The sequence below is a fragment of the Lissotriton vulgaris genome, chromosome 6, assembly GCF_964263255.1.
Source record: "Lissotriton vulgaris chromosome 6, aLisVul1.2, whole genome shotgun sequence".
Lineage (NCBI taxonomy): Eukaryota > Metazoa > Chordata > Amphibia > Caudata > Salamandridae > Lissotriton > Lissotriton vulgaris.
The window spans coordinates 1,720,884,747-1,721,461,462 of NC_141694.1; positions in this window are offsets into that span (position 1 = coordinate 1,720,884,747).

The window sequence follows — 576,716 nt, forward strand, 5'->3', positions numbered from 1 at the left end:
CAGGATAGTGTACAGGTAAAAATTACTATTCCAAGTCCTTGTAAGTGCAGCAGTAGGGAAAGTGCTGAATAATCCACAGGTGTAAATTACTATTCTAACTCCCTGTAAGTGCTGCAGTAGAGAAAGTGCAGGATAGTTTACAAGTGTGAATTACTATTCAAACTCCAGGTAAGTGCTGTAATGGAGAAAGTGCAGGATAGTGTACAGGTAAAAATTACTATTCCAACTCCCGGTAAATGCTGTAATGGAGAAAGTGCAGGATAGTATACAGGTGATAATTACTATTCCAAGTCCTTGTAAGTGCAGCAGTAGGGAAAGTGCTGGATAATACACAGGTGTAAATTACTATTCTAACTCCCTGTTAGTCCAACAGTAGGAAAAGTGCAGGATAGTTTACAAGTGTGAATTACTATTCAAACTCCAGGTAAGTGGTGCAATGGAGAAAGTGCAGGATAATCTAGAATTTTTATTTAGTTTTCCAACTCAATGTAAGTACAGCAGTAAGGAAAGTGCAGGATAATATAGAGTTAAACAATAATAATACTGTAGCAATATAAAAATTACATACAAATCTTAATGATAAATTTTAATATTCCAATACTTAATATTTTTTTTCTTTCTTTTCAGAAAATGTCTACACATCCAACTGCAAAATATATCGCTTCCAGGAATGGAAAACAATTACTTAATCACGCAGGTTACATTTATTGTAAGGATAGGTTAAGTAATCCACGGATTCATTGGAGATGCGTGCAATACCATACAACTCGTTGCAGCGGCAGAGCGGTTACGGTCAATGATATTATTGTAAGAACAACTGACCATAACCACTCTGCCTCTGCAATGGAAGTTGATGTTAGAGAAACTGTTAATGAAATGAAAGCTATTGCAAGCACCTCCAATGAATCCACAGGATCTATTTTGAGACAGGTTGCACAACATGTCCCTACTCATGTTGCTAGTAATATTCCAAATATTCATAATTTGCGTAGAATTATACAACGTCAAAAGCAGGCAAGTAATACTCAAGTAAACACACCACATACTTTTTCTGATATCAATATTCCTCAAGAACTTACTATTTCTTTTTCTAATGAACCTTTCCTCCTGCATGATAACGAAAACCCTCTAAAGCGTATATTAATTTTTAGTACTCCACGTAACCTTGTAAAGCTTGAAACTAGTGAAATTTGGATGATGGATGGGACGTTTAAAAGCACGCCCCATCCATTCACTCAAATTTATACTATTCACGCAAAAATTAATAACAGTGTAATACCCCTAGTGTATAGTTTGCTGCCTGATAAGACTTCTGCAACTTACACAGAATTTTTAACTGTGATTAAATCAAAAACTAACCAAAGTCCTAGGAAAATAATAATGGATTTTGAATTGAGCATGATCAATGTGATCACCAAAATGTACACGGATACCCAAATTCAAGGGTGTTTTTTCCACTTTTCCCAGGCATTCTGGCGTAAATTACAAAAAACACCCTTAGTTACAGAATACTCAACAGACAGCAAACTTCAAGTAGAATTAAAAAAATTAACATCTCTTTGTTTTGTCCCTCCCGAAAGTGTAGACGAGTACTACACTGCTATTACAGAATCTGATTATTATTTAACTAACGAAGATAAATTGGCACCAATTTTAAATTTTATGGAAGACACATGGATTGGACACCTAGGCAGATCGGGTCGCAGGAGGAAGCCACGTTTCCATGTGGAGTGGTGGAACTGTTATTCGAGTTGCCTACAGGGAGAGGCAAAAACAAATAATGCCATTGAGGGATGGCATAACTCCTTCAATGATTTAATTGGAAAACCCCACCCTAATTTCTATTCATTTCTTGAAACTTTGAAGAAGGAGCAAAGCTTTCAAGAAATGAGACTATCACAAACTCTCACAGGTAGTCTAAACTCACGGATTACTCAAAGAACTAAGGAAATGTCAGAACGACTATTGGCACTATTACAACAATTTTCGTTTTGTGTGGCTCTAGATTACCTTGAGAATCTTGCTAACATCCTATCTTTTTAAACTATTATTGACATTACTTTCCTGCTTTTACCCAAATTTACTATTTTTCTAATTTAAATAGGCAAAAAACATTTTTACTAAAACAAAAATTCTAAATTTAATGTTGGGTCACCTTTTTTTCCATTTTATTAATTTTTTACCAGACATTTTTGAATTAAACCCTTACATGATTATAATTTTTTTTAGTATTTTTTTAAAGTAAACATTTTGAGAAATAACAGAATAACTATTTCCTACATTCATTTTTTGACAGGATTATTGATTAATAGGAAATGACTTGTCAAATGAAAAAAATGCATTTTTATTAACTTTCAAAACTCTTCTTTCAAAACTACAACATAAAATTGTTGAATAAAATATATATGTAAAAAAATAGAGATATTTCCATGTTCCTAAATTAAGTTCAAAATCCTCAAACATTAGACATGAAAATAAATCATTCATATATGATTTTCTTTTGTTTTCTTCAAAAACCGAAAAAGAATCTGACCTTGTCATTATTAAAATCCAATCTAACCTCATTTTCAAAATCCAAATAAATAAACTCCAGCAAAAACTATAAATATACACTTCACCTTATTTGAAGAATAACCGTAAAAATTAATTCTGCCTTTAAGTATTTTAAAGCAAACAAAATGTACTCTCCGAATCTTTTGCTTTAATTATTTCAATTAAAAGACAAAGCAGAATGTGAAACCAAATTATAAAAATAAAAATGAATTGCAACCAATGTAACCAATCATAAGATCACTTATTCGCAAATAATCCAAACAATAGAATCTCCAACAAAGACATTTTTTTTCAAAAAAGCACGAAGAAAACATTGGAAATATCACTATTAACAATCGTATAATATTATATCAACAATTACATGCAACTAACTTTCTCAAACTCCATATTTCCAAACTTTATTTTCTCTCAAAAATGCATTTTATTTCATTGCATACATAAATATATGTTTTTGTATATTAAATACAATATAAAACAGTTTTCATTCATTGAATCGAACAAATTAATTCTTAAATCTAATTACCGATCTTCCCCACGCCCTCCGACCCAACATAGGCATATTCTAATAATACGAGTAGCGACATGTTGTTTTAATAACATTTTTTTAAATTCGAGCAACCTCTACTTAACTTATCCTTACAATAAATGTTAATCTTTTTATGATTTACATTATTATTTAATATTTAAATGGTTTTCCTACCTGATCGTAGATTAGCGTCCTGCTGCTTCCTGCTGCTTCCTGCTCCGGTTCTCCACAAAATGGCCGATGACGCTCGTGTATACGTAAAGACGTCAGGATATGCTGCAACAATAAACAAAGGACTACTGTACATTTATATTTAAGACATTTTTACAATAAAGTTATTTTTTATATATTATTACATGTATATGAAAAATGTACAAAAATATACATTAAATTTAAAAAAAACTGAAGTTTATTTTAATATATTTCTTGAATAAAAAAATAAAATTATTACTTTATAATTCACTGTTTTTTCGTTTTTATTTAATTAATACATTGTATATAATCATTACTAATTTCATCTAAAAATTGTACTTTCTTGTCTTACCTGTATTCTTCTTTCTTTTCCGTTATTTTCCATGTCTTTCCTTTGCTTTACTTTGCTTTAATTCCGGACCGCTATACATATCTCAAGGTATCATGAAAATAAATGAAGGACAAATGTATCCATTGAAATCAATGTAAAACCGTGGGAACAATAACATTATAATAAGTTTTTCACAAATGTAAACATTTACTTTTTTTTAAAATATAATCTTAATTAATATTAAAGTCTTTCTTTCATACCCAATATTTTTTTATTTAAATAAAAACTCATATCTTTTTAATTAAATAATATTATTAATATTAAACTCTATAATACCAAACGTAATACTTAAATGAAATATACATAAATCATATAAAATATCACACATACATAAAATAAATAAACATATTTTAAATGTATTAATAATACATACAATATATTAATTAAATAAATTTCAATTTTTTTTGATAATTATATAATACACAACTTAATACTCAAATTAATTATTTTGAAGCTTAATTAAATAAAACTCCACTAAATAAATTATTATTAATTATTAAAATAATTTTTCATATTTCACATAACTATAATAAATCTCAATTAACAATTATCATATTAATTAATAATAACAATAAATTTAAATTATAAATACATTAACATACTTATTTTATTTTATTTTAATTTATTTTTACTTTTTTAAATTAATTAATTAATTCTTCAAAACCCAAATTAATACTTTTATACCCAAATTAATACTCATAATACTTATAAAAACATTAAATTGTAGAAATATATTTTACCTATTTCTAATACTTCTATAATACCCAAATTAATAATCAAATATAAATATTAATATATAATAATATAATTATACATTTAAAATATAAATATAAATACTCAAATTAATATTTTTTTAAAAAATAAAACTTTAAAATCTATATTACTTTAATACATTAATATACAAATTACTGTATTATTTACTAATAAATAATTTTTAACAATAAATAGACATATATATTACTAAACCACATACTCAATATTAATTACTAAAAACAAACATAATTTTAAATAATAAATTTTATTATATTTTAAAATAATAATAAAAAAATAATAATATAAAGATATATATATATATATATATATATATGCGTTGTAAAAGTACCTGCGTTGTAACAGTACCTGCGTTGTAACAGTATAAGTTGTAAATGTATGCGTTGTAATAGTACCTGCGTTGTAAAAGATGCGTTGTAACAGTACTGCGTTGTAAAAAATGCGTTGTAACAGGTGCATACCAGTTCGCTCGTGACCCATCACATCTTGTTATGCAGATCTAGAAATTCTTTTGCAAAGAACAGTTGCTACCTTGGAATTGTTTGAAGGACATTTACAATACAGAGAAGTATTTCTGAAAGTTGAGTTTTATTTTTGAAGCAAACTTTGAACTGTTTGAACGTTTCATATGAACTCTCCTAAAAACTGTAGGATTGTTGTTGCACTTGAGGTTTGTCCTGTGATGGAAGAAGAAGTACTATGTTCCCACACTATAAGTACGTCAAGCGTATTAGAGTTCTGTCATGTTGACCTGAGATCTAAGATGGGAATCGCTGAATTAATGTTTGCTAATTACCTAGCATTGACACTATAGATAAGTAGGTGAACATATCTTAACGAAGATTGCGGTCAGTGTACAGTCAAGGAGAGATTTTTTGGTAAATATACATTTAATATAGTCATTTTGTGCATGTTTCGTGTACTTAAAGCATCATCTAGAAGGAATGCTTCTATGTTCCACTATGTCAAAGGCCATAGAGGTTCATGCCGTGTCTAGGACTGAAGCTAAACTGGAGCAGTGAGAGGCCCTGATGTGTGTCTAGAGAATTTTGCAGTTGGTCAGTGGCAACCGCCTCTATTAGTTTAGCAAATATTAAAAAACTGGTAATAGGTTAGTAATTCTGAGAAGGCTGATATATAAGTTTTTCTTTTCTTCATTAATGGTACTACCAAACATTCCTTCCAGAAGGTTAGGATCAAACAAACTGAGTTAAGGGATGGGTAATAAATTGATAGTCCGAGAGGTATCTTTACAAATAGAAATAGAAGAGAAGTTCTCAGAAGGCATTGTGGGCCAAGGATTAGCTGTAACTAAAATTTGACTAATAAGAAAGCCTTTTGAGGTTTGTAAAGCGACTCCATTTATTTTCAGGATTCATAAAATGTATTGACATATGAATGTATTATTAAAACAATCGTTGGTTTGTATACATATTGAAAACGCCGTCAGGGCAGAATTTCTATTGACAAAATAGGTTTTTGCACTGTTCAACATTCCTTTTTTTAAGTTCAGAAAGAGTTTATTGAACAATAAGAGGTGTCAAATCAATGTACATAGGTAATATAGAAAAGAAACAAAAACATTCTAAAAAAGCATTGCATCAATAACAAGAATTAGACTGGCTGTTAAGAAATAAATGAGGCTATACAATAAAAGAATGAAAAGGCAACAGTAATAAAATCTATTAAAAGGTAAAGTATTTAGGAACAATAAGGTCAATCAGGGAGGTTTTGAGACTTCTTGCTGAATGGGTGCTAAATGAAATGACTGTTTAGCACAAGCATCGAGGTGTAATGTTATAGGAAGCCATAAATTGGTGTGTTTCATTGCCATATGAAGAGGAAAAACAAAGGCAGTATCTAGCCTATGGTTATGACAAACATTATACCACCATGCTTTGAAAGAGATATTTGTAAAATTCTTCCAATTAACAGTAATTTGTTGGAATGCAACCGCTATCACTAAATCAATGATTCGCACATCAAAAGTAACATGATCCCAACAAGGAGAAAGACTGCCTAAAAAAATGTGGGTAAAAGATAAAGGAATGTGAGTGTGAAAGAATGAAACAGCTGTGCTCTCGCTACTACATTTGAGGTGTCATATTCAGTGTGAGTGTGAAAGATATCATTGACTTGGGACCAAATTTGTGTCCAGAAATCATGAATGACATTGCAAGAAAAGAGCATATGGAATAGAGTTGCATTGGGTGAAGAACAGGATCAACAGAGATCAGGGACAGAAGAGAATTTCTTGCTAAGCAAATGTGGTGCAAAAAGAAGCCTATTGTAGATGAAAAATAGTGTCTGTGTTACAGTGGCGGATCTAGAGGATTTGCGAATCTTGGTCCACAACTTGTCCCATAAAGGAATGGGCCAAGAGGTGGCAAAGTCGCATTCCCATTGTTCTTCAACCTTAGACTTTGGACGAGGAGAAGGTATGGCACGAAGGAATGTGTAAATGAAAGAGGCTTTGGAAGGGGCAGTTAATAAGGAGTGTAGTTGTGAGACGAGGTTAGGAGATGTAGACCGATTGTGAGAATGCTGGATCTGGGACTAAGTAGACATAACCGCTTCTTTAAGTGTGAGATATTTACGGGCAAAGGAAGCGGGAAGATTAAAATATTGGCGTAGTGTTGAAAAAAGTAAGAAAGTGGAGTGAGAAAAGAGTTGAGAGACCCAAATTAAACCCTTCTGCCTCCAAGATTACCAATAAAAAGTTTTGTTATTGATAAGGAGACTCTTATTATGTCAAATGGTAGTGGATAGAAAATCATCAACGGAGGAGAGAGGGGCAGGAGAGGAGGCTAAGAATAGCTTGACAGTAAATTTATGTATGGGGATGGATGGTAACTGTGGTTTACGAGAAAAAGAAAAAGATAGAAATTCAGCAAAAGTAAAGGGGGAGAGAGAGAGACGTTCTACCATAACCCATAAAGGGCAAGGCTCATCAGGGTCTCATAGCCAAAAGAAGGCCTGGCGCAAAAAGAAAGCCCTGTGATAGGTAGGGAAGTCAGGGAAGTTGACACCACCCTCTGATTTAGGACGTGTTAATCTAAGGAGAGACATACGGGATTTTTTGCCCAACCAAAGAAAAGAAAAAAGAATGGTGTTAATCTTCTTAAAGAACTTCATGGAAATGGGAACCGGAATATTAGAAATAGTATACAGGACAATAAGGGATAACATAATTTTAATGGTATCGAGGTGCCCCCACCATGAAAGATAGAGTGGGTGCCATCTGGTGGTGAGATCAGAGAGTTTCTGGGTGCATTTGTTGAGACAAAGTGAGACCGTGTCTGCAATGGAGGGAGTGACATGTAAGCCCAGGTATTTGATATGGGAGGGACTCCAGGTGAAATTACAGGCAGCGAAATCAGGTTTGAAGGTATATTTGGTGAGAGGTAGAATTTCATATTTATCATTGTTCAGCTTGTAGCCAGAAATCTGCGAGTACTCACGTACTTAAGTAAGGAAAGCGGGAATAGAGTCAGTAGGGTTGGAGATAAAGAGTAAAATGTCGCCTGCATAAGCAGCAAGTTTGATGTGAGAATGTGATGTTTGAAAGGCCTGTATGTTAGGATTTTGTCTAAGTTTGGACCGAAAGGGTTCCAAAGCTAAATTAAAGAGAAACGGTAATAGAGGACATCCTTGCCTTACACCTCTACCCAAATCAAAAAAAGAGGAAACCAAACCATTTGCACAAACCGCTGCTCCGGGATTGGAATAAAGAAAGGAAATGAAGGATATAAACTTAGGGCCAAAACCAAACCATTTAAGGGCAGAAAAAAGATAGGTCCATTCTACCCTATCAAACACTTTCTCTGCGTCCAAGGCAATAGCCGCCAGAGAATTTTGAAAGCGTGGGGATTTAGATAAAACATTGAAAAGAAGCCTAGTGTTGTCAGTAATAAAGCGTCCCTTAACAAATCCAGATTGCTCAGGGCCGAGTAAATCAGGTAAAAAGGGGTCTAATGGAGTTGCAAGTGATTTAGCATAGATCTTATAATCAATATTGACAAGGGAGATTGGTCTGTAAATTTTACAATATCGAGTATCTTTCCCTTCCTTAGGGATAATACAAATGTGAGCATCAGAAAAGGTACCCGAAGAGCTACCAAGGGTAACAAATGAATCTATGAGGGAATGTAATTTAGGCATTAACAATTTGGAAAACTGAAGATAAAATTCAACAGTGAACCCATCAGGTCCGGGAGCTTTATTTTTTTGAGAGATTGGAGAGCGGAAAGTAATTCTTGGTGGGAAATGTCTAATTTCAAAGAGGCTAAGTCAACAGGGAAACGGTCTGATTGGTGAATAGAAGAGAAAAAATTAGAAAGAGATTGGGGAGTGGGATGAGTCTCAGAGGAATAAAGGGTAGAGTAGAAACGGGAGAATTCATCTAGAATATCATTGTCTTTATGTTTAAGAACTGCAAAAAACACAGTTGATGGACAGAATGCAGAACAATGTCTTACATTCACCCAGTACAAAGATCTGGGCCTAACTCCATCATTTTTTTGCAGTCCACACCACCCTAGGTCAGACAATGGCTATATGCAAATCAGCCTTGACCCAGTGCCTCATGGGAACAGTCCAGCCCGAACTACCAAGCCATGCCTTTCCTAGACCGGATTCAAGCATCCAAGGACTGGTTTCTGGCTATCAGCCTTATTCAGCCTGGATAGCTTGACTCCAGTGATGTGGAGAGCCTGGGACTCACGTCTGAGCATACCCAGCCCACTCGGGGTGAAAATTGCAAAAAACTCAGTTGATGGACAGAATGCAGAACAATGTCCCTTGCTCACTTTGCCACTGGATTCAAGCAAGCCGGGCTGAAGACGGCTGGAATTCCAGAAACCGGTCCGCAGAAGCTGGTTTCCGGTCCAGGGAAGACATGACTTGGCAGTTCGGGCTGGACTGTTCCCATGAGGCACAGGGTCAGACTGATTTGCATATAGCCATGTCTGAACTGGGGTGGCAGAGTGGGCTAAAGAACGGTGATGGATTAAATCCAGATATTTTGACTGGGTGTGAGTGTTTGATTGATTCAGATGCTATGTCCATCACCACCCCCTTTTGTACTGCTTTTGGCCGCCATACGTGTGGCAGGGTATGCTCTGACGTGAGTCCCTTGCTCACTTTGCCACTGGATTCAAGCAAGCCGGGCTGAAGACGGCTGGAATGCCAGAAACCGGTCCTCGGAAGCTTGTTTCCGGTACAGGGAAGACATGGCTTGGCAGTTCGGGCTGGACTGTTCCCATGAGGCACAGGGTCAGACTGATTTTCATATAGCCATGTCTGAACTGGGGTGGCAGAGTGGGCTAAAGAACGGTGATGGATTAAACCCCGATATTTTGACTGGGTGTGAGTGTTTGATTGATTCAGATGCTCCGTCCATCACCACCCCCTTTTGTACCGCTTTTGGCCGCCATAAGTGTGGCAGGGTATGCTCAGACGTGAGTCCCTTGCTCACTTTGCCACTGGATTCAAGCAAGCCGGGCTGAAGACGGCTGGAATGCCAGTAACCGGTCCTCAGAAGCTTGTTTCCGGTCCAGGGAAGACATGGCTTGGCAGTTCGGGCTGGACTGTTCCCATGAGGCACAGGGTCAGACTGATTTGCATATAGCCATGTTTGAACTGGGGTGGCAGAGTGGGCTAAAGAACGGTGATGGATTAAACCCAGATCTTTTGACTGGGTATGAGTGTTTGATTGATTCAGATGCTCCGTCAATCACCACCCCCTTTTGTACCGCTTTTGGCCACCATAAGTGTGGCAGGGTATGCTCAGACGTGAGTCCCTTGCTCACTTTGCCACTGGATTCAAGCAAGCCAGGCTGAGGACGACTAGAATGCCAGAAACTGGTCCTTGGAAGCTTGTTTCCGGTCCAGGGAAGACATGGCTTGGCAGTTCGGGCTGGACTGTTCCCATGAGGCACAGGGTCAGACTGATTTGCATATAACCGTGTCTGAACTGGGGTGGCAGAGTGGGCTAAAGAACGATGATGGATTAAACCCAGATATTTTGACTGGGTGTGAGTGTTTGATTGATTCAGATGCTCCATCCATCACCACCCCCTTTTGTACCGTTTATGTTTAAGAACAGCATTATCATCAAATACAGATTCAATGTTCAACTTATTGTATTTGATTTTCAAGTAATTAGCCAGAATTTTCCCCGCTTTATTTTTCCCACCATAAAATTTTGAACTAGATTTCAATAGGTAGAGAGAAGTGTCCTCTGTGGATTCTTTGTTAAATTTCAACTTGGCGTCAATAGGTGCTGTCAAGATTTCCTTTGAGTGAGAGGTATAGTAGGAGTGCTCCAGACCCTTAATTTTTTGGAGAAGATCGCTAGTATACTTACGAGCGGTCTTCCGTTTCTTAGCCACATAATTAATGATGAAATCCCTAGCTGTGGCCTTGAATGCATCCCAAATAGTGTGGGTAGGAATAGTGGGGGTATCATTAATGGCAAAATATTCGTTGAAAAAATCAGTGATGGAGGCGGTAAATTTAGGATCCAAAAGCAAAGAGTTGTTGAAACGCCACCTCTTGGGCCCAATGACCTTGGGTAAGATATCAATATTAATAGAGACTGGGGCATGATCAGACAATTGGATAGGGCCAATTTCCGCACGGGTGAGAGATTGGGAAAGATGATGGGAAACAAAAATGTAATCAATACGTGATTGGGAATGGTGAGAAGGGGAATAAAAGGTAAACTCTTTGGTCGTCGGATTACATAAACGCCAAGCATCAATGAGTTTATGCTGCAAGATTGCTTGTGTAAAAAGTTTATGGGGCTTGTTCGGAATGAAGGAAGCTTTAGAATGTCGGTCCAAAAAAGGATCAAGAGGCTGATTACAGTCTCCTGCCATAATGAAATTATCATCAATGAGATTGGTGATGCGAGTAGCCAAAAAACCGGGTCACCGCCCGTGTGAGCGTAAACATTTAGAAGAGAGAGTGGAACACCCCTCAAGGAAAGCTTGACATTTAACCATCTACCATCAATATCAGATTCATTAGCCAGCAGGGAAGAAGAAAGAGATTTACGAATTAGAATAACAACACCATTGCGTTGACCATCTCCAGGAGCTAAACACACCTCTCCCACCAAACCTCTCTTAAGCTTACCAAATTCTGCTTCAGACAAATGAGTTTCTTGTATGAAAGCAAAATCCACATTCAATTTGGCACGGTGAGAAAGAATTCTTTGTCTCTTAATTGGAGAGTTACGACCTTTAACGTTCCATGAAACGATACGTACTGACATTCAAAACAATAAGATGAAGGATAGCAAATACAATAAGAAAAAACCTCGGGACAGAAGAAAACAAGAAGAGATGAAAAGAGGAAAGGTAGAAACAGGAAGTTAGATAAAATATATGTACTAACATACATCATGTAACAGACAGAATATAGAAGTCAAGAGAAAAGAAAAGTCTAGATTTGGTTAGGAGAAAAACGGAGAAGTGACGAGCCATGTCTGCAATACGAGATAAAGCAATGAAGTAAGGAGAACAATGAGAGTAAGATGAAAGGAGAAGAAAGAATGACACCTGACTGAGAAATACTGAAAAACGAGGAGGAAAGGGGAAAGCCTAAGCAAAACCAAGCAGAGGATGGTAGGTATAACAATGGAGAAGAAGACATACTTACAGTTAAGGGAGGACGGGGGGACACGACCAGGAATAATACCAGGAGACTAGGAAGGAGGGAGGGGTGGAGCCACATCGGGCAAGGCAAGACTTCAGGGCAGCACGTGGACAACCGGGAGAGCACCACGGAATACAGGATAAAATCTACGGATGATAAGGAAGGAAGGACATTAGAAAAAATAGAAGGTATGTAACAAATGCGAAACAATGAGTAACAATGAATAATACAACAAGTGTAAGATAGGAAATGCATTAAACATAAACAATAAACATAGGAAATGCATCAGTGATCAAAAACAGGGAAAGGAAAAAGAACAAGGCCATTCAGAACAATGAAATCAAACAAATATTTGAAGGCCGCAATATTCAAGTAGGTAATGAAGATGAAGATCCAGAAAGATCCATATCAGAGGAACCGCATGAGTTCAGGAAGCTTCGAAGGCAAAGAGGATTCTCATAGGTCGTGGTCTTGTTGTTATGAGTGACCCTAAAAAGGCATGGATGAAAGAGGCCATATTGGGCCCCAATGGAGCGGAGCTCAGGTCGCATGTCCAGGAAAGCTTTGCGTCGGCTAGCAGTAGCCTTGGCGTAGTCCTGCGCGAAAAATAGGGAAGAACCAGACCATGTGACACGAGGAGAGGCCCTAGCTGCCGACAAGACCTTTAGAAGGTCTGTATATTCCAGGAAGTAGATGATGACTCCTCTCGGCCTAGGTGAGGGTGAGGCGGAGGAGGAAGGTCGGCCGAGTCTGTGAGCGCGTTGAATATTTAGCACTGTGCCCTCTGGAAGTTGCAGAAGCTTGGGGAGGAATGACTTGAAGAAGGCAATGGGGTCAGTCCCCTCTCTTCCTTCCCCCAGGCCGTAGATACGCAAATCGTTGCGTCGATTGCAGTTTTCAAGGTCCTCGACTTGCCGCTGAAGGGAGGAAACTTGTGACGACAGGTAGGAAACCTTGGCAGATGATTCTTGAAGAGTAGAGACACTTTGCTACACTGAGGTGACTCTGGTATCCATGCTCGACCAATTATCTGTTAAAACTTGAAGTTTGGCATTGGTCTCCTGCAGAAAAGGACGAAGAGCCCTGATTTCCTCCAATAATAACTCCACAGAAACCGGAGATAAGGGCTTGGGTGGGGAAGGAGGCTCTTTTTTTTAGCCTCTTGGCGTTGAGTTTTCCTGTATTCACGCTAGACTGCTCCATCGCCGACATCGAGTCTTGAGCAGTAGAGAGGTGTGAAGCTTCAAGTTTAGCTTCGAGTTTTTAAGCAGAGCGTGTGAGGAGGTTGCCGAGCTAGAAGACAGCCTATTCCTGCCCATGAAGCAGAAATAATATACAGCAGAGGCAAGGAGCGTGGATGGAAAGAGGAAGCACTAATATGCGAACTTGTCCAAGAAAGAGGCCAAAATATGTAAAAGGAGCATTAAAAGAAAAGTGGACCTATGAGGAGAAGTAGATCGAAACTCCAATGCTTAAAATGGCCGCCACTGCTGAGGCGAAGGAAGTCTCTGTGAACGTCATGAAGGTAAAAAAGGGCAACAGTGCTACAGAAAAGTAAAACAATGGACCAAGGTGCGAGAGATAGTCATTATTTGGCCTTTAAAAATTATGAAAGGAGATAGGATAGTCCGTGGGCAAAGAGGAGAGCAAAATCATCATGCTGACGCGAGGAGGAGAAGAGAACAAAATGGCGGCCGCGGCCGTTAGAAAGCTGCGACCGGCCTTACACCACCAAATTCGGAGTCTAGTCTGCTTCAAAAGTCGATGAAATTCTCCTCAGTGCATTCCTGACACCTTCCGACTGCATATCATGTCATCCGTGATGAAAAACGATGACAAAAACTAGGTCTCACTGCCGTCCTCGGAGCGCTCACCCTTCAGCCGCCATCCCCGTCTGGCGCCAAGCCACGCCCCCTAATAAGAAAGCCTAATGGTTGAAGAAAGAGCTGAATCTGTCAAAAAAAGGTTGAGAGATGAGATATTGTATAGAAGGAGAGTTTGGTTTAATAGGATATTGGACTAATTTAAAAAGAGCTAAAAACTCTATGATGCTTTCTATGTATGATTGCTGAATAGTCTAAGAAGAGCAAATGTACTCATGATATGCAACAATAAGACCACATGGAATTGGAAACATGGGCAAATGATAGAGCTATGCATTGCACTAAACAAATGTCTGCAAAGCTACCAATAGTTTGAGGCACCAGAAGCCAGTGGCGTAGGAAGGGGTTGCAGTGGGTTCGGGCAGTCCCCGGTGTCATCACTGAAGGGGGTGACAAAATAGCAATGAGGGGGGTGACAAAATGGCAAAAATATGTGTCACCATCTTTTCTTTTCCCTTATTTTAAAAATGTCAATGTGGGCGACAAGAACTTTTCTGCACCGGGTACCACCTGACCTTGCTACGCCACTGCAAGAAGCTGATATGAGAGTGATGATAAATAAGGGAGCATGGAGAGATATTCCAAGTAAGGATGAGGGATGCTGTGAACTACAGAATTCAGAAATCACAGATATTTTCCTAAATCATTAATCATTAATTTTATTAGATGTGGATCCTGAATATTGATTATAGAATTTCATTATCCGATAATATAGTAGTGAAAATATGGAGGACCAAGCTATTGTCAGTCAAGTATATACAGATTTTCAATACCTAACTCCATTTATATACTGATACTTTGGTCCTCCATCTTGTGGTTACGATATTCCAGACTGAAAACTATTTAATATAATAAACATTCAATCCCAATGTATTCATGTATAGAACCCAATAAGCTGAAAATCTGCCTCAACATCCTGAAGCAGTGCCTTTTCCATGGGATGGCTTGGTGATAGAGACTACGCTGAACTATGAAGCCCAACATGCTTAGCCAGTGTTGTTTACTTAACATTAACCAACTCTGTCTGGGGCCTACTTTGTATCCTGACACTGTGTCGTGGAATTTGGGTTTAGTGGCTTTATGTTTAAAGTTTTTATTTATTGGTTTATGTTTTATATTATTTTTTTCTGTTTGGGTCCTAGAAGCTTAATAAAATCTTTATATATAAACTTTCCTCTTTAATATCATCCTACTTATATAGCTTTATATATCTAAGCCTATTGAGATTAAATAGTGTGCAAGATTCATTGCCCTACCTGTTTGACACCCCTGCATCATCAGTATGATACATTTCAGGCTGCTGTTAGTTATAAGAATTAAAATGTCACTCTCCGTTGCATTAACCACTTGATTCCTGAGGACATGCTGGAGCCCTACTCCCCACTGGTACTCGGGTGCTAAGGACGGCTCCAGCACATTCTAGCATCCACCCACTGGGGAGCGTTAAATGCCTCCTCCGCTGCCAGACAAACCCCTACCACAGTGATATGATGATATCAGCATGCACACATCATGCCGACATCAACAGGTGCTAATCACGCATTGGAAGCCATTTGCTTCCACGAAGGAGGACACTTTCAGGGCAGTCCGCAATCTCTGGAATGATCAGGAAGACAAAGAGACACCGGGGGAAAGGAAAGAGTTTTTCCTTTCCTCTGGTGTCACTCTAAAGTACATTCCTGATGTGGGATCACAGGTGGGACCACGATCATGCAGCAGGAATGTACCCACTAGAAACCAGGGAAGCATTTTTGGTGCAGAGGTGCCCCCCCCATATTTGGAACAAATGGTGTTGTCTGTTTTCCACCTCCGGGGGCAGATCTGCCATTTTTAGACCAGTCTGATCCCAGGTAGATTATGAATGTATGTTGGGGAGGGTCCCCTTAGGCAAGGGTTGCTCCCATGGAAAATGGTATCTCCTTTTTATTGGACATCCCTGAGGCAGATGGGGAATTTTTTAGGCGGATCAGCCCCTGCAGGGGCAGAATATCACTAGGCGGCAGGGATTATTATTGATATATTTTAAGAGAATAAACCCTTAGGCAAGGGTCCCACCAAATTAATTTCAAACTGGGCTTGTCCTTTTTGTTATGCTCCCCCCCTCACCAGGCCAGTCTCCCATTTTCAGGCTGAGCCTTCGACAGAGCTTACGCTCTGTGAAAGACCTGTTGTATCCTATCCTATGGCCTGTGGTACACCCAGCAATTCCTATTGGCTTTTATCTGTGTCAATCAGAAATTCAGCTTTGGTATTGCTGCATTTCTGTAACTCTTCCTCCTGTGTGTGCTTAGCTCTGCTTCTGGCGATTTAACTCAAAGAGCACTTTGGTTGGCCATCACACTGTATAGCATGTGTTGGCCCGTCCTCCCTCTTCAGAGGAATGGACAAAAACAGTGATTGCAATTTAATAGGGTCTTATTCCAAGTAGAGTAGGATAGACATAGCAGGGCTATACACCGGCTTCAGGATAATTACCACAGTTGACACTTTAGAAATCATTCTACTGGATGCAGAAACAAGCATTTGCAAAGCAATAGGTCTCGTATTTGCAGGAGCTTGAGCTACTGGCCTTGTAAATGCCATGCCTTTTAATGATGTGTTGGTTTCGAAAAAAGATAAATAAAAGTCATTGTCAGTTACAATGCCAATAGCTTAAGCCTTGCAAATGTGAGACCTATTGCACTGTAAATGCTTGTTTAGGCATGTGAGTTCCTCATGGGGGAGGGGGTAAAAATACTGTAGCAACAGGGAATGTGTATTTATATATATTGGGGGTGTGCCTCCTTGGCGGGTGATATGTGTGGACTGGCATCTGGGCTAGTGGTGTGTGCGGCTGGAGTTTGGCCTGCTGTGTGTGTGTGGACTGGCATCAGGCTGGCAGCATGTTATGGACTGGCATCTGGCTGGCGGTATGTATATAATTGTGTCTGGCTGGTGGTGTGTGAGGAATGGTGTCTGAGTGGCAGTGTGTGTTAACTTGGATTTAGCTGAAGGTATGTGTGAACTGTTGGCTGACTGATGGTGTGTGGTTTAGCAGCTGGCTAGGGGTATGTGTATATATACATGGTGACCTGCTGCTGGTCACTGCACACACAATGCCAACCAAATGTCAGTCCACAGGCCAGGGATCTTTTATTTATATATGTCTAGAGGTGTGTGTGTGAACTCGTGGTTCACTGGTGGTGTGAATAGTGGCAGCTGGCTTTCAGTGTGTGTATGTATGTAGTGACTTGCTGCTGGTCACTACACAACACTGCAAGCCAAATGTCAGTCTACACACACTGCCAGCCAAACATCAGTCCAAACACTCTGTCAGACACCAGGTGGTATGATTGGTATGTCAGTCCTGTGGGTGTATGAAAGTAATGGCCCCTTGAATGGCGCCATTTGTTGATGTGAGTGTTGTAATGTTTTGGGCCAGCGGCTGGTGGTGTGAATGGTTTTGTGTGTGTGTGTGAGATGCTTGAAAGACGAGTGAATGCCCTGTAAAGCTGTTGGTGCCTTGTCATGGTTATACAGCTCATGAGCAGTGAGCCACTAGTTCAGTATTCTGAAATTTCAATTATCTTAATTACAGTGATTTTTACATTTTCACTTTGTGCAATATCTTGTTAATAAAATTTATATTTTGAACTTTTCAGCCATCCTTGTGTCAAATCCAACCAGTAATGTCTGAGTACTTGAGTAGTTGATGGTTATGCAGCAATATTTGTTTATTCTGAATTTTACTGCCATGGTGTACATTATATAAACCTACCAACTCCAGATATCTTTGGAAATTAGACACTACTAAACTTCTGGATGGTGTGTCTCATGTGGTTCACACAAGAGTGTTTTACCCACAAGCCATTGCAAACGTCAAGCATTGTCTAAAAACACACATTTGCTTCTAATTATGTGAGTGGAAGAACTGGAATCTGTGGGGAGCCACACATTTTCTACCACCCAGTGTTCCCACATGTCTCATGCAAAAATAATGTCCTCACCTGTATGGGTGGGCCTAGCATCTGCAACAGTATGAGATCCAGGATGCAATGTGGCATCATCATCAGCAGAAAAAGTAGCTGTGTTTTATGGGTACGGGCTCGGCGACCAGCCAGGAAACCCCACTAAACCCTGACATTTCTGAAAACTAGACACCAGGGGAGTCCAGGGTGATGTGACTTTTCTTGCCCACATTGCCCTGCTATCATTTAATTTTGCCTAAAATGATACATTTTCCTTATTTTTCTGTGGCGTAAACTTCTGGAATCAGCAGTAATCCTCAAACTTCCTATGGTACAGCATTTCCCTACTTGTCTTTATAAAAAATGTTGTCCTACTTGTGTGGCTGGGCCTTTTGCCCGTGACAGGAATGGCTCAAACCAGAGTCTATGGAGGTCCACTCTGCTGTTCTCCCATTGACCCTGGTTTGAGCTGTTCCTGTTGCAGGCACTAGACCTAACCGCACAAGTGAGATGCTGTTTTTATTCGGAGACTTGGAGGATATCTGTAGTAGGATATCTGTGGCTCCCCATAGATTCCAGACGTTTTCCTCTCAGAAATGTAATGAAGATTTGTGTTTTTAGTCAAAGTTTGAGGTTTGCAAATACTTCTGGTTTAAGAAACCATATATAGAGTCATGCATGTCACTCCACCCTGGATATCTTCAGGTGTCTAGTGTTCACAAACGTCTTGTTATGGCAGTTTTTCCTCTGTGGCCTCTCAGCTAGGGCCCAAAATCCATAGCTACCAATGTTGTAAAAAAGCAGGGATTTTGCTGGTGCAATATGATGTCTTCAGATCGCGTTTGAGGTGTATTGTATCTCAGGTGCTAGGCCCAGCCAAATGGAAAGGGGCGACCACTCGGTCCCCCCGAACGTATGGTGGAGTACCCCGATCCCCCAGGGAAGCCATTTTGGGTGGGAGGCGAGACTCGGCTGGTATGCCCGAAGCGGCGTAGCTGGGGCGCGCCTTTTCCCGCCCAAGAGAGGGTTGTCCTAGACACCGACACCGCTAGCCACGCCCCGGAGGCGAATTGGAGGTGGGTCCACGCCCGCCCGAAGAAGGATAAAAGGAGCGACAAGCCAAGGAAGCATCCTCTTGTTCCTGTGCTCTGAAGCTGCACCTCCCCGTTGCACGTGAGCTCGAGACGGAACAAAGAGCCAATTTTGACCCACCCACCAGCCCCTGATGACAGCGATTTGTTTGAATAAAGTCGAGTGACGTGATATTGTTTCTCTTACAGGTTGTCTGAATAAAAGTTGGTAATTGGGTATGTAATAAAGTTGATAATTTTTTCTTTTTCAGCATGTTTTATTCAGCAAAATAGTTGCAACAGAATTGAACAGTGATGCTCAGTAGAGATTATACTTTGAATTGCTTAAGTATAATTGTCTTTTCTCCTTTTTAGCTTAGATTGTCGTATTTATTTTGGTCGGGCGGTAAGGTCATGATCGGTGAGCAGTAATTGGAAGATCCCTAGAGGTGGGGGCGTCACCCATTATGGATGGGAGCGCCCGGGGGGAGGCGGCCATTGGCCCCTCAAACGGGGAGGCGGTCCCCTCTAAGGATGGGGACGCCGAAAGGGAAGGCGGCCATAGGCCCCTCCCTGGGGAGGAGGGGCTACGGGCCCCTCCTGGGAATTTCCCAGGGCCAGGACATCTGCGACGGCAGATGTGGTAAGTTGTGTGGGGTGGGAGGGGGGTCTACGCTACCTTCTAGACACCTCACACGAGTCCTCGGACGACCACTAAGATGGCGTCGAGTTAACAGGGGGCCCCCGCTGAGACAAGGGAAATTGGAAGTAGGCACAGAGGTACAGTCCTCTGTGCGACCGCCCCTCACACGTGAGGGGGGAGTTCTGGTATGGGGGATCTGACACCGGTTACGACCTTGCCGTTGGCCCGTAATGTTAGGATGTACAATTTCAATTTTGAGAAATGCATTTGCAGGATGTTTAGTATCGGCTAGGAGAACCTTTGTATTAGAGATGTGTTAAGGTCAGCCAAGAACATCGTAATGTGTAAATGAAATTGTACATGATATGAAACTGTTATTTTAATGTTTTAATTTTGTTTCATATTTTAATAAATACGGCCGGGAGGGTAACTCCCTCCCGCCTTCCAAAAGTTCAGAACCGTTTCCGTCTTCCCATCCTTGGGGATTGTGTTGAGAGGGGGTGGCGGGTATCTCAGCCATACAAGTGAAGTACCATTTTTATATGGAGATGTGTGGGAACATAGCATAGTAGAACATTTGTGATTAATGTAAGCAAGTATGCTAGAATGAAGACATGTTGCAAAATGCCCTCTGAACCACATCCCAGTATGGGTACCCATACGTTTAGAAATTAACACTGCTCCTAAACTCAGCATCTGCTGTACATTTCAGAAATACATAGGTTTCCTTCATACCCATTCTCACTCTTTTTATTTTACCTGATGAATTGCTCTATACTCGGTACACAATGAGAAACCATTACAAGGTGCAGATCAGTTGTCGGCTCTCTAAAACCTGAGTTCTTTAAAAACCTGCAAACCCTATATATCCTCACAACCAGAAGAGTAAAACTGACATAATTGTATATTGCTTTGAAAATGTGATACTATGTTGGTTTTTGTTTTGTGGAGTTTTATATAGCGTGAACTAGACACTAAGGTATAAGAGTGCTTTACATGAGCGCCAGTTCCATTACAGATGGAAACATTGATGTTTTGTTAGGCACAGGGATATTAAGTGATCTGCCCAGAATCACCGGATGATGAGTGTCCATTCCGAGACTCGAACCCGCTTCCCCAGCTTTGAGGTCGGCCACCCTACACATCCATTCCCCTGAACAATATGTGCAATAGCACAGTTGTACATAGGGTAAAAAAGTTTTTGTAAGTCAACATTTGTGTGTGCCCTGTGATATAGTGGTATTTAGTAACTTGTGTGTGCAGAAGCGAGAGTGTGTGGACAGAAAATCTGATGTTTGATGTTTTTTTAGGCAGCAACTCTTCAGAGCCAAAAAACATCAGGGGCTTATTTATGAGCCTGTGCGTCACTTTTGCGCTGCTGGTGCATTACTTTGTAAACCCCTGCGCCACATTATAACTGCGCCAGGTATAATGTATGCAGGGTGGGCGTTCTGACGCAAGTAAGCCTCGTAGAAGTGACGCAGTGAAATCTATGAGATTTCACTGAATCACTTCTGGGACGCAAATGTGTCAATATCTTACGCCTGCCTCACAGCAGGCATAAGACTGACGCAGGCACATTTGAAATGGAACTTGCCCTTTTGAAATGACCCATTGATGGAGTTGCATCACTTTTGTGACGCGCTGACGCGCTCCAGCAATGCTTCATTTTTGCGCCTACAGATATGTCAGAATTACTGACGTAACTGTAACTCCTTGCAACATGATGCGTCATACTGTAAATATGACGCATCCAGCATGTGACAAGGAGGGCGCAATGAAAAGTTACGCATCGCTGTTTTCACGTAGCGATGCGTCACTTTTCATAAATGAGGTCCATCAGTTTTTAAGGTGTAGTGAATAAATATTCAATGACAATAAGGTGATCAAAATGCATTCACAAAATAAACAGGCACAAGCATTAACCAAAATGTTCTTTCAGAGGGTCAGAGAGCACAGTGATGCAAGGTCCCTCAGATATTACTGTCTGCCAGTGTATTCCTTTGTTTGCCTTTTACTAGTATTGCTGTCTACAGCTCCCATTCTTCACTCTTCCATTTGTAATGCTCCTTCGTCCTGGCAGAGCCAGATGTCAGCACTAAGTACATAGCAACACTACAATTTGTATTACTGCATCTCTCCAGAAGTGCGGAATGTCAACGACTATGTAAATGTAAAAATGTAAATTGATACTTGTATAGCGCACTACTCACCCACAAGGATCTCAAGGCGCTTGTACGAATACCGCTGTGGAACCCATCCTGGCTTTCCCTGTGAGGCATCCACTCCTGGGCACCCCGAAGGTGGAGGCCAGGCATCCTTAGCGTTTTGGGGGCCGTTGTGGAGATTAAGCAAGCTATTGCCCAGAGTTGCAGAGTGAGGCTCCATGATTGGAATAGGCACTGAGGCGAGAATTATCAGGTCCGTGGAATTTTGAGCCCAAGACCTGCCGAAGTGGGGAATTGAACCCTGGTCCCGGGCTAGACCGCTGCATCAGGGTCTGCCGCTCTAATCATTGAGCCACACTTCTCCACTATGAGGCAGCACCTCAGATTATCGGCCAGCTACAACATGCGGAGCATCACACCACCTACACCGATGTAGGCCTTACAGTCACCAGGAGGGTCCAAAGTCTTGGAGGCCTGCTTGGACTGCATGGGGGTTTCTAGGCACAAAGACATCTTTTTGATCCACAGCATGGGCGAACATGTAAACACTTAGCATGAAAAAAACTCCCTGATAAGGAAGTGGAAGGGGATGAATATATCATGGCTATTAAGATGTTGATGCCAGATTTAATTCTTGCAAGAATGTTGTCTTAGAGAGACCTACGTTTTTTCCTGAAGATTCAAATGCCTGGTGAACCCGTGGAGAGTTATATTGCAACACTTCCTACTATGGTAGGGTGAAATGATGAGGAATCAATTCGTTGCAAAGCAAACAGTAAAAGAGACAAGCAAACATTGTTATCTACACAAAACCCAATACAAAGCAAATATTACCTGCAAAAAGCCATTAAAAAGTGAATAATCTGATCACTTTCTCATTCTATTTGGGATTAAACATTCACAAACTAATTTACGTAGATGATTTAGACAAATCACTCCTGGTGTACCTGCACTTTCCATCTCCAAATCAATGACCATCTGCCCAAGGTAAACAACGTTTACCACGAATCTTTCTCCCCATAGGGAATCACAACTAGGTTGTTACAACGACCGCGTTGTGATTTCGCATACCATTACTCCGCAAGTCGGAACAACGACTTGCGGAGGGTGGGGAAGGTGTTATATTTAAATTCCAACACCTTCCCTATTGTCCGCACAGACTGGAGGTGGAATGGTAAATTATACTATTCCAACATCCAGCCCCGCCCCTCTGCAAGTCGTTGTTCTGACTTGCGGAGTAATGGTATGCGGAATCACAACACGGTCGTTGTAACGACCGCCTTGTGATTCCTTGCAGGGAGAAATACAGCGGGATAGCATCACACATTCTCTGCCCAGAGATCTGACACCAACTCATCAGCTCAGCATTAGATTAAATCTACTGAACCAGTGGCCAATACAAAAGCTCCTTTTGAAACAAGAACAAATCTCGAAAGAATTCTGATTCATGGCTCTTGAAGGACACAAGTTCCAAAAGCAAATATCCTAGCAAACTCAAAAGGGTACGGAAGCAACAAGTTACCTAAGACATTAAAGACATTTAAAAGGAGTTACCAAAAATATATATATATTAGAAGACATTTTTGCAAATGCACTTCATCTTCTGGAAAAGATTCCTACATCTCTAAGCAATCCACCAGGGCTCTTCCCAATTGTCAAACCACATGAGCACCTATGCAATGCAAGTAAAAAGTATGAAGTATTAAGCCTGATAATACAGATTTTTTCTATTAGAAAATTTATTGAAACGTGACGTTTCTTTCCCCACCATATTTAAACTCATAGACAAATTTCTAACAATTTTACAAATAATAGCCCTGTAACTGAAACTCACATTCTACTTTGATGATCCCATACTAGCCAGAAAATAGACAAACCCTTGCAAAAACACAGTCTGGCTTCAGCTGTCAAAGCATTCAAACAGTTCTACACAAATGCACTGTTGGTGATAATAGTGGAGGCGGTAATGGTGAAAGCATTGGTGCTCATAGAAATATTGCTAGTAATGTTTTTGGTGGTTAATGTGGTGGTAAGTGTAGTTGTAATATTTAGGCCTTGGTGAAATTTTATTTTCACTAGTGTAATTAGCGTAATTTTAGGAATTGTTTAGGTATGCAAAATTACTGAAATTACGCTATTATGCAACCATGTGTGACCACGCACTATTCACAACAAAATGTACTGTGAATGGTGTCAGTTGAGGTAAAAGTGTATTGAGAACATTAGAACGTGAGCAGCTGCTGTTCACGATGCTCTGTTTACATGCGTCCTTGCATCAAAAATTGATGCATGAGCATGTTTGACCCTTCAATTTAGAACGAAGAGACAGATTTGCAAGATGCACAATTACCCATAGTTTCACAGAATGTTGCCAACATTTCACATAATTAATCAAGAGCAAGTTATGCATATTTTGCACATAGCTAGTGATAATGCAGGTGGTGGAAGTGCTGCATGGTCGTACTGCTAGTGATGGTGTTGCTAATGCCTCGCACTTGCAGAAAAAAATGTATGAAGTACTTATTTTTTAAGTATTCAAAGCATGTATGTGATAAAGCATTGAATATGTAATAACAGTGCATTTCTCTGAACTGCAATCGTCCCTCATATATTGAATGCACGCACTCCATGGGAGGGGGAATAATGCACCACATAGTCATTAGCATGTTTGTAACACTTCTTTGGACAGCTGGGAATCCAACTCCATGCATGTTATGAAGAATTGGTAACAATCGAGCATGCAGACAGCTGTGATATCAAGCTAAACCAAGCACTATTTTCAGCTGTCCTGCTAAATATGGTGCTATATAATTAGATACTAGTGCAGGAAGATAGCTTCCCCTACACAGTTAAAATAGGTCAAAGCAAACTTTATTTTACATTTAAAAAATGCAGGAGCCTTTCAGCACCCGCATCCAACTGCAGACCAGTAACTAATACCTGCTTATTTAGTAAAGTTATCAAAAACGTGTGTTCGATCAATGAAAATAAGCTTTCTGTGCAGAAGGGTCTTTTCGAGGATTGGTACTGACCTAGGGTAGGCCTTATATTTGTCAGGTGCCATTCATGGTGTAGCTCTGCAGTGCTTACTGAACACCTGCGGTGCTTGCACTGTATTTCACAACAGAGGGGCAATCTGCACAATAGTAATGTTCCATTTGTATCTATGGGGGCCAGCAAGGAATCAATCTAGGGGTAAACAAGCACCTGAAGTGTGGATTTAAAGTCCTTAACCGCACATCTACACACTGTATCCTACTTTTACAATTGTCATATTTCCTTGGCTCAGTTCACAATCAGATTCAATGTCTCTGTCTCCTCTACAGTGCAAAGTTAATTACGTATCTCTCCAGCAGGAGGAGCAAAGGCCTACCCATACAATAAACCTATTAACAATGCTTGGCCCACTTTCTTAAATGAAACTGGTGGAGACGACATTTGCATCTGTTAATTAGCTTCTCACACTGCTCCTTTGATGGGATAGCCCAGGCCCACAGAAACAAAGAAGAAGGGCCAGACTTCTGGGGCCAAACACTGCAGAAGCTCTCCTTTGAAGTTTTAGTGGGAAGGATTAGGCAACTAGGAGCAGACCTGAGGCTCTCAGGGATGCTCTTTCCACAGACAAATCGAGGTCTCCATAGTGGAATGCCTTGAAATTATGTGCTCGAGGTTTGGAAAAGGAGTGAAATGATGATGGAGCACCCTGGTATTGTCCAGGGGTACTTGGTTGCTAGAACGTTCCACATCCACTTAAAACACCAGACCAGACAAATGAGGTGAAACAGGACTTGGAAGTGACAATGGTGCAATAATGCCCAGCTGGAAGGTGAACCCACCTGGTACCCATCTAGGTATGAACTTTGAGAATTTGACTGCAGCTGACCCTCAGGACTAGGACGGGTCCCAGTAAAAAAGTAAACTGCAGACTTATTACTTGTGAAGGACTCAGATCCTTTGCAACTAATAACCCAACTTCTTAAACATTAAGTCACTGTGTGCTATTGCTGTGTGTTCCTCAGTTCAGAATTTCTAGCCCAAAACATCTCCCTGAGTCAGCATTGGACTATGAGTTCTGCCTCATTACACTGAGAGTCCGGTTGTACATTGTTTGCAAATGCAGTAGGTAGTGGGTTTATGCTGTGAATTTCTGGCAAATGCAAGAGGAATGGGTGAACTCTGTGGCAACTCAGAACACAAAAATGCCCCGTAGCGAACTCCTTGGGGAGGGCTATACATTGTTTAACACTAAGAAACCTTCTGCCTCAGATCTTAAGCTCAAGTAGTGCGAGAAATATATTATTGTCATTGCTTAGATTTGCGGTTTTATGTTTTGTATTTAGTTGTAGGTGAATGTAACTGCTTTTTCTGTTTAGAAACACTAGAAATTGATTAATGTGCACTTTATGGAGTGTTTTAATGTTTATTAACTCTTTTATTTGATTTAACTCATTTATTTGGCTTTACCTTGTAACTACATTTATTGATACTCACTTTGAGCTAAAACAAAATGATAGTAAATTAGATTTTTCCTTAATCCTAGGGAATGTCTTTTTCAGTCTCATGTTGCATGACCAATACATTTTGAAGTTGAATGCTGATAAAACAGAGTTGCTGGTTCTGCTGAATCATCCTTAGACCTGGATCTCTGTTTGGCGGTCATGGGCCTCTGGCTCATCTCCTACCTCTGCTACTTTGACCTAAAATGTTGGTGTTACTTTCAATGCTAATCTTACCTTCTGCCAGTATGTCAGTAAGATCTCTGGTATATGTTATTCTCTTTTGAAGAGCTTAAAGAAAATTCTTCACGTTCAAGGAAGTTGGCTGGTGATCTGGCAGCTATCTCATTTCATTTGGATTAAGCTCAGCTTAATTAAATTTTACAGCTGTCACCTTCAGATTGTGCAAAAGATTGCTGTGATGTCTGTTACTAAATTTCAAGTCAAGTCAAGAGATACTTTATTTCGGCCTCACAAGACCATAAAAGCACAGATAAAACATTTGAAAATTCAATATGATTTATCAATATAGAAAAAAAATTATACACATTAAAATATGAGAATAATAAAATGCTAAAAAAATATATAATGTCCTGATAGGCTCTGAGTATTTCAAACATATTATACCAAGTCATACAATTTAAAAAACAGATTAAAATACGGAGTCCCGAGTCATTGTAAATGCATAGAGTGGGGGATTTAGACTTAATCTTTCTTTAAAACTACCTGGCGTGTGCACCATATTGCGCCATCTAAAAACTTGGTCTGATAGAGGGCGGGCATACACCTAGAGACAGGGATGCACTTCTAAAGCTAAGTGGGGGCCCTTCAAGAAAAAGTGAGACTAAAAAACGATTATAGATGCCATACTTATTTTAATGTAACTGGCAGCCATATGGTGATTAAAATCAGAGGTCGGTGTGTTGGGGATTCTATTGTCCCCCCCACCGTGATATAGAAGATCAACATGTTTCTGCATGCTGGCCAGAGGGGTCTGTGGCATTCATCAGGACCTATGCTGAAAAATGGGCTCCGCCCTTACCGTGCTATGCTGGTGAGGTTTGCACTGGGTGGGGTGAACACTTTCACACTCCACCGGGTGTATACAGTTAAAGTTAACGCCCTAACTGATGGGACCTACTAGCCCCTTAGGAGAGTAAGGAGGACCCCTTTGGTCGAGCATGTAATAAAGGAGTGCTTCCGCCTCTACACCTACATCCGATCTCCTTGCCTCCTCGCTGGTCCACTGTATACACACGGTGGAGTGTGAAAGTGTTCACCCCACCCAGTGGAACCCTTACCCTTTTACTTAGCACTTAGGTCATCGCACTAGGAGCAGCTCTTTTTGTGCTAAACAGTATACGTTGGAGGCTGCCTACTCCTAGCACCCTGTACCTTTAATTCCCCCCCTCGGGTATCCCCCGAGGTTTTGTGGTTAATCAAAGTGTATTGTGGGCCATGGAGTGGAGTGACACAGGGCGAGACAGGCAGGCTTCGGAGAGCAACGACCGGCAGGATTGCTGCTGAGTGGGATGCTGCTGTGCTGCGTACTATGTGGGAAGCCTCTGTGAGTCAGGGGAGCGGAGCTGCTAGGGTTGTGAATTAGGGCCCCCCATATTGTGAAGCTGGTGGAAGGTGGGTGACCATCTGGCCAGTCGGGTGCTTCCCTTCCAAGTGGCTGATTGGGGTGGCGGAGGCGCATCTGGACTGGAAGGCGGACATTAAGGGGCGATATCTGCTCCTCTATGGGGCCCTGAATGGCATGGAGGTGTGCCTCCTGAATGTGTATGCCCCAAAAACAGATGACGGAGGGTTATTTACCTAGTTGGAACAGACCTTATCCCATATCTAGGGGTCCCAATAGTGTGGGCAGGGGACTTTATTGTGTCCTGGATGGACAGATGGACAGACACCCCCACAGATTGCATACAAAACCCAACATGACCTTTGGAGAGAGGATGTAGCCTTACGGCTAGAGGCGTCAACCTCGGACCTGGGGAACCGGGTTCGACTCTCGGTAACGACGCTCAACATCCTGTGATTCTGGGCAAATCACTTAATCGCCCCGTGCCTAACAAAAAATGTATGTGTTCATCTGCATCGAAACTGGTGCTCGTGTAAAGCGCTCTGATACCCGAAGTCTCTGGTCTATTTTGCGCTATAAAAAACTCCGCCAAAAAACAGTATCACATTTTTAAACCAATATACCATTATGTCAGTTACAATCTTCTGGTTGTGAGGATATATAGGGTTTGTAGTTTTTTAAAGAACTCAGGATACAGAGAGCCGAAAACTGATCTGCACCTTGCAATGGTTTCTCATTGTGTACCGAGTATAGAGAAATTCATACGGTTAAATAAAAAGAGTGAAAATGGGTATGAAGGAAACCTATGTATTTCTGAAATGTACAGCAGATGCTGTGTTTAGTAGCAGTGATAATTTCTGAACTTATGGGTGCCCATACTGGCATGTGGTTCAGATGGCATTTTGAAAACAGTGTAGGAGATCATAGCACGGGTGAATTGCAAGTACATCTGGCACTAGACACCTCACACTGACAGGGAATGTACCTGTTACTTCCCGACCAACGATGATTATAGCTGCGTAGACAGATTCCTGGTCACCTGAGACTTGACTGCCAATGTGTTAGATGTGCGGCTATTGGGGAGGTTCCTCTCTCACAGTGAAGTAGTGTGGCTCACTGGTTAGAGGCGGCAGACCCGAGAGCAGAGGACGGCCCGGGACCAGAGTTCGATTCCCGGCACGGCAGGTTTCTGGACCAGGGTCAGAGGACTCGATAATTCTCTCGCCTCGGTGCCCACTCTGATCAGCGATCACACTCGGCAACTCTGGGCATTAGCTTGCCTCATCTTCACTAACGGCCCCACCAGACCGCCGGGGATGCCTGGTCTCACCCTGGAGATACCCATTAAGGGACCATCTCTCAGGGAAGCCAGGAAGGGTTTTGCAGCGGTCGAAGCGCCTTGGGACCCTACGGGTAAGTAGTGCGCTATATAAATGCCAATACATTTACATTTACATTTACATTTACACCGTGCACCATTGCTGTTGGTTTGTGGCATAGGTAGGGACAGACTGAGAGCACCCCTGTGGCACCTCTGTCCAGCGGCACTGGGGAAAGCCCAGTTCTCGCAGGAACTATGGGAGGTATTAGTTGGTTACTTTGCTGCAAATTGGAAGTTGACGGCCCACAGTGGGACAGAATGAAATGCGCTGAAAGTAGTAATGCGGGGTCCGTGCCTTTTCAAAGTCATTGGCATGAGGGGGTGCCTGGAGGTAGAACTGGCAGAGGGGGGAGGGAGCTGACCAGACTCCAACCTAATGCACACACAGATGTGGTGGGGAGGACCACATCGCTGATGGCACAGAGGAGGGTAGGGGGGTTATGGGACAGACTGCACTGTCATGTCAAGGAGTACAGACAACATCTCCAAAGGGGTGGAAATAAGGCAGGTGACACTTACTGAAAAGGAAGAACCCTCCTCCACTGATCCTGTCACTAAGTCAGCAGTACGGGTCTATGGAGGGCATGCAGAAGTGTAGAAATTTCTTGCTGGGATGGCATCTACAGGTGGTGTATGATGAGTCACAGCATGAGATGCATCAGATGCGTGGGGTCCCTGCGAAATTTATACACATGACCTGGGAGTGCAGTGAGTTACAGAAGTACCACTTGGGCTGCTCAGTAAGTACTGTCTAGTTGAAGTGCTTCCTCCCCCTAAGCGAGGAACCAAAATGCAACATAGATTTGCACTCTTGAGGCTGGTACTAGCAAAAAGACACTTTGCTGTACACTAGATGTGACCTCGGCCACCAAGGGTAAATAAATGGTTGGGCAACATGAGGGAATGGGGAGTGGCGAAGGGACCTCGGCCCCCAAGGGTAAATAAATGATTGGGCAATGTGAGGGAATGGGAAGTGACGAAGGTACGGTGTTTGAAGTTGAACGGCAGGAATAAGTATACAGAGCGATACCTGGAATTATGGGGGCAAATGTTGGAGCAGTTTGGGATGTTGACCTACTGGGCATTGATTCTCAAACTACTACCATGGGCTGTCACTTAGGGAATACGCATACCTCAGCTTGATATACCCCCAATAATGGGGGTATGGGTTTCTGTGAAGACAGGAGAGGCAGAGCTGCAGCCCAACTAATCTGAGCCATGACCACTGGAGTGGGTTTCTTCCCTGGTGGAGTTAACGGGAGTGTGAATGTTTTAAGGGGGTGATCCTCTGGCCGCACTCCCTTGAGGGGGCTGCCTGTGGGCATCATGGTCATATACAGACGCAAGTGATTGACCAAAACAAACCAACAAACAAACATCAAAAGCTGCTTAGTTATCCAGGGTGGATTTTCTTCTATTTTATAGTATGGGCAATTTCGGCCTCAATGCGTTTTTTAAGGGACATTGGAGGTGCAGTGCAGTGGGCATATGGCCATGAGCTGTGAGATGATCTGTCCTCCCGCTTCGGGGAGATAATTTGTGCTTATAATATGGGTGAACTGTGTCCTTTGACTCCCTTGTGTGATTAATGTGCTGTTCTTTCCACCACTATAACAATTTGGAAAATCACAATAAAGAAATATATAAACAAACAGGAAAGAATCTCCATAATAGATGTTGACCAGCATTCAACCAAAGAGATTACAGCATTTCAACTAGGAGTGTGAAAAATTCACGTAATTTACTTTCATATAATTACATGAAATTACAGCAAAATTGAGCAAAATTACACTTTACTATGTGAAATGCAAATCTTTCATTTTGCACTGTATTTTATCCAATTTTTGGTGTGAGGCTATATCTAAACAAATGCACTGTAAAAGCAGCTGCTCAAATTCTGTTCCATTCTTTTGCTATAAATGTGTATTGAAAAATGTTAGAAATGGGGGTCTCTAGTTGGCAGAGGTAGGTACATCTGTTCAAGTGGGGACCCTTCTTCCTAGTCAGGGTAAGGGGGATACACTTCTAAAATAACCCCTGCTCACCACCTTGGTAGCTTGGCACGAGCAGACAGTCTTGTCTCAGAGGCAGTATGTAAAGCATTTCTGAACACATTCAGTAATACAGTGAAAACACTACAAATGGACACCACACCAGTTTATAAAAATAAGTAATCTTTATCTGACCCAAACAAGACCAAAATGACAAAAATCCGCAATCCAGTAATCAAAATGTAATCCTTAGAAGGTAAAAACAGTTCTGTCCATAGCAAACTATGGATGCAACACTTTCAACACTAAGTACCTTGGATGCATCACAGTCACAAACAAAGACAGCCACATGGAAGGCGCTGCATCAGTTCCTTACGCCCAGGGAAGTTGATGCGTTGGTCCCTTACTCCCACGCAGGGGAGATGATGTGTTGGTTCCTTACTGAAGGGGAGTTGATGAGTCGGTTTCTTACTGCAGCCCCGGTGTTCTTGCAGGCGTGGCTCCCAGATGCAATGCCTGAGGATCGGTGATGCGCCGGTTTCTCCAGCCACGGTTCCACAAAGAGTTGGTTCTTGCAGCTGCACAGCCCGGCCTGTGTCAGATTTGGTGCCGTGATCTCGGACTTCGTAGATCAGTGCACTTGATGCTACGTGTGGTGATTTCTCGAGCCGCAGAAAAGCGCTGCATCGGTTTCTTCAGCGATGCGTTGGAAACAGGTGCCGTTGCGTCGCTCTTCTCTTGGTTGCATTGCTTTTCCAGCTCCCAACAGCAGGAACAACCTCCGAAGGCCCAGAACAGCAGCAGCCACCTCTTGGCAGGTCAGATCTCCCAGCAAGGAAGTTCAGGGGAGCTGAGGTGAAGTCTTTGTATCCCTTAGATTTCAAAAACAAGAGGCAAGCTCTACTTCAAGCCCTTGGAGATTCTTCTCAAGCAGAGGACACAGCACACAGCAATGTCCTTGTCCTTTCTTTGGCAGAAAAAGCCACTGCAGGCCAACCCCAGACAGCACAAATCAAAGGGGCAGTACTTCTCCGCAGTTTCTGCAGCTTTTCTTCTTGGCAAAGGTCACTCTTGAATCCCAGAATATTATTTGCAGTATTTTCTATCCCTAAGACTTCCAACAGGAGACAAGCTCTACTTCAAGCTCTTGAAGAAAACTCTAACAGCAGGATGATGAAAGCACAGTCCAGTTGTTTCCCTGCCCAAGACAGAAGCAAGCACTGCAGGCCAACCACAACAGTACACAGCATAGGGGCAGTATTCCTCCTTGAGCTTTCCTAGTTCTTCTTCCTGGAAGGTTCCTTAGTTTGGCCGTAATCTTAAGTTCAGGGGACTGTGCCCGCTCTTTTTTGCATAAATTCCTTTGTTTTCTGGTGGCAGAGAAGCTCTTTGCCCAGCCAAAGCCAGTTCTATCCTCTCTGGTGCAGCTGACCGGCAGGAGGCGGAGACACCATTGTCCCAGGCAGACAAGGCCTACTCTTAATACAGCCCAGTTCTATTCAGCTCAGCTCTGACTCATCCAGGAAAGGCAGAACACAACACATATCACCCCCCCCCCCCTCTTGGTGGTTGTCTGAGAGAATGTACATCCCCAGCCCCTGTCATTTAAAAATCAGGCAGTCAATCCACACACCAGCAGATCCACACAGGATGGCTAAGCAAGAAAATGCCCACTTTCTAAAAGTGGTATTTGCAAACATATTACTGCCAATTACCTGATGCTCGGCGCCCCACACAGCCTTCAGCGAACATCGCACTGCTCCTGTCCGCACCACAACAAAGGACGTCACCATCTCCCAAGTGACGGTAGCACCTCAGGCCCGCCCACTGCTGTCAGCCATGTCAATAGAGGCGAAAGTGGCTAGAGCGGCAGCATTTCCATGGTGTTTGTAGACGACATGCAGTTGCTGAGATTAACGAGTGGGAAACGGCAGCTGCAAGAGTCTGGCACGGTGCTCGGCGAGAAGTCGCAAGTATCCTGCCAGCATAGAAAGTGAAAGCATGCGTGGCCGGCTGCCTAAAAGAAAATAGTGCACAGCGAAGAGCTGCTGCTTCCGGTCTTAACCGGAAGTGAGTATCGCATCAATAGCCAATTAAAAACCCGCTAACAAGAGCAATGACTAAGTTCAACTAATGGCAAGCATCAACAGAAATGACAGGCAATAGGCGGAGCTTCACCCTAAAAAACGAATTACTTGATGCCTCGTAGAGGCTGCACATGCACTGCCTATGCGAGACCTAAAAATGATCTTTACTAAAAGATGCATTTTTATATTCTGAGTTTAAGCATAATAAACTCCATCTTTCTATGTTGTCCCAAGGGAAAGTTATATTTATATGATGTTATAAATAAACTCTCATTCTATTTTATAGGACAGATAGCCTTTCAATAGTGAAAATCAAAATTGCCAGTATTTCACTATCAGGACACGCCACACACAGCAGGGCATGTCCTGCCTTTCACATACACTGCACCCTGCCCACAGGGGTACCTTGGGCCTACCTTAGGGATTACTCACATGTAAGAAAAGGGAAGATTAGGGCCTGGCAAGTGGGTGCACTTGCCAGGTCAACATGGCAGTATCAAACTGCGCACAGACACTGCGGTGGCAGGTCTGAGTTATATTTACAAGCTGCTCATGTGGGTGGCACAATCGGTGCTGCAGACAACTAGCAGAATTTAATTTACAGGCCCTAGGCACACACACTGCACTGTACTTGAGACTTACCAGTAAATCAAATATGCAAATCATTGAATCACCAATCCATCGTAACAATTTACAGGGAGATCATATGCACTTTAGCACTGCTCAGCAGTGATAAAGTGTCCAGAGTTATAAAACCAACAAAACAGGTCAGACACATAAAGCCAAAAAGCAAAAAGTCTGGTGGATAAACTCGCTGGACGAGCCAGGTCTAACAAAAATGATGTATTATTACCCGAAGTGGCATAACTTCAGGAACTTCGCGCACAAGCATAATGTTAAAGTATTGAAATTACGTAAATTACACCAGCGTAATTTAAATTTCATTGGGGTCTAATTTCAACATTGCACTGCTGCCTAATTTATAATGAGTGTTATCTAACACAGCAAGAAAAATAAGGTGATGGGCAGAGCACTGAAACTATTCAGACACTCACCCCAGTCACTATTAGATCTGGGTTGAATCCATCATTGTTCTTTTGCTCACTTTGCCACCCCAGTTAAGACCTAGCCATATGCAAATCAGTCTTGACCCTGTTCCCCATGGAAACAGTACAGCCTGAGCTGCCAAGCCAGGTCTTCCTTGGACCGGAAACAAGCATCCTGGGACACAAACATCAATTCTTCATGATGCATTTCATAGGCAATGTAATACAGTAGTGAAAAAACATCGAGGATATCACTCAACCAATTAATATTAAGCTAGTGCCAAAAACTCATATTTGATCTAAAACTGTTTTAAAATAATAGTGGCATTTATACTGTATTAATGAAAAGTATAACAGAAAATTAAAAGTATTCCGTGGGTTTTTGATCGTTATTTGGAGAGACACTGCGTCACCACGTTCAGAAAAAAAAGCGAGTCTATCACCCTCACATTCACTCTTAATTTCCCATGTGTATAGAATTAGTATATTGCATCCCCTATAATAGTAGAACCACAAAGGCAATTATAATTTGGCATAGAACTATTTATTAAAATTAATCGATCTTTTATAAAAAAGCAAATGTATATGCTTGAACGGTATGATCATAGACGTTCCACTTTTTAATACAGTGCCTAGTGCTCGTCAATTTCAAATCACAAATGCACACGATTTTTAATGCAATTAAAAAATAAACAACATATAACAATAATACAAAAATATTTTTTATTTATTTTTTTTAAAAACCCTTGTTTGGGTTGTCGACGCGTTTCGGTGGATAAGGCACTGGGCCCCACCTTCTTCAGGACAATTTACATAACATGGATCTGGACACAATCTCGACTGTATCCTTTAGTGACTTTGGATACGTTGTTATTCAAAGGTCTTGTTCAAACTGTCTTCTTGTGATCGGTTTAAATCAATTGCGACCTGGACTTTGTTATGACAGTATCCTCTTGTTTAATACGGATACGGTGTTCATCAAGCCTCTTATTAAGGTGATTTTCTGCTGGTCGATTTACTCAATTACGACCTGCAATTCCTTATGATTAAATATAGACCGGTGTGCTCCTGGTGCCTTCTTTTCTATTGGAGAGCAATTGCTCGTGTTCTTTTTAAAAAATCACGAGTGTTGGTTCCTTCTTTATCTCTTTTTTTCTCTCTGTCCAAGCAGGCACATGTATTCAATTACTGTGTTTCCTCTAAGGATGTAAATCAGATCTCGAATTGTTATCCGGTTCGACTTCTGGGTGGGACTTTTTTGTTTCCCCTCACCTTGTCACCTCCAGGTGTTCTCGTATTGTGCTGCCACCGGCCTCAGTGCTGTTAAGGAAAAGTATCCCACTACCATAAAATGCAACCTTATGTCTATGGTCCTTCTCTATGTCCCTTAGTACATAATTTTGATAATTTGAACCCCAAAACAATATATGGAAATACAGACACAAGCTTTCATCAATTTGAAATATTAAATAAATATCATTTTTTATTTCAATGGGAAGGTTGGGGTATTTTCTTAATTCAATTATGGCATTCATATTATATTCTGTTTGATGCACCTGCACTGCACCCCAGCCATGGCCTGTCCATACGGGCAGAGGGGCTACATCCCCCCCCCTTTTTTCCCCCACAAGAACTGTGTATGTTAGGCTGAGCAAAGGTTAGCCTGACAGACACTCTTCTTGTTCATATCAGGCAGCCTAGAGCTGTACATGTTCTATATGCACAGGCGCCTGACTTCTTGAGCTGAACTGTGCCAGGCTGAGGATTTCACAGCACTCAGGATGTGACTTCCCCAGACTTGTAAAAGTGTCTTGAGGCCCTCCCACTCGTGATGAGGGGGAGTGTCACTCATTGCCTCAAACATGGGCACTTCAGTTTTAAGCCCAGAAGTGCTCAGGGCCGAGTATCAGTCAGTGACACCTTTCAAAGAGGGAGGGATCAGCAACTCTCACTGCCTCACCCCACTCTATGACGATTAACTTACTGCTGCTCCCTCTCATTGGCTGACCTATGGTCAGCCAATGAGAGGAGGCAGCAGTCCCACCGTCCTGGGACCTCCATGGCTTCCCATCCCTAGCTGCAGTGCAGGTAAGTTGTATGTTTTTAAATGTTTGGTGCACACGTGTATATATAAATGGATGAATTTGTGGGTGAGTGTTATGGAATGGGTGTGTGCAAATGCATGTGTAAACGCAAGGGTGGGAGTGAGTGTGTATGTGTGCATGTGTGGCCCACCTTCCTCCCTCCCTGATAAAATTACCTGCCACCACTGTTGCTCCCATAAACCAATCTGAGGATATCAACTTAATTTTTCCCCTCCAATTTCAAACGCCTTCACATGAATAGAAATATTTAAAAAAAATCTTTTACATTTTGCTTTATTTAAATAAATGTTATTAATCTGTTAGTATTTAATTTTCTAAGCTGTCGTGGACCCCATGAGTATGCATTGCGGAGGTCCAGGAGCTCCGAGACCACAGGTTAAGAATCACTGGTCTAGGACTCTTAGGGGTAGATTTATGGATTGTTTTGCAGTGCAGCAAGTCACTTTGATGCACTGCACTGTGTGTCAGGGAAAGGACGGGAATGCACCATATTTGAGGCAATATGGCACGTTCCTGCCCTTTCCCCTGCGCTGGCGCTCTTTTGACAGCCTAGTGCCAATGCTGGCACCCCTGCACTATGTTGCAAGTGTGCGTGAGTTGCATGCAGGATTGTTTTTTATGCAAGAAAGGGCACTTATCTGCACAAAAGCAATCCTGAGAGGCATTTCCATGCGGCACACATAGAAAGAGGAAGTGGCAAGGAGAAATAAAGATATGGCTCTTCGGTGCACCTCTCCTAGGAAGGTTTATCTTTTGGGTGCATTATCCAGATTGACCAGTTCAGATAAATCTGGGAATGCGCCAAAAACCATGGGAGTTGCATGCACGCAACACCAATGGAACACCTCCCATGTGCAGAATAAGACAATGAATAGATTTGCGCTGCGTTGCTTTATTCTAGATTTATGGAGCCACTCACTGCTGCACAAAGTGGCATTGCATTGCTTCATAAATCACTTTTATGGTCTGAGTTGCATATGTACCACATTTAATTTTAATGATGGTGAGTTTTTAACCTGCAATAGTTTGATGTTTTGGGAAGACACTGCTGGCTGGGAACCCTCAAGTGCCTCTCCTACACTGCAAAGAATACATGGGGATGTAGTATAGCCCTAGATATGGGTGTGTTAATAATGAATTCAAATATCTTTAATGACTGTAGTTCTGACCTGTTCTCCATATTAGGGTCTACACTTAAGGAATAGTGGATTTCTGCTCTAGTGCAGGGTACTCCAAAGTCGGGCTTAGAGCGCTGATAATTGCATTTATCTAAATGGGGATATGCTAAAAATCTATTCAGCCCTCCAGGACCAACTTTGAAGAACCCTGCTCTAGTTTCTAGGGCCCATATATTTATTGAGTGAAGGTTCCAGCCCTCTACTCATGTCAGACCCTTCTATTTTAAAGAGACAGGGGCATATTACCCAGAAATAGCGATATTTATCGCTAAGCAGGGTTAGCGGGAATAATTTTATCGCCGCGCTACGACGATTTTTATCGCTGAGATACCTTGCTATCATCAAGGTTTATCTCAGAAACGATAAAAATCATTCGAAATACGTGAATATTGCTGGAAATACAGCGATATTCATACATTATCCTGACAATGCTCTCAGCCATGTTATCCACCTCCCATTGGATAACAAGGCTAAGAACTGCTCTGGGCAGGTGTTAGATTTGGAGAGATTCGCGCTTAGCGTGAATATTTCCAAAACGATGCCTTTATAGGTGATAGGAGATAGCGAGATTAGCGACTGTTTTCAGTCGCTAACATCTTGGCACGCCCACTTTGCATGTCATTAGCGATAAATATCGTTGACATGCAAAGCGGGCCCCAAGATCCTCGCTATCGCCTATTAGGTGTCGCTAACTGGTGTTAGCGACAGCTTGGTAATAGGGCGATCAAATTATCGCCGCTTTAGCGGGCAAAAGTCCCGCTAAAGCGGCGATAAGGGCCCTTGTTAATATGCCCCACTATTCATTAATGATGTCACAATAGTTCACCAAAATCCAGGCAGCTATCCAAGCAGCTACCATCAAAAAAGGAACATTCTGAAATGCCTATTGTTGGTGATTGTTAGAGACGTAGAACGAGGTAAAGGGAACTGTTTATTTTCTCAGCACTGGATTCCCCCTTTTTAGGGCGCTCAGTTTTATTTTTTATTTTTATTTTTTACAATTTGTATTGGTATAACAATAAAGTACCAAAGTTAACAGAAAAAAATCAGATGGAACAGTAGAGTGATAACACGTATGTCATCAAAAGATATTATAGCGTGGAACAATCTGATACCGATATCATGAGAAAAAGGGGTCAAGAAACCATCTTATGAATGAGGAAATGAGGTAGAATAGGGCGCTCAGTTTAATGCCAAATGTGATTCTGATGTGCTGCATGTATATGGTTTCCCAAAACTCCGTGACTGCAAGTGTATGCTTTCGAAGTCTGAATAGGGATGATATGTTTTTGAAAGAAAAATACAATAAACAATGGAAAATACGTATTTTCTGACTGTATTGAAAAGTATAATGTCCCAGCTGAAGAGGAGTATAGATACAATCACGGCAGCGCCATTTTGCACACAATGTTTCCAGTATCATTTTTGAAGAGAATAATATAAGTCAGATTGTGCTCATTTCACTTTCTGAGGAGGTCTAGGAGAACCCTAGAGTAATTACAGAGGTCATAGCTGAAAACAGTCATGGCGGTGCTAAAACTCAATTTATAGTCATGTGTGCACGTGCAGCACAGGTGCTGGAAGTGAGTTGTGAACTGTGACATTCCCATTATGATTTCTGAGCCTTCACGTATTTGCCTTCCCTGGAGGTAAGTACTTTTGACTCCAAATTATTGCGCATCCTGCATAAATCATGTATGCAGGACTCGGCATTATTGCAATCCTCCTGGCAATCATAACGCTGATTTATGGCTAGATGATGGGAAATATTAAGAAAAGATGTGTTCATCCTATAACACATTTTTCGACGTGGAATGATATGCAACTCATATGCTAACTATTATTAGTGATTTTTTGTTTGCAGTATACATTCATAGAATATTTGATCAAACTAATGGGTAGAGTAGTCTGCTAAAGAACAGCTATTGTGAAATCTACCGGAGAAGTGGCTGAATTTTAAATATTGTGTTGTTGAAGTGTGACCCTAGCGATCCAACATTGTTCATATTGTTGCTTTAGACACGTCACTGGTTTGTGCTCATCTAACCATGAGCCAAATGCAGGAACTCATTTAGCTTTGGCAAAGCCTTTGGTTTGCTAAATCACAGGGTTTGGGACCTTTAAATGGCTTATACAAATATACGAAACCCATTTAGCGATTCGGTAATGTTTAAATTGGTTTAGGAAATCATAAGGAAAAGTTATTTGGAAGGGGCATGTTTAGGGTGTTTCTTCCAAACAACAATTTCACACTTTATGTATTAATGTTTTACACCTGATTTCCAACAGAAAACAGTAATTCTTTACTTCCTCCCCAAAGAAGTCATTCGCAAACGGGACCCCTACGTCTTTGAGAATGTAAAAAAAAAGTAAGAGTAGTAAGTAGTTCCACTTACCACTGTATTCTCTCTCCCAAAAAAATTAAGGGGTCTATTAGGAAGCCCCTTGCGTTGCTGGTGTGTCATTGTTAATATGGGAAAAAGTGACATACCGGTGGCCCCAGGGGCTTGCAAAGAAGCTTCCAAATTAATTTTTTTAAACACATCCCAATAAGGAAAACATGCTCTATTAAAAAACAGCTTAAAAAACCTGTTGCTTTATGTCAAAGCAGTCATGGACATAGTGATTAATAGTCATGAGATAGGAATCAGTTTGAAAAGAAAATTTTCATACATCAAAGCGCTTACCAAAATGCAATTCAGAAAAAACCCTGTTTGGAAACCGCTATTCTAAATGTATATTCATCTGGCACCATAAGTCTTATTCAAAACTTGAATGTCAGCTGTTACTTCACAAGTCATTTCATCAGAAGTGAATGCCTTTACATCTCATGTTATTACCCCAATATAGATAGTTTAAATGGTGTTAATTCTTTTCATAATTATAATAAATATTCTATTCCTGAATTCATATTTCAACCTACATTATTGGAATTTAAATAAATTAATATATTAAACTACGATTCCCTTAAGCCTGATAACTCCTTAATGCCCATACACGTTGCCAATCCTTGAGCCCTAAAACCTCCTTACTATGCCTATTCCCTAACCATCCATGAGTCCTAAAAACTCCAAAAGCTCCTCACTACCCTATACACTACCTCATGCCTGGTCATTAAAAACCCACTATAACCACTACCTAAACTTAAAAAATAATTTGATTTTAAGTAATTTTCATATTTCTTAAAATCATGTACTTATGTAATATTTCATTTGCATTTAATTACTTAAAATTGATTATTTAAATATATACATATGCATATTTGTAGTTATGTCTGTGTTTTTCCATAGGATTTTTTTTGGGGGTATGCTTATAACTTTGGTACCATTTGAGGAATCAGACGAAGTTTTGAAATGATTCATGAAGTTGGCGATACAGCCAAAACTGCTGAACCAACAAACAACTAATTTGGCAGAAAGCAAGATCTCGTTCCTGAAAGTGTGCTTTTTGTGATTTGGTGTAAATCAGTTGAGCAATTTTTGATAAATTAGGGCTAAACAACGTTGCCCATCTCATTTCACTGAGAATCCGCTGAGCAAACGGACCTTACAATAAGATCTGATTGGCTGCCACCATATCAACACAGCTGTGATGGCAGCCATTTTAGGACTCAGGGACAACATCCCCTGTCCTCAATAAATATTTCATAAAATCAATTAGGGGGTGCATTGGGATACCCTGCCCCCTAGGCATGGTAGGGGGGTCCCAAAGGGACGCTCCATAGGGCCCAAAAAGATTTTTTTAAACAAACAAAATTACAGCAAATTTACAATTAATCTGTGAATTCATGGTGGATCTGCAAATCTACAGTAGCATTTATTTTAAAAAGCACAGACTCCCATGCTTTAAAAACCAACCACCTGCTGGAGTGGATTGGGCCCGGGGAGGTCACACAATCAATTTTATAGGGAGGGAGGCATACAGCTCCCCTCCCTGAGCCTTCCTGAGGGCCCAGCGACCCCACCTCCCAGGGCCGAAATGTAAATAAAGGGAATTACCTCACCTATAGGTACTGAAGAACCCATGCTCTGGTGACAAAATTCAAATTAAAGGGAAGGGGCGTGCAGCCACCCTCCCTGAGCGTCGAAAGGCCCAGTGGACCCCATTCATCAGGTCCAGCTCAATGGTTGTGCTCTATGGAGTTCACCCCCAAGTCATAATTTCCCTGCCAGTGAGAGCATGGGCAGGAAAGCCTTGTTATGCTCCCATCTGGTGGGAGCTGCAGAAATGCTCCTGCCAAGTGGGAGCACATATTTACTTTCATGCCAATGCTCTTGTCGGCAGGGAAACAGAGACAGCCAGCGGGGTCAGCAATGAGTCGGGGAGGGTGTCGGAACACTAGCAACCCCGGAATGGTTTCACCTTTGCTTACTGTGTCACTGGAATTAAGCCATACCCAGCTGATGAGCCTATAACTAGGGCAAAATTGGTCCTCGATTGCTTATGTTCCATTTCAGAGAGGAACTGGCCTGGCAGTTTGGGCTGGACTGTTCCCATGAGGAGCAAGATCAAGACTGATTTGCATATGGCCGGGTCGAAACTGAGGTGGCATGGTGAGCAAAAGAACAATGCAGTGGGAAGCTACCCCAAGTGATTGTCAGTGGTTAGATACATTGTTAGTGTTCCTCCCATCACCTTTTGTGTGTTTCATGTACCTCCCTAAGTGGCATGGATATGCCCAAACCTGGGTTCCATGCTCACTGGGCCACTGGAACCAAGCTATATCCAACTGATGAGCCCATAAATAAGGCAAAACCTGTCCTGGGTTACTTGTGTTCCGTTTCTGAGAGAACATGGCCTGGTAGTATGGGTTAGACTGTTCCCATGAGCAGCAAGGTCAAGACTGATTTGCATATGGCTGGGCCAAACCTGAGATGGCATGGTGAGCAAAAGAACGATGGGTTGGGAAGTTCCCCCTGCAATTGTCAGTGGTTTGAAAAATTGCAAGTAATCCTCCCATCACCTTTTGTGTGTTTCAATCACTTTTATTAATAATTGCAATGTCTGAATTTATGAAATGTACATTTGATTAAAGTATTTAGTAATTTTTGACAAAGCCAGTATGTTTCCCATGGTTAAAAGGACATTGTTTATATTGTTACACAATCAGCTGGGTGTGGGCCTGTGCAGAGTTAGCAGCCAGCGACAGGGGGTTGGGTGATGAACATTAAAAAAAATAGAAATTGACATTGTGTATATTGTTACACAATCAGCTATGTGTGCCAGCGGGGGACTGGGTGTGGGCCTGTGCAGAGTGGGCAGCCAGCGACAAGGGGTTGGGTGATGTATATTAAAAAAAATTGAAATTCACAAAAAAAACAACGGTTAAAGTGACGTCATAGTTAGGTATGGTCATAATATCTTACTTTGCATTAAAAAACCCTTAAAAACTCATTGAAAAATCAAAGGTTAAGGAATCAATATAGTTATATGAACATGTCACTTACAACATACTGTTTTAAATTAACAAACCTCTGAAATTCACCAGTTATAGTTATTGTAAGTAGCTATAATTTGTGCCCTACACTAACTATAACTTGTGCCCTCGCCATACATTGCATATGAATTCCCATATTACATCACTAATGATATGTTCTATGATATGATTGATAACATGATTGCAACATCTTAAATGAAGTAATTGATGACAACACTGTGCATGGTGGGGGCTTTGCTACTGGATAGTTATAGTTAGGACCACGTTTCGATTGGGCAATCATTTTTTGATTTACTTATAACTTTGGCATCGTTTGTTGAATCTTCAAGAAACGTTCTCCAAAAAATCACATCTACCTCAGCTCCTTCTTGGAAAATTTTGGAGTGATCTGTCAAGAGGGGGCGTGAAAAGTGACGGATTACAAAACATGTTTTCCCAATTCAATTTTCAATAGGAAACGTGAACAGCAATGCTACAAATGAAACCACATTTGTCAGAAAGCAAGATCTAGCTCCAGAATTTAGTGTTTTTTAGGTCTCGCCTACGCAGCACACATGCGCAGCTTTGGCAAAAAGACCTTTAGCAATGGCTTTGGCCTATTTATCCAAAAACGTGCACGCTTTCCATTGCCTTCAATGGCAACGCGTGCACGTGTGGGGATTCACTTGCAGGAGAGTGTGGCACCATAAGGTAGCAATTATCACTCATGGCGCGCTCGCTCTCACAAGTGAAACGCTTTCCCTTTTGCTGACACTTTTTTATCCAGCACTCGCCCCCTCCTCTCGCCCCTCCCCCTGCTGCCTCCTTTAAGCACGAGGAACGAGCTTGTTATCGCGCCCCCTTTGCATTCAACTCTCCCATCTTCTCTTCTTTCAGAACTCAGCTCCACTCCCTTCTGTCACCTGTTTGGAGTGATCAGCAGCTTCAGGGCGTAGAAGCCCTGAATAATCAAGTGCTTAGGGACCTCGTTTTAGGTCCTGCTCCTCGTTTAATTCAGTATTAGCTCTTCTCCTGTTTCCTGGAGGTCTTCTCCTGTCTCTTATATATAGTTCACTTAAATTCTACCTCATCTCAGTTTTCATTCCCCTCCTATCTTCCGAGGTCTCACACTGGTGCCTCCTCGCTATCATTCCTCCCTTCTACTTTCGCTGTGTTCTCGCGCTGTTGTCTGCACCCCATGTCTCTTCTTATCCAATCACAGGAGCAGAGGATCAGACACGGCCACAGTCTCTGATCCATTTGACGGCCTCTTTCCTCAGCCATTATTTTGAGAGGGAGGAGGCGTTTAACACTGCGAATCCCGCTAATAGTTCCGGGTGACACCAGGCAGGGGCGATCCTGCCTTAAGGAAAACCGCTGTTCTGCCTCCTCGTAAGGAACAAACATAGAAAAGTTCTTGTTTTGAAAAACAAGTTTTAGTGCAGAAACGTGACCGAGATACCAGAGTCCTTTAATATTGATTATTGAGGCTGATTCATTGGAATGGGGCTGTCCAAGGCAAGTAAGTGCCTCTTTCTACCCAGCTGCTCCTCCTAAAAACTTTGACTGTTTCAGAGCCACAATGATGAAAAAACACTGCAATAAAACATGCAGCAGAAGCTACATCGCTAAGGCTGAGGCGCGTCCCCAATTGCTGGGTGAGCAGTTAAACAAGCATTGGCATAGCCAATAGGTCTCGCCTTTGGGACATTATAAGTGTTTAGCCATGCAACAGTTGATGTTTCACCAAGAACCATGTGCTGCATATTTAAATACTTAAGGTCCCAAAGGCGAGACCTATTGGCTATGGCAATGCTTATTATGATTTGGTGTAACTCTGTTCAGTAGGTTTTGAGAACTGAAGGATCAATATATATGTATATATCACGCAGCAGAGGATATGTGGATCTAACCGATTCAAAGATAAGATCTGATTGACTCCCACCACATCAATAAAGTTGTGCTGAAAGCCATTTTAAAATTCAGTGACTCAGTCCCCTGCCCTTGAAAAAGAGTAAACCAACATATGGGGTTGCAGAATACTCTGATTCACCTAGCCTAGTAAGAGAGTCGCAGAAGGACACTCCTGGGGCTAAAACCCTGGTTTTTTTCAACAGGATTGTAGATCTGAGGCCATTAGGCTCTGGAGTGATGGGATCCTGGGGCTACAGGATGCCATGCCGCATCTCCCCCAAAACTGAGTTATATATATAGTGCACTCCGATGTAGACAAAAGATTTATTTTCAGGCAGGAGGTATATATATATTGGGTTATGCCATATTCAAGGTTGAGGAAAGGACTGAAACCCTTTGGGTATGGTATGAGGTACTCCCATGTAGACAAAAGATTTATTTTCAGGCAGGAGGTATATATATTGGGTTATCCCGTGATCAAGGTCGAGGCAAGGACTGAAACGCATTGGGCATGGTAATGGACTTTTTGCAAAAATAAAGAACGCAACAGCAAATCCTAAGTGAGTGCGCTTTCTTCTTGCTTCATGCAATATTTGAACAATTAAGTACCGGCTTGGCCCTGCTAGAGGAACGTGCACCACCCCAACTAAGAGTGCCAACATCCAACCAAGGGTTCAGAACGGTGTGCATAAATGAATATATATATATATATATATATATACATATATATATATATATATATATATATATATATATATATATATATATATATATATATATATATATATATATATATATATATATATATATATATATATCCACACGGGTTCTCACCAAACAGCGCCGAAGTATCGTATCACACCAACGCCATCAGAAAACAGCAGACCCAAAGTTTTCCGTGAGTAAGTTTAGTTTATTCTGCAACACACGGACAGCATAACGTTTCGGCCTCCCAGAGGCCTTGGTCACATGGTATTATCACATGAATGATGTCATCAGTGATGTGATCAGTAATGTCAAATGAGATGTCATCAGTGATTTCATCAGTGATGTCATTTGAGATGTCATCAGTGATGTCATCAGTGATGTCATTTGAGATGTCATCAGTGATGTCATCAGTGATGTCATTTGATATGTCATCAGTGATGTCATCAGTGATGTCACTGACCATGTCATGAATGATGTAATATGTGACATGATCAGCAGTGGATTGCGGGTGCGCTATATGTAGTTAGTGCAACTAACTATATATGCGAATTTCAATGGTTTTGTGTGAGTAAAATAAGGTTTTGTAAATGCTAATTCCTAACTATATATGGTCTATAACCTATGGTTTTTTCAGTGAATTTTCAAGGTTTTGTAAATGCTAATTCCTAACTATATATGGTCTATAACCTATGGTTTTTTCAGTGAATTTCAATGGTTTTTTAATAGCAAATATCAAAAGCTGTAAAATGTATTCTTTTAAAGGAAAAATATATTTTATATGTATTTAATATAATTTTTTTATGTATATAAATTTTTTGAGGGAACGAATTTATCAACTATCATGCTGAAGAAGAGTGTGGGGAAAAAAAACAAAGAGGAGGACTGAGAGGAAAGAACAATCAGTTCAAAAATACAATTGCTTTAAAGCATGAAGTGCTTTTCCACACATTTACATTTAAATAACCCATATTAGAACATACAACATATCTACAGAGGAGACGGTGTACATTGAATTTTAGACTCTTCATTGGTACCTACATGTTGGTACTTACATCACCCACACAACACAACAGCTCTATTCAGAACTACCCTACCTCAAAGCACTCTAAAATATTATTTTACTATTTCCCTTGGTTTTTCCCTTGTTACGCTTTACGGAACGCTACCCGTTTTTTTTTACATATATGGGCCTCCTCAGCCACCCTCAGAAAACCTAGGGGGTCAGGATATGTCTCCCGTGCCCCCTTATACCCATTCCCAACATTGTTTATCCTCCATCTTGTGACTAAATTCGTCCGAAACACAAGATGGCGGACTCCCGTTACGCTACCGGTGAGCTACCCGGTTCGCGTACCGGGTAGCGCTTCCACCGCGAAAAATCGGAAAAAAAATGGTTTTATTTTTTTGCCCTGCGGGGCCCTTTAATCGCCCCCACATCAATCCTAGGGGGTCAGGAGGGGTCTACCTTGCCCCTTTCATTCATTTCCCCCTTCGTTTATTTCCAGCTCTTGTCTCTCGATCCTACCGAGAGACAAGATGGTGGCCGCTCCGGACCGTTTAGAATGTTGAGAGTCACCGGAGAACCAATCCGCTTCTCCTCGAGAAGTTCCGTTACGCGTCTGGTACGCGAACCTGGGCGCTAACCGGGACACTGTCACAGATATATATATTTTTTTGAACGTTAATTTCTCAAAATCCACTGGAGCACATATCTTGAGACCTAGCAAAGGCACATCGGGCAAACAGTCTCTACAATTTTGCCAAGTTTCATAGAAATCCATTCAGCCGTTCGAGCTAAAAGTGAGTCCAACCGCCCTATGGAAAACTCAATGTTAAAAACACGTTTGGGGACCCCCCTTTTTTTGGCCCCCGCTTGACGAAACCCCCCCAAACTTTCAGGGGACGCTCAGAAACAAAATGTGCCATTTTCCTGAAAATTTCAGCCAATTCCGTCCATCAACGCCAAAGTTATTCAACATAGAATTTTTAGAAATCCCTATTCAAAAAAATCCTAACTATATATACCTACTGGCGACCGCCAGTAGGTAATATATAACATTTCTATGGCAAAATGAAACCCCTCATTTTGTTCCTTTGCAAATTAAATGTTTTAAGTGTTAACACTTTATTCCAATCAAGATGACTTCAGGTGTGCCATACTTTTGTCATAAGTAAGACTGTTAGCGCTCTAGTTGTTCTTTAGAACACTCTGGGACATTCTGTCACTGGGCTATAGTTGGGGTACATCTGGCTGATATTTGGGCTACATTTGGTTTTTTGTCTCTGGTGGCCATCTTTGGGCTACATTGGGCTACATTGGGCTACATTTGGGCTCTAACATATATAGCCCAATGTAGCCCAATATATATTTTTCAAAGTTAATTTTCGTAAAAACCACTGGAGCATATATCTTGAGACATATCAAAGGCACATCGGGCTACCAGTCCCTACAATTTTGCCAAGTTTTGTGGAAATCCATTCAGCTGTTCGAGCTAAAAGTGAGTCCAACCGCCCTATGGAAAACTCAATGTTAAAAACACGTTTTGGGACCCCCCTTTTTTCTCGCCCCCCGCTTGACGAAAACCCCCCCAAAATTTTAGGGAACGCTCAGAAACAAAATGTGCCATTTTCCTCAAAATTTCAGCCAATTCTGTCCATCAACGCCAAAGTTATTCAACATAGAATTTTCAGAAATCCCTATTCAAAAAAATCCTAACTATATATACCTACTGGCGACCGCCAGTAGGTAATATATATATATATATATATATATATATATATATATATATATATATATATATATATATATATATATATATATATATATATATATATATATATGGCAGTAAACTCCTCCCAAAGAAAGAAGTAGCGACCCATGTGGAGAATCCAAAGAAGCACTTTATTGAGGAAAAGTCTCTCAGCGAATGCATTTCGGCGTGTCGGCCTTCGTCAGCGCTCCTCTCCAAATGCTTCATGTGCTGTGGCGTAGGCAACCCTGCCTTGGTGGAGATTTAAACACCTTGCTCCGCCCCCTGATCTGATAGGGCTCTCCTGTGTAGTCCTGTGGATACGGACTGCATGTCCCATAATGCCGCCATGTGGTGCATCCCGGGGAAGGAGGAGCTGCGTGGGGTGACACTGACGGAGTGGTCGTCAAAACAGGCACAGCGTCAAAGTAAGTTGGGAGGTGAGGCAATTCAACAGTCCAGTGCCCCCTCGAATCCCCCGCATATACCGCTGCACCCTTTCGCCTGGAGCCTTTCACGGGGGTTGGCGCAGGAAACCCGGTCACCCAAAGTGGAAGTAAATTTACCTCCTCACCGCTGTGTCCCCCAGGCGTCGTGGTGGGTTCAGGACGAGATTGCTATCACAATCCAAATGTAAGAAATGCTCAGACGAGCCTGCCAAGACGTCCTGACCTCTTGTGCTGCGTGGGTTCACTTGAATGCGACTTGGCTGTTCGCATGAGTATATGGCAGTAAACTCCTCCCAAAGAAAGAAGTAGCGACCCATGTGGAGAATCCAAAGAAGCACTTTATTGAGGAAAAGTCTCTCAGCGAATGCATTTCGGCGTGTCGGCCTTCGTCAGCGCTCCTCTCCAAATGCTTCATGTGCTGTGGCGTAGGCAACCCTGCCTTGGTGGAGATTTAAACACCTTGCTCCGCCCCCTGATCTGATAGGGCTCTCCTGTGTAGTTCTGTGGATACGGACTGCATGTCCCATAATGCCGCCATGTGGTGCATCCCGGGGAAGGAGAAGCTGCGTGGGGTGACACTGACGGAGTGGTCGTCAAAACAGGCACAGCGTCAAAGTAAGTTGGGAGGTGAGGCAATTCAACAGTCCAGTGCCCCCTCGAATCCCCCGCATATACCGCTGCACCCTTTCGCCTGGAGCCTTTCACGGGGGTTGGCGCAGGAAACCCGGTCACCCAAAGTGGAAGTAAATTTACCTCCTCACCGCTGTGTCCCCCAGGCGTCGTGGTGGGTTCAGGACGAGATTGCTATCACAATCCAAATGTAAGAAATGCTCAGACGAGCCTGCCAAGACGTCCTGACCTCTTGTGCTGCGTGGGTTCACTTGAATGCGACTTGGCTGTTCGCATGAGTATATGGCAGTAAACTCCTCCCAAAGAAAGAAGTAGCGACCCATGTGGAGAATCCAAAGAAGCACTTTATTGAGGAAAAGTCTCTCAGCGAATGCATTTCGGCGTGTCGGCCTTCGTCAGCGCTCCTCTCCAAATGCTTCATGTGCTGTGGCATAGGCAACCCTGCCTTGGTGGAGATTTAAACACCTTGCTCCGCCCCCTGATCTGATAGGGCTCTCCTGTGTAGTCCTGTGGATACGGACTGCATGTCCCATAATGCCGCCATGTGGTGCATCCCGGGGAAGGAGAAGCTGCGTGGGGTGACACTGACGGAGTGGTCGTCAAAACAGGCACAGCGTCAAAGTAAGTTGGGAGGTGAGGCAATTCAACAGTCCAGTGCCCCCTCGAATCCCCCGCATATACCGCTGCACCCTTTCGCCTGGAGCCTTTCACGGGGGTTGGCGCAGGAAACCCGGTCACCCAAAGTGGAAGTAAATTTACCTCCTCACCGCTGTGTCCCCCAGGCGTCGTGGTGGGTTCAGGACGAGATTGCTATCACAATCCAAATGTAAGAAATGCTCAGACGAGCCTGCCAAGACATCCTGACCTCTTGTGCTGCGTGGGTTCACTTGAATGCGACTTGGCTGTTCGCATGAGTATATGGCAGTAAACTCCTCCCAAAGAAAGAAGTAGCGACCCATGTGGAGAATCCAAAGAAGCACTTTATTGAGGAAAAGTCTCTCAGCGAATGCATTTCGGCGTGTCGGCCTTCGTCAGCGCTCCTCTCCAAATGCTTCATGTGCTGTGGCGTAGGCAACCCTGCCTTGGTGGAGATTTAAACACCTTGCTCCGCCCCCTGATCTGATAGGGCTCTCCTGTGTAGTCCTGTGGATACGGACTGCATGTCCCATAATGCCGCCATGTGGTGCATCCCGGGGAAGGAGAAGCTGCGTGGGGTGACACTGACGGAGTGGTCGTCAAAACAGGCACAGCGTCAAAGTAAGTTGGGAGGTGAGGCAATTCAACAGTCCAGTGCCCCCTCGAATCCCCCGCATATACCGCTGCACCCTTTCGCCTGGAGCCTTTCACGGGGGTTGGCGCAGGAAACCCGGTCACCCAAAGTGAAAGTAAATTTACCTCCTCACCGCTGTGTCCCCCAGGCGTCGTGGTGGGTTCAGGACGAGATTGCTATCACAATCCAAATGTAAGAAATGCTCAGACGAGCCTGCCAAGACGTCCTGACCTCTTGTGCTGCGTGGGTTCACTTGAATGCGACTTGGCTGTTCGCATGAGTATATGGCAGTAAACTCCTCCCAAAGAAAGAAGTAGCGACCCATGTGGAGAATCCAAAGAAGCACTTTATTGAGGAAAAGTCTCTCAGCGAATGCATTTCGGCGTGTCGGCCTTCGTCAGCGCTCCTCTCCAAATGCTTCATGTGCTGTGGCGTAGGCAACCCTGCCTTGGTGGAGATTTAAACACCTTGCTCCGCCCCCTGATCTGATAGGGCTCTCCTGTGTAGTCCTGTGGATACGGACTGCATGTCCCATAATGCCGCCATGTGGTGCATCCTGGGGAAGGAGAAGCTGCGTGGGGTGACACTGACGGAGTGGTCGTCAAAACAGGCACAGCGTCAAAGTAAGTTGGGAGGTGAGGCAATTCAACAGTCCAGTGCCCCCTCGAATCCCCCGCATATACCGCTGCACCCTTTCGCCTGGAGCCTTTCACGGGGGTTGGCGCAGGAAACCCGGTCACCCAAAGTGGAAGTAAATTTACCTCCTCACCGCTGTGTCCCCCAGGCGTCGTGGTGGGTTCAGGACGAGATTGCTATCACAATCCAAATGTAAGAAATGCTCAGACGAGCCTGCCAAGACGTCCTGACCTCTTGTGCTGCGTGGGTTCACTTGAATGCGACTTGGCTGTTCGCATGAGTATATGGCAGTAAACTCCTCCCAAAGAAAGAAGTAGCGACCCATGTGGAGAATCCAAAGAAGCACTTTATTGAGGAAAAGTCTCTCAGCGAATGCATTTCGGCGTGTCGGCCTTCGTCAGCGCTCCTCTCCAAATGCTTCATGTGCTGTGGCGTAGGCAACCCTGCCTTGGTGGAGATTTAAACACCTTGCTCCGCCCCCTGATCTGATAGGGCTCTCCTGTGTAGTCCTGTGGATACGGACTGCATGTCCCATAATGCCGCCATGTGGTGCATCCCGGGGAAGGAGAAGCTGCGTGGGGTGACACTGACGGAGTGGTCATCAAAACAGGCACAGCGTCAAAGTAAGTTGGGAGGTGAGGCAATTCAACAGTCCAGTGCCCCCTCGAATCCCCCGCATATACCGCTGCACCCTTTCGCCTGGAGCCTTTCACGGGGGTTGGCGCAGGAAACCCGGTCACCCAAAGTGGAAGTAAATTTACCTCCTCACCGCTGTGTCCCCCAGGCGTCGTGGTGGGTTCAGGACGAGATTGCTATCACAATCCAAATGTAAGAAATGCTCAGACGAGCCTGCCAAGACGTCCTGACCTCTTGTGCTGCGTGGGTTCACTTGAATGCGACTTGGCTGTTCGCATGAGTATATGGCAGTAAACTCCTCCCAAAGAAAGAAGTAGCGACCCATGTGGAGAATCCAAAGAAGCACTTTATTGAGGAAAAGTCTCTCAGCGAATGCATTTCGGCGTGTCGGCCTTCGTCAGCGCTCCTCTCCAAATGCTTCATGTGCTGTGGCGTAGGCAACCCTGCCTTGGTGGAGATTTAAACACCTTGCTCCGCCCCCTGATCTGATAGGGCTCTCCTGTGTAGTCCTGTGGATACGGACTGCATGTCCCATAATGCCGCCATGTGTATATATATATATTCAAGATGAGATTCCAGTTTCACTAGTCTTTCACTGAAAACATCCAGGCACTCACGAGCAGAGTTTCAAAAGCTTATTTATTAAGCAATACCATCAACGCGTTTCGGGAGTCAAGCTCCCTTGATCACAATGTTTTTGCGTTTGTCTGAGCCTTCCTTTTCAAACATGAGCAAGGTGATAAAAACAGTAAAAGGACTCACAATGAAACACACTGTTGATGTAAATACAGCGGCCATTTTAACACTTTCCCAATGTATTTAACATAGATATTAAGATGAATACCACATTGCAAATCCCCGCTTATCAAAGCATTTATAAGGGAATGTTTAAAACTGTTCTGAATATAAGAGATACTTACAGCATTATCTCTTAAATGAACAGTTTACAATTTTTAAAGTGCAAGTGCATTTTTCATTTTAAAGAAACATATTAGCTCAAATGTACAACAGTACGCAATTAAACTAAGGCAAGTGCCTATTTCATCGGAGCCGAACCCTATCTATGAGGCGGGAAAATTCATCTTTAACCACTCATGTTGTCAAAACATCTCGGTGTATTTAACTTGGCACAGTTCAGTTTCATGTGAATTTGTCCTGGCTCTAACCATCAAGTTATGCCACTCGAACTTATGGGAATTTTGCTAATGATAATGCTGTCAATCAGTTCAACCTTATTAAAATCATAAAGTGCAAGTGCTTTAGTCAACAGGCAATTATATACTGTAAACAATTTGACTGGATATTGCACTAAGAGAATAGAAAGTGCTAGTGCTTGAGCAGTGCTTATTGTTTCAAATAAAGTGCTAATATTTCTATGTTTTTCACAGTACTTTGTAACTGTACACAATCCCCATATAATATATTTCTATAAATCAATTGGGGAATGTCTTAGTCTCAGTAAAAAGTGAAAGTGCTTTAACTCCAAATACAGTACTTCATAGATGTAAACATTTCACTCAAATTGCACCTCCGCAAATATTATTCCAAAGTGTCAGTGCATATCACAAAACAAAAACAGCATTTCTTCATTGCAATAAAACTGTCCATAAGCCAACGTCTTTAGAAGACAGAAACCACCTCTATACACGAAATTGTAAAAAGAAGGAGCTCAGATTTAGACCATTAAAATCAAAAAGAAATTTTCATCGAAAAGAAATCAATGATGAAAAAATCTTAAAATGCAGTTCAGGAATTATATATATATATATATTCACTAAAAAAAACATAGGTTTCACATCAGTTATAGTTAGCTGGAAATTTTACTGTCATATTTTTCAATATGTTTTTCATGGGTTACATTACAGTGAAAGGAGGTCTGTCACTCTGTCACAAGGATGATGTCATCAGTGATGTCATGAGTGATGTCACTGACCATGTCATGAGTGATGTAATATGTGACGTCATCAGCAGTGCATTACACGCGCAAGTTATAGTGAGTCCAACTAACTATAACGTGGAATTTCAATGGTTTTATGACAGTAAAATTTCCAGCTAACTATAACTGATTTGAATTTAATAGGTTTTTTAAATGCTAATTCCTAACTATAACTGGTGTGAAACCTATGGTTTTTTCAGTGAATTTCATAGGTTTTTTAAATTTTTCCTAAATTTAACTGGTGTGAAACCTATGGTTTTTTCACTGAATTTTATAGGTTTTTTTAATACTAATTCCTAACTATAAGTCTCACTTTATAAGTAAGACTGTTAGCGCTCTAGTTGTTTAGAACACTCTGGTACATTCTGTCATTGGGCTACAGTTTGGCTACATCTGGCTGATATTTGGGATATATTTTTTTTTTGTCTCTGGTGGCCATCTTTGGGCTACATTGGGCTACATTGGGCTACATTTGGGCTACATTTTGGCTCTAACATATATTAAGCCCAATGTAGCACAATACATATTTTTCAAAAGTTAATTTTTTTAAAAACCACTTCAGAATAGGGCTACCTGTCCCTACAATTATCCCATTTTTTAATTTTTTTTTATTTTTTGGAGCGCTCCCGGTGCGCGCCCCGGGGAGCGCCCGGGAAAGCGTTCTTCTATAAAGCGCCCCGGGGCGCGCTCCGGGGAGCGTCCCGTGAGCGCCAATATCGCAAACGAAAACATGATTGTGACGTATCGCGTAGCCGCGTCTGCGTGATACGCACGGCGTAAGCGCACACGGAAGTACTCGAGCGAATACGATCGCGCAACGTAAACATCCGACGCGCTCACGCTACGCGACCCGGGGCACGTAGCGTAAGCGCGTCGGGTCATGTGACCTGTAAATAACACTTTTCATTGGTTCATAACAGTTTTTGTTTCATAATGATGAAGCCCCTGGTCTAGTGACCTGAAAATAACACTTCTCATTGGTTCAGGACAGTTTTTTTTCCAAATGATGAAAGACCCCACCTTTTTTCCTTATTCTGACTTTGTCCTTTGACTGAGGAAGACCTGTTTGAACATCTCTGTACCTTTTTGATCTTAATAATGGCTTCAGTAGCAGCAGCAGCTGGTGCATCTGCCCCACCACCACCACCACCAACAGGACCAGCTCCAGATTATATTGGTGGTCAAGAAGAGGAGGAGAAGGAAGAGGAAGAGGAGGAGGGGAGGAGAAGATGGCTGCCTGAAGAAAATACCCCATACAAGCCCAAGCCACACATTGTATGGGAGTTTTTTTCACTCCCAGAGGGCAAGAAAAAAGTGAATGCGGCCAAGGTAACTTGCCTAATCTGCAATGAAGAACTCTCAAGGGGCAACCCAAACAAAAAATATTCATTTGGTAACTATACCATGATTCGTCATATGACCAGAAAGCACCCTAACAACTATTCTCGTGCAGAGCTCAGGGAACTGGCCAGTAACCTTCCCCATTCTTCAAGGACCACCTCCCAAAGAAACGAACCCTCTTCATCGGGACCAGAAACATCAGAGATGATGCCTTGTATTCAGCCAAGATTTTCTGATTTTAAAATCACTTGTACTGCATGTGGCAAGCTTATCGCTTATGGTGAACATAGCATAAAGCTAATCGTCCTTGCAGGTGACAATCACGAGTGCCCCAAAAAGAACTAATTTTTTGGGTTTTTTGTTTTTTTGCTCCAGTTGAGCCAGTTTCAATTCCCTTTTTTTTGTTTCTCCCCCTAAAAAAATAAAAAAAAATATAAAACTGTTTTGAAAAGCCAAAAAAAGTACAAAATGTTCAAAAAACACAAAAAAAATATAAAACAACAAAAAGAAGAAAAAAAAAAGTTCTTTTTAGAACTACCTCCAATTTCTAAAAAAAGGCTTCCTTTTTTAAAAACTCTGTCATTCTTTTTTCCTCATAGTACGCTCCCCGGTACGCGCACCGGGGAGCGCACCGAGCGCTCCCTCCGGGCAAAACGAAAAAAAATATATATTTTAAATGCCCCGCTGGTCCCTTTTATTGCCCCCACATCAAACCTAGGGGGTCAGAGGGGGTCTATCCCTGACGCCTTATGGTCATTTCCCCCTTTGTTTTAGCCACCTCTTGTGTCTCGATTTTACCGAGACACAAGATGGCAGCCGCTCCGGACTGTTTCGAATGTTTACAGACACCCGAGAACCAATCAGCTTTCCATGCGCACCTCACGTGGCGCGCCCGGAGCGCTCCCCGGGGCGCGTACCGGGGCGCTGCTATAGATATATATATTTTTTTGAACCTAAATTACTCAAAATCTACAGGAGCACATATCTTGAGACATAGCAAAGGCACATCGGGCTACCAGTCCCTACAATTTTGCCAAATTTGGTGGAAATCCATTCAGCCGTTCGGGCTAAAAGTGAAATCGACCGCCCTATGGAAATGAACATGGAGAAAACGCGTTTTGGGACCCCCCTTTTATCTCGGCCCCCGCTTGACGAATCCCCCCAAACTTTCAGGGAAGGACCGGGGCGCTGCGAGACCATTTTCAGGAAATTTTCAGGCAGATTCATCAACTGAAGCCAAAGTTATTCCAAATAGAATTTTGAGATTTAACATTGAAAAAAATCCTAACTATAACTACCTACTGGCGACCGCCAGTAGGTAATATATATATATATATATATATATATACGGGTCGCACTCCCAAGGTCGTTTTTTGCAATTTTTCTTTTATTTTTCTTACATTCTCTTTGATTGTGGTAAAGGGCAGATGTTAACGATCTACGCGTTTCGGTATATCCAGATACCTTGCTCACGATCAACTGACCGCTTGGCTCCCCCTACTTTATGTAGTCAGTTTCACATACCCTCACTTCCTGTTTGGGAACACAAGCGCCTCAATGCTTTTTGGGAGATGTCATTTTTTAAATATGTTGTTTTAAATATATATAGTTACAATAAAACTTTATTGCTCATTGTTATGCCTTTTCCTGCTTCTTTCGTAAGTCTAAATATGACATATATATTTAAGCAAGACAAATTAATATGCATATATGACCATATGACCAACAACAATTCAGTGGTCGGGCAGCATTCTTGGTGCTGCTCGACATGTCGGCCGCGTTCGACACGGTCAGCCATCCCACCCTGATTTCTAGGCTGGAGGAATGCGGGGTCAGGGACAAGGCCAGGGATTGGTTAATCTCCTACTTGGACTGCCGTCAGCAACGGGTTTCATTACCCCCCTTCAGTTCGGAGGAACGGAGAGTGGGACAAGGAGTACCTCAGGGCTCGGCCATCAGCCCCATACTCTTCAATGTCTACCTCCGCCCCCTGGTCCAGCTCATTAAAACCTTCGGTATCTCTGCATTTAATTATGCAGATGATACCCAGCTGGTCTTCTCTCTGGAGGGACAGGACGCAGTCACACTGGAGACTTTTCATCGGTGCATGCAGGCGACAGCGGAATGGCTCCGGCTGAACTCGTTACAGTTCAACGGAACTAAGACGGAGGTTTTACATTGCTCCACTGATCGAATTCCTCGCGACCTCCCAGTGGACTTCTGGCCTCCGTCCTTCTCAGAGACGGTGTCTGCGGCACAATCAGCGCGCAATTTAGGCGTCACTTTTGGGCCTAACCTGCAGTTGGATCTACATGTGAATAAGATCTCGTCAACATGTATGATGCTGATTCGTATGCTGCGCAAGGTCCTTCCTCTCCTCCCTGTGCAAGCCAGACCAGAAGTAGTGCGTTGTACCATCCTAAGTCGACTTGACTATTGTAACGCACTACTTCTGGAGGCCCCGGTAACACTCTTGGGCAAGTTGCAAAGGGTGCAAAACATCGCTGCTAAACTCGCCCTTTCTCGCCCTTACCATAGTTCTTCTACGGCAGCACTGCGAGAACTTCATTGGCTGCCAGTTCATCTTCGGGTGCGCTACAAAGCAGCATGTATTGTGTTCAGGGCTATTCACGATCTGGGCCCCATTCCTTTGCGGCGAATGTTTGCCTGGTACTGTCCATCGAGAGCCTTACGCTCTTCGTCATCCAGGCTATTGGTAGTCCCACGATTCCAGAGAGTGAGGATGGGGGGCCGCTCTTTCAGAGTAGCGGCAGCCAAACTCTGGAACTCTCTGCCTATATCCTTGAGAAGCCTTGGAGATCTCCTATCCTTTAGAAAGGCTTTAAAGACTCATCTTTTTCCTAGGATAGGCTGAGCTACTGTTTTCATTGAGTACGGGTCAAAGCGCCAGGATGCCCTTGGTGGTGACAGGTTGCGCTATATAAGTATGCCACAATACACAATACAATTCCCTCCAGTGGGACATCGCTGCTTTCTCACACATTATTTCAACAGTGGTCATTATGATTTCCTCTTTTCGTACCCTCTTGTGGGTCATTAAAGTGGCAAGCATAATATTTAGAGCAATTGTCATTTTTCAAAAGAGAAGTTTTTACAAATGTATATATAAATCTTCTGACTGGTTTAACCCATGCGGGGTTAAGGTTCTTAGGTTCAGGATCTGATGGGATTCTTTCTGTCTAAGAAGTCTCTCTCTGTCTCCCCCTCGTTCTTTTTTGGGGACGCTTTCAATTCCAAAGAATTTTAGTTGATTCCAGTCACTTTGATGGTGTTGTTCCATGTGCTTAGCTACCGCGTTTGTTCTATCCTGATGAATGGTAGCTCGAACGTGCTATAGTATTCGCTTTTTTAATTCACACACAGTACTGCCCACATACCTCAATGGGCACGGGCATTCCACAACATATACCACATATTGTGTTTTACAAGTGATTAGTTCTCTGATTTCCCATGTTTTTTTATTGGCCATTTCCACTTTCTTTATGGGTTTGGCGATTTGGCACGCTTTACATGCATAGCATTTCACGAATACCGTTGTTGTCAACCATATGTCTTTTTTTGCTGTTTTCTTGAAGTGGCTATGGATTAAATGGTCTTTTAAATTTTTAGCCCTTCTGTACGAGATTGTTGGATGATGTCCCATAATGTTCTTGACTGTTCCATCCAACTGTAAGATCTTCCAGTTTCGTTTCAAATGTTTGCAATTTCTTTGCTTTCATTTGAATAATCCATTATCAGTTGCACTGGTTCTGATTCACTTGTGGATTCCTTCTGTTTTTTTACCAAGCACTCTTCTCTGGTTTTCTGATTTGTTTGATCCCAGCACTTTTTTATGCCAGTGTTATTTTTTCTCCGCTTGAACCTGTCTGAGGTTGCAGCACTGTATTTAAGCCATTCCTCTTTTTCACTGCAGATTCAGCGAATTCTCAAAAATTCCCCGTAGGGGATGCTGGAAATGAGGGACTGTTGATGGAAGCTTGTGGCTTCTAGGGTGGCATTAGTAGCAGTACATTTTCGATGTAAGGTGGTGTGGATTTGATTTTCCCTTATATAAATTTCCGTGTCTAGAAATACTATCCGTTCATTGCTGATTTCACAGCTGAATTTTAGATTTGGAATACTGTTGTCCATAATTTCAAAGTATTCTAGAAATTCGTCTTTGCTGCCATCCCAGATAATTAGTAAGTCATCAATATATCTTGTCCAATTAATGACTTTGTTCAATGCTTCTTCATTGCTGTTGTTTCACGCCACCTCTTTCTCCCACCATCCCATCGCTAAACAGGCGTAGCTGGGACTGTAGGAAAATCCCATTGTGGTTCCATTATTCTGACAATATGAAAAGAGGAAATCATAATTATCACTGGTGAGGGTATGTGAAACTGACTACATAAAGTAGGGGGAGCCAAGTGGTCATTTGATCGTGAGCAAGGTATCTGGATATACCGAATCGCTTAGATCGTTAACATCTGCCCTTTGCCACAATCAAAGAGAATGTAAGAAAAATAAAAGAAAATTTGCAAAAAACGACCTTGGGAGTGCGACCCGTTTGTTTCTCCGTCTGGAGGGATTGTGTGGAAATTGGTAGCAGCGTGGTTCAGCTGCAGGGTGCCGCACCCGGATTGAGCGCTGCAGAAACGGCGATTGGAACCAGTTTGGAGCATATATATATATATATATATATATATATATATATATATATATATATATATATATATATATATATATATATATATATATCCAAAACTTTCAGGAAGCACACAATTAAAGAAAGGCCAAAGGAGCATGGTGAAAAGTTCATTTATTTATTGATCGACACCTTGCCAGCAGTCAACTTCTTCGAAAAAGGCACAGCATACATGAAGCCAAACGTGTTTCAGGAATAAAACCTCCCTTCGTCAGTGGCAATGCGGGAATGAGAATTGGCGCTGGAAACTGAGAGTCTAAATAACACACACCTGCCCATGTGGGCACGGCCCTCCCACTGCCTTCTGGTATGTGTAGTCAGTTTCCATAACACCCCAGTGGGTGTGCTGTTTATCTTTCCAAAGTCACGCAAAAATCGAACCCCAGTGGATGATGCACAAAGTTCGTCGTCGTGACTGCCCTGCTTTATAGGTGCCGTGAATAACTTGGACAAGTTCCAATCCTGATTTGTGACTTGCCCTTTGCTCCTTCCGATAATTTCGGCTCTGCAATGAGACCAAAGACGGATCCGCCACAAGCGGTGGGCTTTCCTCGATGACTGTGCCCAGCCGTCATAAATCCAAAACTTTCAGGAAGCACACAATTAAAGAAAGGCCACAGGAGCATGGTGAAAAGTTCATTTATTCATTGATTGACACCTTGCCAGCAGTCAACTTCTTCGAAAAAGGCACAGCATACATGAAGCCAAACGCGTTTCAGGAATAAAACCTCCCTTCGTCAGTGGAAATGCGGGAATGAGAATTGGCACTGGAAACTGAGAGTCTAAATAACACACACCTGCCCATGTGGGCGCGGCCCTCCCACTGCCTTCTGGTATGTGTAGTCAGTTTCCATAACACCCCAGTGGGTGTGCTGTTTCTCTTTCGAAAGTCACGCAAAAATCGAACCCCAGTGGGTGATGCACAAAGTTCGTCGTCGTGACTGCCCTGCTTTATAGCTGCCGTGAAGAACTTGGACAAGTTCCAATCCTGATTTGTGACTTGCCCTTTGCTCCTTCCGATAATTTCGGCTCTGCAATGAGACCAAAGACGGATCCGCCACAAGCGGTGGGCTTTCCTCGACGACTGTGCCCAGCCTTCATAAATCCAAAACTTTCAGGAAGCACACAATTAAGGAAAGGCCACAGGAGCATGGTGCTGTGCCTTTTTCGAAGAAGTTGACTGCTGGCAAGGTGTCGATCAATGAATAAATGAACTTTTCACCATGCTCCTGTGGCCTTTTTTTAATTGTGTGCTTCCTGAAAGTTTTGGGCAAGTCACAAATCAGGATTGGAACTTGTCCAAGTTCTTCACGGCACCTATAAAGCAGGGCAGTCACGACGACGAACTTTGTGCATCACCCACTGAGGTTCGATTTTTGCGTGACTTTGGAAAGAGAAACAGCACACCCACTGGGGTGTTATGGAAACTGACTACACATACCAGAAGGCAGTGGGAGGGCCGCGCCCACATGGGCAGGTGTGTGTTATTTAGACTCTCAGTTTCCAGAGCCAATTCTCATTCCCGCATTGCCACTGACGAAGGGAGGTTTTATTCCTGAAACGCGTTTGGCTTCATGTATGCTGTGCCTTTTTCGAAGAAGTTGACTGCTGGCAAGGTGTCGATCAATGAATAAATGAACTTTTCACCATGCTCCTGTGGCCTTTCTTTAATTGTGTGCTTCCTGAAAGTTTTGGATATATATATATATATATATATATATATATATATATATATATATATATATATATATATATATATATATATATATATATATATATTACCTACTGGCGGTCGCCAGTAGGTAGTTATAGTTAGGATTTTTTTCAATGTTAAATCTCAAAATTCTATTTGGAATAACTTTGGCGCCGGTTGACGAATCTGCCTGAAAATTTCCTCAAAATGGCCTCGTCGAGCTCCGGTCCTTCCCTGAAAGTTTGGGGGGGATACAATAAGCGGGGGCCGAGATAAAAGGGGGGTCCCAAAACGCGTTTTCCCCATGTTAATTTCCATAGGGCGGTCGATTTCACTTTTAGCCCGAACGGCTGAATGGATTTACACCAAACTTGGCAAAATTGTAGGGACTGGTAGCCCGATGTGCCTTTGCTATGTCTCAAGATATGTGCTCCAGTGGATTTTGAGTAATTTAGGTTCCAAAAAATATATATATCTATAGCAGCGCACCGGTGCGCGCACCAGGGAGCGCTCCGGGCGCGTGACGCGAGGTGCGCATGGAAAGCTGATTGGCTCTCGGGTGTCTGTAAACATTCGAAACAGTCCAGAGCGGTCGCCATCTTGTGTCTCGGTAAAATCGAGACATAAGAGGTGGCTAAAACAAAGTGGGAACTGACCATAAGGCGTCAGGGATAGACCCCTTTGACCCCCGAGGTTTGATGTGGGGGCTATAAAAGGGCCCCGCGGGGCATTTAAAATATTTTTTTTTTTTCGTTTTGCACGGGGGAAGCGCACGGTGCGCGCACCGGGGAGCGGCCCTGGGAGCGCACTATGATGAAAAAAGGTGACAGAGTGTTTAAAAAATGAAGTTTTGATTTAGAAATTGGAGGTAGTTCTAAAAAGAACTTTTTTTTTTCTTCTTTTTGTTGTTTTATATTTTTTTTGTGTTTTTTGAACTTTTTGAACTTTTTTTGGCTTTTCAAAACAGTTTTATATATTTTTTTGTATTTTTTTGGGGGGAGAAACAAAAAAAGGGAATTGAAACTGGCTCAACTGGAGCAAAAAAACAAAAAACCCAAAAAATTACTTCTTTTTGGGGCACTTGTGATTATCACCTGCAAGGACGATGAGTTTCACACTTTGTTCCCCATAGGAGATAAGCTTGCCACAAGCAGTGCAAGTAATTTTAAAATCAGCAAATCTCGGCTGAATGCAAGGCATCACCTCGGATGTTTCTGGTTCCGAGGAAGTGGGTTGGTTTCTTTGGGAGGGGGTCCTTGATGAATGGGGGAGGTTACTGGCCAGTTCCCGGAACTCTGCACGAGAGTAGTTGTTTGGATGCTTTCTTGTCATGTGCCGAATCATGGTATAGTTACCAAAAGAATATTTCTTATTTGGGTTGCCCCGTGAAAGTTCATCATTGCAGATGAGGCAAGTGACTTTGGGCGCATTCACCTTTTTTTTCCCCTCTGGAATTGAAAAAAACTGCCAAATAAAGTGTGGTTTGGGTTTGTAAGGTGTATTTTCTTCTGGCAGCCATCTTCTTCTCCCCTCCTCCTCTTCCTCTTCCTCTTCCTCCTCCTGTTCTTGACCACCAATATAATTTGGAGCTGGTCCTCTTGGTTGTTGTGGTGGTGGTGGTGGGGCAGATGCACCAGCTGATGCTACTAATGAAGCCATTATTTAGAGCAAAAAAGTAGACAGAGCAACAAACAGGTCTTCCTCAGTCAAAGGACAAAGTCAGAATAAGGAAAAAAGGTGGGGTCTTTCATCATTTAGAAAAAAAAACTGTCCTGAACCAATGAGAAGTGTTATTTTCAGGTCACAAGACCAGGGGCTTCATCATTATGAAACCAAAACTGTTATGAACCAATGAAAAGTGTTATTTTCTGCTCACATGACCCGACGCGCTTACGCTACGCGCCCGGGGCGCGCCCGGGGGCGCGCCCCGGGTCGCGCAGCGTAAGCGCGTCGGAAGTTTACGTTGTGCGATCGTATTCGCTCGAGTACTTCCGGGTGCGCTTACGCCGTGCGTATCACGCGGTCGCGGCTACGCGATACGTCACGATCATGTTTTCGTTTGCGATATTGGCGCTCACGGGGCGCTCCCCGGAGCGCGCCCCGGGGCGCTTTGTATTCGGGGCGCTCCCCGGGGCGCGCTCCGGGAGCGCTCCCCAAAATAATTAAAAAAAAAAAAATTGGGATAATTGTAGGGACAGGTAGCCCTATTCTGAAGTGGTTTGTAAAAAACATTAACTTTAGAAAAATATGTATTGTGCTACATTGGGCTTAATATATGTTAGAGCCAAAATGTAGCCCAAATGTAGCCCAAAGTAGCCCAATGTAGCCCAAAGATGGCCACCAGAGATCAAAAATTGAAAATGTAGCCCAAAATTCAACTAGATGTAGCCCAACTGTAGCCCAATGAGAGAATGTACCAGAGTGTTAAAAAGAACAACTAGAGTGTTAACAGTCTTATTTATAAAGTGAAACTTATAGTTAGGAATTAGCATTAAAAAAACCTTTGAAATTCACTGAAAAAACCATAGGTTTCACACCAGTTATAGTTAGGAATTAGCATTTAAAAAACCTATTAAATTCACTGAAAAAACCATAGGTTTCACACCAGTTATAGTTAGCTGGAAATTTTACTGATATAAAACCATTGAAATTCCCACGTTATAGTTAGTCGGACTCACTATAACTTGCGCGTGCAATGCACTGCTGATGACATCACATATTACATCACTCATGACATGGTCAGTGACATCACTCATGACACCATCCTTGTGACATATTGACAGACCTCCTTTCACTATAATGTAACCCTTGAGACACATATTCAAAAATAGAAACTGAAATTTAAATAAAAAAAGGAGATACCTATATCAGTTACAACAAGCAATTCAGTAATTCCACTATCTATATACACATCCACTCATTCACCAACAGTTCTATATAGTCACTCATACATATACTCACTCATCATATGAAGTGATACACCTATACATCCTGTTACACACCGACATTCATCCAAAAGTTACTCACACACATATTCACACGTGCAAATAAACTATTGAACAACGATTTATTTGAATATAGAGTTATACACACACTTCCACCTTACTTCTATTGAAAATTACACATATTTATTCTCTTAAACAATCACTTATAGAAACACATACTTATTTAAACAGGAAATCTTACAATCTCTTACTCTCACATATACTCACTTATATACATCAATATTCATATATACTAGATTAAAACATATGTAGTTACTGATAAAGACACTAGTGAGACAGTCATTCACTCACTAACAAACACATATAGACACTCATCCACCCATACAGTCCTGTACATATGCTGTCTTCAAAACACATACAAACAAAGAGTCAGTCACTCATGCATCTATGTGCTAAGTAATACCTCCACCAAACTATATAGACACTCATACTGATACTAATAAAAATATCAAATAACCCATATACATACGCATGTAGCTACTTACCAACACATGTAGCCACTTATACACAAAGTGAAACACTAATAAATGTATTTAAATATTTAAACATAACTCACTAATATTTATTTTTCAGAAAGACACATATTCACTGGATGGTGTCATCAGTGATGTCATGAGTGATGTCACTGACCATGTCATGAGTGATGTAATATGTGATGTCATCAGCAGTGCATTGCACACGCAAGTTATAGTGAGTCCGACTAACTATAACGTGGGAATTTCAATGGTTTTATATCAGTAAAATTTCCAGCTAACTATAACTGGTGTGAAACCTATGGTTTTTTCAGTGAATTTAATAGGTTTTTTAAATGCTAATTCCTAACTATAACTGGTGTGAAACCTATGGTTTTTTCAGTGAATATATATATATATATATATATATATATATATATATATATATATATATATTCAACAATAGGATATCCACATTCGTAAAAAAGGAAATCATCCGGCACTCGAAGAAGGGTATTATTATTTCAGGCTTCTTTATTCAGAGTTACATCAATGCGTTTCGGGAGTCAAGCTCCCTTGATCACGATGTTTTTGCCGCCATTACAGACTGATTAAAATACAGAAAAGTGGTAGTAAACAGTTAGATGGACATTCAAATCATTGTCAAGCTGTCTCACAGTGCGGTGGCCATTTTAACACTTGTAAAAGAATACAACATTCAGCATTAAAAGGACGTTTCATATCTCAGTAAATGCCAATAATTATGTTTTACAACCTAATATCCCATCTTCAACTTTTCAGAACCAATGGATATAGAAACATTCAAAATAAAGTGCAAGTGCGCTTTAAAATCGATTCCATTTTCTAAAAATATGCGTGTGTTAGGGCAAGTGCCCGTATAACAAAAAAGTGGGAGGGCATTTACATGTTTTTCTAGAATTCCTTATCGCATGCTGACCAACAAACTTTTACAGATGAACGTAATTATTAACCCTGGGACAGCTAACAATGAATATCAGATTGTTACACGTGGCTTTGTTTATAGGGAAAACTTTGAATGAATGGAATGTGGGCTTTTTGGTAATACAACGGATCTAACACATCCTTATTATTTTCATAAAGGGCCAGTGCTTTTTTGTAAACAATAATACTCTCTTACTGTAAATAATTAATATTCATATTGCACATAAGTGCAAATAATGTGCAAGTGCTTTAATGTAAACAATAATACACTATACTTCTACTGTAAACAATCCACTATTATTGCACGTTAGAATAAAGTGTCAGTGCAAAAAGAGATTCCAATACCACTACATATGTCAGCAGTGATATATTTTTAATGTAAGCATTTTCCCATTCCATTCTTTTCGACCCAATGTCAATGTGATTTCTCACATTATACTACCACTAATGTATTAAAAGAAAAAAAGGGGGGAAGGTTTCTTAAAAACACTAACAATTCATAATTTTTCTGTGCAATTTTGATTTGCTCAAGGCTATTTTCTTATTTCTTCAATTATACTTATAACTGGGACAGACATGTATGGAGATCCTCATCTACATTAAAACCCTGCGGCTCTTTACAATTAAACTCTAAAATAAAATAAGTCTCCAACCTCCTTAGCTCTCCCTTTCTGTCACCTCCTCTCTTTTTCTTCGGGACCTCTGCTATGCAAGTATATTGTAAGCCTGCAGGGTTACTTTGGTGGTGTGACTCAAAATGCCGTGCAACGGGGTAAGATCTGTCCTGATTCACAATTGCACGCCTGTGCTGTAGGATTCGCTGGTGCACGGGTAGAGTAGTGCTCCCAATATATATCTTGGGGCATGGGCATTGTAATAAATATACCACATATTCACTTTTGCAGTTGATAGCACTCCTGATGGTAACTGTCTTATTAAAAGATGTTTTAAAATTGGTACGATTCATCCTATGTTGACATGCTTTGCATTTAAAACATCTTTTAAAACCATGTTTCTGTTTCAGCCAATCAGTGTTACTTTTCTTGCTCTCTATGAACTCACTTCTCACGACTAGGTCTATTAAAGATTTAGATTTTCTATAGGTAATTTCGGGATTCCTTTTCACTTTCATGCCTAACACTGGATAATTCCGTATAAGATACCAGTGTTTTCTCAGAATGGATCTAACTTCCTTCTGTTTATTGTTAAAAGTGGTGATGAATCTCGAACTGACCTGATCTTTCTGCTGTTTACTTAAATTTCTTTTCTTTAGCGCTGGGATGCTTCCGTGTTACTATGCGCTCTATAAAACCCACATTCATTCATTCTTTTGTTTCTGAGTTCTGGAGGGTTCGAATAATATATTCTGTCTCACCAATTTCTTTGCCTTACTGGATGCTCCCCTCAGAATACTATCCTTATACCCTCTTTAGATAAATCTCTGGGTCATCCCTATCTCAATTTTCTCATATTCCTCATCACTACTGCAGGTTCACCTCGCTCTATAGTATTCCCCAAATGGAATGCTTCTTATAAGGGCTGCTGGATGGGTGCTTTCTGCATGTAAAGTTGAGTTCCCTGCAGTTGTTTTCCGGAACACTATTGTTTCTAATCTACTATCAGGTGGGGTAATCCTAATGTCGAGGAAATCAATTGTTTTCTTACTTAAATGTCCTACAAATTCTAAATTGAGGGAATTCTGATTCAAATCCTCAATAAATAGACCGATTGATGTCTCCGTGCCCTGCCACAGCATGAAGACATCATCGATGTATCTAACCCATAGTAGAACATATTCCGTCCAATGGTCAAGGGGACCACCCATGAGCACCTGTTCCTCCCACCAGCCGAGATGTAAATTAGCATAACTGGGGGCAAAACAGGTGCCCATCGCGGTCCCCCGTTCCTGCAGGTAAAGGTCATTGCCAAAGAGAAAAATATTTTTGGTTAAACACCACTCCATGATTTCAAGATTCATAATATTCTGGGAAGCAAGGCGTGCTGGTCTCCTATTCAGGTAGTGCTCGCATGCTCTTAAACCATCCACATGTTTTATGCTAGTGTACAAGGTTAAGATATCTAGTGTTAGAAGAACCATAGTCTCAGTATCACAACATATTTCATAAATACATTTCAAAAAGTCTGTTGAATCTTTTATATATGAAGGAAGCGATCTAACTATTGGGTTTAAAAAATAATCTATGTAGCGTGAGGCATTCTCATAAAGACTATCACAGGATGAAATAATGGGTCTCCCTGGTGGACTAGTGGGGTTTTTGTGTATCTTCGGTAACATATAGAAGACTGGAACCATAGGATTCTCTTGTTTAATAAATTTGTGCTCATCCCAGCTAAGGAGCCCATTTTCTTTCCAATGGTCCAGTTTTCCATAGAATTCCACAATCACATTCTCATATTCTTTGGGACTTATTCTGCTATAGCAACTACAATCCCGCAGTTGACTCAGAGCCTCTTTTTTATATTGCTCTCTTCCCCAAAGAACCACGTTACCCCCTTTGTCCGAAGGTTTAATTAAGAGTCCATCATCAACCTGTAATTTTTTCACTGACTTATAATAAAGTGCTTTCTTGGGATTCATTTTATGTTTTCTTTGATTTTCTTGGAAATACAGGTTTTTCAAATCTCTAGTTATATTTTCCCCAAATAAATCCACCTTGTATTTTGTAGTCTGTGGGAGAAACTTCGAAGGTGCCCTAAAGGGTGTATGGCCATTTACGTTTAAGCTAGTATCTTGTTCAATAGTTTCATCTCTTTCCAGTTGGGAAGCACCGTCCATTAATGTTATCATGTCCGTCATAGCCGGTATATCATTGACACTCAAAAAGGCAGTAGGGGTATCCACCACAATCTCTACTTCAGACTCCTGAATGTTTTTCCGTCCTGCATGTAACTTGGCCAATTTTAATTTCCTGATGTAACTGTAAAGGTCCCTTCTACTGTTTAGATAATTAAAATCATTGGTGTCACAGTACGAAAGGCCTAACTTCAAGATTGTTTAATCATCTTTAGTTAACATCACGGAACTCAAATTAATAATAGTTGCATCCTTGTCACTTTCTTCCATTATTTCTTTGTATTCGAGCGCAAGGATCTTTTTGTTTGCCAGCCTTGTGCTCCTCCTGTACCCCTCGCCTCCTCTATATATATATATATATTTTTTTTTCACTGAAAAAATCAAAGCTTACAGGGACATTATAGTTAGGCTAAGATTTCACTCACACAAAACCAGTGGAATTTTGCAGTTATAGTTACGTGAGCTAACTATAACTTATGCCCCCTGCAATGCACTGCTTATGACCTCACAGATTACATCACTCATGACAAATGTCAGTGACATCACTGATGACATTTCAAAGTACACCACAGATGACATCATCAAGTGAGTGTAAGTGTTTTTTAAGAGTTTATGGGTGTTAAACTTATATACTAACCGTCGCACGACAACCCCATTACTGTCACCCTCCAATCCAAAATCCAGGTGATCACTGGACTAGGCAGAGAACAGGCCCTTCCGAAATCCCCCAGATCCCCGGCCACCCGCACTATCATACCCACGGCCCCCAGTGCGAAGAAACCTGAAACAGAGACAACCCCCAAGTGCATGCTCATAAACTGCAGATCATCCACCAAGCATGCCACAGAGCTACCGGAATCCATCCTCACTCACAACATAGACATAGCATTCATCACTAAGACCTATCTAAATGATTCCTCCCTACCTTTTCTTGATACTCCTGTCCCCCCAGGCTTTACAATCACCAATAAAGATAGAAAAGACGAAAGATGGGGAGGCATAGCAATCATCCACAAAAACACTATTTCCGTGATGGAAACAGACTCCTTCAACTACAACACCTTTGAATGCCTAATCGTCAACATTAACACTAGCAACAACAAAACACTTATCCCTCACCTAATCTACCACCCCCAGGCAACACCACCACATTCACTGAACACCTGTCTGACTTGATTGCCCACTGCTCTCTCCAAGATGCAAACAATCTAATTCTGGGTGACCTCAATCTACACTGGAATGAAGAAAAAAACTGCTAATCCAGAACCTGAACAAGCTGCTGCACAACAACAGCCTTACCCAACACTGCATAGAGGAAACTCACAACAAAGGAGCAATTCTAGATACCATTATCGCCAAACACGACATAATCACGATAAATCACACCCTGCCTATGGATTGGTCAGATCACCACTAAATTCTCTTCCACCACACTCAACTGATCACTCTCCACCTCCCCACCCAAGCCCCTCCCAAATGGACTGGAAACCTTACTCATATCAACGGGACTGACCTTGAAGAACGGGTTAACTCTATCCTCACCTCCTCCACGGATGATCTATCCGCCATTGCACTCACTGCCCATTACAACACAACCGTGACATCCATTCTAGATCAAGTAGCCCCACTGAAACTAAAAAAAAACAGGAACATCCCATCTATATCCTGATTTAACATGGACATCAATAACAAAAGGTGACAACTTAGAGCTACAGAGGAATATGAAGGACCAACCCCTCCGAAAGCCTACTCGAACAACTCGATGCAGCCCGAAGGAAGTAAAAAAACACATCAGCAGTGATAAAACCACCCTTTTCTGCTCTGCCCTGGACAATGCAAAAAATAGGCCCAATGAACTGTTTAAAATCATCAAGCAACAAACCTCAAAGCCCCTCGAATCCTCAATGCAGGCCTCCAAGGAATTGTGCGAAAACATCGCTGTCTTCTTCGAAGAAAAAATCACCAAGATTGAGCTCTCACTAGACATCAACGCCAACCCCGCTTGCAAATGCTTGCCCCCAGTGACAAAAGACAGCATGTGCATGCACCCCATGAAAACATGGAAGTCCTTCAACCCCATCCCGGAAGCCGAGATCCTCAAGATGATATCTCTCTCCAAACCAGCCTCCCACGTCCTTGACCCCATACCCACCCAACTGACCAAAAAAACTGAAACTATCCATAGCCCCTTTCTGGTGCAGAATCATAAACAGCTCCCTGGAAACCCGGCATCTTACCTGAATGCCTTAAAGTTGGCCAAGTCACAGCACTACTAAATGAGGCCTCGACTCCAAGGACCTGAATAACTTCAGACCCGTCTCCAATCTCCCCTTCCTATTCAAAATCCTTGAAAAATGCGTCCTCTTGCAACTGACTCAGCACATGGACAATATCAACCTTCTGGACTCCCACCAATCAGGGTTCAGAAAAGGTTATGGCACCGAGACCGTGATCCTCAGCATCACAGACGATATCCACAAATCCCTCGATACCGATCAATGCAGCCTACTCATTTTCTTGGACCTATCAGCAGCCTTTGAAACCGTGGATCACCAACTACTCATCAAGGCTCTACAAGAACGGGTAGGTGCTGATGACGTGGTCCTATGCTGGTTCTCTTCCTTCTTACACAGCGGCTCGCAAAAGGATAAAAATTAAAAACTTTACTTCCGACCTACACCCCATCAGTAGAGGTGTCCCACAACTGCTCAACATATACATGGAACCCCTCACCACCATTCTTAAGTGTCAACATCCCTTTCCACCTATATGCGGATGACGCCCAGATCAATCTAGAAATCTCCTCCTTAGAGGACATCCACAGACTAAATGACACTCTAAAAGAAATCCAACATTGGCTGTCGTTAAATCACTTAAAACTCAATCAAGACAAAACCAAGATCCACCTCATCTCCAACAAAGAAGAGAACTCTAAAATTGCAGAATGGCTAAAAGTGATGGATTCTCTCAACGGGAATCTCACTCTGGCAAACTTCGTAAAATCTCTAGGAATCACCCTAGACCTAAAACTCGACATGGCCATACACATCAAAAACTGCGCCAAGAGTGCCTTCCTCAATCTAAAGCTACTCAACAAAATAAAAACATTCATCCCTACCAAAGATCTCAAACAAGCCACCCAATCACTGGTACTTTCCAGACTTGACTATGGGAATGCAACCCTCACTGGTACTACAAAATCCCACCTAGCTCCCCTCAAAACAACACTGAACGTAGCAGCCAGAATGGTTACTGGAATTAAGAAATATGAGCACATCTCTCCAGCACTCAGAGAACTAAAATGGCTCCCAGTCGAACTGTGTGCCAGCTTCAGAACTGCCTGCCGCATGCACAAAGCCCTATACACAGGAAAGCCCGACTACCTGGCCGCCAAACTCAAGAGGGCTGGTTAGGCTACAAACCTCAGGAGATCAAATACCTTACTTCTCATCCCTATCAAAACATGCAAACAAAAAAACGCTGCACGATCCTTAGCTGGAAACGAGCCAAAAATCTGGAACTCAATACCAGACGATATCAGAACTGTCTCGCCCTCACAAAATTGAAAAAAACACTTAAAAGTCCTTTTCCTCAAAGGTTCCCTCCCGAAGAGATAGCCGCCGCCTCAGCGCTAATCCCTACTCGCAGTTGCTCCCTGATATTGTATCACTAAGACCTACCTCTTACCTGCTCTCTGACCACCTCCTGTGACTCCCCCCCGGGTTCATCCCAAGACTAAGTGCACTAATCAAGGTTATCTAAGGTCTCACGTACTACCTCAATACTGCACAACACACTTGGACTTCCCTATCTTATTATGTATAACACTGTTTTCTATCCTCCTCCGGGTCCCCACACTTAAAGGTTCCATCCAAGAGAAAGTGCACCAATCGAGGTTATCTTAAGTACTACCTCAATACTGCCCAGCACACTTGGACCTCCGAACCTATATGTATAACACTACTTTACTATACGACTCTTGTGAGAAATTGCTGTGGTTCAACCCAAGACATCGCGCACTCATTGAGGCGATCTCAGGACTCATGTACCTCCTCAATACTGCACAGTGCACTTGGACTTCCGAACCAATATGTATAGCAAGATAACAGGCTCTATTAAATGACTCTTGCATTAAAACTGCTGTAAAGACCCCTGGGTCGAGCCAGCACTATATAAAACTCCTTAAATAAATAAATAAAATAAACTTAAGTTAAATTAGTATATTAGTGCACGACTAATGAGTGATACTACTTCTAACTTATATTATATGATTGGCTGTTTGACTGTATATTTGTGTGTATGTTTGTGTAAGTGGCTGCATGGGTGTATAAGTATGTATTTGAGAATCTGTGTGGGTGAGTGAAATGTTGTGTGAGTGGCTGTATTAGTGAGTGAGTGGCTGTGTCCGTGCTGCATGGGTGAGTGAATGTTGGTGTGAGTGCCTCTGAGGGTGGCTAAGTGGGTGTGTAGTGACTATATGGGTGAGTGAGTGGGTGTCTAAATGGCTGAATGAGTGAATGTCTTGGTGTGTAAGTGGCTGTATGGGTGAGTGAGTGGCTGAGTGTTTGTTTAAGTGAGTTGGTGTGTGAGTAGCTGTATTGGAGAGTGAGTGTGTGAATGGGTGAATGAGCAGCAATGTGAGTGCATGTATGGATGTGTGAATGGGTATGTAAGTTGTTGTGTGGGTGTGTGAGTGTATGTGCGCTTGTATGGGTGAGTGAGTGGCTGTGTTCAGAGACTGTATAGGTGAGTGAGTGAATGGGTGTGTAAGTGACTGTGTAGGTAACTAAGTGGGTGTGTGAGTAGTATGTTGCTATGTGAGTACCTGTACTCGTGAGTGTCTGCTTGTATGAGTGGCTATATAGGTGAGTAAGTGGGTGTATAAATACCTCTATGGAGGAGTGAGTGGGTATGTGAGGATTTCATAGCGCACCATGCATCGCAAAATGCGATGTAGCGCACGCTACGAAATTTGTTTTATTTTTTAAATTGTTTACTTACCTGCAATTATCCATATTCCATAGTTTACCACTGTCCACCTTGCCCCTCCCCCACCCCGCCTCCCTGCCCCACCGAACTCCCTCCACGGGCCGCAGCTGCACCCAAACCATCAAGGAAATCATTGACATCATTGACCTCATCCGTCGTTCACCTCCAGGATCAGGGCAGCCCAGCTAAATCGACCACGCCCACTACCCAAAGCACCCAGCAGGAGGCACCCACAGCCCCAGCACTCCCCCAGAACCCCAGGAACAATACATGGCCTTCCAACGCTGTATGCTGGAGTACCAGAAGGAGACCGCAGAGCAGGTGCAGTTGGGCTTCGCATCATGGCAACCATCCTTGGGTGTGTAGGCCCAATCCATGGTCTCTGACGAACCCTGACTGACATTGCTGGAGTCATGATGTAGAGAGAAGAACACCTGTCCACTCAGCGTGGCTCCAGTGAAACCAGCCCTGAGCTGGCACACATGCGGAGGCTCATGGAGGACATGTCGCGGATGGAGGCGGAAAGGATGGCGGCCATCGCTGCACCTCAGCGGAATGTAGCTGGGATCTACCATGGCCTGCATATCCTCATCATGGCATTGCTGCCGCAAAACCTTGGCGATGATGAAGGCTGCTTCCCCCACACCATCCACATCCCTGCCCCCTTGTGTGTCTCTGCCTCCCAGTGCGGCAGGCCTAACCACTCCGGCACCTGATGTATCAGTGGCACACAGTGCGGTCGACAATCCACCTCCGGCCCCCGATGTGTCAGTGGCACACAGTGCTGCAGCTGGTACAGCAACACTCACAGGTGGGGTAAAGCAAACATCTGGGGACGAGGACGTGGATGTGCCTGTGATCAGAAGGACTCAGTAGCCTTCATTTCCGCCACCTGACCTGTTTCTGCTTGCTCCCGCACATGGCCTAATGACCTTTTACTGACCCCTGATTCACACAGATGCACTCACCTCGAATAGCGACATGGACTACCACATCCTGTTTTATGACCAATGGCATGGCGACCAGACTGCGGACTGCACCCTTCCTCTTCCGCATGACTTGTTATGCCCGGATGGACTCTGGCTGGCCCTCCACGGGCCCATAGTGTGTAGTGTCCTCAGCATTGCCCTGTACCGCTTCAGCTGCAGAGCTGCACTGGATGTGCAATAAACATCCAGTGACGCACTGCTGTGTCATGTCTATCATCATACATGTATGTGTGTGTGAATGAATGGAGGGACAGTGATTTCCCTTGCATCAATGATACTCATCCTATGAAATGGCAGTCAGAGGGTGCTACATAGCAATTTGTGTAACGGGTCCCGTGGACACCACAACAGGGCACACACATCAGCCACTTCCTTGTCCGGACATTGACTGAACCGAGCCCAGTGCCCACAAGTCATTTCTGCAAGACCTGTGCTGTTCTGGCGTACAGCAGGCAAGACCACTCTGCTAATGCTCTGAGGGGGGGCCCTCATTGCTACCTGTCACAGGCGTACTCGCTGGTGGTGTGCAGGTCACTGATCTAGTTGTCAGCATGTCATAGCCACTCCCTGAGGGCAGGCTTGCACGCACACCACACCCATCCGGCACAGGAGTAACAGGAAATGTGATCCCGCAAATACAATGGGCCGGTGACATCACATACGCCTCTGCCGGTGGGGACTGGATGACGAACCTGAGGCCTTGAGGCCGGCATGGGCCTACCACCACGTGACACTGACTGGGGTTGAAAGGGGTTTGTGGGACACACTGCATTGTGGCCGGCACAGGCACCCCGCCACGGGACACTGACTGGGGTTAAAGAGGGTTTGTGGCGCACGCTGCATTGCGGCCGGCACAGGCACCCAGCCACGGGACGCTGACTGGGGTTGAACAGGGTTTATGGCACAGCTGCATTGCGGACGGCACAGGCACCCCATCACAGGACAGTGACTTTGGGTGCTGTCATGGATTGGCAGCAGCGCAGGCTCACACACGCCACTAACCTTAGCTCAGGGTGTCCGGCAGAAACGACTTCGGATGCTAAGCTCTCCTTCCCCCACCAGACACGGAACCCACAGTGGAAGCGAAACACACTGTGCGCACACGTACCTAGCCGGGAAAGGGGAAGTGGATAAAATAATAAATGGGTAGCGATGATTCCTTGGGATCCCCCGGGAGTCTGGTCAACAAGATGCGTAGGACAGCAGGAGAGGACCCACCTGATTAGGGAAAAGTAAGGAACACAGTCAACACTACACTTCAGGTTTCTCGGACAGTATCTTAAGCAATTCGTAGGCACACCACTCACCGGAATCATACAAAACCCTGGCAGTGAATAAAGGACACCACAGCAAGCCTGCAAGGACTATGACTCGTTCTGAAATGAGTTCAGAACTGTGGCATGAGGTAGTCAAAAAAGGATATAGAAAAATAGCGGTTGTTTAAAATGGCACAAACCGCTCTCAGAGTCAGCCACAAGTTTGCTTCAGGGAACCCACAAGAAACGTCCGTGGAATAATGTCTCTGTCTCTGTGTGGCAAGAACTGTCCGTGAACAAAACAAACAAAACAAAAACAGTTCTGAGACTACGTCTCCCAGAAACCCTCTCTGGAGAGAAAGTACAAGGAATATTAGCGCAGCGCGTCTTCAGGCAGAACGCTGCCTAATATGAGTTGCAAGAACAAGCAATACGTCCCAAGAGTGCCCTAATCTAACTAGCTAGGGACTTTTAAACAACAAAGCTGAAAACGAAAACGAGCCCGTTTTTCCGTTTTTTGAGTACTTATCAGAAAAGCGCTGAAAGTTCCAAACGCTGGGTTAATCACGGCTTCTCAAATCCAGGAATCTTCTAGCTTCTCGCTGGAATCCGGCGGGGAACACCTTCCGCCACTCCGATCCTCTCAACAAACAAAAATTGACAAGCACCGTCCGTGAGGAGGGGAGGGGCTAATATGCCTTAGGTCTCATGGCTCTTCCTGCTTGCCCCTTGGAATGCTGGTCACTGTAGTTCACTCTGCCTCTTCTACAAACGTCCCCACACGCATACCATCTTCGGGATCTTGATAGTAGTACCATCCCTCTACCCCCGGGCACCACAATCGCTACAGAACCCCCTCTCGAGGACTGCCGACTCGGCGGTCGACCAGGCTTGCCCGGATGCAGGGCATGGAACCGGTCAACTAGTTCCGAACAGTGCAGATTCCCTAGGGGTTCCCAAGAGTGATCTTCCGGGCCGTAACCCTTCCACTCCACCAAGTACTGGATCCTGCCCCTCACCATACGGGAATCTAGGATGGACTGCACCTCAAATTCCTCCTGACCATCCACATCAATAGGAAGTGGAGCTACTGGGAGCCTCATACTGGGAGGGCAGGGAACCAGGAGGGAGACATGGAACACAGGATGAATCTTCCAACCCACCGGGAGCAGGAGTTTCACAGCAACAGGGTTGATCACTTCAACTATACTATAGGGGCCCACGTATTTGGGTGTCAGTTTGGTATGCCCTTTAATGTGGAGATTCTTGGTGGAGAGCCACACCTTGTCTCCTACCCCATATGTCGGTTCGACCCTCCTTTTCCTGTCAGCGAAGCGTTTCTGCGCGGACTGGGCATCGGCCAGGTTGTTTCGTGCATCCAACAACACCGCTCTCAGATGGGCGTGGTGTTCGTGGATGCTAGGAACAGGGGAATGGACAGGCCACTCAAAGGGAAGGATGTTTGGATGGTACCCATGGAGGCAAAAAAAAGGCGAACAACCCAGTGTTGAGTGCACGGCATTGTTGTATGCGAATTCGGCCATCCAAAGTAGCACAGTCCAGTCCATATCATTCCTCAGAGAGAAACAACGAAGATATTGCTCCAGGGTCTGGTTCAGGCGCTCCGTCTTTCCATCCGTCTGAGGGTGGTAGCTGGAGGATAGACGGGCATCAATGTTCAAGGTGGTACATAACGCCTTCCAGAATCGAGAAGTGAACTGAGAACCCCTGTCGGTGATCAATACACAAGGAAGACCATGGGCCCGGACTATATGTTGAAGAAACACTTTTGCTAATTCAGTAGATGTGGGGACATCCTCCAGAGGTATGAAATGGCCCATCTTCGTCAAGTGATCGACGACAACTAATATCACTGTCATTCCATCACAAGGGGGCATCTCAACAATAAAATCCATTGAGAGAGTGTGCCAAGGCCGGGGAGGTATGGGCAAGGGTCTCAGTAGTCCCACCGGTCGAGCATGCACAGCTTTTCCTTGCGTACAGATGGCACAATTCCTCACATAAGACCGGACTTCCTCTCTTAGCTGGGGCCACCAGAAGGAACGCTCCACGATAGCAATAGTTTTGTACATTCCCATGTGACCCCCCAGAACCGAATCATGAGACCAAGCCAATACTCGTTGTCTTAGGGCATCGATGGGGATAAACAGCGCAGCATCCTGGTAGGCGAGATCATCCTTTTCCGTGCGATGCTCTGGATCCTCTTGTATCCATTCAAGTACGTTCATATCTGCAAGGGCTATTTTCACGTCCTCAAGAAAGTTGTTTGACGACAGGAGAGCTACAGATCCCACGCTTGCAGTTGTTTCCTGAAGGATCAAAGGTGTTTCTATGTCTTCGGTCTTTCTCAGTTCTCCATCCTCCAGACGTGACAGCGCATCTGCTTTCCCATTTTGGGGTCCGGGTTTGTATTTGATAATGAAGTTATAGTCAGAGAAAAACAGAGACCACCGTAACTGTCGGGGAGTGAGGGCCTTAGCTGTTTTCAAAAATAACAAATTCCGGTGATCAGTATAGATCTCAACTGTATGTACTGCGCCTAGTAGATAATGACGCCATTCCTCACATGCCCTTTTTATAGCTAAAAGTTCTTTGTCTGTTATGGCATAGTTCACCTCACATGGCGTGAGCTTTTTAGAGAAGAAGGCAACAGGGTGTACTTGGCCCGTACTAGGGTGTCTTTGGGAAAGCACTCCCCCCACAGCATATTGAGATGCGTCGGTCTCCAGTATAAATGGTAGTTGAGAGTCAGGGTGACGAAGAATAGGAGCTTGAGTAAACTGCTTCTTCAGGTATTGAAAAGACGCGTCCGCATCTTTACTCCACACAAAAGGCATATTCTTCCTTAACAAACAAGAAATCGGATGTATGATCTTGGAGAAGTCCTTGATGAATCTACGATAGTAGTTTGCGAAACCGAGAAAGCTTTGTACAGCTTTCACGGTTTTGGGTGTAGTCCAATTGAGTATCGCCTCCACTTTACTCAAGTCCATTTGAAAACCTTTCTCGTTGATGATGTACCCAAGGAAGGACACTTCCTGGACGTGGAACAAGCATTTCTCCAACTTGGCGTAGAGAGAGTTACGTTGTAACCGGTCTAGCACAGACTTCACATGCATGACATGTTCTGAAAGAGTGGAGGAATACACCAGGATGTCATCGATGTAGACTATGCAATAGGTTTCTAGACAACCCCGCAGAACCTCGTCCATGAAAAACTGAAATGCGGCGGGGGCATTGCACAGCCCAAAGGGCATTACCCTATATTCAAACAGGCCCAGCTTCGTTCGAAATGCTGTCTTCCACTCATCCCCTTTTTTGACACGCACCAGATGATAGGCTCCACGCAGATCGAGTTTGGTAAAGTATCTGGCTCCTTTGAGTTGGTCCATGAGCACAGGTATCAAGGGGAGAGGGTACCGGTTTTTGATGGTCACACGGTTAATGGCTCGGTAGTCTATACAGGGCCTTAATTCTGCGCAATCCTTCTTGGGAATAAAAAACATAGGGGATGAGGCAGGCGATGATGAGTGCCTGATGAATCCCGATGCTAAATTCTCTTCAATGTATGTTTTCAGATATTCTGTCTCCTTCTCGGTCATGGCATAGACCCTGCTACATGGAATATCAGCTCCTGGTACGAGATCGATTCTGCAGTCGTATACCCTGTGTGGCGGCAAATGGGTAGCCTGTTGTTTGTCAAACACAGGGGAGAACGACTGATACTCCAAGGGAAGTATCGTGGCACAACAGTATCGCTCAAGAGGACATGCAGCCGCCAGACAAAGAGAAGACGAGAGTTCGGTAGTGCAGGGAACCGAAGAAACCTGAGTACAATGTTCCTGACAGTAATCGGATGACAAGGTGATAGTGCGTGCTGCCCAACAGACCTTTGGATCATGTAGAGTTAACCAGGGCATTCCCAGGATGAGCCGAAACTGGGGGGCATCAATGAGATCAAACTGGATGTATTCCTGATGATTGTTTCCAATGTGCATCAGCATGGGACAGGTGTGGTAGGCCACTGGACCCGATGATAAAACAGTTCCATCCACGGCTTTCACCAACTCCGGTTTTTCTTTTTTCTCACATGCAATTCCGATCTTCATGGCAAATTCCTGATCAATATAGTTCCCGGTGGCTCCTGAATCTACTAAGGCATCTATATTCAATGATTTCTGTGGGGTGACCCAGAGGATGATTTGAAGGTTCATATGCGCCACTGCAGGATGCAATGTGTTTGCAAGACATGGGGAGATCATTTGCGGCAAACAACCCAAGACAGAGACCTCTTCCTGGTTTGGGTTCTTCAGTTTTCCGTCGGTTGATCGGACTGTACTAGAGCTTGTATCCTTGGGACGGGGTTTCTGGCTGGAACGGTGTTCCGGGCTCTACAGTCCTTGATGAAGTGACCCCCTTTTCCGCAATAGAGACATTGCTTCAAACGACGTCTTTTCTCTTTTTCCTCCTGTGTCAGCGGTCCACGGATACCACCGATTTGCATGGGTTCAGGACCTTCGGAGGGTTTGGAACGTTCTTCTATCGGACCTCTAAAGCGAGGGTAGAAAGGGCGATTGTCTCCTCGTGATCTATCCCCTCTTCTCTCTAGGAGCCTGTGGTCCAACTGGACAGTCAAATCAATGAATTCTTCACAGGTGTCGGGTAACTGTACCACTTGTGCAAGGACGTCTTTTAATTCACCACGAAGGCCTTGATAAAATAACGAGATGCGTTTTGCAGGGGGCCAATCGGTCTCTACCACCAACCTGTTGAATGAGGTGATATAAGTCAACAAGTCCTGCGAACCTTGACGTATGGTGAGTAGTTCCCTATCCAGGGTCAACATGTGAGATTTGCGATCAAAAAGTTTGCGCAACTCAACACAAAAAGCAGAAAAAGCGTGCAGCACTGGGTCGTTCTTCTCCAGCAAAGGGATGTTCCAGCTAGCAGCATTACCCCCCATATAAGACATCATAAAAGCTGTCTTAGCAGAATCGTCCTGAAATACCCCGGGCTTACATAAAAAATGTAACCTACATTGATTCAGGAATGTTTCAAACTTACGGGGGTCTCCGTAAAAGCGTTCAGGGGAAGCTAAAGGAACGCCTACGGTCTGCACCACATGAACGGTATGAGCGGCTTCAGCCGAGGAGGCACTAGAGGTGGCTAATTGAGGGGGAACAGAGAACCCACCCCCTTCCACTTCTATAGGTTTTTTTGCACCAGGGGGAGGTAAGGTAGCAGGTTTAATATAAGGACTCCCTCCTGTTCCTTTCTGGACTAGTCCTGCGACTTCCCTTCTTAGGGTGCCCACTTCTTTATACAGGGTTTGATTTTCAGCTCTGGAAGTGGCTACTTCCTGTTGTAAGGCGGCCATGCCTTCCACCAGGGAGGCCAAGACTGCCTCAACATTCATCGTTCGGGCCGGTGTGTCAACTTGGGCTTGTCAATCTGTCATGGATTGGCAGCAGCGCAGGCTCACACACGCCACTAACCTTAGCTCAGGGTGTCCGGCAGAAACGACTTCGGATGCTAAGCTCTCCTTCCCCCACCAGACACGGAACCCACAGTGGAAGCGAAACACACTGTGCGCACACGTACCTAGCCGGGAAAGGGGAAGTGGATAAAATAATAAATGGGTAGCGATGATTCCTTGGGATCCCCCGGGAGTCTGGTCAACAAGATGCGTAGGACAGCAGGAGAGGACCCACCTGATTAGGGAAAAGTAAGGAACACAGTCAACACTACACTTCAGGTTTCTCGGACAGTATCTTAAGCAATTCGTAGGCACACCACTCACCGGAATCATACAAAACCCTGGCAGTGAATAAAGGACACCACAGCAAGCCTGCAAGGACTATGACTCGTTCTGAAATGAGTTCAGAACTGTGGCATGAGGTAGTCAAAAAAGGATATAGAAAAATAGCGGTTGTTTAAAATGGCACAAACCGCTCTCAGAGTCAGCCACAAGTTTGCTTCAGGGAACCCACAAGAAACGTCCGTGGAATAATGTCTCTGTCTCTGTGTGGCAAGAACTGTCCGTGAACAAAACAAACAAAACAAAAACAGTTCTGAGACTACGTCTCCCAGAAACCCTCTCTGGAGAGAAAGTACAAGGAATATTAGCGCAGCGCGTCTTCAGGCAGAACGCTGCCTAATATGAGTTGCAAGAACAAGCAATACGTCCCAAGAGTGCCCTAATCTAACTAGCTAGGGACTTTTAAACAACAAAGCTGAAAACGAAAACGAGCCCGTTTTTCCGTTTTTTGAGTACTTATCAGAAAAGCGCTGAAAGTTCCAAACGCTGGGTTAATCACGGCTTCTCAAATCCAGGAATCTTCTAGCTTCTCGCTGGAATCCGGCGGGGAACACCTTCCGCCACTCCGATCCTCTCAACAAACAAAAATTGACAAGCACCGTCCGTGAGGAGGGGAGGGGCTAATATGCCTTAGGTCTCATGGCTCTTCCTGCTTGCCCCTTGGAATGCTGGTCACTGTAGTTCACTCTGCCTCTTCTACAAACGTCCCCACACGCATACCATCTTCGGGATCTTGATAGTAGTACCATCCCTCTACCCCCGGGCACCACAATCGCTACAGGTGCACTGAGTCATTGGCACCTTAAGCTGCTGAGCGGGTGTGCAGCCTGCAATGATGCCCCGTCCCAGCGGTCTGGACCTCTTAGGATTTGTGTGCCTTGCTGGACTGTAGTCTAGGCTGAACCAGCGGGCTTCGCTGGCCTACCGCCATGTGGCCTCGCTTTCGGGTTCACATAGTTAGTGGCACCCATTGTGCTGAGCAGGTTTGCAGCCTGGGATGGTGCTGGGTGCCCTGGTGTGTCCTATGCCATGGAGTAATCAAGACCCAGCACCAGACGTGAGACCTGGTGACCTGGGCGGCGTATCTGCATGGTGTGGAGGGAGCCATGTCAGCGGGCACCGGGCTTGTGGCTTGCAGCGGCAGGTGGTGGGACATCCTGTCTACACACCGGAGACGGAAGGTGAGCAGTGAGGCCCAGTTGTGCATGGGCGGGCATGCTCCAATATCCAGTGGGAGGGGCTGGGGTGCTTCTGCCTGGGTGTGCATGTGTGGGCGAAGTTGTCTTGTGCAAGTGTGTGTACTGTGCCAGTCATGTATCTGGATTCTCTTTCAGATGATGGCTCTGAGTCTGATGTGTGACCTGGTGTACAGCTATGCATGCCTGCAAGTGGTAGGAGACACACCAGTGGCAGCAATTGAGCAGTGTGACCTGGATGTGCAGGGGAGCACTCTCTGTCTCTCTACTTCTCTCTTCTCTCTCTCTCTCTCTCTCTCTCTCCCTCTCTTCTCTCTCTCTCTCTCTCTCTCCCTCTCTCTTCTTCTCTCTCTCACTCCCCCTCTCTTCTCTCTCTCTCTCTCTCTCTCTCTCTCTCTCTCTCTCCCTCTCTCTCCCCCTCTCTTCTTTTCTCTCTCTCCTTCGCTCTCTCTCTGCCCTTTGATGTGTGCAGGACACACCTTCTCATCATGTTCTTTGTCTTGCAGGCTGTGACCTACAGATTGTGTTGAGGGGAGCCAACACGTGTCTTCCTTTCATTTCTGTGTTAATTTCAATAAATTTTAATTGTTTGCTTCAAAAGTGAATGTGTGATGCTCATTTCTGTGACGACACATGCATGTCACCAGTTGTGATTGTGCGACATCAGGCGATTATTTCATACATGTTTAGGTGTAGCTGATGTGACATGTCTTTGGTCGGGGGGTTGTGCCAGGGAGGGGTGGTCCTGGGGGTGGTGTTGGTGGGTGTTGTGGCCCTCTCGGGTGTTCGTGCTGCATGTTCAGTTGCTCCATGGCATCTGTTTGTCTCCAGGTGTGGCTGTGGTCTGGGCTCCCTTTTGTGATACAGGCTGTGGTCCGACTTTACACCAGGTCAGAGCAGGTGTTAATTTGCTGCTGCTAATGCGCCTTATCGTGTGTTTTGTGTTCTTATCGCAGATCTGGCTGGTCATTGTGAATGTTGAGGTGTGGTGTTTTCGTGGTTTTTGGCACGGGAACGCCTACTCTGCGTATCATTAGCGATAGTTGTGGGGGTCCTCTGTAGCCATGTGTAAATCATCCATTCGGCAAGTGGGTTGGTGTATAAAAATTCAAATATAAATGTTTTTGCTTTACCTTAATTAGGCTGTGAGTGTCTCTCTCGACTCCCGAGTCGACTCGAGGCAGGGCCACAGCAGTACAGGTGGCAGGCCAGGCTCAGTGCATGCAAGCACAAACAGGCTGCTGGAGAGACTGACAGAGACTGACAGACAGTGAGGGACTGACTCGGAGTAAATTTGAAGTCCGGTCAGACTGTCTGCAACAAATTTGCATAGCCCAGCACAAGACTCCTCCACTCAAGAGAGCGCGCGCACTGGTGTGCGCGACAGACGGTGCGAGTCACTGCTGCAGCGCGGGGGCTGGCCAGAAATGATACCCACGGCCGTCATTGGTAGCGCTTTCACGCGCTACAGGATTGACGGCCCTGGCTGGGACCCACATACTGCCGGTGCTGCACCACCACCTTTTTTAGGTGGTGCAGCGTTTGTCTGCAAGCAGGTGTGCTTGCACTTACAGATGCACTGCCGCCTCCAAAATGGTGCCCCCTGGGGCGGACTGCCACCCCCCACCCACCTCTAGCTACGCCACTGCTAAAGCTGCCATACTTCCCTTCATATGTGAAACCATAGGGAGCTGATGATAGGTTAGTTCTGGGGAAGGGCAAATCATTGTCCCTGCAAATTCTTCATCGGACTAAAGCTCAAGAATAATCCGCTCATTTGATTTGTTGTTCCAAAAAAGTAATTTTATCTCTTTTTTAAAACTTTTCTTTACATTGGAGTTTTGCTTCTGAGAACATTAGCTTCATTGCTATCTGTAATATGCATTTTTGATGATATTTAGGTTGTGAAACTTGTCTGCTGATAAAATGTTTTCGTTTGCCTGCTAGTAAATATAACCCAGTTCAGTAGTACACATCTTAAGTGCAACGCCTCCACTTCCTCCCAGCCCCCGGCCCCTCCCCAGCCAGGGAGAGAGCCCTTGAAGTGGAAACCGGTGTACCCGTCTTTAAATGCTTTGGCCATTTATTTCACATATCAATCTGTTTCTCCTTAGATTTCTAAATGTAATGGCAGAGTGATGGATTCCATGCGGAATTTTAACTGTTGCACCTATCTGCCTCATTGAAACTGTAAAAAATGTTCCCATTTGCAGCACAAATCTTGAAAGTTTAACCATTACGCCTCGTGCCTATAAAACGCGTTGGTCATCTGGCTCCACTCACGGGCTATATTCACAGGTGGTAAATGTTGAACAGCTGCGGCCACGAGGCGACGAGGAATGCGGGGAACAGCCCACGGATCAGGACCAAGACGGAGAAAAGAGATAGATTGTGTAATCAAAGTTCAATTCATGTTGCAGATTGCACCGTTTTATGGAGGTTTTAGTTATCCTACAGAGGATTGTTAGTGAGAGTAGTAGCTCAGAAGAAACATTGGCGACCAAGGCATCAAAAGTGTTCCCCCCGTGCTGAAGCGGTCCCAGAATGCAGCTGCAGGATCGAATGTATCTGGTAGTAAATTAAATTCACAGAAATGAGAGAGTGTTCCAAGCCTGGACTCCAGCTTTTCAAAAATTAGTATTTATGTGCTACTAAATTGCAGAGTGACCTACCTGCCTCCTTTCTTTCTTAGGAATGGAATGCAGTGATAGTTATACAGGCCTGCTGTATAATAGACACAGTACACCTGTTCCTACAGAGCTCTACAACGTAATCATGCACACACAAGACCAGTAACATGTCAGAAGCTACAGCCTTCGGATTCCACGTTTCCATCAATGAAATCAAACGAGTTTGAGTCTAATTTTTACTTCCATCAAAATATCTTTATTATTCTATGATGTGAGACTGATATGGATGATCAACTCAGATTTGCATTGCCTTAACTTAAAAGCCTTTGTAATTGAAGGGCACTAATGGTGAATTTCACAAAAAGCAGTAGATCCTGTAACTGTGGCGCCAGTGGTTGAGCAACCCAATTTGGGGGCATATCTACAAGGCCCGCAATAATCATCACTAAGCACACTTAGTGCGATTAAAGTTATCACCAGCTATCGCGGGATATTATTGCGGAGATAGCGCGTTATCATCAACGGCTATCTCGAAAGCGATAAAATATCCAGCGAAATCAGCGAAATGCTGCAATATTGCTGGTAATCCAGCAATAAAATGTCAGCGATAGGGAATTTGTTGATGATAAGCCATGGTGGATTTAGCATGACAATCCACCCCCCATGAGGTAATATGGCTAAGTCAGAAATTAACCTGGCGTTAGGAACCAGCATTAATTGGTCTTTCATAGTCGCAACACGAGTATGGGGCATCCTTGCTGATAGTGCGAAGCCGCAATATCGAAGTTTTGCCATGTAGTGAATGTCAGGAACGCCTACCTTGCATCTCATTAGCGATGAGATGCAAGGCGTTAGTGAAATGTGCGATGACACAAGGTAACACACGCTAAAGCCTGTTAGCGTGTCCTTGTTAACACCGTGTTAGGATTGTCACCGCTTTCCGGCCGAAAATGGCCACTAAAGCGGCGATAATTGTCTTGATGATATGCCCCTTAGAGATCCATAAATGGTGAGCTACCTTATGGCAAAGACTTGTCCATTTCTACCACCGGTTTTCTTAAGGTGCAAATGTGATTCCACCATAGATGGCATGATTTAGCCACGCCATTTGCAGTGGGAGATTCACCACTGTGTTATAGCATTTAATACAGTGAAAGACCACCATGGAAAGGGCATTGATCTTTCACCACAAGGTTAACATTGTGTCCCTGAAATGCCTGGAAAAATATTAGGATCACATTATAAGTTGGCATTGACAATGTGCTCCCACCTCGAAGGAGAGCCCATTATGCGAAGAAGAGAGCCAATAGTTCTTTTCTTCACATAATGGGCTCTCTATCTGTTAAGGACATTTTTTCAAAATTGTAATTGTACTTCCAGATTTAGGTCATTCGCCACACTGGTGATCAATTCTTAATACTGAGTTTGCCTCCCTATTAGTATAAAGGAATTGACCACCAGTGTGGTGGAGGACCTAAATTTGGAAGTACAATTAAAATTTGGAAAGAATGTCTTGAACAGATCCCATCATAATTGTGATTTGTGATTTGGAAAAACTTTTCTGATTACCAAAATGGGGTCAGTACATGTGTGAAAGGGTTTTTGTGGTCAGAGACTCTATATTTTACTAAATCTAAATGTTTGCGACCGCAGACAACCTATGTATACCTGGTCCTAAATTCCTAAATGTTTCCCTCTTTGGTATGCAATGATAGGAGGTACAAATAGAATATTTCTTAAATCACTCATCAAACTCTACATAGATGGCTGAGGTTAACCGTGACACTTATGGTCACACTCAAAGTACTGTGCTCACCACTCACCGGATAAGCTGTCTTAACATCTCTTATGATACAAGTAATAACAAATGGAAAAGGCACTGTATCAGAGACTGTGATCTTATATAGGCATCTTAATGTGCTGATGTCAACTATAGATATTGTGCTCTGGTCATCTTATCTTCATGACATATACCTAAGTCCATCAACATGTACATCTCATCTTCATGACACACAATTAAGTCCATCAAGATTTTCTGTTTTCTTAAAAATTGTTCTTTATTGAGTTTTCAAAATATATTGAAACATACAGCGAACATGTTTTGCCCTGTATCAAGGAGCTACTTCAGGGCTTTATTTACATACAGAATGGTCCTATGGTCGCTTACATTGAATATCCCCATTCCTAAGGCAAGCAAGAGGGAATATGTATTCTTTCTGTTGTAGTTTTGACAAATAGAATAGCACAGTGGGAGTAAATAAAAACTTCCTCTTCGTTGCCATGCTGAATGACTGCACTATTTAGACCCATGCTTGGCTTCCACCAAGGGGAGTCCAGGATGGTGTGCCTAGAGTGGATCCCACAACATGTCTTACCCACAATGCCCTTCAAACCTCAAAGTTTGGCAGAAAACATGACTTTTCATCACGGTTCTAGAATGTGAAGGGATCCACAGATTCCCTTTGACCCAGTGTTCCCACTCTTCTCCAAATAAAAACCCAGCTCCACTTATGTAGCTCAGCTTAGTGCCCACAGCGCAAAGGCCATGTGCACTTTGTAATCATGCTTCAATCACCTCAAAAATTAAAGTCCGGTATCACAACAATATAGCAAGGATATGAAAAAGACTTAATGTTGTCTTTCTCTAAAGTACATTATAAAATGTATACACCCAAATGTTAAACAATGCTTACAGTGAACATACCCTCAGTAAAAAACAGATTTAAAAAGATTTTCTCAAGAATACAAAATGTGTGTGATCAAAATATGGCGCAACGCAATTCAATGAAATAGATTAAACACATATATGTAAACATAACATATACACAAAAACTGGGAGAAGACAAAACTAATACAATAGTGTAAATTGCAAAACTAATCAGTTCAATCTGGGGTACAAAATGGTTCATGTGGTGTCCGCATTGCCATCTGAGTCTTCAGCGCTTACAGATTCAGTATTATAGTTTACATCGAAGCATTTCAGTGAATTAGACGTATAGGTCCCACCTTCATCGGGACAGATAAAATAATTCTCCCAGAAATATATGGCACAAAACTGTAAGAAGAACAATACAAAAATCACAATTTTAATTTCAATTTTTCACACACAAAGTTACAATGTAATGAAACATGCATTTTTCATGATGTTGCCCCAACAAGAATAGTCTTAACCTCCCATACTGTAATGGTAACTGGATTCCAGCAATTATAACCCACTCATGTCTTTCATTCCTTACAGTGGGTGCACTGATCGGAAACTGCACACACAGGGTCACACCCCTTCCGTCTCCCATACAAATACTTCCACTGTCTGTGATTCGCATATACTTCCTCTCTTGTTACAAACTTCCGCTCTCACCTTCAATTAAAAAAAGCTCATAAGCTCGCCCAGGACCTGTATGTGGTGATCCAGAGCCTTCTTAACAACACTGCCAGTGGCTCTTCTGTGTCTCCTGTTTCATCCTGAAATCCTGGAACTTGTTCTTCTCAGTAACCTGCTCTGCAGGTATTTTTGTCATCTACAATGTAGTTTCAGATTCTGGTACTGAAAACGGGTGGACATTATGTTTCCGACAGGCATCCAAAAAGCTGTTCACTTGTATTTGTATGGCCATGGCAATAAAAGCAGTTCTTCCCAAAACATATAATCCCGTCTAGGCAGCTGGCTTCTTCCTATGATGTTGTCACCTCTGATATTTTGCGTTCCTCCCTTTAAAAATCATCACTGTATTCAAATTCATGCCTTCAAATGTGTCTTATGTCTCCAAACTCTTGTACTGACTACCAAGGACTTTCACATTCTTCTTTACTGTTTTTGCCTACCCCATTTGAGCTTGAGGATCAAGTTGTTTACTTTCAATGTCCATCCAGCAATGATATATTACTGAACTATTCTCATTCAGTCCTGTTCTTACAAACCTGAATATAAGAGATAAGACCAGCACCTAAACAGGATTGTACATCACAACATCGAGGTAAAAAATATCTGCATGCACATTTACCAAAATGTAATCAAGATACATAGGGAAGTGTAACTGTACTCCTCATCTAATTACCTCAAAAGAATGTTGGTAGTCGATATTGTGAGTGTAGTGGGAGGCAGCCCCAACCATGGATTCTAGCATGGCCAACACCACTGATCCGAAAGTGTTGTAGCAGAAACATTCTAGTTGCTTCAACAGTATCAAGTGGCCTCCCAGGAGGACTCAAGCTATAAACCAAGAAGTGCCACAGATAGGAGGAGGAAACCCAACTGTGATGGATTGACCAGCTGTAGGAGAGATGACTGAGGAGACAACACCACAGGTCTTCTGTGAGCCGGCTGAAGCCGTGGAGCCGGAGGAAGAAACTGAAGATGAGAGGGAGCTAACCCCACCCACTGTGACACAAGGAGAGGGTGGAGTGGATGCCCACGAGGAAGACTGCACTGACACTAAGTCGATCAAACCCAGTGGGCAAGGGGCACAGGAGAACACTGGGGTTCCCGACACCACAAGCCCAGATGGCTGTGGACTTAGGCATGTACCGATTTGGTGTTTTATGTCTCTACGGAGCTGTTGGTCAGGGGTGCAGCTACCGGTTTGGGGAAACACTGTATAGATGAAAAGGGGCTTGTGTTTAGGAGAGAGCACTATACTTATCACAAGCATGGTGGCGAGCACTTCAGGTGAAAAATACAATACTGCTTATGCTGTTGTGTGGTTTCTTCGAGGCCATCAACTCCACAACTGTCCCTTGAAGCCTTGGGAAGAGGAACCACTGACTACAGGGAGGAAAATGAAAAATTGGAGGCAAGTCGAGCACCGCGATGCCTCTGTGAAGACCCTGGGGAGGAGAAGACCAACAACAAGCAAGAGAGAGCTATCTGAGCAAATTATCAAATTAAATAACACGGCTGAAACCCATACCCTCGTAGGTTTATCTGGCTGGGGAGACCACAGTGAGGTTGATAGAAGTTTAGTTTTGTACTTAAACTTTAATACTGTTATAGGCCAACTTTGAACAACCGCTTTAAATTTGGCTTCTGGTAGAATTAGCCCGTATCACACTGCTAGCTAGCATGAAGATGGTCTATTTGGGTGAACTGCAGGATATATTCATGGTGGTGTGTTCAGGTGTGGCTGTGTTGTAGAGGCGCTGTCGGAGTTTGATGCATTATTGAGAGCTATTGAAGTGAAATATCTTTTCCATCTAATCAAAATTGACAAAGCATGAATAAATCTTCTAATATGTATCAATATTGTTTTGATTTACTTTACGTTGAGCTTTGGATTGTGCATCGGTATTCTGCTAACATATATTTGGTTTCTAAAGATAAGATGTGGTTCTATAGATTCTTTAAAGAATATCTGGTTTTCTGGTTTTAGGTATAGTAAAGCTTCTGGCCAGTGAAAGTGGGGTGAGACCTTCATTCAAAAAGGGAGCCCAGAATTCTTTGATATGAGGTCATGGGAATAGAATTGCCAAAACTAATGTTCAGTCCCTTGTTACTTCTATTGACTGTGTAAATGCACACATATAGTCACACATACCACCCTGAAAATGACGATTCTTCTCTTCAACAGACAGTGCAACAATTCTTCCTGTCTTTATAGAGTGACATTTTGCTGCCCCTTCCCTAGCAATGGCTCACTTTTTTCACTGGAACTCAAGTTAGCAATAGGCTGTAAAGTCATAGCCATATTCAAACAACTGCTTTGCAATGGATCCTGCACTCCATATGGACTCGGATGAGGTAGAAGAGGATTTAATCAAACACAGAAAATCAAAAGTCCAAATGTTTGCTGAAATGTGAATAAAACTCATCGGGTGAACTGAAAATCATCATTACTTTTTGTTTTGCAATTAAGTATCAAAAGGAAGTTACATTGTAATCTGCTCCATTAAACGTTAACATAGTGTGAAATTCAAAATACTTAAAAATAATCTGAACCGAGAGATACCTGTTTGGCACCTATTGTACAATAGTAGTGTGAACACTAATATTACAAGGAAATGTGGACATACAATTTTGTTGTGTGCATTTTAATTAAGAACCACATGATCTCAGATACAGGTGCCACTCAAGATGTATTAGGATTTTGTTTTTTTGTTTTGTTTTAATGTAGTTTTTCATTGCTATTTTAACCACCTCAACATAAAGAGGCTAGGTGATGGACCAGCACTATAGGAAGCCAGTAAGTGTATAATGCAAATATTTGATTCATTGATTATCACTGACAGTGGCAAAAATGAAACTACAAGTCTCAAAATGCTTAATACTTCAAAAGATTGCGACCTTTGACCCTGGCACGAGGTAGGTCGCTTCCCCATCTGCCACGCAGCCCCCTGTGGGTTGATCCGTTGTTGCCGTTTTTCCTCCTGTCTGCTCGCTCCCTCTTTCTTTTTGCACCCCTGCGCTTGGCATCCAGTGCCACCTTGTTGTATTTGCTTTCTCTGCCCCTGCTTTTGCCTTCTGTACCCCTGTGCTCTGTTGTTCCCCTCCCGCCGTCTTTTCCCGCCGTTTTCTCCGGTTCTTCGCCCGCCGCTGAGCCCCTGTGGCCCCGCCCCCTTCACCCCATTGGCCACCCCGCTCCCACCTCCCAGCTGCTCCTCCCTCCCTCTACCCTCCTATGGAGACCGCGAAGAAACCGCACACCGGACGCACGTAGCGGGGCTCGCCGCTGGCGCGCCAAAGGCAAGCCCGTCTGCGCCTGTCCACGCCGGGACCTCGCCCAGCGCCATGACCCCTGGCCCTCGAAGATGCCAACCCACCCGATGAACTTACAACGCCGCCACCCTCCATGCACTCAACAACGGCCGGAACCCCACCTGCTACCAAGACATCCCAAAACGCACCTGTGGACCCTTCACCTGCCAAGCCTGCAAATTCACCTGCCTCCGAAACTGCACCGCACCCGCCAAGCCAAGCACCAGCAACAATCACCTCAAGTGCATCCTGCTCAACACCCGCTCCTTCCACAGGCACGCCGTCGAACTATGGAACCTCCTCGACACAACATCACCGGATGTCGCCTTACTTACGGAAACCTGGATTACCGCCTCCTCAGCCCCCGACATTGCCATAGCCATCCCGGAGGGCTAAAAGTTCACCCGGAGGGACTGCATCAACCAAACCGGAGGAGGCATCGCCATCGTCCACAGAAACACCATCCGCATCACGACCAACTCCGAAGACACCCTCACCGCCGACGAGCACCTTCACTTCCAGATACACACCGACCCCAAGACCACCCTTAGAGGCACCCTCATCTACAGACCCCCGGGATCAGGCACACAATTCAGCAAAGCCATTGCAGACTTCGTCAGTCCACACGCCCTCACCTCCTCAGACTACATCCTCCTAGGGGACCTCAACTTCCACCTGGAGAACAACAATGACAGCAACACCGCCACCCTGGTGTACAATCTCGCCAACCTCGGACTCAAGCAACTGGTGAACACCCCCACTCACAACGCGGGCAACACATTTGACCCCGTCTTCTCATCCAGCAAGCACATTGCCTTCAGCCACTCCACCGGACTACATTGGACAGATCACAGCTGCGTCCACTTCAACTTCAGGAGATCCACGACTCACCACCACCCGCAACAGGTTCCCCGCAGAAGCTGGAGCAAGATCACAGCCGACCAGCTCACCACCGCCCTCAGCCAGAACCCCCGCCAACATGACGGACCCCAACGAAGAAGCCCGCAACCTCACACAGTGGCTTACCAACTGAGCCAACGACCTCGTGCCACTGAAGAACCCCCCCAGCAGACCCAGCAGCAAGAAAGCCGCGTGGTTCACCAACGACTTCAAAAACTCCAAGAAAAACTGCAGCACCCTCGAGAAAGCCTGGCGCCACGACCAGACATCAGAAAACATAACAGCCCTCAAAAACGCCACCCGCAAACACCACCAGCTGATCCGCAGCACCAAAAGGACAACATTTAGAGAACGACTGGACAACAACACCCACAACAGCCTGCAACAACGACATCACACCCTCGCAAGACCTCTGCAACTCACTCGCCTCATTCTTCCACCGCAAGATCGCCGACATACACAACAGCTTCAGCGCACAGACCACGCACCCAACCACCGAACCAACGCCCACCACAACCCTCCACACCTGGACCCTGGTCAGCACTGAAGACACCACCCGCATGATGAACACCATCCACACCGGCTCCCCAACCGACCCCTGTTCACACCACATCTTTAACAAAGCCGACTCCAGCATCACACCCCAACTCCGGGACAACATTAACAGATCTTTTGCATCCGCCACCTTCCTGGAGAGCTGGAAACATGCCGAGCTGAGCGCCCTCCTGAAGAAACCCACCGCAGACCCCACGGACCTCAAGAACTTCCAACCCATCTCGCTCCTCCCTTTTCCTGCCAAAGTAATCGAGAAGACCATCAACAAAGAACTCTCCGCCTTCCTCGAGACAAATGGATCCCTCGACCCTTCGCAGTCCGGTTTCCGAGCCAACCACAGCACCGAGACCGCACTCATCGCAGCTACCGACAACATCAGGTCCCTGCTCAACAACGGGGAAACAACCGCCTTCATCCTCCTGGACCTCTCAGCAGCCTTCCAAACTGTATGCCACCGCTCCCTGATACAGCACCTCAGCAACACCGGTATCCAAGGATCGGCCTTGGAGTGGATCATCTCATTCCTTGCCAGAAGAACCCAGAGAGTCCACCTCCCCCCATTCTGATCCGCAGCCACCGAAGTCATCTGCGGCGTCCCGCAAGGATCCTCGCTCAGCCCCACCCTCTTCAACTTCTACATGAGCCCCCTCGCAGCCATCTCACGCCAGCACTACCTTAACACCATCTCCTATGCAGACGACACTCAGCTGATCCTCTCCCTCACCAACGACCCCACCACCGCCAGAACCAGCCTTCAGGAAGGAATGAAAGACGTTGCAGAATGGATGACGCTCAGCCGTCTGAAACTGAACTCAGACAAGACGGAAGTCCTCATCCCGGGACCATCCCCCTCCCCCTGGGATGACTCCTGGTGGCCCCCGGCCCTGGGCACCGCCCCCAAGCCAACGGACCACGCACGGAACCTGGGCTTCATCCTGGACTCCTCCCTCACAATGACCAAGCAAGTCAATGCCGGCTCGTCATCGTGCTTCAACACCCTGCGCATGCTCCGAAAGATCTTCCGATGGATCTCCACCGAAACCAGGCAGACGGTCACCCAGGCCCTCGTCACCAGGTGTCTGGACTACGGAAACACCCTCTACGCTGGAACCACAGCCAAACTCCAGAAAAGACTCCAGCGCATACAGAACGCCTCGGCACGACTCATCCTGGACATCCCCGTCACAGCCACATCTCTGCCCATCTGAGAGACCTGCACTGGCTCCCCGTCAGCAAGAGGATCACGTTCAGACTCCTCACCCACGCACACAAGGCTCTCCATGACAGGGGCCCCAAATACCTCAACAACCGCCTCACATTCTACACACCCACCCGCCAGCTCCGCTCGGCCAGCCTCGCCCTCGCCTCCGTCCAACGAATTCGCAGAACCACGGCCGGAGGAAGATCCTTCTCCTACCTGGCGGCCAAGACATGGAACTCCCTCCCCACCCACCTAAGGCTGACCCAGGACCTTAGAATTGCACTGTTTCCCTCGAGATCAGTGTCCCTCCAGGGCACTCTAGGAAATCATTTGTTGGTTTGTTCAAAAAAGGTAGTAAGATTCTCTTATAAGGTTGATATCATTCTTTTATTTATTATTTTTGTTGTAAATTCATCACATTATTGTTTTCATAATGTTCAGGCAATTAGCCCGGTGGCCCAATGCATTTCGGGCTTAGCCTTTCCTCAGGGGCCGTGTAGTTTTCTGAAAGTGACCAAGTACAATATCAAGTCAAATGACGGGTGTGTCACACCCATCATTCATTCAGCCCCACCGTTTGACATGTATAATGGAAACACGCGTTATACCTGATGAATCACACTGGAATCTCCCCATCTCACCCTTATGCATGACAACAAAATGCTTTATACCTTGTTAACTTGTGTACCACATGTATTTTTAATGAACATTTGACTTGATATTGTACTTGGTCACTTTCAGAAAACTACACGGCCCCTGAGGAAGGGCTAAGCCCGAAATGCATTGGGGCACCGGGCCACTTGCCTGAACATTTTGAAAACAATAAAGTAATGAATTTAAAACAAAAATAATAAACAAAAGAATGATATCAACCTTATAAGAGAATCTTACTACCTTTTTTGAACAAACCAACAAATGATTTCCTAGAGTGCCCTGGAGGGACACTGATCTCGAGGGAAACAGTGCAATTCTAAGTATTGTTTCACCCCAAGTACAGGGGGAATTACTCCACGGGCACCACCCACCCACATAGACATTTACTATACTATATATTAAAAAGGTGTGCGTCTCCTACAAGCCGCTTTGGGACAAATATTTGACCCAGGACCTTCTCACCCTCAGGAAACAACTCAAGACCTGGCTGTTCGATCAGTAGAGACTGCCCCCCTCCCAGCGCCTTGAGACCCTGGCGGGTGAGTAGTGCGCTTTACACATTTGTATGACTGATTTATGATATTGGATGATGAATTCATACTTTGTCAATTTTGATTAGATGGAAAAAATATTTCACTTCGATCACTTTCACTCATGTGCCAAAATCTGACTGCACATCTACAACACAGTCACACCTGATAACCCCATCATGATCATATCCTGCAGTTTATCCAAATAGGCCAACTTTGTTAAAAGAAACTGACTAATTGAAATTTTCAAGTAATGAACTTAATAAATGTTTGGCCCTATTTATAAAGGTATAAGTTGTAAGCATATATATATGCATATGGTGAAAAAGAAATACATTTACACCTGTAGGAAATCCACAAAAGGAGTGCTGGCAGGCATAGATGGGTTTACTGCTGCACATTGTATTTCTCTGCCACAAGTACAGAGAAACCTGTAGTAATAAATACATTCAAGTGGATATTTCAGAACATGCTTTGCCTTGAAATATCGAGACAACCCCAAACATGTACAATTGAAGGAGGTGTAAAAGGGGAAGAGCTTTCAACACTTAGAAAACTCCTGTCCTTTCCCTGCTCCTTTCCAGAGACAAAGTAAAAAGTGTGCATTTGACATGGGGTTCTGTTCAGCCTGTTTGAAATTATATGCTATCTAGAATTTGCCATAGGTGGAAAACGACCCCACAGGAGACGTCACATAATATTCCCAGAATTATAATTCTTGTAAATAGACACATAAGAAAAAGTACGATGTAAGAGTTGTCTTAACTTGCATAATTTGCTGTAGCATAATTACACAAAATGACAGTACAATTGTGGGAGATGTTGTATTCTCTATACTTACATGATTTTGTCTGCAAATAAGTTCTCTCCCTGTAATGAAGAGCATATGCTTGTATTTTTTTTTTCTTTTGCTTCTTCCCTATGAAGGGGAGAGGATATGTTGTATTCTCTATACTTATGTTTTGCTGTATCCCTTTAAGTCTAACATTCCATTTCCCTGATGTCATTCTCTATCCTGTTCTGCCTTGTCAGTTAGCTCCCTGCTTTCTGATGGGATCACCAGTTATTCTCTGTGGTGCATAATAAATGCCTTATATTTGATTAATAGCCTCTTATCTTCATTTACATCAGGAGACTATGCAAAATTACCCTAAGAGCGCAACCCAGCATTTTGCGCTATTTTCTTAGTGCAAATTGCACCCTCTTGTTCAAAATGGATCCAAGAATGCATTTCGAGCTAAGAAATAGTGCTAAATGAATGCAACAGAACACAAACAGCAGCAGGCAGCAACCGCTCACACTTGCTAAATTTATTGTTCCTCTGCTCCTGTGCTGGGATTTTTGTGCCAAATTACTCATAATTACAAACGTGCTTGCTGAATTCTTGGTAATTTTGCATCAACAGACTAATGCAAAGTTACTAAAATTACTCTGATTACTCCAGCATAAGTAAACCTTGACCCAGGCATAACATGGGGAGATGGAAATGTGTGCCCGAACTTTAACATTGTTTTGTGAATAAGACCTGCTATTTTGACCTAAGCCAAAATGGAGGGGCCGAAAGAGACTGGTGTGAAGTCCTAAGGAAGTGTGTGTTTGGGCGGAGACGTATTTCATGTAAATAAGCAGAAATGCTTTGGAGATAAGTATATACGTCTGAGTTTATAATTAGACAATGTTCTCTATTTACTTCCTACAAAAAGCAATTGAAGGAAATGAAAGAAAATGTCAAGGACTCCCTCAAGCAGATGGTCTGTCAGTTATTCTTTTTCACAATCATAGTGTTTACGTCAATTAGGGAAAACATTCTAAGAAGAATGTGGCTTTGTATACCTCCTGAATGAGGTAAAGCTCCAGGGAGGGGTGGAGCGGAAGTGGGCGGTATAGGACGTCTTATCATGAGCTTTTATTATGAGCATTATGGCTGGTTAATTAATTCGAGCAGTAGTTCAGTGACGTCCCAGTCAGTTACACCGGAAAAAATTACTCTGGATTGCCAAGTTAAATAGACAATTATAGGAAGAACAAATCATGCATTCATTGCATTCCCTCTGGGCCAAGGGCCAACTTCATGTCAAGTACATAATAAACAGAGTTTCCTCACTAAAAACAACTCCGGTAAGCGTACGTCACAAGACTTTCAGAATCTGTGCCGAGGATACATTGAGCATCCTGGATTTCCTTTCACATAGACTCATAAATGCCCAGCTTCTTAAGATGAATGTCCCAAAATCTACTGCTAACCATGGCAGCCTGCGTGATGTTGAAAGCTGAAACCATTCTGTTACAGGAATGCAATACATGAGATTGACCACTATTGTGTGTGTGTCTTTTCTAGTGTGTGTGTTTGTGTGAGAGAGTTGCATACTGTATTTTTAGCAACCTTTAGAAGTATTTTGCGTGGGAAATTTTTGAATTGTGGTGTTTTTGTTTGGGGCATTTTAAGGTTTCTTTTAATCTTTTATGACTATTGCCATATTGCTGTGTAGTGGCTTTATTTTGTCTCCAAACAAAGAGAGTTTCCCAGGTAAACCAGAAAGGACCCGGTATTACAAAGTAATAATCAACATTTTTCCTTTCTGTGTTGTTGAATTATAGTGTGATTGATCACAGCAATATACAATAAACCATAGGAAACCTAGTTGTAAAAATACAAATGGCTCAACACGTAGGATCATATCCTTCTATTATTTTTATTTTAAAAACATGATTAGATTTGGATATAATCCAAAACATTTTAGTTGGTGCAGTTAAAAACATCAACATGTACATATCATTCCAAAAGTCAAAGTTTTACATGAAATTATTTCATTTGAGTGAAACACAACTAGTATCTTCTTTTCACAATCCATCAAATAATGTTCACTTCAAAAACTATTACAAAACATAATTATCAAATACAATCACAATAATATAAAAACTTGGTCCTTATGTCAGCGCGTTTCGGTGTCTTTTCCTTATGTACAAACACCTTCCTCAGGACAGAACATATAAAAACATTGAATCTTCATATAATGAATCTATACTTTCCAGGTTCTAGATATCTACTCTAATGGTTGTACCGGACTGTGAACTAATTATTGAAAACCGGTATGTAAAGGCAATACCTCAAATCAGGCAAACATGTTAAAAAATTATTTGAAAAATGACACCAACTCTCTGCTATGGTGTTCAACTACCTTCATTTAAATATTGTACAAGGTCCAGGCAGTACCTATATGTTATATTATTCCAATGGCCTTCTATTTTACCTAACCCAAAGTTATACATTCTTCTGGGTATATATATCCATCGCTTACCCTCTTTCATTGATTCATTGAGGATCAGAGTCTTTGCTATCGGACGGTATTTCAAACTTCCATCTATATGTGGATAAGTCAATCCCTTTCTGTTGAGGGATATCAGTATTAATGATCCATTGCCATTCTAATTATACATACTCACATTTGTTTAGCTGCCCACTAAGAATGGTTGCTATCTTCTCAATCAATTTTTTGTCTCTTTAGATCGACCACTTGGCTGATTCCGATATTAAGGGTTTACAGAGGCCAAGTATTAACCCACTAAATGCATGGCGTTGGTAAATCACCTACATGTTTCTAATACAACACGTACCCTTTAAGTGAGGGTACTGTTCAATCCTTTCAGCAGCTTTGTAGAAAAGGTTCTTATTAATTTGCCCTAGTGATCCTTCTGGCGCCACTCATAAATGCTGTGGGGCGAGATACGGACCTGTGAGATGAAAAATGGGTCTGAATGTGCGTATTTGAACATAAATGCTGTTGTCCTCATTTCTTTAAAGGTAAAACCTGAAACACAGCCCTTTATATTATTACTTATCGGTCTATTATACAAGATGTACTTAAAAATTGACCGACTATGTTGCACTGTGGTTCTCTTTAACATTACCAGTATACCAACAGTAACTTTTTGTTTAACAAATACCACGGCACGTTGAGTTGCTTGTGTTATAACTCAACACCCCAAAACACAACCTGCAATTCCTTATTGCTGGGACTATTCATACAGTCCTATCAGTACACACAGTACGAGCAGTACGAGTCCCATCTGTCTCTATATCAGGGTTAAAGTGACACTTGACGGTATCTCGTCATACTTTTCCCTCATTCTAAGAGTCGCAATCAGTTTCAAGCAGTATGGACCAAACGGGCGGCATAAGAATAACAAAAGCTGTCCCACACCCATAGAAGCAACAAGATTGCTCCAATAACGCCGCTAGTGCTAAGCCTCTCCTTACCTGCGTGTGCGGTCATCTACCGCCTCGGGGTTTCTCGATCAAAAAGGGATGCGGAAACACGTTTCCAGATCAACGTATTTATACTGTTTCCCCAATCCTAACTTGAATTATTGAGACCAATAAGGTCTAAATTGAAACTACTTCCGGCTGTGTCGCGATGTTAGTAGTTTTAATAACCCACCTATTCTTTTTTCGGGCAAAGAAAACGAGCAGAGTGGTATACAAAACTCTTGCGATATTTTGCTTGTTCCCGGAATTTGCGGCCGTTGCCATGGTGCGTATTTACGAACACACTCAACCGGCCGCCATACTTGTAGTCTTTCTAAATATCGCTCCATTGTCTTAATTCAGGAGTTTAAAATACCTCTATTTGCAGCTAATAAACACATTACTTATATCTGGTTAATATTATAGCGCCTGTTACTGTCGTACTAATTGATAATTTAGTCAGTATTGACGTCTCTGAAGTCCAATATAGTTCTTCTACTGTAAAGTAATACACATTGTATTGTCCAATTACACAATGGCTTTTTTTGTTATCTTTTGAGTCTCTAAATGTCGGGTTTTCCACTTACCCCTATATTTCTTCATTCTTATTTATCTACATCAAGTACAATAAACCGTTCTTACATGCATTATCCATCGTACTCTAAAAATAGATGTAACAATTGTGTTTCAACCTATTATTTTCATTCTCTGTGAGGCCCTACAGATCTTTTTGTATCTTTCTTGATTTTTTGTATGTTTTTGTTCCAGTTTTATCCAAGGTATGTAAAGGCCCACAGATGGGCCAATCAATGGGTATACATTGGTGTAATCCTTTCCCTTCAGTAGTGCAAGATTTTACTGGGGGAAAAATGGGCTCCAGCTAGGGTAGAGCTGCTATGTTCTCATTTTGTCCATGCCTACTTCTTTGAGGAGTCGGTGAGAGTGTTGTAGGCAGCTATTTTGTTTTGTTATCAATGCCTCCTTCTTTGCTTGCCATGTGTGTAACCACAATTTTGAGGCGCTATTGTATGCATGCTTTTCTCATAAGCAGATATTTTGTATTTTCTCACCATGACTCCTTCCTTTCTTACCCAGGGGCGGCCACAGTTATGTGTAGCCAGTGTGTGTTTGTTATAGGCAGTCACTATTTCTTTGTTTCCCATGCCTTCTTCTTTGCTTGTCATGTGGGTGAACACCATTTTGAAGAGCCAGGGCATACATTTGATTACTTCTAAGTAATCCTTTAATCCAGTTAGTACAATTGAGTAGAGAAGGTGGGAAATAGCTCCATATGTTCCTCTTCTCTGTGGCGATTGCACTCAATTTTGTCAGCTAGAGAAACCTACTATGCAATATACCCAACAATGTGGGTTCTCACAACACCTATGTGAAGATCCAGTCATGCAGCTGTACAAATAGTTGGATTGTGGCGTTGTGACATAAGAGTTTTAGTTTGTCATTAAAACTGTACAGAAGGAATTATAGAGACATTTTAATGGGGTTATCATTGTTAGTTTGATTTTATTTATCACTGATGGTTTTAAAAAATGTCCCCTGTCTTTATTTCACATATTTTATTTTCTTCTGGTTCCTTCAATCTTCTGGGTCTCTTGGGTCTTCTATGTTCCTCCTCTTTCTAGGCCAGCCAGGACACTTGCTCAGCTTCTTAAGAAAGAAACTAGTAAGTGTTAGCAAAGTAAGAACTTGCATAACTTTTTCCTTTTCTCCACAATTTATGAATGTTGAAGATGGTCTGACTCTCTTTTGTTCCATTCACATATAAATGTTCCCTTTTCCCTAATTCACATACCTCTGTTCAAAGGCTATTGTATAAACACTTCATTATTAATCTAAATTCCTTTCAAAATTTTACCACTTACGTGATTATAAACATTTCTCAGAAAATTCTCTGAGGTCTATTGTAAATGGGAAATCAACTGAGTCATTGTAAGTAACTGAATTATTAATTGGGGTGGATGGTAGCCGACCACAAGTAATAAGGTCAATATCTTGTTACAAATTTCAGCAATTCAATACTGAGCTTAACTCATGGTAGCTATGGCACAGAGTAGACACGATTAACTGAAGGAAATGTGTAAAGCATTTAGAAGAGCCAAAACAGTTAAAAAGTAAAAAAAACAACAAAATTAAAATACTATTTCTAATAATACTAAATGATTTACTGAACAAAATGACGAAAATCCAATAAAGGGCTCTGGAGATATGAATTTTAAAGTTGAAAATGAAAACAGCGCTTAGAGTCAATGCGGGTTAACTGGTTACAGTATAAAGGGACCTAAGTGAATGTGGGTCAGATACACTAACCAGGTATGGATGACCCAGCCACAGACTTGTCCATGGGACTTAGGGGCCGATTACGACTTTAGCTGTGAGGCCCTGGGTCTGCCCCATCAAAACCGTGGACAGATTAGGAGTTTCCTCCTTTTTGGTGGGCTGGTTTTTGGTGCTCCCACAGGAGTGCCTCTAAAAATGGGCACTACATCCATGACCTGAGTCAAAAACAGTTCCTGCATGGCATGAACTGAAAAGTCCATGCCGTGCAGGAACTGGGGTGCATGTGCACTGGGGGACACATCTTGTGCCCCCCTGTGTGCATCCACATGCAGGGGAGGGACAGAGGGCCCTGCCAGGCCCGCTTTGTTCCCGCTCTGCCACAGTGTAGATGGAGTAAGAACCTCCATGACACTGCCGACGGAGAGGAATCTCGTAATATGCTTGGTTGGACTGCAACAGTCCTGAGAAGAATATTGTGGCCTCCTAACCCTCGCAAAACCACCAGGGAATGGCAGTAACCTGGCGGATGTGGTGTTTGACCACCCAACTTCTAATAGGGCAGTCAGGAAACTGCCACTGAAGTGCCGCCATGAGTTTGGTGGTCTATGGACAGCCAGACAAAAATCTGTGCCCTCAGTGTGTTTTCTTACACTCAAAATCCATCAGTGGGGCAAGGCAGCAGGCTATATTGAGGAGATCTCTGTGATGCCAAATATGCATTGGACGAGGTCCCGGTGGAGCTGTTGGTTTTGGCCGGAAAAACTCCAATCAGGAAAATTTGGATTTTCATACCCAGGAAAGTCCTCTTGCTAGTTAGATTCTTTTGCTGCCATATCCTGGTAAAGAATTTTACATTCAGACTTTGGGCCTGATTTAGATCTTGGCGGACAGGCTACTCCGTCACAACAATGACGTTTATCCCATCCAGCGAAATATAAATACCCCTAGATATAATGGAATTGATATTTCGGAAGATGGGTTATCCGTCACCGTTGTGACGGAGTAAACCATCTGCCAAGATCTAATTCATGCCCATAATCTCTTTGTTGGAGGTCAGAATCCTCCAGGGGTTCATCTGAGAGGGCTCCATAAGGATAGATACCTTCATGGTTAGGTCCTGCTGAATCAGGCCTGCTGCTATGGAGAAGCTCCTTCAGGGGAAAACCTGTTTCTTCAGTCCAGCAGCAACGCACTTTGATAGTTTTGTCCTGGTCCTTCAAAGGCCCACAAGCCCTAAAAAAAGTTTCTAGGCCTCATGTTTTAAAGAATACTAGGAGAAGTCTGGTTGGATACAAACAAGAGTCTCAGGAACTCAGGAATAGGCCTGGGTGAATAACTTCACACAGTTCGCAGAGTATGTGAAGTTTGGCAACTCCGCGTTCCATGTAGAATGTGAAGTTATCGATTATCTCCGCAACAGAGCAGAGGTTTTTTTGTTAGCATGGTCGAAATGTGCTTGCGATTACCCACGAGATTTCAGAGCTATTTGGGTGTGTCACAAGATTTGCTAGTCAGCCGCAAGCCCCCTCGAGGTTTTGCGGTCACCAATGTGCCTTTCAGGCAGGGTCTACCGTGGCTGCAATCTGGGGAAGATTCTCTCCTCAAGAAGGAGCATGCTTCATCATCGGCTTCTTCCCGCCCTGCTCCGTAACGAGGCGTGCTGCGACCAACGGATACGTGGGAGCACTGATTGTCAATTCTATGAAGAGTTTGATGGTATAAGAATGGGAGTAGTTAAAAATACCTAGCTAGGTAGGAGCAAAAATACTTTTATTCTGACTTCCTGCTGGTATTGTTAATAGGATTTTTATTCAGAGACAAACGTTAATGCGTGTGTATCTCAAGGTCTACATGCTTGAAATCTATACCCCAAGGCTTTTCGCCAGGACCACATGGATGATCCCTGTAACCATTCCTAGGTCTGAGTGACTCAGAAAAATTGTAAATATGTAATATGATACACAATTGGTAATGTTAATTTCGTTAAATCTGGTAAGATATAAAAAAATGATTACACTGTCTAGTAATAATATGTACAAGTTGTAAATCAGATCAACATTGGTAGAAAAAACACATGATATATTTTTCTACTATGTTACTTGAAATGGGGTGTGTCTGTGATACCCATTATTATATCCATATAGATAAGACTAACAAGACAACAAACATGAAACATAAAGCACACTCAGTTGTCCAAATTCCCAATGCCAGCAAAACATTATGCAGAACTGCTAGACACCGCCATCCATATCAAGATGCAGGCGGGAGGTAGCCTTTCCGTGGCAGCGTTGCCGCCACGGAAAGGCATTGGGAATTTGAAGTTGGGAGCCCGTTGCGGCCCCCAGGAAGTTTGGGGGGTGGGGGTGCACATGGCACTGCGCAGTGCCTGCCACATTGTACATGCAAATGCGCAACATGCATTTTTGGCATTGCGGCCGGCGGTGGTTACAGCACCGCCCGCCGCAATGTTAAAAATGTGGGATGAACCAACCAGTGTGGCGGGCGGATCAAAATTGCACATGCGGGACCACCGCATGCATTGCGGGCGGTCCCATTTCCCGGGGCTATGCTAATCAGCCCCCTAAGTTTTTTGAGTCACTCAGAACTAGGAGGGGTTACAGGGATCCTCCTTGTGGTCCTGACAAAAAGCCTTGGGCTATAGGCTTGAAACATGTAGACCTTGAGATACACACACATTAGCGTTTGTCTTTCAATAATCCCCCTTTTAACCATACCAGCAGGAGGTCTGAATAAAAGTAGTTTTTTCTCCTGACTAGCCAGGTATTTTCAACTCTAACGTAGACCCTACCACTCTTATATCATCAATCTCTTCATAGAATTGAAAATCAGTGCTCCTGTGTCTCCGGTGGTCGCAGCACACACCATTCCACAGTGAGACGGGAAGAACCAGATAATGAAGCATGCCACCATGGGGATTCTTGGTGGGTGAGGGTTATTTTAGGAAAACTTTCAGTTAGACTGGAAAAGATAGTTTAAAACAGCACAGGTGGACTCTTTTTGGTTGTTTATAGCACATTCAACAGGAACAGCTCAAGGAAGTGTCTGAAATGTACGCAGATGCGGAGGAAAAAAAAGATGCATATGATTTGTATGTATGTATGTATTGTGCATTTGTATAGCGCTAACTGCCACCCAAAGGGTATCCTGGCGCTTCTGACTCCACTGAAAACCTTGTACCTTGTATTTGGAGAAGAGCTTAATACTTTGCTTATCTATTAATGCAAGGGTGCAAAGAGACATTAATTCATCCAAACATTACATCTGTTCCACAGTTCTTGATCCACAGTACAAACCATTACTGTCCACTTTTATACCTTTTTCAGACAGAGATGTTGTAAAAGACAAAACATGGATTGCTGAGCAAGCCAGTGAGCTAGAATAAGAATAGCTAGGAATTAGAGGCCCAATCTTCCAGGGCACAGGCTCTGCACTGCAGCTTCCAATTGAGGACCTGAGGAAAGTGCTGTTGGCGCACAGTAACCAACACCAACAAAAAGAGCACCAGCAACAACAGGACCTGGAGTGTCAGCCCCAAAATCTGCCTAAGATTGGGTTCTACTGCCAGGGCTTAAGTCCAGTACAAAGGCAAAGGCAAAGGAGGTTGACCAAAGTGGAGCACCAATGACTATTGAGCAGATGCTCCACGCCTATCTGACTGACCCTACGGAGGTATATCTTGAGCAAAACCTATTGGTGTATTGGTCTGGGAAGAGGCACCCTTGCTCAACAGGCTGGCAATAAATGATATGCCTTGCCCAGTAGCCAGTGTCTCCACTGAGCGTGTTTTTAGTGCTGCTGGTGCAGTTGTTACAGTGAGAAGGACCAGTCTTTTGCCCGTAAATGTAAAGAGATTAACCATGATCAAAATGAAACTGCGCTTTATACCACCAAATTACTCCATACCTGAGGTGCGACAGGGGGAAGATGAGGGTCATTGGTCAGACTCGGGTCATAGAAGTAGTGACCTACTTCTAGGTAAACCACCTTAGTTTGAGGACAAACTCTACTTCCCTGACTACTAGGCCTGGGCCACCAACCATAGAATGTTCTCTCTCTATCTCTGATCTGCTTTAATGCCCCAAAAAAAGTTATAGCTGGGAGAACATTATTTTATCTGTTTGTGTATGGCTGACAAATGCATCCCCACTCTCTTAGACACATTTTATTGCCGCATTGGAGTTGCCCCAGTGTGCTGTGGAGAAGCCCCGCTGAAACCAATTCCCTCAATGACATTGGTGATGCAAATTTGTGCCTGCTTCCATCCCGTGAATTTATCCTTTCCTAGTTTATTCCTCTAACTGAAATGCCCCACATTATTTGATTTACAACTTACTACTGGCCTATGTCAGTTTTGTGAACAATTGATTGGCAACGTACCACGCTGACCAAGCCTGAATTAGAAGAACAGGTAAATGGCATACATTGCATGCTGAGTGATTGTTGTTTTTGATTGTGTTGAGATGATAAATGTGGTGGCAGACGGTGATACTGGGTGTTTGTTTATCTGCAACTATTACGCTTGAATGTGTTTGTGATGATTTAGAATGTAGGTGGCCTAACGGCAGTTAATCGTTTGTTTCCCCTGAAGGTACATTTTTTCCTTCCCGTATGAGATTTAGCGAGATTTGTTCGCCAGGCCTACTCCGCACTGCTTCGTTTCCTGTTTCACAGTGCTGAAAGACCCGACCAGTCTCTTTTGGTAACACAAATACAAATCTAGCTTACACAAAAAAAATGACTCAATGTTTCTCTTGCTGTGCAGCAACAGTATTGTAATGCAGGTCATTCTCTTGTATTTGAGTCGGGACTTAGTCAGTATGGAGTTGGACACTTTACTCAGAGTCATGAGGGTGATGGAAGGACTCAGCGTGACCGTAACTACTTCAAGAACCGCCACCAGAAGAAGAAAGTTTACAACTTTGGTGATGACTTTAAAGATGCCTACTCAACTCTGTGGAGTGGTGGTGACAACAGTTTGTTGATTTTACTAGATTTGGAAAATGCAATGTTGCTGGGTGTGTGTTTTTAGTGCTGTCTGGCTCAAATTTGAAGCTTAATGGTGGCCGGGTGGGGGGGCCTGTTGTAGTAGGTGACTGAAGACAGACATGTGGTCATGCATGATCATCACATTATGCATGTGCTGTTAGGCTACATATTATTGTTATGATTTATGATAAGGAATTGAAGATCATGACAATTGCAAGTTTGATCAGCCTGATAACGATAGTTACATGCAGCCACTTTTATGTGATTGTTGTAAAATTGCTCTCACCTAATTATTCACAGATCATAAAATGAATGAGTGCAAAAAGGACTATTCTTCTCTTCTCTCTTGTGCTGCCTCTGAGTCTTCTTGGTGCACTCCTTAAGAAGTTTACGTTCTGTCCCTTTCCTTGATTCTACAAGATCATTTTTGTTTTACAAACCACAGGCCTTCTCTTATCCTGCACCAAAATGGAAAAGCACCATAACACTCACGCTTACATTCCCGGACGACATCAGCCAGGTATCCATTATTGACAGACAGTCGAAGAAGAATGCAGATGCAGCTCCCAATTTGGCAATGCCATATCAATTTTTCTTTTAATAATCATTAGAACTGTGTGTTTTGTTTGCTTGACTTCTACATAATTAGTAATATATTCACTATCTTTCAAAGCTAGGTAACAGAACATTTAGATAACATTTAACTTAGGTCTCTCCAGGGACAGATGAGCAGTTTGGTTTGCATTGCATTTAAGTTACCCATAGTCATTCCTTTGTTTCCTTCTCCTCCCATAACAGAGTTATGATGCTTGGGTGCTCATTGTCCGAATTAATGTTGTCCTTGTGTAGTGTTTGTCTATGGCAAGCCTTTCCCCAAATCCCACTTCCCATTAATTCATCAAACTCCTACCTCTTCTCCCGGGCTGTGTGATTTATTGAGGTGTGGCTTAATTTGCACCATCCATGGATCACAAACTTTGTGGGCCGGATGTGGTGAAAGCAACACCAACTCAGTGCAGGATCTTCAGTTGAACTCCTATTACTGAAACAATAGTCCACACTGACCCCATTTACCCACTTACACATAAAAGGGATTGATATTTTAGTTATAGAAGAAGATAATTTGTCAGTATCATCATTTAGGTATTGTGTGTTGAGTGTTGTGTGTTTAAACGCTTAACTTATAACCATGTCCACTCCAGACTTTAAGCACTCCTTTGAACGAATCACAATGCGAGACTGAATCCTTTTTGTTTCCTCAAAATACTAGCTCACCAACCATTGCTCTGACTAATTTAGTATTGTTTCTTGTTTGTTATTTTGATTTGATATTCTTTGCTGTGTGCTAGTCTGGTCTCAAATGTTTGTAAAGCTAATAATATATAGCACAATAACTCAGTTTTTAAAATTCACATGTAGTTGCCCGCAATGAATAATCTGTCTGATTAAAATCCTGCAGTTGGGATTCACCTAGGCGGGATTGGGGCCTGACTTGTGATTCCTACACTGTTGTTATTGCCCTAGCCTTCTACTACTACTACCACCACCATGGCACCTTGGGAAACCCTGCAGCCCTCTCTTCTTCTATTCAGTAAGAGAACTATAGTTTTTTGTTCTACTAAGTTGTTATAGGAAAGGCAGTGGCAAACCCCAGTCCAACTTTTGTTGTCGACATAGTTGCAGACTGCAGAGACTAGGAGAGTAGAAAGCTAAGAGTACCACATAGGCATAGCACATACCAAATTGTTGTTACACATAATCAGCAATTTTTTAAACTACGTTGCGCTAAAAGGTAGCTTTGAAAAGTAAAATACCCCCAAAGACCTTGATTAGAGGCATTAATAAAGAAACTTAAATATTTATTATTCTTTTCAAACCAAAAAGCCACCCCTCCCACCGACCTCCAAACAACAACTGGCTCAACCCTCTCAAAAAACAAATGAAATTTGCACAAGAATAACAAACAACAGAACAGGGTCCGGCTCAACCAATCCACATGTACAATCAGTAACAAAGTGGTGCAACACACTTCCTGCACCCATTGTCCAAAGGTGCGAATCACAGTAACAATTTTTCAAGCAAGGGTGAAAAAGTATAAAAGTGTATAAATCTCCAGGACCTAAGATAACCTAATGCTCAATGCAGTGACGCTGTACAGTATACCACATAGCAAGTGCTATTTCCATTGCTTTAAAAAAATTGATTGATAGCAAAGCCAAAATTATAATGAAGACAAAAATATAGGTGTATCTCACCTCTTGAATATTCGACCAATCGGCGTTGAAAAATAATATAGTTAAACATGTGACATCCTGAAGGGCACAATTCACCTGGAACAAAGTAGATGAGGATTTAAATAAAAGGGCATCCCTATGAAATGCTAGGAAGTAAGATAACTTCAAAGCTGAAATAACCCATTTCTCAAAGCATAGACGCTACACACTATGCCATGATAGGGAACAAAGCACTAACATAATCAGTACTATTACCGTTACTTTAAATTTAAAGACCAAGGCAAATTATAATCGAGGTGAATATTAAGATGTATCTCACCTCTTAAATATTCAGCCAATCAGAAATGATGAGCAATAACAGGACCAGTAGTGTCCTTAAGGGCACAGTTCACCTGGGTCAAAGTAAATTTGGAATCTAAAATGAGAGAAAACATGCCCATGGAATTCCAAGAAATAAAGTAACTTCGGATCTGGGACGAATTATTCAAAAGCTCATGGGACCACTCAAAATGAGAGCGAGGGTTATCATACTAGAGGAGATGAAAACCATAAACAGAGTGACCAATAACTCAAGACAAAAACATGGGAACTCAAGGAAAGACACGCAAGTTAAACCTAAGACACCAACACCCAACAAATGACTGGCATCCCTATAAAGTGAGAAATGGAAATCTAAAAATATTACGCATAAATCAACCTCACTTTATGGTGCATATAAAGACCAACACTGAAAAGGAAGAGATGGTAACTCCTAATTAGGAATCACCTTACGCCATTATGTTGGAAGAGTATCACTAGAAAGGTCCTTGAGGTAGTAGGTACAGGTGGCCATTTGTTAGTCAATAGATCCTGACTTGTACCGTGGTTAAGAAAAAGGAAGAGTACAGCTTTTATAAATAGCACAGCGTGTGACATCCTGTGAAAGGTAGATTGCGGCTTATATGAATAGCACATTGCTTGGCATCATGTAAAGTGTAAATCAAGAAGGTAACATGAGATTACCGCACTATTAAATGCATGCGTGTACCACTTTACTTAAAAAAATTAACCCATGACCCCAATGCAAGATAATACACCTTCCAATCAGGAGTACATAATAGCCTCACGCGCATTGATTATTTCCTAATCTCGGCAGGCAGCCTGGCGGGGGTGTCGATGTTGATATTCGCCCTAGGGGTATTTCAGACCATTCTCCGTTACTGCTGTCATACTCGAATCATCAGAATATGAGAAACCGAATTTACCCTATATACCCGGGTTACTTGCTCATACCTGCAGTGTTGAAGGAGGTTACTGAGGTAACACGCCATTATTTCCAAGAAACCCAGTATTTTATGGGAGGTCTATTAAACGGTTGTGCGTGGTCATGCTATAGCAACTACCACAGGGTATAAGCGGGAAAACAGGCAGAACTAGATAATATAGAATCTGAACTAGCTACAGCCACAGCTCGGCATGCAGAACATCCATTGCCCCAATCCTCCCAGACGGTGCGTCTCAAGCAACGTGAGTTTTTGACGTACCAGGAAGAGATGGTTAATGCACGACTTCAGGCCACTTGTCAAAATACGAATTGGGTGATAAGGCGGGTATATTACTAGCCTGGCTAGATAAAAAGAGAGAGCTGACAGAACGATTGCGCGATTGTGCACACCCGCTGACTCCCTGGTGACTGCCCCGCGGGACATAGCAGCTACGTTGGCCGACCATTTTGAACAAGTATACGCCTCGCGGTCAGCTTTTTCGTCCGAGGAGGCTCAAGATTATTTTAAAGATATAGCTATGCCGAAACTATTGTCAGAGGCGGCACTACTGTTAGAAGCCGACCTTTCGGTTAACGAGCGACAAACGGCTATTGGCTCCCTAACATCAGGTAAAGCGGTGGGGCCAAACGGAATCCCCATTGAACTTTACAAAAGAACCACTGATTTGATGGCCCCTTTTTTATTAAATATGTTTAATGAAAGTCTTGAGGCCGGGGAACTGCCGCGAGATCAGGGGCTGGCCACAAACATAACGACCCTTAAACCAGGCAAACCCCCCGAGGACTGCACCTCGTACCGCCCAATATCATTGCTTAATGCTGAAGCCAAGATACTTGCCAAGCTGTTAGTGATGCGCTTGACCCCTCACCTATCGTCCCTAATTCACCTAGGTCAATCCGGGTTCATATCACAGAGGAGCACAGCCCTTAACTTAAGGCGATTGCAAGCGGTATTGGCTCGGAGATCCTTCCTTCAAAAGACTGCAATCATTCTTTCCCTGTAAGCAAGCATGGCGTTTGATGTGATGGAGTGGCCTTAGCCATAGCAGAAACGCCGCCACTGCCGAGAGTCACTAACCTGCAGTGAAGGAGCCCTTTGCCACAGTCGCCGCCACCGCCAAGAGTCAGGAAGCCACTTGACTCCGCGCCGCCGCTCCGGGAACTACAGCACCCGGCAGGCCACGCGGCGGCGCGTTCAGGGTGACGCACACGCGCCACAGAGAGCGCCAACGAGGACGTTAAAGGGCGGAGAAGCCCGGCAGAGTGGGGAAGCCATAGCAGAAACGCCGCCACTGCCGAGAGTCACTAACCTGCAGTGAAGGAGCCCTTTGCCACAGTCGCCGCCACCGCCAAGAGTCAGGAAGCCACTTGACTCCGCGCCGCCGCTCCGGGAACTACAGCACCCGGCAGGCCACGCGGCGGCGCGTTCAGGGTGACGCACACGCGCCACAGAGAGCGCCAACGAGGACGTTAAAGGGCGGAGAAGCCCGGGGCTAAGCCCGGGCAAAGGGCGGGCTCTCTACGGCCCTCATCGGCAAAAGTCGGCTAGGCTAGGCCACCTTACTAACATTATTTCTTGTGCACCAGGAAACATTTGCGTGAGTGGTTACAGCAAGTAGTGGCGTTCCAGACGCTGGTTGACCGCCTTTTAAGCCCAAGCTATCCAGACGGGGGTCGGTAAGCAGGCCATATAGCTTCTATCGAATCGCCCAGTAGCCCGGGTTAAGAAGGGGGCCCACGTGGAAAGAATAGACAATCATACTGACGAACTCGGAAAGGAGCCAGCTGGATATCTGCACAAGTTTTGAAGTAAGACTTTTTGTTTTAACTTTGGGAGCGATACTTTGTTAACTAACCGAACAGTGAGTTTAAGACTTTCACACATCTCCATAAAATTATGCGCAAAAAAAATCAACATATGGCATCTGAAATACCAAAGAACACCATGGAAAACTACCTGGTACAAGTGGTTAGCAAAATCAACAGTGAACGCAGACAATCGTTAGGTCTGTCTCAATCACCTATTCTTCCTACCATGAGCCCTCCCTCCTCGTCGCAAATTAATGAGTCCCTGTTACTAGACTCTAACAACGATACTCATGCTCCAGTTTCCCCAGTAGCTGTCAACATTGATGTAAGTACAATGAATGTGGGGGACACTGAACAACACGTGGGTAATGACTCAGATGCACAGTTTGTCATTGAGGTTGAAGAAAACATTGACAAAGAAGATGTGGAGGAAGACCCACCGGCTAAACAGACCTCAAGGGCAGTTAGAGCCAGTCGCAGATTGCAGAGTAAACGTGGGGGGGCACGTTCTGGAAAAAACAAGGACACACCACCACCAAAGGAAAAAAATACCTGCCAGAACAAGGAGGTTAATAATTTAATGGACATACTGGATGAGGATTTAATGTCCAAAATAGCGGAGCTGTTAGAAATAAAAATACAGACAATTGTTAAGCCACTTATTAGCAAGATTGACAAACTTTCTGCAGAGATAAAGAAACTTGGAAGTACACAAAATGTCTTAGCAGATGCAATAGGTAATGTCTTATGTAATGTTAACAAAGGCAGCGATCCCCCAGAGAAAGATAATGAACCCAGGGTAACATCAGATGATAATCCACCAGGAGTAATTTCTGCAGAATGCCCGCAAACCTCTGGCCAAAATATTAACAACTTGCCATTAGAAACCCCATCTGTCCGATTAATTGATTCAACACATGCTACGGTGCCCTCTAGTTTTGAAGAAAACCAAACACAATTTGTAGTTGAAGCTGCACCGTTAGTGCTAGTGCTAGCCAATACACCAACCCTATCACCGGACCAAACTGAGTCAGCCTCATCACTCAAAAGTAAGGCATTATACTGGCTGTCAAATAATATGCGGATGGCACAGGGGGGTGAACAGCGGTTGGCTGATGAAATTAAAACTGCAAGGAGGGTTGGTTGGATAGGAAATAAGCAAAAAAAAATGGAAGGGCGACTGTGTGATACTAAACTTTTCGACTGCAGCTGCTCTTCCGGACATTTTGCCAAATATCCTTCCACCACAAAAAAGAAGTAGCTCTATAATCCCTCTTACATTAGAATTTTTCTATACTGATTCACAAAAGGCCAACAACCAAAAACTCCGGGAGTCAGTTTGGCCAACGAGAGACCATGGTTGGGGAGGGGGACCACCAGCTCCTGACATGAATTACGCTCCCCAAAATAGGGCAGGTCCATGGCTACCAAACTACCACAATATTTTTCAAAGCACTACTCCAGGGCAAAATTGGAATCAAATGGGCAGACGAGGGCCCGGTATAATAACCAACAATTGTGGGCCTACAGGAAATGTTAAATATAATGGAGGATGGCCAGGTATGCAGCAGAATGTACTGTATCCTAATACCCCAGCACCTATAGGTAATGCTGACTTTAATGGAGGATGGTTGGGCTCTCATCAGAACCCACCCTTTCCCATTACCCCTGCACCCAGATGGAATGCCCCCACAAATGGTTGGGGCTTCGGGGCCCCATCCCACAACTGGGGAGTTAGCACTTCAAATAGGTTCGAAGCCTTAGCTGGCCTAGCTGACTGCGACTGACTTGAGGGAAGGGCCCTGACAACGCCATGTAGTACAAACCACACACATCCTAGGTTGCATCTCGAAGTTGAATCAAAGCAGTTTGCACCTACCAAAATCTTGCAACAGCCATTACATCTTGTTGAAACAACAACACAACAATCGCATTCAGAGACATCTAGGGTAACTGCACCCTGTCAGGTAGTAGAAACAGGAGGGGATTTAGGAAGTATAAAATTATCTGCTGGAACATAGCGGGTCTGAAAAAAAACCTTTCAGATCCATCCTGGCACGATTACCTGACGAATGGGGAACTAATCATGTTTCAGGAGACATGGGGGCTTGAAAACTACTATAAGGTGGACTACAGATCTTTTTTCATACCCGCAGTAAACACAAACGGGGGGAGACCCTCTGGCGGATTAACAATCTGGGTGAAAATCACAGGAGGACTGTCCTTTAAGCAAATTGATATAAACAATCCCGACATTCTATTGCTCGAGCTAAAAAATACCAAGGGTTGTAGCACTTATGTGATCAATATCTACAATAGACCACATCGATCATGTAAAGAATCAACAGTTGTAACCCACTTGAGTAACCTTGTGTCGGGATTTGATCAAAATGCACAAATGATTATAGGCGGTGATTTTAATAGAGGTTTTGAACCCATAATAGGTCTAGAAGACATCTACAAGGATGAGGACAGTGCAAACAATATCCCCTTAGTAGATACAAATCACAAAGCACCTTGCTCAGTGAGCGCCTTACAATTACTGAACCTGACATTAGAATCAGGCTTACGTGCATGTAATGGGCGGTTGCCTTCAGACTGTCCCAGTAGACCAACGTTTACTAGAGGGGCACATTCCAGCCACTTAGATTATCTACTAGTTTCCCTGAACCTGTGGCCTATGACCATCGATCTAATAGTGGATGATCGCACGGAAAGCGACCATTATCCTCTGATTTTATCTGTCCAAACCCAGATTTTTAAAACCCTTGACAAAAGTGCTAATAGCACAACGTCCTTGCCACAAGATCCCTTAGTGGCAAATAATCGTAGATCCTTAAAATGGCCAACAGTATTAGACAACTCCAAAACCATTAGTCAAATCTATAATGTATTTGTGAGTCATATGTCCTCTCTCTTAGGTAATAGTACTGTTATCCAAAATCTTAGTTTGATAGTATCCCATGAACATTTAATTAACCTACTTGGCGGGATCCTGACCAGGGCAATAAAAAAATCACATAATGCCCAAAAGAGCAAACAAACAGGGATTACCTGGTATAACCAGGATTGTCGGAAAGCCAAGACAGATCTAATTATAGCGGTCAGGGGGGGTTCAATGGATATTGTGAGAACTAAGAGAGCACAGTACAAAAGAATCCTATTAAAGGCCAAGAAAGAGTGGGACAAAAGGGTTTGGTCTGATTTACTGGATGCATGTAAGTGCAAAGATCAGACCACTTTCTGGAGCCTCATTGCTAGAGGCACCAGGGGGGTGACAGAATGTAAAGATAAATTTTTAGAGGAAAGGACATGGGTCGACCACTTTACTATGCTATACTCTTGTACAAGTTCAGGTGAGAGTGGAGGTTGGAATAGTTTGCAGGCTCCCTTGGTAGCATATGATGTACCCCTTGTTTTCTCTCTAACAGAAACTATCTCCGCAATTAAGGCAGTTAAGTCAGGGAAAGCACCTGGCCCTGACAGAATACCTGGTGATCTTTGGAAACATGAAAACTATATCTGGGCTCCTTATATCAATTTATTATCCAATGAAATTGCTCAAGGAGCTCCTATTCCGGAAACCTGGAAGGGGGCAGAGATTGTGGCTCTGTTCAAGAAGGGTGATAGGTCATATCCTTCGCATTACCGACCTATCAGCCTCATTGACGTGTTACAAAAAATTTTTTCACGACAGGTCCTTGGTCGCCTTACCTCTTGGATTGAAGAGCACTCTATTTATACAAAATATCAGGCAGGTTTTAGATGTAAGATAAGCACTGTTGACCAGGTTTTTAGATTTTTATGTTTAGTCTGGAAATATACCATTATAAGGAGTTCCCATATATACGTGGCCTTTGTCGATTTGAAGGCAGCTTTTGATATGGTCCCTAGGGCAGCCTTATGGAAGACATTAAACAAAATGGGTGTCCCTGGAAATATTCTTCAAATTTTAATCAGACTCCATGAGAACAATTATGCACGTGTTAGATGGGGACCGAATGGAGAAGTCACTGAAAAAATAAAAATAGCAAAAGGGGTAAGGCAAGGGTGCGTAATGGCACCTACCTTATTTTCTTTATATGTCAATGACATCCCTGATACTCTTTTGGGCTGCGAGCATGACTCTCCCAAACTGAGTGGGCAAGCCGTTCCGGCACTTTTATTTGCAGACGACACAATTTTAATTTCCCAGACACCTAGGGGGCTTCAAAATCTTTTAAACAAGTTTAGTTTGTACTGTCATGACAAGGAATTAGAAATTAACTCCTCAAAAACAAAAGTTATGACAATCAACCCCCACAAAGGTTTTAACAAGGTTTTCAAAATAAACAACAAACCTATTGAAGAAGTCCCTAATTTTAAATACCTGGGTATCATTTTAGACAGTGATGTTACATGGAAAACACAATTGGAGAATTCAAAACTAAGGCTAACACAAAATCAGGTACCGATCTTAAAGAAGCATAAGAATAGTTATTTCAAAGCGGTCTCACCAGCTATCGAATTATTTAAATATAAAGTGCAATCTTCTTCACTTTATGGTGCGGACCTTTGGGCCTATGCTTCAAAGGATACCTTCCGAGTGAAGGAAAACTCCTTCATCAGGCAACTTCTAGGGATACCTGGGTCAACCCCACTGATACCCGTATTATGGGACCTTAATTTTAGGCGTACTGATGATTATGCTTCTCTCCGCCCGCTACTCTACTGGGTCCGCCTATGGTCCACTGAAGAGCTGGCCGATTATAGAGAAGCATTACAAGAGATATTGGCTATAAAGAATACTACGACCTTGCCATGGCTAGAGTACGTCAAAAAATGGTTCGAGAAATTAGGGTTAAGTGACTTTTGGTTTGACCCTGATTCTCTTACAAATAGTTCTAAAAACATCTTGAAGAAAAGGTACTGGGACTATATCAGAGACTCAGCGGTTGCAAATCCCAGAACAGGGACTCTAACTTCGAAATTTTTTGAAAGTAAAATGAATATGCAACTAGAGCCCCTCATGGACGAAATTCACCCTCCACTGGCTAAAAGCCTATATTTAAAGTTCCGGTATAGCATCTTGCTATTAAAAGATAGAACAACTAGCTGGAACTGTAATAAGGGGTTGACCGGGGTTGCTGGCTCCAATATATGCGAGCTTTGTGAAATGGGGATGAAAGAAGATGAGTCTCATGTTTTATTTATATGCCCAGCATACCTTAAAGCAAGGAAAAAATGGCTTAAGCCAATTTGTAATAGGTTAGGCCTCAGACAAATTAAGGTTGGACTCAGAATATTCAAAGGAGATACTGCACAACCGATTGTGTTTAGCCTAAGTCGTTTTCTCCTATGTGTTGCATTGATTAGGAGAAGGAAAAATCAGAAAACCTAAATGTAATGGGCTATTTTACCATGTTATTTACTGTGTGTTAGTCATAGTGCTGCCTGTCTTATTGTTATATTGTTATGGTGCATATCACTTTTTAAACAAAATAGATATCTAATGTATTATTTTATTATTGTGTATATTTACTCAGTGTTCTTTATGGAAGAGGGACCGACTAGGACCTAGCTAGCCCCTGTTAGATGATTTCTGTGTATTTTGCACAAATAATGATGTGATGATATATTTTCTTACCCACTGCTGCTATCTACTATGTATTTTAAAGATGTGTTATGATTTTAATGTATTGTATCTTACAAGGTTTTTTAAACCGAATAAAGATTAAATGAAATGAAAAGATGGAGTGGCCTTATTTATTTACAGCTCTGCGGCACCTGGGCTTTGGTACAAAGTTCTGTGCTTCGATTCGCCTGCTATACACTAACCCACTTGCGCATGTCGGGGTCAACCGTCATATATCAAGGGACTTCCCGCTTTCCCGTGGGACAAGACAGGGGAGTCCACTATCCCCATTATTATTTGCACTGGTTTTTGAACCGCTGGCGGAATGGATTAGATGGGAACCTCAAATCCACAGGCTTCTGTAGAACGAAACTTGGGAAGACCGCATATCATTGTATGCGGATGATGTGTTATTATACTTCGCATCCCCCAGAAAATCCATTGTAGTGCTCCTCAATGTTCACGAAATATTTGGTCGAGTGTCAGGGTACCCTATGAATTGGTCTAAGTTCGTTCTCTATGTTCTGAGGGGTTCACCACCAGTGCTGCCCCAGGATTGTCCGCTGCGGATCACTGATGAGGCCTTCAAGTATTTGGGCACTTATGCAACACCTGACTTTGCCGACTTCTACCGGAAAAATCTATAGCCCCAACTGGAGCGATTTAAGCGCGACACAGTGTTTTGGCGTAGTCTCCCCCTCACAATGTTGGGCAAGGCTGCGCTTTTCAAAATGATGACACTTCCCCGTTTTTTATATGTCTTAGAAAACTCCCCGCTTACGGTCCCACCGTCATATTTCAGGGCCATAGCGGCTGAAGTCTCCAGTTTATTATGGGGAAATAAGCCGGCACGGATTTCTCAAGACAAGCTTGTGCGTTGCTAGTACAATGGGGGATAGCCTTCCCAAACATACAACTATATTACTGGGCAGCACATCTCAAAATAATTAATCAATGGACCCAAGCCCCCCACGTTGAGCCGGCATTCCAGGCGGATAGGCAGTGGCTAGGAGAGGATGGAATGATGTCGGCTTTTTATAGCAAACGTAGGCCCCCCTCCCTGCTTGGCCCAACAGCACATACGGTTCACATATGGTATAGGGCGCAAGCTCGATTAAAGTGCTCTGGGGTTATTACACAAATAACACCACTCTGGGACTCACAGCGGCTTGGGCGACTTATGAATAGTAAGGGATTAAAAAACTGGGATAATATAGGTATATCCACCGTAGGTGATCTCTGGAAGAAGGGAGCAGTGGTCGATTTTACACACCTGGAGGCCAAATACGGACTGGCGCAGACGGAGAAGTTTAGGTATCTCCAAATTCGACATGCGCTCCAGTCGATTATAGCACCAGGTACTGGCACACCGGAGGCTACTCCTCTGGAGAACAGACTCCTGACGAAACACATGAATAAAAGGGCGACATCTTTCACGTATCGTAAGTTAGTTAATAATCTGCCAGATCCGACGTCCAAGTTATGACAAAAATGGTCCCGTGATTTGGGACACTTCGATGAGTCGGAGTGGCAGGAGGCATTATGGTCGACGAGTGAAACTGCCATACCCTCGCGGCTAAGACTGGTACAACTCAAGGTGCTACATCGCACATATTACACTAGAATGACACTCCATACAATAAGGAAAGCTCAACACCAGTGCTGTCTGGGGAATTGTGGGGTGGAGGGTAAATTTTTTCACACTCTTTGGGATTGTCCTCACATCGCAGCATATTGAGCTAAGGTAATGCGCACTATATCAAAGACTGAGGAAATCTCGATACTGCCAGAACCAAGACGTTGTCTCTTAAATGTGTGGGAGCCCAACGATCTCACCCATCAGGTGCAGGATTGGGCGGTGCTAGGAATGTCATTTGCCAAGCGCAATATTGCTATGTTGTGGGGGTCGGGAGAAACACCTACACTCCGGAAGTGGTGTAAGGACATGGACGAGGCAATGGTGGCCAAAAAGGCGGTCTTTATCCACTGTGGTTGTCCCAGAAAATGGGAGGTGTGGGGAGCTTGGAACAAGTTAAGAGGATATAACTGCGACCCGCCAGAACTTGAGGCAGATGATGTGTCCCGATAGTGCGATGGTGGGAGTGGGGCGGTTGGGGATGGGGGTCGCGTGTACTGTTCCTGCCAAATGGAAGTTGTTGGAATGTGTAGCGTTGCCTTACTTGAGAGCTTTGATTGCAGCCTTTTATGTGTATCTCAGACATAAGTCTCGTGCTCTCCACACAACTGGAATCAAGCTATCCTGGCTGAAGACGGCTGATAGCCAGAAACCGGTCCTAGGATGCTTGATTCCGGTCCAGGGAAGACATGGCTTGACAGTTCGGGCTGGACTGTTCCCATGAGGCGCAGGGTCAAGGCTGATTTTCATATGGCCATGTCTAAACTGGGGTAGTGTGGAGTGCAAAAAAACGATGGATTTAGGTCCAGATCTCTGTACTGGGGTGAATGTATGACATTGTTCTGCATTCTGCCATCCATTGTTGTTTTTGCCTTTGTCACCCCGAGTGGGACGGGTATGCTCAGACGTGAGTCCCGTGCTCTCCACACCACTGGAGTCAAGCTATCCTGGCTGAAGACGGCTGATAGCCAGAAACCGGTCCTAGGGTGCTTGATTCTGGTCCAGGGAAGACATGGCTTGGCAGTTCGGGCCGGTCTGTTCCCATGAGGCACAGGGTCAAGGCGGATTTGCATATGGCCATGTCTAAAATGGGGTGGTGTGGAGTGCAAAAAAACATGGATTTAGGCCCAGATCTCTGTACTGGCGTGAATGTATGACATTGTTCTGCATTCTGTCCATCAATTGTTGTTTTTGCATGTGATAGAAAACTAGTCATCATTATCCAATCAGTCGATCCATCCAGACATAGCTCCGGACAAACCTTTCACCAACATCCTTTAACCCTCTCATGCATCTTTGCTTTCACCCAATATATTCATGCATCCTGCATTGCCTTAATCCACCCAAGAATTCCTTTCAACCATCCTTCACCAAGCCATGCAGATTGATTCCTATCATCATCACTCACCTATATGCATCCTTTCACACACGTACACTTACACTTATATATTACATACATGTCATCCATCTATTCTCCTTCCATCCTGTTTTGTCTTTCCCATCAACCCATCATTCTCAAAGTTAATTTATGAACCTTTGTCTGCTGAGTTGCAGATAGAAGAGGACATTACTACTCAACTTCCACTGTATCTGCTAAAGCTGGGTGTTGTTCATGAGTCAGTCAACGCCCTTGCAGTGAGTATATTACTATCTGTCAATAAGTAAGCAATGTGACTTACAACTGCCCACCCTACTGGTTTTGGTTCTCCCCCCTCGCTGGTGACCGCAGGAGTTGCTTCCCCTCTGCTGGCGCAACTGTGTCCCCTCTACTGGTGGTCTGTGTGGCTAGAAAAAACTTTACACATTTGAAATTTGAGATTCCCAGTATGCCCCGCTCTGTTTTTTTAGGCAAAATACAACCATAAAGCAAAACCTCACTACAGTTTCGGTTACAGTATCTTACTCTTCTATCAAAATTCAAAACATCATATTGGGCATTTTGGTATTTAGCAATCCATGAATAGCCAGCTAGTCAAGCAAAACAAAAACTTTTTGAAATTATGGTGAGGTGAAGCTGTAATGAATCGGAGTTATTGAAGCGCAATGAAGTAGTTAAATAATTGGTCAATAAAGGACATATTGGCTTAGTTGGCAAATGCAATGGGGCTGTCCTCCTCATCATACATCCAGCCATGCTGCACGGTCATGAACTGCGGTATACCATGTTAATGATACATGCACAACACTGGAACATAGCCACTCTTTTGTTTTACATTACTGTTTAAGCATGGGCAAGAAAAATAAATCCTAATTAACAAACATGGGTAGAATACCTTAACTGCATGTGATCTTCACAGTAGAGTACCTGACCTAAAATGGGTTGTCTGAGACTTACTGTACCACCAGTCTATAAGGGGAAATGGAACGCTTCCAGATAGTTTTGAAGTCAAGTACAGAAATTTGAAATATATAGAAAGTAAGTAATTAATAGGATACTGTAGGGATAAGGAGGATTTGGGAAACAGATCAAAGTGGAGGTGGAAAGAAATTAAGAGACAGGCACAGTAAAAAGGAAAAAAATAGTTCTAAATGTGGAGCGGTAAAGGAAGAATCAAGATAGGGAAATAAATAACTCTAACAGGAGGACTTAATGAATCCAGCAGAGTCATCTGCACTTGTGGAGGCACCTCCAGCTCCCTCACCCGCCTGCGTTGCTTTGGTGGTACTCGCCATGTTCCTCTTGCTCCTGGATGCTGATGTAAGAAATAAACAGCATTAAAGTTAAAAAAAAATGAGTGGTACAGTTAATCTCCCCGAAATATTTTGACTGGGGAAGGCAAATGCAGTAACATTTGATTGAACGTTTAGGAATCATATCTCCTCTCCTATTTTTATTGTGAACGTTTTCCTTAATTTCCTAACCCCATTCCAAATTTCCTCAACTACATTGGAACTACTAATAAATTGCCACTATTGATCTTTGCTTCTCATCTCATTCTCGATCTCTCAACCTTTGATCTCAGTCTACATTTCTTTTCAATGCATACATGCTGATGCATGCATAGTTACTAGTTACTTACTACACATCACTGGGAAATTGCTTGGGGTTGGGTGTTGGGACTGTATGAGCTACAACAAATAAAGGCACAGAGAAGTGAGAGAACATGCTAGCTCTCTAATACCATTAACCAAAACTATCTCAGTGACAGGACAGAGGAGTTTCTGCTTGACTTCTTAAATAAACAGACCAAGCAAGCACCAACAACACAAGTAGGATTAGGTAGTGCTGCTGAGCACATGTCTACTCTAGGATGATCATCACATACAATTTTTAGCATAAACATAAATTACCTGGGTGTGAACCCCATGCTTACTATTTGGGAAAAAATATTAGCTTAGACAATAAATAATTATTACTTATCAAGCTCTGCAACCTCCACACCCAGCACATCTAACAGGTCCTGGTCCCGATCCACTATGTCTTCCGCCGGTGTGTCAGCTGTTGGGTGTGCCAGATCCCAGAACAGCAGTAAAAAGCTTGGCGCACCCTCTCCCAGTGTTGCTTCTGCTCCCGGAGGGGGTCGAGGGGGCATTGATCCATGTACAGTGTGCCTGCCACGTGTTGCAGGGATGAACACAATCTCCCATTTCTCTATGGGAGCTTGTGCTATGGCAGGTTTGGTCGCATTGTAATTGTGGTGCTGGGGCTGCTGACTGGAGGTCGGTCGGTCGGTCGGTCGGTCGGTCGGTCGGTCGGTCGGTCGGACCTGAGACAGCGATCGTGTTGGTCGGAGGCAACTCTGACTGACATAGTAATGAGGCCCTTAATCCCTGACAGTCTTATTACAAATTTGCTCAGGTTTTTGATGTGGAATTTCCTTTTGGGCATGTGTATCAGTTCAGTTTTCTTCCAGTTTATCAACTCTGTAGGCATGGACCCAAGTTGTCAGTTATTTCTAATAGTTTTGAGGGATCTGTATCCGACATTGTGAGGAACAACTGAGGAACAACAGAAAGGGCGTACCTGTTAGGAACAGCATTGATCCTGTGGGGCCTTACATTGTGCCTGGAGGTGTCCTATAAAAAAAAGGACAGCTAAACATTCCGAAAGAAACACTACAGCAGGAAAAAGGGGTTGGTGACATGACTTAAAGGGTGCAGAAACTAAAAATGGATTCATCTTCGCAGGAGGGCTGGGCATCAAATTGAAAATATTGAGAGAACAGCAAGGACAGAGAGGAAATGGAGACCAAAGTGGGGTGCACAAAGAACAGTGACTAAGAAGAGACCAAAGAATGACACAGAGAGGAGAGGGATGCAAAAGGAGCCAGAGCGGCTGAAAGGACAGCTACAATGTTTCCCAATCTGTCGCACCCAAAGAAAGTGGGAACCAAGGAAGGAGATAGAGCTGAACCGGAGGAAGACGCATCGTCAGAAGAGTGGTTTATTACACTGATGAGGGCCATTCATCCCACCATACTTTTTCTTTACCTTTTTATGTTTTGCACATTCTTAAAAGGGGTATTGCACTCGCTCTATACCCAATTGCATGGGATGACTTTGGAAACAATTGCATTGGGGAGAAGAGTTTATTTGTCTTGCCACTGCCTTCATACCACGTAGGACCCCCTAGAGAAGTGTATGCTTCACTCAAAGAACAAATTCATGAAACCTCGGGAAAGAAAGACCTTCCTCTTGCTCTCCAGGTGCCTTTTTCCAATGTTCACTTTTTGGTATCATTAGGGACCTAACCCCAGAAGTAGGAGAAGGAGTGATAACAAACAATTAAAAAAAAGGACAACCTGCTAGAAGTATAAAGAAGTAGAAATGCATTGTATACAAAATACTTACCTGGGTAATTTTCATTCTTCTGCAGGAAAAAAGTAGAAGGTTCACAAAGACAGAGAAGGAAGAAGTAGAAGACATCATTAACTCTATCCACAACTGTGGGACGAATGAGATCTCATTTGAAATAATTTATTTTTCTTAAGTCAGAAGAAAAGGCCTATCTTTTTATGTTACATAACCTGCATAAAATCAAACGTATGGAAAAGCACCGTACCTAAGACTCCAATAAATTATTTCGGCCCATCATTCCACTGACATTTTCAATATGCGACCACCAACACCCACCCGGAATGTGCAAAGAAACATAAAATGGTCAGAAACAAAAGTTATTACCACTGTATAATCTGGCTTTCTCACGCGGCAAGAAAGCAGTGGGGCAACGCTCTTCCATACAAGTGGAGGAGCCGCCCCTGCCGACTGGCTCCTTTCTGTATATCGTATCTTACCTACCCTGAAGTGATTTGCATTCTTGTGTGGTTGTACAGTTTATTTGCCCACTCGAACGTATTGACAAAGGCAACGGGTCTGATTCACAAAAGTAATCTGAGACAAAAATCCTAGTTTTCACTAAATATTTTTAGGAGTACTAAAGTGGAAGGTTCACAAATACAGAGAAGGAAGAAGTAAAATACATTATTAACTCTATCCAACAACTGTGGGACAAATGATATCTCATTTGAAATAATTTTGTTTCCTTAAGTCTGAACACAAGGCCTATTTTTTTTAGTTTACATAACCTGCATAAAATCAAACGTATGGAAAAGCACCATATCAAAGCCTCCAAAACATTATTTCTGCCCATCATTCCACAGACATTTTCAAGATAAATAGGATATCATCTGCTTATAGTAGCAAATGTGGCAGAGACAAGAGAATGTGGTTTGAAAATGTGGACTAATTACTACAAAATGGATGGGATGAAGGACGGGTTAATGAAGGGACATACTAATACAAAACACACACCACAAAAACTAATTCATAAAAATTAATTTAAAAAATCTACTACAGTAGCACTAATGACAGGCTCAAATATAATATCATTGGTATGGGTATTTCTAACTATTCATGATAACATTCTATTTAAGTAAGATTTTAAAAAATCTAAGTAAATGATAATATAGTTTTTCATTTTAAATCATAAACTAAATAATGAACAACTTGCATCAATGATTGTGACACATTTAACACAAATGAAAGTATGGGAGTAGGAAGGGAATAGTTGACATTTAAACATTTTTATTTATCTAAATATTATAAATTTAGAAAAAGTAAAAATCTAATAATTTGTTATGGTTTAGTTCCAGAGTGTAGTCCCTTGTTTCTGTTGTAGTACTAGGTATGAGAAATAAGTGTTTTTTACCAAGAAAATCCAAAATACCAAAATCTCAAATCCATTGTGATGCTCCAATCAGAAAAAAATTGAAAAGGTTGAATCAAAACAAAAAATAGATGAAACTGATAAAAATCATTAGAAAAAAACAACACATATTTCTTTTCAAAACCCCCAACTAGAAATAGCAAAAAACACAATTCCAAAAAAGGAAGGTTTTTGATAACCATAACACAAAAGTAATACATATTTAACATCCCAATCTAAAAAAGCTAAGGGGGTCATTATGATGGCAGAAGGACCGCCACCACCGGGCCGGCGGTTGCGGTCCTTCCGCCATCACCAAGCCTATTACCCACTGCCAAATTAGGATGGCGGTGGGGACGGCGGCGGATGCAAAGTCCGTCCGCTGCTTCACCGCCATCATCAATCACACCAATTGTCTGGCGGACGGTTCAGGGCAGCTAAAATGGTGGCGGTGTCGAGCAGGCACTGTCCACTAAATTAGGATGTGGGTTTAGAAAGGCCTTTCCATGGTGGCGATGTCATGGAGGTGTTGCTGCACCAAGTGCCAGGCACCGCATGGTGCTTGCCACATAGTGCAGGGAAATGCAGTGCAAGCACTTTTAATATTGCGTACAGCGCTGCAGCCAGCAGCCCCGTCCACAAACTTAAAAGCCCAGGATGCGCCCGTCAGCATCGCGGGTGCATTCTTATATGTATGGTGGGACCGCCGCCCGTCAGTCGTAATGAGCCTCTAAATAACTACAAGTTCTATAAATGTATTATCACTACATTGTTTGACCAGTTGCAAACGTAAAGTGTACTTTACCTACTGATCAACAACCCATGTATACACACTACAATAATAAGTGAAACACATTCAAACCTACTACTAATTAGGCATGGCTGAAATTTAAATTATGTCTGCATAATTTGCATAATTTTATGGATTTTTATTTATGTAGCTTACACAAAATTCTCAAAACTAAACCATTACACTACTAAAAGTAATTACATTCCGTTCACTGTGAAAATTTACAGTGAATGCAGAAACCAATTGGCTGTTTTTCATTGCACTTCTTTAGGATAAACTGTCTTTGTGTTAAAAATTGATGCAAGGATGCATTTCACAATTCAATTTTATGGGAAAGGTTGATTTGCATGTCACGTAAATCATCATAATTTTCATTTTTTCTCACAATTTTGCATAATTATGCACAAGCAAGTTATGGGAATTCGCACACCCCTACAACTAATGATGGTTAGGGAAAAATCATTACAACTTAACCTAAACAGTCCATATACTGCAAATAAACAGAAAATGAAAGGCTTCTTGCCTGATCTGACTAAGGGACTGATTCCGATTGGGCCGCCATGGCGGAGATGCGGTGGCGGTCGGAAACCGCCACACCAGTAGTCTGACTGCCGTATTACAAGTACGGTGGTCGGACATTTTTTGGGACCGCCACAACCCGCAAGGGAAGCACATTCCATGGCAATGGCACAGCAGTTTGGGGCAGCAATATGCTTGTACATGCTACCGCGGCACAGTCAAGCATATTCTGAGTTTCCCCATCGCCAGCCTTTTCATGACTGTGGACAGAATGCAGAACAATGTCATACATTCACCCCAACACAGAGATCTGGGCCTAAACTCTACAGTTTTTTTGCTCACCATGCCATTCCAGTGTGGAACCAGCCATATGCAAATCAGTCTTGACCCTGTGCCCAATGGGAGCCTGCCATGAAAAGGCTGGCAGTGGGGAAATGAAGGGGGCCCTACAAGGTCCCCTGTTGCCCCTGTACACTTGGATGCATGCGGGGGCACATGCCAAGCCCCACTGTGTGCATGCACACCCAGTTCCTGCACAGCATGGACTAAACAGTCCATGCCATGCAGAAACATGCTTTGGTATTCCCATTGTGATGCTTTTTTTAAAGTCACCACTGTGGGAACGCCAAAGAACTGCTCGCCAGACGGGAAGAAAACTCCTAATCGGGTGAGTGGAGAGGTGGCATGCCGTCCCGCTCCCTGACAGCTAAACTCGTAATCAGCCCCTAAATGAAAACCTGCTGCTGGGTTTCTTGACATGTGCTCACTAATAACTTAATGAAAATACTTTGCAAATGTTATTTAGAAAAATGGTATTCTGAAAATTAAAAACAGACTATGAAAAATTATCATCAGAAAAAAGTAAAAGATAAGAGAGAGAATTAAAAAGAAAATGAACTTTGTACAAGTAGTATTGACTACCCACAGTCAATTAAATATATCATTAAAATATCCCTATAATAAATTGTAAACATGTTTAAAAAAACAATATGCATACAACGTTGTAACAAAATAGGTACTTGAGATACCTCTAAATTTAAATATTTTACTGTCAGCAGGATATATATTTGTTCTATAGATATATTTAATTTTACTGCCACTAAAGGAAATATTTTTCACTTGTAAATGTATGCAATTGTGTGTCACTTCTTTTATTTTATTACCCCTAAAATTCTATAAATGAATTGTTTCTAATTTTATGTTTGTCTACCTGTTTATACCAAATATTGTAAAGGTATTATATTTAAAATTATCCATTGTTTATGTTTTTATTGTAAATTTACATGTAATGTTAATTTAATAATGCCTTTATTTTTGTAACAAATTATTATTTTTACGTGTAATAAAAATATGCTGTTTGTTTTAAAGCATTAGGAAAAATGCAAATATTTGAGGGATAAGGTCTAGTTTTCTAACTCTAGGACCACAACCATTGGGAAAGGTTAAGATGTGTTATAATTAATATTCTAACTTAATTCCCACAAACATTGGGGGAGTGAAAATTTCAGAAAAATGCATTTCTAATTCCAGTCCCAAAACCTTTGGGAAAAGTATCAAATGCAGGGGGTAAGTTTGGCTATTCCTACTTGTGTCCCTAAAATGTTGAAGAATATTATATAAATAAGAGAGAGAGTGATATACGATTCTAACTCCAGCCCCACAACCATGGGGAGAAGAGTGACAATTGGGAGGGCTTACATTTAGTATTCTAATAGAAGTCTAGCATACAGTTTGGAAAGTGCAAATATAAAGGGGGCATGATTTACTGCTACATCCCAAGCCCTAAGAACATCAGGATAAATATATAATTTGGCAGGGTAAGATGTTATATTCTATATCCAAACCCAAACTTTGTCAAACATGTTTAAATATAAAACGAATTCATTTAAAGAATGGGCAAAATCATTCAAAACAAAGGCATGCAAACTAAGTTGCAAGGATTTAACTAACAAGAAAATGCTATCCTCCCAAGCCCCCATGAATTTCTTAACCCATAATATAAGCATAAAATGAAATATTTCTAAATTAATAACACCATTTTTAAAATCTGTTTTTAAATCACTACCCACCCAAATAAACACCTTTAAATATAAAACCCATGCACTTTTAAACATAAAAACATGATCATGTGAATTTATGTGAACTAAATTTAGGCCCTGATTACAAGAACGGAAGTCTTGAGACCACCACCTCCTCGTCAGTCCGACTGCCCAGTTACAAGAAGGGTGGTTGGACCTCCACATGTCCGCCACAACCTCCTATAACTTGGATCCGGCTGCAGTGGTCAGGAAAGCATTGGACTATGGATGTGGTGCCGATTCCGGCACCACCGTGGCCATTACGACCTGCCATTTAGCGGACCTTTTCATGGAGGGATCCAAAACATGAAAAGGTCGGCGGGGGGCAGGGAAAGGGTCCCAAAGAGGGCCTGAGGGGATTGTAGCCCAGGGAGGGTGTACATAGGAGCACATGTTTTGCCCCCTCTTCTTGGACGACATGGTGCATAGTACACAGTCCACTGACATACAAGAGGCGGTGCATGCCGCTGCCATGGCACCGACACCGCAACACTACCAGCCCGGTGGTCAACTCATAATGCGGCAGTCAGGATGCGGCCAGCTTTGCGGCGTCCTCATGACTGCTGCAAGGTAAGTCCAATGGTCAGGCCGCCAAACTCGTATTCAGGCCTTTAATGTAACATTGAAACAGAACCTACCCTATCCCCTAATAAACCCCAAGCCAGAATATAGAAATTATTTTTGGCGCCTGCACCCTGATATAAAATGCCCCCGAAATCGCATTATTGTATCATCTATATTTAAAATGTATTAAAATATATATTAATATTTTTAAAAATGTTATTAAATAAAATATCACTTTCCATATCCCACAAATTACCCACCACTTACAAATATTACAGTGTAAGAACTACAAAAAATGTAACATACTTACATTATTGGTTCTCACCTTGAAATATTTAACTTAAGTCAAAATATATATTATTTAACATTTAAAATAAAACATTAAATTAATACTCACTATTATAAAGACCTTGGTATTATTTCAATATCATCTTCATCGACAAAGAGAAAAATATACTTACCTTTTATACAATATTCCATGATGTCTAAGTCTTTATGAAATTTTAACTTTGTATTGTTGTTAATGATGGTTTAATCTCGATATTTTTTTACCATAACAGATACATCGTTTGAAGGAACTTTTGACTAGTTGTTTCGGTACATTTATATTTCAGGGCTTTTATGTTGCCTTGTGCCTCTTCTAAAAGGTGTGCTTCTGCCTTTTTCGTGAGTCTCAATAAATAATCAGGCCTCACCCACAGCCATCTTCATTTCTGACACTATTTCTGATCAGATGTCTTCTTTGATATTAATATCAAAATACTGCTGGATTTTTTTTATCTATGGCTGGATAATTGTAGTGTAGGGTATTTAATTAGGTATGTTATCATCATTCTTTTAAAAACGCGTACAACCGCATTGAGTGACGTTTTTAGCATACATGATTGTTAACTTCATCGGAAATCTTACCCTTGTGGATCAGGAAGGTCATAGCTAACAAATCGGCCCACATGGTGTTTCTCTTTTCATGAGATGTTATTTTTAACTTCAGTGTACTTGAGCAAAATTACTACGCAGTAATGGAAAATTGCATGTGGATTTGACACTACCCGAGCATTGTGCAACTTGTAGTTAGGACCTTCGAATGAAATTAACATCTCAAGATGGTTTGAAGTAGGAGGAGGCGATGAACACTACTGCAATCAGAAACATCATTAGTTTCAATCGGTGTAAATGAATATCTGGAATACAGCATCAAAATGAAATACATTTGAAAGGGTGCCTTTTTAAACTAAATTATCATGGGTTGAAACTGAAATAATACATCACTATTTTACTGAGTGGTTCAGTTTCAATTTCCAGGCTCATGTTATTTAGAAGGGTTCAAATGACTATGAGTATCTGGAGATCATGGTTGGGTGGATGTATATATCCATACAGATACAGAGACTGAGGTTTGGATCTGTTTACCCTAACTAAGGCACGGAATAAATCAGGACAACTAAAAGTTGCAAGAGTGCCAGTGTCAGTGTGGAACTACTTGAGCATATGCTTACGAGCTATGATATATTAGAATGGTAATAGAATGAGCTTTTTGAGCAAATAGGACGCATTCTTGGAGGAATTGTTTATCGTGGCATTCAAATGTATGTTTGGGTACCTCCCGGAAGTGGAAACACTGACAGCCAATCTGGAGACAATATAAATGTTTAATATGTACCCTGGGAAGACAATTTACATGTTGTATATCCTCCTTGATGTCTAAGATGACAATTGAAAAGCATGCTGTTTGTGCTATGTGAGCTACTATTAGGTAAGTTAATTATAGACTGGGTTCATTGGTTTTCCCTACCTCACCTTTACAAAGTACGTAGCCTTTTAACAATGCAAACAAATTATTGAAGTTATTTTTCTCCCATAGACAAATTGTACCTATTTGTACAGGCTCTTCACTATATTCCTGCTCTAACCCAAACTCTTTCCATTCTACTGTTTTCCCATCTTTTCTCCCTTATAACTGGTTCAGGCAGACAACTATACTTGTTTAATCTGTCTTGGTCATTCGGTTGAATTGGTGAAGATCTAGAGAGAATAATGGCATGTTCCTTTTTGGAGCCAGGTCATCAAAAAAGTGACGAGGTGGTGGCGCAGGCTCCTTGAAAATATGCCCCCAGATTTAATAGTTTGTCACGCAGTGCAGTGCACCAGCTGCAAATGCTGTGCTGCACTGCATGAGAAGGAGAGAAAAGGAGGGTACCCTATTTACAGAAATATGACTCTTCTCTCTCCCTAATGCCAGTGCAGAAATGTGCGGCTGTGAGCCAGGGACACACCTTTACGCCATAGTGCAAGGGTGTCTCCATGAGTCTAGCATATGTTTTGTATTGGAAGGTTACCCTTCCTGTACAAAATACTATGCGTAAACTTACTTTGAACCTTTTCCCACTGTGTAAGTATGCTGTGTAATACAGCACACATGCAAAATGGGAAAAGAAAGGAGAAATAGAAGCATTGCTCCTTCATAGAGCCTATCTGAAATGGGTGCTATTTTTGAAGATAAACCTTGTTGACTTTTTCAAGTAAATAGGGCTTAGCATCCGAAACCTTGGGTGGTCCCATGGAATGTTCATGAACCACCTATGTTACACCTCCATGGCGCTAAGTAATGGAAAGCAGCACTTCCAAGTTCTTTTCCAGTGTAAAACAGATTTTACGCTGGAAAGTAAATAGGTGAAAAAATATTTTGTGTTACTTTTGTGATGCAGTAATAACAAAAATATGTTTCCTTTCTGTGTTATTCAATTATTATGTGGTTCATCACAGTAATATACAGTGAACCATAGGAGATCTAGTTATAAAGATATTTAGCAGCACGTGGAATCATATTCTTCATTTATTATTTTTAAAAATCACAGAATTAGATAATATTCTGTTTCAAAAGACTCAATTTGATGCAATTAAAAACATGAACATGTACATAGTACTACACAAATGAAAGGTTCCACATAGAGATATCTCATTTCAGTGAGACTAAAAGATTTTTTTCTCTCCAAATTGTATTCAATGTTGTCCCCTTCATATACTAGTGCATTACATATAAAAATTATAACATTTCAATTCGTGTAAAACAATGCAAAAAAAAAATACATAAAAACTTGATCCTCGTGTCGACGCGTTTCGGTGTATCTATTCCTTCCGAAAAACACCTTCCTCAGGACTGAATATTTAAAAACATTGGTTCTTCATAAAACCAATATACGGGATCCTTATCTTGCAGCCCGCTTGAAAATGGTTGCTGTCTTCTTATTAAGCCTTTCCCCCTTCAACTTGACAATAAGTTCATATTGTTTGGTCCCTTTTAATGAGGGTACTGTTCATTACAAACACTCCTTTGTTCAGAGGTCTTCTGCTGCGGTCTGGGTTTTTTTATATTAATTAACAATTAGTAATCCGTCAGCCACCAATTTATACACTTTATGGTAGAACTTGGGCCTATTTCGGCATGTAGCGTTTGCCGACTCGGGGTTTCTGAATTTGTGTTTTTTGTGATGCAAACATAGTGTAAAATCTTAGTAAATCGACCCCAACAAATCTTAGCATTGCTTGTTGTTAAACACAACTTAAAACGGAATCGTAACCTAATATGGCGTTACTACTCAAAAAGACGTCACTTAAATTTTCGATAGTATAGACCATAAAAATATTAACACATAGTAATTTCACTGTGATGAGTTCAGGTTGCCTCGCTAACTTAACTTTTGAATTTCCCACATTTTAGACATCTTAAGGAGTAAAGTAAAATTAACATTGGTGTTGACCTTAAATGTTGTTTAAATGAGTTATACGTTTATATGCCTCCCCCATCCATACATGCACTAGGAGTGTACATATTGAACTGCTCTTTTCGAAATGCCTGTGTAAGGATAAAGCTATGTAAGTTGAAACTATGAATACGTCAAACCTTTCCATGTGGATCGTTTATGGGCAATATATTTCAAATGTGCAACCTGTTTTTAAAGTTTTTTTAAATCAATATTTTAAATGGATGCCTTATACTTTAAAGTACCATCGACCTTTTTATAATTTTACATCATCCCTGTTTCTTTTGTCCTACTGATCAATTCGATGGACCCGTTTGTGGACACCAAACCTACTTTGAGTCGTAAGACACTTCCAAAGATAATATTTGTGAAGCACGAATGCGTTGGCTTTAAACCTTAAATACTGCTTCGTAAAATTGTGTTGAACAGCAGGAGAATACGTGGGAACACTGACATCTAGTGGCATTTCCCTGGAACCGTTTTCATGACTTTTTTATGGCTCCATTGTATTATTTAACACAGATTACATTTGATGGTAGACATGCCGCAGCTGTGAAGACATAATTCTCCCATGCAAGTCAAGTTATATGCTTTCCAGAACAGCTACATCAACTCCAGGAAAGCACAAGGTCAGGAGTTCTGTAAATTATTTAGAAATTGAACCAAAGTAACATGCTAACAATTTTTAAAAGCTATTAAAAGCTCTTAAGAAAGAAGCTAAACAGGAGCCTTGATAAACAGTAATAGCTCTTAATGTAGACACAGACATGTAACCTAGCACTTTGTAATGTGGCTATTAAAGAAAAAAAAGTCCACATATTCAACAACGTTCGCAAAGTTTTCCCTTTTTGCTCATATGTACACTGTTTCATGTCTTAATGTTTAGACTATAGGTGATTGATAAATAGACTGAGTTACAGCCTGACTCCTATTAGTAGAATTAATAGTCCCATACTCTGTTATTCATCTCTAGAAACATTCTCGCCAGAAAAACATAGGAACTGCATTACCGTAATTATTTCATTCTCATCAGTGTTATTCTGTCAAAATGTATAAAGAGACTGGCTCTAGCTGCAAATGATGTATAGAACCCATACTGCTGAAAATGTAAAGTTTTAAAGACGTTTCATACAGAATCCACACTGCCTGCATTGACTTCAGGAAATTTTTTTTTCCAGAAGCATTATTTACTCCTTCATTGTTCCACCCAGTCAAATAGTACAGTGGAATTAGTAATGTTTTAGAAATTTGAGCGGTCCTGAAAATCTATGACTATCGGGAACTTCCTGGAGTACATCTGTAATACACTGTGTAACCCCAAAAAGTTGAGGGCACCCTACAAACATTAGCGGAAACCAACTAGATATCCCATATAAATATTCACTGAAAAAAAACCAAAGGTTAAGGTGAAGTTATATGCAGGTCCTCAAATAATAAAGATCTATCATTTTAAATCAAACACTCAACGAAATTCAGCACTTAAACATAACTGACACAAGTATAACCAGGGGCGGATCCCCCATTTTTATTAATTGTTTTATTTGACATCCCTCCTCCTGAGCAGAGTGTCAGGACGGGGGCGGAGCTGATGATAAGAAACAGCAGCAGGGAAGAGGGTGGGCTGGTATTGCAGGTTTTAAAGTGTGCATGTTTTTTTGCCAGTCGTCCCATGCGCACTTTAAACATCTCTAACCCAGCTGTGTTAAGACAGCTGGGCTAGAGCAAGGCAAAGACTCCAGAGAGATGTGGAGCACTAAGTAAGGTCTATTAACTTATAGTGGCAAATGAATATATAGAACACTTTTCATACTGTATACTCAAATATTGTAAAATAGACAAATCCGCCAAAGATATAAAAAATATATAAAAAACAGTTTATTATAGTACCTCCCTTAAGGGTTACAATCTAAATTATTAAAATGCATTAAAATAAATTTTCCACATGATAAAAGATTTGTGATAAAAAAAACAGTCATAGGAAAGAGTCGACGCAGCGTTTCGGTGTTCGTTTACAATAGTCACACCTTCATCAGGACATTTTGACAATTGATTTGTAATCTGAATTTTTTGAAGCTTTTATTTAAATTTAAAAGACTTCTAGATCGACTGGAAGCTTGTATACATCTGTTTCTTATGATAGTGTAGTACCTGTGATAAGGCAACTACGTAATGTAGTTGAACACGGAGGAGCCACCTTAATTTACTCTCAGGTCAGTATCAAAAGGAGTTTGGATTCCTTCGTCAATTCGGAATCACGAGTTATATGGTCGTTTTTATGCGGCAAGTGTGATTGGTTGCTCGCTCGTCTGGTGCCTTGGATTTTTAAAGAAACGCTTCCTGTTTTTCATAAGCCTTCGTAGGTTGATTCGGCCTTCCTGCTCCTCCGTGTTCGAGTCCTCCCGGAAAACCGGAGGACTCGAACACGGATAAAAACGAACATATAACTCGTGATTCCGAATTGAAGAAGGAATCCGAGACTCCATTTGATACTTTCATAAGAAACAGATGTATACAAGTTTCTAGTCGATCTAGAAGTCTTTTAAATTTAAATAAAAGCTTCAAAAAATTCAGATTACAAATCAATTGTCAAAATGTCCTGATGAAGGTGTGACTATTGTAAACGAACACCGAAACGCCGCGTCGACTCTTTCCTTTGACTGTCTTTTTATCACAAATCTTTTATCATGTGGAAAATGTATTTTAATGCATTTTAATAATTTAGATTGTAACCCTTAAGGGAGGTACTATAATAAACTGTTTTTTATATATTCTTTATATCTTTGGTGGATTTGTCTATTTTACAATATTTGGGTATACAGTATGAAAGTGTTCTATATATTCATTTGCCACTATAAGTTAATTGACAAATTAGGACTCTCCTTAGACCAGCACCCCTTCACACGTTTCAGTCAGTATTTCTGACCCCATTTATTAATAACAAACCACATGGTCTCTTATTTGGTACTGTTCTCCCCCCTCCCTGTGAAAACAACCAGGGGAACCTTCCAATAAATTTGTTGAGCACTAAGTAAGGCCACTCCAACCAATCTTAAGGCTGCTTTCATGCTGCTGAGAACAGTGCCAAGATTGGCCAAGGGACTTCCAGCATCCGGTTCCTGTGTCGTCGAAAGAAGAGTTCCAGAGGAAGGACTTCACTGAGGCCCTCATTAGGATTGCGGTTTTTCCGCATCCTCCGGGCCGGCGGAAGTGTCCGCCGGTCTGGAGGATGCGGAAAAACCGCTGCTGAGACTTCAAAGACCCCCCGCCAGATTAGGATGGCTGGGGGGTCAGGAAGACCGTCCACCGCTTTTCCGCCGCGGTCGCCTTACGACCGCAGCGGAAAAGCTCTAATATGGAGGCTGTGTCTAACAGACACCGCAAGCCATATTAGGATGGGGGAACACTGATGCCTTTCCGCGGCGGCTTCTCAGCCGTGGAAAGGCATACGGAGATATGTTTGGGGGCCCGTTGCGGGCCCCCAGGGTGACGGGGGGGTTGGGGGGTGCACATGCATTTGCGTGCATGAAGCAGCAGGCACCGCGCGGTGCCTGCCGCTTTGTGCATGCAAATGCGATGCATGCATATTTAACCTTGCGGCGGGTGCTGCTTCAAGCAGCACCCGCCGCAATGTTAAATATTGAGGATGTGACCGCCAGGGTGGCCGTCACATCCTAATCTGCACGGAGAGACCGCCGCTGCCCATGCAGACGGTCCCTCCTACTCTGGGGTGGCGGACGGACGCAGGTCCGTCCGCCATCCTAATGAGCACCTGAGTTCGGTAAGTTTTATTTGATTTTTTAATATTATTTGACATGCACACGCACCCCCCTCCATAGGTGCTAGCCACCACTGAGTATAACTTCCACCACCGTAGATTTCAATTGTCATCAGTGAGGTAATACGTGAGGTCATAAGAAGTGCATTATAGCAGTGTTATACATAAGTCAGTTACATATAACTGGTGAATCACAGTGTTTTTTGTTTTAAAACAGTATTTATTTTATTTTTAAAAAACCGACATCACTCCACTTTAACCTTTGCTTTTTTCTGTACATTTGTACGTTTTTTGTAACATATCTTAAAATCTTACTACTTCACTTATCCATAACTCCCCTTTGCTCTTTGGTTTACAGCAAATGTCCATGTTTCTTTACTGTAAAGGAAGATCTTATTTCAATCATCTGCAGCCAAACCCCCATCATGCCTCATGCCAGGCCTTATGCCCATTTCTACCATGTGGTGTGAGGAATAGGCTTCAGGGTGTAGCCTGCAGGCTGGCCCTGATCCCTAATCCCACGGGTGGCCAGTCCCCTTCGCACATTGCCTTTAGCCATGCGTGGCATGTGGTTGGCCATAGGGCCTCACTGTGAATGGACAACCCCTCCCAAATGCTATTAAAAACAGTCCACTACCACAGGGCTGTCGTGAGTTCCCTTTAGGGCTCACCTAGTTCTCCCCTCCTGTATTCTGACTGCAAGTTGTAGGCTGCTTTGCACAAGTTACACACAGCACCTTGGTTTTGTCCCACAGCATTATTTTATAAATGAACTGCACCTGTTTTTATTATTTGGTTCTTTTCTCTTGGACTCCATCTGAATATTTCATACAAGGTAGAACAACACTGGGCCACTGTTTTTCAGTGATCGGTAAGCAACGTGGCTTTGCATTTAGACACAAGATAAATTCACATCTGCTGTTTTCCAGTGAGACACCTGTTATCATATGCACTGAGACTTGCCTTTTGCATACAGAGAGGAGAATGTTTGCAGAAGAAAAGGTCCTGAGGTGAATGCACCAGCTTTGTGCAACCTGAGATGCAGTTTACCTAATTTTAAATGCCAGGTATGGAGGCCAGTTCCAATCCCAGATATCTCTGATATATCACTGTTCCCATGTAGTGAGGATTGGCTGAAGTACATATATCATTCACCATAGTAGGGCTTCTCACTGTATATAGTTTAATTGTAATGCTAATTACTTTGCTAGCATGCATATGTTTACTAGTTGCAGCAAAGTTGTTTCATATTAGAGCACAATAGTTTCAATTAATATTGTAAACTTTCCTCATGTCTTTTGTTTGTTTATTATGGACATGTATGAGTGAGAAAATGAAAGGTGACGATCTGTTTCTACAGTTCTCCTTGGGAGCTAAAGAGTAGTGGTCTGAGGTGCTAATTTACCTGCTACTCTGGGATGGATAGGAGGACAGGTAAGGTACTATGACCTAGTCAGATTTGGACCCATTGATACTGATGTGGTATGGTGATTCTGTCCCTACATTCTGATTTCCTGTTGTCCTAGGCATAGTTCTTTTTCTAGAAAGAATCCCTACAACATGGCACCACCAACGCTTGGTCTGCTACTTATTGTACAGGTCTCCTTAGCAGTGCATGTGTGTGTGTCCATAATAGCTCTTAAGCCTACCACTGGAGACATCAGTAATGTTGGGGATTAATCCTCCACAGTGTTTAGGAAGCACCAAATTCTATATTTTTTTCAAGCTCCAAAGTTTAAAAGGATAACCCATTTAAGTGTTGCACTTTTTTCTGTTTCTGCTTTTCTTACGGCTGTGCTAGCACCTATTTGTGATACCAGTTAATTGCAGAACTGCAGTCCATGCAGTTGTAACACATCAAGGATTTACTAATGCAGGAGGTGATATTATATTTGTGGTATAATCTGATGATGCCTACTGCTTTGAAGTCTATTATTCTTAGGTCCATTTTTCCAGTTGTAGATGCTCAAACAAACACATTTCATGAATATCGAGTTGTTGCACCTCCAACACAATATAGACCATATGTGCTCATAGAAATACCATTATCCCACTAGGGACATAATACTTGGTTCCTAGGTGCCCTTCCACATGTACTTGCATCCAGTATACATAGGTCCCCTTAATAATGATGGGGAAACCTGGCCAGCATTAGTCAGATACACACCATGCCCTGACACTTCAAATCTTAATGCTCTGCAGCTAAGAGCTTTATATATTGATGTAGTTGCACTCTATAGACGCTTGACTCAATATGTTTTGCACACCGTATTGGCTCTGCCAGCATGGCCTGGCCTGCCAGGGCAAGCCCAGTTGCCTGCAGTGCCTACAATAAATTCTGTAATTGTTTATTCAGTTGTGGGCAAGTTGCCCACTAATCGTGAGGAAATTCAATTTTTTTGGTCGCCCAAAAAGACAACCAAATTGAAGCTGTTTGCCCTTACCGGACCACAAGACAAGCACAGACTATTGACTATGTGCTTACCCCATGGAATGGTTCCTGGAATTGGTGACGGTAACACATGGGGTACAGTCTTTGCCCTGAACTAGACCATCAGGCCTGGCACTCCGTCCACGTCAGTCTTGCTGGACATGTTAAAACAAATACAGAACAAGCATGGGGCAGCTGCTGCCCCAGATTTGGGGCTGAAACAAATGGGAAATTTTCATGTGGTGCCCGCAATGATTCTGTCTAACATTAAAGGCGAAGGGGCATCTCTGGCTATCTACCAGAGACACACAGCAATTGCACAAGCGAATGTAAGCTACCTATAGTTAGGTATACAGTAAAACTATTGAGTCAAAAATATAGAATTGCAGTATTATCGAATTAAAAATATAGAATGGACAAAATATCGAAAAGACGGAATATAGTCAACAAAAATATTGAATAAAATTGGAGTAATATCGAATTCAAAATATAGAATGGACAAAATATCGAATTGGACAGAATATAGTCAGCAAAAATATCGAATTTTTTTAAGGGTTTTTTATGTTAGTATATGTGTGAAAAGTGTATATATATTTTATAATTTATTTTAAGTAATTAATTTTATGGTATTTAATTTTTGCGTACTATAATTTTGTAGCGGGTTGTGGGTTGACAGGGGAATAGGGTGTGAAGTAATTTAATTATAATTAATTGAATATTTTAATTTATTTATTGGTATTTATTTTGAATTAATTGTTAATTAATTTTTAATTGGTAATTAATTAAAATATAATTGGTAATTATTATTTTTAATTGATTGATGATTATGTTAATTTTATTAATTTATTTTCTGTAGCGGGTTGAGTATTTATAGGGGAATAGGGTGGGAAGTAATTTAATTCTAATTAATGAAATGTTTTACTTTATTTATTGGTATTTATATTGAATTATTTGTTCATTAATTTTTAATTGGTAATTAATGTAATTATAATTGGTAAGTAATTTGTATTAATTGATTAATTGATAATTATGTTAATTTTATCAATTTATTTTCTGTAGCGGGTTGTGGGTTTATAGGGGAATAGGGTGGGAAGTAATTTAATTGTAATTAATTAAATGTATTAATGTATTTATTGGTATTTATTTTGAATGAATTTTAAATTATTTTTAATTGTTAATTAATTAATTGTTAATTGGTAATTAATTTGTATTAATAGGTAAATATTTTTAATAATTAATTTATATTTGTATTTTTAATTGATTAATTATTATATTATATTAAATTGGTAATTACTTTTAATTAATTTGTAATTGGTATTAATATTTAATTTATTTTTATTCATATATGAAGTATTTACTTTCCCTACTGTTGCACTCACTGGAGTGGGAATAGTAATTTTTACCCCTACGCTATCCAACGCTTTCCCTACTGTTGCTCTCTCTGGAGTGGGAATAGTATTTTTTATCCCTATGCTATCCAACACTTTCCCTACTGTTGCACTCACTGGAGTGGGAATAGTAATTTTTACTCCTATGCTATCCAAAGCGTTCCCTACTGTTGCACTCACTGAGTGGGAACAGTCATTTTTACTCCTACGCTATCCAACGCTTTGCCTACTGTTGCACTCACTGGAGTGGGAATTGTAATTTTTACCCCTACGCTATCCAACGCTTTCCCTACTGTTGCACTCACTGGAGTGGGAATAGTAATTTTTACCCCTCCGCTATCCAACGCTTTCCCTACTGTTGCACTCACTGGAGTGGGAATAGTAATTTGTACCCTTACGCTATCCAACGCTTTCCCTACTGTTGCACTCACTGGAGTGGGAATAGTAATTTTTACCCTTACGCTATCCAACGCTTTCCCTACTGTTGCACTCACTGGAGTGGGAATAGTAATTTTTATTCCTACGCCATCCAACGCTTTCCCTACTGTTGCACTCTCTGGAGTGGGAATAGTAATTTTTATCCTCCTGCTATCCAACGCTTTCCCTACTGTTGCACTCACTGGAGTGGGAATAGTAATTTTTACCCCTCCGCTATCCAACGCTTTCCCTACTGTTGCACTCACTGGAGTGAGAATAGTAATTTTTACCCCTACGCTATCCAACGCTTTCCCTACTGTTGCACTCGCTGGAGTGGGAATAGTAATTTGTACCCTTACGCTATCCAACGCTTTCCCTACTGTTGCACTCACTGGAGTGGGAATAGTAATTTTTACCCTTACGCTATCCAACGCTTTCCCTACTGTTGCACTCACTGGAGTGGGAATAGTAATTTTTATTCCTACGCCATCCAACGCTTTCCCTACTGTTGCACTCTCTGGAGTGGGAATAGTAATTTTTACCCTCCCGCTATCCAACGCTTTCCCTACTGTTGCACTCACTGGAGTGGAAATAGTAATTTTTACCCTTCCGCTATCCAACGCTTTCCCTACTGTTTCACTCTCTGGAGAGGGAATAGTAATTTCTACCCCAACGCTATCCAACGGTAAAAATATTGTATATTTTTTATTAATATTATGTTCATATATATATATGTATTGAAAAATTAAATTGTATTTTTTTTACTTACATTAATTATTTATTAATTTTAAGGTTATTTAAGTATTTTAAGCATGTTTAAGTTAATTATATTTATTATTTCATTAATTTTCAATTACTTTTAAGACTTAAAAAAATTCGATATTTTGACTAACTATGGTGCTCATTAGGATAGCGGACGGACCTGCATCCAACCGCCACCCCAGAGTAGGAGGGACCATCCGCAGGGGCAGCTGCGGTCCCTCTGTGCAGATAAGGATGTGACCACCACACTGGCGGTCACATCCTCAATATTTAACATTGCGGCGGGTGCTGCTTGAAGCAGCATCCGCGTAAGGTTAAATGTGCATGCATCGCATTTGCATGCACAAAGCGACAGGCACCGCGCAGTGCCTGCTGCTTCGTGCACGCAAATGCAGGGGGGTACCATAGGTACCTCCCATGTGTACCCCCCACTCCCCCGTCACCCTGGGGGCCCGTAACGGGCCCCCAAAGATATCTCTGTATGCCTTTCCACGGCGGAGAAGCCGCCGCGGAAAGGCATCAGTGTTCCCCCATGCTAATATGGCTGGCGGTGTCTGTTAGACACCGCCTCCATATTAGAGCTTTTCCGCCGCAGTCGTAAGGCGACCGCGGCGGAAAAAGCGGCGGACGGTCTTCCTGACCCCACAGCCATCCTAATCTGGCGGGGGGTCTTTGAAGTCTCCGCAGCGGTTCTTCCGCATCCTCCGGGCTGGCGGACACTTCCGCCGGCCTGGAGGCTGCGGAAAAAACAAAATCCTAATGAGGGCCTATATTTTTGACAATGATATTTTTGGTTCGATTTTTTTGTACTTACCTGTTCGGAGATATTTTTGAATTCTATAGTTTTTTCCTCAATATTTTGGTAAGTCTATATTTGTGTCATCGATATTATTTCAGTAATCCCTATAGTTATTGCTAATGTGTATTCATTTTTAGGACACAATAATTTGGGAACCAGACCTAATAAATCATCTCTTGGCAAACCTAGTACTGACAAGGAAGCCAAGCAGAACAATGAACTTGTTAAAAAACCATGAGATAAATCTAAACACACACAAAGAGTTAACCCTTGCAGGGATTCTCCACCCCTGGAGTCCTTTGAAAGATTCTACAACTCATCAGAAAAGCATTACGTGAGAGCAGGGCCATATGACAGCAGACAAGAAGAGTACGTAAAGCCAAAAAGAGTCTCACAGTGCTCATCTGATGTGAAGATAAAAAAGGAGGAATGATCTCCTCTATTTAAACCCAAATTTCAGAAAAAGAAAGTTGCAGCTATACCCTCTTAAATTGCCACAAAAACTGAGAATCCTCCTCCTGAATGGGAGTTGGGCAGTGACTCTTCTTGACAACATGGCAGAAGTCACCATAGTGTGCCGGAATCTTCAGAAGTTTCTGGCAGCGAGAGCAACTGCTAACTTTGTTACTGTTGAAACCCCAGTTGGGTGTGTAGCCCCTCTAGATCGGTTTTATGACTTGGAAATACAAAATGAGGGTGACATAAAGCATAACATTAAAGTAATCTTCTGGAAAAATTAACTTTGTCTTATGACATCCTTTCAGCGGAGGTAAAGTGCCCCCCGCTCTTTGTCCAAACTTCCCCACAGGTTGAGGATGTAATATTTCCTTCATTTTCTGCTCTTGTCTCTGATGAGTGCAAACAAGGTTATGCAGCAGAATGGGCTCTTACAAAAGTCCCGGCTTTATACCGCAATCATGTCAGATATGATATGGACTCTCCTCATCATATAATACCCATAAGGTCCAGCCCGCAAGTGAAACCACAATGCCTATTAAACCAGATGCTAAAGCACCTATTAGAGAAATACTCTCGGAATTGGAGCATCAGGGAATAATTGAACCTGATCTCTCAGATGACTAACCCTCTTTTTCCAGTTTTGAAACCAGATCATTCATATCATATTGTCTTAGACTACAGACATTTATACAGTTGTATATGCACATTTGCAATACAAAATACACACAGTTCGGCACTAATCAACAATATAGTCCGTGAAAAATTCAAAACAACCTTGGATATGTGCAATAGATTTTTCACACAGAATCTAGTGCCTGAAAGCGGAGATTGAACAACCTTTTTGGAACTTGGATTTCGGCGTCACTTCACAAAACTCCCAATGTGGTATAAGAACAGTTCAGGATTGTCTGCTGCCTGCATAGTGTCAATCAATTCTACATGCTATTGACCCTGTCTTATGTAGAGGACATCTACCTGACAGACGATGACTTAAACCCACACTTGGCCAGAATGGATCGCATCATTTTAGGATTTACTTCATATGGCTATAAGTTCAATTTTAGGAAATCTCATATTGTATTTCTAAGTGTCCGTTTTCTTAGGATATAAACTTACACATGAGGTTAAGAGTCTTGCCCCTCACTTTTTGGAGTGGTGTGCACAACTGGAAACTCCAAATACATTATAGAAACTGCAAACCTTATTAGGATTTCTTAATTTTGACAGTGCGTATATTCCTGTTGATGCCCAGGGCATTAAATCACAATGTGAATCAAAACTTCCCGACTTTTCCAATACACTTTGGTCATCAAAACACACAGGTACACTTGGATCTTTACAATCTGACTTGCTTGCCACACATCACTTACATACACATTTAAATATCACTAACTTAGTCATCCGTGTTTTACCAGGTGCAATTGGATTCCCATATATCACTTAAAATGAAGGTTAGACAGTGCCAATGACATATAAGTTTCCTTTATATTGCAGTGCGGAAATGCGTTTTGCCTCCATTGAAAATATTTGACTGGGTGTAGATGGCTATTCTTAGAGAGCAAGCAACACCAATTTATAACATTTACAAAGATTAAATATCTAAATTGTAATAAAAAACAGTGCAGTAAAAGAAAAAGAAAATGTAGAGAGACCCATATACATTAATATTTTCTGAGAAAATATGACAAATGTATTCCTTTTTATAAATATTAAAACAGATGAAACAATGACGCTCACTACAGTGTGCTGGTACAAAGACAATATGTCATCCAGACCAAACAGGTGGCAGACAAAAAATGCATGTCACATAGAGGGAACAACATAGAACAAAATAAAGTGTCCTTCATTAGTTTTATGGCCACAATGCATTGGCGGCGCTTCGACCTCTGTAGAATGACACGGTCATCATCAGGACTGAAATTCAATTGAGCGTCCAAGGATTCTATTAGGATTATCAATGCAACCCGTTGTTTACTTGCATAGGTTGACATACAAATCCAAAATTTCGTTAAAACATAGGTTGGGCAGGCGTGAAAATTATCCGTCCAAAGATATTAGGAAATTTCCAGAGGGCTGCATCCATCCATATAACTCAGTGGAACATGCCCGATCGAAGGTGACTCAATCACCAATATACCTCAGTGCCACATTGGGCAGAAATCGACCAGTTCATGCCAAGCAGCCCTCTGGAAATCTCCTGCTTGGTTCTCTCCCTAGGTTAGGGTGGACCCCGAAATCATCACCTCTCTCACTGCTTGGTATATTTTCATTTTCACTTTTGTGACATGACTATATGCATTTTAGCATTTAAAGATATAATTATTTATTGTTAACTAAAGGCACTGCATGCTATATGTTCATTTTTATTTTTGTGAGATGACTATATGGAGTATATTCTCAATGATTTATCATTGAGTTATCAGCAGTTTATTGCAGCCAAAGTCATGATAAATTTATCGCCCCATTCACAAGCTGGTGCTAACAGCCCATATCACCAGTTTAACTGTGATAGCAGCCACAAAAAACATCGCCACAGATGACCCCGGCAATTATTGCTAATGAGATGCAGAGTAGTTCCCGTGCAAAAAGCCGCGACAACACCACACCGCAACATTCTCAACACATTCTCAATGACCAGCCAGATCGGCAATAAGATCACAAAACTGGCAATAAGGCGCATTAGCAGCAGGAAATTAACACCTGCTCTGACCTGGTGTAAAGTCGGAGGATAGCAAGCTGGGCCGACGACGGCTGAAATGCCAGAAACCGGTCCCCGGAAGCTTGTCTCCTTCCCAGTATAAGAATTGGCTTGGTAGTTAGGTTTGCCCTGTTCCCATCATGCACTGGGACAGGAACAGACTAATTTGCATGTAGCCAGGTTCTGAGCTGGGATGGTGCAGTGAGTTAAAAAACGGTGATGGATCAAGCCCTGATCTCTTGACTGGGTAGGAGTATTCTGCATCATTCAGAAACTCTGTCCATCACCTTTTCCAAAATTGTAAAGTCGGAGGATAACCTGCACCAGAAAAGGGAGCCCAGCCCAGAGCCACACCTGAAGATCAACAGATGCAATGGAGCTACTGATCATGCAGCTCGGAGCCCCAACAGGGCCACAACACCCACCACCCCCCTGGACCACCACAGAGGCAACGCAGACAAAGACAGTGGACCTTCAGGAAATGCACCAGCCTCACAGAATTTCTTTTTTTTTTAATCTTTATTTTCAGTTATTTTCATACATCGCCTAAACAAAAATGATTTAAGGTGTACATTGTCAGGTATCCATTCACATAACAATCGTCTTATACATAAATTCTCATGTAATGAGGCTCAATCACATGGGCATCCTCAGCGTTCACAGTATAAAATTTGGACTATGTCGGACACTTCAGTCTCCCCCTGCCCGCCCTTTGAGCCAAGACAGCTGCCATCACCCATACCACGTCCAATAAGGGAAAAGGGAAAAAAAAGGAAAAAAAGTGATTAAAATGTGACAGTAAAGAGGGTCCAGAGATTAAGGGAGCGGTGTGGGACAAACCCAGACTGTGCAGGGGATATAATAAATTCCATCAATTGAGAGAGCCTGCTGGCTAGAACCTTAGCCAGTATTTTGTCATCTAGATTCAATAACGAGGGAGGTCTATAGGAGCTACATAGTGATGGGTTCTTGCCAGGCTTGGGAAGGAGAATAATAACTGCCTCCCGAAGAGTGGGGGCGAGTATTTGTCTCTCAAGTGCCTCTGCATATACTTTAATCAGCTGGGGTGCAAGGATATCTTTGTAGGCCTTGTAAAAGTCTCCAGTAAATCCATCCAACCCGGGGGCTGAGGACCTACGGAGTGCTTCTATCACACCCACTACATCTGCCTCCGATATGGGCTCAGTTAGAAAATCTAGCATGTATTTTTCAAGATATACCATTGCAATTTCAGATAGGTAGCTTTCTTGGTCTTTGAGATCATGTCCTATTTTGGAACTATATAACGTTTTAAAATAAGCTATAAAAAAGTTGCGGATTTCCAATGTGGAGGTCACCGGATGCTCTAGAGGAGTGTGAATCTTGGTTATATATGCCTTACTATAGGGGGGCAGAGCATTTTTGCCAGTACTTTTCCAGGTCTTTTGCCCTCTCCATACCTCCTAGCAGATTGATATTTCCCCAATTACAACAGTTCTCTGTCCACGGCTTCGCCAGAATCGACCAATAGTGCTAGATGCCGGGATTCAGCATCTGTTGTGGCATTTAGAAGTAATTCAAAGTCTAGTGCAGATATATATCGTTCGATTCAGGTCAGCCTCATAGACTTAGCATGAGAGAATATTATTGCCCACTACAGGCTCAAAAGGACAACCATCCTCCACATCCTGAACATAATTGCCCACAGGCTGACGGTACCAACACAGCGGACAACCAACATCCTACCTCAGATAAAGCTGCTGGCTGTGCTGCATCTGTTGGCCTCTGGTACCATCAAACCAACAACTGCCAGAGTCAGAGGAGTCTCACAGCCAGCCCTATCAAAGTTCCTCACACCTGTCCTGGATGACATCATCAGCTTGGTACCCCAGTACCTCTACTTCTCCCACACGGTCCAGGAACAGCTGGAGACCAAACAAAGCTTCTACACCATAGCTGGCTTCCTGCACGTGTTGGAGCAATTGACTGCACACATGTCCTGCTTGGGCCCCCTGCTGACATTGCACACAATTACCGCAACAGAAAGCACACGTATTCCATCAATGTGCAGGCATTAGTCGACCACCGGGGACTCTTCACCAATGTCGTCGCCAACTACCCAGGCAGTGTGCATGATTCCTACATCTTCCGACATTCCATCATCAACCAGCGGTCCAGGATGGCACCTACGGAAATGCACTGCTCATTGGTAAGCACCAAATGAACACACCACACACCTCAACCCTACAATCATGCAACTCACAACTCTGGGAATGCACACGTTACAAACTCACATACAACATGCCAAACAACATGCTTACCCAATAGACATAACAGCACAATTTACTGTGGGAACCTGGGCCAGCCATTGTACATAAGCCATCAAGGGCATGGCACCTCAGCCACACAATAGCAGCTTGTGGGGAGAGGTGGAAACCAGGCATGTGCAAAGGAGGCAAGTTACCCATGAACGAGAATGTACACAATCCCTAGTGTGGCATGATGTGCTGGCCAGACTGCAGTGTGCAGACCACACACATATCCATGTCGACACATACTGCTGGTGTTTGAAGTGTAGTGGACAGTGGAAGCAACCATGTCACCCCAGCCAGTGGGGAAGATCGCAGAAATGTAGCTTGTTATGTCCCCCCCCCTTTAAGCGTGAGCAGAGTGGGTTGGCCCGGTGTACGCCAGGCCAGCGTAGGTATGTGAATAAACAGCACATAGCTCTGGGTGTGGTTCTCTTCTGGAATGCCCAACATCTCTGCCAGGGTGGTGCCTCTCACCCCGCCACATGGCCGCGCCGTGGCCTTGAGCTGTGTTGCCTGAAACCCTGTGCATCTGCTGCACCCTGGTCTGCTGGTCCCCTGCTTGGTTCTCTCACTAGGTTAGTGAGGTCACCAAAATCATCACCTCTGTCACTGCTTGCTGTATTTTCATTTTCACTTTTGTAAGATGACTATATGCATATTTGCATGTAATGATAGAGTTACTTGTTGTTTTATCAAGGGTTTGTGAGGTTTCTGTTTTATTAATTGGGGTGAGATGTAACGGAGTTGCGGAGCGGAGTTCACTGAGTTTTTGATCAATTCCGTAGAATTCCACATGGTTGTACACCGCCAACTATGCCCACCGTTAATTTAAATATACCAAACACACTCAAGTAGAAAACACTTTGGGTTAAAGTGGCAGAACTCAAAGAAAGGTTGCTACAGGCTCATGTTATACAAAATTAGGGCATATTCTCAAGGAGCTGTTGCCGAGTTATTGGCACTTTATCGCAGCCAAAGTCACGATAATTTATCTCCCCATTCACAAGCTGGTGCTAACAGCCCATATCACCAGTTTACCGGCGATAGCAGCCGGAAAAAACATCACCACAGATGACCCCCGCAACTATCGCTAACGAGATGCAGACATTCCCATGCCAAAAGCCATGACAACACCACACTGCAACATCGGCGATAAGATCTAAAAAACACCCAATAATGTGCGTTAGCAGCAGGAAAGTAACACCTGCTCTGGCCTTGTGCAAAGTCGGACGACAGACTACACCACAAAAGGAAGCCCAGCCCAGAGCCACACCTGAAGGGCAACAGATGCCATGGAGCCACTGATCATGCAGGCCGAACACCCAAGAGGGCCACAACACCCACCGCCACCACACCGAGGACCACCCCCAACACCCAGAGCCCCACGGCCCCCCGGACCAACACTGAGGCAGCGCAGACAAAGACAGCGACCCTCAGAAAACGCACCTACCTCATAGACCCAACACCAAAGAATGCCATTGCCCACTACAGGCTCAAAGGGACAACCATCCTCCGCATCCTGACCACCATTGCCTCCAGGCTGATGGTACCAACACAGCGGACAGCCAACATCCCTCCGCAGACAAAGCTGCTTGCCGTGCAGCACGTGTTGGCCTCTGGTACCCTCCAACCAACAACCGCCTGAGTAGGAGGAGTCCCACAGCCGGCCCAATACAAGTTCCTCTCAACGGTCGGAGATGACATTATCAGCCTGGTTACCCCAAAATCTATACTTCCCACACACTGTGCAGGAACAGCGGGAGACCAAGCAAGGCGTCTACGCCATAGCTGGCTTCCCACACATGTCAGGGGCAATTGACTACACACATGTCCTACTTGTGCCCCCTGGAAACACAGCACACAATAACCACAACAGACAGCACAAGTATACCATCAATGTGCAGGCAATAGTGGACCACCCCGGAATGTCCACGAATGTTGAAGCCAACCACCCAGGCAGTGTGCAAGATCCCTACATCTTCCGACACTCCATCATCAACCAGCGCTACCAGGATGGCACCTACGGAAAAGCACTGCCCGTAGGCAAATGCCAAATGAACACATCACACACCTAAAATCCATTCACAACACTGTGAATGCACAGGGTACAAACTCACATACAAGATGCCAAACAACATGCCCACCCACCAGACACGACAGCACAACTTACTGTGGGAACCTGGGCCAGCCATGTACATAAGCCATCAACGGCATGACACCTCAGTCACACAATAGCAGACTGTGGGGGGAGGTGGGGGCCAGGCATGTGCGAAGGAAGCAAGTGACCCCTGAATGAGAATGCACACAATGCCAAGTGTGGCATGGATTTAATGGCCACACAGCAGTATGCAAACCACACACATATCCATGTCGAGACACACTGCTGGTGTTTGGAGTGTAGTGGACAGTGGACACAACCATGCCACCCCAGTCAGTGGGGATGGGGTGGCATGGTTGTGGAAATGTAGCTTGTACGTCCCCCCGTAAGCGTGAGCGCAGTGGGCTGGCCCAGAGTACGCCAGGCCAGCGTACAGGTGTGAATAAAAGGCACGTAACTCTGGGCGTGGTCCTCTTCCAGAATGCCCAACGTGTCTGCCAGGGCGGCACCTCTCACCCTGCCATGAGGTTGTCGTCGTGAGCGGTGTTGCCTGCGATCCTGTGCGCCTGCTGCACCCCGGGACCCTGGTCCCCGAACCAGTCTTGCCCACCCCTGCGCACCCAGGCCTCAATGCCTGCCTGCCAACACCAGCATGTGTTGAAGAGGGCTCACCATGTGCCGGTGCAAGCTCCAAGACAAAGGCCCGCTACCGTGGCAACCTGCTACGACCATCACTGCCTCCGTGAGCAAGGACTACAGTACTCCTTTCTCGTTGATGTACTCTACCGGCGGATACAGCGGACTAGTGGGTCACAACTTTAAACTGAATCTTGATTACACCATGGCAGAGAACATTATTTAAGGCAGATTTAATGTCACTATACTTCCTTCGATGTGGTGCCACCAAGACTGTGTATAGCATTGCAACCAAACACATGTCTGTGGACCCACATGGACAACTGCCCTCGGGCCACACTAAGTTTGAGTAGGTCACACATTTGGAACTGAGTCTTGATTATGCAATGGCCGAGTTTATTACATTGTACAGACATCATCACAGACTGTATCCCCTCTCAGCCCCGGTGCCACTAAGCCTGTTCCCTGACATTCATGGACACTCTCTGGTTGAATTTTGGTGGTGTCTGAGTCTATCGACTGGGGGTTGTCTTCATCCTCATGTAGCTGATACCGACATGCTGGTATTGATGAGGCTGTTGCATTCCACTACTCAATTTGCCGCTTTCGGATGGTGTCTGACCTCTGCATCATGCCCTGGAGGACACCTTCCACTGTCCCCCGCATCCCTCAGTCACATTTACCTCGGACATTGATGAGGACCCGCTCAGTCCGCTTGGCCCTACCTCAGTGTACCGCAAGTAACCGTCCCGTGGCAGTGTGCCTGTGCCAGCCTCAGTGCATCCTGGGCCACTTACTCTGTGCATCTCAAGTCATGGACCCTGTCTTCTGAGACATTGGATGGCTTCTGAGATGATGGCTTTGGGGTCATTGACGCCATATGTATGTGGCCCAGCATTGTCCGCTGCCTCCAGCCTCCACTGCGGCCCACACATAAAATCGAGACCTGACCGGCCCAGATGTTGCATCACCGCAGGAGGCACATGCCACCACGGCCAGGACCACCTCCAACCACCAACTGCCAGAGTAGAATCAGTCATACTGGCAGAATAACAGAGTTGCTCACACCGGTTGTGGATGCCATCATCTGCCTGATACCCTGCTCAGCACTCCAGGTGCCACTAACTCAGTGCACCACAAGTCATTGTCCATTTCTGTTTTGGTTATGTGCTGTGAAGAGCTCACGCAGCAGTGTCACCTCAGGCAGTGTGGGAGACCTGGGATGATGTGGAAGTTGATGCAGATGTGACACCCCCCATGGCAGAAGCATCAGGAATATCCCGAAGGGACCCAATCCTAGATATTTTCTTCACATGAGAGCGCTCAGCTCTAGTGGCCCAACCTCAGTACACTGCAACTCCCGGACACTTCTGTTTTCTCATTGGGTGATCTCTGTACTTGCTCCGTCTATCACCATGATGCCCCGCTGTTGTCTCTGTAATGCTGGTGTTTTCTGTTTCCGTTTCATTGGTGTTCACTGTTGTATTTGTTGCCAACACCAACAACTCCATGAGGGCCGGCTTACACTCACCCCACACACACCCAGCACAAGCATCACTGTACATGTGACCCTGCCAATGAAGGCGCCAGTCGCACGTGCCCGTAGCCAGTCTTACCAACTATATAAGTGTGTATCTGTACTCGTTATGTATGCATTAGGGGCCCGGGCCCTACGAAATTATTATGTGCTGTGTACAGCGGATGCAACCGTGTGTACAGCGGACGCAACCGTGCCCCCGCTGGCAGTGAGTATGACCTTGGACATGTAGCTTTGTCGTCTACCAATCAATACGTAAGAGGAGTGTACTACTCTGTCGTACAGAGGTCCAGCGAGGGTGTGTGAAGGGTAATTCCGGGGCTCTGGGTGTGGTTCAGTTTATGAAATGTGCATATGCATGGGTCTCTGTCGCAGTGTGGTTCTCCTTTGTGGGGTGTAGGGGGTCCTGATGGGACTTAGACACCCCATATGGGATGTAGTTCGGCTTTCATGAGGTCTGACCCAACCCAAACCTGTTCAGCCACCTGCTTTCGGCATTCTGACGCATGGCTCCTGAATACCATGTGTGCCTCGGTGAGGTGTTGGGAGCCAGCCGTGGTGCCGGGTGCTTCCTGCTGTCTGGTCAATGCAGGGGCTGGGGTCTCCTCTATGTGGCTTGCCTGCCCTGCTCCTGGTGGTGGGTTGCCTAAGATGTCCATGAGCTGTTGTAGTGTGTCAGTGTCGAACGTGTGGTGGTCGTCTCCTGCATCACTGATGAGTTGTTCTGGGGGTGTTGTTTGTCCCTTTGCAATGTGAATGGGAGATGCATGTTGTCATTGTGTTGACATGTATGTTGGCGCATTGTTCTTGTTGACATGCAAACTGTATTGCAATGTACATTGTGACTGGGAGCTGCTGGCAATTTGATGTGGGATGGTGGACATTTGGACTACGTGGCGGATGTGAGGTTGTACAGGTACATATGTGTCTCACAGTTTCCTGCTATGTTAGGTGTGGTGGCCCTGTTCCTGCGCATGAGCGGACCCAGCTGTGTGTCCTGTACTGCAGTGTTTGTGTTGCACTTTGTACCACAATGTAATGGGACGTGCTGTGATTGCTATGTGTGTGCTGCAGTTTGCCACGGGTGTCATGGACATGATCCCGGGTCATTGTGGGTGTGCATGTGTGTCATTGTGTCAATCTCCCCCCCCGTCCCCTGTCGTTACTCACCCTGTTGTGTCAGGTCCTATTGAGCTGTGTCTGTACTCCCACCTCCTTGAACTGTTTCCACACTGATGACCGTGGCCTCCATTTCCTCCAGCGCCACCAGTGGCGCAGGACTCCCACCTCATATCGCCATTGCTTCCTTCCTGTTGGCAGCGGTTTTGTGCTTGGTGTGGCTTTTCACATCATGCCAGCACCTCTTGTCGTCCTCGACATTTCGACTGCATTCACGTTAGTCTCATGGTGTGTCAGTTGATGGTAGTGTACTGCTATCTCCGTGACGCTGATCTAATGTTACTGTGGACTGCACCCCATCTTTCTCTTCCTCTTCCTCTTCTCCTTGGCCTTCCCCAAGCCCAAGGTTCCTTGCTGGAGGTCTGTGGGTTTGTGGGGTTCGCCTCGGTCTCTGCAGTTGGTTCGGGTGCATCCATGGTGCTATTAGTTTGAATTGTTTTTGGTGTATTCTTTTTGTTGCTTTTATAGTGCATTCTCCCACCAGACGTGTGGGATTTGCAGGCCTGCTGCTGCTTTTCACTGCTTATTGTTACGCGATTGGCCTCATCACACCTTTTTTATCGTTCGTGTTTCGCATTTTTGTGGCTTCGCGTTGGCTTTTTCGCATAAATTTGACGCGTTGTTGGGGGCCTATCACATGGTGCCTCCATGTCGTGAATACTTAGTTAACATGGCGTTATTTTCACGCGATAGACTGCGATATGAAGAGTTGCGTAAAGTTCAATTTGCGGTACTTATCACACATTCTTGAGAATATCCCCCATTGAGTCATCAGTGTGTGGGAGCACACATTACAGGGAGTACTTTGGCTGATGAAGCGGCCAAATCCACAGTTGCGACTGCCACTGTTGCTGCAATTACTCGCTCTAAGATAAGAATAGACTCTGATATTTCAGATGGCATTAATGTTAATAAAGACGGCACCCCCTTAGCTAAGGGATTTCCTTTTAAATATTCATACCACTTAACTGAACAAAACATTCCTTTTGTAACTATTCCAGGAGATGGTGATCAATTATTTTCCAGCCAAAGTCTCAGACTAGATTTGGTAATAGCTGCACATGAAGGTGTTACTTCTGCATATGCAGGTGTGGAGGCCACAATTTTGCTGCTACAGCAATGTTATTGGTGGCATGGCTTATATAAACAGGCCAAAAATATGTCTTTTGTTGTGACATTTGTCAACAAATTAAAGCAGCTACTGTGGCCCATCCATTGTAGACACATGTTAATGTCTAACAAACCTTTTGGCTGCATTTATTTGGACCACTATGGTCTTTTTTCAGTTACAGCACTTACATTTATCCTAATTGCAGTTGATTCTTGCTCCAGGTTGCTTTGGATTTGGCCAGAGTTCTGATGCTCACACTGTTATTAAAAACATGCAAGTCTTTATCGGGACACATGTATGCAGTACATTCCCCTCTGGCCAGGGCCTGGCATTTGCTTTTAAAGCGTACCAGGATACTATGCTATCCCTTGGTGTACAAGTGCATTATTCTTCTCCAAATAGGCCTGAGGACAATTCTGTTCTGGAGAGGATGAAACATGACTTAAAGCAGTGCTTAACAGCTAGAGTTTTAGGCCCAGGGTGTAGCTAGATCCACCACTTTATGGGGTTCAACGAGCACTTAATAATCTCCCCAAATGATCTCTGGGTGGCTGGACCACATACAAGGTCCTCCCTGGCATCAAAATGTTCGCTCCAGACCTTGATGGTCAAAATATTGAGGCGACAGCCATGCCCTTAGAAGTAAATAATCGTTGTGCTGTCTTATAAGACCTAGAAAAGTTCAGTGACACCTAATCCAATGTGCAGCTGAAGATGTTTACCTCTGCAAGAACCAAGGAGAAACCAGGACCTTCCGGCTGGATTCCACAAATTGGGGATCTCCTGCGAGAAACGGTGGCAGTAAAGAAGGAGTTTAGGCCATCATACCAAGCACCAGTGCCAGTCCTTTAAAGATACAAGAACTGTAATCTTGTCACTGCTTCCTGGTTCTAAAGGCATTAAATTTATCTCCATTGATAACATTAATTTACATCATGTGGCTGAATCTAAACAGTAGGCCACGAGGAGTCCTTAGTAGTTCCCTAACTCTTCTTGCTACCATGCAGGAAAATTCTTTTATAGCTATGGAGAACCAACAAAGCTGTTTCTCCCCAGTTGGGGGATTGGGGCCGAGAATGCACTTCAATCCATACCTGCATCCGATACAACTGACAGCAACTCGACTAAAGTGAGTACTGAACTTACTACTGCATCTTCTACAGCTGATGTCATTCATACAGATCCATCACTCTTGGATTTTACCAATTCTTTAAACGGACCTGAGGCACCAGTTTTTTTACTAACTGCTTCTGGGTATTACGTGGGTCAGGATGACTTTTCTTTGGACGCTTTTGATGATTCTTCCTTTTTAGACACTCTTCCTGCATGGATCTGTGTTTTCTTTTCATGGCTGAAACACACTTATCCGCTTCCACCTTGGACATATGTTTAGATAACACTTTCCTTGGTATTTCTATTCCTGTAGGTTGGGTTTGTGACAGTTTTTTTCTTGCTGATTAATGGTGACTAGCTTCCAGAACCCTCTGCTACAGAACTGGTCAACCATGTGCTGGCCCCCCACTCTTCTTCACATAACCTAAAAAGAGTCCTGTTCCTCATGAACATTTCAACTGCTCCAGTAACTGATGGAATTGTTTGGGATGAAGTTCCTTACAACCGAAATCCTGCAGATACAATATGTGTTTAGGGTTTCTATGTGGGATGTGATTATATCTGGGTTACATTCTGATGATTGGGATGTTGAAACTGTAGACTCCATGCTATCAGAGCTGGACTATTATACTGTTTTCAAATCAGTGGATTTCTACCTTAATTCTGCTAGCTATGGTGAAATGTTCCGTTATCACCAATATGGATATCACTAATTACATAGAGCAAGTGTTCAACGCACACTTTTTAATTATACACAATGGAAACTTTGTCCAAAGCACCCACAAGGGAGTTCCAAAACATTCAAAGATTAATTTACATATTTCTCAGTATGTGACACATTTGATGATTCAAAGTCCTTTTATTTTAGCACTGTCCCCACACCACTGAAAAAATATATGCTTACACAAACTAAGCTAATATACACAGACTCATTTGTCACACAATTAACTATGAAAGGCTACAATTATTGAAAAGATGAAATAGAAATGCAATCAATTTGGGGTACCAAATCCTGGCAATTCCAGGGTATGGATACATTATTATAAGCCTGCTTAATTCCAACTCAAATGATTTTTCTAAATTACGCCGTTCAGCAGACCACGTGTGTAGGATTAGCTAAAATTAAAGATAAGAATGCACCAAAGCTCCATCAATTGCCCGATTTGATAATTGGCAACATTTAACAAATGTTACTGCTGAACAACTCAATAGTATGTTACGGAATAGTACATTTAACACCACGCTTTCAGGTCCTCTTGGGTGGTTACTGTGGTTGCAGGACACAAATGGTGTCATGCACGTTTTTGGAATTTCATACCGGAGTCTAAAGCTAGTTGACCTGACTCTTGTTATTCAGAAACCCAGTACTCAGTGGGGAAATTGTGTGAACAATGGGAAGAATACTAAATAAAGCTGAGAAAACCAAATGTAAAAATATGGAAAGACGGTGGAGAAGGGCCTATGCGCCTGACGCCAAATCTGCTTATTTGCACGACAAAAGGGAGTATCACTCTCTCTGTAGGGGCGCACGTGCAAAATATGTTTCCTTAACTTTAACCGATGCTAAGAATTGTTCCAAAACATTATTTAAAATGGTAAAAGAATTATCAGGCACTGCAACTCAGCCCACTCCCCCCAATTTGAATGAGACGCAATGTGAGGATCTCGCTCAACTCTGTACTAACAAAGTAAAATATTCCACTTTGATTGGGAATATGTCACCATCCTCCACTTTATTACCTTCCATCCCCATCCAACTAACTCGGCCCCTCCCTATCTCCGTGCTGCTGCAGCTTGACCTGTAAGCACTTGCAATTATTATGGAACTTCTAAATACATCCTTAAAGGAGTCTCTCATCCCCTTGGAATGGAAGCATGCAATGATTGAAAAAGGCCAATGCTGACCCTACGGTGTCTTCGAATTATCAGCCAATCTCTTTGCTTCCTGTATTTTCTCAAATCTTGGAGAGGCACATCAATGGTCAACTGTCTCAGTTTATTGAAAATATTAGGCTTCTGCATCCTTTGCAATCGGGTTTTCCAACTGGTCACTCTACAGAGAGTGCTCTTCTTGGTGTAACCGAAATGTTGTGCCAGGATCTGGATGCAGGCAACACGGTTGCACTTGTCTTATTGGTTTAAGTGCAGCCTTTGACACGTGTCCCATGCTGTGTTGATAAATGCTTTACAATCCTTAGGGGTTACAGGTTATGCACTTAGCTGGTTAACCTCTGTTCTCACTGGCCGTACGTTTCAGGTCTTCTCTTCTGCAGCAAACTCAAAAATTAATTCATTCCCATATGGAGTCCCCTAGGGGTCCATCCTTAGTCCTTTGTTGTTTAATATTCATGTCAGACCCCTGGCAACGATCGTTGAAAAAGCTGGCCTGTCGTTATTTTCATACGCTAGCGACACGCAGAAACTTTTTTCCCTTTCTGTAATAAAAATCCTGAGCATTCTGCTCTCCAGGCTGGGCTTAGCAAAGAGGCATCATGGATGCATGCCAACTTTCTCAAGTTGAATGGTAAAAAAATGGAGGCCCTGGTACTGGGGAAAGATAAAGAGCTCTGGGGTCCACAACATTGGCCCACAGAAATGGGTACAGTCCCACAGCCTTCCCATCATGTTCGCAACCTCTGCTTTATTATTGACGATTCACTATCTATGCATCAACAAGCCATGAAGGTTGCTGCAACATGCTTCACCATTCCGAAATGGCTGAGAAAAATCATGTGGATGTTTCCTAGCCCCACTCAGAGAACCGTAGTCCAGGCTCTTGTTACATCTAGACTTGACTATGGTAACATGCTCTATCTTGGAGCTAATAAAGATGTGATACGAAAGCTACAGAGAGTACACAACTCCGCGGCCAGACTGCTTTGCTGAACTCCTAAAACAGCTTCTATTTCCGCTTCTTTGAGGGACCTTCATTGGTTACGAGTTAAAAATTGGATTAAGTTTAAAGCTCTGAACTATATGTTCAGAATTAAGCACGGCATGGCTCCCATGTATGTGCAAAATGTAGTCCATCTCTATTTGCCCTCGCGTACCCTCAGATCTACTACTAAATTTCAGGTGCCAAAGATTAGACTATCCCGTATGGGTGGCCGACGGCCGATCTTTCTCTTATTTGGACCCTGTTCTGTGGAATGCTCTTCCGATGTCTCTTCTCACACAGACGAATGTGACACTTTTTCACAAGTCAATTAAAACTTGGCTTTTTAATCGGTAAGTTCTATTCCCTTATTTTTTGTTGTTTCCGCCTGGCGCCGGGAATCCCTTCTGGGTAGCTGTTGCGCCTAGATATAAATTTAAATAACAATAACAATACTCCACACTATCTGCAGTGAAACTACATCTTTCTCTCCTATCAGAGGACATGGATCCGTGTACTAAAAGATTTATTTATGCTACATTTAATTACATTTGGAAATTGTCACAAATGGAAGCTGCAGCATCCTTAAGACAAATTGGTCAAGTTAATATGGATAAAGTGCTTGCTGTTGTTTACAATTGTGAGAAGTTGGCCTGGTATATAATGCTCACTAATTCTAGTGATCACTTTGTACCATGCCAAGCAACCCTTATGATGATGGTTGTAATTCAACCTTGTAGACCAGTTATCCTAGTGGTAACGTGGACAAAGCAGTCTTAGGCTAAACTCTGAAAGGCATGTGAAGCCAGCTGTTATACCATACACAACCCCCTTGAATACCAAATGAAAGGGACACCACACAGATATATATTGAATATATATATTGATTTATTAACTATAAAATCCCCTGGACTCTTTATGAGCACAGAAGCACAAGCGTTAAATCACAAGACAGTTTAAAATACACAAAAGTTGCACAATATGGATGAGCCCTAGGGGCCACCTAAACCATATACTAAGAAAGTGGTATAAGAGATACCAGGAGGAAAGTGAAGAGGCCTAGGGCCTTGGGAATCGCTGGAGCTATTCGAGACTAGCAGTAACTAAGTCGGGAGAGGCCCACGGGACTCGGGTGCAGTGTTCAAAGTGCACGCACTTTCCAATGCAAAGTCTATGGTGCGTAAAAAGTACAAAGTTAGAAAGTTAGGAACCTTCCGAGTGACCTACGGAGCTGAAAGTTAAAACACAGGCCCTTGGGATGTGTACCAGTGCAGGAGCACCGGCGGAGCTGAGTTACCTCACCCACAGGAAGCGGGTGCACAGGGTCGAAGTAGTGTCGGGTTTCGTCACGCTGGTCGATGGTGCTTGGAGCTGAAGATGCTGCAGGCGGCTCGATGAGAAGAGTTCCGCTGGATCCAAGGGTGGATCTGAAGATGTGAAGACCTGAAAGCAGAGGGGACAGTGTTCAAAGTCACTAGCCAGTGACTACCGTGGAACCAGATTGGAACCAGGCAAAGTCGGGTGCAAACAGGTGATCAGGGGTTGCTTCTCTCTGCAGCCACGTGGACACGAAGAGGTCAAGGACGTCCAGGAGTCGATCATAAGCTGTCCCTCAAAGGCTCTAGCTGATGGCGGTGTCGGCAACTCGATTAAAGCAAACAAGCCTTGGCTAATGCAAGCCACGGGGAAAATGAAAAAGGCTTATTACTCAGACCAGCAAGGTCAGAGCGGGTACTCCTTTCTACAGGAGCGAGGGCAGGTCTGGAGCAACCAGACCCACAGTGTAAATTGTAGGTTTCGTTGCCAAGATGGCCGCTGACCACGTGACAAGCGGCCGGGATGGCGAGTCGAGTGGCAAAAAGCAAAAGGGCCCCACGCAGATCGTGGAGATGCTGGAGGGCTGATCTTTAGTGCAAATGCTGCTCGGTTGTAGGGCTTCTCAAACCCCAAAGCACAGAGTCAAGGGTGCCTCGGGTGCTGAGCAGTCAGCGTCTCGGGGGTCTTTCAAGATGGCCACTCCCACGTCTCTCGGTGCCTCCACGGGTTCCTTCTTTGCAGGGACTGTGGATCGGGCTAGGAGAAGTCTGGAAAGCTGTGTCTTGTCAGGCTCTGCACTCGGGCTCCGGCGGGAGGCGGCGGCAAAGCAGACGTCGAGGTGCTGGGTGATGCCTGTGTTCACAGGGTGGCCACTCCTAGGCCACAAGGGAGATGCTCTTCAGTCTTCTGTGCAGCAGAATGTCAAAGTCCAGTCTTCTTCTTGTTTAAAGTTGATTTCAGGATGATCTGCTGTGCAATGGCACTGCTCCCACTCTTATTCCAATCTGAGGGGTGGATCTCCTGCTAGGTCCCTCCCCTATGGGTGGGACCAGGAAGGGGGGTGGTTACACCCCCTCTCCTTTGTCCAGCTCCTCGCCAGGACTGGGGCTGGAAAGCCCCAGAACCGGTTTGGGCTGGCTTATGCACAGGGACACCTTGTGTGCCCCAGGCATGTCTCAATCTATTCAGCCCTGTCCTACCCAATACACAAAACCCTGTCTGGGGTGGTGCTCGCACCTCCCCAGGCAGGAAACCCTTTGTCCAGGCCCTCCTCGCTGGAAGGACTCCCAGCAGCAGGAGGTCAGACATGTGTCTGTGGTGGCAGCATCCATTTTGTGATGCTGAGGCTCTGTTTAACTTTAACCGGGGTTAAGGCTACACACATGTCGTGTCCCTCTAGAAGGGTGGAATGCTATCCCCGTCGCCAGAATTGGCGAGGGGATAGTATTCCAATTCGTATGACACCTTACTCGACATGTTTTGATAAAGCCAAACCAAAGATAGCATTTAACCGCGAGGATTATAATGCACTTAAGAGTATATGGTATGGCAATATCCCGGAACAGCTTAGGGAGTTGTTCCCGACAGCTGCAGACAGGCTCAGCTCATGCTAGAGCACCATCTCACATATTTCCAAGCACTCTGCCTCCAGGATTGATGAGGCCTTCCATAGGAGTGGCTGATAGGAACATATGTGTCCAGTTTAGGGTTAGGCACAGACATACTGTACCTAAGTAAGAGGTGGTTACACCGACTTACCCCAGCTGAGTGATCAGCCAGTTGTGTCAAATATGGAGGCCAGGCCAGGGGTGGCACAATACATGCTGCAGCCCCTGGTAGGCCTTGGATACACCTATGCCCTGGGCACCTAGGGTGCACTAATACAGGGGCTCATAAGGTGAACCAGTTCCAATTGTGTTATGCACCTAAGGTACATGGAGTCCATTTTAAGGAGAGAGCAATCAGCCTGGGGCCCTGAATAGCAGGATCCCAGGCCAACTAAGTCAAAAACCAGCTAAACACCAGGCAAAAAGTTTGGGGGTAACCATAGTCAGATATCCACCTTCCTACATAACCCCCCCCCCCCAAACGAAAGGAGATAAGGCTATCCTTGACCAGGTAAGCCTATATTGCCTAAGTGGCCATATAAGGAAGTACCAGCTCTGGCTTGGTAACCCCCTGTCTCATGGTCCACTAAGCAATCCCTCACCCTAAGGGTATCTGAGGGTCTCCACCATAGGGAATCTCTACCTGTGGTGTGTCTTTGCAAAGTCAAAGGCTGGTGTTGAGATGGAGTACTGAAGTGAGTTTCCTCTGTAGGGCTCAGCTTCCTCCAATCACTCTCCACCATGTGTGCCTTTCTTTCTCTGACTGAGTTGCACTGTGCTCTCAGGGTCAACCTCTGGCTACCTAAAGCTGGAGGCTGGGTCCCTCTATTTGGCTTACTGGAGGGACAGGTCAGGTTTGGGGCCTTTTGGTCCCAGGTTTGGCTGTGCCCAACAATATCCATCTGGGGGAGGTCCCTAACTACTTTTAAGGGGGATCCCTCAGGAGTTTTTAAAGTTTGCACCGTACTAGGGCTACTAGTTTCGGTGCCCCTAATCTGTTGATGGGGGTGCTTTATTTGACAGGGGGCCCTTTGGGTCTCACTGTCCTTCTTGTCCTCTGCAGCCCTGGGCTGAGTAAGGCAAGGTAGAGGGGGGCAGGTTGCCTGCTCCAGACTGGGTCCCTCCTGAGAAGGGTCCACTACCATCAGAGGCTCTGTCAGGCCAGGCCTAACAACCTCTGGGACAGTTCCTTCATCAGGGGTAAGATCAGCTCCCTGAGGAGGCTGATCCTTTCCTAAAGTCTGGTGGGAGGGAGATTTCTCTTCCTCCTCAATGCTCTCTGTTTGGGTGGAGTGATCCATCATTTCAGGCTTCACTACCCATGTATCAGTTTGAGTTTGGGCTGTGGCCATCACAGCCCCACCAACCTTTTCAGGAGGAGACTCAGTTTGGGTATGGGCTGTTACTAGTACAGCCCTGCTACTCTTTTCAGGAGGGAGGTTATCTAAAGATGGGGCTGAGGTTTGCTCAGCCCTCCCAACCTTTTCAGGAAGGACATCTTGGATTGGGGCTGTGGCCATCACAGCCCCACTAACCTTTCCATGGAGATTTACCATTCTAGAATGGGTTTGCTGTTCAACCTCAGCCCAGGCTGAGATTTCCAAATCATTACCCAGTAGGCAATCGACAGGCAAGTTTGCTGACACTGCCACTCTCTTTGGGCCAGTGACACCTCCCCAGCTAAGATTGACTACTGCCATGGGATGATTGGTTTCTATGCCATCAATGTTTGTCACCTGATATCTGGCATCAGGTAAAAGTTGCCTTGAGGGGACTAGACATTCAGCCACCATGGTGATGCTAGCCCCTGTGTCTCTGAAGGCCTCAACTTTCAAGCCATTGATGAGGGGCTCCTGTCTATACTTGCTCAAAGTGTTTGGGCAAGCAGTGAAATTGGCAAACCCCATGCCAGTCTCATAGACAAGAGTATCTGAGTTAGGGGACCTGGATAGGCCAGAGTCCACCTGTCCTCCAAAAGTAAACCCACCCAAATTCTTGGGGGTGCTCCCACCACCTGGGGGACCACTGCTAACAGTGACAGGAGGTGTTGGAGCCTTACCTGGAGGTATATTCTCTTTATTGCCATTCTTGGGACAACAGCTATCTGTTTTGTAATGCCCAACCTGTTTACAGGTATGACAATAAGGCTTTTTCTGGGTTGTAGAAGTGTCTTGGGACCCACCCCCATTCTTGGAGTTTTGGGGCCCTGGGGAAGTCTTTTCCTTACTTTTATCCCCACCCTTCTCTTGAGGCTTGGTAGTCTCTTTCTTTTGGTCACCACCCTGGTTCTTAGGCCTGATCCTGGTTCTGACCCATTTGTCTGCCCTCCTACCCAATTCTTGTGGGGAGGTCAGATCAGAGTCAACCAGGTGCTGATGTAGAAGCTGATTTTGACAATTACTTTTTTGCTCTCTCATAATTAAATTATACAATCCTTCATAGTCTGTAACCTTGCTTCCCAGCAACCATCCCTCCAGAGCCTTAGTGGCACACTCAACAAATTCAGACCAGTCCTGAGTCTGTGTCTTCTGGGTATCTCTGAACATTAACCTGTACTGTTCAGTGGTTAAGCCTAACCCATCAATCAGAGCACTCTTCAGGACCAGGTAGTTTCTAGAATCCCCATCACTAACTGTGAGGAGTCTGTCTCGGCCTCTACCTTCAAAGGAGAGCCACAAGATTGCTGCCCACTGCTCCTGAGGGATCTGCTGTACTCTGCAGGCTCTCTCCATTGCAGTAATCCATTTATGGATATCATCCCCAGCTTTGTAGGGGGGCACAATCTTACTCAGGTTTCTGTTATCAAAAGACCTGTCTTTATCCTTGTGGATATTGCTGCCACCAGTGGATCCTAATCCACTCTCTCTAGGCTGTCTTGCTCTAGCACGTTTCTCTTGGGCCAGGGCAATTTCTAACTCTTGTCTCTGGACTCTCAATTCAGCCTCTCTAATTTGAGATTCTCTCAATTTGGTCTCATGTTCCCTTCTCTGAGGGCTAGTCATCCCCCTTCTGGAGTGACCATGAGAGCCTCTAGAGACATGGGAGGTATTGGATTCACCTGAGTGATTCCTCCTCCTCCTATGCCCCTGGTTAAGTCCATTTGGGTGGCTGGGCAAGGTCAGCCTTGCTTCAGTCCCAAACACACTTAAGTTAGCCTGGTTCAGTCTACTGACCAGCACCTGACTATTTCTGTCATCATCTGACTCACTGCTTTCCACCTCCTCCTCTTCCTCTTCCTCTTCCTCCTCATCTACCTGAGGAGCTCCAGTGGTGGAGGCTTCCTCATCTACCAGGATGATAGGGGCAGGGGTGTCTACAGTGTCATCCTCTGAAGGATGGCCTCCTTCAGCATTCCCTGTGGGGTTTGCTTTAGAGGGCTTTAGAGTCTCAGACTGGTCTAAGAGCTCTCTTAGGTGGTCTGTAGTAGGGGAAGGCCCTGTCTTCAGACCCCTTAAGACACAAAGCTGTCTTAATTCCTTAAAGGAAAAAATAGCAAATTTGGATGGTGCCCTTGGAGGGTCACTCTCAACAGGAGTAAGTCCACTGGACCCCTCTGCTCCAGACATTGCTCTAGTGTGGGTGGATGTGTTGCAATCTACCTACACTGGTGTTTACCTACTAAACCTATCTAGTAGTTGTAGCTAGGGTGTGCTACTCCCTTTGCTCTACAACAACTAAGTTCAGTAGAACTTATGTATACTAGTCTTGTTTTATATGTACCTAGCAGGTACCTGTATGATCTTTCAAATGATAATCTCAAAGATTGTAATAGTAAAACAACAGCAAGCTCAGATCCCAATCCGCTGCTCACCAATGTGAGAAGTTGGCCTGGTATATAATGCTCACTAATTCTAGTGATCACTTTGTACCATGCCAAGCAACCCTTATGATGATGGTTGTAATTCAACCTTGTAGACCAGTTATCCTAGTGGTAACGTGGACAAAGCAGTCTTAGGCTAAACTCTGAAAGGCATGTGAAGCCAGCTGTTATACCATACACAACCCCCTTGAATACCAAATGAAAGGGACACCACACAGATATATATTGAAAATATATATTGATTTATTAACTATAAAATCCCCTGGACTCTTTATGAGCACAGAAGCACAAGCGTTAAATCACAAGACAGTTTAAAATACACAAAAGTTGCACAATATGGATGAGCCCTAGGGGCCACCTAAACCATATACTAAGAAAGTGGTATAAGAGATACCAGGAGGAAAGTGAAGAGGCCTAGGGCCTTGGGAATCGCTGGAGCTATTCGAGACTAGCAGTAACTAAGTCGGGAGAGGCCCACGGGACTCGGGTGCAGTGTTCAAAGTGCACGCACTTTCCAATGCAAAGTCTATGGTGCGTAAAAAGTACAAAGTTAGAAAGTTAGGAACCTTCCGAGTGACCTACGGAGCTGAAACTTAAAACACAGGCCCTTGGGATGTGTACCAGTGCAGGAGCACCGGCGGAGCTGAGTTACCTCACCCACAGGAAGCGGGTGCACAGGGTCGAAGTAGTGTCGGGTTTCGTCACGCTGGTCGATGGTGCTTGGAGCTGAAGATGCTGCAGGCGGCTCGATGAGAAGAGTTCCGCTGGATCCAAGGGTGGATCTGAAGATGTGAAGACCTGAAAGCAGAGGGGACAGTGTTCAAAGTCACTAGCCAGTGACTACTGTGGAACCAGATTGGAACCAGGCAAAGTCGGGTGCAAACAGGTGAATAGGGGTTGCTTCTCTCTGCAGCCACGTGGACACGAAGAGGTCAAGGACGTCCAGGAGTCGATCACGAGCTGTCCCTCGAAGGCTCTAGCTGATGGCGGTGTCGACAACTCGATTGAAGCAAACAAGCCTTGGCTAATGCAAGCCACGGGGAAAGTGAAAAAGGCTTATTACTCAGACCAGCAAGGTCAGAGCGGGTACTCCTTTCTACAGAAGCGAGGGCAGGTCTGGAGCAACCAGACCCACAGTGTAAATTGTAGGTTTCGTCGCCAAGATGGCCGCTGACCACGTGACAAGCGGCCGGGATGGCGAGTCGAGTGGCAAAAAGCAAAAGGGCCCCACGCAGATCGTGGAGATGCTGGAGGGCTGATCTTTGGTGCAAATGCTGCTCAGTTGTGGGGCTTCTCAAAACCCAAAGCACAGAGTCAAGGGTGCCTCGGATGCTGAGCAGTCAGCGTCTCAGGGGTCTTTCAAGATGGCCGCTCCCACGTCTCTCGGTGCCTCCACGGGTTCCTTCTTTGCAGGGACTGTGGATCGGGCTAGGAGAAGTCTGGGAAGCTGTGTCTTGTCAGGCTCTGCACTCGGGCTCCGGCAGGAGGCGGCGGCAAAGCAGACGTCGAGGTGCTGGGTGATGCCTGTGTTCACAGGGTGGCCACTCCTAGGCCACAAGGGAGATGCTCTTCAGTCTTCTGTGCAGCAGAATGTCGAAGTCCAGTCTTCTTCTTGTTTAAAGTTGATTTCAGGATGATCTGCTGTGCAATGGCGCTGCTCCCACTCTTATTCCAATCTGAGGGGTGGATCTCCTGCTAGGTCCCTCCCCTATGGGTGGGACCAGGAAGGGGGGTGGTTACACCCCCTCTCCTTTGTCCAGCTCCTCGCCAGGACTGGGGCTGGAAAGCCCCAGAACCGGTTTGGGCTGGCTTATGCACAGGGACACCTTGTGTGCCCCAGGCATGTCTCAATCTATTCAGCCCTGTCCTACCCAATACACAAAACCCTGTCTGGGGTGGTGCTCGCACCTCCCCAGGCAGGAAACCCTTTGTCCAGGCCCTCCTCGCTGGAAGGACTCCCAGCAGCAGGAGGTCAGACATGTGTCTGTGGTGGCAGCATCCATTTTGTGATGCTGAGGCTCTGTTTAACTTTAACCGGGGTTAAGGCTACACACATGTCGTGTCCCGCTAGAAGGGTGGAATGCTATCCCCGTCGCCAGAATTGGCGAGGGGATAGTATTCCAATTCGTATGACACCTTACTCGACATGTTTTGATAAAGCCAAACCAAAGATAGCATTTAACCGCGAGGATTATAATGCACTTAAGAGTATATGGTATGGCAATATCCCGGAACAGCTTAGGGAGTTGTTCCCGACAGCTGCAGACAGGCTCAGCTCATGCTAGAGCACCATCTCACATATTTCCAAGCACTCTGCCTCCAGGATTGATGAGGCCTTCCATAGGAGTGGCTGATAGGAACATATGTGTCCAGTTTAGGGTTAGGCACAGACATACTGTACCTAAGTAAGAGGTGGTTACACCGACTTACCCCAGCTGAGTGATCAGCCAGTTGTGTCAAATATGGAGGCCAGGCCAGGGGTGGCACAATACATGCTGCAGCCCCTGGTAGGCCTTGGATACACCTATGCCCTGGGCACCTAGGGTGCACTAATACAGGGGCTCATAAGGTGAACCAGTTCCAATTGTGTTATGCACCTAAGGTACATGGAGTCCATTTTAAGGAGAGAGCAATCAGCCTGGGGCCCTGAATAGCAGGATCCCAGGCCAACTAAGTCAAAAACCAGCTAAACACCAGGCAAAAAGTTTGGGGGTAACCATAGTCAGATATCCACCTTCCTACAACAATATCATTAATATGTTGTCTTCTTGCATTTACAATCTGAATAACATTATGCCATCTATTATTGATATTATGGAAAGTGACTTGTCTTAATTATACCATTGGCAAAGTCAGATTAGCAAAACCATCACACAATTGGAGAAGGGCTAATCCTCCTGTGTTCAAAGGGCAGAGAGAAATTCTCCAGTGGCAGTACGTCCTCCGTAAGTAAACTTATAACCACAATAAGTACCCCACCACATACTGAGATAACAATTGATAGCCCTGGGAGAATGTTTGATAAAGTGACCTAGATGTTACCACTGGATTGTGGGAAAGGCAAAAGTGCCTTCTCATTTTAATTACCCTCACACACCCTAGTGGTGTCATGCTTCATAATCGGGGCACAATGTCCCCTAACAGTCAGGGTGGGCTCAACCGTTTCTCTGGGAGCACTTGTAAGATCCGGCCAGGGGGTCTAGTAGATTAAAAGTCCTCAGGCTGTTCTGGGTATCCCTTTATTCTTGTGACAGCTTGGGATATTAAAATTAAATAGCATATATAAAGGGTCAATTGAATATTTTATTGGTTCTAAGACCATAGTGCCAACATGTTTCAGCCTAATTAATGGCCTGTAGAAGGTCCTAGGCTTTCTTCAGGGCTATATGTGTGTAGATGTTCCCTCCCCGGTATAGGCAGAAGAAAATTATTACACTGCTCTGGTGATATACAAAGGGCAGATAGCTGCTCCTTTTTCATAAAAATAAGATACACTTATCTTTAGTATTAAGGATCTTGTTCCTTCTTCTCAATCTGCAAAAAGAAAGAAAACATGGAGAAACAAACCATAACGCAGCAACTCAATACTGTAGCCAATGTTGTCTCCCCTAGGTGATGTGCGTATGAATACACCCCTACTCTCTCATAATTCTGGGTGATTCCAGCCATCACACCTCAAAGTGTCCATTCATTACACCATCTTGTTATCTCATAATCATTTCACTATTGTGACTCAAAAAGTGCTATTCATTGTGTAGTGGTGATATTTTCGCATTCTATCCTTATTCACTACCAGTGTATTAATAAGTGCTTCAACAATGTGGATGTTCCTGTAACATCAAACCACGCTGATAATCAAACCTCAGCATCTGTCGTGCAGGCACACAAATCAAACATTCGTCTCGCCCTTACTCCAATCTGGAAGAGGTACTACTTCACGAGACTATAGCCAGAGGGGATGCCGTGTAGTCAAACACTGAATATAGTTTTAAGATTGTTGTTTGGAGAAATGGTTTCATTCCGGCATTGCAAATGAGGGAGAGAAACAAGGGGAGCTAATCATCATGCATGAGTAAGCTCGGTCTTTACACTCGATAATCTGTTCTTTTTTTCATACCCCTTATGCGTATTAAGATGGCCATCGACTCTGTGTATACTCATGTCCTCAAGGGTCATGCCCCGCTCCTACACCTATTCAGTACTATTCCCCGGGCTTGCACTGTTGTAAATCAATGGCGATTAGGTTAAGCATTAGCAGATGACATGCTGTGTTTAACCATTATTGTAACAAATGTGCCGACTCCATTTTGTATTTGCACCGGCCACATTGTATGCCATACATTGCCATGTGCTCATCGTGTACTTTGTCCTACCTCCTTGTTAACTGCGCCTGAAGTCTGCCTGGCAACAGGCTATATTTAGCATTCCCCGCTTCCAGCATGTCCAGACATGCGCCTAATGTCAATGACCATTACTAATTAGTTCCAGATAGGAATGTGTTTACTAGTTTCCGAAGACTGTTAACTCCGCCCATCTATCGATTGTGCCTTCCAATATGTCCTTGTATGGCCATGAAACTGCTCTTGTCTTCTGTACCGCCTTTTTTGAGCCCCCTCATTGTGAATAAAAGGGGCCATGTGCTTTAGTTTGGTGTGCTATTCGATACAATACTGAAGGGTGTTGTGTGGACTGTAGTACCACCTTTGAAGGTTTAATAAACTTATCTTTTGTATTTTCCAGTTTCATTGCCAACTTCTTCCTATGGTCTGAGGACTCCCTGTAGAGAAGGGCAAACCCCTTGCACTAAGTAGGCCTTGCTGAGGTTTGCTTACAACAGATTGGCGCCCGACACGTGGGGCTCCTTGGCGACTCGGATGCCCGAAGGAGTGGTCGTGACGAAGGATTGGAATCTCGCCGCCGACGTGATCACTGCCAGAAGAGTCCAGAGTCTTGGCATCCAAGGCGTTTTTTCCTTTCTTTCCGATCTGACCATCTAGGTGGTGCCGGTCCTCGACTGAGATCTCTTCTGTTGGCTTGCCGTGCAATGGTCGTTTGGTCAAATTTAGAACTTGGCAGTTGGAATATGGATGCCCTGTGATTGGTAAGAACCATTGTACGGTACTTGCTGTGGGTTTTGGAAGCCTGGGAGTGGCAAGGCAGTTTTAGGATACACTTGCTGTGGCAATTTTGGTTTGGAATGACTAGTCAATGATGTGTATGTGTATGTGTATGGGAAATGTATGTGTTGCAACATATATAGGCAGGTAATAAGGAGATTTTTCTCTACAAATACGATTTTTGATTTGAAAGGCACAACGTATTACAGATACCTTAAGTGCTACTTTGATTATAATACTGCATATTTTGCACTATTTATTGGAATGCCTTCTTTTAGCGCACTTCGTAGGTTGTTCTGCTTTTGTGGAAATAACCAGTTAAGTCTTGAGGAATCGCAGCCGGCTCCCCCAGAGGGGACGCCTCATAGAGAGATGTATATAAAATATGGTCTTTCTTCTATAATGTACAGCACATTGTGGAGGAAATACATGCAAAAGGATCCTGGGTTATGTTGGCCAAAGTATGGGTCATTTGATATGCAAAAAATTGAGTATGTGGAACTGTGTATGTTTAAGCGAAAATCTAGACAAGACATGTTTGAGAGTGTGCGAATGTGGGAGAAAGAAGTACGTGAGCGTGATAAACGTGAGCAAGCGCTGATTGAGAAAGAACTATGGAAGAATGTGTATGAAAAAACGCAAGAACTAAGAAAGAAGGAGGCAAAAGAATTGGAAGAGAGACAGGAGAAGGAGCGCCGATTACAGATATCTGGCCAATATGCTGTTCGACAACCTCTTTATCCTGTCCTTAATAAACCGCAAGATGATTTTTCTTTGTTAGATCGTCCTCCACCTCCGTATGTCGTTCCGTCCGCTCCATCTGACGGAGATGAGGATTCCGGGGCAGATACAGCGAAACGTGATACCCGCTCCATGATAACGACCAAGCGTGCGGCTGAACTTAGAAAGATTGCTCGACTGTCACTTCAGGATGCTGTTACTGTTTCTGATATTTTAGAGACTTTAAAGGGATGGCAAGATAGAGAGCAGATGTATTTTACTGAGCATTTTGCAGAAGAAGTTGTTGATATGTTCTGCAAAGTTTCTACAATTCTCGAACCTGATGATGTGGCAATCGATTGTAAGCAATTACGTAAAGGTCTTTTTACTCTCCCCCCGGTGACTGATACGATCAGGCGGCTGGTTAAACTTCGAACTGAGGCGATTCGTCTATGGGAGGAGAAACAGAAAGCTAAAACAGATGGACAGACGGGGTTGGTCGACGGGAAACAATCATCTATTTTTGAAACAGATAAGACCGCGATAGTGCATGCAAAACCTATGCGAGAGGCAGAACTTTATACGTTCCTCCTAAAGGAACAGGTACAACTGACAACACATATTCTGTTGATTCTAAAGGGTATTTTATTTATAATTGGGTATATACTCCCTGGAATAGAGCAGATGTTATGGCAATTAAAGTTGCATTGCCTGATCCGCGTAAGAATCCTGCTGCTTACCTGTAAATCTGCTCTGAAAAAATTCCTCAAACAAAAAAAAACTACTATGAGAGACCATTTTTCTCTTCAAATTGCAAATGCCAAAAACTCGTCAAAAATCCTTTTCACAATTGTCAAAGACTTCATTAACCCCCCCGCTAGGGCCACACAGAACTCTGCTAGTCAGGCCCTATGCGATGGACTCTCTGACTATTTCCTCGAAAAAATAAACAACCTTTGTATCTCCTTTCCTAATAGGCTATCTACCCTGCCTCCCCACACTAGATCCCCAGTTTCCTCGTCCCTTCTATCCTTCAATAAACTTACCATGGACACTGCTATTAGGCTACTTACCCACTGCAAATCTGGTGCCCCCTCCGACCCGGTCCCTGCTAAACTTATGGGCGAGCTGGCTCCTTCACTAGCCAGCTCCTTCCTCTCCATTTGGAATGCCTCCCTCCACCATGGCTCTTTCCCTACCACTTGGAAGGAGGCTCTGGTGATTCCCATCCTGAAAAAGTCAGATGCCGACCCTACTATTTTTGCCAACTACCGCCCGATTTCCCTTCTCCCTAAACCCGCTAAAGTCCTGGAAAAAGCCGTGCAGCTGCAACTTACGGAGTATTTGGAGAACAACTCCTTGCTGCACGACTCACAATCCGGATTTCGAGCGGGATTCAGCACAGAGACAGCTCTGTTGGAGGTGTCGGAGACGGTCCGGGAGTGCGTGGACAGGGGCGAGGAGGCCATGCTTGTCCTCCTCGACCTGTCCGCTGCTTTTGATACGGTCTCCCACCCCATCCTCCTTGACCGACTCAAACAGATGGGCATTGGCGGCACTGCCATCAGCTGGATCGAGTCCTTCCTTACAGGAAGAAGTCAGAGGGTCTTGTTGAGGCCGTTCAAATCTGAGGATAAACCCTTGTCATGTGGTGTGCCACAGGGCTCTGCCTTCAGCCCTCTATTTTTCAACGTCTATCTCGCTCCTCTGGACGACGTTGTGGAGTCCTGCGGAGTCAGGGTGGTCTCCTATGCTGATGATACTCAGCTGATGTTTTCCTTTAGAGACCACTCGGACTCCACGTTCACCAACTTCCGCCAGTGTCTTGACAGCATCAGTGTCTGGATGACTAACAGCCATCTAAGACTAAATGCAGATAAGACGGAGGTGCTGTTTTTTAACCAGAAAAATCCCATCCCTTCCTCACGGTGGTGGCCCACGGCACTTGATCCCGCTCCCTCTCCCGTTCACTCTGTTCGCAACCTGGGATTTCAGTTCGACGACTCTCTCTCATGCAATACTCAGGTTAATAAAGTTACATCTGCCTGCTTCCTGAAGCTGCGCATGATCAAAAAGATACTTCCCTATCTCCCCCTGGACTCCCGCCGAACAGTAACCCATGCCCTCATTACGTCTCACCTGGACTATGCCAACAGCCTTTATGCTGGTGCTCCTCAATATCTGATCGACCGGCTTCAGATTGTCCAGAACGCGGCTGCCAGACTGATTGGAAACATCCCCTACCGTCAGTCAGTCACCGCTTATCGCAAAGAGCTTCACTGGCTTCCCGTTGCCAGCCGCATCCAGTTCAAGATCCTTACCCTTGCTTACCGAGCTGTCAATGACCTCGGACCCAATTACCTGAAAAAACGAGTATCAATATCTCACTCCATCAGATCCCTGAGATCCAACGACCTCCGCCTTCTGATCTCTCCCCGTTTTAGACTCACCAGAATGGGCGGCAGAGGGTTCAGTGTTATCTCTGCCAAACTGTGGAACGCTCTACCAATCGATCTCAGATTCTGCCCTTCTGAATCCATCTTTCGGGCTAGACTCAAAACTTGGCTATTCTCTGGACTTTGATACCCACATTGCTGACTTCCTCCCTTCTTTTTTCCCCTGAGGCTCAGGTTATAGCGCCGGGTCACCCCCTTGGGGGTAGCTGCGCGCTCTACAAACTACATAAATAAATAAATAAATAAATAAATCTCTTTGAGGTAACGATAGAGGCGGACGAGGATTTTCTAATTCCTCTCATACTCGTCCCTCTTTGGCCGTTGATCAGTGCGTGTTTTGTAGGAAATGTGGTCATTGGGCAGATGAGTGTCTATTGTTGCGCTCACAGCGCTATGTCCGTGAACGAGGATCCGTGAGGAACCGTTCGGGGAACTCAGGACCCAGAGGTGCTATGAACGATCATGCTAGGTTTGATTCTAATGTGCGGGTGTAAAATGGGTTCAATACTTTTGATAGGCGTCACCAATACCAGATGTCTGATTATGTGCAGCCTGAGTTGCATGATTCTGCTTATGCATAGGATTACGTAGGATGGGGTAAGTAATGAGTTGAAGTTCCAGTAGATCAGAGGGGTCCTTATGTAACAGCACATGTTTTGGGTACTAATGATCAGTCTCTGGTTGATACAGGACCTACTCGTAGCACTTTGTCTAAACAATTGGTTCCAAGGGCTCCCCTTTCTGGCTTAACGATTACATCGATAGGGTTCAATGGAACACCTTCCCTTAGCCCATTGTCACAACCACTTGCATTTTATGTAGATAAGTTTGCTGCTCCGTGTCCGTTTTTGCTTTCCCCAAATACACCAGACAATATAGTGGGTCTTGATTTGCTCAAGTATTTCAGAGGTACAATAAGATGTTCCCCTGAAGGAGTGAGTGTGATTTTGAATGACAATTATCCAGTAACAGACAGAGTTTGTATTGTACAAGAGAATACTGCATTAGCCTCCCTACCTAAAACTCTGTGGGCTACTTTAGATACCGATGTGGGTCAGATGGTTATTCCACCAGTGCACATTAGTGTTCAGGAGGGAGCTGTGTTGCCACGCTTGCCTCAATATCGAATTTCACAGGAGGGTGAGGAAGCACTCGTACGAATTATACAAGACCTTATTAAAGTTGGAGTTGTTAAGGAAGTTCCATTTAATATTTGTAATAGTCCGATCCTCCCAATTTTGAAAAAAGACACTGATACCAGGATCTACCGATTTATTATTGATCTGCGGGAGGTGAATAAGTTAGTGGTACCACAATATCCAGTGGTTTCGGATATCACAACACTTCTTACTTTAGTTCCACCCACTGCAACTACGTTCTCTGTTATAGACTTGAAGAACGCTTTCTTTTCGATCCCTATTCATCCTGATAGCCGATATTTGTTCGGTTTCACTTTGAATAATCGATCGTATAGATTTTGTGGAGTTCCTCAAGGCTATACTGAGAGTCCTAGTATTTACAGTCCAGCATTGAAAAGACAACTTGATTCTTTTGTTCTACCTGAGGGTGTGGCGCTCATACAGTATGTTGAGGATATTTTGTTGGCAGCCGATGATATTTTGTTGGCAGCCGATACCCCTGAACAATGAGAGAAGTGTACTCTGTCTTTGCTTTCTTTTCTTGCCTTACATCACCATAAGGTATGGAGAAAGAAACTGCAGTATTGTAGACCAAAGGTAACCTACTTAGGTCACCTTTTGTCTAAGGAGGGGCGTGCACTCACATTGGGTCACATTCAGGCAATCTTAGACACACCAGTACCTTCCACACAGAAAGAGGTTCGAGCATTTTTAGGTCTTACTTCTTTTTGTAGGCAATGGATATTAGGATTTTCACATATTGCTAAACCCTTGTTAGCGCTTTTGACAAAAGATACTCCAACACCCCTTCCTTGGACAGATGAATGTGAGAATGCTTTTCAACAGTTACGACAAGCCCTTTGTTCAGCACCAGTGTTAGGTACTCCAGATTACACGAAGCTCTTTACATTGTACGTACACGAGAGGGATGGATGTGCATTGTCAGTTTTAGTACAGACACATGGTGATAAGCAACGCCCTTGTGCATATTTTTCAGCAGTACTGGATCCTGTTGCTTGAGCGTTGCCTGGATCTTTTCGCTCTGTTGCAGCAACAGCTGTGTCAATACGCCAGAGTGAAGGAATAGTCTTATTACATAAACTGTTGGTGTTGGTACCTCATGCTGTTGATGCCCTTTTGAATCAAACAAAGAGGCAGCATTTATCTAGTGCTCGTCTGACAGGATATGAGCTGACGTTGTTAGCTCCTCACATTACATTGAAGAGATGTGCAACATTAAACCAGGCACGTTGTTGCCATTTCCGGCGAATCAGCCTGAGCCGCAGGAAACACACAATTGTATTTTCTTGACTGAGGAACAGACAAAGGGTTGTATTGATTTGCAAGATACGCCCCTTCCGGATGTGGATGGAGAACTGTGGGTTGATGGGTCTTGTCTGAAGTCACCGGATGGTCCAACTTCAGCCGCATATACAATTACTACGCTTCACACGAAAGTAGAGACAGCTCGCATACCACAGAAGTCAGCTCAAGCAGCAGAACTAATAGCTTTGACAAGAGCGTGTGAGCTTAGTACAGGTTTGTGTGTGAATATTTATACAGATAGCCGCTATTCTTTTGGAGTGGCGCATGACTTTGACCTGCTCTGGCAGGAAAGACACTTTCTGACATCACATGGGATGCAGATAATGCACGGAAAACTAGTGCATAATCTTTTGACTGCATTAACATATCCAAAGAAAATAGCTATAGTAAAATGTAGTGCGCATAAAAAGGTGATTGATAAGGTGGGACAAGGAAATGCTTTTGTAGATCGAGTGGCACGTGAGACTGCGATGCAGCCTGACACTACTTCTATGTATGTAGTAAAGTCACAACCTGAGCGGTGGCACGATGCTAGGAAGGAAGTACTAGAAATACAGAGGACCGCTTCTGACAAAGAACGAGAGCAATGGTCCAAGGATGGAGAGTTGGAGGATGAAGGTTGTTGGCGAAACAAAGAGATGGATAGATGAAAGTTGCCCATAGCTTTTGTACAACCTATGGTTCAAATGGCACATGGGCTAGCACATGTTGGAGTTTCAGCAAAAGTGAAATTGCTTACACCAGTTTGGGAGCATCCAGAGATTGCTAGCACAGCTAAGAGAGTAGTACAGTCTTGCATGATCTGCTTGCGATTTAATCCTGGAAAAGGGACACTAACTCCAGCAGGAAGATTTGTTACACCGACTGCACCTTTTGAAGTTTTGCAGATGGATTATATTCAGCTTGAACGCTGTAATAATTGGAAGTATGTCTTGGTGGTGGTATGTGCCCTCAGTAAATGGATTGAGGCATACCCCACAAAGGACAACACTGCAATTACTACGGCAAAGGTGCTTTTGAAGGAATTTTTCCCTCGCTATGGTGTTTGTAGATTTTTATGGAGCGATAACGGACCTCCTTTTTGTAGGGGACATTATAAAGTATATCCTGAAAGGATTAGGGATTAACTCCATGGCTGCCAAGGCAATTTCCCTCCTGTGCTGGGAATTGCTATTTTAGTTGTTTTATGACGAGCTGGGCTCGTCATCAGTGTACGAGGAGGCTACACCATGACGAGCCCAGCTCGTCATGAGCGTGGAAGGGGTTAATCAAAAGTGTCATGCAGTGTTCTACCCACAATCAGCAGGATTGGTGGAAAGATACAATGCTTCTCTGAAACTGAAATTAGCTAAGATACAGGCTTCTACTTCTCTGAATTGGCCAGATGCTTTGCCACTGGCATTGTTGTCAATTAGATCAGTACCTCATTCTCGAACAGGTCTCACACCTTATAAAATCCTGTTTGGCAGGCCCATGAATATCTGGGGAATTCCTAAACCGAGTTCTGTTTATGATGTACCTTGTGTCTTAAAGAATGACTATTTGGCAAAATTAACTGATAACTTGGTTTCTATTCATCAACAGGTTTGAAAGCACTTCCTGACAGATCCACAGGTGAGGGCCATAACCTCCGGCCAGGTGACTTCGTCCATCTGAAGACCTTTGAGAGATGGAGCCGCTTGGAACCGAGGTGACGTGGGCCAGAGCGTGGGCCAGAGCAAGTGCTACTTGCCACAAGTGCTACTTGCCACAAGAACAGCTGTAAGAGTCACAAACCGGAAAAATTGGGTCTATGGTACCCATTGTCAACGAGTACTTCCGATCTTGGTGGAGCCTGCTGTGTTGACCGACCATCGAGAGGTTCTGACTGCGGAGAAAGGCCGTGCTGTGACACCTGATGGATCTGAGGAGTTCTTCCCGGACCAGACAGTCCCTGGAGCAACAAGATATAATTTGGGGTCGAGAGAAAAATCTGCAGCGCTTGTGAAAGTTGTCTGAGCATTCATTGGGTCAATGAAACTGAGAGCCAATGTGGCAAGGGGGGCGGGATCTGCCCTGCATTAGAGTAGTGACGCCTGTCTTGGCCCGTGGTGAAGAAATCAATGGCTACCCAGGGGTAAGAGCTCTGACAACTACTTTAGTTTCAGGAAGATTTGTTTTGTGTTGTGACTAAAATGGAAAAGAAGAAGATTTTTTGTGCTGTAGGGTTTGTTGTTGCCTTGGTGACTGCGGCAACAATAACATGGTCTGTTGAGGAGACAACTCCTGCTCGTGAGTTGTTTGTTATTACTACACCTATACCAGAGGAGCATTATTTCTTCCACCGGCCAGGACTGCCACCTACCCCTTCAAGATCCCCCTCTGCCTCGAACCTGTCGTGCTTGGCCCATGACTCCTTGGTTCGCATCAAAAGGAAAAGGGCTGCGAGTACTCGGATGGGCAGCTTTACAACACTCCATAAGCGCCCGAGGAAGCTTGCGCCAAGAGGCCCCGGCTCAACAAATCGCTGCGGTCCTGCTACGCTGATCCCTGATCCAGTAGGAGGAAATGTTCCTCTGGTAGCTGTGGCTGAAGCTGTGCAGGCACACCCTATCCCCACTGCCTTGCCAGCAGCATCACAGGAATTGCCTTCCGTAAAGCTACTTGAGAACCTGGTTAAGTCCCTACTGGTCCCGCTTATTGATCAAGTTAAGGGTCTGGGGGAAAGGTTAGATAGGTTCGAGCAGACTATCCTAGATAACTTTTTTTCCATGAAAACCCTTATTAAACTCCAGTCCAGAGCTAGAGAGGACAGTATGGGTGGGAATGATGGAAAGGGGGGTACAGTGGGCTCAATTCAGGCAATACTCCAGTTAACGACTGCATCCACTACAGCAGTAGGTAAGGACTTGACTACTGTCTCTGTGGTCCCTGCTACCATAAACCGGGAACTATTACTCATACTGCCCAGGTCCACGCAAGCACCCCCCAGTTACCAAAGAATGCAAAAACTAAACCAGGCCTAATGAAGTTGCAAGTGGGAGGGGACCAATCTAAGCCAAAACGACCGGCTCAGTAAACAGTTGATGCCAGGGGAGTTGGCCCAGTTGCAAAGGCAAAAACAGCAACGAGCCATTTGAGAGCTGCTTCCTCAGAGGTTACACCGCAGAAGGCGGCCCCAAAATGTCTGCCAGTAAATCTCCCCCCAGAGTGTCACCCTTATGTTGCTGTCCTTAATAATGTCCCCATTTTGAAGGATGCCCAGTTGGAAACCCACCAGGCCCTAAAGAATAAAACCATGCACTGGCTAAAAGCCAACAAACCTCTACCCAGGGGTGTGGATGGTTTAATTCTTGGAGTGCGTAGGGTAGAATGGGTAGGACAGGGCAAGAAATTACTTGAAGGCAATTGCGCGGTAGTTAACTTCCAAGACACTAGAGTTGCCCACACAATCTGCAATTTCAATCAGGTTGCGGGTGGTCCAGGCATTGATGTGGTGGACTTATCATATTTCTACCCGCGGCCAGTTATGAACTACCTTGGACCATCCGATGTGGATACCTGCCAAAACAACACTGGTAGCCAACGGTATCCTGTGATACCTCAGTTCCAGCCGCATGCAGTATGGCCAAGGTCGAGATGGGGTCCTATGGGGTATTGACTTGTTGATTCCTTCTGGGAGGCTCGGGGGGATATTACATCTGGTGGGGCTCTCCATCTCACCCGAACGCTGATTAGCCTATCTACCCCAATAGGAAAGCATGAAGCCCCAATGGTTAGACGGGAACCAGGTGAGGGGCGGGACATTAATGGAGATGATAGTTTCCCTCCTATTCCGGTCGAGGCAGACACGGGCAGCGATGTCGCGTCCACTAGTGCTGCAGCTGTGACGGACCCACCTCTTAGGGTTCTCAGCTGGAACGTGGCTGGATTAGATAGGAAGTTGGCTTTGCCCGACTGGAATGCCCTTGTGGAGGAATATTCCATCTGCATGTTCCAGGAGACATGGAGCAGGGAGCCCACCCACAAGGCGGGTTACTCATCCCACTCTATACCTGCTGTCTACCCGGAATCGGTATCAAGTGACAAGGGAACCCGTAAGGGTGGCTAAGGACCACGGGTAGTACCTATTATTATTTAACAAAGGTCCTAGGCTTTAATAATGCTTTGCAGGAATAATTATCACAGGCTTGAAATAAGGACTGTGTGTTTTTCTTCTTCAGTGTCCAGCCGGACATAGAAGTATTTATTTTGAATGTAAAATAAGAATATACATAGAATAAGGTGAAACAAGTCTCACATTAATAACTGGGCACAAGCCTGTACCAAGTCAAGGAAAAACAATACATGAGGGAAAAATAGTAAAGGAGAAAATAACAGGCAAAAGAGGAGAGAAGGGTGGCTTATAGTACAATAGAAACTTTAAATAAGCTCAAAACCCACAGTAACTGCAATAGAAAATACAAATCATGGAAAGAGCAGTACTGTACAGACAGTCGACAAACGTTTCAATCCCTATCTCCAAAGATATAGTGGGATCACCTTCAGGACTATAATGAAGAATTGCCTGATTGGTCGATTTAAGCCTGCAGAATTTACACAGGAGGGGATCAAGGAGGGGAAACAAAAAGAAGAAAGGTTTCTCATGAATTATTTACATAGTTAAAAAGCCAGTCAGTAGCAACTCTATACATGCAGAGTGCAACAGGTGCACATGCAGTTATTTACTCCAAAGGGCACGGGTGGCAGTGTGCTCATATTTGGAGAGAAAGTGTGTGGACTTGCTGGCATTATGGTGCGTGCCGCATTGTGCACAAGGATAACCGTATTGGCGATTGTGTTTAGTGACGATGGGAGCAGTGCGTGTGCCAAGGCGTGATAGGGAAGTGTTGGGCAGATCCGATCGTGAAGAAACGCTGTGAACTAACCGTGACGCTTGAATCGCGTTCCGGTTTCAAAGGACGGTGCACCGTTGGCAAGAAGAGGAGTTGCACCGTAGCTGTCATGCATCAATTTGCATTCAGGTTTCAATTAGACGATGCAGCTTATATTAGTTCCTATGAGGAAAGGAATCGGGATGTGAGAAATGGGAGCAGCCGATTACTTGGTGAAAGGAATTAAAGGGTGTTGAGTTTACCGTAAAAGCCTAGCATTATTGCGTAGGCATCTTGAGCGATTATTGGCACGGACACTCGGTTGGTCCTAACTAACCTGTAAAGAATTAAAGTGGAAGTTAAGTCATAGGTGGTGAAGCGTGCGCAAAAGTGAGGGCGGCGAGTGCGAGCTAATTATTACCGTGAAAGCCTGGCGTTATTGAGCAAACTTCATCGGCGAATGCTGGCAAGGACGCATGATTGGTCCTAATTACAATGAACCTGTGAAGAATCACAGTAGAAATTAGGTCATTGGTGGTGGTACGTGAGGGAGAGTGAAGGCGGCGAGTGCGAGCCTATTGTTACCTTAAAGTGATACTTATGGTATGGGCAGGACGCTAGATAGCGTGAGCCTTTTCCGTGCGAGCCTGTGAAAATAAAGTGAGGGGCTTGCATGAGTCCTATAAATTGTTATCAGACCCTTGCTGCACCAAAGTAGGGCGAGTGAGCCGAGATAAGACTTACCGCAAGGTGCTCGTAGTGGGGCCAAAATTGGGTCCCGTCTGGAGGCGTGATGGCCGATTACACGGTGCCGGCGTGCAAGGTTGCCTGATGTAGCCCTCGGGCGTCATGATCGAAAGGGAGGAGGGACTGGTGGTGAGTGGTAGGCGCCACTCGAATATGGGCGCCATCTTAGAATGGTCCAAGCGGGGAAGTGAGTGGAGCAAATGCCAAGGATGCTTTTAATTCCAGTTCAAGGGATTGTATGCAGTATCTTAGTCGCAAGTAACACATATTAAAATAAACTGGCATGTTCTGGTTGAATTAGAATGAACACAGACAATAACATATGAACTCATGCTGAAAGGAAAAACATAGATAACCAGCTTATATTTAGCTAGTCCAGTCCTCGGTTCTGTTGAGGCCATCCTTGATGGAGTTGAACTGTATGATGGACTTCAACTCTTCTTTGTTGAGTAGTTGTCCCATGTTGCCACCTCTCGGTGGAAGTCTCAGCACTTTCAAGACAGTCCATTTAATGTCGTTTTCAGAGTGTTTTTGGGCAGCAAAATGTTTGACCAAAGGTGCATTGGGGGTCCCGCATCGGATGCGACTTCGGTGTTGCCCAATGCGGATTTTTACTTTCTGGCTGGTTTGTCCAATGTACACTTTTTGGCATGGGCATTGGATTAGATAAATGACATTGCAGGTATTGCAGTTTGAAAAGGAACAACATTGTACATTTACATTGTTAAAGGTGAAACTTTTTCCTTCAATAGTGCTGTCACAGTTATTACATCCACCACATTTTGCATGCCCAACAATGGGGGACAGACCCCATACAGTTTCCAGTGTAGCAGAAGGTAAGGGACTGGGTAGAGCAGCCCTCACAAGGTGGTCTTTAAGATTCGTATTCTTTTTTCAATGGAGAGGACACCTGTATTTAAGATTGGCCAGTGCTTAAGAATAGATTTTCTTAGTTGATTAGAAATTGGTGAGAACGTCGAAACACATGCTATGCGTTTTGAGTCATTCTTTTGTTTGGGTGTGAGCAAGGCTTCCCTCGGGCAGTACCACGCCCGTTTGGTGGCATTCTTCACCAATTTCTTTGAGTTTAAAGGCTAGGGTGGCAGCTTCTTCAGCTCCTGCAAGTAATCTTCCTTGAAGGAGCAATTCCGTCTAATTTGCAAGAATTGCGAGTAGGGGAGGGAATCACGTAGTGCCCTTGGGTGGTTGCTGTTGTAGGCCAAGAGGGTGTTCTTTTCCGTGGGTTTGCCGTATAAGCGTGTGAGTAGGGAACCTTCGCTGTGATAAATTGTGAGATCCAGAAAGGAAATGGAATCATTGCTGGTGGTGATTGTGAAGGTGAGGCCCAGGCAATTGTTGTTCAGCCAGTGTAAGAATTGACGCAGGTAATCGATGTCTCCATTCCAGATGATGAAGATATCATCGATATACCTGCGCCAAAACTTTATCCCTGAGAGGAAGGGGTTAGTGGGATTGATGATCACATTGGTCTCTATCTCATCCATGAACAATACCGCCAAATTTGGAGCAAAAATTGCGCCCTTGGCAGTGCCCTTGATTTGTTCATAGAAGCTGCCATCAAACAAGAAGACATTTCTCGTCAGGCATATTTCAAGTAATTGAAGGATAAACATGCTTGGTACAGCGTTCATTATAGTCCTGAAGATGATCCCACTATATCTTTGGAGATAGGGATCAAAACATTCGTCGACTGTTTGTACAGTACTGCTCTTTCCATGATTTGTATTTTCTATTGCAGTTACTGTGGGTTTTGAGCTTATTTAAAGTTTCTATTGTACTATAAGCCACCCTTCTCTCCTCTTTTGCCTGTTATTTTCTCCTTTACTATTTTCCCCCCATGTATTGTTTTTCCTTGACTTGGTACAGGCTTGTGCCCAGTTATTAATGTGTGACTTGTTTCACCTTATTCTATGTATAATCTTATTTTACATTCAAAATAAATACTTCTACGTCCGGCTGGACACTGAAGAAGAAAAACACACAGTCCTTATTTCAAGCCTGTGATAATTATTCCTGCAAAGCATTATTAAAGCCTAGGACCTTTGTCTACCCGGAATCGGGCAGGGGACGTCCCTCGGGAGGCCTCCTTATTTGGGTGGCCTCTTCCCTTAACTGTAGGGTAGAGGAGCACCAAACTAACTGTCCGGATCTCCTCAACATTACCCTAAAAAATTCCAGGGGTTGTGTCATTCTAAACATTTATAACATCTATGCTCGGGGCACAAAGGGAGGTAGACAATCGCCCACTATAGCTCTCTTAGAGAGCTTGCTTAGGTTGTCCCTTACCAATTATGTACCCTGGTCACGGGGGACTTTAACTGCACGTTCGAGCCCCTTGGCTCGGACGTCACCCTAGAACAGGAGGAGGAAGATCAAAGGAGGGAGATACCGGCTCTAGAGCTAACCCCAATCAAGAGATGGACGGAAGTGGCACTCCAGAATAATACTCTAACTATGGAGTTCGACCTGAGGGCCCTTAACGGCAGGACAAGATCTGACAAAGTGGGAGCCCATACGTTTAATAGGTCTAACCACACATCAAGAATTGATTACATTCTGCTTGACGTCCACCTATGGAGCGCGGTGAGAGATATGGAAATTATAATGTCCGTCGAGAGCGATCACAATCTGCTCTCCCTTGCCTTGACATCCTGGTGGCTGGAGGGCATAGGGGGTCTGTTTCTACGCACCACTGTTCCCGGTGAAACAGTTGTCTCGTACTGCGGCAGACGGCTGAAGTGGGCTAAGCTCACACTTTCGGTAGAGAAGGTGACCATTATAACGCAGCTACTAGCCGCAGTCCTAGACAACTTGGATTCTCCTGAGGGAGGGCCAGCGGAGGTGTCTGGGTCGTTCTGTGATCTGACCCTGGCCATAAGCAACCTGTTTATTGTCCAAACTAGACACACTGGGGCTAAGACACGCCCAGGGAAAAGACAGGGTTGGTTCAACCAAAAATGCAGGGATTCTAAGACACTGCTTATTGAAGCTGTGAAATCTAAGTCCCAAATAAGGACTAGGGAGGCTGGGAAGCTTTATTCCCATTGCATGAAAACCGCAAAAAAAGAGTGGGAGGATAACTTTTGGCGGGATCTCTTGGCCGCTAGTCGAGGGAAGGACGCTAAGGGATTTTGGAACTTGGTGGGCTCCAGGAATCGTCCTGATGACACTCTGAGGACTTGTACGATTCCAGCCCAGACGTGGTTTAACCACTTCAGGGCCCTATACTCAGCAGTAGAAGGGCCTCTTAACGAGCCATTTTCCCTTCCCCCATACTCATTCGATAGAGCCATCGACCCCTTTACTGTACGGGAGGTCACGAACGTTATTAAATCCTTGGTACCCCTGAAAGCAGCTGGCCCTGATGGGCTTCCAGGGGACCTACTCCGAGCCTACCCGAGTGAATGGGGCAAACTGGTTTCTGCTCTTCTGAACGCCATCTTAGAGGGAGGTCCTGTCCCTGAGTCTTGGAAAGGGGCAGAGGTTGTTCCAATTTTTAAAAAGGGCTGTCGGGATCAACCAGGGAACTACAGGCCGATAAGCCTGATAGACTCAACCCAGAAGGTGGCGGGAAAGGAGATCCTGGAGAGGATTCTTCATTGGGTGGACGAAAACCACATATTTTCTGACTTTCAGGCAGGCTTTCGCTCCGGTACGGGAACTATTGAGCAAGTGTTCAGACTGATGCTTCTACAATGGAAGGTAGTGGAGCTGGGCAAAGGCAGTCTCTATTTGGCTTTTATTGACTTAAAGACTGCCTTTGACCTGGTTCCTAGGAAGGAACTTTGGAGGGTTCTGCAGGGTCTTGGGCTGCCCCCCTACATTCTGTTGCTCCTTATTAAATTACATACTGACAACTACGCACAGGTTCGATGGGGCCAGAATGAGGAAAAGACCGATAGGATCCCGGTCCACAGGGGCGTCCGACAGGGATGTGTATTAGCTCCCACACTATTTTCCTTGTACGTAAATGGTGTGGTAGAGCACCTGCTTGACGAACCAGCAGATTCACCCTCCCTGGGGGGCGTGCGGATTCCAACCCTGTTGTTTGCCGATGACACCCTCCTTATTTCAAAGACTCCCCAGGGTCTACAGAAGCTTTTGAACCGCTTTCAGGATTTTTGCTCTAAAAGAGGGCTTGTCATCAACGTGGATAAAACGAAATACTTGATCATGCACCCTCCACGGAAACTTGGTCGTCCCCCAGTCCTGAACTCTGTTCCTCTTGAGAGAGTCTCCGAATTTGACTAGTTGGGAATTCGCATGAGTGATGCCATGAACTGATCACCCCACATCAATAAAATGATCCTTAGCCACAAAAGGGTGGGGGGGAGCATTGTGAAGGGAGTATCGTAACTCATCCAAACAATGTGTAGCTCCAGGAATTGACATTTACAAAGCCAGAGCTGTCACGGCATCACTATACGGGGCGGAGTTATGGGGCCTTGGAAACTCGGAGGCTCTATCCAAGGCAGAGAACAAATTTTTGAAGGATCTTCTGGCTATTCCTCTGAGTACCCCAACAGTACCGGTGCTTCTGGATGCGGGTTGCAAACCGATCAAGGACCAGGCTCGCCTCCGGCCCCTCCTTTTATGGGCACACCTGTGGAGGGTCCCTGAACTGAAAACCTATGCGGATGGGCTGTCAGAGGTGATGGGAATGGGTGGTTGGCACAAGATCAAGTGGCTAAGGGACATCAAAAACCTCTTGGGGGAACTGGGTTTGGGGTCTTGTTGGATTACAAAATCTGCCCCACCGAAGGCAACCCTAAAAAAACTATATTGGGAGTGGGTCTTTGCCCAGCTAATCGGCAATCCACGTCACTGCAACTCCACCGCAGCTTATTTAAAAATCAAAGACGTGGCTGCCTTTGAGCCCTATCTGGACTTGATTACAATACCAGTAGATCGGGCACTTTACATCAAATTCAGAGTGGGTACCTTACCCTTAGGAGACCTGCTCTCAAGATGGAACATGCCTGCGCAGGTATCACCCCATTGTGCCCTCTGCTCCACTAGGCCCGAAACGGTGGCACATTTCCTTTTTGAGTGCCCCGATTATTCCCGCCCAAGAAGATGCTGGCTCAAACCTCTTTGCAGACAATTGGGAACGCGCCAGTACATGGTGGCGCTACGCATTTTATTAACTGACACTTCCTCCCCCATAGTCTGTGGTGTTTCCAAATTTTTAAAATGGGCATGGTTGATTCGCTTAAAAAGACTTTCCATATCAATTTAATTCCTTTTTAATTAATTTGTTCTATGTACAAATGGTACTTTTTTTTTACTTGTTCTTAACTTGAAATAGTCTTTTATATTTATGATGTGCTGTTTTATATACCTATGTAATGCTTTTAAGATATCTGCATATCGAAATAAAGCTATCAACCAACCAACCATTATTTCTTTAAGCTCCCATATCAAGAATTGAAACATCGACAATCTTATCTCAATAATACCTTCATTAAAATGTTACATCATACCCACATTGCTACAAATGCCACAAACTGTTGGATTTGTGGGATGATGGCTGCGCACCAAAAGAAAGGAGGTATGCCGTTCATACCTCTTCCTTTTTTGCATAGTGGCTCTTGTTGAGCCTGGTATACTTTGCTCTTTGCGACCAGGAAGCCTACAGTGGGCAGACTGCTTTTCCGGTTAAATAAAGAATGCCATCAAGACAAAGATGGGTATCCCCAAGCACATGGAACTAAATGGGAGTGGGAGGAATATCGACCAGACAATATTTCAACGCCATATATCTTCACCAATACAAGAGACTCATCCAGTGCTGAACATTTAGTTATTTCTGTTTCTCAAACACAAGCAGAACTATGTGTACAGAGCATTGGACATATCCCTGGTAGGATTAGTGACTGTATTACTGTGTTGAATATAGACGGCTTAAATAATAGTACCTTTTTGGCTTCACATAATTCCTATTTTTTTGTGTGGAAATCGTGGATATTATCGACTGCCAGCCGGCTGGACCGGCATCTGTTATGTATCATTTTTGTTGCCCCCAGTGTTTCTGGCACCTCCATTGTATCATCGAAATCTTAAATTGTTCAACAATATTACTGTAAATAGATACAAGGGAACCTTGACTACTGATAATGTTGACCAAACCGACACTAGTCTACAACAATATATATACTTTAATTTAGGATTGTTCTTCTTTGTGGGTGCCGCATTAAACCGCAGAAAAGTGCGACGATTGACTAGAGTAGTAGAAGCTGTCACAGATCAAACAGCTGTAGCCTTAGGAAACATCACTGAAGAATTGCAAATTGCTAGAATTGTGGCTTTGCAGAATCGAATGGTCCTGGATGTTATGCTAGCAGATAGAGGTGGTGCATGTCGTGTTATAGGTAGTAGCTGCTGCATGTTCATACCGGACCACACCCCATCAGTGTATAAGGGGATTAATAAACTTCATAAAATCGCTGCAGACCTCCACACAGAAAATGGTACATGGACTTTTACGGGGTGGCTTTGGACTTTGATTTCTGCCTGGGGCTGGAAAGTATTAACTGCTCTATGTATAATAATTGCAATAATCTTCACTTGTTGTATATGTATCCAGTGCAGTCCGATAATATGTTCTATGTGTGTTACTGCTTGCATACCGACCAAAAGCAATGTTACAGAAGTCAAAATGCAGAATGATTGAAAAAGGAGATAGCTAGCATGATGGCCATTGATATAAGGGATGAGTATCTAGCTTTTCCCAGGAAGTCGAATGTCTTCAGCTAATGCTGAAAGGGTCGTCTGTTGTAAATCAACGGCGAGTAGGTTAAGCATTAGCAGACGACATGCTGTGTTTAACCATTATTGTAACAAATGTGCCGACTCCATTTTGTATTTGCACGGCCCATTTTGTATGCCATACATCGCCATGTGCTCGTCATGTGCTTTGTCCTACCTCCTTGTTAACTGCGCCTGAAGTCTGCCAGCAACAGGCTATATTCAGCATTCTCAGCTTCCAGCATGTCCAGACATGCGCAGTAGGGTCAATGACCGTTACTAATTAGTTCCAGATAGGAATGTGTTTACTAGTTTCCGAAGACTGTTAACTCCGCCCATCTATCGATTTTGCCTTCCATTATGTCCTTGTATGGTCATGAAACTGCTCTTGTCTTCTGTACCGCCTTTTTTTAACCCCCTGATTGTGTATAAAAGGGGCCATGTGCTTTAGTTCGGTGTGTTACTCGATACAATACTGAAGGGTGTTGTGTGGACTGTAGTACCACCTTTAAAGGTTTAATAAACTTTGCTTTTGTATTTTCCAGTTTCATTGCCAACTTCTTCCTATGGTCTGAGGACTCCGTGTAGAGAAGGGCGAACCCCTTGCACTAAGTAGGCCTAGCTGAGGTTTGCTTACAACAGCACAGCCCTTTAAATTTACTTCCTGATAACAAAATGGCCCTGCAATACTGCGCCTACAATGCGGTGCATGTGATTGCTGCCAGCGTCTGTCGTAGATGTAGTTTTGGGAGTGCAGCATTCTGTGGGAAATGTGGTCTAATGCTCCGTGCTTATGATAGACGTTGCCGTATCTCTCTAAAGCACGGGGCATGCCTCACGATGAAAATATGCAACCTGCCTCTCCTCGTATACTACTGGATATATCTGTATGTAACTATGGCAGACACAGTATCTAATACTCACCTACTTGACCGCTTGTTTGCACGACTTTGTATTTTCAAAAACGGCACTATCCCAAACCATCTAAGAGAGCGGATTTGCACGATTTTGTGTTTTGAAAATGGCAATATCCCCAACCATCTAAGAATGCGTATTATATAGTCCCCATAAATTAAAAATAATAAGGGGCTTGTGTACTAGCAGTCACTTTGTTTAGTATATGACTCGAACAGTAATGTTTAGAGTCAGGACTATCGAGTTACTCTTACAAAGAATCAGTTGTATTTTGGTCTCATGAGGTACACGAATAGGGGCGCTCGTAAGTCCCGTCAGCTCATCCGTGTTGTAGGCAAAGTTCCACATAGTATACTAACATGCTCATTGTATCCCATTACTCTGGACATGCTGATAGTTGGATTAAAAAACAACTGATGTTATCCCTGAAGACATAAAGACATATGACTAATGTTTTGATTGATTAACAGGCCTTATCAGACATACTCAGTAATGAATATATTAGTGATGATGTGAGAACCCCTATTATGATATTATCATTTGGGTAATATGCTGGATCATTTCACATCCTTACTAGTCTATTATTTACGGTTCAATTGATTCCACAGTATGGAATCATTTAAACAGTGCTCATGGTTTCACAAACGATAAACCCATCACTGCTCGCGTTCGAGAAGTCGTCTGACCAGATTAGAACCTCCATTTATCTGTTCAATCACCGTCCAGCTAAAATCTTTATCTGAATGGTTCTTTTCGAGATAATGGGATGTAAGTTTAGTCGCTGTGATTGCAGGCCTGATTGTACTGCGTGCTCACTCATGCGTGTCTTAATTTTTTTGTTTGTCATTCCTATATACAATACATTGCATGGGTAGGTTATGGCATACACCACATGTTGAGAATTGCAATTTGTCCATGCTCGTTGTTCCCAAGGACGACCTAAGCCTAAGTCGATTTCTTTTGTATGCTTAGTGAAAGGGCACACCACCCAGTTTCCTCAGGGATAATGACCCCTGACAGGTGGTTGGTTCCATAAAGTCATTTGGGTGTTATTTTTTTTCAGTGCTGAACCATGTGTATCACAGGATCATGTAAGCTTCTGTTTCTTTTAAACGAGAACATAGGTTTGGCAAAGGTTAGTGTGTTTGAAGTCAAGATAGACCATTTCTTGTTAAAGATCATTTTGATCTCGTTTGACAATGCATTATATGTTGTGGCACATATCAGTGAGTTGGTTTCTGATTTCGGATTCGGCTCAAGGAGAGCGGATCTGGGATAGTTCCTTGATCTTTCCGTGCTTTTTCTAAAACCCTTTTCGGGTAGGCTTTTCGCTCCAGTCTCTTAACAATGCATCAGCCTCTTTATTGAAATCATTTATGTCATTGCAGTTTCTCCGGATCCTTAGGAATTGGCCCTCTGGCAAGTTCTCCCTTAGGGCCCTCGATGTGCACTGTCATATCGTAGTAAGCTATTCCTGTCCGTCTATTTTGTGTATAAGGAACTCATCAATCTACCTTCTTTGGAAATTATGTTTATGTCCAAGAAGGAAACTTGTTTCCTATTAGAAATTTGTGTGAATTGCAAGTGTAGGTTCAAATGATTTATCCATTCTGTAATTCCTTAGGTTACCTTTCCACACAATCAAGATGTCGTTGATGTATCTTACCCATTTCAATATACTCTCAGTGAAGGGATTGGGAGACGAGATGTATTCTTCCTCAAAATGACTCATGTACAAACACGCTATGCTAAGCGCAAACATGCTGCCCATTGATGTCCTGTGGACTTGAAGATACATCTAGTCTTCAAAGATGAAGACATTTTCTGTCAGACCAAGATGCATCCGTTTGATGATCCAGGAAACTGGTGCCTTCCATTGCCACTCTTCCCTATACAGCAATTGTTCTATGACGTGTAGGCTTTCCTCCTGGGGAATACTAGTATAAAGGGCCTCTACGTCCAGACACATTAGGATGTTATTCTCTGCTTCATATTCTATATCCGCCAGTATATTAATCATGTGTTTAGTGTCCAACATGGTGCTTCAATTTTGGAATAAGGCATCAGGCGATTCCTACTCTGCCCTCTTATATTCTTTTTGATTTTTTTTAGGACTCGAGGACCAAGCATCTGAGTCCAGTATAATGGGTGCAATAGTTCTCTTCAGGATACAGCCAGCGAATCAAAACGCTTAATTTTAGTTTCACAAGATATTGCTATGTTTTGAATTTTAATTCCTCAAAAATCACAGAATACATTTACTCTAAATCGCAAAAAGAATGTTTCTAGGTAAAGATCTAGCTTACTGCCAGATTTGGTGTAAGTCTTTGTAGCCGTTTTTCTGTATCATTGTCTAATTTTCCATATGGAAATTTCATGGGTGGCTTCCACTCGTGGATCACTCCAACATTTTCCAGGATGTAGCTGAGACGGATAAATAAAAATTGTTCTTCCTATGGAAACTCTGATTTACTTATAACTAAACAGTGTCAACTGCCACTGCAAAATATACAAGGGAAATAAATATAAAAAATAAACCTTAAATCAATCACATCTAAAAATAAAACAGTTAATAAATGAAAACCCTCAATTAATTACTGAGGTGATACACAAAGCTGTCTTAAGAGAGAGTAAAATGCTATTCTGCCCCCACAGATACAATTTCAATTGTAACTGAAGTATGTTTATGTTTATATAACCCCTTTAGTGTTCAGGATGTACTGTTAAATTTTACACTACCTCCAAAATGCAAAGGAAACCAATGGGTCATTCTCCTGGGAAGGGGGGTCACAAGGGAATCTGTGGTGCTTCCCTCGGAGGCTTCCTCACTTGCTGGCTTCTGTGAAGTCTGACGTGGAATCGCTTCAGTGTCAGTCTCCTGCCATTCACCTGCATGTCAGTGATGTCATGGCTCCACACTGCATGGTAATGTCACTGATCCCAACAGTAGGCACGAGCAGGCGAGACAGCTAGCTGCATATCCTGTGGGTTTTTGCCAGCCTGCCCCTCACCGTGTGAGAGAGGCATCGATAAAAAGAGGAAAGTCGCCCTTTCCCATTAACACCTTTTTTAAACTGATCCCTGCTCATGAATCGCGGACACCATGGATACCACTAGACACCAGGGATTTGTAATTGTGACAGTTCTACCCCCAGGGGGCACACATTTATATAGTTATGTTTTCCCTTCCCTAGGGGGTTTATCACCCTGCCCCCACAGTAGGCAATATTAGGTAGTCATTTTTTTTTTTGTTTAGCAAGGGGTCTTTCAAGCTTTCCCAGGCCTCACAAAAGGTGTAAAGGCATTTTGATAAGTGGAGGGCTTCGCCTTTCCAATGATTCCTTTTTGAAAAAAATCCCTGCCCGTGGCTCGCCACTGGAATGCGTTCCACAGCAGGGTTTTTTTTAGACAGCAGGAATCTCTTGTTTTGTGTAAAGGGTCACCCCCTTCCCAGGCATGGGTGACCCACTTTGTATATTTATAGTTTTTCTCTCCTTGGGGTAGGGGACATATTGATCCTGAAGTGGGGCCCCAATGCCCACCAGGGAAGGGAAAATTTATCAGCCTTATTTTTTTTTATTTGCCTGGGGCTTTTCCTGTGCGCCATGGATGCCGCAAATTAATGCAGTTGCCCTCACACATGGTTTGACATTGCAGGGTTCAATATATTATCTTTGGTTGTTTTCCCTTTTATGCAAGGGAAAATATGGCTGCATTTATTTTTGTATGTATATCTGCCCAGTGTTTTTAGCAGCCTTTTTTTATACTGCTGCCTTGGGATTTTCAGGTGGACCCTCCCTGGGCAGCAGTACAGTCACTGATTAGCGTGACATTCACATTTTTTTTCCATCCAGCCAAGCCTACATCAGGGGACAGTGGATGAGCACACTTCAGCTAATGATCAGTTGTTCAGCTAATCACATTTTAGTATGGCCACAGTATTTGGGAGGCCATGTTGAGTGTTATGTTATGTTATGTTACGTAACGCTTATATAGCGCATGGCTACCCCAACAACGAGGCATCCCAGCGCTTGCAGACAGGTCCAATCACATAACAGCCGGAGGAATGCGGCAGGATATCTATTCACCGCGGAACCCTAAATAGAAGAAAACAGCCAAGTTTTTACTTGTTTTCGAAAATGTAGGTGGTTTGTGATGGAACGTACACCTAAAGGAATAGAGTTCCAGAGTTTTGGGGCCCGAAACCTAAAAGAACGGCCACCAACTCTGCACCTCCGAATCTTGATGGTACAAGCAAGGAAGAGGTACGCAGACCGGAGTGCACGCTGTGGAACATAGAAGGAACAGATTCCTTGCAAGATTTTAGGACCTAGATAATATAACATTCTATGCATAACACACAAGGTTTTAAATTGAATGCGTTGTTTAACGGGCAGCCAATGGAGCCTTCGCAAAACCTGAGAGGTATGGCAACGTTTTGGTAAGCCGAACAGGGTACGAGCTGCCGCGTTCTGAGCTTTCTGTAGTCTATTGATGACTGTCAGATTGGACCCAAGCATTAATACATTGCAATAGTCTAGATGGGATAAGACCATAGCCTGGACAATTGTCTGACGGATGGAAGGTTCAAAGAAGCCAAGAATAGGTTTCAGAGAGCGCAGGCGGCCATAGCAAGTACCAGCTATCCTCTTCGCATGGGAATCCAGGGTGAGAGCATCATCTAAGATCACACCCAGATTCTTAACTTCCTTCTTAGGCATAGGCGGTGAGCCCAATGTAGGGGGCCACCACCGCTCGTCCCACTTTTGGGTGTCCGGGCCAACCAGGAGGACTTCAGTCTTAGATGAATTTAACTGACACATTGCACAAATGCTATAGTGGGTGGAAGGAAAATGTGTTTAACTGAGCAGTGAAGTAAGTGGATTCAGCCACTGACCCTTGATGTATTCCACACTGGGTACAATAAACATGTGAACACGGGGTACAATAAACATGTGAATGGCAAAATAAGTGCTAAATGGCTATAATTTGCCTACCCATTTCTCCAATGATATATGCTGTGCTGAATGAAAGTCAAATGTGAATGACACAAGCACTGATCAGTGCCTGACATGGGCTGTGTTAGGTGGAAGCAAAGGGGCACATGGTGCAAATGGCTAACTTCATTGTGAGTGACCCGCATTCTACTCTTTCACAAGGAGCAATCTCGCAAATAATTTTCTCCTGGAATCAGGGACAAATGTAGCATAATGTGCCTTTGTGTTATTGTGTGTTTCGAAACATGAACTAATTTGTTTCTAATATTTTTGTCTTAGCTTTGCTGTAGACGGTATTGGCAGTGCGGGATCTTTGAAGAAGTTCTTTGTGTCAGATAAGAGTGAGTTTGAGTCTGTTGTTGTTGTCACACTTTGCTACACTTTCACAACATTACATTCTTTCAGTTCATGGCATACCCATCACCTTCCACAAACAGACCTACAGCACTCATTTTTACAAGCATCTATGCATTGTACCTAGTCCTGAAAGTTTACATTAGAAAACAGAGGCATCTCATTGGATGACTGCTTCCAAAGCTCTGACTCCAATATTAGAGGAGAACTCTGAGGCAGGGTTTGATACTGAGACAGCATCAGAGAAAGAGGGTCGTGGAGCAGGATCTGGTAGTGATTTTTCAGTAGGAGTTGTTTTCGATGATGACTCGTCTTCCAGTGATTCACAGGAACATTGCCCTAGTAGTCATGATATCCCTTTTCAAGCACCGACTGTGCAGTGAAGAGCTAGTGGCAGTGTAGACCAATGAAGAATGTAGGCAGTTATGAAAATGAACACAGACAGAGTATTGATTTGGCAGATTCCAAATTGAGTTCAGCCACTAATTCCCCCATTCATTGGAGATCCAGGATGTTAGGTTAATACAACAAATATTTTACATCTTTTTTTGGATGCAGTATTCCATGAGGTAATTGTGCCAAGCTAATTTGTGAGCTGAACAGTTTCTGATGGAGCATGGAGGCACTCTGATGCCTCACTCTAGAGCACACCTATGGACTTCCAATTACTATTTTTACATAGACTCTCCAAATTATAAGTCTAATGAAGACAATCTGAACTTTTTGCAATTCTGTTTTGAAGACACCTGGCTGGACACATGCTCTGCGTTGGAAGGCCATGGTTTGTTCCTGGGGGTCTTGGGAGAGTGGTGGGGCTGTGGGTGCCTCCTGCTGGGTGGTTTGGGTAGTGGGTGGGGTCTCCTCAATGCAGCTGGGCTGACCTGATCCTGGAGGTGAGTTGTGGATGATGTCCATGATGTGTTGGAGGGCTCGGGTGTCGATGCTGGCGTTGTCCTCCTCGTCATCAGTGAAGAGTGGCTGGGAGTGCTGTGTCGGTGCCTCTAAAATGTGAAGGGGAGATGGTGTATTATGATGTGTCCACATGTATGTAGCTGCATGGTACATGTTGACATTCAGGCAGCATGGTATTGTAAATTGTGACAGTGTGTAGATCAGGGGCATGACCCTGAGTCAATGTGGGTGAGCACTGCTTGATTGTGCATGTGTGCCATTGTGGCCCTCGCCACCTGTCCCCCAGTACCTGGTGGTCACTCACCTTGTTGTGGTTGTGTTGTGTCCTGTCGAGCAGTGTCCGGTCCCCCGACTCCGGCCACAGTCTCCACACTGTAGACTGATGACACCAGCTCCTCCATGTCATCCAGCATGAGCTGTGGCACTGGGTTCCCACCTCCAGTCTGCAATGCTGTTTTCTGGTTGGCTGCGAGTTTCTCCTTGGTCTTTCGCTTGATTTCAATCCATCGCCTCTTGGCCTCGTCCATTGATCTCCTGTGCTCTCCGACGGCATTCACCTTGTCCACGATGATCCGCCATATCCCATTTTTGGTTCCCAATGACACGTTGGAGGTGATGAACAGTTGTTGATGGTGTTCCATCACCTCCGTACTCAGAATCTTATTTTCCAGCGGACTGAATTTTGTCTTCCTCTTCTTCTTGTCCTTGCCTTCGCTGTCTCCGAGGTCCCAGGCTAGTTGTCCGAGGTGCTTGTTCGGTTGTGCTCGTCCTCTGTGCCTACTCGGTTGCCTCCATGGTGCTTGGGGGTTGATCAGTTTGTGTTTGGGTGTTTTTTCTACTTTTATAGTGATTTTTCCCAACTGCCATGTGTGGGTTGCAGGCCTTGCACTGCAGATCGCTGATTTCCTCATCGCTCTTTGGCCCATCGCATGTTTTTTCTCGTTGTGGTGGGTTTGTGTTTTTATCACTGTCGAGGTGGTTGTATCGCGGACATTGGGCGCGGTTTGGTCGACTATCGCATGCTACCGCCTTGTTGGGAATTCCACGTTAACAAGGGGTTATTTTCCTGCGATATGTAAAGGTGCGTTAGCATTTTTTTTTGGTGATGTTTAGCACACGTTCTTGATAATATACCCCTCAGACTCTTTGCAGCTAATTCCAATCTCTCAAACGGAAACTTTTGAAGGTTTCAGTCAACATAGGATTCAATGAGATTCTAGAAGGTGAAGGGTTAACATGCAGAAAGGTATTTTGGACAAGTGCAAAAGGTTAGTATTAGGCCTTAGAGGAGCTTGAGGAGTTTCATTCTGCGAAATTCAGTGGTGTCACTAAAAAACTCAGCGGAATTCAGTGGAATTTCATCAGCGGGTGGATTATTGCTTGGTCACCCCTGCAATAGACCTAGCACATTGATGTACTCAAATTTTCAAAAGAAAATGAGTGAGCTTTGACTTTGATTTTCTGATAAAACAACAGAGGTTATTTAGATTTCATAGTTGTGGGACTTCTGCCAAACTTTGGCAGATGTCTCGTCCACCCCACTCCTGTAGAGGGTTGGCCGAAGGTGGGGAGGTTTGGCTTTTCATATGGTAATAAAATATTACTTTAGTTTAAGGAAAAAAACTAGAAATTCACTGAAAAAAACGAAGGTTAAAGTAACGTTATAGTTAGTTGATAACAGTTACAACATAAGGTTTTAAACTTAAATAAAAACTGAAATTCACCAATTATAGTTATCTTAAGGAGCTATAACTCATACCCTAAGTTAACTCTAATCTTCACCCTCGCCATGCACTGCTAATTGCCCCACATATTACATCACCGATGACATCTTCTATAGATTATGCTTTTTTGTATGCCTTATCAAAACATGTGCATGTCTGTGGTCAATATTTGGATATTTGTCTTAATTTAATTTAGTTTTTAGCTTAATACTATATTTGACATATGTTTTTTCACACAATTTTAATGTGTTCAAATAACTTCAAAATAGTTTTAATTTTGACGTTACAGTTGTTAATATTTCTATACCTTCTGTATTTTGCACAGGCTGCTTAAAAGCCCTTTGTGTGGCCAGAGCATCACTTTTTCCCATATTAAAGGTGAAGCACCGCTGGCGTAAGGCCTTTGTAATAAGCCCCTCAGTATTGTCTCACTTTTTAATTAACCAATTACATTTCTGTCTCAAAATATATAAAATTTAAGATTGCAGGGGTTTTTAACAGTTATTGCCGGCTCACAGCTAGTGATAATTTGCAATCTGAGAACGTCCTCACAAATGTGGGGCTTATTTGCAAGTCCCTTGCGCCATTGGTGCATCACTTTTAACATGGGAAAAGTGACGTACCAGAGGCGCAAGGGGCTTGTAAATAAGCCCCAGTATTTGTCCAAATTGACAGAGCTGGATATGCAGGGATGAGTGTAAAGTGTAGTGTTCATACTCTATATTTTCCTTCGGGAAAAAATAAGCCATGGGGCATATTGTTTGCTTATCAAAGATGTCTGTGGTCACTAACAGCAAACAGGAAGATGATGGTGCACACAGTGCAATTAAAGCACTTCACAGGATCAATGCCTAAGGTGCCAATGTGTATCTCAAATACCTTTTATCCACCTATACCAACAAGTACTCACATTATTCGAGCTGTCAAAACACAATGGCGGTGGCACACATGAGCAAAAGCGTCAGGGACAACAAAGGCTGCATCAGAACCCCCTTACTTTTGGGTTGTGCTCTATGTGGAGGGCATCATGGCTCCAAAGTAGAACACGGACATACTAATCACCCATACCCATATTCAGAAGAGGTGAATCAGGATGAGCCTTTCACATGTGGGAGTAGATACCCTTCATTCTCAGTGTGCTCAGCATCATCATGAAACATGTACCAAAACAGAATGGCAGTCTGGCATGAAACATATGTAAATGGGAGAGCATTCCATAGGCTTTCCACAGCATTTGTGAGAGATCCTCATGTACACCTTGCTCAATCTCTTTTTTTTTTGTCTTGAGTTTGTTTTCATCATGAGTGCTCTGACCCTGCATCACATGCTTGCATGCCTGGAGATGCAAGCATCAGATGTGTCACTGTACATTCATCAGGAGTGATGATGACAACATTACAATTGACTGATTGAAACATTTGAGGGGCATATTCACAAGGACTTACCTCCTATTTATCTCCACCTTAACGCATCAAAAGTGGAGATAGAACTAACATCTCATTCACAAGCTGGTGCAAACAGCAAACATCCTCAGAATTCCAGCGATAACAGCCACAAAACCTAACACCACGGCGGACACCACCAACTAACCCTAATGAGATGCAGAGTAGGCATTCCCGTGCAGAAATATGTGAAAAAATAACAACACCACTTTCATAACGACCTGACAGAGCTGCGAAGTGAACCAAAAACAGGCGATAAACCGCGGTAGCCACAGGTATTTAACACCTGCCTCAAGCAGGTAGTTTGGGTATGGCTGTGTGTGAGACTCCATTGCCTATCTGCAGTAGGCAATGGAGTCTCACACACAGCCATACCCAAAGAACAAAGGACTCCATGGAGCGACTCATCATGCAACTCAGAGACTTAACAGGGCCACAACACCCACCGCCATCACTCCAGGGACCCGGACCCATTCCACCCCCTCGGACCACCACAGAGGCATAGTAGAGTATGACAGGGGACCTACAGAAAACGTACCACTCTCATAGACCTAACACCCAAGGAAGTCATTGCCCACTACAGGCTCAAAAGGACAACCATCATCTACATCATGACCCATATCGCCCACAGGTTGACGGTGTCAACACAGAGGAGAACCAGCATCCCTCTGCAGACAAAGCGGCTAGCTGTGCTACACCTGTTGGCCAACCAACAACTGCCAGAGTCGGAGGGGTCTCACAGCCAGCTCTCTCAAAGTTCATCACACCTATCTTGGATGCCATCCTCAGCTTCATACCCCAGTACCTTCCCTTCCCCAACACTGCGCAGGAACAGCTGGAGACAAAGCAAGGCTTCTATGCTATAGCCGGATTTCGGGCCATGTTAGGGGCAATGGACTGCACACATGTCCCACTTGTGCCCCCTGCGGATACTGCACACCACTAGCGCAACAGAAAGCACATGCATTCCATCAATGTGCAGGCAATAGTGGACCACCGGGGACTCTTCACCAATGTCCACGCCAACTACCCAGGCAGGGTGCATGATTCCTTCATCTTCCGGCAGTCCGTCATCAACCAGCGCTTCCAGGATGGCACATAGGGAACAGGACTGCTCATTGGTAAGTACCAAATCAACACACCACACATCCCAAAGCCTCGAAAGCACAATGCACGACTGTGGAGGTACATACATGACCAAACCACATTCAACATGTCAAACTAAACGACCACCTACCAGACACGACCACCTACCAAACACGACCACACCACTCCATGGTCATCCTGGGCTACCCCTGCACCAAATAGAGACATTTCATGGCACCACAGCCACACACCAGCTGAATGTGTGGAGATGCGGAATGCAGCCATGACACATTTGAGGCACTGCTCTGACTACAATACCTACCACAGTCTCCCACAGGTCAGCGTTCCTTGGCGGTGGGCCCATGTCGCCCACTGTGCATCCAGGGCCACAAGCCCTGTGCGACTCGTGTCATCCCCCTTGTAGTTCTGACATTGCATTCCTGAGTGCCTAATGACTGTTGGTGTAGTTGCTAGCATCAGCTACTCCCTGCGGGCTGGCTTACACTCACCCCACACACAGCCAGCATAGGTGTCACTGGATTGGTGGACCTGCCATCACATCCCGCAGAACCAAGTATTGACTCTTTTCTCCCTGCACTGGCACAGGTGATCAAGGATATGCACTCTGCCCTTGGATGTAGACACCCCTCCGGGACCTGGCCACACCCACCCAGAGGCAGCACAATGTGGCCCACATACACACCAGGGACATCGTTGAACGCACATTTGGCTTGTGGAAGTCATGCTTCAGGTGCCTGGATGGCACAGGTGGGAAGATCCTGTACAGCCCATACATTGTGTGCAAGCTGATCGTTGCATGTTGTGTGTTTCACAACACTTGTGTTCGCACCAGGGCCCCATGGATCCTAGCTCCAGAGGTACCGGCCGATGATGGTGGTGATGGGACAGGTGGCCCACATCCTACTGCAGCAGTGGCAGGTTTGGCCCGTAGGAATACCTGCATTGATACTAACTTCTCCTGAGCACGTTACATTGTGACTGTCATGGCAATCAAGCGACAGTAGTGTGGTGGTGTGCCTGGGCAAGGCCTACCAGTGCAAGGGATTCGCCCTTCTCTGCACAGAGTCCTCAGACCAATAGGAAGAAGTTGGCACAGAAACTGGAATAGAAAAGAGAGAGTTTATTAAACCTCATGAGGTGGAACTACATTCACACAGTACCCTTCAGTAATGCATGAAGTAGCACACTGACTGGAAGGAGCGTGGTCCTTTTATACCCACACAAGGGCTCAAATGAGGGCGGTACAAGTACAGAATGCTGGTTTCAGGATGCACAATTTTAACTGCTGGTATATTCAAAGCTCTGGATGAGCCCCGACATCCGTGTTCGCTCTTATCACAAGGTGCAGTTCCACAAAGAGACGCCATTGAATATAAAGTGCCGTAGCCCCCACATTACCGGGATGGTTTGTCTATTGCGGCAGGACGGCCGCGTAATATCAAAGCTCCCAGTTTGTCCAACAGACATAGACGCACTCAAACAGCACCTGCAGACAAAGCTGTATTTATTGAGTATGAGTGACAGCCAGTATATCATCCCTTTTAGCAGCTTTCCCGTCGTTCTCGCCTGACACGTTTCAGAGTAAAGACTCCTTCCTCAGAGGCACCGACAGGTCAGGATGTTATGTTATGTTATGTTAAAGAGAGTTTTATATAGCGCTCAGCTCCTCCATGGAGTGTCCCGGCGCTTAAAACCCTCGGCGGTACAGTCGGGGGGGGGGGGGGGAAACAGAGCACCTACTGAACAAAGAGCAAAGTTTCAAGGTCCTTCCTAAAAGCTAGCAAATTGTCATTAGTTCTGAGAGACAGAGGCAAAGCGTTCCACAACTGTGGAGCCAGACGTCTAAAAGAACGTCCGCCGCACCTGGCACGCCAAATCGCTGGTACAGTTGCCAAGGCCAAGGTGGAAGACCTAAGTGATCTAGATGGCTGGTAGAAAACCATCCGCTTTCGAATGTAGACAGCTCCTGTGCCATGAAGTGCCTTAAAGGCCACAGTGAGCGCCTTGAAAACAATGTGCTTTCTAATTAGAAGCCAGTGAAGGGTTTTAAGAAGGACACTTGCACTGGCTCTCCGATTGAGGCGGAAAATGGCACGAGCGGATGTGCATATCTTGACACACACCCTCTTTAAATAGTCAATTCCACACCCTTAGATAGAAAGCGTGGCATGCTGGGATTTGTAGTGTCAGGGAAATAAACTCCTCCAATGGATGCACGATTTTAACTGCTGGTATATTCAAAGCTCTGGATGAGCCCCGACATCCGTGTTCACTCTTATCCTAAGGTGCAGTTCCACAAAGAGACCCCATTGAATACGTTTGGTCTCTGTCCGCCGGAGCTGGAAGTTCAGGACTATTTGTTTGAATATATATATATATATATTCACTGAAAAAACCATAGGTTATAGTCGATATATAGTTAGGAATTTGCATTTACAAAACCTTGAAAATTCAATAAAAAAACCATTGGTTTTAGGCCATATATAGTTAGGGATTTGCATTTACAAAACCTTATTTTACTCGCATAAAACCATTGAAATTCCATATATAGTTAGATGCGCTAACTATATATCGCGCACCCGCAATCCACTGCTGATGATGTCACATATTACATCATTCATGACATGGTCAGTGACATCACTGATGACATCACTGATGACATCTCAAATGACATCACTGATGACAACTCAAATGACATCACTGACAACATCACAGATGACATCATTCATGTGTTAATACGATGAACCTCTACAGACTCTGATATATCCTTAGATACACTCAGTGAAAACAGACACTCACAGACTGTCACTCATCCATGGAGTTACTCATACACCTAGACAGTCATGCAAAGAATCAAACACACCTCCAATTCCTCAACTATACAGTTATACACACCTTACTTATTGAAACATATTCTAACACATATTTACTCTCTTATACAATCCTTGATACATGTTCACAATGATCCATACAGCCACTCACACATTCACTGGCTCTTATGCACAGTTATTTATATATGTTAACTCTCACATGTACTGTGTTTTACATATGTACTTACTTTGACATGTAGCACTGAGATATCCATTCACTTACCAATACACTCATGCACACAGTCAACCGCCCATATAGCTGTTTCCACATGCACTCTTGAACTCATACACCTAGTGAATCAACTGCTTACACATCTATGCACAGAGTCACACACCTCCCAGCCACCCACACACATACTCAGTCTCCCATACAAATACTTGAGCAACCAATCAATAACCCATATAGTTATTCATATAGCTACTGATCAACACATGCAGCAGTTTACAGAACAACAGATATAATGATGCACAAATTAATACAGTTTAATCACTAACCCATGCACTCAGTGAGACACATTTAATCACTCCCTCATACAATCAGTCATGCACCTACTAAATCCTTCATCCAGACATTTATACATCCACTCATTCTTCAATATGTAAGACATATTTTAACTTTACAGAAACATACAGTCACTGGATGTTGTCATCAGTGATGTCATTTGAGTTGTCATCAGTGATGTCATCAGTGATGTCACTGACCATGTCATGAATGATGTAATATGTGACATCATCAGCAGTGGATTGCGGGTGCGCGATATATAGTTAGCGCATCTAACTATATATGGAATTTCAATGGTTTTATGCGAGTAAAATAAGGTTTTGTAAATGCAAATCCCTAACTATATATGGCCTAAAACCAATGGTTTTTTCATTGAATTTTCAAGGTTTTGTAAATGCAAATTCCTAACTATATATCGACTATAACCTATGGTTTTTTCAGTGAATTTCAATGGTTTTTTAATAGCAAATATGAAAAGCTTTAAAATGTCAAGTACGTGATAGATAAAAACATTTTCGTATTTATGCACGCTGATGTGCTTTGAACGCTGCACCCCCCCCTCCCCTCTTTTCTCTTAGTAGTACTCTCTCTTTGCAGATAGTGAACGGTAGTTAACGCAGACCTTTACCCCCGTTGTAATCCGTCGTACCTGCTTGTCTCTCCATTTGATTGATTGTTATCCAAGCATTTACTGTTTTAGAATTGGTTCTCTTTGGATCATTCTCTATTTACAAACAAGCACAAAGTCGCAATACTCTGTTTAGTCTTTGCAGATAGGGAAAAATCGTGTAAAAAAATAAAAGTAATCGAGCAAAATCAGTAGGCCACTAATTGGATCTCTTTTTGACCTCGCTAAAATAGAAATATTAGGAACAACCCTTCATGAGAAATACGAAAATAGTGAGATGAACTGAGCTCCACACCATGAGGGCTGCAAGACAGCTCGACTCCGTCACCCACCCCGCCCAAAATAACGACAAACCCTATGCAAATATAAAAAATATAGACAACACACCAGCAAAGAAACAGGGTAAAACATTTTATTAAATAACTATTTACATAACTATTTTATACTTTTTATTGCCCGATCCGGCTAGCTCAATCGATCGAGCATGAAACTCATGCACTCTGATAGCAAGCGTTGCTACTGATGCTATGCAAACCAAAACTGGTTTTCAGTTTGTACATTTTTCTAGATTTTTCAATCCAAGGTTGGTTGACTTTGTAGAACGATGGCTTCAGATTTTCAACATACGGTGTGGTGGCGCGGACTGGGAGGGGGCGCTTCGCTCCTGCCCCCTCCCCAAGTAAGATTTTCATACGTGAAAGTACGTTAATGGTTTTGGTCCCTGAGTTGCTTCAATGTCACTGCCATTCTCAAATGGCATAAGTTCTGGATGTTGGGTGCCATAGTTCAGAGTTCTGAGCAGCGCTTGTAACACTGTCTGAAGCTTATTTCCACCTACTGCAGCTTCACTATTCTCAAAGTAAGTGAGTGTCGTTTGTGGACCTGACTGCATTTGAAAACAATGTGATATGAAACCTTCCTAAACAGCTTGACGGAGGCCCCCGAGGGGCGGTGTGATGGCCATGGACTCGGAGAAGACACTTGGCTCCGACCCCCTCCCCAAGTCTTATAGCACCGGTGTAGCCTGAGATCGCCCCCGACATAGGCGGCCGGCTCTCGGGGTCCGGCGGAACTTTTTGCCTTTTGATGACTCTTCTATTCTGGACCTTGTCCCACAATCCGTTTGACCTGAAGACACGCTGTAGTGGGGCGCCCCTTTACCGTTTCAGTTGCCATTCCGCCCGCTTTTGCTACACTGTGCCTCTTCCGCCATTCAGCTGTTTACCACCCGCTCTTGCGACTGCAGCGTCTCGCTCACCATGTAGTTGAGTTGCTCCCGCTCTTGCGGTGCAGCGATAGGCGGCTGCCACAGGACTCTCAAAATGGCGGCCGGCTCTTCGGTTTTGGGCCTGGTCCACTAAAATGGCCCTGGGACACCTTTGAACTCGGACGCTTCCCTGATAGGGCTTGGGTCCCATTCTCGAAAGCGTCCCCTCAGCCGTGAAGATTCTACAAAAGTCTTGGGGGCCCCCGACTCCCGCAAGCTTCTGGTGGGGAGCGGCTGCCATGTCTGCTCGTGGAATGGCCACGACGGAGCTACGAGATGGTAGTGCTCTCATGCTGACGCCAGCTTTAGTCTGAAACATCCAGAAACACTGTAGACTACCAATTCGATCAGTTCCGGTAGCGCCCCAACATGACCCGGAAGAGAAGAGTTTGCCCTCCCCTCTTTGACTGATGGTTCTTGTTGCCTGTCCCCTCTGTTGTCATTTAACAGAACTTTTTGGACTGCTGAAAGGGGTTGTGTTCCGAACGCTGGTTGGTGGAGACATTTTGACTATATTCTTGACCTACGTTGTCGCGTAATGCGTTATATGACACGCCGCGTTAGCGCACCCGGAAGTGATCCGAGGCGCGGCGCGCAGCGCGTAACGTAAGCATAACAGGTCATGTGACTTGTTAATAAAACTTTTCATTGGTTCATTTTACTTTTGTTATTTTAATGATGAAAAGCTTGGTCATATGACCTAAAAATTACGCTTTTTATTGTTTTCGAACATTATTTTTTTTTAAACATATGTTATAATATTCCAGGCTAATGTACTTTCCCGGAAAATTTACAACTGTCCTGCAAGTAAAATATATTCCTTTTTCGAGAAAAAGGGCGTTTCTTCGTTCCATGACGGAGCCGTTGAGTAAAAGAGACTCGGCCTGCTGTCTTAGTCGCCGATACGCCTGATTATCAGATTCTTATCGATCACTTTATGTTGCAGAAATGAAAAACACAACTGCCCTTGACCATTTATCTTTACTGCGTTCCTACATATTATACCTTTTATCCGTCATGTAATTGGACTACTTTATTTCACTTGCCTTTTACTGATTCGAAAACAGTGACTAAAAGTAAAAACTTTACCAATGTAAATACTACTACCATGTTTTGTTTTAAAAACCTTTATTGTGAAAATGTCAGTATACAAATACGGGCCTATAACCACGTGGGCCGGCCACGGAGCAAACTGGAATCGTATATGATGAGGAGACATTTACATTATGGAGGAACGTAACGAACGAGCCATTAGGTTGCAAGAACTAAGGTGTCTAACAGTTGCGGAATCGGTGGACGTACATTTTGTAATTAAAATACGACAGGGCCACTTACAAAAAAGTTATCTAGATATACATTTGCGTGCAAGTACCATGGGTGACGTTAATTCGAACTTTCAATAGTACAGTAATCAATAACACATCAGAACTTAATATCAATACGGATGTCGAAATATTCAATCAATTCTCGTCCCCGCCCGCCATGAGCATCAAAACTACATTCATATCTCGTGATATCAAGGTTGTTCAACCAGTACACAACAAGGAGTTACGAGTCCCATTTATACCGGCGCCATTTTGGGCGAGGCCGGGCAGGTCCAAGATATAGTCAAAATGTCTCCACCAACCATCAGCCAGACCAGAACCCCTTTCGGCCCTTTATGCTACAAGATGGTGTCTTCCATTCAGAAAATATTATTGGCAGCATTTTGAAAGGAAACATAAACAGCCGTTCTCCTAGTGAGTTTCACATTGTTACATTTAGGAAGAATGTTGAAGAGTAGTATGTGGAAAATCTGAAGCCATTTTTCTACAAACTCTCAATCAGCCTTGGATGGAAAAAAAATCCTAAAGAATGTACAAACTGAAAACCAATTTTTGTCTGTATAGCATCAACAGCAACGCGTGGGTCAGCTTTGTGTCAAGCCGCCATTTTCATTCACTCAATAGCGTCCCCCTGCACACATTCAGGGACCTGGTCGTGTTTTCAGATGAAACGGATTGTAGGACAAGAAGCAGAAAAGAAAAGGAAAAAAGTTCCGCCGGACCTCGGGAGCCGGCCGCCTATGTCATGTGCGACCTTTGGCCACACCAGGGCAATAGTGAAGCTGCAGCAGGTGCAAATAAGCTTCAGACAGTCTTACAAGCACTGCTCAGAACTCTCAACTATGGCACTCAACATCCAGGACTTGCCATTCGGATCTTGGCGCCTTGTGCTGGTTCCGACCTATTCACACATCGGTCCACTACTGACATCACCTCATAAGCCAACGGGGCACCCCACGCCGACTTTCGGCGCAGCATTGTAGGATGGCCACACCAGTGCGGCAACTTGCTGGACATCACCTCGGTGCCATCCGGATCTCGGCGCGTTCGAGTCACTGTACCGCAAGAGTGACCGCAACTCAGCAACAGAACTACATGTCTGAACTTAAACCCAACAGTGCCCTAACTCTTCTAATATAATTATTTTTATGCAATTTACAGCAAAAAAATGGAAGGGGAGCACGAAAACATCAATGTTTCCTTCGACATTACAACAGAAGAGATTTTACCTGAAGAAAATATGGATGAAGATTTTATGGATGAATCTTTTGATGAACAATTTATTGAAAGCTTACAAGACATAAAAACATGCATGTTTGAGGAGATTCCAGATGATGTAATGCTGGAAGTTTTAATGAACTATGAAAATTCTGACCCATACATTTTTTTATAATCAAAAAAAATAAATAAATAAAAAAAAACGAACAAAAACAACATATAATTAACATACAGTATTAGAAAAGTCTATCATTCTTTTATCCTTATAGTACGCTGCCCAGAACGCTTTCCGGTTCGCGAACTTGGCGCTTATCACGCAAAATAAATTTGTTTTTTTTTTTTTTTTGACCCTCCTGGGCCCTTTTAAAACCTCCACATAAAACCTAGAGGGTCAATGAGGATCTACTATGCCCCCTTATGGTAATTTCCCCCTTTGTTTTGGCCTCCTCTTGTCTCTCGATCCTACCGAGAGACAAGATGGCGGCCGCTCCGGACTGTTTAGAATGTTGACAGACACCGAAGGGCCAATCAGCTTCGCATCGCAAAGTTCCGTTTCGCGAAAAGTAAGCGGACCGGAGCGCAGCCCGGAGCGCTGTTACAGATATATATCTTGTTTTGAACGTTAATTTCTCAAAAACTACTGGAGCACATATATTGAGACCTAGCAAAGGCACATCGGGCTAACAGTCCCTACAATTTTGCCAAGTTTCGTGCAAATCCATTCAGCCGTTCGAGCTAAAAGTGAGGCCAACCGCCCTATGGAAATTAACATGGGAAAAACGCGTTTTGGGACCCCCCTTTTATCTCAGCCCCCCCTTGCCGAAACCCCCCCAAATTTCCAGGAGCTGCTCAGAAACAAAATGTGCAATTTTCCAGAAAATTTCAGCCAATTCCGTCCACAAACGCCAAAGTTATTAGACATAGAATTTTCAGAAATCCCATAGGAAAAAAATCCTAACTATATATACCTACTGGCGACCGCCAGTAGGTAATATATATATATATATATATATATATATATATATATATATATATATATATATATATATATTACACACACGAGCAGGTACAGCCCCAAAGGAGTTCCACCACAAGGAAATACTTGGTTTGCCACTTTTATTCAATGACTTGCAAGCAGGCAGCACAACGGACAAAGGCATCAGTTCAATTAAAGCGCCAGTACCGTCAAAGCGGCAAACATGTTTCGGGATTCCAATCCTCCCTTCTTCGGTGGCAACTGGCGATGCATGTGAGAAATGAGCAACGTTTCTTGAGCACTTGAAATAATCAACATCACCTGCCAAAGTGGGCGTGGCCCTTCGCAGAGCCCTCTGGTCAATGCAGTGCTTCGAAGTATTTCCATGTGGGTGCGCTGATGTTTGCAGTTTGATGTCTAAAAAGTGGGGCAGGCAAACCCACGGACCTGGCACGAGCCCACATGGGTAATAGGCCATAGAAATTTTATATATATATATATATATATATATATATATATATATATATATATATATATATATATATATATATATATATATATATATATATATACTACTATAATAAAGGAAGAACTTTCAGCTTTTGAGGCGGGTAAACTCGGGAACCACAGTGCCAATCCACACACCCGATACACCGTTGGAATTGTCAGGGTGTGTAAATGGTTATAGGCTATATAAATAAAAAAAAACGTTATTTAAAAGATTTACAGTAAAAAAAAAAGTAGTCCCTCCGAAGTAGCGCCGGCCGTGACGTGCGTGCTCACGTCAGGAGCGCGGGGAGGAGCGGCGTCCAGGAGCACGACGAGGAGCGGCAGACATGGCGCGGGGGAGGAGCGGTGACGTGAGGAGCAGCGGACAGGCCAGCGGCGGTGTGAGCAGCGGACAGGCTGGAGGAGCGGCGGCTGAGTTAAGGGAGTGGCGGACATGGCGCTGGGGAGGAGCGGTGACATGAGGAGCAGCAGACAGGCCAGCGGCGGTGCGAGCAGCGGACAGGCGGGAGGAGCGACGGCTGAGGTAAGGGGACCATGTCGGGGCTGGCGAGGGACAGGCTGGGAGGGGGCCCGGGCTGCAGGAGAAAAGAGAATGATCCCGTGTTTATATGGTGAAACAGCAATCGTTAACACACCTCTAGGCCAAAAAGATTAGCTATGATGTAAGCTTTCCCAGCCAATGTACACTCTGTAGAACGGATTGGTCAGCTGTAAACCTCTGCAAAGAAGAACAGACATATTTAAAGCAGTATATCAGCAGCGGACAGGCGGGAGGAGCGGCGGCTGAGGTAAGGGGACCCATGTCAGGGCAGGCGGGGGACAGGCCGGGCGGGGGCCCAGGCTGCTGGACAATGTCGGGGTGGGCGGGGGTCGGGGAAGCCTGTTGCTCCCGGACAAGGTCGAGACGGGCTGCTAGTATATATATTCACTTAAAAAACCATAGGTTTCACACCAGTTATAGTTAGGAATTAGCATTTAAAAAACCTATTAAATTCACTAAAAAAAACCATAGGTTTCACACCAGTTATAGTTAGGTGGAAATTTTACTTGCATAAAACCATTGAAATTCCCACGTTATAGTTAGTTGGACTCACTATAACTTGCGCGTGCAATGCACTGCTGATGACGTCACATATTACATCACTCATGACATGGTCAGTGACATCACTCATGACATCACTGATGACATCTCAAATGACATCTCAAATGACATTATCCAGTGAATGTGTATCTTTCTGAAAAATAAATATTTTTTATATATGTATATCTAAAGGTTGATGGAAGAATAAATGGGTAAATAAATGTCTAAATGGATGTTTTTTTGTGTAAAATTGATTGGTTAACTGACTTATTAAATGTATCTTAGTGAATACATATATTAGTGAGTAATGTTTAAATATTTAAATATCTGTATCTTTGTCTCACTTTGTGTATAAGTGGCTGCATGGGTTGGTGAGTAGCTACATGAGTGTGCATATGGGTTATTAGTTGTTTTTTTGAGTATCAGTATCAGTGTCTGTATGGTTCGGTGGGGGATATTACTTAGAGCACAGATGCATGAATGAGTGACTCACTATTTGTATGTATTTTGAAGACAGCATGTGTGCAAGACTGTATGGGTGGATGATTGTGTGTATGGGTAGGTTAGTGAGTATGTGTTTTTATAATTGATTGTTTAAGAGAGTAAATATGTTTCCGTTTCTGTAGAAGTATGTGTAGTGGTGTGTATATAGCAGTATAATCAAATAAATGGTTTATTTGCATGTGTGAATTTGTGTGTGAGTAAATATAGGGATGAGTATTAGTGTGTAACAGGATGTATAGGTGTATGAGTACATATGATGATTAAGTACATGCATGAGTGACTATATAGAACTGTTGGTGAATGAGTGGATGTGTATGTAGATGTTGGAATTACCTAATAAGTTGTTGTAATTGGTATTGGTTTCTCCTTTTTTAAGAAAATGTTAGTTTCTAATTTTGAATGTGTGTGTCAAAGGTTATTTTATGCTGATAGGAGGTCTGTCACTTTGTCACAAGGATGTTCTCATCAGTGATGTCATTTGAGATGTCATCAGTGATGTCATGAGTGATGTCACTGACCATGTCATGAGAGATGTAATATGTGACGTCATCAGCAGTGCATTGCACGCGCAAGTTATAGTGAGTATAACTAACTATAAAGTGGGAATTTCAATGGTTTTATGCGACTACAATTTCCACCTAATTATAACTGGTGTGAAACCTATGTTTTTTTCAGTGAATATATATATATATATATATATATATATATATATATATATATATATATTCACTGAAAAAACATAGGTTTCAGGGACGTTATAGTTAGAAATCTTCATTTAAAAAACCTTTGAAATTCACTGAAAAAAACATAGGTTTCAGGGATGTTATAGTTAGAAATTAGCATTTAAAAACCTTAGTAATTCACTGAATAAACCATAGGTTTTAGGGACTTTATAGTTAGTTGGAGATTTCACTTGTACAAAACCATAGAACTTCGGCCGTTATAGTTAGTAGACCTTACTATAACTCGAGTCCCCGAAATGCACTGCTAATGACATCACATAATACATCACTCATGACATGCTCAGGGACATCACTGATGACATCACTGATGACATCTTAAATGACATCACTAATGACATCATCCAGTGAATGTGTTTTTCGGTAAAGTATAAAAATATGTTTTATATATATGCCAAGGTGTATTAAAGTATGAGTGGGTGTATGAATGTCTGATTGGATGATTTAGTAGGTGTGTGACTGACTGACTAAATAGGAGAGTAATTAAATGTGTCTTACTGAATGCATGGGTTAGTGACTAAACTGTGTGAATGTCTTTATTAGTCTGTTAGTTGGTGTGTAAGCGGCTGCATGGCTTGGTGGGTAGCCACATGAGTGTCTAGAGGGGTTATTTATTTGTTGTCCGAGTATCTGTATGGGTGCTTGAGTGTCTTTGTGTGTGAGTGGGGGTGTGTGTGACTCTGTGCATAGATATGTGTGTGGTTGTTTCATGGGTTGTATGGGTTCAAGAGTGCATATGGAAACAGCTGTATGGGTGGGTGAGTGTGTGTATGAGTGTGTTGGTGAGTGAATGGATGTCTCAGTGGTGCATGTGTGAGTAACTACATATGTTTTAAAGCAGTATATGTGAGTGTTAGAGTATATAAATGACTATATGTGAGAGTGGGTGATTTCAAGAGTATCTGTATGGATGAGTGTGTGTTTCTATGACTGATTGTTTAAGAGAGTATGTGTTAGTATCTGTATAATTAGGTGCGGTGGTGTGTGTATGACTGTATAAGCAAGGAAATGGGTGTGTGATAGTTTCTTTGCATGACTGACCAGGTGTATGAGTAACTCTCTGGGTGAGTGGCAGTGTGTGAGTGTCTATATGGGTATATGACTGATATATCAGTGGCTGCATAGATGAATGACTGTGTGTATGAGTGACATTGAGCAGGTATGTATTAACTGCTATTGGTCTGTCCATGGTTTCGATATTGGTGGTCTGTATCTTAGAGTGGGTGTATGAAAGGTTTTATTAGGGTATGAGGAGGTGCATCAGATGACTACGTGGATGATGTCATCAATGATGTCATTTGAGATGCCATCAGTGATGTCACTGAGCATGTCATGAGTGATGTAATATGTGACGTCATTAACAGTGCATTGCAGGGGCGCAAGTTATAGGTAGGTGTACTAACTATAACGGCCGAATTTCTATGGTTTTGTATGAGTGAAATCTCCAACTAACTATAACATCCCTGAAACCTAACTATAACTATAAGTGATGTCATCAGTGATGTCACTGACCATGTCATGAATGATGTAATATGTGACATCATCAGCAGTGGATTGTGGACTCGCCAGTTATTGTGTAGGAATTTCAATGGTTTTGTACGAGTGAAATGTCCAGCTAACTATAACACCCCTAAAACCAATGTTTTTTTTAGTGAATTTCTAAGGTTTTTTAATGCTAATTCCTAACTATATCATGTCTGAAACCTATGGTTTTTTCAGTGAATTTCAAAGGTTTTTTAAATGCTAATTCCTAACTATAACATGTCTGAAACCTATGGTTTTTCTGTGAATTTCAAAGGTTCTTTAAATGCTAATTCCTAACTATAACATATCTGAAACCTAGTTTTTTTTAGTGAATTTCAAAGGTTTTGTAAATGACAATGTTTAAATGTATTAATTGTTATATTTATTTGCCAGATACTGATTTACTACATATGTTAAACTATTTATTTTTTAGATTTTTATTTAATTAGATTATAATTACATTATACATTACTTTACAAAATATACTTTCTCAGAATGAATTACTTTAGTTCAAATACTTTGCAAATAGGCAATAGATGTTTAAGTACAGTAGTTACAGTTGTTGCAATGGGCAACTCAATTTCAAACACAATGCAACATTGAGCTCAATGTGAATTTCTAGTTAAATGCAATTAGTTACTTTATGGACTACTTTTCTAACCACAGGACTGGATCCTAGATTCAGTCCTTGGACATCTCCTGTAAATAGTTGAGTGAAAGCGTTTTGGTTACAGTAGTGGTTTTTAAGGAATATTATTGTATTTTAAAAATTGACACTTTCAAATGTTTTCACATAGAATCACCAATGTTATCCTATAGGAGGAAATTCTCTTAGCAGGTAAGTAGTGTTATTGTTACTTTTTCTTACTCAGTGGTGGATCCTGGATCCAGCACTGGTGCATCTCCTGTAAACAGTTGTAATAAAGCGTTTCAGTCATATAGGCGATTTTTAAGGAATATTTTTATATTGTGAAAATAGACACTTCGAAACTTTTCTGGTGAAAACCAGACAATGGATTCCTGTGGAAAGAAATACAAGTTACTGGTAAGTATGGGTAAAATTATTTTTTAGGGTCAGTGCTGGGCTAAAAGATGCAAACCTGGGTTCTCTCCTGATAACAGGTGAGTAAATCAGAATTCGTTGTTGGGATGATTTTAGGTGAATATTTTAAAGTTCCAAAACTCCACACATAGGGGATTTTCCAAGTCAAACCAGTCAATGTTAGGCTAAGGATGGGAATTCAAGTTACTGGTAAGTATGGTTAGAATTACTTTTCACGATCGGTACTGGGCTCAAAGATGCAGCACTGAGTCCTCTCCTGATAACAGGTGAGTAAATCGGAATTCGTAGTTCTGCTGATTTTATAGGAATATTTTAAAGTTCCAAAACTCCACACTTAAAAGAATTTCCAATTGAAACCAGTCAATGTTACCCTATGGATGGAAGTTTGCTTACCAGGTAAATAGTGTTATTGTTCCTTTTTTTTTACTCAGTGGTGGATCCTGGATCCAGCACTGGTGCATCTCCTATAAACAGTTGAAAGAATGCGTTTAAGTCATATAGGTGATTTTTCCTGGAAGCACCTGGTGTGCTACTTGGCACCCATGGTCCCTTAGGTTTGAAGTGGAATATTTTCCCCAACTTAAAACGCCCCCACAGGGCGTGTTTGCTAAGGGTGAGCGGGAAATCCGTTACGCCTGCGGATTTTGCGGATTTTTGGGAAATCCGCAATCCGCGAATTTTGCGGACTCCCCGCAAAATCCGCGAAAAAAAATCCGCGGACGTAACGGGTTCAAAAGTTGAACCCCCACTCATGGAACTATTTAACAATGGCGCCAGCAAGCTGCCAGCGCCGTTGTAAAATAGTTACAAAGTTAGCTTGCACAGGAACCACTAGATAAAACGAAGCAGGTGCTGCTTTATTTTATCTAAGTGCTTTCTGTGCAAGCTAACTTTGTAACTATTTTACAACGGCGCTGGCAGCTTGCTGGCGCCATTGTAAAATAGTTACAGCTCACAGCTCACTCAAGGGACCCCTGCGCCCTTCGGGCGATTGCATAGTAACACACACATGGTCGCTCAAACTAGTTGATGCTCAAATTCAGTGACTCATTCATTAGCCCAAAAACAATCGTGAGCGTCGTCGAGGCTGGACAGGTGTGCCTTCTTCCCAAATCTACCGTGGAAAATCAGCTGTGATGCTGGATAGGCTTTGCATCCTTGACTTTCACGAGTGCAATACCCGTGCAGTTCCTGTGACCAGGAGCTTCTTTCTCTTCATCTGCTGAACTGATCTTTCTCTGACCTTTTATACACACAAGAGGCACATACCCTACTGGGCACATTGTGTTCGCACGGGTTTCTGCAAGGTCGCGAGCGTTTTGTACAATTTCGCAATTTGCGAAATTGTACAAAACCCTCGCGAACTTGCAGAAACCCGTGCGAACATTAAAAAAAAAATCCGCGAGGATTCGCGGATTTTGCGGATTTTGCGGATTTTCGCAATCCGCAAATTCGCAAATCCGCATATTCGCGGATTGCCAATCCGCAAAATCCGCCCATGCCTAGTGTTTGCACACATCACGTCAGGCCCCGCCCCTCCCTTCCCCACTGTGTAAAAGTGCCCTGTCACCGTTCTAAGTTAAGAGATTAAGTCCCCTTCAATCCTAAGTGTCCCTAGGGTCAAACTAGCCCAATAGGTACCTCCAGTAGGCCCCATAGAGCTGCGTTGCAGAGAGGTGTAAAACGGGGCATGGCCTCTGAACACTTGTCCTTAACGCAGCTCCCTGGCGCATGCTGGAGATACCTGTTGGGCTATTTGGCCCTCAAGCACCCTCAGTATTGAAAGACAATTAATTCCCAAACATAAAATGCTCCACAGGGCGCGTATGAACAGTGGTGATTGAAGGGGGCGTAGCCTGAGGTGATATGTCTGCAAACACACCCTGTGGCTCATTTTAAGTTAGATAATTAATTCCTCCTCAATCCTGTGGGTCCCTGAGGGCCAACTAGCCTAGCAGGTACCTCCAGTATGTGCCAGGAGGCTGCGTTGCAGAGAGGTGGTAATAGGACACACCCCTTTTTACAACACTCTGCAATGCAGCTCCATGGCGCTTACTGGAGGTACCTGGTGGGCTAGTTGGCCCCAGGGACCCTCATTATTGACAAGCAATTAATTCCTCAACGTAAACCGTGCCACAGGGTGTGTTTGCACACATGTGAACTCAGGCCCCGCCCCCTCCCTTAACCAGTGTGCAAACGCGCCCTGGGGCACATTTTGAGTTGGGGTATTAACTCCCGTTGAATACTGAGGGTCCCTGGGGTACAACTAGCCCTTCAGCTACCTCCAGTAAGCGCCACATAGCTGTGTTGCAGAGAGGTGTAAAAAGGGGCATGGCCTCAGAACACCTCTCTGCAACAGAGCTCCCTGGCGCATACTGGAGGTACCTGGTGGGCCAGTTGGACCGCAGGGACCCTCAATATTCAAGGGGAATTTGTTCCCCCTCTGCAAACGCGCCCGGGGGTGCGTTTGCAGAGTGGTGCAATAAGGGGGTGAGGCGGCCTCCTGCCCGATCCCGTTTTTTAAATGTATTTTATTTTTTGAAGGTGGGCTGTGTAGCCCCCCTTCTTTTTCTAATGTTTTTGGCCCTGGGAACCTCATCCCCCAGGGCCTGCCCCAATTTTTTTTTCAAACCATTTAAATATTGGGAAGGGGGCAAGGTGGCCCCACTCCTAAGGCTATAATCTGCCCTGGGAACCCCATACACCGGGGCATGGGCCTTTTTTGATTTCTTTTTTTATTTGGCGTGGGACTGACCTGCCCCCTCCTGTGGCCACATTTGGCCCGGGGACCCCATCCCCGGGGCCAGCCCATTTTTTTTTTAATGTTCCTTTTGGGGACGGGCCGCATGGCCCCCCTCCTGGGCCACTAATAGCCCCGGAGACCCCATCCCCCGGGGCTAGCCCACTCCGTTGGGGACTGTTGGGTGGTCCCCAATGCCGCCACAGTCCCAGCCGGGTCGCCGCATCCTGCGAGAGCCGGCATTGCTTTTCCACATGGGGAGCAGCTAACCTGCTGCTCCCCATGTGGAAAAGCAATCTGCTTTGCTATTTGGAAGAGAGAGCAGTTTGCAATGACAGGGTGGAAGACGCCATGCTCCCTCCCTGTCATTGCAAATGGCAGGTTCCCGGGGGTGGGCACCCCGGGACACTGCAGCTGCCGGCCCTGGGGGGGGGGTGGCAGTCCCCAGGGCCTGTACAAGGCTCCAGGAGGGGGGCTGCGTGGCCCCCCTCCCATAATTGTAAAAAGCCCCGGGGTGGTGGTTCCCGGGCTGGGGGGGGCCTCAGAGCCCCCCACACCTAATGTGTAGTAGCCCCGGGGGTGGCTGTCCCTGGGGCAGGTGGGCCTGAGAGCCCCCCCACCCATTTTTAATAAGCCACTGGGGTGGCGGTCCCCGGGGCTGGGGGGGCCTGAGAGCCCCCGTACATCATTTTCAAAAGCCTGCCCCGGGGGTGGCTGTCCCTGGGGCTGGGGGCAGAGTCCCCCCACTCCTACTTTGGAAGTAGCCCTGGGGGTGTCGGGCCCCGGGGCTGGGGGGGCCTGAGATCGCCCCACCCAATTTTAATAAGCACTGGGGGTGGCGGTCCCTGGGGCTGGGGGGTCCTGAGAGCCCCAGTACATAATTTTAAAAAGCCCCGGGGGTGGTGGTGCCTGGGGCTGGGGGCCCCCTCTGGGCACCCCCTTTACATATAGTCCATTGCCCCCGGGATTTGGCCCCCCGGGGGCTATAAACCAAAGATGCGCTGGAGCACGCGCTTCTTTTTTTAAAAATTTCTGCCGAAATTCGTGCTGGGAGCGCGAATCTCGCTGATTTATTTATTTTTTAATGCTTTTTTTGGCCCTGGGGGTCCTTGTGGGACGCCCTGAGCATGCCTAGGTGGTCAGGGTGTTTCTACCCTGCCCCCTTTTCGCGCTTTGTGATGGGTTTTTTGGGATTTCTTGTGCCTAGGTTCTACAGAGGCACAAGATGGCTGCCAACATTTCCTGACACCATTTAAGCAAAAAGGCACAAGTCTGAACTAAGGGCTACCTCTTTGCCAAATTTGGTGTAATTCCGTTCAGCAGTTCAGGCTGTAGCTGCGACTAAAGGTCCTATGGGAAATTGCATGGGGAAAATGCGTTTTGGGACCCCCCTTTTTTCTCGGCCCCCGCTTGATGAATCATCGTGAAACTCTTAGGATAGGAGCAGACCGGAGTTGGCCAAAAGTTTTGAAAATTTTGCGACGATTCGAAATAGAATGTTGTGGATTTCCTATGGATAATAGGTCCTAGCTATAACTAAAAGGTAACTTTGGAGAATATATATATATATATATATATATATATATATTCCAGCTCTGAGGTACCCAACGTACAAAGGAGCACCCGGACCTCAGCTGCACACAAGGAGCCTTAAATGGTAAGCACGCCTCCAGCACCACGATATCCTTTAACTGTTCAAACTGCCCTGGATGCCTGACGCGTTTCGAAGTGTCCCCACTTCTCTTCAGAGGCTTTGGCAGTTATGAAGGAGCGCTTGAGGCACCACACCCCTTCTTGCTTAGATGCACGCCCTAGATGGGACTTATGGGACTTGTAGTGCCTCACGTCGCGCTAATGTTCAGTTGGTAACTTTTCAAGCCCACAGATGGGCTTTACTGTGTTGAATGCGTGCAAAATCCATACGCTGCTGTCCCATGTTCTCGGCCCGTAGTCAAGACCGCATGGCCCCCGGTTCTTTCAGGGTGATGCTCCTTCCGCGGCATGGGCCGCTGCGTAAATATTCCAGCTCCGAGGTACCCAACGTATATATATATATATTACCTACTGGCGGTTGCCAGTAGGGGGTTATAATTAGGACCACGTTTCCATAGGAAAAGCATTTTTTCATGTGATTATAACTTTGGCGTCGTTTGACGAATATTTACAAAATTTTCCAAAATGTTTTTCTTTTGTGATCAGCTCCTATATTGAAAGGGTGGGGTGATTGGTCAAGGGGGGCTGAGAAAAAAGGGGGTACTCAAAAGGTGTTTTCTGAATGCAATTTCCATTGCAAACTTTAGAAAAGGCTACAGGTGAAACTGCTGAACGGAATTATGGCAAATTTTGCAGGGAGAAAGGTGTTGGTCCAGAAAGCATGCTTTTGTTTAAATGGGTTAAATCCATTCAGTAGTTTTTGACAAATATCAAATTTTACAGATATCGATATTTGAGAATTCTGACATCTGATTGGCTGAGGGGTTTCGAACACGAGCTTGCGGCTCATTGGCTGTGAATTGTTGAAACTAGGAAGTGTTGACAGCCATTTTGTGACTCAGTTGAAAGGAGTAGGGGAAAAAGAGAAACATTGTATAAGAGGGTATGGTAGGAACACTGTGGAGGTACTTTAAGCAGTCTGTATGGTGCAGAGGCAGGGAGCTTGAATGTTGGCTGTAGAAATCATGTTCGCAGAACAACGGTGCGCGGTATTGCAGCAAGGTTGAGTAGGCTCTGGAAAGCCAGTTGGGAAAACAATGTGCCGTACTGCGACAAGCAGTGTGTAGGGCGCACACTAAGGTAGTGTGAATGTTGCCTAGGCCATGGAAATCACTTCCTCAAAACAACGATGTGCGGTATTGCTGCATTGTTCAGTAGGCTGTGGAAATGATATTGGGAAAACAACAATGCGTCGTATTGCGGCCTTCCTTTAATATAATGCGGAGTAGTGTTTACTTATAATGCGGTGTTCACTTTTATCATGGATAGTGTCACTTTGTTACAGGAATTTTATTATTATGTGGGAGGGTGTGTTCTTTCACTGTGCGCGGAACAAAATTAACGTTTAATTGGCTGAGGTGTTCCAATGACGAGCTTAATGTTCATTGGCTGCAAACCATTGAAACTAGAAGGGTTGCCAGCCATTCCATGCCCCTGAGCGGAGTAGCAAGGACATCTGATTGGCTCACATGTTCCAAGGAGGACCCTCCAGAGCTTAATATTCATTGGCTGTGAACCATTAAAAGTAGAAGTGTTGCCAGCCATTCCCTTTCCCTCCGCAGAGTAGGAGGGACATCTGCTTGCCTGACGTGTTCCAGGGAAGACCTTCCCAAGCTTATTGGTTGATTGGCTGTAAACCATTGAAAGTAGAAGTATTCTCAGCTATTCCTTCCCCCTCTGCGGAGTATCAGGAACATCTCATTAGGTAAGGGGTTCCAAGCAGGACATTCCCAAGCTTAATGTTCATTGGCTGTGAAGCATTAAAAGTGGAAGTGATGGCAGCCATTCCCTCCCCTTCTGCGGAACACCATGGACATTTTATTGACTAAAGTGCTCCGAGTACAAGTTTGCTCCTTATTGGGTGGGAACAGTTCACTGTTGTCAGCTATTTTGTGATGCACTTCAAAGGAGTACGGGAAAACAAAGTAGTAGAGGGAAGTGTTGGAATACTGTTAACTCTATACAGTGGTCACAAGGTGGTGGATAGGGATTGTGATGGTAAAAATTGGTTTTAATACATTTTATGGGACATTTATATAATTGGAGTGGGGTGTACAAATGACGGCGGTAAAATAACATAGTGTCTTGCGGTCTTCTTTTTATCAAGTTTGCGGGTGAAATACTTCCCAGGAGCACTATTTACTTATAATGTGGTGTTTACTTTTCTGACGGGGAGGTGTGGTTGCGCAGCAAAAATTTCAGTCTAAGGTTTCAAACTGTTTTTATTAAGCAATTACAAATAAACTTTCTTCGGAATTTGACGCTGTATGTATCAAAGCAAGGGGCAAATAAAAACGCAATTCATAAAATATCAATTAAGCGTGGCCACACCCTCCCTTTCTTTCTGCTATAGTTTATAAAAGTGTTGCCCCATATCCTTGATAATATAAGAGGGCATGAGTTACTTTTAGATAAAGTAAAAAAGAAGTGGTACTAGAAACACTCCTGCACTACATCATCTCAGGTCACAAGAACAATAACAAGTGAAAAACAGTTCAACACAAATGACTTCATATTACATAGAAATGTACGCTTTATCATTTTTTACAATTTCTATTCTGTAGAATTCAGGAACGTTCTGTTGTAGTGCTTAGAGGTCGCACACTGCTCCGCTAACAAATCACGTACTCTTTTAAGAATGTGTTGGATAGTAGTATAATAATATACACTTCTGGTCCTATATATCCTATAGGGAGAAGGTGAATAGGAACCGCAACTGAGAAAAATAGAAATTACAAAATATCATTCAGAAATGTAGGGTTTATCAAAGATATTCACTAAGAAAGTATCTATGCCAACTATCTTTTATTAGAGTGCAATTTCGAAAACTATTCTCAATGAAAAAATATCTGACCAAGTAGGTTATAAAGGTCAGTATGCTGTATTTCAGATGGTTTACTCCTGGCGCCGACAAATCTCCAATTCCGGTTCTGTGACAATATGAAACTCTATTACAATATGCTGAGTGACACTGATGTTACACAAAAAAAAGGAAATAAAGTTATGAATACAAAACAAGATCAATAACGAAATACTTTTTGGCGGTGAATATGTTCAGAGCTTCTTTTCTCCGGTAGTTCGAAATCTTTCATCTTCACGGTGATGGGTTATAAACTCCTCTGAGATCATAATGACTGTGAATAATATAATATACATATTCACAGTATATTATCCCAAGGGGAAAACGGAGTAACAACAAGAAGCTGGTTACGTTACGTATAAATCTTTAGTCTTCGCACCGACGGATCATGAAGTCCTCTGAGATCCCAATGACTGTTAATATTACAATATACATATTCATAGTATATGATCCCCAAGGGGAAACAGACTAACAACAAGAAGCTGGTGACGTTACGTATAAATCTTTAGTCTTTGCACTAACGGGTCACCAACACCTCTGAGGTCAAGTTCAGTGTCAATATTATAATATACAAAGTCACGGTATATGAGCTCAAATGAGCCATAAACGGAGCAATGTTTGCTGTATTCTGTCTGTTTCTGAAAACAAGCTGGCGATGTTACAGAAAAAAGGCAAAAACAACCAATAACACTTTTTTCTAAATACAAATGTTTAAATATTGACAAATGGCTAACTATTATAAATATCTACTATGCCATAATCAAACAACTTACAACTCTGGAATATGTTTTGTTGCTACAAAAGAAGAATCCTATGGTAGAAAAGGGAACCTGCATCACAGAATGGACAAGGTGAATAACTTGCAAAAATGAAACTAATCGAACAACGGGTATGGTTTATATTCTTTTTGGTTATTAAGTAGTCTATGGAAGGAAGATGCAGCTCCGCCCATTTAGATGTCATGTTTTACAGTTCACTTGTGCTCACGTTTTAACTGTTTAACTTGTGCATGTGTTGAGAAAAGTTACAAAATGTGAAGAGGTAAAGGTTTCTATTTCGATCCTAACACCTATAAGGTCCTTAATACGTACATACGTTGGCCAGCTTAAAAACTGTTACCTGGCAAACTGTCTCATTTCGATTCTCATGATTAAAAACATCTATAAATTGGCGTACTTCTAAATAGAGAACATAAAAGAAATACCGTTTACAAAAGAAAAAAAAATAACTGCTAATATATGTCATCACTATGGTTTTAAATTTAAAAAATGCCAGCATTTGTAAAGCGTAGAGCTACCCCCAGAAAGGTGTGTCGGCGCTCTGGGGCGTCGGGAAGATTAAGCAAGGTGTTGCCCACAGTGACATAGTGGTGGGCTATCATGCCACTGGAGCCGGGAATCAAACTGTGAACACTGTTGTTCGAAGTTCAGATGATAGTTGCTGCATCACAAATTTTCCACACTTATATGTTAATTACTGCTAATTAAGTTTTAAACATTGTTAAATTATAACTTATAACAGACTACTGTTACAGTTCGTTTTTCACTACAAAAAAATATGCAATCCTTTTTAAAATTTACTTAAAGACAATATAGGTTTCAGGGGCATTGTAGTTAGAAATTAGCATTTATAAAAACCTTTGAAATTCACTGTAAAAATCATAGGTTTCACAGACGTTTTAGTTAGAAATTAGCATTTAAAAAACCTTTGAAATATACTGAAAAAAACCATGGGATTTACAGACATTATAGTTAGAAATTAGCATTTAAAAAACCTTAAAAATTCACTGAAAAAAACAAAGGTTTCAGGGATGTTATAGTTAGCTGGACATTTCATAGAACAAAACCAGGGATATTTCACTGTTATAGTTAGTTCAGCTAACTATAACTCGCAATGCACTGCTGTTGAAGTCACATATTACATCATTCATGACATGGTCAGTGACATCACTGATGGCATCACTCATGACATCTCAAATGACATCACTGATGACAACATCCATGTGAAAATATGATGCACCTCCTCACAGTTTAATATAACCTATGTTGCACAAACTGTAAAATACAGACTACCATTTTTGAAACCATCAAGACACCAATACAGTTACTATATATGCATTCACTGATTCCTAGGTCTACCCACACATCCACTCATTCACCCATGCAATCACTTGTACATGGAGTCACTCATCAATGCAACACTATCATATGCACGCATACACCTTTTCAACACTCACGCACCGCCACTCATCCATGGAGTTACTCACACACCTAGTCAATCATGTAAAGAATCAATCACACTCCCATTTACTCACCTATACAGTTATACACACACCACCTCACTAATTCATACAGATAGTAATGCATACTTCCTCTCTTATATATTCACTCATACAAGTACACACTCATCCATATAGCCACTATCACAATCACTCACTCTCACATATAGTTATTTATATACTCTATCACTCACATATACCACCTTTTACATATGGAGTTACATGTACCACTGAGACCTCCATTCACTCATCAACACACCCATACACATACTCACCCATTTATATAGCTGTTTCCACATGCACTCTTAAACCCATATACCCAGTGAATCATATACTCACACATCTATGCACAGAGTCACATACCTCCAACCCACCCACACACACACTCAGGCACCCATACAATACTCGGGCAAACAATCAATAACCCATATAGACAGCCATAAAGCTACAGACCAACCCATGTACCAGCTTACACAATAGACAGACTGATACAGACATTCACACAGTTTAGTCACTAACCCATGCATTCAGTAAGAAAAGTTTAATCAGTCACTTATACAATCAGTCACACACCTTGTAAATCCTCCATCCATACACTTATACACCCACTCATTCTTCAATACATCTTGGCATATATATAAAACATATTTAAACTAACCCTGGGCGAAGCACTACACTACGCTCGCGTAGTTTGCGCAACTTTGCACTACGCGAGCTGCACGTAGCACAGTGCGAACACGCGTAGTGCAGCGGTCATTTTTTGCTTGTTCGCGGTCCTCAACGTCATGTTCGCGACCGCGAGCAAGCAAAATGACATCCCGGCGAGATTCTCAACATGTTGAGGTCAGGTTTCTCATTGCGAGTAATTGCGCATGCTCGCAACCGCTCACAATGAGAAACTACCAGTTCGCGTTGAGAAAGCTGCAGCAGAAAACTACAGCTCGCACTGTGCAAGATGCCGTTTTTAATGATTGCACAGTGGCGGATGCTTGTCCTCACTGTGCAATCATTGAAAATGCATCTTGCACAGTGCGAACATGCTACTACGCAGCTCGCATAGTGCTACGTGAAGTTCGCATAGTGCGAAGTGCACTTCGCGTACCTTCGCGTAGCGCTACTTTGCGAACTACGCCCACCCTTAATTTAAACTTTACAGAAACACACAGTCACTGGATGATGTTATCAGTGACGTCATTTGAGATGTTATCAGTGATGTCATCAGTGATGTCACTGACCATGCCATGAATGATGTAATATGTGACGTCATGAGCAGTGCATTGCGAGGGCGCGAGTTATAGTTAACTGAACTAACTATAACGGTGGAATTACTCTGGTTGCTTTTGGACGAATGAAATGTCCAGCTAACTATAATGTCCCTGAAACATGTGCCTTGAACATTTGCAGTCCCAAAGCTGCTGACGAAGGGGAAACTTGAAACGCGTTTGGCCGAGGGACAATCTTTGTTTGAAAGGCCGGTCTTTTTGGAGGTGACATTGCAGCATTTCAATAAATTAAGACGAAAACAAAGCCACTTGGTGTTTCTTACACAAGGGCAATAACAAGGCAAAACACACTGGAGTAAGAGTGTGAACTACACAAACCAGAAGGCCGATGGTGAGGCCACACCCACAGAGGGAAGTTCGTAATGGATAAAATATGCACAAGCTGTGCCTTGAACATTTGCAGTCCCAAAGCTGCTGACGAAGGGGAAACTTGAAACTCGTTTGGCCGATGACAATCTTTCTTTGAAAGGCCGGTCTTTTTGGAGGTGACATTGCAGCATTTCAATAAAGTGAGGTGGAAACAAACCCACTTGTTGTTTCTTCCACAAGGGCAACTTGTATGAATTTATGTTTGCGGCCTTGTCCGGCCGCGGAAGGAAGACACTGCAAATGCGGGCCCGAGATGCCTTCGAGTGATGACATCGTGAATCGGGAGGTGGTGCAAGTGTGAAATGTGGAGAGCGCAGTGCACCTTTAAAGAACTGTGTGCCTTTCGCCCACTGGGGATTTGATGAACTTAATGAGCAATAACAAGGCAAAACTCACTGGAGTAAGAGTGCGAACTACACAAACCAGAAGGCCGATGGTGAGGCCACACCCACAGAGGGAAGTTCGTAATGGATAAAATATGCACAAGCTGTGCCTTGAACATTTGCAGTCCCAAAGCTGCTGACAAAGGGGAAACTTGAAACGCGTTTGGCCGAGGGACAATCTTTCTTTGAAAGGCCGGTCTTTGTGGAGGTGACATTGCAGCATTTCAATAAATTAAGGCGAAAAAAAACCCACTTGGTGTTTCTTCCACAAGGGCAAGTTGTATGAATTTATGTTTGCGGCCTTGTCCGGCCGCGGAAGGAAGACACTGCAAATGCGGGCCCGAGATGCCTTCGAGTGATGACATCGTGAATCGGGAGGTGGTGCAAGTGTGAAATGCGGAGAGCGCAGTGCACCTTTAAAGAACTGTGTGCCTTTCGCCCACTGGGGATTTGATGAACTTAATGAGCAATAACAAGGCAAAACTCACTGGAGTAAGAGTGCGAACTACACAAACCAGAAGGCCGATGGTGAGGCCACACCCACACAGGGAAGTTCATGATGGATAAAATATGCACAAGCTGTGCCTTGAACATTTGCAGTCCCAAAGCTGCTGAGGAAGGGGAAACTTGAAACGCGTTTGGCCGAGGGACAATCTTTCTTTGAAAGGCCGGTCTTTTTGGAGGTGACATTGCAGCATTTCAATAAATTAAGGCGAAAACAAACCCACTTGGTGTTTCTTCCACAAGGGCAACTTGTATGAGTTTATGTTTGCGGCCTTGTCCAGCCGCGGAAGGAAGACACTGCAAATGCGGGCCCGAGATGCCTTCGAGTGATGACATCATGAATCGGGAGGTGGTGCAAGTGTGAAATGCGGAGAGCGCAGTGCACCTTTAAAGAACTGTGTGCCTTTTGCCCAATGGGGATTTGATGAACTTAATGAGCAATAACAAGGCAAAACTCACTGGAGTAAGAGTGCGAACTACACGAACAAGAAGGCCGATGGTAAGGCCACACCCACAGAGGGAAGTTCTTAATGGATAAAATATGAACAAGCTGTGCCTTGAACATTTGCAGTCCCAAAGCTGCTGACAAAGGGGAAACTTGAAACGGGTTTGGCCGATGGACAATCTTTCTTTGAAAGGCCGGTCTTTTTGGAGGTGACATTGCAGCATTTCAATAAATTAAGGCGAAAACAAACCCACTTGGTGTTTCTTCCACAAGGGCAACTTGTATGAATTTATGTTTGCGGCCTTGTCCGGCCGCGGAAGGAAGACACTGCAAATGCGTGCCCGAGATGCCTTCGAGTGATGATATTGTGAATCGGGAGGTGGTGCAAGTGTGAAATGTGGAGAGCGCAGTCCACCTTTAAAGAACTGTGTGAATTCGCCCACTGGGAATTTGATTAACTTAATGAGCAATAACAAGGCAAAACTCACTGAAGTAAGGGTGCGAACTACACGAACCAGAAGGCCGATGGTGAGGCCACACCCACAGAGGGAAGTTCGTAATGGATAAAATATGCACAAGCTGTGCCTTGAACATTTGCAGTCCCAAAGCTGCTGACGAAGGGGAAACTTGAAACGCGTTTGCCGAGGGACAATCTTTCTTTGAAAGGCCGGTCTTTTTGGAGGTGACATTGCAGCATTTCAATAAATTAAGGCGAAAACAAACCCACTTGGTGTTTCTTCCACAAGGGCAACTTGTATGGATTATATATATATATATTCACTGAAAAAACCATAGGTTATAGACCATATATAGTTAGGAATTAGCATTTACAAAACCTTGAAATTTCACTGAAAAAACCATAGGTTATGGACCATATATAGTTAGGGATTAGCATTTACAAAACCTTATTTTACTCACACAAAACCATTGAAATCCGCATATATAGTTAGTTGCACTAACTATATATCGCGCACCCGCAATCCACTGCTGATGATGTCACATATTACATCAATATTTACAACAAGGGGTGGTGAGGGACAGAGTCTCTGAATTAAGCAGAAAGCTCTCACCCAGTCAAGAGATCAGGGCTAGATCCAACACCGTTTTTTAGCTCACTGCACCATCCCAGTTTCAGAACCTGGCTGTATGCAAATTAGTCTGTTCCTGTCCCAGTGCATGATGGGAACAGGGCAAACCAAACTACAAAAGCCAATTCTTACACTGGGAAGGAAACAAGCTCCCGGGGACCGGTTTCTGGCATTACAGCCGTCTTCGGCCCGGTTTGCTTGAATCCTGATGGTGCAATGAGCAAGGGTCTCACATCTGAGAATACCCTTCCACGCTTAGGGTGGACAAAAATATTTACAACAAGGGGTGGTGAGGGACAGAGTCTCTGAATTAAGCAGAAAGGTCTCACCCAGTCAAGAGATCAGGGCTAGATCCAACACCGTTTTTTAGCTCACTGCACCATCCCAGTTTCAGAACCTGGCTGTATGCAAATTAGTCTGTTCCTGTCCCAGTGCATGATGGGAACAGGGCAAACCAAACTACAAAAGCCAATTCTTACACTGGGAAGGAAACAAGCTCCCGGGGACCGGTTTCTGGCATTTCAGCCGTCTTCGGCCTGGTTTGCTTGAATCCTGATGGTGCAATGAGCAAGGGTCTCACATCTGAGAATACCCTTCCACGCTTAGGGTGGACAAAAATATTTACAACAAGGGGTGGTGAGGGACAGAGTCTCTGAATTAAGCAGAAAGCTCTCACCCAGTCAAGAGATCAGGGCTAGATCCAACACCGTTTTTTAGCTCACTGCACCATCCCAGTTTCAGAACCTGGCTGTATGCAAATTAGTCTGTTCCTGTCCCAGTGCATGATGGGAACAGGGCAAACCAAACTACAAAAGCCAATTCTTACACTGGGAAGGAAACAAGCTCCCGGGGACCGGTTTCTGGCATTACAGCCGTCTTCGGCCCGGTTTGCTTGAATCCTGATGGTGCAATGAGCAAGGGTCTCACATCTGAGAATACCCTTCCATGCTTAGGGTGGACAAAAATATTTACAACAAGGGGTGGTGAGGGACAGAGTCTCTGAATTAAGCAGAAAGCTCTCACCCAGTCAAGAGATCAGGGCTAGATCCAACACCGTTTTTTAGCTCACTGCACCATCCCAGTTTCAGAACCTGGCTGTATGCAAATTAGTCTGTTCCTGTCCCAGTGCATGATGGGAACAGGGCAAACCAAACTACAAAAGCCAATTCTTACACTGGGAAGGAAACAAGCTCCCGGGGACCGGTTTCTGGCATTACAGCCATCTTCGGCCCGGTTTGCTTGAATCCTGATGGTGCAATGAGCAAGGGTCTCACATCTGAGAATACCCTTCCACGCTTAGGGTGGACAAAAATATTTACAACAAGGGGTGGTGAGGGACAGAGTCTCTGAATTAAGCAGAAAGCTCTCACCCAGTCAAGAGATCAGGGCTAGATCCAACACCGTTTTTTAGCTCACTGCACCATCCCAGTTTCAGAACCTGGCTGTATGCAAATTAGTCTGTTCCTGTCCCAGTGCATGATGGGAACAGGGCAAACCAAACTACAAAAGCCAATTCTTACACTGGGAAGGAAACAAGCTCCCGGGGACCGGTTTCTGGCATTACAGCCGTCTTCGGCCCGGTTTGCTTGAATCCTGATGGTGCAATGAGCAAGGGTCTCACATCTGAGAATACCCTTCCACGCTTAGGGTGGCCAAAAATATTTACAACAAGGGGTGGTGAGGGACAGAGTCTCTGAATTAAACAGAAAGCTCTCACCCAGTCAAGAGATCAGGGCTAGATCCAACACCCTTTTCTGAATTGTTTTTGGCCACTATAGGTGTGGCAGGGTATACTCAGACATGAGCCCCTTTCTCACTGCACCATCAGGATTCAAGCAAGCCGGGCCGAAGAAGGCTGAAATGCCAGAAACCGGTCCCCGGTAGCTTGTCTCCTTTCTGGTGAAGAATTGGCTTGGTAGTTTAGTCTGCCCTGTTCCCATGATGCACTGGGCCAGGGACAGACTGATTTGCATATAGCCAGGTTCTGAGCTGGGATGGTGCAGTGAGATAAATAACGGTGATGGATCAAGCCCTGTTCTTTGGACTGGGTAAGAGTGGTCTGCTTAATTCAGACACTCTGTTCATCACCACCCCCTTTTCTGAATTGTTTTTGGCCACTATAGGTGTGGCAGGGTATACTCAGACATGAGCCCCTTTCTCACTGCACCATCAGGATTCAAGCAAGCCGGGCCGAAGAAGGCTGAAATGCCAGAAACCTGTCCCCGGTAGCTTGTCTCCTTTCTGGTGAAGAATTGGCTTGGTAGTTTAGTCTGCCCTGTTCCCATGATGCACTGGGCCAGGGACAGACTGATTTGCATATAGCCAGGTTCTGAGCTGGGATGGTGCAGTGAGATAAATAACGGTGATGGATCAAGCCCTGTTCTTTGGACTGGGTAAGAGTGGTCTGCTTAATTCAGACACTCTGTTCATCACCACCCCCTTTTCTGAATTGTTTTTGGCCACTATAGGTGTGGCAGGGTATACTCAGACATGAGCCCCTTTCTCACTGCACCATCAGGATTCAAGCAAGCCGGGCCGAAGAAGGCTGAAATGCCAGAAACCGGTCCCCGGTAGCTTGTCTCCTTTCTGGTGAAGAATTGGCTTGGTAGTTTAGTCTGCCCTGTTCCCATGATGCACTGGGCCAGGGACAGACTGATTTGCATATAGCCAGGTTCTGAGCTGGGATGGTGCAGTGAGATAAATAACGGTTATGGATCAAGCCCTGTTCTTTGGACTGGGTAAGAGTGGTCTGCTTAATTCAGACACTCTGTTCATCACCACCCCCTTTTCTGAATTGTTTTTGGCCACTATAGGTGTGGCAGGGTATACTCAGACATGAGCCCCTTTCTCACTGCACCATCAGGATTCAAGCAAGCCGGGCCGAAGAAGGCTGAAATGCCAGAAACCGGTCCCCGGTAGCTTGTCTCCTTTCTGGTGAAGAATTGGCTTGGTAGTTTAGTCTGCCCTGTTCCCATGATGCACTGGGCCAGGGACAGACTGATTTGCATATAGCCAGGTTCTGAGCTGGGATGGTGCAGTGAGATAAATAACGATGATGGATCAAGCCCTGTTCTTTGGACTGGGTAAGAGTGGTCTGCTTAATTCAGACACTCTGTTCATCACCACCCCCTTTTCTGAATTGTTTTTGGCCACTATAGGTGTGGCAGGGTATACTCAGACATGAGCCCCTTTCTCACTGCACCATCAGGATTCAAGCAAGCCGGGCCGAAGAAGGCTGAAATGCCAGAAACCGGTCCCCGGTAGCTTGTCTCCTTTCTGGTGAAGAATTGGCTTGGTAGTTTAGTCTGCCCTGTTCCCATGATGCACTGGGCCAGGGACAGACTGATTTGCATATAGCCAGGTTCTGAGCTGGGATGGTGCAGTGAGATAAATAACGGTGATGGATCAAGCCCTGTTCTTTGGACTGGGTAAGAGTGGTCTGCTTAATTCAGACACTCTGTTCATCACCACCCCCTTTTCTGAATTGTTTTTGGCCACTATAGGTGTGGCAGGGTATACTCAGACATGAGCCCCTTTCTCACTGCACCATCAGGATTCAAGCAAGCCGGGCCGAAGAAGGCTGAAATGCCAGAAACCGGTCCCCGGTAGCTTGTCTCCTTTCTGGTGAAGAATTGGCTTGGTAGTTTAGTCTGCCCTGTTCCCATGATGCACTGGGCCAGGGACAGACTGATTTGCATATAGCCAGGTTCTGAGCTGGGATGGTGCAGTGAGATAAATAACGGTGATGGATCAAGCCCTGTTCTTTGGACTGGGTAAGAGTGGTCTGCTTAATTCAGACACTCTGTTCATCACAACCCCCTTTTCTGAAACATATTACATCAGTCATGACATGGTCAGTGGCATATATAGTTAGTGCACCTAACTATATATGCGAATTTCAATGGTTTTGTGTGAGTAAAATAAGGTTTTGTAAATGCTAATCCCTAACTATATATGGTCTATAACCTATGGTTTTTTTCAGTGAATTTTCAAGGTTTTGTAAATGCTAATTCCTAACTATATATGGTCTATAACCTATGGTTTTTTCAGTGCATTTCAATGGTTTTTTAATAGCAAATATCAAAAGCTGTAAAATGTATTATTCTTTTAAATGAAAAATATATTTTATATGTTTTTAATAAAAAAAAATATGCATCTGCCAAACCCTGACCTCTTAATAGTGCACTGTGGTGGAAATGATTTGGGCACTATGACTGGGGTTGGTCTGGAAATGCTTTTAAAGAACACCTTTCATCAATTGATGACACTTTTTCCCCAAACTGCCTTGGTATATATTCCAATATATGCCAAAGACAGAAATGGAAGTGGTCCAACCAATTTTTTTCCACAATTTGAGAAAGCACGGAAACATGTGAATAAATCTGTTTCTGCTTACATGAGAGACTATGGAATGGGTTTAATATACAACAATAACTTGCGTTACAACATTCAAGACATCTACAGAAGAGATGGTGTGCACTTCTCCGATGAAGGGAATAGAATATTCGTCCTTTATTTAAAACTGTGCATTGAAACCTACTTGGAGGTACCTAAATTAGCCACAGAACCTTTTCAGAGCTACCCTACCTCTGATCATTCAAACGTTTATCTTTTTCTAACTTTTTTTTTTTCACCAAAGTACGCTCCCCGGTTCGCTTACCGGTGCGCGTACCGGGCGCTCCCCCGCGAAATTTTCCAATTTTTATTTTTTTATTTTTGCATATATCAGCGTCCTAAGCCCCCCTCAGAAAACCTAGAGGGTCACAAAGTGTCTACCGTGCCCCCTTCTACCCATTCCGAACATTGCTTGTCCTCCATCTTGTGTCTCAATTCTACCGATACACAAAATGGAGGACTCCCGTAACGCTGCTGGTTCGCGTACCGGGGAGCGCACCGGTAAGCGCTTGATAAAAAAAGGTGGGAAAGTAATTTACAGAAAAACCACTACAGACACTTTCATCAAATATTGAATAGGCCCTACTACATAGCAGTCCCTACCATTTACCCAAATTTGATGGAATTCCATTGAGAAAATTATGCTGTAAGCCTGACTAAATATCCTGAGGTAAATTACCTAACAAAAACACTTATGAAGTGTTAGAATTGACAACCAATTAAAATGCTAATTTCAATATCTTCTATTATTTCATGACATTTGATTGGTTATGTTCCTGAATATATATAAAGAAAGAGAGAGAAACACAGCCATTTTGACTACTACTTCCTGAAGTACATATCAAGTGCATTTCAACTGAGAACTTAAACTTCTTTTTGAAAGGTAAGATGTTATTTTAAAAACTGAAGTATGTTCTGCACTTTAAGTTAATTAGGAAAACATTTTCTGATAGTTATATACTATCCCTCTGTAATAGTTATAGAATAAGATAGACTTCTCTGTTTTAGTTATGGATGGAGTTAGGCTTGTCTTGTATAATTAAGAATTTACTTAGGCTTTATCACATACATTTTTTTATATTTCTACTTCCAGTCTGATACCATACACTGCCCAAAGATAAAATCACTGTTTAAAAAACCAAACTTCCTGTCTGTACTTAAACCCAACAGTGCCCTATCTGTACTGATATATTTTTTTAAAATTCAATTTACAGCACAAAAATGGAAGGAGAGCAAAAAATACCATCGAAATTGTTCTGGAAAGCAACAAAGATACAGAAATTGAACCCAATGACTCTGAATTCTTTGATGAATCACGGGACTTTGAACTTCTGCAATGTGTAGAATCAGTAGATTTCCTGATTGAAAATGAGAACATTTCTGACAATCAATTATTAGAAGTTCTTTTAAATTTTGAAAACGAATCAGAGAAATAAATTTATATTTAATAATTCAAAAACTGTTTGAGACATTATTCATTTTTATATGTATTTTTTAAACTAGTACCAAATTGATTATAATGTAAAATCAGACTTTAAATATACTGTGCAACTTTTTTGTGTTACATAGTAAATTTGCTCATAGTTACTTCCTTTCTCCCACTATATTATCTCCAATGTGTATTTAACATCTCTTTATCATCTCCTGCCTCCATGGTGTTTCTGCTTTCCTGACAGACTACGCTATGAATTCCATATACCACAATAACTTCTGAAACAACATGCAAGATATCTACAAAGGAAACGGTGTATTTTTATTTTTAGACTCTGCATTGGTACCTACATGTTGGTACTTAAATAAAAAAAATTAAAAAATACAACACAAAGAACAATCAATATACATACATTATTTGAACATTCTTTCATCCTATTTTCCCTATATTACCCTTCCCGGACCGCTTCCCGGTGCGCGTACCGAGCGCTCCCCCCGCAAAAAAAACGATAATAAAATTATTTCTTTTTTTCCCCGCGGGGCCCTTTTAAAGCCCCCTCATCAAACCTAGGGGGTCAGGGAGGATGTACTCTGCCCCCTTATGCTCATTTCCCCCTTTGTTTTTGCCACATCTTGTGTCTCGATCCTACCGAGACACAAGATGGCGGCCGCTCCGGACTGTTTAGAATGTTCACAGTCACCGGGGAGCCAATCCGCTTCTCCTATCGAAGTTCTGTTACGCGTCAGGTACGCGAACCGGGGCGCTAACCGGGACGCTGTCACAGATATATCTGTTTTTTAAAACGTTAATTTCTCAAAATCCACTGGAGCACATATTTTAGGACATAGCAAAAGCACGTCGGGCAAACCATATCTACAATTTTGCCAAGTTTCGTGTAAATCTATTCAGCCGTTCGAGCTAAAAGTGATTCCAACCGCCCTATGGAAAAATGATTGGGAAAAACGCGTTTTGGGACCCCCCTTTTTTCTCGGCCCCCCCTTGACGAAACCCCCCCAAATTTTTAAGGGCTGCTCAGAAACAAAATGTGCCATTTTCCTGAAAATTTCTGCCAATTCCGTCCACAAACGCCAAAGTTATTCGACATAGAATTTTCAAAAATCCCATAGGAAAAAAATCCTAACTATATATACCTACTGGCGACCGCCAGTAGGTAATATATATATATATATATATATATCCAATTCAAACGGCCGCTCGCAGAGCAAGCAACCAAAGGACACAAGTCGGATGATACGAAAGAATCGTTTGCTTTATTTTGATCAAACAGGCATAATGCATTTCGACATCACAGTCTTCGTCAGATGCCATGTAAACCGGACATAGGTTTTTCCCCTTATTTAAAACTCTCTGGCTCCTCCTTGATTAGAGTACAGCTGTCCCCAATAACGAGCACAAATTTCATTTGTAGTCTGCTACTAAAGTCTTTTGACTACAATTCCCAGAAGTCTCTGGATAGGTACTCACTCTCGCTGGGGCCTTTGAACAGCTGACATCGTGCCTTGTAGAGGTGGGTAATGTATTCCCAATAGTCCGATGCTGTGTTTATTAACATTTCGCACATCACCCCACAAACGTTTCACCTCATCCGAAACCTCTTCCATTTTGGTCACGGAAGACATCGAGCAGTGCCTGTCTTCCTCCGTTCATTCCGGGTTGCCATTCGTGCACATGACCTTCTTACTGGGTAGGTTTTTTGAGGTGGTCCGAGTTATCTCCAATGCCTTGGGTAACTTTCACTTTTACCAGAACTCCCTCGGACACTTGGAAACGGGTCCTTTTCACACGCTCCTGGTTTGCCTCCTGAAATCTCCAATTCAAACGGCCGCTCGCAGCGCAAGCAACCAAAGGACACAAGTGGAATGATGAGAAAGAATCGGTTTGCTTTATTTTGATCAAACAGGTATAATGCATTTCGACATCACAGTCTTCATCAGATGCCATGTAAACCGGACATGGGTTTCTCCCCTTATTTAAAACTCTCTGACTCCTCCTTGATTAGAGTACAGCTGTCCCCAATAACGAGCACAAATTTCATTTGTAGTCTGCTACTAAAGTCTTTTGACTACAATTCCCAGAAGTCTCTGGATAGGTACTCACTGTCGCTGGGGCCTTTGAACAGCTGACATCGTGCCTTGTAGAGGTGGGTAATGTTTTCCCGACAGTCCGATGCTGTGTTTATTAACATTTCGCACATCACCCCACAAACGTTTCACCTCATCTGAAACTTCTTCCATTTTGGTCACGTAAGACATCGAGCAGTGCCTGTCTTCCTCCGTTCATTCCGGGTTGCCATTCGTGCACATGACCTTCTTACTGGGTAGGTTTTTTGAGGTGGTCCGAGTTATCTCCAATGCCTTGGGTAACTTTCACTTTTACCAGAACTCCCTCAGACACTTGGAAACGGGTCCTTTTCACACGCTCCTGGTATGCGTGATGAAATCTCCAATTCAAACGGCCGCTGGCAGCGTAAGCAACCAAAGGACACAAGTGGGATGATGCGAAAGAATCGGTTTGCTTTATTTTGATCAAACAGGCATAATGTGGGAGGGGCGTGGCTAGGTGCAGAGGAGAATGGTCGCACTTTGAGGCGGCTCCTCTGCCCACACAGCCAACCGGCCTTCATACCTCGGCCAGTGCTGCTGCCGGGCCCGGGGTCGACTGGACGCCCATCTGTAACCCTCCTGAGGCCCCCGGCTGACCTCCGACGCCTGCTGGCCCAGCCAGAATAGCTGCAACTGAATCCTGGCGGCCAGGGCACGTCGGCCTAAGATGGCGGCCGTCACTCGGGACGCATCCGGGTGAAACTCCGGGGCTGCCACAGACCGCACCAGACCTCCAGCGCCTGCACCGCGGCTGATCGAGTGTGGGGGAGGCGATTCCCTATCGCCACAGCCTGCCTTCGTGCCAGTAGCTCCTACGGGTGAGGAGCGGGACGACCTATACAGGCCTACCCCACCGCCCGGCGTCAACATCCAGGCGAGTCCCCGGCTTGGGCCTGGCACCGGGGACCAACGCTGTCTGCCGGCTCCGGCCCTCTTTTCTTGCCCTAGGCCGCGAACACTGACCTGCCCCTGCACCTGCCGGCCTGCCTCTGGACCAGATCTTGCGGAACAATACGGGGGCAGGTGGATACATCGGGGGAGATGATTGCGACATCATACCCTGACCTCCCGGGGCCTACCAGGACTCACTGAGGCGGACGCTGCTCCCACCCCTCCACTTCTCCACATCGGGGCTTGAGCGCTCCACCGGGGGAAGACCAGCGGGGACTGGGAACAGGCTGTGAGGCGCCAGGCCCCCCCTCGGAGACCCTCTGAATCGCCCGCCAAGCGTCTGCTGCTGACCCACATCCAGCCTGCCGACTCCACAGTGAGTGAGTCCTTCTGGCCCCCTACTCCTCGCCAACGATTCGCTCAGCGGGGCCACCGCTGCTCGGGCATTAGAAGTAGCGCCCCCCCCCCCCTCGAACTGTGACTGTGAGAGTACGGTGCACGCTCCCCCACCTCCCCCAGGATCACCGGCGGGGGGCCCCTTCTCCCCCCCCCGCCTATCCTTCTCCAGCAAATTTGCCTCTTGGTCTTCCATCACCACGGCCCCTGGCAGAGACCGGACTGGCAATGGCCTCCAATAAAGGAAATCGGCCCCCCACCCAAAGGCAAATAAATAAACTATCATGGGGCACTAGAGGAGACCCCAAAGATGCGACTCCAGATGCCACCCTTAAAGCGACAACCCCCCCTCAACAGGGGAAGCCTTCTCCCACGCTGGACGACGTCATGGAGGCAATTGCGGGGGTCCGCTCTTCACTCGAAACCCGCATTGACTCAGTGAGCGTGGAGGTGACCCTGCTGCGTGCCGACCTCCGTAAGATGGACTCCAGAGTGAAGGACATTGAAATTAAAACCCTGGCGCTCATCGATGACACTTTCACGCTGCAGCAACAGGTGACTCAGCTACAGAAACAGCAACACCAGATGGAGGTGCTCCTGGATGACTAAGAAAGGACGCGCCCGACACAATAACCTCCGCATCCTGGGTGTTCCCGAACGCCTTGAAGAACCGGCCGCCGACCTTTTTGTGGAGAAATTGGTTCTGCAACACCTTCAGCCAAAGAACCTCTCCAATTATTTTTCCATAGAACGGGCCCACAGAGTTCCTGGGGGCCAACCAAAGCCGGGCGCTTCCCCACACCCCATCGTGGCCCGTGTGTTCAACTTCCATGACCCTGATATCATCCTTCAAACGGCGCGAGCAGGACCACCCTTGCAAATAGACAATGCGCAAATCACGATCTTTCCGGATTTCACCATGAAAGTACAGGCCCGCCGACGTAGCTTCCTAGAGGTGAAGAAGGCGTTCCGTGCACAGTCTGTCGAATACTCTATGTTATTTCCGGCGAAGCTCCGCATTGAAGCGGAGGGTAAGACCTGGTTTTTTGAATCTCCTGCTGATGTTTGGGACTGGCTCGAGGGGTGGCGACAGTCGACTTCCACCCACAACCGGCGCAAGAAATCCGCAGATCGCCCTGACGAGGGCATGCCGCCGGAAAGTCAAGACCTATTCACGGACAACGTGCAGGAAGAGTAACGCCAAACATTCTAGGTAAGATTGAACAGTTCAGTCACTCCGTTACAAGCTGATATGCTCTCCGCTATGACCGTCCGACTCTGCTATCTGATGGTTGCCGCATATCGGACTCTCTTCCTCGAAGACTCACTCGTTGGAAGCACAGCCCACTTCCTACTTCACTCATGCTTGGACTCTTATGTATCCTTTGTTGTCTTCCCTCTGGGGTGGGTCACTCTATCCGATGTTCTTGATTGAACTACTCATGTCGCTGTTGAATTCGCCACTCTCGAGAGGGGTATCACCCTCTCAATGCCCATAATAGGGGAAGGCAGCTCAACCCCTGATGACGCTTCTTAGACAATGTGGGGTGATAGGCGAGGAGCCTGTGGTCACTGGAACTGGTTATAGCTCCTACTTCTCCCTCTCAGGTGGGTTGTCGAATGTTACAATGATAGACTCGGCGGCGCTCTTTGAAGTTGCCCCTTTGCTCATAATGGTCTCCTTATGACCCCGGGCGCAGGACAAGCTTCCGTTCACGTATTATCACTGACTCCTACTATGTGAATGCTATTGTTGATCTTGGTTGTATTCTTTGCACTGGATGACATCATCCGAGTATTGGCTGATGAGGGCACCCTTGGCTCTCCACACTCCTCTTTAATGTTCGGGGGGCGACAGGCACTCTGCCTAGTTGGGGAGTGGATAGTTCTAAGTCCGCGGGCAGGGACGCAGGGAGGGGGGTTGTTGGGAGGGGAACAGTATGGGGGTGAGTTTGGGAGGGACGGGAAATGTTGGGAAGTTGATGATGAGACTTCTATGGCCTTTGTTCTTGTTCTTACTTACTCATTGCAGCGGATTCTTGATAGTAGAGCGCGACATGCAGCACGCCGCTACCTCACGCATTACCTCTAGTGACCTATCGCCGTTGAGCCCACCTGTGCGTTGTCATGCGCCATCACGCTATACCTATAGCTCAGACTTCGGCCATGCTTGGCCCCGAACAGGCTCCACGGTAACCCTCTCTCTTAGAGCCCTTTATCATAGACAGCACTCTATGCACCGCAAGTCACTGATCCGTGTACAATCTCACTCATTTAGGCCGCCATGACGCCCCCCTCGACAACGTCCCTGACCATTATGACGTGGAACGTTAATGGTCTTGGCAATAAGATAAAATGAGGGGTGGTGATGCAGTATCTCAAACGCCATTCCCCAGACCTGGTTCTCCTCCATGAGACGCACCTCATGGGTAATACATGCCAGGCGCTAAACCGGGGTGGATATAAATTGCTAGTTCACGCCGGTTTCACCTCTGGATCTAGGGGCACCGGTATTCTGGTGCGTAAGAATTGGGCCCTGACATGCACGAAAACATGGGCTGATCCTCTTGGTCGGTATGCAGTATTGGAGGCCACCTGGGAAGGCAAGCCACTGAATGTTATTTCAGTCTACATCCCTCCAGCCCTAGGCACAGCCGCACTCCAGACCTTACAACGCCTAATGCTCGATCTTCCGCAGGAACCCCTACTTATTGGGGGCGATTTCAATATGACAATGAGTGATGCCATTGATAGACACCCCCCCGTCCCTCACACAAGTCAAGCTCGGACCTCTCCCACTTTACACAAATGATGGGGCTCGCAGACCTATGGGGCCTGTCCCACCCCCATACGCTATACTATACGCACTACTCCAACGCTCATAATAGCAGTTCTCGTATAGACTACTTTTTCTCACCCGTCACTGATTTACAATTCTTTCGCCGTCCAGAGTGGCTTACTAGAGGGATCTCCGACCATTTCCCCCGTACGGTGCAATTCACACATCACCGCCAACAGACACGCGGCCCCATAATAATCGCGCCCTGGCTCCTAAAAATCCCCGACATACAGGATAGCTTGCTTGAACACACCGAATATTACTTTGCCGAAAATGTGGGGTCCGTGACCTCGGCCATAACAATATGGGAGGCATACAAAGCCGTAATCAAGGGTAAGGCGCTAGCTCTCAAAACAGGTTACATCCACAAACAGAGTGAACTCTTTCCACAAGTGGAAACAGATCTACTTAACCTGAAATCCCTCCACAACACGAACCCCACAGATGAGACAACGACCCGCCTTCAAGCGAAACAGATAGAATATAGGGCACTGGCGTTGGAAAAGGCGCAAGCCAAGCTCTTGAAAACCCACCACCGTGTCTACGAGTTGGGGGACAGGGCAGGCAAGATGCTCGCTTGGCTCGAAAAACGGGAGCAGGGTTCCCGCTGGATTGCGGAATTAACCCTTCCAGATCAATCTACTGTCACAGGTCCAGGCGATATAGCAGAGGCCTTTGCCACCCACCTGGAGGGGGTCTATACCGCCAGAGCCCACTACAACGCGGAAGAATCCAAACTGCTCTTAGCCGAAATGAGGCTCCCTTCTCTCTCAGAGACCGAGAGACAGGAGCTGGAGGTGGACCTCACAACTGAGGAAGTGAGAAACGCCTTATTCGCCATTCAATCTGGCAAGGCAATGGGCCCTAATGGCGTCCCTATTGAGTTTCTGAAGGGCATGGTGGGTGAGATCCTCCCACATCTCAAGGCGATGTTCGAGGAAAGCAGCGAAGTCGGCTGCTTGCCACCGGACCTGCGACTGGCTTCGATCGTGGTTCTCCGTAAACCCAATAAGCCAACTGCTGACTGCGGCTCCTACCGACCTATTTCTCTCATTAACACTGAAGTAAAAGTCCTTGCCAAGCGCCTAGCCACCAGACTCATGACAGTTCTCACAGCCCTGATACACGAAGATCAATCGGGCTTCCTGCCAGGCCACAACACTGCGCTCAATCTCCGCCGTGTCCATAATGTCAAGAGTAGGATACCGCACCTCCGAGAGGACGCGGCCATCCTGTCCCTCCATGCGACACTAGCCTTCGACTCTATCGAATGGTCTTACCTCTTCGAGGTGCTCCTCCGCTTTGGCTTTGGCCCCAGATTTATACAATGGGTTCGCTTACTCTACACTGACCTTTGGGGACAGGTTTGTGTCAACGGGCATACGTCCAGGTGCTTTCCCCTACATAGGGGCACATGACAGGGCTGCCCGCTGTCCCCCCTGTTATTCACCCTCACTCTCGAACCGCTAGCCCACTGGATACGAACCGACAACTCCATCCGAGGCCTCCAATGGAACGCTGACACGGTCGACAAGATTTCACTGTATGCGGATGACATCCTAGTATATCTCTCCTCCCCTAGATCCTCCCTTCAATTTGCTGCATGTGATCACCAATTTTGGTAAATACTCGGGCTTCACCATCAATTGGTCCAAATCGGTGCTGTATGTTCTCCTTGGTCCACACCCACCTCTCCCGAGAGGCTACTCCGTTGAAATTGCCCAAGGTGGTTTTAAATATTTGGGAATCTTTGTCACTCCTGACCCCCAACTGTTCCATGACCGCAACATTCAAGGCCCACTCCAGAGACTCCATGCCGACGTCTCACACTGGAGAACGCTCCCCCTCTCTCTCCCTGGTAGAGCTGCCCTGTTTAAACTGCTTGCGCTCCCTCGGTTCCTATATGCCCTTCAGAACTGCCCATTCCCCGTACCTGACTCCTACTTCAATTTAATCGAGGGAGACCTCCGCCTCCTCCTATGGGATGGCGGCTCTCCGCGCATTGCTCTCCTCTCTCTCACGCAAGGGTGGTACGACGGAGGTATCGCCCTCCCCAACATCCGCCTCTATTATTGGGCAACCCAATTGGTCGCCACCAACTCATGGATCTATGGCACACCCACAAACCCTGCCTTCCACTTGGAGAAATACCAGACGAGCTGTGGCGGCTATCTCGAAGCTCTTTACGGCAAACACTCCCGAGCTCGATATATAGGCCCAATGTCTCACACACTCTCGATATGGCACCGCGTGAACAAACGACTCGGATGGGCCGACACCCTCACACTCTCCACCCCACTCTGGACCTCATACAGGCTGGGCACCCTATGCCACTACAGAGGCTTTGATAAATGGGACACATTGGACATCTCCACTATTGGCGACTTGCTCCACAAGGGCAAACTACTGACATTCACGGAATTGCAAGACACGTACAATTTGGCTCAATCTGAGACCTTCCGATACCTCCAAATTAAACACGCCATACTCACCAATGTCCCAGATCTCGCCTCCCTTCCACAATCCTCGCCCCTCGAGGACAGACTCTTATCTGAACCCCTTCAAGCCAAGGCAATATCTTACACATACCGCAAATTGTGCAACAATATGCCGAACACTTTTCATCTCCTGCGGGATAAATGGCACTCTGACGTTGGCACTCTGGATGATGTAGAATGGCAGTCAGCACTGATGTCCCTGCGCGAATCAGCCATTAATCACAGGTTCCGGTTAATACAGCTGAAAATACTGCATAGGACGTACATGTCAGGCCCCCTTTTAGCCAAGATAGGCCGACGCCCCTCTGACCTTTGCCTCCGTCACTGTGGCTTAGTAGGTACTTTCTATCATATTCTGTGGGAATGCCCAGTGGTCTAAGACCTTTGGAACCAGGCCGTCCTGAAAATGACTGACGCCCTGGGGAAGCCAGTCCCTCTAACTCCCAAATGTGCGTTCCTCAATATATGGGATCCTACAAACTTAACTGAAATAGAGCAGCGCTGGGCGGACCTAAGCTTCCTCCTATTGAAGCGTTAAATAGCCATGCAATGGGGTTCACCGCACAAACCGCTCCTGATTAGGTGGGTGGCCACAATGGACGTGTGAATGCTGTCCGAAAAATCGGTTTACAAAACCAGGGGATGTCCTGGAGTCTGGGATAAGAAATGGGGTCGATGGAATGCCTATAGGGGCACTTATGTACTTCCCCAACGGCAGATATGGCTATGACCAGGCGTATCATCCCTCAGTAAGTGTTATTGTGCTTGCTTCTGCGCGCGCTCTATGGCGAGAAGGCTGTCTGCTATTGTCCAGATTAATGTTTCCTCTGCTTCGAACAACTACGTTTTGTTTAAAATAGAAAATTCCATATACCTATGGATTATTCGGAATAAGACTTTGGCTACTCTATGCATACCTTGCTACCACGCCGCCGGACCTCCGGGGTGTCGGCTGAATGGCTGTCTACTCTGGAATTGTTGCTTGGTAACTGTACATACCGCAGCCGGCCCTCGGGGTTGTAGGCTCTATGCTGTGTCAAATCATGATTGCGTAATAAAGGTCTTGGAAAAAAAACAGGAATAATGCATTTCGACATCACAGTCTTCGTCAGATGCCATGAAAACCGGACATGGGTTTCTCCCCTTATTTAAAACTCTCTGGCTCCTCCTTGATTAGAGTACAGCTGTCCCCAATAACGAGCACAAATTTCATTTGTAGTCTGCTACTAAAGTCTTTTGACTACAATTCCCAGAAGTCTCTGGATAGGTACTCACTGTCGCTGAGGCCTTTGAACAGCTGATTTCGTGCCTTGTAGAGGTGGGTAATGTATTCCAGATAGTCTGATGCTGTGTTTATTAACATTTCGCACATCACCCCACAAACGTTTCACCTCATCCGAAACTTCTTCCATTTTGGTCACGGAAGACATCGAGCAGTGCCTGTCTTCCTCCGTTCATTCCGGGTTGCCATTCGTGCACATGACCTTCTTACTGGTCTTATATGATCAAAACACCTCAGAGAAAAGGGACCCTCCGACTCTATAGAGCAGCTTCAGGCATCAACAGGCACGGAGCAGCCTGTCCATTAAAAACAAAAAGAGAAGTCCCGAAGCCCAGATCCAGGAACATCAATGTGTTAATTGTAAAATACAGCATGGTCTCATTTATATCCCTTAAGTGTTTCAACTCCTTAATGAGTCCAGAATGAGTCTTGTTCACAGCTGAGGCAGCTTGCCCTAAAGTGATTAAGTGCTTCTTTTAAAATCATGCCACCATGTGACTCTCATTGTTTTCCAGAATCAATGTCCAACTATGCACCGATGATGAAAAATCCTTCGTTAACAACTGCGATAAAGATTTCAAATCAAACATGATTGTGTCCAAACTTGCACAGTTGCTTGCTTTCACGTTTCAATGTTTTTCGGTGCATCCGTTTTTCATGTGATCAAGACTGTGGCAACACGGTTGAAATGCGTCAGGCTGAAAGTTGAAAGTTGAAAGTTGTAAGTTGAAAGATACTTGATAAAGCGCACTGCGACCAAGCGGCTTCCTGGTGAGGTTCCGTGACAATTGTAAGTGGTGTTTTCGACTCACACGAATATGGTCGAGTCTAGTATCTATGAACCGCAAATGACGAGTTTAGCAAGTGTGCGCAGTTTCGCTGTGCTAACTTAAACCGTTCGTTTGTTATGTGGGTTTGTCATCTGTACCCACGGGTTCCATCTTAGATACGGCATCCATTTTGTCTCTTGCCCTCAAGTAGCCAGCGAACGGACGCTGTCCGCTTCGCGACCCTGGGACTCCCAAGATATTTGCGGAAGACACATGTTCTTTGAAAGTGTCTTTATGACGAGGGGGATGCTACTGTAAGGCAGATGGCGCCGCTCGAGGCTCATCTTGCCGCACGGGCTTATTGTCTCAGCCGTGCATCTCATTAGGCACGTCCCTTTGATGCCTGTATCTCGTGCTTCTCGACACTCCCCTTTTACACCCTTTCCGATCTCCCCACTGTCCCCGTCTTCCTCTGCACCTGTCTTCGTTCCTGTTTCGATCTACTTTACTGCTGATTGGAATTTGCTAATGGTGGGAAGATGGGTTTTTACAGTTGGGAACCGCCAAATGTTTCCGCACTTATGTTCCGGATCTTGTGTGTTTCAAAGTGATCTAAGCGACCCCTCTGAGAGCGACTTGTGGGAACCAGGTTGTAAACTATTGTGTATCATGTTATCCTATGGGTAGAAACTGTATAAAAGGAGCGATCCACAAATACAATTTGAAGCAGTCTCCCCGAACTACACTCGATGTACTTCTTGTGACTTCTGTGTTCCCTGCAGTAAATAAACCTTGACTCTTTGACGCCGAAGGAAGTGTCCCGTGTCTCTGTGATTTGTACGCCGGAGCAGGTTACCCACGAAGGTTTCAGGTGTTGTGCCCTGGCACCGCTGGGTCCAAAGAACCCAGTCCTTCAGTTGGCGCCCAACGTGGGGCTGCATCAGTGGTACCGGTCCAAGCCTGACGATCGTGAGGAACTTCGTGTGAAATCTCCGAGGGAAGGTGCACCCCGCTTCATCGATCCTGTTGTCGAAATAAGTGGCCCGAAGACTTTTCCCGCGAAGATTCCCGCCTCCTAACGGCTGCGACGGACTGCTACCCTGACTGTAGACCTGTTTTGGCGCCTGGCGTAGACCTTGGTATAGCGAGACGATTGACGGGCCTTCCTGAGGACGCCATTGATCTTTGAGTTAAGTATTTGTGGGTCGCTCCCAGAGTTCTTGGCTGTAGACACTTTAGCGAGTGTCTTTGTTGTAAACACTTTAGCGAGTGTTTTTGTTGTAGACACTTTAGCGGGTGTCTTTGTTGTACACGCTGTGTGAGTGTTTTTGTCGGTGACACTTTGCTAGCGTACTTTGTTGTTGTTGTATTTGTTTGACGACTGCAGCCGCCAAAGACCGAGGGTTTAGTTCTTTGCTGGGACTTGGTAAATCCCGAAATCCCGTAACCCTTGAAGTTTGTGAAACTCGGCTAGTGTGCAAGATGCCTGGTCGCAGTACTTTGTTCAGTTGCTTTAGACCTTGTGGTGCGGATTCCCTGCTGGAGGACTCGTGTCCGATACCTCCGGTTGGAACTCCTACATATGACTTATATAGCAAACATGGGCTAGGCCCGATTGCTTTTAACGATTATTGGATCAAATATACAAAGAAAGACGGCGATCTTCGTTGGCCACCTCACGGTAGCTTCGAAGCGTCGATCTTAGATAATTTGGAAATAAAGTTGTTCGAACGTAAATCAAGGCCGGCCATGTTTGATGCCTTTCGGTTCTGGCGCAAAGAAGCCCGACAGAAAGAGATCAGACAAAATAAACGTAGTCAGCGAGATACTGTTGCTACTATAGTGAAGAAAGCTGAGCAGTTTCAGCGTGATAAGGAGGATAAGGATAAGGAAGTGTTTGAGAGATTACAGCGTATGTCCATAGACAAATGCTATCCTGTTTTGTCTACGGAGTCGGATAAGAAGGAAGAGGCAGTTGAGGATTCTTTAATGTCCTATCTTATGAAGTCGCCACCTCCGTACGTACAGGGTACCGCAGTTCCTGTGGTCCCTGCCGTACCTGCTCTCCCACTTGTTATTCCTCCACCTGTTCCTCAACCTGCACTTGCTCTTCCGACTGTTCCTGCTCCTTTGCCTCTTTCTATTCCTACTGCTCCTCCGCTTCCACATACTCCTGTTCCCGCTACTGCTCACGCTACTGCTCCTGTGTTGTTAACCCCTGTTGCTGCTAACGTCTCTACTCCTTCTCTTGTTAGTCCTGTGTCTTACTCTTCTCCCTCTACTCGTAATCGTGATTCTCCCCTTGCGACAAACTTCTTTCAGTCGCTCGGACCTGTTTTTGGGTCTGCAGGTTCTGATGGTCCACAAAGACGTAGCCAGCTTCCTGGTAATAGAGAACGTGTTGCGCTATACAATATGGCGATGGGTTGGATGATAAACCCTGTTAGAAATCCACCTCGTGTTGTCCTCGAAACGTTTGATCAATTCAACATACCTACTCAGAGATATGTGTTTGATGAAATGTGCAAGTTCTTACATGATCAGATAGCGGCTGTTGCGCCTGACGAGGTGCTGACCGCCCTGTCTGAACTCCGGCTTCAGTTCGCAACTGGACTGATAGTCGATACTAATGTCCGACGTGCTATTGAACGGTTGCTATCTCTTCGTCCTGCTCCTATTCCTCATGCATTGTTCGTTGAGGACATTGAACAACGAGATGGGTCTGGCCAATATCCTATGCGAGAAGTTCCGCCAGTTTGGGTACCCGCTGATAATACTAATGCTAATGCTCCAATACCAGCACATTTCCAGAGAGTGTGGATACACCTCCCTTGGAAACGATCGGAAGTGCTTCAGGTGAAACAAACTTTGCCTGATCCTCGCAAAAATCCTGCGGGGTATTACAAAGAATTATCGCAGCTCGTAGACGCTACGATAATGAATCTGGCCGATATCGACATGTTGTTTGGCAATGTCGTACCGCAACCGGTATGGGCCAAGATTCGTCACCAAGATCACGCGAATGAATTAGGTGGTGATTGGGCTGCCATTACAGCGGCAGACGCTGGACAAGTGGCTGCTACTAAACCCGACCAGTTGATTGAACTTCTTCCCCAGCGAATCATTACGTTAATGAAAACGCTTATGCCAGCTATGAGGGTAAATTGGGACAAGTTGTCAGCCTGTAAGCAGAAGAAAGATGAGAGTGTTTCAGACTTCTTTACGAGGTTCGAGGAAACATTCGTCGATCATAGTGGGCAGGATATGGGTACTGAGGGTGGACAAAGGTTGTTTGTGGATAAATTTGTATCGAACTTATTGCCCGACTTGTGCAATAAATTGAAAAATTCAGAAAGTTCATGGGCCGTTTCTACCTCAGCTCAGATTCTGGCTACGGCACAATATTACGAAAATAGAGAAAAAGAGGAAAATGACCGTGCCGATAAAAAGACGAAAGAGCTGAAAACTAAAGTGTTGTTACAACAAGCATATCCGCCGCGTTCTAATCAGAATGCGCCTCAGCAGAATAGATCGCAGTCGCAATCGAATCGATCGCAGCCGCGTAATGATTCATCTTTTCAGAGATCTTCGTTGGGGTACAACCAATGTGCTTATTGTAGACAGGAGGGACACATTAAATTCAATTGTCCTGCTTTAAATGACCGTAGTGGTGGTAATTCGTCTAGAGGAGGTCGTGGTGGTTCACAGAACGCATCACGTGGTAGAGGTCGTGGTGCTCAGAACGACCGTTCTGATAACTCGTCAAATTCTAATAATTGTTTCGACCAACGTGGATCATCGCAAGGACGATCTGCGCAGTACAATGTAGACGATTATTACGTCGATCAGGGAACTGACGATAGTAATTACTAGGACAGCCAAAGACAAGGAGAGGGAGTGGTATCAGTTCCGGTTGATCAGAGAGGGCCTTACGTCGCAGTTGCTACATCGGGCGTCGTTGAGCCTTTTCTGTTGGACACTGGTGCAGCGAAAAGTTCTATCATGCATTCGAAACTCCTTGGCGCACCTTTGTCTGGCTTAACAAATGTATCTGTTGGATTCTCTGGCGCCCCCGTTAGCAATCCAGTTTCGCGCCCTTTGCCCCTTAAAATTGGGCCTCGTAAGCTCGAAGCTCCGTTGATTTTAACCACTGGTTGTGGTGAAAATCTTTTGGGTCTGGATTTGCTTAAACGCTTGTATGCGACTTTGTATTGTTCTCCTGCGGGTGTAAAGCTTACGTTAGGAGAGAGGGTAGTCTCTCCCATGTACTTGTCCCTCGATAAGCTTCCACCGGAATTGAGTTCTCTTCCTGCATCTTTGTGGGCGACGGGTCCAAACGACGTGGGCCTACTTGATATCTCCCCTTATGTTGTTCAGTTGAAATTGAATGTGCGATTGCCACGTATTCCCCAATATCGTATCTCCCTGGATGGTGAACGAGCTTTGTTAGCGATCATCTATGATTTGATCGAGAAAGATGTCATTGAAGAAACTCGGGGAAACGTGTGCAATAGTCCTGTACTGCCCATTCTTAAACGTACTGATCCTACCAAACCGCCTGTTTATCGTTTTGTTATCGATTTACGGGAGGTGAATAAAATTGTGGTTCCTCAATTCCCTGTTGTGCCTGACATTACGGCGCTACTGACTCTGATTCCAGCTACGGCTTCATGGTTTTCGGTGATTGATTTGAAAAATGCGTTTTTCAGCATCCCGATTGCCGAAGAGAGCAGGGACCTTTTCGGTTTCTCTCTTGGTGGACGTAGCTTCCGGTTCAAACGCGCTCCTCAGGGCTACTGTGAAAGTCCATCGATTTACAGTCAAGCTTTGAAGGGTCAACTAGATGCGTTTAGGTTGCCGGTTGGTGCGGCTTTAATCCAATACGTCGACGACTTATTGGTGGCTGCTGATACTCAGGACATTTGCAAAATTGCTACAGTGTCGTTGCTGCAACATCTCTGTGAGTTAAATCACAAGGTGTCACCTTCTAAACTCCAATATTGTTGTCAAGAAGTAACCTATCTAGGTCACTTATTGTCAAAGGAGGGAAGGAGATTGACCCCAGAGAGAATTGCAGCGATTGCGCGCATGGCTGTGCCACAAACCCAAAGAGATGTGCGTGCCTTTCTAGGTATCACATCGTACTGCAGGCAGTGGATTCCTAATTTTTCATTGCTAGCGAAACCATTGGTGGCTCTTACGTGCAAGGATGTTTCGACTCCTTTACCATGGACGGAAGAATGTCAGAAACGTTTTTCTGAATTACGTGATTCATTGTGTTCGGCCCCTGTGTTAGGTACCCCTGATTACAGCAAGCCGTTCACGTTATATGTTCACGAGAGGGAAGGTTGTGCTTTAAGCGTCTTAACGCAACCTTTTGGTGGTAAGCAACGTCCATGTGCATATTTTTCCTCGACCTTAGACCCAGTAGCTAGAGCATTACCGAGTTGTTTGAGAGCAACTGCGGCAGCTGCGGTCTCCATCCGACAATCAGCAGGATTGGTCATGGATAATATGCTTACGGTGATGGTTCCGCATGCAGTCGATACTCTTTTGAACCGTACGAAAACTCAGCACTTGACGAGTGCGAGGTTATCTGGGTACGAATTGACGCTCTTGGCAAGCCACATTCAGATAAAACGTTGTAATGTCCTAAATCCGGCAACTTTGTTACCAATTAGTGCAGAGTCAGATGCAGTAACAGAACATGACTGTTACTTGCGGACAGAGGAGGAAACAAAAGGTCGTGTGGACCTTAAAAACACCCCATTGGAAGACCCGGATGGCACCCTGTATGTGGATGGGTCATGTTTTAAATTGCCGAATGGTGATGTGACTACTGCTTATGCTGTGGTGACATTGAATACTGTTGTTGAGACTGCGAGATTGAATCAGAATTCTGCCCAAGCTGCAGAGCTGATCGCTCTTACTAGAGCATGTGTATTAGCAAAAGGTAAACGTGTGAATGTGTACACCGATAGTCAGTATGCTTTCGGTGTAGCGCATAGTTTCGGACGATTGTGGCGAGAACGTGGTTTCTTGACGTCACATGGCACGAAAATACAGCATGGCCAGCTTGTGAACGATCTTTTGGATGCATTGACTTTGCCTGCTCAAGTTGCAATTGTTAAATGTAGTGCGCATCGTAAGGTGACGGATGATGTTGGTCGTGGTAATGCGTTTGCAGATGAGATTGCTAAGGAGACTGCCCGGAACCTTAGCACTCGAATGTATGTGACGAATTCGGTTAGGTGGCCTACAGAATCAAGTATGTGTGAGAATACTATAGAGAGTGTGAAAGCAATTCAGAATGAGGCCACCGACACTGAAAAGATGAAGTGGAAAGAAAGTACGGGAAGGTTGGATGTGAATGGTTGCTGGATTGATTTGTCAGATCAGAAAAGATGGATGTTGCCTGATGCGTATGTACTGGCCGTTGTGCAAATGGCACATGGGTTAGCACATATTAGCGCGAAAGGTATTTGCAAGTTGTTGGCTGATGTGTGGAAGAATGATGGAATTACTAAGTGTGCTGAACGTTTGGTGAAGAATTGTATGGTGTGTATAATGTACAATCCTGGCAAAGGAACCCCAACTCCCCCTGGCAGTTTTGCTCCTCCTTCGTATCCCTTTGAGGTGATCCAATTGGACTTCATCCATATGGAGCGATGCAATAACCTGAAATACGTTTTGGTTGTGGTTTGCGCATTCTCCCGATGGATCGAGGCCTATCCCCTCAAAGATAATACTGCTTTGTCTACTGCGAAAATCCTACTGAAGGAATACTTTCCTCGGTATGGAATGCCTAGAGTCGTGTGGTCAGATAACGGAAGTGAGTTTGTTGGAAGTGTGATGAGGAGTGTGTGTAAGGGCCTTGGAATTAATCAGAAATTCCATAGCGCCAATCATCCCCAGTCAGCTGGATTGGTTGAAGGGTACAATGGCACCCTTAAACTAAAATTAGCGAAGATCCAGGCTACGACTGGACTTTCGTGGCCTGACGCTTTGCCTCTAGCATTACTGTCAACTAGGGCGACTGTACACTCCCGAATAGGGCTTAGTCCCTATGAAATAGTGTTCGGCCGTCCTGCGAATGTGTGGGGGGTTCCTAGGCCAGGTATATTCGTTGATCTTGAGTACCCGATGTTGATTGACTACTTACATGACTTGACTGCTAAACTGAGGTTAATTCATCAACAGGTTTACGACGCCTTGCCGACGCAGACGGAGGGTCCAGGCCACCAGCTCCAGCCTGGTGATTGGGTTGTCACCCGAAATTTTTCGCGCAAGAAGAATCTGGACCCCCGCTTTGTTGGACCTCACCAGGTGCTTTTGGCCACGAGGACTGCCGTTCGTCTTGAGGGACGGAAGAACTGGGTACATGCTACCCATTGTAAGCGAGTCCCTATTCCTTTGCCGGCAGACCCGTGGGTGAGGAAAGGCATTGCGTCAACAGAAGCAGCGACATTGCCGGCGTTTGTACCTTTCAGTGACGCACAACTTGTTGGTGAACACTCAGTGCAGCAGAAAGCCATTGTTGGAACATTGTCAGCAAAAGACTCAAGACCAAATCAGCAAACTGATCAGCAGGACGCTGTCTCTTCGACAGATCCTTTGTTCGACGAGCAGACACGTCCCGGGAAACATCGATATTCTTTGCGTTCTCATACTAAGGACAAATAAATTTTTTTCTTGCTTTGCTGAAACTGATAACTGCAATATCTTCGTTTCCCCTGATCAACTGTGAACAATTCGTATCACTGAAAATTGTTTTGTACATATATCAAGATTTTTTTCTTGTATCTTTTTCCTTCCACAGCTGAATTATTTGTGCTAAATAAATACATATTGTGTATTGAGGGCCGTAGGGCCGCGCGCGTACTTCCTTCTGGACAGTAGGTCTTGACGCTAGGTTAAAGGCCGTCGGTTCCTAGGAACTCCTGGGAATTGACTATTGCTGCACAGAACGAAGTGCGTCAAGAAACGTTGCGGACGGTCGTAGGGAAATGGCATTTTTGAAGCTGAACGATTTGGAAGGAACGCAGGCGTATAGAGTCAAACTGCAGAAACTTAGTCGTACGAAATGTTTTGTATCCCAATTGTTTGTATTGTTTTTAACTGCTTCTGCATTTTTGGCGGGTGGGGTGTATTACACTATGTCTTACTTCTTACTTCCTACCCCTACTCCTACTCCTTACCCTAACATTACTTCTACTGCTTCTCCTCATTCCTTTCATATGTTACCAGAACACGAACAGGCTAGACGTGTAGAATTCCGCAACAATTCCTTTATCCAGCTCCTCCATCAGCATCAGTTAGTGGTTAACACTACTAATTGTTGGGTGTGTGGGTTGATGCCACATACTACGGGTAAGGGAATTCCATATCTGGTGTTACCGTATAGTTCCCAAGGGTCAGCTCGAGCATACCAAACAATGCTTCGAAGCGCACTAGGTTTCCACCCCTCTCCAGAACGTTCCCCCAAACCGGGTCCTACCTCATGGCAGTGGGTGGTATCGATGATAATACAGGATTTGGAAGATGAGATCTATGATGCTTATCTCATCCCTAAGGCAGAGGTACAAGCCTATAGGGCACCGAATAGAGGGGAATATAGTACGTTCACTAATGAAAAGCAGCTTAAAAGCTCGTCTCCAATATGGGTCGTACCCCACACTGGTAATCTTTGTCTTGTGGGTCGTGGCTCGCAAGCCTCACTTGGAGTAAGTGCTTGCACTGAAAGTTACGTTCTGTCAATGTCCCCGATCCCTGTGTTTCTGGCTGCCAAGGGTACGTACTTCATCTGTCATGATCGTGCATACACATGGTTGCCCGCAGACTTCATGGGCTCATGTTTTGTTGCAAATCTGTTGCCTCCGACGTTTACTGTAGATGCCGATTATCATAAGACTAGAGTTGTACGAGGCGTAATTAGTGAAGAGGATACTGCCGGTCAAGAGGCAGGAGACTTTTTCAAGGGTTTCCTCCCGTTTTGGGGACCTATGGTTAATAGTAGGAACCTGAGACATTTGACTCGAGTGGTAGAATCGACAGCTAACATTACTGCCAGTGCCCTTGGTAATATCACCACAGAACTTCAGGCGGAGAGACTTATGACATTACAAAACCGTATGGTTTTAGATGTTGTCTTAGCAGATCGCGGTGGGGTATGTAAAGTGATCCATTCGAGCTGTTGCATTTTCATTCCAGATAATGCTCCTACTGTCTATCAAGCCATCTCGAAGTTGCACAAGATCTCCGAATCCATACACGTGGATGTAGGGGATTGGACGCTACTTGGTTGGTTTTGGGGCCTGGTGTCGACTTGGGGTTGGAAGATTCTGACGATCATCGGGGTTGTGGTAGTGTTCCTGTTCACGTGTTGCCTTTGTGTGCAGTGTGGTCCTGCCTTATGTGGCCTCTGTGCTACAACGTGTATGAGACAACCATCTGTTACCAAGGGGACTCGGTTGGACAGAGCTATGCTACAACGACATCTTGATGGTCTGATGAATATCGAGTATGATTCCGACTAGTGCTTGCCTACATGAGGGCAAAAGGAGCGTCTGAGGTTCCGTGACAATTGTAAGTGGTGTTTTCGACTCACACGAATATGGTCGAGTCTAGTATCTATGAACCGCAAATGACGAGTTTAGCAAGTGTGCGCAGTTTCGCTGTGCTAACTTAAACCGTTCGTTTGTTATGTGGGTTTGTCATCTGTACCCACGGGTTCCATCTTAGATACGGCATCCATTTTGTCTCTTGCCCTCAAGTAGCCAGCGAACGGACGCTGTCCGCTTCGCGACCCTGGGACTCCCAAGATATTTGCGGAAGACACATGTTCTTTGAAAGTGTCTTTATGACGAGGGGGATGCTACTGTAAGGCAGATGGCGCCGCTCGAGGCTCATCTTGCCGCACGGGCTTATTGTCTCAGCCGTGCATCTCATTAGGCACGTCCCTTTGATGCCTGTATCTCGTGCTTCTCGACACTCCCCTTTTACACCCTTTCCGATCTCCCCACTGTCCCCGTCTTCCTCTGCACCTGTCTTCGTTCCTGTTTCGATCTACTTTACTGCTGATTGGAATTTGCTAATGGTGGGAAGATGGGTTTTTACAGTTGGGAACCGCCAAATGTTTCCGCACTTATGTTCCGGATCTTGTGTGTTTCAAAGTGATCTAAGCGACCCCTCTGAGAGCGACTTGTGGGAACCAGGTTGTAAACTATTGTGTATCATGTTATCCTATGGGTAGAAACTGTATAAAAGGAGCGATCCACAAATACAATTTGAAGCAGTCTCCCCGAACTACACTCGATGTACTTCTTGTGACTTCTGTGTTCCCTGCAGTAAATAAACCTTGACTCTTTGACGCCGAAGGAAGTGTCCCGTGTCTCTGTGATTTGTACGCCGGAGCAGGTTACCCACGAAGGTTTCAGGTGTTGTGCCCTGGCACCGCTGGGTCCAAAGAACCCAGTCCTTCACTGGCGCTAAAGTAGAGGACTGAGGGGGATGGAATTCTGCCAAGAAGACATCAGCCGGAGTACGCTTGAGAGAACAGGAAGGTCTTAAGGGCCTTACAAAATTGTAAATAAACTGGAATAGATCTGATGCACAAAGGAAGGCTGTTCCAGAAGCACGGGGCTAATACCGAGAATCTAGTGCCTCCAGTTTTAGATCTACGGAAGTGCAGGATATTGAGAAGAAACTGATTGGAAGAGCGGAGGGCACGGTTGGGGGTGTAGGGACAAATGAGGGAGTTGATGAAAGCCAGAGCGGTACGAGCACGAGCCATGAAGGCCAAGCAGCCCATCTTGAGAAGGGATCTCTGGCAGACGGGAAGCCAGTGAAGGGATTTCAAAACATGAGTAATGTGATGGGATTTGGGAAGGTGGTGGATAAGCCGGGCGGCCTGATTCTGGATAGCCTGAAGCCGGCGTAGTTCGTAGGCCGGAATGCCCACGTAAAGGCTGTTCCCGTAATCCAGGTGGGAAAGAATCGTGGCCAAAAGAAACAGGACACTTTCCGGATGACCCGGAGGGAGAGGAAACAGGAAGAGACAACTGAGCTAATCTGGGCATGCATAGAGAGGTCCCGACTGACTTTGATGCCCAAGGTCTTTGCAGAAGCCGCTGGTATGGGTGGAGGGCCAAAGGTGGAAGGCCAGAAGTCGGCCGACCAAGGGGAGATGGAAGGGCCAGTCAGCACCAACTCAGTCTTGTCCAGATTAAGCTTAAGATGATTGTGGTTCATCCACTCAGAGATAAAAACTAGAGTAGAGTGAAATTTTGGTAAAGAGTGCAAGAGAGAGGAGAGGTCAAAAACTAACTGGAGGTCATCCGCATAGTTATACACGGAGACCCCCATGTCAAGAAGAGAAAGAATAAGGGGGTAAATATAAAGGTTGAAAAGAAGAGGGGACAGGGAAGAGCCTTGGGGGACCCCACAAGGAACCAGGTGGGTAGGGGCGCTAAAGCCCGAGAGGTGGACCGCCTGGGTCCGTTCTTTAAGAAAGGAGGCGATCCAAGAAAGAGCAGTGCCCCGAACGCCCGCTGCGCAGACACGGCCGTGGAGGATGGAGTGGCACCAAGGCTTGAGGTAAATTAGAATCGGCCTTGCTCTTGAGCTGGTCTAGAACGGACAGAACCACTGACTCTGTAGAGTGGGCCGGGTGGAATCCCGCTTGGTGGGAGGCTAAAAGATGGTTATCCTCAATAAAGATGGGGAGGCAGGTTGTAATATGACTCTCCAAAATCTTCCCAAGGTAGGAAAGAAGAGAAATTGGTCTAAAATTGGACAGGAGGGAGGGATCTAAGCCAGGCTTTTTCAAGATGGGGAAAACTATAGCAGATTTAAAGGATATCGGGACTGTGCCTGAAGAAATAGAGGCATTAAGAAGGGAAAGGGGGGGTCAGGGCAGTGAGTGAAAAGCTCTCTCAGAATGCGAGCAGGAGCGCAATCTGCCGGGGAACCTGACTTCACTTTCTGGAGAAGAGCAACAAAAGAATCCAGGGAAATAGGAGGAAACTGATCAAGAAAAACAGAAGAAGGCGGAAGAACAGGGGAAGGGAGTGACAAGAATACAGGAGGGATGTTAGATTTGATCTTCGCAATTTTCTCTAAAAAGAAATCATTCAGGGACGAGCAGAGAGCTTGGGAGGGGATAAGGTTAAGATTGGCCCTATCGGAAGCGACAAGGTTGCGAACTATAGAGTAAATCTCCTTGGGCTTGTTGGCTGACAAAGCGACTTTCTCTGAGAAGTAGGTGGTTTTCGCTGAGAGGATAGCCCCCTTATAGTTAGCTAGAATAGCTAGAAGAGACTTATATTTAGCTCGCAAAAGAGGACAATAGTTTGAGATCCAATTTAAGGATTTTCAGCTCGTCCTTGAACCACTTCTGGGCGTCATGGGGGCAGCAAGCCTTGATTTTCCTAAGGGGGGCTGCCAGGTCACAAGAGGCAGACAGCCAATGGTTCACGGCATTTGCTTGAAGATCAAGAGGGAGGTTAAGAAGCTCAGGGGGAGAGGAAATCAGAGAGGCACCGAGAGAGTTAAGGTCGGCCCGATTCCAGCTGCGGGCCAATGTATTTTTGGCAAGGGGAAGTTTTACGGGTGCCCCAAACTCGATGGGGAATGAGATCAAGAAGTGATCGGACCAAGTGCAAGGGAGCACAGTGGGGGAAAGAATGGTGCAATTGGCTGACCATATTTGATCTAAAGTATGGCCGCGGACGTGAGTAGGGGAGGCTGGGCACTTACTTTTACATTTTGATGCACCTTTCTTGAACTCCACCATGGGGTCTGCACCTTTGTTTTAGCTGAGGATTCAGCAAAAAAGGACTGTGTTACTATATATATATATATATATATATATTACCTACTGGCGGTCGCCAGTAGGTAGTTATAGTTAGGATTATTTTGTATAGGGAATTCGCAACATTCTATTGGGAATAACTTTGACGCCGGTTGAGAAATCTGCTTGAAATTTTCCTCAAATTTGCCTCGCGGCGCTCCGCTCCTTTCCTGAAAGTCTGGGGGGGATTCGTCAAGTGGGGGCCGAGATTAAAGGGGGGTCCCAAAACGTGTTTTCCCCATGTTAATTTCCATAGGGCGGTCAAACTCACTTTTAGCCCGAACCGCTGAATGGATTTCCACCAAACTTGGCAAAATTGTAGGGACTGGTAGCCCGATGTGCCTTTGCTATGTCTCAAGATATGTGCTCCAGTGGATTTTGATTAATTTAGGTTCAAAAAAATATATATATCTATAAGCGCGCCCCGGTACGCGCACCGGGGCGCGAACCAGCGCGGTACCCGAGTTCGCGCACGGAAAGCTGATTGGCTCTCTGGTGTCTGTCAACATTCCAAACATTCCAAACAGTCTGGAGCGGCCGCCATCTTGTGTCTCGGTAGGATCGAGACACAAGAGGTGGCAAAAACAAAGGGGGAAATTACCAAAAAGGAGCAGAGTAGACCCCCCCCTGACCCTCTAGGTTTGATGTGGGGGCCATAAAAGGGCCCCGCGGGGCAAAAAAAAAAAAATGTTTTCTTTTTTTGATTTGCTCGGGGGGAGCGTACTGTTGTACATTGATTCTTTTGTAATATGGCTGACTGTAGTCTTTAGTCCTTCCTTAGTGTTTTCACCTTCTCAGTCTTCCTGTATACCTGTGTGTGTTCTAACCTGTACCAGTGTGTTCTACCAGTGTCAGAAAATGGGGGGAAAAGAATGATAGAGTTTTAAAAAAATTTAGCCTTTTTCTATAAATTGGAGGTAGTTCTAAAAAGAACTGTTTTTTTCTTCTTTTTGGTATTTTATATTTTTTTAATGTTTTTTTGAACATTTTGTACTTTTTTTGGCTTTTATGAGCAATTTTATATTTTTTTGTTATTTTTATGGGGAGAAACAAAAAACAGGGAATTGTAAACGGCTCAACTGGAGCAAATAAAATCAGGAAAAAATTATCGTTTTTTTGGGGCAACTGTGGTTGTCACCAGCACGGTTGATGAGCTTTATGCTTTGCTCACCATAGGTGATTGTTTTACCACAAAATATACAAGTGATCTTGTATTGCCCAAACTGGGGTTGTATGTTTGGGACCATCTCCCTTGTCTCTGGTCCTGATGGAGTGGGTTGCTTTCTTTTGGAGGTGCTGGGTGAAGATTGGGGAGGGTTTCTGGCCAGTTCTCGGACCTCTGCCGCAGCATAGTTGTTAGGATGCCGGCGCTGCATGTGGCGAATCATGGTGTTATTGCCAAATGAGTATTTCTTGTTAGGGTTCCCCCTTGAAAGTTCGGTGGCACAGATTAGGCAAGTAACCCTTGGCGCATTCACTTTTTTGAGGTCCTTTGGGATGGAAAAAAACTCCCATATAATGTGCTCCTTTGGCCTATATGGGGTATTATCTTCTGGCAGGAATGTCCTCCTCCCCTCCTCCTCCTCCTCCTCCTCTTCTTCATCTCCACCACTGTGGTGTTGTGGTGGTCCTCTTGGTGGTGGTGGTGGTGGTGGTGGTGGTGGTGGCTGAGATGCTCCTGCTGCTGCTGCTACTGAAGCAATTTTTCAGTCCAAAAAGGTATAGAGAGGTCTTTCAACAGGTCTTCTTCACTCAAAGTACAAAGTGAGAATGAGGAAAAAAGGTGGGGGCTTTCATCATTAGGAAAAAAACTGTCCTGAACCAATGAAAAGTGTTATTTTCAGGTCACATGACCAGGGCTTTCATCATTTGGATTCCAAAACTGTCCTGAACCAATAAAAAGTGTTATTTTTAGTTCACATGACCCGACGTGCTTACGCTACGCGCCCCGGGGCGCGCCCAGGGGCACGGCGCGTAAGCGCGTCGGATGCTTACGTTGCGCGATCGTATGCGCTCGAGTGCTTCCGGGTGCGTTTACGCTGTGCGTATCACGCGGACGCGGCTACGTGATACGTCACGATGATGTTTTCGTTCACGGCAAAAGCGCTAACGGGACACTCACCGGTACGCGCCCCGGGGCGCGCTGCAAGACTGCGCTTACAAGTGCGCTCACCGGGACGCGCTCCAGGGCAAAAAAAAAAAACGTGAACAATATACATAAAAAAATAGTATTACATAAATATACAATATAGGATTCATTGTAAAAAATATTACATTTCATAGCTATAAAAATTTGCTATTCAAAAACCTTTGAAATTCACTGAAAAAACCAAAGGTTTCACACCAGTTATAGTTAGGAATTAGAATTTAAAAAACCTATTAAATTCACTGAAAAAACCATAGGTTTCACACCAGTTATAGTTAGCTGGAAATTTTACTGACATAAAACCATTGAAATTCCCACGTTATAGTTAGTTGGACTCACTATAACTTGCGCGCCTGCAATGCACTGCTGATGACGTCACATATTACATCATCACTTACATTAGTCTAAACCATGACTATTCCTAATAAAGTGACTAAAGTGCTTTCGAATCATAGACTCTTTTAAAGTGCAAGAAAACAGAGCAATAGGGCATCTAATATACCAATATTAATTCATCAAGGGTTGATTCAGTCAAAAACCTTTTCTAATATCAAGAAGTATTTACAAATATATACACTTTCTATTTAGTGGTCTCTAAAATCAATCCCTAGTTTAATAAATATATAAATAGTATTATCCTAAAATCCATTTTTCAAGTTAAAAGAATCATAAACAGGGGAAAAAGTGACAAAAGTTTCATAAATAATTATATACAAAGTTCATATTTTCAGGCTAGTACTCATATATATTCCAACTGATTATATACACATATCTATATAAATGAATATAAAAAATGCTATATACAAACGTTGGAAACAGTCAAATGGTATTTTTATGGGAAGGTATATAGATCCTCAGTGTTATTCAACCCATTCGAGTGTTTGGAGTCGAATCTCAGAATGTATGATGTTTCTAGACTCCTCAATCTAGCCTCCCTATCCCCGCATCTTTTAGTAGGTAGTATGGCATATATTTGGGATCACTATTGTGACTGAGCTTGAAGTGCCTAGCAACTGGATAACTCTCATCATTGTTACAGATTGCACGGATGTGCTGTAAAATCCTCTTATGAGCTGGCAATTTCGTACTCACTATATATTTCAAATCAGAGCTACAGGTGAGCACATATACTGCATAATCCGATTTGCACGTCAAGTGCAAATTGATTTTGCCAACTCCCGGATCAAATGCTGTTTTATAACAGGTGGTATTTATTCCATATTGACCTTCTTTACAGACAGAGCATTTAAAAAAACCTTTTCTAGCTTTCAACCAGGAGTTTTTAGGTCTTGCTTCTATACTACTCCTAACCAGTGAGGACCCCATGCTGTTTGTTTTTCTAAAGGAAACTGAAGGATTAGTAGGCAAAATACCTCCAATTACTGGGTCGCTTTTTATGATAGGCCAATTTTTTTTTACTATTCCCCTGATCTATTTCTTTTGCCTGGAAAAGTTAAGAATTAGCCTAACAGGTTCTTCCGGTCCTTCTTTCCTGCTCTGTCTGTTCTTATACCTTAGCAGATCATCTCTACACAATGATTTAGATTTATTGATTGCGGTCTCAATCACTTCAGAACTATATCCCCTATTCAGAAACCTATCCTTGCATTCCTTTTGTTTTTCATTACAATCCTCATCTCTGCTACAAATCCGTCTAATACGGAGCATTTCTCCATATGGAATGCTCCTAATTAAATGGGATGGATGAGCACTTGAGGCATGCAATAAAGTATTGCCCGCCGTGGGTTTCCGATATAGGGTAGTTGTCAATTCATCTCCCTTTACCTCAACTTTAACATCCAGGAAGGTTACCATAGACCTACTAATTTCTGCTGTAAAGTGCAGGTTGACTGTATTGTCTTTCAACTTTTCAATGAAATATGATGCACTGTCAAAATCTCCATCCCAAATTATAAACAAATCATCAATGTAGCGCAGCCAAGTAACTACACTCCTAGTGTATGCTTGTTCATGTTGCTGCCCGAGGACCAGCTCCTCCCACCAACCCATAAACAAACAGGCGTAACTGGGGGGAGAAGCTGGCCCCAATAGCAACACCCCTGAATCTCCTGATACATTCTTCCATCAAATAAGAAAAAATTATTTTCTAAGCAGAATTAAAGCATTTTAAGGATCATCCTGGACTGTTGAACAAAGGATATATGCCTGTTAACCAGGAAGTACCCGACGGCTCTCATACCATCTTGGTTCTTAATACATGTGTAGAGACTAGAAACATTGTGTGCCAACATTAAAACGGAAGGTTTTCATTTTATGTGCTGTATTTTGCCTAGAAAGTCGCTTGTATCCTGCACAAATGATTTAAGGCTTTTAACAAATTCCTGCAGAAAAAATCTATGTATCTTGATACATTTTCTAACAGGCCATCACATGCTGCTATAATCGGACGTATATATATATATATATATATAAAAGAACTCATAACATACGGGGAACTTTGTTACCATAGTCACATTGAATACAATACTATATAGGTTTTTCAATTGTTTGAATGGTAATTGTATATATCACTATGCATGTGATTATCAGTTTTTCAAACTTGTATTCCTAATCTAATATGAAGGAAATTTACAAAGTTATATGTGTAAAAGATACAAGTCACATTCATTTTAAACTGTTTTAATGGGTTCTTTAGCCTGCAATGCATAGTATGTTGTTTATGTTCTTTACATACGCTGTAACCAATCACGATGCACTTTATTCAGTCAAATAATGGAGGGAACCTTACACTCACTACCAGCGAGCAAGGCGTCAGGTACGCCGAAATGCGTTTGGGAAAGCATGGTAATGCACTTTAAAATAATGAAATAATAAAATATTGCAGCGGCTGCTGTGTATACGAAGAGTCCGTCTCTCTCATTGTTCTGGGGACGCAGTGGTGCTATCGGCGTCGAGAGTGGAATCTGGATATATATATATATATATATATATATATATATATATATATATATATATATATGGAACTGGACTATACAAAACAACGGTAGTCCTTCTGTTGTTTCCATGTACCCTTTTGAAAGAATGCTATGTTTTAAATGTGGTGGTTATAATTTAGTCCACCTTTAGTGTCTATGACTAGATGGATAAAATCCCATGTAACTTTGCGATCACATCATGTGATCAAGACAGTGGATACTGTCGAAACGCGTAATGGCGGGCATGCTGAGCGAGATTGAGCTGAAATAAAATCACACTTGTTTGGCACCATTCCTGGGTTCCTCTCTTCGTTTGTCCAGAGCTGTGCAGGATCTTTGCAGTCTTGTGGATTTGGGACGAGTTTGCTTGAATACATTGCACCTGGAGGCTTCCGTTGGTGCGAGAGGAACCCCTCTCCCTTTGAAGTGGTTTGGCGGCGGGAAGCTGAGAGTTTCCTTGTGGGACTGTCTCTACGTACTTCGGCTTGGAGTTAGCCGCCTGTAACCCCCGGACGCTGAAGAATCCTGCCTTGGTTCTCGGAATCGCGGCGCTTCGTTTGGAGAAGACTAAGTGCACAGCGGTAATCCTACAAGGTAGGCGAGGAAGATTGTCCGGTGGGGAGTGTGCCTGGAGTGGCGTTCACGAGCCAGCAAGAGTAATTTGCCTTTGTGAACGTCTTTTCCGTTTTAACGAGTGTGGCTCTAATTACAAAGGTTACAGCATAAGCATGTCCGCGGATGTATTGCGGAGCAGAGAAGAGGCCGCCGGCCTCGTGTTTGTACAACCCCCGGCTGGGGGGACTGACTCTACGCGGTCAGCAACCATTACAAATGCAAACCCGACAATTCGGGACCTTTACAGAAAATTAGAAAAATTAAAAATTAAAGAACAGTCCAAATGGTGGGAGAACAAGTCTTTAACTATGTACCTACAGGAAGGACGGGTTCCTAGAGGGTTACAAATCAGCTTAGCCCCTAGTTATGAGACACCCGACCCGGACATGCTCACTGAGTGGGCAGAGGCAAACCTAGAGTCATCGGCAAAATTAATGAGAATATTGGTAAAATATGCGGAATCGGACCGTTGCAAATTGCAAGCGCAAATCGAAGCATTAGAAGAGGAAATTGAAGGTATGGGAACGAGTGAAGCGACGTACAAAATGCGAGTGGAAATGCAAACTAGACTAAGCAAGGAAGAGGATATTATAAAAAAACGTAAAGCCTACAAATTCGAGCGGGATCGCTTGGACTATTTACATGGGCAAATCTTCACATACGCCAAGCGCTATGAAAACATCAAGGCGAGGGCTAGAAAAACTCGTGTAGTCGCGCCTGACAATGTTCCGAATGTTCCATCCTCTTCAGATGCGAGTTCTGTGGGCAGCGAGTCAGAAAATGAGGGGGCAAGAAGTATGCCGTTGGGGTTTACAGCACTCTCCAAGGCCCAGGAAATGAGCTGCATGTGTCAAGATCGCCGGGACACATTGAGATCCAGAGGGCAGACTGGCGGTCCAAACGCCAAAGGGCCAACAGGAAACGAGGCGAAAGGAGATGGTGCAACAAAACCAAAAACAAACAACAGTCAAAAGAAAAACCGCTGGAACAGCAAGAAAACAGCAAAAACACAGGCGGCAGCCCCCACACAATAATGAATTTGTCCACATTGAAACTAACGGAAAAGGAGGCCAATATTTTGAGTCTGGGTTTGTCATATTGTCCCCCGTGCAACTTTAATTATGCAGATACGAGGATGGATGCCTTCCGTTTTGTGAGAAAGTTAAAACTGAAAAAATATTTTGAATTACAACCGGCGAGGAAAAAGAAATCTGGGGCAGTGGACATGGACGCAATCACCTTGCAAGCAGGGGACAGAGAGGACTTTGATGAAATATGGGGATTGCAAGAGGAAATGACCCCCTCGACAATGTTGCCTTTGGTGAGATCAAGAGTTGATCAAATAGCGGGGACCACCCCTTTCAAACCTAAGTCAGTATTTCTCCCCATATTGCCTCATGACAATATAGATGTATATCAAGATTTGATAACCAAAGATTTAAAACAGCTCTACATCACCACCAACAAGAAACGCGGAGTGATCAACAAATTAAATCAGAGCTACAACACCCTGGTTAAAAAGCTTGAGTTTGACAACACCATCCTGGTCCGTCAAGCGGACAAGGGTGGAAATATTGTACTGTGGCCTCGCCAGATGTATATAGATGAAGCGGAAAGGCAATTACAAGACCATTCTTGTTACAGGAGGAGTAATTTGGGAGCAGTAAGGTTGGCATGGGAAGATCAGAATGCCAAGCTAATTGCATGGAAATGTGGCAATTTAATAACGAAAGAGGAGCTAGGATTTTTGAAGAAAGAATTCCCTGTTATACCCTCTTTTTATTTACTTCCAAAGGTCCACAAGAACACACAAATCCCTCCTGGCAGACCTATAATTTCTGCAATTAACAGTACCACCGAAAAGATGTCAACTTACATAGATTATTTTTTACAGGACAGTGTTAGGGGCTTGGACTCCTATGTACAGGATTCTTCAGATTTTGTTAGAAAATTGGACAATTTTGTTTGGAATGAAAATTGTATACTCATAAGTTTGGATGTTACATCCCTGTACACGTCTATACGTCATTTGGACGGCATCAGGGCTGTGAATTATTACCTGAATAGGAGATCTATGAATTTTTCTGCTCATAATTCCATGCTCACTGCGATGATCAAAATTTGTCTGGAGCAAAATTATTTTTTGTTCAATAGTCAGGTATATCAGCAGGTTAGAGGGGTAGCTATGGGGGCCTGTTTTTCTCCCAGCCTAGCGTGCTTGCACATGGGCTGGTGGGAGGAACAGGTCCTCATGGTGCAGCATCAGGCCACCATGGAGAGGAATGTACCGGTTTATTTGAGGTATATAGACGACCTCTTTCTCATTTGGCAGGGTACCATGCTGGAGGCCCAGGAATTTGTAGAAAATTTAAATAGTAATGATCTAAACTTGGAATTCACATCCTCTATGAGTAAAATCCAACTATGCTTCCTTGATATGGAGGTTTATGTACATGAAGGTAAACTAGCAACACGACTATATAGAAAGCCAACTGCAGGCAACTCTATTTTGCACGCAGCAAGTCAGCACCCGCATCACTTGATACAGAGCATCCCCTTTGGGGAGATGCTTCGCATCAAAAGAATTTGCAGTGATGAGAGGGAGTGCGCTAGAGCTATGGATGAAAGTCGTTTGCGCTTTTTGGCACGTGGATATTCAGCTAATACGGTCACTAGGGCCATGGAACAAGCCAATAATCTGATCAGGGCAGAGATTCTAGTGCCCAAATCTAAGAATGATACTGAGTCAGATGCAGTACCCAAAGATAGCTCTAGAGTCGTGGTTACTTACAGCCAGCAACATAGGGAAATCAGGCGGATTTTCAGCCGCAACTGGAACCTAGTGACGGGGGACCCCGTCATTGGGGGTTCAGTGGGCAGAAGGCCAGAGTTTTCCTTTAGGAAATCTACCTCCATGTCAGACAGGCTAGTGAAAAATCATTTGGAACTCCCAACATCTAAGACCTTTATGAATTTGAGGAAAGGTTTTCTGAAATGTTCCAGCTGCAAAGCCTGTAAAAACGGATGCAATACAACACGCTATCTCATTCCTTTCAGGGAAGATCCAGTTCTGATAACTAAACAGTTATCTTGCAAAACGGAGTTTGCCGTTTATGTGCTGCAGTGCCCTTGTGAACTTAGGTATGTAGGGTGTACCCGGCTGCCGGTTCACAGGAGAATACTGCAGCACTTGAGGGCAATCACCAATAATGAACAAGCCTACCCTGTGGCACGCCATTTTCAGGCGGTACACGGGAGTGATCCCAAACATCTTGTCTATTTTGTTATAGATTGTGTGCCACCCCTGAAGAGAGGGGGAAATAGGGATGGGCTGCTCAGGGTACTTGAAACTAGGTACATCTTAGAACTTAACAGTCGTGCCCCTGGAGGTCTTAACGCCAGTGAGGACCTATACACTTGTTTGTAGTTTTTTTCAGGAAATAAGGTGTACCTATACCAGAGCTGGACTTAACCATACTGTTTAGTTACTAGAGTAGACTGTTCTAAATTCACAAATTGTAAAATTTGCAGTCAATAGAATTGTTTTGCATTTTTCGGTTGCTGCCGTGTATTAACATCTGTCAGATTGATAAATATGAAATAGGGAGGGGCTCTTCCCTTTTTAAGAAAACTGAGATACTGGCACTCAATCACTTTCAATATATTCTTTATTTGCAATTTTTGCGATGATGGCTGCTCCTTGTTACAAGATGGGAATTGGATACTTTCAAATATGTGTGTTTACATATGGTCTTTGTTTACATACAGCACATGACACTTTATTGGAAATTCCCACTTGGGATATATTCTTTGAACGTTTTTTCAAAAAGGGTTTGTGAAACATTGTCCTCTTGTAAATCATGAAATTTAACAATGGTTTTAAATGAATTATATATTTATATATTTATATGTATATATTTATGAAGTTTTTTTGTACATGCTATTTATTTGCGTATTTGCACATGTATATACTTCAGTTTATTTACCCACTATGGGTTATATTCAAGATGGAACTGGACTATACAAAACAACGGTAGTCCTTCTGTTGTTTCCATGTACCCTTTTGAAAGAATGCTATGTTTTAAATGTGGTGGTTATAATTTAGTCCACCTTTAGTGTCTATGACTAGATGGATAAAATCCCATGTAACTTTGCGATCACATCATGTGATCAAGACAGTGGATACTGTCGAAACGCGTAATGGCGGGCATGCTGAGCGAGATTGAGCTGAAATAAAATCACACTTGGCACCATTCCTGGGTTCCTCTCTTCGTTTGTCCAGAGCTGTGCAGGATCTTTGCAGTCTTGTGGATTTGGGACGAGTTTGCTTGAATATATATATATATATATATATATATATATATATATATATATATATATATACATATATATAAAAAGGCGAAAATCGGAACAAAGAGAAGCTGAAACCGAGGCAGGCTGGTTTAAGCTTCTGCTCCTAATGACTGTTATAAAGCAGGGCTGGCCCTCTGAAGGACGTTTTCATCCAAGATTGAGTTTTTATTTTAGTTGAACAGTGCATCCACTGGGGTGGAATTTCTGCGCACTACAGTTACCAAGAGGCTTTGCAGCCACGCCCACTGAAGCAGGTGATTTAAGAATGGTGCACGAGCAGCAGCACTGTTACAGACTAATGCCACTGAAGAAAGGTTATTCCTGAAGCACGTCTGGCAAAAGATTTTATGGATGTCTGTGCCCCAGAAAGGGCTTGCTGGCAAACTTTCAGGGCTGAAAGTGTCCTGGGGGAGCTCATTTGCACCCTCCCCTTTCGTTTAATTTACGCTTGCCCCTGGGACCTGGCCCACCCAGGCGTACATGTTTAAACAAGCATGGGAGACTGCGCGTGTTCTTTTTACATTTTCATGGGAATTGGCGAATCTTCATAATTTTCCCCGCAAAAAATGTTTTAAATTATTTTTGGCCCCGGAGCTGTCCATGGGGAAACACACCACCTGGCCTATTAGGGAGGGTATTCCTACCCTAGACCCTGTTCTTTTTTTATGTTTTTGTTTCAGACTCAGCTGAGTTTGAGTCCCAAGATGTCTGCCAACACTTCCTGGTTGAAGTGTTGGTATCCAATCAGATCTCGGCACTAGATTGATAAGATTTGGGGAAAGTCCATGCCTCTAGATATACAAATGTTGTTTTCCTTTAATGTCTCCCCACCTACTGAATGGATTTACCCAAACACCAAAAAGGGCCCTTTCTTGACCTAGAGCCACCTTTCTGCCAAAAGTGGTGCAATTCCTTCTAGCTGTTCGGGCTGTAGACATCTACAAAATCCTTATGCGAAATTGCATGGCAAAAAAAACGTTATTGGACCACCCCCCCTTTTTCTCAGGCCCTGCTTGATGAATCACACCAAAACTTTCAACACAGCAGCTGAACTGAGCATCATACTAATTTTGAAAAATTTGTGAAGATTCGTCAAGTGCAGCCAAAGTTATTGGCAAAATTTAAAACGCGTTTCCTATGGGAACTAGGTCCTAAAAATAACTACCTACTGACGACCACCAGTAGGTAACATATATATCTATATCTATCCATCTTTCTATCTATCTACCCATCTATCCATCTATCCATCTAGCCATCTATCTATCTATCTACTGTTAATTACGTGTTTGAGTCAGAATAGTAAATCTGACAACTCCAGAGTACAGCACTTTACCAACTTTCGCTCCGGTTGGAGTGGGAATAGTAAATCTGACAGCTCTAGAGTCCAGAACTCTCTCTACTCTTGTTCAGGCTGGATTAGGACTAGTAAATCTGACAACTCCAGGTTCCAGCACTTTCCATACTGCTCTCTTTTAGAGTGAGAACAGTAAATCTAACCCATCCAAAGTCTAGCACTTTCCTTACTTTTGTTTACTTTGCAGTGGAATAGTAAATCTGCCCCCTCCAAAGTCCAACACTTTCCCTCCTGTTGTTCACTTCTGAGTGGGAAAAGTAAACCTGCCCCCTCCAAAATCCAACACTTTCCCAACTGGTACTTACATCAGAGTGGGAACAGTGAATCTGATCCATCCAGTATCCAACAGTGTGCCTAATGTTGTGTACATTCGGAATTGGAATAGGAAATCTAACACCTCCAAAATCCACAACTTTGCCTACTATTGGTCAGGTCAAATGATAGTAATGAATTAGACAACTCCAGTCTAACATTGTTTTATCTGATTTTACTTAAAGTGGCTTCACTATGTGTATATTGCATTTTAATGTAAAAATTGTATTTGATGTAAATAATGTTCATAATTTATTTTCTGTATTAATAGTTGTATTAATGTATTTTTATGTTCATATTGTTATTGTACTATTTAAAAAAAATAATGTAATGTGTTTGTAAATATAATTATTTCCATTAGTATTTTTATTATGTATGTTTAAATTATGTTTGTGTTGAATTACTATTTTTTATTTGAAAGTATAGAACTTATTACATTTGGAAGTTAAATATTTTTATATTATAATTATATCACTTTTCAACTGTAATACTTGTAAAGTTAACATATGTTTGAAATTTAGCATAGCGTATCATATTTAAAATGTTATATACTTTTCTATTTTTGGAGATATTTTAGACTTCTATATTTTTTGTCCATATTTTTGACTTTACGTACTGACTATGTAAAGTCAATATTTGTGTAGTAGTTATTTTTTTAGCAATATTTTTGTGGCTAATATTTTTGATGGCAACATATCATCATACACCAGCCCAGACAAGAGAGATTAAGGCGGGAGAGGGTGTCTGCAGGCCTGCAGTATCTCTGTGATGGCTCCTGGCAGGAATGTTGAACATTGCGGCCGGAATTGCTGAAGCCCAGTTGTGCTGTGATTGTGTGTTGGAGTGATCAGTTTGTGTGTGGCCAAACTGTGCAGAGAGATTGGGCTGTAGGTGGATGCAAGTGCCCAGAGTGATCACTCTGTCATGACTGCAACTGTCCAGAGTGATTAGCAAGTGTGTGGCTGCAACTGCCTACAGTGATCAGCCTTTGCGTGACTGCATATGCCAGTCTGTATATAGTGCTACATCGCCAAGAGCCTAACTGCTGCGACTTTCTCTGGTGGTCTGATCCCGACCACCAGGGCCAAACAGGGAATGCAAACCAGCCCTGGCAATTACGTCTGACTGGCCAGGGGGGTGGGGGCTTGCAGGAACACTGCTGCTGTGCTTTTGTTAGCACTGCTGCAAATACCGGCCCCCAGTAACAAAAACTCCCCCCACTAGTTTAAAACCGGCCCTCACTCTTCTGGCCCACCGGAGAAATGCCATGGCCCACTATGGCTAGTCCAGCCGTTGCAGGTGGCAATGACCAGGACTGCTGCTTTTGCTTCTGCAAGGCACACTGAATGGGTAAGAACCCAGGAAAATAAGCTGGACTCATAGACATCACTGACAATGGGTGCTAAACCTCTTAGAAGGAAGGGTACAAGCATGCTGCAGAGCAAGATAGCTTGCAAATTCAGGGTAAACCCGGTAAGCCACAGGCATCTGGGTAAATAAAGTACTACAAAAAACAAACTGGTGCCTTGGACACTATAAATGGAATTAATGCAGAAGGGTAAGAAAGTTTAATTATCTACCCCCACAAAATACAAAATAAATTGTCTGGAAACACTATTTTGTATTAGTAAAATTTCCCATTTCCACAAGGCGAGCAAACCATATGTTGTTCTCTTATTGATTTTTTATTTTGATTGAAAAGGATTTTAAATTAATTTGGGGCTAGTATGATTTATATGCCCACTTCAAAACAAACGAACACACACATATATATATTTACACATTACTTTTTACAAAAACATATATATATACATACAAACATAAATCAGAAGAAAAATTGTTGTAGCCCGATTTTTTTATGTAGATAGAGGATGCTCGCTAAGTGTACAGACTCCGCATTGCTCTCAAGGTAAGCTCACCAGACCTAACACAAGCAGTATACATAGTCCATGTCTCCTTAGACTATCTTCAACACTTTTTACTCTTTGTGAATAATATTTTTTCATTAATTCAAGTAATTTGGCTGGGATCTTCTTCAAACAAAATGTCGACGCGTTTCAGCCATCGTCATTCTGGCCTCATCAGGACTAGGGCTAGTAAATATTTTGGTCTTCAAAGGTCAATCTATCCTCTCTTAAAGAGTCTTCTTTCAACACTCCAGTTTAGGTACACTGAATGTAGTCGATACACAAACTGTTTAACTTGGCGGTGTAGAATTCCCATAAAATCACTATATGTCCCAATATTAATCCGAGTATATAGTATCCATTGTAATGTGGGAACCTGTGGTTATATTCCCGGGGGTCCAATTATATCGCCTTTTCGATAGGTAGGGTGCACCGCCAACCGTGGAAGTACTCGTTCGGTCAGCCGTATCAGCAGTATACTGGGCTGCACCGATTCCACAGGGACTGATCCACTGCTTGTGGTAAGTCTGAGAACTAAAAACTGAACACACTAATTTCAGAGGTGTTGCATCTGCACCTGAGTCATAATCACACTACTTCCTTATACCCCACAGAAGGAAGGACCCCCTAGATAGGTAGGAACAGACCTTGGATCAAGAGAGAACGTAGACAGGATAGCAGACAGACACACAACACTGCCTGATAGCACAATGACACTTAGCATAGTGTGTATATTCCATTCTAATATGCATGAAAGTGCTTTTCTTTCTTTAAAAAACATATGCACTCTGTGGACAGTCATTTAATGAATTGTTATGTGATTGTTGAGGTCTGAGCTCCAGCATATGCACACTACCTGCCTGAGAAAAGTGTGATTGCTCACCATCCCTACCAATGGAACTCAAGTGCTAATTGGGTTGTACTTGGCCTAATTTGCAGAGCTGTGGTGGGGCAGATTTCAGACATGAGTGGCAAATGTCCACTCGCAGTCTGGCTTCCGGGCCAACCACAGCACCGAGACCGCCCTGATCGCAGCCACCGATGACATCCGAGCCCTGCTCGACAACGGAGAAACAGCGGCCCTCATCCTCCTAGACCTCTCCGCGGCCTTTGACACTGTCTGCCACTGTACCCTAGTACAGCACCTCAGCAACGTCGGAATCCAGGAGAAGGCACTGGAGTGGATCATCTCCTTCCTCGCCGGAAGGACACAGAGAGTCCGCCTTCCCCCGTTCAGATCAGAAGCCACTGAAGTCATCTGCGGCGTTCCTCAAGGCTCCTCGCTCAGCCCAACCCTCTTCAACGTATACATGAGCCCCCTCGCAGCCATCGCACGCCAGCACAACCTCAACATCATCTCCTACGCCGACGACCCCCAGCTGATCCTCTCCTTCACCAACGACCCCGACACCGCCAGAGCCAGCCTACACGAAGGGATGAAAGACGTAGCTGAATGGATGAAGAACAGCCGCCTGAAACTGAACTCGGACAAGACGGAAGTCCTCATCCTGGGATCTTCACCCTCCGCCTGGGACGACTCCTGGTGGCCCCCCGCCCTAGGCAGCGCACCCAAACCAACAGACCACGCACGTAACCTGGGCTTCATCCTGGACTCCTTCCTCTCCATGACCAGACAAGTCAACGCCGTCTCCTCGTCGTGCTTCAACATCCTGCGCATGCTACGCAAGATCTTCCGGTGGATTCCCACCGAGACCAGGAAGACGGTTTCCACGTTTGTCCATGATATATCTCTCTGGTCTCTCCTTGACAGTACACTTCTCTCTTCTCTCTCCCATTTAGTCCTGGGAAGGGTCCAGAGGAAAGGACCTCCATACGACACCTACCAGGTCGTATACTGGGCCCCCTGACCACGGGGGAGCCCTTGCAAATCATATGAGCACCCCTTGGTCCTGACGAATTGCTCTATAAGCAAGAAACATGTTGACCATCCACTCACCAAGGGTCGAATGAGGCTTACTACCTTGATAGTTCTGCCTCTATACCCCTTGTATTTTTAAGAGAGCAGTGAGCCATATCATTAAAATCCCAATTTTTGGACTCTACTGACTCTTTTTATTTCACCCACGCTCACTTTTGCACACTCACTTGTTACCTCCTTGCATGGTCCCCTTACATCCACACACCCTTTGGCGAAGGAATAGAAGATCCCCGCCAAAGAGCAACAATTATTGTTGCCCGACAGGCATGGCGCAGGGGCAGGGTATCGATGATGACGCTGAACGATCACCGGGTGGGATTACAAGTGTAGTCCAACCGGCGACTTGTGTGAGGTACCCCAAAAATTCCAAGAGAGGGTTCACTACACTCACTTTTTTGCTGTTTGACCCGACAAGAGAGAGACCAATGACAGTCCTCTAGCTGTCTGCAACCGGGGAACTCTGTATTTCTTTTTGTTGACAGGAAGACGGTCACCCAGGCCCTCGTCACCAGCCGTCTGGACTACGGCAACTCCCTCGATGCCGGAACCACCGCCAAACTCCAGAAGAGGCTCCAGCGGATCCAGAACGCCTCAGCACGACTCATCCTGGACATCCCCCGTCGCAACCACATCTCCGGACACCTGAAAGACCTGCACTGGCTCCCGGTCAACAAGAGAATCACCTTCCGTCTCCTCACCCACGCACACAAAGCCCTATACAACCAAGGCCCAGGATACCTCAACAGCCGCCTCAACTTCTATGCTCCCAAACGCCAGCTTCGATCGACCGGCCACGCCCTCGCCGCCGTCCCCCACATCCGAAGAGCCACCACAGGGGGAAGGTCCTTCTCCTACCTCGCCGCCAAGACTTGGAACTCCCTCCCGACCCACCTCCGCCTGACCCAGGACCACCTCGCCTTCAGGAAGCAGCTCAAGACCTGGCTGTTCGAGCAGTAGTGGACCCCCCTCCCCTAGCGCCTTGAGACCCTCCGGGTGAGTAATGCGCTATATAAATGCTTTGATTGATTGATTGAAATGCCATGATTGATACCCAATATCCCTTGCTTGCCCAATGTCTCTCCTCCCAAACGTGTGTCTGACAGTAATTTTTGCCCTTTTAGCAAGCAAGAGACTGTTCAGCCTTTCTTCTTTCTGAGGTCAGTAAAGTGAGTATAATTGATCTGGGTTAAAATACAGATCTGTTATCTGGCAATAGTACTCAAGATACCCAAAAGGGTAAGTGTGCACTCAATTAACACACCTGTCATAATGGTATTGCATAAAAAAATCAAAATGAGTGGTATGTATACTTTTTATTAATGAAGTGTAATCTTCTGTAAACTCCAAATATTGAGCTAAGTGCTTCATGCCAAATTTCACATGTCTATGTACCTGACACTGACTGCATGCTCTTCTAGTTCAAAACACTATGCTTAGCCTGACTTTTAAACTTTTCTTACTTTGTAGTGTGCTGTACAGTGCAGCACACATGCAAAGCCATAAAAGATTGGAGAAATAAAATGATTTCTTCTCGATAAATCTAATGTCAAAATTGTTGTTTTCTTAATGAAAACTTGTCTACATTTTTTTTAGTAAATAGGGTTTTGCCTGAAAAAACATGAGTGCCGCCTCAATGCTAAGTAATGCAAAGAATCACTAGACACTGCTTGGTTGTACTATTGGGTGACTTTCAGCATGCTGGAAAGAAAATTTCAAATAAACATTTTGTGTGGTTAAGTGACGCACACCGGTGCAAAATGTTAGTTAATATACCCTATAGAATCCTAAGTCCTCTATTTCACGCAATTAAAAAATACTAGACCCAGATTCTGAAAATTGTAATGGAATTCAGCACAGCACCCAAAGAGGCTGTGCTGCATTGTGTGACAGGGAGCGTGCAGGACAGCGCCATATGCACAGAGATATTGCTCTCTCCTCCGCTTTCCCTCCCACTGGCTTTGATTTCAGCTGCTGTGCTCCAGGTACACACCTTAGCCCCATAGAGCTAGGGTGGTGCCTGAGTCTAGCATAGGTTTTGTACAGGAAGCTTTCCCTTCTTGTAAAAATTGCTATGGGGCACATTTACAAGTCCCCTGCGCCACCAGTACGTCACCTTTTGTGTTGTACTGGTGGCGCTTTGTACTGCTCCATATTTGCAAGGACAGGAAAAGCCACACTGCGTGACTTTTCTTTCCTTGTAAATATGGCCCCTTTACACATAGAACTTTGTGTGAAAGGGGCGTTCCCTGGGTGTTGCTGTGGGTGTTCCCACGCAACACCCATGGAACGAAACACATTTCCAGACTTACGAGGAATCGTAAATCTGGAAATGCGTGTAAGAGGAGGCATAGGGAGGCACAACGAGGAGAAATGTATTCCTTTCTCCTCTTTTATCCTCTTTCAATGCGTGCTGCATTCCAGAGAACGCATTCAAAGAGGAAAATGCCGGTAGTGATTGTTTTTGTGCAGGAAGGTGCCCCTTAATGCACAAAAACAGTCTCCCCATGACGCAGGCATCCTTGCACCATGGTGCAAGGCTGCCTGCACCGGCGCATGGCTACAGCTTGTGCGCCCGCACAGGGGGAAGCACAGAGATGCGCCATATTCTAGTAAATATGTTGCATCCCTGTGCTTTGAAAGTGACTCAGTGCTGCGCAGCCAAATGGCTTGCGGAATGCAATGAGTCACTTTCATTGTAAATCTGTCCCTGTGCCTAGAAACACTTCAAAGCTTTTACTACTTTGAAAGAGTGCTGCACAGTGTAGTATGCATGCAAAGTCTGAAAATAAAGGAGAAATTAAAGCATTTCTCCTTTTAACGCCTGCTTTCCAGTGGTGTTAACTTTTGGCGCAAAACTGTGTTTACTAATGTTAGTAGATAGGATTTAGCATCAAAAAGCATGAGTGGTAGCATGGGAATGCCCATGTACCACCCATCTAACGCAACCCCTTGACGCAATTTAATCTAAAGCAGCGTTTTGCGCTACTGTGCATTACTTTTCTATACAAACCAACAAGAATACCAATTAGCGTTGCATTGTTAATTCCCAAATAGGCTTAGCCTTACAAAAGTAACGCTAACCCGACACTGAACCTTTGTGAATCTGGCCCTAAATGTCACCCTCACCAAAATCTGTTTTATATTAATTATGTTTTATTTCTGAAACAGTAGGAAATGCAATTATTGTTTGTAACTCTTTGCCGACATGGGTGAGCGGCTTGTTGAGTCCCTTAAGAAAGCATCCTGAGTTACAATAGCCTTTTCAGGTTCTTAGTCCTAACGCAAGCATTTTTTTTTGTCTGAAATAGTTTTCAGTTCAGGATTCGCGCTGCTGTTGTTTCCCTGGGGCTGGCGCTGCCCTGCCAATAAAGAGCGGTAAAACTTTGCTAATGAGCGAGCTCGCGTCAGCGAGAAGCAGCAGGAAATGTCATACTTTGCACACGCAGTTGCTCTTTTCATACTTTCCGCATTCTGACAAATTAGCAGCCAACAAAAGCAACACAAGACGCCCCTTCCAAGCTGCCGCGTCGCTCAAGGTTGCCTGATTGACCTTTGCGAAGAAAGATCAGCGCAGACAGGTTGCTTGCAGAATCTGCCGTGTGTGGTCCGGCCTCCCTTCTGGGACTTCAGAGCTGCCTAATTACCATAGCTCCGGGGGTCAAGTTGTGGTTAATGAATCTTTAATACGGCTAATGAGCCCTAATAGAGCATCTACGTGTCCCGTGCAACATAAAACGGCGCCCCCGTTCCGCTGCATCTGCCAAATTGGGGCCTGGTTCGGGGTCCGATTACTGCCAGCTCAGCCAGAAGCCGTATATTTGTGGTAGCAGGGCTGCGAGGCGGGAATATCGGGTGCTGTAATATGGACATTCCTCGCGGGTGCGCCCTGCAATAGTCTCTGATTGCTTATTCCATGTATCCGAGAGATGGGCAGACTGCCAACCGCTCCATACCCTGGGCTTCGGCGCTAGGCGACCAGCCCCACACGGGCTTTGGGAGACAGGATCACTTTTCCAGGGGCTGCGCTGTGAGCAGTTGTTTTGGGGGTTGAGTTGGGCAGCTGAGAGGGTTTCACATGAACTTTGACTAGAATATACGGTCCAGGCTCGCATCTCCAAGTGCATACCACACACCAGGCAACACTGAGGCCCTGATTATATGTAAGGGGGAGAGTCAGTAGCGCATGTTTAAGTGTGTTTACTTTGTCCCACCTGATCATGAGTTCTGAGGTTTTGACATGCCCGGTGTTTCCGACTGGTAATTGAAGCTGGAAATAACGCATGAGAGACTTTGACTGCGGCAAAAGCTTAACATCGTTCCGTGTTTACAATGAAAAAACTTCCCCTTCTGGCCCCTACTCCGACCACCCCTCCAACACTCTCCGCTCTATCTGCACCCACAGACCGGCGCATACATTTACCTGCCACTTGCTGAGCAGGTGGTACAGGTGTGCAATCTAATCCCATGGAATGGCACAATCAGTGTGATTATCACTCGAAAAATCGGTCCCTGAGTACCGGGCCCTCTTTACCAGGCACTAACAGTAAAGTCTCATGCAATTTATCCTGGCTCCAGTACTGTGCAACCAGTGGTCGAAGTGGGAAATAAAAAGTAGGGGAACTGTGGGGGCAGGAATACCTAAAGATTGAAAATGTGGGCGGAGTCAGGGGTGTGGCTAGAAATAGCAAAATATACCAATTTTTAGTATGTTTAGCATTTCACTGACCAGTTACAGCTTATAACGTTATTTAATTAAAACAATGGATGAACATGTTTATTTGAGGTTAAATTCAGTAAAAAGCAAACACAGGTTTATGTAAAACGTGTGAAATATAAGCAGGAACAACATGTTACCTTAACTCTTTTGTTGCTGCCGTCGGCACACAAGGTGCTCCATGCATAGCCCAGCTCAAACCAGTTACTGGGGCACTCCAGCCCCAGCTCTGGCGCAAAACTGGACAAAGGGAAAGGGGTGTAACCAGGGCCGGTTCTAGGATTTGCGAGGCCCTGGGCTAAAATAAAATGTGCGAGGCCCCTCTAATGTAGATAAGTGGCTCCTTTAGGAGACCATTCACAGACACTGTGGGAGGCCCATTGTCCAGCATTTTGGCCCCCCCACCGTTTTAACTTTCAGACCATAAGCATTTCTAACACCTTCAGTCCGACAGCTGTGAGAATTGCTTGTGGGCTAAAAGTTAATGGGTCTCCTTGCAATTGAAGGGAGCGTCTCCCTCCCCTATGCCTCAAGACACCATCCCTGAGGGGTCTGGGGAGAGGGGGCCCCTCTGAAGGACCTTAATTGCAAGGCAACACCTTTCTCTGAAATGAATCGCCAGAGAAACAACAGGACACACCACCAGTGTGTGGCCCCATGCTGGTGGGCTGAGTGCGAGGCCCTGGGCAGCTGCCCACGCTGCCCATGCCTAGCGCCGGCCCTGGGTGTAACAGGTTCCACCCATAGGAGGGACCTAGCAGGTAATCCAGCCCCTTAGTTTAGTATAAAGTTAGGAGCTGTGTATAGAGACTTTAGATTTATCCTGGAAAGAAACTCTGAAACTAAACTCTTGGACCTTCAACGTTCTATATCGACTGGAAGACTGAAGACATCTCCCTTGTGGTCAAGGAGTGACCACCCTGTACAAACAGGCACCAACAGTAACTTGCCGGTTTGCTTTGTCGATGCTCCCGCTGAAACCCGAAGACTTAGAGACGCAGGAACTGGATTTCCAGACTTCTGACTCTGACCCACATCCACAGCAAAGCTGAGACCCGTGGCTTACACGAGCGGCGTGGGACCGGACATCCTGGACTACCTGATTTTTGCTACCTGTGCAGCTTCTTGAGGTACCCTTGAAGTTGTGCATTGGGGTTTGAGAAGCCCCAGACCCGAGCAGCATTTGCACCGAAGCTCAGCCCTCTACATTCTACGAGTGCCGCGTGGGGCCTGCGCCTGCATTTCAGCTCAATACGTCTTCGTGGTTGCTAGCCCGTTGGCTAATAGGCCCTCTGAAGACATCTTTGCAAAACTACACCATTTTCCTGGTTGCTCCGGGCTTGCTCCAGCTTCTCTGTGAAGGAGAAGCTCCCCAGACTTGCTGGTCTGAACTAAGGCCAATCTTCCCATCCTGCGTGGATTGCATTTGCCAAGGTTTGTTGGGTCCAATCCGGATACCGAGACTGCCAACAGCTAGATCCGTCATGGGACAGCTCGACTCCAGCACCTGGTCGTCGTCGACGCCTCCTGGTCCTCGTGGCTGAAGAGACAAGCTTCACCTGATTGCATTTCGACATCGCCTGGTTCCTTCCTGGTCACTGGCTGCTTTCAGGTTCTTCTCGACTGCGCTCCGTCCTTGGATCCACCCGGACAGTTTTCTCCTGGTCCCCTGCAGCACTTTCTTGCAGCTCCCCATAGGAGACAGCGACAAAACCCGACAAGAAAGAACACCTATGCACCCGGCTTCCCTGGGTGAGGTAACTCGAGTACTCCGGTTCTCCCGTGGGTATTAACTATCCAAGTGTCCTAGTTTAACATGGTTTTCCCGTAGTCCTTCCGGAAGTGTCCAAAATCTACTACTTCGTAACTTTTACGTTCCCATTGAAACTCTATGGTAACCTGCGTGTGTGTTTAGACACTGCACACACTTCCTGTGGGCCTCCTACTTCCAATCCCTTGGTTGCTCAGTGCAGGCCCAGCAATTTCCTAGGCCCTAGGCCTACTCACATTTCCTGAAGTGGTTCTTATACCACTTATTTAGTATATGGTTTGTGAGGCCCCTAGGGCAGAATTGTATTTGTGCAACTTATAGTATGCTTATTGAGTAACTTGTGCTGTATCTCGAACTGTGACCTCATAAAGAGTGCAGAGGAGTTGTGTTAGTAATAAATACATATATATTTGATATATACCTTGTGTGGTGTCCTTTCATTTGGTATTATATATGGTAAAACAGTTGGCTTCACATGCTCTCTGAAGTTTAAGCCTAAGACTGCTTTGTCCATGCTACCACTAGGATAGCTGGTCTATAAGGTTGACTTTACAACCACCACCCTAAGGGTTGTTTGGACTGGTGCAAGGTGCCCACTAGAATAGTGGACATCATATACCAGGCCAACTTCTCACACTGCCCTGTTCACTACTCCTGCCCCGTCCACTGCTCCTGCCCCGTCCCCTGCTCCTGCCCCGTACACTGCTCCTGCCCCGTCCACTGCTCCTGCCCCGTTCACTGCTCCTGCCCCGTTCACCGCTCTTGCTCATGCCTAATCACCGCTCCTGCCCCATCACTTCTCCTGCTTCGTCACCTCTCCTGCCCCATCACCTCTCCTGCCCCGTCATGTCTCCTCTGCTGCCATGTCACGTCACCTGCCCGTCATGTCACCTGCCTATCATGTCACCTGCCCGTCATGTCACCTGCCCTTCACTTCTTCTGCCCGGCCACTTCTCCAGCCCATCACTTCTCCAGCCGTCACCTGCCCGTCATGTCACCTGCCCGTCACGTCACCTGCCCGGTCACTTCTCCTGCCCGGTCACTTCTCCTGCCCGGTCACTTCTCCTGCCCTGTTCTCTTTCCCTGTCACTTCTCATTCCCCATCACTTCTCCTTCCCAGACACTGCTCCTGTCCCGTCACTTCACCTGGCCCGTCACTTCTCCTGGCCCATCTATTCTCCTGTCCTGTCACTTTTCCTGCACCATTGCTTCTGCCCCATTCACTCCTTCTGCCCCGTTCACTGCTCCTGCCCCGTTCACTGCTCCTGCCCCGTTCACTGCTCCTGCCCCGTTCACTGCTCCTGTCCGTACACGGCTCCTGCCCGGTTACCACTCCTGCTCATGCCTAATCACCGCTCCTGCCCCATTACTTCTAATGCTTCGTCTCTTCTCGTGCCCCGTCACCTCTCCTGCCCATCACATCACCTGCCTGTCATGTCACGTGCCTGTCACTTCTTGTGCCCAGTCACCTCTCCTGCCCTATTGCCTCTCCTTCCCAGTCACCTCTCCTGCCCTGTCACCTCTCCTGCCCCATCACTGCTCCTGCCCCATCATTGCTCCTGCCCTGTCACTGCTCTTGCCCCGTTCACTGCTCCTGTCCTTTCACTGCTCCTGCCCTGTCACCTCTCCTGCTGATCAACTCTCCTGCCACTTCACGTCTCCTGCCACTTCACCTCTCCTGCCCTGTCACCTCTCCTGCCCTGTCACCTCTCCTGCCCCGTCACCTCTCCACCCCAGTCACCTCTCCTGCCCAGTCACCTCTCCTGCCCAGTCACCTCTCCTTTCCTGTTGCCTCTTGTGCCCTTTCACTGCTCCTGGCCCATCACTTTTCCTGCCTCATCACATTTCCTACCCCGTCACTGCTCCTGCCCGTTCACTGCTCCTGCCCGTTCACTGCTCCTGTCCGGTCAGCACTCCTGCCCGATCACAGCTCCAGCCCCATCACTTCTCTTGCCCCATCACTTCTCCTGCCCCGTTCACTGCTCTTGTCCGTTCACTGTCCTTATCCGTTCACTGCTCCTGCCCATTCCCAATCACCTCTCCTTTCCTGTTACCTCTCCTGTCCCATCACTGCTCCTGACACGCCACCTCTCCTGCCCCGCCACTTCTCCTATCTGTTACTTCTCCTGCCCATCACTTCTCCTGACTGTCACTTCTCCTGCCCTGTCACTTCTCCTGCCCGTTACTTCTCCTGACCAGTCACCTCTCCTGCCCTATTACATCTCCTTTCCTGTCGCCTCTTCTGTCCCGTCACTGCTCCTGCCCCGTTCACTCTGTGTACAACATTGACAAGATACACAAGGTGGCAAATTCCCCACTGTTTGGGGAAAGCTCCTCTGTAATTACTAACTCCAATCTCACTGGCACATGACATGCTAAAGGCAGACAGCGGGTGCATTGTCATTCGAAAGGGGGTAATCAGCCTCAATCTGAGACTAAAGCATTTTCAATTGGAAACTAAAGCATTTTCAATATTATATAGAACAAAGTCATAGTTGTATGAATGTAGTATATTTGGGCCATATGTATCAAGCAAATTTGCATTCGCAAAGGCCAAAGTTCGCAGAATTTCGGCCTTTGCGAATGCGAATTTGCTAAATGGTATGTATTAAGCAAAATCTGGTGCAAAATAAGGATTCACAAAATTTGCGATTCCTTATTTTGCAATTGCATTTAAGGAATCGCAAATCTAGCGATTCCTTAAATGCAATGTACAAAGCCCAAAAAATTTGAAAAATGTCCTTAAGGAATCGCAAATTACCACCAACTTCTAGTTGGTGGTAAGTTGCAAATTCCTTGAAAAATGCACATTTATGCATTTTTCAAAGTGCAATGTGACGCACATACATGCCCTTAGGGCATGTATGTGCGTCACATGTGCACCCATGCACATTTCAGGGGTTAAACAGGTTGTCCTTTGGACACCCCTGTACCCTTGAAATTATTCTCAATTTGCGATTAGCAAATTATGAATTGCAAATTGAGAATAACTTCCAATTCATTCCTTTGGGCCTCCTGGCCCGTAGAAATGAATGGGAAAGTATTCCTTAATTGCGATTCGCAATTTGCTAATCGCAATTAAGGAATTTTAAGAAATCGCAAAAAAAATGCGATTTTGTACATACATACCTATTTGCGTTCTCAAATAGCGATTTCTTAAAAATCGCTATTTGAGAATCGCAAATGGATATCTTGATACATATGGCCCCTTATCTTTTCCAACCAACAACCTTTGACAAAGCCAATAGTCCTGGCTTGTTGTAGGTGTAATGTTACTTGTTGTATTATATATGTGGAGGCAATAACAGAAGCAGCAAAATACAAGTCGGGCAGCACATTATGCTGGGCACATATTTTTAGCATAAATGTTTTCAGCCACATCCTTAATTATATCGGTCACGTCCCTTTGAGAGCCCCACAGTTTTTTCATCCCACTTAAAGCCCTGCCCCAATTGTGCTGTGAGTGATGGAAGGTCATGAATAGTTGGTCGCATGGGTCTCAAGGGGGATCATATTGTCAGAGCCACTGTAGCGTCACAACGAGAGATTCTTCAGCACACAGGCCCTTTAAGAGGAGATACAAAGCTATACTGATCTTCGCTGCTTAACGATTTCAATCTCAGTCTCTTTTGATTGTACTGGGTTGCCTTCCTGAGGAACAGTGCAAAAAATTTCAGTGCATCATTGAAAAAAAAAATGGATTAACCCTATACACAGAAAAGGCATTTCATTCAGGCCTTCTCACATAACATGACACAATCATTGTATTGTATTGTAATTGCATTTATATGGTGCTTACTACCCCCAATGAGGCGTCGAAGCGCTCTTTTAGGGAAAGCTCCTCTGTAATCACTAACTCCAATCTAGTCGCACATGACATGCTAATGGCAGACGGCGGGCGCATTGTCATTCTAAAGGGGGTCATCAGCCTTAATTGGAATGACAATGGGCCTGCACTCTGCCTGTGCGAGCTGAGGGAGGGGCTGCTGCTGCCTCTGGAGTTTAACAGAGAAGTGCGAGCAGCCCCTGAAAGCTGAAAGAATAAAAGTTATAGTTTTTTTATTAAGTAGAACTATTCTTGCCATCCCTGGATGCGTTTTTGAAAGTAAGAAGTAGGGGAACGGACAGGAATAATTTCTAGAAGTAGGGGCACGCCGTGCCCTTCCGTCCCGCCCACTTCTACCACTGTGCGCAACTCAATACGAGGGTCTAAGACACAAATTGAGTTGAGCTGAGCAGAAGTCCCTTGTGGTTTTCTCATCAGCTAAATCACCAGTGGACAGTTGTTCAAACATTTGTAAATCTGATTTTATGAGCCAAACATCAGTCCTATAAAATCAGCTCGGTAAATGGCTAAATTGCAGCTTCGACCTGTTCCCTCGCATCCTCGACCTTCAGATAAGGCACTAGAGAGGGCATTACATGGTCTCCCGTAGAGAAAAAAACATTCTCCAAAAGCCCCGTCTTACACATGGCCCATTTGCACACGTTTACCACCTGATCAGAGCAGGTCATACACATGTGTGTTAGACCCTGCAGACAAAGGAATACTGCCTGGCAAATCTGCTTCCACACAGGTCTTCTACATAGCACGGGGTTTAACTTGTAATTGCACAGTACAGTGGAGTGTTTTTGCACTGCACTGATAATCATGGGTGTGAAGTCTGCTGCACCACCCCCACTAGTACCGTGCAACTTGTAATCTACCTAGTTGTTCACATGTATATCTAAACAGCTGTGATTCTGTAGTGTAGTTCCTATATTCCTAATAGGCTCTGCGCATTGGAATAATATATTCAGCAGTGTAGACGTAGGACTGAGGTCGACTAGGTCTCTACTGACTATATTAGACTTAAGGTTTGCCAGCTAGCTCAGAGGTCACTAGAAACTTTCTCGAATAAACGAGGAGGAGTTTAACCTCCCTGGATAGACAAGAGGGGATTAGCTTCCGACAACCATATAACATGACAACTTTGCTCCCTCAGAATAAGAGTATATCTCTAGAGTCGTGTGAAAACAATAGACAGCTATTTCACTCAGTCAATTGTGCGTTCTTAGTTTCACCAGAGTGCAGAGAAGAGAGAGACGGGCGTTTTCAATAAAAGGTATAATTTATTGAGAAGCCTTCCTTCTCATGCAAGAGAAATGAATTGCCACAATTGCAATACTTAATGTAAAGTAAAGTGCGTACAGTAAAAGGAGTATTATGAAATAATACTGTAAAAGCATTGATATGGTTTCTTAACCATATGATACTTTAAAATGGATAAAATATATACATACATATATACATTGACTAACGTACTCAACTGGTGCTTCTAAAATACGCCTACCCCGGTGTACCTGACCTAAGCCTAATACGTGGGAAGGAGTAAGGAAGTGTCAAACAATCCACGTCGTCCCTTACCTTGCCTTGGCTGAAGCCCTCTTGGATGACGCAGATGATTTCGCAGAGACACAAGGGACCAACTTCCCAAATCACTAACTAAAACTTACTGGTTCTAAAAATTAACAGCAAGGTTTAAACTAGGAATTAGGGAGGAGGGCCGGTACTGGACGTTGAAGTGTAGACTTTAGTTCTTGCTGTCGACCTGCGAAGCAACAAGCACCAAAGACTTTAATATTCAGGTCAAAAGATATTTCTCCTAACTGTTCTGTGGCCTTTTAACTATTCTTATCTACCTTGTTAGAATACCTAAATCAGTGTGGGCTGTCTTGAAGTTCCCCTACCTGCGATCAGTAAGTTGTTGGCTTTCGTCCAGTATTTCTTTCATAGATCGAGATGATGAAGTCGTCAGACGTCCTCTAGGATTAGTGGTCAGCTTGTAGGATATCACCTTGTATAGTCAAGTTGTAGAAAGCTAAAAATAAAAGGAAGGATTACTTTACATTCTTTAAAAGTCTCTTTGCAAACCTTCCTATCTATTCCTATCATTTACTTGAGATTAACTTCTTGCTTCTTTGTCTTGGGATTCGTGTATTTCCTCTAGTTCAACAAAAGATAAGCATAGACCAAAAAGAACACAAAATCCTATATGTCTTTTCTTCAATCACCTTACTTTAGGCACAAAATCTAAAACCACAATCTAAACTTATTTCTCTGAGTATTACATACACGTAACAGTTTACAAATGTTCCTCTAAAATCAAAGATGCGTTCTTTAACTTAAATCAGAACTGTCCAAAGTCTCTTTCTTGCATTTTCTTCTTCTAAGAGTTCCAAAAATTCTGTTGACCTTTCTTGCGAAGGGCGCCTTTAAACAATGAAAGTACTTAGCTTTCTAATTCTTGTCTTTCAGGATTCTTGTTCCGATGTGAGAAGAACCGCTTTGAAGAGGAGTTGAAATGGAGTCCCGCCAGCATCGAAATGCCATCAGGTAAGTTCCTCTTCCAGACGCGACCTTCTCCAGAGGAAATCAGAAGGCAATGCGCCTTCTAGAAGGCTGGGTGCGGTTTAAGTACAGGACCGCACCCAGCCGCTCCCAGTTACGCACTTAGAACGTGCGTGAAGATGTAGTCCTTAATCCCATTCGGACGCGCACCAAAAGGAGCGTGCGAGGGATGCGGGGAGAGAAATAACCAGACCTTCACCGGGCTAAGTCCCAGTTGTACCAAACGCTAAGTCCAAAGCTCTGAAATACTGCACAATCAGACCACAAAAACCAACGCAAGGCTCAGTAAAAGCAAAATTGACAATAATCCTAAATGTTATAAGGCATGAATCGCTAAAGTATTGAACACACCCAATCACACTGACTATGAAGCGTGCGGGGCGCACGGGACAGGGGTGGGTTTCAATAAGGGAATACTACTCATGTCTACAGGGCATGTGTATTATTTGAAGGGGTATGCAGAACCATGACAGTACTCTCTCCTCAAGATCCCCCCAAGAACAGTAGAAATGGGTTTTGGTTTCTCAGGGTGTCCTAAATGAAAGAGTCGGACCAACCTAGGAGTATTTTTCAGATGTTCTAAAGGTTCCCATGACCTTTCCTCAGGGCCATAACCTTTCCAATCTATGAGATAAAAAAGTTTTCCTCTAACTCTTTTAGAATCTAAGATTGTTTTAACTTCAAACTCAGGGTGACCTTCAATCATGATGGAAGGCGGAGACTTAGAAATACGAGTTTGGGGATGGAAAGGTTTTATTAGAGAGACATGAAAAACTGGGTGTATCAAGTACTTGCGAGGAAGAATCAATTTTACGCAAACCGGGTTAATTACTTTCTCAATAGAAAAGGGGCCAATAAACTTTGGATTAAATTTCCTGTTTCCTCTTAATTTCAAATTTTTTGTACTCAACCATACTTTATCCCCAGCTTCATACTGAAGTTGTTCAGATCGATATGTATCCTTGGCTTCCTTTTGGGATTCTTTTGCTTTGGCCAAGTTGAATTTAGCTTCTTCCTGAATGGAGAATACTTTGGATACATAGTCAGAAATTGCAGGTACGGAATTATCGTTGTTGTTGTTAGAACTTTCGGGAATACTTTTTGGATGAAATCCGAAATTACAAAAGAATGGGGACATTTTGATGGAAGAATGTTCGGAGTTATTATAGGCGAATTCCAAAGGGCTTAAAAGATCGGACCATTCTTCGGAAACATTAGGCAACATACAATGAAGATATTGTTCAATAGTTTGATTAGTTCGTTCACTTAATCCATCTGTTTGGGGATGATAACTAGAAGATAGACGAACATCCATATGTAACAAAGAACCTAGCTTTTGCCAAACTTTAGAAATAAATTGGGAACCCCTATCAGAAATAACTACCGAAGGAATTCCGTGTAGTCTTATCACATGGGTCATGATCAAATGAGCAAGTTCCAATGCAGTAGGAAGCTTTTTTAAAGGAATAAAATGGGCCATTTGAGTGAACTGATCTACAACTGTCAAAATAGTATTAAATCCCTTCTTGGTTTCAGGTAGTTCGACTATAAAATCCAACGATATAGTATGCCAGGGTTGAGGTGGAATTGGCAGGGGCATTAACAAACCACTGGGAGCTTGATGAGAAGATTTGTGTTGAATACAAATGCTGCAAGTTTCTACAAATTGCTGAATGTCTTTGGACATAAAAGGCCACCAAAAGTTCCTTTTAATAAGTTCCATAGTTTTCAAAATACTTGGGTGAGCTGACAACATAGTGTCATGGTGAAGATGAATAATGGATTTTCGAATCTTCTCATTAGGAACAAAAATCAAATCATGTACCATCATCAAATTATCTTTCTCACATAGAAAAGGATGATCTTTTTTCCACATCTCAATATCCTTTTCTTTCAAAGCCTCCTTGATATCATCAATGATGTCACCAACGGATAAACTTCCCTGAAAACAAGAAGTAGGAATTACAGGATAAATAATTTCAGGTTGCTCCGGGCCCTTATCTCCAATTCTGGACAAAGCATCTGCTTTTAAGTTCTCTTTTCCTGGACAATAAGTAATTACAAAATTGTAATCATTGAAGAACATAGACCAACGTAATTGTCTAGCAGTCAAAGCCTTTACTGATCTTAGAGCTTGAAGGTTTCTGTGGTCAGTATACATTTTTACTGGATGACGAGCCCCTAACAGGTAGTGACGCCATTCTTCAAACACAGCTTTTATAGCCAATAACTCCTTATCGGCAATCGCATAATTCTGTTCCGCTTCTGATAACTTTCTTGAAAAGTAAGCTATCGGGTGCATTTGGCCGGTATCAGATTTACGTTGTGAAAGAATTCCGCCCAATGCATATTGAGATGCATCTGCTTCTACAATAAATGGCTGATTGGGGTCTGGATGGCATAAGATTGGAGCCATAGAAAACCTCTTTTTTAGGATTTGGAAGGCTTCTTCAGCATCTGGGGTCCATAAAAATGTTACTCCTTTTCTCAATAACTTGGTTATTGGTGTAATAATTTGAGAAAAGTCCTGAATAAATCTGCGGTAAAAATTTGCAAATCCTAGGAAACTTTGAATTTGTTTCACAGAAGTGGGGCTTGGCCAAGTTGTTACAGCTTCCACCTTTTTTGGGTCCATTTCTATCCCTTCTGGACTAATAATATAGCCCAGAAAGTCCACTTTGGAAACATGGAACAGACTTTTTTCCAATTTCACAAAGAGTGAGTTCGAAAGTAGTCTTTGAAGAATGGCGCGAACCTGTTGTTCATGTTCTTCCTCTGAATCGGAATAGATGAGAATATCATCTATGTAGACTACACAACAGATGTCAATGAACTCATGTAAAACCTCATTTATAAAAAAACTGGAATGCGGCAGGAGCGTTACACAGACCAAATGGCATAACTTGGTATTCGAAGAGACCACACTTTGTGCGGAAGGCTGTCTTCCATTCGTCTCCCTTTCTTACCCTAACTAAATGGTAAGCTCCTCGTAGGTGCAGTTTAGTATAAATCTTAGCCTTCTTTATTTGGTCCAAAAGTGTTGGAATCAAAGGTAGGGGGTACCTGTTCTTTATAGTTACATTGTTTAAAGCTCTATAATCAATGCACGTACGCAATTCCCCTCCCTTCTTTGGAATGAAAAAAAGAGCTGATGAAACAGGAGATTTAGAGTGTCTAATGAATCCGTTAGCAAGGTACTCATCTAAGTACTCTCTCAGATGGACATTTTCAGCTTCAGTAAGAGCGTAAATGCGACTGCAGGGCAAGGTTGCTCCAGGCATTAAATCAATCCTACAGTCAAAATCTCTGTGTGGTGGTAGGGTGTTTGCTTTCTTCTTGTCAAATACGTCAGATAAATCATTATATACCGATGGAACCCCATCCAAAATCAGTAGATTGGGTGATTCTATTCCAAAGTCAAAACCTTGAATCACATCCTGAGATCTATCTATAAGGAAGCAATGATCAGTACAAGTAGAAGATTTAAAAGTAATTAACTTGGTTACCCAATCTATGATCGGGTTATGTTTTACCAACCAAGGTATACCCAGAATCATTTTAAATTGAGGAGCATCAATTATGTCAAATTGTATCCTTTCTCGATGTATAGGAGAACAATCCATCTCCAATAATTCGGTCTGTCTATTTACAGGACCCGAAGTCAATTCCTTGCCATCAACAGCTCTGACGGTTTCTGGGTGATCCTTAAACAAAGATCTAAAACCTAACTGGAGGAAGAAATGGGAATCTATAAAATTTCCTGTAGCTCCGGAATCTATAACGGCTTCTACTTTTCTAGTGTGAGATTCTGGAAGCAGACCCCGAAGTTCTACTAGAATAGAAAAGTGTCTACAACCGATGGGAGGAAGAGTTGAGGCCAAACTAGAGAATAAACCCGATAAACTGACCTCTTCCTTTACCGAGTTTTCTAGTTTTCCGACTTTTCTTGTGTGATAGCTAAGTCAGATGATTTGGTCTTAAACTTATTTGGTCGTGTGGGGCATTCCTTTACAAAGTGTCCTGTCTTTCCACAATAAAGGCACTGATTTAATTGTCGCCTCTTTTCCTTCTCCTCCTTTGATAAAGGACCACGGATAGAACCTATTTGCATAGGTTCTACCGAATCAGTTTTAGAACTAGTTTCTCGGTTAGGTGCGGATCTTTCCTTAAAGAAAACTACCTTATGTTCTGACTTCCCTCTTTCTCCCTTTCTCTCAGAAATGCGATGATTCAACTTAACCACTAAGTCGATGAAAGCACTTATGTCTTCTGGAGGTTCTAAAATTTGAGTTATCATATCCTTTAATTCGTCCCTTAATCCTCTGTAGAAGATAGAGACTCTTTTGTCGTATGGCCAATCTGCTTCTAAAACCAAACGGTTAAAGGTAGATATTTAATGCAATAAATCAGAAGAACCTTGCTTTAATCCTAAAAGCTCATTGTCCGCTGACGGAACAAAAAGATGTTTTGCAAACATCTTCTTTAAAGCCTTCTCAAAATCTTTAAAATTATACAAAATCCGATCATCATTTTCCACTAAGGGGACTGACCAAAGAGCTGCGTCTCCACCCATGGAGGATAACATAAATGCTACTCTGGAGGAATCATCTGGAAAGGCTGAAGTCTTAGCTATAAAGTGTAAGTGGCATTGTTGTAAGAACACTGAGAATTTGTTACAATCCCCATAAAATCTCTCAGGTGGGGCTAAGGGGGTGGGAACCGGAGTTACCACTTGGATTTGTGTTGGGGAATCAGAACTGGAAGATGAACCCTGAAAAGTGGTTGGTCTCAAGACTGACTTCTGCTGAATTGAGTCTTGGAGAGAGGACAAGTCTCTACGTAACGCAGCGTTATCCTGTCTAATTGCATCTAAAACTGAGGCCAAATCTTGCAGGTTGATTTGATCCATTGCGTCTGGGCGAAATTATCAACGTGGGCTTTGCCTTCTGTCAAACAATCCACGTCGTCCCTTACCTTGCCTTGGCTGAAGCCCTCTTGGATGACGCAGATGATTTCGCAGAGACGCAAGGGACCAACTTCCCAAATCACTAACTAAAACTTACTGGTTCTAAAAATTAACAGCAAGGTTTAAACTAGGAATTAGGGAGGAGGGCCGGTACTGGACGTTGAAGTGTAGACTTTAGTTCTTGCTGTCGACCTGCGAAGCAACAAGCACCAAAGACTTTAATATTCAGGTCAAAAGATATTTCTCCTAACTGTTCTGTGGCCTTTTAACTATTCTTGTCTACCTTGTTAGAATACCTAAATCAGTGTGGGCTGTCTTGAAGTTCCCCTACCTGCGATCAGTAAGTTGTTGGCTTTCGTCCAGTATTTCTTTCTTAGATCGAGATGATGAAGTCGTCAGACGTCCTCTAGGATTAGTGGTCAGCTTGTAGGATATCACCTTGTGTAGTCAAGTTGTAGAAAGCTAAAAATAAAAGGAAGGATTACTTTACATTCTTTAAAAGTCTCTTTGCAAACCTTCCTATCTATTCCTATCACTTACTTGAGATTAACTTCTTGCTTCTTTGTCTTGGGATTCGTGTATTTCCTCTAGTTCAACAAAAGATAAGCATAGACCAAAAAGAACACAAAATCCTATATGTCTTTCTTCAATCACCTTACTTTAGGCACAAAATCTGAAACCACAATCTAAACTTATTTCTCTGAGTATTACATACATGTAACAGTTTACAAATGTTCCTCTAAAATCAAAGATGCGTTCTTTAACCTAAATCAGAACTGTCCAAAGTCTCTTTCTTGCATTTTCTTCTTCTAGGAGTTCCAAAAATTCTGTTGACCTTTCTTGCGAAGGGCGCCTTTAAACAATGAAAGTACTTAGCTTTCTAATTCTTGTCTTTCAGGATTCTTGTTCCGATGTGAGAAGAACCGCTTTGAAGAGGAGTTGAAACGGAGTCCCGCCAGCATCGAAACGCCATCAGGTAAGTTCCTCTTCCAGACGCGACCTTCTCCAGAGGAAATCAGAAGGCAAAGCGCCTTCTAGAAGGCTGGGTGCGGTTTAAGTACAGGACCGCACCCAGCCGCTCCCAGTTACGCACTTAGAACGAGCGTGAAGACGTAGTCCTTAATCACCTTCGGACGCGCACCAAAAGGAGCGTGCGATGGATGCGGGGAGAGAAATAACCAGACCTTCACCGGGCTAAGTCCCAGTTGTACCAAACGCTAAGTTCAAAGCTCTGAAATACTGCACAATCAGACCACAAAAACCAACGCAAGGCTCAGTAAAAGCAAAATTGACAATAATCCTAAATGTTATAAGGCATGAATCGCTAAAGTATTGAACACACCCAATCACACTGACTATGAAGCGTGCGGGGCGCACGGGACAGGGGTGGGTTTCAATAAGGGAATACTACTCATGTCTACAGGGCATGTGTATTATTTGAAGGGGTACGCAGAACCATGACAGGAAGTAGCAGTTTAAGTTAAGTTGGTTTTGCCAAGAATCTGATTCAAGAATTCTCTTTAAGGGTTTAGTCAGCACCGTACCTTGGGAATAGAATGTAGGAGGTCTGGTATCTCTTTCCTCAGGACTCGATATCCCAGCAACCCGCAAGGGTAGGCTGGAAACGCCAGAGCTGGATTTTCTCGGCAGGAGAAAAGACAGCGTCTTTCTCAGCGCGTCAAAGAGGAGGTGCAGCGTCCCGTGGGCTCTCGCATCAGCTGGGCTTTCGGGCAAGTAGATAGCTGCTCTGCTCCAAAACCACCACCGTATGTTTGCTTAAAGCAACGTTGGTATATTTATACCTGAAAGGCGCTGAGTTTGATGTAACGTTTGGACATAAGACGTCAATAAAGATGTCATTAAGAACTGACCGTTTTTACAGTGCTCGCAGGAGTTCTATTGCAAATCAAAACAAAAGCAAGTGGGGATTTCCCAGGTTGCTGGAGATTTGGTGTATTGAAAGAACTCGTTCCAATCCAAGGAAGTAGCTTCTGCCGTGCCCTGGACTACAAGGGCTATTTACTTAAATATGGATCTGATTCTTATGCCATTATAGGGATATTATTGATTACAGCCGTACAAGGGCATAAAATAGCAATATTTATTCAGGTTCCTAGATAAAAACACAATACCCACTCCACGATCTAATGTCCATCATTACTAAAACTAAGCATTAGTAAACATTTAAAGGTGCATGTGTATTCCAACCCACCCCAAAATACATTTTTGCATTTGAAATGGTGTATGCGAAATACACGAAAGATTATTGGTACTGTACGTTTATCAAGCAGTGTAATCATTCAGTAAAAAAGAATGCACATATATTTAGCTGAAGGATTTACGAAAAATGACATATGAAATGGCTCTTAATACAGAAAAGAAGGACGAGACCATTCCATTACATATAAATAAGTTGCTTGTAAATGTGCTAGAGGCCGAGGTAATATATTGTCTTTAGAATTACTAAAAATAGAAGCTCTGTTCTTTAAGAATAGTTCTACTTTAAGCAGAGTACATGTGCCAGAAAAAAGGTAAATATTTTGGAAGTTGAAAAAAAAAATTCGTTTTCAGGGGAGAAAATAGTTCCAAATGTTTTCAGTAGCTTTTGTTTATCAAAGCCGAAGGCTGAATTCAGAGTTCAGGGGAACGCTGTGTGCTCGTTGCTTAAAAAGTTATTCTTTATGTTCAGGGGAGAACATCATTTCAGTCAGATGTGCAAAAAAGCAGTCTACAGCTTCAGGTGAAAGTTCGACCAAGTTTCGAAATGCCGCAACAGTGCAGTCGTGAGAATGATTGCTATCATCGATGTCAGGATCAGCAATGCTCACAGAAGGTCGTACCTGGGTGATGTTGCTCTCATTTCGTACTTCACCTCCACCTAATCATAGTGGTGAAGTCTCAACGAATGCCGTCATCAGGATTGGTAACCGCTGGGGACAACACGATGCATGAGCCATTACAGGACTTAGCAAAGTATCGATATCCATTGGTACTGCTGATTGTAGTGTAAGACAGGTGTCCAACACGCATTCTTCTCCGCATAGCATACATCGAAGCACAGGTAAGATGCAGTTTTGCCAGATAGGTCTGAATGAAAGAAACCAGGTCATATTTAGATCTCTTAGCAGGGCTTATCAAAGGACTTTAGTTATGCGGTCCCGATAGCGTATAGCTAGGATCATTTCTTCCATCGTTGCTGGAGTCTTGTCTGCGACTTGGCTTGCCATATCGGAGCAGAAGGATCAAAAATAAAATTCCTGCTACGAGTCCCAAAAGTAGTGGTAGGCCGCCAAAGACAGAATGGACAAAATTGGGAAAGATGCCCAGAACTGCTTCGAAGGGTGTTAACAGTCCCGAAAAAATTGTCTGAAATACATGTGCGATGCCACTGGTATCTAACATATTTAGAATTTGGCTTAGCATTTCTATGAAATGCACGGGGCAATTAGTTGATAAAAGTGTATGTATCTCTGCTGTTGTCCTTGCAACTTGAAGATCATACGGTTCTTTTGATGACGTTAAAGGCACGCTTGTCTGTAAAAGAACAGACTTCATCCTGCTTTAAGTATCAATTGGTATAGAAGAGATATTCAAAGAAGGCCAAATTGTCGCCTCTGGATCAGGAGGGCCGTTTGGATACAATACTTGCATACAGCAAGTGACCATGGAACTAACGCTTACGAGATATGCTTTCCCTGGCACCATGCCACAACAGCTGTGGTCCGTTATTAGAACGTAACTCCCGTTAGAAAGTTGTCTAAAGAATGGTTCTATCTGTGTTGCAGGTGTGCCGTGCTAGTGGCATGAAAGGTTATTTGAAGTCCCCTCACAGGCCCCATGCAGATTAATACCTTGGCACAGAAGTATACCGCTTAGTGATCGTTTACAATTGTTACCACTAAGAAATACATTCTGTTTCTTGTCACTATAACATGTGTGTGTGTAAGGTAATTTCCATGATGACTTAATGTACCCTTTACCCAACCTTTCATACTGGCCTGCTGGTGTATACTCTTGGCAGTTTTTAAATTGGAAAGTTGTTATCGGAATTGTGATTATTCCGTGTATTATCCATTCAATAACAGGTCTTTCTGACATTGTCAATGGTAATCTCTGAAGTTTTTCAATGCTCAGAATCGTATAGTCTGCTCCTTTTTGTGCCAAACTGATTTGTTTATCAGTAAGGTTAAAGATAGAGAATAATGACGTTGTGTTGATTAAACGCCATGGTACGTAGCCTGAACGCAGATTTTACAACGTCCAGCCTAGCTGTACAATAGAACGTAATTGGGACTGACCGTGCTGTAACATTAGTAAGTCCTGATCTATTATATCGATAGCAGATGATACAATACTGTCCAGTGAATATATTCTGGAGGACAGAGTCATTAACCCATTGTCCACAACAGAAAGTGATTTTTCCAAATTAATATGATCAATTTCTCGTATTTTCTCTGCTGTCTCAATTTGAGTTATTTTCCAAGCTTCGTTGTAGGCAGCGTATATACCGGCCGCTATAAAACGTTTTTGATGCTGTTTGCATGGTCCCATTATGAAATTGCGCAAGTCAGCACCGTCTTTAAGTAAAGTCAAGTGTTGCTTAATTTCAGCCAGTGTGGATGTTTGTAGCCATTCAAGGCATAGTTTCCCTACACTGTATGTTGTTACTATCCCTGGATGTTGTCTCTGGGAGTATCTAGGGTCTGGTCTGGTCATTTAGAACCCCTGTATTTTGTTTAGGAATCTATCTTGACAGTTATTCGTGTCTGTTGGCTAGATCAACCATTTTTTCCAATCAGGATGTGTTCTGTTTTGGTGTAAAATATGGGATACGTCTATCTCAATATCTGTAGTGGTATTATCAGGTATTGGCTTTGGAATAGAGGGTTTGTTTAAGTCTTTAATCTTAGCTAGGCCAAGACAAGTAGTCTGTTGAATGGTGTCATTCAAGAACATTATTTGTTCTGGGATCATGCAGGCTCGAAATAATGCTTCTAACCCTTGGACCTGCCATTCTTTTGTACCCCAGATGGTTTTTGTTTCAATTTTGTTTTTCCAGAAATCAAAACAAAATGTAAGCACTTTTTCATAAAATGTTTCAGAATAAATCAATTTAGTATTTGTCAACATAGTTTTTATCCCTGTTTTTTCTAACAGTTTATAATAAAATGTTTCTGCATCACTTGTGTTAAACCCTGAGAAGTATGGGAATTTCTCATAAAATGTTTTCGAACTGCTTTTTTTGGTGGAGTTGCACAATGTTCCCATTGATTATACTTAAAAACATTTCTAGGTTGAGCAGATTTATGCAAATAGTGGTGTACAAAGTGGTTATAGCAGTACATTTGTTAATAGTTTGATGAACCCTGTAAATAATCATGTTCTGTAAATTTTGCTGACATTACTAAATCTGATATCATATTATTTATGCTTTCAAAGCCCCAATCATCAGAAAATGTACTTGGTTTTACAAAGTCACTTAATGAAACCTTGAATTGATGTGGATATTTCAAGAGTTCAACCGGGCCATAGATTTCGTAATCCATTTTGTCCCAAGCTACCCCACCGGGTATAGGAATGGCTGTGACATTCACTGATGATAGTTCTCTTTTCTCGAAGTGGGATGACTTGTGTGGCTTTAGGACCAAGTTGATGTTCTGACTTGCTGTGTCCATTGTACTGTATTTTCCCTCAATACATTTTCCCAAACAAAGTACCATGATGAGCCAAAGAAGGAGGAAAAGTACACCTAACACAATCCAAAATTCAATCCATGGAGATATCAGATAGGTTTCTTTGAGTTGATGAAAGAGTTCAGTTACTTTGTCTTTAAAAGTTTTTGTTGCTGGCGTTTCTTCAGGTTTGCTTGTATCTTCAGAAAAGTTATCAAAATTGATGAAGTAGCCAGATGCAGTTCTGTCTATTGTTGGAATTGCTTCCGAATTTTCTTTTGCTTTTTCAATTTTTCTTTCATTAGCATAGTCCGAGGCTACATCGTTGTAGACTGGTGTTTCTTGACGAACTGTTTCAATTTGGGTTCCAAGAGGCACAAGTTCCATGGCATTGTTGCATAGTCCTTTTTTATTCACTGCAGATTTATCAAATGTGATTAGTCTCTCAGTTTGAACCTCTTGGATTGTAGCAAGTTTTGGTATTCTGCTATTTCTTGGGAGTTCACTGGGCCTACTACTTAGTATTGGCCACATGATTTTGGTTTTACCAGGTCGATGGATACAACTCGGTTCTCCTTTTTACCAGCAAGGGGCGGTAGTACAACAGATTTTGTTCCGCTGACAGCTAAGACAGGTACTGCTTTTCTGTAAGAAGGCCCAAATTCCTTCTTCACCACGATCTTCTCTCTGACCAGATCCCCAATCTTTGGAATCCAGACAGGCCTTGCTGGGACACGTGGTTTATCTTCAGTGGCTGTTGGCTGCTGTTTTAACTTTATGTTGCTCAGGGCTTTTCTTGTTTCATTTAAGTCCTGTAAAACAGCCAAACGATCTTTGATGTCAAAGCATTTTTTCTTATCTTCTACCACTGAAGTCTGACAACCAAAATCCTGAATATACATTCTAGTTCCGAACAATAGTTCGTATGGGCTGAAACTTTTTAGAGAATTTCTTGGCAGATTATTAAGACTACCTTGGACACTTTTTAAATGTTGGACCCACCCATCACCCAAACCTAATACCTTTGCCGTTATAGATTGCTTTATGTCTCGGTTTTTTCTTTCCACAATCCCATTTCCCTCAGGATGGAAGGGACAAGAGTACCGCAATGCAATGCCCATGCTGGTCATGGCCTCCTTATAAGCTCGAGAGCTAAAAGCAGGACCCTGGTCAGAATGTAGCATGCCAATCGCGTATGTGCCGATAAAGACTTGCAAATCTTTTATAACAGTTCTGGCATCAGCCGAGCACTGGTGTCTGTATTTTTAAGTGAATCTAGTCTTAAATGAAATTAATGGGATGCTGGATTTACTTATAGATAGCCTTATGCTAACTACAAGAATGGCCATGGCAATACTCCGGTCGGTTCACTACTGCGATCTCTGTTGTTGGACAGCTCTTTGCAAATTTGTAATGTTGCAGGCTCATCCCCGGCCACCAGTATTCTGATTGTAATTCTTTCAGAGATTCCTTGATCTGTTTGTGCCTCGGACCTTCACCCATATGTGCATCTGCTATTAATAAGACTCTCCTGTTCGTGTTTGGAATTACTCTATCCCCCACTCCAGAGATTCGAGCAAAAGGAACGGAGTTTGCATCAATTATGTATGTATAATTGAGTGGATAGTTCATGGGAAGAGCTGCACAGTCGCCTTTTGAAGACATTTTTACCGCCAGCATGGTTTCCCCGTCTATGTATTTTTCTGAACACTTTTTTGTGGCTACGGAAGCCGGTTGAGTTGCTTCTGCTGTGGCTGTATTAGCCAATGAATTCCCTGCAACATGAACTCCATCACATTGATGACTCAGTGTATGTATCACGTGAGTCTTTCGTAGTTCTTTCTGCAAAAGAACTACCTGTTCCCAAAGCTTCTTATGCTTTATTGTGGCACCTGTGTCATCTTTGTAATCGTTTTGAACCCAGTTCTGCAAATCATTATTGTAAGATTTGACGCAGAAATGCGAATCGCACACTATTAGTGTCGGGAATTCACGACCGGCATTTTCAAGTGCCATCTTTAAAGATCTAATTTCAGCTCGCTGAGCCGAACAGTTTCTCAGTGATTCAGTTATTGTTATTTTTGGTCTGAATTTACCACAGCGCCAGCAACCTTTAACAATCGCGCATGCTGCATTGTAGGATTTATTATCCACATCGTAATGTTGTGTAAATGTGTCCGTATAGATTATACAAGAGTACTGTTGAAGAGGAAATATTTCGATTGGCAGAGGATATTCTTCTTCATATTTCAAATCTTTCAGTTTTTTCATGTTCGGGTCAAAATAGTATTTCACGTCTTCTGCCGCTAGAGAATTTTCCCACTGTATCCATTTTGGATCTAATGCCACTGTTTTTAGATTAACTGGGCCTAATAACGCCTCAAGGGCTGATTCTGCTGTAAAAACAGGTATTCTTTTGCCTTGGGCTAGGGCTCTTTCTTTTGCCATAGCAGTTTGAATTGCATTTATAATATTTTCTGTGAGACTGAATGTTTTTTCAGCTTCTGTGTACAAATGTGATTTGTAAGCTATTGGTACCGTTTCTCCCTCATTAGAGGTCAGGTACGTGAATCCGCATCTTCCTGGGATGACTCGGATTACAAGGTTGCGTGTGTTGTCGCGAGTTTGTAATTTCGTTTTAGCTAACATGTCTGTTTGCAATGATCTCAAAATTTCTGTGTGTTTCTGAGTCCAATTGATTGGTTTAAAATCAGGTTTTATTAATTCATAGAGCGGTGTATCCCTCTGTGCATAATTTAGAATGTAATTTCTTCCGAAATTCAGGAAACCTAGTATTGATTGTAAGTTCTTCAGCGTTTTTGGTGCTTGGAGTACAGCGCACTTCTCTAAGAAGTTGTCTGCTAGGCTTTTTCCTTCACTTGATATATCATATCCTAAAAATAGGACCGTTAAATGAGCAATTCGTGACTTTGTAAAGTTGAATTTGTAACCCTCAGCTGCAAACCCAAGTATTATGGTGTTCACTCTTTTCAAGTGAGTATCCAGGTCATCATCTGTGAGATTGATGTCATCGACATAAGATAATGCCTCTTCATCATATATTTGTAGTAACTCTGTTACCCTTACTGAGAATAATCCTGGGCTGTTCTTAAATCCCTGTGGGAGTCGACAGAATTTTTCTGTGACCCCATTATTGAGCGATTAAATACCTGCTTTCTGGTGCAATATTTTGACAAAAGAATCCATTAGAGATGTCTAATGTTGTTTTGTATTTTTTGCGAATGATGTTATTCATTAGTGCTGCACTGTGTGAGTTTTGCACAGCAAATGTCTTGCAACATGAGTTAAGTTGTCTGTAGTCCAAGACTAGGCGATATGAATCGTCTGGTTTGGAGACAGGAAACAAAGGATTGTTCATTTGAGAGGTGCATGTTTCTATCACCCCTTGGTATTCAAGTTGATCTAGGATGTCCCTGACTTGTTGTGTAACTTCTTGCTTAATTGGGTACTGCCTTGGTGCAGTTGGTTGACATTTTAACTGGATTTTGTGAGGAGGGGAGTCCTTATCCCATCCTTCATGATTTTTATACAATGCAGGAGCTTGGGCTACTGCCCATTTTCTTGCATATGTGTATTTTCTATGTATTGGAATATGATTTGAGAAGGCAGGCATAATCATTTCTTCGCCATGAGGGCACTCCCTGACAAACTCTGGTGGCCAGTCTTTCTCAGCTAATAGGATGTCATAGCCTTTGAAAGGTTATCCCAAAACAGACCCCTTACTTTCCTAGTCTTATCTCCCTCTATACACAATGTTATTTCGTATATTTTATGAGGTTCGCTAACTCTGGTATCTGCAGTTTCCACCTGAATGTATTCATTCGTGTCCACTGTCTCCAGATGATTCATCAGGATCTTGCGAGCTATTGTCACTTCTGCTGCGCTGTCTAGCATTGTCTGTCCCCACTCTCTGTTTTTCAGCTGTGTCCTCAGTATCCTCGGCATGTTTGATTATTTTAATACTTGCTATCTTCTTTCTTGGAATTGTAATTTTTTTACTTTGAGCAGGTTCCTTGTCTTTGGGCTTGACGTGCTCTTCCCTGTGTTCTGACCGTCCTCTTCTTTCCGATTTCTGCGAGGAAGTCTGAAAAGATCAAGAGGGACGTGTATCAGTATCTTGATATCTATCAGGTTTTTTCAAATTATCCCTATTTCTAAGGTTATATCTTTTTTCATAGGGCTCCCTTTGGGGAGAATTGTGTTCTCGGTTCGGAGATCTTTCTCTCCGCCGAGGAGACCTTCCTCTGGACTGGAATCTTTTTTCTTTGGGAGTGGATTGTTTATTTCCATCCCAGCTCTTCTTTGGAGTATTTAGATTATTTTTAATAAATATCTTTTCAGGATTTTCAGTTAGTTGGGGTTTTAGCGGTTTCCTACCCAAACTATCTCTACCTAGTTCTTCATAGGATTTTTCTATGATTCTGGCAAGTTCAATTGGTTGGTCTGCTATATCTGTTTATTTCAATTTTTGGCGGATCGCCACAGATGCTGCTTCTCCTTTTATGTTGGCTAATAATATAGCCGAGACCTGCTTGAAGTCTTTCAGTAATTTCATACCCAGAGTTAAAGCAGGTTCTGGACCGTATTCATTTTGAATCTGTCTTAGTACATCTGTACCGCCAGAGACGGAACACCATGTGTTTTTGTGTAAATGGAAGCAAAGACTGTGCCCCAAGTGTCACAATCCTCCACATGTGGCGCGACCCCCATTGGAAGGCAGATAGTCAGAATTCTGTGTTTCTCACTAGGGGTAGTATTCGGAAATACCACCTCTATTTGAGTTATCTTTTGTGCTAGCCAGAATGGAATTTGCTCCCATTTTGCGGGTGTTTTACCAAGACATGATTGTATGTTCTGTGGTATAATTTTGTTTGTGTTTCCCTGATGAGGGGTCAGCTGTGGAATGTTAATCGCTGGTTGGACTGTTGCAGTCCGCATTACATATTGGACTAACTGTCTATGAATTTTAATTAGTACTTTTAGCTGGGCTAAAAGTTCCCGGTCTGACATTTTTTCGATGTCTGGATGTGGTGGGTAGCTGGCAAGAACCGGCCACGTTGCTCCTGGTCTGCCTAGTGGACCGAGCCTGGTGATGTGATCATTATGTTTTAGGGCGCCTTTAAACCAGAGCAGATGCTCTTGGTATTTTAATGGGATCTCAATCTCCTCGAAAGGAGTGTATTCATACGGAGGTTCCTCTATTTTGTAATAGTGGAAATCTTTTGTTGTAGAGTGTGCTGCTGGAAATTGTATCCATGAATAGAATACCTCTGTCTGCCGATATTCGTGTGCCTCTATCACGAATATGACTGTACCAACTCGCGGTGTCAGGCCATTTTCTATAAGTTTTAGAGTTATAGTTCTTAGATTTACCGGAATGAGTATTGCATTCGGTTCTGTCTGTAGGAGACTCGTGTCCTCCTCTAGGAGTTGAGCTGCTAGTTTTACTCGCTCCCTTTCATCATCACTTTCTGTCATTTTACTGACTGAAAGTTTTACGGTTGCAGAATTAGTTTCAAGGAGACAAAGATTAGGTGCACAATATTTTGGAACACTGTATCCTTTAACGTTGACTAAACCAAAACTCTACATAGGAATCTATTCCTACTAAGTTCTGGCGGATTTTAACCTTTTACTCACTCCAGACATCTTTTGGAGTATTTACGGGAAAAAGGGTCCGTGTGAAAAAGCACGACTGAGTTACTCTAACGTCTTGCGTTAGTTTTCTCGCCTTACCAAACGTTGGGCGCCATGTAGTGTAGTTCCTATATTCCCAATAGGCTCTGTGCATTGGAATAATATATTCAGCAGTGTAGACGTAGGACTGAGGTCGACTAGGTCTCTTCTGACTATATTAGACTTAAGGTTTGCCAGCTAGCTCAGAGGTCACTAGAAACTTTCCCGAATAAACAAGGAGGAGTTTAACCTCCCTGGATAGACAAGAAGGGATTAGCTTCTAACAACCATATAACATGACAACTTTGCTACCTCAGAATAAGACTATATCTCTAGAGTTGTGTGAAAACAATAGACAGCTATTTCACTCAGTCAATTGTGCGTTCTTAGTTTAACCAGAGTGCAGAGAAGAGAGAGACGTGCGTTTTCAATAAAAGGTAACATTTATTGAGGTGTCTTCCTTCTCATGCAAGAGAAATGAATTGCCACAATTGCAATACTTAATGTAAAGTAAAGTGCGTACAGTAAAAGGAGTATTATGAAATAATACTGTAAAAGCATTGATATGGTTTCTTAGCCATAAGATACTTTAAAATGGATAAAATATATACATACATATATACATTGACTAACGTACTCAACTGGTGCTTCTAAAATACGCCTACCCCGGTGTACCTGACCTAAGCCTAATACGTGGGAAGGAGTAAGGAAGTAGCAGTTTAAGTTAAGTTGGTTTTGCCAAGAATCTGATTCAAGAATTCTCTTTAAGGGTTTAGTCAGCACCGTACCTTGGGAATAGAATGTAGGAGGTCTGGTATCTCTTTCCTCAGGACTCGATATCCCAGCAACCCACAAGGGTAGGCTGGAAACGCCGGAGCTGGATTTTCTCGGCGGGAGAAAAGACAGCGTCATTCTCAGCGCGTCAAAGAGGAGGGGCAGCGTCCGTGGGCTCTCGCATCAGCTGGGCTCTCGGGCAAGTAGATAGCTGCTCTGCTCCAAAACCACCACCGTGTGTTTGCTTTAGGCAACGTTGCTATATTTATACCTGAAAGGTGCCGAGTTTGATGTAAGGTTTGGACATAAGACGTCAATAAAGATGTCACTAAGAACTGGCCGTTCTTACAGTGCTCGCAGGAGTTCTATTGCAAATCAAAACAAAAACAATTCGGGATTTCCCAGGTTGCTGGAGGTTTGGTGTGTTGAAAGAACTCGTTTTGATTCCTAGGAATCCAAGGAAGTAGCTTCTGCCGTGCCCTGGACTGCAAGTGCTATTTACTTAAATATGGATCTGATTCTTATGCCATTATAGGGATATTATTGATTATAGCCGTACAAGGGCATAAAATAGCAATATTGATTCAGGTTCCTAGATAAAAACAGAATAGTTCAGCAGAACTGAACAAGTATGTGTCTCTAGCCTGTAGGATGGACAGCAGCAATTACCTCCAGGTAACTCTTCCTCGCCACAAGATTAACAAAGTGAGCTTCAGCTTCACACCAGAACCCTCCTAAGCAAAACTTAGCCTCTCATGCCTCCCATCCCTTCCCAACATGGCCGCCCCATATCACCCCTGACCTCTATAAGAGGGTCGGCCCAACCCCAGCATGTTTTTTGGTTCTGTGTTGACTCTCCAGATGTGCTGTCAGGTAAGTGGTTCCTGCTGTTGCTGGAACATGTGTCCCTGGTTGGTGGCCCTGCTCTAGCAGGCCCTTTGGCTTTGGGACCCTCGCCCATCCTTCCCTCGTTGTCCTTTCTGTAGGGGCGGTTAGGCTCTGCCTTAGAGAGCCAAGGGTTAACAGGGGGACGGCCAAGGAGGTCTGGGGCTCCGCCTATCAGCCCCTTCTTACCCCTCGTCTGTGTGGGCAGGTTTTTTCTGCAGGGTGATGACTTGGCTGCGTCACCCCCAGTCTGTTGCTCGGTTGATTTGGGCTGCTTCCTGGCTCCCGGATTCTCCCAATCCGAGCGTGGCTGCGTTCACCGAGTCCCTGCTGGATGTGGCTTGGGCTAGTGTGGTGGGCCGGACGTTCTCTGGCCTCGGGCGTGCGTCCGTGACTTGGTCTTCAGCTGCGGTGCCCGCGGGGGCCTTGCTGCAGCCTGCGCAGTGTCAGTACCGGGTGGCTAGCGGACAGCGCGATTTGTGGTGGGCTCCGCTTGTCTTTTTTTAGCTCATCGGAGCTCAGGGGCTTACCTGCTTTGGCATCCGGGACAGGCACAGTTTCCGGCGCCAGCTTAGTTCCTGCCAGCCTCTTCTGCCCGTGTTCATGGCTCTGCACAGACGATTATTGCATTCCTCTGTGAGTTAGCCTACGGGGGGGGCACATTCTTCCGCATTTGTAATGACCGGCGTTCAGCTTTCTGTGTGGCTGGTTGCTGTGCTACAGGTGCAGCTGATCTTGCTGCTCACTGGGTGGTGTGTAGAAGCGTTTTTTCGCCTATTTGAAAGTCAGGTTCCTGTTGCTCATTCTGTCTGTGCCTGTGCACCTGGCAACTGATGTCTTTTCTCTCCTGTGTGGGTTTCCTGCGATTTTTGCTCATGGAGCAGGGGGCAGATCCTCCTGTGGTGGCTGGCTCGAGATCCCAGGTTCCGGCTGAGGCCGTGACTTTACAGTCCACCCAGGCTATGATCCAGGTTGCGGTGACAGCAGCCTTTGATGAGCACGAAGGTGGCAAGGTCCATCCTCCCCCAAACATCTCCCAAACATCCCCAAACGTCCATGCCTGGACCCCCCTCTGATATCAGATGTCGATGGGGAGCATGAGGTCCTCCTGGTTTGGTATGCCCAGGGACAGGAACTGCGGGATGTACTCCATCACATCAAGGACAACATGGCGTTTCCTTCTCCTTCGGGTGATGAGCTTTCAGAGGATTTCTTCTTACCGTACTAATGCAAGGAGCCTGAATCCTTTCCTCTGCATTCCTCCATCAAGAATGTGTTTGAAGGTGAGTGGTTGGAGTTCGATAAAAAAGCCTTCCCTAGGTACCTGGCCATGCGCTATGCCATCCAGGACTTCGCCAAGGAGTTCCCTCCCCCGTGAAGGTGGACTTTTTCATGGCAGGGCTGGCCACTCAGGGATCCATCCTTTCCGAGGACATCTCTCCTTCGGACCTGGTTGACAAGCAGATGGAGGCCACGACCAAACGGACCTATGCAGCGGCTAACTTTTCCATCCGCTCTCTACTTACTTGTCTTACACGGTCCAGTCCTTGTTGAAGGACTTCCAGGCTTTAATGGAGCTGCTGGACCCAAGGGCTGATGTGGTTCCTACCTTGGAGCTGATGTAGCAACAAACTCGCCTCTTGTCTGACATCTCGTTTGATACATTGGGGGCCGCGGCTGGTGGCGCTGCAATTCAACCTCGGCGTCAGGTCTCGCTGTGCTACTGGAAGGCAGATGCAACCCAGAAGGAGATCCTCTTGAAGATACCCTTTTCGGGGTCTAAATTATTCAGGGCATCAATGGAGGGCATGGGAACGAAATTGCCTGAGGACAGGAAGTTGTTGGCTCTCATCAGATCTTCCAGGGGGCGTTTTTTTTACGCCCAAGAGGGCGTTTTTTTCCACGTCTGCGGCTAAGGGCGTTGTACCTTTTGAGGATGGGGTCGCAGCCGGGGTACCCCATTCTTCAACAAATCTCGGTCTCAGCCTGTGGCCTCTTCCTCCGCCCCAAAGTCCTGAATATCTTCTGGTCCCGCCAGGGAATTTTCTGGTGGGTGGACTCCTACGCCTTTTCGTCTCAGCTTGGGAGTCCTCCGTCATGGATCTCTGGGCTCTCTGGATTGTCCGAGACGGTTTTTCCATTGTGTTCAGCTCCACTCCTCCGGACCCTTTCCACGCGAAACCCGCTGCCTTTCTCTTCAGTGAAGCAGATGACCCTGCTGTCCAGCATTCAGGATCTTCTCAGCAAGGGGGCTATTCGACCTGTACCACCTTCTCGGAGGGGATGCAGTGTCTATTCCATCCTGTTCTTGGTGAGGATGGGCTCTGGGGACTTTCGAACTGTCATGGACTTAAAGCTGGTTAATTCTTTCATTCCCCATATTAAGTTCAAAATGCTCTCTCTACAGGAGATTCTGCCACTGCTGGTTCAGGGAGTAGTGATTACATCTCTGGATCGTCTTGACGCCTACCTTCATGTGCCCGTCCATCGAGCCTCTCAGCGTTTCCTCCGGTTCTGTATAGGGGGCCGCCACTACCAGTTCCAGGTACTTCCTTTTGGTTTGTCATCTGCCCTGAGGGTGTTTACTAAGGTTCTGACCCCTTTGATGGGTATCCTCCACCGGGAGGGGATCAGGGTTTTTCCGTACTTAGATGACTGGCTCTTTTTTTCCAATGGGACGCTTCACTTTAGGAGGGTCTGCGAGGTGCTGTCTTCTCATGGCTTCCTGATCAACCTGAAGAAATCTCACCTAGCCATCGCAGGACTTGGTTTTCATTGGGGGTCGGCTGGACATGATCCTGGGGATGGTGTTCTTGCCCCTGGAACGATGGAATGCCTTGTGACGGGATCTGGGTTCTCTCCTTGGTCTGGATTCCACTCCGGTTCATCAATGGTTGAGGGTTCAGGGGTTGATACCTCTCTGTCCCTGCTTGATGTTCGGCGGGCGGTCATGGTTTATCTGGACCGCATGCCCGCATGCCCGCATTCTCTTGTTGTGACAGTTTGTGACTTTTGGTCCGGTCCGGTCACAAACCTTCCATCTCCACTTTGAGTCAATGGCTATTCAGGGTCGTCCCACCCAGGGCCTCTCTGTGTCTTGGGCCTCTTTTAAGGAGGTTTCTATGGAAGATATTTGCAGGGCTGCAACCTGAGCCTCACCGTACATGTTCATGGAGCACTACCAGGTGGTTTTGGGTGGTTCTCCTCCTGGGGATTTTGCAGAGGCGGTTCTAGGTGCTGGGTCCTCCGTCCATTGATTTGACCTTCTGTTTTTGTCCCGTGTGGTTTATTCTGTATTTTTGTATGCTGAATTAAATCCTGTTTTTTTCATATCATGTACTCCTTGTCAGTGGTCTCTTGTTCACCATGAAGCCTCTTGACTTGGGTATGTGCTCACTTCGTTAATCATGTGGCGAGGAAGACTTACAAGGAGATAATGCCCCGGTTACTTGCCAGTAATCTTCATTACTCTGAGTATTGTCTTCCTCACCACATGAGTTCCCATCCCTCCCTCCCTGTGGTGCTATAGGCTTCATTTGTGGACTAAGTAGTTCTTCAGATGGGGGGTTGATTCAACCCTCCTCTTATAGAGGTCAGGGATGATATGGGTCGGCCATGTTGGGAAGGGATGGGAGGCATGGGAGGCTAACTTTTGCTTTGAAGGGTTCTGGTATGGAGCTGAAGCACACTTCATTAATCATGTGGCAAAGAAGACAATACTCGGAGTAATGAAGATTACGGTAAGTAACCAGGGCATTCACTTGTAACCATGTACAATGGGCCACGGTCATTATTACAGTCTCTTTCCGAGACCTGCGCAAGATCATAGAGTTATACCCAGGCGCAGAGATACCATCACCACACAGTATTTTAGCATGATTTAGCATTGAAAGGTGCAGTGCTATTTTTAGCACACATTTTAATCCATGTAAAGAGTCATATCATTTTCTTAATCCTATGTATCTTGATGAGCTGAATGCGACACAGTTCTGCTATTGCTGCAATGTTCTAAATAAGCACATTTTTAGTGCTTTAAGTAGCTTCGGAAGAAACCTGGTGAATATAAAAACACTATTTAGGTATTCTCAATTCTTTATAGAACAATATTTTGTGAAAGAACGGAGCAGGCACAGAGGTAGACATATTTGAAACACATGTTGGCAAAGCCAGTAGTTCTGGCGTTGGCTGTAAGACTTTTGGCTCTGTCAATAGTTGTGTTTTTTCACAGCTTTTGTAAAAGTTTATTGATGAGGGAGCTGCCAGAACTTCGCCAACATAAAAAAACCTGAAAAATAGATAAAAGGAAAAATCTATATCTTAATCCAAAAAAAGCAAACATTTCCACAGTAATCCTTGGCAGTGAAGGGAACTATTTTAAGCAGGGATGTGCTCCTTGTCAAAAAGAAGAATGCCATCATTCATGGTGAAGATAACTGTTAGAAATGGGGGTCTCTAGTTGGCAGTGGTAGGTGCCTTTGTCCAAATAGGGACCCTTTCTTCTAGACAGGGTAAGGGAGATACACTTCTAAAATAACCTGTGCTCACCCCTTTGGTACATTGGCACGAGTAGACAGGCTTATCTCAGAGGCAGTGTGTAAAGCATTTGTGAGCACATACAGTAATACAGTGAAAACACTACAAATGGACACCACACCAGTTAATAAAAATAGAAGAAAATCGTTATCTAAACCAACACGACCAAGTACAATAAAAATCCAAAACACAATTCTCTTTAAAAATAGTACTTGTGCAAAATAACTTTTAAATTGCAGAAAACTCAAGAAAACACAGTTCTCATGACTCAGTAGCTCCTCCTGAGGCTACCGCAATTCTGAATTCTAAAGAGTCTAACAAGTCCAGCTGACTGCATCAATAGGGGCCAGCTAAAGCATCAACAGACTCGGACAAAGAACTTTTCTTATTGCGACCAACACGTCGGTGTGAGACGGTCAGGGTGAACTTCACGGTCGTGTTGTAAAGCAAAGCGTTGGGACAGGCGGTGTCCTCATGATGCAGTGCACGCAGTGGCTCCTTGATCGAGTCTGTGAGACCAGGGCTTGCAATGAAGGGAGAGACGGTGCTTGCTGCAGTTCTGGCAGGTCACGGTGCGGCGATGGAGCCGGTTGATGTTCGGGTCGGACAGTGATGGAGTCAGTGACGTCCTTGCAGCGTATAGCAAAGCATTGCGGTGTGCGGGCTCACAGGATGGGGTGCAAGCAGCAGCTCATTGACGGAGTCAGTGAGACCAGGGTTGCATTGCGAAGTGAGGCATTGCTCTCGGCGGTGCTTTCAGGACACAAAATCCTGCAAAGGACTCGATGACAGAGTTCTTTACCGGTCCCTTCTGCAGAGACAATCAAAGACGATGCCCACAGATTTGTTGAGGTCTTTGCTGTTCCTGAGACCTCTAGAACAGGGGGCAAGCTCAGTTCAAACCCTTGTAGATCTTCTCTTCAAGCAGGGGGGCAAAGCAAGCAGCAACGTCTTTTCTCCTTTCCTTGGCAGCAAGTAGCCACTGCAGGCCAACCCTAGACAGCAACCAGCACAGGGGTAGCATTCCTCCTCAGCTTCTTCTGCTCTTCTCCTTGGCAAAGGTTCTGCTTGATTTCCCAGAAGTGATCTAAAAGTCTGGTGTCTGGACCCCTCTTTTTATACACAACATCCTTTGTTCTCTGACAGCAGATAGTGTCTGTACCCAGCCAAAACCAGTTCTGTCCTCACTGGTGCAGCTTTCTGGCAGGAGGCGGAGACAGCATTGTTGAAGGCAGACCAGGCCCATGGGTGATCTCGCTAGCTAGCTTTTTCACCACTAAGATCAAGTGGATTCAGGACTCTTTTTCTTCCTTGGGCCCGAGTGTTGTCACCATCCCGGGGGACCAGTTATTTTTGACAGCTGGATCTAGACCCTTTCTCTCGGAGTTTCCATCTCTCTCTGACTCGGCTTCTCAGGATTTCCTGATTAAGCTGAAGCCAGGCTCACCCTCTGACCCTTGCCCTGCTAAATTTCTGGCTAGGGTAGCGGAGGTTCTGAACCCGCTGATTAATCCCATCCTTAACCTGTCACTGACTACTGGTGTGGTTCCCGCAGTTTGGAAACAGGCGATGGTTGTCCCACTCCTTAAAAAGTTATGTATTGACCCCGAGCTCCATGCCAATAATAGGCCGATTTCCCTCCTGCCTGCTCTCGCAAAGATAGTAGAAAAGCATGTGCACACTGTGCTTTCTACTTTCCTTAAAACCCACAGCTTGCTGCACTCCACCCAGTCTGGCTTCCGGTCCAACCTAAGCACCGAGACAGCACTTTTGGAGGTCAATGAGCCCATCAAGGAAGAGCTGTATGCGGGAGGAAGGGCCATGTTGGTAATGTTAGACCTGTCGGCGGCTTTCGACACCGTCCCTCATGAGGGTCTTCTCAGCAGGCTTCATGAGATCGGTCTGAGGGGGACAGTGTTGAGCTGGTTTCGATCTTATTTAGCCGGTCATCGGCAGGTGGTCTGGGCCCCCCCCATACTCAGCCGAAGTACCGCCTCTGGAGGTCGGAGTCCCGCAGGGCTTGGTGCTGAGCCCGACTCTCTTTAATATCTTTATGACCCTTTTGGCGGTGCTGGTGGAGTCCTTTGGGGCTCAGATCGTGTCATACACCGATGACACCCAGCTCCTTTTCACCTGTGGGAAGGGGGCTGAGTTTGACGGAGAGAGCATCCGTGGGTGTCTTGGGGCTGTCTTCGAATGGTTTCAGCGAAACAGCCTCAAGTGCAACCCAGATAAATCAGAGGTGCTTTTCTTCGGGTGTCAGGCTGACACGAGCTGGCAGGATTGGTGGCCGGTGAACATGTTCCCTCCCGCGTCTTCCTCTCTGGTTGCTAAGAACTTGGGGGTCAAAATTGATAACAGCTTGTCACTTAAGTCCCAGATCCTTGGATTGACCGGCACTTGTTATGGCCTCCTTAAAATGCTACGTAAGTTCCTTCCCTTGCTCCCGTTGGCGCATAGGAAGACTACGGTCCATGCTCTTATTTGTTCAAGGCTGGACTATTCTAATGTCTTATATTTGGGTTTTCCCGAATACCTACTCCAAAGAATCCAGGTGGTCCAAAACTCGGCGGCACGGGCGATTTTTGGCCTACCTCGCCGAGCGAGAGCCTCTGATCTTCTACACTCCCTACACTGGCTGCCTATTCGGAAGCGGATTGTTTTTAAAGCATTTAAGCTGACCCATAAGGCACTCCATGCTGCGGGAGCTGAATATATTCAAAAACGTCTTGCTTTCTACAAACCAACCAGATCCTTAAGATCGGAATCTCTCGGCCTTGCCGTTGTCCCTGCTGTCAGGAAAGCAAGGGTTGGGGGACGCTCCTTCAAACGCTTGGCGCCCCAGCTATGGAATACCCTTCCTCTGTCACTCCGCTGTACTTCGAACCTGCTGGCCTTCAGAAAGGGTCTGAAGACGTGGCTTTATGGACAGTAATTTGCTTGACCTTTCTCTCCTTTTTGCCTGCCCTCTGTAGTTTGTTGTGGGTTAGAAAGCGCCGGGACACTCCTCGGAGTAGCCAAGCGCTATACAAGACACCCATAACATTAACATTAACATTAACATTCAGGTGAAAGGAAATCTCCTCCCCCTACTCTAAATGCAGCCCAGGTCTATTCAGCCCAGCCCTGACTCATAAGACTTCTGGAGCCACTGCCCCTCTCCAGCCCCTGTCATCCAAAAGCCAGACATGCAATACACAAACCTAGCAGAGGTACACTGGATGGTTAGGCAAGAAAACACCTACTTTCTAAAAGTGGTATTTTCAAACACAGAATGTAAAAATCACCCTCACTAAAAGATGCCTCTTAACATTCTGAGTTCAGCCATACTAAACATTAGTTTCCTCCCTTGTTCCCAGAACCAGTTATGTTTATAAGAGGGTATAAACAAACTCCCCAATCTGTCCTATGGGAACAGGTAGCCTTACAATAGTGAAAAACAAAATTGGCAGTAATTCACTATCAGGACATGCCACACACATTAGGGCATGTCCTATTTTTCACATACACTGCACCCTGCCCACAGGGGTACCATGATCCTACCTTAGGGTTGACTAGTATGTAGAAATTAGAAGGTTTCGGGACTGGCAAGTGTGTGCACTTGTGAAGTAGACATGCACACAGGCTCTGAAATGGCTGGCCAATGTTACATTTTACAGGCTGCTTCTGTGGGTGGCTAAGTCAGTGCTGCAGCCCACTAGCAGCAATTGATTTACAGGCCCTGGACACACATAGTGCACTGTACTAGGGTCTGACTAGTAAATTAAATATGGCAATTATGGAATCACTAATCCATCACATCAATTTACAAAGGAGGCACTTGAACTTTGGCACTGAACAGCAGTGGCAAAGTGCCCAAAGCACATAGTCGTGCCCAAAGCATGTAGACCAGCAAACAAAGTCCAACACACAGCAAAAACACAGGAGGCAAAGGCAAAAACAATGCAGGGAAGACCCACGCCAATGGTGCCAGGTCTAACAATACCCAATTGTTAAATTGGACTGACCTAGAGCCCCATGCTGTATGCTGTAGACGGTGGAAAAATATTGTGAATAACACTACAACAAATCAATAAATGAAGAAGGCTGGCTGAAAGCATGTTATATTTCTATTTATACTTTTAGTAAAATCAAAAGGTATTGGCAAATGCAATACAAGTAAAAGAAGAGATGTGACAAGTTATGTAACAGGTCCATCCATGGCGTTTAGAACATCATGATTAATGAAATCATTTTTGCATATCCTTAACCTTTGTCAGTGACTCAATGATTCCCTATAGAAAATAGGTTACAAGTTTAAGAATCATTAACAGTCATATTTGCAGGATCATATCAAAACTTATGTATCAACCAACAAATGTGTCTGTTACACAAAACATTTTCGTTGTGTCCCTATGACGCTCTCAACTTTGTGTTTGAGTCCCTTCATAAAGCAAATTAAGTAATTCTGGTTTGTTTAAAACCCAAGTATTTCTTTTTAAATTACAATTTTTTGTATAAGTTAAAGTGGATGGGTGAAGGGTTGAATGGGAGATATGTCAATGGGTGTACAAATGTATGGACGTGTGCATCCATGGGTGGCTAAATGACTGATTGACTAGGTGGATTTATGGACAAATGTCTGACTGGGTGCACCAACAGTGTAATGAATGAGTGAATGCAGGAAGAGAGAGTAGTTTCCTACCACAAATAGGATTGCACTGGCCCCAGCATCCTGCGCTCAGCCATCTGCACACCAATTCATGATGAAACTCATACCACTTTCTATAAAAGTACTGAGCCATTCATCCATTGACTCACTCACCTTATCTCTCATCTGTTCATGCATTCACCGACCTACTCATCCATCCATGCACTCCCTTATCCTTTTCATGCATGTGCTTAGCCACTCATTCATAGCCCTAACTATTCACTCAAACATTATGCCACTCATCCTTGTAGATAATCTCTCACTCCATTTATCTATGCTTTCTCTTAATCTTTGATTCAACACTGTGAGAAATGTTGATTTTCCACAGTTTTAATGGAAAGAAAATCATGATTTTATTAAAGACACAGAGGCTAATATTATGCCTTAATCTGTTATTGCCTCATACACAGCAGCAATAAGAACTTAGAACTAGAATACTGTCGATAATCTAGAAGATTAGAACATGCACATATATTCAGAACAAGCAGCCATCTTCCTTCTTTTTTTTGCTGCAAATTCAACTCAAAGTCCAACTTCATGTACTTCGACACATAACTTGAAGATAACTTGTCCAAAATCCTGGTATTCCTCGATGAGACACTTCTTAACTTTGACCTGAATTAAAAACACATATTTCAAAACATCGGATGGGCTGGGCATAGTTTGGAAGGGATAATATTAGCCTCTGTGCCTTAAATAAAATCATGATTTTTTCCCCATTAAAACTGTGGAAAATCTGCATTTTATGGAAAGGCCCGGAGGCCAATATTATGCATGTTCAAAGCTCTTCAATAACTCTCTGTATCACACTCTCCACAGGTTTTAAGTAAAACCTTTTCAAACTGAATTGTTAGACCAATCCGCTGCTTTCATAATGTCACTCAAACTAGATCCCAACAAAAAAGCCTTGCCAGCCATTGCTCCTCTTGCGGAATGTGTGCCAAACATATTATTATCAATGCCTGCCATTTTTATCACCTCCTTAACCCACCTTGCTAAAGTCGGTGCCAAAACAGCTCTAAAGGCTTTCTAAAAGAAATCAGAAGCTGCGAACATCCACTCTTCCTCAAAGTTGCTGTTCTCCTCTCATACTCCTTCAAACATCACATCACACACAAGTTATTATGACCTTCCATGCTAGGATAAAAAATGGTCCTGGACATAGTCTTGGTCCTGCTCCTTAACTCAAAACACACTCCTTCTGGTTGGTAACTCCTAGAAGTGACCTTCAATGCTCTAATATCCAAAACACTCCTCAACGAAACCAAACACAGTAGAATTGCCATTCTCCAAGGTAACAACTTCAGACTCAAACTCTAATTTGCTCCCCAACTTTCTATCTCCCTGAGAACTACTGATACATCCCAAAGATAAACATACTTTGCTCTTGGAGGTAACTCCATACTTACACCCTTAAAAATTATTTTCATCAAAGCATGCTGACCACTTAGTACTCTCTCAACCAACCTATGTCCTGCTGAGATGGCAGACCTACTTAAATTCACAGAATTATAAGCGAGACCAATTTTTGAACAAACTTGTCAAATGATTCGCTACCTCCACTATAGAAGCAGATACGGGATCCACGTCCCTCTCAGCACATCCACTGCACCATCTTTTCCATGCCTTAGTTGTACCTGGTGCCCAAGATTTTGATAAGCTCTGAAGCCTCCTCTGATAATCCAGACACCTGACACACTCTCCGGAAATCAGCCAACCTATCAGTCTCAATTGACCAGTCAGTGCTATCTCGTGACACATTCCTGTACATCCAACAGAATCTGAGGAAAACTTGGTAGTAAAATTGGATCGCTCACCAATAAATTCATCACATCCGGAAACCACACCTGAGCCTGCCAAAATGGAGTTATCAACACCAATTCCGCTCTCACCCTTCTTACTTTCATTAAAAGTCTCTAAATCATCAAAAAGGAGGGAAAGTATACAATCTTCCTGCCCTCCAGTGCTGTAGAAAACCGTCTATCCCAATCGCTTCCAGATCTGGCCTCCAACTGTAAAACATCTGTAGCTGTGCATTCAAACTGTTTGCAAACAAATCCACCTCTAGTGGAGCCTATTTCTCCTGTAATCTCATGAATATCTCCCTGTACAACCTCCAGTTGCTCGCATTCCTCAGAAACCTTGAGTTCCAGTCCGCTTTTCTGCTCTGTCCTGGAATATGTTGAGCCTGTAGCATTATTTCCCTTTCCAAGTAAAACATTCAAAATTCCTTCTCCATCTCTGCTAAGCCTCTTGAATGAGGACCCCCCAGCTTGTTGACATAACGTGCTGCTGACACGTTGTCCATTTTCAACAGAACACAGCACCTAGCTTGACCGTTCAAGAAACTCCTGATCGAAAAAGACACCTCTAGGTGCTCCAAGCAACTGATATGCATTCTCTTCTCCTCTTCTGACCACTGTTTCCAGTTGTCAAACTTCCACACCTTGGTCCCAACTATACAGACTCACATCTGACTCAATTACCTCTTCCAGAACCTCCCTAAATATAGCTCGCCCATTCCATGCTTTCAAATTCATCAATCAGCACTCCAACTCTTCCACGGTTTCTTGATTCAATCTCACTTTCAGCTAATACTTCACTCCCATTTTTTAAATGATAAGCCTTCAACCTCTGAAGAGCCCTGTAGTGAAGAGGACCCGGAAAAATTGCCTGAATTGATGCCAAAAGCAATCCTAGTAATCTTCCCAGCTGATGCAATGTTATCCAATCTCCATTCCTTACTCTCTTTAATTCCCTGTGAATTGGTAACTTCAATACACAATCCAATGACTGTATCTGGAAACCTAAAAACTACATCTCTTTGGCTGGTTTCAAACAAGACTTTTCTCTGTTCACAACAAACCCCAAATTATCCAGAACCTTTACACTCAACTCTGTCTGTTCTATCACCATAATTTCCTCCTCTGCCATTATTAGAATATCATCCAGATACACTATTAACCAAACACCCCTGGATCGCAACCACACTAGTATTGACCTCATCACTTTTGTAAAGCACGATGGAGCTGACCCGAATGGAAGACTCTTCAACCTCCAAAGACTGCCATTTCTTCTGAACTGGCGACAATCCCTGTGCTCCACACACACAGAAACGGTCAATTCCCTGACCTTCAAGTGTTACCGAGCCATCCAGTCTACTTTCCTTAGCAAATCCCTTAACATATGAACTCATTTCATCTTGAAATGGTTGTAACACACCCAATTATTCAATTCTTTTAGATTTAATACCGGTCTCATACCTTTCCCTTTATTCTCGACCAAGAAGATGTTGCTTACGAAACTTCCTGCTATCTCTTATGCCAATTCTATTTACCTTTTTTCCACAAACGATTTCGCTTTCACCAAATCCTCCTGTTCTTTTGCAAACCTCAACAACCTCAGACAATCTCTCTACTTTGGAATTCCTAAAAATCTATATGATAACCCTGTACTGTTTCCGAAACCCATGGATCCTGAGTGATTTATTCCCACCTTGTAACAAACTGGGCTAGTCTCCAGCCCAATTTTACATGGCACAAATGGTAAAGAAACGTGCTAGCCAGAATTTAAATAGGCAGTTTACTGCCAGCATTTGTTTAACACATGTAAACTGTCAACACGTGGGACATGAGGTTCCTAATTGTTCCGGTGACCTCCATCTTGATTCTCCTTCGGCTGGCTCACTCTTGATCCTGTTTCATTCTTCCTTGGCATCGCCTATCTCTTTCGGTCTCTTCGGATCTCTTCACTACCGTAGACCTGCAGGAAAAAGCACAGACAAAAAGAATAGTTAAAACGGACTACGGTTAAATTAAGGTAAAACAAGTCATCCTGTGTAATCGGTGAGTGAAACATTTCTTAAATGTTAAAAGCACACACAAAAGTGTGGCAGAGCGAGACACCCCCCCGCTGACGTTGCCTCAGCAGCAGCAGTAGATAAGGTCATTAGCCTGCTCACGCGTTCAGAGCTTGTGAGTAGCGCGTGGGGGGCTGTACCCTTACACTGTTGTGGGAATTGTTCTTAACTTGCATATTTGCACAGAAACAATTGAATTTTAAATATTTTTAAACTTGCACCCCTTCGCCGGTCGCCGCCCTCTCCACCCCGGTCCACCGCAGCTGAGGCTGTTTGTTGTGGAGGGCGGACCGGGCAGAGCGAGACCCCCCCGCTGTCGTGGCCTCAGCAGCAGCAGTAGATAAGGTCATTAGCCTGCTCGCGCGTTCAGAGCTTGTGAGTAGCACGTGGGGGGCTGTACCCTTACACTGTTGTGGGAATTGTTCTTAACTTGCCTATTTGCAGAGAAACGATTGAATTTTAAATATTTTTAACCTTGCACTCCTTCGCCGGTCGCTGCCCGCTCCACCCTGGTCCACCGCAGCTGAGGCTGTTTGTTGTGGAGGGCGGACCGGGCAGAGCGAGACACCCCCCCGCTGACGTGGTCTCAGTAGCAGCAGTAGATAAGGTCATTAGCCTGCTCGCGCGTTCAGAGCTGGTGAGTAGCGCATGGGGGGCTGTACCCTTACACTGTTGTGGGAATTGTTCTTAACTTGCCTATTTGCACAGAAACGATTGAATTTTAAATATTTTTAACCTTGGACTCCTTCGCCGGTCGCCGCCCGCTGCACCCCGGTCCATCGCAGCTGAGGCTGTTTGTTGTGGAGGGCGGACCGGGCAGAGTGAGACATACCCCCGCTGACGTTGCTTCTGGGTATAAATGAGGACAACTTCCCGACCGCGAAGCGGGCACACCGGCAGCGCGCCAAAGGCAAGCCCGTCTGAGCCCGTCCGCGCCGGGACCGGGCTTAGGGCTAAAAACTCTGCTCAAAATACCCCTGATTTAGAAGATCTAAATTACTCCAGCGCGGAGTTACTGGCACTAAGACCCAGCCCTTGCTGTCAGCCTCATTCGCCCATAGCAGAAACTAAGTACTGTTTGAACTGTGGGCTTACATTTGCCTATTCCCAAAGTAGCACTGTAATAGCAAACACCCGGCTACAGAAAATATCACAAAAGTCTTTTAGGGGGGCCCTTTTGAATGTATGTTCTTTAGTCAAACACAACACTGAAACGGCAAATCTTATAGACTCACAGAAATTGGATTTAATTTTCATTACGGAAACCTAGGCGGATGAAGCCTCTGACGCTGACCTATTATTAGCAATTCCAGAGAGATATGGAATTACCAGAGCTGACAGGAGGGAAAAAGGGGGGGGGGTAGCTATTATCATCAGGAATGAACTAAAGGTGAAGGGATGTAGTCTGGGTAGTACCCCAGATTGTGAAACTTTTCATTTAACATTAAGTTGACTGATAACTTCACCTTCAATGGGCTCCTGCTATATAGGCCACCAAAAGCAAAAACCCTGTTGATGCTGTCTCTTGATCCCTTTCTAGAGGCCAGTGTGAAACACCCAGATTTCACCATTCTGGGTGATTTCAATGTCCATTTGGAGAAAAGATATAAGGCAGATACGGCAACATTGATAGATACTTTAAGGAACCTATCCCTGGAACAGATTGTGTTTACAGACACCCATAAAGCAGGGCACGCACTGGACGGCATCTTCACGTCCAATAAACACATTGGAATGTTGGACTGCTTTCCTGTTACTTGGTCAGATCATAAGGTCATAATCTTCTCAATTACATCAGATAATGTTGAAGGGGCAGCATTATCTCATACTGCGGATACTTCTACTTCTTTTGTTGACTGGTCTAGACTAGACCCCCAAAAATTAAAAGATCATTTGGCATCAACGATACCTAGGTTAGTGCCGGACAGCAATACGGCCACCGACCAAATCAGCAATTGGATAGCAGGAGCTATAAGAACTACTGCACCACTGAGGAAAAGATCTAGTCTCAGAAAAAAAACAGGCGTCACAACCTTGGTTCTCCGAGTCTCTTAGGGAGACAAAGAGAATTTGTAGGAAGCTTGAAAGGATGTGGAGGGTCAATTATGACCTTGACAGTAAAAGGGAATACAAAAAAGCCCTAAACTCCTATAAAAAAATCATTTTTGCGGCTAAGAGGCAATTCTTTATCGAGAGGATAGAGGAGTCAAAAAATTGTAATAGAGAGCTCTTCTCAACAGTAAAAAAGTTATCTAAGATAACTACTAACAACAATATACCCAGTAGTACAGATTTCTGTAACTCCCTTGGTCAATTGTTTACCGATAAAGTGACATCTGTATACGTGTCATTCAATTCACACACTTTCCAATTAGTAACTTCAGAGAATATCTCTTCTGGGAACATATCTCCTACTGATGAATCACCAGAATCAGGGTTCAAGTTCCACCCCCCAGTACTAGAACAGGTCTTTCAGGCAGTCCTGTCTACAAAATCTGGGGCCCTCGGGGACCCTTGTCCACCGAAAATCCTACATCTTTTTCCTGAGCTGCTCAGTGAGCAGTTGACTAAACTCACAGAGCATATAATTACCTATGGGATCTACCCAACCCTATGGAAAGCTTTTTCAGTTCTTCCACTACTAAAAAAACCCAATCTAGATCCACTAGATCTGGGAAGCTATAGACCTATAGCCAGGATCCCGTTTGGCACAAAGGTTCTTGAAAAACTACTGAATAAACAACTAGCGCAGTTTGTTAAGGAGGCAGACATCCTAGACCCATCTAAGTACGGGTTCCGAGAGGGACATGGTACTGAGGCCGCACTGCTGATGGCGGTGCAAGAACTCAGGAGTGTGTTGGATGCCAGAGGGAAGGCCGCCTTGATCCTGTTGGATCTTTCGGCGGCCTTCGATACGGTAAACCATGGCACACTCCTGGACCGGCTGACAGCAGTAGGGGTCCATAGAGATGCAAGAACTTTGTTGGCGTCATTTCTTAGAGACCGGTCCTTCACGGTGGAGACTGGGAATGCTAAATCCCAACCTTTCAACTCCCCATGTGGGGTCCCGCAAGGATCCTCACTGAGCCAGACACTATTTAACCTATATGTCTCACCATTAGCTGAAGTAATCAGGGAATGTGGTTTCCTTCCAGTATCATACGCCGATGACACACAAACCGTGGTCACAATTTCCAAAGACACTTTAGGCACAGCTAAAACAGTTCAGAAACTGTATGAAGCAGGTTAGCCTCTGGATGGAAAGAAATTGTCTTAAACTTAACGGAGACAAAAGTGAAGTCATGATACTAGGGAGTAAAACTGAAATTTGGTCTCCAAATTGGTGGCCCTCCAACCTGAGTAATTGCCCCCCGCAAGTCGCGAAAGTAAAAAATTTGGAGATGTTGATAGACAATAAACTTACTTTCGAAGCCCAAGTCAATAAATTATCATCAACACTGTGGTATACACTGAAAATGATTAGGAAACTAATACCCTATATCCCTCTGGATTCAAGGAAAACAGTGGTTACCACATTAGCCTTATCGAGACTTGACTATGGGAATGCCTTGTTTGCCTGTATGCAGACCTAGCATTTGGCGAAACTGCAACGCCTGCAAAATTCAGCAGCTAGGCTGCTACTAAACATCCCCAGATCTGAACGTATGTCTCATCACCTTAAATCTCTACACTGGCTCCCCATAGCGAAAAGGATTAAATTTAAATCACTATGCCAAATATATAAGGCGCTACAAGGCTCTGGATCTCTCTTTCTCAGAACACACCTGAAACCGTATGTTCCAACAAGAGAATTGCGCTCATCCCAAGCTAAACTAATTCAGGTTCCCCGCTTCAAACAAGTGAGGTGGGGTGGCAGAAGTTTCTTACTGCATGCTGCTATTTTTTATTTTATTTATGTAGTTTGTAGAGCGCACAGCTACCCCCGAGGGGGTGTCCCGGCGCTAGAACCTGAGCCTCCGGGTTAGAAGAAAGGAGCGGGGAGGGAGTCAGCAGGATACAAATCAGAGTCCAGAAAAGAGCCAAGTTTTGAGTCTGGCCCGGAAGATGGATTCAGAAGGGCAGAATCTAAGATCGATTGGCAGAGCGTTCCACAATTTTGCCGCGATAACACTGAACCCTCTGCCACCCATTCTAGTGAGTCTGAAACGGGGAGAGATCAGAAGGCGGAGGTCATTGGATCTCAGGGATCTGATGGAATGGGATATTGAGACTCGTTTTTTTAAGTAATTGGGTCCGAGGTCGTTGATGGCTCGGTAGGCGAGGGTAAGGATCTTGAACTGGATACGGCTGGCCACCGGTAGCCAGTGAAGTTCCTTACGATAGGCGGAGACTGATTGACGGTAGGGGATATTACCAATTAATCTGGCCGCCGCGTTCTGGACAATCTGAAGCCGGTCTATCAGATATTGCGGGGCACCAGCATAAAGGCTGTTGGCATAGTCCAGGTGAGACGTAATGAGGGCATGGGTAACTGTACGACGGGAGTCCAGAGGGAGATAGGGAAGTATCTTTTTGATCATGCGCAACTTCAGGAAGCAGGCAGAGGTCCCTTTATTGACCTGAGTTTTGCATGAGAGGGAGTCGTCAAACTGAAATCCCAGGTTACGAGCAGAGTGAACGGGAGAGGGAGCAGGATCAAGTGCCGTGGGCCACCACCAAGAGGAAGGGATGGAATTTTTCTGGTTAAAAAACAGCACCTCTGTCTTGTCTGCATTGAGTCGAAGGTGGTTATCAGTCATCCAGACACTGATGTTGTTTAAGCACTGGCGGAAGTTGGTGAACGCGGAGTCCGAGTGGTCTTTGAAGGAAAACATCAGCTGGGTATCGTCAGCATAAGAGACCACCCTGACTCCGTAGGACTCCACAACGTCGGCCAATGGGGCAAGATAGATGTTAAAAAATAGAGGGCTGAGGGCAGAGCCCTGTGGCACACCGCATGACAAGGGTTTATCCTCAGATTTGAACGGCCGCAGCAACACCCTCTGACTTCTTCCTGAAAGGAAGGACTCGATCCAGCTAAAGGCAGTGCCGCCAATGCCTATCTGTTTGAGTCGGTCAAGGAGGATGGGATGGGAGACAGTATCAAATGCAGCGGACAGGTCGAGGAGGACCAGCATAGCCTCCTCGCCCCTGTCCACGCATTCCCGGATTGTTTCCGATACTTCCAGCAGTGCCGTCTCTGTGCTGAATCCCGCCCGGAATCCGGATTGTGAGTCGTGCAGCAGAGAGTTGCTTTCCAAATACTCCGTGATTTGCAGCTGCACGGCTTTTTCCAGGACCTTTGCGGGTTTGGGGAGAAGGGAAATGGGGCGGTAGTTGGCGAAGATAGTGGGATCAGCATCAGCCTTTTTTAGGATGGGAATCACCAAAGCCTCCTTCCAAGTGGTAGGGAAGAAGCCATGGTGGAGGGAGGCGTTCCAGATGGAAAGGAAAGAGCAGGCTAACGAGGGAGCCAGCTCTCCCATAAGTTTAGCAGGGACAGGGTCCGAGGGGGCGCCAGATTTGCAGTGGGTGAGTAACCTAATAGCATCGGCCAGGGTGAGTTTATTGAAGGAAAGAAAGGACGGAGAAGCTGGGGGGCTTGTGGTGGGAGGCAGGGAGGCTAGCCCTTTAGGGAAGGAGATACAGAGTTTCAACAGGAATCAACTCCCCCAGATCATTAAAAATTCTACCTCCTTGCTGTCTTTTAGAAAACTGACAAAAACGTGGCTTTTTAACTTACAATAATCCATGCCTCCATTAGCGCTGCTCACGTGTCCTCTGATTAGCGCTAAGACGCCCACGGGCATATGCGCGCTTTATAAAACTACAAATCAAATCAAATCAAATGCGGGAGATTGTCCGATTGCGGTGCGTTTCAAAAACGTAATGACAGCAGAATCAAACAAATGAAAAGTCCTTCGGATTAATCCTGCTATTTCAAAGACAATCGAACTTTGACCTGTATTCCAAGGCATTTTTTGTTCATATTTTTTTTTATTTGTGTCAAATTGGAAATAGCTTATTGTGTGTTTAAAGAGTCAAAAAACTTGCGAAAAGACTTAGGTATATGTTAATTAATTGGTCGTACATTTGGAATTGTCCTACTTTGAATATTTAAAGAATAGATGAAAACATATTTTTGTGAACATTGGTTTATTATAGTAACAATTCGCAACAGATAGAAACAAGAAGTCTGCAAATTAATCAACAGCGCTTGTAAAGATTAATTTTTGTTGGCACATTAAAGGTAGAGAACTTTATAGTTAGACAATTCACCTTTGTACACTTAGGGCCCGATTACGATCTCGCTCGGAAGGGCACCGAACGCGATCCAGCCGGAAAAAGTACAAGCCGTACGCATGTTTTCCGCCAGACTCTTACAGCTGTACGAGCGAGCAAGTACAATGCGAGCAATGCGAAATGTACCGACCGAATCGTTTCCAGGTCCGAACCGCTCCGTACTTCTCATCAGTAAGCAAACTGTGCCGTGCAATGGATGCGATTTACGATCGAGCCGGTACGATGCGTGTCGGACCGCCGGTTCGATCCGAAGTTTCCGGCTTGAAAAAATGTCCGAAACGTTGCCTTTTCAGGGTCTGCTTTGTACCCCCTGTCACCCTCAGCCTTACAACTCGGACACTGGGGTCTCCCCATCACAACAGGCAATTACGGTGCGGATGGCACCGACGCGTACCCGATGTAGGGTGCGCCTTTGTGCGAGACGTACCCATTCAGTTAATGGAGCCCATGTACGCGTCGTACGATTGGTGCCCATTGACTTCTATGGGAGTCCGACCGAGCCGAGTCTGGCAGCATGCGGCCGCATCGTACTCGCTCGGTCGGACTGCAAGACTCCGGCTCGGTCGGAAAACACTCCAGATCCGGCTCAGTCAGAGAGCTTTCTGACCCAGATCAGAATCAAGCCCTTAGTAGTTATTTTGTGGATGGTAACTAATTCATCCCTCTTTAACATCACGATAAAGATTAAGAGTATCAAGGCCTGATCCAAAATAGAGACTGCTAGAGATGCTGTCCCTGAAGTAAAAGAAGACCTAGGCATCTTCACCTGAACAGTTTTTCTCTCTCTTTCTAATCCCATCCCCGTTCCCTCCTGGGATCTTCCAGATAGGCAGAGATTATTATATTGCTGCCTTTCTGTCAGTTCTCAGAGGGATTGGGGAACAGTCGTTGTCAGGCAGGGCAAAAGGAATGCAGGTGAGTGGCTGAATCTAACATTGGACACTCTGACCCAAGTCGAGTTTGCACTTCTATTGGGATCTCCATACGGATCCAATAACTAACATATCTTGCCAAATGCTCAGCTGGCACCCACTGTAACAACAACGGATGTTGGATCAACAGAGGATCTAACATCTCTTCTCCAAGTGATTCCACAAAATCCCCCATCTTGTTTAACTTTTTTCTCATCCAACCTCCGCTTCTTAAGTTCTCACTCCGCAACATAAGTGGCCTCAAAACTTGATGAGCATGTAAACTCCACATCCCCAATCATAGATGAATTATCACATGCCACTACACTGTGGCTTCTCTTCTTTGCCTTTATAGCATCCCCCTTAGCCTTTATAGATTGTCCTTCTTCCTGAACCTTACGTCCAGACCCCTTATTATCTCTCTGCATATGCTTCTCTTACTGTGTCTTCTTCAAGCCATCTGGCTGTGATCCACTGACCTACCTCTACCTCCTCTGTAGTCCAGAGCTTCTCTTATTTTTTTGTTCCTTCAAACTTTTGTCTACACTACTTTGTATGTTTTTATACCTAGACAAAGCCAACTCACCAAACAGCTTCTCCATATATTGTTTCCTTCTATCCTTACAACCTGTCCCTTCATTCTGCTCCATGTTATCAATCCTACTATTTAGAAATACACCTTTTATTCTGAATATTTTAAAAAAACACTGTCTTTCTTTAAAATTTCCTGCAGACTCGTTCTGTGATTCAATTTCAACAGGGCTTGGAGGGATAGTCAACCTTACATTAGGATGGCTTCTCTTAAGGAGAGACTCGTGAAAAACGGGATGAACCTTAATCTTAAAGGGCAAGGATAGTTTGACTCTTACTGGATTCAATATTTTACTCACTCTATACAGTCCCAAAAACTTAGATTGGAATTTCTTATTTCCCTTTAATTGCAAATGTCGAGTTGACAACCAAACCTTATCACCCTTTGATTACCTAGGATTTCTTTTCCTTTTTCTGTCAGCAAATCTTTCATATGAGGCTTTAGCATTGATCAGGTGTTCCCTCGCAGATTTATAACCCTCTTGAAGTATCTTACTCAAATTGTTAACAGCTGGCACAGGAGAATTAGATTTTCCCATGATCACATTTGGATGCTTGCCAGAATTCAGAACGAATGGGGAGAAACCAGTGGAAGCATGAATCACATTTTTATATGCAAATTCAGCTGTCCAAATTAAATCAGACCATTCCCCTTCTTGATTCAGAAGAGATTAACGCAAGTACTGTTCAACTTCCTGATTAACTCTCCCAGTTTGACCATCTGTTTCCGAATGATAACTAGTGGAATACCGAGAGTCAATACCTAACAGTTGCATAAAGGCTCTCAAAAATTGAGAAATAAATTGAGAATCACAATCAAAGGTTACAACTACAGGAATGCCTTGCGCCCTAACTATGTGTTGTGAAAATAACTGGGCAAGCAGAGAATCCTTTAGAACACTTTTTAATGGAAAAAATGACCCATCTTAGGGAATGTATCAACACATGCCAGAATTGTATTAAACCCCTGACTTGAAGGCAGGTCCATAAATAAATCCAAGGTTATGGTATGCTAAGGATAAGAAGCTGTGGGTAGAAGTAAAAGCTCTCCCCAAGGACTTTGACAACTCGCTTTCCCTTGGATACATTTTTCAAAAGTTTGAAAGCATTGTTTTATTTAAGAGGCCGTAGCTGACTACCAAAAATGTCTTTTAATCAAATCAGTGGTTTTTGCAATTCCTTTATGACCGGCTGAATGATCATCATGACATGCTTTTAAAACTGTCTCCTGCAATTCTTCTGTAGGTAAATATGAGACCTGACGGATGTAGGGTAAGGTCTCAAAACTCTTCTATCTTTATCCTCCTTAACCCAATCTAGGATTTTCTCCAAAGACATGTATTCCTGAATTGTATCTATTATTTCAGAAAATGTAAGTACACAAGCAAATTTTTCTGCTGGAATATTTGGAGTCTCAATAGCCTTTGGCGCATCAGGTCCAAGATCCATTCTAAATAAAGCATCCGCCTTACTATTAATGCCAGGTCGGTATGTGACGGCAAAATCAAAGTCAGCGAAATTCAAAGACCAGCTTAGTTGTCTCAGAGTTAAAGTCTTGGCTGACTTCAAGAATTGTCAGATTTTTATGATCTATGAAACTGTAATTACATGACAGGCAAAAAATGTCTCCATTTCTGAAATGCGTCATTAACAGCTAGTAACTCCTTGTCTGCAATAGAATAGTTAATTTCAGGCGGGGTTAATTTTCTTGATCTCTAAGCAACTGGATGGAGTTGTCCAGTCTCTTTATTCCTTTGTGCAAATATACCACCAGTAGCTTGATCTAAGGCATCAGCCTCCACAAAGAATGGTTCGTTTGGATCAGGGTGAAGAAGAATTGGTATAGTAGTAAAAGACTTCTTGAGAAAGATGAACACCTCTTCCACACCAGCTGTCCAATAAAAGGGCCTTGTTTCAAAAGCCTGGTAATAGGAACCACCTTTTTAGAGAATTCTTTAATAAAACGACAATAAAAGTTGGTGAATCCAATGAAGCTTTGCACAGCCTTCACATTTTTAGGTGAGGGCAAGTTCAGAAGTGATTGAATTTTGACAGTATCCATGGAAATTCCATTATCAGACAGCACAAACTCTAAAAACTCAACCTCTCTTACGTGAAATACTCACTTTTCCAATTTTACAAACAAGTTGTTTTCCAAAAGTCTTTTAAGAATTGCCCGAACTTGTTCCACATGCTCTTGTAGATTATTGGAAAAGATTAGGATGCCACAGCTATTCGATCTGAAAATTCCCTCAAAACATCATTCACAAAGTGTTGAAAGGTGGCAGGAGCGTTACACAGGCCAAAGGGCATGATCTGATACTCAGACGAGCCATACCTGTTACCAAACGCCAACTTCCGTTCATCTCCTTTGGCCACTCGAATCAGATGGTAAAATCCACGAACATCTAGTTTCGTATAGACCTTTGTTTCTTTAACCTGGTCTAATAAAACAGAACTCAAAGGCAAAGGGTAGCGATTCTTGACCTGATTTAAAGTGCGATAATCGATGTAAGCTGTTAACTCTTTGTTCTTCTTTGGGATAAAGAATAGAGGAGATGAGACTGGAGACTGAGAAGGCTGTATGAAACCATTAGCCAGGCACTGATAAAAGTATTCTTTTAGATGTTCATTTGCTTTCTCCGTAAATGCATACATCTGCTACAAGGTAAATTTGCACCGGGATTCAAGTCTACCTTGCAGTTTTCTGGCCTATGAGGGGGCAACTTTTCTGCTTCTGTCTTATTAAAGATTGCTGCCAGATCTTGATATTCTGGAGGAATTTTCACCTTCTCCAACACGCAGATCATCTTTGAGCCAGTTGCTAAATCCTTGGCTGAAGAACAAGTAGAATTTTCTTCAGGGAAACCATAACAATTCTTCCTGCAGTAACTGGAATTTAATTGGACAGTTCTTATTTCCCAGTTTATCTCTGGATTATGCTCAGTCAACCAAGATAACCCTAAAATTAACTGGAATTGAGGAGCATCAATAAGATTAGATTAATTTTTTTTCCCAATGTCCATGAAGATCCTGAAGTTAAATGGACTCTGTCTCATCTGTAATTGAACCAGAGAACGGATTGGTCCAATCGACAGCTCGCACGGTCTCCACGATGATTTTCTTAATGAAACCTATCCCAATTTTTTTTGCATACTGAATATCACAGAAATTCCCTGTAGCCCCGGAGTCTGCCATAACAGAGGTTCCTTCAAGGGTTCTTCCTCCGAGTTTAGCATTGAAGATTTTGGTTAAATGGGTCAAAGCAGACTGCAAAGTGTTTGCAACTTGCTGACAATCTTGGGTCGACTTTTGACTAACATCCATCAGGGCAACCCTCTTCACTGATGGGGTTTCTATTTTCCCAAATAATTAATATTCTTAGGCTTCTTAGGACACTCCTTCACGAAATGTCCAGACTTTCACAATACGAGCAAAGATTTCCAGATCTTCTCTGTTTTTTTCTTCCTTAGAAAGAGGGCCTCGGACACTGCCAATCTGCACAGGTTCTTCTAAAGTATGACTTTCTGGACCCTTGGAGCCTTAATCTTTTCCTCCTGTCAAATCCGGGTGGCAACGGATGAAAATCCCTATTTTGTTCTGCTCTCCTTTCAAAAAGACGCTGATCAATCTGTAACACTAGATCAACTTAGAAATTCTGTGGGACGTTCAGGAACCTGAGCCAAAGCATCCTTCAGTTCAGCACGTAATCCTGTATCAAAGATTGCTGCTCGTTTGCTTTCAGGCCATTCAGGTTCCACAATTAGCTTGTTGAATTCGGCCAAAAGTAATATTAAATCCTAGTGTTCCTGTCTCAGATCAAGTAATTAATTATCTGTAGCCTGAGAAACAGCTCTGCAATCGAATATTCAAAGGAATTCTGCATTAAATTTTTTGAAGTCATATAACAATGGATCATTTTGTGATACCAAAGGCGAGGACTATGACGCAGCAGCACCACTCAGATAAGACAATACATAGGCTGTCTTAGATTGATCATCCACAAAGATGACTGGTCTGCAAAGGAAGTGCAGGGAATGCTGGGTCAGGAAAATGTGAGCCTTATGAGGATCACTGTTAAAGCATTCAAGAGGAGATAAAGGAATAACTGGGGAAATACAGTGAATCACTTCAGTGGTGACCTCAGAGGTAGGTCTAGGAAAGTGTTTGCCTGAAGCACCACTAGGTCTAGGAGAAGCTCCTCTTGTCAATTAATTTAGTCTCTGTAAGAGTTGTGGGACTCAACCTGGGATCTCTTAATTTCTCCATTAAACTTTTATTTTCTTCTATAGTAGTTATGGTTCATTGTTTCTGCACATTATCCATAAGTGTGGCTAAGGTATTAACATCCAAACCCTCCAACATTCTGCTCAGATGGAATTTTCAGCAATTCGATCTGTCAAGACTTCACTTGATACCAAGATTTCCACAGAAGCAGATGCTTAACACCCAAACCACCCCAGTGATTGTTGACAATGATCCAAGTGATTTCCTTAAAACCTGTGTCTAACATCCACAAGGGGGAAAGGGGAATGGGAACAAGGAGAGACTGCCTCCAGGTCCTAATATTCTCCCTGAACTTTTTGCTCAACCAACTTGCGATCTGTTCTTTCTGTTCAACTGGAATAACTACAGAGAAATCTTCTAGGCTACCTGTGGTGGGAAGACAAGAACAATATTTTTGAATGACGCCTCCCTATCTAACTCAAAATAGTCTCCGGCTTGTTAGTCAAACACATTCACACAACTAACTACCTGGACGCTGGATTGGCTTGCCTCTCTCTTGCATTATTTTTAGAAGATTTTCTTTATAAGTCTTTTGCTTTCAACCCTTCTTCATTTACAAGTAAATCACCTAGGGTAAAGTACTGGCATCTTAAACCTTTTCAACGAAGAGTCTCTGATCTATTGTAATTGTTACTCTTACTGTCCCTTGACAACCGATGTTGTCAAGCCTGTAGATCCTCTGCAATCTGTGATTTCTCTGAACTCTGAATTGCCTCTGAACAGCTCCCATGATTGTGATTCATTAATTAACTCAAAACTGAGAAGAATTCCCTGGTTTGCACACCGTTCTGCTATGATCGGAGCCCTTTTTTAATTCAATCTGACTCAGACTCCTCTGAGCAGGCGCCATGCTGTCGAGACAATTAATCGCCTCCAACACAGGGCAGATGCCAAATAGCAGTTCAGGAGAATTTGCCCACATGAAGCTGATGTGAAGCAGGAAACACTTCTCTAATGTGCCTTTGTTATTTCGAGCAGGCGCAGTAAAAATGTTTCTAAATTTCACTGTGCAGCCGAGAAATGTAGCTGGATAATGTCAGTTGAAGTGCGCAGCTTCAAAAGTCCCATGCACCGTTGTGAAGCCAAGCAACGGTGTGAGGTAATGTGCTGACCGGGTTTTTGGCTCTATTTCTGAGTCATGGTAACTTTAAGCTTGCTACCATCCTGGATCTCTATTCTTGGCTTGTGTTGGTTCTTTTAAGGCCTTTTTTCAGAACCTAGAAGCATAAACTAGAGGGTAGCTGCTTAATATGATGATAGATCCCTTATTCTTGACTCTAATCCATCTATTGCCTATTGGCTTTGACATAATTATGTGTCCTTTCATCATCCTACCTATAGTAGAGGGTGGATCCTGTAGTCCTGACTTTATATTACATATTGGTATGGTTTGTGTATGTACTCTGACAGAGCTAAGTGTTATTTCATCCTTCTCAGGCCTACAAGGCCCAGAACTAAAGAGACTCCATTTCGCTTTCTGTCCCTGCAGACTGAGATGCTTGCAGAGTAAAGGTGATGTTTTAGTTATGGGGTGTTGTTCGCTAGGGGAAACCCAGCCGAGACTGGTTCTTATCGAAAGAATGTGTTTGTCTCTTGGGCCCAGACGTAACATGCAGATGGCCACTGCGTTTGCGCGGAGAGCCCTGGAGCTGGCACAGGAATTCGGTGGGAGGCAGCCCTCTGTTGGAAATTTCCATGAGGGGAGAGTATTCCATATTAGTGAAGTGCAGAAGAGTCAGTTAGTCAGTCGATTCTTGGAGAGAGAGAAGTAAGATGGTTTTTGGAGCTGAAGAGAACAGTTCAGTACAATTGGTTTTCTGGAATGGAGAGAGAAGGCAGATAATTGCTGAAGCTGGAGAGAGCAGTCAGATGAACGAAGTTGGAACTGTCAGCTGGAGCTGCCAGTTTATCAGGATGCATTAAAGCAGTTACCAGTCAGATGGAGGAAGTTGAAGCTGCCAGCTGGAGCAGTTGAGCCAGAGGAGTGTAGCTGTGGTGACAGAGGGAGAGAGAGAGCCCTGATTCCACCAGAGAGAGAGAGAAACATTCCTCCTAATAGGGTGAGGTATTCTAAACTAGTTTGCTTTACACTTACACCTTAATCTTGTCTTTTATTTCCTAGGCTAGAGCCCCCCTATTGTATTGCTAATCCTTTTTCTTTCAGCGGTGTGCAGTATAATCCATTCCCTCTTTAGCTATTTACAGTTAATTACATGTGGATAGTAATAAAGCTTTACAGAGACCCCGCAGATCTGTGTATGTGTCTATTCCCCTTTTACTTTTCAGGCTATGTGTTATAGTATAGTGTTATATTGCTATTGTTGTTCTGATAAATAAAGATAGCCCAGTTCTTAGTGAACCAGTGTGCATGTGTTGTTCTTATGATAGAGCTAACCTTTCTTCTAACCAGATGCTGTATAGTAGTAACTGATGGATCAAAAGGAAGGAGGAAGGAGGAGCGCTTAAATCAGGGAATAGCTTTTGCATATAGTGTGTGCCTCTTATTCTTATATGAAAAGGTAACCTGTTCTTCTAGTCTGGTGTGGATACCCACAGGATTGTGGCTTATAATGTAAGTAAGAGAGCACCAGGAGGGATACTGGTGTTTATACCCACAAGATTGTGGCTTGGAGATTATAGAGAGGGCATCAGGGGGGATACTGATGTCTGTACCCTCAGGATCGTGGCTTGAGTGAGCACTGGTTGCAGTCAGTGTGTAATGGTATATAATAAGAACTGCCCCAGGGTAGATTAGTCTGGGCCCATGTGGTCGCGAGACTATGAGGTATGAGTGTGGTGTAGGGCATGGACGTCCTTAGTAATCAGTGAGTATTCCTAGTAATCCCTATAGATTTAGTGGTGTTTCTGTTGATATGAGCTTGTATATTGCGAGTTCCCCATCCTCAGGTAGGTACCCAGGTGCCTGGATAGATGGGTCCTGAGGAGGGAGGTGGTTGCGTTTCGGCTGGGTTGGTGGTGTCTTGGTGAGCTGATCCTATCTGGTCCGAGAATCCGGTCTTTACAGGTAAAGACTAGAATGCTAACCTCGAACAACAGGTTGGCCGCCATGTTGACTATATGAACTCTAAACCATAGCCACATAGCGCAACAGACACTTCAATAACCTAAAAAGATGAGGACGTCTCTTAACCACATGGGTAAAATGCCTGATAAAAGGCCTGATGATGCTTTTAACCAGCGGAGGTGACGGAAGAGCAGAGGCAAGCAATTGACTTCATGACATACAGATAGCCCTGGTGAACATATAGCGCCTGCGCTATCACCAGCGGGCATACCCTTATTTGCATGGGGAGAGGCCCCATGCCAACAAGAGAATCTTTTTGACTCTGCACCCGAGCCATATGACAGAAGCAGAGGCAAAGAATTCATCAGGAGGCACACTTAAAGTGTGCCTGATAGTAGCCCTTTGGAGGAGGGTCCTGTGGACCCCCTAGACATCCTATGGCAGGTGGGTGCAGTCACATACTGCACCTGCCTGCACAGGGATCTCTCACCCCTCTTAAGAGTGGAGGTGGAATGCAGCATTTGAATTATTCACAAATAATGTAAGTATATATAAATAAAATAAATAATGTGAATGTGTTAATTTATTATAACATTTATTAAATGTGTGTTACATTGATTGAATACTTTGTGTGTGTGTATATATACATATATATATATACACACACATATTTAATTTTCAATTTTATGCAGCGCTAGCTAGACCCGAAGTATAAGAACACTTTACATGTTATGTGCATAAGTCACTTTGAGCTACACGCAAGCTACATTTGTGTGGATTTAAAGCATTCTACAAAACAGTATTGAACAATACAACTTTAAGGTAGTCAAAAATAGTCACAAAGTTATATATCAGTACAGCATTAAAGTAAAGGCGTCAGTGACAGATTAGTGTATAATCAAGTCAAGTGACCGCATCACAGGATCATGTTGAGGGGGGATGGATGTTTGGGTAATCTAGTTCAGTTTATGATCTCACAAAACCGATGAATCAAGCTATTCTCTCTGGCTGCTATCCCCGACAACGAAAGGAGGCAGTGATTAGGCCCCTGCTAAAAAACTATTTGGACAGCAAGGATCTTGAAAATGTATCATCCAATTTTGCAGATAATACTTCCAGCTAAGAACCTCGAGAAACATCTGAATGGCCAGTTGATGGAATTTGCAGAAGAGCAGGGATGGCTGGACAACTGTGGATGAGGGGCAAGGCACAGCTTTGGTACTTTTAGACCTATCTTTGGACTTTGATTCCGTCTCCCCCTCACTACTGATTGAACACTTTCAAGATATGGGCATCACACAACAGGCCCTGGCTCTTCTGTACGCTTTCCTCATGGACCATTCATACAGGGGGCTGATACAGCAGTTCTACTCAGATGTTTTCTCTCTGCCATGGTTGCGTTTCGGTGTGTGAGCTGTGATCAAACAATTTGATTCTTGTGAGGAGCCCATCAGCCGCATTGAGAGTTGCTTTTATGTGTGTGAGGTGACGTTTCGGACTTCCACTGAAGATGGCATTGCCATAGTCAAGTTTCGAGACTAATAGAGATTGCACTACCATCTTAAGATCATCAGGGGGAATAAACGGTTTGATTTTCTTGAGATGTTTCAGTGTGTAAAGCACTCCTTTGGCTGAGCTGATGTGCTCTTTCATTGACATGTTTTTGTCCAAGGTGATACCCAGGGATTTTATGGAGTTGGGAAGTAAAGGAGAACAGTTTAGTGCGTCCAAATCCTTGAGCCATTCTTGGATTGGTAAAGGTTTATTTTTCGGGGAGGGAAGTAGTAGTTCAGTCTTGTTGGGATTCGGCTTTAGGTGATTGGTGTTTAAGCAGGTTCGTATCTTCTTTAGTGTGGCATTTAGACCACAGATCTCTCTGGATGATGTTATTTTGTAGTTGAGTTGTGTGTCATCCACATATAGGTGATATTTGACCCCTGCCTGGTTCAGAATTATTGTGAGAGGTTCCGTTAAGAGATTAAATGTAAATGTGTTTCGATTTATATAGCGCAACACTTTAACCCAGGGGTCTCAAGGCTCTTGCTTAGGGAACCCGTCCTGGTATTCCCCTGTGAGATACCCCGGCCGGGTATCAACAAGGTGAAAGCCAGGCATCCCGCCACGAGGGGTCGTAGTGGAGATTAAGCAAGCTATTGCCCAGAGTCGCAGAGTGTGACCCCATGAGTCGAGTAGGCACCGGAGCAAGAATTGTCGACTCCGTGGAATTTTGAGCCTGAGACCCGCCGAGGTGGGGAATCGAACCCTGGTCCACGGCCGATCTCAGCTTCCGGGTCTGTCGCCTCTAACCACTGAGCCACGCTTCTAAATAGTGCTGGAGAGAGGATTTAGCCTTGTGGTACACCTTGTGGGACTGGAGTAGGCTTTAATAGAGAACTGTTGATTTTTATTTGATGAAAATATTGTTGTAGGTAGGACGTGAAGCATTTCAGGACTGTGCCATTGATTCTAAGGCAGTTTGTGAGTGTCTTTAGTTATGCTTGATGATTTACTATATCAAATTCAGCTGATAAGTCTAATAGGAATAGGATTAGGAGGCATGATTCGTCTTCATCTAGGATCTGTCAATGTCATCTGATATATTGAGCATAGCAATTTCTGTGCTACTGCCTTTTCTGAATCGTGATTGGAATGTGTAGTTAAGGTTTTTGAATTAATTCAATATGTTGGTTGAGTTGTAGTAGAACACACTTCCCAATTGTTTTAGCTAAGACAGGAAGTTTGATGAGAGGTCTGAGGTTATTGAGGTAATTTGGGTCTGCCCTTTGTTTTATGATGATGTATGCGACTTGGCCTGTTTGGAGGGAGTCAGGTACACAGCCTGCCGAGAGACAAGCATTGATGACTTTTGTCCAAAGCTGAGAGATGATGTGATTGAGGTTGTTTACTAGGGTGGCAGAGAGGGGATCATAGTGTGGTGTGTGGTCTTCAGATTCATGATTATTTGGAAGACGTATCCTTCAAAAGTAGGTTTGGACTCTGTCCACTTAGCATTGTTTTTCAATTGTAGGAGATAATTATTACCTTCAATTTTTTGGGGCACTCTGGTCATTGGTTGAATCATGGTGAGGAGTTTTCATGGTGGCTTGCATGTCAATGGGGCAGGCAGATTGGGAAGTAAGATTTGTGTCATTGATGATAGATCGTTCAATGTGTGCGATTTTGTCAGTGAAGAATTTGGCTATTTCTTTACAGCTTTCATTGGGGCTATTGTTTTGTGTTGGGAGGTAAGGGTAGTTTGTTGTTTTATTATGTTGAAGCACTCCCTCGGTATGATCTTCACACTGTCAAATTGATTGTGAAAGAAAGTGTTTTTCCCCTAAATATGTGTTTCTTGTAGGAGAGCTGTTCAGATCCGACGAGTGAGAGCTGTGCTGGTGAGGGTTTCTGTCTCCATAACGTTTTTGTCAGTCTTAGTCGTCTCCTCTCTTGTTAAGGTCTAAGTTGAACCAGGATCTAGATTGGGTTTTTCTAGATCTCTTTCGTTTTAACAGGCAACTGGGTCAAAAATATCTGTCATCGCTGCACTATAGTAGGCAGTGAGGTCATCTATGGTGTGAGGGAGAGGGTAAGAATGAAATTGAACTTGGATTCCAGCTCCATTAGTGGGATTTGCTAGCTCTTCCCTGCCCAGTGCTTGAGTTTGTTGGGTAGGGCTGGGTAGAATCTGAGGTAAGCCTTGAGATTGATTATTAGATGGTGGTCCGACCAGTCGATTGGCATGATGGATAGGAGGGAGATTAGCTAACTTCTGGTAATTATTGCATCTAGGGGAGAGCCTTTAATGTTGGTCTGTTCATTGTAGAGTTGTTTGAGGTCACTGATTGCAAGAAATTTGTCAGGTTATGGACTGTGGCTTCTTCTGTGTCATTCCAATGCAGATTGAAGTCACCTAAAAACACATCATTGGTGTCAGTTAGGGAGAATCGTGTTATTAGGTTGTTTTGTTCTTCGGTGAAGAGTATGTGATCACCAGGTGCTGATAGATGGTGTGGAGTTTGATAGGGGTGGTGCCTTTTGTGATATGTTGGACTTAGAGATATTCGAAGGTCGAGTTGTTCGTGGTCTCTAAGGTGTTAAGCCGTGTTTCTTCTTTGTGGATGATCTTCAGCCCACCCCCTATTCATCCTGGTCAATCCCGTCTACTGATGGAATAGGCAGGTGGTGCGAGCATGTCAATAATAGGGTTTGAGTGTTTATTATGCCAGTTTTCATTAGGAATGCTGTGCTGATTCCTTCAGCTAGTAGTTTCAGCTATTTCTGTGATGTGTTTAACCGCTGCTCTGCAGTTAGGAAGCATGCAGGTTAGTGAGTTAGCAGTATTATTTTAAGAGTGTTGTGTCTGGATAGTGGTGTATTTTATTTTTGAGAGTGGTACCATGTTCATGCAAGAACTGTTACTGTGTACCACTCTCTTAAATATGAATGCACTTTTAACATCAGAGAGTGCTTGCTGTTGCATCCACTGTATTTGTTTCAAAAGGAGTGTGGACATGATGTCATAATAATATGCATGGGTTTATTCAATGCAGTGCTGAGTTCACCAGTGGCCGGTCCCAGAGTTATCAAATTTATGTGTAGGGGAACAAGACAACTTGCCGCACTGCCTGAAAGGGTGAGGGTAGAAATGTGACATTTAGTTTTTAAGATGTCGCAATCCTACTCACTCGCTCCCTTCACTGCCACATTGAGTGCTGCTAATGCAGGCACCTTTGCATCATGAGAGTGAAAAAGTGCCACATTACCTAGGATTTGCTCAAGAGTATGTGTAGTGGGTTAAACGATGTTGATGAACTAAGACGCCGTTCCACTCTACCTTCTTCATCATTGTAGACAAAGGGGGACTGCCCTCTGGACTACATATGCACCCTGTGTGCCCTTATCCAGCATTCATAACCTTGCAGTACTTATATGTTAGTATATACTTAACAGTGTATCTGTAAATAGGATGAACGGTTACCATGGGTGGGTAGATAGGTGAAATATATGACCATCTGGCCGTACTGTTCTATTGCAGTAAGGACAACAGAGGGGTAAATCAATACACAGTTAACACATCCCTGACCTGGTGGGCATATTTACGAGGATGAAACAACATGGAACAACGTCCATGTTGGGAATGGGGTAGATGTGTTCCATCATCCTTTTGTTAATGGTTAATTGGACATGTGAGGTTACAAGGAGTAATCTGGCTTCCCTAGAACCAATGCGCATGTAGATGCTGCATTACCAACCCAACATGGGGAACTTAGTTTAGCATTCTAGCTTTCAAAGACATGCGAAAAATATAGGTGTTTCCTAACCCTGGGCGAAGGACTTCGCTACGCCCACGGAGTGGGCGTAGTGTCGCCTACTTCGCCTTTTGCAAAGTAGGCGTAGCAGGCAACACTACGGCCACCCCGTGGGCGTAGCGAAGTTGCCTGCCACCCGCCTCCCCCCGCCCTCCCCTCCATACCTAATTTTTGAAAATATTGAAAGAAAAGTAAATAAAAAGGCACTTACCTTGTGCGCTGCGTCCTGGAGCTCCCTCTGCTCGTTCGCGCCGCCGTCGCCGCCATCTTGGATACCAATGCGCATGTGCGGCAGCCCGCGCATGCGCATTTTCTGTGAGAAATGCGCATGCACGGCGCGGCGCTGCCCCTCCGGGGTCTTGGGGAGAAGCTTCAATGGTGGTGTTTCTGAAAAAGAATAAAAGCTCTACAGATCCAGGGTCATACAGACCAATCAGCTTAATGAATAGTGATACTAAAGCCTATTCTAAAATTTTGGCAAACAGGTTGAGCTTGGTAATTGGAAAGATAGTTTCACCCTGGCAGCACGGGTTCATACTGGGGAGGGGTACTGCCGATCATATTAGAAGGGTGTTTGTGCTGCTGGACGGTACGACTGCCTCATGTGACCCTATGTCTTAATATTGCTGGACGCTGAAAAAGCTTTCGATAGGGTCTCGTGTGGTTTTCTGTGGGCAACAATGAATAAATGTAATTTTGGGAAAATATGTATAGGAGCATTAAAGGCCCTTTATAAAAGTCTGAGCATCAGACTGAGAGTGGGGGGGGGGGGGCTGAGTGAGGTAATAATAATCGAACTTGGAACTAGGCAAGGATGCCCCTGCTCCCCTCTACTCTTTGCCTGTTATATAGATTCATTTATTAGATATATAGGAAAAAAAACATCTGCCCAATTGTGTTGAACGGATATGAGACCAAAATATTGGGATACGCAGATGATTTAGCAATCACATAATCAACACCAATAATAGCGATAGGGGAAATTGAGAGTGAGGCTAAAAAATATGGTCTTCTGTCAGGGTACAAATTAAACCAAGGGAAAACACAAATAGTCGTAAATCAATTCGTTATTATTCATGATGAGAGAGTTATGGAGTCTGCAGTCTATTTTGGCGTTATTATAACATCTGACCTATCGAAGGTTGTGAAGGAAAATCTGACCCCAGTAATCAAAAAGGCAAAACTAGACTTGGATAGGACGGACAATTTACACTTAACAGTTATAGGTAGCTGCAATATTATAACGATGCAGTTTCTGCCCAAGATTTTATATTTATTCCGTATGATTCCTTTATTATTTACTAATCAGTGGTTTAAGGAAATAGAGGGGATTTGTAATCGCTTCTTATGGGCCAAGGGTAGAACTCGAAGATCCATAAAGATGCTGGCACTTTCTAAAGAACGGGGGCACTTGCAGTACCTGACTTTAACGATTAAGAAAAGGGGGTGGTGATGAACAGAGTGTCTGAATTAAGCAGACCACTCTTACCCAGTCCAAAGATCAGGGCTTAATCCATCACCGTTATTTATCTCACTGCACCATCCCAGCTCAGAACCTGGCTATATGCAAATCAGTCTGTCCCTGGCCCAGTGCATCATGGGAACAGGGCAGACTAAACTACCAAGCCAATTCTTCACCAGAAAGGAGACAAGCTACCGGGGACCGGTTTCTGGCATTTCAGCCTTCTTCGGCCCGGCTTGCTTGAATCCTGATGGTGCAGTGAGAAAGGGACTCATGTCTGAGTATACCCTGCCACACCTATAGTGGCCAAAAACGATTCAGAAAAGGGGGTGGTGATGAACAGAGTGTCTGAATTAAGCAGACCACTCTTACCCAGTCCAAAGATCAGGGCTTGATCCATCACCATTATTTATCTCACTGCACCATCCCAGCTCAGAACCTGGCTATATGCAAATCAGTCTGTCCCTGGCCCAGTGCATCATGGGAACAGGGCAGACTAAACTACCAAGCCAATTCTTCACCAGAAAGGAGACAAGCTACCGGGGACCGGTTTCTGGCATTTCAGCCTTCTTCGGCCCGGCTTGCTTGAATCCTGATGGTGCAGTGAGAAAGGGACTCATGTCTGAGTATACCCTGCCACACCTATAGTGGCCAAAAACGATTCAGAAAAGGGGGTGGTGATGAACAGAGTGTCTGAATTAAGCAGACCACTCTTACCCAGTCCAAAGATCAGGGCTTGATCCATCACCGTTATTTATCTCACTGCACCATCCCAGCTCAGAACCTGGCTATATGCAAATCAGTCTGTCCCTGGCCCAGTGCATCATGGGAACAGGGCAGACTAAACTACCAAGCCAATTCTTCACCAGAAAGGAGACAAGCTACCGGGGACCGGTTTCTGGCATTTCAGCCTTCTTCGGCCCGGCTTGCTTGAATCCTGATGGTGCAGTGATTAAGGGACTCATGTCTGAGTATACCCTGCCACACCTATAGTGGCCAAAAACGATTCAGAAAAGGGGGTGGCGATGAACAGAGTGTCTGAATTAAGCAGACCACTCTTACCCAGTCCAAAGATCAGGGCTTGATCCATCACCATTATTTATCTCACTGCACCATCCCAGCTCAGAACCTGGCTGTATGCAAATCAGTCTGTCCCTGGCCCAGTGCATCATGGGAACAGGGCAGACTAAACTACCAAGCCAATTCTTCACCAGAAAGGAGACAAGCTACCGGGGACCGGTTTCTGGCATTTCAGCCTTCTTCGGCCCGGCTTGCTTGAAACCTGATGGTGCAGTGAGAAAGGGACTCATGTCTGAGTATACCCTGCCACACCTATAGTGGCCAAAAACGATTCAGAAAAGGGGGTGGTGATGAACTGACTTTAAGGCATATTATTTTGCTTCAGTCCTTCAGTATTGTAAAGGACTCCTCAGTGGGAATACGAAAGATATCTGGAGGGGTAACGCCGGCATTCCAGATATATATGATCTGCTGGTTTTTTACTCTAACAAGGGACTTCTTACATTTAAAGGAGTTAAACTACTATAAAAGAACGAAGTTCAAGGTGTTGGGTGCGGCCATTTCAGTTTAGTCAATCATCCGGAAGAAAATTAAATTAGGGAGAATGAATTTCTATACCCCTTTATATATGAATGAACTTCTCCCAGATGTATTCCATGATCAAGTGATGAGGCGGTGGGATAATCTCGGGGTTGGTACAATTGGAGATATCACGGATCAGTCAGGGTTAATAACATTTGAAAGGGCGCAACAGCTATACAATTTGGATCGGAGAGATTTCTTTAAATATTTACAGATAAGATCAGTCCTGCAGAGAAAACAAACAGGTAATTGTAAGTTTACTAGGGTAGACATGATGGAATTTGTTCGAGATGAGGAGGGATGTTCAATCTCTCAACTTTATGGTGCACTATGCCAGTATAATGAGGATGATAGAGGAAAGGTATTTGATAAATGGAGAACTAAATTAAATCTAGTCGGGAATGAGGGTGAAAAATCGCTTAGGTTAGGAAACACTATCTTAAAGGTTGCAAATCTGCAGGCACAATACTATAAGACCTTATAAGAACTATATTATACACCGCATAGAATAGCCCGCTGGGGGGGCACGAGTGAGATCTTCTGTCCAAGATGTCAGAGTATGGAGGCAGACACGATACACATGTTTGCAGCTTGTCCTAAATTAGATCCCTTTAAACAAACTATGGAAGAATTATTTAAAGAGGAATTGGAGATTTCTATTAATTTAACAAATGAGATTATGGTTCTGGGGGTGGCAAAGGAGGGGCAGGATGTACCCCACCAAGAATTTTTGTTTATCGCAATGACGCTGAGCCAGATTTGTATTGCAACGGTATGGAAAGACTCTAATCCTCCTTCGTTTCAACAATGGCTCTCAAAATTATTAGCTATCTATACCCTAGAGAAAGCTTTATCTGAAAAAAAGGCGTGAATGCAAAGCAGCTTGGGAAACGGGTATGGGCCCCAGTTGGAAAATGGAAACTTAAATTAGACGGGTAATTTAAAAGGGGTTAAATTCATGCTCATTTTGATAGGATTATAGTTGGCGGTGTTAAAATTGTTTTGACCCCTACTCTTATGACTCCTTACTTTTATCGTTCCTTCTTTAGATCTTTCAACTTCTCTTTTTCGGAAATTATACTTAAATTATGTTTTGCATCTCGTTGGTTACTTTAAGTCCTAAGCCTAAATTGAATGATTTCTGTTCTATTAGATATATATGTCAAAGTAATTAATTGTTTACACTCTGTATTTCTGATGATAAAAAAAAAATTAAAAAAAGGAAATAAGGGGTTGAGAGTTAAGGATTTGGGCGTCAGTGTTTTTACCAGGCAGTCTTTAAGCTTGCTTAGCCCCTCTCTGTGCCTTGTCTTCGCTGTTAACTAGCTCAGTTTGCTCCCTGCTTCTCAGCCCCATGTTTGCGGGCGTCTCAGTGGGATTTCTGATCGGGATAGCTGTGTTGCATCAGTTATCGAGGGGGCTGAAGGCTGGTTATTTTGAACTTTTATCCTTTTTCCCCCTTGTGCCGTCATCCTTACTTGCTTTTCTTGCTTTTTCACTGAACCCAGGAAACAAAGTATCCTCCACTGGGACCGGCAACAGTAACTACCTCCTTTCTCGGTGTCTGGTGCGGCACTCAGAAGGTCGTAGAAAGCCGATAGCGTTGCCTCGAGGTGGCACGACATTAAGAGCCAGCGCAGAGCAGTGTGAGATGAGGAAGCTAGAGCCGCACGGCTTGCTGTTCGTGAGGATGCTATCAGACATGTCGCTCCTCGCCGCCCATTCCGATTGCGGCACTGCATTGAAATCAATACAGCAGTTATGCAGTACAAGCGATCCATGTGATGGGGTGTTAATCCAGTAATCTTTCAGCTTCTTTTGGGTGCGCTCACCACAGCATGAGAGAGTTTTTGGATCTGACTAGGGGTCGGACCAGGGGGACTGTAGGGGGTAGCTGCTACTCAGATGCCATCTTGCCTCCAGGGCTACAGTGTGAAGGTCCGGAAGTATCAATGGGAATGCAATATGCCTCCAGATGCAGAGGCTCTATGGAGTGGACCAGGACACCCAGCAGCTGAAACATTGCTGTGCAGATGTGGTCAGCCGGGAGTCAGACCTCCTTGACTAGGTGGGCATTGAAGTTGGTGGAGCAACATGTAAGTACACATGATTTGTCTTGTATCCTATGTGTCTCATGTACCCATTGGTGCTTTGTGGTCACATTAAGTCTGTCTCACAAAAATGTTTGGCTCCAACTAGCCATGCCCCCATGCCATGTAAAAGGGGCAAATGCTGTGGCTATAGTGCTGGCACAATATGTGCACCAGTGCAATCTGTGACACTGTGCGGCCCACACAAGTTATTGTGTACCTGTAGGTGATACAGATGAGTTCCAGGGAAGCATGGAGCTTATGTACATTGCCATAGCCTGTCACTGCAACTCATATGATGACAGAGCATGTAGTGCAGCTGAGCTCCAGAGCTGCTTATTTCACAACAGGCATTTGTCATGTACAGTCAAGATGGGCCATTACAGAACATATGTTACACATGAAGGGGCTTATTTACAAGGACCTTGAACTGCTGGCATGTCACTGGCATTTTTCTTGTAACTGTTTTCCAGAGCTACGCCAGCACCTGATTGATAGCAAGCTGACTAACCCTAGGAAGCTTGCTGAGGAGGAGGACTGCTGGTTGAGCACCCGGGTCCGCAAAGGTTTGTGGGTCCCTCCCCAGCAGAGAAGTGGGGGGGACAAGGGTAAGCCAAGGGAGGTCAAGAGAGGGCCCCAGAGTAATTTCCCAGGGAACCAAGCAGTGGTGTCCCAGCCTCCCCTGGAGAAGAAGCGAGTGTCCCCGACAGGCAGGGATCCACAGTGTCCCCAGAGGGACCCCATTGCATCCCCTCGTGCACCACCCCGAGCACCATTCCGCCAGATTGCCGGTGTAGCCCTGGGCAGGAGGAGATGGAGGTCCCAGGTGAGTGGGATCCCGTAGAGTTAACCCTTGTCTCACTAGGAGACTTTGAGAAGGTCCCTAACCCCACACTGCCTACTAACACTAAAAAGTACCGTCAGTGGGTGACTATCAATGGCCATAGGGTGGAGGCTCTCAGGGACACAAGAGCTAGTGTGACTGCCGTCAGCTCCAGGTTGGTGTCCAAAGAGCAGGTTGTCCACCATGCATTCTGCTCAGACAGGGTCACATTGAATCTATTGGGAGAATGACCTCCTTTACAGTGAGGCTAAGGTTGCTGAGCCTGGGTCAGCGCGTGTGCTGGTGGTACCCCAGCGCTTCAGGACCTTCCTACTGGGGTTGGCTCATGATGTGCCATTGGCCAGACATCTGGGGCAGACCAAGATCTTTGAGAGGCTGGTCACCCACTTCTATTGGCCCGAGATGCGCAGGAGTTCAGATGCTCACTGCAGGACGTGTGAGACTTTCCAGGCTAGTGGGAAGAGTGGGAGGAAGATTAAGGCCTCACTACAGCCCTTTCCCGTTGTGAGTACCCCATTCGAGAGAGTGGGCATTGATTTTTTGGGGCCTCTGGATCGCAAGACAGCCATGGGCAACAGGTTCATCCTGTTCTTGGTGGATCATGCCACCAGGTACCCCAAGGCCATCCCGTTCATGACAGTGATGGCCCCCGTGGTGGGATTGGCACTGATGGGGATTTTCTCCCATGTGGGATTCCCCAGAGAGGTAGTGTCCAATAGGGGAACTAATTTAATCTCCAAGTACATGATGTCTCTGTAGGAGGAGTGTGGGATAATGTATAAGTTCACTATTTCTTACCACACCCAGGGTAATTGGCTGGTTGAGAGATTCAACTGGACACTGAAGTGCATGATTATGGGCCTATGTGAGCCCATGAGTCGTAAGTGGGATGTCCTCTTTCCATGCCTGTTGTTTGCTTACCGCGAGGTGCCACAGAAGTCCTTAGGGTCCCAGCTCCTTTGAGCTACTCAATGGTCACCCCGTACGAGGGCCTCTGAGTCTGGTCAAGGAAAGCTGGAAGCAATCTCCTAGGAAACCTCCCCAGGATGTGTTTAGTTACATGCTGGACTTCTGAAACCAGACTCGGCGTTTCAGGAAACTTGCTGAGGCAAACCTGGAAGCCAACCAGGAAGAGATGAAATGCTGGCACAATCAGAATGCCACTATGATCGAGTTTCAGCATGGGCAAAAGGTTTGGGTCATGGCCCCAATGGAGCCCTCTGCGCTCCATGGTGGACTTGCAGTCTCCCAGGAACCCCTTGCGGGTTCTGCATGTTAACTGCCTGAAGCCCCACTTTGAGAGGTCTGAAGTGGGCATTCTTCTGGCCACAGATGCTGGGATGGAGGAGGAGAGTGAGCCCCTTCCTGACCTCCTGTGTGCAGGGGAGCGAAATGGGTCAGTCAAGGGTGTGGTCCTCTCCATCACACTGACTCCTGAGCAGCAGGGTGATTGGCACGAACTGTTGAGACAATTCAGTGATCTGTTCTCCCTGGTGCCTAGTGTCACTGATTGGTGTGTCCATGACGTGGACACCGGGGACAGTCCACCCATTAAGCACAAGGCTAACTGAGTGACTGACCAGGTAAGGGCCTACATTAAGAATGAGGTTACCATGATGTTTGCCCTTGGGGTGATTGAGTCCTCTAGCAGCCTGTGGTCCAGCCCAGTGGCCCTGGTCCCAAAAGCTGCAGCGCCTTGTGCCACCCCAGAACTTCGGTTCTGCGTGTACTATCGGGGCCTCAATTTCGTCATGAAGATGTACCCGCACCCATCACCAGAGCTGATGAGCTCGTAGATCGGTTAGGGGCTGCCAAATACCTCAGCACATTTGATTTGACGTCTGGGTATTGGCAGATTTTCTTGACCAAGGGAGCAAAGGAGAAGTCAGCATTCTCCACACCGGACGGGCACTACCAGTTCCAGGTGATGCCCTTTGGAATGAAGAATGCCCCTGCCACCTTTCAGAGGTTGGTCAACAGGGTTTTGGTTGGGCTGGAAAACTTCAGTGCCGCCTACCTGTTTGACCTTGCGGTGTTTAGCTCCTCTTGGGAGGACCACCTGCCCACCTCTGGGAGGTATTGATGGCACTGAGGAAGGCAAGCCTCACAATCAAAGCCAGTAAGTGCCAGATTGGGCAGGGTTCTGTAGTATATTTGGGGCACCAGGTGGGGAGCGGCCAGGCGGCACCCCTTCAGCCCAAAATTGGAACTATCCTGGTGTGGGAACCCCCCAAGACTCAGAAACAGGTGAGGGCCTTCTTAGGACTCACGGGGTACTACAGGAGGTTTGTGAAGGGATATGGCAACATTGTTGCACCCTTTACTGAAAAGCAGCCAAAGAAGGTTAACTGGACTGACACCTGTCAGAAAGCCTTTGACGCCCTGAAGACTGCCATGTGCACCGCACCCGTGCTTCAGGCGCCTGACTTTTCAAAGGAATTTTGTGCCCAGACAGATGCCTCAGAGCATGGTGTAGGGGCTGTTCTGTCACAGATCAATGAGGAGGGACTGGACCAACCGGTAGCCTTCCTAAGCAGGAGGTTACTTCCCAGGGCACAGAGGTGGAGTGCAATTGAGAGTGAGACATTTGCTGTGGTCTGTGCACTGAAGAAGCTGAGACCATACCTGTTTGGGACTCACTTTCGGGTTCAGACAGACCAGAGACCCCTTAGATGGTTGATGCAGATGAGGGGGGGAGAATCCCAAGTTGTTGAGGGGTTCCATTTCCCTACAGGGTATGGATTTAATGGTGGAACATCGCCCTGGTACAGAACACGCTAATGCTGACGGTCTGTCCTGATTTTTCTGCTTTAGTGATGAGAACTCCCCTGGGGATGGTTAGTTCTCCCCACATTTCAGCTGGAGCTGACACGTATTAGACCTGGCATCATTGGCGTGGGTTTCCCTTCCTCTCTCCTCTTCCTATGTTTTATGTTGGCTGGATTTAGATGCTCTGGGCGCCATGCCTACGCTAATCAGTGCTACAGCGTGAATGCTCCCTGTGTAAAGATGACTGTATGAATTAGGATAACCATGATACCTAGATCTGTGTAGCATGCTCTAATAGCGAGTTACCCTCCATTTCACGGTTACTACTGTGAAACGATCCGTAGGGCAGAATTGACGGGTTGAGAATTACCTTCTATAATCCTATATCACCCCAGGAACCTGATAGGAACTTCGAGTTTGATATGTTTATGCTCAGGACCTCAAGAATCTACACCTTTTAGTACGGGCCATTTATAGATCCCATGTTTGGAAATGCCTCTTCTGCCTAAGCTTTACTGTAGGGTTCGTTAGTATGTGTATTGGCCGTCTGGATTTGGAGCAGCAGCGCCAGCTGGGTCAGACCTGGCTGGAGAGAGAGGTCGGTATTTAGAGCATGGGGAGGGGTGACACTTTGATCAGAGCAAGGCCATGCCAGGCAAGGTGAATGATGGCTCCACCTTCCACGTGGCGTCTGATAGCAGACCTACCCATTCTGAAAGGGCAGGATATTGCCTCGTAAACCAAGTGCTCCCCGACCCCACCAAACTGGTTCTGACTGGACTGAGTGATTGTGACTTTAGAGAACAAAGACTTTTTAGGTATAAAACATTGCGCTGGAACTTCGGTGTGTTCCTTCTGGATGTCAAGATGAAACTCTGTCCGAGTGAACAGAGGAAAGGACTTTGAAACTTTCACCAAGCTTGCCGAAGACACTACCCGAGGGCCTGAATCGAGAATGCCTCTTACTGAAGTCTCAGGGACATTAGACTTCACCCCACCAGCCGTCGGAATTCCTGTGCGAGAAATTCTGCTTGCAGGTAAGGCCTCCGTCGAGTAATCCGGAGCTTCTGGTTCTACTGTGAGTAACGCTGAATTCGAGCCTTTGCAACTTTGCTGAATCAGTGCGGGCCGCTGCAGCTAAAAGAGAGCTGCCGCCGCTGAGAGCCCGCCTGAATTTGAACCTTCGGAACCTCCGCTGAATCTGTGTGGGCCGCTGCAGCTAAGAGAGAGCTGCCACCGCTGAGTGCCCGCACCTTTGCCAACTTTGCATCACCCGTCATCCTGTGGCCAGACGCAGCTAAGATAGAGCTCCCGCCGCTGAGTGCCCACACCTTTGCCAACTTTGCATCACCCTTAGTCCTGTGGGCCATCGCAGCTAAGAGGGAGCTGCTGCCGCTGAGCGCCCGCACTGTTACAAATTTGGTATTATCGTGATCCGTCCTGTGGGCCGCCGCGGCTAAGATGGAGCTGCTACCGCTGAGTGCCCGCACTTTTGCCAAATTTGCATCATTGTGATTTGTCCTCCGGGCCGCCGCAGCTGAGAGAGAGCTGCTGCTGCTGAGTGCCCGTACCCTTGCTAACTTTGCCTCATTGTGATTTGTCCTGTGGGCCGGCGCAGCTAAGAGAGAGCTGTTGCCGCTGAGTGCCCGCAGCTTGTTTCCCATTGTCAAGGATTGCCTCTATCATCTCGTGGGCTGCCACAGCCAAGAGAGAGCTGCTGCGGCTTTGAGCCCACCACGGAGCTGCAAGACAAGAGTCATCGCCCCCACCAGCCCAGGCCGCCGCAGACGCATGCTGCTGCCGCTGAGAGCCCGCATGTCCCCGAGTGTCAGAACCATTGTGGGTGCACTCTGCGGGCCCCTGCAGCCAAGAATTGTGGTCGCTGGGAGTCTGCCTGTCACAGTCTCTGCTTCTTTGAGAAGCTGCGTGCTGTGTCCCCTTGGTGCGCAACGGGTTGTGTAGGCCCTCGCCTTGAGCTCAGTCATTTTCACGTTCTGGGGAATACGTTATTGCCTTTTTGAGTCCCTACTGGTTTACGTGCATTGTAGCTTGATGAAACGCTTCAAGAGTCTTGAGTTAAACGTTAGATAAAGATATTATTTTTCTATACCTACTTGAGTTGTGTCCTTTTGTGGTGTCATTACAGCCTTATTGTGCTTGGTCATAAATTCTTCACACACTTCCTCTGAGATAGGCCTAACTGCTCGTGTTAGGTTACCACAGGGTTGAGCAGGGGTTGTAAAAGGGGGTAGCCCACTTGCCCTGACTTAGGAAGAAGGGTCCCTATTTGGACATTGGCGCCAGCCATTACCAACTAGAGACCCCATTTCTAACATATTGTCAATAAATGTAATTGTTTGCTATGTACAAGTGTACATCATGATTTACTGTGCGGGAGTTAGCATGTGTGCTCAGGTGACGTTTTGTACATGAATTTGTCTTTGCTAACAGTGTCTGCAACATGTGTGAGTAGGTTTATTATCTACGGACAGGAATCTGTCAGGCTGCCCATGACTTTACATAATCTTACTATCAGACACATGTTGAGCAGTGGACCTGGCAATCATGAATACATTCTGACACAGTTCTCATCATGTGTTCACATACATGATCTATGTGTGGGTTGCTAATGCATCAGGCCTTGTAGGGACGTTGTGGTCAAAAGCATTTGCACATATGGTAGGTTTTTAAACTCATATACCGATGGCTGCCACGTACCCAATTACACTTGCAGCATTTACTTGTCAGCCCAATGTTGTATGCTTGCTAGTAACCATGGATGGACCCAACACTTGTGGGGTGACTTCATTCACCATTCACACTGACTGCATGATGCCAATTGAACTTAATCATTGCAACCTTGAGTAAGCATTTACTAGTCATCACACAAATAGTGATTACTAAATATGTTACACTCTCACTGCCTAGTATTGTCCAAGACTCCACAAAACACATGTTCCTTTGGCTAGTAGTTGGTGTAGTTGCCTCCCAGAATGCCCAGTGGTCAACCTGGTCCTGACTCCTAGAGACAAATACACAGGTAGTTCTAAGTTCAATTTTTTCCATGTGCAAATGATGAAGGTTCTCACAGGTAAATATCATTAGATAACAACTCTGAAGGATGTCTCAAGCCTGTGAATGTCCAGACAGAGTCCATGTGGGGAATGTGTCATGCAACATTTTGAGAAGAGGCACAATTCAGTCAGGAGAATGACCACAATGTCATTAGGGAGGATTGGCCTCGTTGACAGTCCACAACTGCTCAAGGTGAACAGGGTCAAGTCAAAATGAGGGTAGTGACAGCAAATGTTCCTTGGTATGTTTATTAGCACACAGCTAACGAGAAACTGGTACGTGGAACAGAAGCTGTTGCAGGGATTCTGCTCCTACACAGAACTGTGCACAGAGACTTGGGACCTCAGTGAATTAGGGTGTGCCAAAACTCACCTTTGTACCCAAAATCCCCTACCAGACTAGCATCAGTGTCACATTGGCTCTTCGTCCTATAGCAAAAATACCAATGATTAGACAACCCAGAACATGCAACTTAGGTTACCTCAGGCAATGTGGAAAACAAGAACAGTCTTTCGTTATACTCTCATACCAGTCCAAAACAGGGAGTAAAAAAGAGGCACAAGCAAGTTTGAAATATTTATGCGCAGCACCTTAGCTATTACAAGCATACATATTATTAGAAACAAGAGTGTCAGCATAGTTACTATTCCATAAAATACAAAGGGAGAAAGCATGTTATATTGCTAAATGGAAACAGGTTAAATATCTACCTATATTTCACCCTCCCTTGCTAGTAGGTTATTTTATAACTAAAGAAGGTGTCTTTGGGATTACATCTGGTATTTAGCAGAAGTGGATCACATCAAATTCTGTACAAGCTCTCAGTATGCAAATGTTCTCCAAGTGTGTGTGATCATGCCTACGCAGTGCATTATTAAACGCGCCAATTTCAGAGGTGGGCACAGCTGCATATGTGTTATGTCTAGAACGTGAGCTGATCAGTCGGAACAATAACCAGTGTTGAAATAACCTTGAAGGCCTTGGCACTTACTGTTCAGACTAAGCTTACCAAGCAAGGCTACTAATGTAGAAAAACATATTATTCTCGTGTGAAGCAAAACACTCTGCTAAACTCTAAACAATTAATAAAGTGTGTGCTGTGTGTAAAAGGCAGCAGAAAGGAAAAATAGCGTTTAACCTTCTGTTATGCTCATGTCAACTTAACACTGTGTAAATGCAAGGCTCAGCCCCACGACACCCTCCCTTGATCTGAGGACGTATAAGAAAGGGGCACATTTAGGACACAGAGTTCAAGAGTCAGAATCAAGTTCGAATTGCCACTGTAGAACAACGGAAGCAAACTCCAAATGTTGAAAACACTTCAAATCAAGAAACTTTAATGGACACAGTGAAGTCAATGGGCCTTCAAAAAAATAAAGATGACAAAAAAATATATTTTTTAAAAATCCGATGTCCAACCTGTGACGTCGGCCATGAAATTGGTAGAAGAGGAAACGCATCTCATTCCAACAGTGTATATGCACAGTACGTTACAACAGCCTCCAACAGGAAGACATTGTTCTCATCCGACAAACATTTCAGCCATACAATTCAATAATGGGAAGGAACATACATGTTCCACAATAATCGGTGCCTCTAGTACCATCAGAGGACAACTCAGGGTTTCTTCAATGTAACTGCGTGCCAAGAAGTCATGCGCCACTGCAAAAACATTCCAACGTCCCAGGACTCCATGCATCGCTGCAAAGGCCATAATCCCATCGCCATAACAAAGCAATTCATGAGCAACTAAGGGGCTCATCAGTTGATCATAATCCGCGTTGGGATACACCGTATTGCAGAGACACAAATCCAGAGCCCAGTCAAAATCGCAGCTCAGGCAATGAAAGACAGGTGAAAAAGGAAGATCGAAATGATAATCCATAAACTGCACTCAATGTAGCAAGAGGCAGCGCTCCACAATAATCAAGCATTCGGTTGCGGAGCAGCAACAGCCAGGGCAGATCGTCTTGTAACACAGGACATGCATCCATTTTGAAATAAACAAAGCAACAGAAGCACTCCTACGACCAGAGCGAGCATTAAGGGAAATCCACCAAACGTGCTGGGAAAAATCCAATGAAAAAATGCTGGGAAGACACCAAATATAGTTTGAAAAGAAGTCACAAGGCCACTACTAACAACTTTAAAAAAGTGAGCCAGCCCCATGGTGGAGGAAGCATTAAAGATAGTGTGAATTAATTCCCCGAAATGCAAGGGCAAGTCCGTATTTGATAAAGCATGCACCTATGTGAGGGTGTTTGCCACTTGAAGGACAAATGTTTCACAAGCAGATGTGAGGGCGATTCTTTCTGAGACAAAAGTGCTCTTATGCGACTCATCTTGTTGAACTCTGGTTTCAAGGTCGGTATAGACGGCCAGATGAAAACATCCAGCTTCTCATGTGGAGGAGGAAACATTAAGTTTTTGCAACAAACTACACGTTCAGAGACCGTAACAACGTAAGGAATTCCAGGTACCATCCCACAACAATCGTCATTATTTAAAAGTAAATAACTACAGTTTGCTAGTAATGTGAATGTGGGTATGATAGCAGGCGTAGGTGTACCTTTCAAAACACAGGCTAAATTAGGAGTGTTTTGGTTGCAAGAGCCATGCAATTGGATATTCCTACACAATAATGAGTGATCTGGTGTTGTTGTGCAATCTTCACAATTTAAATAAACCTCTTTTCCCGCCCTCGGGCACCTATAGGTAAATGGTACTGACTAAGCTTCATGTAGATAAGCGGTGCCCAGAGGTTCATGTCTGCCAATTGCGTAGTACTTCATACAACTTTCAAATTTGAACAAAGGGAAAGGTAATGTTATTAACCCTTGGACTAGCCACACAGCTGAATTTGTTTCGGACACAGAAAACGGTAAAGGTTCTAACTTTTCTAATAATTTGCATCTTTCATAGACATAAAACGTTGCTTGTCAGTCAAATTAAAAGGGGGAAATAAAGATGACGTGTTCATGTAGTGCCAAGGCACTTTTCTGGCCTTTAACGTTTGCAAAGTCCATGCAAATTGCATAATAGAACGCAATTGATTTTGACCATGGTACAAAACAGAGACATCTTCTTGCACAATATCAACAACAGATGAAACAATATTATCTAAGTGTAAATGCGGGAAGAAAGCGTGTTAATGCTGTTGCCTACAACTGCTAGTACCTTTTCCATATTTGCTTGATCTATAGCTCTTAAGCGGGAAGCAGCCTCAATCTGGGACAGTATCCATACTTCTTTGTAAATAGAATATATCCACCTTTTGGATCTGCCGGAAGCAGGGCCCTTGACAAAATCATTCAGATCAACATCATCAGTCAATTTAGACAAATGAAGCTTAACTGACGCTAAAGTGAAGTGTTTGAGCCAATTCTGACATAACTTGCCCACAGAGTAGGTAGTCACAGAATGACCACTCTCAAAACGGGGATCCACCCTAACCTGTGTGTAGCCAGGGGCGAAACCCAGAAAACAACGTTGGCAGGAATCTTCACTTTTGTGCCACAACAACCAACCATTAGGATCCAAACTGGATATGTTAAAAGTGGAATTCCCTAATAGAAAAACTGGTATTATTATCACAACCAGGGTATTCTTCCAATCCTGGAAAAGACGGAGCATTTAACTTTTAAGTGGTAGCCAATCCAAAGCAGGTTGTTTGTGAAATAGTAGAATTCAAAAACAACATATGGTTTGGGATGAGACATGCACGATGCAAAGTCTCAGTGCCTTGCACTTGCCAACTTTTAGTACCCCAAACAGATTTAAGATCAATAGTATCTTTCCACAGTTCATAGCCCCCAATAGCCAATTGGTCAAGAAAGGACTTGGAATGTAACAATTTTGCGTGGGTAAGTCGAACTTTGGAAGTGGACTTTTCAATCATCTTAAAATAAAATGCATTGGGATTTAACTGATTAAAATTAGTAAAATATGTGACCCTCTCTAAAAGAGAACTGGAGCTGCCTTGAACAGGAGCGGGGCAATGTTCCCATTGTGTATAATTAACCAAATTCCTCCTGCTGTTTGCCTTATGCAGGTAATGATTGCCAAAGTGTTGATAACAAAACAAATCACCATAATTCCCCGAATTTAAATATAAATCTTCAGCATTAAAAGCAGCATAATATTTCAAATCTGAAAACAAAGCCTCTACGGCTTGAACATCCCAATCATCAGAGCGAATATTCTGCTTAATAACATCCCCCATCGAAACTCTCAGGACATTCAGAACATTCATAACCTCTGTGGGACCATGGATTTGAAACCGAACAGCATCCCATATAATCCCATCTAAGACGGGCCAAGCAGTAATGTTTACAAAAGTCAGATTCCTCTTCAATCTGTGTGATGAGGAATGAGGTGCCAATGTTCCATTAACGTGTCGAGTAGACTTTCTCTCTTCCACGTAGTGTCCGTTTACAAGACGGAAAAAATACACCACAAATCCAATTGACATGAACAGAAAAATTGAAAAAAGCACCAACCAAATGTAGGTCCAAGGAGGAATCAACATTTCTTTTTTAAAATATGTAGCAAAAACAGATATTTTTGAAGGGGACTTTGATGTGGTAGAGTTAGTGTCAAATGAAAGTCTGGACTCAGTTGCAAACGTGTTTGTAGATCAGGCATGTACAACTCTGTGGGGTAAGTATACTCAGTATGATTAAGATGATTATCAGGTGGGGTACTCAATAAAGGACTTGAAAGAGCAGGCATCTCAATGGAAATGTCAGGCCTGGTGTTAGGAGCCGGAGCCAAAACAGAATGTCTCAGTATAGATGGACAAGAGACCGCAGGTGTCATACTAAGAAAAATCGGCCACTTTGTGTAATTTGACATTGTCAATGGAGATATACCTCTTTTCCTTACGACCTGGAAGTGGAGGTAAAATGACTGTTCTTGTGCCCTGCACTCCAAGTACAGGAACTAGAGCTTGATATGAGGGACCAAATTCTCTCTTGTTTTCGATCTTCTCTCGAACCAGTTCTCCAATTCGGGGTAGCCAGCCAACTACCGGAATCTGCAATGCAGCTTCTGATGTGGAGGGCAAGTGTTCCTTTGCAAGACTGTCTCTCGTCTCTTGTAGATTCTATAAAACATGACAATGTTCATCTATGTCAAAGGGGGCAGCAACCACTGCCTGGTCTAGCCCTTCAAGGTCCGTGACGAACATTTTGATACCAAAGAGCATATTGTATGGGGTCCGCCCACCCAGAGACCTTCTGGGGAGAATATTAAGTGCACATTGTACGCTAATGAGATGGGCTAGCCAGTTCCTGCCAGTACCTATAACCCTGGCTGTCAACGACTGTTTTAAATCACGGTTCTTCGCTCCACAACACTGTTGCCTTCAGGCCGGTATGGAGACGAAAATTTTACTTGGACCCCCAATGAACCCATGGCATCCTAGTACGCCTTAGAGGCGAACGCTGAACCCTGGTCCGAATGGAAGGTTCCACAGGCAAAAATTCCCACAAAGACACACAAGGCTCTTATGACAGTTCGCGAATCAGCGCTGTGCTGTGGCCAAACCCAAACAAAGCGTGTGCAAGAATCAACTGCAGCTAAGATGTACTTATACGCAGTATAAGAGGAAAAAGGATCGCAGTGATCTACATAAACATAACCAAGTGGTCTATTAGAAATGTACAACTGTGTCTGAGGCAGACGCACAGCAGTTGAAGGCTTAATTTGCTGACAAATTTCACATTGAATGACATAAGCACGCATCTGTTTCTACAGTCCCCACCACCAGAAACGTTGTTGTAACTGTGATACAGTAGCCAAAATGCCTGCATGCGCAGACGCAACACCCTCGTGGGCAGCTGTAATCAGTGTGGACCTGCGGTCTGAAGGACTGGGTTTTCGTAAGACCCAGCGGTGCCAGGGATAACACCTGAAACCTTCGTGGGTTACCTGTTCCGGCGTACAAATGACAGAGACACGGGACACTTCCTTCAGCGTCAAAGATTCGAGGTTTATTTACTGCAGGGAATACAGAAGTCACAGGAAGTACATAGCATGTAAGTTCCGGGAGACTGCTTCAATTTGTATCTGTGGATCGCTCCTTTTATACAGTTTTTCGTCATAGGACAACATAGCAAACAAAGGATCACAACCCAGTTCCCACAGTAAATTTCATAGGGGGTCGCTTTCATGTATTCAGGGCCCGGAACATAATTACAGTAGCAGTTGCCAGTTCCCAACTGTAAAAGTACATCTTCCCACCATTAGTGCATTCCGTTCGGCTGTAAACAAATCAAGGAAGAGTCGAAAACAGATGCAGAGGAAGACAAGGAATAGCGAACAGATTGAAAAAGAGTGTAAGGGGTGCTATCGGAAACACGACTGTAGGATCAAAGGAAACGTGCCTAATGAATGCACAACTAAAACAATAGACCGGCACAAAAAGATAAGCCTCGAGCGGGTCCATCCGCCTTACAGTGTCATTCTCCTAGTCATAAAGACACCCTCAAAGAAACACGTGTCTTTCACAAGAGTTTGGGAATCCCCAGGGTCACGGAGCGGACAGTGTCCGTTCGCTGGCTACTTGAGGGCAAGAGACAAAATGGATGCCGTATCTAAAATGGAACCCGTGGACTCAGATGAAGAAACCCACGAATAAGACGAACGGTTCAGGTCAGCGTAGCGAAAACGCGCACACCCACTAAACTCGTCATTTGCGGTTCACAGATACCAAACTCGGCCATATTCGTGCGAATTGAAAACACCACTTACAATTGTCACAGAACCTCAGACGCTCCTTTTGCCCTCATGTAGGCAAGCACTAGTCGTAATCGGAATCGATCTCAATGTTCATCAGACCATCCAGATGCTGCTGCAGCATCATTTTATCCATCAGTGCTTCCTTGGAAACAGGTGGCCGTCTTATACACGTCGTAGCACAGAGGCCACATAAGGCAGGACCACACTGTACACAAAGACAACACGTGAACAGAAATGCTACAACAACCCCAATGATCATCAGAATCTTCCAACCCCAAGTCGACATCTGGCCCCAAAACCACCCAAGTAGCGTCCAATCCCCTACGTCCACGTGTATGGACTCGGAGATCTTATGCAACTTCGAGATGGCTTGATAGACAGTTGGAGCGTTGTCAGGAATAAAAATGCAACAACTCGAATGGATTACTTTACATACTCCACCTCTATCTGCAAGGACAACGTCTAAAACCATACGGTTTTGTAACGTCATAAGTCTGTCAGCCTGAAGTTCTGCTGTGATGTTACCAAGGGCACTTGCAGTGATATTAGCAGTCGATTCCACCACTCGAGTCAACTGTCTTAGGTTCCTACTATTAATCATAGGTCCCCAAAACGGCAAGAAACCCTTAAAGAAGCCTCCTGCTTCTTGACCGGCAGTATCTTCTTTGCTAATAACGCCTCTCACAACTCTAGTCTTGTGATAGTCCGAAGAAACTGTAAAAGTCGGTGGCAGCAAATTTGCAATATAACAGGTGCCCGAGAAGTCAAGGGGCAACCATGTATATGCACGGTCATAACATACAAAGTACGTACCCTTGGCAGTCAGGAGAACAGGGGAAGAGAGCATTGGTAAAACATATGTTTCAGTGCAAGCACTCTCCCCAAGATAAGCTCTCGAACTTCGACCACGACCTTTCAAACAGAAATTACCGAGGTCGGGTACAATCCAAATCGGAGATGAGCTCTTGAGCTGTCTATCACCCACTGACATACTATACTCGGCCTCACTCAGATCCCTATATGCTCGCACCTCTTCCTCTGGAATAAGCGAAGGATCAAAAATGTCTCTATCTAAATCAGCAATCGCTATTGCCAAAGACTTGTGGTACGGGCCGGGACCTAAGTGTGGAGAACGTGGCTCTTGATTGGGGTAAGAATCTAGTGCGCTACGAAACATTGTTTGAAATGCTCGAGCTGAACCCTGGGAACTGTAAGGAAGGACCAAGTACGGAATTCCCTTATCGGTGGTATGCGGCATTAACCCACACACCCAACAATTGGTAGTATTCATCACCAACTGATGCTGATGAAGGAGCTGAACGGAAGAATTGTTCATGAATTCCGCACGTCTAACCTGCTCGTGTTGAGGTAAAATGTGAAAGGGGTGAGGAGAAACAGTGGAAGTAGGTTTTGGTTCAGAAGATGGGGTAGGTGAAGCAGAAGGCAATAGTGACTGTATCGTATAATACACTCCACCCACCAATAATGAGGAAACAGTTAGGAACAAAAGGAACACCTGAAGCATAAAGCATTTAGTACGTACAATCCTATGGAGTTCAATTCTTTGCGCTAGAGTCTTCTCCACATCCAACAACTTTGAGAATGCCATCCTCTAAAACCGTCCGCAACGTTCTTGACGCACTTCGTTCTGTGTAGCAATAGCCAATCCCCAGGAATTCCTAGGAATCGACGGTCTCCAACCTATTGTCAGGACCTACTAACCAGAAGGAAGTACCCGCACTGCCCTACGGTCCACCCGGGTGTAAGGTTCTTTTAATAAAATAAAATTTACAAAATCTCCTAGCTGTGGAAAACAAACACACATATGTGAAAAAGAACTCAGAATTCAAACAGAACACCACAGTTATTCAAAATGTTCAGAATGATAATGGGGTAACATGGATTTCCAAGGGAAAAGGCAAAAATAACCTTTATTTGTCTCTAGTATTGGAACGGAGAAAATATCTGCTTCTTCCAGGACGAGTCTGCTCTTCAAATAACTGGTCAGATGATGAAACAGAGTCCTGTTGGTCAGATGATAGTTCAGATCTTGAATTCTCCAATGACAAATGTTCAACAGTGTTGTCTGGCTGCACTGAAGTATCTCCCACAGGCTGAGCGTCACTGAATGGCACAAAGTTCGGCAGGACCTCCGTTTCAGATGAGGCGATGCCCGTCCTCACCCACGAGTCCCCTGGTAAAGGTATCGGCACCTTTTTGGTGTGGGTGGCGTGCACCCAATGCTTGCGGCCTTCCAAACGAACAGCAGTTCTCGTGGCAAGGAGCACCTGAAAGGGTCCGATGAACCTCGGCTCAAGGTTTCGTCTTCGGCCAAAGTTTCTCGTAACCACCCAGTCTCCGGGTTGGAGCTGGTGGCCTGGACCCTCCGTCCGCGCCGGCAGTGCTTCAAAGACCTGTTGATGAATTAACCTTAGTTTAGTAGTCAGGTCATGAAGGTAATCGATTAGCATTGGATACCCAAGATCAGCAAACACACTGGGTCTAGGAACCCCCCAAATATTTGCAGGACGGCCGAACACAATCTCATATGGGCTAAGCCCTACTCGAGAGTGTACAGTCGCTCTGGTTGACAAAAGAGCCAAAGGCAAAGCGTCAGGCCACGAGAGACCAGTTGTAGCCTGAATCTTTGCGAGTTTTAGTTTTAGAGTACCATTGTACCCCTCAACCAAACCTGCTGACTGGGGATGGTTGGCGCTATGGAATTTTTGTGTAATCCCAAGGCCCTTACACACACTCTTCATTACACTTCCCACAAACTCACTTCCGTTATCAGACCATACAATCCGTGGCATTCCATACCGAGGAAAGTATTCCTTCAGCAGGACTTTCGCTGTGGACAGGGCAGTATTGTCTTTGAGAGGGTAAGCTTCAATCCATCGGGAGAATGCGCAAACCACAACCAAAACATATTTTAAGTTATTGCATCGCTCCATATGGATGAAGTCCAACTGAATTACTTCAAAGGGACATGAAGGAGGAGCAAAATGTGCAGGGGGTGTAGGAGTGCCCTTACCAGGGTTATACATCATACATATCATACAATTCTTGACCAATATCTCAGCACACTTAGCGATACCATCATTCTTCCATACAGGGGACAACAACTTGCAAATACCTTTCGCGCTAATATGTGACAAACCGTGTGCCATGGTCACAACAGCTAGTACATATGCATCCGGCAACATCCACTTTCTATTTTCCGACAAATCAATCCAACAGCCATTCGCATCCAACTTTCCCGTACTCTCCTTCCATTTGGTCTTTTCAGTCTTGGTGGCCTCATTTTGAATCGCTTTCACACTTTCAATAGTATCCTCACACATACCAGTTTCTGCAGGCCACTTTACCGAACTCGTCACATACATTCTAGTTGTAAGGTTTCGCGCAGTCTCCTTAGCAATCTCATCAGCGAACGCATTGCCACGACCAACATCATCTGTCACCTTACGGCGCGCACTACATTTAACAATTGCCACCTGTTTGGGCAATGTAAGTGCGTCCAAAAGATCGTTCACAAGCTGCCCATGCTGTATTTTCGTACCATGCGATGTCATAAAACCTCTCTCTCGCCACAATCTACCAAAACTATGGGCAACACCAAACGCATACTGACTGTCAGTAAACACATTCACCCGTTTCCCTTTCGACAGAACACACGCTCTAGTTAAGGCAATTAGCTCTGCTGCCTGTGCAGAGTTCTGATTCAGTCTTGCAGTTTCCACAACCGTACTCAATGTTACCACAGCATACGCAGTCGTCACATCCCCATTCAGCAGCTTAAAACACGAACCGTCCACATACAAGGTACCATCGGGTTCTGCCAATGGAGTGTTGTTTAGGTCAACACGACCCTTTGTTTCTTCCTCAGCTCGCAAATAGCAATCGTGTGATGGCACTTCGTCTGATTCCATGTTAATCGGCAACAACATAGCTGGGTTTAACACATTACAACGCTTTATTTGTATGTGACTTGCCAGAAGCGTCAACTCATAACCGGACAACCTTGCACTCGTCAAGTTTAGGGTTTTCGTACGATTCAGGAGAGTGTCAACTGCATGCGGAACCATCACCGTAAGCATATTATCCATGACCAATCCTGCAGATTGTCGGATGGACACCGCAGCTGCCGCTGTCACTCTTAGACAACTCGGCAATGCTCTAGCTACTGGGTCCAAGGTCGAGGAAAAATATGCGCATGGACGCTGCTTACCACCAAATTGCTGAGTCAAAACACTCAACGTGCAACCTTCCCTCTCGTGAACGTATAATGTAAACGGCTTACTGTAGTCAGGAGTAACTAACACAGGAGCCGAACACAACGCATCACGTAGTTCAGAAAAACTTTTCTGACACTCTTCCGTCCATGGCAAAGGAGTTGGAACATCCTTGCACCTAAGAGCTACCAATGGCTTCGCTAGCAATGAAAAATTTGGAATCCATTGCCTGTAGTATGACATGATACCTAAAAAGGCACGCACATCTCTCTGAGTTGTTGGCACAGTCATTTGAGCGATCGCTGCAATTCTCTCTGGGGTCAACCTTCTTCCCTCCTTTGACAATAAGTGACCTAAATAAGTTACTTCTTGGCAACAATATTGCAGTTTAGAAGGTGACACCTTATGATGTGAGTCACAGAGATGTTGCAACAACGACACCGTAGCAGTTTTACAAATGTCTTGTGTGTCCGCAGCCACCAATAAGTCATCAACATATTGGATCAAGGCCGCACCAGCCGGTAACACAAACGCATCAAGCTGGCTCTTCAGGGCTTGGCTATATATCGATGGACTCTCACAGTAGCCCTGAGGAGCACGTTTAAACTTAAAGCTGCGGCCACCTAAAGAGAAACCGAACAAGTCCCTGCTCTCTTCAGCAATCGGAATGCTAAAGAAAGCATTCTTCAGATCGATCACCGAGAACCAGGATGCAGACGCTGGAATCAGAGTTAACAAAGCCGTAATGTCAGGCACCACAGGGAACTGAGGAACAACAATTTTTTTCACCTCCCGTAAATCGATAACAAAACGATAAACAGGAGGCTTAGATGGATCAGTGCGTTTTAGAATGGGTAGAACAGGACTATTACACACGTTTCCCCGGGTCTCCTCGATAACATCTTTCTCGATCAAGTCATAAACGATCGCTAACAACGCTCGTTCACCATCAAGGGAGATACGATACTGGGGAATACGTGGTAATCGCACATTCGATTTTAATTGAACAACATAAGGGGAGATGTCAAGCAGGCCCACGTCATTGGGACCTGTTGCCCACAAAGATGCAGGAAGAGAACTCAATTCCGGTGGGAGCTTATCGGTGGACAAGTACATGGGAGAGATTACTCTCTCACCCAATGTAAGCTTAACTCCCGCAGGAGAACAATACAAAGTCGCATACAGACGTTTCAATAAATCCAGGCCCAAAAGATTTTCACCACAACCAGTAGTCAAAATCAAAGGAGCTTTCCGCTCTCGAGGCCCAATTGTGAGGGGCAAAGGGCGAGAAACCGGATTGCTAACAGGGGCGCCAGAGAATCCAACGGAAACATTTGTTAAGCCAGACAAAGGTGCGCCAGGGAGTTTTGAATGCATGATGGAACTTTTCGCTGCACCAGTGTCCAACAGAAAAGGCTCAACTACGCCCGAAGTGGCAACTGCGACGTAAGGCCCTCTCTGATCAACCGGAACTGATACTACTCCCTCTCTTTGTTCGTGGCTGTCCTAGTAATTACCGTCATCAGTACCCTGATCGACGTAATAATCGTCCACATTGTACTGCGCGGATCTACCTGACGATGAACCACGCTGATCAAAGCAGTTATTAGAGTCCGATGAGTTGTTAGAACGATCATTTCTGTTGTCATTGACACCACGACCTCTACCACGTGGAGCCTGTTGAGGACCACTACGTTCTCCCCGAACCGGACCACCACTATTTCGGTCGCGCAGGTTCGGACAATCAAATTTCAAGTGACCCTCACCTCTACAGTACGCACATTGATTATATCCAAGCATAGATCGCTGTGTAGAGGAATCGTTATGCGCCTGCGACCTAAAAGATTGCGATTGCGATCTATTCTGCTGCCGAGAATCAGTTTGATTCGAACGTGGAGGATACGCTTGCTGTAACAGAACTTTCGTTTTAAGATCCTTAGTTTTCTTGTCTGCACGATCACTTTCTTCTTCCTCTCTATTTTCGTAATATTGGGCAGTGGCTAATATCTGAGCAGAAGTAGAAACAGCCCACGCACTTTCTGAATTTTTTAGTTTGTTGCCAAGGTCAGGCAATAAATTCGATACAAACTTATCTACAAACAATCGCTGACCTCCCTCGGTACTCATATCCTGACCACTATGATCGATGAATGCCTCCTCAAATCTCGTAAAGAAATCGGAGACACTCTCGTCCTTCTTTTGCTTACACGCAGACAGTTTATCCCAATTAACCCTCATCGCTGGCATAAGTGTTTTCATGAGCGTAATGATTCCTTGAGGGAGATCCGTGATCAACTGTTCAGGCTTAACCCCACCAACTTGTCGTCCGTCAGCTGCCACAAGAGCAGCCCAATCACCGCCTAACTCAGCTGCGTGATTCTCTTGACGGATTTTCGCCCAAACCGGTTGAGGTACTACGTTACCGAACAGCATGTCGATGTCGGCAAGATTCATGATGGTCGCATCTACTAATTGAGACAACTCTTTATAATATCCTGCCGGATTTTTCCGGGGGTCGGGCAAAGATTGTTTCACCTGTAAAACTTCTGATCGCTTCCATGGGAGATGTATCCAAACTCTCTGGAAGTGTGGCAAAATGGCAGGATTGGCAGCAGCATCACCTGGCGTCCACACTGGGGGGACTTCTCGCATGGGATATTGACCAGGTTGTGCCATCCATTCCTCAGTTTCGTCCCTAAACAATGCCCGAGGTTGCACTGTAGATCGAAGGGATAGGAGACGCTCTAAAGCACGTCGAACATTACTTCCCACAATCATACCGCTAGAGAACTGATTCTGAAGTTCAGTCATTTCGGGCGGCACATTGTCTACCTCATCATCATCCCACTCCTCTCTTAAAGATTTGCACATTTCCTCGAACACAAATCTTTGTGTAGGCTCATTGAACTGAGAAAATGTATCATAAACTACACGCGAAGGATATTTAACAGGATGTCTAATCCATTTACGCGTCATTTTCATTAACGTATCACTTTCCCTACCACCAGGAATTTGGCTTCGTCTTTGAGGAACATCGGAAACATCGGACCCAAGAATCGGTCCAAATGGAGAGTAAAGAGTAGCAACAGTATTAGGTATGCGACTACGAACAGACGGAGAAGAGGAGAGAAGTACAGGAGCAACAACATTAGGAAGAAACGTAGGAACAGTAGGAGTAGTCGAGGTAGCAGAGGTAGTTGTAACAATGGGCTGAGGAGGTACAGACAAAGGAGCAGTAGGAAGAAAAGCGGGCAAAGGGACAGGGACAATTTGAGGAACAAGAGGATTTGGAAGAACAGGACCAACGACAGGCTGACCAGCAGCCGCCGGAACAACAGGTTGAGGAACAGGAACAATCACAGGAGCTATAGTATCCTGTGCATATGGAGGTGGTGATTTCAATAGGTAGGACAATAAAGGGTCCTCTACCGCTTCCTCTCCCTTTTTGTCAGTACTTGACGGTAAAACGGGATAACACTTATCCACCGCCATACGTTGTAATCTATCAAAAACTTCCTTCTCCTTCTCTTCTTTATCTCGCTGAAACTGCTCTGCATTTATCATCGTCGTAACGATGCCTTCTCTCTTATTACGTTTAAGCTGCTTGATTTCTTTCTGCCTGGCTTCTTTACGCCACAATCGAAAGGAATCAAACATGGCCGGCCTAGCTTTCTTTTTAAACAATTTAGTCTCAAGATTATCTAAAATCGGGGTCTCAAAACTACCATGAGGTGGCCAACTAAGGACACCGTCATTTCTAGTGTAACGAACCCAACAATCATTAAATGTGATAGGACCCATACCATGGCGACTATATAATTCATAAATTGGAGTTCCGACCGGAGGTATCGGACATGAGTCCTCCAATCGGGAATCCGAACCACAACCTTTAAAGCAACTAAACAAAGTACTACGGCCAGGCATCATGCACACTAACCGAGTTTCACAAACGTCAAGGGTTATTGGATTACAATGTCCCTGCAAAAGTGCAAAAACTCTCGGTTTTTGGCGACTGCAGACGTCAAATAGAACAACTAAGAACAAAATACGAAGAACCACAAATGCAATGGAACCATGCAACAACTAGGCAACAAATGTCAACAGGGTGACAAATGGATTTATACTAAGGACTGGGAGCGACCCACAATACTTAACTGAAAGAACAATGGCGTCACCAGGAAGGCCCGTCTATCGTCTCGCTATACCAAGGTCTACGCCAGGCGCCAAAACAGGTCGACAGTCAGGGCATCAGTCCGTCGCAGCCGTTAGGAGGCGGGGATCTTCGCGGGAAAAGTCTTCGGGCCACTTATTTCGACAACAGGATCGATGAAGCGGGGTGCACCTTCCCTCGGAGATTTCACACGAAATTCCTCACGATCGTCGGGCTTTGGACCGGTACCGCTGATGCCGCCCCACGTTGGGCGCCAACTGAAGGACTGGGTTTTCGTAAGACCCAGCGGTGCCAGGGATAACACCTGAAACCTTCGTGGGTTACCTGTTCCGGCGTACAAATGACAGAGACACGGGACACTTCCTTCAGCGTCAAAGATTCGAGGTTTATTTACTGCAGGGAATACAGAAGTCACAGGAAGTACATAGCATGTAAGTTCCGGGAGACTGCTTCAATTTGTATCTGTGGATCGCTCCTTTTATACAGTTTTTCGTCATAGGACAACATAGCAAACAAAGGATCACAACCCAGTTCCCACAGTAAATTTCATAGGGGGTCGCTTTCATGTATTCAGGGCCCGGAACATAATTACAGTAGCAGTTGCCAGTTCCCAACTGTAAAAGTACATCTTCCCACCATTAGTGCATTCCGTTCGGCTGTAAACAAATCAAGGAAGAGTCGAAAACAGATGCAGAGGAAGACAAGGAATAGCGAACAGATTGAAAAAGAGTGTAAGGGGTGCTATCGGAAACACGACTGTAGGATCAAAGGAAACGTGCCTAATGAATGCACAATTAAAACAATAGACCGGCACGAAAAGATGAGCCTCGAGCGGGGCCATCTGCCTTACAGTGTCATTCTCCTAGTCATAAAGACACCCTCAAAGAAACACGTGTCTTTCACAAGAGTTTGGGAATCCCCAGGGTCACGGAGCGGACAGTGTCCGTTCGCTGGCTACTTGAGGGCAAGAGACAAAATGGATGCCGTATCTAAAATGGAACCCGTGGGCTCAGATGAAGAAACCCACGAATAAGACGAACGGTTCAGGTCAGCGTAGCGAAAACGCGCACACCCACTAAACTCGTCATTTGCGGTTCATAGATACCAAACTCGGCCATATTCGTGCGAATTGAAAACACCACTTACAATTGTCACAGAACCTCAGGTCCGCATTGGGAATCAATCTGTCACCAACGTCTGGTATTTTCCACATAAGGAACTTTATCAGGACTGATCAGTGCGAACAACAACCAGTGTTGAAATAACCTTGAAGGCCTCAGCACTCACTGTTCAGACTAAGCTTACCAAGTAAGGCAACTAATGTAGAAAAACATATTATTCTCGTGTGAAGCAAAACACTCTGTTCAACTCTAAACAATTAATAAGGTGTGTGCCGTGTGCAAAAGGCAGCAGAAAGGAAAAATGGCGTTTACAATTCTAATAAGCTCATGTCAACTTAACACTGTGTGAATGCAAGGCTCAGCCCCACGGCAATGCATGTTACCGCAGACTTCTTCTTTGGAAAGAGGTACCATCCACATCTTCCTCCTCCTCTGTGATGTGTCTCCCATGAGGGTGATGTTTTAGATATGGGAGCTGAGAGAGGCACTCACATTTCAGGTGCAGAAGATCTGGATCCCGTATCTGCAGCAGCATCTTTGTGTGGCAATACATGGGGCAGCACAGCAGCGAGGAGGATTTGATAGTTTTGCAATGCAGCAGGAACATCAGGGTGGTAGGCCGCAATGGCAGCAAAGTGGGAGTCCTGCTTCTGTTCCATGGACTCCAAGATGGTCCTGATTGCCCCCAGCTAGTTGGCCAATTCACTGGTGCCACTTTGGCAGGGTTTTTGTTAATGCCTCTCCGTCATGAGACCAGAGATGTCAGCCAGGGACTGGTGGGGGCCAGGTAGCGGAGAGTAGGTGCCTCTGATGGTGGCATTGTTGAAACTATTGGGACTGAGGTACCCATGGACTCCCTCTAGGGTGTCCACCATGGTCCCCATCCCCGCCAGCACCTGCTCTGCCAACTCCTGCTGGAATGCTACCGAAGTATGTTGAAATGTCATCTGTGAATCCTCGGAGTCCAGGGGTCTGGATGGGGTGGCAGGTGGTGCCTGTTGGTTGTTAGGTAGGGAATGTGGAGATGTCGCAATACTCTTGTAGGGAGTCCTGGTTGATGGTTGTCAGGTTGTTATTATCGTCAGCATCACTAATGTCCAAGACAGGGTGCTGGCCAGGAGGTGAGGGTTCATCCTTTGTAATGAGATGAGGAAATTCTATTGGTGATGTCTTCAACATGTTGACATCGGTAAAGCAGTTGACAAAGTACCATAAATGGCACTTTCAGTTCCTCATTGATCTGTAGGACAGCTGTTGCACAAGGGTATGTATTGCAAATAGCACTGTAGTTCCCTTTCTGAGGGCAGAATTTCAGCATTGTTGTCACTACCACTGTGTGTCTACTCTGAGTGGATGGACCCTGTCATAGAAGTCAGATTTCCATCATTGATGTTTGTGTCATTTCATCATGACAAGACTTGGTTATCGGCAGGGTGTCACACATCCTTTGGATCAGATCCATGCATTTGTATGTGTACAGGACACATCTGGCTGTCCCAAATTCTGCCCTGGCAGACAATTTATTGCCACACAGTGAATGCACCCTGAATATATTTTGACCCCCATGTGCCTAGGACTCTACTTTATTTGTGACCATCTCCAATGGACTGATATGGCAGGCTTTTATAGAAGAACGTGTCAGGCAGCACCCCAGATGGTACTAGAGCTTTAAATGGTGACGTACCTAATGCGGGGCATGTTCACATAGAAATGACACAACACAACGGTGCAAGCACTTTAGCTGCGCCACACTGCGTCTTTTCACAAATATAGCAAAGCATTGCATTCACAAGGGAACAGTTTACACCTTGTCTTTTTTCCTGGTGCTGGCACAGATAAAAACAGCCAAGCACTAACACAGACACCCTTGCACGATGGTGCAAGGGTGGATGCGTTCACGTACAGCTGTTCTTTTTGCAGCGATGCAGGGGTGAGCATGGGGGTGGCACATATTCCAGTGGATAAAGCCCTTCCATGCATTTGTAAAATGATGCTGCTCTGCACTGTAGATTTGTTTGCATCTACGCCCGGCACCTATTCACTTTAAATATGGCCCATGGTCTTTGGTGTACACAACTTGCATTCGTCCACACACACGGTCATATGTAGATGAGAGGGGTTCAGGTGGTCCCTATCATGGCAGCTGATACCTCTTTGTTCTGAGCCTGCATGCTAGGACAGCTGCTTACCATGCAGTTTAATCTAGGGGATTATTTGACTTGAGTCTTGAAATGCCCCTATGTGTAGGTGCTACTCATGACCCACATATCCCCCTCCCTTAAGGAATGTTGTTTCTCCTGTGAGGTACCAATTGTAGGCTAGGGATTTTGAGGCTAGGTTAATGAGCATGAGCCCAGGTGAGACAGAAGGGCATCTTTCATGGACATGTGGTGCAGAGCAAAACTAAAAACCATCAAGCTGAGCCATGCTATGGGAATGGGAAAGTGCAGGCTTTCACTGTGTTTACAACAATACAACACATCCCTCTGCTTTGCTTTATGCTGGTGCAAAAAGAACAATTGCTGTACAGAATGTTGACAAAAGTCAAACATTCACCCCAGCACAGAAATCTGGGTCTAAATCCATCGTTTTTTCCCCCCATACCGTTCCAGTTTAAACCCAGCCAAGTGCAAATCAGTCTTGACCCTGTTCCCCATTGGACCAGTCCAGCCCAAACTGCCAGGCCAGGTCCTCCCTGGACTGGAAACAAGCATCCTGGGACTACTTTCAGGGTATTACCCCTCATCAGCCAGGTTAACTTGACTCCAGTGGCTTGGAAAGTACAGGACCCACGTCTGGGCTTACCCAACACACATTCCTGTGCTTCGTTTATGCTGATGCACATTCAGCTGGCTAGCACCAATGCAGGATCCCTAGAACCACGGTACTGGGGTGCCTGCTTTGGTGAACATCTGCTGTTTGTGTGCCAGCGCAGGCAGTTAGAATAGGAATGCACAGTTTCTTGTAGTAACAATACATTTTAACGTAGAATAGCACAGCTAGAAGGTTGGCAATGCTGCCCAACGTCAACATATGATCAAAATGCCCATGAGTCATTTATGGTTGTCGTTACTAACTATAGAAGAGCCAGGTGGCTACCATTTTGTACTGCAGACAGTGCCGCAAAGCGTTGGGACATACCTGCCCGGACTGCACAACATTGCGTAGTTCTTTACATTGCCAATTGTTAGAACTGACACTGTTGCTGAAGTAGTTTGTCATAGCCAGCAGTCCTGTCCCGCAACTCCAACCACCGGCTCCTCAGGGATGACTGCGGACACCTGCTCCTCTAAGCGATCTAGCTCATCCTAAGGTGCTGGACTACCACCTTTGGTCTGCAATGCTGCCTGTAGATTTGTTGCAAATGTCTCCTTAGTTTTGCACTTGGCATTGCGCCAGCACTTCTTACAGTCACTGTCCTCTTGACTGCAGTTGTGCTGTTCATCTTGTTTACAATGGACTGCCATATGGTCTTTTTCTTCCCTAATGACACTTTGTAGGTGGCAAAGAGCTGGTATTGGTGCTCCGTCACCTCCAGTATCAAGATCTAATTCTCCTCTGACTGAACTTGCACTTCCTCTTCCCACTGGACTCTGGCTGGTAATCCTGGCTTGTAGATGGGGTTGGTGGGTTTGTTGTCCTGTGCTATGCTCACTCCTGGCTGCTCCATAGCAGCTTTCTGGTAAGTGTAATTTTTTTTTGTCATTTAGTCGCGTTTTGGTTTTTTTCCCTACTAGGCACACAAAAGTGAAGCTAGGATGGTTAGCGTCTATTTGTGTGGCCGCTAATAGGCAAACTTCACTTAGTGTGCTTTTTTTTGCGACTCACTGCTGAGATCAGCGTCAATTATTCTGACACCAGACTCTTCCTAACACCATGGTGTGCTGAATTGTAAATACGATGGTAACAACCCGTTAGACACTGTCGTACAGCGGCGGGAACATTTTTGACTCTCCACTGCAACAAAACAGAGGAGCACAATTTCTTGTAAATATACTCTAACAGAGTGCAGTATTTTTGTTGAAATATGTGCATAAATGAGAGAATATTTTTGTTCCTGACACTTAAGCATATTTAACAAATTTTCTGAATGGTTTTGGTACGTTTTACCCCAGATTTTGACTCTTCTCAAGATTTTGGTACATGTTCCTGCATTTGTTGGAAAAAGTTCCCAAAATTTTGGAAATTTTTCCACAGATTTGACCAAATGATAACATGCATCGGACTATGTACACATTTACAAAGTACACACCTTACTGGTCACCCCATCCAGCCAATGGCATATCATGGAAAACATACTAAAGCTGAAGGGTGCTGTTTCAAAGCCAACTGTCTGTCTTGACTTTTTACTGTAGTTTTTGGAAGAAATGATAATAAGAAATTTAAAGGTGTCTCTAACCAGATCAAAACACGGGATCCTATAATACTGCAGACCTATCAGCAGTTTTCGTTAATTAGTGCAAGAAGGCGCTATGAAAAAACATCTATAGTTGTCAAACTGCACTATTATTGGATGCCCAGTAGGTGGGGATATTTGCTAAATGTTTGAAAAAACTGAAACTCTCTTTGACTAATGGTTATGTACTGCTGAAACACAAAACGCACGACTGTCCTGATATTGTTTTAGTTTGCAAACATTTGGAAGGTTCTCTGAGGAACTCACAATGCCTAGCAAACTATGATCAAGATTTATAAAAGAGTCCAGAAGATATTCAAAAGCAACAAGTTTGCAGTAAAACATTTTACTTTTTTGATGTAGCTTTAGGTCAGAGAAGGAAACGTGGTGGGGCACTTAAAAAGCATAACTGGAAATCATGTTTAGTTTGTTAATATCTTTCAGCAGGATTTAAACCGGTAAAAAAAGCTTATAAAAGGGCTGCCCAGTGAATGAATCACCTTTACACCCTGAAACTCCAGGCGGGAGGAGTCATCAATGATGCAACATTCTAGAACGTATCTTGATGGCAGGAGCACAGCTTCTTTGGGAGGGAGGGAGTTTGGGTAAATTCATTCCTGGCTTGGTATTTGGGCTTGGGAGCCCTGAGTCGGGTCTGCTATGTCTGAGTTGTTTTTCTCAAAGATGGGACCTTTGATATAAAACAGGAACGCTGAATTTCAAAATATGAAACTAGGGGGTTTATTTATGAGAGCCCTGCAGCACTTTTGCACCACATACATGAACCTTCATGACACAGGACCGCATAAAGATTTATGAAGTCATGTAATGCCTGCCTGAATGGCTTTGAGTGGCCTCATAAATCATGAGTAAGGTGAAGGAGCGCAAATCGCTGCATGCCTTAATCTACGCTCGGGAGGCATTCCATGAGCATTGCATTGAGTTTTTTCACACAATACCCATGGCTTTTGACGCTATCCCAGATTTACAAAGCAATGTAAAGATGCCTTGCTGAACTGCCCTACGCCAAAATTCCATACATTTGACCCTAGATAACCTGGAATAAACATTGCCTTCCCTGATTGTCAAATTATGAGTCAAGGCAACAATTTTTTCAGAGCCTACTTTTTCTGTGTTATCCCATATGAGAGCACTTTTAAATACTTGAGTTTAAAATATGTGCTGTACAAGCACCTCTAATGTTTGTTTAATAGACTATTATGTTGCACCATCTCTCAATCAATCAATCAATAAAGAAATTTATATAGCGCGCTACTCACCCGGAGGGTCTCAAGGCGCTTAGGGGTGGGGGGTCAGCTACTGCTCGACCAGCCAGGTCTTGAGTTGCTTCCTGAAGGAGAGGCGGTCTTGGGTCTGATGGAGGTGGATGGGGAGAGAGTTCCACGTCTTGGCTGCCAGGTATGAGAAGGATCTTCCTCCCATGGTCGTCCTTCAGATGCGTGGAACGGCTGCGAGGGCGTGGCTGGTCGAACGAAGCTGGCGGGTGGGAGTGTAGAAGGTCAGGCGGTTGTTGAGGTACCTGGGGCCCAGGTCGTGGAGGGCCTTGTGTGCGTGGGTGAGGAGTCGGAACGTGATTCTCTTGTTGACGGGGAGCCAGTGCAGGTCTCTCAGGTGTCCGGAGATGTGGCTGTGACGGGGGATGTCCAGGATGAGTCGGGCAGATGCGTTCTGGATGCGTTGGAGTCTCTTCTGTAGTTTGGCTGTGGTTCCGGTGTAGAGGGTGTTTCCGTAGTCCAATCGGCTGGGGACGAGTGCCTGGGTGACCGTCTTCCTGGTTTCGGTGGGGATCCATCGGAAGATCTTCCGGAGCATGCAAAGGATGTTGAAGCATGAGGACGAGACGGCGTTGACTTGTCTGGTCATCGAGAGGGAGGAGTCCAGGATGAAGCCCAGGTTGCGTGCGTGGTCCGTTGGTTTGGGTGCGCTGCCCAGGGCAGGGGGCCACCAGGAGTCGTCCCAGGTGGAGGAAGATGTTCCCAGGATGAGGACTTCCGTCTTGTCTGAGTTGAGTTTCAAGCAGCAGTTCTTCATCCCATCGGCTACTTCTTTCATCCCTTCGTGTAGGTTAGTTCTGTCGGTGGCTGGGTCGTTGGTGAGGGAGAGGATCAGCTGGGTGTCGTCGGCGTAGGAGATGATGTTGAGGTTGTGTTGGCGTGCAATGGCCGCGAGGGGGCTCATGTAGATGTTGAAGAGGGTGGGGCTGAGTGATGATCCTTGTGGTACGCCGCAGATGACTTCGGTGGCTTTGGATCTGAACGGGGGGAGGCGGACTCTCTGGGTTCTTCCGGCGAGGAACAAGATGATCCACTCCAGAGCCCTCTCTTGGATTCCGATGTTGCTGAGGCGTTGTACTAGGGTGCGGTGGCAGACAGTGTCGAACGCTGCGTAGAGGTCCAGGAGGATGAGGGCAGCTTTTTCCCCATGTCGAGCAGGGCTCGGATGTCGTCAGTGGCTGCGATGAGGGCGGTCTCGGTACTGTGGTTGGCTTGGAAGCCGGACTGCGAGGGGTTGAGGGATCCGTTCGTCTCGAGGAGAGCGGCAAGCTGTCGGTTGACAGTCTTCTCGATGACTTTGGCAGGAAACGGGAGGAGCGAGATGGGGCGCTAGTTCTTGAGGTCGGTGGGGTCTGCTGATGGTTTCTTCAGGAGGGCGCTGAGTTCGGCATGCTTCCAGCTCTCCGGGAAGGTGGCGGTGTTGAAGGACCAGTTGATGACGTCTCAGAGTGTGGGTGCAATGACGGCTGTGGCCTTGTTGAAGACGTGGTGGGGGCATGGGTCGGTTGGTGATCCGGCGTGGATGGTGTTCATAGTGTGGAAGGTGTCTTCGGTGCTGAGCGGGGTCCAGGCTCGGAAGGTGGTGGTAGGGGGCGTTGGTTCGGTGGTTGGGTGCGTGGGCTGTGTGCCGAAGCTGTTGTGTATGTCGGCGATCTTGTGAACGAGGCGAGTGAGTCGCAGAGTTCTTGCGAGGGAGTGATGTCGTTGGTTCCGGCGCTGGGGTTCGAGAGCTCTTTGACGATGTTGAAGAGTTCTTTGCTGTTGTGTGCGTTGTTGTCTAGTCGGTCCTTGAATGCTGTTTTCTTGGTGGTGTGGATCAGCTGGTGGTGTTTGCGGGTGGCGCGCTCGAAGGCCGTCATGTTGTCTGTAGTCGGGTCTTTGCGCCAGGCTTTCTCAAGGGTGCGGCAGTTCTTCTTGGAGTTCCTGAGATTGTCATTTAACCAGGAGGCCTTCTTGCTGACGGGTCTGCTGGGAAGGTTTTTCAGGGGTGCGAGGTCGTCAGCGCAGTTGGTGATCCACTGTGTGAGGTTGTTGGCTGCCTGGTTAGGGTCCGTTGAGCTGGCGGGAGGATTCAGGTTCAGGGATGTGGAGAGCTGGTCGGAGGTGATCATGTTCCAGCTCCTGCGGGGAGCCTGTTGCGCGTGGTGGTGGGTTGTGGTCCTTCTCAAGCTGAAGTGGACGCAGCTGTGGTCTGTCCAGTGGAGTACGGTGGAGTGGCTGAAGGAGACGTCCTTGCTGGAGGAGAAGACGGGGTCAAGCGTGTGTCCGGCGTAGTGGGTGGGGGTGTTCACCAGTTGCTTGAGTCCGAGGTTGGCGAGGTTGTCCAGCAGGGTGGTGGTGTTGCTGTCCTTGATGTTATCCAGGTGGAAGTTGAGGTCCCCTAGGAGGATTAGTCAGCGGAGGAGAGGGCGTGTGGGCTGATGAAGTCTGCGATGTCTTCGCTGAATTGTGTGCGAGGTCCCGGGGGTCTGTAGATGAGGGTGCCTCTGAGTGTGGTCTTGGGGTCGGTGTGTATCTGGAAGTGGAGATGTTCGGCGGCTGTGAGAGTGTCGTCGGAGTTGGTTGTGATGCGGATGGTGTTCTTGTGGACGATGGCGATACCTCCTCCTGTCTGGTTGACGCGGTCCCTTCGGGAGATCTTGTATCCATCTGGGATGGCGATGGCAATGTCGGGCGCTGAGGAGGCGTTCATCCATGTTTCCGTGAGGAAGGCGACGTCTGGAGAAGTGGTGTCGAGCAGGTTCCAGAGTTCCACGGCGTGCCTGTGGACGGAGCGGGTGTTGAGCAGGATGCACTTGAGGTGGTTGCTGCTGGTGCTTGGCTTGGCGGGAGCGGTGCAGGTTCGGATGCAGTAGAAGTTGCAGAATCGGCAGCAGAAGGGTCTGTGGGTGCGTCGCGGGGTGGCTTGGTAGCATCCGGGGATCCGGCCGATGTTGAGTGCGTTGAGGGTGGCGGCGTCGTAGGTCTGGCGAGTGGGCTGGGGTCTGCGGGGGCCAGGGGTTCTGACGCTGGGCGCGGTCCAGGCGCAGGCGGGCTTGCCTTTGGCGCGCCTTCAGCGCACAATCGGCGTGCCCGCTGCACCTCAACGCTGCGCGTGCGTGGGGGCGACATAAGAAGGGAGCCGGGAGGGAGGGTCCGCTGGGTGGCGGGAGCAGGGGAACCAATCGGCTGGCAGTGGGCGGGGCCGCAGGGAGTCAGCGGCGGGAGAATCGGGTGCGGGCGGGCGGGCGGCTCAGCCGTGGCTGGGTCGCCTGCAATGCAGAATCGCTAGAGCAGTAGCAGGAAGGAGCCTGGGGGCGACCAGGCCTAGGCAAGGCACAGTGGTCGCTCCCGAGTGAAGGGCAGAGGTCTCCTTAAGGAGGGAGCCGGGAGGGAGGGTCCTCTGGGTGGCGGGAGCGCGGGAACCAATCGGCTGGCGGGGGAGGGGCCACAGGGAGTCAGCGGCGGGAGAATCGGGTGCGGGCGGGCGGGCGGCTCAGCGGCGGATAGGTCGCCTGCAATGCAGAATCGCTAGAGCAGTAGCAGGAAGGAGCCTGGGGGTGTGGGGGCGACCAGGCCTAGGCAAGGCACAGTGGACTAGAGTGGTCTCTATTAAAATCTCGGCCACTTTTATGGTTTCCATGACTTCTGACTTGCCTTAGTTCACCAATGGCATTGTTGTTGGAGGGAGGTGCAGTGACCATTAATGTTTCTAAGTTCATGTTTAAAAATCACTTTTAATAAGTGTCTGTCATTGAAAATTGACTCTATCATATTTTTCCATTATATTGTTTTCATTGTTTGGCTCATATACGAACTCTTAGAGCCAACCCAATCTCTAGACTCGGCTCCGGCTCAGCTACGCAACCCAGGCTTGGTACACTCAAAGTCACTTGATAAAATGATTCATAAAAGATCGTGGCTGGAATCAAGGAGCCTTGCTACATTCACTGTTTTAACAACTTTACCATCCAAGCTTCTTATAGCAGAGACGAAGACGGGCGCATGCATGAAAAGACTTTTAAAATAAACAATCTCAGGGTAGGATCTCCATGCCGTTGTACAGTATGTGACTGTAGACATGAGCTCCCAAGGAGAATAGCCGACCCCAAGTGAGGGCGGCAGGGGCGTAACTTCCGTTGTGGTGTTTTGGGTGTAACACCACCTGCATTCTTGATTTGCTAGTTGGGTCTGATGGCCCTGATTTGGGCTTGCTATATCTGTGCCGATTTTTCTCATCATTCTCAGGTTGCTAAGAGCTTCTAACCTGCTCATTGTTTTGAGTTCAAACAAAAGGGGCATATTAGCAGGTACCTCATAAAAATTATCGCCATTTTAGCGGCAGGAAACTGCTACTAAAACGGCGATAATGGGCTTGCTAATATGCGTTATAGAATTCCAATAGAAGCCCAGGTTAGCTGTGCAGGACATCTAACCTGGGCTTCTATTGGAATTCTATAACGCAAATTAGCAAGAACCTCGCTAAAATTATCGCAGTTTTAGTGACTGGTTTACCCCAAAAATTGTAAATCTACATTAATAGAGCTGCTCCTTGAATGGGTGCAAATTTACTACTTATTGGAATTCACAAACATTGGGACAGTAGGCTTGGAAAGCTGTGCCAGCCTCACGTTTTCAGCATACTACTCTCTGTCAAACACCCATTGATGGGATAAGTGCCTGCAAATAGTGCCAGTTGCCCGGTGGAATTCCCATCCATCGTTTTTCATCCTCTGTTCCACTATAGGCAGAGGCCCACCTAATGCAGTTCAGTACTGATCCTGCTCCTCATGGACACATCCATCCCAAATCAAGGTCATATCTCACCCCTCTACCGAACCTCAGTGACTGAGCTACTCACCAGGTGAATGTTAGAGATGCAGCACTGGGTAAGGAGATTTTTTTTCCACGCTTGATGGTCCCATTAAAAGACAGGTGATACACAATGAAAATTGCAGTAAACTGTTACATAAAAAATGCCCGACTTCCACCTGGATCGTCCTAAATCCGAGTCCATGGCTAGGAATTGTTGTAAATAGATGAGTTCGATCCCTGCTCTTCCCGCTCTTTCTCAAGCTGTAAGAGCGCTGCCGAACATTCAGCACCAGAGGGCGCCATTGACTAAAGTTTCATTCTGTCATTGGCTTTTGCTATGAAGATTGCCTCCACTGACCAGACGATTCATCTGCTAGGACAAGCTCGGTCAAAGAATGTTGCTGCACCGTGCGCATCCCCTTGAGCTGATGAAAGCCACACTGGCAGCCACGCTGTGAATAAAGTTTAATTTGTGGAGTGAACATTGCTTACAGGCTGTGTGCACGTGCGTCCATCGACAAGACAAGTCGGTACACATATGTTGTCAATAAACGAGTGTGGAATCAAAGTTTGGCAGTATTAATGGCCTTGCATTCTATTTCGCCTGCCTAAGTGCGCTGATTTTGGAAATGGCCCACAGTGAGTTAAATTCCCTCAGGGCTGCGTACACGTGACACAGAGAAGCAGACGTTATTAGGCGCGCAGAAAAACACAATAAACCCCAAACGGATGCAAACGTATATATGAGGATATAAAATTATGCAAAGACAATCATATATATTTCCTTTAACGAGTCTTACAGAATCTCCCCTGCGTCGAAGGACCGCCTTGGCTTTGTTGGAAAGCAAATCGGATCCCTGGGGCCTCATTTATGAGGCTGTGTGTCACTTTTACGCAGCCGGTGCGTCACTTTTTGTGACGCACCAGTGGCGTAAAAAATGCGCCTTGTTGCGCCATATTTCCAAAGTGACGCATCTAGGTAGATGCGTCACTTTGTCAACACCTGCGCCACATTATACCTGCGCCAGGTATAATGTATGCAAGGGGGGCGTATTGATGCAAGGAAGGGTCGTAGAAGTGACGCAGGGAAATCTATGAGATTTCACTGCGCCACTTTTAGGATGCTGTTGTGTCAAAATCTTGCGCCTGCCTCACAGCAGGCGTAAGATTGACGCAGGCCCTTTCACATGGGGCTTGCCACATGTGAAAGGACGCACTGCTGGAGTTGCGTCACTTTTGTGACACACTCCAGCAATGCGTCACTTTTGCGCTTACAGATACGTCAGAAATACTGACGTATCTGTAACTCCTTGCGACATGATGCGTCATACATTAAATATGACGCATCAGGAATGTCGCAAGGAGGGCACCCTGAGAAGTGACGCTTCGCTGCCTTCAGTCAGCGATGCGTCATTTCTCATAAATGAGGCCCCAGATTCGCAAATAATGTACAGATTCTAACAAACACACATCAGGGCAAGGACTATTTATTACTGACTGCCTCATATTGAACATTAGGGCATTCGATTCTGGCTGCGGTATCATACCTTTGCAGTTTTCTATTATATAGCATCAAGACCCAGAGCAGTCTGTGGGAGAACTTTACAGAACAAGACTTAGAAATAACATGAAACAAGCAAAAAACAGACTAGAAAAATTGATTTTAAGTTTGCAGAAAGCGAATCTAACCGTGGAGAAACATATGTGCTGCATTCTAGTCTGACAGCGGATAATACCCTTGCAGTGTTCTATCACATAGTGCCAAGACCCGAAGAAGTCCTGGTAGAGAACTTTACAGAGCTTGGCATATAAATAAAAGTGAATAAGCCAAAAACAGGACTTAAGAACAGGAGATTAGGCTTGCAGAATCTAGATCTAACCGTGGAGTGATATTTTTCTTGCATTCTAGTGTGACTGCATAAATACCCGCAGTGTGCTATGACACAGTGCCAAGACTCAAAGGGCTCTATTTACGAGAAATTATCGCAGCGTGGTGCCGCAACGCAAGTCATTTTGCTGCACCGCTCTGCGTTAGTTTCGAAGCACAGCGATGCAACATATTTACAACAAAATGTTGCATCCATGTGGCTCTTCCCAGAGTGGGGGCACAAACTGCTGCCTTGCGCCGGCGCAGGCACCCTTGCACCATGGTGCAAGGATGCCTGAGTTGTGGGGAGATTGTTTTTGTGCAGGAAGGGGCACCTTCCTGCTCAAAAACAATCAATTGAGGTGATTTCCTCTTCCAATGTGTGCTGTAGAATGCAGCTCACATTGAAAGAGGAAAAAAAACAAAGGGCCAGATGTATCAAGATACACTTTTGCGATTCTCAAATAGCGATTTTTAAGGAATCGCTATTTGAGAATTGCAAAATGGTATGTATGCAGAAATTTGCTATTTTTTAACGATTTTTTAAAATTCCTTAATTGCGATTAGCAAATTGTTGCATTCTGACGCATTTCCAGGTTTAGGATTGCTCGTAAATCTGGAAATGCATCAGTAGACATGGGTTTTGCATGGGAACACCCACAGCAACACCCGTGTTACACCCCTAACACACAAAGGGGCAGATTTATGTTAACTGGCGCATCCCCAGGGATGCGCCAGTTAACATGCGCCACAGTGCGCCACAGCTCCGCCAGCCATGGTGCGCCGCATTTTTAATGCGGCGCACCATGGTGCAAAAACGGCACAGATGCGTGACGCATCTGTGCCGGAAATGTGGCGCACTGCTGGAGTTGCGTCGCAAGCGCGACGCAGCTCCAGCAAGGCTCGGGCAGCCCCATTTCAACAATGCTGCGTCAAGACCTACGCCTGCTTCAAGCAGGCGCAGGCTTTTGACGCAGCATTGGCTTAAAAGTGACTGAGTGAAATCTCATAGATTTCACTCAGCCACTTTTGCGAGGCGCACCTGCCCCGGAACGCCCACCCTGCGCCGGAACGCCCACAAGCGGCGCAGGGCTTTACAACGTGACGCATCTGCCTAGATGCGTCATGTTGTAAATCGTTCGTAGGGATGCGCCACATTTACGCCGCCTTGCGTGATGCAACAGCGGCGTAAACGTGGCGCAAGGGCCTCATAAATCTTCCCCAAAGTGTTGTGTGAAAAGCGGTGATATTTAAAAGCACCCATAAAGCGATGCAGGGTGGCTTTACGTGTGCTTGTAAATATCACGCAGCAGCATGCGCCACCGGTGCATCATGCAATGTGACTCAACTGGCTTGTAAATAAGCCTCAAAGGACCTTATCTACGAGAAAATAATGAAGTGAGGTGCCGCAAGTCATTTTGCTGCGTTCATTTCGAACCACAGGGATGCGACAAATTTAAACAATATGTCGCATCTCTGTGCTTCCCCCTGCACTGGCGCACAAACTGCTGCCATGCTCCGGTGTAGGCACCCTTGCAAAATGGTGCAAGGATGCCTGCATCGTGGGGAGATTGTTTATGGTGCAGGAAGGGGCACCTTTCTGCACAAAACAATCAATTGAGGTAATTTCCGCTTCCAATGCATGCTGTAGGATGCAGCATGCATTGAAAGAGGAAAAAGCGAGGAGAAATGAAAACATTTACCCCTGGGGAGGCATTGGATTCTGACACATTTCCAAGTTTATGATTGCTTGTAAATGTGTAAATGCATCAGTGGACATAGGTGTTGTATGTGAACACCCATAGCAACCCCCATGTCATGCCTCTAACACGCAAAGTGTTGCATGAAAAGGGGCGATATTTAGAAGCACACATAAATATCACGCAGCAGGTTGCACCGCCGGTGCGTCACACAACATGCAACATGACGCACAAGAGGACCAAGGGGCTTTTTAAATAAGCCCCAAAGTATTCTGGTGGAGAACTGTACAAAGCAGGGCATATAAATAACAAGAAACTAGCAACAAGCATTTGCAATGCAATAGGTCTCACATTAGCGAGAGTTTGAGCTATTGGCGTTGTAAATGACAATGCCTTTTATTTATGGGTTTTGAAAACCTGCTAGTGGTGTGTTAGACCTGACATCATTGGCTTGAGTCTCTCCTCCATTTTTTCTGTTTTGCCTCTACTGTTTTACGATGTTTTGCTGGTATATGCTTTGGGCGCCGTGTCACTGCTGATCAGTGCCATAGCGCAAGTGCTCCCTATGTTAAATTGATGTATCTATTGTATCCATGTTTGGCTTATTTGGTTTACTATCAGTCCCTCGTCTAGTGCACCCAGAGTGCCGGGGCTTGTAAACGCAAATGCCGCTTGTGGGCTTGCAGCACGTGTTGTGCCACCCACAGGAGCGGCCTCGTAAAAGAATGTCTACGGGTCGGTCATTGCGAGACCCACGTGCAGCCTCGTGCTGTCACGCCGGCCGCGCAAGTATACCTACTTGCCAGCCCTCCAAACCTTCCCTTGGCTTCATGTTAGTCGCCCCTATGGTAGGCCTTCGGGCAGGGTGCATTGTAAGTCTGAGGTAGGACACGCCTGACCAAGTTGGCATGTCCTGATAGTGAATTACCGCCATCTTGGTCCTTCACTATTGCGGGGTAGCCTGCTCTCCATTGATTAGAATGGGCCGCCGGGATTATTAGTACTATGATCCTCGCTGGCTCGGAGAGCATGGTGCAATGTCGAGTTTGGTATCCCTGAACTCGGGGTTTAATTACGCATCCGTTGGTGTGGATGGTTTTTGGACTCTGGGTTCGAAAATAGCACTTTTAGAAGGTGTCTATTTTCTTGTCTAACCATATCTGGTTTCTGCTGGTTTTGCGTGTGTGTGACAGGAGCTGGGTGGCTCCCCAGGTCTTGATGAGTCAGTATGAGATGAGTGGGACAGTTACGTTGAGAGTAGGGGGAGAGTAGTTGTTGATAGCCTGCCTTGCCTGATACACTGCCGGCTCCACCTCCTGCCAAGCGGCTGATGGCTCTGTGCCTGCCATGGATGATCCTAGCCCCACCTCCTGCCAGGTGGCCGATAGCTCTGCTCCTGCCAGTGTCAATGCTGGCTCCACCTCCTGCTGGGCGTCTGAGGACCCAGCCCTGCTCAGTGAATAGGCCAGGTGCTTCTGCCTGGCTCCACCCACAACGGACCCAGGATGTTGGGAAACCCCCGGCATGGACAAAGGGATCAAAGACGAAAAGGGGTATAAAAGTAGGACCCCTGAACCAAGAATTTAGATCACTTCTGACAAGGAACCCTGTAACCAAGGACAAGAGGCCTGCTGATCTAAGGACTGCCTACCCCTTCTGCCAGTGTGCTGTTGTTGGGGGAATCCTGCAGTGCTTCTTTATTTTTGCCAAGGAACCAGGAGAGAGGAACTGTGTGTGTACTCTCACGCTTGCTAAGAAAATCTCCAAGGACTGGAAGAGTGCCAGTCTCCTGCTGAAGTCACAGGGCTAAAGGACTTCATCTGCTTAAAGTGCTTTTTTGCTGGAACCGTGAATCCAGCACCTCTGAAAGAATCAGCAATCTCGACGACCGAACGCTAGGCCCAACCGGCGCCAGCAGCAACGCCAGTGAGTGGGAGTACGGCTCTAGCTCCAGAGGACCTCGTGTCTGCGCCGCTGCTGATCGCATCACCTGTGTGCCCTTCGAGGCCGTGAGCGCTGCTCACTCTGTGCAACCGCATCATCAACGACGACGCCTGCTGAGGCCGGATCGACACCGAAGACGCGACGCCGGATTGCTCGACGCCGCTGATCCTCGTGTGCTTCACTTTCCTAAAGGTACTGTGTGTTGAGAGTCCGTGTGACTCCAGGCTCGACGTAGCGCTCCTCGCGGTCGACGCCGAACCTTTGGATTAACTTTGCCTTGACGTCGTGTAGCCCCCGTGTGGGTTACCCTGTTGCTAAAAACTGCATTGCCAAGAAGAAGATTTGCTTGATACTAAAAACTTTGTGCTAAAGAAGAAACTACCTTTGAACTATCCTTTTTCCCTTCCTAACGTATTTATTCCGATTGTGTACAGTTTTGTCGTTATCTGGTCTTGTGCTAAGCCTTATATAAAAATACTTATTTTTATAATACTACGGTGTCGTGTCCCTTTGTAGTGTATTCCCTGTATTACTGTATGTGGTCATAATTGCTTAACGCACAGCCTCTGAGATAAGCCTGTTCTGCTCTGCCAAGCTACCAAGGGGGTGAGCAGGGGTTATCGAAGGGTGTGATCCCCTTGCCCTGACTAGAAGAGGAGTGTCCCTATTTGTCAGAAGTGTATACCTCTGCCAACTAGAGACAGCCGGTTCTAACATTGGTGGGTCAGCGGTGAGGATTTTGGACTTTGCACTTATGACCCATGTACAGTGATTCGTGTGCGCTACATAGTGAAAGCAGACCATAACGCAGTCACAATCTAATTGGGGAGGATCCTATTTTTGTTCTCCGCTTTCTTGAAACTTGATTTTTTGAACACTGCCAGTTTTAACCATGAGTGACAACGGAGTCACTGCCCCTGCTATCGTTGTTGTGGAGGAGTTCGAGAGGAGCAAGCTTAAGAAATACAAGAAAGATGAGCTGAAACACTTTTGCGACCAGTTTAAAGTTCCTACCACAGGCCTCTCAAGAAAAGATGATTTTTATAAAGCATTGCAGGCCTGGTGGGAGTCCAGAAATCCCTCTGATGTGGTGGTGGTACCCACAGAGGAAGGGGATGAGGAGGTGCCAGTGAATGGACCTGTGCCCTCTCCCGAAGCAGTGTTTCCTCCAAAGGTCTTTCCCCTGAAGAAAGAGAAGAAAGGGCGAAAGAGCGAGCTTACAACATGGAGATGGCAAGGCTAAAGATAAATGGGCAGTTGGAGTTAGAAAATGCAAGAGGTAGAAGAGAAGCTGATTTGGAGATCAAAAAGTTAGAGTTTGAACGAGAGAAGTTAGCTTTGGAGCGTGAAGCCAGGTTGAGGGAGCTGGATATCCAAGCTAAAAAGTTAGAATTGAATCCCTCTGGTGGCAGCATTCCGTCTCAGCCTGTGGAAAGTAAGTTTTACTTTCCGAAAGATGTGATAAAAGATTACAATAGGAATGAAGATATTGGTCAATGGTTTAAAGCATATGAGTTAGGATTGTTGGCCCACCGGGTCCCTGAGAAGGATTGGGGAGCGGGGTTGTGGGGTCGCTTTGTGAATGAGGGGAGAGATACCCTGTTAGACATGCCTGTTGCGGATAGGATGTCGTATGCTCATATGAAGGATGCTTTAATGTTACGGTATGGCCTAACCCCCGAGAAGTACAGACAAGCTTTTAGAGAATGTAAGAAGTTGCCTGGTACGACGTGGGTTGAATATGTGTCTTATTTTTGCAGAGCCATGGATGGTTGGGTAAAGGGCAGCAAAGTGGAAAGTTATGAAGCTCTTTATGATTTGTTTGCCTGGGAGCACTTGTCTAATAACTGTTTTCCAGAGCTGCGCCAGCACCTGATTGATAGCAAGATATCTAACCCTAGAAAACTTGCTGAGGAGGCGGACCGCTGGGTCAGTACCAGGGTCCACAAGGGTCCAGTGGGAGACTCAGCCAAAGGTGGGCAGGGTCCCCAGCAGAAGAGTGGGGGGGACAAGGGAAAACAGAAGGAGTCTCAGAAAGGGCCCCAAAGTAATCCCCAAGGGAACCAAGGGAAAGGTTCCCAGCCTCCCCCTGAGAAGAAGCCAGGGGCCCCGACGGGTAAACCTGTTCATAGGGGCCCCCTAACCTGCTACGGTTGTGGGCAGGTGGGACACCGGTTTTATGACCCCCAGTGTCCCAAAAAGGATTCGAATGCACCGCCGCGTGCACCCCCCGTCAGTTGGCGAGTGTAGCCCTGGGAGGGGAGAAGATGGTTGTCCATGGTGGGAGGGGTCCCGCAGAAATGTCCCTGGTCTCGCTAGGAGACATGCAAATGGTCCCTCCACCCCCTCTGCCTAGTAACACTAGTAAATATAGGCAGTGGGTGACCATTAATGGCCATAGAGTGGAAGCTCTCAGAGACACCGGAGCGAGTGTGACAGCTGTCAAGTGTCACTTGGTGTCTAGAGAGCAGGTGGTTCCCCACGCATTCTACCCCGTGATAGCTGCCGACAACTCCCAGAAAGAGTGTGAGGTGGCTCAGGTTTCCTTTGAATGGGGGGGAGTTTCAGGTACTCTTCAGGTTGCTGTGAGGCCCGCCATGCCTGTCGATTGTCTCCTGGGCAATGATTTGGAAGACTCCCCTTGGGCTAAGGTGGAGAGGGAGGCGCACTTGAAAATGTTGGGCGTGCCAGAGTGGGTGTGTGCAACCAGTCGATCCATGACAGCGAGTAAAGGTGTTGATGGGGTCCCGGAGCCTGAAAGTACGGCCCAGGACCCAGCTGTGAAGAGAAGAGGCAGGAGGCGCGGGAAACCGGCCCCCGTAGTTCCCGTGGTCCAGGAGGAGGTAGACCCCGAGGGGGATGCCCTGGAGCCCACAGGGGAACAAATTGCCGAACTGGGAGATCTGCCCGAGCTGACCCATTGGCAGCAGGATGGTGGTCCCTCCAGGGAGGTATTCTGTGCGGAACAGAAAGTGTGCCCTTCTCTTGTGGGCATGAGGCAGCAGGCCTCAGCCCAATCCTCAGGTGATCAGTCAGGGTCACATTTTGTGTACTGGGAGAACGACCTCCTGTATAGCGAGCCTAAGGCTGCTGAGCCTGGGTCAGCCCATGTGCTGGTGGTACCCCAGCGCTTCAGAGCCTTCCTACTGGGTTTGGCTCATGACGTTCCGTTAGCTGGACATCTGGGGCAGGACAAGACCTATGACAGGCTTGTCACCCATTTTTATTGGCCTCAGATGCGAAGGGATGTAGACATCCACTGCAAGACTTGTCACACTTGCCAGGCAAGTGGGAAAAGCGGAAGGAAGCAGAAGGCTCCCCTCCAACCTTTTCCAGTGGTCAGTACCCCCTTTGACCGGGTGGGTATTGACATTGTTGGGCCCCTGGACCCCAAGACAGCCCTGGGTAACAGGTTCATCCTGGTCTTGGTGGACCATGCTACGAGGTACCCGGAAGCCATCCCTCTCAGAACAGTGACGGCCCCCGTGGTGGGACGGGCACTGATGGGTGTTTTCTCCCGGATGGGGTTCCCCAGAGAGGTGGTGTCGGACCGAGGCACCAACTTCATTTCGAACTATATGAAGTCTCTATGGAAGGAGTGTGGGGTAACCTACAAGTTCACCACTCCTTACCATCCTCAAGGAAATGGGCTGGTTGAGAGATTCAACCGGACCCTGAAAGGCATGATTATGGGTCTTGAAGAACCAATGAGGCGGAAATGGGATGTCCTCTTGCCATGCCTGTTGTTTGCTTACCGTGAGGTACCGCAGAAGTCTCTAGGGTTCAGCCCCTTTGAGCTCTTATACGGTCACCCGGTAAGAGGGCCTTTGAGTCTGGTCAAGGAAGGCTGGGAGCAATCTCCCAGGAAACCTCCCCAGGATGTATACAGCTACATGCTGGCCTTTCGGAACCAGACTCGGCGCTTCAGAGAACTTGCTCAGGCAAATCTGGAGGCCAGCCAGGAGGAGATGAAGCGTTGGTACGACCGGAATGCCACTCTGGTAGAGCTTCAGCCTGGTCAGGAAGTGTGGGTCATGTCCCCTGTGGAACCTTGTGCGCTCAAGGACAGGTGGACTGGACCGTTTAAGGTTGTGGAGAAGAAGAGCGATGTCACCTACCTGGTGGACTTGAAATCTCCCAGGAACCCCTTGCGGGTCCTGCATATCAACCGCTTGAAGCCCCACTTAGAAAGGTCCGAAGTGGGCATGCTCCTAGTTACAGATGATGGAACGGAGGAGGAGAGTGAGCCTCTTCCTGACCTCCTGTGTGCTAAAGAGCAAGATGGGTCGGTGGATGGTGTGGTCCTCTTTGACACACTGACCCTTGAGCAGAAACAGGATTGTCGCCAACTGTTGGGACAATTCCCGGATCTGTTTTCCTTGGTTCCGGGTGTCACGCATTGGTGTGTCCATGACGTTGACACCGGAGACAGCCCTCCTGTGAAGCACAAGGCTTACAGGGTGACTGACAAGGTCAGAGCGTACATTAAGGAGGAGGTCTCCAAGATGTTCGCGTTAGGGGTGATTGAGTCCTCTAGCAGTCCTTGGGCCAGCCCAGTGGTCTTGGTCCCGAAGGCTGCAGCGCCTGGTGCTTCACCGGAACTCCGGTTCTGCGTGGATTACCGAGGGCTCAATTTGGTCACGAAGACTGACGCGCACCCCCTCCCCAGAGCTGATGAGCTCATCGATCGGTTGGGGGCTGCCCGATACCTTAGTACGTTTGATTTAACGTCTGGGTACTGGCAGATCGCCTTGACTGATGGGGCAAAGGAGAGGTCAGCATTCTCCACACCAGATGGGCTATACCAGTTCCGGGTGATGCCCTTTGGGATGAAGAATGCCCCTGCCACCTTCCAGAGGTTGGTCAACCAGGTCTTGGCTGGACTGGAGGATTTCAGTGCCGCCTACCTGGACGACATCGCAGTGTTCAGCGCCAGCTGGGAGGAACACTTGCGCCACCTCCAGGAAGTGTTGTTGGCCCTGCGCGGAGCAGGCCTCACAATCAAAGCCAGTAAGTGCCAGATTGGGCAGGGTTCGGTGGTGTACTTGGGGCACCAAGTAGGGAGCGGTAAGGTTGCCCCCCTGCAACCCAAGATTGATACCATCCTGGCTTGGGCGCCGCCCAAAACCCAAACTCAGGTGAGAGCCTTCCTAGGACTCACGGGTTACTACAGGAGGTTTGTCAAGGATTACGGTAACATCGTGCACCCCTTGACGTCGCTGACTTCCAGGAAGCAGCCACGAAACGTGATCTGGACTGATGCCTGTCAAACGGCCTTTGACACCCTGAAAACTGCAATGTGCACAGCACCTATACTCCAGGCACCCGACTTTTCGAAAGAATTCCTTGTTCAGACGGACGCTTCAGAGCATGGCGTGGGGGCTGTTCTAGCTCAGGTGAATGAAGAGGGCCGAGACTTGCCTGTAGCCTTCATCAGTAGGAGGTTACTTCCCAGGGAAACGAGGTGGAGTGCGATAGAGAGAGAAGCATTTGCTGTGGTCTGGGCGCTGAAGAAGCTAAGACCCTACCTGTTTGGGACTCACTTCCGGGTTCAGACAGACCACAGGCCCCTCAGATGGTTGATGCAGATGAGGGGTGAGAATCCGAAACTGTTGAGGTGGTCCATTTCTCTCCAGGGGATGGACTTTACGGTGGAACACCGCCCTGGTACAGATCACGCCAATGCTGATGGTCTGTCCAGATTTTTCCGCCTTAGTGAAGAGAACTCCCTAGGTCAAGGGTAGTTCTCCCCACATTTCAGCTGGAGGGGACACGTGTTAGACCTGACATCATTGGCTTGAGTCTCTCCTCCATTTTTTCTGTTTTGCCTCTACTGTTTTACGATGTTTTGCTGGTATATGCTTTGGGCGCCGTGTCACTGCTGATCAGTGCCATAGTGCAAGTGCTCCCTATGTTAAATTGATGTATCTATTGTATCCATGTTTGGCTTATTTGGTTTACTATCAGTCCCTCGTCTAGTGCACCCAGAGTGCCGGGGCTTGTAAACGCAAATGCCGCTTGTGGGCTTGCAGCACGTGTTGTGCCACCCACAGGAGCGGCCTCGTAAAAGAATGTCTACGGGTCGGTCATTGCGAGACCCACGTGCAGCCTCGTGCTGTCACGCCGGCCGCGCAAGTATACCTACTTGCCAGCCCTCCAAACCTTCCCTTGGCTTCATGTTAGTCGCCCCTATGGTAGGCCTTCGGGCAGGGTGCATTGTAAGTCTGAGGTAGGACACGCCTGACCAAGTTGGCATGTCCTGATAGTGAATTACCGCCATCTTGGTCCTTCACTATTGCGAGGTAGCCTGCTCTTCATTGATTAGAATGGGCCGCCGGGATTATTAGTACTATGATCCTCGCTGGCTCGGAGAGCATGGTGCAATGTCGAGTTTGGTATCCCTGAACTCGGGGTTTAATTACGCATCCGTTGGTGTGGATGGTTTTTGGACTCTGGGTTCGAAAATAGCACTTTTAGAAGGTGTCTATTTTCTTGTCTAACCATATCTGGTTTCTGCTGGTTTTGCGTGTGTGTGACAGGAGCTGGGTGGCTCCCCAGGTCTGGATGAGTCAGTGTGAGATGAGTGGGACAGTTACGTTGAGAGTAGGGGGAGAGTAGTTGTTGATAGCCTGCCTTGCCTGATACAATGCCGGCTCCACCTCCTGCCAAGCGGCTGATGACTCTGTGCCTGCCATGGACGATCCTAGCCCCACCTCCTGCCAGGTGGCCGATAGCTCTGCTCCTGCCAGTGTCAATGCTGGCTCCACCTCCTGCTGGGCGTCTGAGGACCCAGCCCTGCTCAGTGAATAGGCCAGGTGCTTCTGCCTGGCTCCACCCGCAACGGACCCAGGATGTTGGGAAACCCCCGGCATGGACAAAGGGATCAAAGACGAAAAGGGGTATAAAAGTAGGACCCCTGAACCAAGAATTCAGATCACTTCTGACAAGGAACCCTGTAACCAAGGACAAGAGGCCTGCTGATCTAAGGACTGCCTAACCCTTCTGCCAGTGTGCTGTTGTTGGGGGAATCCTGCAGTGCTTCTTTATTTTTGCCAAGGAACCAGGAGAGAGGAACTGTGTGTGTACTCTCACGCTTGCTAAGAAAATCTCCAAGGACTGGAAGAGTGCCAGTCTCCTGCTGAAGTCACAGGGCTAAAGGACTTCATCTGCTTAAAGTGCTATTTTGCTGGAACCGTGAATCCAGCTCCTCTGAAAGAATCAGCAATCTCGACGACCGAACGCTAGGCCCAACCGGCGCCAGCAGCAACGCCAGTGAGTGGGAGTACGGCTCTAGCTCCAGAGGACCTCGTGTCTGCGCCGCTGCTGATCGCATCACCTGTGTGCCCTTCGACGCCGTGAGCGCTGCTCACTCTGTGCAACCGCATCATCAACGACGACGCCTGCTGAGGCCGGATCGACACCGAAGACGCGACGCCGGATTGCTCGACGCCGCTGATCCTCGTGTGCTTCACTTTCCTAAAGGTACTGTGTGTTGAGAGTCCGTGTGACTCCAGGCTCGACGTAGCGCTCCTCGCGGTCGACGCCGAACCTTTGGATTAACTTTGCCTTGACGTCGTGTAGCCCCCGTGTGGGTTACCCTGTTGCTAAAAACTGCATTGCCAAGAAGAAGATTTGCTTGATACTAAAAACTTTGTGCTAAAGAAGAAACTACCTTTGAACTATCCTTTTTCCCTTCCTAACGTATTTATTCCGATTGTGTACAGTTTTGTCGTTATCTGGTCTTGTGCTAAGCCTTATATAAAAATACTTATTTTTATAATACTACGGTGTCGTGTCCCTTTGTAGTGTATTCCCTGTATTACTGTATGTGGTCATAATTGCTTAACGCACAGCCTCTGAGATAAGCCTGTTCTGCTCTGCCAAGCTACCAAGGGGGTGAGCAGGGGTTATCGAAGGGTGTGATCCCCTTGCCCTGACTAGAAGAGGAGTGTCCCTATTTGTCAGAAGTGTATACCTCTGCCAACTAGAGACAGCCGGTTCTAACATGGTGCATAAACATGCACTTTGTACTTATAGTTATTGCTTTCAAGAAGCAAGGCTGGCAGTAACTATGCCTCTTTTACTGCCAGCCTTGTTTCCCCCCCGATAAGAGAAATGCCCCAACAGGAATCAAAAAAGTTTAGTGATTTATTTTCCGGGCCTGGGTGTAGTTTGATGGATGGCCAGAGACTCGTGATTTAAAGTTTTGCAGTGCAAGATTTGCTGTTACCTGTGCAATTGCAGCAGATTCAGGAGATAATCTGAATTGTTGCTTAAAGCCTTTAATGTGTTAGCAGGTGCAGCTTGCCACAGGAATCAAGTGTACGTTTTTCCTTAACTGAATGTACTGTAACTTTCAAAGCATGTTAATCTCTCGCATATACCCTTAGGGGCAAATTATCAAGAACGGCATTAAAAAATATTGCCGGTTTAGCTGCAGAAAACTGCAGCTAAAGCGGCAATAATGTGCTTGATAATATGCTCTTGAGAATTCCAAACGAAGTCCATGTTCTGGTGTGAACATGGGCTTCTATTTGAATTCTCCAGGGCATATTATCAAGCCCATTATCGCCGCTTTAGCAGCAGTTTTTTGCCGCTAAACCGGCGATAATTTTAACGCTGTTCTTGATAATATGCCCCTTAGTTTTTTGCTTAACCCTGACAGACCCCCTTGTTTTCCTTTTATAATAAATTTCGATTATGTGTTTTGCCTCATTTGTTTAGTTTCATTTTACAAACTGGTAATATCGAGAATGCACTGGCCTCTTTTAAACAACAAGCTGGAGCCAGGTGACTGATTGGAAGGGAGGAGTGACGGGAGAAGGGAGGGTGGCGAGAGAGCAGAGAGAGTGGAATAAGGAAGCAGGGGAAACACAACAATGAAAGCAAAATCAGCATGGTGCTTGTGAAAGGGTGCTGCACTGATGGAAAGAGCTCATACTGCAGTTCTTTGCAGAGACTAGAGCTAATCCAGGCCTGGGGCAGCTGCGAAGAGCAGGCACAGACAGCAGTGCCCCCTGTTCTGTGGCAAGAGCCTGCTGACTGATTGGGAGAGAGCTAGTGGAGGAGTGGGGAAAAGACACAACAGTGAAAGGAAACCCAGTTCAGCACTCGTGAAATGGGCACTGCATTGATAAAGTATGTCCACAATTGTTAAAAATGTATAAAGAAACAAATGCATCCGGCAACCATACCTAAAGTGAAAGTGTGCAGTACCACACACTTGTATGATATTAAATAAACAACTAGGAGTGTAAGGAAAGTGTAATTGGCCAGTGTTCCTCGCATTAAACCAGAAATTATCTATCAGAACGCTAACCAATAAGGAGCCACGAAATTAAAGTGAGGCTGGAGTGAACCAAATGCAAGCAGCAGGTGGGAAGCAGGTGGGATAACACTCGTTAGAGTGATTACAGTACATCTTGCAGACTGCTCTTGCGAGCTGATGCTAAACATAAACACGTTACTCTGGTGATATATAATCTTCCCAAAGTCCAAAAAAACCCGACCAATCCACCGGGGCGACCTATAGTGTCGGCATGCGGCTCCATTTTGGAGCCCCTGGGTTCGTACGTTGATTTCTTCATCAAAGATTTTGTCCCTACAACAGCTTGTTATGTAAGAGACAGTATGGGGATGATAAATCTTGTTGAACATCACCCCTACAATCCTGATACTGATACACTATTCACCATGGACGTTGAGTCAATATATACCAACATTCCCCAGACTCCAGCACTACTCGTTATTCAAAGAATACTAGATTCACGACCACACCCACATGCCGTCCCCACACTGTTCATTCTTCAACTGCTCGAACTTTGTTTAACACAGAATTGTTTTGCCTTTGACAGCCACTTCTATCAGCAGATCAAAGGCACCTCTATGGGTGCAATTTTCGCCCCGAATCTGGCTATTCTGTTTATGGACTACCTCGAAACAGCTTCCATTCTCACCAATTGCAACCCTTTTTACTCGGGTATTACCCTTTGGCGTAGGTACATAGATGACATTTTTTTCATCTGGAGACACAACACAGACTGCTTACACCAGTGTCTTCATTGGTTAAATACCAATTGCTCTGGCCTGACCTTTACCATCACTGTTGACAAACTAGCCATTGCCTTTCTAGATCTCACCATTTTCCATTCAGAGGGTGAGTTACTTACCCGTCTTCACAGGAAACCCACAGAGCGTAATACATTACTCAATTCCTCAAGCAACCACCCCAGGGCCCTAAGGGACTCGCTCCCTTACTAACAGTTCTTAAGAATAAGATGAAATTGCTCCAAAAAAGATGACTATTTCATAGAGGCTAACACTCTGGCTACCAAACTCAAGGATCGAGGTTACCCCAAAAAAATAGTCAGGAACGCATCCAAGAGAGCATGGTATTGCCCACGCGAAATTCTTTTAAGTCCCAATCCAAAAAAAGAAACCAAAAGGATTGCATGTGTCACCACATTTTCCCCTATTTCTAACAACATACGGAAGACCATACTCCAACATTGGCCAATACTTAATGTGGGCAGCTTGAACATCGAACGCCCGCTGTTTGCCTTCTGCAAAAGTCGGAACCTTAAAGACCATCTAGTAAGGGCAGCTCTCCCAAACTTCAGTCCATCCACGACAATAGACTCTATATGGGGACTCTCCCCAGTGATTGGTCATTCTAAGTGTGGGGGTTGCAACGTGTGTGAATTAACTCTGGAAGCAAAATCTTTCACTTTTAACAATGTCACCGTAAATTATCGCTCTTTTTCAAAATGCAAAAATACTTGTAATGTGGTGTACTTGATCCATTGTCCATGTTTAAAATTGTACATTGGGCAGACAACCCAGAAAAAAAAAGCGAGGATATGCCAGCACCGGAGCAGAATCAGGTGTAAGACATTGAATGCACCCCTGGTAGAACATTTTTCAATTGCTAATCACAATGAAGATGATATCCGGTGGACAATTCTCAAAGTACTCAAACTCCCACAAAGAGGCGGGACTATGGCTCAAATACTAAACAGAGAGGAACTCAAGTCCATAATCCTCTTCGACACCATCAGGAACTGGCTTAACAGGAATGAAGACTGGACAACGCTATTATAAGCCATCCAAACAAAGACTCCCTGAAACGACTGACTTGTTCTGCTAGAGCAACTTGTTAATATTCTAGACCTCCCCAACTGAGTTCCAAATATTGCTCTAATTCAGAATGCTCAATCTTCCATGAAAAAATGATGAACCCTTGCGCAAATGTCTGATTACAAATGATTTTAACTTGTTGCACATTTCTGATATTACGTACATGTCCACTGCACACCAATTGCCATTTACCAATTATGCAGTATTAAGAAAGACCATCTAGAGAGTTACTAATGACTGCATATCGTCACACATCCCGGAATTCACGTATTTGTCTTCTGCACATAACTGCCATTGACTTATTATGACTGAATATGTAGCACCAGAATTTATGTAGAAGATTGTTTTGTTGACTCGCACCATGAATGTACCAGTATATCAATTCTAATTCTCAGTTGTCTATATTTCCTTATGCTTTCCATGTTTTTTAAATTTCTAAAATTGTTCACTTCCCTAACCTTTTCATTCTCACAACACACTTCTTGTGCGAGCCCTGTCTGTCGTATCCCTTCCGATAGTCTTTCTTCTCTGCCCATTCTCCACTCACCCAACATGGCGGTTCTGTCTTGCCTATATCTGCGGCATGACACGTTCTGCATCTAGTTCCTGCCATAATGTACACAGAACCATAGACACATCATTGTATAAATCCACTGAGGTAAGCGTGGCACCCCTGCCCTCCATGATAGCACCCTCCTAGTTCGATCCCTTGACTGTCCGTTTAAACCCTTCCCTCCTTTCACCCCCAGCATCCAGGAGCCAGCTGCCGATCCTCGCACACGCTCCATTAGCCACTAGGACTTGTAGTAGAAACGGATGCCCCGTTTCTCCCCCAGCATCGAAGTTCCTTAAGTAAATCCTTCACTTTCACCAGGTAAACTTGCTGTCGAAGTTACTCATTGGTCCCTTAAGTGCAGCAGACAGTACGCTGACGGTATTGTTCACACTCTCTCCCTGCAGTATCGACTACCGTTTCATCTACTGAACTTGCTCCCTCGTACCTAGTCACGATTGCAACGAGGTTTGATGTTTTTTCACACCACTTTATTCACAATTTGTTTCACTTAAGTCACGTACATCACGGGCCCGTCTATTCCGTTTTTGTCTAACTAGCGCCAAAACTGATCATCACCACTTGCCCTGTAAGTGGCACACGCACATAATTGATCTCGGACCGCGATGCACACCAACCTTGTCCAACTTGCCGGCACACGATACTCATCCCAGCATGCATCGCTAATTTTAACTCACCATCTCAGGTCCTAGTCCATCGTTCGGTATTCACACCATGGCAAGCACATAATTACCCGCAAACTTAAAACTTGTTTCCTCTCTGTGTCACTTTTCCAATCTGAATGTTTACCAGTGAATTACTTTGCGATCATGATTGTTTCCGTTTTCAAGTCACGATTTCGCCTTTATCAACTGGTCACAACTTTATTGAGCTATTGCATGGCCATGCTGTCCTACTGGTAGAAGTATTCTTTCTTTATTGTAAATAGTTCCCCTGTATTTTCTCTCCCATTTCTTTACCCCACAGGCATTGTGTTAAATACCAGGCACTTTATTTCCATAGTCCTGATAATGATCCCTGTATCCTAAGAGCTTGGGATCGAAACGTCGTCGACAAATGATTCAGTACCACTGTTTTGCGATTTGTATGAAAAAAATGTGGTTACTGTGTTGGTTAGCCTGCTTGACTCTATGATTATTTCAAGCTATCATAGTTCTATTGTTGCCTGAAAACCCTTTAAATTTTATGTTTTATGTGTGTTTTCTCTTTTTCCCAGATTGGGTGCAGGATTGTGTCCCGTTTTATTTTGTTGTTGCTACCCATACATACTATTTTCTGATTATATTGCACAATAAAAATTCTCTGTCCGTCTGGACACTGAATGTTTATAGTACCTATTCAGGTCTATATGTTATTTGTCCCTTGAACTACTGATCTAAGGACCATTGTTCTCAAAAATAGGACCTAAAAACAGGACATAAGAACAGGAGTTTAGACTTGCAGAATCCAAATCAAACCATGGAGCAACATCTGTGTTGCATTCTAGTGTGAGTGTGGATAATACACTTGGAGTGTTCTATCACACAGTGTCAAGACCCAAAGCATTCTGGTGGAGAACTGACTGTACAAAGCAGGGCATAGAAATAACAAGAAACAAGCAAAAAACAGGAACTAAAAACGGGAGTTTAAGGTTGCAGAATCCAAATCAAACCATGGTGTAACAACTGAGGTGCATTCTAGTTTGATTGTGGATAATACTCTTGCAGTGCTCTATCACACAGTGCCAAGACTCGAAGCATTCTGGTGGAGAACTGTACAAAGCAGGGCATAGAAATAACAACAAATAAGTAAAAAACAGGACATGAGAACAGGATTTTTAAGTTTGCAGAATCCAAATCAATCCGTGGAGTAACATCTTTGTTGCATTCTAGTGTTATTGTGGGTAATACCCTTGCAGTGTTCTATCACACAGTGCCAGGACACAAAGCATTCTGGTGGAAAACTGTTCAGAGCATGGCATGGCAAAAAATGTTAAACAAGCAAAAAACAGGATATAAGAACAGTAGTTAAGGCTCATAGAAATTGCAATTGTAATTTATATAGTGCTTACTACCCCAGACAAGATGTTGAAGTGCTTTGCAGCGAGTAGCATCCTACTCTGGAACCTAGGATTATAGGCTAACAGTTAATAAATGAATTATTAATTAAGTGTTTTTCTATTTATATTTTCAGTATGTATTAGTTGTGTCAGATGTGTGCTCTTAATTTCTTGTGTGTGTAGTATAGTTTATAGTAGGGGTAGAATAACAGGAATGGATTTAAAAGGGGAAGTAATAGGTTGTTTTTGTAAGTAGTGTTCATGACATGTCTGAACAAGCATTAGCAAAGCCAAAAGGTCTGGCTTTGGCCGCCAGCCTTTTGGCTTTGGCAATGCTTGTTTTGTTCTTCTATGGTTTATGCAAAACCATATTGTTGGCGAGGTAGCCAGGCCATCATAAATGTAAAGATTTTTGGCTAAAGTCAAAAATATATTTTGTGTTACAAAAAAGTACATATTACCATTGTAGTCTCTGACGCTGAAGGGGACTACTGTGAGTGGATGAGCTACTTGTGTAAAGGCAGCATACTGTAACTCAAAGGGACATCAACCAGTGGCTGAAGATTGCTAACTCACTGTTCCATGATACATGCTTCAGTGGCGGGAAGAAAGATGTGAATGACACAACAAAAGCTCCATGGGGAAGTATGTTATGGTGATAGAAGCAATAGTAATAATAATAATAATAATAATAATAATATTAATAATGAACTTTATTGCACGATTAATAAAAAATCTTTGCAATTTCTCTTTAAAAAAAAGTGAACGAGATACATGATCAAGAGTTTTACAAAGACGGGTAAAAGCAGTAGAAAAGTTAAAAATGAAAAAGAAAAAAACGTGCAAACAGGTACAGTACAATGCATTTGAATGAAAAAAACTTTTAACATTTACTGAGTTTTTGGTAATAAAAGAGAATTATCTTAAAGTGCGACAGCAGATCTTTTTAAATCAAGTTCAATCACTAGCCGCTGGGTTTAGGGTCATGTTGACTGTTTTCATGAAGCGCACTAGTCTACAGGCTAGTTGGATGTCTTCTCCCTTAAAGCTAATCAGCAGAGCTTGTCTGCGAGTTCGCACACCACTTTGGTTCCAGAGCTGTGTTAGTTGACCCCTTCGGGCTCTATCTAAAGCTTTGCAGCTACATAACAAGTGCCGAACATCCTCCTTTGGGTTGTCACAGAGCCTACACTTAGGGTCGGACTCCAGGCGTTTCCATGGGGGAGATGTTCTTTTGACGGAATTACCCCCAACCTCAACCGCAGAAAGTCTTCCTTCGCCTTCCTTGAGAAGCTGGTGCTGAGGTATGACTGAGCTAAGGCGCTGGTATAGCCCTGGATCACGAACCACCCGTGGGACCTCCTAGTTAGTGCTGCTTTGTCTTCTTCCAAAGAAATTATTTTCACCGATTTGTTGACAAGGCGCTTAATGTGAACAACTCGAGTCCCAGAGGTCTTTCAGCACAAAGGACTTTATAGTTGTTTGGAGGTAGATCATTGCAGGGGAGCCCTTGTTTGTCTCCAGCTCTTTCCAAAGGTGGGCATTCAGGGAGTCTTTTTCAGCGTTCTTTACTTTATGCCAACATTTTACGTATGCGCCCTTGCGTGCAATTCTTGCCTGTTGGTTCCCGATGTTGATATTTCCAGCTGAACTGCAGTGATCCCGTTTTCCGTTCCCGAGATGTTTTTATTTAGCAGTTCTTTTGCATAATTTATTGTTTGTATTGAGGTGTATGTCGTTAGGCCACCTTTCTCATGTCCAAATTGTGAGGTTCTCCTTGCTGGGAGGTGAAATGTTTTAAAGCCCTGAAGATGGAACGGTTCAGCTGACCAAGGGGCATATTATCAAGGGATTTATCTCCGCTTTTTTGGCTTTAAAAGCCAAGAAAGCGGAGATAAAATTATCTCCCTATTACCTAGCTGTCGCTAACACCAGTTAGCGACAGCTAGTAGGAGATAGCGACCATCTTGGGCCCCGCTTTGCATGTCAGAGACATGTATCACTAATGACATGCAAAGTGGGCGTGCCAAGATGTTAGCGACTGGAAACAGTCGCTAACATCGCTATCTCCTATTACCTACTTTTGGAGATATTCGCGCTAAGCGTGAATATCTCCAAAAGCTAACACCTGCCCTGAGCAGTTCTTAGCCATGTTATCCAATGGGAGGTGGATAACATGGCTAAGAGCATTCGCTCGGTAATGCATGAATATCGCTGACTTTACAGCGATATTCATGCATTTTGGCCGATTTTTATCATTTCAGAGATAAACCTTGCTAATAGCAAGGTTTATCTGCGATAAAAATCGTCGCAGCTCGGCGATAAATTTTTATCGCTAACCAAGCAATAGCGATACTTATCGCTATTGCTTGGTAATATGCCCTGAAGTTTCTTGTAACAAGATTAGGTCATACTGCTGAAAGTATAACAATAGATCATTATTGGTAATTTTTGCTCCTAGTCCGTTTATGTTCCAAGAACAATCAATCAATCAATCAATCAAGAAATTTGTATAGCGTGCTACTCACCCGGAGGGTCTCAAAGCGCTTGGGGGGGTCTGCTACTGCTCGAACAGCCAGATCTTGAGTTGCTTCCTGAAGGAGAGGTGGTCTTGGGTCGGACAGAGGTGGACGGGGATGGAGTTCCATGTCTTGGCTGCCAGGTAGGAGAAGGATCTTCCTCCCATGGTGGCTCTCCGGATGCGTGGAACGGCGGCAAGGGCGAGGCTGGTCGATCGAAGCTGGCGGGTGGGAGTGTAGAAGGTCAGGCGGTTGTTGAGGTACCTGGGGCCCAGGTCATGGAGAGCCTTGTGTGCGTGGGTGAGGAGTCGGAACGTGATTCTCTTGTTGACGGGGAGCCAGTGCAGGTCTCTCAGGTGTCCGGAGATGTGGCTGTGACGGGGGATGTCCAGGATGAGTCGTGCGGAGGCGTTCTGAATGCGTTGGAGTCTTTTCTGTAGTTTGGCTGTGGTTCCGGTGTAGAGGGTGTTTCTGTAGTCCAGTCGGCTGGTGACGAGTGCCTGGGTGACCGTCTTCCTGGTTTCTGTGGGGATCCAACAAAAGATCTTACGGAGCATGCGTAGGATGTTGAAGCACGAAGATGAGACGGCGTTGACTTGTCTGGTCATCGAGAGGGAGGAGTCCAGGATGAAGCCCAGGTTGCGTGCGTGGTCCGTTGGTTTGGGTGCGCTGCCCAGGGCAGGGGGCCACCAGGAGTCGTGTCAGCCGGAGGGAGATGGTCCCAGAATGAGGACTTCCGTCTTGTCTAGGTTCAGTTTCAGACGGCTGTTCATCATCTACTCAGCTACGTCTTTCATCCCTTCGTCTAGGTTGGTTCTAGCGGTGGCTGGGTCATTGGTGAGGGAGAGGATCAGCTGGGTGTTGTCGGCGTAGGAGATGATGTTGAGGTTGTGTTTGCGTGCGATGGCCGCGAGGGGGCTCATGTAGATGTTGAAGAGGGTGCGGCTGAGTGATGATCCCTGTGGTACGCCGCAGATGACTTCGGTGGCCTCGGATCTGAACGGGGGGAGGCGGACTTTCTGGGTTCTTCCGGTGAGGAACGAGATGATCCACTCCAGAGCCTTCTCTTGGATTCCGATGTTGCTGAGGCGTTGTACTAGGGTGCGGTGGCAGACGGTGTCGAACGCTGCGGAGAGGTCCAGGAGGATGAGGGCAGCTGTTTCCCCATTGTCAAGCAGGGCTCGGATGTCGTCAGTGGCAGCGATGAGGGCGGTCTCGGTGCTGTGGTTGGCTCGGAAGTCGGAATGCGAGTGGTCGAGGGATCCGTTCGTCTCGAGGAAGACGGCAAGCTGTCTGTTGACGGTCTTCTCGATGACTTTGGCAGGAAAAGGGAGGAGCCAGATGGGGCGGTAGTTCTTGAGGTCGGTGGGGTCTGCTAATGGTTTCTTCAGGAGGGCGCTGAGTTCGGCATGCTTCCAGCTCTCCGGGAAGGTGGCGGTGTTGAAGGAGCAGTTGATGACGTCTCGGAGTTGGGGTGCCATGACGGAGGCGGCCTTGTTGAAGACGTGGTGGGGGCATGGGTCGGTTGGTGATCCGGAGTGGATGGTGTTCATCATGCGGATGGTGTCTTCGGTGCTGACCGTGGTCCAGGAGCGGAGGGTGGTGGTGGGGGGCGCCGGTTCGGTGGTTGGGTGCGTGGGCTGTGCGCCAAAGCTGTTGTGTATGTCTGCGATCTTGCTGTGGAAGAACGAGGCGAGTGAGTCACAGAGTTCTTGCGAGGGGGTGATGTCGTTGGTTCCTGCGCTGGGGTTGGAGAGCTCTTTGATGATGCTGAAGAGTTCCTTGCTGTTGTGTGAGTTGTTGTCTAGTCGTTCCTTGAATGCTGTCTTCTTGGTGGTATGGATCATCTGGTGGTGTTTGCGGGTGGCGTGCTTGAGGGCAGTCATGTTGTCTGTAGTCGGGTCTTTGCGCCAGGCTTTCTCGAGGGTACGGCAGTTCTTCTTGGAGTTCTTGAGATCGTCATTGAACCAGGAAGCCTTCTTGTTGCCGGACCAGCTAGAATGGTTTTTCAGGGGTGCGAGGTCGTCAGCGCAGTTGGTGATCCACTGGTTGAGGTTGTCGGCTGCTTGGTTGGGGTCCGTTGGTCTGGCGGGAGGATTCTGGTTCAGGGATGTGGAGAGCTGGTCGGAGGTGATCTTGTTCCAGCTCCTACGGGGAATCTGTTGCGGGTGGCGGTGAGTCGTGGTCCTTCTGAAGCTGAAGTGGTCGCAGCTGTGGTCTGTCCAGTGGAGTCCGGTGGAGTGGCTGAAGATGTCCTTGCTGGAGGAGAAGACGGGGTCCAGCGTGTGTCCGGCGTAGTGGGTGGGGGTGTTCACCAGTTGCTTGAGTCCGAGGTTTGCGAGGTTGTCCAGCAGGGTGGTGGTGTTGCTGTCATTGTTGTTCTCCAGGTGGAAATTGATGTCCCCTAGGAGGATGTAGTCAGCGGAGGAGAGGGCGTACGGGCTGATGAAGTCTGCAATGTCTTCGCTGAATTTTGTGCGAGGTCCCGGGGGTCTGTAGATGAGGGTGCCTCTGAGTGTGGTCTTGGGGTTGGTGTGTATTTGGAAGTGAAGATGTTTGGCGGCTGTGAGGGTGTCGTCGGAGTTGGTCGTGATGCGGATGGTGTTCTTGTGGACGATGGCGATGCCTCCTCCAGTCTGGTTGACGCGGTCCCTCCGGGTGATCTTGTATCGGTCCGGGATGGCAATGGCGATGTCGGGCGCTGAGGAGGCGTTCATCCATGTCTCCGTGAGGAAGGCGACGTCTGGAGATGCAGTGTCGAGCAGGTTCCAGAGTTCCACGGCGTGTCTGTGGACAGAGCGGGTGTTGAGCAGGATGCACTTCGGGTGGTTGCTGCTGGTGCTCGGCTTGGCGGGTGTGGTGCAGGTCCGGATGCAGGAGAACTTGCAGGAATGGCAGGTGAAGGGTCCGTGGGTGCGTCTCGGGGTGGCTCGGTAGCATCCGGGGATCCGGCCGGTATTGAGTGCGTTGATGGTGACGGCGTCGTAAGTCCGGCGGGAGGGCTGGCATCTGCGGGGGCCAGGGGGTCTGGCGCTGGGCGCGGTCCAGGCACAGACGGGTGCAGACGGGTCTTGCCTTTGGCGCGCCTTCGTCGCACAATCGGCGCACCCGCTGTGCGCGTCCGCTGCGCAGTCGCTATGGGGGCATCATAAGTGAAGAGCCAGGAGGGAGGATCAGCTGGGTGGTGGGAGCGGGGTGGCCAATGGGCTGGCGGGGGCGGGGCCACAGGGAGGCAGCGGCGGGAAAAGTCTGCGGCGGGCGGGCGGCTCAGCGGCAGCTGGGTCGCCCGATGCATGGCAAGGTAGGAGATTCAGGAAGTGCAGGAGCACCAACAAGGGAGCGTGGAGGCAGCAGAGGAGCGAGGGGGCGACCTAGCCTGGTCACAGGCACAGCGGCCGATTTGTGATTAAGGGGATACTGATTCGCTCTACAGATTGTCATTGGCTGGACTGTCTGGTGTTAATTGTTTTTGCGATCCATTCCCATTCTTGATTTGGGGTCGGAAAACCATTGATTTTTTGTGGAGGGGATGCACGGCCTTTTGTTCAGCTGAGCTTCCGCGTGCTCCTCTCAGTATAGATTTTTGGGTATATCTGGGCGGCGTCTGTTCAGAGTCGAGTTAACGTTTTCTTGGAGATTGCGGAGTAATGGAACTGGGTAGCCGGGGTCAAAGTACAGTTTGATTCAATCAATCAATCAATCAAGGCATTTGTAAAGTGCGCTACTCACCCGGGAGGGTCTCAAGGCGCTGGGGGAGAGGGGTATGTTACTGCTCGAACAGCCAGGTCTTGAGCTGCTTCCTGAAGGAGAGATGGTCTTGGGTTCGCCGAAGGTGGGTGGGGAGGGAGTTCCAAGTCTTGGCTGCCAGGTAGGAGAAGGATCTTCCTCCGGCGGTGGCTATGCGGATGCGTGGTACGGTGGCGAGTGCGTGGCTGGTCGATCGTAGCTGGCGGGTGGGAGTGTAGAAGGTCAGGCGGTTGTTGAGGTACCTGGGGCCCAGGTCATGGAGAGCCTTGTGTGCGTGGGTGAGGAGTCGGAACGTGATTCTCTTGTTGACGGGGAGCCAGTGCAGGTCTCTCAGGTGTCCGGAGATGTGGCTGTGACGGGGGATGTCCAGGATGAGTCGTGCGGAGGCGTTCTGAATGCGTTGGAGTCTTTTTTGAAGTTTGGCTGTGGTTCCGGCGTAGAGGGTGTTCCCGTAGTCCAGTCGGCTGGTGACAAGTGCCTGGGTGACGGTCTTCCTGGTTTCAGTGGGGATCCATCTGAAGATCTTGCGGAGCATGCACAGGGTGTTGAAGCACGAGGATGAGACGGCGTTGACTTGTCTGGTCATTGACAGGGAGGAATCCAGGATGAAGCCCAGGTTGCGTGCGTGGTCCGTTGGTTTGGGAGCGGTGCCCAGGGCCGGGGGCCACCAGGAGTCGTCCCAGGCGGAGGGTGATGATCCCTGGATGAGGACTTCCGTCTTGTCTGAGTTCAGTTTGAGGCGGCTGTTCCTCATCCAGTCGGCGACGTCTTTCATCCCTTCGTGTAGGTTGGCTCTGGCGGTGGTGGGGTCGTTGGTGAGGGAGAGGATGAGCTGGGTGTCGTCGGCGTAAGAGATGATGTTGAGGTTGTGTTGGCGTGCGATTGCTACGAGGGGGCTCATGTAGACGTTGAAGAGGGTTGGACTGAGTGAAGATCCTTGTGGTACGCCGCAGATGACTTCGGTGGCCTCGGATCTGAACGGAGGGAGGCGGACTCTCTGGGTTCTTCCGGTGAGGAACGAGATGATCCACTCCAGCGCTTTCTCTCGGATTCCGATGTTGCTGAGACGCTTCACTAGGGTGCGGTGGCAGACAGTGTCGAACGCCGCAGAGAGGTCCAGGAGGATGAGGGCCGCTGTTTACCCGTTGTTGATCAGGGTTCTGATGTCGTCGGTGGCTGCGATTAGGGCGGTCTCGGTGCTGTGGTTGGCCTGAAACCCGGACTGTGAGGGGTCGAGGGATCCGTTCGTCTCGAGGAAGGCGGCAAGCTGTTTGTTGACGGTCTTCTCGATGACTTTGGCTGGAAAAGGAAGGAGCGAGATGGGACGGTAGTTCTTGAGGTCGGTGGGGTCCGCCGTTGGTTTCTTCAGGAGGGCAGTCAGCTTGGCGTGCTTCCAGCTCTCCGGGAAGGTGGCGGTGTGGAAGGAGGAGTTGATGGTGTCTCGGAGATGGGGTGCGATGATGGCGTCGGCTTTGTTGAAGACGTGATGTGGGCACGGGTCGGTTGATGATCCGGAGTGGAAGGAGTTCATCGTGCGGGTGGTGTCTTCGGTGCTGATCGGGGTCCAGTTGCAGAGGGTGGTGGTGGTGGGCGTTGGTTCAGTGGTAGGGTGCGTGGTCTGTGCGTCGAAGCTGTTGTGTATGTCGGCGATCTTGCGGTGGAAGAACGAGGCGAGTGCGTTGCAGAGGTCTTGCGAGGGAGTGATATCGTTGTTTCCGGCGCTGGGGTTGGAGAACTATTTGACGATGCAGAAGAGTTCCTTGCTGTCGTGGGCGTTGTTGTCCAGTCGTTCTTTGAGTGCCGTCTTCTTGGTGGCGCGGATCAGCTGTAGGTGTTTGCGGGTGGCGTGCTTGAGGGCGGTCCTGTTGTCTGTGGTCTGGTCGAGCCGCCAGGCTTTCTCGAGGGTGCAGCAGTTCTTCTTGGATTCCTTGAGTTCGTCGGTGAACCAGGGGGTTTTCTTGCTTCCGGGTCTGCTGGGAGGGTACTTTAGTGGTGCGAGGTCATCTGCGCAGGCGGTCAGCCACTTGGTGAGGTTGCTGGCTGCTTCGTTGGGGTCCGTTGTGCTGGTGGGGGTGTTCTGGCTGAGGGAGGCGGTGAGCTGCTCGGCGGTGATCTTGCTCCAGCTTCGGCGGGGGACCTGTTGCGGGTGGTGGTGGGTCATAGATTCGAATCCCCCATTCTTTTAGTTGATTTTCCTCTCTTAAGATTTCTAGAAAGGTAGAAGCAATAGGTATTCCTTAACACAAGAACTACAAAAGCAAATTGATATGGCCTTGACTGCAATCCTTTTGCCTTTGCTAATGCTTTTTGTAATAGTTTTTTGTAAACCATTCTTACAAATAGATAGAGAGGATTTCAAAGATGCACAGACCGTGTTGCCAAGACAGACAGAATGATAGTGTTGAAAAAAAACATATAGATAGATAGATAGATAGATAGATAGATAGATAGATAGATAGATAGATAGATAGATAGATAGATAGATAGATAGATAGATAGATAGATAGATAGATAGATAGACGGATAGAAAATTGAAATAAACAGCAAAGCTAAAATTAGTAAACTAAAATGTGTACTAAAATAGTTAAATGTTTATATAAGCAATACATACAAGAGCACTGAAAGCGCACTTGAATGCCATGCCATACAAGCAGTACATACAGACTAAATTGGTTTACAAATATAATTGCAGTCCTCAATTAAAATATATGCCAGCATGACATGCAGAACATCAGTTAACATGTATTTCATTGCTTGCATACTAGAAAAGATGGACAACTTCATGAAGAACAATTTCAAATGGACACAATTTGATATGCGGTGAAAAACCAACAACAACAAGGTGTTCAATTGAATGCTTGAATTAATCTCAGGCACTGGCAATCGCTCTGGCCACAACCCAATCTATCGTTTTTTGCCCATCATGCCACTTCAGTTTAGACCCAATGATATGCAAATCAGCATTTACCTTGCTCCAATTGGAATATTCCAGCCCAAGACTAAGCCAGGTCCTCCCTGAACCAGAAAACAAGCAACCCATGACAGGCTTTACCATTATTATGGGCTCATCAGCCAGGTATAGCTTGATTCCAGAGGCACAGTGAGCATGGGTTCTACGTCTGAGCATACCCGTCAATCTTATGGCAGCAATTACAAAAACAACAAGATGGATTGGGATGTGGCCCGAGTGATTGCTGGTGGCTGAGATTAATTTAAGCATTACATCCATCACCTCATTTTTGCATGCTGTGAAATAGCAAAAGACACACAACTGATGGACTGAATGCATCAAAACATTCACCCCCAGTCAAGAGATCTGGGTTAAATCCATCATTCTTTTGCTCACCATGCCACCCCACTTTCAGACCTGGCCATATGCAAATCAGTCTTGACCCTGTGCCTCATGGGAACAGTCCAGCCTGAACTGCCAAGCCAGGTCCTCCCTAGAGCGGAAACAAGCATAAGCCAGGATAGCTTGATTCCAGTGGCACAGTGCGCCTGGGACCCACATCTGGGCATACCCGGCGAAATAGCAGCAGTCGGAGAAACAGGGCACTCCAAAAGGAACTTACAGCACCATTAGCAGAAGACAGTATCTGATAAAGCAGGAATGTGCCCTGTGTTTAAAAAGGAAGAAATGGGAGAAAACGTCCTGGGATAACATCAGACTCTAAACACAAAGGCAACATCAAAACAATAAAGTAAAAACAAAGACATTGCTACTGAGAAGAACTACATTGTGTGTGGATGTGCTCCTTGTGAAAGGGCAAAATGCAGTCACTCATAGGGAAGTTATCTAGTGGCTGAAGTAAGTTGATTCCCTGTCCCATGCCATATGCTGTAGTGGGTAGAAGCAAAATGTGAATGACAAATCAATGGCCAATAAATGCAGACAGCTGGCACAAAGCCCTTTTAAATAAGTATATTATAATTTTTTTAATCGAAATGACTTGGCTAATACCAGACCTAACAATGAGGGTAAAGTTTTTAGAAGGATGTTTGGGGGTCCATAGTAGTCTGAAAGGTTAGGGATGAGTCAGAAAGGAGGATTTTTTATATGAAAAAAACCTAAAAATGTACTTTTCCATACATATGCACATGACATTTGGTAAGGTTGTATTGTCTGAATAAAACCCCTCTATATCAATAGCCATGTGTGCATAAAAGCAGTAATAATTCCATGGTCTGATGTGCACATTTATTTTGTGGTGAAGTATGCACATGTTCATGATATTTCTTAAAGTTTTCGTAGCAGGCATAAAGTCTTCTATATATGCACCTATATGTACATAAAAGCAGCAATTATGACATTGTCTGATATATTCATGTATTTTGTGGTGTAATATACAATGTACAATGACAAATATATAACAATAACGTCATCTTTATATTGTGAGAAGCATAGTTTGTCATGTCTAAGTATTATGTTGTGGTGCACTGTTGTGTTGTGAGTATAGTTGTCAATCAATCAATCAATAACTTTATTCAACACTTTTCAGTATACAGTGCAATTATTAACATTCAATGAAGTAGACAATTAAATATCAAAGTGCTGTTTACACCCCCTTAGATGACTTTTTTTTTAAGCCGAAATAGTCCTATGGGGATACCCTACATGCTTTTCCTTATTTTCAGCACCTGCCATATGTAAGAAGACATTATACAACAAACATATGGGAAATGTAAGTGTTGTAAAAATAGGAATGCTGGTCAACATTTTATAAAATTAAGTGTTTTAAAAACAGGTAAGATATATCTCTTCATGGGGGCTGTGTAAAATTTTCCAAAGAATATAATGTGCAAATTATTATAGGCAATGCACTATCACATGGGCACATTGCTAACTCAGCCAAAGAATGGCAGTTAGTTGGAAATCCTGCCATCAGTGGTAACATATTTGCCCTAAAACAGGTCAGAATAAACCTTTGCTGGTCATTAAATACCAAGGTCAAATATGGTTTCAGGCCCACCTGTAAATTCATTTTGTTGTAGGCAACTACAGATGGTTTTGTACCCTCTGCCATCCCTCTCCTTGATGTTAGATCGATGTTTCATCTGTTCTTTATCTAATAGCCTTCCAGTCCTAGGATTGGTGAAGAGTTTTGGGAAGCCAATCTCCTTGTATGCGGATTTAACATATCTCTGCCAGGGAATTTCCATAGCGTGATCCAATTTCATTGCATCGCTAAGTATTAGTTTGTTCAGTCTCATCTCTTCATGTGACCAGATTGAATTTCATAGCAATATAGGAGCTATCTTCAAAATGTCAGAGATATACGGAGTTCCCAGTTCCCAGTTTGGCGTGAACTAAATACCTCGAGGAGGTGGGGGGGGGGGGAGCGAGAGGGTGCCCTTAAGAAATGAATCCTCAACTCTTTGGATGCTTTGTATATTGGCCACTCCCCAGACCCCTGCACCATATGAAGCGTCCTGAGTGCATATATGGTAAGGAGTTTGCTTTAAATAGTTTTTTCCCTTATTGCTTTAAATCCCTGTTTTTTGTGAACATGGATATCCCATTAATGGATTTCTCCATTTGCGTGCATCTGCTGATTACCTTCGTGGACCACGAGTTCTTATTATCAAAAAGTATTCTTGAATAGCAGAAGGTGGCTGATTTACTCAAATTGTGTCGGTCTGCATATAAAAACTGACCCATAGGTCATGGTATGGGTTTTGAATTGATTTACTTTCAAATCCAGGTCTACTATAAAAATGATATAATCATCTATAAGAGCTTGTAACCCCCTCCCAGTTCTAGCAATTAATACAGCATCATCTGCATATGATTGGACTGGGAGGGGACGAGGACCCAGCATCGCTGTGTCCCAAGTTGATAAACATAAGGCAGATTCTACCTGATTGGTATATAGTGAGAATAAAAAGGAGGCTAGGACGCAGGATAGTTGTCATGTAGAGAAGAGCAGGCTCTTGACAAGCCTTCTGAAGCTAAGATGGTTGTCAGTGGATCTTATGTGTGTGTGTAATGAGGTCCATAGTTTGGCTACTGCTTGAACAGAGAAAGATGTTCCTTCCACCCATGTTTTTTTTTCTTGTATGTAGGAATGATGAAGCAGGGAGCCATTCTCAAGCATGGGTTCCTTTGTGGAACATATTAGTTGATTTTCTTCCAGATGAAGAGTGGTCCTTTGCCATGTATTTCTCAGACCCTCCAGCATTTCCCGATTTCATGATTCACAAAATAATCATAAATTCAGCTAAGGAGGGCGATGACTGCAATATTAATCATTTTAGCAAAAAAACAATAAAACAGGTCTCCTGGAAGATGCCGCAGGCAGAAAAAAGTTCTCCTGGCAGAAGCCGTGCGCAGGCAACTTTATCTCTGCTGCCGGAGTCCTGACAGCCCATGCAGAGAGACCCTGTGCTACTGCCACTGCTCAGATACCTACAGCAGGGCTTTAAGTGGGCCAGGTCTCACCAGGTCTGAGCACCAGGAGTTATTTAAAGGGTCTCTCAAAGCAGGTTTCTATCGGGCTCTGTTTTGTGTCCTGGCATTGGCGGTCCGTTTTATTACAGACTGTAGTGACAGCAGGCACATCTATGTGCGCATGCTCACACTGCTCACTAGTGTGGGCCTGCTCATACTGCTCACTTCTCACTAGTGGAGAAGTTACGGCATGATGTCATGCAAGGGGAGGGTTGTAGAGGAAGGGAAATCCTTGAAAAGAGTGTCATTTTCTCTCTGAATTTCTCTTCTCTTTTTGAAAGTCAGGAGCAGCAACATTGTCGTCGTGTCGCCAGGGTTTTACGTGCATGCTTTTTCAATATTATATACAAGCCATAGATTCTGCTTATTTATCTTATGCAACTAACAACCATTGACAAAGCCAATAGTCCTGACTTATAAGTATGATGTTACTTGTTGATCATATATTTGCATGCAATGACAGAAACAGCAAAATACAAGGGGTGGCATACTATGCTAGGCACAGATTTTTAGCGTATGTTTTTAAGCAACACCCCTAATTTCATTGGCCAAGCCCCTTTGAGAGAGCCTCCCGTTTTCTCATTCCACTTAAAGACCCGCCCTATGGTGAGTGCAATGCGATGTTTAATGAGTATCTAAACAGACCTCCAAAATTGGGAGCGGCACAGATTAAGGGTAGGAGCGCCAGAGAGAGAGAGAACATTGACCAGGGGAACATAAGCTAGGTGCACTAAACATGTTTGTTCGACACTGCTGATGCGAGTTCCGTTTTCCAGAGTTCTAAAGCCTGCAGTGAGGCCAATGTTGCCCCTTTTCCACTTTGATGTGGAGTTGAGTATTCCTTGTTTGTTTTTAATTGGGAGTGATGTTAGTTTGACCTCTCCATCTTGTCATGGCTTCCTGCGACATTCTGATACTCTGAAGAAGAGCACACCATATGATGGTCGGCCAGTGTACAGTCGAGCTTGCCTGTGCAGAGTGGGGCAAAGGGTGTTTTCCCTTTCTGGGGCAGGGGCAATAGCGGCTCCTGGAGGGTGTGCTGCGGGGTGGTTGGGCAGCGCGGGGCGGGAGAACGCATTTCACGTTGCAGTACGTACAATTTAGTTCATTTCATTTATTTCTTTACCTAACTCCGATCGGCTGTATGCCGGAGTTTACTACCCCCCACCCTGCCTCTGCCCTGCCCCGCCACACTACCCCGCAGCACTCCCTCCAGGAGCCGCTAAGGGGCCTTTGTCATGGTGGATATCATCACTTTTTGTGTAGATCACCGCTAGTTTATCCCTCTCTGAGTCGGCCCTGGGAGGAAGCTATGCCCTCTAGGTGTGGCACTAAGGAGGTCATGGAGTTCAGAAAGTTATTTCAATTGTTAGTGCATCTACTTCCTTAGCAACAGGCCTAAAACTTCGAAAACATAATTGAAACTAACTGTATTTTGTTTATGGTGTAGACTTAATTCTTGTCTTTTTCCTGCAATGGCATGAATGAATGAATGGTTCAGTTTTTCCGAAGTGTGTGACTGTAATCTAAAAACTCATTGTAAAATGATTAATTTGATGGGCAAGGCCAGTGTTAACAAAATGCAATCAATGAAATACTTTGTTGTGTTTTTGTCTATCTGCATCTGAATTAAGCTTTTTTTATTTTTACTATAGGATTATTTTAATAGACCACTGTTTCTCTGATAACTTCCAATGGTAATCTGCCTCGACTCGATACATTTGTGATCAATGAATGTTTGCATACAGGGCAAATTAACATCATCTAACAACCTGCTTTTGTATAGAGCTTCTTTGTTCAATGTAGCCATTCTGAGCACAAAAGCTATGTTACCTAATTGGATGGTGTTCAATTTCCTGGAATATAAACTCTATGCATTCTTTAATCTAAAGCGCTGATATCAAACCGCTTAACTAAAGCAGGAAGCGTAAGAAAAAATCAACAGAACAGGATGAGCTACTCGCATATGCCAAGTGGATATTGTCTATGTCAGAATGAAGTGTTGCTTCTGACTGGAATGTACCTGTGGCGCGTGAGTATGGCAAAGAAGCTTGCCTATCTGTCCTATACCCATTCTGTGTTTCCAAGCAAAGCTTACACTGTTGCTGCCAGTACAGTGACTGTTCTGGGTATAAAAAAAGTGACATCTGTGCTGCTTTGTGTAGATTGAACTATGATCTAAAGAAGTAAGGACTTGAGTTAATAGGGTGCAGCAATTTGTTTACCGTCTAGGGCACTGTTGGTCCTAAGGCCGACCCTGGTAGGACCAGTGGCGTAGTCAGTGTGTTCCATCCACCCTAATACAAGGAAGGAAATACCTCCCAAGCCCCAGATTGTGTTCGAATTTTAAAGTATAGCAATAACTATGGTTCAAAAGCTTCCTTAGGCTTCTGGGCCATGGTGCCACTGCACCAGCGGCACTAATGGAAGCTACGCCTCTGTGTGAGGCAAAGTCATCAGCAAACAATGAATGTCACAGAAGCACCTGCCTCAATGAAAATGAAAACTGTCCAGTCAGTTCAATGCATGACCCACAACACCTGATCCATCAAAGTTACATAAGTGTCATGGTCAGGCGTGCTTCCGATATACTGTATAAATCACATCTCATACCACTGCCTGGTTGGCTTTTTTGATGGCAAATGCAGACTAAATTTTAACTGTTGGAATCCAGTGGCTTCTTTGCCGATCCACATCCCTCCATGGTAATTGAAAACTGTGATGTGCTTTGTGTTAAGCTACGTATTTGTTTTGGGAATTTGTATAATCCGGTTTATTTGCTGACCTGACGCGTTGAGTCCAGCAGGATTACTTCTTCTTGTATAGCAAACAAACACTCGCAGACACTTTAAACATGCCCATTTCTATTGATTTAAGGATGAATGGGAATGATTAAGAGTAAAATAAAGTGCTCCAATAATAGCACAAAATTTCCATTTTTGTGGCACAAAACTTCAATTTTTGTGTCGCAAAATTTACAAATCTATGCCACAATATCCTGGGGGGTCTGATTTGAGTGTGATACAAAGCAGCTTGAAGGTGGATCTTCTTGCAACTGGTAACCAGTTGTAGGGCCCTCAACGCTGGGGAGATATGTGTTTATGGCTTTACATGTAGGAGTAGCCAGGCGGCAGCGTTATCAATTCTCTGTAATCTTCTCATATTTAAAAAGGTGAGCACGATACAGACCATTAACATAATCCAGTTTTGATAGGACAAGAGAGATGGTAGCTTGAACCTTGTGAGGGTATCCTAGGTGTGGGAGAATGGGTCACAGTGTTTTCATTGTGAAAAGCTTGATTTGACTATTATGTCCTCTTTTGCATTCATTGACAGCTTGTCACCCATGGTTATTCTGAAATTTCTTTTCTAATTAGATATTTTTGGCAGTGGTCCTAGATCATCAGGTCAGGTGCACAGAGGGTTGCTGGTTTTCCAGTTGCCGTAACATATGAATTTGTAAAGCACACATTCACCCCGAATGGGGTATCTTGGTGCAGAATAGCAGATGGTTACTGTTTTCCAATGATACTCATTTTATCAACCTCAGATGGATGAAAGGCTGAGTGGGCCTGCTGAGATTTGAACCTGTGACCATGAGGTCGACACAGGCCCCTGTAGTGGATGCATTAGTCCACTGAATGTGTTGTATTTGTATAGCGCGAACAGTAACCCGTAAGCATCCCGGCGCTTGTACTCTTACCACAAGGGAACCCTTCCTGGCTTTTCCTTGTGAGGTGTCCACTCCTGGGCATCCCATGGTGAAACCAGGCATCCCTTGTGTATCGGGGGCCGTTGTGGAGACTAAGCAAGCTATTGCCCAGAGTTGCAGCGTGGGGCCCATGCTTAGATTCGGCACTGAGGCGAGAATATCCGGTCAGAGGAATTTAAGCCCAATCCCGCCGAGGCAGGAATCGAACGCTGGTCCCTGACCAGCGCTCTGCATCAAGGTCTGCCGCTCTAACCATTGAGCCACACTTCTCCACTAGAACCACCAGAACCGGCCGTAAGTGGGTATTTCGGATTTGGAGGCCTTCAATTTGAGTTGGCTTCATGTGAGCCATTGGTCAACATCCCAGAGGAATTAAAAAAAAATTTATGTTCCAATGTCCTTTGGGTTTTCCAATTTCAGAAGTATGTGGGCGTCATCTTCAGAGTTATAGCAGGCAAATTCAAAACAATTGATATACTCTGTTCGGGCATGATAATGTCAGGAAAGAACCCCTAGGGAATAGTAGTTCTTTGCAAAGTACATGAGTTCTTGGACAAATCAATATTCAAGCGAGGGGAAGTTCCCTAACTGCTTAAGCCGATTTCCCTAGAAACCGTTGTGACGTTTGGTACGGGTGGAAGTAGCCATGCCTGTATTCGGTCTGCATGGGCATTGTCTCATAAGGGAATGATTTCTATGCCCACATTAGGGCAATGTGAATTGTACCTATATAAGGGCATAAATCGGGAAAATTCACTCGGAACCTAAAACGCCATACAACAATGTCATTGGTGAGAAGATTGAGCCTTGTGAAACTTCTGCTTTAATTTTGTATGATTTTGAAGAGAAAGGAGGAGTATGTGTAATATTTGCTCTACTTTGTAGGTATGATGTGATCCAAGAGAGAGCTGTACCCTCTAATCAGATTTTTTAAGTCTTTTGATAAGTGTGTCATGATCCACTGTGTCCAAGGCAGCCGGAATGTCCAAGAGAAGAAGGGTAGCAACGCAGTTCTGGTTTTCTGTTTTTTTAAGGTCATCCCAGACAGCGCTAAGGGTTAATTCAGTGCCTCTTTGGGGGTGGGAATTCAGTTTGGAAGTCAGAATGCATGCAAATTCCTTAAGTGAATTGTGACATCTGGGCGAAAGCAGCTCTTTCTATACGTTTGCCTCTGAACAGTCAGTTTGCTATGGTCTGTAGATAGAGGAGTCTTGACTGTCCAGGGTAGCGTTTTTTTATAGTGGGCATAATTTTTTTTTTTAAACTTCTTTTGTTAAGAAGTTGTTGATAAGTGTTCTGACTGGGATGGCTGCAGAAGGTCAAAGTATAATGTTTTGAAGATTTGAGGTGAACAAGAGTCAGGGGTCAGCCTGCTGGTCTGTTCACTTTGACAAGTACCAGAAAGTCAGTTGGTGATAGTTCTTTGATGGAGTGTAGAGGCTCTGCTTGCCTTTCACTGAAGGGTTTGTAGGAAATGAATTGGGGCTGTTGTTTTTTTGTTGTTTAAAGACAATTTTATCTTTGTAATGCAAGTTTGGAGAGCTCAGATCCAACAGATGAGTACAGGCTATGAGGGGTCTTTTAGGAGTGCTGTATAAATTGTTTTACACAAAATCAATGTGGTCTGTTTATTATGTGTAATTATAGCACTCCAGATCACTGTTGCATTTCCCAAACCTTACTGTTTTATGGAGGATTGTCTAGCTTGAGCAGAAGTTGGTTTCTAAAAGTTCTGCTTTTTCCAGAAAGCTGTGCTTTTTTAGATAAGTATTCAAGTTGGCTCATGTGAATCAGCATGCAGTCTTAAATGCAGGGCTACGGTCCATGAAAAGCCAACCTTTGAAAGGACGAATGCCAGGCACTGGGTTCTTTTTATGCTGGGCAGCAGATGTTCTACTGCTTAGTGTTTGACAACTAAGTGAAATTTAGGCAGTCTTTTCAGTAGCGCATTTGCATACACTATACATGGTAGAAGTAGGAATTGGATGGTCACATTAAAGTCTTGTTTTGAAATGAAAAGCTTGAGTCCAAAGAGGAGTTTTAAATGGAATATGCTACCCTTTGATAAATAAATCAAGTTGAAGTGGTTTATCAAGATTTAGCTGAAGCAATCGATTTGATGTGAGGTATGTGGACTTGAGTTTAGTTGGTTACAAGACTGGAAGTTCCTGTCTTCTAAGGGTTTAACTTTAGTTTCATGTTTTTCATTTGGTTAAGTATGTTAATAAGAGAAGAAGTAAGTGTCTTGAGGCTGTTGTACCTTTGATTTTATTGTACAGCCCTGTATTGCCGCACTGCTGCCACACCTTTCACACAACACAGAACTCACACAAAACAGCCATCCACTCATGCTAACACAAAACACTGCCAACACAATATGCCACACTTACATGCATGCTCCTCAACACCTGCTTGGTCACCATACATGCTACAGAGATATGGGATATACTGCAGAACCAAGCTCCAGGCCTGGTCCTCCTCACAGAAACATGGCTAAACCCAACCTCTGTAATGGACATCGCTAGAGCCCCCGCTGACCACAAGATTTCCAGGAAGGACCATCAGCACAAGCCTGAAGGTGGAGTGACCACCATATTCAAATGTACCATCAGATGAATCACATACAAGGACGTCCCCACCAGCTACATGGAACACCTCACATTCAAGATATTCATCACAGCCAACTTCTCCCCAGGTGGAGGAACCCTCATAGCAAGACCACTAGTACCCAACACAAATTTTGCCACTGACATCACAGACTTCGGTGCACCCCTCATCATCAGTGCCAGCACCTTCATCCTCCTCAGATAACTTAGCTTTCACATAGCAGACCGCACAGACCCAACCTATAGAGCCCTTCTAGAAAACTTTGCAAAGCTTGGCCTCACCCAGCACATTACCAAGCCTACCTATACCACCGGACAACTATTGTAACCCGATTTTCTCCTCAATCAGCAACTATGGGTAGGTGGAACTCATTGTGTTTCACTCTGTGGAATTCCATGGAGTTACATAAAAACTCTACAATATACCACTGAGTTCCGCGAGTGGGTGGAATTTGGCATGGCACACTGCTCGCGCTGATTTTCAGTACTTGCAGCTTTTTCTGCACTGCAAAATGAGCACGAACTGCACCACGTGGTGCGCCAGAGGGCGCTTCTTCTTTCTGCAGCTCATGTATATTTTCTAAATGAGCTGCAGCTTTCTCAACATGAAAGGTCACCACCTGCGCGACTGCGCGTGTTGAGAAATTTCACCAGGAGGCGTTCTAGCATCCGAAAATTGTGCTTAGGGACTAGCATGGGTGAGCAGCAAAACTCTGCCACGCAGCGGTTGGCAGAGTTTTGCCGTTCCAAGCAGAACACGGATTGGGCAAAACACTGTGGACTCTGCTGGCGGAGCGGAGCTTATCACCCACCCAACATCAGAGTTGACAAGCCAGCAACTATGACCCAGACATATCATGTCCTCAGCATACCCATCTTGCACCATGACAGACCTACCACCATCAGAACCACCTCAGCAGTTGGGAAAACATCACAGAAGAGAGGTGGGCTTCCACACTCTCTTCACACAAGCCAGAGCAAACCAGCAACTTCAACTTGCCAAAAGCCATCAAGAACCTCAACAGCTGACATATTGGCTCCCCTCAAGCACAACCCAATGACAAGAGACCAACCAGAGGCCAGTTGGTTTGCAGAGAAATTCAGGCTGCCGAAACACCGCTGCAAGCAACTGGAGCTCAAAGGGAGAGCAAATCAAGACACTATAGATAAAGACAGCATCAAATCAGCCCTAAGATACTACCGCCAAAAGACAAGGGGCACCAAGTGCACAGCTCTTGCAGATGGCAATGATGCAGGCACTAACAGCAGCAAGGAAATCTTCGCCATCATCAAAGATTTCACTGTGCCACATTCCACCTCCAGCACCATCACCCCCTCACAACACCTTTGCAACAAGGTCTCAGAATTGTTCTGTAACAAAATCACTTCCATATCCAGCATCTTTGACTCTCAACCAGACTCATTTACCTCCACAACTCAACTTCTCATCATGGCTAAAGAATGAATGCTGACCATGTAGCCCATTGTCAACACTGTCAGAATCAGGAGGATCATCCACATGGTGGCCTCATTTGACCCTTGCCTCCCCCATGCCTTCACCAAGGGACTCGTACCAATCATTAACACTCATCCTCAACACTTCAATCGACTTACCCACATTCCTGTACACCTGGAAACATGCCACCATCATGACCCTGCTCAAGATATCATCAGCTGACCCAGGCATGCTTTCTAACTACAGACCCATCTTCCTCCTACAATACCTTGTAAAGGTCTTCGAGAGATGAAGCAACCAAAGCCTCACCAACCACCTCACCAACCACCACCTCTTTGACACCATGCAGGCAGGATTCAAGCCCAACCACAATAAATAAACAACACTCATCGGCTCCACAGATGACATCTGATTGATTTTTGACAAAGAAGACATGGCAGACCTCATTCTCCTGGACCTCTCTGCAGCATTTGACACAGTACTTTACTTACTTTAATTAGTCTTTATTCGATATATTTCAATCATAAAAGACATTTTACAGACGAAGAAGAAAGAAAAAATTTGTTGTTTCTGTCCCACCCCCTCCCCCCAAGTATACAGGATCCACAATGAGTTGATACAATAAATAGACAAAAGTAAAAAGCATCTTCCTATCTCATCCTATTTACATTTTTACACAGTCTAAAATTTCCTATTTACATCATTACATAATCTTAAAATCCTAAAATATCCATTAAAATACCAAAAAGGATAAAATTTAGAAAGCTAAGTTCATTTATGCCAACCAAAAGGGTAAATAGAAAAGTGACAATTGCTTATGAGGCTTGCATAGTTTATCACAAAAATATACTGATCAGAAGTTCAATTCATCACAAGCAGTACGACAAACAATAACAATCCTAAGTTTATTCCAGACACATTTTGCGTGCCCGAATTATCCACATCCAGTGGAGAAATTTTGCCATAGCTATAACAACAGGCTGGGAGGTATCTGTTCTTAAAATCCTGACAGCCTCGTTTGACGTTTTTAAACCTAACTGGATGCAAATTGGTTTAAGCCATGAACGTCTAGGCATTCTATATTCAGGGCAGGCAAACAACACATGTCCAATGTTTTCATTATGGTCCGGACAGAAGGGGCACCTTGCTGTTTGTACCTTATTCCATTTCACTATTAGGGCATTTAGAGGAAGTGTCCCCACCCTCAGCTGGTGGTACCTCTTCCGATCCCCTGGGACCGTAATCCAATCCCAGTAGGATTCGAGGGCCGGTGAGTGCTTGAGCTCCAAATAATCATATGTAAAAGTACGATCCATATGATTCCTAAAGCACTTAATCTCCACCATGCTCCAATAGAGTTCTCGAAGTATCTTTTTAGGTGGAAATACACTATTTAGGGGATCATCCCACAATTGGGGTAAGCCCAGTGCCCTATATAATAGTTTAACCTCTTTCATCCAGACTATCTTACAGCCAATATCCAGGGTTCTCACCTCTAGGAAACCTTGGGCATACTGGGAGAGTTCTGGGGTTACCCATAACCTTCTCCAGTAGGCCACGATTCTATACCTGGCCATGTCCCTAAAACTATAAAATCCCAAATCATAATTTAAAGGTATCAGTGGGGTTGACATTGGTAAGCCAGTAATGTTGCGGAGAAATTTATTCTGTGCTACCGTCAACTTGGTTAAATTACTGGACCCCCAGAGTTCAGCTCCGTAAAGGACTGCTGCTCCAACCTTAGCATTATAAATTTTTAGGACAGGTCTAATCGGTTTGGTATGAGATGAAAAAAGCTCCTTTGTGAGAACTCCTGCGAGTTGTGCATGTTTTGTATCTAATTCATTTGTGTGCTGTTTCCAATCTAGATTATAAGACAAATTAATACCAAGGTACTTAAAGACCTGGGTCTGTTCAAGCTGCACCCCATCCATAATAACTCTACCTCTGATGTGTTTCTGCTTGTGCATAACCATAAATTTAGTTTTGCTGGTATTAATTACAAGTCCATGGTCAGTGCAAAATGCTTCAAAAACCCTAATAGCCCTTTGAAGTCCCTGCTGGGTCTTCGATATCAGCAGGGTATCGTCCGCAAACATCAACAGGGGGATCAGTTTTCCCGCCAACCTTGGGGCATCCGTGGGCTGATGTTCAAAATAACTGATCACCCTGTTGATGTATAACGAGAAGAGCGTTGGTGCGAGCACGCAACCTTGGCGAACTCCCCTCTCAATGGGAAACTTCTCAGTGACACTTCCCTGCTGATTCCAGCGTACTTGTGCAAAGTTGTTTTCATGCATTCTAATCAGTAGGGACAGGATTTCTTTTGGGATACCCTGGTCGTGTAGGATATTCCACAACTTGTGGCGGGGTACTAAATCAAAAGCTGATTTTAAATCAACAAAAGCCGCAAAAAGCATCCCGCCCCCTAATATAACTGTGCGCCAGTACAATAAAACAAATCTAAAAACTTGGTCAATGGTGCTGGTATGGCTGCGGAAACCAGCCTGCAGGGGTGATAATATGTCGTGATCATCTATCCACCCATGTATTCGCTGTAATAATAACCTTGCCACCACTTTTTGAATACATGCAATCAGGCTGATAGGCCTATAATTGCCTGGATCCGAGCATGCCCCCTTTTTAAAGATGGGGATAATCTCGGCTCCTTTCCAGGTCTCAGGAATGGGCGAGCCCTTTGCAATGGCATTGGCTAACAGCTGGATATAGGTGGCCCATAGGTCCTTGTCGTGCATAAACAAGTCTGCAGGGACAAAATCTAGGCCCGGAGCTCTGGCTTTAGGTATGCTGCTCAAAGTTTTTAGGACATCATCTTTGGAGAAGAGTAAAGGGCTCATTATAGTATCTTCTAAGGCTCGACACTCCTCAACACCTTCATCCTCAGCAGCAAACTGAGTAGCAAAATGGGAAACCCAGGCTTCTGGTAGCACATGATTCGTGGGTTCTCCTCTGTTTGCCCCCCTTCCCCATTTAACAATATTCCAGAAGGGTGTCATGGATCTTTCCCTGCTGGCTTCGAGGAGGTCCCTCCAGTAGCCTTCCTCCCAATCCCTTTTTGCACTAAATTGCACTTTTTTATACATAGCTCGGGCCTCCCTTATTTTGGTTTTGTCTCTAGTTTTTACCGCATCTGACAGGAACCTATAGGCAGTCCTACAGGTCTTACCATACCACTGATCCTCCTTTCTTAAAGGTCTACGTGGCTTCTTCTTAGCTTTCTTTACAAAAAACGATTTTAGCTTGTTAAAAAAATCATCATGGATCCTGCTAATTTCAGCTATCGGGGTATTTTTATCATTTATACCCTGTACTTCTCGAATGGCCTGGGTTGTTAAATCCCTTATAGTTATCATACTTTCCTCATTGGCTGCACAAATTGCCCATCTGATGTGTCTTTGATCGTTAGAGAGGTTTATCTGAACATTTTCCCTTTCTTCCTCATTTATCATCAGATCAAACAATTTAAAAGTTAGAATCAATGGGTCGTGGTCACTTTCCACCCTTGACTCAATCCTCATGTCAAGAACATTACTCCAATTCTCTTTATTAGTCAATACATAATCAATGCGACTGTGTGTGTTTCCGTTTGAGAAGGTAGGGGCGCCCTGCTTATCTGATAATGTTCTTCCGTTGGTAGCCCGCAACCCATACTCGACACATAGTACTTTTAACTGTAATGCAGCCTCAGACCATCTTTTAATGGGTAACAATGAAAGCTGTGGGATATCCCAGATAAAATCCTCTTCGATAGTGAGGTCTATATCCTGATTATCAAGTGGTTCGAAACAACAATTAAAATCACCACCAATGATAATATCGGCATTCAAACAGTGTTGTTTTAGTAGGGTATCCAACAGTTCAACCGCCTTAGTGGGTTTACCACCCGGTAGGCCCCTCGAGTAGATGTTAAAAATAAAGAGGTCCCTATTTGGTGGTCGCTGTAATTTGACCAATAATATATCAGAACTATTGGTATCTATTTGTAACACTGAGTAGTCATTAATCTGCTTGATCCATGTTACCAAACCACCTTTTGCCCTTCCCCTTGAGCTCGGGGTAGCTGGAATGAAATAATGTAAATATCCCTGAATTGGATCTGGTTCTAGCTGCCAAGTCTCCTGTAGGAGGATTATATCCTTTAAATCAAGGAAAGTTAGCAGATCCTGTGATATAATCTTATTTTTTAACCCTGCAACATTCCAGGACATTAAAGTGCATTGTGTGTTGATATTGTCACTAGTAGGTTTAATACTATCGATTTGGCCTTCACACTGTTGTTGGGTAAGATCATATTCGCTTATGTTGTCATCTACATCAGCCAATTCAGAGGACAGATTTTCATTTAGCTCATTTATATCATTATTATCAATATGTTTGGAACATTCAATACACTGGTGAGCATTAATCGTATTACCAGACACATCCAGTATGTTATTTACATTAATCAAAGCATCAGTTACTCCAGTATTTGGCCGAGTGACCATTTCCCTGGCAGCATGAATGCCGGCAGGAATTGGAAAGTTTTCAGATCTATTGCCCAGTCAATCACAGTCATTAAGCCCTGATAAGGCTTCATATCTATTGCCTAGAACCATGCCCCATTCATTAAAGGGGGCCCTTGTGCCTCTGTTATTTCTCACGGTGTTCCACAGAGGACCAGGAGTCCTCGGAAAAGTCACATTCTGTTGCTCTCCGTAGAAAAATTTTAAGGTAAGAGGAACAACAGATCCTGCTCTTCTTTGGGGAGGGTAGATATGGTTTAGAAGATTGGGCAAAACACCTGGGTGGGAAAAAGTCACTATAACGCAGTCTCCTTTGAATCTTTTCGGACGATTTCCAATCCACGCAACCCTCTTAGTGGATTTAATTTCAGATGCAAGTTGGTGTTTCCCTCCTGGTGCCATTTGCATGTTGTTTGTTAACCAGTAGAGTGCCTTACTAGTCAAAGATGCCGGCGTTTCGGATTGTACATCTGTTGGCGGGGGAACATTGGCCTGGACCAGAACAACTGGGGAGGCTTCTTCAATGAATTGAAGGGGATCTGTTTCCTGACGGTTTATTGGCACATTATCTGTTGGTCCTGGTACCACAGCAATATTCAAGGGTCGGTTAGTGGAATGAGTTTCATTCCTGGCTGGGCTTCCAGGGAGCGTAGAACTGCTCTCTTTTTCGGTGGAGCTCCTTGCCTTAGGTTCGATTGGTTTCGCCATTTGCGTCACTACGGTATTAACCATCTCAACCCCTTCCACAGCTTTAGCTTGAAGTCCACTCATTTTTTTCACCTCCGCGTTCAGTTTGTCAATTTTGGCGATTAAAGGCTTAATGATGGTTTGAATTTTAGAGTCAATAATGTCTGCTATTTTCTGAAGCAAATCGTCCTCGTTATAGCTTTTGTCGTGATTACTTTTGTCAAGAACATTATTTTCACCATCATTTAAGATTTGTGCCTTGTTTTTTCCTATCGGAGTAGCTTTTTTCCTCCTATTTCCTGAGCGTAACCCCAACCGCCTTTGTTGAGTTTTCCTATTCTTTCTCGTAAGTCGAGTTTCCTGCTCAGGGGATGACAGTTCATCAATGTTATGCGCCAATATCTCATGTTCAGGATCAATATTTGTTTCTTGATCTGGTGGCACTATATTAGCTACATCATCCAGGATAAGGCTGTTCTGATCTTCCAAATTTGAAGTAGGGTGAACCGTAATGTCTATTAGGTTAATGGAGTCATCAGGTGCTAAAGAACCTGAATGTTGAGGACTTTGGGTTGGGCTTAGTAGCTGTAGATTAGGCGACTGACTTAATCCTAGTGATTGTCTTCTGTTGTTATTTATTTTAGTTACGACTTGGAGCATGTAGTTTTCTATGGGCTTAGAATTGACAGGTGGCTGTTTTTTAGTAGTTTTTTTAGACATGATAAGACTATGTTGGTGATTTACTCAATATAGAGACAAATATAACGCTTCCACACCTGCTCACCAGGCTTACTGCGTAGCTGTGAAATTCTATGTGCAGGTTATTTAATAGGCTTTAGCAGTAGTCACCAGCTGCTTTGATGAGGCGCGTGTATCAATGAATTTCCATTAGAAGCACACAGAAAGCCTTCCTAGATGACACAGCACTGAAACGTTAGTAGAAAGAAGATTTCCTTACTTGCTAGGGTTGCAGATGTTAGGGGGGTTGCCCAGTCCAGTCCCGGCCAGTCTAGGACTGTCTAAGACTGTCCCGCCCTTGTCCCGGGCTTCTCCCGTGCGCTTCCCGCGCGCGACACGCGTGGCGAGAGGGGACGTCTCCCTTTCAGCGCCGCGTGGCGCTCCTGCCGCGTCACGAGCGCGACTCCCCTGGTGCTGCTGGGGGCTGTAGTGCGTTATCCCGGTTGGCCGTTTCCCTCACGGCTGCACTGCCCGATGGCTCTGCTTCTCACTCCTCTCGGTAAGCCTCTGTCAATGTTGTGTGTCCGCGAGGCTCCCGGCGGCGTCTCCCTTTCAGCGCCGCGTGGCGCTCCTGCCGCGTCACGAGCGCGACTCCCCTGGTGCTGCTGGGGGCTGTAGTGCGTTATCCCGGTTGGCCGTTTCCCTCACGGCTGCACTGCCCGATGGCTCTGCTTCTCACTCCTCTCGGTAAGCCTCTGTCAATGTTGTGTGTCCGCGAGGCTCCCGGCGGCGTCTCCCTTTCAGCGCCGCGTGGCGCTCCTGCCGCGTCACGAGCGCGACTCCCCTGGTGCTGCTGGGGGCTGTAGTGCGTTATCCCGGTTGGCCGTTTCCCTCACGGCTGCACTGCCCGATGGCTCTGCTTCTCACTCCTCTCGGTAAGCCTCTGTCAATGTTGTGTGTCCGCGAGGCTCCCGGCGGCGTCTCCCTTTCAGCGCCGCGTGGCGCTCCTGCCGCGTCACGAGCGCGACTCCCCTGGTGCTGCTGGGGGCTGTAGTGCGTTATCCCGGTTGGCCGTTTCCCTCACGGCTGCACTGCCCGATGGCTCTGCTTCTCACTCCTCTCGGTAAGCCTCTGTCAATGTTGTGTTGACACAGTATTACCCCCATCCTTCTCAAGCGCCTGCACGAGTTTGGCACCCAAGGACCTACATTCCACTGTATCTGCTCCTTCTTAACGGATAGAACACAAGTTATCAAGATCAGGAGGTTCTCTTACGTTGCTCCTAAAACATGGACAGGCCTCCCACTCCACAGCATGGCCTCCTCCTCTCTTCTTGAATTCCACAATAAGCCCACCATAGGAAAGGATGAGCAAACACACCTGCTCAGCTCCAGGACACATCACGGGTTATAGCATGTTTTACAAGGTGAATGGAAAGTAGGACCTATTAGCTATGATTCAAGCCAGATGCTGAGTCACCAAAAGAGAGTTGCACCTTCACTCCTCAAGAGTAAAAGAATGGCTAATAGTGTACAAGGAATGGCCCTCAGCTAAGGATATAACTTTAAAATTAGTAACCACTTATTAAGTGATGATATAGATGTGTGCAAATGATTCATGACTAGATGTTAATGCTTTACGATACACGTCTCATATGTGTTATAAAAACATGTATGGTCTCAGCAGTGATGCTCATAATGCTATACTGCTACATTGTGTCATGCATTGTCTTTGAAATGTAATGGAAATGTACAAAATGTGAAAAGAGATTTACATGATATGCAAATGAAAATGAGTTCTAAAAATGCGCTCAAGAAACTGTAAGGCATTGCAGTACTACCGGTGGAGCCTGGTAATTCAAGCAGGGGTGCAGGCGGGTCACAGGCACACACACATACTCTCACTCACCCATCTACATGCACACTCACTCATACCCATACATTTACAACCATGCACTCATACACCCACCACTGACAATACAAACACAAGCCTGTATACAAGTACGGACACATGCACACACTCATTCACTGCACACACTCACGGGAAACATCCTTTACAACGCAACTTTTACTACGCAGTGCCTTTACCACGCAACTTTTACAACGCAAACCATTACAACGCATTGCGCTGGGGGGCGCTCTAGGATAGGGAATACGTTTAATTTACTATCCAACACCTTCCCTAGTGTCCACGGGGACTGGAGTTGGAATAGTAAATTAAACTATTCACTATCCAGCACCCCAAATCGCTATGCGTTGTAAAGGTTTTCGTTGTAAAAACCGCATTGTAAAGGCATGCGTGGTAAAAGCATGCGTTGTAATGTCATACATCCCACACTCACATATACACATACATTCATCCATACACACACACACACGAAACAATAGAAAAAATTATTTACAGGGCTGCAGTGGTGGGAGGGAAGCCCCGATGGTTCCCCGGGACTGCCGCCATCTTTCATTGGCTGATCTTGATATGGGTCAGTCAGAGTAGGCAGCAGTCCCTTGTTCATCACAAAGTGGGATGGGGTCAGTGAGACTGCTGATTCGCCCCACTCTGTATAATGGCGTCACTGATGGACAGTCAGAGCTGGGCACTTCAGTCTTAAAACAGTAGTGCCCACGTCCGAGTCTATCGGTGTCATGCCCACAGGGCTGTGATATCATCAGTCCGGCAAAGTGAACTTCTGGCAGGCTGGCGCCAGTGCATTTAGTGCATGTACTCCCAGTAGCTCCCTGACCTGACCATGAAGAGTGTCTGTCAGGCTGACCTTTGCCCCGCCTGACATAGACTCTTCGGGGCAGCTCTACAAGGAAGTGCTGCAGCGTGGCACCGCAAGCCCTTTGGCTGCACCATGCTGCAGCACTTTCAAAGCACAGGGATGCAATATATTTACAAGAATATGTTGCATCTCTGTACTTCCCCCTGCGCTGGCCCACAAACTGCAGCCATGCGCTGGCGCAGGCACCCTTGCACCATGGTGAAAGGATACCTGCGTTGTGGGGAGATTGTTTTTGTGCAGGAAGGAGAACTTTCCTGCACAAAAACAATCACTACAGGCATTTTCCTCTTTCAATGCGTGCTGTAGAATGCAGCACGCATTGAAAGAGGAAAAAATTGAGAAATTAAAACATTTCTCCTCTTTGCACCTCACTACGCCACCTCTAGGGTGGCCTAGCATTCAGAATCATCTCTAGATTTAGGATTTCTTGTAAATCTGGAGATGTGTCTTGTTCCGTAGGTGTTGCGTGGGAACACCCACAGCAACACCCATGGAACACCCCTTCAACGCAGGGCCGGCTTTAGGCATGTGCAAAGTGTGCACCTGCACAGGGCCGCCAAACCCCAGGGGCCGCCACCACTGTCGTGCCTGGATGGCGCCGCGCCGCTTTCAGACGCACACACTGAGACAAATAAAGTTTAATTTAGCACTAAGCAGCAGTGTACCATGCTGCACGGTGCTGCTTCGGGCAGGCTTCTTTGGGACTGGCTTGCAGCAGAGCACGAGAGCAACAATGTAACAATATTACCCGCGGCGCGGCTTTCGTGATAGATGACATCACAACAGTGAGAGCGCCGTCGCGAGCGGATGGTTGTGGGAGGGAGGTTGAACTGATAATGGCAGGCAGAGCTCAAATCAATGTGGTAAATTTTGAAAGAAATGAAAATACAGAGATACTGTCCGGAGCTGACCGCGGACCACAGCGGCCAAGGGAACTCTTATTTATTGCTGAAAGTCACTTTGAATCATGCCGGAGTCCGGATGACGTTTGCCACGGGAGGAGTTGTGGCCACGACGAGGAGGGTCCTACTTAATTGCTGCGCCACTCTCGCCTTGCACAGTGAGTAACTCTATCCAAGCGATCGATGTACTAGGGAGGCACACAAGCAGCAGGGATCATGGCAGAGAGAGGCAGTGACTTGACCCGCTGTATGCATATAGGCTCACGGGGTCCCTGACAGGGGGGGGGAGGAGGGGTCGGGGGCGCTGGCGCTGGCAGACAGAGCCTAGTGTGTGTTTGGAGTGCAGCAGTTCAGTGAAAGGACGAAAGTAGGAGGGGGTCCAAGCTGTGAGGCCCAACAGTAAAGACACCCTTACTTAGTCTATCCGCGTTCAGATGGACACCAAGGGTGCAGGGGCTCGACCCCCGCTGTAATTTAGGCCGATCGGAGGCGCTGCAGGTGGTAGATGGAGCATTAGCTAGACAGCAGGGCATTCTTTGAGAAGATGGGTGGGAGCTGGGCCTGGTCGATCGCAGGGAAAGCAGCATTGAGCACTGAAAACTGAAGATGCAATTAGTCTGCCTCCTTGGGGTATAGATCCATATAAGTTAACCACAGCAACAAACGCACTGCAGTGCACAGGGTTGTGTCATTTACACGACCCTAGTCCAAATTACGTAGATGGAGCAACGTTTGGTAAAGATGTCAGCAGGCTTGCACACGGACGTTATCACACATGACCAGTGCACAGCTGTTCTGTGCTCACCTGATTGCTCCTTTTGATTTGACGGGAGTTTTAACCGATGCCTTGCAGACTCATCCCCGCAGGCCACCCGGGTCTTCTTGCAGATCGTTGGTAATGTACCCACATCAGTTTGCACATTTGCTGGCCTTGGTGAGGGGCACAGACCTCATGTCAGCCAATATCCCACGCTCACCGATATATCTGCCACATTCCAATGGCACAGACAGGTTCCTTACCCCCAGCAAGTTTCAAGCAAAAATAAAAATGCCAAGATTCCAGCAACTCTCGTGATTAATGGACCGCCTGGATATTGTTAAGAGTTTTGTCTAGTAGAAATTTTACACAGAGTATGTTATGTTATGTTATATATTTCTTATAACGCGCACTGCTAGTCGAGACTGTCCTGGCGCGAGAGAAGTTCAGTGTCAGAAACGAGAGATGCCAAGAAAAGACATGTGGATTACGTGACTTGCTTGAATAAAAAGGTTTTTAGGTGTTTTTTAAAGTATGTAAGGAGTAAAGGTTAATATGCCTGCTGCAAAGCACGAGCACCGTGCACCTCACAGAAATGCATATAATTAAAATAGTTCAGAGCCTTACTGCTTTTGTTGGAGAGATACTTTTAATAGTTGAAATGTATAAATTAAAATCGTAATGTAGCACAGTGAGCTATAAACAATTATCAAACAGCTGCATGCAAACTGCAAGGTATAGGTTTAAGAGTTGATTTCTCCCCAGTCTTTCATTATCATAATGTTGCAAAGGGGTTCATTTGGGTAGAAATCAATTCTTAATAGTAAAAAGAATAACCAACTATGGTGGCACATTTTAAAAATCAGAAATTCTGCTTCTCCAGATCAAGCACTCTTATACTATGCCCAGCTTAAATGACCTATGACTCCTTTTGTACACCAGTCGTATGTAACATTTCCTATACACTGCTTTACACACACATAACTCATTGTCTCTGTGTGATGTTAAGTGCTCTGACACCCTACACTGGTATGAGTAGCTTAAATTGTATCGTTCTGAGACAAATTCGGAAGGGTAGGGGCAGCTGCAGGTACTGGTCATCTAATGACTTTTCTGGACGTATTATTAAAACACCTTCCTGAGCGCTGCCCCGGCCGGACCCCCTCTTCCAAGGCCTCCACCTACGCTCCCTGCACAGGGCCACCATGAGCCTAGAGCCGGCCCTGCTTCAACGCAAAGTGCTGCGTGTGAATGGGCCATATTTACGAGATGAAAAGTCACGCAGGGTGGCTTTTCCTGTCCTTGGAAATATGGAGGAGCCCCCTGCGCCACCAGTACGTCACGAAAAGTGACGTACTGGTGGCGCAGGGGGCTTGTAAATCTTCCCCGTCATGTTTGCAAAAAGGTGGATTGGTGTGGTTGGCGCCCATGCACTATTAAACACAGGCCGCCAAAGAGTACTACATGAAAAATCTAAATTGGTCATTAAACAGTGTCTAACATTTTTTAAATTATGTAGCCTTTAACCAGATCTGGAAATTAATAGAAGTATAATTGATATTCCTACATTATTAAAAAAATAATAAACCAACTCAAAAAATCAAGTGACTCATAATGTGGACACTATGATAACAGCAACGATGAAAAACATGGGAGCAATTATTATGAATACTTTACATGCTTTCCAATATTCTCTGCCTCATAAGGAGTAAAAGGCAGTCTTGGCCCTGCAGAATTTAGAAATAGCGGGGTGTGACCAGATTGCACATCTAGCTCCCGCATTATCAAAGAAATGCCACCCATCACTCAGTAGCTGCCAGAAACGGCGTTTTGAACGTATTGAACCTTTTGGTCTGTCTGTTTCCTGAGAGCATTTCCCTTGTTTGGACTTGGGATTCAAATTGGATAATTTATCGATCTGATAGATCTGCGGCGCTTCAGAGAAACCCCATTAAAATTGCTTCAGAACAGAATTGCAATTTGAGTGTTTTTTCAAAGTCATGTTCTCATGAGAAATGTGAAGGAGTCAGGCGCGTGCAGCGTGGAAGCAGATGGATTGCCAACTGCAGCGCCGCCGCCAGACGCGCAGCCGGATCTGCAACTCTTTATTTGCTTTCTGATTATTTTTCCGAGACAGTGGTTTTAATTTGAAATGCCTGTTTTTCCATCACACTGACACATTTCTAATGAACTTCCTCTTTCTACAAAAAATAAAAAAAATGGATGTGAATAGATTATGACTGGATGTGTTAAAAAATAAAAGCAATTCATAAGGAGGTGGGCGCAAAAGAACTTCTGCATCCCAGGTGTACATAAGGCAACGCCTTGTGCAGCCATAACCTTATGGACGTGGGTAAAGCACAAATAATTAGTCCTCGAGACGCGTGAGGATAGCTGCACAGGACACACTAGCATCTTCATCGTGGAAATAACAGATTTAGGGGCATATTATCAAGGACTGCGTTATAAATATCGCCGGATTAGCCGCAGAAAACTGCAGCTAAAGCAGCGATAATGGGCTTGATAATATGCCCTTGAGAATTCCCATAGAAGCCCGTGTTTACAACAGAACATGGGCTTCTATTGGAATTCTCAAGGTCATATTATCAAGCCCATTATCGCCGCTTTAGTAGCAGTTTTCTGGCGCTAAACCGGCGATAATTTTTAACCCCGTTCTTCATAATATGCCTCTTTGGGCCGGTAAAAGGGGTTGGGGTGGCTGGTGAAAGCACTTACATTGAAAACCGGTACACAGAGCAGACAGGCCTTTTATTCCACCGGGCATTTCCCCGGAGGGTTGGCGCCCTTGGAGGCCGGTTTTGAAATGCCCAATACTGCTCCTGGTGCCCAAGACTGCTCCTCTGTCACGTTAGCCAGGCCCCTAGGGTAAATGCAGAAGGCACGGGGAGACTTAGAAAGAGAAAAAAAGGGGGAAAGTAGAGAGAAAGCGATCAGAGAGCTCGGAGACAAGGAGAGAGTGACTGGATCAATGGAAAGAGAAAGATTGCACCATGAGACAGGGAGTGAGCCTGGTTTGAGAATTTTGACGCGGACTACTTTTGCGGGCACATGCATCAATATTGCATTTTGCGATTCCTTAATTGCAAAAAATAAGGAATCGCAATTAAGGAATTGCAAACTGCAATGCATCCAGAAAGCGCTATAAAAATAGCGATTTCTTAAAATTCCTTAATTGCGATTCTCTAATTGAGAATTGAGAATCGCAATTAAGGAATACCTCCCCATCCATACCTATGGGCTTAATTAGCGATTCACCATTAGAAATTCGCAAAGTGAGAATGCAATTTCAAGGGTGCAGGGATGTCCAAAGGACACCCTGTTGCACCCGCTGAAATCTGCCTATAAGTACATTTTGCACACACATGCCCCAAGGGCATGTGTAAAATGGAACTTTGAAAAATGCACTTTAGTGCATTTTTCAAAGTTTTCACAAATTACCATGAAGGTCAACTTCATGGTAATTTGCTCCCCTAATTTGCGAATTCGCAAATTTTTAAAGTTTGATGCATTGCATTTAAGGAATCTCAATTTCAGATTCCTTAAATGCAATCACAATTTAAGAAATCTTAATTTGCGATTTCTTAAATTGCGAAATAACAAAAATTATAATGCATCCCAAAAATTAGAATTCCATTCGCAAACGGCCGAATTTTGCGATTCGCACCATTTGCGAATGCAATTTCCATTGATGCATGTGCCTGTTTGTTTCCCAGTCAGTAGATCTCAGTGGCGTAACGCAAAATGAATGATCCTCCCGCGCCCGCACAGTGGGCTCAATGGAGGACCCCTGAACGGTTGGGGCCCCCCTACAGTGCAGGGTCTGCTCTGTAAAGCAGAGTGGATTTCCGGTCCGTTTAACTATTTCATGTTCCATGCTGTTGCACACATTTTGCAAGGCATGAAATGGCATGGCTTAGAGGGTGAAGGGGCCCCTTCAAAACAAGAAACCCTGGGGGCCCCCTTGCACCGTGGGGGCTGCAGGTGCCTCCGTGACTGCCCTGGTAGAACTCCCATTCATCCTCTCCTGTGTGACACTATTCTGGTATGAAGGAGACACAAGGCAAGTGACTTGATGGCTGAGGTACTTTGACTAGGTCATCAAGTCCATCACACAGTTGGGCTGACGCTGAGACAAATTATCATGGGCCAGTAGCCAAATGCAAGGCAACCAGGCTGCTGGCACCTTTAGGGCTTCAATAATGTGAAAGACCATCTTGTGCTCCCTAACATCTTTGACATCACATGCATTCAAGTGTCCCTGACATTGTGAATGAAAACACCCTGCATGTCACAGACACTTCAAATTTCGATATTTGGGTACTTGCCACCACTTTAGTGTTACATTCTCAGGATCCATATATGTGTTAAGAAATTCCAAGAAGCCGCATGTGAGTGGCGGAAGTCTGGTCAATCATTTTTCTGCGATGTGGCTCCTCCAAGGCATAGGCAGCCATCATCAGTGACAGACCTTCAAAAAGCTACTACTACATTACCATGGTTTAAAACCTTTACTTTTTTTTATGGACTGTTCGTAGTCAATCAAAGTTGTAACTGAGATGCTCTGCCAACACGCCACTCTTGGTCTTGAGCAAAGTCTCCATCATGGAGAAGAGAAGTCATATGTCAGCGCCCGGCATGGGCTTTTGATTCTCTCTGCACCTTCTTCTGCCAAGACACCACCCTCACTCCTTCCTGCAATACCAGTGTTCTTGGCTTTTCCTTCCAATCATCACTATGTGTTTGGGGAAGAGAGAAAGCATATGCTAGGATCTCCTTTAGGCTCAGGGTCTTTCGCCTTACTCATTTCCACGTCATGTTTATACGGGGAGTGATGATTGTACTGTTCTTTTCCAGATTACTCCATTCCAAACCATCAGGACTGGTTCTGCAGCAGCTCCCCAGCCTCCAAAGTTAGTGGGCACATTATCGTTTGTGGTTAAGGGCTTCTTAGCCGTACCTACCTTTAAAAAGGAACCGATCACTTGGACCTGGATCATTTGCAATTGGCTCCTGTGTCCAGGAAAATGTTCCTAGTCTTTTTTTGTTTCTTTGTGTCTGACCTGAAGGTGGGGATGTAGCTCAGAAGTGGAAAAGGTCAATTCCCTGAGCTATCCTTGAAGGCAGCCACCTTGCCCATAGGTACTTACCCATGCTGCTGCATGTTATCCTACCCTGGAAACAAACTCTCTTGATGTCATGGCTCCAGTGGTGGCCGACCCGCTGTCTAGCCCATGCTGCAGTGGAACCAAGGAGTTGACTGCCTTCCCTGCAGGTGGCAGCTATCATCGTGCCTGCCGAAGCTAAGAAGTAATACAGAGGATCCTTCTCTTTGTGGAAGAAACACTGTCCTGAGTGAAGCTCCATTCACCTTTGCCCAAGGAGATGCGGTATGTTTACTCTGCTGCTCTTTCTACAGAAGGAGAGCACTAGAGCCATAAACACGGCCAGGGGCTTAAAAGGTGGGAAGTTCACATTTTACACACACACACACACACACACACATCCCCGTCTCCTTTATGTTTTTATTGGTTTGGAATAGACAAACATCAACAATGGCAATAAGAAAAAGTTTTCATCATGATACATTCATGGATGACAATGGGACACATCTGTTGCACAAGTACAATATAAGTCAGGGTGCTCACCCCAGAGCTAGGCTTCAGCTGCTCGTGCAGGGCTAATCTCAGTTAGCACATTGCGGATTGCGGGTGCCTATTGTGTCCGTAAATGTTTTGAGCAAAAGCTATATAACCCTCAGCCTCCACCCAATCCTGCCCGGGTCGTGTTGCTTCCCTCTGACCATGCATTGTCAAGTATGGGCTGAAGAGAGCCCATGTATCTCAAGGGCCAGCTTTTACCATCATTATTACTCAGTATTCTTCCAGTCTCTCCTGGCAGTAGGCCAGGTCTTTCAGCCAGTCTCTGTCTCCAATGGGGCCCGGAACCCCCTCCCCCCCCCCCTTCCCCCCAGCATTGCCACTCTTCTCTTGACCAGGAGCAGGATCATAGTGATGAGTTTGGGGAAGGCGGCTGGGCATCTCTCACATACCCCAGCAGCACAACCATAGCCTCTCTACGGGCGCTACAGCCAGTGACATCCTCAATGCGTTCAAAGATTGTGCTCCAGAATTGATTCACTCAAGCGCAACCCCAAGGTAAGTGAAAGAAGTCGACGTCTTCCCTCCCACACTGGACACAGCGATTGTCCGCACGCGATCCCATTTTACATAGCCCTATCGGTGTATGATAAATCCTTGACATGTATTAATCCCAGGCTGTAGTTAGGGGAGAGCGTGGCCATCTGGGTCTAGAAGAACTTCCAGTGATCATCTTTCAGCGTATGTCCCAGGTCTCATCTCCAGTGCTCAATTGCCCTGGGTGTGACTGCAGGAGCCCTGTCTTGCATGATTCTGTACAGTCTTGGTGATTAGTTTTTTGGCAATGGGACGACCCAGCACATTCTCCAGGACGGTTAAGCCCGCAGGTATCGTGAGGTATTGAGGGGTGCAGCGTTTTACAGTCAGATCAAAGGAAATAGTACAGTAAAGCGTCCAGCAACGCTCTTTCAGGCCAAGACTGCACATCCTGCATGTCACTGAAGATGCAATCTCAACACAGATAACCCATTTCAGCGAGACCTACCTGGGTTAGTTCTCCCCGAGTCCGGCCCTCTAGGATTAGGGGAAGCATTGGGTTACACTAAAGCTGTAGTTTAGCGCCATATGGGCAGTGTAGTCGCGCTCAACTGGGTTTAGATTATCTTTCAATTTCAGGCTTGGTGACTGTGGAGGACAAGAATGCATCAGTTAGGTTATATCCACAGGTCCAACGCTTCCAATTTGAGGATGGAACTTCTGGGGCCTTGTGGGTAGCTATTATAAAAGATATACATAGGCACCGAGTAGGTAATTGGTAGCATTTCCAGTTGTTTCTCCTTTCTCATTTTTGATTACATTTGTCACTCAGCCTTCATGTCCCCTCAAGTAATATCTTCGCCTTTTTGGTTGACCCGCCATCCTGCCACCGCTGCAATATACAAATCATTGTTGGTATGCTGCCTCCACCCGGTCTCAGATAGCCTATATTCCTACCCTTGACAAATTCGGCTCCAGGCCTTAATCCTGGAGGTTGAGGGGTTAACTGAGAATGCCACATTTTACAGACTGTTTGCACCCATATTTGCTTGTACCAGTTTCATATTGAATATTTGTTTCTCTCTTTGTTAAGATTTCTGAGCAGTTGTTTTCTTTTGAGATGATATGAGGCTGATGATGTTGGTGTCACTCCAAACCAATATCTTCGGTGTTTCTCACCTTCCCCAATTTTCCCCAAGGTTTCTAACTAATTTTATTATTATTCAGCACCTTCTTTAGAACAGGTGAACAATTGGGATTGTTAGATACATTTTTTGGGAGAATCCACCCTTAATATCAACTCCTGGTAGTGACATCGTGGCTCTCACCGGTGCTCCGGGCTGCCCTCCTCATCCTCCCATGGCAAGCTTGCATGCCTGGACTGGCATTCTTGGGAGCAGGGAGACAAGGGTGAGTGCCTCAGGAGTAGTGGGTAAAAGCAGGGCAACAGTGTAGCGGCAAGAAGCGCCTGTGGGGAGAAGGCACAGAGGAGTGCTTTGGGTGACTGAGGAGTGTGGTGGCATATGACCTTTGTGGACTTCTTCTCCAGTGGAAAGATTAACTTTTTTGTTTTGTATTTCTCTTTCTCTTCCTGTTGAACTAGTTATCAGGGAACTTCTTGTTTGATTTTTTTTCTGGAGGGGGAAGGTTTTCTGTGCCTACATAGCAACAAGGGTGCTTATTTATGAGAGGGGTGCATCAAGTTTGCACCACTTTGCGTGGCACATGTGTGAAGCAAACCTCTAAGCCAGATTTTTGAAGCCACTTTGTGTGGCTCTGATTGGCTTAAAAAATCTGGAGTAACGCAGCGCAGCGCAAAATGGCTGCATTGGGTTACTCTTCCCTGTGAAGGCATTCCATGGGCGTTCCATGGGTGTTCCATGGGCATTCCATGGGCATTCCATGGGTGTTCCCTGGGCGTTCCATGGGCGTTCCATGGCCGTTCCATGGCCGTTCCATGGGCATTCCATGGGCGTTCCATGGGCATTCCATGGGCGTTCCATGGGCGATCCATGGGCGTTCCCTGGGTGTTCCAATGCAACTTCCATGGATTTTGCATCCCACCGATTTTCAAGAACTTGTTAACCTGGGATGCTCAAATATCATAACCTTCCCAGGTGAGGCTTAACGGGGAGAAATATCTCTATTTCTCCTCCTTTCCTCCTCTTTCTATGTGAGCTGCACTCTGCAGCACACATAATGGTATCATATACTTTAAGAACTCTGGGCCTCATTTACAAAGAATTTCCATAGGGCAGGACCAAAAGTGTTTTTGCTGCACTGCCCTACGCCAAATATAAAGGGCAGGAATGCAGCATATTTAGAAGATGCGGTGTATTCCTGCCCTTTCAGCCAGCACCGGTGCACAGTTTGCCTCAGAGCAGCAACGCAGGCGCCTTTGCACCATGGTGCAAGGGTGTGTGTGTTGTTGGCATAATTGTTTTCATGCAAAAATGGACACCTTCCCACACAAAAACACGAGGTGTTTTCCTTGTTCTATGTGTGCTGCAGAATGCAGCACGCGGGGAAAGAGGAAACAACAAGGAAAAATGTGGGGAACATCCTTTTCAACGCAACTTTTACCACGCAGTGCCTTTACGACGCAACTATTACGAAGCATGTCATTACAACGCATAGCGCTGGGGGGCGCTCTAGGATAGGGAATATATTTAATTTAGTATCCAACACCTTCCCTACTATCCACGGGGACTGGAGTTGGAATAGTAAATTAAACTATTCACTATCCAGCACCCCTTAACGCTATGCGTTGTAACAGCATGCGTTGTAAAAACTGCGATGTAAAGTCATGCGTGGTAAAAGCATGCGTTGTAATGTCATACATCTGAAAAATGTACACATTTCGCCTTGTTACACCTGCTTTGGGGAGGCATAAGGATTTGGCCCTGCCCCAGGTTTACATGTTTTTATAAATCTGTGGCCTCATCAAAAACCATGGGTGTTGCGTTGTAACACCCACAGCAACACCCATGGAACACCTCTTTGACGCAGAGTAAAGCAACGCAGCACTTTGCGCTGCTCTTCCTTACTCCATATCAATGAGGCCATTCAAAGCCATGCAGGTATGCTTTGCGTAGTGTCGGAGATATGATTGAGACGCCTGCCGCACTGAGGCAATAAAAAAAATGATGCTACGGCAGCGCTGCCCTCTAGTAAATGAGGCATTCATTCTTTTCCGATGTTAAAATATGGCCCCCGCTAATGGCATAAAGTTGATCAATTGACTGATTTAATTGGAAAGGCACTTGTACAGCTCACTAATGCCAACAGGCATTTAGTGATAAAAAGCCGGGCCATCGTAGGCAGGGCAAATATGGGGACGATTCGCAAAGGCATCGATGAGTACAGGAAATAGCACATCCACTTAAATGCCTTTGTGAATTGCCCCTAGAATAGCGAATGTGGGAATATTCAAGAAATATTTATATCTAATCAATGCAAATAGAAAGGACTGTGATATCTTTTGACTTTTAGTAATATGGAGTTGAACTTTTCAGAGCTTATTCAGGAAGTTCCTTATGAGTATGTGAAGTAGTACTCCTGCAGTGTTACTGCACGTACTGTCAACTGGCTCCTATGTTTATAAAGCTTGGCAAGAGAGCAGAGTGTCAGTGGTTCTTCGAGGCTCGAATGGGCAGGTGCTCCAATCTCATTCTATTTAATATCTATTTCAGTAAACATACCACTTTCTCTTGAGGTGACACAGCTGGAGGTCAAATGGAGTGTTGTAGACGGGCACACTTCCCTGTAGAAATGAGGCAAGTTCATCAAAAATAAGCAAAGTTTCTGCCTCTTGCTCCTTTCCTTGTCAAAGTACAGATGAAAGGGTGTACTACTGGGGCCATATTAAGGTGGCCACCTCACTCAAGGTCATTACAACACAGTTTCTAGTCCTGAATTTTTCACCTACAAATGCTCGATTTCATGTGCATTAGGCTAATTAGTTCAATGGAAAAAACAAGACTACAACACCCAAAATGCTATCAACCAAAGCATTTCTAGACAAGAAACAGTGGCCTAGATGTATGAAGCCGTTTGCGAATCGCAAAGGCCGAAATTCGGCGAATTTCGGCCTTTGCGAATCGCAAACGGTCTATTTGCATGTTTTGGCATGCATCAAAAATTCGCAAATTAAGGAATCTCAAAAATTAGCTATTCCTTATTTTGCCATAGCATTTAAGGAATCGCAATTTTGCGTTCCCTTAAATGCTATGTATGTAGCATTTTTCAATTGCGAATTTTGGTTAAGAAATCGCAAATTAACACCAACTTGTAGTTGATGTTAATTTGTGAATTCTTTAAAAAATGCACAATTTTGCATTTTTGAAGGTGGCATGTGACGCACACACATGCTCATAGGGCATGTATGTGCGCCATATGCACACACATGTACATTTCAGGGGTGCAGCAGGGTGTTCCTGAGACACCCCTGCACCCTTGAAATTATTTGCATTTGCGATTAGCAAATTGCGAATCGCAAATTGAGATTCATTTCACAATCATTCCTATGGTCCTCCTGGCCCATAGGAATGAATGGGAAATGATTCCTTAATTGCGAATTCGCAAATTGCGAATTCCCAAATAAGGAAGATTAAGAAATCGCTAAAAAATAGCGATTTTTTGCATACATCCCATTTTGCGAATTCTAAATAGCAATTCCTTAAAAATCGCTATTTAGAAATCGCAAAATGGAATCTTGATACATCTGCCCCAGTGTTCCTAATAACGTGGAGTTAGGTAATCAATGTAGTCCCAATTATTAATAAAAAATATGTCAGAAATGTACCCACACCCACACATTTCCAGGCTCGCACTGGCAGCAGATTTCCAATATTTTGGATTTTATAAAACGTCTATCGGTTTTGTGATGAAGACTTCCCTAGTTATAGCGTTTCAATTATAATCCTGCAACGAGTTATACATTTGTTTTAGCCATGTGAAAATATACTCATGTACATTGTTGCAAATGAAAAAGATAAACACATTGAAATGCACTTGCTAACTTTATCCTTTCTCTTTTTTTCCATGGGCAAAATTATTTCTATGTTGAGAAACGCATTCATTGTACTCACACCATTCTGTGGGTATTCTATTCTCTTTAACACCCTGGAAATGAACCCTTTAAAAAAGTTCGAATCCGACTGATGTGGATTACAAAGTCATTTTGCACTCCTAAAATAGCTGCTTGCAAATTCAAGTCAGACTGGCTCGTGCACATAGCTTTCTAAATGAGGCCCCTGGTATTTCCCCTCTAAAGCTGCAAGCTTTAGGATCTAGACCCTCTTACTGATGTTTAACCATGCATCTTCACGAAATAAGGTGGTGGGGACAGGATTAGTTGTGCCTGACTCGAGATTAAAGTCAAAGGTTTGCAAATGACTCACTCTGCAGAATGCACATTTCTGCAGCTGCAATCCAGCAGGAGTGGTGAACTGACTGTAACTGATTCGCATTTTAATTTAATAAACTATTCGCTTTAGTAGTTAATAGAATGTCCAGCATTTTTAATTACATGTCAGTGCCAGCTGAGGCTGAAAATGCTATGAACCCAAATGAGGTTGCAGCTAGCAGCCTATCAACTTGCATTTACCTCATTCCCCCAGTACTAATTCAGCAAAACCTTTTTTGCAGATTCTGTCAGCTGTGGGCCCAATTCGTAAGCACAGTTACAAGTTTTAACCCTATGTTTCCACTCTCCCATGGATTCAGATTTCTAGCTGTTTGGAATTTACAAATCTTTTCAGGTTACAGGTAGACACCTGCACAAGATACCACTTTCCAGGCACAATCATGACAACATTTTGTGCATTCCTATTCCCATTGTGGGAATCTTCAGAACATCTGTTATGAATAGAAACAAATGTACGTTTGTGGGTGATCACAAACTTCCAGGGTATTCTGCTTCTGCAATACACACGCCAAAACCACAGGAGGCGATGTATTCACACTGAAAACCAGACCACCCAACTCATGCCGTGCTGTCATGTGCCACATATTATCAGCACTATGGATATAACCACCCAAAGAAGAGCCTTGATCACATGGTGAGCCAAAATGTGAAACCATCATACACAGTCGGTTTCATGTCATATGTGGCAACTGGTCACTGCTGTGAGTTTTGTAACCCCTGAAGACACGGGGGTGGTCTCAGACAGCTTTGGTCATACTTTTTGGGAAGGCAGGTTTGGCTGCTCTGCTGCCCAGTAATTGATGTTGCTCCGGATCTCTGACCCCTCTCCAGTGCCACCCACTCCTTGAGGCCCATCCACCTCCTCCCCTAGAATCACAGGGTGGAATTTACTGCCAGGTTGGCAGGTCTCCATGTGAGTCAATCTTTTTATGGATGCAAAACGACTTTGGTGCACTATAACACTCATTTTGCTCTCGTGGAAACATGCTTTTTCCACGTGTAGTTCAGACTCATTCACAAATATCTTTGTGAATGAGGCCAGGATTGAGCCTTGGCAGGGATGATGCATTCATTCTACCTTCAGAGGGCAATACAAGAACATATCGTTAGTTTCAGTTAGTTTTTGTAACCATATATTTGCTTATTGCCAGACATATAAACACGTGTGTACTTCACTCTTATGATATGCTGATTATGCACAAATCAGAGCACATTTTAAAACAACAGTTCGCCACAAACCCCCTTTCGCAAAGTCCATGTTACTTACATACAACAGACCAGATTTAAAGCTCTTAAGCATGTTGGGCAAACTAGTCTGAAGAAGCCCATGAGATAAGAAGGATTCGTTGGTTTCCATACTGATAGGAAAGGGTTCTCTGTGCATAGTTAAGCGGCGGACGGTCTCTCCATTGCTGTAGTATTTCATATTCTTGAGGACTAGGTGGATGCAGGTGAGACTTATGCTTTCTTCCAGAAAGCCGCCAAGTTTTTCTTAGCAGCTCCCAAGCAGTTCCATACTATATCCAGATCATTTATAGTTTTGTGTTGTAGGAATGCTATCCAAGGCCTACTATTATAGAAGAGAAGCCACCTTGTACTGGGTAACCCAATATTGGTTCCACAGTTGCCAACATTTCGAGCCAGAAAACTTTGATTCGATGAACAGTGTTTACAACGCAACTTTTACCACGCAGTACCTTTACCACGCAACCTTTACAACGCAAGTCGTTACAACGACTTGCGCTGGAGGGCGCTGTAGGATATGGAATAGTTTAATTTACTATCCAAAACCTTCCCTACTATCCAGGGGGACTGGAGTTGAAATAGTAAATTAAACTATTCACTATCCAGCACCCCCCAACGCGTGTCGTTGTAACGACTTGCGTTGTAAAACCTGCGTGGTAAAAGCATGCATTGTAAAAGCATGCGTAGTAACAACATACATCCCTTTGATTCATGGTTAGTCCCACCAGATATGTCTAAAATCTCCAAACATTCCACATTCCCTCCAGTATAGTGTGCTTGTGCTTGTAGAGTATTTCCAGAGCTTAGTGGGGTATCAATTCCAATTGAATGCTATCTTTTAGTGTGCTTCTCTGCCCACTATATTATGGGAGTTCTTCCAGATATCACGCCAAAGGTTATCCCACTGGAAATCGGATGTATGACGTTACAACGCATACCATTACAACTACCTACCATTACAACGCGACTATTACAACGCATACCATTACAACGCATAGCGCTTAGAGGTGCTGGATAGTGGTAATTATAATTTACTATTCCAACTCCAGTCCCCGTGGACACTAGGGAAGGTGTTGGATAGTAAATTAAACGTATTCCCTATCCTAGAGCGCCCCCCCAGCGCAATGCGTTGTAATGGTATGCGTTGTAAAAGTTGCGTTGTAATAGTAGGTAGTTGTAAAAGTTGCGTTGTAACAGGTGTATACCACTGGAAATCTGTCATGATATAATCACTAGTAGTTTGGTCAGCATGATCGAAGTGGATGAGGGTGGATGGTCGCTGCACCTGAAGCAGTGATTCAGCCTTAGTCTTTCTAGCTGATTTTATATATTTTTTATTCTGTAAAGAACTTTGGAGCTGCTTTATGAAGAACTGGATGCAACACTCAATACCTCAGTTATGTATATTGGAAACGTTCAGCCTTGTCCAAGCAGAATTTATGTTCATGTGCCTCAAATTACAGTATCTTGTGAATCTTAAACATATTGAAGGTTGTTAGGCAGTCTCCTTCTTTGCAACAATCGAAGACTCTGGGTATAAAGCTGGATAAAATATGAGATTGTGGTATATAGGTGTGTGAGGTGATGGGAAGAAGTCCTTGTGGTGTTTCCTTGGGGGTACTGGGGTATACATTGGCTGGTCTATCTTTCTTTGGCTTCCAAATCATGGTCAATTTATATTTAGTGTTTCTCTATTGCCGTATGTGACCAAATCTGCAATGATCCTAAACTGGGCCCCTCATAGTAAAGCTGCAAGTATGGGAGAGCTATAGCTGCCTCTAGCTTAGAGTAGTCATGCTCTCTATCCCTGCAAATTATGACGTGTAACATTAGTGTTTTGAGCTAAAATATTAAGGAACTAGGATCAGAAGTGCCTAGAACAAGTAGATGGCTCTCAGCAGGATTGTCATCTTGACTGCATTCATTCTTCATAGCCAAGAAAAAATATTGGGGACCACCCCTTATAAAAGCCTTGGGTACTCAATAGTATATAGGTCGCTTAGTTTGGGGGTTATATGAATTCTCAAATACTTGATTAGTTTCCTAGCCCATCCAAAAAGGGTCTGTATCTCAGTAACTGGAACAGTAAGATTTTCCATTTGGAATTTGCTGATGTTAAATTTAAGACCCAACACTGCTTTTTAGTCTTGCAGTGGGCGAAGCAAATGATGAAAAGAAGTGGTGGGGGAGGTGAGGAAGATGTCATCAACACATAATATCATCTTATAGTTCTCATTAGTAAAAAGGATGCCCTGTTTTTCATAGTCTACTCTCATTTTGGTTGCAAAGGGTTCAGTGCTCAGAGCGAATGTAGTGGAGAGAGCGTGAATGCCTTGTGCATTCTCATTTAAAGGTAATGGACAAATTGACAAAACTCCAATAAGGAGAACCAGAGATATGAAACTGTAAATGAAAACAACACCAAAAAACATTAATCAACAACCATTGTCAACTCGTTGAGCTTAACCAGGACAAGGTATGGTCTAAGACAGACCACGATGAAGCGCAGGATGGATACAAGGCAAAGTTACCTCCCGACTTTGACAGTGTTAAGTGGAAGCAGACAGTGGGTTGACACCAAGAGGTGGTGTCTCGGCCTTGACTGATTTTGGCATCGAGGTGGAGGCTAAACAAATATTTAGGTGGAAAATGTTCTGGCAGGAGAAGTTCAACATTTTGTGCCAAGAGGTCTGGCATTGACTGGGTTTCCTTCTACTGTGGTGATGATGGAATTGTAACTGGGACCCAAGGAGGGCTTCATTGACAGATCCTGGCATGAATAGAAGAAAGTAGCGGAAGCTATGGTGAAGTTAGGCCTGAAGACTCTTTTAACATTGGATTCTGCATAGAAGTCACTGATCATCAAAATAGATTTTTTTTAAAATTATATTGTCTTGTTGGTTTCATAGTTTATGTGAACCTCCTCGGAGTTCCATAATCGTAAATAAAAATACTTTCGATAAACTTGTGCGCCACATCCTCAACACTGGATTTCGCTTCACAAGCCTTGTCAACCGGATCCTCGACAACGATGCAGGTCCTTGCATCACAGCCTTGCCCCATCTCAGAACCAATGCATCACTTCGGCCGCACAATGCATCTTCGAAGCGGATCCTCACTACGCCCGCATACCAGGAATTAAGATGCTCTGTTCTAGGGGCCTAACTGGGTCTCTCTAACTGGCCTCTGCTCCTTCATGGATGGCCTCAGCTAGTGACTTTGTCCTGGTTCAGGGCAACCAGATATCCACAGTTAGCGCTTTGGTGCTCTTTGTTCTAAAATCTTTAAAATTGCATATCTCCTGTTCTACTTATTTAAATGTTGTCATTTTGGTCTTGTATTATTTATTAAAGAGTATTATATTATTATAACTTGATTTGGGAACCTTTATGTGTGATGTTGTTTACTTTATATCTGTGTAAAGTGTTGCACAAATACTTTAAAGCTTGCCTCTAAATTAAGCCTGACTGCTCTATGTCAAGCTGCAAGGGAGTTGAGCCCAGGTTGACAATTTTGTGGTTGTTGCTTGGCCAGGGCTCACACCACTGTCAACCATCCATCCAATGTCTTACAAAGGCCTGTTTATGGGTGACTTATAAGTATTTAAAGGGAAGGTCTAGACCTGTCGAAATGTGTTTTTCAACAGATCAACTTTGCATTTTAACACTGCAACAGCCAGGCAACAAATAGTAGGCCTGCAGTCATCTTAGCACTGTCAGTGTAGAATATGGCATAATGGGTGCTGCAGTCCACTAGTGACATTTACTTTACAAGTCTTGGGTACACTTTGACTATATGCAAGAGTCTCACAGGGAAGTTAAATATGCAATTGGGACTGTGCCATTTTTCGCAGGTTGAAAGGTGAAGCAGAGGCACTTTACCACTGGCTAGCAGACATAAAGTGAACAGAGTTCTACAGACAGCTAAACCAGTCAAAGCAATAATCTGGGGTACACCACCCACAAGCTGGCCCTTTCCTACAAGAAGGATACCAGGGGATGAAATAGGAAGAAGCCTGTCTTGGCTTACTGGTGAAATGCTATGTTGCATGTGATTCTGCATGTGCCATTTTATTTGGTCATGTTATTGTTCAATGTTCACTTTTTCATGTGTAACTCGTAGACTTTTTGTTAACAGGAATAATATGTTTTATTTGTAGTCTCTCTTGTCCACTCCTATAATGTATTCAAAACAATTCACAAGCTCATAAATATGCATAGGCCCGAGAAGTAAGTCCAAGAGAAAGGACTGACAGGAAACATGCATGTGTTAATCTGATAGATTCAATGTGTAAAGAAAATTAACTACAGATGGAGAAGAGAAAACTGGAAATTCAGACAACGTGCGTGAAATACATTTGAATGAATGCATTTATGTTGAAATGCAAATTCTAAAAATGATGAATCTACTTTAAATTAGAAAAAGCCTATTTGTTTGCAAATCTCTCCACCTCTGAGCATTTTTCAAAAAGGAAATACATTAGGCAAATACGACTGGACCTAAATATGCCACATAATCCCATGAAATGACAATGGCGCATATTTCCGAAAATACAAAGCTGTTTTCGTGGTTTAGTGTTTCATGAAAAAAAACCTTTAGGTAGAAAAATCTATTTGCAGAAGAGGCTATTGAAGATACTTTAATTGTACTCGTGCAATAATCATTTGAGATTCTACAATGGTGTGGCGAATCTGCCGTATTTACAATAAATCAAAACATAGAGGGGGTCAAAGGCCACATTGTTGTAGGAAGGCGAGAGAGGATATTCAATAGACTAGATGGATACTCAAATGTATCTCAGCTATACAAATGAGAACTCTATGACAACTAAACACTAATTAAATGCAGGAGGCATGTGGTGTGCAGAAAGAAGACAACCTAAGTGAACCCCGGGCACTTCCGGCCTCGCTGCTCCTGTGTGATTCCCAAAGGACTTGGCAGATGTCAGTGCCCCAGAGGATTTAATGAAGGGCGACACAAACTATCAGATCAATTTAACCAGATTCTTGTTTTCAAATACAATTAGGATAGAGTGGCTGCAATACGGAATGACAGAATGAGTTGAATGCCTTTCAAACGAAATTACTAGTCAATGGTTGCACACGTGTTTCCTTAACATTAGACTCGATTATGAACGCATAGTTATATTTTCAATGGAAGTGAAAGCAATAAAATAAGCAGCAAATCCTATTTTTTTAGCAGCGCACTGGACTTCAAATCCTAATCCTAATTTCAACCAAAAGTTTTGTAAAGAGGGATTCATATTTTCATTGGTGTTAGAGGTATTTGGGAAGTCGCGTAGTTTTTGGGTTTCGCCTGCCAAAGGCTGCGCTCTGCGCAGCTTTTCGGCGCAGGCGAAATCCATTGTTTACAAAAAGGACTTCAGGAACGTATCCCGGCTCCCATTGGCTAGCTCCATAAATGGAGGCCTAGCCATTGGGTGCCGGATCTGTCCGTCAAGGCCGAGATTCCCGAGAATTTTTCTCTTTTGGCCCGTCATGCGGCGGTGGGTGGGGCTTTTTTTTTTTGCTCGTCGAGGTTTGTTTGGGCCATTTGGCGGCCGGCCGAGGAAGTCCAGGTGAGTGCGTTCCTTTCCCGCCGTCCGTTCCTTTCCCGCCACCCCCGCTGTCCGTTCCTTTCCCCCGCCCCCCTCCCGCTGTCTGTGTGCCTACCCGCCACGTTTCTGCTGCTTGTTTATATTTGTTTGCGTGTGTCCTCCTCCACCTTTTGTCTACACTCAGCATGCGCTATCTGCCCCCCCAACCGCTCCCAATGTCCGTGTCTTCTCAACCCTCGGTTGTCCGTGCCCGCACTTTGTACGTGCCACTTCGAGACCGCTAAAGGCTATTTCCCGGTCAAAGATAAAATATAAATGCTTATGTATGACAGTTAATAACTGCCTTTGGCTCTGCTCGTCAGTACCCTTTTCTTGCATTCATGAAGTCAAAAATCTTTTCCATTCACACCGCACATAATCACACAGGGCAGGCGGTCAATTCTCTGCGTGTGCCTTAAACGAAATGTGAAGGATTATGTTTTTGGGATGTGCATTTATAAATGCTTAGGCCTTCCTGAAGTATCTGTGTAAAGGGACCAGCAGTAGAAGGAGAGAACTCAGTAACGCTTTCGTTGCATTGCATCGTCCCATCAGGAGTCCTGTGCAAGGCTTTACTCAGCCAGATAAATGAACCAGATGACATTTTCAAAGCTAGGGATCAAATTATATTTTTCTGTTTGAACGCTCTTTCCCTCTCGCAACAAGGGTGCGTCAGTCTTATGCTCCAGTCTGCCGCTCTCTTGTGGCTATCTGGCGTTGGCAGATTTCTCTTATGACTTTCACGTAGCATCTGTGAATTCTGGACACATCTGCCACGCTCCCGGGCATACAACATGTGAAATGCATCGCAAAATTTGTGTGCATATTTAAATATGCACACAGAACCTTTGACCTCCTCCACCACGGCTGCAAGATAGCGTGGCAGCACCGATGGAGACTAGTGGTGTGGACACGCGCCCAGTGGGAACCCGGTGCTTCCTGCAATACACATCTGCTGCTCACTGACGTTTAAACAAATGCAAATCTACCAGATTAGCTGGAGATACACCACCACTCTATGTAATACTACACAACCGCCCTATCTAATACTGCACAACTTGGGCCATCTTATACTACACAACCAGCGCTAACACTACACAACCAGTGCTAATAGTACACAACCAGAGCTATCTAATATAACAATGAGGCCAGTAGTGTCGAGGGAGAAAATGGCATCCGAGGGCCTTGCACAATAATTCACACTTTCTCTCTTAGCAGCAAAGTGTGATCCTGGCCAAATCATATAATCTGCCAATCCCCGGTTTGATAAAATTGAAAGCAACTAAACAAAACATATTCATTAAAAGAACTGGACGCTAAATAACTTCTGCATCACAGTGTAATTTTACAGGCAAGCTCGCGTGACACTGGGGTGTGTGGCAGAAGCAGCACAAAGCACACAACAAACATTATGTGTCTTCGCTTTGCCCTCAGTATAAATTGTTAAACAGCGCCTACGTGAACTGAATAGCCTCACGGTTCTGTAGATAGCGAATTTTTTTGTGAAAGGCACTTAAACACTGTCCGGAGAGGGCAGGTGGTGGTCAAGGTACTGTTTATTATGCCATACCCGGCCTCTCGACTGATGCAGACTGTCTAACATTGGACATCACTAGTTAGGTGTGAGTAGAGACAACAAGCGCTGATACTTATTTACATCTTTTCAAGGACCATATGTCCTATAATGCAAAGGAAAACTGCATCTCTTGAGTGTATTTGGAATGTTCGAAGCCCAGGAGTTGTAGGGTGATTTGGGTATACCCCTAGATGTTTAAAAGTAGAGCACATGCTCTGCATAGGCTAATAAAAAGTAGTACCCCTTTCCCTAATGCGGTGCCTTACAGTAAGCAGTGTATGACATTTAGAACAAAGTTTTAAATACAGTTTGCCAAACTTGCGCCTCTTGTTGGGCTAAGCTGTCGTGAAGCCAGCAGCATGATGTAACTGCAGCTAGCAGACAATGTACATTTGCGCTGCCCTTTGATAGAAAAAAAATGTGAACTGCAAAGTTGTCTGGTGGATAGGTCAGAAACCCGGCTGTCTTTTCCTCGCATGTGGATTGCAGCATCTATTTGTCCCACAGTGTGTAGATCAAATTAAGGTTTTAGGGACCATCTACAATGTGCTTACCTTCCCCCTTATCCTTGATTGTAAATAGGTCACACCACCCAAAGCTTCCTGCATTTCCACACCCTTGTATTCTCTGTGTAATCACTGATTTTCCTGCAAGAAAATGGTGCCAGCCAAGGTATTCTTCCATTCTTTATGGATCGAGTTTCTGTGTCTTTGCCTATGAGTCTCATTCCTGTTCAGGTTTTGATGGAAAAGCAATTGTTGGCTAAGTATTTTTCAGTGCGTGGTAGATGACAATAACGGGGTGGCTGGCCATTGCTTTGTCCTCAGAAACCGTGGATTAGCAATGTATATGGTTACTTGCCTTTCCTCAGAGTGAAAGATTTTGTGTGTTTTTGTGTTAGTCCTAGATTTTTCTGTGAAGAGAGGTAGGGAGAACGTAACAATACACTCTTAGTCCCCAAATATATTGTTCAAACAGCAAGGAGTGAGATGTGGGCTGCCCTGCCTCTGGGTGGGTGTGTGTGTGTGGGGCTCTGGGTGGGTGTGTGTGTGTGGGGCTCTGGGTGGGTGTGTGGGTGTGGGGCTCTGGGTGGGTGTGTGTGTGGGGAGCTCTGGGTGTGTGTGTGTGTGTGTGTGGGGCTCTGGGTGGGTGTTTGTGTGTGGGGCTCTGGGTGTGTGTGTGTGTGTGTGTGTGGCTCTGGGTGTGTGTGGGGCTCAGGGTGTGTGTGTGTGTGTGTGTGTGGCTCTGTGTGTGTGTGTGGCTCGGGGTGTGTGTGTGTGGTAGTAATTGCTGTCTGCTGAGCTCGTCCGTAGGGTACAATAGGTCTCACATTGCGAGAGATTAAGCTAATGGCAATGTAAATGACAAAACCAACACATAAATACAAAGTTTGTCATTTACAATGCCAATAGCTCTAACTTTTCCAAAGGCGAAACCATTGCATTGTAAATGCTTGTTTGCTTGAGACCAAGGTTTATCTAATGGAGTACAACTTGTTGCGGGGTGCTCTGCTGCTTCCATTATGCAGCTTTTACCATTCTCCGCTCCTGGATCCCACAGACGCACACACACTACCCTGGTGAGTGGCTGAGTGCAACGTTGTGACCACGTGCGGTCCATGCCCTTTTATTATATCCCCTCTGGTGACACCTGGCCAGAGAATGTTGTATGTGCACCTTCCGGGTCTGGGCAAAACAAATAGGACTGCTGACATGCTATATCCCTTCACAAGTTGGTTTCAAACCTCCCTTTGTTCAAGACAGCATGCAAAGTCTCTGAGCCTCTGGCTTGCTTGAGGATTGGGCCGTTGATTGTACCTTTGATGTCGGGTGGCAGCCTTCGCTGTTAACAAAAGTCGTGTCATAGTGTTCTACTTCGGGACACTCAGTTTCCCAATTGCCACCAGGATAGCTCAACTTTTAGGAAGTGGCATCAGCCTTCTTGAACCATGAAATGTTCCGGGCAGTAGTTTCTTGGCCCTTCCTAACGAACACCGTTGTTCCATTGATTTTCAGCATGGTCCAAATCCCTGGTTCGTATGGCGTCCTGAATTTCCTCCCCTGTCTGTGGTCCCTGATGATCACTTGGTCCCCTGGTAGTACAGAGAGTCCCTTGGCTCTTCGTCTCTGGCTTGTGCGGGTATTGTGTTGCGAGCTCTGAGCTTGGGCTCCTTTGTTGTCCTGTGGTGAAGGTGACCACCCTAGTCAGACTTGGATGGTTTCTCAGCAAGCACAATTGAACATCAGGGTCCTGAAGGGTGGTGCAGTGAGGTGCACCACGATATTCGGTGAGAAACTGATGGTGGTGTCACTCCGGGTTGGGTTGCTAAACCAAAGCAATTTGATGATACTTGTTGAGTGTTCGCATGAACCTCTCGACCTCCACATTGGCTTGGGGCCATTAGGGCGGTGACGTGACAATGGTGTATGCCAAGTTGGTCGAGAAGTTCTTTAAACTCGGCTCTGTGAAAAGGAGGGCTGTTGTCAAATCAAATCAAATCAAGCTTTATTCGGTACATACATAATGTCCATAAAAGCATGCTATAATAAAAAATACATTCATATACAAATATATCAAAAAACATTTTTTTGTAATTAAAAAGGAACATGGTCCTTATCCAATTATACATTACATGTAGGAGCTTCTATCAAGTACAATCTAGTTTGTTTCATAGTTTAAATTTTCCAGGTATGCAAGTTCATTAGTTTGTTTACCCCCCACTACAATATAACAAGTATACCCATAGCAATTGGGCCGTCAAGATAAACCAATTCAGTTGTCTTAGTACCCGAGATCACATCTCTTGACAACAGCTTAGCGTTAAGGAGATTTTTTTTAAATTCCAACTTACTAAGATTTCGTATGTCTTCACGTCGCTTCCAGTTCAAGGCCAAATTGCAGTCTTATTGTCATGGTGTGGCTCTAGTGTTGTCCATCTGTGCCACGTTTGTCAGAGACAACTGGCAGACAGATTTTGTTGGTGGTTTTCCCCCTTTCATGTCTCTGTACGTGGTCTACTTCAGGCATATAAGCAATGCATTTCGGGACCAAAATGCATTGGGCTTATGTTGATTACACTGAACGACATGGATTATTGAAGTGTCTTCTATACTTATGTTATTGTTATTTGTACATTGTTTCAAGAATATAACTTTGGCAACTTCCAGGAGAAGGAGTGTCATTCATGTTGATGTGAAATTGTAATAAATTCTAGAGAATGAAAACGTATCATTGTTTTATATGTGAAAATGTATGTATAACATATTGATGTTGTGCACACCTTTGTCCTAGAAGCCCGTCGGCTTATGGCCCCATTTACAAGTTATTCTGTGTAGGGTAGACACAAGTGAAGGTTTAGCACACAGATCGCTCAATTCAGTTTACATTGCAGTTAAATTTGGATCTCTACAAAAAGGGAGTACGCAATCTACTTGCAAATTATTTGTTTTTACATTGTGCCATAGCTGGTAGGCCAGTATTTTGTTACAGGACCTAACAGACTACCTTAGTAGGGAATGGTTTTGGTAGTGATGACTCACCCAGACAAACCTTGGGTATAGAAGAAATGCACAAAAATAATACAGTTCTCTTAGAAAAGGTAGTATAACTGTAATTTTGAATACATTTGTAATTTGTCACCTGTATATATTTATATATTACTATAACTCATGTCTGAAATCCTGAATCATGAAACATTATCAGATTTCTCATACCTTTTTATATATTATCTCTGTCGGGAGCCCATTTTGGACTTGATCAATCTCTCCCTCAGGGAGGGCATGGTTCCGCCTTCCTGGAAGCAAGCTGTGGTCAGCCCTATTCTGAAGAAAACCAACTCTGACCCCTTGCTCCCGGAGAACTATCGGCCCATTTCCCTCTTACCTTGGACAGCCAAGGTCACTGAGGCGCACGTGAATTCCATCCTGTCTGCACACCTCTCTCGTAATAACATTCTTGACGAGAGCCAAAATGGGTTTCGCGCTCAACACAGCACTGAAACTGCTTTGCTCTTTATGATCGAGCACTTGCGGTCGGTGCTGGACGCGGGGCAGACTGCGGCGCTCCTATTGTTAGACCTGAGCGCCGCGTTCGACACGGTGTCTCATGACATCCTGTTGCGGCGATTGGAGGAAGTGGGTATTGTGGGGAAGGCTCTTCAGTGGTTCCGCTCCTTCCTCTCGGACCGGTCTTTCAAGGTAGCCATTCCACCTGGCCAGTCTTTGTTTCATCCTCTGGAACTGGGAGTCCCTCAGGGCTCTGCCCTTAGCCCCACCTTATTCAACCTGTATGTGAAGCCGCTGGCTGCGGTTGTCAGACAATTTGGCCTCACCATGACATCGTATGCCGATGACACGCAGCTGGCGGTGACACTCAGTGGGGACCCTGAGGTGACTGCGCTCAGATTCCGGGCAGGACTGATAGCTGTGGCTAGCTGGATGCGTAACAACTGCCTACAGCTTAATGCCAAGAAGACCGAGGTCCTGATCGTAGGGAAGCAGGCGGACCTCTGGGGAGATCAGTGGTGGCCTCCCGAACTAGGGGTGACCCCCCTCCCAGCGGCCGAAGTTAAAAATCTGGGGGTCTGGCTGGATTCTAATCTATCTTTTACCAGCCACACGAAGAAGACAGCAGCTACCTGTTATGGTATTCTGCGAGGACTGAGACCAGTCCTCAAATTCTTCGACCCTCCCACTCGGCAACTGGTGGTGCAGGCCTCCATCCTCTCCCGGATTGACTACGGGAGCGCTTTGCTTCTAGGAGTCAACCAGGTGGAGGCCACTAGGCTTCAGAGGGTGCAGAACGCTGCTGCACGGGCCATTGTTGGCCTTCCTAGACGCTGTTCGGTCTCGACTGTTTTGACCTCTCTTCACTGGCTTCCGGTCAGACAGAGAATCAAATTCAAGGCTCTCTGTCTGACATTCAAGATTCTGAAGCTTTCTTCTCCCCCCGCCTTGGTGGGCCTCATCTCTGCGTACGTCCCCACGCGGTCTCTCAGATCTGAATCACTCCATCTGGTGAGTAAGCCGAGGTTCAGGCTGAGCAGGATGGGAGGACGTTCCTTTCGTGTCCTGGCGGCTGATTTGTGGAACTCCCTTCCTGTGCACATTCGCGCCCTTAATAGTCTGACTCTTTTTAGACGGGCCATCAAAACTCACTTGTTCTCCCCTGCTATCTGATTTCCCCTCTTTTCAGCTCTGATCTGTTGTGTTGTGTACATGATCTGGCGCCAGGACGCCCCTTTGCTGGGGCAGCTGTTGCGCCTAATAAATGTTATTAACATAACATAACATAACATAACATAACATATTCCTATTGGGTGTTATTTTCTATCCTTACTGGAACTACTAAGCAATTACCCATACACACGCAGAATGCAGCACTCATAGAAAGAGGAAGTAACGAGGAGAAATAAAGTTATTTCCCCTTGTTACGCCTTACCTGGGAAGGGAACATTTCTCCTACTCAATGATACCTCGATCTCTCCATTTACCCAACATTTCACAATAGGTCACATTACTTTCCATATATCTATCTTTGCTGATGTGGGCATATTTCTCTCAGTCACCCAATTGTCTCATAGCTTCATCAATATACATTTGTCTGGCTATTAAAACAATGACCTCCCCTTTATCAGCTTGCTGAGTTATGATGTCTCTATCTGAAGCCAGACATATTAAAGTCTTTGTGTGGGACCATGATAAATTTTTGCTCCTCCTTCATTTCTTTGATCAAAGTTAATAAAAGATCTCTAACTATAACTTCATGAAACGTGTCGATGTTATCATGGGGGCCCTGGGACATGAAGAGAGACTTAGGTTTAAATTGCTTACAAGGACACTTGTCATATGTGATACATCCATTTTTGAGAAGGGACTTCTGTTTGTAAATTTAATTTTTCTCCCCATTGTTCTAACTCATGTAATGCTATGGGAGCTTCTATGTCACTAATTTTAAGGATGTCCTGTAAATCAGATACATGTCTGTCCACTACTGTATACATTGGTTGTTCTTTGTTTATGTACATTTTCTGCAATTTAAATTTCCTAAAGAAGTGAAAAATTTCAATTCTTGTATGAACATAATTAAAGTTAATGTCCGAACATAAAAGATAATCCATAGTTCAAAGCACTAAGTTCATTATAAGACGGTGCTTTGTTATGAAAGTTTATATTAACATAAAAATAAATGTATTTGTATTTTTTTACTTTTTTAAACCATGCAATTTAAATTGACAATATTTTCTATGGGGTTTTCATTAAGTTCCTGCCTCTAGTATTTTCTATGGGAAAGCTATATAATACTAGGGGTGACATGTGTGGTGCTGGACTTGCTACACCCCACTTTTCCAGGATATGAGGATGTGTAAGTCTTCTAGGCTTTACAGTTGGATTTTGTGTCTAGCCAAAATTAGTAAAGTTACTCGGAGTGTAAGAGTAAAATGGCACATTTAAATTATTCACAAGTGTAACTTACCTTCGTTCACAGCCCCATATGTGTTTAGTGGCATAGGGGCTAGTTTAGAACTCGGCGGACGGGTTACTCCATCACAACGGTAACAGATATCCCATTCACCAAAATATAAATCCCATTAAATCCTATGGAATTTATATTTCGATGTACAGATATCCATCACCGTTGTGATGAAGTAACCCGTCCACCGAGTTCTGAATCAGGCCCTAAGAGGCTAACTTAAGAATCTGGGCACTTAGGTTTTCTTCTAAACAATGTGAATCTATGTAATTCAAGTGTATGAATCACTGTTTGAGGTATGTTATCTTGAATGGGCTTCCGGCATTGGCATTAATGCACCAGACTCCATTGTTCCCCACTTACATTTGTTCTTTATAAATTCCAATGTATATGTACAATACATGCATTCAAGGATGTTAAAAGATATTTGGTTGAACAGCTAGAAAAATAATATTTAGGGGGTGCAACACTGTACTAGGTGAAAAGAATGAGGAACCATTGTAAGGACCAATATTTGTTCTGTGGCATGATGTAGAGGGCTTACATTACAGGGGTCTCTTGCTATTTCGCTGCATGGTTCTGATTTCCTGCTTTTGCAGTTATGATTACACTCTAGGCACATCTACTACAAAAATGCTCACTAATTGTTGGCTGTGGTGCGGGGTTTGCTGTTGTCATATGGTTGTACAGAGAGCTGGCTGCTGGCAGCAAACAAACCAACATCTCCCAGAGCCAACATGCTCTGTCATGATAGGTAGTGATAGGGGTAGGGCTGTTTATAGAATGGGCCGGGCCCCTGAGAAAAATGCTTTCTTTTGGGTCAATGTGGACAATACCCTGTAAGAAACCTGGAACAAATAAAGAGAACTAGCTGAGATTATCCCAGGACAGAATCGGTGAAGTCATGTGCAAACTTTGGTTACTTATGGTGAACGAGTCTGTAAGGCAGGTGGATAATGCAGCAGCCTTGGCTGATATGCTGATGCCTGCCCTTTCTTCTCCACTTCTGGACCAGATGTCGAAATGGCAGGTAAAGACGGATGGGTATGCTTTTGCAGGTAGTGATAACGTGCAATAGACATTGGAAAAGCCCTTGAAGCTGAGAGTGTTCACAGATAGACCTTGAAATAAAGTGTAATACAATAATAGAGCAATTGAGCTTGTGGAAAGAATGAAAAGATTATTCAAGTGAATTATGCAGTTGGTACAATCAAGTGCATTGTAATCTAAAGGCTTGCTGAATGAGATCTTCTAATTCTAACGGGCTGCTGAACACATCACCACAGAGAACATGTGTGCTGGCGGGAGAGAGATGTTCAATAGCAAAGATACTGCTGTATTGGATTGGAAAGAGTGATGAGTTTTTAGTGACTGCTGGTAGATTAAAGAGTAGAGCAGAGGGAAAAAAAGGAATACTTTGATGCATGGAAGGATGTTGAATTTGGCAAGATGGACATTAAAGTTGGGGAGGGAAAATTGGCACAGAGGCAAGATCTTATCAATGTGCATATATGTTGTAAGACCTGGCATCTTTTGATGTGTTTCCCCTGACTTTATAGTTTCTGACCTCCTTGCTTTGACTGTTTTTGCTGGTTCAGTGTATCTGCACACTTTCTCACTAGTGATCAGAGTTACAGTGCAAGTGCTCCTATGGTAATTATATTTATGGATTAGTGTTTCCATGTTTGACTTATTTGATTATCTGCTAAGTCCCTAATTTATGGCACTGTGTGTGCCCAGTGCCTGTAAATCAAATGCTGCTAGTTGGCCTGCAGCACCAATTGTGCCACCCACACAGACCTTCAAAGGGTTTTCAGACCTGACACTCCAGTGTCTGTGCATAGTTGTGTCTACCATGTCAATATGGTAAGTGCACCTCCTTACCAGGCACCAAATCTTCCCTTTTTTGACATGTAAGGCAGCCCTTGGGTAGTCCTAATGTATCCCCACGGGCAGGGCGCAGTGTAGGTGAAGGGTAGGACATGTACTGGTGTGTGAGACATGTCCTGATAGTGAAATATAGTGTATTTTGTTTTTCACTACATAAAGGCTATCTGTCCCATAGGATAGAAAGGGAGATACTTTGTAACATCTTACAAGTATAACTTCCCATTGGGACAAGATAGGAGATGGAGTTTAGTATGTCTGTACTCGGAATTTGAAAATACATCTTTTAGTAAAGATGGTTTTAAATTGTAGGTTTGAAAATGCACTTTTAGAAAGCAGGCCTTTTCTTGCTTAACCATCCTGTATGCCTGTGCTGGGTTGTGCGGATTGACTGTCTGGCATTGGAGTGACAGGGGCTGGGTATGTGCATTCACTGTATACTGCTACTGGGTGGTTGAGGTGTGTCCTGCCTTTCCTGGATTAGTCAGGGCTGGGCTGAATAGGCCTGGCCTGCATTCAGAGTAGTTGGAGGATATTTCTTTGCACCTAAATTGCCTGGCCTGCCATACACAACGCTGTCTCCATCTCCAGCCAAGAAGCTGGAACAGAGAGGATAGAACTGAGTTTGTTCAGGCACAGAGATTTTCTGCCACAAGAGAACAAAGAAAAATGTGGTATAAATATTGGGGCCCAGGCCCCTGATCTTTAGAAACTTGCCAAGAAGAAGAGCTGGAGAAGCTGTGAGGAGGAACTACCACTTTTCTGTGTTGGCCTGCAGTGGCTACTTCTATCTTGGGTAGAGAAAGGACTGGAGTGAACTCTCTGCAAATTCTTTATTTGAGTTTCTCCAAGGGCTTGAGGTAGAGCTTGCCCTTTGTTCACGAAGTCTCAGGAGCAGCAAAGACTTCAAGTTCATCTGCTACCAGCACTGGGAACTGTGTGTTTTTTGCTGCAACAGAAAAAAAATCAACTTGACACCACCACCGACAGACCCTGGTCTGTGTCCTGAAGGCACCGCAGATGGTGCATCTGCACGTTGCACCGCAACCCTGGTGTCACCAACGACGATGCCCGGTGATGCCACCTTGCCGCTGCTTGCACCCCGACCTGTAGGTACCGCACTTCACACTGCCTTGCTTCACGCCGCCACCCTGGTGTCTCCAATGATGCCACTCCATGCCGGCATTGAGGCCGCTACTTGAATCGTGGTTCGAAGGCAACGCTCGTAATTTAATGTATGCACCGCCCTCATTCCGCACTGCTGTCTTGGCCTACCGACGCCTGCGTCATCGACTCCAGTTTGTCAGTCAACAACAGCGCGCCTACTATGACAATGCCTCTGCTTGCACCATGACCTGCCAGCACCGCGATGAGCACCGCATCACTTCGCACTCCAGGCCTGGTGTCTCACAGCTGCTGCTGAACGACGGCCACCAAGCTGCTGCCTGCACCGCGACCTGAGGGCACTGCACACCGTACCGCTGCACTTCACACCATAGCCCCGACGCCAGCCAATGCCGGTGCTCCCAACTTCAACCACGAGGAATTCGTTCTGCAGAGTGTGTGACTTCAAGGGCCCAAAGACTCCTGCACCGACCTCTGGAGCCTACACCGGCTCTTCGGAATTCAACAAGTGGTCACTGATGCCCTGCATTTCTAAAGGTATAGTTTTGCGGGTCTTCCCGGCACCGTAGCTGGCCTGCGACGCCGCAGTCAGACAGAACTGTTTGTATTTGTTGCTTACGATGCCATGATAGCTCAGGCCGGAGCTAGTGACTTCAAGGAACTTTGGGCCATATTATCAAGAAAGGGCGATACATTATCGACGTTATTAGCGGCAGGAAACTGCAGCTAAAGCGGCGATAATGGGCTTGATAATATGCCCTTGTGAATTCCCATAGAAGTCAAGGTTACCACCAGAACCTGGGCTTCTATGGGAATTTACAAGGGCATATTATCAAGCCCATTATCTCCGCTTTAGCAGCAGTTTCCTGCCGATAAAAGCGGCGATAATGTATCGCCCTTTCTTGATCGTATGGCCCTGTATTTTAAGCCTATTTTTGATTATTGATATTTCTGAGAACTGTATGGTGGATTTTTATTGTTTCGGTCCTGTCTGCACAGAAAAAAATATTGCTTATTTTTCTAAAACAGGTGTGGTGTCCTTTTATAGTGTCTAAACTGTATTACTGTTGGTTATTGTCAAATGCTTTACACACTGCCTCTGAGATAAGCCTGACTGCTCGTGCCAAGCTATCAAGGGGTGAGTAGGGGTTATCTTAGAATTGTATCCCCCTTATCCTGACTAGGTAGAAGGGTACCTACTTGGATAGGGTAACAATCTGCCAATGACATAACCCCATTTCTAACATATGTGAAATAGTTGTACTGTCTCAGTTCAAAGTACCAAAAATAGGAAAGGTGTTTGTGATGCTTTAAAAGGGTTTAGAAAGCAAATGGTTGAAATGGTGCCATGAGAGAATAGGAAGGGCGCTGAACCTTATTTTATTGGGTAGGTAAAAAAATGAAGGTTATGTTTTTCATTATGAGAGGTATCTAAAGGAATCCAGGACAAACAAAACCCGCCGTATAAATTATATGACACTGCGAAGTGAAAACTCCATATCAAAGGTTTCTGTTTGTTTTGTGGCACATGTATATAGTACACAATGCAACATAATGTCGACTGTAGAGAAAATCTACAGTAGAGAGTCAATCTGGAAAATATGTTATTAAGCAAAGAACTTTCAATTACATGTCTGGTTCAAGCAAGTACAGGTTTGGAGTCTATAATATTTTAGACAACAAGGTGGGTTTATAGCTGGAAAGCCATCATCTTCTCACACATTTTATTAAAATCTGGGAGCCTTATAATAGGTTGATTATTGCTGGGATCAGCGGAGTCTAGTACAGTTTAGATTTCAAGATAGCGTATTAATGTTTTTTCAACAGTACGCATACTATCTCTTCTGCCAGTGATCCATTGAAAATTAACGTAAAATAGGGGGGGTACAAAATGGAAATGTGATGGTCATGGTCATCCCATCCCAGGAGATACTGCAGGATACACTTATCTTTACATGCTGATTCCACAAAATGTGGAGGAGTTTGCATAGCTACACAGAGTGTGCATACCATCTGGACAGACGTCTCATAGTGACACACTATGTTATACACCTGAATAAAGATAAGAAGGGCTACATGTCCCATGAAATCAAGCCACCCCTTAGGCTTGCCAATGGTTGAGTTCATCTTGAATGCCTAGAGTATAAATTCCTCATGGTTCATAGTGTTCTTGATAGATAGTCGTGATACATAGTTACTGCAGCCAGAGCTTGCTGTTCCAAGTTAGAATTCTTGTGATTTGCTATCCTTAAGCTTTTATAAGGTGACATCAATGATATCAGGTATCAGGATGTAGGCTTGCACCTCACTTGCAGATGCTATAAACTTGCACTTCTGTTATTTTCACCAATGGTCATCGGTTTGGGTTACAAACTCTCTCTTGAACTTTAATAATCCTGCAAGGAGTCATCTGATTCGATGAGGATCTCATTAACTATTGCAAGTGTTTTCAGGCAAGAAGTCAGTACAATCGCTGGACTAAAGATGTTGTTATTAAACAACTATGGGATGAAAAATATTGATAAAAGCCTATGATTACCAAGGGAATAAATGAACTATGTGAAATTAATTAACGTTTTCATTTGACAGCCATTAACCTGCTTAGTTTGAATATAAGCACAGTCATGACATCACAGAACCCTTAAGGATGCTGTCTTCAGCTACAAACATAAAATGAGTGTTGTTTACAGTAATAATCTCCACTTTACTGCATTACAGTTCAGAAGAAATATAGAGCTTCCTTTCACTTTAGAGAAAGGCAAAATAGAGAGTGTCAACAGGGTAAATCATACATAATATCAGCATTTTACTTCCAAGGTCAATCCTTAAGTCATACTAAAAGTCTCCTCTTGTCTTTAGATAGAAGTACTCCTGCAGTACAAATGCAGCCAAGCTGTGCAGCCAGGCAATGTGACTATATTCAATGACTTTTTTTCCCATTCCTGTCACATTTTCCTTTCCCAGGGTCTTCTACTAACCCACATGATACATGTGTGATGTTGGCTATGGGTTTGATGAAGTGTGTAAACTCTCATTGCTCTTTTTGGATCTGGATTGCAAGGTTGGCGTGTTTTGATATCAAAGTACTCAGCCATTTTCTAATTCTGTCTTCGTAAACTAGTTCAAATGGGTCACTGATTACTCCTGGCTCATGTAGCAATGGACCAAAGTACAAGTGTGTCCTGGTGTCTCGCACAAACAAACCCCAAGTTGTTGGGCATATTATTCAGTTAAAATATGAAGGAAGGATTATATGGCATATAGTATTTAGACCTGGCAGTATGAACTTTGGTATGAATAGTTCAGAAGGTTACATAAAGGTTGAGAATTGAAATAAGGGTCATCTGAGGTTTGTTAAGGATGAGAAGCTGCACAAATATGCTGATGGTCTATTATTGGTACCAGCTAAATTGGAGTTCATTATTTCAGCTGCTAATGCTCAGGAGTCCTGCGCCTCCATGGACTCCAAATGCACACCAATGCCAAATATTCTGATTGATGTCTCATCCGCCAATTAGAAGGATCTAAACAGAGGAACCCATTCAGCAAATCAGTCCTCCTGAATTAGCTGTTTTAGTAATCCTGACTGGCTGCCTTTCAACCAATTGCAATTGGTCTCTATATTTGGAGACAATTGGTTTTCTGCTTAGCAGGCTTTCAGAATAGGTAGTGCAGTTGTCGCTTGCCTAAACAAGCACTGACTGGAAAGGTAAGCATTGTGAAATACAGGGTAAGCAAGGCAACTAGGCGATGTGAAACTTTTAGTAGTCCGTGGCCTGCTGCAAGATTCAGCATGTGATCTGCCTGTTGTATTAATATCAATGGGTAGGGTAGCAGATCCCAAAAATGCCAATCTCACTCGGTGGTACGCAAAAATGAATTAAAATAATGTTTGGTATATTACTTATGAACACAGTCAAGTTACATAAAACATACTTTCCTTTGTGTATCTCATAATTGTCAATCACACAGTAAGATGCGATTCTTTAATAGTGAATGAATGAATGGCTAGCTTTTAGAGCGCAAATTGATACCCACCCGTAGGGGCATCCTGGTGTAGCAAGACACAAGGGACCTTACTACAAGCAAGGAAAATGGATCTCCATCCCCTGTTAAAGTAAAAGGAGCTGTAATTCAGCTGCCCTGTGCCCCTCATACCCCAGTGCCTCTGAACTTGCTGCACTAATGGTAGATACTCCCCGGATCTGTCATGCATAGGCTTGTGTGTACGCATCCGGAGACACAAAGCCATTTTAAGAATACATCCCATTGCCTACATTAGTGCATCAAAATAGAATAGAGGAACATTCAACTGACACCTAACAGGGCTGGACTGGCTGCAGCGGGCACCAGGCCTTTCCCTAGGAGGCTGGAAGGGTGGGGGCCATCTTTGCAGTCGTATTGCAATATCGATCCCCAGTAACAAAAGCAGCAATGCTTCACACTTGCCCAGCCCTTCTCTGGTGGTACTTGTCCGACTTTGGGCCATATATATCTAGCCTTTTGTGATTCGCAAAGGCCGAAATTCGCAGAATATCAGCATTTGCGAATCGCAAACGGCCTTTTTGCATGTGTTGGGATGTATGAAACATTCCCAAAATAAGGAATTGCAAACTTGTGCGATTCCTTATTTTGCCACAGCATTTAGGGAATCGCAATTTTGCGATTCCTTAAATGCTATGTATGTGGCATTTTTGGCTAGCGAATTTTGGTTAAGGAATCGCAAATTACCACCAACTTGTAGTTGGTGGTAATTTGCGATTTCTTGTAAATATGCACAATTGCGCATTTGTGAGGGTGGCATATGACGCACATACATGCCCATTGGGCATGTATGTGTGCCATATGCACACACATGTAATTTCCAGGGGTACAGCAGGGTGTCCTTGAGACACCCCTGCACCCTTGCAATAATTCTCAAATTGCGATTAGCAAATTGCGAATTCGCAATTTGAGAATTATTTGGAAATCATTCCTATGGGCCTCCTGGCCCATAGGAATGCATTGGAAATTATTCCTTAATTGTGAATTCGCAAAATGTGAATTCGCAATTAAGGAAGCTTAAGGAATCGCTAATAAAATGCGATTTTCTTCATACATACCATTTTGCGATTCCTAAATAGCGATTCCTTAAAAAACGCTATTTAGGAATCGCAAAACGGAACGATGATACATATGGCCCTAATTGAGTTTCCAGTCCAGCCCTGACACCTAATTATTACAAATTACACCTTTTAAAATGATTATCATGAAATATGCATGCTTTTCTTCTCAGTGATTGACATTTAGCTATCTCGTTCATGAGATGCTTGTCTCCTATGATATTACTTTTCACGGCTTCACATATTTTAATCCAATGGGTTCGTTCGCAGCTTTACCAGGAACACATGTTTTATCGACAGTGTTGAGTGATGCACTAAAGCTGCCAGGAACAGGTGTCAGCTTCACAACCAGCAACCCAAGACCAAACAACAATACCAACAGTTCTGAGAATAAACGACATGCTAGCCGGATTAGAAACCCACAACGTGCTGAATCGTGGCCCGGCCTCCACCTCCCCCAGTAACTCGACCCTCATTGTCCTTCCTGGACCAGGCAGCAAGTCATTTCCAATGTTCTGCATTCATAAATACGGCCGCGCCGGCAGCTGGTAGAGCCGTGTCTGAACATCCCGCATTAGCAAGCGTGCGGTGTCCCAGGTCTCAAGGCAGATTCAATGTCGACTCTCTGATGCTGGGGGTCGGAAGTTCACCGTCCGGGGCTTCACGGCTCAAATGACAAGCGTCCACTCTCGCACATTTAGAAGAGCTTATCTCTGAGAAGCTGGAGCTTTATAAGACATATGATATGGTATCCTCTGGGTGCCTCGCTTTGAGGTTCCTCTGAGATTGCACTTGCTTTGGGGGTCATAACTACAGGAAGCTGCACAGATGCAACAGCGAAGGAACAAGTGCAGGGCCGGACTGGCCGTAGCGGCCACCGTACGTTTTCCCGGTGGGCCGGAAGGGTGAGTGCTGGTTTTGGACCAGTGGGGGGCGGTTTTGTTACAGGGGGTCTGTTTTCCAGCAGTGCTGTAATATCGGCCCCCTGTAACAAAAGCGGGAGTGGTACTTCCCACTTGCCCCCCAAATTGCCATGGCCGGTATCCTCTGGCCGTGAACAAGTGTACTGTGAGCTCAGAATATGCAAGCTTAGATACTGTAGTGAAGACACATCAGTATAAGATGAAGAGCATATTCACAAGTCCATAGCTGTTCATGTAAATGTAAATGTACATGAATTTATATAGCGCAAATCACCACTGGTTTCTAAGCGCTTGCTTAGGGAACCCGTCCTGGTATTCCCCTGTGAGATAACCCCAGCAGGGTATCCGCAAGGTGAAAGCCAGGCATCCCGCCGCGAGTGGCCGTTGTGGACATTAAGCAAGCTATTGCCCAGAGTCGCAGAGTGTGAACCTGTGAACCGAGTAGGCAACGGAGCAAGAATTGTCGAGTCCATGGATATTTTAGGCCTCAAGACCCCACCGAGCCGGGAATTGATCCCTGGTCCCGGGCTGACCTCTGCTTTCAGGTCTGCCTCCTCTAACCAGTGAGCCACACTTCTCCACATGTGAAGCCAGAACCCTCAACAGAAGCGGTTAAACGGAAGTAGTAACTGGATTGATATTAGTTTGGGCAGACAGAAAGCAGCAAGTGAGCTTGATATGGACACAAAACCATACATGGGACCGATTCACAAAGGTAAGCTGAGACAAAAGTCTAACTGAGACATTTAAACATAAGTTTTGGTCTTAAGTATAACTGAGACCAAAGGACTTTTGGTCTTAGTTAAACTTAGGACCAAAACTCAAGTTTAAATGAGACAAAAGTCTAACTTTACTGCTCGTAAAGGCCCTTTGTGAATACCGCAAGTCGTAAAGTTAGTTTTTCGTCTCAGTTTACCTTCGTGAATCAGGCCCAGGGTTTTATAGTCAAAAGGTGACCAAGACTGTGATTGCATAAAGTTAGAAGACCATGTGCTCATTACGCCAGAGTACACACTGATGGGAATTACTTATGGGTTAAAGGCCTGGGATGGGGGGCAGTAACCTGAATGCCATGTGGTTAGGTAATCATACCTGCTTGCAGTCCTTTCCTGTCTGTGTGCTGAGCACCAAACCATTCTCCTACCTGTGCATGCAGGGTGTGTATTGAGTAAGGATGGCACAAGGCAGGGCATACAACTGGTCAGTGCTTTTGGCACTCAATCATCACATTTTCATTTTCTCTGTCGGTCCATTGTTAAATTGAAATGCCATCACAGGCCTGAAGATTGAGAAAAGTTTCTTAAAGAGCAAGCATTGGAAATGCAATTGGTCTCGCATTTGTTGTGTTAGAGCTATTGGCATTGTAAATCGCAATGTTATTTACCTATGTGTTATGAAATGTATGTATGTGGTATGTGGTGGAATAATGTGGGTTGGATTGGATTAGTTAGTTGTGTAAGTATGTGGTGTGGAATTATGTATGTGGAGTGGATTTGTGGCATGGAATTATGTGGCATCCACTTTAGATTCAGAGCCAGAACTAGTTCATTTCTGTGTCCGCTTCCAAACCTGCCCCTGGCATAAGACAGTGCTTGAAATAGAAAAATGGAAGTGCAAATACCCTGTACCAGAGTACCTACTTGTTCCTGAGAAGTGCCAGTACTCTCCAATTAAAAGTATTATATTTCTCTTGAGAAGTGTTGGTACTCTCCCTCTCAAAATAAAAAAGTATTCGTTCCGGACAGTACTGGCCTATTTAAAGCACTGGTATGAGGACCGTCTTCTATTGAAGTCTTAAACTTCGGGGGACTGGTTTACTAGCTGGGCTGGGCAGAGCTGCACCATGGGGGTGCGAGTGAGTACTGCAGTTGCTGTGACAGAATGCCCAGAGAGGGTGCAGGTGGAGGCCTCACACCCCAAGAAGCACTGCCAAGCAAGTTACACATTAGTTGTAAACTCTTTTTCTGCAGGTCTGAATATTGTTTGAAATTCCAACAAATGCTAGTTTGACAAAATTTCAAGCCACAAAGGCCTGTACATTTTGTTTTTCGCAGTGCATCACCCATCTCAAAACCAGTGCTTAATTTGTAAAAGAGTAAGTGGAGGGACCCAACCTTTTGATCAGAAGCCGCAGCCAGTGGTAATGCATGTCAGAGTGAAGAATATCAAGGCTACGTAGTCTTGAATCCACCTCATACCACTTTCATCCACCACCAATTACTCCCTGTACCTTTATCTCACTCTTTCGGGGTCTTTCACATCCCTGCTTTCTTCCACACTGTTTATCTTTTGTCTTCCTCCTGTACTCCCCCTTTTTTGTTTTTCTCTCCTTCTCTGGGTCAAAGTCTGATAGAGAAAAATAAGTGCTGGTCCCCAAAAATGAGACCAGTAACCTCTAGCTCAAATTAAACACTGTCTAAAGCTCAGCATTACTCTTATGTGCCCTAGTAAATGTATTGTTTGATTACTGTGAAATCTGTTCATTAACACTGCCGCATTGTATTTAGTTGTCTCAGTGACATGCTGCGGCATTTGTAGTTGATTTTCAAGGTTGCCTACTCTCAATTCCACCTCGTTCCTCTTTTTCCACCATCTTGCACTTCCTGCCTACTCTTGAAGAGTTTCTTTCCATTCCTGCTTTCGACCTTATATACTCTTTTTCGATCTTTCCCTAGCACCATTATCTCTTTTCTGCCTTACTCTTGGTCAAAGTCTGATAATGAAAAATAGGTCCTGTTGGTCTGAAATGATGTCCACCACAAGCAGCCACCGGCATAAATAAAGCACTGAAGAATAGAGTGCCACAAGGAGAAGAACTGAAAATACGGATGTAGAAGGAAAATGAAAAAAGGAACAGGAGAACACAGTAGGAAAAGAGGAAAAAGAAAGGCACCAAGGCTGGAAGGGTAAGAAAAATTGATTTGGAAAGAAAGAAATAAGACCAAGGGAAGACAAGGGTAAAATCGAATTGAAGTAAATAGGTTAAGAAAAAGAAAACAGGATAAGTCATAGGACAATGAGAGAAAGAGTCAAAATGCACGATAAAGATTATAAGTGGGGAACTGAATGGTTGGGTAAGTGGATACCGGGAATAAAACAAAAATGAGGGAAAAGAACTGAGTGAAAAAAGGTGGTACAAGGCTGAGAAAAGGAAAACAATAAGGGGACAAAGAAAGTAAGGGTGCAAGATATATGTGTATGTAAAGGTGTTTTATGTCAAACGTATTTGGGGACACGCGTTACAGAATTGTTTGTCCGTCATTTTTTCACAGGCCATCATAAAATGTGTCAATCCACAAATGTGCACAGACTGCGACAATCAAATGCCGCAAGTATTTGTTTCCCAAAAAACTGGCACATGACATTTTAATAAAGAGGAACAACTACTAGTGGAGGGCAGGACAGAATCACAAGCCGGAAGTTCAAGCAGTCAGTCTGCAACAAACAAATGAGCCTTGGTGACCTCTGCAAAGGGGCACAAAGCGCTTTCTGAGGTAGATAGCAGAGTCACCTCAAATGTGAAAAGTAGGTCTGCACTGCAGGGGGGGGGGGGGGTTCACCAGTGAAAGATGTGTCTTGGTGAATTTATCTGCATTAGAACCTAGCGGCTTTGGCACCTTATTTACATGTCCACACCTTGCTGGGGAACATTAGGTCTTTCATTCTTCACACGCCAAAGCATGGACAACAATTGAGTTGTGTTTGAAAAATGTGTAAGTCCTTAGTATCACACATCTAGCCTGTGATTGGGTAATAACAACACTTTCCCATTTTTGTCAAGACACCATTTTCATAGCACTATTACTGTCACTGATACTTACAGTCATAATATTTTAAATAATGTGTTTAAATCAATGACATGTTCCAGAATAACTGTGCAACATGGAGATAAACGATAACAGCACACCTGCTTAGAGGGATCGGTAAAATGCGAAATACTTGTTTAGGAAAAGGGACAAACACAAGTAATACGAAACATGTTTATTTTATTCCTCATTGTATTTCTTTTTAATTATATTGGTGTTTTGTTCTGCGTTGACACACTCTTAGTTGTTACATTTTATCTTGCATTTGTCATGTGTCACATATACATTTTAATCACGACGAAGCACAATTCCTTCTGGTTTTATGTCTTTACATGTCAATGGATGACACCCTTTAATTCCATTATTCACTGCTAATTGCCCTTGTTATACATTTAATAAGCACTTGCGTTGAGGTGGTGGATAGTGCTCACTTTTTAAAATGTTTTGAGTGCTCCAGATGATATACCTTTTCATGTCTAGTGTTACTGTAGCTACATTGCAACAACATTCAAGGGATGCATACAAAAAACGGTTCCGTAAGACATTTCTCTCTTGTGTGTAGAAACATGTCTGCCCCTAGAGAGAGGCAAAATTACGTGTACAGCAAGGAGAGGACTTTTCATTGTCCATCCAGAATGAGTAAAGCTGAACAAGCACTGGCTGAAAGTAAACATTTTAACAAGCCAGTGTTCTCGGTTGTCTGTGTTGCTCTGTAGAGCTGCAATACCCATAAGGGAGGAGGGACCATCACATGCTGTTCAAGAACGAGGACGGCCAACAGAAACAATCCCTTAGTGAATTCGCATCAGCTGAAACAGGCACCCAAAGGAGGGACAGTTGAGATGAATAGACCAATAGAAGGCCAGCATTGTCCATTGGCACAAGAAAAGACCAATGGCAATTGGTGGGTTTGCTCAGAGCCCATAGAAGAGGATACAACAGGTCCATCGGGCTCGACCTAAAAAAAGGCAACATCTGGCTACAGTATCCTCCACCCGCACATAGGTGCAGCAGAATTCAGTCCTGGAATGAATATGGTACACAAATCTACAAATGTTTACACAGGTAGTCAGTGTGTCATCTTCATCATCTACAATCATCACTGATCTGCTCCACAGTCCAAAGCCACACTGAATAGACAGTATCCCTGTTAGTCCCTCTCACGCGTCAGGCTCCAGAGTGATACTCCCTGTGGTGTGAACTGATATCCTGACTACTCCCACTCACTGTATATCCAATAATGTCCTATTTATTACTACACCTGTGGTGTAAACTGCTATATACTTAGTCCCACTCACTTATTAAAATTCAAGCTGGTTAATCTGCTGTCTGCACTAATCCGAATGGAATGTCACTATGTGTTGGACAATCTCTATATCCAATAATGTCATCTCTAGTATTACTACTGCGGTGTTAACTGCTAGCTCAACTAGTCCCACTCGTTACATTTCATGCTAAATAATCTGATGTTTAAACTAGTAAAATACACTAGTCTGACTGCCTAGTCAGAATACATGTTGGATAACCTGTATATCTAATAATGTCCACTCTAATTATGCTGCCTGTGGAGTAAACTGCTAACCCAATTAGTCCCATTCATTTACTACACTTCATACTGGGTAATCATTTACTAAACTTCATACTGGGTAATCTGTTGTCTATACTAGTAGAACACACTATTCCAACTGCCTAGTCAGACTGTGTCCCCAATAATGTCCCCCTATAGTAGTAACCCCTTCTGGTCCACTCACTAGTTAAACTAAAGGTTGGATCATCAATCTCTGTAAACGCCGCCACCGAGTCTGGCTACATGTGGATTATCTAGTTCTATTAATTCTGCAGCTAGTTTAGACTTCATGAGGGAAAACCTTCTAGCTCCAATAGCCCCATGGATTCCTAAATTCATTTTTGAATACTATGCTTCATAGTACCAGGAGCGGGATTATGATAGGGCTGCTGTCGGATCATCTGTCTCCAATAATCCTACCCCAAGTCGTACTCACTGCTTGAAAGAGTGGCAGAAAGCACACCCGAGCTAGCCTTTACTTCAGATCAGTGATCCTTGCTTCCTCTGAATCCCTTCCTGAAAACTCCCAGCTCTATGCTTGTCAAACTCATCGGAGGAGTCTACATTAGAGATATCAGGCATGACCTACCCCTTGGCCTCCTAACCAGAGACACAGCAAGGATGCTATGGTACCTAATGCAACAAGGAAACTGAACACCCCAAGCTCCTTGTTCTGTTATACCAGATCCTGACCCGGCATAGCTGCACCTGCTGCACAATTGATAGTTTTGACCAGTCTCAGAGCACGTGAAATAAGTTCACCTGAAGCTGTTTGCTATGAGTCTTTCATGCCGACGAGTTGGACAAACTCTAACTATACCCCTTTCTGTAACTGTCTTGAACATGCCACCATCAGTCCAACGTCACTCACCTAATGAGTGTTTTAGGTCGAGCTGGAAAAAGCAATGTCCAGCGAAGTATCTAATGTTGCCCGTCTCCTGGGAATCTGAGACAGGGAATGTGCACGCGGCGATTTCACTTCGTGGGCGCGCACGCCCAGGCCGGCGCCGTGCACATCTCCTGTGTCAGATTCACAGCCTGCTAGCCTCTCGCCGCTCTCAATCGTGCGCACACATAGCCACACTCTCGCATGAGCACACACACACATACACCCACGCAGGCACAATGCATCAGGGTGCACGCACACAGACCCACATATACACACGCACAGCTAACAGACACACAGTCACACATATACATACATCCACACGCACAGCTACACACGCACACACACACAGTTACACCCACACACGCGCACACACCCCCCTCTTAACTCACCGGGCTATTGTCACTGCGCATCTCTGCATCATCTAGTTTACGAGTGTCAGTGTCCGTAAAATTCAGGACTCTTACGGGACCAAGCCCACCGCACTGCTCATCATATTCTCCGAGACGTCCGTGAACGGGCGATAAAGTCTGACGCATAAGGTAACGTGGAATCCAGCATGTTAGCCAATCGTAGTACGCCGCACAAAATGTCCACGTTCTGATTGGTTGTGGAATCCGCATGTGCCTCTGACCCAGTCGTTCCGTAACAGACTTGCAGGTTTGCTAGAGGCGTGTCCAAGGCGGGTAAGGCGCTGAATGGGCGAGAACGACCTCTTTCTACCCGATATCTTCAGTGGCAGTTCTGGCTTTTTTAATGGACGAGCAATGCACATTATATAAAGTATTTGTTTGTCTATTGTAAAATGTGGGATGGTTTTAAACGACTCAAAATGCAATGCATGGCAGACCTGGCATACGATGTTACACATGCATTGGGTCCTTAATAAGAACAAATGTAACTGAAGTGGGTCTAAAGCATCAAAAACGACTTCCTCTTTTGTAATCGGATGTAAGATTCCACAGCTGTCATTAAGGGTCCCCAGGTCCTGCTGTCACGTTAATCGGATACAGGGGTTCCCTCTTCTGGAGTAGCTGAATGCTAGCCTGTACTGCAAGTCTGTGATGCGTCACATGTCTTTTGGATGGTAGTTGGCATAGAAATTGTCGCATGTTTGCAGTGGTGACGAGGCTTCCTTTTCAATAATTGGCATGCTGGTGAGATCACTGCACAAGAGAAGGGGTCGGGCACTGTTGATAGCTAAATGTGCCAACGTTGTAAAGAGGCTCCAATAAAACTCGCTATAGAAAGATATTGGGCTGAAATATTATTTTGGACAGTCCTAACATAATGTTAAGTATTTGATAATATAAATAACTAATAATTACTACTATAAATAAACTGTAGTACATCTAAACAATAGTTACTTTAGACGTCAGTGTTATAGGGCTTATTTACAAAAGTTTCACAGGAAGAATATAGTGCTTGCAGTCTAAATAACACATACCGTGCAACACTCGAAGTAAAGGGGCCAGTAACCTCGGAAGGATTCAAATTATGACATGGCCCTCATAAGGAGGGACTAACACGCCTATGAACCAATCAGAAGGCAGCATTTAGGAACAACAAAGTCACAAGCCAATGAACAAGATGGGCGGGGGAGTGAACATGGCTTCTCTCCCGTACTCTACTACCAAAGATCAACCCCAGAACAGCACTTGAGCGCTGGCTCAGGGCTCGACCTAAAAAGTGGCATATGTTGTGTAATTTATTCTGGGAAGTTGCTTTTTTGGTTCTCTTATTTAACAAACTACACGTTTGTGTGCAAGTTTGTATGCGTGTCAAGTAAATACCTCAGGTTTACTTCCTGAAAAATGGTGTAAAATAGATGTAAAATTTTCCAATTTTTTTCTCAGGATGTTTATGAATTCTTTGCTGCCTTCTGAAAAATCTGTGATGAGTCTGTAAAACAAGAACCAATTAGAACATCTAGATGATACAGTTGGTAAAATAGTTGGAAAACACCCTACTGTAACCTACCGAAGAGCCCCAAACTTGAAGGACCATCTCATCCACAGTCATTGCAAAACCAAAAAGGACAACAAAAAGGATTGGCTCAAACCCACTGGTTTCATAAAGTGTTATGGATGCAAAATGTGTCAAATTGAAAAACAAACAAAAGAAGTCAAGATGCCAAACAACAAAACGTGGCAAATACGTCAACTAATCACCTGCAAGACGGAATTCACTGTCTATGGAATAGAGTGCCCATGCCCACTAATGTATGTGGGCAGCACGAAGGGTGAACTAAAGAAACGCATCATGGAACATGCTAGAGCAACTACGCATAAAGACAGAGCAAATGCAGTTGCGAAACATATGGAGCAAACACATAATGGAGACTGGCAGAAACTGAGATTCTTTGGCATAGAAACAATACCAAAACACATACGAGGAGGTGACCGAGAAAAAATCACTAAGGCAAAAGGAGTCGCGCCACATCATAAACTTCAGAACTTTAAGCCCCTAGGGCCTTAACCAATCGGAGGAGTTATATATTCATCTCTGAAAAATAATATGATGGACAATTTTAGATAAAAAAACAATATAAACAAAAGAAAAAAATCATACCAATTGGTAAATGGAACTTCAAAAAAGAAGATAACAGGAAAATTAATAAAGAGGATGACAATGATCCCTCAGAACAAATGAATAACAAATACCACTGGAGGGATCTAAATGAGAATCGAAGCACAAATGGTGCAAAATCGAAAAAAATGATTTGAAAAATGACTAAAGAATTTGAAATGATGGGAAACTGAAATCGATATTCAGACTAAACAATTACCTGAAAATAAGGAATTATTACTTTCCAATGAGCGAACTGGTAATAATTTGACCCAGAGACTTTTTTATATACTAAACTACAACAACCACAATGCTTAGCATTTAAGTCCAGGAAATGATGTAATATCCAATTAAATGCTTTAAATGTTTTGAAAAAATGTAGGAAACTGATCGTGAGCAAGATGCTTTTCATGCTTAACAGATCGAAATAAATCAACTTGTGGAAATCAAAGGGAGTGCGCCCGATATCTTTTCTTAACAAGGGAAGAAGTGTGACGATAATCAACAGCGTGGTTCTGCCGTAGGTGCACACACCCACAACGAGCGCTCAATGGCCGGGGAGCTGTGAACCAACATGCGGAGATATATATATATATATATATATATATATATATATATATATATATATATATATATATATATATATATATATATATATATATATATATATATATATATATAGACATATATATAGACATATATATAGACATATATATATGTATAGACATGTCATGAGTGATGTAGTATGTGACGTCATCAGCAGTGCATTGCAGACGCGCAAGTTATAGTGAGTCCAACTAACTATAATGTGAGAATTTCAATGGTTTTATGTCAGTAAAATTTCCAGCTAACCATAACTGGTGTCAAACCTATGGTTTATTCAGTGAATTTAATAGGTTTTTTAAATGCTAATTCCTAACTATAATTGGTGTGAAACCTATGATTTTTTCAGTGAATTTCATAGGTTTTGTAAATGCTAATTCCTAACTATATACAGGGCCTCAAACCTATGTTTTTTTCAGTGAATTTCAAAGTTTTTTTAATAGCAAATTTCTATTGCTATCAAATATAATGTTTTATAATGAATCCTATATTGTATATTTATGTAATACTATTTTTTTTATGTATATTCTTCATTTTTTATTTTTTTTTGCCCTGGAGCGCTCCCGGTGCGCGTACCAGTGTGCACACCGGAAAGCGCAGTCTTGCGGCGAGCCCCGGTGCGCGTACCGGTGAGCGTCCCATTTGCGCTATTGCCGCGAACGAAAACATCATCGTGACGTATCGCGTAGCCGCGTCCGTGTGATACGCACGGCGTAAGCGTACCCGGAAGCACCCGAGCGCATACGATCGCGCTACGTAAGTGCCCCGGGGCGCGCCCCGGGCGCGTAGCGTAAGTGCGTCGGGTCATGTGACCTGAAAATAACACTTTTCATTGGTTCAGAACTGTTTTTTTTCCAAATGATGAAAGCCCCCACCTTGTTTCCTCATTCTCACTTTGTACTTTGACTGAGGAAGACCTGTTTGCAGACCTATTTGTACTGACAAATGGCTACAGTAGCAGCAGCAGCAGGAGCATCTCAACCACCACCACCACCACCACCACCAGAAGGACCACCACAACACCACAGTGGTGCAGAAGAAGAAGAGGAGGAGGAGAAGGAGGAGGAGGAGAGGCGGTTCCTGCCTGAAGATAATACCCCCTATAAGCCAAAGGAGCACATTGTCTGGGAGTTTTTTTAAATCCCAAGGGGCCTAAAGAAAGTTAATGCTCCAAAAGTTACATGTTTGATCTGTGGCACTGTAATTTCCAGGGGGAACCCTGCCAAAAAGTATTCTTTTGGCAACAATACTATAAATCGCCACATGCAACGCCGGCACCTAAACAACTATGCTGCGGCAGAGGTCGGAGAACTGACCCGAAACCCTCCCCAATCTTCTCCCAGCACCTCCCAAAGTAAACAACCCACTCCATCGGGTCCAGAGACAAGGGAGATGGTCCCAAATATCCAACCCCAGTTTGGAGATTTTAAAATAGTTTGTAAATTTTGCGGGACTACAATTTGCTATGGAGAGCAAAGTATTAAACTGATTAACCATGCTGGATACAACCACAAGTGCAAAAACAAACCTTAATTTTTTCCTGTTTTTTTTTTTTGCTCCAGTTGAGCCATTTACAATTCCCTGTTTTTTGTTTGTCCCCATAAAAATTACAAAAAAAATATAAAATTGTTCATAAAAGATAACAAAAGTAAAAAATGTTCCAAAAAACAATAAAAAAATATAAAACAACAAAAAGAATAAAAAAACCAGTTCTTTTAAGAACTACCTCCAATTTATAAAAAAATGCTACATTTTTTAAAAACTCTGTCATTCTTTTTTCCCCATGGTACGCTCCGCGGTGCGCATACCGGGTGCTCCCTTTTGGTCATTTCCCCCTTTGTTTTTGCCACCTCTTGTGTCTCGATCCTACGAGACACAAGATGGCGGCCGCTCCGGACTGTTTGGAATGTTGACAGACACCCGAGAGCCAATCTGCTTTCCGGGGCCGCTTATAGATATATATATTTTTTTGAACCTAAATTATTCAAAATCCACTGGAGCACATATCTTGAGACATAGCAAAGGCACATCGGGCTACCAGTCCCTACAATTTTGCCAAGTTTTGTGAAAAAACATTCAGCCGGGCTAAAAGTGAGTCCAACCGCCCTATGGACATTAACATGGGGAAAGCACATTTTGGGACCCCCTTTTATCTCGGCCCCCGCTTGACGAATCCCCCCCAAACGTTCAGGGAAGGAGCGGAGCGCAGCGGGGCAAATGTAAGGAAAATTACAGGCAGATTCCTCAACCGGCGCCAAAGTTACTCCCAATAGAATGTTGCGGAATTCCTATGGAAAACAATCCTAACTATAACTACCTACTGGCAACCGCCAGTAGGTAATATATATATATATATATATATATATATATATATATATATATATATATATATATATATATATATATATATATATATATATATATATATATTATAAAACTTACCTTACAGGAATACAATAATACAATGATACAATGATCTCCAGTCCGGGCCTCTCTATTGGCAGGGATTGGGACCAGATGCAGCATCTCCCTTGGCCAATCCTAGCGCTGCTCTTACCAGCACTAGGATTGATGAGAGTGGCTTCACTTGACGCTCCACAGCACACTGGAGGCTTTGACTTGCAATAATCCAGCTGCTTGCCTTTGCATCCTCCACAATATGAGGTTTTAACTGCAGGTACGTTCTGTTTGATCTAAGATTTTTACACAAGTTGCTGAGAGTTTTCTGGTATCTGAGGTCCCTGAACTGCAACAGGGAATTCCAGCACTTAGATTTTTACTTGAGTCGCTCAGATTGTCTTGTGCTAAGGTTCTAAAGTCACAGCAATGAATATCAGCCCTGTATCCTGAAGCAAAGAATGAATCTCTTAGTGTACTCGCATGCATCAATCAACTCATTATTAGTCTGCATCCAGTCAGAGAAGTGAAGGATTACGTTGTAGGGGTTGATTGACATTTTATTTCACAATTCTTTATCAGCTACATAAATCCTCAATGTTGGTAAATGCTGGAAGAAGAGATGCATTGAAGAACACAGGCGAAAGCCTGGTGCTCTGTTCAGAGCAGGAGAGGGAAGAACTAAAAATAGATGATGATTTAATAGAGGAAATGGAACTGCTGACTGTTGAAATATCAGAAATGAATGATGCGAGTAAGGATGCACCTTTGAACACAGTTTGGGACAGGCATACAACCACTTGGATGTGGTTGACCATATCAAATGTGACCAAGAGATCCAGAGAATCAGTTCTGTGGCACTTCTTTCATCAGCCTCCATATGAAATTCATCCTGAATTGATATATTCACAGACCCAGTCCATGTCTTGCTAAAAGCCTACCTATAAATGATGTGGCAGATTATAAGCAAGTTTTGAGGATCACTACTTGTCACTATTGGTTACTTCTGAGCACTTGAAAAGGTGATTACGGGTATTCTCGTGCAAAGAGAGTGCAAAGAACTTTTCGTGACCAAAATCCTTCAAACTTTAATAAAGAGATCAATCGACCTAGAAATAAATGTGCTTTAGGGGCCTTCTACGGTACTTGTCACAAGTCGGTACCAGTCATAACTGTTTTATATGTTACACCTGCAAAAACAGCTGTGCAATCCAATTTCAATGTGTGCTGTGCCTGCTGGACTATTAACCTTCTGGACCATAAACTTAAAAGCTCCCTGATAACTGAGCCCTCTTGGAAGCATGCGAGGAGGGCCACATTGGCCCTGCTTGATTTCACATCTACACCCTTTCAGCGTTCCTCACACGAGACCTAGATTCCACAGGAAATAGATACAAGGTTTTATGGCAAAGCGTGCACAGCCACTCGCCAGCTGCATCAACTCTGCTCCCAAAGGCATAAACACTGAAGTCTGTCACTCCAAGAATTATAAGGCAATGCCAGATCTCTTAAAAATAGACCATTTAGACTCAGTGAACCTTCTGTTGATCCAAACTGGATTATGGCTTATGATGCATTTCACTCACAGATAACACCACCTTAAAAGTGGAAATGTGTTGTCTTGCATTCACAGTTGAATTTTGTTAATCAACTGACAGCTATTCATGCTGAGTTGATGTGAATGTGTTAGGAACTACAGCACCACTACAAAAGCCATTCATCCAATGAGTCATAGAAGTGTGTAAATCAATTTTTAGGTAACGGTACTTAAGACAATGGTGACTGCAATGTGTAGAGGTTACGTAGGATTGTAGATGGTAAATTTCCCTTCAGAGAAAGCTAAGACACTGTTGGAATGCACAGAGTACATGGGGAGATATTACGAATATGGCACACTTTCCTTGTTTGCGCCACTGCACACCTTTCAAAAAGTGCGCCCTAAGCAAACAAGGAGAGTACTAGTGGCGTAACGGCCACCCACCACGAAGCCACCGCAGTGAGGGGTGGCCCACTCTTCTTTATATGAAGGGTGTGTGTCTTGTCTGCTGTAAAGCAGATGCAGTTTGCAGCCTGCTTTGAGCCTCTCTGCAACACGGGCTGACTCAGAAGTGAAGAGAAACAAAATAACAACTTTTGTTTCTCTTTCACTCCCAGCCTGCCATGCCCCTTATAAGAGCAGATACCCCCCCCCCCCTCCCACTGCTCCTCACAGAAAGCTTCTTCCTTAGAGCACTGCTTGTCTGTGAGGGGAAGAGGCTGCACAGAATTTAAGAGATAAGGTTGCTAACTTTAATTGCAACAGTCAAATATAGCCATCTGTTCACAATTTAACTTTCTGCAAAGATCCCAGTATGGTTCTGAAATAGAATTTTATAAAAAATCATTGTTATTCATTTGAATATGGCCTCATTTCTTTCTGTCTTTGTCAGTCAGGGGTCACCAGGGCAGCTGTAGAGCACACTTAAAGTGTTTTCTTCTTACATTGCCTGTTAGACTATGAACTAATAAGAGCAAAAAATACAAATCTGATTTTTCTAATTGTTGTACTGGTCAGGACATTAAAATACAGCTCATACCCATATAAAACCAGTTAGGTGGCAACCATAGGAAGAGGATGTGGCAACCCCAGAAACATAACCAGAAACATAGGACTCTACTTAGGGGCAATGGGGGGACAAAATATAGCTGGAATGTTGAATGAGTGGTAAAGGATGTGGAGAGGTGATTGTATATGAGTGATTGTGGTAGGTGAGTGCTAAGGAAGTTGGCCCCCCTCCCCCAAAAGGCTCTCATACAACACTAGCCTTTTTTTCTCAATGGCAATTACAGTTGTGCCTTGCACAGGGATCTTGTTTTGTTAATGGTCTGCTGTAATGGGACAGGGATAGCATTGTTTAAAATAGTTAAATGCAGGCATGGTGTCCTCTGCAAACAAGGGAAGTTGTGTGCAGTGCTTAATTTGCAAAATATGAAGTGCCAGGGCCCTGACCAGGAGGCCACTGCAGCTTGCAGCAACCATCGCTCCTGTCATCGCAGCCAAAACAACTAATAGCCATCTCTCTCGCCAGCAAGTATTATAGTTCAGATTATTCGAGGTCCCCAAAGCTAAAGGAATGACTATATCGGCAGATATTAGTAATTTTTAATGTATAATGTATTTATAAACAACCGTTGTTCTGCTCATCTCTAAATTAGATGAGCAGCGCCAACATACGACAGACTGTCCTAAGTGTTGTGTTAACAATTGAGTGCTGGTGCGGAGCACTGGAAACAAATTAAGATCTAATGTTGAGAACCGGAAACCACCGGCTCAAATTAAGCACTGGTTGTGTGGGGATGTAATATATTTCAATCCAAGCAGGTAAATTGAAAAGGTAATTCAATCACAAATATTTTAAATGTATTACCCAAATCAGCAGTTACCCATGCCTGCGTAGACTATCACAGACATCTGCACTATTTTTTCTATGCGTTTTTTATTGTATGCATTGTCTAGAAGTTCACTAGAGGAACAATCTGTAGTGTCCTTAGAAGCAAATTGTAGGGGCACATACATTAGTCCATAGTTAAACTGGTGGCTGTGCTTTATGAGATAAAGGAGACCCTGCCATACATTATAAGGATATTGCAACTCACTGATGAGTTCCATGAGCATATTGCGCTGTGATACTCATAGTAAGGCCCGCGGGCCGCCAGCGGCTCGGCAGTCCTTCCTTGGCAGCCCGTGGACCGTGCAGGTAATGTACTGATGGCCCCCCAGAGAGAAAGAGAGAAATAGTGGAGAGAGAGTGAGAGTGGAGAGAGCGAGTGTGGAGAGAGAGTGTGGAGAGAGTGAGTGGCGACAGAGAGTGGAGAAAGAGTAGAGAGAGAGACTGACTGACTGAGAGACTCAGATACTGACTGACTGAGACTGACTGACAAAGAGAGACAGAGACTGACTGACAGAGAGAAAGAGAGACTGGCTGATAGAAAGAGACTCACTGAGAGAGACTGACAGAGAGACTGACTGGCTGACAGAGAGACTGAGTGGCTGAGAGAGACTGACTGACTGAGAGAGAGACTGACTGGGAGACTGACTGGCTGAGGTAGAGAGAGAACGGCATAGAGAAGACTGAGAGAGAGAGACTGGCAGAGAGAGAGAGATAGAGACTTACTGACAGAGACTGACTGACTGACAGAGAGACTGCCTGATAGAGAGAGACGGACTGACAAAGAGACTAACTGACTGGCTGAGAGAGAGACTGACTGACTGACAGAGAGACTGACTGACTGAGGTAGATAGAAACTGACTGAGAGAGAGACTGATTGGCTGAAAAGGAGAGAGGCTGAAAGAGAGAGACTGGCAGAGAGAAAGAGAGAGAGACAGAGACTGACTGTGAGAGACTGACTGACAGAGAGACTGACAGAGAGAGATGGACTGAGAGAGAGACTGACTGACTGAGAGACTGACAGAGAGAGAGACTGACTGAGAGAGAGACTGACAGAGAGAGAGAGACTGTCTGATTGACAGAGTGAGACTAACTGAGAGAGAGACTGACTGACTGACACAGAGAGAGAGAGAGAGAGAGAGACTGACTGACTGAGAGAGACTGACTGACTGACTGACTCAGAGAGAGACTTAGAATGACAGAGAGAGACTGATTACTTGAAAGAGAGTTTGACATTGAGAGAGACTGTCGGAATGACAGAGATAGACTAATTGACAGAGAGACTGACTGACTGATGCAGAGAGAGAGAGAAACTGACTGACTGAGAGAGAGACTGACTGGCAGAAAGAAAGAGACTGACTGAGAGAGAGAGAGAGAGAGAGAGGCTGACTGAGAGAGAGACTGACTGACAGAAAGAGAGAGACTGACTGAGAGAGAGACAGACTGACTCAGAGAGAGAGACTAAGACTGACAGAACAGGGGCGGCCTTAGGCATGTGCAAGCTGTGCAGCTGCACAGGGCCACCAAACCCCAGGGGCCACCACGCCAATATATATCCATAATATAATTATTCTCTGAGGATGCATACATAATTGCTTGGCGGCCCCTGGCAGTGATTTGGTGGCCTCCGGCTCTGTTCCACTTTCAAACACCCTGACCCCCCCCCTCCTCTTCACTGGCCTCCACGCTCCGTCCCGCCCAGACCCCCTCTTCCGGGGCCCCCTACCTACACTCCCTGCCCAGGGCCGCCATGAGCCTAGAGCGGCCCCTGGACAGAGAGAGAGAGACTGACAGAGAGAGAGAGGGAGACTGACAGAGAGAGACTGACTGAGAGAGACTGACTGACTGGGGGAGCAACTGACTGACAGAGAGAGAGAGACTGACTGACTGAGAGAGACTGACTGACGGGGAGAGAGAGAGAGTGATGGAATTGGAGTCAAAGTGTGTATGAAGCTATGCAATGCCTCTTAAGATTCCTATTGTCTGCTAATAAAAATGTTTTATCAAAAAGTGCTCTTTGTAGTTACATCTGCTTTAGAAGTACATCATTGTCTAATGTTTTGAAACATTTTTTATTTTTTATACTCTAGCCCCGCTCCCCACTGACTCCGCCACCTCCCACGGACCCCACCACTAACATGCAGCCCTCAGCCACAAAACAAGCTGTAATTTTGACCCCAACAGAAAGTTTGTGAGTACCCATGATATAGCAGAACGAGGCCGAAGGTGACTAACAATATCATTATTATCTACGGCAGCTGGTACTTTATTCCATGTAATACATGGTAACACCATCACCTTTGAACACAGTGTTGACAGAATCCTCACACTCGTATCTTGTAGTCATCTTTACAAATCAAAATCAAGCACCCAATGCATTTCGGGCAATGTGCCCTTCTTCAGGGGCATAGTATTCTGTTGAGGACAAAGCACAACTGTAATATGATCATTTGAACAAGTGTATGCAAAACAAATTATTATGAATCATTTTAAAACGAGTCTCTCTCTTAGAGTACCTTATATCCTTTCCTGATATAATACGTACAATGCAAGCACAATCTCTGTGGACCCATGGGCAAAAGATCGACATAACCAACAACTACCACTACACCACCCCAAGAGAAACCAACCACATCTGGTGATAATACTGGGAATACTTTTTCAGAGAGAGGCCAGAAATCATCAGACGAACCAGGAGGGGCAAAAGGTCCAACAACAGAGGATGCAATAGCCAAAAACACCAGGAGTCAAAAACCCTCGTGATTAACTTATCAAGTAAAGCACTCTCACATGCGGAAATGAACGTATTATAAAAGGAACTTCCTTTGTGTCTACTTTTCATTCCAACCTACTAGACACACAAATCTGCATATACAAATTTATGAGGGTATTACGGTTATGACATTTCTTTTCAAGCGTCATCCCAATCACTGAAGAACCACCTAAAGACACCCTTATGAGTCTTAGGAGCAAAAGCAAATACATTCCTCCGGTAAGCCACAAGGTGCTTGATGCCTTTGAACAAATCATCCACAAAGAAGTTGAAAAAGATTACAAACAACCAAAATCTAAGATCAGCAACCTATTTAAAAATTAGCAAACTATTCTCAAGAATTTGGCCAACAACTCTGAAATTACCATCCGCCAAGCGGACAAGGGAGGAGCCCTCGTTATCATGGACGTTGAATTTTACAATGAGCGAGTTAATGAACATGTAAATGACAGTAACACCTACTACAAAGTAGATCAAAATCCTACCAAACAATTCATGGAAATACTGGCAAATCTCATTGATAAAACTGTGGAACTGGGGGTCATCGTACTGAAAGAGAAACAATATTTTATCAAAATCAATCCATCCACACCTTACATATATATGCTGCCAAAGGTGCATAAACACCCAACGCACCCACCTTGCAGGCCTATTGTTCCAACAATAAACTCCATTCATGAACCCATTGGACGTTACATTGACAAACACTTGCAACCATTAGTACAATCAATGACAACTTATATAAAGGACACCACGCACTTTCTTACTATTTTGGAGAACCACAAATCACAGTTCACTAATGACATGCTTCTATGCACAATTGATGTGCAAGCTTTATACACGTCAATCCCCCATAATTTGGGACTGGATGCTACTGCTTCATTCTTAATGACATCAGACATGGAGGTAGGATTGAAAGTATTCATTATGGAACTACTGAACTTCATACTATGCCATAGCTATTTTACGTGGCAAGATCAATACTTTATTCAAAGCTCTGGAACATCTATGGGCAATTGCGCCGCACCGGCGTATGCAAATTTATTCGTGTACTGGTTTGAGCTGGACAACATCTTGAATAAGGAGTGCTGGACAGAGAATCTTTTACTTTACAGGAGATATATCGACAACATAGTTATCCTTTGGAAAAGTACACAACCTGAACTGTTGCACGCAATAGAAGGCCTTAATCATGTAAATGATCGAATACAATTTACACACAACATACAAAATAGACAAATATCATTTTTGGATGTACAAATCACAAAAAAAGATGGCAATTTGGACACTAGTGTTTTCACAAAAGCCACAGACCGCAACAATTTGTTGCACTTCCACAGCTTTCACCAACCCTCACTCAAGAGACATTTGCTGTACTCTAAACTATTAAGAATAAAACAGATTTCTTCCACTGACGAATCTTTGAATTTGAGTGTCAAAACATGTATCAACAAATTCAGTGAGCCAGGCTACCCCCAAGGCATTCTAGAGGAAGCAACACTAAAAATGAATAAATCAGACCAACGGGTTCTATTACAATCACAACCGAAATCATCTACCCAAGACATAATGGTGTTTGTTTCGAAATATTCAACCGAAAGTTACAAAATTAAACGAATAATATTGAGAAACTGGTCTCTATTATCGATGGAGGATGACTTTCATAAAATTTTTCAGCATTCCCCGAGGTTTGCATATCAAAGATCACGAAACATAAAAGAAATTCTGAACAGAAAAACACCAGAAAGACAAGACTCATTCAAAGGGACAATCCCTTGTCTAAACTGCGGAAATCGCAATGCCATAATTAAGGGAAAGGAGATGAAACATCCTAGTAAAGGCACCACCATTCCTTTACGTGTAACTGCAACATGCGACAGTCGGAATGTCATATACCTCATCAAATGCCCTTGTGGCCTGGCTTACGTCGGGAAAACTGAGCGAAAAATTAAGACACGTATAATTGAACACAAGAGCAGCATTCAAACTAAAAATCTCAAATCACCTTTGGCAAGCCATTTCAACAACAATAATCACACTCCTAGCCAGCTACGCTTTTTAATTTTAGAAACAGTTCCAGTATTACCAGGCAGAAACAATTCACAACATCTCTTACGGAGAGAAGTGTTTTAGATATCTTACTTGAATACATGTCAACCAAAAAGTCTTAATGATCGTATGGACCTAAATTGCTTTATTTAAGATCGAAATGATGATATATACTATTTTACTATAAATGTGCATGCTGTATGCTGTATATTGTAACATTACTTCATGTACTTTGAGGTTGTGCTTCCTAAAAATTCTGACAGTCTTCACACACACTTTGACTTTCTGACTATTATCTTTGACAGTAGAGTATTGCGTTTATACTCTCTGAGTACAATTTGCTGACTTAAATCGACCCGTGCCTTTAATCATTTTTTATCAGTAACATATAATTGCTTATACACGACTCTTGCTACACTCCGCTTTTATCGAGCTACGCCATCTTGGATGGTGCACTCTTCTCCACGAAACAGTCTGTTGGTCATGTTTGTGACTCGCAAGCCCTGCTTGTTCACAGGAACTTCCGGGTTAAATATGGCAGTTCCGCGGGTTCCTTTTTACCCGCGTCTTCACTGTCGTTCGGGACCTTTCAGGATACTGGCGGCACCTTCACTGTGAAATCCGTTGCTTTTACGGTAAGCTTCTCTAAGCAAAACGATGGGCGACTACAAGCAACACGCTATGTGTGTGCTATACTTGTTCACATACCGCAATCCAACACTTCGTCTTACTTGTGTTTTAGGAAAACGATTCGACTAATTTCAAAAGCACACTGCAAGCTTTGTGCTGTTTATTGAAATCGGTACGTACGTTTTTCAATCGAATTCACGGTTTTGTTACGCTTCAACTATTTCAGTTCTGAACTGTGGTTACGTATGTATTACAGATTATTCACATGTTTTTTACCGGCTACCATTGAAACTCCATTAGCCGATGTGACTTGCTACAATCCAGGTATTAAAATCGATGTACCTCTTGTTTCACACAATTAACCCACAGCAATGTATTAAGCTTGACCGTGCCACATGACTGGTTCACTCATTAATATGCCCTTCACGCCAACATTTATGTTGATCTTTTACCCATGGGTCCACAGAGATTGTGCTTGAATTGTACGTATTATATCAGGAAGGGATATAAGCTACTCTAAGAGAGAGACTTGATTTAAAATGATTCATAATAATTTGTTTTGCATACACTTGTTCAAATGATCGTATTACAGTTGTGCTTTGTCCTCAACAGAATACTATGCCCCTGAAGAAGGGCACATTGCCCGAAATGCATTGGGCGCTTGATTTTGATTTGTAAAGATGACTACAAGATTGAAGAATTCCTGATTTACTAAAAAATTGAAATTTTTGAAAAAAACTTTTTTGAAAGGAACAACACTGTCCTAAGGAACATTATTTTTGAGTGCTTAATGAGGACGTTGTTGCCTGCAGGAATAGCGCTACCGTCAGTTAACACCATCACCTTTCCCACAAGCCACTTAAATCCTTTGTGTGTAGCTATTGGTGTAACAATAGCCCTTGCAGCGCCCATGGTGCGGATGGCCACCGGGCTCCAGGGTGTCCCCTCCTGGACTGTGCACGGGCGGTGAGGTCCCTGTCCTTAAAGATACTGACTGGGTCCAGGGCATGGGTGGCACCCTCTGTGAAATTTGCAGGGGGCCCCCTTAGGTTTCGTTACACCACTGGAGAGTACGGATTATGAGAATGAGACCATTGCTCCGAGGGCAGCAACGAACATGCAGTGCCCCCAGGGCAGAACATGCAAGAGAAATACAGAGCAGCTGTTTAAAAGCAGCTCTGTGTTTCATTGTGCAGTTGGCAACCCTCATGAAATATTAAGGGGGATTAAAGCAGGGCAGAACTGGCTGTAGCTGGCATCAGGCATTACCCTGGGAGGCTGGAAAAGTGGGGACCATTTTTGGAGTTGTGGAGCTGCTTTTGTTATTGGAGGCGGTGTTGCTACGATACTGCAATATCACCCAAGGAACAAAAGCAGCAGTGCTGGGGGCCGGTTTTGTTAAGCATTGGTGCTTCATGCTTACTCCACCTCCCTACGTCCCCCACAAGGGTGAGGGCTGGTCAAACAAAATTACCAGGGTTGCTTGTGTTCTAACTCTGACCCTGGATGCCCTTGCTGGTGGTTGCAGTGAGTGATTGCCCCAGCCTGCAAGGGTATGACGGGGGGGGGTCAATGCAATCCCCTTTCTTTTCTACGGAGGGCTGCTTTTAGGAGGCACACAGAAAGTGTGCCTCCTTGTTGCGGTGCACCATCAGTGTGCCTCTTAAATGCATGTTTGCATCTGCTCCCACACCAGTAATATGGTGTGGGAGCAGATGCAAAATGATTCTCTCATATGCATGATGCTAAACCCCCATGTATAGGAGGGAAGGCCCCCTCATGATAATGCTGGTGCAACATGTGTGTCAGCGCTATCTGTACTTGAGATGGGGACACACAAGCATTGTTGTCCCTTCTCTAATACCATTGTGCCCTCTGGGCGTTCAAAATGGGCACACATACCCATTGCGCTTTAGGAGAACAATGTATAATACAGGCCCTGGAGCTCTATTCTCCTGTTAACTGAAATTCAGTATACAGTTTGTAAAACTGGTGACATATGATCATCTGCTGACCATGTGGTCATCTGCTAACCAGATAAAGATGGGCTGCCTCGTTCTGGACATAGGGAAGCCTGTGTTAGAATATGGAAGTGTGCCAAGCTTGGCTGATTGGCATAAAACAAGAAAGACTTGCCTTTGCAGCCTCCACAATATGAGTTTTTTTCATTTGTTTGGTTATTTCAGATACAAGATCCATAAAACAAGTACAACAAAGACAGTACAAGAAAACACTGTCAAGTAAAATACAATGCAGATTCTGGTAAATAACATCAGCAGAAAAGGTGCAAATTTTGTATAAAATTAACATGTAAACAGAATACATTGGTGCATTGTGCAAGATTAATTAAAAGCACCTTCCTCCATTTCATAGGGTACATATGAAAAAATTTAAGCATCTAGACCTTAAACCACTGGTCAATTAAATTCAAAGTTGTACAAGTGCAATCAACATCTAAAGTGTGCTCACTATGTCTAATCTCGCAATGGAGACATGGGTCCATATGTAAAAACTATTTATATGGGTGGAAATGGTGTTATCAGGCAGTTTTCAACCCCAAAAATGCTTCTATATGTGTACACAGCACAAATTACGATTCGGTAACACATTACCAAATTGCAATTTGTGTTTGCAAGTCAGTATTTGGACAGGGCATGTTTGGGGAGTCCCTTCCAAAAACCAAATTTGAATGGGATGTATGAATATTTTGCATCTGAATTTTGGTTGCAAAACATTAATAATTTATTATCTCCTTCAAGGATGTGGTAACCCATTCGCAAATGGGAAAGGGTCTCAATGTAACCCCTTCCCCTTTGAGATAAATATATTTGTTAAGAACAGACAGTGCTCACACAGACCACTGCCTGCTCTTAAAAAATGAATTGTCATAGTTTCATTTTTTCTTTTTTAATGAACCTGGGCTGGATAAAAAAAAAAGATTGCTTTCTTAAAAAACTATGACAGACATGGTGGTCTGGCCACCGCAGCTCCCCACCATCCCTGTGATGGCTGCAATTCCCAATGGGTAGCAAACTGCGACCTACTTCATTAAAATTTATGAGGTAGGTTGATTGCGAAGGTTGATTCTTTATTAAGTAAAGAAAAATGTTTTCCCTGTGGGAGATCCAATAATCCTTCCCAGTGTTGTCAAACAGGGGTCCGAATTGACAAGATTAAGATAAATACTAATGTCTTTTCCCATTATTTCTCCATGTCCACATTAGGTGGTTTTTTATTGCATATTGAATGTGTTTTTAATTAGTATTGCATAGGAATTCATATGTTTTTTTATTCGAAATAAAATGTATATTTTTTTATATGGATATTGTTTTGTTCCTTTCTGGTGAGTGTACCCCGAGCTCAATGTTGACAGTTGAATGAGTGATGTGAACTGAGTGAGACAGGTCTCTGAATTCCGTTTGGTTTTGAGATTATTGGATCTCCCACAGGGAAAACATTTTTCTTTACTTAATGGCAACAAATGGTAGCCTACCTGGAAGGCATTCACAGTGCTATGTCAGGCCTACAGAAATCTTTTCAAGGTCTAGCCACCTCACTGACTGCAGCCTTCCAAACCTCCAAACCTTCTGCTCCACCTCCCGCCCTTCCCAATCCATGTACCCTATTCCCAGACCTGTCCTAAGCACACTCACACCTTTAAATGCACCCAGACACAAGCAGTACACCCACACATAAACTCAATCACCACAAAAACACGCACAACCAAACATGCAGACACCTCAGTCACCACTGCACCAACATACACCACCCCCACCACCAGCACATCCACAGCACCGCAGCCACCACTAAACATGCACTATTGCTAGCACAACCACAGCCACTGTAGCCACCACCACACCCACATGCATCATAACCACAACCAATACCTCCACAGCACACCCATACACACACACCCGAATTCACAACCACAAAACACAAAAGCCCACCATCATCCACACAACAGGCACCTATCAAGCAAGACACACCCAAATGTGCACAGCATACATCTGAACCACAACAGACACATGCACATTAGCCACTGCCACTCCCTCTGTCATGTGCTTTAGGATAGTCCTGTAATGTATACCCCTTTTTACATTGCATAGGCCCATCAATACGACAATAACGGTTCTGAAAAAGGAGACCTTTTACCTATTGGCTTGCTCCTGTCTAGTATATGGGCACCACTTTTTTTCAACCTTGGTCAACAGCAAGCTGTGCATGATCACATTTGTTTGGAAAAACATTTATGAATGTTTTCAAAACATTGATGATTGTTTTCAAAGCATTCATGATTGTTTTAAAAACATTGATTCAAGGAAAAACACTGGAGCAACCACTCTAGTATATAGGACCCTTATACCCCCTGCAAATTAGAGGAGAATTCCTTCCAAGCTGACACGGGGTCCTGCATGCTGAATCTTCAACCCGCAGCAGTCTGACATCCCTTGCGGGTGTCTTCCTCGAAGCAGAGACAGGGTGCTTCATTCTCAACCATCAGGTAAGGGGGCTGGATCTTCCCTTGGGGGTCTTGGCTAGATACATACATATATGCCTGTACATGCTACAGATGTAGGCTAGGTACATTTAGGCAAATTACTTAGGGCGTGCATTTTAGGAATATGCCAGTGCTGCTGTTAAAATGTTAAATCAGATTTTCTCGTTTTTTGATTAAGCTATGCCTCATCCGTTTTTCACTCTTGCCCTACTTCCAGCCCGGCTCTACCCTTGACACCGCATCTGTATAAACATGAGTAAAGAATCGAGTTTGGGGCATAGTAGGCTGTGTACACATGCAGAGTCAGTGCAAAAGAACAGCAGGCGTCTGCTCGAGGGTTTTCAAACAAGGGTTAATCCTTAAGTAAAGTTTACTCAAATAGCATATGTTGTTGTTCAGTCATAAAACGTAGCAATTGCAAAAGACACAGAGGCTGTCCATTCTTGCTGTTAGCTCATTTATGTGTTTTTCCCAAGGATCTATTTACCTCTAAGCATCCCTTTTTTGTGATCTTTTGCTATAAAAACCCATGTAACCCATTGTTCAGTGTGCTTCTCCCATAGTATCTCTATGGTGCTTGTGGGATGGGCCCCCATTCATGAATGCTAAATAAATGATCTATCGTACTTCACTCCATTGTCAATTCCTCCTTACTTTTTAAGAACCCATGGACTAAAGGGTGACCCTGCACCAGTGGATTATTAATAATCTACTTCCACAGTACTGTGTTTATCTGAACTGCTTATGTTCATCTCATTAGCACTATGGTAGAAATGTATCTACTATTTACTATATTGGTACTTGCAATCTCTTTTGTATCCTCCTGTCTCCTGATTGTCTCAGCAAATATATTTTACACAGGACTGACACTGGACTAATAAATACTTATTGAAACGTCCTAACCACCAACCTGTGTATTTTCTGAGAATAAGTAGGCACGAGTGACTGAGGGAAAAGTACTGTACTGTTTTCCATGATCCCTGAAAAATCAGGGTTGCCATGTTCAGTGGTAGCCCAAAACTACCTACACCACTGTAAGATACAGGGGGGTGGTAGTGGCACTGTAGAGATAGCTGTTCTAATGGCTGACATATCCTGTGGGAGTGTCCGGAAGTGGTTGGGGCACCAAGCTCTCAGTTTAAGGCATCCAAAACAAGCAGGTCCTGGGCATTCCCTGGAACTACACAACACCTCTACCTCCCAAACCCAACTCCCGCCCAGCATGCTACCCATTTTCCCCTTATGGATGTCCTTTTTACCCTTGCCCTAACCCCGTTCAAATCCAAACCCACCACAAGCACACATCAATCTACCCTTTCACAACCAACACACTCCTTTCACATCCCAAACCACCCTTCCAACCCCAAACCCACACCTAGCAAATGCCTATCTACCCCGTCTACTCCTCCACCCACCCATTCCACATCCCAAACCACCACTTCCAAACACAAGAGCACCCCTCCCAAAATAACACCCACCCCTACCAAACCCAATGTCACTGCTACCAAATCCAAGAGAACCCTTCCCAAACCCAAGGGCACCCCTCCCAAACCAAAGGGCACCCCTCCCAAATTCAAATGCACCCCTCCCAAACACAAGGACACACCTCCCAAACCGAACCTGCTCCCACGTAAGATCTGTGAGGTGCCTGCTTTACCAACTAGATGCCTCTTTTTGAGGCGATTTCCCCTTGGCAGTACATTAGAAGGCAAGCTTTGTACTAGAGCATAACTGTGCACAGGACTTTAGCACTTTATGGACTGCCACTTGGCATTGTTGAGAATTTTTAGAGAGATATCTCATTGTTCCTCATAAATACATACTTTCGACTTCACCAAATTAATCCTAACTTTCAATTTCCTTAACAATTGTTTGATTCCTTGCAATGTTTCTGAGTAAAATGTGAAGAACGTTTTTAGCTTTCCCTTGATGGCAGGTAATACAACATATTTTTTGATGTCTACTTTGTTAAGTGCATACACTTGTCAACATAGGATGTGAGGGTCATTAGACTTAGGTACAGGCATTCATCATAGGAATGGGCACTTACACTCACTACTTGAGGTTAAAAATGTTATTTGGATGGGTTACTACATGTGTTTGTTTCACCTTGATTACTGATCAGTATGAAAATAATTTCTGACGACTGGAATTGGGTACAGTACAGGACTTGCCGTGGAGAAGGGGAAATGTTACATGGATGTATATGCTAAATACTTCAAATTTATGACTGTCAATGATTTAACTTATTTTCTAAGGCAAAGGTTACACCTTGTGCAGTGCAATTTCTGCCTCATGTCACATTGCACTTACATGCACAGACACATACACTTGATTAGAGCCCTCTTTAAAGGAAATGCAGAATTTGTAATTTCACCTAAACTCAACTTGCACTGTGCCAAGCTCTAAACATTGCTATGCAAATTCTTTTTGCCTCTCACTAAATAATCCCTTATCTCATCCCACACTCATTGCGCTGAACATCAAGCTATTTCCAATCAAATAAAAGGAAGCATGGGAGTTTGAAAATCTTTGCTGGAGAAGAAATGGCCGCCGATTCCGGCTTCAAAATGAATTCAAATCTCCTTTTGCTGATGGATGTGTCTCATACAGGTGCAAGACTATCCCCATTTGATCCCTGGTTTATAGGTGATCTGTAAATAGCACACGTCCACAGCTCATGGTGATGTTTCTATTTTACGCCACGGGTCATCTGTAATCTACTTATAAACTACTTATCGACAGAGCTGGTCTTCTAGCACTTTCTATTTTTAATCTATTTTGAGCGAGCTCAGGACTTTATACTTCGCATGCATCTGTCATCGAGGGCTCCAAGGCCGGCGTTTATTTATTCTACTGTATTCGACAGAGCATCGGGCCGGGGTATCAGCACAGGTTTGATGCTATGGTAAAGGTCATGCTTTTTGCAACATTTTAACAAGTGCTCTCTTGATACTGGCACTATTACTGGATGCTGCTGAACCCCAGAGCTTCAAATTCACACGAGAGCCAGTAATGCAGGTCAGGACACGACGCTGTCACACTGGAGAGTTTTTTTTCTATGAAAATAGATCTGCAAAGAGCAGCATTATTTCTGTAATTCGGGGGAAAATATGAAAGTTACACTTCTAGGAATTATCCTGTGTGTGGTGTACATTAATAACATGTTTCGAACTTGCAGCGGTTTTTAGGTGTATTCTTCGGGATCTTCAGTAATTGTTGCTTGGAAAAAGTTGATCTGAAATTCTGTTATGAATTTGTGCGTGTACATATTTGCATGTCTTAATGTATGCAGGTGATGACATGGGCATCTTAAAACTTTTTTGTCCAGTCTTTTTTCATGGGAATCGTATTTTCCCCATGGAGAAACCCTTTTCTTTACGGCCAAGGACATTTTGGGGACATTCGTCTCCCCTCCCTATCCATGAAAGAGATTTTTCTCCAGTCATTGACAAAAGTAACTGTTTAAAATGTAGAAATTATTAGCCTTGAACTTAAATGCTTCATACACACAAGTAAACCACATGAGTGCCGTTGGAGGAAACATAGGACCCATGAGAATTGAGGTGCTTATTTATGAGAGGCCTACATCACTTTTGCACCATGTAAAGTGGTACTTACGTGGCGCACTTCTGCAACGAGATGAGGCGTAACGAGGAGAAATATGTTAATTTCTCCTCGTATTGTCCTCTTTCCGCAGCACACATAGAAAGAGGCGCACGCCTCGCATGATTATTTTTCGGCAGAAAAATTGTACCCCTTCCTGTACAAAAATAATCCTGCCTGCAACGGAAACACCTGCAAAGGTAAGCGCTAGGCTGCCAAAACGGCACCAGCGCAGGCAGAAAGGACAGGAATGCCCTGCATTACTTACATTCAGTGCATTCCTTCCCTTTTCACTCTGGGTGGGGCAGTTCGGTAAGGTGCCTTGCTGTGCTGCTCTATGCCAAAATGCCATAAATGAGGTCATGAATGTATTTCATTTTCACCTTTAGATAATATAATGCAACAATTCGCAGAGCTAGAATGGCTCACGACTCTGATGAAATTACTGTTGCTACATATACTACTAAGGAAACACTTAAAATAGACAGAAAATAGACAGAAAGCTCTCCCAAAGTAAATGTTTGTAAATTGTAATCCGGCATCTTCTGCAGTGTGTAAAGAATCAGTTGTTTATGTCTGAAATTGAAGTTATATGTAATTCTCTCCTACATCCTGTCCTTGAAGACTCAGGCCAGTCTGCTATCACTTTATCCCCCACTGCAAAAAACGACGTTATCATCGATTTCTCTCCAAATACAGATTCCTTATCTGTTAAAGCTCCGAGTATCAACTCTGACTCTCCCCTTGATCTGTGATTCTTCCAGAGTTTAAAAAAAAAAACTTTGTTTATTTGAGTTTTTCATAAAAACATAACAAAAAAATTCAGTGCAGAATACGGGTGAGAAGTCTATGGGAATACCACTTCCTTCTACTCAGTCAATACCATTTACGACTGGGTATTACATAGTTATACATATCTTAGTAAATAAAAGAGGTAAATTGGGAGAAACAGGATGATGAGTCCAAGACATGAACCAATTGACGTGTACGTATGATAACACACTCGTCAGTCCCATCCATTACGAGGTAACAAAGTATAAGCAAAATTCTCACACCTCATTTCCTGAGCCATCACCGAAGCTAGTTTCACTGCCATCATTGAAGCTATTAAAAATTAACCCCAGGTCATAATTTCTTCCTCAGCCTTCTCATCAGTATGGGAGAGGCACATATCAGACCATGGGCGGCCTTAGGCATGTGCAAGCTGTGCACCTGCACAGGGCCACCAAACCCCAGGGGCCGCCACTCCAGTATATATCCTTAATATAATAATCCTCTGAGGATGGATACATATTTGCGTGGCGGCCCCTGGCTGTTCCACTTCCAAACACCCTGCCCCTCCCCCCCTCTTCACTGGCTTCCGCGCCTGCTTTCCTCCGGGGGCCCCCTACCTACGCTCCCTGCCCAGTGCCACCATGGCCTGCAGCACTGATTGTGCCACCCACAGAAGCAGCCTGGAAAATATAACTTTGGCCTGCCATTGCAGAGCCGGTGTGCAGTCTGGTACTGCCATGTCTACTTGGCAAGTGCACACCCTTACCAGCCCTTAAACGTTCCTTTTCGTATGTGTTACTCACCCCTAAGGTAGGCCTATGGTAAACGTATGGGCAGGGTGCATTGAATGTGAAAATTAGGACATGCTCTGATGTGTGTGGCATGTCCTGATAGTGAAATACTTCCAATTTCGTTTTTCACAATTGCAAGGCTACCTGCTCCCATAGGATAGAATGGGGAGTGTGTTTATAACATCTTATAGGCATAACTGCCCCTGGGAACAAGGTAGGAAAATAAAGTTAGATGTGCCTCAACTCAGAATGTTAAAATGCATATTTTAGTGAGGGTGGCTTTTACAGTCTGTGTTTGAAAATACCACTTTTAGAATGTAGTATTTCCTTGCTTAGCCATCCAGTTTGCCTCTGCTAAGTTTGTGTATTGCATGTCTGGCTTAGGATGACAGGGGGCTGGGGAGGAGCAGTGGCTCCAGAGAACCTGAGGAGTCAGGGCTGGGCTGAATAGACCTGGGCAGTATTAAGGGTAGGGGGAGGAGATATCTTTTCACCTATATGGGCCTGGTCTGGCTGCAACAATGCTGTCTCCACCCGCTGCCAGGAAGCTGCACCAGTGAGTACTGGTTTTGGCTGTGAACAGACACTCTCTGCCTACTATTCGAGGGGTTTGCATCCCTAAGCACGTGGGTGCCTTGCGCGAGATTCGTGCTGCCATGACACGTATCGAGACGGAAATATCCAAGCTGGACAGGGACGCACTCACTGACACAGATGACACAATAGAAGCGAAAAGGTTGGGGTTGTTGCAGGAGTTCAGGGATGCTGCAGACAGAGAATTAAAGTTTTTGTGCGCACAACATTCAGCAAGACAATATGCAGAAGGGGATAGACCTGGCAGGCTCCTAGCGCAACTGCTCCGCCCTCCCCGTCAGGCCGCGTACATATCTGACATAGTGGACGACTTAGGCGTTAGACACCACACCACCCCTGGCGTCTGCAATGCATTTTTATCCTATTACAAAACGTTATACACTTCCACTCTGACGGGGGACCCTCGCGACCCTGGCCCCTACATCAATGAGATAGCAATGGTGTATCTGGAGAAATATATGCAGGACTTCTTGGCCGTGCCTATCACTCCTGAATACATCAGCAAGGCCATAGATGCATTAAAGGGCTCTTCGGCACCGGGTATTGACGGCTTCTCTGCCGATTTCTATAAAGAATACAAAGAAGAACTAGTCCCGCGCCTGATGGAGGTGTATGCGGAGGCACTTGAGAAGGGGGTTTTGCCGCCCACGCTCCGAGAGGCGGTCATTGTCCTGCTCCCCAAGCCCGGTCGTGACCCCTCCCTTTGTGGCTCCTATAGGCCCCTTTCGCTACTCAATATTGATTACAAAATTTTGGCCAAGGTCCTCGCAATCCGATTATCGTTGCTGATGGAGTCCATTGTTTCGCCGGCTCAGTCCGGATATGTCCCCCACCGCTCCACCTCCTTCAACCTCAGAACGCTGTTTTCGGTACTACACAGAATAGACCCTGACACCCCGGCGGCCGCGGTGTTTTAAGAAGCTGAAAAGGCGTTCGACTCCTTAAAATGGCCCTTTTTTTTGTCAGTCATGAGACGGATGGGAATGCTTGCGATGTTCGTAGCCACAGTTGAACTGCTATATACCTCCCCCAGGGCGCGGTTGCGCCTTAATGGCACCATTTCTGAAAGCTTTCCTCTCTCGCGAGGAACTAGACAGGGAAGCCCCCTGTCCCCCCAGCTGTATATCTTGGCCATGGACCCTTTGGTGAGACACTTTCAGGAAAAACATATGCACAGAGGTCTCCAGTTCCGCACGGGTCCGCTTCTCATTTCCCTCTATGCAGACGATACCATTCTATATGTCCGGACCCCAGAAACCAACCTCGAGCCCCTGCTTTTGGAGGTGGCTCGGTTCAGAGAGTTCTCTGGCCTTCGTATCAACTGGCACAAATCTGACATATTCCCACTCACCCCTTCCACAGAGCGCTGGGACTGCCCGTTTCCGCTTGAGTGGAATGCAGACTCTGTGAAGTATCTGGGTATTCATAATCATCTAGACACGGTCTCCATGATTCGTCTAAATTATGGACGGGCGTTGGACTTTCTGGAAGATGGTCTCGCCCGTTGGCTCCGCCTTCCTTTATCGATGGCTGGCCGCATTGCCATAATAAAAATGATAGTGCTTCCCCGTTTTCTATATTTGTTCATCAACATCCCGATCCCACTCACCAAAATCTTCTTCACTCAACTGCGCTCGTTGCTGCTACGGTTGGTGTGGGGAGACAAAAACCCACGGGTCTCCTGGCGAACCTTGACTTTGCCTTATGAACGTGGTGGATTTGGGGTACCCGATTTTTATCTTTACTACATAGTCACGCAATGCTCTTATGCACAACCCTGGTTTCACCAGGACGCTAGGATTGCATACCTGAAGCCGGAAGCGGACTTGGCGATGCCAATCACCCTCAAGACAATACTACCCAAGGGCATACCCCGAGATCCACAGGACATACAGACCATTTCCACTACGTTCTGGGCTTGGATACAGTTGCGCAGGCTACTTCAGCTTGACGTACTGTACTCGCCGGCTCTCCCCCTGCCGAACCCCCACTGGTTCCCTATCACCGCTGAGACCGTGGTCTGCAACACGTTATCAAAATACCAGATCACCACGATAGGTGATTTGTTCCCGGATGGACACGTTTTTTCAGTGTCGGAAGATCAGCGATTCACTGACCGGACGTTTATGGACTCATTTGTCCTGACCAGATTGTGATCCATGCTTAGAGCAAAGTTCCCCTCATTTCCACTCTCCCCGGATGAAATGGCGGCCCTAACCTTCTTAATTCAGTCCCAGACGGGCGCACACATGGTTTCTAGGTTGTATAAACTCTGTGTGGCTGCGCTCCCTGCATCGGATACACGGGTTCGTGCGGCATGGGAGACTGATCTGGGTGGTTCTATCTCAGATGACAAATGGGCTGCTTGTTGCTAAGCTACCAAAGACGTCTCAATTAATAGTAGGCATAAATTGATACATTTCAAATTTTTGAGGCGGCTTTACTTCACGCCGGCCCTAACTCACAAACTCGACCCGGCCAGGCCCCACCTCTGTCCCAAATGCAAAGCCCCACACGCCGATTTTGCACATCTTACCTGGACATGTCCCAAACTACATGAATACTGGCTACAGGTGCACCTCATATTGGGCGACATTTTAGAATACGAGCTGCTGCCCATACCAGAGATTGCGCTGCTGGGTTATGTTGTGGAGTTCCCCCGTGCTACGCGGAAACTTGCTGCCATAGGCTTTTTGCTCGCAAAGAGGGAAATTGCTATACTCTGGGGGTCCAGACGAATCCCCACCTCCAAGGCGTGGCTACGCAGTCTGGCTCACTGCAACATCAATAGTGTAGAATACTCCACACAGGTCCCGACGGCTTCACGCCCAGTGGATATCTGGGGCCCATATCGACAATACATTAGCAAGTTAATGCAGGCTGCACAATCTCAAGCTGCAAGTTCTATTGTCCCGGAAGTGGTGGGATAGATACCAATGCCCTGTCGAGAGAGCCTGGGTTGCTGTGTAGTGAATGTCTTGCTACTCCTGTTTTGTGACTGAGAGGGGGAGGGGTACCACGGATCCAATTGTTGATGGTGCCTGAGGGGAGAGTGCTTGTTTCCCTATTTCTTCGCCTACTTGACTCCGAATGACGATATTGCACTACTTACGTTTGCTTGTTTATCATTCCGTCACTCCTCGTCTATCTAAGCCAACACTATCACCACCTCAGTCATGATTGCTGTGTTGCTTGTCGCTCTCTCTCTCATGCTGGCATTTTCATTATTGTTATGTTTGGAAATATATGTATCTCTTTGCCTTATCCTTGCATACTTGCGGTTCACAACCAGAACTGGAAAACGGAAAACTGGATTCTAGAATGTGTTACACCATCTGTAATGTTTTTGGTCACGTCTTCCGGATGCTTATTTTGTATAATGACTACAGATGTTGTCAATGTACTCTGTTTACTATTTGACTGTATGCTTATACGGACCAACCTGTTGCTAATAAAGAGATTTAAAAAAAAAACAGACACTCTCTGCCTTCAGAGAACAAAGGATTTGTGTATATGAAAAGAGGGGCCCAGGCCCCAGACTTTTAGTTCACTTCTGGGAAATAAAGGGGCATCTTTGCCAAGGAGAAGAGCTGGAAAAGCTGAGAAGGAATACTACCCTGTGCTATTTGCTGTTTGGGGTGGCCTCGCGTGGCTACTTGCTGCCACGGAAAGGAGAAAAGGACTTGGCTGTTTGCTCCTGTTCCCATCTTGAGGAAGATTTTCAAGGGCTTGAAAGTGAGCTTGCACCTGTTCTGAAGTCTCAGGGACACAAAGGCTTCCTCACCAGCTCTCCTGAATTTCCTTGTTGGGAATTCTAACCTGTAAAGAGGTGCCTGCTGTTGTTTTGGAGCTCTAGAGACTGTTTTCCGCTGGGAGCTGGAAAAGTAATGCAAATTCAAAGAAGCAAGATGCATTAGCACCTGTTTCTGATGCATCAACCGAACAAATTGACGCAGCGCCTGCAGCGGCTCGAAACATCTCCACACACCGCGTCAAGTGCACCGATCTCCGAAGTCCGAGATCATCGCACCGAGATAGACGCAATGCCTGCTGTGCGGCTGCAGGAGTTCACGCATCGCCCCGGATCGTTACATCGCATCATTAGGGTACACAGTAGGAAACCGATGCATCACCTCTCCATGCAGTAAAAAACCGATGCATCACCACCTTTTCGGTAAGGAACCGATGCATCACCTTCTCTGAGCTGCAGTAAGGAACAGACGCATCACCTCCCCCGGAGCAAGAAACCAACGCATTACCTTCTCTGAGTGTAAGGAACCGACGCATCACCTTCCCTGCGGCCCGTTTTTTTGTTTGCATGATGCGTCTCAGGTACTTTGTGAGAAAAGTGTTGCATCTACAATTTGCTTTAAACTGAACTATTTCTACCATCTGAAAGTCATATTTGTATTACTGTAGTGTGGATTTTTGTTGTTTGGACTTGTTTTGGTTTAGATAAACATTACTTATATTTCTAAACTGGTGTGGTGCCCATTTGTAGTGTTTTTCACGGTATACCTGTATGTCTTCACAAATGCTTTACTCACTGCCTCTGATATAAGCCTGTCTGCTCATGCCAGGCTACCAAGGGGGTGAGCAGGGGTTACTTTAGAAGTGTATCCCCCTTACCCTGACTAAAAGCAAGAGTCTGTATTTGGACAAAGGTACCTACCTCTGCCAACTTGAGATTTCTAACAGTAGGCTATCCACTTTACAAAAGAATTGCGGCTTAAGGGGGAACAACGCATTCTGGAATAAATAGACACACTGAGGAAGAAAGACCATCTTTGCCACCTCTGCCCTACCCATCACTGATAGGGGAAGCTAGATCCAAAAGGCTACAGAGGCCTCCAGTCGCTCCAGCAGGTTGTCCACCTTAAGGTGCTAGAAAACATCCTGTCCAACAAAGGTAGTGAGTAAACTAAGCCTGGGCGAAGGACTTTGCTACGCCCACGGAGTGGGCGTAGTGTTGCCTACTTCGTCCTTTGCAAAGTAGGCATAGCAGGCAACGCTACGCCCACTCCGTGGGCATAGCGAAGTTGCCCACCTCCCTCCCGCCTTCCCCTACATACCTAATTTTTGTAAATGCTCAAAGAAAAGTAAATAAAAGGCACTTACCTTGTCCGCTGCATCCAGGGGCTCCCTCTTCCCATGCACGCCGCCGTCTTGGATACAAATGCGCATTTCTCTCCTTTTATTTACTTTTCTTTGAGCATTTACAAAAATTAGGTATGTAGGGGAGGGGGGTAGGTGGCGCGTAGTGGGGCTAAGCGAAGTGCGTAGATGGGCGTAGTTTCTCGCCCACTTTGCGCAGCTTCGCGTAGCCCCACTAAGCATACTGGGCCCACCCTTAGAGTAAACCCAGCAAAGTGGGCACCGAGCATACCAGGGTGTGAATATATAAGAGTGCATCATCCACATACAGGAAGACAACATTTAGGGAAATCCCTATTTAGATACTCAATTGCTCCTGCTCCATATGTAACAGCAAGGCCAAGGGTTCAATTGAGAGAGTGAAAAGCAGGGGTGATAGTGAGCCCCCCTGCCTAGTTCCCCTCCCCACGGGTCGAGAGGTCACTTCCAGTTCGGATGCGGACCACAAAGCCAGCATAGAGAAGTCGCACCCAGGTACAGGACACTTGCCCAAATCCTATACTATTCAGAACCGCCAACAGGTAAACCCATTCCACGGTATCGAAGGCTTTTTCCAAGTCTTGGGAGACCACAGCCAGCTCCGGATTATCATCAATGGTTTCATGTAGAACGGGAGTGAACCTACGTGAATTATATACAGTACTGAGAGCCAGCATGAAGCCGCATTGATCTTCAGGCAACAACGTTCGAATCAACCCTCCTACTCTTATCGCAAAGAGTTTACACAGAATCTTAATATCACCATCATGTGTCACTCCCAGCTGCAATAACTACCTAAACAACGGTGTTGGTGCATTACAGTTAGTAGTCAAGACTCCACAACTTGTGGCAATACAAAGCAATGGAACCCCTTTAATGCCCCCCACCCGGACTGATAGTATAACAACCCTAACAATCCATACTGCACATCAATCGTTATCCTTGCTGTTAGGACCCACAGCCGAAACTCAAAACTGTAGCCTACCACAAGCCTGAAGGGAGGAACTCCCGCCTCACAACAATACAATACCATATCTATCATAACATACACAGCTGATCATACTATTGCAACCACCCCTAAAACAGCGCAAACAAATAAGATACAGCTAGGCAAGACATGTTGAATGCAATCGACATGCACAATTCTAGGAATAGGATATGCTCGTCCACCCTGCAACCCTCCGAAAAAGAGAGGAGCGGAAAAACAAGTAGAAAAATAAATAATGAGACACTGCAAAAGTATAAGAGGTAAGCCAGTAGCATTTCCTAACTCCATCACTGGCACCAAATTCTCTGCCGGGCACAGAATCTTAATGCACCAATGCCATGGTACCATCTACCTGAAGTGAATGGGTCCTCGCCTCCAGGCTGCAAGGGTCATCTATCCCCAGGCCCCACGTGACCTCCAGTTGGAAATGCGGGCCCCCGATCACTCCGAGAGCACGATTGTCCATGATCATGCCCCTCGTGGGTACTTTGTCCCACACTTCTAGCCATCACCATACATCTTCCGGGCTGTTAAAGAAGTGGGACCTGCCTCTAGAAAGGACCTGCAGTCGATCGGTACACTGAAGCATATAACGGATACCCATGGAGTGCACATGTCCTTTGCAGCGAGGAAGCACTTTCTAGAGACCTGGACTTTGTTGTTGTATTTTGGATGAATGGATTTTCTGTGATTCTCAGTCCCTGTAATTCAGAATCCTCACTAGGATGGCGGGCGGCGGTGCCCCAGGCTGAGGGGGAGCCATCAGCACCCTATGAGCTCTTTCAACTGCAAACATCATAGATAGGCCAGCAGGTCTGAGTACATCCCAGATCCAATGTTCCACAAATGCCTCTGCCACGCTGTCCTCTGCCCACTCTGAGAATCCAAGAAGACTAACATTATTGCAGCACTACCTGCCCTCAGCATCCACGACCTGGGCTTTGAGAATCCCGGACTTGGAGGTGACCACCTCAATTTGTTTCTTCGGTGTGGCTACTTTGGACTGAAGCTCAGAGATGGGGCCCTCCGCCACCCACACCTTGTCCAACACTTTCCTAAGGTCAGCACAGAGGATATTGACTTCAAGGGCCATGATTCTATTTTTGCCTCAAGCGCTACACTGGATCCCTGTATGGTGGTGTGCAACTCAGTACAGAGAGCTCATCGGCAGATGAACCCTGAGCAAAATTCTCCCTCTGACCAGCCTATCACATCTGCCTCTGTAGGAGGGGGGTTGCCATTGTGTACTGCTCCATGGTGTTCCCGTACTGGCAGGGGAACCGCCTGATTATTCTTCTCCATGTGTACTCTGCCAGAGGATCCTACAGGTACTGTGTAACACTATATAGACCAGTAGTTCTTCAAGCGTTCAATATGTCCCCCTCGGGCTCCAGACACAACTGGTACCACTCGCATAGTAATGCAGGTCCCCTCCGCAATCAGGATAAGAGCAGAAAGCAGCAGATGGCACAATTTGGACCACGGCAACATCTAATCAGAGGGCAGCCCCTCCCTTATCCCCAGAGTCCATCCTGAAAACTGAGATCCCCAAAAGTGACCAGAGGTAAATCCAAGGGGAACCAATGCCTACAGAGATGGTCACCCCTACTGCTACACCACGCAGGGCCAGGGGGCCCCCTCTACTGTTCAGCACCCAAGCTGAACCCAGGAGGACTCCGGAGGCATCCAAATCATGCCCAATCAGTTATGGATCCCACAAGTATTCATGGATGGCAAAATTAAGGCAGTGCACCAGTGCATCTCAGGAGCCCTGTGCGAGGAGGGCCGACAGTCCCATGAATAAAGGACACAGGCCATGAAAGCACACTTACTGAGCCTACCTCCTCAGCCAATGCCCATGATCCGCTGATCCGCACAGCAGTCTGCCTCGCCAACACCACTGAAGGAGTTACATGGAGGCTGCAGAAATCAAGGCCTCCATTATTCCAGGCCGCAGTATGTTCCACATGCCAACCGTTGGCCAAGGCACTTCATCCTACACCGCCGCAAAGCACCTCTCTGAGTCCAGATCGCCCCAGCCAACAACAGGTCTGGCCCAGGTACCGCTCATAGGAAGGTGGGGAGCACCAGGGGATCAGCCGTACCGACCGCAAATCCGAGTCCAGCCTCATAGACCGCCTCAGTCATCAGGATCCAGCCTGCCTCACTAGCCATTCTTTGCCGAAAGCTGCCATGACAAGGTGCAAGCTGTTGCAATTACGATTTGCAACTTCTATGTGTGCTGCACAAAGCAGCAGACATAGAAGTTACAAAACACCATTTCACATTGTTTAGTGCAGGAAGGAACACCTTTCTGCACATAAACAATCCTTCCCATCAATGCAGGCGCCCTTGCATTATGGTGCAAGGGTGCCTGCGTTGGCGCTAGGCTGCTTAATTTGGCGTCAGTGCAGGGAGAAACGCAGGGCTGCACCATACTCTTGTAGATACGTGCAGCCCAGTGGCGTTCAGCCAACACAGCTAACGCCATGCTCTGTCACTTCTTTTGTAAAAATGCCCCTAAGTTTGACTATATCCTTTTCACAAAACATCCTGCAATGTCTCTCCTGACCCCCTCTCATTCCCATACAACATCCTCATGAAACTAGAGTCTGTTATATACCGATTTGGGCCTCTGTTACCTGTGAGTGGATTTGTTGACACTCAGGATTACACCATAATATTTTAATAGTAGGTGTGCTGAAATCATTTTGGGAGAGAGCCTAAATTTATGTTATGCATACAAACATGAATGTGCACTCATATAACATGCTCTTTGGAGCACAAAAAGCTTTGAGAACTGAGCTCTGTAGGCCATATAGGCCTGAGTCTTTAAAAAGTCAGACATTCAGTCGGATAATCTTACTCCTACATTTGGACTACATTTAGTACATATGTTTCCAGAAGACAATGTGATTTTCAATAGTATGTACATAAATATACTATCTAAAATGATCTACTTATAAATCTGTTTAATCTGATAAAGTAATCCCTGTTTTACTGCAAATGGCTTTCAGAATAGGGTACTATATTGGTATCTCTGAAATTCTATCAGGCTTAAACATAGCTCGTCGCACATAGGAGAGTATTTGTGAGCCCTTGAGTCACTTTTGCACCACAGATGTGTCACTTTTTGTGACGCACCAGCGGCGTAGAAAATGTACCTTGTTTACAAAGTGACGCATCTACCTAGATGCGTCACTTTGTAAACCCATGCGCCACATTATACCTGTGCCAGGTATAATGTATGCAGTGGGGGGGTTCCGACACAAGTAAGGGTCATAAAAGTCACACAGTGAAATCTATAATATTTCACTGCGCCACTTCTAGGACGCAAATGCGTCAATATCTTACACCTGCCTCATGGCAGGCTTAAGACTGATGCAGGCGTATTTCACATGGGACTTGCCCATGTGTAATGACCCACTGCTAGAGTTGCGTCACTTTTGTGACTCACTCCAGCAATGCACCATTTTTGCGCCTACAGATACGTCAGATATACTGACGTATCTGTAACTCATTGCGACATGATGCATCATACTGTAAATATGATGCATCATTAATGTTGCAAGGAGGGCGCAATGAAAGTGACGCATCACTGTTTTCTCGCAGCGATTCGTCACTTTTCGTAAATGAGGCCCACAATATTTAAGCAACGAAAATCAGCCCTAGATTGAGACAAATGTTGCAGTCTGAAAGGTGAGGCGCTAATGATATTGAAAAGGGGATGCAGACTTTTAAGTATTCTTTTGGAATACCCATTGGTGGAAAGCACAGATTGGGCAATGGTGCCTACGAAAGAGCTGCTCCAACAAAACATATACTCGGACATGTGATTGTGCTAAGATACAGAAGAGCCTTTATACAACAGTGTTTAAAAAAGGAAAGAGTTTCCTTATCTTTTACACTGTAAACACCAAAAGGTGGAAAACACATTACTCAGCACCTATTAGAACATTGGAATGTTGGGAGCTCTATTGAAGACAAAGGAGTGCTCCGCACTTCTACGGGACTGTAAAGGCCCGCAGAGCAACATTCCAATGTTTTAAAAAGGCCTCTCAGAGCTCGAGTGGATTTGATTCCCCTCGAGCTTCAAGAAGCCTTTGTTTTATTTGTTAGTACATACTGCCCTCTAGTGACAAGTCCCTCTCCCTTGTTAAAGTCCCTCGCCTTCGGTTCGGGCCTTTAACACAGGAGCAGTCTTTAATAGCCAGTATAGCCCGCTACGCCGGGCTGTAAGGCCGTATTATTTACCAGTCCACAAGATATCAATGACCTCAAGGTATTAATTGCTGCCCTACCTCCCAAGGAAAAAGTCTACTCAATTAGTCTTCTTAGAAATGAAACACTGTTGGCACAAATGACTGCATTCAACTGGTACTCTTCTCACAGATCTATAAATGGCTCACAAAGTCCATATTGACTTATGATGACATAGAACCCCAACATCAAATTTGATGTTGCCCATCAATCAGATATCTGATAAGTCCCACACATCTCTATTAAGTTACTACCCTAAACTAACACAACTTCCCTTCCAAATCTCTTAAATTCTCTCTAGGTCTACTCTCTACACATATTGACATACTATCCTCAGTCTATGTTGGAAGCCCTTCCCCCACCACAATCTTAAACCTGCATATAACATCTCTAGAAATTGGCAAAGTAGCCACAAGCCAGTTTATTTGTCAGAATGCGGGGGGTATCACACTACCAATCAGGCAAGCCCAATTAGAGTGTTAAACTTTCAAAACGACACTTGTCCCACCTTTTCCAAATCAGCAGCTGCAGAAAATGACTCCTTATGACCTACCAGATTTGTAGCCACCCTTTGTCCCATGGACCTTCTCAAGCCTGCGATTCCTGAACACATATCACATTAGAAAATCAATATGCTAGTCCAACAAAGCTTCCCTATTGTGCACTGGATGTTCTTGGTCTTCAAGAGAAACTACAACAAACATAACAAACAAAACCTTTAATTCATTACAAATTCAGCTTCTTCTTTTTAGACATTCTGGTCTATTTTGGGTATGTTTTACCCTTCAAGACCAAGTATTTGAATCAAACCTCTTTGTCCATTTGTAAAATTGTATTCACAAGCTTTTCAGCTAAAAAGGAATGAATGACAAGTTTAAAAATCAGTTTTTTAAAATCTAATCCCATCTTTGAGAGTTTGGAGGGTGACCTGTCATCTGCCAGGGTAATGAGGATAGTAACCTCAGCTGCCCTTGTAAAGTACCACCCATCATATTGAGAGATATGCTTCAGCCTGGTAGAGATCTCTATGACACCACAGGAGCTGCCCCCATTGTCCACCCAGCTGCATAACAAACATTTTTTTGTTTTACAAAACCAAAGTGTGAGTTCGTTTTATTGTAAATCAAAACAATTATGACCCAGGCACCCTAGAAGTTTTCTCCAAGGGTGTGGGGGGTTATTTTCCTTTATTCCGTTCGGGACTGCCAGAATTTTTGTTATTGTTATTGTTAATATATATTTATAAGGTGCCAAATCACCAACGGTCTCTAAGCGCTGGAACATTGACCCAGAACCCAAACGCCCCCCTACTGCCGCTGATCAGACAAAGGAGGGAAAGCTTATCTAAAGGCCTCTGGCGGTCCTGCACAGATAAACATACATCATACCTCCAGCTCTAAAGAGGGCGGATGGTCTAATATACTTGCTCCGACATCCCCAAGTCTCTCGAGCCGTTGGTGTTGGTTTCCACCAGGTGAGCCAGCAGGGTGACTACAGAGGGCATCATGATGTCTGCACAACTTTACATATGGAGTGGTCAGGCCTTCAGTTTGACAGATAGGGTTCTCTGCCTCATTTGTGGAAGAGTACCCTTTTTCACCAAAGTTTAAATCAGCCCCTAAACCTGTTAACACATCAACCAACGTTTGGTATTACAGTGTGACTGAAACTTGAAATTTTCAGAAATAAAGGTATTTGTTTCCAATTATCCTGATTAACACTGAATGCTTAACTCTAAACTGGTTTTTATCTAAAAACTTTGAAAATACGTCTTTGAAAAATAACAGTTCACATTTTTAGTTCTAAAAATAAACACTTTGGAAAATGAATATTTCCTAAAGGCTTGATACTGAAACATAGAGAAAGTGCAATAAAGTTAATGCTATGGGGATAGCGATTGGAATTACAGCTATGGGTTTAAATGTATAGGGTTAAGGAATTGGCATGTATGGTTGACGTGCATACAATTAATTGTTAGGTTTTACAGGTGTAAGGGTTTAGGGTATGTAGTTATGGGGTTAGAAGTTGAGAATATAGGGTAAATGTTTGAGATTTGGGGTATAGAGTACAGGGGCATGTTCTTAGAGATACATGATATGTGTCGGACCTTGCTAGTGTCATCAAAGCACATGGGATGAGCCTAACCTCATACGCAGACGACACACAGTTGGTATTGGCCATCAAGGGTGACGGACAGGAGGTGGCAGAACGGTTCCAAAGAGGCATGACAGCTATCGGTGAGTGGATGGCAGGAAACTGCCTGAAGCTCAACTCCGAGAAAACGGAGGTTGTCATTTTTGGCAATCTCTCGCCATCGTGGCCTACTACCTGGTGGCCATCAGCATTTGGCACCCCACCTTGTCCAACCCCCAAGGTGAGAAATCTAGGAGTTACCTTTGACAACCAGCTTAACTTTATGGCTCATGCCAATAAGGTAGCGTCCACGGCCCATTTTAAACTCAGAATGATAAGGAAAATCTTGCCTTTTCTGCCTGACACGGCCGCTAAGACCCTGGTCACGTCATTGGTTTTAAGTTCACTAGATTACTGCAACGGACTCTTTCTGAATGCACAATCCAGAGTCACAAAAAAGTTGCAGACGGTACAAAATGCCGCCGCACGCCTGCTGTCAAAAAAACCAAAATTCGCACCCATCTCAGATACTCTGAGGTCCTACCACTGGTTGTCTATCCAAAACAGGATAAAGTTTAAAGCTATGTGCATAGTCTACAAGGTAATGCAGGATCAGGGGCCTCGCTTCCTAAAAGATCACCTAATACCTTACAGTCCTGCCAGAAAGCTACGATCTTCATCACTTAACCAATTAGTCGTCCCACGTAGCAGAACAGTCACATGGGGTGACCGCCGCTTCTTAGTTGCGGCCCCCAAAATCTGGAACACCCTACCATACCACATCAAGGCCAGTCCATCGCTTTTACAGTTCAGAAAAAATCTGAAGACGTGGTTATTCAACCAATAATACAGTACACCCACCGCATCCTCACCTCTAAGGAATGACATTACTGCAGTCTAGCGCCGAGACACCCAAGGGTAATTGTTCGCGCTCTATAAGTGTCAGAAAATAAATAAATAAATTAGGTGTTAGTAAAATAGAGATAAAGGCTAGAAATTCTGAGTTAGCAAATTAAGGTGTTATGGATTTGTGGTCAGGAGTATAAGATTAAAGGTATAGAGTTAGGAGTTGAGGGTTAACATTTGAGTAAAGAGGATAAGGGTTACGTTTTTAAGATATAGGGTCAAGACCATAGGGTTACGGATTAAGGTTAATTGTCTACAATGAAGAGATTTGAGGTTTAAGGGTTAAGGGGGTTGGGTATAGGTTTAAGGTTTTCCAGTATAGGGAGACTTTGGAACACCTTACCTAACCATATAAAAACAAGTCCCACACTTCTTCAGTTCAGAAAAAAACTGAAAACATGGTTATTCAATCAGTAATCCACATCTCCGTATTTCCTGATCATGGTGAGACATTTTGCATTCTTAGCGCCGAGACGCCCAAGGGTAATTGTTCGCGCTCTACAAATGGCATTAATAAATAAATAAATAAATAAGTGTTTGGAGTGACACATTGAGGGCATGTTGTATTGGGTTAAGGTATATGGTTATGGGTGTATGGCTTTAGTTATAATGATTTGGTTAGGGTTAAAGATACATGGTTAAGTGTTTGGGGTACACAGAAAAAGGGTTGGGGTAAACGGTTAATTACTATGATTACATGTATTTAGTGCTTACTGTGTTTAAGCTATGTTGATGATTGTTAGACCTTTTATATCCATCTGTTCAAAATGTAAAAAAATTAAGTGATGCTTTTCACAGTAGCAATGCAGGTAATTAATTTAAATAAACATACTACAATTCAAATGTGTTTTGAAGAAATCGGAAGTGTAAAAAACACATTGTGCTATTTCTCAGTAAATGTTTGAATTAACAAAGTACAACCAAACTGTGTGTGGTCTCAAAAGCTTACATAATGCAGCATTGACATGGTGTGCTTTTCGCGCCAATGTAAGACATTTTTGAATCCAGTTCCTGGCAGGAATTCAAGGGAGGATTCTAGCAGATGTAAATGATTTTACAACTGTGGAATTCGCTGCCACAAGCCCATAGGCTGGATCTGGAGACTTAGTGGACTAATGCATATACTGCAGGGATCTGTGTCTGACCTCATAGTAGCAGGTTAATATACTGGTCTGTCCAGTCAGTCCTCCATCCTTGCAAGGTTGTTAAAATTGAGTGTACCGTTGAGTTGAGTAACAATAAATAGATGTTATTTCAGGGTCAAGACACCCTTCAGGGAGAGCATGCGCTTTACAAATGCAAGTTATGTTATAGAAATCTGCAGTTGTTGGATAAAAGTGTTGCGTGCTTTGAAAGCGGTTGAAAGCACACAAACATATGAGTTTTTGGGAATAAACAAACTTGGTCTCCTTTCCCACACTGGAGTTACTCATTTTCCATGGTGGGAAGGCGAAAGAATCAACCCAATGTGGTGGAGGGATAGAGGAAGGTATTTCTCCATGAGGAAAATTGTTTTCACCTGGAGGAAGGAGGAAGAATCAGTAGCATGCCTGAAAACTTATGCCTCACAGAGCTTTCCAAGCAAACTACTTGGAATGTTTGTGAATTCCCAAAAATATTAAACATTTGCATGTTTATGGGACTACTAGTAGGTACACAGGTTTATTACTTGTCTTTGTTAACCACGCGCTAAATAGTTTCTCTGAATGTTATGGCGACGTGCACCTTTTTGCTTGACAAATACATCTCAAATCTGGGGTATAATTTAGTCAGGTTTTCAGTGCTCCATATTCAGGTTCCATGAATTACCAATACATCATCAACATATATCCAATAGTGCTGGGCATGTTTCATGATTTATTGTGGAGGGAAGTACCTTCTCTTCCCTGAGTCTAATTTCCCGGTTGCAAGCCTCTAGTGTACCTTCTTTTCAATCTCTTCACATGTAAAACTAGGCATTGTTTACATCACTGAAATGTTAACTGGCTCAAGATGAGCAGGGGAGCTCTACCCCATCTCTTTTCATAACAGCACAGACTGGAGAGAGAAGAATTCAGGCAAGTAAACTAATTATCCAGTTATGAAAAGCCGTAATGTTTGTAATGAGTGACATCTTTCTCTGGCTTTGTTTGTTCTACCAAACACAATGTTGATTAGAGAACAACTGCACATATGTTTGTTTAAGTCACACACATCACATGATCATCAAAAACACAAGCACCGTTGATGTGTTGCAGATGCTGCAGAATCAGGAGACAAGAATTTTTAGATTTGCCAGCTATAGGGTGGACCTCCTCAAACATTTTGCCTAATCTCCTCCATTTTGCTGAAATTCAAATTTTTAAACTGCCAATCTGACCTGGCAACATAAACTTGTTGTCAGGCCTAAATATCTCATTTTAATACATACAAGTCACTCATAAGGTAGACCCTAAACAGCCCATAGGACAGGACGCAGTGTATTTAAAAATGTGGACATATACTTTTATGTTTCGAATGTCCTGGTAATGAAAACATTCCAAATTTGTTTTTCACTACTGTGAGGCCTAAATCTCCCATAGGATAACACTGGGTTACCTTATTACATTTAATGAGTGATAACGTCTGTTAGGGGACAGGTAAAAATGTCATATTTGGTCTCTAAAGAACTATAATTTAAACACATCTTTAATGGTACATTCGATTTTCAAGTCACAATTCTGAAAAAATTATTTTGGGATGTCAGCATTTTCTTGTCCTAACCATGTTTTGCCTGCAGTCTGTGTCTTGGGTCATATGACTGTGGACAGTTGGTATTTTGCCTTTGTTTATTCCCCCCAGACAGTGAGACAAAGGGGGACTAGATGTTCCATGATGAGCATCTTGCCTGGATGTGTGGGGTACAACTATGCACAGCCCCACTTACATTTTAAAGGTTCTGCGTCAGCACACTCATATCTAAAAAGAGGTTTTACAGTGAACCAGAGACACTCCTGGTGGAAGAAGGGTTCAGCCATCTTAGACTAAGGTCTTCTAGGAAACTTTACTGTAACTTTGAAAAAAAGTGTTAAAAAGGAGATTTAAATTGAGTGGGAAAGCAAGCAGGATTGAGTAGAGACAACTCTCCTCTCATTGGCTAGTTCAGAGGATAAGACTGGTACATCACCACTACCTCCTCAGGACATTTCTAGCCCAGGAAGACTACTTCTGTGGAAGAAGGCACTGCTGCTAGGGTTATCTGATAAAATATCACCATCAAATATTGCAACTAAAATATTAGCAAAAACATATCAAAAATATAGAAGCACACAATCTTATTGAAAAAGAGGTAAGTATATCAAATTTTAGCTATTATACATCTTTTTATTAACTTTAAAACATATGTTAACTTTAACAAAATTATGACATTTAATTACAATACATATATATAAAATGTATAACAAGCTTAAAAACATACACATATAAATATATGCAAATAAATATAACAATGCTACTGAAATTAAGTGTAATTTCAATTAATAGACTTTAAAATAAACAAATAATAATAACTAACTACTAAAACTATTTCCATAAACATATACACGTTTGAACATAATATAATTTATGAAAAAGATGAACAACTAAAATCACAAAATTAATCTATACAATGATACTTACAATTATATTAAACAATTACAACAATTAAAAAATATATGATTTACAATACTTCCAACTGTTTTACCCCTAATATTACAACAAAAACAAAAACAAATTAAATTAGAATGGAAAAGCATAACAATGCACATTACTTTAAAAATAGTAACATTATAAAATTAATTGTTATACAAAAAACATGACTACAATGTAATTAAATATTAAGCACATTACTAAAAACAATTAAATAATTAACCCAGTCAATTATCTAATTAAGCAATTAAGAAAACTATTAATAAGCATATTTTAAAAAAATCTATTAAATAATGAAAAATTATTTACATCAGTATCTAATTGGCGAATTAAAAAGTTACACTTTATATGAAAACCAATTGAAAAGTAAATATTAAAAAAACTTCCCACCATAATCCTGCGCAAACCTAACAACCGCCCCCAAAAATTGATCCAAAAACCTTAATATATGGTACTAAGTAAAAATTAGCACACTAAAAAAGAATTACACTTACTTACCATTAAAATAATAATATCATATAACACAAAAGCTAATAAGATTAATTTAAATAATTTCCCAATGCATATTATGTGCAACTCTATAATAATTATATTTAACCCCTTCGCTGCTCATGACAAGCTCAGCTCGTTATGAGGCACAGTGGAGCTGTGCTTATGACGAGCTGAGCTCGTCATGAAACAATGGGATTCATCAATCAATCAGCACAGGAGGGGAAAACCTCTAGCAGCCAAGGTGTTAATAATTACAAAAATAATATTGTTACCTTGTATAGTCCGTTCCACAATATTTTTTATATTATTCATCTCCAACAATATTTTGATGAAATAACTTTAGAAGAAATGAAACTCCTGAGTTCTGACATCTGCCCTGCATCTAAGGACTGGAACTGATCTTGAAGGTCAGGTAGGTTGCTGTCAGTTTGCCTGCTCCAGGAACACAAAAAGAGGGATTACTCCAACTATTCACAGTTGGCCACCATGGACTGGCTTGAGAGAGACCTGGTGCCTAAAGGCCTGGCCTGAGGACATGGACACTGCAGGAGAGGTCAGAAAGACTTTCCCAGCAGGTGAAGAAAAGTTAGAATGTGGTACTTAGTAAGTTTCTCCACCATTGGGTGACCAAGGCAAAGTGCTGTGGCTTGCCTACTGAGGTCTGACACAAAGCTGGGAAGAAAAACAGGTCCTTTTTGCTTGAAGCTTTTTGCCGTGCTCCAACAGTTTCATGGGATTGTGTGCATATGGCAACCGGCCTTGAGGAGCCCTTCAAAAGATTCAAGTCTTGTCCTGCTAAAGAATTTTGAAAGTAACAAAAATGTGAAATACATCCTTAGACTTGGGTGACACAGCAAATCCCAGTGATGTTAGTCACTATGGAATTCATCATTTTCCTGTTGGAGCTTTTGTCATCAAAACCAATGGCTTTATCATGAAGCTTAGAGATGATGTCTCACTACAAAGGGCTCTTGCCTGCTATAGTCTTTGACATTGCACCACTGAACGAGTCTGAATTCCAGGAGAAAAAGGCAGAAAGTAAAAACTATGAACAGAGTGACAAGCTTGGCGTACCCACCTATGTTCCATTACCATCAGCCAGATATTGTTCCTAGGTTCTGGTCATGCCCCTGCCCCCTCCCAACCATTGTTTTTCAACTGCCCTTTACTTTTCAGGTGCATTTTACCTTACAATTTTAAAATGCATTTACCTGTTCCCCTTATCCAGTTGTAAGTGTTTTGGTGTAATTTTGCTTACTAAATATTTTTTTCTTTTCCTAAAGTGGTTCATTAATTTTATTGTGTTGTTTTATTTACTTTAAAATAGTTGATTCTGCTGCATTTTTCAGGCAAATGAATTGCTGCTTGATCCATAGGTACCAGGGGTCAACTAGAGTTTGTCTGAGAGTAGAAATCTAAACAGGGGGTGTTCTTCATTTAGTCAGGCTACCCATTTCCAAATTAATAATCCACTGTGTGACAGACAGAAGTATTGTTGCTACAAGAGATATAATGTTACCAATATTTTGAAGAGTGTTTGCATATAAGACATAGTACGCATAAAGTGGCCGATTATGATGGCGGTCAGACAAGCGCCCAACTGATATCTTTGCGGGAATAACCAACAGGTAGTCGGTGGTACCCCCTACCAAATTAGGTCTGACTGCCTTGGAGGTGGATGTAAATATGCCTCTTTTTTATTGAGGCTTGTGCTGCGGCCCAGAAAAAGGGCTGCAGCACAAGCCTCCATGCAAAGAGGCATGTTTTCAAACATCTCTGGACCCTGTGGCAGGCACCGCACCTGCCACCTGATGCAGGGATGTTTAGGCGGCACCACAGCCCTGCTGGGGCACTAGCGGAGGGCCATAAGGGATAGGGGCCCTGCTAGGAGCCCCAGAAAAGCCTTTCCGCCAGCCTTTTCACGTTGGAAGAACCAACGTAAAATGGCTGGCATAAAGGTGGATCTTAATCCCCACAACAGTGCCTGTGGAGGCACCATCTCCATTGTGAGGAATGCGATCGGACCGACCACCCAATGGGCTCCTTGAACCCGTCAGAAGCTGTTGGTCAGTACCATCCTAATGCAGCGGTCTGACTTCAATTAGAGATGTCGGTGGAACGACACCGATGGCACCCAGAGTGTACTTTAGGCCATAACCCTTCAGCCGTAGGCTCTCATACAGTTTTTACGGTTTGACATTATTTGGATGGGCTTTCCAACAAGCCAATGGCATTTCCTATAAGGTTCCATTGTTCCATTGCTGGTTCAATTGTTTTTTGGTGATAGCGACCTTCAATTAAGCCTCACCCTTTTTTCCCTTGAAGCTCACGTGCTACACCCATTAATTAATTATTCCCATCCTTCCTTTCTTTCACATCTCCTTATCTAGGTCTCCAGCCTTCACTCCACATAATCACTCTCCCTCACCTTGTAATGTAGCTCCATCGCCCCATGTTTTCCTGTGACCATTTCAACACTCCTTGCCCAGTCTTTCTCTGTCATCATCCCTCCCCCATCACTTATCTCCCATTATTGTCATGCATGCCCCCTCTCACCTTGTCTCCCTGCTCATCCCCTTTGATCATCATCCTTGCCATCAGGTTGTCTTTCTCCCTGTAGCTGCCTCCATCATTCCCCTCTGATCATCTCCGTCTCTCTCTTTACTCCCTTTTACATTGGAGGCTGCTGCCATGACATTCTAGTACACAGTATTGTTCCTTGTAGAGTGTACAGTTAGTTTGTAAGTCAAATAACTGATAGTAACTATGAGGGATTTCTTGAAAATCATAGAGAAGATGCACACAGAGCCTCTATAATGACTATCCTATTCTAATTATCAGGCAATTCAAAAGAAGTTAAATCATTAGACTCACACAAATGAATAGAAAGAATGTATTTGTTGAAGCTATGGCCTTGATGATTTACCATGCTCAGAATGTTATGATTATTTGCCATTTGCTCAAACTACAAAAGGAGAGATTCAATTGAATCAGCTCTCTTTATATGCCTGTGGCATGCTGAGTTTGAAGGGCAGGGGTTGAACCCTATGGGGCTTCTAATAATGAATTCAGATTCTGCATCCTGCTTCAGAAAGCTTTTAAGCCTGACTGAAGGCACCTCTAGTAATATCATAAGGTACTGCAGAAAGCTACAGAAGGTAGTGATTTCTTTAGGGACCTCTAATAGTTACTGCAACGTGCATTGACAAAATGTGACTGCAGCTTTCCAGAGGCATGCAAATTAACATTTAAAAAAGGGAGATCTAATGGCTTTGTCAAATCATATTATTTTCATTATGATGCTTGTAGTATTGTATTTATAAAGTAAGCAATATTATATGCCCCAGAACATAGAGGGAATAACCTTGTATATGGCATGGGACAATATGAGACCTTTTTAAGTGTATACTTAGTACACTTCGTATTGTACATATTTTACATCACCATGTGAGCTATACTGCACATCCCCATTACCCCATAGTGTTCACATTAATGTTGCACATACACAAGCGAGTCATCTAATGAGATCAATCACCCTGAGCTCCCATGAGGCACATCATCAAATTTTCCCTTGAGCTACATCTTCAGGAGCACCCCTGATTGACGTCACAAGTCGATATCAATGAGGGCAGTGCATCACCAGCATCATTGTGGTGAACATCATCCTTTACATGCGCAGAGTACATCACACTTTTCCACTTGCTTTACATCATCCTATTTCCCCGATGCACATCTTTTGTTCCCCCTACTATATATTACTCTGGGCTTCTCTCTGCAAGGGTTATGTATATGTGTTGTTAATGGCCATTTATTTGATGATCTGTGTGGATTTTTTTTATATATATGTTAGATTGTATGTGTTCGACTTGACATCCTTGGTGTGGTCTTCCCCCAAACATTTTATTTTCACCTGTACTGTTCTCTGAATTTGTGCACTTTATTGCGCTAACCAATACTAACATGCTTGTGCTCACTCCCTCCAGCATGGTCAAATTGGCCTACACCTGATTGGCACATTTAATTTATTTATGAGTCCATAATATATATACTAAAGGGTACTCAAGGACTGTAAACTAAATGCTACTAGTGGGCCTGCAGCACTCATTCTGCCACACACTGAAGTAAAACTTTAAAACTTGACTCAGGCCTACCACAGAAGCCTGTCGTGCAGTTTTAATCTGGCATTTTGCCCTGGCAAAAAAGCATTTTGCCTGGTTAAATCTTCCTTTTGAATACATATAAGCCACCCCTAAGGTGGAGTGCATTATATTTTAAAAATAGGAAATGTGGGATAAAGATTGCTTGATAGTGAAAATCTCCTAAATTCATTTTTGATTATTGTAAGGTCTATCCCTTCCACTGGATAACATTGGGCTACTTTATTACATTAAAAAAGGGCTAGCATGTGAATGGGAACAGGTGGAAATATCATGTTTGGACTGAAGTTAATTGTAATTTAAAATCCTCTTTAATGGTAAAGTCGGATTTTAGGTAACCGCTCTGAAAATGGCACTTTTTGAAAGTTTGCATTCTCTTGTCCTAATCATATCTGCCTTCGGCAAGTGTCCTGAGTCACTTGACTGTGAATGGCTCCGCTGTTGAGGTTTGTGTATCCCTCCAGTGAGACAAATTTGGACAGGGTGTGTGCAGTATGAGCCATCCTGCAGGATGGCTGAGAGCCGGGCTGTTCCTTGCCCCAATTACACTTCAAAGACCTTGCCTCCAGCACACACAAAGGACCCTGACCAGCCTTTTGTCACATCAGACGTCTGGCAGCCTTGATAGGGAAAGGAAATAACTATTTAGAACCAGATTTGGGGGTAGCCTGGGGTGTCCCCCCATTTCAAAGGCTGGCAAAAGGACTCCCAAATTCAAAGGCTGGAACTAGGTATAAATATTGAACCCTCAGAACACCACTTCATTACACTACTGGGACTTTGAAGGACTTCAGAAGGATTGTCTAGACTCCACATGACCGACCTGCTGCTGTCAGGAGACTGCCCTGATGTTTGAAGGCCTGCCTTGCTACTTGAAGGCGATCTGGATCATCTTCTTAAATCCCAGGACCACCAGAAGTGACCAGAAGTGACTCCCAATGGCTAGTTGGCTGGCCTTCTGTGTGAGCTTCTGGGACATACCAAGCTGCAGACACCTTGAACCACACACCTGGCCTCTGCTGGATTGAGTCCTAAACCCTCCAAGGGATACCCCCAAGTCCCAGACCCTTGTACATGGTGTTAGATGTGCTGCTCCAGCCTACCCCTAAAACATACCAGCCAGCTGATCCACCTAAGGTGCATTTCTGGTTGGCCTGACTTTGCAGTAGATCCTACTACATTCTTCACTGAAACAGTAAATCCTGTCCAGCTGCCCTGCTGGAAATTTCCACTTCTAAAAAAGTGACAACGCCAGAAAGATGACGCTGCTTTCACAGACACCGCCTGCAACCTTGCTTGGATGAACTCTACCTCCTCAGGAGCTTTTCTTCAAACTTTCTTGTAAATCCTAAGGTAAGCCAAGACCAGGCACAATACACTCCATGTATCCAACGGTTCTCCAGCTCAGTTGGCCTTTACTTTTGACTTCGTCCCAGTCTTGTGGAGGAGTGTGGCTCAATGGTTAGAGCTGCATACCCTGATGCAGAGTTCAGGCCCGGGACCAGGGTTCAATTCCTGCCTCTGCGGGTCTTGGGCTCAATTTCCACGGACCTGACAATTCTCGCCTCGGTGCCTATTCTAATCATGGGCCCCAGGCTGCAACTCTGGGCAATAGCTTGCTTAACCTCCACACTGGCCCCAACAGCGCTAGGATGCCTGGTTTTACCCTGGGGGTGCCCAGGAGTGGACACTTCACAGGGAAAGCCAGGAAGGGTTCCACAGCGGTATGAGTAATAGCGCCAGGAAACCGCTTGGTGGCAGTGCGCTCTACAAATACCTTGACATTTACATTAACAATTACATTTACATTTTACATTTGTACGACCAGGTACCCAAGGTTAGCACTTTCATCTTTTAGGTGCTATTTCACTAAAAACTTTAAAACTCCAGGTGTACTGATTGGATTTAATTTGTTTTGGTGACATTTGATTCATTAACATTTACTCAAATGGGTTTAGCAGTTGTTGTGTGTTCTGTTTTCATTTTTTTACTGTAGGTGTGCAACAAAAATACTTGACACATTGCCTCTAAGTTAAGCCTGACTGTTTTGTGCCAAGCTACTTTTGCGGTTCACCCTGGCAAAGTTGGTGGTTGTTGCTCGAGTGGGGCTTCCACCACCCTCAAACAATAACCCAATTTGTAACATTATACATATGTGGAAACTCATTTGCATGCATTGTACAACATTAAACCTAGTGACATTACCAGTGGATATTTATCATGCATTTTAAGGTCTCAGAACAGCAACATTTGTGCATTATAGGCCACTACCAAAGGATATACTGATTGTTAAAGGCCGTGAGACCAAATTAAAAGCACTTTTAAGAAGGTGATGTGCTTTAACACCCATTAGAACATTGGAACGTTGAGAGCTCCTTTGAAGACAATGGAGTAGCTCCATGCATTCAATGGCTGGTATAAGCCTTCTGCTTCAACATTCCAATGTTTTCTTTGTTTCTCCCTTATACATTTTGAACACTCCGTTAGTGAGTGTTTTTTTTTTTCAAATAGTCTCTGTAATAGCCTTGTAAACCTTCTGTCTTGGGCTGTACTGGTTGTCAAAGGCCCTTTCTCTCATTATAGGCCCTCACCTGCGGATCGGGTCTATAAATCAGGTTCAATTTTAACAACCAGCATAACCCTTGGCAGTTGGCTGTAAGCCTATAGTACAATGAGGCAGAAGGCTTTATGCCTATTATGATTTTCTACCCCCTGAGGATACATGTTCTAAATTAAAAATGGAGCACCATTAAAGCAAACATTAGTATACTGGACCAGAAGGCCTGTATCTTCTACAGACCCTGAGCCATTGTATTGTCCTCAATGGAGTTCTCTACATTCCAAAATTCTAATATTTCAAATTCCATGCAAGGCTTATGGGCTAATATGATATAATGAATGCTGCATACTTGACATCCTGTTCGTTCAACTCCAAAAAGAATACACCTCTGATTTAGCTTACAAATATTATAATGCAGTCAAAGAGAACTAGATGGCTGTTTGATGTCCTAAGCTATTCTTTGATACTGCACTTCTAAAAGGTTAAGTGTAACATATCTCTGACAAATCTTCAACACTTGAGCTGAGGTGACATTTTTCATCGTCTTCTTTGTAAGATCAGAACAGCCCATGAGCAATATGGAAATTTAGATTTTAGAAAATGTTTTCACATTTCTTTTTTAGATACATAGTTCATTCAAATCATTTGTGGTTGAAATTATGCTGACACACATTTCTATACCTTCATGCTTAAAGACACTAGACTAGGACATTGTTGTAACCTATCAAAGTGATCTAAAAACACAATGGTTGTGGCATCATATAAAGAGTATGGTTTTCAGAGTTCTATACATTCACATGTCGACTTTCATAGTAATGTAAAAGCATAAATAGTACTCTTGAAGGTTATTTTTATATTCAAATTATCATTCACCACAAAATCATGGGTTTACCAACTCTTCAACTACTAGTGTTAATTCTTTTTTCTTTTTTTTCTTTTTTTATTGAGGTATTTTCCCCCTATTTTGTAAAGGGCATAGCAAATCATAAACTGAATACAAAAAACACACTGTTTAGACCAGAGTGCATATATATATATACATATGCATAGACATACATAAACTGAAGCAAATTTTTTTTATTTCAAAGTGTTAACCACACGTATTCATTCCGATATTACTTTCAAATGATAAATAAACTAAGCTAACTAGGATTGTCTTTCCTTCTATCTTTTTATGGGTTCCCATATTTGTAATCCTAATTTCCTTCCCCTTTTTCCCCTCCTTGCATAGATTGCCTTCTTGAGATTATAAGCTGACAAAAGTTTGGTCGGCCATTGATGAAAAGTTGGCGGAAGTCGATCAAGCCATGCTGATGCAATGCACAGCCGCAGAACTGCCATAGCTACAAATATAAAATAGCCGAATTATGCCTGCCTGGCTTCATCCTTTACCCCAAGCAAGATTATTGATGGTGTTAATGTAATTTCTATTCTCAGTGACCTTTTGAAGAATATTTCCATAGCATTCCGCGTTGGTTGTAAATGTGGGCATGTGGCGAAGATATGTACTATATCAGCCTCAAGGCTGTCACAACAAGGACATTTAATTCCATTTGTCCCTCCCCATTGCACAATCCTTGCAGGTGTGTAATATAATGAATAGAGTGTTTTATAATGCTGGGCCTGAAGGATCACTGAACATAAAATATTCTGCCCCAGGATCAGTGACACACGAAAGCATTCCTGCCCTATACCTAACTTATGTTCCCACTTGTCTTCATATTCCTCCAGGTCATCTTGCTTATATTCAATCAATTCGGCAAAGAATCTCTTTATTGTACACTCTACTCCACCTTGAATGACTTCCAAAATTGAAACCTTTCCAAACCCAGCCGGTCCTCCTTTGATTGCCACCATGAAACTTCCAACTGCCAAAATTTTTAAAAAATCCTTGAGTCTAGACCATATGCTGTCCTGATAGCAGAAAATTGCATCATTCCCTGTGCCAAGAAACAAACGTATTGGTGAGGGTCCAAGGGCAAGATTACCGACCTACATACAGACACGCTCACTAATAGTACGTATTAACAACAAAAATTGTCTGTGGGTCAAAAAGAAAAGGGGTTCAACTGTGTATACTAATGTGTGGCACAACTAGAGATAACCAAAGAAAACTACTGGTGCAATTGTGCAACAAAAAGCACTAAATTCCTAGAGTTGGAAAAAAGTACCCATCAGTTCCCACTCGGTACCGCCCTAGTCATCATTTGGGTTCTCCGTAACCCAGGAGACAGTGCAGTCCGTCACTAGATGTTATTGTAACGGACAAACAACTCGAGTTGAAAAAATGTGTTTTTAGTGGGTGATACCGAAAAAAATCTATCCACCGGGGTAACTGAATTGGAGTGCATAAGTGCACAGTGAAAATTGTGAAATATTATAAAATTGGATAGAATTGAGTAGAGGTTAACGATTTTAATAGTTTCTCTCAGTTCTCCCAACATTAAAAACAATATAATAAACTGACAGAATTAAAAAATATCTGTTTGCAGAAAGGGTCGACATGTTTCAGCATGTGTGGCTAAAGGTCCGCCACTGCTTTCTTCAGGACCATGATGTAATAGCTACTGCAATAATAATAAAAATATCACCTGTATGTTTTCAGGTCTTACTCAGTATCCTCCAATACACTATTTGTAGGCTGTCCGGTTTTAGGTTTAAACCTATAATAACTGATAAAACTCCACTGAAAGAGAAATAGCCCTCACCAGTAAAAACATATAAACACTGAAAAAACACCTGCACAACCACAAATTAAATGACATTCAAAGAAAGGAAAAAGAGAATGACAGTCTTTTTTTTTCTTCCTTAAGAGGTCAATACAATTTAACTTTGTTATGCAAGCTTGTAGTAAGAAAGACTAGGCTAACATTATTCTGCTTGAGTTTTGTTGTTTAGGGACTCAAATTGTGTTTCTTCTTCCTTTTTCAGTTTTGTGGTCTTTGATCTAGAGATGCAGGGTTTAGAAGCATGTTAGGTCTTCTTTAATTATTTTATAAACTGTAGAGAGTCAGGAAATATCAAAAACATATTTTATATTTTGGCTACATTTGAATCTTTCATTTATAGGTAAAATGGCTGGTTTCATAAGAATCTTCCCTAATATATGTCATCACATTTACCCACAGAGAATGGGTATTAACCCTCAATACATTGGCCCCTAGTTCCTAGTGAGTCAGTATTGATAGTAGGTGAACTGCCAACACTTCAGGCTTCAAACATTCAAAGCAAGGTATAGTGACAAGTATATTTGAAAAGAGTGCTATCGCAAAGGATCTGGGATAGTGGTGAAAACATGAAACCAGACTTTTGGAAAACAAGGAATGCAGTGTCACTTGGAATGCTCTGCAAAAAAGTTTCGTTCCAAGTTCAACAAAGATTGGAGTGATATGATTTGTATTTGCACTGATTCAGCTACGTATATGAAAAAGTTGTGTGATGACCTGTCAAAATTGATACCTGAGCTGAAGTGCTTCCATGTAAGAGATCCTTGCCATTTGTTAGATGGTATGCTGAAAGCATCTTTACACTCTTCAGAGTTAATGAGGAATGCCATTGACTTTTTTATTCCATTCTGGTACACTGTTATCTTATGTACAGGAACTAAAAAGCAAATATTTCTCATTTCGTGTTTGTCACTTGGTAAGCAAAGCAATGTTGAAGATCAATTCAGGAACTTTTATTTTACAATGTATGAGAAACGGCTTGCAATGATGCATTGAAATGTCCCTTCACCAACCATAGCATCTGAAGTCAATGAAACCTCATTGTGGTACTCTGTACAAGTGATAGATCTCTTCCATAAAGTCAAATTTCCTCCGTAGTTTCAAAGTGCTGCTTCATTTTTGACCGCTTCATTAACTCTGAGGGCATAAGCTCCCAACTCAACGCAAATATTGTAGAACCGGCCCTGAGAATGTCCATCTTCAAGTATACTAATATTGACATGGAAAGCTATGTCAGTGGCCAGAGTTTAAAAAATTGTGTACTGGATGCTTTGGCGTTGCCCGTCTCAAGTGTCAATGTTGAGAGGGCCTTTTCACAGAAGCTTGCATGGGAAGGACAGAGGGAGCGCACATGAACAAAGACTCACTAAAGAAGTATTGTATGGTGTATCGCAATAAGTTTGATTTGCAAAAAACTATTTGGAACTCATATGCACAATACTGACACTGTCTATATACCATGCGCTATTAGTGCAGCAAGCAGCCAATAATAAAAGCAAAACATTCCATAAACACTGGAAAAACACTGTTTCTGTTGTTTTTAATGGCGCGAAAATGTGTAACCACTGATAACCACTGTTGTTTTAAGATATTGAAATCACTTGAAAACACTGAAAAAACCCCACCAGAATTTACCAAAAATAGAAACTGAAAACAGGATAGCCTAACTATTTGGTAGGAGAAAATTGCGTCACCCCACCTGGCTGCAGCTCAGGTGTGTGGAGCACTGCTCTTTCCGTCGGTACACCGGGCATCCCACTGAGCAATCATTCCCTGTGCCCCCATCATATCTCCCAGCTTCGTTATTCCCTGCCTCCCCATTCTACAAACACAACATCTGAGAATATATCCAAAGTGAGAGTAGGGTTACTAATCAATCTAGTGTACGCATTATACCTCTCCAGGCCAAACTTTTTCATGAAGGCCTTCCAGATACTGTGTGCTGCCATCACAGTTTTGAATTTGGTCCTTTTGAAATAACTAGGATCAGTATATTTTAAAAAGGCGTTCTCTGCCTCAGCACCCAGACCCAAAGCATAAATAGCTATAGTTCCTAGCGCATCCTGTCCTTCCACCTCCGCTCGCCCCAATAAACCTGTCATATATTGTAAGGCTGCTGCCCAATAGTACAGCTTTAAGTCGGGTAAGGCCCACCCTCCTCTCTCCCTAGGAAGTGACATGTACCTCAATGCTCTTCCAGTCTTGCCATGTGCCCAAACAAATATATTTATCATGTGTTCAAAAGTAGTAAATCACTTTGCTTCGAACATGAGCGGGATTGCCCTAAATAAATAAAGGAACTTCGGGAGGAGGATCATCTTAACGATATTGGTGCGCCTACTATGGAGAGGTGTAGATTGTGCAATCTAGCCAAATCTTTCTTAGCTTTAGTGATTATTGGTGTTATGTTTACCTCCACTAAACTATCTAAATCCGCGGTAATGGTTACCCCTAGATAAACTCCTGATTGAGCCACACGAGGGTCGAAGCATTCTACATTCCCATTCTTAATGATTTGTGTCTGCTGAGCCTGCTTCAGGCGAGGTCACCCCCCACGCATCACCGCTGTTGCCGCTGCCTGCCTTCTGTTCTGCCTGCCACAAGCGACCCAGCCACCGCTGAGCCGCCCGATCGCCACAGTCTTTTTCCCGCCGCTGCCTCCCTGCGGCCCCGCCCCCCGACAGCCCATTCGCCGCCCCGCTCCCGCCACCCAGCTGACCCGCCCTCCCGGATACCTTCTTAAGGGGACCGCGCTGAGCCTGCTGGAGTGACCGCTGAGCCTGCTTCAGGCGAGGTCACCCCCACGCATCACCGCTGTTGCCGCTGCCTGCCTTCTGTTCTGCCTGCCACGAGCGACCCAGCCGCCGCTGAGCCGCCCGATCGCCACAGTCTTTTTCCCGCCGCTATCTCCCTGCGGCCCCGCCCCCTGACAACCCATTTGCCACCCGCTCCCGCCACCCAGCTGACCCGCCCTCCCAGATACCTTCTTAAGGGGACCGCGCTGAGCCTGCTGGAGTGACCGCTGAGCCTGCTTCAGGCGAGGTCACCCCCCACGCATCACCGCTGTTGCCGCTGCCTGCCTTCTGTTCTGCCTGCCACGAGCGACCCAGCCGCCGCTGAGCCGCCCGATCGCCACAGTCTTTTTCCCGCCGCTGCCTCCCTGCAGCCCTGCCCCCCGACAGCCCATTCGCCGCCCCGCTCCCGCCACCCAACTGACCCGCCCTCCCAGATACCTTCTTAAGGGGACCCCGCTGAGCCTGCTGGAGTGACCGCTGAGCCTGCTTCAGGCGAGGTCACCCCCCACGCATCACCGCTGTTGCCGCTGCCTGCCTTCTGTTCTGCCTGCCACGAGCGACCCAGCCGCCGCTGAGCCGCCCGATCGCCACAGTCTTTTTCCCGCCGCTGCCTCCCTGCGGCCCTGCCCCCCAACAGCCCATTCGCCGCCCTGTTCCCGCCACCCAGCTGACCCGCCCTCCCGGATACCTTCTTAATGGGAACGCGCTGAGCCTGCTGGAGTGACCGCTGAGCCTGCTTCAGGCGAGGTCACCCCCCATGCATCACTGCTGTTGCCGCTGCCTGCCTTCTGTTCTGCCTGCCACGAGCGACCCAGCCGCCGCTGAACCGCCCGATCGCCACAGTCTTTTTCCCGCTGCTGCCTCCCTGCAGCCCCGCCCCCCGACAGCCCATTCGCCGCCCCGCTCCCGCCACCCAGCTGACCCGCCCTCCTGGATACCTTCTTAAGGGGACCGCGCTGAGCCTGCTGGAGTGACCGCTGAGCCTGCTTCAGGCGAGGTCACGCCCCACGCATCACCGCTGTTGCTGCTGGCTGCCTTCTGTTTTGCCCGCCATGAGCGACCCAGCCGCCGCTGAGCCACCCGATCGCCACAGTCTTTTTCCCGCCGCTGCCTCCCTGCGGCCCGCCCCCGACAGCCCATTCGCTGCCCCGCTCCCGCCACCCAGGACGGGTACAAGATCATCAGGAGGGACCGCATCAACCAGACCAGAGGAGGCATCGCCATCGTCCACAATAGCACCATCCGCATCTCGACCGATTCCAACGACACCTTCGCCACCGCGGAGCACCTCCACTTCCAGATACACACCGACCCAAAGACGACCCTCAGAGGCACCCTCGTCTACAGACCCCCGGGACCACGCACCCAATTCAGCGAAGACATCACAAACTTCATCAGCCAGCACGCCCTCCCCTCCACCGACTTCATCCTCTAGGGGACCTCAACTTCCACCTGGAGAACAACAAGGACAGCAACACCGCCGCCCTGCTAGAAAACCTCGCCAACCTCGGACTCAAGCAACTGGTCAACACCCCCACCCACTACGCCGGCCACACGCTTGATCCCGTCTTCTCTTCCAGCAAGCACATCACCTTCAGCCACGCCACCGGACTCCACAGGACCGACCACAGCTGCGTCCACTTCAGCTTCAGAAGAACCCCGACCCACCACCACCCGCAACAGGTTCCTCACAGGAGCTGGAGCAAGATCACCGCCGACCAGCTCACCACCTCCCTTAGCCAGAGCCCACCCACCAGCACATCGGACCCCAACGAAGCAGCCCGCAACTTCACGCAGTGGCTGACCACCTGCGCCGACGACCTCGCACCACTGAAGAACCCTCCCAGCAAACCCAGAAGCAAGAAGGCCTCCTGGTTCACCAGCGAACTCAAAGACTCCAAGAAGAACTGCCGCACCCTCGAGAAAGCCTGGCTCCTCGGCCAGACCACAGACAACATGACCGCCCTCAAACAAGCCACCCGCAAGCACCACCAGCTCATCCGCATCACCAAGAAGAAATCACTGAAGGAACGACTTGACAACAACACCCACGACAGCAAGGAACTCTTCAGCATCGTCAAGCAGTTCTCCAACCCCTGCACCGGCAAAGACGACATCACCCCTTCACAAGACCTCTGCGACTCTCTCGCCTCATTCTTCCACCGCAAGATCGTCCACATCCACAACAGCTTTGGCACACCATCCACGCACCCAACCGTCGAACCAACGCCCCCACCTCCACCCTCCGCACCTGGACCACAGTGACCACCGAAGACACAGCCCGCACGATGAACACCATCCACTCCGGATCTCCGACCGACCCCTGCCCCCACCACATCTTCAACAAGGCCGACTCCATCATCGCACCCCAACTCCAGAACATCATCAACACCTCCTTCAACATCGCCACCTTCCCGGAGAGCTGGAAGCATGCCGAGCTCAGCGCCCTACTGATGAAACCAACAGCGGACCCCACCGACCTCAAGAACTTCCGCCCCATCTCGCTCTTCCCTTTTCCTGCGAAAGTCATCGAGAAGATATTCAACAGACAGCTGACCGCCTTCCTCGAGACAAACGGATCCCTCAACCCCTCGCAATCCGGTTTCAGAGCTAACCACAGCACCGAGACAGCACTGATCGCAGCCACCGATGACATCCGAGCCCTGCTCGACAACGGGGAAACAGCGGCACTCATCCTCTTGGACCTCTCCGCAGCGTTCGACACGGTCTGCCACCGCACCCTAGTCCAACGCCTCAGCAACATCGCCATCCAAGAGAAGGCGCTGGAGTGGATCATCTCGTTCCTCGCCCGAAGAACACAGAGAGTTCACCTCCCCCCGTTTGGATCCGAGGCCACCGAAGTCATCTGTGGCGTACCACAAGGATTATCACTCAGCCCCACCCTCTATAAAGTCTACATGAAACCACTTGCAGCCATCGCACGCCAACACAACCTCAACATCATCTCCTACGCCGACGACACCCAGCTGATCCTCTCCCTCACCAGGGACCCCGACACCGCCAGAACCAGCCTACACGAAGGGATGAAGGACGTCGCCGAGTGGATGAAGAACAGCCGCCTGAAACTGAACTCGGAAAAGACGGAAGTCCTCATCCTGGGACCATCGCCTTCCACCTGGGATGACTCCTGGTGGCCTCCCGCCCTGGGCACCGCTCCCAAACCAACAGACCACACGCGCAACCTGGGCTTCATCCTGGACTCTTCCCTCTCGATGACCAGACAAGTCAACGCCGTCTCCTCATCGTGCTTCAACACCCTACGCATGCTCCGCAACATCTTCCGATGGATCCCGACCGAAACCAGTAAGATGGTCACCCAGGCACTCATCACCAACCGACTGGACTACGGAAACTCCCTCTACGCCGGAACCAAAGCCAAGCTACAGAGGAGACTCCAACGCATCCAGAACGCCTCCGCCCGACTCATCCTGAACATTCCCCGTCGCAGCCACATCTCCGGTCACCTGAGGGACCTGCACTGGCTCCCCATCAACAAGAGGATCACGTTCAGGCTCCTCACCCAAGCACACAAGGCTCTCCACGACCTGGGCCCCAAGTGCCTAAACAACCGACTGACCTTCTACACGCCCAGCCGCCAGCTACGATCTACCAGCCTCGCCCTCGCCGCCGTACCACGCATCCGAAGAGCCACCGCCGGAGGCAGATCCTTCTCCTACCTGGCGGCCAAGACATGGAACTCCCTCCCCACCCACCTTCGACTAACCCAGGACCATCTCGCCTTCAGGAGACAACTCAAGACCTGGCTGTTCGAGCAGTAGCGGACCCCCTCCCCCAAGCGCCTTGAGACCCTCCCGGGTGAGTAGCGCGCTATACAAGTGTTATGATTGATTGATTGATTGATTGATTGTCTTAGAGGTGTTCAAGGCATATCCTGACACCTGACCAAAGCGCAGTACTTCTGCCTCCACCTGTCTTATAGCCTCTGTGGGATCTGGGGTAATGATCGCCACGTCATCAGCATATGTCAAGATTTTGCAATGTCCCCTATGGGTATCTAATGGGGAATGCTGTCATTCAACTCCATTCTACGAATTAAAGGGTCCATATACATGGCAAATAGGAGTGGAGAACACGGGCAACCCTGCCTTGTGCCTCGCTTAATCTGGAGTGCCGTTGTATATCCTGCATTTACTCAAATTCGAGCTGTAGGGGCTGCATACAAAACTTGATTTGCTTTAATGAAACCCTCCCCAAAACCGGCTCTTCTTAAAATGGACCACAGGAAATCCCAGGAGAGCCGATCAAATGCCTTATCAGCATCTAGTAGCATAACTGCCATCAGATCTCCTGAAACTTCCATGGCATCGAATAAGGTAATGACCTTACATGTATGGTGCGTGGTGCCTCTCCCTGGGATAACACCATGTTGATGCTCACCAATGTACCTATTATCTTTGCAAACCTGAGTGCCAACGCTTTGGAAAAAATCTTCGTATCCGCGTTCATGAGCGTGATTGGCCTGTATGACCCTTGTTCTGCAGGCTTTCCTTTCTTTAGAATAATCACTATATCTGCCCCTGCCCAGGTACCTGGTATAGATGCCCCTGATTGTGCCTGCTGTATTGTAGTAATTAAATCCTGACTGATTATATCACAGAAAGTTTTAAAAAATTCAATTGGGATCTGGTCTGGCCCTGCAGCCTTACCAGAGGGGAGACTTAAAAGGGCGGCCATAATCTCTTCTGTCTCCAAGGGTGCATCTAATCTCTTCCCATTCTCCTCAGGAAGAGTAGACACCGGGATATCCTGCAAGTATGCCTGTATTTCAAAGGGGTCTTTTGCTTGCGCCTCATCATATAATGTGAAGTAGAACTGTCTAGAAACTTCACGTATCCCTTCAGGATCTGTGAAGAGTCGCCCAGCAGTGTCTGTGATTTCCTTCACTTCACCTGTAGCTGCTTTCTGTCTAGCACGAACCGCTAGTGTACGGCCCACGGATTCACTAAACTCATAACACCGCTCTCTATTTGCTAGGAAGGTTTTAGCAGCTTTAGTAGCTATATTCTCATCTGCCTCCGCCTTTACCTTAGCTACTTTAATAAGTACCTGGTCTAGCGGTGCCCCTGTTATCACACAGTGAGTCAACTCCTCTTCAGCATTTTATAACGCCCTGGTTAATTCTGCCACCTTTAACCGCTCTTGCTTCTGTTTAAAGGTGCTAAAGCTAACTGTCTCCCCCCGAACACCCGCTTTAAAGGCATCCCAAACAATTCCAGGTGCAGTGCTACCCCTATTGATCTCCCCAAAAATTTTAATTCACTGTGTCATATGCCGGATGTAATTATCATTTTTCAACAGCCCCCTCTCGAAAGTCCACACCCGCCCTAGCATACATCTTGTTGCTAGGTTAAAATCATAGGATTATGGTCAGAAATGACCCGGGGGAGCCTTTCAATTTCCAATTTGGATAGAAGAGAGTGTGATACAAAAAAATAATACAGCCTGACACATACCTTGTGGGGGGCTGGGTAGTAAGTAAACCCTTGATCCCTAGGTTTTAAACTTTCCCATACATCTGTCAATGCATTATTCCTTGCGAGATTAAGGATTGCTTGGCAAACTCGCTTTTTCCGACCCTGATATCTCCCACTGGAGTCCAAACCCAAACCCCCGCCCCATTAATGTTAAAATCTCCAGCCGGAATAATACATGGGGACCATGTGGCCAATTCCAAATCCAGAAAATCAAAGATCTCCGGATCGTCTTCCGTTGAGCCATAGATTGACCCCAGAGTAACCCAATCACCATCAATTAGGCATTCTACCAGTACCCATCTGCCCCACTGAACTTCAAGTTTCTTCCTTATTGTAATATTCTCACTTTTTGATAATATAGCCACTCCTCTCGTCCTAGCCCCCCGTTATGAATATGCGAGCAAGTGAAATCCTACCTGTTTTAATAGATACCCTTTTGCCCCCTCGATGTGTGTTTCCTGGAGACACACAAAGTCTACAAACACAGTTCTCAATAGAGTAGCCACCAGCTGTCTTTTGAGGCGATCATTCAGTCCACACACATTCAGTGTAACTATTCGAATACCCATTTAAAAAACATCAGGTGACTGCCCTAACCAGTTATACAAGCAAAATGTATTGAGGTTTCTTTCAGCCTCAATTGCTTCAGCCAAGTGTGATTCAGTATTATATGTGCTTTGTGTATTCAAATGTGTGCCTTTTCCATGTGTAAAAAAATGTTGCTCAGTTGTGCCGTGCCTGTACCTGTCCCCTCCTCTAACCCCCCTCCGATACCGCTCCCTCAGGACCACCCCTTCACACGCAAATAGGTAAATCCTGACCTATATGTGACAGCTAGAGCCCCAGGAAGTCCCGTAACCCCCCTCCTTTATATATCCTACTGTGACCCTAATGCTATGCTGGTGTTAGTGCTGGTGCTTGGTCTAGTAAACATAAGAGAAATAATACCATATTTACTCATATCAGTTCATAACTCCTTATCACTATTAATGATCCTTTTGCATTGGTTGCCTCAAAGCGACCATCAAATTATTTCGGCCCCTTTTTTCTTTTAGCTCATTTAGGTATGCTTGGGCCTTAATTTCAGAAAAAAAGACCCTAGCTTGTCCATTTACCACCACCTTAAGACGACATGGAAACATCAGAAAGGCCTCGCACCCCAGATTCTAAAAAGGGGATATTAATTGTCTCATTCGCCACCTTCTCTCAACTGTGGCATGGCATAAATCTGGGTGGGCAAAGAATGTTGTGCCATTGTAGGAATGTCTGGCCTCAGGTTTAGCCTTATCCATGCCCTCTTGTCTAAGTAAGTAATTCCCCAAACAGACCAAAATAGCCCTAGGCTTGTCTGCTGTATATCCTTTCTTCTGGACAAGAGGAAACCGGTGGGAACGCTTTATTTCACTCTCCTAGTTCCATGCTGTTATCTCAGGAAAAGCCCCCCTGAGCAAATCGATGACATATGCCCGCACATCCTGCCCTTCCTTCCCCTCTGCGACCCCAAGTGGTCTAATGTTATTCCGTCTCTGACGGTTCTCGAAGTCTTGGAGTTTCCACTGGACGTCAGCCGATATTTTCTCCGGATCCTGCTTAAATTCCTGCCACTTCGAGACTTCATCCTCCAGTTTCCCTGTCCTTTCTTCCACCTCCGTGACTCTGCTTGCCATATCTGCATAAAGTTTGATCACTTTCCTTAGTGATCCTTGTATTTTTTATTTGCTTGCTTGGCGCTTCGGCTTTCAGATCTAGCCTCCCCTTGCATTTGTTTCAAGGTAGTATATAGCATGTCCATGGTGGTGGTCTCTGTTGGACTGGTCGAATGAAAGTGATGTAGATTACTTCCTCCCCCCTACTGATATAGATGGGAGGTAGCGGAATAGTCCCAATCCAGCTTCTTAACCACCTCTGGTTGCGACAGGTTCTCTGCCATTTTTGACTTAGTACGAGGTCTGCTTTTTGTACTTTTAGATTTTCGGTGAGCAGAGGCCCTATGAACTGCAGTGCCTTCTACAGCAGATGAGTCAGATTCCAACTCTGAGTCTCCTGTGTAACTCTCTCCTGCTGTTGATAATGAGCCTGACTCGTCATCGTTCACAGAGAAGAAGCCGTCATCACTGGGTGATCCCGGTATTGAGGTTGCAGGATCCGTTCTTAACGTGGGAGCCGCATATTTAATGGATGCCTTCGTAATTTTAACAATGGCTGTATTTTCCTTTGGTCACGTTTTTTGATCCTCCACAATATTTCCCATATCCTTGGCCCCACCATTATTGTCAATCTCTTTAGCCTGCGCGCCTGCACCTGTATCAGGGATATTGTTCAGCTCAGCGCTTTTCATATGGATATCCTGCGCTATGAGGCCCCCACTGCTTGCATCATTATACGCCTTGCTGCCCAGTGTGCCCACAACAAGGATGTTATTCGAACCAGCGCTGTTTGTGCAGGTATCCTGCACTATGAGCCCCCCACCTCTTCCGCCAGTATTCTCCTTGCCGCATGTTTTAGTCTCAGCAGGCAAGTGCGATTGCCAGTCCAGGCCCGACCCTGAGTTACCATCGCCCTGTACCTGTGAAGCCTGTTGAGTCTGTCGATCTGCCAAGGGATCTGCAAAAGTGCCTATCTGTGCTGTAGGTTGCTCGGTGGAAAAAAACGCCAGCCACGAGGTCTCCTCAGCTGTCATCCGTGCATTGGCATCTGTGGTCTGTATCTCTCTCTGCTCATCCGCGTTGTAGTCGCTCGGCTCTCCTTGCCTACCAGAGATCCTGTGCGTGGAGCAGGCTTTCCCAGAGAGAGACAACTCTGGATTTGGTGAGGGTGTAGCAGGAAACAACTCATACAGGGTAGGCTGCTGCAGATTATTTTCTTTTACTGAAACTTCCCCATTCTGGCGGGTCTTAATGCCTTTTTTCCCAATAGTCCCTTTATCTTGTTATTCCTTTGGTTTCTCACTGATCATACCTTCTCGGGTCTCGTCTGGGTTTTTACCGATGTACCTCCGAGTTTGTACCATTGCTCCAAGGTTAGGGGCCGGCACACCGGGATCACTTAGAGCTGCTTTGTCCTTGTCTTTATCTTTCTGGTCTTTCTACGGCTTTGGTTCTCTTGACGCCATGGCTTGCATCGATTTGCACCAATCGGGTCAGAAATGGTATTTCTTTGTTCCACTGATCTAAGATGCGAATTGCTGGTGTGGTAACTTAATTTCACTAGTAGACAGCCAGTTCAGAAAGCACTGAACTAAATTAAGTAGATACAGCATACTCCAGGGTCAAGCAGCAGCATTTCATAGCAGCACTCAGAAGTCCGTGGGAGAGGGAGAGGGTGTGACTGCTCCCTACGGCCTGTCAGCTGCCATCTTGCCTCCCAACTACTAGTGTTAATTAAATGATAATCAATAGTATTTTTTTCAGATTAGTGCATATAATTCTTACCTACCTAAGGGGTTCATCTTGAGTTTGGCGGTCTACCGACTGCCCTATTACGACCAGGCGATCGGGCCGGTGCGGACCAATTCAACTGCCAGGGATCCCTGACAGTGGGGCAGTGGTCTTGAGGCCACAATATGCTTGGCGGGACTGCTGCAGCCTCCATGAAAAGTGTGGCGGTGAGGAAACTAAGGAGCCCTGTGCCTCCGCGCCAGTTCCTGCAGGACATGAACTTCACAGTCCATGCCCTTCAGGAACTGCCTTTGACACTCCTATTGCATTGCCTTTTTCAAAGGCACTGCCATGGGACTGCCAAAGAACTGCCCACAAGAGACTTTAAAAGTCATACTCTGGTGGGTGGCTTTTTATGGCTGTAGCCGTCTCGGAGCAGGGCGGCAGGGTGGTGGCCCTGCTCCAAGATCATCAGAGTCGTAATAAGCCCCTACATTTCCACAACATTTTGGGGCACTTTTACTAATAATTCTAAGTTGGTACACTGCATTGCATTAAATGGAGAGTGCTGAAATACTCCATATTTAAAAAGATATGGAGCATTTCTGCTCTCTCCTTGCGCTGGTACATTGTGGGTTGCCCTTTGCCAATGCTGGGAACCTTGCCCCATAGGTGTGCCTGTGTTACAGGCAGGATTGTTTTGTGCAGCAAGGGACCCCTTCCTGCACAAAAATAATTTTGAGGGTGAATTGTCCTCTATATGAGCTGCAGAATGCAGCACATGTGGAAAGAGGAAATAATGATGAGAAACAAAGATGTTTCTCCTTGTTATGCCGCACTGTGGAAGGCTTATTAGCTTTAGTAAGTCAGGGAATGCCCCAAAATCCATGAGTGGATGCAGGGGAACACCTCTTAGCGTGAAATGTAATGTAACACAGCACAAGCAGCTTTATTCAGGAATCCATGCAAGGTGGCGCAACTCACCCTCAGGATGCTTTGTAAATATTACCAAAGCCTTTAATTTAACCATACATCGCCTTGCATGATGCTTGGACAATGCAAAGTCTTCATAAATGTGGGCCAAATTTTATATTCGTAATCTATACTTGGCTGATACCTAGATTTTAGTCAGAGATTAAACAATGTTGTGGCGTAAATAATCATAAAACTGCTAACAAGGGGAAGTGAAGGATACCACTCACAGAAATTAAAATATAATTTCCCCAGACCGGTAAGTGTGTGTGTAAACATATTTTTTCAAGAATTAAAATAGGTTAAGTGGACGGATACATTCATGTTAATTAAATTATGATGAAATACAATCGTAACAGAAAACATAAAACGAATATTTGTAAAATAAATAGGCCTGTTCAACTGAGAGATATTTATTGTGTTGTGCGTTATTCTTTTTTCTTTATTGATTGATTTATTTCAGAATTTTCGCAGTGCGGAGCTCACTATGAGGACAGCAATGCAATTTGCAAAAAAACAGCACCAATACATTTCACACAGTTACATAGCAATAATACCTGATTACTGCAAAAGTAGGGGACTAGAGATAGAGAGCATTAGCACTTGATTTGAAAGGATTAGTCAGGCCTCTGTGAAACGAGATGTAAATCTTTCCTTTCCCAGCATGCTGAAAAGCAGAAGGCATGGCTTATGATTTTCCTCTTTTTATTCAGTGGAATTACCAGGACTAGACTGGATATGCATCTTGTACAGTATGTATCTTCAATAATTATGCATTTTATTTTTGAAGACGAAAGCCCTCATTACGATGTCAGTGTGCCTGGCCCTGCGTAATGTCAAATGCATATGGGATCGCGTCGTGTGTGCGTTTGCTGTGCGACTGCTGCTCAGTGCCGGCCTCGGTTAATATCATATACGTATGGGATCGCGCCGGGTTCGTAACCCTTGCAATAAAATGTTTTATGTTTTGAAACTATATGTATATAACTTTAATGTATACATGAGGGCAAGAGAATATCTAAACTATTTATAAAAATAATATATTTGTACTTGTGTTAAACTTATATTATTGTTAAATATATTTTCAAGAACTTGCATCGGGTGCGGTGGTTGTGCGCCGGGTGCGCGACTCCCATCTGACTTTAAAAGAGAGCAGTCGATTGGTTCATAAGGTTTCCCATTCTAACACTTGAAGGATCCCACCCATTTTAGTCATTCTCTCTGCAGCTTCACAGGAGAGACACCTGTTGTGTTTTTGCAGCTAGTCTGTACATTTTGTGGGTGTTGTTTGGAAATATTTGGAAATGGCTTCTTCCAATCTTCAGGAAGAACATACTTCTGATGAAGAAGAGATAGAAGAACCACCTCCCTAAAAGAGACCACAATCCATCGTCTGGAAATTTTTCCCCTTCCCAGATGGTGAAAAGAGAGTCAACGCAAGGAAGGTCAGTTGTTCTCTCTGTCCACGGATTTTGTCTAGAGGTAGTGACAAAAAATACTCTTGTCATACGTTAAGCATGTACAAGCAGACAATCCACCACAGACATTTTGCATAAGAGCAGATGTGACGTGCACAACAAAATATGCAGCAAGGTGAGCAGGGAATGGTCCCAGCGCTTCAGGAGCGTCAAGTACATCATCTCGAGGGCCGGACATATGCTCAGAGTTTAGAAACAGCTATGCATAAAATGCAACACCAGCCTACGATGTGGTGAACAATCTGTGGATGCTGTTTGTTCTGCAGCAAGATACCATCACTGCTAAATTTTGTTTTGGGAATGATTTTAGAATTCTTAAAGTTAAGACTTTATCCTGTTGCTTTTTTCAGTTTTCGAAAAATACCCCCAAAATTTACAATATAGTTTAAAAAAACACACAAAAATTTAAAACAAAAAAGAAGAAAAAGTAGAGTTTTTTTCAGAACTACATTATCTGGTTTCAAAAGAGAAATAACTGCATGCTAAGGTCTGCATGATTGCTGGAGTATATGTGTTCAGCATGATTGATTCAAAGAGTGCATGGGTAACGCATGGTAATTGTATAAGTGCATGAGTACTGCCTACATGATTGTACAAGTGTATCTGCAATCCGTGAGTTATTGCATGAGTGGATGGATAATACGTGGGTGATTGCATTAGTATATAAGTGGTGGTTGAGTGATTGAAAGATTGTGAATGAGCAATGTCTATGTGGTTACACGCTTACATGGATAGTGCACATGTGATTATAGCTGTGCAAGTGTTACTGCCTGGGTCATTGCATGAGTACATGGGAGGTGACTGGATAATTAGACTACTGCAGAGAGAGTGCATGGTGAATGTATAAGTGCTTGGGTATTGGTGGAGTGATTGCATAAGGACATGCTTGATAGGGGATTGGAGGAGTGCATGGGGGATTGCTGGAGTACATGGGTACCACCTGGGTAATTGGGCGAGTGAATCAGTAGTGTGTAGGTGGTTAGAGGTCTGCATATGAAGTTCATGGAAGATTGTAGCAGTGCATGTGTTAGTGCCTGAGTCATTGCACGAGTACGTGGGTAGTGACTGGATGATTAGAGTACTGCAAACCGAGGGCCTGGCGAATGTATAAATACTTGGCTATTGGCAGAGTGATTGGATAAGTACATGGTGCTGGATGGGTTATTGGAGGAGTGCGTGGTGAGCGACAGGGGATTGCTGGAGTGCATGGGTACTACCTGGGTAATTGGAGGAGTGAATCAGTAGTGTGTAGGTGGTTAGAGGTCATGCATGGGTAGTGCATGCAGGATTGTAGCAGTGCATGAGTTAGTTCCTGAGTCATTGCATGAGTACATGTGTAGTGACTGGATGATTACAGTACTGCAAATAGAGTGCATGGTAAATGTATAAGTAGTTCGGTATTGGCAGTGTGATTGGATAAGTACATGCTGCTGGATGGGTTATTGGAGTAGTGCGTGAGAAGTGTCAGGGGGATTGTTGGAGTGCATTGCTACTACCTGGATAATTGGAGGAGTGAATCAGTAGTGTATAGGTGGTTCATAGGCTACATGGATAGTACATAGAGCATTGTGGCAGTGCACGTGTTAGTGCCTGGGTCATTGCATGAGTACATGGGTAGTGACTGGATGATTAGAGTGCTGCAAAGAGAGTGCATGGTGAATTTATAAGTGCTTGAGTATTGGGGGAGTGATTGAATAAGTACATGGTGCTGGATGAGTAATTGGAGGAGTGCGATGGGAGTGACAGGGGGATTGCTTGAGTGCATGGGTACTACCTGGGTAATTGGAGGAGTGAATCAGTAGTGTGTAGGTCGTTAGAGGTCTGCATCTGTAGTCCATGGAGGATTGTAGCAGTGCATGTGTTAGTGATTGAGTCATTGAATGAGTACATGGGAAGTGAATGGATGATAAAAGTACTGCAAAGAGAGTGCATGGTAAATGTATAAGTGGTTGGGTATTGGTAGAGTGATTGGATAAGTGGATGGTGCTGGATGGGTGATTGGAGGAGTGCAGGGAGTGACAGGGGGATTGCTGGACTGCATGGGTACTACCTGGGTAATTGAAGGAGTGAATCGGTAGAATGTAGGTGGTTAGAGGTCTGCATCCATAGTGCTTGCAGCATTGTAGCAGTGCACGAGTTAGAGCCTGAGTCAGTGCATGAGTACATGGGTAGTGACTGCATGATTAGAGTGATACAAAGAGAGTGCATGGTGAATGTATAAGTGCTTGGTATTGGCGGAGTGATTCGATAAGTACATGATGCTGGATGGTTTATTGGAGGAGTGCATGGGAGTTGACAGGGGGATTGCTGGAGTGCATGGGTACTACCTGGGTAATTGCAGGATTGAATCAGTAGTGTGTAGGTGGCTTGAAGGCTGCATGGATAGTACACAGAGCATTGGTGCAGTGAATATGTTAGTGCCTTGGTCATTGCATGAGTACATGGGTAGTGACTGGATGACAAGAGTATTGCAAAGGGAGTGCATGGTGAATGTATAGGTGCTTGGGTATTGGCGGAGTGATTGGATAAGTACATGGTGTTGGACAAGGGATTGGAGGATTGCATGGGAAGTCATAGGTGGATAGATGGGGTGCATGGGTACTACCTGGGTAATTGGAGGAGTGAATCAGTAGTGTGTAGGCGGTTAGAGGTCCGCATAAGTACTGCATGGGTGATTGTAGCAGTGTACAAGTTAGTGCCTGAGTAATTCCATGAGTACATGGGTACTGACTGGATGATTAGTGTAGTGCAAAGAGAGTGCATGGTGAATTTATAAGTGCTTCGGTATTGGCGGAGTGATTGGATAAGTACACGGTGCTGGATGAGGGATTGTAGCAGTGCATGGGTACTGCTTGGGTGACTTGATCTTACCTGTTTTGAAGTAGATATGAAACTGGTTGAAACATTTTTTCACTTCTTTTTTTTTGTAAAGTAAATGTAAAATGTTTTTAAGTTTAGTAGTTTGGTCTGTAAAAGAGAAGAAAAAAGTCCTGTTATTACATATAATTTTAGTTTTAAGTACTCCCCATAATTTTATAATTACAGAACATATTCAGTTTGCATTTTTTTCAATCTTCAAATTCTATTGAATTTCACCATACACAGTGATTTCAATATTGACCATCCTATGAGAGCAGGCAAAAAAATACAGTCAATAGGATTGTTAACAAAACCTATACCTGTGTTCAAAATATCTACAAGAAACTCAAATATCTATTTTCATTTTCACCAATGAACACCCTCATTACGTTGTTTATAATACAAAGATCAAATATATAAGCACCTTCTTTCGAACACAATTTTCAAAATGTAATGTCAAAGAACAGAATCAATAATTCAAACCTTAATTCTGGACATCTTCCCAAATGGCGGAATGATGTTTCTGAAAGATTTGCTTTGAGGATATCCAAAATAAACTTCTGAATTCATATTGACACCTTCCCAATAGACCAAATGATGTTTGTGAAATCATTTGTAGTGAAAATATCCAAAATATACTGATTAATTCAGGTTGACATTTTCTCAGAATTTTGCCATCAGAAATATTAGATATGAAGTTGGTAATTCATAAGGCAACTGACATTTGAACTCTAAATATGCATCATTGCAAAGTGTCCATCCTTTATTGCATTTTAAATATACAGTATAGTGTCCAGATGTTGAAGTAGGTCCATTGTGGAAAACAATAGCCAGTCTTTTAAAAGTTCTTCCTGAAATTTACACTTGTCCTGCCACAACATTATTCATTTTGGTTTCCAATTTTATTCCATCTGCGCTACAACATTGCAGCATTAAAATGATATATTGTCCACATCTTTCCAAAAATAATGTTGACAACATTTTCGATTTGCACTGAGTACTTTTCATATCTTGATTAGCTGATTTCACTAATTCATTGAAAGACACTGTTTTACCATCTGGTATTGTCATATATATGAATCGTTCAGTGTCTATTTTAGTGGTAATTGAAAATGAACAGCTGTCACATGTATGATCCCATCTCTAACGTAGTCCAAACAGATTTTCAATTTGTATTCCTTCATCTTCCAACACTGTAATGAAAAAATAAGAAATTCCTAAGCATCTTGCTGCACATTCTGTGCAAATTGTGAAGAACCAGAACATAAATCCAGAAGATTCCGCATGGCGGAAGCAGTATGGATTTTCGTTTTATCAGTTTTCAACTTTTCAAAAACAAAATTTAATAAGGAACAGAATCTTTTTTCTCGATTTTCCATAATTGCATGCTGTAGATTTCCTAAAAAAACACACAACGTTCACAATTACATTAGCATAACAGTTGATATCTGAACTATTTTCTAACTGATATCCTACAATATTAGCAAACATGTCTACTTCCATTTTCTTTCCAGCCTCATCATTCTTTTCAATTATTTTCTTCCTTGTAACCTGACTAGAATGTTTCACATATTTTCATTTTGGGCGTATCAAACATTTCTCATAAATAGGATATTCACCTAAGTTAGTAGCATAGAGTCTTTTTAACCTCTTGTACTCTTTTACACAATTTACATCTCCACTATGCTAAACAAACTGGAAACTGTTTTCTACGAACATACAAATCTTTTACAAGCAAGACACGAACACCACAATGTGCAATCTGTTTCGCCTCTTCAATCTGATCAAATTTATTCTTCAAAAATTCAACTCCATCACTATTTGGGTAACTAACAAAGTCAACAACTTTCCCCATTGCTCCATTTTCTAAACCTTTCTCAACATCTAAATTACGACGTAATATTACCAGACAGGTTTCTGATACATATAATGTCTTTTCCAAACCAGCAGTCTTAGATATTGATTTTTCCAGAGAGTCTAATTTTAACTGTAATTTCTCTGACGAAGAAAAGTTACTTCTTCATGTTCTATTTTATAAGTGGCTACCATTTTCATTAGCAGTTGTTTCTCAAGTTTCTACAGTTCTTCATTAAATGTAGAGCATTCTTTCAGTGTTGGCATAAGGCAAATTGTAGACTTCCTTTCTGCATTCTTTTGATAGATTGTTTCAGGTGCAAAATTTTCTTTTGGAAACAAGTCTGTTAGTAGCCGACTTTCTAAAGCTCCTTTGCCATCCTTTGTTAAGACACCAATTCTAATATTTTGAAGAATGTTTCCATAATCTTCGTCATTTGCTTGACTCATGTTCTTAATAAGTTCTTTATATTAAAAAAAACTCCAAATATTCATGTTTCCAATACTTCCCAAAGATTTTTTAGTATCTTCATGAGGAATGGTCTTAAAAACTGTTTGGCCTTTCACAGGTGTGAGCTGTAGTAGATCACCGAATGCAATTACATGTTTTCCTCCAAATAAAACATCGTAATTTGTTTTTAAAATCTGCTGCATTCTCAAATGTACAAACGCAAGCATTACGTTTGAAACCATGCTTACCTCATCAATTATCAGAAGTTTCATTTTCTTCAGTACTCTTGAAACTTCGAAACAAGCTTCTCCAGATAGCTTGTGATGTTCCATCTTATTTTCATGTTCTACTGGTAACATAAGTAAATGATGTAATGTACTCCCTTTGATATTGTGTGCTGCTAATCCAGTTGGAGCAGTTGCAACACATGATAAATGTGAATCTGTTGTTTTCTGTGGATAACTTGACAAACATTTATTCAAGAAACGTTTTCCTTTTCCAGCTTGCCTACTGATGTACATAAGAATAGGTTTAAATGATGCACATTGGCAAACACTCTTTTTATGCAGGGGTATGTGTTCTCTTTGTTGTATACCTTGGTGATATGTTTCTCTCTGTTCAGTATTCAGTTGTGCTTCTAAGTTTTTCAAATCAGTATTGTCCTGTTGTGCTTGTTGCATCACCATTTCCACTTCACTCATTGCTATTGCTGCCTCATTTTCAAATATGGCTTCTCCTAGTGGATCTTGACTTTGTGCAGCAGAACTCTGACTATCTTGAGAACTTTCTCTAGCTATTTCAGCTGCAATACACTTTCTTGATTAACCTCTTCGTTCAACATTTGGAGATAATTTGGAAACATTGTAAATTTAATGCTATCTTTACATGCATTGAAAGAATCTTCATAGCAATCAAAATCTCCAAGTAATTCCATTTCACTCAGCCAAGGTTTGAAGAATTGCAGAAGAGCTAAATAGAAAAACTCCCTTTTTTAAATTTATTTTTTTCCCTCATTTGTCCATGACTCAAGCTAACCACCCTGGGTTTTCCACTTCATTTACTGGTTGTAGAGGAGGGGGCCAAACAGCGCTCCCGACAATAGAGACTTCCATCCAGCGCAGGCCCAACAAAGTTAAAGGAGTATTCTTCCACAGCGCGTCAGCCCCTACCCCACATCTTCTCGGTAACAAGAAGACTTCTACCATCCGTGGCAGGCTAAGGCTTAATCATTAGATTTATGCTTTATCAAAACAAAAAAAACACCAAAACCCCCCTGTCCTCACCCGTAATAAGTCAAAAAAGGGTCCAAAATGTATATCTCTTTTTCGTCTGATTGAAATGTCAAGTTTATATGAATATCTCATAGCACGTAGCCAATCTGCTTCTCTTGGCGAAACCGGGGAGACACACAATTTACAAATCTCTCTTCATGCCAAAAGTACAGAATACAAAATAAGCTTAGCAGAGTCATCCGTGCCCTTACCTTGTAAGTAGAGTCTTCCAGATATAACTGACTCAGGGCTTACCTTGATCTGTAACCCAAGGGCATTCGACAGACAGCTACTCAAGGCCTCCCAGGACGCTTGAATTTTCGGACATAGCATGAACATATGCAGATCATCTTCATTAGGACTGTTACATTTGGGACACGCCACCATACTGCCTGGAACAAATACATCCTGAGCAACATGAAAAAATGATTCCTTCTTAAATTTGCAGGCTTAACTATTTTATAAAGCATAGTCATTGTTACTTGCCATTGATCTTCTGTAGCGATCTCAGGCAAGCTGTCACTCCACAGGGTCTCAGGTAGCTTAAATGGGCTGTCCTCCATTTCTTGCATCAGCCAGTACCAAAGTGATATTTCTTTCTTGAATACAGCGTTAGAGAAAAGCTTATCCTCAAACTTGTTGTGAAGACCAATTTGACCTCCCGATACAGCCGACCAACTTTGAATCTGTAGATACTTAAATCTGGAGAAACAACGCCCCCATACCTCCTCACAGTGTCTCCAGCAAACTGGCTTTCCATCCGGAAATAAATCCTTCCACCTCTGTGGACCCATCTCCTTTAATGGTTGAGCCAACAAGTCCCTGGACCAAAGTGGAGATCCCGTCGAGTACCAAATCAGTAAATAGTAAGACATTTTCAAAAGTCTCCTAATTCTAAACCAAGTCTCTGCTATGTCTCTTAGAACCTTTAACCTGACCTTTTTAAAAAAATTCAGATCTGCGAATTTATACATAAAACCTTTTTCATTAAATTTTTGTTTCCTCAGCATGGCTTCAAACATTCTCCCAATCACCATATTTGTCGGACTATCCAACAGCATCCTGCTGTTTTTCAATAAAAAAGCCCATGAATAATATTGTAAGTCCTGAACCGCTAAACCTCCTTTAACAAGTCTTCTCAAGCTTCTTCCAAGTTAAGTGTGGTCCTTTTGATGCCCACAAAAAAGTGCTAATCTCACTTTGCAAGCTTGCAAACCAATCCCTCTTAAAGATCAGGGGGATTGTTTCAAATAAAAATGTTAACTTGGGCAGCAGCATCATTTTAACCAAGTTTGTCCGACCAAATATTGTGAGTGGCAAATGCGACCACCCTCGAAGGCTGGCACTTATCTCCTTTTTGAGCTTAATAAAACTAGCCTTGGTGAGGTCTGCAATATTCTGCGTTATCCTACCTCCAAGATACCTCATCTCATTTTTACTTATAATACCCTCAGTGTTTATGTTCCATTCCAGGCCATAACTTCTGTTTTATCTTCCTTGATATCATATCCTGAAACAGACCCAAACTTTTTAGTCTAGAAGAGAGGTCATAGATTTTTGTAAATTAGGAGTATAAATGATTATATCGTCTGCATATAATCCAATCTTCCTGGACCAGCCCTCAAACTCAAAAGGTGTAATATCCTCAACGCACCTTATCTTGCGCGCTAGAGGCTCTATGTATATATTAAATAAAAGTGGTGACAACGGACACCCTTGTCTAGTGCCACACATAATCAACACTGGCTGAGATAGTGGCCCATTAACCAATACCCTAGATGTAGGAGCTTGATATATTGCCGATAGAGCTTTACTAAAATATACTCCCAGATTAAGGTGTTTTACTAATGCATGCAAATAGACCCAATTTACATGGTCAAATGCCTTGGCAGCACCTAATGCGATAACCGCCAAAGGGAGATCATGAGCAGACGCCATATCTATAGCACCAATGCGGGAGAAGTTTAACTCTTTCAAGTATCTCCCCCTAATGAACCCTTTCTGATCTTCATGAACAATTTGTGAGATAACAGCATTCAGCCTATCTGCCATTATTTTAGCAAAAAACCTATAGTCGGTATTCCGCAATGAGATAGGCCTATATGATTCCACAGAATTCGGGGACTACCCTGGCTTTAATATTAGTGAGAGGTTAGCCTCATTCCAAGAGGGAGGCAGGGACGCATCACCCAAAAATATCCCGTTAAATAGTTGACAAATAATTGGTGATACTATCCCGGCCAGTAATTTGTAAACTTCAGCAGGAAGACTGTCCGGCCCAGGAGCCTTACCTCTCTTCCCCCCACTAATGACCCTCTCAACCTCAGGCTCAGTAATCTCCTGATTCAAAACCTCATTAAGCTCATCTGATATAGGGTCTAACAATGTCACCCAGCTTTGCGCAGCCTTTTCTTCAACTACCAGATCCTCCTTATAAACTTTCCCAAAATAGTCATAAAATGCAGCAGCTATCCCTTTATTGTCTGTAATCATTAGACCCGTCTCCTCAGACTTAACCTCTTTAATGAGATTTCGGACCTGGTCACTCTTCGTTTTCCATGCTAACAGCTTGCTGCAGCCGTCACCATATTCGAAATGGGCCTGCTGACTCGACGCCCACTTCTCCTTAACTCTCTCCCTCAGTATTCCCACTATTTCTGTCTTTATATCCGCAAGATCTTGAAGGGGTTTTTCATTATAATTGCTACTACTGATATTTGCCATACTTGCCTATAAATTACATATCCTCTTCTCAAGGGCTGTAATCCTTCCATAGTAGAGTCTCCTTTTTTTTGCCGCCAAAGCTCCCAGTCTCCTCCGTAGAAGCGCTTTAAAAGCGTCCCAAACAATATCTATCCTGGCTGATCCCTGGTTTTTTTCAAAGAATAACTTAGTCTCCTCCTTCATAACCTCCACAGCATTACAATCAGAGAGTATTTTGCGATCTAGTTCCCAGACTGAAACCGAAGTGGCCTCCCCTATTGTCAAGTGGAGTGTCATAGCTGAGAGATCAGACAAGTGAGCTCCAACAAGGCCCCCTGAACTACAGAATCAACCAACCCCTATCAAGAAAGAAAGTAATCAATTCGGGATTTGTGGTTATATTTTCTATTATGAAAAGTAAATCCTAGCTGCTGTCTACACCTATGTCTCCAGATATCACATAGACCAAACTGGGAAATTAGTAACCTAACTCTATTGGACATTTTAGGGTTCACCGCTGCTCTACTCATTTCAGAACGGTCTAATTTATGTTCCAATACTGTATTAAAATCACCTGCCATGATAATCTGTTCCGGAAAGTTCAGCAATTCTCTCTAGCCACATCATCTAGAGGTTCTATATCGTCCTGATTCGGACCGTAGTAACCCACCAGAATTAGAACCTGCCCACATACCTTTAACTTAACAATCAGCCACCTACCCTTCAACCGAGGTATTTAAACCATGCTTAATCAACACTGTGACCCCTTTGATCACAGCTGTCTGGGGTGTATAAATGGTATGAGCCAACCACCTCTGAGCCAAAAGCAGCTTCTTACTTTCCTCCCCTGTTAAGTGAGTCTCTAGTAATATTATTATCTGGGTCTTAGAATCCTTCAGATAGTTCAAAATCAGATCCCTTCTTCTTTTCACACGCATTCCATTTACATTCCAAAATAGTATTCTCAACTCTCGAGAACTAGCCCCACTCATCCCAGACATGAAAATCTCTCACACCTATCCTTCCACTGACAACAAAAAAGCTCCTGAGGAATTTTCCATATTTTCATTACCCTGTCCCACTCTCTACCCCCACCCAAAAAACAATCTAAACTGTACCCCCCCCGTCCCCCTGGAAAACCTGTTCGATTTACCCATGGCTATTAAGCCCTATGGGTGCTTCTAGACGGGTGGGTTTGTTAGAAACCTTACAACTTAAACAGATAATTAATGTACACGTATGGCTTCTTTTAAACCAAATATAGGAACAAAAGCATTACCTGATTATATATCCCCTGGTTGACACTGTTCCAAAAAGTTATCAACCTCCTCAACGAAGCGAAAAGAGTGCATTTTATTATTCCACATAACTTTTAGCATCGCTGGGAACTTCAATTGAACCGAAGCCCCCTGCTTCCTCAATGGGTCAATCCTTTTACCACGCTCCCATTGTCTGTTAGCTGTCACAGGCGATAGATCAGACATAACCTCCACCTTTACACCATCTACTTCAATAGTTTATTTCTTAAGGGCACTAGCTAGGATCTTTTCTTTTAAAGTATATGACATAAAAGTAATCAGTATTCTCCTAGGTTTGGCCCAATTCGGGTTCAGCCTGAAGGGATCATGATGCACTCGCTGACTATCCTTAGATATCTCCTCCTCTGTCTCCTTCACTGTAACTCGGTCTTTAATAACTGCACTACAAAATTCTTTATATCTGTTCCTTCTTTGCCCTCCGGAAGTTTCAAGATTTTCAAATTATTCTTTCTCTGCATGTTTTCCAACCTTTCTACCCTTTCCTCATATTCCCTCTCTTTAATCTTGACTGCCTCTAATTCCTTTCGATTCTCTATCACTTCCTGTCTGAGATCCTTAACGTCCACCTCTAATGCGACTGTATGGCTGCTTAGCTCATCCATCTTTTTCTCTGGCAAACCACAAGCCACCCTAATACTTTCCTGGTTTGACTCAAAGACCTCAAATCTTTTATGCATCTCCGAATTTAATTTATTAAGCAAAGAAATAACAGACACATCACGGCCCTCTTGATCCACTTCTGTTGCTATCAGCTGGATAGCCTGATCTGGCTGCATTCCCTCTGCATCCTGTGTGCTTGGACTCCCTGAGGGAACAGTACTGAGCCCACGACCACTTCCTTCGGGGGCAGAACCTGCTGCAATACAGTTAAATTCACCTCAGCCTGAACCTTTGAAACTTCAACAACATCCTCCATCTCCAGTGATAGAACTTGGAAGGGGTTTGGACTTAAATGAATAGACAAATCAACTGAATCTTTATCGGGAGCCTCTCCCAGACCGATCCCAGCAATAGCCAGAGTAGATTTCCCGTCTGGGTTACCCTGTCTAATTTTTAGAGATGTCGTTGGGCCCATTGATTTGGTAATAGTTTCCCCCTTCAAAATCAAAGTCTTTGGTAAAACCTTAAAAAATTACTTGAGTGAGGGGGTTACCTTAATCTTTTGATCTAATAGAGCCCTCCTCCCCAAATTCTTGCAAATTTTTCTATTATTGCTTGTCTTAACAATGAGCCTGCCCTTTGCTTTAATCTCAGACACCTCTATATTTTTGAGGGCACCAATCCGGTTAAATAGAGTCTGTTGTGCCTCCGTACCTGCGCTCCTTAATGCGTACCTAGAGGTCCCACTTAAGCCTCTTGGCACCCCAGTTTCCAAACCCACGTTACACTCCTCGGCACACTCCCCCACAACTGCTTTACTACGGAGCTGTAGCACCTAAACTCCCTGAGAGGTGCTATTCCTTTACCCAGAAGCATAGATATTTTGGGATTGCTTCTTAATACAACAGTAAGGAAGGGGTGCCTTTACCGCTGTTGACGGAGAAGACTGGTCATTTGTTCCATCCTGCCTGCCAACCTGCCTGTCACTCCCCAGCCTCTTCCTCGAAAATGAACTCTAGCTGCCGCCCGGCGGCCCTTACCAACCCCCAACGCCGCTCTACTCCAACTGAGTTCGGCATGTTCTATGGCCTCCGGCTCCAGCTCCGCCTTCTCCCGTAACGCCAAGCTTCGATCCCCTACGCCTGCCATACACCATTGGCTGCCCGCGGCAGCTAGCTGGTTACCGACTGCTGGGGAAATCACACCGCAAACATGCCAGTTATGAGGGATATGCAGGGGAATTCACTACTCGAACTTCCCCACCTCAGGGCTGCTTCAAAACACCATATGGTATGCCTGCACAATCTTCTACACGCCGCCCGTCATGAACAGCACCCGCAGCCTGCAACTAGCAGGCCGCCATGTTTTCCCGATGTAAAAAGAAAAACTCCCTTTTATCTGGAGTATCGCAACTTAGTTTCCTATGATTAATCAAATTTCCTTTGGCATGTTTTACCAAACATTCTTCACATCCTCTTACAGCATATCTTCCTTCATTTATATTTTCTGTAACATTTTTCTTAAAGCTGTAATGTTGTAGTACTTCATATAAAAGCCGCCGCAGCGATGCGGATATAGACACATCTTTTCCAGGTGTGGACTACTATTTGGATAGTACGTTTCCAACATATTTGTTTTAAGAATATCTGTACTTTCCGGTTCATTCTGGGCCAAGTATTCAATTTCTTGTACAGATTTCAAAACACTATTTTGTGTCGCAGCAAGACCTAGACTCATCCAGATGATTCTTCTTGACTTTGAATACAAACTTGCAGATGTCAATCTGAACATTCATATGATCTAATTCTCAATGTGAAAGCATCTTCAAGCTGAAGCTGTACAATTTTTTGCTCAGTGTCTTCTGTGAAATTTCTTCCCACATTTCTTTCAATTCTGTTTTCTCAGATTTGGTAATATATGATGTGACATAGCGTGCAACAGCAATTGAGTTATCTGCAAGATATTGTATGTCCATATTTGCATTCCACATCGTCAAAGTCACTGGATTGTAATCATTAATATACTTCGGTTCTTCTGTTCTTTTTATATTATATATATAGGTATTTCTAGGGTAATTTTCGAGTGATAGTATGCCTCACTGCTGACATAAAACTGTTCACTCTTTCTTTGGAAATTACTGGACGTGGAAAACGAAATCGACATTTTGTGTCAAAGTTTTCCTTTGACTTGTGTCTCCGTTGACAATATTTTCCACGTTGATGATTTTGAAACCGTAAAACTTGCTGTCTCAAGTTGTTTCCTGCTTTTTCTTTTGGTATGGTGCAGGTAACATGTTGTTCAATAAAAGACAAAAGAAACTCATTACTGTCAGTTCCAAATTGTGGTACATTCTTCATCCATAACAGCATATGAATATGAGGTGCACCTCTAGCTTGATATTCCTTTCTCCAAAATAAATCAATACCTTCACCAATAGGTGGATTCTTTTTATTACAGATGAAAGACAGCATAGCCTCAAACCTACGATTAAAATATCTGCACACATTTACAGGATCCAGTGAACACAGTTCTCCTGCTGTCTTCAATTCAATATTTTCTATATTTGAATTTGCTTGTCATAGAAAATAAAGTAAATCATCCCTTGTGTACACAGCACAGCTAAGTGTAACAAATCACGTAGAGGTTCCTAAGTTCCTTAACATACATTTCAGTTACCCATGACGTCGATATCAATATTCATTAGTGCCACCTTGACATGCCATCAAATTCATTGTGTTTCTAATTGTTCGTCTCTTTCTTCAACTTTGTCCATGAATTGCTTTGCAGAAACATCCAAAAATGAATTCCTGTTTTTAATATGTGATTCACTGCATATGAAAGTGCAGAGAGGTCACTTTCAAATAAAAGATGAAACAAATATGGAATACACTGTCGGAATCTTGGATCTTCTGAGTACAGTCATCAAGTACGATATTCTGAAGCTGGAATCCGAACTGGTCGTCTATCATATTGCCCACCTTTTCCAGTAGGGAACAGCTGTGGAAAACAACGAGCTTCCAAACTGTTTTCCCATACACTCATGGGAGTTCCTTTTGCTTTTCTCATCTGGAACAATTCAATACTGTCTCCTATCACTTCTTTTGAATGTAGAGGGTGTATAGTGTAATGTTTATTCATTTCTTCTTTTCTGGAGGTCTCCACTTTTTCAATTTGTCCACTTGAAATGTCTTGAATTACACAACTGTTCCTTTTAAACCTCTTTGCAGACCTGTTTTAGGCTCCATACGATTTATAGCCTGAAACGGGTGAACATATTGAATAAGAATGCACTCATATATATGTAAATCTTTAAGTTCTGTAGGTATAACTACTAATTCTAGGTCATTATGAACAGCTCTAGTTGGCATTGTGTTCTCTTCTAATTTATTGTAACAATATTTAAAAATACGTTGATCAGTACCCAACTCAAAATGACCTTCCACAAACAAAATAAGCAGCAAATTCCCTCCATTTATCATTGTTTTCCTTTTCACTTTTTAAAAACACATCTACATTCCTAGTTTGAATTTTATACTGAGTCCGTTGGCAACAAATACAAACATAGGGGTCGATTAGGATGGCAGACGGATGGACGACCGCCGGCCTGGAGTAGGCGGAAAATGCCTTTTTTCTGTCCGCCAGCCGCGGCCAGTCCGTCCGCCATATTAGGATGGAAAGCACTGGCAAATTTCCGTACGCCGCGGAAGAACAAGCACCGCCGCATAAATACACTGACCCCGCGGCGGACGTAACCAATCAAGAGACACCGCTGTACGGAATGACCTCTCCGACCGTCCACGTAATCGCAATGGCGTAAAAGACACAGCAAATCGCAGCAGAAAAACTACCAGCCTGAACACGGCGGATTCACCACAGTGGGGAGGCAAAACATTGCAGAGAGATACCCACCACAGGCAGATCGCCGTCATGGACCCAGCTCTGCACGCATTTCCGCTCCTCTTCGTGCTCCACCACCAGCAAGTCATGGACCGTCGCCGCCGACGACGCAGGTACACAAACACACCAATCGCTGTCGGAAGGGGAGTACCTGCCGGGGCTGTGACATGGGGAGGGGGAGGGGCATGTTGGGGACACAGCATTTACCATAGCACCAATATATCAACAATGCAAGGAGACAACCAGGAATGACACAGCGAAACCAGTACACAGGAATAACTTTCTTTATTGCACATAATAGGGGTTCACTCCCAGAGTAGCCAGGAGCATGGGCACTGGATAGAACAGAAATGTAAATGTTGAATACTTGTAAAGCGCACAGCTGCCCGCACCACGGGCGTCCCGTCGCTGTATACCGCCGGGGAACGCATCCTGGCTTTCCCTGTGAGATGGTCCCTTCTGGGCACCCCAAAGGTGAGACCAGGCATCCCCAGCGTTGAAGGGGCCATTGTGAAGATTAAGCAAGCTATTGCCCAGAGTTGCAGAGTGGAACCCAAGGTTAGAGTAGGCGCCGAGGCGAGAATTATCAGGCCTGCGGACATTTTGACCCAAGACCCTGCCGCGTTGGGAATCGAACCCTGGTCCCGGGCCGATCTCAGCTTCCGGGTCTGCCGCCTCTAACCATTGAGCCACACTTCTCCACAGAACAGGCACATCTGAAGCAGCACATGAGAGGGGCAACGAGCATCAACAGGCCATGGTACAGAAAAGCCATTAAAGAAATGGGGTAACCCAAACGGTACTGGACCTGGGTAACGTATTGGTATAAACAAACAGTGGTCCGAGACCTATTATTTTAAACACGTAAAGAATCACACTTTAGTAAATTTTAAAGGCGTATGTTATTTTAACCGCCCTGAACAATTAATGAAGGAAAATAGAGAGTAGGCAACAGCAACAAACTCAAAATATATGACCAATATTTTTAATCTATTGTCGGGATTTTGAACCGGAAAACACAGTATACAATATTTCAATCTATTGTCAGGTTTTGGAAGCGAAATCACAGTTCACAATATTATATACTTTTTTTGTGTATTGTCCCGTATTTAGAACGTGCAGTAGAGCAAAAAAAGGGTGTCAAAAGAAGGTGAACGTGATAAAGTGAACGGAAAGGAATCACACAGATTTAAGAAAATATATTTCAAGCAATTCAAAAGAAACACCAGCCAAATAAGGCTGGAACCATATATCCTGGCCACTTTAGTTATTCAGCATAATTTCCCTAATTATTACTAGGCAACTGATGTCAAGAAATGTCTGCACTATATCAACGAGGGTGATACAGTTAGTGGTCCAGGTTAGTTAATGAAATGTCGACGTTTCGACTCGACTAGCGGCCATACGGTCGTTTTATTCCTGGGCCATGCGAGTCTTCTTCAGGACAGGTGGGACGGGACAATAGGGATCTCACTGGTGACCCTGTGAAAAATAAAAACCCATTAGGGTTCGGGCTGTTGCCTAGTTGCTAAAAAGAAGGGCAGAATTCCAAGGATGCTTACCCTTCTTGGAGAAAAGGTCGTTATTCCCACTCCACATAGACTCAGTCCTTACGTTTTCCAGGGCAGTTATCCAAGTAGTCTGGAAAATCAAAGTGGAGCCCATTTGTAATGCCTTATATTGACCTAGTTTACACATCAGGCGGGAGATACTGTTATTAAATAGTTACCTCTGCGCTCATATTAGGTTTCCTATCCGATAGGTGATCATGTGGCACTACATGTCTTAATTTTCGGTCCCAATCGTGAGTATTGGGTAGTTTCAAAATCAGGCACCTCCTCGTGAAATAATCAATTGGCCTGCAAACAAATAGAACCAAGTGGTGAAGGGAGCATCCCAAATTATGGCGGTGTTCAGACAATCATGGGTACAAGGGGTGGCGATTACCTGAAAGCCTGTGTTGTCTTTAATGGGGAGGTCGCTTGGTCGATGTAGGCAAAAACGGGCCTCTGAAAAGAGAACCCCATGTCAGTTCACCGCGTTTTATAAAGGTCTGAGCTAAGCAAATTATTGCATATGGGAGGAGATCACACGGACATGCTTACCGAAATGTACATTCAATTCAATTTAAAAACTGCAAACATATCCACATATATTGTTCACATTATAGTAACACTTACAACTCAAATATGTTGTACAATTGGATAAGTACATGGTGCTGGATGGATGATTGGAGGAGTGCGTGGGGAGTGAGAGGGGGATTTCTGGAGTGCATAGGTACTACCTGGATAATTGGAGGAATGAATCAGTAATGTGTAGGTGGTTCGAAGGCTGCATGGATACTACACAGAGCATTGTAGTAGTGTACATGTTAGTGACTGGGCCATGAATGAGTACATGGGTACTGACTTGATTATTAAAATGCTGCAAGGACAGTGCATAGTGATTTTATAACTATTTGGGTTTTGGCAGACTGATTGGATAAGTACATAGTACTGGATGGCTGATTGGAGGAGTGCGTGGGTAGTGACAGGGCAATGGCTGGAGTGAAAGGGTAGTCCTCGTGGGATTATAGCACTGCATTACTTAGTGCCTGGATCATTGCATGAGTTCATGGATACTGACTGGATGATAACAGTAGTACAAAGAGAGTGCACACTAAATGTATACCTGCTTGGGTATTGATAGAGTGATTGGATAAATACATGGTGCTGAATGAGTGATTGGAGGAGTGCGTAGAGAGTGACAGGGGAATTGCTAGACTGCATGGATGGTAACTGGTTAATAGGAAGAGTGAATCAGTAGTGTGTAGGTGGTTAGAGGTCTGCATGGGTAGTACACAGAGCATTATAGCAGTGCATATGTTAGCAACTGGGAGTACATGGGTAGTAACAGAATGATTAGAGTACTGCAAGGAGAGTGCATTTTGAATGTATAATTGATTGGGTTTTGGTGGAGTGATTGGATTAGTACATGGTGCTTGATGGGTGATTGCAGAAGTGCATGGCTACTGACAGGGTGATGACTGCACTGCAAGGCTACTCTACAGGTGAATATAGCAGTCCATGGTTAGTGCCTGGCTCACTGCACAAGTACATGGGGACTGACTGCATAATTAGAGCACTGTAATGATAGTGTGTGATGATATAAAAGTGCTTGGATATTAGCACAGTGCTTGGATTAGTGCATGGTGCTGGATAGGTGATTGGTGAAGTGCATGGGAAATTAATGACTGGGGGATTGCTGGACTGCATCAGTGCTACCTGGGTACTTGGAGGAGTGAATGAGTAGTGTGTAGGTGGGTAGAGCTCTACTTGGGTAGTGCACAGAGCATTGTAGCAGTGCATATGTTAGTGCCATAAGTACATGGTGCTGGATAAGTGATTGGAGTACTGCGTGGGGAGTGACAGTGGGATTGCTGGACTGCATGGGTAGTAACTGGGTAATACGAGGAGTGAATCAGTAGTATGTAGCTGTTTAGAGGTGTGCATGGATAGTGTACAGAGCATTGTAGCAGTGCATAAGTTAGTGTCTGGGTCATTGCATGAGTATGTCAGTACTGACTGGATGAAAACATTGCTGCAAAGACAGTGCATGGTTAATTTAGAAGTGCTTGGGTATTGGCGGAGTGATTGGATATGTACGTGGTGCTGGATGGGTGATTGGAGGAGTGCGTGGGTACTGACAGGACAATGGCTGGAGTGAAAGGGTAGTCCTCCTGTCCCCGGAGCTGCCTGCTGGAACACAAATCTCATTGGGGCAATTCCCCCCTTTTGATCCTGTCTCATTGGACCTGATCATGGCAAAAATAAAGTCAGGCTCCCCTACTGACCCCGCCCCTCCTCAGCCCCTCACTTTAGCTTCCAACACCATTCACACTGTAATCCTTGAACTTGTGAATGCCTCCATCTCATCCGGAATTGTTCCCCTGCATGGAAATGCGCACTGGTAAGGGCCCTTTTAAAGAAACCTAACCTCTACCAATCTAATTTAGCCAATTATCGTCCCATCTCGCTCCTTCCCTGGATGAGTAAGATTCTAGAGAAACACATAAATACCACACTAGTAGATTTTTTAGAATCAAACCATCTTCTCCACCATTTCCACACTGGCGTTCGCCCTCACCTGGAGACTGAGACTGCCCTTCTTGCACTAACTGAGGAAGCAAGGAGGATATTGACTCAAGGAGGCACTACAGTGATCATCCTCCTTGACCTTAGTGCTGCTTTCGACACTGTCAACCATAAAACTCTAATCCTTCGACTAAAGAGTGTGGGAGTGACCGGCACAGCTATAACATGGCTACAAGCCTTTCTCAGTGACTAGTTCTTTCAGGTTTTTGAGGGAGATGTTGTCTCCAACCAGTTGCCCCTCAGCTGTAGGGTGCCTTAGGGCTCCTCCCTGAGCCCCACACTGTTTAACATCTATATGAGACCCCTTGCAAAGATTGTCCAACCATTTGTTATTAAAACCATCACCTATGCAGATGACACGCAGTTCGAGGTGGCATTGAACCACCCTAAGAGGGTATTTAGCACCCTAGGCCCCTGCCCAGAGAAAGTCGCCAAATGGATGGACTCTCTTGCCTTAAGCTCAATGGAGACAAGACCAAGCATATGCTCCTTGGCAACTCCCCTCCATTAATCCTGTTCTGCCCTGGCTTAATTGTCTCAGTCCAGCACCAGATCCAAAGATCCAGATTAAGAGCCTTGGCATGTGGCTTGATCGCTCACTCAGCTTCAATCCCCAGGCTGCTAAAATCCCAGCCACTTGCTACAGACTTCTGAGAATGCTTCACAAGATCCTTCCCCTTCTCCCTTTCCAAGCGAGAAGGATCATGGTCCAACCTCTCATCCTCTGCCGATTGGACTATGGGAATTCCATCTATCTGGGAGTCTCCCAATCTACCATTCATAAGCTCCAGATCATTCAGAACTGTGCAGCTCAAATGCTCCTTCAGATCCCTCGTTGACAATCTGCAAAACCAGCAATAAGGAGCCTTAATTGGCTGACAATCAAGGCGAGGATCAAATGTAAGGCCATGTGCCTGACTCACAGGGCCTTCTGGCAGAAGGGCCCAGCGACAATCCAATTCATGATTACCCCCTACCAACCTCCCAGAGACCTCTTCTCTATGTCTTGCTTCCTAGTCAAATACAAACAAATGGGGAGGGTGAAAATCACCATCCACTCCCTGGCTGCACAGCATTTATGTGATAAATCCAAACCATTTTCAATCAGTTAATTTAGTCCTTGTTTAAACAATAGTGCCTTCTTGTCCATGATTTAAACGACCAAGTTTCATTTCTTTTGACTTATCCACACAAATTCAAATTGTAGTTGAGAAGTTTCTGATATTCACGTATGCCAATCCAGGCTTCCATTACGAAAATATGATCCCAGTACAACAGAGTGTTCCAAGCAGTAGTTCTTTATTCATAACCCAATGCATTTCGGGAAAATCATTTCCCTTTGTCAGGGGACACTGAAAGTCAATATTTATAAAAATTACTAAAATACATTTTGAAGGTTTACATGTCACTTAATATCAGCATACATCAACAATTAATTCATTTTCACACTCATTTTTATACATGCTTAATGCCTTGGAATACTACTTGAACACCCATGTGGTCAAGAACCTTGGATCCCTCCCTTCTGTTCACGCTCTTCCTAACCTACATGCAAGCGATACATCTATCATCTGAAACACATTTCACCTCGTGACACCATTATTCATCAACCCTCATTTGTTTATGTTCCTCATTCGTGATACCCAATCTTAGTGCCTCGACCTCCTAGCAGTCAAAGACACCTCATTATTTCTAATTCACTTGAAGAAAATAGCCACTTCATGTCTGACATTTAAACATGCACGCAACGCTTTATACTTCCCAATCCTTTACAAAACGTTTAAAAAACTGTTTAAAAAACCCCCTCTGAATCTTGCTTCCTAGTCGCCACATACAGAATAAGGAAAGCTAGATGGGGCGGGTGCTCCTTTTCTTATAACGCTGCCAACTCTTGGAACGCCCTCCCACTGAATCTGCGGAAGAAGCCTAACTTGCTGGCATTTCGAAAGCTCTTAAACACCGTTCTTTTCAATGACTGCACCTAATCCTCTCCTTTTCTATCTCTGTGTTCGTCGTCAGCACTGGGAGGCCTCAGGGTAGCCATTGCGCTATGTGCATTTTATTTCATTCATTCATTCATTCATTTGTTTATTTGTTCATTCATTCATTCATTCATTCATTCATTCATTCATTATAGCACTGCAGGAGTTAGTGTGCTACTTTACCATTTTACAACTACTTCTAATCTTACACCAAGCCAAATAGAAAGCAGGAACAATTCACATTTCTCTGCTATAAATCTCACCATATTCGTAAAGCATGCATGGATACCTCTGTACTACAACAGTATGTACACCTCATAAATTCACAGAACAAACTTCAAATTTGAACCAAACACCAAAAATTATGTGGCACATTTCAACTGTACCTCTCTAGAGACTTATAAACTTAGCCTGATCACAAATAACTTAACTCAACATACGCAAGTAGAGACATACTTCACACAGAACTCCATGCACACCTTAAAACTTGACAGGCTGCACTCCCAATTTGAAAGCAACACCTAAAATTATGCTGTATACCACTAACATACATGTGATTGGAGAAGTATAAAGGTAATGTATGTGCACTGCCTAAGTGATAGGAGGCCTGCATAGATCCTGACCGGGTGATTGCTGGAGTGCATGGGTAGTGTGTGGGTGTTTCAACCAGTGTTTAACTAATGTATTGATGATTACATAATTGAAGAAGTAATGTCTGGGGATTAGAGAAATACATAGCTAATGCCTGTGGATTCCATGAATGCACAGGTAATATGTGGGGCATTTTAGGAATGCAAAAGTAGTACCTGGGTGATTTTATAAGTCTTCAGCAGTAGTGGTTGGGTGTATAAAGAAGTTCTGTGCTACTGCCTGGGTGATTGCATGACAACAGGCGTAGTGCTTAGATGATTGGAACAGTAGTAGGGTACTGCCTGTGTGATTACATAATTGTATAGGTAGGGCCTACATGATTTTCAAAGTGCATCAGCAATACCTAAGTGACTGGAAGAGTGCCTAGAACCTGACAGTGTGATTGGAGCAGTAAAAGGATAGTTCCTGATTGTTCGAACCAGTGTATAGCTAATGTATTGTGAATCTATGATTGCAGAAGTATGTCTGGGGGATTACGCAAGTACATGGGTAATGCCTATGGATCCAATGAGTGCTGTGGAAATGTCTGGGAGATTTGGAAGAGAAGTGTGTAAATGGTTAGAGGACTGCATGGGTACTGCATACTGGATTGTATCAGTGCATAGTAACTGGGTCATTGCATGAGTATATGGGTAGTAACAAAATGATTAGAGTACTGCAAGGAGAGTGCATTGTGAATTTATAAGTGCTTGGGTTTCGGCGGAGGTATTGAATTAGTACATGGTGCTCGATGGGTGATTGCAGAAGTGCATGTGTACTGACAGGGTGATGACTGCACTGCAAGGCTACTCTACAGGTGAATATAGCAGTCCATGGTTAGTGCCTGGCTCACAGCAAAAGTACATGGGGACTGACTGCATAATTAGAGGACTGTAATGATAGTGTGTGGTGAATTTAAAAGTGCTTGGATATTGACACAGGGATTGAATTAGTGGATGGTGTTGGATAGGTGATTGGCGAAGTGTATGGGAAATGACAGGGGGATTGCTGGACTGCATGGGTACTACCTGGGTAATTGGAGTAGTTAATGAGTAGGGTGTAGATTTTTAGAGCTCTACATGGGTAGTACACAGGGGATTGTAGTGGTGCATGAGTTAGTGCCTGGGTCATTGCATGAGTACATTAGTAGTGACTGGATGATTACAATGCTGCAAGTAGAGTACAAGATGATTTTAAAAATGCTTGGGTTTTGGCAGAGTGATTGGATAAGTACATAAGACTGAATGGGTGATTGGAGGAGTGTGTGGGTAGTGACAGGATAATGGCTGGAGTAAAAGGTAGTCCTCGTGAGATTATAACACTGCATGAGTTAGTGTGCTACTTTACCATTTTACAACTACTTCTAATGTTACACCTAGCCAAATAGAAAGCAGGAACCATTCACATTTCTCTGCTATAAATCTCACCATATTCATAAAGCATGCATGGATACCTCTGTACCACAACAGTATGTACACCTCATAAATTTACAGAACAAACTTCAAATTTGAACCAAACACCAAAAATGATATGGCATATTTCAACTGTACCTCTCTAACGGCTTATAAAAACTAGTCTAATCACTAATACCTTAACTCAACATATACAGTTCCAAATTGACAGCAACACCTAAAATTATAAGGTATATACAATTGTACATGTCCTCACACTAAAACAAACTACCATAATCAGCAATGCACATTTCAAAATACTCATAATACTATACATAATATATGTATTAAACAACATTTAAATACATTACAACAAACTGTAATGAATATTTCTACATTTTAACATTTATGTCAAATTTCAAAGTTCATGATTTATATTTTACCTTTAAAAACAAAGCCAACACATAATACACTTCAAAAATGTGTAACTCACCTTTCAAATGAATTTGTAGATTATGAAGTATCAGAAACTCTGAAAAGATTTTCTTATGCACACAATCAATATAAACCACTGCTCGCAGCAAAGCAAAACCAATAATGGCAAACTTTCCCTCTCTTTCTCCACACATATACATCTAAAAATCAAATCACATTGCTTCCCAGATTATTTCAAATTCTAAAACACATTTCTATTGGTTACACTATCAACCATTGCTGATTCACTTCTAAATGAACTCAAACTGCTTCTGGAATTTTTTTGACTCGCGCCTCCACTGTGCACCATAAGCGATGGCACCGCGAATCCTTACAGGAGTTCGAAAATATATTTCAAATATTGTTACCTCTTTTTATTAATAACACACCACTTCTAAATATAGCACTGACTTGAAAAATCTCACTGTAATAACATATTACTATAATAATAACAAATTCACATTTTAAAGCCACAGTTAACTTTCAACCCTACTCCCATTCTGCTTAATGCCTATTTCCATAGTAACAGTTCATGGATCACTCAATTGAACTCACAGGTCACAAGTTCAGCATACTTTCAAGTTCACCACACGATGTTGCAAATACAAACAGCAGGTGTGGTTAACTTTCCAAAATATGAGCTTATCCTATGTATTGTACCTTTCAAACATTTTTTACTAACCAATAGGAAACATGCTTTTTAAAGACAGAAATATGCACCCTAATTTTGACTGTACAATGTTCTTAAACAGCCCATCATTTCTCTTCTTTTTTTAAAACTGCATCCATCTGTCCACCATTTTAGATACCTCACATTCTACCAACTGACTACTTCAGCTAAAGACATCTTTTCCTTACAGCTAGACTTCCTATGAAGTTGCTTAGAGTGTGGATTGTGAGATACAGCTATGTTTTCTGGTGCAAAAGGAATGCTGAATACAGACGTATTGACAAAGACCTAGCTTTGCAAAATGTGGACATTAAATGGATTGGACAAAGAGGATTAAAGTGGCACCAATTGATGCCTTTGATTAAAACCTTTTTACATCTCCAACCCTCTGACCTCATGATTGTACACTGCGGTGGCAATGACCGAAGCACTGGGGTAGGTCTGGAAAGGCTAATGAAAGACACCTTTGCAGAATTGATGTTGCTTTTCCCCAAAACTGTCTTTGTATATTCTAACATATGCCAAAGACAGAAATGGAAGTGGTCCAATCAATTCTGTCCACAAATTGAGAAAGCTAGAAAAAATGTCAATAAAGCTGTTTCTGCTTATCTCAGAGACCATAGTATGGGCTCCATATACAACAACAATCTGCATTTTGATATGGATGGCATCTACAGGAGTGATGGTGTACATTTCACAGATAAAGGAAACAGAATCCTTCTCAACAACTTAAGGCTCTGCATCGGCACTTACATGTGGCTAATAAAATCTCCCAATAAACACAAGGGCTCTTTTCAAGCCACCCAATACCCCATTGCTATCTTTTAAAAGCAATATCTTAATTATTTTTGCTTGGAGTCACGCACCCACCGCATTCACACCAGGGCGCCGCGCTGTGAGCCATGCACCCATCGCGTACACCCTAGGGGCCCTGCTGCGCACCCTTCGTGATCACACTAGGGGGCTGCGCTGAAAGCCGCGTCAGGGTCGCGAGTCCAAATTTGTTTTTTACAAAAAAACGTTCACATTCATTAATGTATGTTATGTTATGTTATGTTAAGGAGAGATTTATATAGCTCAGCTACTCCGTGGAGTGTCCCGGCGCTTAAAACCCTCGGCGGTACAAGAGACGGGGAGCAAAAGAATGCCTACTGAACTAAGAGCAGAGTTTTGAGATCCTTCCTAAAAGCCAGAATATTCCCATTGGTCCTAAGAGACAGAGGCATAGCGTTCCACAGCTGAGGAGCCAGGCGTTTGAAAGAGCGTCCGCCGTACCGGGTACGCCGAATCGCTGGTACAGCGGCCAAAGCCAGAGTGGAAGACCTAAGTGCTCTAGATGGCTGGTAAAACATCATCCGTTTCCAGATGTACTCTCCACCTGTGCCATGAAGTGCCTTAAAAGCCATCGTCAGTGCCTTGAAAACAATGCGCTTTCTGATTGGGAGCCAGTGGAGGGTGTTAAGAAGATGGCTGGCACTGGCTCTCTGTTTGAGGCCAAAGATAGCATGTACATTCGCCTCGGGAACCCACCCCCCCGAGGCATGGCCACATCTCAATATTTTAATCTTTTTTTTAAAGGGGAGTGGGGCCCGTGCCTCCCTGCCACACCACTTCTGGCCTCAGGAATCCCATCCCCCGGGACCTGGCTTCTCTGTTGGGGACTGTGGAGGGAGCCCCAATGCCCCCATGGTGCCGCCGTCTCCCCGCCTCCTGCAGGAGCAGAATAAGCAAACAATACCCCAAAAGGTCTTACTAAAAGGCAATTTAGCATGTATGCATCAAGCATTACGTGAACAGAGACAAGGAGACTCAATGAGTTTTTTCAAACGTGCTCATGGCAACGTATAATTAAAGAAAAATAGAGAGGTACAGTTGTAACAGCACTGTAAGTAAATAAATAACAAAACAACCCGAATTGCGCTTGGTGCTCAGCATGTGCAGGTGACACAAAGGTGGCGACGCAAGTGACAATTGTGGTCAGCATGTATGGCGCATAGTGACTAGTGCTCGAATATATACAGTGAATAACAAAAACAATGTGGCTCCAGATAAATTACAAAGCAAGACTTTTCAAAGTTTTGCAGGATTTGTTTGGATGAGCCACATTAGGGGCTGCCCCATTTATTGCACTGAATGGTCGACGAAGCTGAATGAAGTAGCGAGGTATGGCTGTAAGTCCTCACGTCCGGGTGTAGAGTGCCACGATCACAAAGGCTTGTTGATTAAGGAAGCCGGCTGCAGGCACTGCTTTTCCACTGCTAACATGCTGCTCCCCTATCGGAAAAGTAAACTGCTTTGGATTTTGGAAGCAAGAGCAGGAAACTGGTTGTGCTGGCATGTGCTTTTGAGCTTGGTGTGCACTCCTGGCAGGGAATACCTCTATCCTGTCCTGTCATACACATTGTCTCTGAAATAATCATTTGCCACATTTTAATTTCCAAAATTTCCTCTTACTAATTTCCTAACTATGCACCTGCAACTTTTATTCTGTTTCTTCAAGCATTGTTCAAACACTTCCTTTTTGATTTGAGGTTTATTTACCTCCTTCAATAGACCTGTACCAATCCATATGTTCCAATCTACATTTTTGAATCTTCAATAGTTATTACCAGATCAAATGTACATTTGTTGGGCATTATTTACCAATACCACAATATTTTTGTAAGGGAAACATTCTTTACCCCACTGTCACAATAACGACCTGCCTATACAAGCAGTCGCTACCCCGACTACAATTTTACCACGTGTTACTTTACCACACAAGTCCTTACAGTGAAGTAGTGTGGCTCACTGGTTAGAGGCGGCAGACCCGAGAGCAGAGGACGGCCCGGGACCAGGGTTCGATTCCCGGCGCGGCAGGTTTCTGGACCAGGGTCAGCGGACTCGATAATTCTCTCGCCTCGGTGCCCACTCTGATCAGCGATCACACTCGGCAACTCTGGGCATTAGCTTGCCTCATCTTCACTAACGGCCCCACCAGACCACCGGGGATGCCTGGTCTCACCCTGGAGATACCCATTAAGGGACCATCTCTCAGGGAAGCCAGGAAGGGTTTCGCAGCGGTCGAAGCGCCTTGGGACCCTACGGGTAAGTAGTGCGCTATATAAATGCCTATACATTTACATTTACATTTCCAACAACTTGCTTTAGGGGGCTCGTTGATGGTCTGGTGTTGGATTTTAAGTCCAACACCTGCCCTAATTTACACGATTCCAAAGTCCTGCGCCCCCCTAAAGCAAGTCCAGCTTATTTTACATTTGCTGTCAGCTAGCGGGAATGTCATCTAGGCTGTTTGAAATTATTAGGAATTGCGTTTTAATGCCTTCTTCTTGGACTGTGGATAAAATCAGTAAAGGGAGGAAGTTTAAACAAGAGAAAATTATTTCGATCATTACCGACTTTTGAACTAAAACCACATGACTTAAGACGAAGAGCCTTATTTGAAGACAAGAGTAGAGGAACATCTGCCAATAATTGATAGATGACCCCCGCCTCATTTAGAGGTTTTAGAAATGTGTTTTCCATGATAGTATACTTTCAGGAAAATCAGAATGGTGCTGGAGGCGGTCCCTTAGATGCCATTCTTGAGAGTATTTATTGTGTTGGGTTCTGCTAAGTCACCTATGGCAGTGTCAGACAGAAAAAGCAATATGACAAATGTCCCTGATCTGCCAATGGAAAACTCTGAATATGAAGGATATTAGCTGTATTATTTGAGAAGACAGACTCACATTTTTGGAGTCTTTCTTCATTCGAAATATGTGTGATTCCATATTCACCATTCTGCTAATGCATGGCTGTCACATTGGCTGGGGAGCTGCTTTGGAGAAGCAATAACTTCACTAAGAGTATGCAGCTATTGATTTGGCAGGCCTGCTGCATCTGGAAGAGCAGAAGCGGTGCCTCCACCACACCAACTGTACACCAGGATGTCCACTCAACATTACATGAGGCACATTTGTTAATGGGAAATCAGGTGAATATACAGAGATACCAGGAAGAAGCCATATTACCAGATGTTGTGTATGGTTTGATAGGAAACAGGAAAACTGCTTATAGTTGAAATGAAATGTAATGAAGGGAATAGGCCTGTGGGCCTGACATTTAGAATTTATGTTCTTTGGAGACCCCCATTCTGGTGTTAAGTGTGCATTACTAAAACCTCCAATGGCTAATGATTTAGCTGTGTCATTTCCACAGAGTCCAGATCTGGGGGATAGTTCCCTCAGAACCCAGATACATGAGATTATGGACTCCAAGCTTACCTGAGGGTGGTTGTATTATTTCATCCAATACAAAGGTCAAAGAAGGTGTTCCAGAGAGACAGGCACGGACAAACTGGAATCCAAAATCAGCCCTGGAAAGAAAATTCAATTCAGCCCCTGAGGAAGCCACACCTAGATCCTACTATGCGATATGACTGGGTCATGGAAGCCCATCTTGTTCTAAAACAAACTTCTTAGCCTGCAGCTCACCAGGAAGATGTCAGAGTGTTAGAATAACTAGTCTGGCCCTGGAACTAGCTAAGAGGTGCACATGCTGAGAAGATTAATTAGGGAGTTTCTTGGTCTGTTTCTGTGCTTAATCTCCTTTATTGCTTGGCCTTCTCCGTGCACCAATTCTCACTCCTTCCAATGTTCTGCCGGTTCTCTCCGCCTTTCGCTATCTTCTGTCCCTTCGAATATATTTTCTAGTCTTCTCTTTTTGCGCTGACATGTCGCTCACTGATTTTGGAACTGTACTGTTTATTGTATATATCTCTTGCTTTTGTCCTATTGTAATCATGTCGTTCGCTGATTTTGGAACCATGTTGATTATTCTATATATCTCTGGCGTTGTCCCACTATTGTCATTTCCCTAACCCCCATCCTTGTATTGTGCCTATGCCATCCTGTAAGTAACGTATTTTTCCCTGTAAAGCGCTCTGATACCCTAACGGGTCATGTTCGTGCTATATAAAACATCAAATAAATAAATAAATAAAATAAATAAGTTAATTCCCAGCACCCTGAGAAGCCATAACTCTATCTTCCAGAGTGAGGAGGGACATTTGTAGCAGAGCCGGCTTTTGCTAAGAAAGCGCCTTGAAGGCGAGCGGAGAGAAATGTGGTGCCCTTGTTGATGGTAGTGAATTAAATGAGGCAGGAGGGGGTCCCTTTTGTGTCAATTGTCTGTGCCTGGATGACAGCCCCTGAACACAAACATCCGAGGACCTAAGTCACCGATACGTTAGCTGCCTCACGCAGATCATGGGTTGTTGAAATGTGCCAGCAGGGATCCAAGAGTGAAAGGAGGGCAAAGAAGAGGTCTAAAGGGGTGTTAAAATCATGAAGGGCTAAAACCACCTCAAAGTGGCAAATCAGACAGAAATGAATAGGCAGGAACAAGGCTGGAGCACGATGAGGCAGGACGCTGCTGCTGTTGGCATAACATTAATGCACACAGCTCCATGCACCCCTCAGAAAATTGGCGCCATAGTTTGTAGGGTATTTACTGCCAAAGGAATCAGAATGCCAGTTAAAAAATGCAGCATCCATGGTTATATGGTATTCATAAAAAAGGCTATGACTACGTACACCTAATTGTGCCAATAAACCACGTTTGGAGTTTAGAAGCATGTGCAAAATGACATGCATTGTAGAAGGGGCTAGCAAGGCGACGAGCAGCCGTGCGCTTTTGTGGATACCAGGGGCCTCATTTATGAAAAGTGACGCATCGCTGCATGAAAACAGTGATGCGTCACTTTTCATTGCGCCCTCCTTGCGACACCAATGATGCGTCATATTTACATTATGACGCATCATTGCGCAAGGAGTTACAGATACGTCAGTATTTCTGACGTATCTGTAAGCGCAAAAGTGACGCATTGCTGGAGTGTGTCACAAATGTGACGCAACTCCAGCAATGTGTCCTTTCACATGGGGCAAGCCCCATGTGAAAGGGCCTGCGTCCGTCTTACGCCTGCTGTGAGGCAGGCGCAAGATTTTGACGCAACGGCGTCCTCGAAGTGACGCAGTGAAATCTCATAGATTTCACTGCGTCACTTCTACGACCCTTTCTTGCATCAATACGCCCCCCTTGCATACATTATACCTGGCGCAGGTATAATGTGGCACAGGGGTTTACAAAGTGACGCATCTACCTAGAAGCGTCACTTTGTAAATACAGTGCAACAAGGCACATTTTTTACGCTGCTGGTGCGTCACAAAAAGTGATGCACCGGCGGCGTAAAAATGACGCATGTTACTCTACAGATTTGTGTACAACCATCATTTTCTTTGCCTTATTTTGGGCAAACAGTATGCATACCATGTACAGGGACAGAGCTGTCATTAATGAAGCTGGTGCAGTGTAGTGATCCGAGGGCCTTCTGTGCCACAAATATGACTGTGTTTTTTCTTAGTTTCCGATGGGCGCCATTCTGCTTGCCTGCATGAGTGCTCCGGGCACCCTTGCTCCCACCACTGTGCCGCCTCTTAAGTTAATTCAGAAAGTAAGAAAAAGGAAAATTTCACAGTAAATATATTTTCAGTTTTCTATATGCAGACTATAAAGGCCAAAAAGAGATCGAGGAAATTTATGTGTGGCTGAAAATGTCGGTTAAAAAACAGATTTGTTTTTTCATCAAGAGTTATGTAGAACTTGCAGAGCACAGCAACATTCAATCACAGTTTGATAAAAATCATACTTTACTGAAAGAAATGAAAACCAACTTTATTTGTGACCTATGAATTTTAAATGGGAGCAATCTAGCTGAGGCTGTGATAGGAACTATCCCATTTGCATAATTGATCTGATCTTAATTGGAATCTCAAGGGGACTTTGAGGAGATGCGGAATGCACTCCTCCTGTCTCTAAACTCGGGCTGTGAACTTTATGTCGCTGTGCCATCAGCAAGACAAGAGAGTTCAAATATATTTACATGAATCGGTTAATGCCAGTCATTAGTGCTCCAGGCACTAATGCAGAGCAGTGTTAAGACTTTTTACTTAAGAAAGTATGTATTTTATTCAGCAGTATAATTATAATACGTTTTGTTTAATGCTCAGATATTTATAGAATACTTTTTTTCAGTGCACAAATTAATGATGGTGTTTTTACTTAAGCCCTTACTCGAGCGTGGGGCTGGAGATATACTAGGGTTGATCACTTGAATTGAAGTGAAGCTTTGCCTTTTCCTAGAAAAATTATTTCTCACTTAAAGTAAACAACAGGAAGGATTCGAAACAGAGACTTAGGTGCCAATTAGGATGGCGGACGGACCCTCGTCCGTCCGCCACCCCCGAGGTAGAGGGATCGACCGCAGGGGCAGCAGCGGTCCCTCCGTTGCAATTAGGATGTGACCGCCAGGGTGGCATATTTTGCATAGCGGTGGGTGCTGCTTTAAGCAGCACCCACCGCAATGTAAAATATGCATGTTTACCTTTGGCATGCACAACTTGGCAGGCACCGCGTGGTGCCTGCCACCTTGTGCATGCCAAAGCAGGGGGGTACCATAGGTGCCCCCCATTTGCACCCCCACCCCCCAACACCCTGGGGGCTCACAACGGGCCCCCAACACCAAAAGATCACATGCTTTTCCATGGCGGAAAAGTCGCCGTGGAAAAGCATGTTTCCGCCTGCATCATGATATGGCTGGCGGTGTCTTGCAGACACCGACACCATATCTGCTTACGAAGGCGCGCCAAAAATAAGCCCGTCTGTGCCCGTCCGGGCCCAGCCGGCCCTAGGCCCAGAACCTATGCCCGACTCCACATGGGATCGCTACAGCTATACTCAAAGAGACCTCTTGTCACTCAAACCCACTAAAAATTCTAACTGTCACTATATTCATAAAGAGGAAAAGGTCTTCCTCAACTGCGACCTATGCAGCTCAACCCCCCCCACTGATGGACACTACGCCCTTCAAATGGCCCTCCTGAACTGTAGATCCCTCCCAAAACACTGACTAGAGATAAATCTCCTAATCCAGGACCACAAGCTAGATATCCTGTTCCTTACAGAAACGTGGCTGACACTCAATTCTGAAGCCGACATCGTAAGTGCCCCCCCCCAAGGATTCCTAATCCATTTCCAGAACAGGCCCCTTGGTAGAGGAGGTGGTCTTGCCATATTATATAGGGATAAATTTGTATATTTGTATGCAGAGCAAAAGATAGCGGCATCGAAGACTGTGAGAGCTGCCATTTCTCTATACAATTAGCACCCACAGTCTCCCTCTCCAGCCTACTCGTATACCGCCCACCTGGATGCCCTAATCGATTCACTAGTGCCCTGATAGAAACCGTTACTACACTAGCAGCCTCCACCCCCAACTTCACGATTCTGGGAGATCTCAATCTTCATTTCAACGACCACATGGACTCGGTGTCATCCGATCTCCTCTTCGACCTTACTTCCTATGAACTGAAACTGGTCAATTCTGAGGCGACACACAACAAAGGTAATTTACTTGACCCGATTTTCACTACCATCCACGCGCTGAAAACCACACCTCCCCACCCTCTACCATGGACTGACCACTTTTTGGTCCCTCTCTTCTGGCAAATCAGAGCCTCGCCACCTCAACCCCCCAAGACGCGTGTCATGGACAGAGCCTGTTCCAAACTCTCTGTTGACGAATGGACCTCCATACTAGAACTGTCCTACCCCCCCTGCTCTCAACCCGGTGAGTGCAGATACGAACCTTGAAAACTGGCTCACCCACTCACTCGACTCTATTCTCCCCAAGAGAAGCACTCAGAAAAAGGAGAAGAGAGCTTACTCCGCCCCTTGGTACACATCCGAGCTAAAATTATTAAGGAAAGGATGTAAAAAACTGGAGCGCTCCTGGAGGAAAGACGGGGTGAGATCCAGAAAAGATGAATATCGCACCGCCATGAGAACATACGAAACGGCCCTGCGTAATACTAAGAGGCAAATCTTCGACAAAAGAATTAAAAATTCCTCCAACTCCTCTAGAGAAACCTTCCTCATCATTAAGGAATTGCTCAAGGTGCCGGACCCCCCTGTGGCTCAAGACACCTCTGAGGACAAATGTAACAAATTGGCGAACTACTTTGATGCTAAAATTCTGAATATCTTAACTACCCTGCCGCAAGTCAATCACGGAATAGACGTAAGCAGTCAGCCAGCAAAACCAGCCATTCAGCTGGATACTTTTGGTCCTGTGTCAGTGGACGAGGTACTCAAAACTTTGGCCATCATCAAAAGTGGCTCCCCTAGCGACCCGGTACCCATGCGTATCCTAAAAATGATTGCACCGACCATCGCTACGCCTGTCACTGACCTTATTAACGCCTCGCTTCTTCAGGGAGTGGTTCCTCCTGGCTGGAAGAGAGCCATTGCCAAAGCCCTACTTAAAAAGCCGCTCCTAGACCCAGCGGAATTGGCCAATTATAGGCCAATCTCCCTACTCCCCGGACTTAGCAAGGTCACGGAAAGGCTAGTCAATAAAAAACTCTCCCACTTCCTGGAATCCAACGGCCTTCTCCGGAACGCGCAGAGTGGCTTTCGCCCTGGAAAGGGTACGGACACCGCCCTTCTGGCAGTCGTTGAGGAGGCCAGATGCATTTTGGATTCAGGAGGATCAGTGGCAGTGATCCTCCTGGATCTAAGTGCGGCCTTCGATACTGTTAACCACCAGGTCCTTATTCAGCGACTGACTGACATAGGGGTGGTAGGAACGGCCTTGTCCTGGCTCACGTCATTTCTGAAGCAACCGCACCTTCCAGGTCTGGGAGAGTAACACTCGATCGGCGGCAATTCCCCTCCAGTGCGGGGTACCACAAGGCTCCTCCTTAAGCCCCACATTATTCAATGTGTACATGTACCCACTGGAGGAGGTGGTCGCCCCATTCGGAGTCAAAATCGTGAGCTACGCCGACGACACTCAACTTGCCGTCTCCCTATCCCAACCTGACCAGGGACCGGGCACCCTCCACACCTGCCTATCAAAAATATTCACTTGGATGTGTGAATCCTCCGTGAAACTGAACGGGTCTAAGACCGAGATTATTCTACTAGGGCATAAAGGATCCACCCTCCCTCCGAACATCTGGCCCACCTGTTTGGGGGAGCCCCCATCCCCAAAGAAGGAGATTAAAAGTCTGGGGGTCTGGATGGAAAAGGACCTATCCTTTAAGACCCAAGCCAAAAAAATTGCGGGAGCCTGCTTCGGCCTCCTCTGATCGGCTCGGAAAGTCCTGCCCCTCCTTCCGCAGCCCTCTCGGAAGCTGCTTATCCAAGGACTGATCATGTCTAGATTGGATCACAGCAACTCCATCTTCCTTGGGGCACCGGAAACCACCTTCAACAAGCTCCAACAGATCCAGAACGCTGCAGCACGGCTTCTCGCGGACAGCCCAGCAGGAACATCAGCTAAACCAGCGCTTAAACTTCTGCACTGGCTCCCAATACGCAAAAGAGTAAAATTTAAATCCCTATGTTTGGCACACAAATTGTTACAGGATAAGGGCCCCCCCATCCTAAAGAACCTAGTCGTGCCCTTCAAAGCCAACAGACCACTGAGGTGACATGTGTGCATACACGCCCTGTGGCGCGTTTTAAGTTGCAGGATTAAGTGCCCTTGATTCCTGAGGTCCCCTGAGGGCCAACTAGCTCACCTGGTACCTCTAGTAAGCGACACGGAGCTGTGTTGATTTTAGAAACGTACAAATATTCCTGTAAAATCAGCCAAACTACGAATTCCGATTTACTCACCTGTTATCAGGAGAGACGTCAGTGCTGCATCTTTGAGCCCAGTACTGATCCTGAAAAGTAATTCTAACCGTACTTACCACTAACTTGTATTTCCTTACATAAGAATGCATTGTGTAGTTTTCACCAGAGAAGTTTCTAAGTGTCTATTTTCACAAAATAAAAATATTCCTGAAAAATTGCCTGTATGGCTTAAACGCATTCTTTTGACTGTTTACCGGAGATGCACCCGTGATGGAACCAGCATCCACCACTGTGTAAGAAAAAGTAACGTTAACACTACTTACCTGATAAGTGAATTTTCTCCCATAGGATAACATTGGTTTTTCTATGTGAAAAAGTTTCTGTGTCAACTTTTAAAATACAATAAAATTCCTTAAAAATCACTACTGTAACCAAAACGCTTTAACTCAACTGTTTACAGGTGATGTCTCAGGACTGAATTTAGGATCCAGCCCTGTGGTTAGAAAAGTAATCCAAAAAGTAATTAATTACATTTAACTAGAAATTCAAATTGACCTCAATGTTGCATTGTTACAACTGTAACTACTGTACCTAAAAGTCTATTGTCTATTTGCAAAGTATTTAAACTAAAGTAATTGATTCTGAGAAAGTACATTTTGTAATGTAATATATAATGTAATGTATAATGTAAAAACACGTACAGGAAGACGGCGATTCTCGGTTAACACAGCCAAACTGTGGAATTCCCTTCCCCTCAAACTCAGGATCGTACCCTGCCATCTCCGATTTTGCGCACCACATGAAGGACTGCCGCAGGTATTGGTAGCGCTACCAAGAGAAAGGGAATAGGGGAGATGCTTCTCCTCTTGTAAGCTCCGCAGTATAAACGCTTATCATAGATGGGGGCAGCATAACTGTGCACTTGTGAAAAAATGTTATAGTGTGCACCCTACGCCTTTGATGACTGTTTGGAAATTGCTTTACGCCACTTGGGCTAAAAATGAACATTGAAAAATGAACACTGTGCAATGCCCAATTCAAACGAAACAACCATGGTGCATGCTGGGGCCTGTAGTTGAGTTGCACCACATGGAGGGAAATGTAACTCACCTGTGAGCAAGGCGTGGTGACGCCGAAACCGGTCAGGACTATGAGTTATTTAAATGCTGCCTCTGACGAATAAAGTCTTTTGTTGTATACGGAAGTCGGAGTAGGGCTCTGTTTCTTTGGAATTTCAGACATGCAGGATTCTCCGCTCCTGCAATTGAGAGCCCGCCCTGCAGAGTCGGTGGCCCCCAGTAAAACGGAGGATGTGTTTCTGAATTTTATGGAGGGGGCATGACACGCTCTGGTGCGCCCCACATGAAGGACTGCCACAGGTATTGGTAGCGCTACCAAGAGAAAGGGAATAGGGGAGATGCTTCTCCTCTTGTAAGCTCCGCAGTATAAACGCTTATCATGGATGGGGGCAGCATAACTGTGCACTTGCGAAGAAATTTTATAGTGTGCACCCTACGCCTTGGATGATTGTTTGGACATTGCTTTACGCCACTTAGGCTAAAAATGAACATTGAAAAATGAACACTGTGCAATGGCAAATTTAAACGAAACAACCCTGGTGCATGCTGGGGCCGGTAGTTGAGTTGCAAGGCCTCGTGACCACATGGAGGGAAATGTAACTCACCTGTGAGCAAGGCGTGGTGACACCGAAACCGGTCAGTACTACGAGTTATTTAAATGCTGCCTCAGATGAATAAAGTCTTTTGTTGTATACGGAAGTCGGAGTGGGGCTCTGTTTCTTTGGAATTTCAGACATGCAGGATTCTACGCTCCTACAATTGAGAGCTTGCCCTGCAGAGTCGGTGGCCCCCAGTAAAACGGAGGATGCGTTTCTGAATTTTATGGAGGGGGCATGACACGCTCTGATGCGCACCACATGAAGGACTGCCGCAGATATTGGTAGCGCTACCAAGAGAAAGGGAATAGGGGAGATGCTTCTCCTCTTGTAAGCTCCGCAGTATAAACGCTTATCATGGATGGGGGCAGCATAACTGTGCACTTGCGAAGAAATGTTATAGTGTGCACCCTACGCCTTGGATGATTGTTTGGACATTGCTTTACGCCACTTGGGCTAAAAATGAACATTGAAAAATGAACACTGTGCAATGGCAAATTTAAACGAAACAACCCTGGTGCATGCTGGGGCCGGTAGTTGAGTTGCAAGGCCTCGTGACCACATGGAGGGAAATGTAACTTACCTGTGAGCAAGGCGTGGGGACGCCGAAACCGGTCAGTACTACGAGTTATTTAAATGCTGCCTCAGATGAATAAAGTCTTTTGTTGTATACGGAAGTGGGAGTGGGGCTCTGTTTCTTTGGAATTTCAGGCATGCAGGATTCTACGCTCCTACAATTGAGAGCCCGCCCTGCAGAGTCGGTGGCCCCCAGTAAAACGGAGGATGCGTTTCTGAATTTTATGGAGGGGGCATGACACGCTCTGGTGCGCACCACATGAAGGACTGCCGCAGATATTGGTAGCGCTACCAAGAGAAAGGGAATAGGGGAGATGCTTCTCCTCTTGTAAGCTCCGCAGTATAAACCCTTATAATGGATGGGGGCAGCATAACTATGCACTTGCGAAGAAATGTTATAGTGTGCACCCTACGCCTTGGATGATTGTTTGGACATTGCTTTACGCCACTTGGGCTAAAAATGAACATTGAAAAATGAACACTGTGCAATGGCAAATTTAAACGAAACAACCCTGGTGCATGCTGGGGCTGGTAGTTGAGTTGCAAGGCCTCGTGACCACATGGAGGGAAATGTAACTCACCTGTGAGCAAGGCGTGGTGACGCCGAAACCGGTCAGTACTACGAGTTATTTAAATGCTGCCTCAGATGAATAAAGTCTTTTGTTGTATACGGAAGTCGGAGTGGGGCTCTGTTTCTTTGGAATTTCAGGCATGCAGGATTCTACGCTCCTACAATTGAGAGCCCGCCCTGCAGAGTCGGTGGCCCCCAGTAAAACGGAGGATGCGTTTCTGAATTTTATGGAGGGGGCATGACACGCTCTGGTGCGCACCACATGAAGGACTGCCGCAGATATTGGTAGCGCTACCAAGAGAAAGGGAATAGGGGAGATGCTTCTCCTCTTGTAAGCTCCGCAGTATAAACGCTTATCATGGATGGGGGCAGCATAACTGTGCACTTGCGAAGAAATGTTATAGTGTGCACCCTACGCCTTGGATGATTGTTTGGACATTGCTTTACGCCACTTGGGCTAAAAATGAACATTGAAAAATGAACACTGAGCAATGCCAAATTCAAATGAAACAACCATGGTGCATGCTGGGCCTGTAGTTGAGTTGCAAGGCCTCGTGACCACATGGAGGGAAATGTAACTCACCTGTGAGCAAGGCTTGGTGACGCCGAAACCGATCAGGACTACGAGTTATTTAAATGCTGCCTCAGACAAATAAAGTCTTTTGTTGTATACGGAAGTCGGAGTGGGGCTCTCTTTCTTTGGAATTTCAGGCATGCAGGTTTCTCCGCTCCTGCAATTGAGAGCCCGCCCTGCAGAGTCAGTGGCCCCCAGTAAAACGGAGGATGTGTTTCTGAATTTTATGGAGGGGGCATGACACGCTCTGGTGCGCACCACATGAAGGTCTGCCGCATGTATTGGTAGCGCTACCAAGTGAAATGGAATAGGGAAGATGCTTCTCCTTTTGTAAGCTCCGCAGTATAAACGCTTATCATTGATGGGGGCAGCATAACTGTGCACTTGCGAAGAAATGCTATAGTGTGAGCTCTGTTTCTTTGGAATTTTCAGGTTGGGCTAAAAATGAACATTGAAAAATGAACACTGTGCAATGCCCAATTCAAACGAAACAACCATGGTGCATGCTGGGGCCTGTAGTTGAGTTGCAAGGCCTCGTGACCACATGGAGGGAAATGTAACTCACCTCTGAGCAAGGCGTGGTGACGCCGAAACCGGTCAGGACTACGAGTTATTTAAATGGTGCCTCAGACGAATAAAGTCTTTTGTTGCATACGGAAGTCGGAGTGGGGCTCTGTTTCTTTGGAATTTTCAGGCATGCAGGATTCTCCTCTCCTGCAATTGAGAGCCCGCCCTGCAGAGTCGGTGGCCCCCAGTAAAACGAAGGATGTGTTTCTGATTTATATGGAGGGGGCATGACACGCTCTGGTGCCCACCACATGAAGGACTGCCGCAAGTATTGGTAGCGCTACCAAGAGAAAGGGAATAGGGGAGATGCTTCTCCTCTTGTAAGCTCCGCAGTATAAATGCTTATCATGGATTGGGGCAGCATAACTGTGCACTTGCGAAGAAATGTTATAATGTGCACCCTACTCCTTGGATGATTGTTTGGACATTGCTTTACGCCACTTGGGCTAAAAATGAACATTGGAAAATGAACACTGTGCAATGCCCAATTCAAACGAAACTACCATGGTGCATGCTGGGGCCTGTAGTTGAGTTGCAAGGCCTCGTGACCACATGGAGGGAAATGTAACTCACCTGTGAGCAAGGCGTGGTGACGCCAAAACGGGTCAGGATTACAAGTTATTTAAATGCTGCCTCAGACCAATAAAGTCTTTTGTTTTATACGGAAGTCGGAGTGGGGCTCTGTTTTTTTGGAATTTCAGGCATGCAGGAATCTCCGCTCCTGCAATTGAGAGCCCGTCCTGCAGAGTCGGTGGCCCCCCGTAAAACGGAGGATGTGTTTCTGAATTTTATGGATGGGGCATGACACGCTCTGGTGCGCACCACATGAAGGACTGCCGCAGGTATTGGTAGCGCTACCAAGAGAAAGGGAATAGGGGAGATGCTTCTCCTCTTGTAAGCTCCGCAGTATAAACGCTTATCATGGATGGGGGCAGCATAACTGTGCACTTGCGAAGAAATGTTATAGTGTGCACCCTACGCCTTGGATGATTGTTTGGACATTGCTTTACGCCACTTGGGCTAAAAATGAACGTTGAAAAATGAACACTGTGCAATGCCCAATTCAAACGAAACAACCATGGTGCATGCTGGGGTCTGTAGTTGAGTTGCAAGGCCTCGTGACCACATGGAGGGAAATGTAACTCACCTGTGAGCAAGGCGTGGTGACGCCGAAACCGGTCAGGACTACAAGTTATTTAAATGCTGCCTCAGATGAATAAAGTCTTTTGTTGTATACGGAAGTCGGAGTGGGGCTCTGTTTCTTTGGAATTTCAGGCATGCAGGATTCTCCGCTCCTGCAATTGAGAGGGGGCATGACACGCTCTGGTGCGCATCACATGAAGGACTGCCGCAGGTATTGGTAGCGCTACCAAGAGAAAGGGAATAGGGGAGATGCTTCTCCTCTTGTAAGCTCCGCAGTATAAACGCTTATCATGGATGGGGGCAGCATAACTGTGCACTTACGAAGAAATGTTATAGTGTGCACCCTACGCCTTGGATGATTGTTTGGACTTTGCTTTACGCCACTTGGGCTAAAAATGAACATTCAAAAATTAACACTGTGCAATGCCCAATTCAAACGAAACAACCATGGTGCATTCTGGGGCCTTTAGTAGAGTTGCAAGGCCTCGTGACCACATGGAGGGAAATGTAACTCACCTGTGAGCAAGGCGTGGTGACGCCGAAACCGGTCAGGACTACGAGTTATTTAAATGCTGCCTCAGACGAATTTAGTCTTTTGTTGTATACGGAAGTCGGAGTGGGGCTCTGTTTCTTTGGAATAGATATATATATATATATATATATATATTTGTTATATCCTGGACATATTCCCTTGGTATTTCCTATTGGAAGAATCAATGAGTTGATTTAGAAATGTTATAGATATTGTAAACTTGAAATATCATGCTACAAAGGTGATGGCTTTTTGTGGACTGCGATCTTGCCGATGTTGCCCCAGTCGGTGATACGCCGATACACGGCGAGGTTACATCTATCTTCACCGACTTGGGTTCAAGTCATATGTTAATGTAACAATGATGGTAACAACTTAACCCTCAGTGCAACCGGATGATGATCGTATTGTCCAAAATGGTGTGTATATATTGTATGTAGTGTAAATATTTGTAAATAGGGCTATAGAGATGCCATGACACGCTGATACACAGCGAGATGATTATTATTCCCTGTAATACAGTGAAATTGGCATGAGTATAACACAGGGGTCAAAACACATTGTAAATAAGTCACTATGTGAAGTATCTGACCCACTTAGTAATGGCTGCCCTTTTGTAAATATTTGCATGACTTGTCCCTTTTTCCTTTCATCTGACAGGATGTGAACTGTATATATTGTGCTGGGTAACGCGGCACATACGAACACTGACGAAGGACTTGAGGTCTGAAACGCGTCTGTTTGTCTTGTCAGAGAAGCCGAAATAAATCTTTGTAAACATACCCCCGTGAGTGCGTTATTGTTTCTGGAGCAAGGGACGATTGGAGCTGTTATATTTACGCGTTGGTACCGACGCGCAAACGACACCCGCCCGCGAGTGCCTCGGGAGTTTTGGTACACCTTGGAGCTGGAAGTTACGTGTACCGGGGCACCGCAAAGCACAGTCGGAGAAGAGATGCACAACACGGGTCGCGACGAGAGCGACGGATGAAACGTGAGTCTCCTCATTGTATTTGCAAAACTGACAGATAGCAGAGCAGGGCAGGGGGTTATGTGTACTGAAACACAGTGAGCTTTCCCGCGTCGGCAAAAAAGTAATTGACAAGATGTGTGATGAAACGGACCGCCGCAAGGCGGCGTTGGACATTTTCAAGAAAAGAACACCTAACGCACAGGCAACACCGGCTCAAGGGGGTGCAGGGACTAAGTCTCAAAACACCCTCATATCGCTATGCAACAAGCTGGAGCGATGCTGTGAGAAAGAGATCAGAAAATGGTGGGAGGCCACCTCGCTACAGAATTACATGGATG